At 39.7% G+C, this 423,584-nt stretch overlaps 11 protein-coding genes, 1 long non-coding RNA gene and 1 other non-coding gene across 32 annotated transcripts; 6 read left to right on the top strand and 7 right to left on the bottom strand.

Annotated features, from left to right (window-relative positions):
• The first annotated feature begins 4,605 nt into the window (after positions 1 to 4,605).
• Positions 4,606 to 20,876, top strand: SIRT1 (sirtuin 1). Its single transcript, XM_063307552.1, has 9 exons — positions 4,606 to 5,135; positions 6,771 to 6,887; positions 8,803 to 9,044; positions 10,595 to 10,747; positions 12,166 to 12,313; positions 12,562 to 12,641; positions 14,234 to 14,420; positions 14,686 to 15,261; positions 18,829 to 20,876. The coding sequence occupies exons 1-9, from the start codon at positions 4,634 to 4,636 to the stop codon at positions 19,173 to 19,175; spliced, it is 2,352 nt and encodes a 783-aa protein (XP_063163622.1). The 5' UTR covers positions 4,606 to 4,633; the 3' UTR covers positions 19,176 to 20,876.
• A 1,993-nt stretch (positions 20,877 to 22,869) lies between these two features.
• On the bottom strand, positions 22,870 to 64,429 carry HERC4 (HECT and RLD domain containing E3 ubiquitin protein ligase 4). Of its 7 annotated transcripts, XM_063307555.1 has the most exons (25): positions 64,205 to 64,345; positions 60,365 to 60,456; positions 57,926 to 58,211; positions 56,472 to 56,631; positions 55,018 to 55,094; positions 54,125 to 54,346; positions 53,611 to 53,702; positions 51,534 to 51,664; positions 49,449 to 49,609; positions 48,724 to 48,800; positions 47,172 to 47,305; positions 45,743 to 45,802; positions 45,530 to 45,641; positions 41,989 to 42,178; positions 40,405 to 40,577; positions 39,138 to 39,257; positions 35,937 to 36,035; positions 32,719 to 32,886; positions 32,180 to 32,323; positions 28,701 to 28,867; positions 27,222 to 27,288; positions 26,967 to 27,049; positions 26,094 to 26,277; positions 25,517 to 25,619; positions 22,870 to 24,216 (listed from the first exon to the last, which is right to left on the bottom strand). In XM_063307555.1, the coding sequence occupies exons 3-25, from the start codon at positions 58,149 to 58,151 to the stop codon at positions 24,008 to 24,010; spliced, it is 3,159 nt and encodes a 1,052-aa protein (XP_063163625.1). In that variant the 5' UTR covers positions 58,152 to 58,211; positions 60,365 to 60,456; positions 64,205 to 64,345; the 3' UTR covers positions 22,870 to 24,007. The 7 variants fall into 7 exon arrangements, 4 of the variants coding, with proteins under 4 accessions (XP_063163625.1, XP_063163626.1, XP_063163627.1 ...); XM_063307556.1 differs by lacking the exon at positions 60,365 to 60,456 and having other exon boundaries at positions 64,205 to 64,323; XR_010068234.1 differs by lacking the exons at positions 22,870 to 24,216; positions 25,517 to 25,619; positions 26,094 to 26,277; positions 26,967 to 27,049; positions 27,222 to 27,288 and having other exon boundaries at positions 28,730 to 28,867; positions 32,180 to 32,310; positions 64,205 to 64,400.
• On the bottom strand, positions 27,640 to 28,694 carry LOC134500332 (uncharacterized). Its single transcript, XR_010068237.1, has 2 exons — positions 28,073 to 28,694; positions 27,640 to 27,778 (listed from the first exon to the last, which is right to left on the bottom strand). It is a non-coding gene; the product is annotated as an uncharacterized LOC134500332 (long non-coding RNA).
• Positions 64,430 to 82,028: 17,599 nt separating the features above from the next.
• Positions 82,029 to 148,150, top strand: MYPN (myopalladin). Its single transcript, XM_063307551.1, has 21 exons — positions 82,029 to 82,213; positions 96,315 to 97,190; positions 107,428 to 107,603; positions 109,673 to 109,724; positions 113,901 to 114,063; positions 116,839 to 116,910; positions 117,889 to 118,030; positions 118,621 to 118,644; positions 121,725 to 121,841; positions 124,920 to 125,283; positions 126,485 to 127,096; positions 129,752 to 129,896; positions 136,435 to 136,527; positions 140,714 to 140,935; positions 141,566 to 141,715; positions 141,979 to 142,061; positions 142,252 to 142,378; positions 143,241 to 143,448; positions 144,062 to 144,227; positions 144,940 to 145,073; positions 146,704 to 148,150. The coding sequence occupies exons 2-21, from the start codon at positions 96,316 to 96,318 to the stop codon at positions 146,871 to 146,873; spliced, it is 4,095 nt and encodes a 1,364-aa protein (XP_063163621.1). The 5' UTR covers positions 82,029 to 82,213; position 96,315; the 3' UTR covers positions 146,874 to 148,150.
• Positions 148,151 to 155,916: 7,766 nt separating this feature from the next.
• Positions 155,917 to 156,354, bottom strand: ATOH7 (atonal bHLH transcription factor 7). The gene has a single exon (XM_063306584.1). It carries the CDS (start codon positions 156,352 to 156,354, stop codon positions 155,917 to 155,919), a length of 438 nt encoding a protein of 145 aa, XP_063162654.1.
• A 13,149-nt stretch (positions 156,355 to 169,503) lies between these two features.
• PBLD (phenazine biosynthesis like protein domain containing) lies at positions 169,504 to 179,136 on the bottom strand. Of its 2 annotated transcripts, XM_063307573.1 has the most exons (9): positions 179,016 to 179,136; positions 175,076 to 175,175; positions 173,335 to 173,433; positions 173,138 to 173,247; positions 173,029 to 173,058; positions 171,945 to 172,033; positions 171,227 to 171,405; positions 170,152 to 170,214; positions 169,504 to 169,646 (listed from the first exon to the last, which is right to left on the bottom strand). In XM_063307573.1, exons 1-9 carry the CDS (start codon positions 179,097 to 179,099, stop codon positions 169,534 to 169,536), a joined length of 867 nt encoding a protein of 288 aa, XP_063163643.1. In that variant the 5' UTR covers positions 179,100 to 179,136; the 3' UTR covers positions 169,504 to 169,533. The 2 variants fall into 2 exon arrangements, with proteins under 2 accessions (XP_063163643.1, XP_063163644.1); XM_063307574.1 differs by lacking the exon at positions 173,029 to 173,058.
• Positions 179,137 to 182,719: 3,583 nt separating this feature from the next.
• On the top strand, positions 182,720 to 195,682 carry HNRNPH3 (heterogeneous nuclear ribonucleoprotein H3). Of its 7 annotated transcripts, none has more exons than XM_063307572.1 (10): positions 182,865 to 183,015; positions 190,401 to 190,519; positions 191,004 to 191,142; positions 191,665 to 191,849; positions 192,190 to 192,276; positions 192,545 to 192,660; positions 194,674 to 194,809; positions 194,916 to 194,996; positions 195,077 to 195,166; positions 195,384 to 195,682. In XM_063307572.1, exons 2-10 carry the CDS (start codon positions 190,405 to 190,407, stop codon positions 195,458 to 195,460), a joined length of 1,026 nt encoding a protein of 341 aa, XP_063163642.1. In that variant the 5' UTR covers positions 182,865 to 183,015; positions 190,401 to 190,404; the 3' UTR covers positions 195,461 to 195,682. The 7 variants fall into 7 exon arrangements, with proteins under 7 accessions (XP_063163640.1, XP_063163642.1, XP_063163636.1 ...); XM_063307566.1 differs by having other exon boundaries at positions 182,884 to 183,029; positions 191,665 to 191,804; XM_063307565.1 differs by having other exon boundaries at positions 182,884 to 183,029.
• RUFY2 (RUN and FYVE domain containing 2) lies at positions 192,966 to 230,374 on the bottom strand. Of its 4 annotated transcripts, none has more exons than XM_063307563.1 (18): positions 230,240 to 230,366; positions 228,131 to 228,304; positions 227,215 to 227,332; positions 225,393 to 225,494; positions 224,165 to 224,288; positions 223,220 to 223,281; positions 221,805 to 221,870; positions 220,174 to 220,243; positions 219,195 to 219,296; positions 216,996 to 217,112; positions 216,627 to 216,794; positions 214,526 to 214,623; positions 210,161 to 210,280; positions 208,255 to 208,384; positions 206,254 to 206,348; positions 204,167 to 204,215; positions 203,494 to 203,571; positions 192,966 to 193,928 (listed from the first exon to the last, which is right to left on the bottom strand). In XM_063307563.1, exons 1-18 carry the CDS (start codon positions 230,334 to 230,336, stop codon positions 193,863 to 193,865), a joined length of 1,836 nt encoding a protein of 611 aa, XP_063163633.1. In that variant the 5' UTR covers positions 230,337 to 230,366; the 3' UTR covers positions 192,966 to 193,862. The 4 variants fall into 4 exon arrangements, with proteins under 4 accessions (XP_063163633.1, XP_063163630.1, XP_063163632.1 ...); XM_063307560.1 differs by lacking the exon at positions 192,966 to 193,928 and adding an exon at positions 198,377 to 202,869 and having other exon boundaries at positions 230,240 to 230,364; XM_063307562.1 differs by lacking the exons at positions 192,966 to 193,928; positions 230,240 to 230,366 and adding exons at positions 198,377 to 202,869; positions 230,018 to 230,141.
• A 1,300-nt stretch (positions 230,375 to 231,674) lies between these two features.
• DNA2 (DNA replication helicase/nuclease 2) lies at positions 231,675 to 254,045 on the bottom strand. 2 transcript variants are annotated; one of them, XM_063307550.1, is made up of 21 exons: positions 253,899 to 254,044; positions 253,150 to 253,320; positions 252,090 to 252,273; positions 250,945 to 251,087; positions 250,214 to 250,336; positions 249,126 to 249,333; positions 246,932 to 247,049; positions 245,478 to 245,640; positions 245,113 to 245,304; positions 244,719 to 244,949; positions 244,108 to 244,224; positions 243,905 to 244,014; positions 242,681 to 242,790; positions 241,321 to 241,545; positions 240,076 to 240,269; positions 239,903 to 239,992; positions 239,629 to 239,818; positions 238,984 to 239,073; positions 236,060 to 236,242; positions 234,551 to 234,697; positions 231,675 to 232,491 (listed from the first exon to the last, which is right to left on the bottom strand). In XM_063307550.1, the coding sequence occupies exons 1-21, from the start codon at positions 253,991 to 253,993 to the stop codon at positions 232,435 to 232,437; spliced, it is 3,141 nt and encodes a 1,046-aa protein (XP_063163620.1). In that variant the 5' UTR covers positions 253,994 to 254,044; the 3' UTR covers positions 231,675 to 232,434. The 2 variants fall into 2 exon arrangements, with proteins under 2 accessions (XP_063163620.1, XP_063163619.1); XM_063307549.1 differs by lacking the exon at positions 231,675 to 232,491 and having other exon boundaries at positions 233,548 to 234,697; positions 253,899 to 254,045.
• Positions 254,046 to 258,604: 4,559 nt separating this feature from the next.
• SLC25A16 (solute carrier family 25 member 16) lies at positions 258,605 to 282,444 on the bottom strand. Its single transcript, XM_063307548.1, has 9 exons — positions 282,221 to 282,444; positions 279,567 to 279,659; positions 273,054 to 273,187; positions 271,921 to 271,984; positions 269,721 to 269,842; positions 267,105 to 267,171; positions 265,120 to 265,282; positions 263,085 to 263,153; positions 258,605 to 260,968 (listed from the first exon to the last, which is right to left on the bottom strand). The coding sequence occupies exons 1-9, from the start codon at positions 282,318 to 282,320 to the stop codon at positions 260,812 to 260,814; spliced, it is 969 nt and encodes a 322-aa protein (XP_063163618.1). The 5' UTR covers positions 282,321 to 282,444; the 3' UTR covers positions 258,605 to 260,811.
• Positions 282,445 to 291,440: 8,996 nt separating this feature from the next.
• Positions 291,441 to 380,130, top strand: TET1 (tet methylcytosine dioxygenase 1). Its single transcript, XM_063307547.1, has 12 exons — positions 291,441 to 291,663; positions 298,529 to 300,553; positions 316,944 to 316,994; positions 332,345 to 334,868; positions 336,212 to 336,302; positions 345,699 to 345,792; positions 356,452 to 356,660; positions 358,441 to 358,591; positions 361,815 to 361,904; positions 363,597 to 363,734; positions 366,012 to 366,333; positions 367,213 to 380,130. Exons 2-12 carry the CDS (start codon positions 298,643 to 298,645, stop codon positions 368,334 to 368,336), a joined length of 6,705 nt encoding a protein of 2,234 aa, XP_063163617.1. The 5' UTR covers positions 291,441 to 291,663; positions 298,529 to 298,642; the 3' UTR covers positions 368,337 to 380,130.
• Positions 380,131 to 385,080: 4,950 nt separating this feature from the next.
• On the top strand, positions 385,081 to 416,987 carry CCAR1 (cell division cycle and apoptosis regulator 1). Of its 3 annotated transcripts, none has more exons than XM_063307544.1 (25): positions 385,081 to 385,182; positions 386,965 to 387,071; positions 396,578 to 396,750; positions 397,012 to 397,056; positions 398,627 to 398,653; positions 399,769 to 399,962; positions 400,309 to 400,423; positions 400,508 to 400,694; positions 402,815 to 402,944; positions 403,175 to 403,336; positions 403,753 to 403,978; positions 404,659 to 404,772; positions 405,489 to 405,655; positions 406,345 to 406,555; positions 407,365 to 407,448; positions 407,900 to 408,085; positions 409,006 to 409,197; positions 409,574 to 409,807; positions 410,126 to 410,237; positions 410,922 to 411,004; positions 412,794 to 412,940; positions 413,948 to 414,068; positions 414,881 to 415,066; positions 415,809 to 416,014; positions 416,125 to 416,987. In XM_063307544.1, the coding sequence occupies exons 2-25, from the start codon at positions 386,999 to 387,001 to the stop codon at positions 416,182 to 416,184; spliced, it is 3,435 nt and encodes a 1,144-aa protein (XP_063163614.1). In that variant the 5' UTR covers positions 385,081 to 385,182; positions 386,965 to 386,998; the 3' UTR covers positions 416,185 to 416,987. The 3 variants fall into 3 exon arrangements, with proteins under 3 accessions (XP_063163614.1, XP_063163613.1, XP_063163616.1); XM_063307543.1 differs by having other exon boundaries at positions 398,621 to 398,653; XM_063307546.1 differs by lacking the exon at positions 398,627 to 398,653.
• On the top strand, positions 405,159 to 405,221 carry LOC134500606 (small nucleolar RNA SNORD98). The gene has a single exon (XR_010068279.1). It is a non-coding gene; the product is annotated as a small nucleolar RNA SNORD98 (small nucleolar RNA).
• Positions 416,988 to 423,584: the final 6,597 nt, after the last annotated feature.

The following is a 423,584-nucleotide window of genomic DNA, read 5'->3' as shown; positions in this document are numbered from 1 at the left end:
CCCTCACTCAAAGTAGAATTAACCACCACTAGAGTCCAGTCACATGATACCCCAGGGCCGCTTTCACAAGCCAGGAGAGGCATGGATCTAGAGAGCAGGTGGCTGAGCTCACAGTTTGAAGGACCCTGTCCACTTCCTCAGGTCCAACAGGCTCAAACTGTTCCCAGATAACCAGGCAAGACTCTACCCCAGGCATTTCTGGACCTGCAAGAAGACTGGCATCCAGATGCAAGCGAATCTGAGCAATTTTATCCAACAGGTGCTGAGCAAATTCCTTCGCACGCCCCTGCAAAAGGTTCCTCGAGCCCCCTTTACCCAACCTGAAACAGGGCTGCAGGGCGGCAATCAGTGGACACAATAAGGGTGGAGAAGTACTGCCGCTTTGCTGCCTTTACTGCCACCAGGTAGGCCTTAATAGTGGCTCTATCCCATGTTCAGTTGAGCTCGTCTGTTGTTTCATTTTCTTCAGCTCCTCCGTAAACCATGGGGAGTGACAGGATCCACAAGAGGGGAGAGGTCGCATGGGTGTGATCTGATCCAACACCTCAGCCACTCCCTTATTCCAAGCGGCAACCAAGGCTTTGGATGGACCATGCAGCAGATCAACAGGAACAACCGCAGCTCCTTCTGAAAACCATCCAGGTCCATCAGCCGCTGGAGGTGGACCTATCTAATGGGTCCAGCCTCCCTGCAGTAGGTAGTGGCACTAGAGAATCACATGGAAATCAAGGTGTGATCTGACCATGACAAGGGAGACACCAAACGCTCCCGCAATTTCAGATCACATAGCCACTGCTTTGACAGGAACACCAGAGAGGTCACACTGTCCTGTGTTGGGCTCTGGATGACCTGGAATAGGACCATGGCCATCATGGTGGCCATGAACTCCTGAGCCACCGCAGACCCCACTCCCAGAAAGGCAGATTGAAGTCCCCAGAACCCTAAGCCTGGGGAACTCCACTGCCAATCCTGAGATGGAGGCAAGAAGCTCAGGCAGGGAGGTTGCCATGCAGCAGGGAGGCTGGTACAACAGCTACAATCCCAGCTGACCCCTAGAGCCCACCTTAACTTTTATTCCATTACTGGTTTCAAATTTTAAGACTACTGTATAAGCAAACAGTGTTCCTTGAAAGAATTAAATAAAATTCTGGTATGTTAGCTCTGAGTGTGAAACATTACTAGAGTTTATATAATGGAATACAATGTAACAAAAACATAGGAAAAGAAACACCCACGTGAGTATTTTTGCCATTGGTTGTCCACATAGTTACAAGTACCTGCTGACAAATTCTGTTTACCTAGTGATATTTACAACCTAGTATACCAGTATGACGTGAAAGATGATGAAATCCAATATTTGCAGTTCCAGCAGACATGGACATGTTTTGTACCCTGTTTCTTACAAAAAAGAAATCACCACTGAATAAAGTTTATGCTCACAGAGCAGTATCTGCAAACTTAGTAACACCAACTGACTTAATAATACCAAGTAAGTTCTATTAAGTAACAATGGACATAGTAGTATCTCTGAACAATCTTTCCTTATTCTTAGAGTAAGAAACCAGAGTTAAGTTTTGCTGAGGGTAACATAATGCAATTAGTTCTATCGTAATGTAACAGAACCAGTTCAGCTGACTTGCTGAGGTAGTGCAGCATGGAACCATGGTAGCTGTGTTATATATAGGTAGTAGCAAACTGCATCCTCTAGTGCAGTGTTTTTCAATATGCTGGCTGAGGAATTCTGGGAGTGAAAGTCCACACATCTTAAAGTTGCCAAGGTTGATAAACACTGCTCTAGTGTTATGCAATGGTTGGATGCTGATGGAAGCACAATGGAAAGGTAAATATTTGTACTGAAAATGAAAACAGGACACATAAATCTCTTTGAAGTCTTGTTGAGGTGGTTTGGTTGAGTTACCCAACACCTTATCACTACTAGCTGAACTGCTTGTGGGACCCCGTGGCTAGTTAACAAGGGCACCAGAGCAGTAGAGAACCACCCCATGCTCTCACTGGCTGCCTTTGGTTGATACAACTTCCCGTTGCTTAAAATTCTGAGAAATCTTGACTTGAAAAAATCAGTGCATGACCTTCTGACTGGAGGAGGTTGTGTGAGGAGAGAGAAACATGAGACTAAAGGGCAGGAAGGGGAAAGTGTAGGACGGCAGGGGGTCATCACACCAAGGCAAGGATGGTGCAAGTGAGGGAGTGTATCTCAACTGCTCAGGTTCCACTACCAGCTAGCTTACAGACACATCACAGATTAGTAAGTGGTGCCCACAAGATACCCATTATCAGAGTAGCTTTCCTCAAATGGCCAGAGACCAGACAGGATTATGAGCACTTATAGAGCTGACTGAAAGGCTCCAATGGAGAAAAATGCACAGAATCTCCAAAAACAATGGCTTCCCACTGCACTTGGGCAGACGCTAAACTCCCCATAGTTGGTGGCATCCCAGTCACGTGGAAGCCTTTACCTGCATCCAAGTGGGCACAAGCCTATTGCTAAATCCCTTCCTTCTTATCTATATGATGCACGTTCCTTTTGCTGGTATAATACCTGAATTATAGAGTTATCTACCACCTAACTACTCTCCATGTGTAAAATTATCTCTCGATATTTTTTGCATTTAATTGTCCTCATTGGTAATGATTCTGATCCAGGCAATACATATCCTTGTAACTCAGGATAACCCAGTTGAGGAACTCCATAGAAGCTTGGAGTATAATAAGGTTGTCTTTAAGGCATCACCTGATTTTATTAAACAGCTGCTGCTTTCATAAAAAGCTAGCAAAAAAAATAATCTCTGTATGGTCCCTCGGATGCCTTTGTAATAGCTGAACTTATTGGTTTGAATCCTATCCTGCTGGATTGCAAACTACCCTCAAACATACACACACTAGTACCTGATGGAGTGTGGTACTTAAATATCCAATGGTAGGAATGAATAAGAATTTTGATATTCGTACACCTAACAATAAATTAAGTGGTATCCCAAGAGAATTTGGACTGACAAAAAGGAAACAAGGCAGCAGCTTGATACAGGTACAAACAAGCACAAAACATTTTGAGGTGACAGGTGCCAATTTATTGAAACACTCATACAAAGGATATAACAACTGATTCAGGCATGAAAGTGGGCTGGGTGACCTTGGGCCAGTCACACTCTCTCAGCCCAACCCACCTCACAGGGTTGTTGTTATGGGGAAAATAGGAGAAGGAAGGATTATTTGGTATGTTCGCTGCCTTAAGTTATTTATAAAAATAATAAAGGCGGGATATAAAATAAATAAAAATAAATAAATTCAGAATAAATTTAGAGATATAGCCAGTAAAAAAGAACTGCTAAAGACATATTCTAAGGCAGTGTTTCCCCAAGACCCTCTCAGGGATCTGCAAAAAATGTTGAAAAATAATACAATATTAAAGTCCCATTGAACAATCATGAGAAGTAGTAGCAGCAGCAAATGCATTGATCTTAATTTTTAATACAGTAAATATTGATAAGTATAACCTACACAAACAAAAGCTCTTGTGGGGTCATCTATAATTTTTAAAAGTGGGAAGGAGTCTTGAGAGAAAAAAAAATTAAACTCTGTTCCACAGCAACTTAACTGATGTATCATACTTGCATTTTCCTAGAAGCTATCCAGTGAAACTCAAATGTCTTTTTAAAAAGCAAACCTGCAAAAAAAAACCCTTTACATATGGGAAGAAATCTATGAAATCAGTGAATGGATCTTTCTATAGTCACTTGAGCGGATTTGTAGTTAAGCACATCTTTGGTTTTTGCTGAGGCTGGGAATCAATGGCCAGGAGCAGAAGTAACCCCTATTTTTGGTGTCTGTTACTCCCCTACCTCCTTTGCAAGCAATGAGACTAGAAATTATGTTTAACTACCGTGAATGGTCACTGTCCGAGGTAGTCACTAAACGAAGACTACCTGTATTAAGTTTGTATAGTGGTGTGTTACGCCTCTATGGCATTTCGGTTTCCCCCAGCCCCAAAATCTCCCCCTAATGCATCGAACTGTTGTGTCGGGCTGATTTCCAAGGACGCGTAAAAGATTTCCAAGGACGCTTTATTTTACACAATGTATTGTTTACCCTGCATCCTTCTTTCCCCTCTCGCGCTTGAACAGCTCCGTTGGTGGACCTTGTTGCCAAGGAATGCATGAGCGGAATCAAGAGAGGCCCCATAGGAAGGCCTTCAAGGAACAAAAAGAATGAAGGGGTTCAGCCCCACGCTCAGAGGGGCGAAACAAGAACCGCCTCCGGCGCAGCCGGAATCGACTACGAGCAACGCCGACCAGGAAACAAGCGACGCAGCAGCCATCGACGGGGCGGCATCACGTGACCGCAACCTCCGCAGCACAAGCCCTCCCTCCCCCGCCGCTTTTTTCTAATTTCAAACCCCGCTTCGTCACGTGACTCCGTTTGTTGTTGTTGCGGTGCTATGCTGGGCGACTGCCCGCGTGGGCGTCGGCTGGGTCACGTGCTGCGTTTAAATCTCTTCCTGAGGTGGGGGTGGGGGCCGCTTCTTCTATCTGCGGCGCCGCTACGAGCGGCCGCCGCGACTGACGGGGGGGGGGACACAGAAGGAGGGGGAGGGAGCAGTTGCTCCTGCTCCAAGATGGCGGACGAGGAGATGCCACTCCTCCACTCCCGGAGCGGCGGCCGCCGCGGCAACAACAGCGGCGCTGTGGCGGCCGCCGACGCCGAGAGCCCCGAGCCCGCTCTCAAGCGTCAGCGCCGGGCTTCGGCTGACCAGAGCAGCGCGGCTGCGACGGGAGCCGGCGGAGTGGCAGAGACGGCGCCTCTGCGAGGAAGTGCTGTCGAAGAGGCCCTGAAGGGGGACAGGGCGGACACCGCCGCCTGTGTCAGCGGCGAGCCGGGCGAGGTGGCTGCGCCGGCGGGGGGAGGAGAGGGCTGGAGCTGCGTGGAAAGCGGGTCCAGGTGGTGGGGCCTGGTCCGAGAGGAGCCGCCGCCGCACCAACGGCAGCTGCCGCGGGGGCAGAGCCAAGGGGAGGGCGCGGAGGCGGCGCCCGCCGGCGAGCCAGCGGGGCCGGCCATTGGCTGCGGGCCGGCGCAGTCTTCGAACGGCGCGGCTGAGGCGGAGAGGGCCCCGCAAGCCGGTGAGGAGCCTCCGGGGACGGAGGGAGGAAAGAGGGCTGCCGCCTGGGGCACGCAGGAGCAGCGCCGGGGAGGCGGGTCGGCAGCCTTGACAGCGAGACTGCTGGGCGCTGCGGAGGCCGCCCCCCTTTACATCTGGGGCCTGGGCGCTTCTCTTAGGGGCTCTCCCTCCCAGCCCTTGGCAGGCCTGCAAGCTTACTCGAAAGTAAGTCGGTAAACAGAAGTTCCAGCCAAACTCAGCGCCTCTCCTGCTTGGCTGGACTTTCTGGTAGCTACCGAGAGAGGCACCTGCGACCTCGGCTCTTCTGTCTTTCCGTGTAATTTCTTGTCTATGGAACACGTGGTTGAAGAGTTGAGTTTATTGTCATTCTTATTCTTGCAGTTCAACGATGTTTATTATTTACACCATCTTTATACTGCCCTAATTGCGATACCTCTTATAATCTTTATTGTTTTCGTTGGAATTTACTCAATGAGACCGATAGGATTTGAAGTAGCAAAGGAAAATGTTAACTCTTTTTAGTGATTCGTGAAGATACATCTAAAAATGGTAAACGGTACAAAGCTATTAGTGCCGAGTCTAAAGATGTGAACTGTAGGGCAAGTGTTTTTATTAAAATTGGTGTAATCCTAAGAAGACACTTAATTTGTAAAGTTGTAGAGAGAGTTAATAAACACCATTAACAAAATGGACTGGCATGGACAGTAATTGTTGAATTTTAAATTGCAACCCTATTGGATTTGTGGAAGTATTAAATCAGATCTGTATTTCTTCTGCATAGATGGGTATGTGCAAGCATATAGGATAGGACAATTGCTTGGCTATCTTGTTCTACAAATGTTTGCTTGAAAGCCTATTACAAAATTGGAATATTTTATTTTATTTGTTTATCAAATTTTGTCACCACCCATCTCCCTCCAAAAAATATACTTTTAAGCAAATATACACAGGACTGTAACCTTAGGGAGTTTAAACCTAGGAATACATTTGAATAGTGGATGAAACTGAAAGCAAAAAGCTTCTTTTGAAATTAGGGAGAAAATGTTTTTCTGAAAGCAAATAAGAATTGCTAGGGCTAGTTTAAAAGACTGAAAAGTATATTGACACCACAAGATCATTTTTGACAACACATTTTGAAGAATTTATGTATTCATACAGTGGTATAATCCAGCAAAAGGACAACTAATGTTATACCTTTCAGGACTCATTTTCAACACTTAGTTTGTAGTATAGATAATAATAATTGCATAAGAAGGTACATTGGGAATGTGTTTCTCTTTGACTTCTTGTACATCTAATTGCTAATCCAGTAAGCAGAAAATTAATCTGCACTTAGTAAAGGTGTAGAAGATTTTGGGAGGGCTCCTAGAAAATACTTAGAAAGCTTGTTTTTCCTCAACCACACTTTTTCTGTTAGTTGAAGATGCAGAAATTAAAACTAAATTGATTATACATTTTGTTTCTATACAGATTGAAACGTAAGTTTACTGTTTTTATTTGCCTAATACCATTATATAAACCATACCCCAACAATATTTTCAATTGTTCCATATAGTTGCAGTGCAAAACAATGTAGCATATTACACATATGATGGCATTACTTTTATACAATAACTGTTACTTTAATGTTTTACAGATAATATATTTTTTAGTGATGAAATTATTGCAAATGGCTTCCATTCTTGTGAAAGTGATGAAGATGATAGAGCCTCTCATGCAAGTTCCAGTGATTGGACTCCAAGGCCACGCATAGGTAAAATTTAGTTGTTAATCTAAGGATTATACTTGATTTATCTTGTTAATAAAATCAGTTCTTCATTTATTTTCCTGTCAATCTTGAGGGCACTGGGATACTTTCTTCCATGGCGCTGCGGGTTAAACCGCTGAGCTGCTGAGCTTGCCGATCGGAAGGTCAGCGGTTCGAATCCGCGTGACGGGGTGAGCTCCCGTTGCTAGTCCCAGCTCCTGCCAACCTAGCAGTTCGAAAACATGCAAATGTGAGTAGATTAATAGGTACTGCTTTGGTGGGCAGGTAACGGCGTCCATTTAGTCATGCCAGCCACATGACCACGGAAGTGTCTACGGACAAACGCCAGCTCTTCGGCTTTGAAACGGAGATGAGCACCGCCCCCTAGAGTCGGACATGACTGGACTTTACGTCAAGGGAAACCTTTACCTTTACCTACCACTTGTTGCTACTGAAATGTGTCTAATTTCCATTCACCTGAGTTTAATAGCAGCTGAATAGAAGAATGCCACCTTCACAGAAGTATGGAACTGCAGTGTTCTAAGTGACTCTTTCTTTGGCACTTTAAATCCACGATTAGAAGTTGAGGGCAAAAATGTATAATGTACTTAGTTCTTTGATTCTTTTTATAAACGAAGAAGCTTCTCAATTGTTTTGTATTAAAATTATTTCCCTCACCTGCTTTTATACACTCTCATCTCCATGTATACATATGAAAAGATGTCTGGAGTTAAAAAAAACAAACCCTGTCCTGCTTTGATTTCAAATGACATCAAAATGCAATTCAAGATAGGTTGAATTTTTTACCTTCCATAAAAAGACATTTCCTTCTTGGAATACTTAAGTTATTTAATTACCGTCCAATAAATATGTAACAAATTGATAAATTTATTACCAGATAATGAGGAATAATTCTGTTTTTAAAATCAGTTCATGATGTGTATGTGTATGTGTGTACACACACACACATCATGATAATATAGGGACATGCAAAATTGACAATTGGGGACTAGAGAATTCGATTTGAGGGGGACACCATTGACCACTTCCACATCAGGGAATTTACCTGGGAAACGGACTACCTCAGAATCATATGATCCAGAGGATGTTTCTTATGGTCCAGAGGGGGAACAGAATGTTTTTGGAGTTCCCCACATTGTTTGATTTTGTACATCCCTAATTTATACTAAGAATTGTAGTGCCAAGGAAATATATAGAACGTTGCATCCTGTCAGAATAATATGTCCAACCTTTGCACTGAATAGCTTATTAAAGTTAGCTGCTGAATCTGAGCTACAGAGCAGACAGTCTTAGGCCTCTCTTTTGCAAATTATTTCTTGACACACAAATGGATGCACATATGTCAGGGCAAAGAAAGGATATACTTAAGATCTAGGCTATATAAATGGCCCCATCCTGATAAAATACATTTTTAAAAGAACAAGTTGAACTTTTATTAGGAGCATCTAAATAATTTCTTGGAAATTTAATCAGGTGCCCTTGTGGAAACAATAAAAAGGTGTTGTGGATACATTTGGGAAGATTCTGGAGCTCTTTTGATAATTGGTACCAGTAGTAATCCTGGAATATTTTTTTAATCAAAAAGCCAACTGGGGAGGGGGATTATTCAAAGCCCTCTGGAGCAAGAATGATAGGGCTTTGAATAAGGCAATTCTCGGTGTTGGATGTTCCTAACTATACTGATAGGATTCCTGATGGCAGTAGGTAAAGAAGCTTTAGGGTTGCTGAAATGAAAGGCGCTCATAATATCACTGCCTGTGTTTTTTATGCCATGCATTGCAATGTGTTTTGCTGTTCAAAATGCAGCAAATGATGTCTTAAAACGTTAATACTGTACAATTTTCTCATTTAATCTGACTATACTGTCTTTAGATCATAATTATTTTATTTTCCATAATAGGTCCATACACTTTTGTCCAACAGCATCTCATGATAGGCACAGATCCACGTGCAATTCTGAAAGACCTGTTACCGGAAACAATCCCTCCACCTGAACTGGATAATATGACTTTATGGCAAATTGTTGTTAATATTCTCTCAGAACCACCTAAAAGAAAAAAGAGAAAAGATATTAATACTATAGAGGATGCTGTGAAACTCCTGCAAGAGTGCAAAAAAATAATTGTATTGACTGGAGCTGGGGTATGTATTTATTAACAAATAGAATAAGTTATAATTTGATGCTTTAATTGGCTGAAGTGTTGTATGGATGATTGCTCTGTGCCATGTAATTGTTTGAGTTACTCCTGAGCAAATCTTTCACTGTGGCATAATTTATATGACCAAAATCTGCTATTTTTATACCTTGAAGGTCATTCTTGTGAAAATGTTTATATTCTATGTTCCCAGCATGCATGAACAAGTATAATATCATGGAACATAGTTGATTAATAACAGTTAAAACTGTAGCAAATGTATTAATGTTCAAGACTATACATGCAGAGGTATCGGTGGAGGAAAGTGGGGGGGCAGGTAAGTGAAACAAGCACTATGTCACAAATTCTGTGCTTTAATATGTGCATTGTGATTGCACATACAAAACTGTGGAGTTTATGGTGCAGTGTTCATTTTATCACTTTGATGAAAGCATCAAATCCTGCAAACATCTCAGGGTGCATATTTTACTTGCATGAACAATTCTGTAAACTAAGTATTTGTTTTTCCCTTCTGAATGCCAGCAATAGGCTATAAGGGTGAAGCCAAAGCTGTAATCATTTTTAGAGGAAGAGACAGCTTGGGGCCCTCAAGATTTTTTTATTTCTTCCTGTTGGTTGTGCTGATTGGGACTGATAGAAGTTCAAGCAACTAAAAAGCACCAAATTGCTAATCATTGCTGTAACTTTCTGAAGTAGCAGCAGCCTTTGGTGTTGTAGCTTAAGTCATTTACTGGTGACTCAAGGTAAGTAAGAAAAAGAGGAGGAAGGAGTATTAGGTACGTTCGCTGCCTGGAGTTATTTATAAAAATAATAAAGGCGGGATAGAAAATCAAATAAATAAAAAAGTGTATCGCAATGAACTGAAAAAAGTACCATATATAGTTGCATATAAGCCCATCTGTGGATAAGCCAACTGTCAAATTTTTAATCAAAATACCATGAAAAATGTGCCACTTGTGGATAAGCTGGCTTATCTGCGGATGGGCTTATCCGTGAGTATATTTGGGAAATAGGGTACTTTTAAAAAATATTACCATACCTACTCACAAATAAGCCCATCCACAGATAAGCCAAACCCAGTTTTTTGGGTGTATTTTGGCACCTAATATTCTCTGCTTATCTGTGAGTATATACAATAGTATTATTTGGTTGAGTTCAAGGAAACATGGCACAGCATCATGTGCTATAGCTGCTACTGCTTAATAGAATCAGGCTGCCTGTTTGCATTTTTGTGGAATGGAATGACATCAATAAAGTAAACCAAGTGTTAATTACTTTTCTTTGCAACTCTAATGTGCTTGATTCTCTTAAGCACTCTGACTACAACTATATTAGAATTTCCTCATATGGTAATTTTTTCATGTGGATGTGAAGAAATACAGTGTTTCTTTTGCAGTTAGAATTTCCTCACATGTATATTTTTAGTGTATCAATAATTATATTTTACAGGTCATTCTTGATAAGAGAATCTTTGATAATTGCAATAATATTAGCAGGTATCAGTTATATATCCTATTATTTTGCCATCCATTTCAGGTATCTGTTTCTTGTGGTATTCCTGACTTCCGATCAAGAGATGGTATATATGCACGCCTAGCAGTTGATTTCCCAGATCTTCCTGATCCTCAAGCAATGTTTGACATAGAATACTTCAGAAAAGACCCAAGGCCATTTTTTAAATTTGCAAAGGTGCTATTTCTCTCTTGGTTTTTTTAATCTTTGGAGGACAATCACGTATAAATTTCCTACAGACTTTGTAAATCTAAATCTAGAATAATTCCCTTTTTGTTTGAATACCCCATTTAGGTCACATTGGGAGAGATCAGTGAAGTTGTCCTGGTGGAATAGATCCACCAGCAAAACTGATTTTGTTTTTCTTCATCTATCTGCATGCCTCTAAATCTGCCCTGGATGAGGAGAGAGTTTAGAACAAACTTGAGACATAGGGAGGAGACAAAGGAGAAGTCTTCTGCATGTATTTATGGAGTGGACCTTACTATTTTCACAAACCCACACACACCCAATCAACCTCAACTTGAGGTTCAGGGTGAATAAGGACAGTGATGGACAAAATTTTGGATATATTGGAATATATTTGGATATATATTTCGAAAGAGTAGGTTTTCACCCCAGCATAATGCATGACTCAGGGGTCATCACTGAAGTTAAGTGATAGACAAATTAGGATATAATTGTGGTAGCAAGCTATTTTATTTCATTAAATTTAGTATAGCCGCCTGCTCCAGTGGACTCTGGACAGTTTACAAAGATAAAAACAAAGATAAAAACAAAGCTAAAGCAAGGTGGCCCAGACTAAAAAGAACCATTAAAACAAAGCATGACAGCACCCCCACCCCCCCAATAATCCCTGGCCTGGGACCAAAGCCAGGTTTTAAGGGCTTTTCAAAACCCTAGGCAAGAAGGTGCTGTCTGTATCTCTGAGGGGATGCTGTTACTGGTGTGTGTGTGTGTGTGTGAGAGAGAAAAGGCACACTTCCTAGGTCCAACAGCATGCCATTACAAGCAGTTTTGATACAGATGCTGTATTAACGTACTTAGTGCTAATATGGACTGCATTCTGGACTATTTTTGGCTTTAGCAGAGTAAAGATACAACAGTTTTCTTTCCAATCAACATTTGCGGAATTTGGAATGTTAAGGACACGATTTTTTATGATTAAGTTGTATAGTATGTTCACAGGTCAGTAATTATTGTAAGGAGGATTCTGTTTTTTCAGTAATATTTTAAGTTTGTGAAATTACTTTAACATATATTTGTTGAAATTCTGAGGTTCAGATTATGTACTGTGCTATCTTATTTATACTTACTCAGAGGTGAGCCCTATTAAATGTGCGGGATTGCCCTTCCAGTATTCAGTTCCCAGTACCTATGGGAAGCAGTAGCAAGACATGATTTCCAAAGTATGCCCCCCCATTATCTTTACCAACTAGTAGATATGTAAACAGCAAGCAAAATTGTATTCGCTTCGCAAAGTTTTTTCAATAGCAATCTTAATTGTTGAAATGGTATAAGTGGCTGGATTTTGAACACTAACATGTAACAATTGCAGAGTTTATTAACAAAATCTTGTTTGCGTTCCGTTGCAGGAAATATATCCTGGACAGTTTCAGCCATCTCTTTGTCATAAATTTATTGCTTTAATGGATAAAGAAAGAAAACTCCTTCGCAATTATACTCAGAACATAGATACACTGGAACAGGTTGCAGGAATTCAAAGGATAATCCAGTGTCATGGTAAGTGAAACATATATTCTTTCCTATCCTAGATACAGGGTTACAATGAAGATTACAGTGAAGATTTTATTGGGGGGGGGGAGACACACACGCATGCTCGCACTCACACACGTGCTCACACACACAGAGAATATATTGAACTATATACATGCATGCATGCATGCATGCATTACTGGTAAAATAAAATCCCTGAGTTGGAAAAACTGGAAACTGGCATGTTCCTTTATTTGCCGGTATATGTGTTTCAGGTTCCTTTGCAACGGCTTCTTGCCTCATCTGTAAATACAAGGTTGACTGTGAAGTTGTACGAGGAGATATTTTTAATCAGGTAATTATTATTTTAGAATTCAGTGGTGAAAAGGAACTATATATTAGAAATATTATTAGATATATTTAAAATACAACTATAAGCATGCAAAATCTGTAGGCTGAGTAGAATTGTTGAATGAACATACATAAAACAGGAGTCTTAAGCAGTAATGTGTTTGCATAAAACTCAGTGAAGAATCCGTTTTTATTAAGAGCCATTTAACCTTTTTGTTAAAACTGATCCCTTACAACTCAGATATTTAAAACATAGCATTCTCTGAATCTAAGTATGTGAATTGTAGTAGTACATAATTACTATGATTACTTTTATTTACAAAGAACCAACTGTAGATTCCACAATTGCATAATGTATAATGATTTATTTAATTATATTTGCATCCCATCAATTTTTCATTTGAAGCAGAGGATGAGAGTTAACTGCAAAGAATAGCTAATTGCTTAACAGCAAAACTGGGTAATACCATCTAAGACAAAGCACTGCATTTTATAAAAGGATAAATACAAATTGAAATAGCTTTGGAGTTGGCCCTTAAAGATGGTCAAACATACATTCAAGAAGAATTGAAGAAAGTATGTTTGACCAGGACGTGATAGTGTTCTTCAAGCACCTAAAATACTGTCAACGATTCCTTAAATGACAGAGGAGTGCACTTAAACTGAACATTACTTTTTAATAAGGTCAATGAAAGCTAAAGGCAGTCTCTCCTTTAGTGAAGGTTTTCAAGCAGAACTGCTGACAGTTTGATGACAGTGGTGTAACTCTTAATTTTCATGCATTAAATAGGGTTGGACTAGATGGCCTAGGACAGCCCCATGTAGTTATCTAGCTCATTACAAATGTTGTAAAATTTGCAGAGTTTATGAAAGTTCTGGTAGTAATTAGCTATGCTAGAGTTAATTTTGATTTTCAGTAATATTCCAATGAACATTTCCAAAGGAAATGAAAGCTGTTAGCAGCTTGCATCTGTCCTTTTCTAGGGAAATTTTCACTTAGGCTAGGATTAAAAGTCACAACCTCTAGCAATAGAAACAACATTGTAGTGATAGACTAACTGAACAAAGCACTGGAGCACTGATGATGTCGAGTAATGAAACATCTGCAAGCAAACAACCAAGCTCAGAGAGCACCAAGGACTCCACAACTGAACACAGTTTTACAAGGACATAATTAATGTGAAAAAAAATAGAGATAATGTGGCAAAATGAAGTGAATTCGCATATGGTATCCAGGCAAATAACAAAGCTAGAGTAAGGGATAAAGAATCTTGCAAAGGAGTGTTTAGAAGATTCAAGACTGTAAGATGGCTGGATGCCTTGGAATTGGACATGATTGCTGTAATTTTAAAGGTTTTATAGACAATGGAATTCAGTTAATTACAGTTCTGGCAGATTCTTGTGATACAATTTCATTAGTCAGTTTCTTAGCTGCAGACATACAGCTTTTCTCTTTACAGTCCTCTATAAAAATTAGTACTGATACGCAGTATAGGTTGTGCTTCATTCTGTTTGAAAAAAGTGGAACTTATGCAGGTCTTAGAATTCTGCCTCCATAAAATGAATGCTAGTAATGAATAGAAATTCTTCAATCAGGTTGTTCCTAGATGTCCCAGATGTTCACCTGATGAACCACTTGCTATCATGAAGCCAGAAATAGTGTTCTTCGGTGAAAATCTACCTGAGCAGTTTCACAGAGCCATGAAATATGACAAAGATGAAGTTGATCTTCTTATTGTTATTGGGTCTTCACTTAAAGTAAGACCAGTAGCATTGATTCCAAGTGAGTACTGATTACATATGTATTGAGAAGAACTTGTTTCAGTTTAAATTTAGTGATCATGATGAATGGTGCCAGAAACTATTGAATTTAGAGAGCTTCATAGATGTAGAAGCATGTTAGAAAAAAAGAAATACGTATATATCTAACATCTTAAATAACATACAGTTATGCAGAATTCAAAGATACATATGTAATTACATATATTCCTTAAAATTATCAAGTTTATTGATAATAGTTGATTTTATTTTTTTTCTTAAATATGTAGGTTCCATCCCACATGAAGTGCCTCAGATTCTAATTAACAGGGAACCATTGCCTCATCTACACTTTGATGTGGAGCTTCTTGGTGACTGTGATGTTATTATCAATGAATTATGTCATAGATTGGGTGGAGAATATTCAAAACTTTGTAATAGTTCCATTCAACTTTCAGAAATAACAGAGAAACCTCCACGGCCACACAAAGAGTTTGAAAAACATTTAACAGAGTTACCACCTACTCCTTTAAACATTTCTGAATCCTCTAGTTCACCTGACAGAATTGCATCACAAGACTCTCAAGTGATACATTCAGAGCATTCTAGTCAATACAAAGCAGGAAATTCTGATGCTGCCTTGGAATCTAAGGAAAACTCTATAGAAGGAAAACCACTAGAAGCGCATAACTCTTTAGAAAATTCAGAAAGTACTCATGGTCAATTAGAAACTGCACAACATGTGAAGGGACCTGGATCTAACCAAGAAGAAAACAAAGAAAGAAGTGAAAAAATGTCTGTTGAAGCACTGAGAAAATGTTGCTTGAATAGATGTGCAAAAGAGCAAATTAGCAAGCGGCTTGATGGTAAGCGCTAAGTCTATTGTAAATACCGCTGCTTTGAATATTTTCGTATTATGCTTTAGAATAACTTCAGAGTATTCAAATATTAGGGAGCCTCGTGTGGTGCAGAGCGGTAGGTGGCAGCATTGCAACCGAAACTCTCCCCACGACCCAAGTTCGGTCCCAGCAGAAGCTGGATTCTCTCTGGGTAGCCGACTCAGGTTGACTCAGCCTTCCACCCTTCCAAGGTCGGTAAAATGAGTACCAGCTTGCTGGGGAAGGTGACGGCTGGGGAAGGCAATGGCAAACCACTCCGCTCTATAGTGTGATGGTTGCCTTATCCTAAATAAAACTCTCAGACTCAAAATGTCAATTCAGGTTCTGGATTTATTTAGAAAAGAGTGCAAACAGGTAAAAAGCTGAGAATGAGAAAAGCACGCCTAAACTCAAACTAAATAGCGTCTTTGCAAACAACACCCCACCCCCTCCCTCACATACAGTTCTCCCCACATTCCCAGGTGCTCCTAACGAGCTCTGCTGATCAACGGGCAAAAAGACTTGACATTTCAGAGATAGCCTAAACACATTCCACCAGGCACAGATCAGCACGTCTTCTGTACAAGGCTCTCAGCAGCACCCTCCCAGCCCGGACACGTATCAGCACCTTGGCAAGCAAACCGTTACGATGTAGAGAAACACCGGAACGGTGAACATGACATATAGTCTGCCAAGAAAATGCCATGAAAGCGGTGTCCCCCCAAAGGGTCAGACATGACTCGGTGCTTGCACAGGGGACCTTTCACCTTTTTTTGGGACACGGTGGTGCTGCAGGTTGAACTGCTGAGCTTGCCGATCGGAAGGTTGGCGGTTCAAATCCGCATGATGGGGTGAGCTCCCATTGCTAGTCCAAGCTCCTGCCAACCTAGCAGTTCGAAAACATGCAAATGTGAGTAGATTAAAAGGTACCGCTTCGGCGGGCAGGTAACAGCATTCCATTTAGTCATGCCAGCCACATGACCACGGAAGTGTCTATGGACAAACGCCGGTTCTTCAGCTCTGAAATGGAGATGAGCACTGCCCCCTAGAATCGGTCACGACTGGACTTAATGTCAAGGGAAACCTTTACCTTTTAATTCAAATATTAACAGTTCCGCCTTGAATGCTTTAACGTAACATTCAGTCAAACATTGGTCAAAAAACAAAACCTTTACTAGCAACTCAGGCCACTGTGTAATTATGTTATAGCAGTGTTTCATAAACACTCTCAGGACGCCTTCCCACTTTTAAAAATTACGGAGGGCCCCAAAAGAGCTTTTGTTTGTTTGAGATACATTTATCAATATTTACCATATTAAAAATTAAAATTGATGCATTTGCTGCCACTACTGCTTTTCACAATTGTTTGATGCGATTCTAATATTATTTTCAACAGGCTGACAATTTTGATTTTGCAGACCTCTGAGAGGGTCTTGGGGGACCCCCAAGGGTCTTTGGACCAACCACACTTTGAGAAACACTATGTTACAGGATAGAAAATCTAAAATAGATGGATTCTGGCCAAATAAGCTAATCATTTAGAAATGTTCATTTTTCAAACTATTGTTAGTTAATTAATTTCAGGTTTTTAATACTGTCTGTCTGTATTGTACATTCCAAACTAATGGATGTTGTCTTTAATCAACATTGGTTTAGAGAGGCTGGAATCTCTATAACTATTTATTTAGAAGTAAGCAACCTAGAGACAGGAGGGCTTACTTCTGAATAGATAAGTACAGCTGAAGTGGGCAGACTTCAGGCTTGCAAGGTCTACTTCAAGATAGATACCCCATGTTCATCAGTAGGAGTTAGGTGCAGTAATGTTCTTTATGACAATGGGAGCATTAGAATCAAGGCTCAAGATTCCTTTAAAAACATCTTCAGAAATTTCTCTTATTACAACTGGACTCAGAAAATCCACTCCTGTTTTTACCTTCAAGCTTTCTTCTATCCCTATAGCCCAATTTAGAAAGTGGGGGGGGGAGATAAATATTTGCAGAATATGGAGAGTTAAAAATGCTTGATTTTCACTTTCAGATCACCTGGCTCAAGAGATCCCATTCTGTTTTTTGCCGACACAGTGCACTCTTCTAGAAAGCTAGGAATAGAAATGTCACATCTATGTATGGTCTGGATAAATTCACATTCAATTGAAACATCTTCCCAAAGAAAAATACCATTTTCATTTTCTCACTTTGCAGAAGGAGTTAAAAAAACAGAAGCAACCTAAGTTTTAGCTCAGATTGTTCTCATTTATTTACTTAAAACCTTCCTATACTGTACTTCAAGTAAAAAAAAGACTCTCAGACCAATACACCTGCAATAAATTAACACTGCCCACAGAATTGCAGTCTAAATCAGGGTTTCTCCACCATGGCAGCTTGAAGATGTGTGGACCTCAATTCCCAGAATTCCCCAGCCAGCATGGCTGGCTGGGGAATTCTGGGAGTTGAAGGCCACACATTTTCAGGCTGCCAAGGTTGAGAAACACTGGTCTAAATGAATAAAAAACATTACCATATTTAAAACAACTCACTCTTGGAAGATAAATCTAAAAAGAATTTGGAAGCAATAACCTTTCCCTTAGGTTGTTAATGTAAGTGCATACTAGCTCAAGTGAAAAAGTGAATTGTATAGTTTTTCTTCATACCATCTATGTTTTTCTACAGCATTATGTAGAAGCTGTCATGGTATTTGTACTGGTGAACGGCTGTTGCTTCACGTGTGCCATTCACAAGCTTTTGTTTCTACCTACCAGATATAAAGTGTGAATGTGTTTTTTATTTTGGACGTTACCCATTTTCATTAATACTGAACAGTATTTTTCCTCTGTTTCAGAATGTGTGATAGTATACTAAAGATAAAATCCTGAGTGTTTTTAAAAAGACTCATACGCGTTTGCAGCAACCTCAGTCCTACTGCATAGTTGTACAGTCTGTGTTGGTATAGTCATCTGGTTTTAATGAGCTTTTTGATGGTGAGATTTGAGGCTTAGGGCCATATTTCTTTGAGTCATTAGACTGGATTGACATAATTCCTGATTAAGGTGAGTCTTTTAGAGAACAAACTGTTTCTAGGAAATAAAAGGAAATAATTGGACTTACTATGGACTTAAAATGTCTTAGAATCTGGTCTCCCATAAACAGAATAGGAGGGAGCCATTTTTAAGTGGTATAATGTATATATTATACAGAGTGAAAAGTTTGGAATGTTTTGATCTAAGTAAATGCAGAAAGGCTATAAGCCATTAAAAAGGAACTGCGTATGTTTCCAGAGCATGTGCAACTAAATTGCAGTAAACTTCAATGTACTATTACATTGCTATAAAACACTCTTAGGAGGGGGCAAGGAGGACAGTGAGAGAAAAGCAAGTTAATTGTAGTGCTTCATTGTAATATTTTCCCCTCAGAACTTTACATGTACCAACACAAATGTTTCCTTATAACAAATACAACATATTGACAACTTAGAACCATAAGTGTCATGCCTTTATGTAGGACGGTATTCTCAACGATAATGCTTTTTTCCCTTTGTTGTTGATCAAACCTGTTTCAGGCACTCAGTACTTGTTTTCACCACCAAATCGCTATATTTTCCATGGTGCTGAAGTATATTCAGACTCCGAAGATGATATCATATCCTCCAGCTCTTGTGGAAGTAGCAGCGGTAGTGGGTCATGTCATAGTCCAAGCTTGGATATAGAAGAGGAGAGTGAACTGGAAGAATACTACAACGGAATAGAAGAAGAAGAAGAAGATGACGATGACGATGATGACGATGATGCTCCTGACAGAGAAGAGGAGAATGGATTCGAGGAAGATGGGACTGACCTTCAAGAATCTGTTGATGAATCAATTTCTGTAAATCAGACAGAATTTGACAGTTCATCAGACAAGTTGTAAGATAATTACTGACTTATTTCAGGAACTTTTCCACCAGCGTTAGCAATTTGGGCATGTTGGAATGAATGTGTACAAGGCAAACAACGATGTAATGTTTATAAACACTAGATTTTCATGCATAGTTTTCTAACTTTTCCAATCAAATTCTATAAAGGCACACTCAACACTAACCTTTGTTGCATTTTGAGTTTTGTAGAAGGTACTAAGTATCTTGTACTGTCACTGCATTCATTTTTTTATTACCTGTGTTGTGTGTCTGTGTGTGTATACACACATACACAATATTTTTGCTTATAAATTTCACCCTATTTTATTTTTGAACCATTTAAAAAAGCCATCAGAATATTAATATAATATAAAGGGAACAGCTAATCTAGACCAAAGAATGGTATTGTTCATACCTCTCTTGCTTTGCAACATTTCAGTTTATTTAAAGCCTGTTTATGTCTCTCCCAAGTCTGCTGCTGCAAGAATATGTTGTTAAATGTGGGGATTTCCCCCCAATTCCTATGGCAGCTATGTTTTCTGAAAATAACTCTTCATGTTGGGTATATTTGCATGCAATCATATTAGAAGTTAATTAGACATCAGTGAGCACCCGAAAATTCCTTAGATTATTAGAAAATAGCATTTTAAAAAGTACTATTTAAATAAATAAAAATGCTATTTTTTAAATAAAGACTGAAGTAAAGCTACTTTCTGTAGATACGTAATAATGCTTATTGGCTTACAAAATTACAGCAAGAAAGTATTAGATAAGAAATCATTAACCTTGTTAACACGAGTATTTAGAGCAGGAAGTTGGTATATAAAGCAATGTATAAAACCTTTGTGTACACTGCCAAGATGTGAATATTTAAGTGTTGAAGGTGTATATATAATATTCAGAATACAGATGAAATCTTTGCCCAAGAACAAAAGTGTTTCTATACTTTTCGGTACTTTTATACAAACATTTAATGAAAGCTACTCATGCATCCAGTAAAACACAGAGTTCAGTTTAATCTTCACTTAAAGTATGCTGCTTAAAGGCTTCAGTTCAGAGAACCTCATACCACTCCTTGGTGTAGAAGCAGCAGTAACTGAAATTAGTTCCAATGCTGCTTCAAAACTGCCTCTTAAAATAGATGTGTCAAATGTTAAAGCTGTAGATTGTTTCAATCCTTTGTGCTTTGTTTTGGTAAGATTATAATTCACAAAACCACTTTTCAACTGGATCCCAAGAGAGACCAGTTATCAATAATTCTTTTGCATTTCTTTAATATTCCATTTTGAAATATGTATAAAGAGCTGTTCTTTTCATACAGTTAATACATCTGATTTGTAACACAGCATAACGAAGTGTTAAAAATGGCATTTTGTGTTCATTTGAAATGTTGGCATGTTTTCTTGTTGTCCAAGTTTTAAATAGAACTTGAACAACTACACTAAATGCAATATGTTTAGCTTGGCATGCACGTCAAACTGTATTTGTGCTATAGGAGATATTTTAAATGGAACTATTTTGTTTTAAATTATTTTTACAGTGTGGATTATTTTCTGCTTTTATATTGTATATAGTGTCTTTTATGTAACCAACTGGCAGATGTTTTGTAGAAGATTGTTTAAATTGACCTAGCTCTCTTCCTGCAACTTTTGAAATACAAAACCAGTGTTTTATACTCAGTCTGATTTAAATCTATTAAATTGTTAACTTTTGAATGCTGTTACAATGCGTGCACAATGTCTTGCATGAAATTTTATCATTAAGTGTGAAAAATAATGTAGTTTGTGAGAAGCAATATGCTGCTGCTTTCATATTGCTCCAGTCAGTTTTTCCACTGCTGCATTTTTAAAACGATCTTTGCCTCAGGGGCCATAGGGACTAGGACTTGTGATGCAGTAAAGGCTGAAAGCTTTGACCCCTTGTGGTGGTGGGACATCTGGCAGTGTGTGCTGCTGCCACAGCAAGCACTAATTTCTGCTAAGGATTGCAGGTCTATCCAGCCAAGTTACCATAGCAACTTGGAGGGGATTTCTAATAAGATTCTCCTGTTTTTTACATTGAATGTAACTCCTCCATGGATTTTATGCTAATTTTTTACCATTACCTGGAATTTAATAGTGCTATGCTTTCCTCACTGAATGACCAGGTCCTGGCACTGGTTCCAAGACACTGAGCCTGCCGTGTATAAACCATCATTGTGCACATGCTGTTCATCAGTGGTGGATATGGACTTTCTGTACCTCCAGCTTTTTGCTCCTGATACATCATGCACTACCTTCAATAGGCAGATACTGTCTTGATATTGGCAATACAGAAAGGAAACGTTAGGACCGATAGAAGCAGCGGGCCTCCAAATGCATGGTCCTGTTGCTGTGTGTGCATCTTACTTTGCTTGCTGATGGACTAATGAGCCTGAGGCAGTATCTGTTGTAAGGGGAGAAGAGACGGATTGGGAACCGTGTGCTTGAGGTGAAGGATGAACTCGTCTGCCACACTGATAGGTTTCCAAACATTTGCAGCCTGCTGATTATCATGATCTTAAGCAGCTTACAGTACCAGCACCTTCCTTTCCTTACTTCCCTATAGTTACCACCCCTTGGCTTTTTCCAGTTGCCCTCCCCTCCCCTGGAGAAGACCTGCTTAGAACACACATGCTTTGAACTGAACACACGGTCCCAGACACCAACCCATGGATAGAACAGGTCATGCATTCACCATTTTGCACATTCCTATCCAGTCCTGACAGATTGGTAGCCCTTGTGACATCCTGTAAAAATTGACTATGTCATGCAAACAACTTCTAAGAGAAACCATTTTGTACTACCTGTTATTTCTAAATTAAGCTTCAATTTTTCATAATTGGTTGGTTCCCTGATTAACTGACAGAATAGCCCCCCCTGTCAGATCCCTCCGATCAAAGGGTCCACAGAATCCCTTATTGGAGCATCTTCCATCATTTCCTTATCAATGGTATAGACACTCTGTCGCTGGGTAGGAGGGGGTGTGAAGTTGGAGTGTGAATTGTATTATTATGGCTACACATTTATGATGGCAGACATCAAGGACAATTGGTAGAGATTCACCAGAAACATCACATGGATGGGAAGTGGGGTGACATACTTTTGTGGGAAAGGGAACAAGTTAAGGGAATGGAGTTTTAAATGTAGGTTTGAGCAGGAACTCTCCATTTGCAGCTTTACCTCTGTCCTATTCATTTCGCTTCATTAAACAGTTAAAGGATCTTGGTCTCCTGACTGTTATTGTGTGAATGCTCGAACGAACTCGGTCTGACACCCTTTTGCCTAATATGCTACACTATCAGTAATAAAACCAATTCAAGTTTACTATTTGGGTCCTGTAACAGCAAGATTTTAAAAATAACACTGGAAGAAATGTAGTTCTGGTCAAATAAATCTGGTTTTGCCACACAGCAGGCTATCTTGTTTGGGGTTCTGTTGTAAAGCAGGAAGGCAAAGAATACAAACATAAACAAATACAGTGCACATTTATCTGTTGCAGAACTCCTTCCAGTCATTTCAAGGTAAGCATAGCTTTATATGTTATTTCAGAAGGCCTGAACACGTAATTGAATATGGGCAACAGGATTCAAGTACAGTGTGAACACATGCTCATCTCAAAATAATTCAGACATGTGACTTAAGCAAAATTTCCCCATAATGTTGAAAGAATGAGACTTTTACATGTATACATTATCCAACATCTTCATTCAAATATTTTTATTTTATGCTTGATTTGTTTCACTGCAGTTTATAAATCTAAAAAAAATAAATATTTATTTCACAGCTGAAAGTCACATATAATTAATAACATGTAAACATTCAGGAACTTAATTAAGCTAGCCCCTCCCCCCCAAATCCTCCTGCTCAGTTAAAAGCCACCACCTCTTATGTTTTCCAATGACCAAAGGGGACCTTTAAAAAACTGTGAACGATTAAACAATTTAACCAGAATGTTAAAACTACTCCAATATTTGAAAGTAAGAAAGATGCAATCTTAGCTCTGCTCAAGAGAAAAAAGTAGAATTTGCTGATAATTCTGGACTTGTCAGACACTCCTGTATTATGTGGATTATCATGGGTCAAATCTCATTAATAAAGGGATCCTTCATAATTTTAATTAACAAATGACAACTCCACAGTCATGTGAAGGAATTGTCAAAGAAAATAGCATTGACATCCTCTTGACAGCTTTCATTTAAAAAGAAACTGAACTAGGTTCAAGATGAAACAGCTGCTATATAAACTTTCTTTAGTACCATGGTAAATCTGTCTTTTCACCAACCCACCCCCAAACAAACTTACTTCAGGAAGCAACATGTGGACAAAGATGTCAAGCTTGCTTTCTCTCTATTTACTGTAAGTTAGTTTGTTTTAACAAAGCAGCCCCAATTCCATAAAGCAATAGATACTCTACTGCTAACGGAGCATATTTTATTATTTTTTTAAAAAAAACTTTTAACAAAATGAAAAATCTATATTTGACTGTTGCAGTGATTGGAAAAGAAAAGCACATCTTTCACACACACAGCAAGTCATTTTTGCAATATGTGAAATACTAAAATTTAGTTCGTGAAACTTTAGCTTTTATTCCAAAGTTGCATCTTTATTGTTAAGAGGGCAAAATGTAATTCCAGAATTCACATCAAGACAATTCATTAATATAAGGATTTTCGGCTGACGTGAAAGAATCAGATCACTGAACATGTTTATGAACAGCCTCTTACAATCATCACCACTTGGGTATCTCTCACTGACACTGCAAAGCAGATATAAGCATTGGCTTAATGTTCCCAATAGATGACTGCATGGTGCTGAGTTCTTACATTTTATACTAAATTGAAGCCTTCGTAGTGATCAATTGCTTGGATCAGCTTCGATCTGAGTGTTTCCTTATTGGTATATTTTGGAAGATCAAGAAGATTAAAGCATGTATGAGATACTGGAAGATATCCATCTCCACCTCCAGTTGGTTGGATAATAAGACTAAGGCTCTTCATCCCAAGTATAGGAATACGATCACTCCCTGTCAAAAATACTACAAAGAAAGAAAATGGAATAATCTAAGTTCAGATATCAAAAGTTTATCACAGAGTACAACTATGTGATGTACAGCATTACAATGTAAAAGATTCTTTTTTAAAGTACTCCTGTGTTAAAGACTTTTAGCTAAACACAGATTTATTTTTGTAGAATCTACATTAATCAGGGTATGGGCAGATTTAAACCTTCAAGAATTTAGTGTTCAACCCTATCAGACTAACTACAGGGAAGCTTTTTACTAGCACAACGCTTGCCACCCCAACACTTATACACCACACATTCAAAACTCAATGTTAGACCTAAAATAAGCTAAAGGAATACATCCCTCAGTTCAGGAGGAAAAATGTCTTGACTTTTCTTAAGGGTAAAAAAAAACAAAGAATGTTGCACTGTTTGCCAATTAAAAGGAATGTTTAACAAAATAAAACCATGTTTAATAAAATGAAAGAATACTAAGGATTCTGAGAAAAATTTAAATAAAGTCTTCAGAAAAAGAGTATGTGTTTGAAATCTTCACCTTGTATGTTTTTCCCTTCTTAGTTTTTAAAAAATATATTTATTTATGCTTCCTATAATACATTCTACCTTTTAAAGGAGACATTGACTCAGATTCAAATGTAAGGCGGACCCATACATACCACCAGCACAATACTTGTAATAAGCTTCAGGCTGGTATGTTCCCTTCCGCTCTAGTGTAAAGAGGTGAGGAAAACCCCTTTCTACCCTAACCTATCTCCAAGATTGCTGGAATTCTGGTTATCTTGAACTATGACCTGGTAACAAACTATTATCACTGACCCAGGCTTCTTTGGGTAAAACGTAAGATGGACCCCAATACTACATAACTAGACATCCAGTTATACAAGATTACCCACTGCTTTCTTTCCCTCTGTATATCTTGTACCAGGGACTGCTGAGAGAATAGTCTCTTCCCCATTCCAAGAGAAGAAATGGTTTTCATTCACAGAAATGAATTCCATTCATTAATTCATTCATTGGATTTATATAGCCGCCCATCTCACTTGCATGTGACTCAGGGCAGTGTACACAAATAAAACAAAAACTAAACAATCAACATAATTCAACCATTAAAACCAATTAAAAACAGTTGAAAAACAATGTAAGCTGAGTGCCTATGCTTCTGGACGGTTTAGAAGTGGAACTGAATACCTCTGGGTTGCTCTTGCTTATGTTAGAAAGGAGGAGAGGAAGGATTGGCTTAGCATTATGTGCAAAATGGACTCCAGCTAACAACGGTCAAGATGTACTCATTTTATGAAGATTATGATACTTACACAAAAACTGTTTCTTCTTTTCCAGTGGTAACTCATGAAAAACTTCCCAGAACAATTTAATAGTTGGGTGATCTGCCCAATATTCTCCTTTGTATTGAGTATTCTAAGGAGAAAAATCAAAATCACACTATCAAGGAATGTTCTCTCTGGGACTCTTCCTTCCTTCTCCCCTGCAAATGGTAGGCTGTGTTGACCATCAGACAGATATTTAAGTGCAGGGTAGGACACTGTTAGGAACTGTGCAATGTATGTTTAAACAAGCTATTTAATGCCTAGAGCCATAATCCTGTATCAATTTAAACGACACTATCATGGGACTTCTGAGCAGACACGCAAAGGACTGCAACATACATAACGTTTGATTTTCTAACTATTTGGAAGATTTACCACCAACCATATTATTAAACTGAAAGGAATAAAGGCTCAATGCCTATACTTAGTTTACAGTTATTAAATTCATTTATTTTTTGGGTAACTAACATTCTCTGTTACCAAAGAGCGTAAAGGAGGACAAAAAACGTTGGAAAATAACCTTGGTAAACCTGAAGAGCAACTAATTCCTGGCAGGCCCACATACCTTCTCTAGTTCTTTCCAATCATAGTTTGTGTTCCCAATCACCATTGCTTGCAGTTCATTAGGCTCAAACAGCTGAAGAACTTTACCACCACACACTTTATGAAAGCCTTCATGGAATGCATTATAAAGAGAAGCCACGGATTTATTGAAAACATAGTCCACATAAGCATCCACAAACTCTTGCCTAAAAATCAGATTAAAAGAAAAGCCCTTTAGAAATACTCAGTATGCAACCATTTAGCAATGGTAATTATTTTCTTATAACCCATGATTGACAGAGTGAACGAATCATGTAGAAGGCGCTATGAACATTTATTTTTCCTTCAACACAATAGTCTACAAAGTATTCCAACTGTCAGGCAAAGTCCTAATTCAGCAAAGTCCTGGAAAGACATAGTTATGAAACTGCTGTTTCTCCTCCTGGCTCTGGAGCTTCATTTACGACATACATTAAGCCCAAACTCTCAGTTATGTCTGGTTTAACATAGGTTAACTAATCATAGCCCAAGTTTCTTTAATGGTTTCATGCACATTCAAGATGGAGCACCAAAGCTGAGGAGCAGAAGGAAAACTTGGGCCTGTGTTCATTCCCAGCTTTATAGGACAGTTTATGAAACCAGAGAAAGCTCTCTGATCATCGAAGTGTACCAATCGAAGTGAATATTTGTAACTCAGGGTTTAACTGTGGAGTCCTTGGTGCTCTCTGAGCCTTGCTGACTTCTTGCAGACGTTGCATTGCCAGACTAGGCAACATCTTCAGTGCAAGGGTGTCATTGACAACACTAGGGTGTCAATGGCTTGACTCCTTTTAGTTAATTTTGAATTAAAAATGGAAAGATGAAATGCTAGATGAAGTGCAGTATTAAGACCTACCTATTCTGTTTGACAACAGGGATATCAGCACCGTTTGGAATTAGCTCTTTAACTTCTGTGGCACCAAAGTTTTCAACTGTGATCTGTTTAGGAGAGAACAAGGTATTTTACTGTTTGCTGCAGAAGAGTCTGGCTTTCAACATTGTTTCACAAGGGGCATCGAATAAAATCTTCACTGAAGACAGAAACGTTTGCAGATTAATATTCATCCCTCTTTCAAATGAACTGGTATATGCACCAACAGATAATGCTTACTGTAAAGTTGAGGCAGAAGGTATCTTCCACATCGTCCTCTGGATAGTCTAGCAACTGTTGCATACTCCTGGAAAATCAAATATTCTAATCTTTCATTTTGGCAACAACAGCATTTATTTAGAATCTACAATCACGAAAGGTTTCACTATCCTGCTACAAAAACTGAGAACAAGGAGGTACTGCAACAAAATACTGCAGTGCAGAATGGAGCACTCTCAGTTCAGTTAGCCAGCATCTGCAGTTCCTTGAGCATGTGCAGCTCTAATGGTACCTTTTCTGGTTTCCCCCGAACCGTTTCAGGCTTCCCCCCTGAAATAGTTTCTCCTTCTGCAAACTTCGATAGTTGCCAACAAGTGCTTGCTATTTTGGCAACTAGACTTCAAATCACTCCCATAGGTAAATATTTTATTCAACAGTACTATGAGGTCACGATCTATTCTAATTCCAGGCACTATTTTATAGCATGTGCTGGATGTTTTCTAACATTCCAACATATGGCATAATTCTCCTCAACCATGGCAACAATTCACCTTGACAGCAATACCGTACAGACCACACTAGGGGGCAGTGCTCATCTCCGTTTCATGGCTGAAGAGCCAGCATTGTCCAAACACACTTCCACAGTCACGTGGCCAGCATGACAGTCATGGAACTCTGCTACCTTCCTGCTGAAGCGGTACGTATTTATCTACTTGCATTTGCATACTTTCAAATTGCTAGGCTGGCAAGAGCTGGGGCGAGTGCGGAAGCTCACTCCACCGTACGGCGCTCTGGTCTTGAACCGCCGAACTTGCAACCTTCTGGTCGACAAGCCTGGTGTCTTAACCACTGAGCCATCACACCCCCAAAACCATATGTTACATTGCCTATTTTTATTTGGTCTTCTTTCCAAAGATTTAAAGGATGTATGTTTTTAAATATGCATAAATAAAATTATTCATTTTAAAAATGTTTTAATTTTAATTGGGTTGCACTATAATTTGGAATTATTGAAAAGAAGTGAAAATGCCAGACATAAATTCTATATGTTCACTCAGCGCCCTACTCTATCTTACAAAGTCTGTCTTGGCAACGGAGGAGAAAGTGCTTGCTCTTTCTCCTGCAAGCAGCCTCCTTTTCTTCTGAGGTTCTACCCAGATTTCAGAAAGTACATGAAGCCAGAAAACGGGCTGGGCCGAAGGGGGGAACTGATCTCAGACCAAAAACTGATAGCGCTGACGTCTTAGAACAATAACCACAAAATGGATCTTATCACCAGATCTGTGTTTTTAATCAAGCACATTAAACCAAAATCGATTAAGCCACAAATATATAGATATCTTTAGTAAAAATTAATACTCTATGCAGTGCAAAGTAAGAAACATTATATATCATCTTCTGACTAACAGTCCAGTAACTTAATTCTTTCCATTAATGAAATAAGCCAGAGTACAGATAATTTAGTTTCTGTATTATAATTTCAACTGCAACTGGGTTCACCTGCCAACATCGGGCATTAATTCTTTAAGGTCTTCCAGAGAAGGTTTCCTGTTCAGGAGCTTCTTATATAAAGCCAATGGAAAATGAAGTTCTACAATAGTAAAATTATATATTGCTAGTCCGCAAACAACACCAATCAGATGAAACAAGTCGCTGTCTTCAAAGGTCTATGAATGCAAACAAACAAACAAAAAAGTAACTACAGCAGAAAATAATGTTAGTCAACCTTGTCCCGCGAAGACATGCGCATTACCTAAGCTTTAGAAGTCATGTTCAATAAATGTCAAAGCTCAAGTAAAATTTGAACCTTTTTGAAAGTCGAAACACTGAAAGTTAACTCATCCACCTGTTTCAGACTGGAATCTACATTAAAGATTCTTCTACCCAGCTAGTTTCCCTACAGACGTATCTACTTGGCAATCCTCCCATATGATAAGAATTAAGGTGACACTGGCCACTATTTGGGTAGGAATCAACAGGAGGATGTGTTGCCTGGCACATCTGTCCTGCTGTCAGGGATCAGGGAAGAGGATGGAGATTTGGGGATTTGGGGTTTGGGGATTAACCATCTCCATTACCTCAGGCACACCTGCAAGCAGGAGGTGCTGCAGAATGCAACTCTCACCCTTTTCATCTTGCTTGCACGCAGACTTTCTAGTTCCATAGAAAGTGTCGACAAAGAACCGGTGATGAATAAGTGCTTTCTACTATGAAGCTACTTGTATCCAGATCTACTGAATAAATGTAAGCTACCTTTTTTTTCTCTCTTCATCTAACTACTGTGCGAAGACTAAATTCTTTTCTGAACGTAATTAAGCTTAATGTGCAAGTTTCTTTTTTGGTTCATGCTTCTACTTTGCAAGATTGTTGTTAGCTGCTTGAAGTTCTTTTATTTAACCTTTAAAAACTCCATCAAGGGTTATGGGCCCAGTACTAACCAGTGCAGCCCAGCAGAGTCCAGTATACTTGCTCCCCAGGTCAGAAGCTGACTTCAGGGAGTGAATGGGGTTTCCTTCTCCCCGAAGGATCAAATTAGCAGTTTAAGGCTCCCACTGTACCTGGCATCCTCAGAGGTCACAACAACTCTGGGTACCATTCAGCAGCTATGCTGATGTCTTCCTGCAGCCTCTTCTAGGTGGAAATACCTTAGCCACTGTTCCAGGCTCCAGTAACATCCAGCTTGGCTTACTGTAATGCAGGGCTGAGGAACCACTTGGCCCAGAATTTGCTGTTCAGGCTTTAGGGGTCACACCAAAACACTTGTGCATAGATGATGCACACATATGAGGGCACACACATACATACTCTCACACAGTATCACACTGTTTTTGCTCAGGAACACAATGATTTTCAGTCCCTTTTTCTGGGTGATTGTCCCTTGCAGCCTACCTGGGACTGGGGAGAAGGGGAGACCTGTGCAGACTATGTAAATGGCTTCCAGGGGCCACATACAGTCCATTTGTGTAGTGGGTTAGGACTGGGAAGACTCAGGTTAAAGTCCATCCTCAGCCACCAAAACTCACTGGGTGACTATGAGCCACTTATTCTTTCAGCTCAAAGTACCCCAGAGGATTGCTGCTGTAGGAAAAAAAAAAAAATGGAGGAAGGAAATGCTACATATACAGTAGTCTAAACTAACTGCAATACAGGGGTGAGGCATCACCAGTATCCTGGTGATTCCCAGCTTTGTATCTCCACCCCGGGCTGTCTTGAGTGATGCCACGGATGTCCTATCTCAGTGCCTGGAGGCTGTAGGGTGGGTGGGGTGCAATGGGCTCTGGTTCAACCCAAGCAAGACTGAGTGGCTTTGGGAGTTTGGGCCTCCTGGTACCAAGGTTTTTCCATCTTTGGTCCTGGATGGGGTGGCACTGCCCCAGACGGACCCAGTGCACAATTTGGGGGTCCTCTTGGACTCACAGCTCCTGCTGGAAGAGCAGGTGGCAGCCGTGGCTAAGAGGGCCTTTGCACACCTTCGGGTGTGTGCCAGTTGCACCCATTCCTGGACCAGGAGGCATTACTCATTGTCACTCACGCCCTTGTGACCTCCCATTTGGACTATTGCAACGCGCTCTTCATGGGGCTGCCCTTGAAGAGCATTCAGAAGCTTCAGCTGGTACAATATGCAGCTGCCCGGGTTGTAAATAGTGTTGGCTACTTGGCACACGTAACACCATTGCTTCGGGAGCTGCATTGCCGATGTGTTTCCGGGTGCAATTCAAGGTGCTGGTTGTCACCTTCAAAGCCCTTCATGGCTTGGAACCGGGTTACCTGAGGGACCATCTTTCCCCAGTTGTTTCTACCCATCCAATCCAGTCTGGCAGGATGGGCATGCTCCGGGTCCTGTCAGCCAAGGAATGTCAGCTGGTGGGGACCAGGAGACGTGCCTTTTCTGCTGTGGCGCCTGCCCTCTGGAACATCCTTCCTCCCGAGATTAGGATGGCCTTGAGCCTACTGGCTTTTCGGAAGGCCTTGAAGACCTGGCTTTGTGCCTGGGCCTGGGGCCCTGAGTGTGTGAAGGGCCCCATTTCATGGTTGTGCTAAAACCAATGGCTTTTAAGATCGCTCAGCTGTATTTATATTTATATTTAATTTTTTGGTATTGTTTTTGTTTGTTTTTATCATTGTTAGCCTCCCAGAGTCACTGGTTTGAGATAGGAGGCTATATAAATTAAATAAATAAATACCTTCCTTTGTCCACTTTGAGCACTAATTAAGATGCTGGTTCTTATCTTTCAATCTCTAAAGCTGCTTAGGACAAAGGTTTATATGCTGTTTCCCACTCAATCTGGCTGAAGTGACAATATAATTCTCCGAGACCCTTCTTCAACTCTAGACATTTCCTGAAGCAGGACAGATCATGATCGGGCACAGGGCTTTTTTCACATGGCTCCTCCATTGCAGAATTATCTTTCTAGAAGCTCATCTGGTGCCAATTTTGATTCTTTTTATTAACTGTTTGCTTTTTTTTTAAGGTCTATTTGTTCCTCAACTATCATAATGGTCAAATTACATTGCGGCTATGTTGCATATGCTGTTGTTTTTCACGTAATGCTATTAACTGTATGTTTAATTTTAATTTTGCAAATGGAAAAGCAGCACTTACGTTTTCCTAAACTAAAACAAATCACAGTGTAAAAATCCCATATCCCAGTGTGATATAGTGGCACAAAACACAGAGCCTGCTCCCCCACTGCATGTGTTCTTCTGTTCAACAAGTGACGAATACCAGGCATCAGTCAGAAAGCACATAACCAGAGACAGCTGCATGCACCTGTCTAAGAGGATCTAGAAACGTGGACAGAGGTAGCACATCCAAGCTGAAGCACAGAGCCATATGCAGAAACCCCATCGTGAATCACAAGAGAAGAGCAATTAGAATAAAGTCTTTCTTTAACCACACTTAGGGTGAGGTTGCAAGGCAAACCAAAATCCATTCGCTGCCAACACACTAGCAAGCCCATCCTCTACAGATTACATACCTTATCTGAGAACCAGATCAATCTCGAGTCTTCGTTATACCTAAACATTCCATACTTGGGATCTAACAGCTCCCTCATAATAAGCAAGAAAAATTCTTTGCGGACTCCTCCTGCATCAACAGCTTCTTCACCTACAAAAATAACCTAACATTGGCAATGAAGTTAGCGTACTACATTATAGTTATTACATCCAAGTACAGATTTGTTGCATGGATAACAGACTATCCAAGAAAAAGAAGCAAATTTGTCATGGATCTCAGATTGGTCCTAGTTTTCTATATTCAAATATGTTAATGAAGCCTCAGTCCTGTCTTGTTTTTCTTTAAAAAGTAATAGTAAAAGCTTCAGGAGGCTACAATTTTGAATGGCGGGGACTACTGAATCATTTATCAGCCAGGTGTTTTTCTGCTCAAGATTTTGGCATCCCACCTCCTAGGCACTTCCAAGATGAACCTTTAGAAGGGAAACAGCAGAGGAGGGAGAAACACAATTGTAAGCTGGTGTGCATCACAAAATTAAAATATTCCAACATGCCATACCTTAAGAGGCTTCTTGTAATCTAGATTTTTTGTTTTCCTTAGGACTTCCACGGCATCCCCCACAATATTTTCTCTGCGCACAATTAAGATCAGACATGGATTGACAGATTCAAATACTGGGAGAAAAATAGATGAGAAATTCTGTCTGTGAGCCTGGTCAACAGCCATCTGGGAAAAACCAAGTAAAAGCCTTAAGAGTAGCAGTAATAGTAGTGAACATGGGACGAAGACAGAGTTAACGTTTAAGAAAATTCATAATAAGCTAGTAAAATTATACTAAAAGTGATTTCCAGCATTTTCCCCGTAGAGCAATTTTTCTCTATCTGCTCCCCCCAAATGAAAAGCATACTGTTTCCAACCACTGGACATGTAGTCCATTACAAAGAGTAGAAAAGGACGCAAGAAGATTTGAATATCCTTTGTAATACATGTAAGTATGGTTTATTGTTGAATCACTACAGTTGTTGGGAATATTTTGATTATGGCTCCCTAACTTTCTTCAATAAACGTTACTTAACACACATTTTTGGATTTCTTGTAAGCTTAGCAAAGTGTTTCCTGTCCGGCTTGACTGGGTCAACTCTACAACAATGCTGTTATAGACGTAAGGAAGAGGACCTTGATAGAAGTACGCAGGATCTATTGCCTAAGCAGAAGGGGCATTTTTGAAGAAGCATTTTTTAAGTCCAAGATGAGATAACATTCGGAAGTAGCTCAGACAGACAGCTCCCTAATTCACTGAACTGTAAGAAGAAAGAGGAGGTGCAGCAGAATCAGACTTGCAAGATTCTCCCATTATAGCCAAACTCGGTAACAGTAGTTTTAGCCTTCCAGAGATTTTCTTGGGCTGACAGTCGCAAAATGGCAAGGCTGCAAGTACAGATGTTATAACTGGAGAAATGTTAAAAAAAAAGGATGTTTTGTTCATGAACTTGGTATGTGATATGTTAAACTTGTATGAAGATGACATCTCTGCCTGAGAGCTGGAAAAATGCCACTATTCTTCCCCTTTACAAAGGGAGAAGCAGCAAGAGTTCTTTTTGGCAGATAGGCGGCTATATAACTTTGTTTAATAAATAACAAAAATGAGTAAGTGTGAATGTCAGAACTACAAGGAGATCAACTTATTAAATGTCCCTGGGAATGTATCTGGCAATCTTGTGACTGTAAAGTACAAGAGGTGACAATGAAAAAAACGTGGGACTTCATGTCACACAGGGGAAGTAGACCAGATTTTTGCTGTACAGCAAGTAATAGATTAATCAATGTATGAATGTGACAAAGAAAAATATTGAATATTTGTTCCCTTAGATCAGGGTTTCTCAACCAAGGTTCCGTGGAACCCTCGGGTTCCACGAGAGGTCACTAGGGGTTCCCTGGGAGATCACGATTTATTTTTAAAAAGTATCTCAAATTTGGGCATCTTCACATTAAAGAGGTAAGTTTCATTCTTCAGTTTCAGTTTCAGAACACAGTTAATGCATATATACAGGCCTACACATGAAGCAAGTACAATACTTTTGTAACTTCCGGCCTATAACTGAGTCTGACTGTGCAGGGGTTCCCTGAGGCCTGAAAACTATTTCAAGGGTTCCTCCAGAGTCAAAAAGTTGAGAAAGGCTGCCTTAGACAAAGCACATAATAAAGTGAGTGAGCTTGAATTATAAAAGGTCTGCACCAGTATGAAATTGATTGACTGTTGCTAAATGAAGTAAGAGCAGTATGTGATGCCAGCAAAGCAGGCATATATGTGAAAAAAATGCTTAGCAAATGATACAATACAGGTAGTCCTCATTTAGTGACCACAACTGGGACTGGCAACTCAGTTGTTAAGCAAAGTGGTCACTAAGTAAAATCGTGACTGAGCTTATGATCTTACTTCAGCTTTCCTTTGCTTTACGTACCTGTGAAGGTCACAAATGTGAGGGCTGGTTGTAAAGTTACTTTTTCATCATTGTCATAACTGCAAACAGTCACTAAACAAGGCAGTCGCTAAACGAGGACTACCTGTACTGAGCAGGTATAAGGTAAGTTTGGATAATGTCCCCTTGGTTGCTTAATGTATTTATAGAGAAATATATAAGAAATATTTGGGAGTGTTGATGGGGATATGAACAAGCTATATTTTTTACGTAGATGATCCATGTAGGTGGCTAAGAATCTCAATGATTTAAAAGAATATGAGATTGTACATTGTAATTAGCGATATGAAACTGAAAATATATCAAAGATCCAAGATAGTTGTGTTAGACAGGAATAATGAACTGAATAAAAGAAAGTTACATATAAATGGCAAACTATAATATATGAAAGCTGGTAAAAAAAGAATGTAGTGGATAGCACATGGTCTGCTGTAAGGAAGGAATGGTTGTCAGAAGCAGTAAAAATAGCGTTGTTATATGAAATAGAGTTGGAATGTTGGAAGAAACGTAAAAGTTAAGTGCAATGCGCTGGAAATTGATTTCTCAAGGAACAAAAAGAGATGGGATCAAGAATGAATGGGTGATGAATTAATGTGGATGGAGTACAAAAGTGAATCAGTTGAGCTTTGGTCATACAGAGAGAATCTGTAAGGCCTGAATTGAAAACAAATATATGAAGGAGGGATTAATGGGTTGAGAAGAAGAAGACCCAAAAAATCATGACTGCAGTTGATGAGAGCCTCCAAATGAGTGGTGAGAAAAAGGCAGTGTAAAAGCAGCTTACGGATGTGCTAAAAACAAAGATGGTTTTCAAGGATAGATAGATATGGAGGGGCATAGTAAATAGTGTCAGTATAAATGGAAGCGATCAATATTTCTTTTTTCCCCTTACCTCTTGCCTTAATTATTTGGCTTACTCATTTCTTACTTCTAGACTTTGTATAACAGTTCTCATCCCAGAAAGGGAATAGTGTGATTGGTATGCATTTACATATGTCAACTGAATTCAATAATATTTAGCTTTGGTTCTGACTATACCAATATCTCTTCCCACTCTGGGATGCGACGCCCACAGCAAGCCACTCAAGGCCAAGTGTGATCCTCAGTCAAAACCCGTTCCTGTGGTTCCTCTTTTAGAAGAAATGGGACTACAAAGCACCTTTCAAATAATGAAGATGCAGGAGAAGCTACTTATTCTGAAAAAGCAAAGCGCACACTTTTTAGTTAAATTAATCAAGGAATAATCATACTTGCTTTGTACATTATTTTAAAAATAGTAAAGCCATACTAATTTACCTGCATCTGCAGGACAGCGTCTGTTTGCAAGAGTGTTGTTTTTGCCTGTGCATCGAATACAAAGGGATAGGTGCAAATTGTAACTGGTCCATCTGACAGCTAAAAAGAAAAAGGAGAAGAATTACTGCAGGAAGTAAAAGAAAAAAAATTCTGAAAAAAATATTGTTTAATTAATGAAATCAAGGTTGAGTACAACAGGAAGCTAAGTTTAAACATGAGTCAAAAGATGCATCTGGGAATCTTTATTAATTATATATTAATTACATGCAATTTCTTCTTTGGTAGCTCAACCCATCCAGATCTGGTAATATTTTTCAGGGTAACCTCAAGGTCTATGAGCAAACCCAAGAAATGAACTTCACTGTGTCTGGTTTCTAAACTGTTACTCTGCAAATCAAATAATCGCTTACCTCATTTAATCCATGGCTGATATCCTACTCACAACAATGCACAAAAGGCAGCAGTAATTAAGACGAAAAGACATGGTTAGTTTTGGCATGTACATTTCCACCTTCTTACAGGGCCAAATCCCAAGAATAAGCACTCCTGGTCTATGTCTCTCTAAAACACCCACGTTGCTCTATGCCTACATATAACTAAGTCAATGAGCCAAGACTAAGACAGGCATATCACTTCCATGTCAGTCCCTCTAGCACATCACTAGAGCAGAACAATGCCACCCCCAAGGATATCATTGCCTCTATACAGGTTCTGTGCACTGAATGCCAGTGCCGTGCTGGAGTGTCCTTTGATTTTTCTTGAGTTTCTTGTATCCTATTTATGGTTCTTGGCCACTCCAGGCTCTTAATAATAAAATTCTAGTGTTTTCACTTCTGAACTTTGCAGAGCATGAACAAAATTGTTAGGTGAAAGGATGAGGCAGAAACAGAAAGGCAAGTACTAACAAAGTCATGCCAACAAATGAGTCAGTTTGCTGTTGAAGGATAGGGCTCTCCAGCTTTAAGGTATCAGACACTTAGAACGTTTATTCCCAATATTTTCTCCAATCCTCCTTAAAGGCTTCAGTAAAGTAACACCAGGTTACTCTTAATGGGGAAAAATAAACACAGCTTTCCATTTCTTGAGTTATTAGCAGCAGAAATATGTTTATCAATCAATATTTCTAACGTATTTATCCTAACTGGCCACTCAGCTACTCTCCAAAGCAATTCCAAAAATATTTCAGACTTGAGATACAAGAACAGGGAAAGAGAGATTTCTGATCTAAAAATACAATCCGTACATAGTGGGATGGCAGCGGTGATTTCAGAGACTGCTGTTGCCGAATTGGAGAAGTGGAGAAACAACAGATGTCATACTTCATTGCAATGGTGTGAAGTCAAACAAGGATACTGTACACAGTGCAACAGACCTGAATAAATCACGAAGAGATCTGAGGGCAGAACGGTGTCTTGAAAAGGTCTTAGCATTTTGATTAAAGCCATTTAGTGATGCAAAGGTTTTGCAGTTCCAAGACATTTAGCTTTAAAGCTCAGACTCAGTACAAATTTCAACATAAACTAAGAGACCATGTTCTGACCTTGGCTATTACCTCAATTAATGCTTGACAGCACAAACAAGAAACACCCCAGAAACTTGAGATAAACATTTCTGAGCAAGAGACACTCGCAATCCAGGAAATCTAGCACATTTCCAACACAAATATATCACTGTTTTCCAGGTTGCACCTTACATGATTTTTTAAAAGTACACTATGCACGTAACACTGATTCATGTCTGTCAAGTGTCTAACGGACCAGCAAGATGGATTTTCTTAATACAGAAAACAAAGCTAAATATGAAATGTGAAGAAGATAAGGAAGTGCCTCAACAAAATGTGTTTATTAGTCTGACGTGAGGAACCGGTTTACGGCAGCCACTCTCTTAAAAAGCTACATGGCATTTTTTCCTTCCCCACCCCAAGTAAAAAGGGGGGTGTTCTTTGGAATTTTTCTACGAATGCTTGCAGGAGACTCTCTTCTGGAATTCAAAAGAGCCCTCCATTCTCCTGGTCCAGACAGGTCAGTATTTGGCTAGTAATTAAATGGGCAGTCACCATGGAATCCCAGGGCAGCAGAGATTCATAAGAGAAACATCCTAGAAGAGCGGGAACTGTTTCTGTGCTACTGCTGCCGCCGCTGATCTCCTGCAGCTTGACTCGAGGACATCTTTACCTTTTTTTAATCCGGAGCAAAAGGGTTCTTTTTTAAATTGTATTTAACTGGATATTATCTTCTGCAACGCAGGAGCTCCAACACTTTAGATAAATCAATGGGGCCACTGGATACAATCTTAGTTTGCAATTACAAGCAACCAAACAAGTTCAAGCTCTGCATCTTATCTTAATTTCTCTTCTAACTGCAGTCTATGTCACTTCAGGTACTGTTCTGTCTAAAACTCAGCACTGCCTACTTGATACAAGTAGTCCTCATTTAATGACCACTCACTCAGCAACCGTTCAAAGTTACAACAGCATTGAACGAGGGGGACTTTTGGCCAGTCTTCGTAGTTGCAGCTGTTGCAGCATCCTTGTGGTCATGTGATCGTGACTCAGGCGCTTGGCAACTGGCTCACAGTTACACCATTGCAGCGTCAGGTGCTCGTGTGGTCACCACTGGTGACCTTCACTGCCAGCTTCCAACAAAGTCAATGGGGAGGCCAGCAGAAGGTTGCCAATGGTGATCACATGACATTCTGACTATGTGGGATTCACCTTACAACGGCAACTGGGACTGCCAGGGCTGCTGTCTTAAGTCGGCACAGTCACACGCCATTGCGCTGTATGACCACGTCACTTAGCGACAGAGTTCCCAGTCCCAATTACTGTTGGTAAGTGAGGACTACCTGTATGACTTTAAAAGCATAGAACTCTCTCCAATGCTGATCGAATACTTTTCCAGAAAAACTACACAGAGACATTACATCAAGGAATAGAAATAACAGGAAAACTGAGAGCCATTCTAGGTAGTTTACCCCAACAAAAATCTGTTTAGACATACCCTGCCACAGGGGGAAAAATCCCTACAAGAAAACACATCAGGAAAATGACACACATTTCTCACCAGCACCTAATTTTGTATAGGCAAAATCATGCAACGTGCTCATTAATGGTTGGAGGTGAAAGAAACCAAGAATTGCCACTATCCACAATCATGTAGCGTATTTTAAAAATACAGTGGGAGCAAAAATTAAGACGTTTACCATTCCATATGCCTGCTGCTGGATCCAGTTAAAGTAGTCATTTCTTATATCGATCAAATCCTGTATTTCGTGTATGTAGAATTTATCATACTGTATTAAATGCCCACCTCTTTCATTCACCTAAGTTTTAAAAAATGCAAGGGAATCTGTTGGTAAAAGTATTTCATATTTCATTTCTAACCAAACTGAAACGTGTGTTTCCAGATGAAATTTTAGCTAACTTTATAAATAAGAATAGATAAGCTAGATAATTTTCATATATGAACAATGTCCCTTTTCTGTGGCATAACTGTTAAACTACCTTTGACTCAAAAAATGACTGAACAGCTGGCAAGAACAACAAAAATTTAATTGTGTTCCTAATTTTCTATATGCAGATATAGCAAAACATCACAATAATTTTTAGAACTTTATTATGACCAGAAACAGAAGCATAATAATGATTGCTGTACAGCATTTTGAACCACTGCCTCTGCCATTCATCCTTCCTAGAATTTTGGAGAATTTTGAAACAACAGCATTAAAAAGGAGATGGAAAAAAATTGATTCTTTTTAATAGATACAATTAGGGTTTTTTAATTTTTGTTGTAATTATGGGATACAAACATCTTTGTTAAATCATAGAAACTGGTTACAGAATGCAATTGTGGCAAAATTCTGTTTGAATTTTTGTAGTATTACTTGTGTGGTGTGTGCGCATGCGCACACATAAAATAGAAGTTATGCTGAAAAAATTAAGACATAATATTTGAGACATAAATATGTATTTTGATCAAAATGTACCCCAAAAATATCTTGATACTTGCCAATATAATACAGTGGCTTTAAAAAGTGGTATTAACTTTGTAGCTCTTTACATAAATATTACGTAACAAAATTGAATGTCTGCAAGTATTTCAGAACTGTAGCCTGACCACTTCAGCTTTAGCTTGGCATATTGTAGCAAAATAGTTTTTTTTTAATTAACCAGCTTAAATATTAATTTTTACTGAACTTGTAAAATTGCAATTAGCCCATTTGTTTAGATTTCCAATTCAGATGTTTTATTAAATCAAAGCATTTCTCTCCATCAGAAAATAAGAAAATGTTCCCTCCAGTGAAACTACACAGTTGCCAAACAAATTCCAATTGTCCACAAAATACGAAGACACTTGAAAAGAACCTAGATCTGTAAATTAATATTAGTATCAGTTACACTGAAGACAAGATAGATATAATTTGAACTAATCTCAACTTACAAATAAGAATACAGATTTCCAAGACATACCCTGTGTAATATTTCCAAAACTTTGAGGGAAGCATGTAGGCAGCTTGCAAAGATTCTTTGCTCTGAAGCAGGGATACCCAACTTGTACAGTTTCAGAAGATGGACCACAACATCTTTGTAAAGTTCCACTATTCTGAGGAACAGTGGAGATTCCAATACAGACCACCAGTTTTCTACAGACAGGCAAAAAGGTGGCAATTATACTCGCAGACTGAAACATTCTGCACTTACTGGATTTGTTTTTATTTAACATTCTCTATGACCTCATTTCATCTACTGTTTAACCCTACATCAAACAGAACATCCATTTACTGTATTGTATGTTTTAATTAAAAACTTTTTAGTTGCTTCCAGGTCATAAAAAACTTCTACGATGACATAGGAAGTAAAATATACTAAGATATCAATCAGGCAAACATATTAAATTAAAACAGGAAGAAACCCATCTTTAAAAACAATGAACTGAAATAACATTTAAAGGTAAAGGTAAAGGTTTCCCTTGACGTAAAGTCCAGTCGAGTCCGACTCTAGGGGGCGGTGCTCATCTCCGTTTCTAAGCCTTGGAGCTGGCGTTGTCCATAGGACACTTCCGGGTCATGTGGCCAGCACAGAACGATCAAATGGAGGAGAGTGTTTAAGCATCTTTGGCTTATGTCTGGAAACCAGTGCAGTTTGTACAGGGGCAGAGTACATGCTTAGCAAAGCACAGAACAAAAGGCTAATTGGCAGCTGCCAGTTGCTGTATACCAGGTACTGGTCAAAGGCAGTATTGGTGGCAGAAGAGATGTGACCCTCCAAAAGCAACAATAAACCCTAGAACCACCCTTAAAATGGGACCTTGACCCTTTGGCCAAAACACACTGTCACCTGAAAGAAGTTGTATATCCACTGCCGGATTAGCTTGATCAGATGCCTACAACTCTATCTTACCTAACAAGTTGTTAGCCTACATGACATCAATCATTTCGTCTAAACTTTACGTTCAGGACTATCTTAGCCTCAGTTGAAAAACAGACAGCTGGATACTGTCAGCGCTGTCTTTGAAAATAAACGAGATAAAACTGATCCTGAGGAACACCACAGCTAATAACAAAAGGGATCTAGCAAAATCCCCCCGTGTCAACTCCTGAAAGTGCTCAACCAAAAAAACTAGCACCAGTGCAAAAGCGTGCTTAAAGTCCTCTAATAAACAAGAAGGATATCATAGTGGTTGAGGGGGCGTATAAACTGTCACTGAGAGACAGAATGCATTACTGTGTGTTCTGCTGAATCTATCTAGTTCTTAACGTGTGTCCTTCACCAGCAACTATACTTAACAATATGGTCTAGCTCTTCATATGGGAAATCCAAAAGTAAGTTATATTTTACATACAATTTTACAACCAGTAACAACCACAACATTGCCATTTATATATCATACATATGAAGGTAAATTTACAACAATAATTTTCTTCAGTAGTGTAAGAACCAAAAAAACAGGTAAAAGGAACATACACAACTTCTCAAGTTTTGCAATGTACTCATTCTTTGCAGCAGATTAACACCCAGGCTTTCATAATTGACATTAAACAAAACCAGCCTTACCAAGTACTTTCAATGGAGCTTTTTCTAGATTCGCAATAGCAGTTGCAAATGGAATAGCCAAAGTCATGTAATTGTTTGCCTCGTTCATTAAGGGGCATTCTGGCAGTGTTAGAAATAGTCTTAGGGCTTCCACATCAGGCAAGGAGCTGGTCAGTTTAGGAATAAGATTCTTTTCCAAGCTGGCTGCCACCTGGGGATGTTGTGCAAGACAGAATCTAGTTTTAAGTTAAAAGCACGTTCTAGGAGAATAAATCAGTAAGAATAATACAAAAAGGTGCATACTATACCTCTTGCAATTAAAAACACAGCTGAACATAAAACTTATTTTTAAAAGCAAAGTAAGTATTTTTAAATAAAGCTAGTATAACTGTGGCCACTTATTTCTGTTCCAGAGAATAACAAATGCTACTAAACAGGGGTATCCCCAGATTATGGTCAAAAAAGGAAAAACAGCAGCTCTGACAGTGCAATCGAAGCTCTGCCCGGTTTTATGTGTTGCCCTATTGTGGCCGCCCTCTTGACTTTTTAAACTATACCCTGGGGATACCACTGCTACTAAAAATAGATTTATTTGCTGCATTTGAATATAATATTAACACCGTTTTGTTTAACCATATTTTGTTGAAGAAAATTGTAGTTTGCTTCACATTATATTTGTTTGCTGTTGTCTACCCACCCACCTGCTTTGCAAATTCCTTACTGTTATCCCCAAGGACTTTGCAGGAACTAATAGCAAATAAGACTTCACTGTATCATCATCTCTGACAAAATGACAGAGAACACCACTCATTCTCTTCTGAAATTGCCTATTCAGCAAAACAAAACAAAATTCTAAAGTGTCACTCCATCAAACCATTCCTCCAATCTTTTCAGGCCACAGGCCATTCTACTGTGATTTCTTTTTATCTAAAGAAATCCAAGAATAATCTTAACCTTTACTTGAGACTTACTAGACTAGAACGAATATGGTGGATTGCTGCAAAAGAAATGGAAAAAAAGGAAATGGATGGCTCAGGAAATTTCTAATCTTAGGTCAAACAATATAATTCCAACTTTGAAACTACTTTAGCTTACTAAAAGGAAATTTGCTTGCTTTTAACACATATGCCTCTTTAGATATGAGTCAAAATGCCTGTAGTCAATCATACACAATGCACATGAAAAGAAGATCAGAAGTCTTTCATATATTTCTAAACTTTAGACTGCCTGCCTGCCTTCTTTACTTTTGATTAGTCTTTTATTCTATGTAAACATTCTTAAATAAACAAACAAACAAACAAACTATACACAACGCATGGTTCTCCAAGTTGGTGAAATGCAGGCAACAGCACAGGTAGTCTCTAGATTAGAGATAGATTAGAGAACCTACCTTGCATAGAACACCATGTGAAAAACTAGGCTTTGGCTGCACTTCTAGCATGCTGGCAAAATTTGTCCAAACTGACCAGCACAATCTATACTGGCTGGGGAATTCTGAGAGTTGAAGTCCACACATCTTAAAGCTGCCAATTTTGAAAAACATTAATCTAAACCATTATCAGAGAATGCTGCATGTGGCACAGATGCAAGTAAGGCTAATAACTTACTCTACTCTTTCCTTCTGTATTCTGTGAAAGTCTGAATTGACCAAAAACATGACAGAGAAATGTTAAACTATGTATGTGCTTTGCTTATAGGAGAGGTTGAGTGACTTGTTTAATGTATGTGCGAAGACTGCATCTGTGCCTGACATATGGAAGAGTGTTTTCACTATTTGTAACGGTACGTGGGAATGACCTCGGGAGACAAGGAAGAGCCGTAGACCAGGCAAGAGTCAGGTAAGTGGTAGCTGAGTCTGCAGAAGGAATGGGGATGTGGCAAACATCTCAGAAGGGACCCTCCTGTTTCTTGGACTGCAAACGTGAGGGGGCAGAGATGTACCTTCAGACTTGCAAGATTCTGTTAATGTAACCTTACAATAAAGATAGGGCTAGTACTACTGTGCGTGCTTCTTGTCTGGACTATCTCAAAGGGCCAACACTATTTTTCTATGCGAAAGGAGGATTTGTTTATAAAGTGTGCCTGAAAAGGCATTTGGCAAAATTTTGACTGTAACCTCTTGTAACATTTGGGAATTACAGGGTGGCTTTAAGAAAAGTATGAATTGGAGAAAGTTTAGGGTTAGGGTTCTGCCCCAACTCACTTTTGGTTGCTGAATGAAATAAGAATAGCACATGATGAGATTAATCATGTAAGAAAATTAATGGAATGCTTAGCTACGGGTTCATCACTGAACAGGGTGTAAGAAGATGTACAACATCCCCTCAGTTGTGTATTTATGGACACATGTAAGAAATGTTTGTGGTGACATTAGAGGTATGTTGGTTGGGGATATGAATCAGCTGTGCTTTTTAGGCAGATGATGCTATGTAGCTGGCTGAGACTGATATACAATGAATGATAATAGACTGTATGATTTATTTATTTATTTGTCAAATTTTTATCACTGCCCATCACCCCCCCAAAGGAGGGATGCATGGATCTGTCTGAAAATTAACACATAAAAAAACAAGGAAATTGTGTTTGACAGAGAAAAATGGAGTGAACCATTTTAAGTTATATATCAGTAAAAACATGATAAGTATATGAATTTGTATAGCTTGGTAGAATGTTTACAAAAAATGTGGAAATGGGTGGAGAAATTTTGAGATGTGCAAATGCTGGTAGAAATGTAGCAATTACTATGTGGCCTGTTATGAGAAAGAAATGATTGTCAAAGGAAGAAAAATGGCTATGAGTCTGCTTCTGCAAATTTTGTTACAGGAAAATGAGAATTGGCTACGTCAGAAGTTAATGCTGTTGATGTAAACTAGTAATGTATGTATGTATGTATGTATGTCATGCCTTACTTTCTTTGGTTCATGAGTTCTTACTCCTTTTTTGCACTTGCATAACACTGCTTATCCAGAAAGAAAATATGGGAATGTATGCCTCTGTATACGTGTGTATGCCTTCACAAGGGTGTTGCAGGGCTGAACAGCCAGAATGGAAAAGATATGGGTGGGGGTGAGAAATGAGATGAAATAAAAAGATCTGTGAAAACACTAGCAACAACCTCTTAACTACATGAATTATTTCACTGTCAACTTTCCTCCTTATATCCAGGCAGCACATCCAGGCAGGCCAGTAACAGATTAAGATTAAACCAGTTAAAGGAAGCTGAGATTCACTAGCCAAATTCCAACTACTTTAAAGGGGTTATTTTGGCTGGAGACCATAGCTTGTTACACAAGTTTGAATCAAAAGTAGAAAGAAACCAGATTTCTACTACGTTATTTATCATTCAATGATGCTGTGCAAACCATCTTAACGAAATTCTAAATACTATTAAAGGTGTGTTTTCATCACACGTTCTGACAATTGAGAAAATAAATTTTAAATCAAAACGTATTACATTTGCAATTTAAATTTCCCTGTAAACAACAACAAGAATGTTAACCCAGAGTAGCACTTATGTCACAATGGAATCAAAAATGAACTTGAAAAGATTTTTAAGGCCAACCTGCTGAGATATATGTGGGTGTTCTGGCTGTATAAGTTTGTGAAATAAAAGTCTGGCAGCATTCATATCCACCCCTGAGAATCTGGCACTCGTTCTGTAGTGATCGTCATTGCTACAGAAAGAAAAATAAATGTTGCTTTGTACTTATTTTTTATATTTTAAATAAACAAATGTTCAGGATTTCATTCAATTATGTATTTATTATCCACTGACCTGACAGCTAAAAAGCTTCCATTTAGGCAGCCAGCGGAAGAAAACGTTCCATCTATTTCACTATTACAAAAGAAAAAAGAAAAAACATGTAGTGAGTGTGACTGAAGCACCCTTTTCTTCTTTTTCTTTGTTCCCATCTGGGTTTGTTATCTCTGACATCTTAGTACCTTTTTGTTTTGTTTTTAAATGTTTTTCACAATTTGTAAACCGCCCAGTCAGGCAGCATATACATTTAATAAAATTATTAGTATTGTTGTTGTTGTTTATATAAATGTCACATTCCAGTAAAAGGTATGTAATCCAATGAAATACACGAAGAAGTGGGGGGCTCCGTCATTTTTGCATCTCCTGGGAGAAATAAACTGCCTTAAGGAGTACATTTCCCATCCTCCTAATACTTGAGCTTCCGTTATCCAAGGCATCTTCAGAAAAGCCTCTCCTGTTGTTCTGAGTAAATATTCTTTGTTCGGCTAGTGGACACATTTTGTATTTTGAGAGAATGTCACAGGCATTCAAGCAAAATGGCTGTCACATGGGGGACACTGCCTGTTCACAGGACTGCCGCAGAGAGTACAACTAGTCATAAAACAGCTATTCCTCAGAAGGCCAATGGCAAAATTGCTCCCCATCTCTAGCCTTTCAGAATACTCATCAGATTCCCAACTGCCTTTAATCTATTTTCTCTGCAGGTGGATCTAGAGCCTGAAACCATTTTTATTCTCTGAGAGCCACTATGGGGCCTGTGTGGAACTCCCAGAAACAAACAATGGTGTTTTGTTTTGCAGCATGCCAGCTTCCATTTTAATTCTGTTCAAAATTAAAATACTTTTTAAAAGATAGAATAGGGTATCTATGGGCATATATACAAAGAGCCTTTAGCGATTGGAGGAATTTTGCTTGAACTGAATTTATGAGAAGCCAATCTTTCACTCTCCCTGCATCACGGTTCAAACCACTAATGGACCTGAGCTATAGATCCCACAATGCTGGGAAATCAAGATTAGATTTCAGTATCAGAGCAATTATTTTGAAACAAAACATCTCCCAAAAACTAGGCAGCACACAGCTGTGCAGTTCAGAAGGCTGCATTTAGCTCACTTGACTAATTGTGAAAATGGTTAAGCAGAGTTGGATCTGGTTAGTACTTGGATAGGAGGCCACCAGAAAATTCCATGGCTAAAGTCTAGACTGGGATGCCTAAAACGTTATTTTATGGCAAGCCACTTTCATATTGGTGCCAAAAAAAACATGTAAGATATGCCCATGTGGTCACCAGGAGTTAAGTTCAATTCCAGAGTCTTTATTTTATGGCTCTGGATGATGACATAAGACTAATTTATTCCAACGTAAGAACTGATTGTGTATGATCAGATAAAGCACACGTCTTTATTGTTCATAGGATTTGTCAAAAAGTAGGAATAATTCTTACTTTGCTATCTCCACAGGGAGTCTCCCTGCACCTGAAGACGAATAGTTTACTAATCTCTGAATGAAAGCTTCATTCACAGTCCAGATCTGTTTTGAAGCACTGGGATATCTGAAGTCATCTGCTGGCACCAAATCCTGTATTTAAGCGGTAAATTATAGAAATTGTTTCATAAAGTGCAAACCGCTAGACTCAGAGCTGTAATAATTTACTTATCGTCTTATTTACACCTGCACTCAAGCCAGCCAGCAGTGTTTTACTACACAACATTTAACAATAAAATCATTGATTAGTATCATAAAAACAATCTAAGTAACAATAAAACCACACACAATCCCTCAAGCTTTTATACCTTGTCCTGTTTTTATTTCTAAACCACTCCATCTCTTGACCACTTTTTATGTTTTTGTATAGGTGACAAAATGTAGGTAAGATCTTCTGATTTATTGTTTTAAAGTAAGATGTGGGCTAGTATCTGCTTTTGTTCAATTTAGGCAGGCTCACACTTTCTAACATGAAACTGCTAGTGCCAGGTTAATGCATCAGATTTTAAAAGGCCAGGAAGCTCATCCAAAAAGGCTTATAAACTCCTTTTAGGGTATTTTAGGGATTAGAGTATTTCATAGGAAAGGAACTGATTGTCCTCCGGAATGAAAGGCAATTATGAGATAACGAAAAATCACATGCCTGTGAAATCAGGAAATACCCTACACAACGCTATAACGAATACTGATCTGCACTTGGTTGAGAAAGTATTTTATCCGTATGGAATCATACTTCTAGTTTTATAGCTTTTTCCTAACCTAAGCATTGTCTCAGACTGCAAAACTATAAATATTTCTACTTTTCAGTCTGAAAATGAAAAAAGATTAATTTGATTGTAACTAGAAGCCCTTCACGTTTGAAAGTTCTGAATAAGTAAATGTTTAACGTTCTAATGTTCTAGAAATGTCAGACAGGTGTTAGGAACCCAGCCTTTCAAAGTTTGCCTGTTTTTGCTCCAAACAATATCACAGATATTCAGCAAGAAATCATGTAATGATTACACAATAATAAAATAATTCAGGTTCAAATTATCCTACACTGGACACATTATGAGAAGACCTAGCTCCCTAGAGAAGGCTCCAGGGCTGGGAAAGGTGGAAGGAAAGAGAAGAAGAGGACAACCAGCAGCAAGGTGGATGGACTCAGTTACAGTGGCGATGGGTGCACCTCGGAAGACCTAAAGGACCTGATAGGAGACTGATCATCATGGAGAAAATCTATCTGTGTGGTTGCCAGGAGTTGAAAATGACTTGATGGCACATAATCAAATTCAATACTTACAGAGATATACTCAGAAACAAATTATACAATTATCTAACAATTTAAGTTTTAGGAAAATCTTTTTGGAAAAAAATATTTTAAGCAAACTAATATACAACAGATACACCAATTATGTTCCTGAAATGGAACACCCCCCCAACATTAAGCCAAAGTTTCTGCTATCAAGTTTAAGCATTATACTTAGTGAAACACAAACAAGCGTACAAATCAAAATAAATAAATAACATACCTGTGGAGTAACATAATGTGAAAAGCTTTGGTCTCCACCAGAAAAAATCCTCTTTACACAATAATAATCTTCACCATCTATAATTAAAATAAGGATATCTTGAATGGAATAGCTCCTTTATTTAGGTATAAATGAAAATAATTTTAAGAAATGTAACTTCTCTAACTCTTACACGTGAGCTAACTCAACAGATATTTCATATTTTATTCCAGGGTTTAACAACAGGAACAGTTTCTGTTTGTATTATATTTACAATTATTTTTTATACTCATACTTGATACTCATACTTGATACTATTTTATACTTTATACCTTTATACTCACAGAACAAATTGGGGGCTGGCACTTTCCGAAGGACTGGATTTTCCTTATACATTATAGAAATGATTTAAAAGTCATGTTGCAATGTATTGTTCTACTGTATGCTTAATAAAGATATTTTAATGAGACAGAGATATGCTATCAAGAACTGTATAATTATTTATCACAATGAGATGGTTTGAATATACCAAGTCATGGATTAGTCAAAGTTTGTTCATTAAACTACAACAAGCTGGGTTTGCACAACATGAAAAGCATAAACAATGTCTTCAAACGGAAACACAATAGACTAAGCCAACAAATAAATCACATGATATAGTAGAATAATGTGTGAACCCAGCTAATATCTCTAAAAGCACTTCAACCCAATAACACTTCAGACAAATAAAGCATAGGTGTAATCACCTGAATTTAGTGGAATCTGGCCACCGTATGGAAGCCAATTTCCTTTAACTGGAAAGGGACTTTTCCTGTTACTGGTTGTTCCCATGCCTAATTGTCCATTACCTCCAAGACCAAAAGAGTAAATTCTTCCAGTTGAGGGAACAAATGCAGATGTGTGCTGCCTAGAGAAAAGAGGAAAGAAACATCCAGGAACCAAGAAACAGGGAAATCCCAGACTATTCTCTAAAAAGCTATTCAAAATATAAATTATTCATTTATTGCAAGTTTAGCTAACCCAAGAGTACCCAGCTCCAGGTAGTCTTAAGTCTAGCTAAGTCATAATGTTGCTTGTTTGTGCGTTAGTGGATCTCAAGAAAAAAAAAACATGGGTTTGGAAACAAGGGATAGGTTTTCATATCACACCAAACCCAAAACAAACAGACCTCCTTATGATTTAGTGCAAAGAATGAACCAGACAATGGAACAGAAGCACTTGTCTTGAAAGGGAAGGTGCGTGGCTGAGGCTATCACGTCTATCATTTAATCCTCAGAATCTGCTTTTCTTAGAAAGCAGGAACTTTAAAAATGGTTGGATGCCATCTCTTTCCTCTAACTTTTTTACATTTATAGAATGAGAGAAAACCATCTGTGAAATTAACTCAAGATAGATGCAATATCCCATAAGCTCATCAACAAGGAATTATATGGCCTCAAAAAAGCACGAAGCTTGCAATCCAGTGGGACAGAAGGTTATTATGCCTATAGAACTATATTGTGCCAAAGCAATTAAGTCATCCCCTGGGCCCTATGAATTATTGTGTTGTTTAAATTGTAGCAGCCTTTTCTCTATAAAAGCACATCGCAGGAACCCCCAATAAGGTTTCACAACAAGAGTAAGCAGTTATTAATTTATTATGTCTATTAGAAGAATGCTTCAAAAAAGCACATCTGGATCTTTTAGAAGCCAGTTTTATGTGATATCATTTCATCATTTCATTTACTTCAAGCAAAAGTTGCAACCATCCCTCTTAAAAATACCTCTCTGGGTTATAATTTGGATATGTTATACTGTATTTCCTGCTAAGTCATTTCCAAGCCATTTTGGTAGTTCTACCAACCCTGCAATCTTTGTTTTGCAACCTTCCAGTGTTTGATGGACACCACCTTATAAAGGCACAGGGAGATGAGGACACAACACTGCAGGGCAGAATGTCCTGGGCTCAGCATTCTCACCTAATATAGTCTAATCTCCCTAGCTACATTCACTTCATGGCTGTCAGTGGAAAATGGATGCAGTTGCCAAATGACCTTATTCTGAATTATTAATTATGGTCAGAATCACAGTAAACGTACTGAAGAAATAATTACACATTCTAATTAAAAAAACATTTAAAACAAACATAACTGGTTGCAAATGAATATCAAATAAATGCTTTATTAAACAAACAAGGAAAACTTAGTAATCTGTTTCTTTCTTTATGGCCTTTAACTTGGAACAGGATGCCAAGCCAAAAAATACCTCACTTGACATCCGACTGCTTTTCAAGAACAATGTATTATTAAAGTTTTTAAAAAGCTCCTAAGTAATTTGTATCTAAAGCTGCACCAGAAAAGCTCATTTTGAAAAAATTAGGTATCTTATGAAGCTTGATATATATCTATATCTTTAGTAGCTATGCTTAAGCACATTACATTGGATGTTTTTAAACTACAAGATTTAAGCCTAGATCTAGAGAGCCAAGTAGACTTATAAGCTTTGAAACAATTACCTGTTTCTGAAGGAGGCCTGATTCATCCTTCTATGTTAATTCCAGAAACAATTTCCTATATATAGATCCACATTAAGAATCCAGGTTCAAAAAACCGAACAACATGCAACACTCTGTTTCCTATCCATTAACTAACTTGATAGAATTCCATAAACCCAGCAGATTTCATATATAAATGGATCACAGTAGAGTATTTGGGGCAACAAGTCCTGTTCTTCTAAAACTGAAAACTGTATCATAATAGCTGTAAAGTCAATCTAAGTTTGATACTTTCCAAGTTACTGAAAATTCAATGAAATTACTAAATTTTGCAGTTCCATTCTAAGATCAACCTTACCTTCCACAGGCAATTTGTGTGACAATGTTCCCCATAAGTTCAAAAACTTTTCTTGGGTTTATCTCATGTCCAGTAGAATTATGACCTAATTGCCCATAGCCTCCAGCTCCAAAAGTAAACACTCCACCTTCCTAAAAAATATTTCAAATTGGAATGTAATCTGTCAATGTCTCCACTATTTTTTACCTGTACAAATACCTGCCCAATATGCATAAAGCAAAATAAAATTGCTTAAAAATAGATTGAAGTCATAAATATATATTTCAGATACTAAACAATTTACTCATTTAATGAAAATTAAAAAGGAATAAAATATGATTACATGCTTTCAAGTTTCTGAGTAATTTGCAAATCAAAAAGCCCTGATCAACTGTAAATCAAAGGTGTAAAAATAGCAACTGCAAAAATGCAGGTGAGTTTCTCACTATCAATTCCCAACCTAGAGAATGGATAATCCCCAGAGCTAATTACAGGTAGTCCTTGCTTAATGACCCTAATTGGGACTGGCAACTTTGCCGCTAAATGAAGCAATCACTAAATGGGAAATAACATGACCATGACTGTGCTTTCCGGCTGGAAAGACAAGGTTATTGTACCGAGTTTCACACCTTCAGCTTTTGTTTGCCTCCAAACCAATCCTCCGCCCTTTGGAATGCTCGAGTGCCTTACTGTCTTATACACATCCAAAGCAATGTGATTGCGCCGTAGCCCAGGACTGGGAGCAAACGGCTTACTCTCTTGAAATCTCCTCCTCTCCAATCTCTCCGCTCTGCAGGGGGAGGGGTATCTGGCAAAGGAGAGATTGCCTCCAGATATTGCTTTTTCTCTCTCCCCCACTCACAGGGTGGAGAGATTGGAGAGAGATTTCAAGAGAGTAAGCTGTTTGCTCTTCTACACATCTAGAACAGTGCAATTGTGACAGCAGCCTGGGGCTGGGAGCCGCAGGCACACTATGCAAGCAGCTTACAGGACTCTCTTGAAATCTCCTTCTCTGCAATCTCTCTGCTCCAAAGCGGGGTTGGGGGGAAGCAAATAATTTCTGTAGGCAATCTTTCCTTTGCCTCACCCTTTCCTGCTCTCTACATGATCGCATTGCTCTAGATGTGTAGATGAGCAAACAGCTTACTCTCTTGAAATCTCTCTCAGATTGGAGGGAGGGGGGATGGGTCAGGCAGAGATTGCCTACAGAAATTGCTTTTTTCTCCCCCTCCCCCTTGCAGAGCAGAAAGATTGGAGAGGAAGAGATTTCAAGAGAGTACTGTAAGCTGTTTGCGTAGCGTGCCTGTGGCTTCCAGCCTCGATGTGTAGAAGGCAAACAGCTTACTCTCCTGCAATCACTTTCTCTTCAATCTCTCTGCTCTGCAAAGGGGGAAAAAAGGAAAAAAAACACAGGTCAGGCAAGGACAACGCATACAGGTTATAATGGTGATCACATGACTAAGGGATGATGCAAAGACTGTAAATTTATTTATTTACTTACTTACTTATGGTCGTAAATGGTTGTAAAGTTATTTTTTCAGCACTGTTGTAACTTCAATCCCTGAATGAATGGTCAATAAGTGAGAACTACCTGTATATCAAATTCTGCATTGCAGAATTAAAGTTAAATTAATGATAAACAGTCAAGTTACTATCTAGGTTTTAAATTGGTACCTTGGGAAGATTCTGGAAATTTATGTACATTGCCCAAGTTGGTGATTTTATTATGTATATGTTTCAAAAAGATAATACAACTTTAGCATATGAATTGGCCCTATGATCAGGGCTGAAATATGGGGGCAGGAGGGAAAAAGGGGTGCTCATAGCTCAGCCCCCCTTGGGTATGGAATTAGAAAACACAGAACTCTGGTGGCACAGTGCCCTAAGCATAGTTCTCATGGTGATTAAAAGGTAACCATTTTTCAGGCATCAGAGTACCAGGAAGCAGCTTAATAGATTTCACAGACAGACATGGTAATCCTGGCTACACTATTGATGCAACCCAATTATATGGGATAAGACCACCGAGAACTACCAAGTCCTTCACATCACATCACATCACATCCAAAATCTGAAACCAAAGACAGAGAGAACTCACCTTTGTAAGAGCTGCAGTATGATCTTCTCCACAGGAGATATAAACAATTTTTTGGGATCTTAGTGACTTCAGAAGACTGGGGACATATCTATCTAAAAATTGTAATAATTCGGTAAATTATTAATTGTGGCAAATTACACACACACGCAAATGTAGAAATTATCTCATTTGATATATGACTGCCTGCAATAGGAACTTCGACATAATTTAAAAGTTCATAATTTCACAGAACGTACTGCATCAAGCAGCGGTGCAGGGCAACAGGAAGCAACATTTCAGAAGGATACTTAACACAATTCATTCATCATTTTGAAAGTGCTATTGTTCTGACAATTAAGGAATGCAGAGCATTGCTAAGTCATGAACTGCGGTTTAGTACGAGCCACAGCTGATTTCAGCAAGGTTTGTAATTCAGGCAGCTCCAACCTATCAACACAAATGATCTGAGCACTGAGAGGAACAGAGCCATGTTTACCATAAAAGCTAATTTTAAAATCTGCAATTTAGATCTTACCATTTTCATCATTAAGACCAAGTTGTCCAAATTTGTTTCGTCCCCATCCAAAGACTGCTCCAGAAAGAGTAAGTACAAAGCTATGGGCACCGCCTGCTGCTATTTGGGCAAAAGGGATCCCTAGTAAAGATTTGATTACTTGTGGAGAAGTCTGTTTTTTAAATTCATAACCTAATCCTAATTGTCCATGCTTGTTCTGACCCCAGGAAAAAACTTCACTTCCTGTTGAAAGGAAACAAAGACAAGTAGTTAAAAATCACTGTAAGAATCAAATTTAAGGATCAAATTATGTCATTCAGCACAAAATTCAAATGGGGCAGAAAGGATTCAAGAGGAAGAGAGGCACGTTCAAAATTATACACAAAAGAAGACTGAAATCAAAACAGGTCAGGGCAACTTGGGATACTCTCACTCATAAAAGCTTCCAGAAGCTGCCCATCTCTCAAACGTATCATAGCTCAAAGACCTTCTTTTTAAATCTGGAATATGGCGCATTGCATAGGCCAACAGAGAATGGACTGGAGGTGATACTTGAGAAAAAGAAGTAGGCATGGAACGCAGTAGATGCATTTGAGCACAGTTGGATAGGTATCTAACAAAGTGTTTAAGGCTCTTTAATATATTTCATTTCCCCAGCACTGTGTTTCTCAACCTCAGCAACTTTAAGCTGTGTGGATCAACTCCCAGAATTCCCTAGCCAGCATGTGCTGGCTGGGGAATTCTGGGAGTTGAAGTCCACACAGCTTAAAGTTGCTGAGGTTGAGAAACATTGCCCTAGCAAATGATCAGATATACATATGTCTTATTATACAGACAATTTTTGTATGATCTTAGTGGCAGTGAACATATTTTGAAATTAAACAGATATAAAGGCAGCTAAGAATGTGGTTTACCTTTAGAGAGTGCAAGGGAATGGTAGTAGCCACAGGCCACCTGCACTATTTGAATGTCTGACAAGCTTTTAATGTTCCTAAGAGAAAACAAGAAAGTATTAAATGAACAGCGTTTACCAAAAGAAAAAGTTAAAACATGACTTCCTTAAGAAAATTGCAAAAATACATAGTAAATACCTAAATACATCAACCACAGAAGCTGATTTCTCAATACATAAATAAGAGGTATGACAAGTTTCCAGTTCTGAAGCTATTGTAAATTAACTTTCCTATTCCTACAATATCTTGGACAGCCAAGGATTGTTCATGCTAGAGAAGAAACCAGAGTATGAAACCACAATCTGATTTTGATGCATGCAGTACAAGTGAGTATATTTAAATCACACTGGGCTTTGCAGCCCCAAGCAGAGCCTTCTAGTCCAGTTATACTGTGAACTGTTTTGAAGCCGCTTCAGGTTTATGCAGGACATAATGCAGCAATGCTGTTAAGTTAAGGCCACCTAAGGCTCTATTAAGTACTGGAAACTATCTACTATTCTAGACAGCAGCTACCAACTGATGAATATTAGCGCAAGCACACTATTACTGTCATAAGTACGCATCTGATTAGGTTGGGGCTTCTTTCTAATCCAATTAAAATAATTTTTGATATCAATAAGGATATCATATAAATACATTTTAAAATAAATGAATAAGTTCAATAGCAATTCTACAATGTTTAGGATATTACAATTAAAACGCTGCATGAGTATTAAGGCTAAGTGTTAAAAAATATGCTGTTTATACCGTTTAAGGATGGCACCAGAGTTCAAAATAAATTTCCAAATGTTCTACAGAATAAATAAAAACTTAGACATATCCACTTGCTTTTTTGCAGCTGTTAAAATGTAAATGAATTCATGTTGTTACCTCATTCTCATACTAAAATGAAAAAAGTGCAACAAGCCAGTTTTAGGAAAGATGTTTGGGATGTCGCCTCAAGAAACCTCCCAAAAGGCATGGCTAAATCTGAATGTGACGAGGGAAATCTTTATATAAATGAGGTATTATCAGTATTTCACTTAATTTTAATTTAACTGAATCTAAATTTCATCTTGATCCAGTCCACATACAGGAATGAACTACCATCATGCTGCTTAACTTACATTCCATTCCATACTAGAATCTCATAAATAATATCAGCATTTATAAACACTGTATTTACTTATTACAAAAAATTATGTGCCGCCTACTCTGAGTATACAGCTAAGGAAAGATTCAAAGGGAAATTCTCAGGTAGGTCTAGTAGTTGCTTCAGTATAGCAGTTCTCAGGAGTATATTGATGCAAATTATTTTATAGAAAACTGAATTTGAAAAACTCCAAGTGTGCACAGACAAAGCAATTAAAGATACTGCAAAAAAGAAGCATTTTCTGAAGGGATTTTAAAAACATTATTTGATTATTCTGTCTTACTTGGGGACTCTGGTATATTCTTCAGTGCCAGGTAAGCCCAGCTGTCCATCCGCAGCAAAACCCCAGGCGTAGACCTGACCCTTGTCATTTAATGCTAACGTGTGGGCTTCTCCGCATGAAACAGTGACAATGTTTTGAGCATCCAAGGCACCAACCTGCTCTATAATTATCAATAAAAAAGTGACATTTTATATTAAACAATAGAAATAACAAAAAAGTATGTGCTTACAAACAAATCAGGTCCATTTTAAACCATTTCTGGCTTAAGGTAAGTCACAATCAGAGAAACCATGTGTCTACTTATAATAATTGCACCTAGCAAGATCTGGATTTTTCTCCCTAATAGACAAGTTGCAGGTCCCTAAATATTTTCACTCATGGTAGAAAAAGCAGCTTCATTAATTTAGTGAGAATTTTTCTTTAATCAGAAAATTGACATGGGTTAAATTCTCTCCCGTGAGCCACAACAGCACAATTAGGAGAACACTGAAGCCATTACTAATTAAAAAAACAGACAAAGGAGACCTTAAATATCAATTTTCTTGAATTATATCTACTTATGTCTGGAAATGATTTTCATACAGTTGAAAGCTAAAGTCTGAATTGTTTCTAAAGACTATAACATCTAAATTTCTGCTCCAAGACCTTGGGCATCAATAGCTAATGTCATCAAAAAATATAACAAACACTGAATATTATACTACCATTGCCCACATAAGCAGTTAATACACAGAGGATTTAACAATAAAAACTATGCCCCATTACCCTCCGAAGAAAGCAAAACCGAATAGAAGATTCATTTTTCCAAAATTTTCCGAACTATAATAAAGCATTTTAGCATTTTTGTCATTTTCTTCAAATAAGAGACTGTGATATAAAGGTTTAAAAAAAAAAAACCAGTTGCTGTTTTTTTAAGGATACATTAGTTATTCAGATTAGCCAAAACATTTCTAGAACTACTAGTGTGCCATACTTCCCAAGAAAATATTTCTGTAGGAACTCATGGATTATTTTTAAAAGGTAAAGCCAAACAAAATTTATCTTATCACTGCCACTGGTATGCTGGATCGTCCAAAACATCTATGTGCTGTTTTATCAGATTTTCAACTTTTGAACTTAAATTGACTGGATTTAATCTACCTCAACTATGAAAAACAAAATACCCAAAATAGTGGGTTTTTTTCCTTTTAAAACACATGTGGCTACTGTACTGGGAAGGACATAATCCCATACATATATGAATGGAAAGCCACACAGAAGGGGATCTTTTATATCAAACATTCCATAAGATGAAAACGAGTCTGTATCAGACTGTAAAAATGTTGCAAAGCTCTATAAATTATAAATTATTTTGATGCTACAAATCAGTTAGATGTATTCAAGCATACAAAACTGTTACCAAAATATAGAACCAAAACTGTGCAGGATCCAATCATTATATTTTTTTAACTTACCTGGTCGTTTCCTAGATTTTTCATGACCTAATTGTCCTAAATCATTACATCCGCAGGTATACACAGTCCCATCATCCAAGACAAACACAGTATGTCTCAGTCCACAGCCTACATCTTGAACTTTTTTGTTTACAAAGAAGCTGCATCTTCTAGGTTCCAGGACAATCTCTTCATCAATACCCCCCAATCCAAGTTGTCCAAAAGATGCATTTCCCCAACATAACATGTTGCAAGTTCTTTCAATATTCTGCCAGTTTCAATGAGCAAAAGTGTTCCGCCAGTATCACTGTCAAAGAAGGAAAGGTTGGTCAATAAGGGCTAGCATTTATATCAAGGAACACTACTTCCACCCGTCAATTTTTGTGACTGGCCCAAATAACAACACTGCAAGAATTTTACATCTCCTTATGTGAAGGCTATACCTTCAAAACAATAGCAAAATGTATAACTTGAAATATGACTGTTGTAACGTATCTAACTGGAAAGCCAGTCTGGTGTACTGGTGAAGGTACCAGGCTAGAAACCGGGAGACCGGGAGTTCTAGTCCCGCCTTAGGCATCAAGCCAGATAGGAGGCTAATCACTCTCTCTCAACCTTAGGAAAGAGGCAATGGCAACCCACTTCTGAAATCTTGCCAAGAAAACCGCAGGGACATGTCCAGACAGTTGCCAGGAGTCAACAATGACTTGAAGGCACCCCCCACAAAAAACAGTATCAAACTATTTCAAATAATTATATGAGTTGAAAATTCTTGATCTCAACACCATCAGAATTTCTTGTAATGGTGTGTAGTTGCTATGTTATTCCTAGAGTAATTTGGCTCTTTAAAGATATGTCAGGGGTCACACTTGAAAAACTTAGGCAGGATCAAGCCAAAGTCTAATTTGTTTAGTTACATTTAGAGCCCAGAAGTGTTCTCCGGATTAAGGAGAAACCCAGGAATCATCCCTCATGTCCTCCGGACAGCTGAACATAACCAGAAGATTGTTCTCAGTTTCAAACCGCCCCCCCCTGAGAATTCAAACATATTTTTAAAAAACCACAAACAGAACACTAATTGATTTAAGTTATTTAACAGTGAGCCTAAACCAGTCTAACAACTCATAAAGTTAGAAGCTGTGGAATCTGTTAAATTTTGGAATACCTAAACAAACCCTGAAAATATAAAAAAGGTGTAACATAGAATATAGGGCAGTCATCACAAATTAAAAATTAAAGCAGATCTTGAATAATAATGCTTTTCCAAGGTTTTCAAATTCAATTTTGGGGAGGTTTGGTGTTAAAGTTTTGAAAAATAACTGCTTAGGGAAATGCCTATGCTTGAAGACTGGCCCGGGTAGCCAAATGTTTTTCAAGTAATTAACTTTTAAAGCCATACAGTTTAGGATCTGATTATAAGAGGGATCACCTCTTCCATAATGAAACTGCTTGGGCACTAATCTCCAGGTAAAGCCTTCTAAAGTTCCCTCTACTCCAAAAGCTTATTCATCTGGCGTGGCCAAGACAGCCTTTTCCTGCACTGATCACAGCCTGGGAAATGTACTTTCTCAGAAGCCATGCTTGACACTCACTCTTCTTTAAGAGCAGCGGAGCCCTTCTGCTAGATCTTCAAATGACAACTGTTTTGTTTATGTTTTAATATCTCTCTCTCTCATACTCACACACACACTTATTCATTTGTAAGTCTGCATGCATTGTTTCAACTACAAGTTGCCTTGAATGTTCTTTCAGACAAAAAGGAAATATATAAATCAAATACATTTATAATAAAAAACCATAAAAAGATTTTTTTCTCCTATTAATTATATACACAATTGAAGATTCATGAAGGAGTCCACCTAACTGCTAAGCAGAATTTTGGAAGTACAGTGCAACTTTTGAAGTGTTCCTGGACTTGCTCTGGGCACAGAGTAAGAAAGGTGGTGCTTTGAGTAGTTTCCCTAAATTTAGAACTGCCTAATGTTGCAGTGATGGTTTATGTTTATGTTCTACCCCCAGGCACCTTCAAAACTAAACACAAAAGAAGTTCGAATCAATTCAGGTTAGGGCAGCTTGTGGTCCACCTGCATTTCATGGGGTATTCTCACCCAAAAATCCTCCACAAGCCGCTCATCTCTCAAACAGATCATAATTCAAAGAACTCTTTTATATTTTAAATCTGAAATGCTGCTTATTGCACAGGCTAACAAAAAATGGACTACAGTCAACAGTTGAAAATCAGAAATAGGTATGGGAACACACCAGAAATACCAAGGTATTTTGGAGACATGGAAAATTATTATCCTACCCATGTATTTCTCACATGTATTTCTCCCATCTGGGCCAATTCCAAATATGACTTCCCACCCAAACCTAGAATCCTACACATTTTTTCCTAGCTAAGCATGATTCAAATATTGCTTCACACTGAAAGATAGAAGGTAATTAACCAAATCCTACCACATTTAGGAGACATTTAAGATGATGATGCCTTGAGGAGTGCATAGCAGTATTTATGCATTCATGCCAACGAGTGCAAGTACAATTTTAATCTATTGCAGGAAAATAAACAGATACACATTAATGGAATCCAAATTTGCCCAACCCCAAGTAAATAATCTACAAGTTAACCTTTTGATTAACAGAGCACTTTTTAAAAAAGGTTTCTCAATGAAAAGACATGATAAATTTATGACTTGCATTTAATTAGCAAGAAATGTATTAGAAAAAAGAAACTACTAATTAAAGAAACAAAAAGCCCTACTCTGCACTGCAATGGACAAAGTTTCTCCCTCCCTATAATACTACTATACCACAGCTCCAGGGAGAATAATCATCAAATGTAGTAAACAATCAATTCTGCAACTCACAGCATGGGTATTATTTGAAAAAACTCATCACTCTCAGACTACTTAGTAAGAACTAATTTTGCAATATGATGACTAGGCACAGTGCAAAGTTTGTTTAAGAAGCAACAGCAAACACATGTAAAAACAAGAAAAGTGACAAGACAAATACAGTAGTGTTGAAAAGCAAGATATCAATTCTTGAAAGAGAGGTTTTAGGTAAATTGCAATTTACATCAAGTTATTTAAAACTCTGTACATAATACCTATAAAAATCTATCCCCACATTTTTCAATATCGTAAAGAATTTTTTTTAAAAATCAGTATCAATATCACTACTCTCTTACAGATTAAGAAAGGGTTATAATATAGCTTTGTTAGTGTAGAACAGTGTTTCCCAACCTTAGCAACTTTAAGAAGGGTAGGCTTCAACTTCCAGGATTCTGGGAGTTGAAGGCTACCCACCTTAAAGTTGCTAAGGTTGAGAAACACTGGTGTAGAAGTTAGTCTATCTTTTTTTTTAATAATATCTGTATGCCAGGGAGAATACACCCTCTTAGAAAAATTTTGAACAACTAAAGTTTATAGACTGACGTTTTAGAATCAGCTGTATGTTACCCTTAAAAAGCCATGGTTTAAATTGTTATTCCATTTGCTAACACCTACAATGGATATAGTAGCTTAACCTCTACCTGAAATCTTTAGTAGGTAACAAGAAGAGATGAAGCATTAGTGAAGAAAATCTCCAGTTAGACTGCCTTAGGATGCACAATGTAAAATATACATCCAGGAATAAGCCCCACTGAAAACAAGGGCCCTCACTGAATTAACCTCTGTGAATGCACTGTAAATATTTGTTTTTGTTAAACATTTACAAAAGTCTCATAATAATAGTAACAATAACAACAATAAGCAGAAAAAGTCTGATAACAGTTCTATTGCATTTCCATGAATTCAGGTTTTATTTTATTCATGTACCTAAGAATTCTGAAAAGATCTTCTGAATAAACCTAAAGCTTTCCAGAGCATGCACTGCATGAATCATTACTGCAACATCGCTTATATATAACACAGTCTTATGCTTTACTCAAGATGATTATGAATACTCTCATCTCCACCTCATTATGTAAGACTAAAAACTAAGATAAAAAAAACCTTCATTCCACCACCTTTTAAACAGATATGTATTGATATTTAATGTTTATTGCACATCATTCCACATTTCCTTTTTTTTTAAAGCATCATATAATTTTGGTAACTAGTAGTGATTTGGGAAGCAAAAGTATATATAGGAGAGTTAACAAATAACTGCCAGCTTTGAGATAAAAACAGCAGAGACAGATTCTGAAATTTCTACTTTAAAAGTCACCATGTCCTTTATTTTAAAATTACTGCTCCTTGCCTATGAATCTCTGATGTCTACTTCAATTAAGCCCTCAACTTCAATTCCACATTCCCAAGTCTTAGCTCTGCATATTTCATCAATTAACACTGCCCTGAATATTCTCATTACTCATGTAAATGTGTCACTCTGCTATTTAACTTATCATCCATATAAGTAAGGATGATATCATACATTAGTGTTTTTGACACAGAAGAAATAGCAGTATCTACTGTAGAAAACAGACCTTTTGGGCATGATGATGCCATTGTTAGGTGCAACTGGAGACATGGTCTTAATGGTAGCAGCTTTTGGTTTCATTTCCACAGAATGAGAAAAACATTGTACTCAGCATTTTCTGATATGACTATGGAACTAACATGTGCATATTTAAATGTTCCTATCATAGGCACATATATAAAAGAGCTATTCTCACCATAACTCCATAAGCAGGGACTGTATCACTTCTGCATTTTCTTTTGAATTATCTACATTATTCTGTAATTAAGCCAGTGTTTCTCAACCTTGGCAACTTTAAGTTGGGTGAACCAACTCCCAGAATTCCCCAGCCAACCATTGATTTAATCAGTGAGTAGTAAGACAGTCAGCACCTAGAGCACACTTGATCTTCCTATTTTTTTACAGACCCTAATCCTACACCAAACTTCTTTTCAAACAGTTTTAATTTAATGTTGGTAGCTGGAATTACAAAGCCACTCTGAACAGTACAGAATTAATTATTAAATGTATGTCTGAAACTCAATATATCACTTGTGGTCGACATAAGAAAAAGGAGAAATGTCTAAGGTTTCAATTATTACATATTAATGGGAACCTCTATCATAAAAAGAGCATTAAATTAGTGAACTCTAAGATTATACTACTATATGCACTTATGTGGAAGTAAGTTTCCAAACATAATGCGACTTACCAAGGAGTCATCTTAGTTATATGATATACAGAACAGGTTTGTATACCTTGGAAGAAGGCCATGTGCAAGAAAAAATATTAGACAGCAAGTTTCATGTCTTTCACAACAGGGCAGATCCCAAGCAAAAGTTTCAGGTTATGTAGCTGAGACTGATGCAATGAAAAAGAACAAGCATGGATTGAACCACACAACTGCAATCCAATGCTCCCTTACTTAGAAGTAAGCTCCACTGAAAACAATGTGAGTTCTAAATAAAAAGTTGGGCTACAGGATTGATCAAACCACAGGCTTTCAGATAATGATGGAACAGTGCCCAAAACAAAGGGGGCACTGCCCCCTCAATGGTATTTTACACTTTTTCTTCAGATTTCACTTTTCACCCTACAAACAACCATCTGCAGCCATTTTACTTGTGGAAGCAAAACAAAAAGGAATTTGTAGGAATTTGCTTTTGAAGAGGTCAGCCTGCATTTCTGGCCAACTGGGGAAGAAGATAACCACCAATAGAAGAGTTTTCAGTGAAAGCAAAGGTCCATCAACCCCAACCCCTTGTTTCTCCCAGCAGCCAAACAGATGCCGGTGGGAAGAACATGTCAAAGTAGATAAGCACGATCTGCTTACGCCCTCCCATCTTCTCCAGCAACTGGGAGGCTGCTAGTTTTGAACTTGGGGTATCCTTACAACATGGCTAGGACCAACCCACAGCTTTCTCCTCCACTAATTTGGGCGGGAGGCTCGCCCTGCGTCTCACGGGGGGAGCCAATTTTAACCTTTTTCGGCTCCTTTGCTCGCCCACACTCCTGGCAGCTCGGCGGCCTGGGGGCCCGACAGGGCCTGCAATCCTTATGAAGGAGGTTCCTTCCCTTCCCTCTTCGATAAAAGCGGAGAAGGGAGACGAGCTGTCAGAAGACCCAAAGGCGCTCCCCAGAAGGCCGCCCCGCCGGGGCGGAAAGGAGGGGAGCGGCCGGCTGGGAGCTCTCCCCTGGGCTGTCCCTCCGAGCTCCCAGGAGGAGGAGAGGCGCCCCGCCGAGCCGTCCTCCCAAACCGCCTCTCCGGCGAGCCCCGGCTCCACCCGCGCCTTCCCTCGCGGCCCCGCGGCCTCCTCTCCGCGCCGGGAAGCCACCCGCCCGGGCTGGACTCACCATGGCCGGCGCACGTCCCTCCCCGTGTCGGGAGGGAAAGCGGCGAGGCTGCCTCCCGGCCGGGCTCGAAAACAAGGCAGGGAAACAGGCCCAAAATCGCCGGCTCGGCACGCGCAACGCGCAAGCGCCTCGCCCGCTCGCGGAGGGCCCCGATAGGACGGGAGACGCTGCACGGGGCAGCCCTTCCCAGCCCGCCCGAGAGAGAGGCGGCGAGGGCGGCCCGCGGCGCCTTCTCCTCCCGCTTCTGTTCGGGGCTCCCTGGGAAAGATGCGCCGATGCTCGCCCCTTGGGCAGACGCGGTGCGCCTCTGGGCCGCGGGGCCCGCGCGGCACGGACCTCGGGCGCCGTTTTCTGCCCGGAGCGTCGCTGGAGACCGGGGGCAGCCTCTGCCAGGCCAAACCTGGCCTCGCTTTGCTGCGGGGCCGTCGCGCGCCACGGGGCCCAGCCTTCGCACGGGCGGGCTGCGCTGCGCATGGACTAGGGCGACACCCCGATGCCAGTCCGGAGAGGCAGGCAGCAGCTGGCTCTTCACTGCCCTCTCGTGGTTACCCGGATCGTGGCCATACACCGGATTTTACCGGATTATCCGAACGTGGTACGAGCTGCCATGCGGTTGCAGCCCACTGATCTCCCTCCACTCCAGCGTGGCTTGTGCAGGGAAGCCCCGGGCCCCCGAGCGGCTTTGCGCCCTCGGATGGGGCATGACTGCTGAGCAGAGTTGGTCTGGCCCTCCAGTCGGAGAAGTTTCCTTTAGGGGCAGAACAGGAGGGAATTCTCCAGGAGATAGTCACACAAAAATCAGCAAATGATCTTGCTGGTGTCGTTTAGGATTAAAAATTCATTTGGAAATCAACCTAAATCCCATCGTTGGGAGGGAGAAGTGATTGATTCCCGGGTGATTGCGAGCAAGCTAGTAACATCTGCAGCATGGACAATGAATGGCCGTCACACCATCTGTATGTGTTAAAGTGTTTCTCAAACCTGGCAACCTGGCAAGCCAGCATACTGACTGGGGAATTCTGGGAGTTGAAGTCCACACAGCTTAAAGTTGCCAGGTTTGAGAAACACTGCGTTGGATGAATACCTGTATCTTGCAAACATAGGTTGTAAGCTAGAAGCATGGATTTGGAGTGACGTTCCCTTCCTATGATCAGCCCACATACTGTAATCCTAGTCCTTTGTATTAGATATGGGGACTCATCCGGGGGCGTCGTAATAGGCGTGAGTGGCCCAAGCAGGTATCAAGTCTTCCATTGCAAATCAGCGGGTAAACTATCATCAGTAAAATGACTGCTTCTCACTTAAGTTTGACTGTAACCTTCAAATCTCTTAAACTGGGTGGGAATCATCTGGGCCAGCACAAAGCACCCTAAACTCTCCTCTTCGTTAAGTGCATCAGGGAAAGTGGCATTTAGGGCACATTCTATGCACTTAACACCTTTTGCCCATCGATTTCCTTTCCCTGGCTTAATACAGGGAGCTAGAGAGATCTGTTTACAGCCCTGGCATGATAGTGTACTACTCTGATAGTCTGCTGTAGTAAAATGATGTATTTATAAATCTGATGATGAATAGAAACCATAGTCCTGCAGATAGCAGGTTCCTCTCTCTCTCATATCTTTGTTCTAATATGAGTGATCCATATATCCAGAAGGTGCTATATTAGAAGAATGACCTTATCTGCCTTCCACCTATGCTTTTGTAAGGGTTTGTTTTAATAATGACTTGCTGTTACTGTTTTTCATTCTGTAACTAATTAAACATATTTTAAATAATCATAAGGGCTGATTTTATTGGATCAGTAGCCTAATTTGTAAACATTATGCATGAGGCCATAGCAGAACCCTTTCACAGACCTCTTCTGTTGATAGACAAGCAAGCGAGCTTCCATATGGCATGAAGAACTGATAACCCTCCCAAAATTATACTGTATCTTGCATCAGCTCCAGATAGCATAACCAGCATCAACAATGTCCACTAGCATTCCTACACCAGCCAAAGCATTTTCTCATTTGTTTTCTGTTCTGGCTGTTTCAGAAGCCGCCTATTGGAGGAGAGAAACCTGATTTCAGGGTGATATGTGCAGGTAACCTCCTGGCTGCATCAAGAAATCCCAGCCAGCCAAGAATGTGCTAATGGCAGGATTGGCAAATGCTGCCGCCTTGTCCTTAGTTTTGAAACAGCTACGTTGCCAGCAGTTGCTTTCTGAGCCCAATTCAAGTGTTCCCTTTGCAGTATAAAGCCTGATAACAGCCCCAGGAAGGAGGCAATGGCAAACCAGTGGCAAACCTTGCCAAGAAAACAGCAAGGACTTGTCCAGGCAGTCTCTGGGAATCGGACACAATTGAACAGATTATATGTATGTATGTATATATATAAAATAATTCAAATATGCTACGTAATGCCTAAGAAAATAACCCTGAGGCAGAACCTTTGGCTTCCCAGGCTGAGAGGCCATGACAAACAGAATAATACTGTAGATATTTCCTTCTGTGAATACACTGCAGCCCTTTATTAAGGAATATTTTCAGCTAGGGTCACAGGGGCTGCCAAAAAGAGCTTGACATGGCTGCAGGAAAGGTTCTTGGGGGGAGAGAGGAAGTTAACCATCCATTTCCTCCATGGCAGAAAATGTAGCCTGCTGTTCTGCTGTAGTGGGGACTTTCTAATCAAAGGGCGCATAATTTTTTTTTCAGCTGAGGACCACACTTAGCTTTTCAGTAGCATACCAGGAACAATGCTCCAAAAAGTGTGCAGGGAAGGGCAAAGTAATGGATGGGGCAAGACAAAAAAGTCAGTTTGATTTCACTTCTTTTAAAATAAATTAAAATTCAGCTAAAATTAAGTTGGATTTAATTTTCATTAAGTAAATACAGATAACTTTCATAATATTTAATATATTAAGTTACTAATATAGTCAAGAATTTCCCTTCTGTCACCTTAAATATTACAATTTGTCAGGACATTTGGATGATGCTTGGAGTGGTATCTCAGGCATTATTCATTCCTGCTGTATGAAATACGTTTCGCTTTAGGTGATAATCCCTTTATTGTTTGGATCACTCAGAATGCAACTTCTGGCAGATTAAGACAAAGTTGGGATAGAGCTTTCTCCAAATTGCTGACATGCAGCTCTATTGGGATTTCCGCTCTCTAAATTTGGCATCTATTTGTGGGCTGGGCTCATCAAAAGGCTTCCCCCAAATGGGGGGAAATCACAATAAAGTGTAGGGAAAACTTTGATAATTCCAGAGTTAAAACCTTGGTTTTCAACACATTTGTTTAACATTTATGTTGTTGGAACCCAGCAACCATAGAGGCAACTCCAATTGACTATGAATACTGTTACAAGCTAGTCTGTCCATTGAGTTAAGCTGTGGTTTATTTAACTATTGATTATTGAGTAAATGACAATGGTCTAGCTTCATACAAGATGCTGAGCCAAAACAAAACCACCTTGTGTCTTGGCATGGTGTGTGACCCTGTCATAGTCTTTGCCACAAATTGTACTCAGTGAAGATACAGGGTCCTAAGGCTTTGCTTTGTTAGTCACAACAGAGTTTTCAGAATATATCCTAATTTTCCAATCAAGAAGAGAACTATATAATCATGTGGCTTGTTGGTCATGAGCATTGTAGGCATAGGCGTACTGTGGTTGATGGTACTGAAAGCTACTGAGAGATGAAGGAGCACAAGGATGGATGAACCACCCCTATCCTACCTCCTCCAAAAGTCATTGACAATTAATGCCATCTCTGTTTTGTATCTCAGTTTGAAACCTAACTGAAGTAGGTCCAGATAATCCATTTCCTCCAAGATCCTCTGTAGCTGCCATCTGACCACCTTTTGCACAACTTTCCCCACAAAGGGAAGATTGGGGACTGGACCATAATTGTCTAGAACAGAGGGGTCCAATAAAAAGAAGTACCTGCCTGCAAATGTTGATATAGGATAGATACAGTTGCATAGGGGATTATAACAATACTCTGTAAAAACACAGTCTTCTTTCCTTGTTTTTAGAGGTCTCTTTGGGGCATAAAGGATTTCAGAATATGTGTGGGGCAGGGGAACAGACAAATAAGTGATTCAGGGTCAAGTTAGACATCAGTTGAAATTCATATTTGTAATATACTTACGGTATGTATATTAGTATGATGATAAAAATACCCATTAATAGCATCTCTTATTTTCTCCTCTTATGACAAGGAGGGAATAATTTTTTTTTAAATCATATGGCATAGCAGTTCGGTGTTCATGCTGCTTTTTCTTGCTGGGAAATCCTCGTGAGGTCCAGCAGCCAGGTGTGTAGACTATTTAGCCGTGACAAGTCACGTTGCCCAGCGTGCACCATGAGGAGGCTAGTCTACATTGCACCGAGTGACAGAAGGGGAAAAAAATGTTAGGACATTTCTTCCTGTGCAGTATAGGACCAGCAAACATCTCTCTGGCTATACCTAGAAATATGAAAATCCTGAAAAGGGGAACATGTTTTTTTATTTTCCCTCCCTCGTTGGTAAAATGGAGACAGATAGATCAGCGATGAACAAAATATTTACAATAAGAGGCGCATATTCTGAAATCCTTTATGCCCCAAAGAGACCTCTAAAAACAAGGAAAGAAGACTGTGTTTTTACAGAGTATTGTTATAATCCCCTATGCAACTACAAGACATACACATATATGCATGTGTTGCTGTTGTTTCTTTATTTTGGTTGTAGAACAGCATAAAACTCATAACACTCTAAAATAGAAGTAAAAATAAAAATCACATTGATAGAATAAAATAAAGCAAAAATAACATTAATGTAAAATTACGAGGTACAGAGATAAAAACCTGGGAAAGACATATAAGATTACAATCAATCTGAATGCTACAGGTAACTAAGATAGATAACTATAAATAAGACATAAGCAGTAGTAGGATTTATAAAATGCCATGAGAACGTAAAGCTATGCTAATCTACTGGGCTTTGTTGGAATGATGACAGTTATGATCTAACCAACTACAACAAAGAAATAGCAAAATAAGGCATAGAACGGTATGAGTATATTTAACAGGGAAAAAGGGGGGGAGGAAAGGAAAAAAGCGGGAAAGATTATAGAATACATTGAGTTATGGGAACCTAGGTAAGGTTCAGCATCACTCACTCAGAGGAGTTGTTTGCATTTGATCACAGCTCTGATCCAGAACTGGGCTACACTGTCTGAAATTCCCGCCTCCTGGTCAGCTAGCAAGAGACCAAGGGAATCAGCCTCCGACCTGCCCGGGTATTGTGTTTTGCATGGGGAAATATTCGTATCTTGTTGGTTTCTATTAAAAAAAAACAGCACAGAAGCACATGACCTGCGGTCTTAATTTCAACCTTCCCTCCGAAAGGGCAGGATATATGTGTATATATTTACAGACACACACACACACACACATCTGCCCTTGAAGATCACCCAGAAACTACAGCTGATCCAGAACACAGCAGCACGAACAGGGATAGGCAAGGACATTGTGCCCATTTAACACCTCTGCTCCGTGAGGTGCTGCACTGGTTCCAGTTGGCTCCTGGATGTAACTCAAGAGGCTGTTTACTCCCTATAAAACCCTGAATTACATAGGGGCGACCTCTCCCCCTAGTGTCTGCCTGTCCTGTTAGCTTTGACAAGATTGGCTTGCTTCCGCTCCCATCGATTAAACAATGCCATCTGGGGGATCCAGGAAGTGGGCCTTCTTGATTGCTGCCCCTGCCCTTTGGAACAACTTCCCTCTGGAGATCCATATGCCCCACCCCAAGCCCATCTTGCCCACCTTCAAGCAGTCTTGAAAAACCTGCTTCTCTCCCCAAGGCTTGGGTGAGATTGTGTGGGCATATCCGTTTTAGATGGGGTGATGCTGTGATAGGTCATGTTTTCTTGTTCCCCTCATAATCCTGTTGTGCTTTTATGTAATGCTTTGTGTTTATTTTGTGTATAATGTTGTGGTCTTTTAATCTTGTGAAGCCACCAAATTGATTTGGACAAGCTGGAAATTTGACAGATAAATACACACACATAAACACACATACAGTATATACAAAAACACTGACACAGAAACACAGGCATGGTTTATAATGCGAAGGATCATATCAGGGGCATCTTGAGGGTATGGTCAAAAGAGACAATATGGTGGCCACAAAGGTGTGGGCGGAGCTTCGATCATACCATCGTGGTCTCCATCTTGACTTTTTTGATCATACTGTGAGGACACCCCTGAAGGAGGATCAAACTATGGGCATCCAAATAAGTTATGAAAGTAAGAATATTGAAACTGGGTGTGAAGCACAACAGGGATATGAGGGGAACAAGAAAACTGGCTGGGGAATTCTGGGAGTTGAAGTCTGCACATCTTAAAGTTGCCAAGGTTGAGAAACACTGCTCTATAGGGACCAGAGAAGAGGCATTTGCTCCCTATGTTTGTCTTCCTTATTATTTCTTTACCACTTTCCTCTAGGGCGGATGATAAGTACTGTATTCTTAAGTGTATTTCTATGAACTATCAGGCGCTGTCCAATGGCACAGCAAGGTGGGACCCCAGGTCTTCTTCACTCTGAAAAATAGCAGTGCCACTCACTGCTAGTTTTGAAAGGACACCTTATCTTTCCAGGGCCCTGTGATGAAGTAACCTAAAATTAGCCTCCTTACTAGTTTGTCAAGACTGCATGCCAGGAAGCAAGCAGCTTCCCAAGAGGATAAGAGGCACCATGGAGGAACAATCTGGGACAGGCTCACTCGCAAGCAGATCACACCACTTCATGGTGAGCTGAGCTGGCTTCGGTTCAGATTTCCAGAATTTATCATTTAAGCGTAAGCTGTGGTGCCTGCAGTGTTCTGGGAAGGAGCCAAGGGCAGGGAAAGGATCTCTTGGGCTGGGAATTAGTAGGGAATTAGTAGAGGAGGCAACTTAGCATCACAGAAAAGGGGGAGATGGCAGTTTCAGATTTGTTGTAATGGTCAGACAAGGGAGAGTGGACTAAACCCAACAGTGTTGTGCCCATGGTAGACAGGAATACATGACACAAAAGGAAGGAAATTATATCATCTAAAAATAAAGGCAGAAAAATTAAGTTGGCTTAAGCAGCCAGTCAATTAAGGGTACACTTGGCTGATAGGCCACTGAATTATTAACTGAGTATCCTCAACTCTAACCTCAACTTCCTTACTTCCCTCAACCTGGTCCCCTTCAAATGAATTGGGCTACAGTATGAGTCAGTTATTCCCAGGCAATGCTGTCATTGTTTGGGGATGACAGATGTAGTAATTCTACATATCTAGTGGGCACCAGGCTGGGAATGTTATTTTTTTCTGTTGTCTTTTAACAGGGGGGATAAAAACATGAAAGGGATCTTTATTCTAATGGGTGCTGCTTTCATTTGATAGATTTAAATATATGTCATGCTTTTTCCCTGTCTCAAATAAGGTACCTATGTAGAATTTCAGATAATTTGGAAAACTATTTGTATGTAATCAGTTTATTTAAAGAGAAGCAATTTCTCAAATATGACTGACTGAATGGATGCTTAGTCATGGCAAAACCTGGAACAATGGAGCAACTTGCCTTTCCTTTTTTGCAGACAGATTTTTTTCCTGTGTCCCCACTCCTTTCTGAAAATTTCTTGAGAGTCAAACGTGGAGTGAGGAGACTGTTTGGATGAGAGTGAATGGAAATAGGCTAGGGAATCTCTGATAGAAGGAAGAAATACTGTAATATGGAAGAGGGGGGAAAAATCAGATTGGTTTATAAAAAGGTGAGAAGGATACAGGTAGGGCTACCATCCCTAATTTTACACCCTCCAGGGTTATTAGACTACAACCCCCAACATCAGCATGCCATTGTAGGAGGCACCAGAATCAGGAAAGTTGGAACAGGACAACAGGTGGACAGCTGGATAATGAAGCAGGGAGTCTAGCCACCTAAATTATATATATTTTTAAAGCTTCTCACAATGGAAGAAAGGACATCCTTTAACTTAGAGGCATAAACCAAAATCATAGTAAGTTCATCCCTTGTACCATAATATTATTTGAGTTCTGTGTCATACTATTCTGAGCTTCACCAAGAAACCAGCATTTCCCTGTTCAGTTTCTAAATGCTAATTGTAAAGAAAATTGCGTTTTCTCATCATGTGAATACAATTAATAGTCTAGGAAGCTCACTTATACATTTTTAAGTAATGAAATCACAACAATTATCAAAATAAGTGAATGGGATTCACTCTTTCTATGCATTTTGAGTCTTCAAACCCAGGACAGAGTGTTATCAATCCAACATCTTGTTTCTCAGTTGATTAACTGTGGAAAACTGGTGAGTGCTTATAAATTATACCACCTCTTGGAAACGATGTGGCAGGATAGCAAAGGTCTATTGAATGTGTAACAGTACAAAATGACACATTCTTGCAGAGGTTGTGTTATCTGAACTACTTTATCGGTACAACAACAGACGGAGATAGTTGGGATGGCAAGAGAATGATTGGCCAAAATCACCCAGTGAGTTCCCTGGAGACTTGAACCCAAGTTTAAGTACCACATCTGAACTATCAGCAGGATTCTGGTATACGTTTCTGCACCTGAACTTGGAACTGAGACCATCTGTATGAACTTTTAGCCACATTTCAGTTATGAGATCGTATTGACTTTATGATCAAGTTTTACTTCTGCTACTAGCAGCTTTGAATATAGTTCACAGAAAAGAATATAGGCATAGCTAAATATTTTTAAAGTTTCAAAACTATAGGAAAAAGAGGGCATGTCTTCATACGAAAGGATGGATGCCGTCTTTATAGTGTGGAAGTCATAATTATGGATTGACAGTTTAAAGACATCATGCATAATTACAGTTCTGGAACTTCTCTAGATTCTATCCTTGACTCTGATCATGCATAAGTAGTCCTCTCTTGAGGTCCAGAGCTAGTCTTGGCTGCAATCCCCGAACACCTCAAAATTGCCTTATTAACTTGATAGAAAGAAACTACCTATGCCTTTAATAATTGCACTGCTTCGAAGGCACCCAAGAGCTTGGACACCAGTTTGCTTGCTTGCTTTTTTTTTATTCCCATCACAGAAATGGGATTTCTGTTGTATTTCAGTCCTGAGTCACCTGTATGTATAAGAGGAATGGAATTTCTGCCTCAAGTTACCTAAGTGTGAGGACAGATATTCACTTTCTTTGAATATGCCTCTTGCCTCCCCTGAAAACAAAATCTCAAATCTTTTGCTGGCAATTGTTTCTGAATGAATGAACATAAGGCAAGAAAGCAATGTGGAACATAGACACCAGTCCCATCCTCAACTTCCATGTTTTCAAAATTCCATTTACCCAATTATATTCTGAAACATGCAGAAGTTGTTTTGATGGGCTGTTGGGAGTCCAGTTGTTTTGGGGAAACAGATTCTTACACATACCTTTGTTGGCTCAACCACACTTCGAAAAGCCTGCCAAATAATGATGGGGAGCCCCATAAAGAGTGAGAAGAAAGAAGCAAGGTCAGGGCAACTTGGAAGGGAATGGCAAGAGCACTTACTTATTATTTATTTCTCAAATTTGTACTACCGCCCATCTTCCCCCAAAGAGGGACTCTGAGCCTTATAGAAAGAGAGATGGATTATGGTTCATTTGTGTTGAACCTCATGTGTATTGCACAACGTTAGTTCCCCACCAATACCCATAACCTGAAACCTTGAAATCTCCAGGATACCATATCACCCACAGAAAACCCTTCATGCATTTAGATCTGCATACTTTTGAAAGCATGAAAGGGGTATGTAATCTGAAACTGTATCCAAAAAGGGCTTTGGATCTTCCCTCATATTTTAAAGCACAGGTCTGTCTTCATGTAATATGAAAATGTGTCAGATGATCTGACCTGGATACTTCATAGGCATTTATATTCTATGCACAAAGAAATATATCTGACTTATCTATGTCAACGAAAAGGCCTCATATGTGCTCAAAAGTGGCAGGCATCCAAACGCAAGACGTTCCTAAACTAGGGTGTATCCTGTAATATTCTGAATAACTTAAAACATTTTTATGTGACACATGAATGGCACTATCAAGTGGCCAGCCTGAGCTGACTGTGAAAATTGTGTGGGAATTTAGAAAAAGAAGATATTTTCAGCAACGTTCAAAACTCTTATCACTTAGTTACAGAATCTACATCTCAAAATGCGCTGACATCATTTCATAATAGCCCTCCTTATTAATAATCCTGGCGACAGGGCTACTTCATGTTTTCTTCTCAAAAGCATATTATTTTTTAAGAAACTACACTTGGGGGAAAGGGGGTCATAAGGCAAAGATCCATGCACAACAAAAGATGTTTAATTGGGGTATCAGAGGTAAAAAAATGCAAGGCTCTTTCCTGGCCCATAATGTTCAGCAGAAAGCTCACATTGAAAGAACTATGGTAAAATGGTTCCCAGCACTGTGATGTTTATGGATACTGCAGAAGCATTTGGCTTGAAGGTATTCTAAGTGAGTCATAAACAATTTCACAACTTTCCCTAGAAGTGAGTTTTGCAAGTGTATTTTGGTGGCCTTTTAGGAAATACGGATCAGGGACGGGGAGGTGGAGTTCTATTCCACCATCCCTCCAGTTTCCTTCACTGTCTAACCACATAGGTAGAAGTTCAGTGCTCTGATTTCCATTAAAAGTTTAGGCACAAATTAAACCATTTTTTTTACTCTCATTGGCATCAATATCTATGCCACAAAGCTTAGATGTTCCCAAACCACCAGCTGATGCTCTGTTCCTGAAAAAATGCCTTTCTTTTAAGGTAACAATTCAGCACCGTATATTTCAGTTGGCCCCAACTTACTATTCTCTAGTATTCTGGGATTTGTAGTCCCCACATCTGAAGGCCCCAAGGTTGGAGAAGGCTGGCATATCCTTTGTAAGGATCCACCCCTGGTTGAGATCCAAAACTGGGCTGAACAATAATCTCAGGTACATTATTCCAGTATCATTGTCTCTTTTATTTTAAAAAAAACTATCAAAAAATGAAAAAGAAAAAAGATACTATTACAAAAATCAAAAAATGTGACCACATAGCAGAATAAGTATAAGGCAGGTTCTAGTGATGGAGAACAGCAGATGACAATAGCAATGGAGAAAAATTGGAGATTTGCCTTATTCAATTCATTATTTCCGCATTTTTCCCAATGAAAAATGCAATGGGAAACTTCTCCTATATCTTTCACATGCACTGCTTTTTCTCTGTAAGTTTCTCCTAATACATTTTGGTATAAGATGGACTAATCTGAACAAAAGAACTAGTTTGCCACCACCTGGTGCTTTTATAGAAGAAATCAAAATAAGAACTATTCAACCCATAAAATACAAAGAAACGAATGCATGTAGTTGTCACTATGGATAGCTAACAATATAAAGATCTTATATGAGCTCAAAACTGGCAGTCTAACAAACTAAAATACTTCCTATTTTTCTTGTAATACAAATTAATTCAGTGAAAATAGTTAATGTATCACATCTTCCAATTTAAAATAACGATCTCAATAGTTTTTCCCCCACCCCCAAATGGACTAGGTAAACGTTATGCTAAATATTTAAAACTGATTTCGCAGAAGAGCTTACACTTATAAAATAATACCCATAATCATTATAAAATAATGATAAATTAGAACCTAACGGTGAGAGGCGTATATACATTTGTTCAACTATTTGTTCTTCAAAGCTAGGTTTTTTTCCCTTTCCTTCACACAATCTTAGTATCTTCTGTTTTCTTTCGGACCATTCCCAAATTATTACCAGTTTTCATAAGCAACAAAACCTTGATCAAACAGTAGAACTGCATTTTCAAAGCAACATTTTCTTAGTAATGGGAAGTAGCAGATAATGTTAAACATGGTACTATGTATTTACAAAAAAATTTCTGATAGAGTCATAAAAATTGCAAAGGCTTACCCAAATATCTCTTTGCTTGTTTCTTTGATTCATTCTAAGAACCTGGAGTCCAGTTTACTCTAATGTTCTCCCTTGCTGGAAGAGAGAAAATAGGCACACATTAGTGGGAGGAAAGGAACTTTCATAGCTAGAGAAATCACACTTAGATTTTTTTTTCTAGAGAACTAATGTACTAATGTAGTCTTAGAATGTTTACATTAACACATAGTTTGTCATAGGAGACTATATTTTAATGTTGTGACTTACCTAGTTTTGCCCAATGACGGTGAGTCAGCCCATATCTTAGATGTTAGGAAATCGATTTGACTCATGAAACTAATTAAAAGGCACAAAGGGGAGTCTTTCTTAACTTTACAAGTTTGTACAAATGCTTTCCAGTCTTCCCATGGAAGAAGTATGCATCTTTTAAAGGGTTAGTCTTGCTATGGAGCAAAACTCTGTCACAGCACAACTGTTTTTTCAAAGGACTCCTGGGGAGAGAAGGGGAAGAAAGGAGAAGCAAGGAAAACAAAGACACATGCAGACCTGACTTGGGGGCCACGTTCAGGCTGAGGAGCCTTGGACCATCCTCTGGTGGTCAACACAAGCAGAACCATCAGTTCAAGCTAGAAGATAACACTGTGCTGACTGGGTTTTCCCTTCCCTCTGAATTAGTTTTGTTTGCCCCCAGTAACACCAGTCAGGAGTTTCTATGGGGTGTGTGTGTCAAAAAAGCTAAGATTGTGTCCACAACCATGCAATGGAAACCCTGCCCTGTTTTAACATGCATGTTGCACATAAAACAGGACAGCATTTTGATTTTTATAGACCCAATTTTGACTTTTTGATACACACACACAGGCATCCCAAGACCAACAAAGGGCCATATCTGGCAATGTTAATACAGTATGAAAAAGGAGTAGAACCAGCAGCAACAACCACAACAATAGAGTTCTGGGGAAAAAATGGCACCAAAACAAGAGTTGATGAGGTTGTAGTATTCCCTGAAAAGAAAAGTGTTGGCAGACTTTTAGGAAATATATCAGGATTCTCAAGAACACATTTTGCAGGCAATGATTTTCCCTGTGACACTCTATAGAAGTAAATTTGGACTTTGAAGAAATAGGATAATAGGAGTATTGGTGGTTTTGAAGTGGCAGCAATAAGTAGGTAGGCAGACCGGATCAGGAAATCAACTCCACAGGGAGGCTAAAACTACTTTTATCGAGGTAGGCTATAATAACAAAATCTTGCAAGTCTTATTTCCTCCTCCTTCTTATACTCCAGTGAATTAGGGAGGCGTCTGCCTGAGCTGCTTCAGAATGTTATCTTCTTGTTCTGAACTTGAAGAATGCTTTAGCCCCGTGTTCTTGTATATTTCCATCAAGGTCACATCCCTTACTCTCGACAGTGGAAAACCATTTCTATTTTATTGCCAAGAAAACCTCATGGTTGAATCCATGAAGTCACCAGGAGTCAGGAGAGACGTCACTGCCTTTCAGTATCAACAGAGGGGAAGATACTGCTCACATGCTTGGCATAAAGCAGGAGAATGTAACCTTTTTCCAGTATGACAATCACACTTGGCTTTGGGGTAGTATGCCAGGGGACATTCTTTAAAAAGTAGGGAAGTCCAGGGCAAAGTGGGGGGGAGAGCAGAACAAAAGCTAAATTCCACACTGAAATAGGAATGCTCTGCTTGTCTTCAACAATTTTATTCTTATATCACATTAGGAATTACAATTTGGTTGCAACTTCTGGAGGGAGTCAAGGGAGGGAATTAAGATTTTTCTCTGACCACGGGCCTCGGATTGTGCAGCTCTGTTGCAGAATGCTAGATCAGGAGAGATCAACTTGGATGCAAGCTTCTAGGTGACAATGGAGCTAAATGACCTGGCCACCACTAGACTTTAGCCTATCCTTCTTCACAAGTCTATGCAAAGGATAAAAGGAAATGGATAAGTATTTACCCCCCACCCAAGTGTCCATTGCCTTCCATCCTGGGCTCTGGTAATGTGGATCACAAAAATAACATGATATCTACAACCACATGCCTTGATAAGTCTATGAATCTGATATAGATGGGAAGCACCATGTTCCAGCAGATTTATGCAACCTGGTATGACTCCTTACTAGTTGATCTGGGCAATTCCTCAAAGAACTAGCAGCAACCAGCAACCAGCAACTAGCAAAGGAGCTTTTCTTTAGTAAGCTGATTAAATATTTCTATAGTATACTTTTTCACAGAGGTCAGTTTGCCTATAAATGTTTGCAATGTAAGCCCAGAGCAAAGAAATGATTCACTAACTTGGCAGAGGAATAGGAGAATTCCAGATGGATGAGTGGAAGAAGTTGAGGTCATAGAACTTTGAATCAATGAGTCTGAGAAATTTCTGGAAGCAGCACCTGAGATGGTCAAGGTTATTTAAATGAACATTTATATCTCACAGGATATACTAACTACAAATACTATGGATGGTTTGAATTAGGTTTATTCTGAACAAATATATTTTCCTCTTTCCTCTTTTCTTATCCTCCAAAATCTGCTAAGGAAATAAAAACAGAAAAACTGTACTGTGCAGGGACATCCATAGGGAGAGGGGGTCAAAAAAGTCATGTTGGTGACTATTGCAGATCCCCAGCACAGCAACTTTCTCATTAATAACTTTCTCATTAATAGAGTATTGTACCTAGAAGAAAGAATTATGTGAGATTTGTGATGGGCAGAGGAGAATGCTAAATTTTACAGGCTCATCTCTCCTAGCTTCATACTACTATCAATTTTATAAGATCAGTCAAGGATGATGCTTGAATTTATTCAGCAACTGATAGATTGATTCCCCTATATCTTATACATATGTACAGATTATCATACTGTCTAACAGCTCCTGTCAGCCCTTTTAAATTTTCTGTCATACACAGTACATAATTCAGAGAGCTCTACACGGAAATGGGGAAACTAAATTTTAGTGAGCATTAAAATCATGAAGGGCAAGATAGTAATGGAGGTAAAATTCATCTTTGTGATCCTTCTTCTATCCATCTATCTGAGTTTGATCAACCCAGACTAAACATCTAAAAAGTAAACAGAATTAGTTTGAAGTTGTTTTCTACAGTAAGATAAATAATTGTTTTTTTTCTTTTTGCATGGTGCAATACATGATTGTGAACAGTAGAGGGAGCATGACAAGCAATCAGAAATTTAAAAAAATGGGTTGGAGTAACATCAGAGCCATTGCATTTTAATTTCAAAGAAAATAGCAATAATTAAATGACTGCTAGCTTCTTCAGCTGAAAGTTATAAATCTCAGAAATCCAGATGGATGTCATTCAAAGCAACAGCAAAGAAATAAAAATAACCACGTATAATGACATAATAATCCAACTGTCTGCATGGCTACTCCTTATTTTTCTATTTTATTTGTTTGTTTGTTTGTTTTCTATCCCACCTTTATTATTTTTATAAATAACTCAAGGTGGCAAACATAGCTAATACTCCTTCCTCCTCCTATTTACCCCACAACAACAATCCTGTGAGGTGAGTTGGGCTGAGAGAGAGCGACTGACCCAAGGTCACCCAGCTGGCTATCATAGAACTGACATCATACTGACTGGGGAATTCTGGGAGTTGAAGTCCACATATCTTAAAGTTGCTGAGGTTGAGAGGCATATAGGGCATTACATGTTGGTCAGAGAGATGAACTGGAATGTTTCTGGGGGGGAAAATGGAACTCAATATTTAGTGAAGAGTTTTCTACATCCTTATTAGATGTAGTAATGCTTTTGCTCCAAAATATGGGAAGCCATGCTCCTAGTTTTAGAGATCATTTGGCTCAATTGGCTGAGTAGTGTCCCAAATTCCTGCCATTACAGCCCCACTGAATGCATGCTTACATTCATGCGAACAGAGACACCAAATCAAATTCACAGGTACTGTTTAAAGCTGTTGAAAATAGAAGTGACTTCATTTATCATCACTGGAAAGAGCGTTCCACCTAATTCCAGGAATGACATATGAGTCAAATGGTATAATTAATAAAATGAAAGTGGTAGGTCTCTTCTCTTTCCTAAGAAGAGTGCAGGTGTGATGCCTACTTTGTCCTTTTCAGAGAAGTACAAATTATAGGATTATCGTGTTAGCCAGTTACATCAAAAACAACCAATTCTACAGCATCATCATTATGCCATCAGCTTTCATGTAACATGTGTCTGCTTTATTAGATAAAGAGGTATCAGTCACATTTCTCAAGACCCAAAGACTGATCTAATTACATTTGAATACAGCTCAAAATATTCATCAGCTTTGTTTTAGCAACATAGAATCTCAGTCTTCAATATAAGAATAGGTATAAATATTTCTTTTGGTAAAGGGAAAAAAACTTAAAAGAAATCAAGTTACCCAAAACAAAAAGTTGCATGGACTTAAGGCACATTTGCATGACCCCACCCACCCCAAAGAAACCTGACCGCAGAAAATTCTTTTGGTTTTTCAGTCTAAGTTTGATTAGTGGGCAGGTTGACAATCAGAATTGTCCTTTTTAAGGTCAGCTTGTTCAAACATGCAAATTAAGTGTGTTTGGTTTTTTAAAGTATTTGGTTTGACTTGTAATATCAGGAACTGCCACTATGAGATGAAAACATAGCCATGCTTATCCAACTAAATGGTATATATAGGCTTGGCAGGGGCATCTGCAGGAGGGGGGTCAAAAAGTCAAGATGGTGGGTGTGATGAAACAACTGAATATTCCAACAAGAAAGATGGAGATTTAAAAACTGGCAAATGTCATGTATGTGTGTGCCTTTGAGTCAGTTTTTGACTCCTGGTGGCTGCCTGGACTAGTCCTTGCAGTTTTCTTGGCAAGGTTTTTCAGAAGTGGTTTGCCATTGCCTCCTTCCTGGGGCTGACAGAGAGAGATTGGCACAAGGTCACCCACTCACGGTCTCCCACTTTTGCCTTAACCACTACACCAGACTGGCTCTCCATGTCATAACAACTTTGAATTCAAGATCAACACCTCTATTCCCCCTACTCTCCCCAAACCTTCACCCCAAGTTGTACACTATGTTCTTAAAAGCAACAAGTAAAAAGATTGGCTGTGGATTCTTGAGAAAAAGTATTTTTGGATTGTGTCACTAGGAAACTATGTCTGGAGACTCTTATCTTCCTCTAATATTTGAGGGCAATGTGCCTCTCTCTTCACCAGGGCACATCTTGCAAGCCAGTGGTATGTTAATCCATAATCCCCCAAATGGTAGGAACATCGTCCAAGTATATGTCCTGGCTTGTCTTCCCCTCTTCACATTGTTCTGATCTGGCCAAATTGGCCCAGAAGAAATACAGTGCCATCATATTAAATGGTATGGGTATCTTCCAGATGTCTCAGCAGCCAAAGTTCCAGGATTCCCAACCAATATGGTGGCTGTGCTAAAGGGAAGCCCAGGACTGGGAAAGCTAATTGAAACAATCTGAGCTTTGAAAATGCTCTTAGAATTAAATCTGACAGTAAAGTTAGGTCTCACATACAATCTGAGCAAGCTGGGGGGGGGGGGGGGGAGGAGGGGCCAAAACCCTACTATTGCCTAATTTTCAAATAAAACCACCTGGTTTGACATGACTCTTAAACTATACCAAACCTAGTTTGTATTTTCTCATGAATGAGTCCTGCCAAGAATGTTGAAGCATTGAGGGAAAATATTCCAGGGAGGGGGGAGAAAATATTCAAATTCCCCATCCGTAGCTGCTGCTACAGCAGTGAAATCCCTTTGCTCAATATTACCCTGTCCAATGAAGGGAAATGTTTCACAGGCACATGGTTTGTATGTCTCAAAATAACTTGGGACCTGCAAACTGACAAATGCTATTGCTTCAGTCGTGACAGGTTGTCCAGCTTCTTACAGCTATCTTCCCTAAAAACCTAAGGTTGACTTTTTTTTTTCCTTATGGACTCCAAGTTATTTCAGTTCCAAAGAACCTGAAGGAGCACCATCACTTTGGTCAATTTCATCTCTTACTTAGGAATCATTGTCACTGTGCCAGAGTGCCAGAGTTGGATTTCAACATCTGGAGGAATTAGAAAAGGTAACATATTCAATTTTCAAAAGTGGATGGTGTTTTGATGAGATTGCGCATGTGCCCAGAGGGTTGGTGGGATCCATAATATGTCAGATTGCTAATAATTGCAGTTATATTACACAGAGGCAAACCAGTTTTAAGAGAAACAGAATAATCTTCAGAATATGAAAAACATCTTTCTTTGTATGTGTTGAAGGGGGTTACTCCAAATTCCTTGTATGCATGGTTTAGTTATTTTGAGCAGAATGCTGATTTGTAGAAATGGCACCGATGCTAAATATTCCTTTTCTATGCCCACAATTTTTAACATGGTTGAAATTATTGTTTCATAATCCCCAATTATGAAGCCTCACAGATCATTTATATTATTTCCATCCAATCCTGCTTAATATTGCTTCTTATTTAAAATCTAATGTGTGCAAGTGTGTTTGAGAGTGAAACAGGGAGAGAGAGAATGTGTCATGTAAAATGATACGGCTGGCTATATTTAGCGTTTGGAGATCTGCTCTGTGGATTAATGTACACAACAGCTGCAGGAATAGTCTTGCCTGAAGAACATTAGTTTCCCAACCCTCATCATCCTCTCTCTCTCTCTCTGGAAAAAAAATTGTTTTTGACTGTCAGTGGCAAATGTTTGGCATGCTGTATTGCAATTTTAAACAGTGAGCAAAGCAGCGTCATGAATTGAGATAAGATCATTTATGAACTTTCTTAGATTAGGTTTCCAGATCACTTATTGGGCACTTAACATAAAAATTCTTTTATGTAAAGCTCTTCTTATTTTTAGACAACAAACAAATGAAAAAAAATAAAATCCTAGATTTGTAAAGCGAAGCTGAGGAAAAAGCAATGCAGACTATGTAAAAGGTAAAAGATTTATACGAACTGAAGAAAAACCAGTGTATAGACTAGGAATGTAACCCTCAACAAGAATGTTCACAGTTGAAAAGTTCTAAACTGTGATTGTTAAGATTATGAAGATGCACTTTTCAAACCAGATTCTGATGTGTCTTCTTGCAAGATGACGCTGGAATAACTGGAGAATTGCAGTTCAAGTTTTTCAGTCCAAGTTTCTATAATAAATAATATACCTTTGAAATACTATTCACAACTCATTTTGATTTTGAACTATAATACTTGGGCTTCAAACCGATAATGCCATGGAAATCAATAGCAGTGACTCAGCGTAGACTGTAGCATTTCACTGTAGGTATATTTGTCACAGGAAGTATTATTATTATTAATATTCTGTCCAGTTGTTGAAAATACCCAAACAGATGATGTTCTTAAGGCCCCCCAGCTAGGCTACCAATATTTTGAGACATTTAAGCAAGAGGTATTATATTATGAACTATCTATAGATTTGTGATTATATTACAAACCACCATATTTGGAATAATTATTCAACGTATCACAGTGGTTAGTGATTTAACACTTCAGTAATCCAAGAGAAATAGTAGAAATCACCCTCTTTTGCTTCTGTTTGGTTAACAATTTAAATTCTAGAAATCATTTATTCCTAAATAATTACATTAAATCAGTAAATTACTTTTCTGAACAATTTTCTGTGGTCAAAATATTTCCAAACTGCAGCCAGATTATCAGGGAAAATCCATTATTTCTTTCAATTATTTTTATAGGGACCTCTAAAATTTTTAGTATCTTCTAATTTATAGCCAAGACTTCTTTCTGATTTAAAACACGTGTTTATCAAACCAAATCTCATGTGAAAAAGCAGCCAGTTTATAATTTCATATCTTAACCCATCCTACAAACAGGAGGACCAGCAGACTTCCACTACATTAAATGTTGTTTGATATTGCTAGTTCCTCTTTTCCAGCACACAGACATTGGAGTAAATTTTGCCATCAGTTCTTTCCCAGCAGTCCCACCATTAGTCCTACCTGATATGTGCTGCTACATGCATGGCTGTAACAGAACAGCATGTAGCAGAGAGTTTAATAATGCAAAATATGAGATAGAAACTGCCCAGCACTGGATGCAGTAGATCCAACTGCGCAGAACTTCCTTCAGCTTCTAAGAAATGCAGCTGCAATGGAATGCCCCATGGCCTATATCTGGGGTCAGTGAGAAACTTATTTCAAACCCAGGAGCTGCAGTTTCTTTCAGAATTGGTGGCGTTATTTAATCTGGACTAATTTGGGCTTAGTTCCATATTTGATTTCCAGGACAGGACTTTGTAGGGCTATCCACAGGATATGGTCAAAAATGGTCAAGATTACAGCATTACACATAAAAAAGCAGGCAACGGCACCATTGCAGCCACCATCTCAAGTTTTTTAACCAAATCCTGTGGACATCCCTGAGACTGTATATTCAGCAGCCCACAACTCACTTTCTGGTGTATCTCTTGCCAGATCAAAACCATTACCTATTGATCACATCACAACCGCTTTTTCCACACCTGTGATTTTAATATGTCAGCTTCTTCCTATTCTAGTGGTAAACCAAGAACCCCAAATAATCTGCCATCTAGTTTAAAATAGCCAGGTCAGATTTATTTATTTATTTATATATAAATAATATATATATATATATATCAATATATAGACGCGTGTCATATCATAGACATTGACACAGACTCACATTTAACGTTAAGTAGGAAAGTTCAGTGCCCAATCTGCAAATTTGTTTTAAAAACCAGTCAAGAATGGAACCTAAACTCTTTATATGAATGCCAGCTGGAGAAAAGAGTAATACTCATCATGTGCTGAATGCTATTCTGTTCCACTCATATGGCTAGCCATTATGCCTTTGGAGGACTGGACACAACTTCTTTCTTTCTTATTCTGCCTTCCACAATTTAAGGCTCATCCTCACATCTTCCCCCCAAGTTGTCCTCATCTCTTTGCTATGCCAGAGCAAAGCTTCTTAAAGTCATCTTTAGTTGTTCTGATCGTAATATTTTCTATCTTCTCCTGATACAATTTCTGCCATAGACACAATCTAGCATCCTTCACTAATGATGTACTTGCTGAACTGGTCAGAGGTGGGATCCATCCAGCTCTTCTTTAGGCTAATGGTGGCACATTCACTCAATAACCATTTTGGCTTCAGCTGAAGGAGAGACCAGACCCCTGCATTCATTTGTCCACATAATGCAAGATCAGTCTGTTCCAAAGTGTTTCTCGGGTCTTACACAGGTTCCTTGGTGCTTCTTTGAAAAAGTGCTGGACCTTTGTTTAAAAAAACAGATTAGTGTTCTCTTGAGAAAGTGCTAGTCCCAGGCTGCACAGAAGGTCAGTTTGGGAAAGAGAGCCAACCTCTGCCAGTTCTGTCACCAATGAATATATTAGAGGTTTTCTACCTCTTCTGCCCACAAGGAGTTTCATGTGGCTGCACTTTCCACTGTCTTACTACTTTGTTGGAGGAGGCATCATTTTGCCTACTCCAAGAATGACTTCCAGGTGCCATCAGCCATGGCCATTCACGGCCAGCAGTGAAACTCTCTTGAAGGACTAGTTGAGAATGGAGCTTGCTCGTTATCAGTCACTCCCTCCATTTTGCCCCATTCATCCCTTCTGCTCCTCTCACTCCAATGGGCATCTCACAGGCTCAGAGGAGGGGTGCAGGGTGGCATGGAAGGGAGCTCCATGCAGCTCTTCCTCCTATTTTCCACTGCACCCTTCTATGCCTCTGGCCTTTCAGCTCACCTTTTTGTCAACACAGAGTAGAGTTCCTTCAAAAGAACATTAGACCATGGTTCAGAAATAGCACAACTGACAAATCACAGGCAGGAAGCACCCTTGTACCTCTGACTTGTTAGTTGGACAAGTTGACTTGTGTCTAAACCCACCATTCCAAGCACCCATCTGCACTTACCCATCCCTGCCCCACCCCACAGTAGAGTGATGGGTGTTTTCTTGACAATAGGTGAGGCATGGAGGAGGAGACAAAATGAAACTTGAGAAATCCAGTCATCACTTCCTCTAACTTGTCCCTTCTTAAAACTGAAAGGATGGCACCACTCAGCAGCCTCGCTCCTGAGGCAGAATAGGTCTTGGCCACCAGGAAAGCAAATGTTACACCAACATATTTTTCTGCTGGTCCAGAAACTTCAACATGTCCATCTGGCGGTGCTTAGTCATAATTAATCCTGTTCCAGGTGAGAACTTTCCTATCTCAACTCTTTGTGATAGCTCAAGCAGGACATACTGTAGATTAACTGTGAATTGTTATCTAATGAGCCATTGAGTGACATCAGTTCAACTTTAAAAGGCATCTCATGCCTTAATTCTTTGCAGCCATTTTTAAAGAGAGGAATCATAATGGTCATTGTGTAGGCTGAAAAATAGATGTGCCTTGTTATATGCATTTTTGTTTTTGTTTGTTGTTGTTGTAGTTGTTGCTGTTGCAGTATCTTATTGTAACGTCAGTAAGATTTTTAACTTTCTTTTTAGGGCTAGAGAAATTTCCAAACCTGTTTAGCAAATGAGGATAGGCGTGCTGAGCAATAAGAGACTGTTTATACTTGCATCAATATAAATATCTATAACTATCTATTTTATTCTTATTTATTGGTTTGCTTATATTGTAATTTATATTTTTAGGGTTTTAATTGCCGATTTTATTGTAAACCACCCAGAGTCCCCCTTTTTGGGGTAGATGGGTGGTGACAGAAATTTGAAAGATAAATAAATAAAATATTCTGAAAAGTATTGAAACCATCACTATTTAATAAATAAATAAATAAATAAAATATTCTGAAAAGTATTGAAACCTTCTTTTGCTCTTAATCTAATAGGAAAAATATCTGATAGATTTACAGCATCACCTAACAAACAATGCTTTCAAAATTACTGAGAAACTTAATTATTGTATTTTACTCAGTTGATCAATATAAGTAACAATGAAGGCATGTAGATAGAAAGAGGATTTAAGCACAATTAATGTGTATGTATATAATACTTTGCGAGGGTCTGTTGCAAATCCATCTTAGAAAACTAAAATTGTAATTTTGTCCCCATTCTCTGAAGAATCCAGTAAACACAGTGGATTTATTTGTGATTTAACAAGCCTTGTATATAGATTGCACAGTTAAGAGCAATGAAACTTAAACCCAAAAGCACTTATATTTGAAAATCCATACAGGATGAGTGGGATCCCCTCATTTGGGATAAATAGTACTATTATTAGTAGTAGTAGCATTACTTCCCCTGTTTCAAAAAAGTGGGGAAGCCTGCCCTTAATCTAGGTCAATGACTTTTCTAAATCACAGCACTGTTTGGAAATAAATAGGAAGTCAGTAAGAGTTAAGAATAAATCATAGCAAGCCAATGCTTTGTAATTTAACATGCAGACTATTTAGTGATTATATCTAAGAATAAGGTTGACACCACACATCTAGGCAACTAAAGTGAATTCCATGTCAAATTCTTCTTGACATTCCTAAATCGATATTACAAAATTGGGATTATAGCTCCCAAAATTCCTAGCTAGAATGGCCAGCATATTTTGAAGACTTCAAGCTGGGGAAAGATGGTTTATTCCAAGGGTGAATAAGCTTTTAATAAAAAATAAAGCATTTATTTTTGTAAATAAATGCTGTATTTTTTAAATGTAAAGGGCACCCTTTAAAGCTCAGTTTGGGCTCTCAATTCTCTTTTGTTATATTAGGACTTATTTCAGAAATTTAAAAAGGACCTTATAAAATTTATTTATTTGTTCAACCATTTTTGTACCCTGCCCCTCTTTGAAAACCTTAGCAAGTGTACAACAAAGCAGTTATATAAAAGATAACATAGTAAAACTGATCAACCCACCCAAAAGGGGCACCCATAATAATTAAATAGGCTTAAAAGCACCACTGAATAAAGTTATTTATTTGTAGAACACCAGGAAAGAGGGTGCTGCAAGCACCTCCAGGAGAAGGGATTCAGAACTAGAGGGCCACCAGAGAACGGGCCTGCCCTCTTGCCTCCACCCCTTATACTGCTCACAGGTTGTGGAATATTCTCAAGATGCTTGTGTTGGAACAGCAGATTCAGTTTTGGAAATGTATTGGAATGTTGTATAATCTACCGAAAGCTAAGAATATTTGATTGATGGGGGAGAGTTAAGAAGGGCTCTTTCTTTTATAGTAAAAAGGAGGACTTGAATGGCTTAATTTGCATGTTTGTTCCTCATCCTTTATCTTCTAAAAATGTAATTGGTTAAGAATTACATTAAAATATTAGCATTCAGTTATTGGTCTAGGCAGAACTTGGGGGTATTCTCTGAAAATCAGCTGGATGCTATTTTGAGAAGGACTGTATACGCTAAAACAAAATTTTCTTGGAACATCAGAGGGCTGATTTAGAGGAACTGTTACGCTGAATATTGACTAAAGAAGGAGGACAAAATCAAATGTATACTTTTAGAAAAAGATTAATGCCTGGGTGTAATTCTGGGTAAAAAGATCCGGGGGTTCTAACTGATCACAAATGAGTCAGCAATGTTTTGGACTCAGTGAGAGTCTTGGTTTGGGATGGTTAGCAAAACCATCACAAGTAGAATGTGATACCAGCTAATGATCCCTTAGTCCAAAAGGACTGTGTTGCTCATTCTGCTGCTAACTTGAGCCAAGAATTTGCATTGAAGCTCATCTCACTAAAATCCTTTAAATAAAGGCATGGCTTCCAAGAAAACCCTGTAACTTTTCCACCTAGTGTCATCCAGATGGCTTTGATTGCAGTCTCATTACTCCACTATGGGAGATGAGAACTGCAGTCCATCTACATCTGAAGGTCACTGGGTTGGAGAAGGCAGGCAGAAGAATATTTCACAGCAATTCTGGGTAGATTCCTCCACTCATGTGTGGTATTGGCAAGTGTTCCTTAGTGTTTAGCATGAACTAGATTTACAAAATTTGTGCGAGCCTAGTCCCCATGCTACTCACTACCTAACAATGTCTTGCTGGGCTTCCAGCTGTTATGGGTGGCCTAGAACTACAGAAAAAGAAAGTAACAGCCCAGGCCAAAATTTATTCTGGGATATTAGCTTGTCTCTCCTAAATAAAAATACTTCCAGTTAAGATTTAAATTGTAAATCTATCATTGCAAATTTTGACAGATTCTAAGTGGATAGAACTCAATTAAGAACATAACAACCTTAGAATTCAATTAAGAATATAACAACATTAGGTGATCCTGTGGATTATCTAGTTCAAAATTCTCTTTCTATAGTGACCAAATAGATACTTCTAGGTGATAGATACTTCTATCTTAGATAGAATACTTATAGAAGATATTTCTGGAAGATATTTCTAGAAGATAGATACTTCTATGAAGCCCACAAGTGAGCATAAATAAAACAGCATTCTTCCTGATAGTGATCCCAGACTCCTCCTTTTGATGCTGGAAATAATATATTGATTGTTTGTTTGTTTGACTGATTGATCGATTGATTGATTTGCCATCAAGTCATTTTCAACTCCTTGTGACCACATTGATAGATTTCCTCCATGGCTATCTCTCCATGATAATCTTTCTTTGACCTCATCTTCCAGGTCTTCCAATGGTGCCCCCATTGCCACTGTAACTGAGTCCATCCACCTTGCTGCTGCTTGTCCTCTTCATCTCTTTCCTTCTACCTTTCCTAGCATTAGAGCCTTTTCCAGAGAGCTGGGTCTTCACATAATAGTTGATGTGACTCAGGGGAAGCAGTTTCTATTTCTAAACCTGAAGAAAATCATCAGGTTCCTGTGCTGTTATTGAATAAACCATCATTGACTGGTGACACAACTAAACATACTAGGGTCAACAGTCAACATACTATACTCTGGCTGAGCATGATGTAGAAAACCCCTCCCTTAGGAACATTAATGTTATGATTGGGACATATGTTTAATATGTTGGATAAAATGGATAGAAAAACACTTCTGCCCATGCTGGAAAACAAACACCCATCACTTCTTTGGGCAGTCTTTGAGGATAGGTGGTTTCCCTTGTCAGAACTTTGGTGTGAGCCACACTCCACTGACTCCCTCCCACCCACAGGTGACACCTTCCTTACTGGTATGCCACCAGTGGAGTGGTAAAAAGAAAAAGATAAAAGAAAATTCCACCATTTTATCATTGTTCCTCTCAACTGAGCTAGAAATGTAAACCAGCAGAACTCTTGTCAAATTCAGCTGGCTTTTGGATGGGGAGAACCATCCTTTCACTTTCTGTCAATGACTTTGGAAAAAGAAAAAGAAAGCTTAGTCTTTCACTGTGAACTTGTAAAAAAAAAGTTCACCAATAAAACAAAACAAAACCCCAGAGCTTCACTGGTTGAGATCTCTTCCAAAAGAAGCAGGAGGCCCAGCAGCCTGGGAACAAATGACCATGGAGGGCCATGAGTAGTGACCTGGAGGAGGGGAGAGGTGTTGTTGCCCAATATACAGTGGGCAAACTGAGTGGCAATGTTTGAAGTACAGCAGGTGAACCAGACAGCCTCACTTGTAATGGCACAAGTCAGAAAACTCTACTTTTGATGTGTAGCAGGAAACAACAGAGAGAAGTTGCCTTCCTGGTGGGCTGGGGGTAGGTGAAGGCCATCATGCATTCCTGCCCTTGAGAAATAGTTAGTAGACTCTACTAATTCTGGGGCAATCTGGTCACCCAGATCAGCTCGCATTCACAGGGGGTTGGTGGAGGATCTGGATTCTGGGGTCTTTTACTAATAATCCTCTGGTCTTTTGCCATCGTTTTTCTCTCTTAGTTCTGTCCATCAACAAACACTAGCACACAACACCACACACAGACACTGAAAGATGGAACAACTGCATCTCATATGTTTATAATCCTACTCTTGAGATGCTTTAAGAGACATCCATCTGGAAAAACTTGAAGAATTTTCAAGAGAAAAAGCTTTAGGATACAATACATTGAATCCCAATATAAGTTGTACCCCACTGTCCCCCCCCCCCAAGCATCCACTGGTGCTTCTCAGCAATTAGTTGAAAAATCAGGAATCTTTTTGAAAAAATGGGATGAGACCCAAGAAATTGAAGTCCATACATCTTAAAGTTGCTGAGATTGAGAAACTCTGCTATGTAGCCTCCATGGGATCACATTAAGCCTCACTTCTTAAATGCAGGCATTGACTCTGGTTCAGATTGATGCTGTGACCCGTGATCTCAGTAGAAAGGCTCAGCTAACTTACATCTGGCTCAGCTGCAAGCTCTGAGCTCCACAGAGCTCGGGGGTGGGCAGTTTCCCACTCATGGGAATCCTTGCCTCACTACGTCCCCTGGCTCCCTGGCTCTCCCTCCCTGCAGGTGCTAAGCTGCCATAACAGCATAGTGTTCTCTCCCCAGGCACCCTCAATAGAGGATAGAAGTGGCTTAGGCATATGTGTCCATAGTGTCCTACTCTTCTGTTATCCATCACAAATGTGAATACGGCAAGGAGAGGATGAAAGACCTTAGCTAGATGTCAATTGTTCTGCTCCCCCATTGGTCAGCCTGGAGGGGGTCTGTTTCTACACCTACATCTACATTTCTCAGCAGCTGGAATGAGGTCAGCTGAGGGCTGTTAAGAAACTGGTGAAAAGGATTTGAGGTATAATGATGGGCTGGCTGTATGGAACAACCCTGGGAAGCTTGGTAGCCCTTATGACTGAATGTCTTGAAAGTTTTTGAGATATTTACACTTATCGGCCTAGTTAAACTTTCATTTGATTAACCCAAATTTTGATTAGTGAGAGTGATTGATTTTTGTTTATTAATCAATCAAAGCTAATTGTAATCACCAAACTTTACCCAGTATGGGGCACATCTGTTTAATGTGAAGGACCATTTTGATTCTGATGTGTTACTTAAATACGGATTAAAGTTATATCAAACAAGAATCATCACTTTGTAGATTCATTTATAATTCCTTCAGCATTTCCAAAACTATATTACTGTATAGATTCTATAGTGTATAAATGTATTTACAATTATCAGTTTCATCATTAGAATGGAAGATGCTTAATTAACTCTTTTTAAAAAAAATTGGTTGGCAATCCTAATACTAGAGTGGTTTTTTGTTTGTTTGTTTTAAGTGTTTGAATTGAACCAAAAAAACACTCTTGAGCCAGTGTAGTGATTTCAGGGCCTTCTGCTACCTAGTCACTCGAGAGCTGTGGAACCTACGTGGCTGAAGATGATGTGAATGGAATACAACTGCTCCAGAAGCTGATTTGAAGCATTGAACTAGAACCAGGGAGACTCAGATTCACATCTCCATTCACAGATAAAATTCATTGGATGAGTTTGGGCCAATCACTTCATAACTCAACCTCCCTCACAAGATCTTAAGAAGGATAAGGCTGGAGGAGAATGCATTCTGAGGCTCTGTAGAGGAAAAGTGATGAGTATACATGCATAGAGGTATGAAAGTTTATTGTATAAGGTCTATTGGCCTTGATTGCTATGGTCACTTGGACCATAGCAATGCACACTTCAAAGCAGCATTGTATCTAGATCAACTTGCAAACAATAAATCTTGGAAAGCATTCACATTATTTGGTAAAATTGTGTAAAATTCCATATGCAGAAAGGCTCTGCCCTGGTAAAGATAGTAACAGTGAAAAACGAATTCATATTCTGTGGCACTGTAACCTCTATAGAGACATACTGTATGTAAAGAGCTACTGATGCCTCTTCTAACCCCACTTCCACTTTTATGTTCAATTTTTACTGGCAGAGAAGGACCCCAACACGACTCTTGCCATTGCAAAGTTTGTTTTTGCAGCTTGTAAAACTTGAATATTGCTGATAGCAAAATAGTGCAAGCATGACTGTACATTTTTTATCCTGTATGCCTGGTATAATTTTGTATGTTCTGTTTTGTAGCTCTAATCTGTAGGTTTTATTTAGTAAGCTTTATTTATTTATTTTATTTATTTCTCAAATTTATACTACTGCCCATCTCCCCCAAAGAAGGACTCTGAGCGGTTTGGAATAAGTTAGTCAATTAAAAATTAAAAACAGTTATTTAATCTGGGTCTCTGATCTGTAATAAATGATTTGATTTGATTTGAACTTTTGTCATTAAAATGGAAGAGATCTTTACCTCTCTTAGCTGAATCCTAACTTTTATCATTTGCTTTTTAACAAACTCCAGGTCAGCTGAGCTTGTTGTTACTTATGAAAATTTCGCCCACTTGTGGCCTTATTTGCCACATTCCTAGCTCAGCAGATATGGCACCTGGCCGATGACCTGGACTAGGTTTACAAGCTAAGCAAGGAGGGACTAGTTACAAATGAGACCACCATGGAGTTCCAGGGCTGGGGGATAGACTGAGAAATTGAAAAACATACTCCCAAAGTAGAGACCATCATCATCTTGCGTGATGATGTCCACGCAGTCACTGCAAGCTTGACCTGAGGGAATCTTCATCTTCTTGTATCCCATGTGTCCAAACGGTTTCTTGCTTTTATCAAAAAAGCTTGTTTCATCACCCCAGGCCAAAAGTATCTAGAAATACTTTATTGACAGTCTTTTGAGAAGCATCCAGGAGTGTCTGCAGGGAAAGGATAAAACAAAGTGAAGATGGTAGCCACAACCATGTGATCAAAGCCCTGTCCTTTTTTGCATGTTTCTCCAATCATACGGGCATGGCCACCATCTTGACCTTTTTTTCATCCCCTCCCCGTAGATACCCTTGGAAGCATCATTGCCGCTAGTCTGTGTACTCGGCACGTTTTGGCCTCGGCTCACATATTTTGGCCATGCTTGAAGAACTTAAATCAGTTTCACCAAAGAGCATGATAGTGAGAGCAACAAAATAAACAATTCTAAAAATGCAGAAAATTAACAATTTGCTCTTGTCTCCAGCTGCAAACTTTGGCATAGATGCTTTTTACCTGGACCAGATAAAAACACACACACTTGTTATCCACCATCCTGCTGAGTTATTTTGTAGCTCTTTAGTACACACTCTTTTCTTAAAATATATATTTTTTCTGAGATGTATACTTAACATAATGATGAATCCATACCTAAGAGCCCAGCTGGCTGCTTTTCACTGAACCACCAGCTGTTTCAAGAGTCATCCGTACAGGAGAGCTGGTCAAAATTTCTCCTGCAGCGCCCCACTTTGTATAAACCAGCTGCTACTTTGCCACATTCACCAGCTTGGTCCTCTTTGGCACGCTCAAGGGCATTGTGCCTGAATTAATTGTATTATTTTTATGAAGTTGCCTTGAATGACATTCAGAAGTTCTAAGACAAAAACTGCACACGATATTACAATTAGTGCCACTTCGTGTCTAGCAGGGATGGACGGGATGGGGTGTTGAAAGCTAAAACATCAACTGAGGGTCAAACCAACCATGAGGTACATCAATGAGGGGAATCAAAAAAGGCCAGTGCAGTGGCCATAACTTCAAGGCTGAAACCCTTCCTTTTTTTCTGCATGTATTGCAATGCACATTAAAAGGGAAGGGGTTTCAGTTGTAGTATCATGGCCCCTATTTTGGCTTTTTTTTACACACACCACCCCCCATGGATGTCCCTGATGACTGACCCTAACAGTTTCTATCCATACTGTGGACAATGAACTTTTGAACTTCTTTGTCCTCAAAATCAATTAGACAATTCTTTCTAATGCACATATTAGCCTGAACTTTTTCTCAAGACTGCAGCAGGAAAAGAAAGTGATACATTCCCTCTTCTTGCCAACTCAGATAATATCCATTATCTGGTGATACTCTGTGGACTTTTGAGGCCTGCAGGTTAAAAAGAAAACTCAAATCCTGTCTGGTCCCAACTCTGTCCTAAACAGAGGTGTATCATTTTGCCCATAACCAATAACTACCTTAACAGACTTCTGTGACTAAGTTAAGCAGTGTCCTTAAATGTCAGTGCTGAGTGTAGAGTCATCCACTGTTCACCCTAAGATTAGATACAGTGAAGAAGTCACCTGGAACAGCCACTGTTGATGAGTAGGAGTGTACTGTGTGTGCTCTGCTGTCTCTCCAGGACCCCTTAGCTAGCACAGGATATTATCTCATCTCAATTCTGGAAATAATTCTGCTAAAATGGTGTGTCATTCCCTTTGAGAGCAAAATACCTCTGGTCAATCCTGCAGATCTTACTGGACTATATTTATCCAAAATCAGGTTTTCCTAAGATTTTCTATATGAACATCTACATTAAATGTATACAATTCTGAGATAAGTTGAAAGCAAAAAATATGTTGAAAAGTGGACTACTCTTATAGAAATCAATGGAAGAGATGATAGGGCACAATTCCACTGAGAAAATTTCTTCAAACAAAGAACAATTGAATGTGCAGGGATTTCAGACCTCCTTATACAAAGCAGGGGTGATCAACCAATTAGTTCCTGGGTAATTGTACCTAGCATTTCTCATCCCTGTCAAACTGTCATCAAGGTATGGTAAAATACTGAATTCCAGCTACCTCTTTTTGATTATGCACATCTATTTAGGTAAATGTGCTTGCATGTCATATATGAATAATGCATTCAGGTATGAACACTTGCTGCTAAGAATGGCCATAGGGTTACTGGCAGAATCTTCATTAGGTAGGGCATAATTCTATCATTGTACATATGGTAAATCAAGCCCCAGCTCTCAGATTAAAAGAATCTCATGTTGCAGGGCAAGTAAATGCCTCTTTCTGATGTACAGCAGCTCCAAGCAGACAATGCAGGACTAGATGGATGAAGGATGAATCTGGATAAGGTAAATGAATGAGTACATAGAACAAATTCTAATGTAGAATGGCTAAAGGTACCACTCTGTGCAGCCAAATTTACTTTAAGCCACCAAATTATTATAAGGAAGTTAGAGTACTTCCAAATAATAGTGATGCTGGCCATATAGGATAACAGTTAAATCTGATGCAAGACAGGAATTTTATATCTGATCAGCAATCCCAGTAGAACAGCTTTCCCCACCCTGATATCTCAAGATTTGTTGGATATAACTTCCATCATTCTCAGGCTGGGACTAATAAAAGTTGTTGGTTGGGGAAGTCTACAGTACAAATCTGGAAAGTTCTAGGTTGGGGAAGTCAACAGTAGAAACACCCCTGTCCCTTTCTTTAATTCAGTGCTAGAAAAGTGTACATTTTATGAGGTTATGGTCCTATTTGTACTCTTTGTTAACAGCATGCAAGACAATACTTCTGAAACTTCAACTTCAATAACTCAACTTCTGAGAGAGAGCTATTTAGCTGAAAACAACCATCAAGGTAATAGTGAAAGAAGTAGATCAGAATCTTCTCTGCATTCTTTCCATTCTGAGTATACTTCCAGGGCTTCAGATGAGGTAACTGGCCAAGATGAACTTCCAGACCTTTCTGCCTTTTTGAGCCAAGAAGAGCTAGATGAAAGTGTGAACTTGGCCAGACAAGCTATCAATCAAGAATCACTTGAGAACACGCAAGAAGAACCACAGGTCCATGTGTTTTTACCCTCTGAGTTGAAAAACTCTGAAAATACGGTTTCAAACAAACAGCAGCGTCAATCTACAGCTTCACCAACTTCAGGCAACAGTCCAAAGAAGCAGCCTTTTGGGTCAGAGGCAGAATCAAAGAAGGAGTTGCACAGCAAGGCTGCCGATTTTATTGAGGAGCTTTCTTCTCTTTTCAAAGCACACAATTCAAAAAGAATCAGGCCCAGGACATGCAAAAACTACAAGAGCAAACTTGAATCTAAGCATAAGGCCAACCAAGACTTTAGTCCTGATTTTGCCAATTTATCTGAAAACAGGGAAAGGCCTTGTATTCCAATATCTCAAGAGTTAGATAAAACTCAGCCTTCACTGGAAAACCCAGATTATCCTCAACAGGCAGATGTGGAAGCTGTCCATAAATTAGAAAATCCAGAATTAACCACAGAGTCATCAGCTGCACCTTTTTATTCTGAGGAGCCTATAGGTCAACCACCACATTTTACTCAAAAACTGAAAAGCAGGGAGGTCTCTGAAGGAACCAAAGTGCAGTTGGACTGCATTGTGGTAGGAATACCAACACCTGAAATCAGGTAAACATGTCCCTATTTTGTTTATGTAATTAAGTCTTCATAGAATGGGTTACTGTAGTAAAGTACCCTCAACATTTTGTCAGTTCCCTACTAGGACCCCACCATTGCTCATAGACAATCCTGTTTCAATACTTATTCCTCTTGGGATGATTAGAAAGGAAGAGATTACTTACTAACTATATCTCAATTACTGCTGTCTCCAATTTTTGCAAGCCTTTGAGCAAAACACTCACTACACACCTTTGTTTTTAAGGTGATGATGGGCGGTCCCCAACCCCACATGACTTTCATTTCCCCCAGCATTCTGAGATCATTCTGTGAAGGCTTGATGGCAAAAAGGCTCTTTTTCAACAGTGTGATGTTCTTTTTCAACAAAAACAGCGGAAAGGAGAGCGGGAGACAAACCTTAAACCCCCCCCTATCCCCTGCTGAATCTGAAAATATACAGTGGAAATTCACCCATTTTGCATCCAAATTTCTTGGCAAATGTAGCCCATTTTGAAATCATTTGGGGTGTTTACAGTGGAAATGGAAGCAGTTTGCCTTGCAGCAACCTCCCTCTCCCCATTCCCATTCTTAAAACCTTCCAGAAAAAGGGAAAATGATTGAAAATGTTCTCCCACCCCTATAGGGGCATCCATAAGATGGTTTAAAGAAATCAAGATGTCCATTGTGACTAATGATCAAAGCTCCACCCTCTTTGTTGGGCATTGCAGATGCAATGCATGTTTAAAGGGATGGGGCTTTAATTGTGCAATTGTAGCTGCTATCCTGACTTTTTTGATACACACACACACACCCCACAGATGCCCATGAAACCTCTGCCCCAAGTAGATGCATACTGTATTGTCCATGTCACTACTGGGGATTTGTTTCCTGCCATCTTTGGAGCCCAATCTGCAAAAGGTTAAGACCAGCTTAATGATGTACCCTAACCACAAATTGCTGTTTTCCATTTACAATTCTCCCATCTTTTGCCATTGCTCCTTCTAGTCTTAAGAGGGAAAAGCCAGATTTATGCTTTTTAGTAAAGCCCTGGAATTCTGCAATCCTTGAAAAGAAATCCTGTGACCTAATTAACACTGATTATGATCAGTTACACTAAGATCATAATAAAGTTTCTCCAACTCAGTTACATGGATAATACTCCCCTAAAGCATTTTCACTAGGTACTTCCAGTAGGACTGCCACGAATGCAGTATTACTACTCCATAAATGGCCCACTGAACAGAAGAGATGGAGAATTAGCTTGTAACTTAGTAAGACCAGTTTAATAGCTCACACATTTCCTTCATTGGTTTTAAGTGAGCCAGACTGTACTTGTCACCTCTAGTTACACATAGCTCCATTTTTTCCAAGCTACTTAATGCACCTTTGCTAATTAATTTATTGTAGCTTTGCAACTGCAGTTATCCTGTGTCAAGAGAATTCAAGGTCTTCTAAACAACAGCTAAGTAATGTATTTTCTACAATGGCCCTTTCTGACATATTCAGTAACTGTGAGATGGGCAATCTAATCTTGCTTTGTCAGAATTTAAATTTTAATTTTCACAAATTAAATTTTCCAGAAAAAAATCAGTTATCCAAAAATCAGTTATCCAAAACCCCACAAAGGTCATGATTCTCCTTCTGCATATCCTACAATATATACCTAGTTGCTAACATTTAATAAAGATATGCTCTGTTGATTATGTCTATTTTTCTCCCTGCAAATTTAATTAAAGATTTAATCCTCTTTTGAAGCTTCATCAAACAAGTTGATGGAGTGACGTTCAAGGCAAAATTGGCTGTGGGGTTTGACATCAGATGTGTTCAGTGGAGTGAAACAATGTATGTAGAACTGTTGTTTCATAGATGGACAATATGGGTCTTTAGCTAAATCAAATGACTTTTCAAAAAAAATCTATGCTTCTTTTCTGTGGCAAAGACTGCATTCTAGCAATGTGCAATATAACTATTAAGAAACCAAAATTAAAAAACAATTTTTAACTGATTATTAAATATTATATACTTCAAACGTTATCACTCTTAATCATTCCATCGTCTTATTGATCTGGCATGCTGGGGAAGGTGTATAGTCAAAGGTGAAGAGAGAGCGAAATATATGCATCTATTTATATAGCATCCCAGATACAAGACTTGTGATATCATGTTTGAGAACTACTTCTTGACATGTTGGACAGCTACCATGGTCTTTCCCAACATAGCACTTTCCAGATGTTTTGATCCAATGGCAGTGCTGGTTCAGAATTCTGGTAAAATTAGCATTGCTTCTGGACAACTGCTATAATAAACTATGTGAACCAAAGTTTTGACTACACATGAGGCAAATTCATTCATAGTAGGGTTGCTAGATGCCACAGACATTTTTTTTTCTTTTAACCAGAACATTACTCCAGGTAACTAATCACACTGACTTAATTATTTTCCCAGTCTGGCAACGCAGCATCAGTAAGACAAAAGACTGATAGAAATGTTAGCTGCATTAACTCAAGGGAGGATACACAGATCAATGCAGCCTGTCAAAATGGCGCATCATCATCTCTGATTCATTACTTATATGACTATTGGGATTTCGTTTCTTATGAAAAATAGTTGTGTATATATCAAAAACAAGTACAACCCTCTGATTACAGCAAGTTTCCCACTTCTTGTGAATGGTGCAAATTAAGAATGAGCCAAAACCCTGCCCATTTTATTTCATCCTGATCTTCCGTTGTTAAGGCAGGAATTTGGGGCAGAGATCCAGGTGCTTCTCACCAATAATGTCCCCATATTAAAGTGCAGAAAAGGAGTTAACAATAAAACTCTTTACAGAAATTAGAGGTGGAGATTCTAAGGGGGTCTCTGGAAATGAAGATCAAGGGTAAGATAGGAGCTTTACACTATAGTAGAGGGACATCTAGGGGGGTTCAAAAAATTCAGGATGGCAGCTGCAATTATATGATCAAAACTCTCTCTTTTTATGTGTGGCAGGGCTTTGATCACATGGTTAATATTTTTATTTATTATTTATTTATTTGAATTGTAAGCCACCCAACTCCAAAGGACTTGGGACACCATCTTGATTTTTTGACTCCCCCTGCAGAGACCCTTCCAATTTCTTTTAAAAAAAAAACCCTTCTTACCCCTATGGGCGGTATGTGTCTTCCTCAACCTCAGGTCCTCTACCAGAGGCCTGGGAGTCTGAGGGTTCTGCGCAGTAGCTTAGCTGTTCCTAGCACTGCACTCTTCTGGACAGAGAGCTCTGATGTTGTTCCTGGGATCTGTTGGAGCCACTCTGTCAGCTTGGGGTCACAGCCCCAAGTGCCCCTACCACCACTGGGACCACTTTGGCCTTCCCTTTCCACATCCTCTCCAGTTCCTCCTTCAGGCCCTGGTACCTCTCCAGCTTTTCATACTCCTTCTTCCTGATGTTGCTGTTGCTTGGCACTGTTACATCTATTACCACCACTGTCTTCTGGTCCTTGTCTATTACTACAATGTCCAGTTGATTGGCCAGTACCTGCCTGTCTGTCTGGATCTGGAAGTCCCACAGGATCTTAGCCCTGTCAGTCTCCACAACCTTCTATGGAATCTCCCATCTGGACTTCAGAGGCTCTAGCCCATACACTGTGCAGATGTTCCTGTACACAATGCCAGCTACTTGGTTGTGCTGTTCAATGTATGCTGTTCCTGCCTGCATCTTACACCCTGCCACTATGTGTTGGACTGTCTCTGAGGCCTCTCTGCACAGTCTGCACCTTGGGTCCTGCCTAGTGTGGTAGACCCCTGCTTCTATGGATCTGGTGCTTAGTGCTTGTTCTTGAGCTGCTATGATCAGTGCCTCAGTGCTGTCTTTTAGTCCAGCCCTTTCCAGCCACTGGTAGGATTTTCTAAGGTCAGCCACCTCAGCTATCTGTCAATGGTACATCCCATGCAAGGTCTTGTCTTGCCATGGCGCTTGCTCTGCTTGATCTTCCTTCCATGTCTGCTGCTGCCTCAGGCATTCTCTCAACAGCTCATCTTAGGTTCCATCTTACTGATGTACTCCTGGATGCTCTGGATCTCATCCAGGACAGGGGCTTTGACACTCACCAGACCCCATCTGCCCTCTCTCCAGCTGGTGTACAGTCTCTGGATGTTGGACTTGAGGTGGAAGCCTCTGTACATTGTGAGGAGCTTCCAGGTCTTCACATCAGCAGCCTCCGTGTCCTCACATATACATTTTATTTTAAGTACAGTCCCATTGTTGCCAGTTAGTGAAAGAGGAAGAAATGAGGAGGGAGAGAGACCAGAAAGAAGTAAGGGAACAAGACCATGTCCATTAATTTATTTAAACAAACACACACACCCCTGATAGTATGCCGGAGGGAGGGAGGGAGGACCAATTCATTTTGTTCCCCTGCCTACTATTACAGGAAACAGAAAAAAATGGCCTAGGATGAAGGTGGGAAAGCTTAAAAGAGCATATTTTCCAGGCCTAACCCTAACGACACACTATTTGCTGCTCTGCCAACCCACAAGATTTATTTTTAAATATGTTAAATAGTTGGACAAACATTTTGTTGTGCAGGGATACCAACTGAAATCTACTCCAACAGAGAGGTCCTATTTTGCTCATTGAAATCGATAGTGTGTGGATTTATTCTTAAATTTGCATATGGCTGTCCTACAACATTTATCTACCTGTAGGAGGAGGGAGGAAAAAGCAAATTGCTACTGTTTTTAACTTATTAAATTTGTTTTATCTGAAATTATCTTTGACAATATCGATGATAAACAGAGGAGATAAAGAGGGAAGGCAATTCATGCTTAAAAAGCAGGCACTGTGTGGCTCTTTATATTATCACAGTTACGTATTTGAAAACGCCTGGATGCTATGCATTCCTGAATAGACACCTGAGATTTCCCTGCATGACGGTGTATGCAAGTGAATACATTTTTTTCCTTGTTTCATTATCCACATGAAGGACATGAAAAGTTGAAGATGGAGGAGCCTTGTGAATTTCCCCTTAATTTCACTTGGAGCTAAGGGTATTGGCCAACTCACTTGCAGCAGAAATTGACATCCATCCCAGAGTACAAAAGGATATAGAAACTGCCTTACTTGGTCAAGTGTCCCTATTGTACAGTATCTTGGTGCCAGAGGGGACTAGCCAGGTACTTCCAACATGCCCACAAGCACTGCAGGAGTGACAACTACTTTAATCAAATGTCTTTTCAGCAATTTGTATTTTCTGTCGTACTGCTTCTGAATACAGAAGTTCCGCTGAAGTTGAATAACTATTGATAAATTGTCCATCACCATTTTAGCCTAAACCATCTTTTAGAGGAATGGCCATTACCATTCTGTGAAAATCCAATAATTTAATGCTCGTTTTTTGTTTTATCAGATTCTACTATTATGAAAGGAGGGGGTCTCTTTCTGCACATTTTTCCTATATTATTTATAGGTAACCCTTTGATCAACTTCCAGGGCCAGGTTCGGTGTTTAGGAAAGAGTGAAGGAACTTAGAGCCTTCCTGATGTTTTGGGCTGCACTTCCTACAACTCCTCCTGATTGGCCAAGCTGGCTGGAGGCAATAGGGATTGTAGTTAAAAACACCTAGATGACATCATAATGTGTACACATGGTCCAAGATTTATTATCTTCCCTGAGAGTACATTCTCGTTTGGGCCCTCCTTAGGGGAAAAAAATGAATTTCTTAATTATTCAGATCAACAAACAATAGTGTATCAACAAGATATGAGCAACATAAGCAAAACTATAAAAAATATCGCTAAGACCAAAACATCCCATCTTCTCATAAAGCTTAGGTAAACCCCCAGAAGTCAAGTGTTTACTTTTTCCTTTAGAAGTCAGTATTTTTAACCCAGTTCTGTTAAGGATGTCATCAATGGCTAAATTCATTCATTGTGTTAGGTCATAATGTTTTAACAATGGTTGAACAAACCTATTGGTGTGGTTCATAAAAACATTAAGCTAAAAACCTTGGTTAACATGCCATAAAAGTGAGATTCACAGATCCCAATAATCCAAAAGCAAATATGACTTTGTATGGTCCACACGTGAGTGTGAAAGAATAAAGAAGTGACCAGCTGCTCCACCACAATGACTGCCAACAAGCCATTCCTGACCCATCACCAAGTATGACCATTTTGATATAGCAGATACTAGTTTCAAATATTTCCATTCCCCCCCTAAAGAACCTCATGTAAAGGGGGTATGGGTATCTATCTGAATCCTTGGAAAACTACAGCCAGCGATGGAACAGGTAGACCACTGATTTGATCAGTTTCCCCAACATGCAAGTAAATCTCAGTATAAGACAGCTGGCAATAATGCTCACAAGTTATATCAACTGCTTTAAACATTGATTGGTTGTTTTAGCTTGAACTAGGTGGACAGTTAATGGAGAAATGCACAATCAAACTCAAAAATTAAATAATTCTAGTGCCATCTAGATGTCCAGCAAAATATAGGAATCGGAATCAATGTCAGATTGGAAAAAAACTTGTTTTTCCTTAGTTTTCAAATTACAGTGTGGAGTCATTCATAGATGTTGTTTATTCGTTTAGTCGCTTCCGACTCTTCGTGACTTCATGGACCAGCCCACGCCAGAGCTTCCTGTCGGTCGTCAACACCCCCAGCTCCCCCAGGGACGAGTCCGTCACCTCTAGAATATCATCCATCCATCTTGCCCTTGGTCGGCCCCTCTTCCTTTTGCCCTCCACTCTCCCCAGCATCAGCATCTTCTCCAGGGTGTCCCGTCTTCTCATTATGTGGCCAAAGTATTTCAGTTTTGCCTTTAATATCATTCCCTCAAGTGAGCAGTCTGGCTTTATTTCCTGGAGGATGGACTGGTTGGATCTTCTTGCAGTCCAAGGCACTCTCAGAATTTTCCTCCAACACCACAGTTCAAAAGCATCGATCTTCCTTCGCTCAGCCTTCCTTATGGTCCAGCTCTCGCAGCCATATGTTACTACGGGGAACACCATTGCTTTAACTATGCGGGCCTTTGTTGTCAGTGTGATGTCTCTGCTCTTAACTATTTTATCAAGATTGGTCATTGCTCTTCTTCCAAGGATTAAGCGTCTTCTGATTTCCTGACTGCAGTCAGCATCTGCAGTAATCTTTGCACCTAGGAATACAAAGTCTTTCACTGCTTCTACATTTTCTCCCTCTATTTGCCAGTTATCAATCAAGCTGGTTGCCATAATCTTGGTTTTTTTGAGGTTTAGCTGCAAACCAGCTTTTGCACTTTCTTCTTTCACCTTCATCATAAGGCTCCTCAGTTCCTCTTCACTTTCAGCCATCAAAGTGGTATCATCTGCATATCTGAGATTGTTAATGTTTCTTCCAGAGATTTTAACTCCAGCCTTGGATTCCTCAAGGCCAGCTTGTCGCATGATGTGTTCTGCATACAAGTTGAATAGGTAGGGTGAGAGTATACAGCCCTGCCGTACTCCTTTCCCAATCTTAAACCAGTCTGTTGTTCCGTGGTCTGTTCTTACTGTTGCTACTTGGTCGTTATACAAATTCTTCAGGAGGCAGACAAGATGACTTGGTATCCCCATACCACTAAGAACTTGCCACAATTTGTTATGGTCCACACAGTCAAAGGCTTTAGAATAGTCAATAAAACAGAAATAGATGTTTTTCTGAAACTCCCTGGCTTTTTCCATTATCCAGCGGATATTGGCAATTTGGTCTCTAGTTCCTCTGCCTTTTCTAAACCCAGCTTGTACGTCTGGCAATTCTCGCTCCATGAACTGCTGAAGTCTACCTTGCAGGATCTTGAGCATTACCTTACTGGCATGTGAAATGAGTGCCACTGTTCGATAGTTTGAACATTCTTTAGTGTTTCCCTTTTTTGGTATGGGGATATAAGTTGATTTTTTCCAGTCTGATGGCCATTCTTGTGTTTTCCAGATTTGCTGGCATATAGCATGCATTACCTTGACAGCATCATCTTGCAAGATTTTGAACAGTTCAGCTGGGATGCCGTCGTCTCCTGTTGCCTTGTTATTAGCAATGCTTCTTAAGGCCCACTCAACCTCACTCTTCAGGATGTCTGGCTCTAGCTCACCGACCACACTGTCAAAGCTATCCCCGATATTGTTATCCTTCCTATACAGGTTTTCTGTATATTCTTGCCACCTTTTCTTGATCTCTTCTTCTTCTGTTAGGTCCTTGCCATCTTTGTTTTTGATCATGCCCATTTTTGCCTGGAATTTACCTCCAATGTTTCTAATTTTCTGGAAGAGGTCTCTTGTCCTTCCTATTCTATTGTCTTCTTCCACTTCCGCACATTGCTTGTTTAAAAATAATTCCTTATCTCTTCTGGCTAACCTCTGGAATTTTGCATTTAATTGGGCATATCTCCCCCTATCACTGTTGCCTTTTGCTTTCCTTCTTTCTTGGGCTACTTCTAGTGTCTCAGCAGACAGCCATTTTGCCTTCTTGGTTTTCTCTTTCTTTGGGATGTATTTTGTTGCCGCCTCCTGAACAATGCTGCCAACTTCTGTCCAGAGTTCTTCCGGGACCCTATCTACTAAGTCCAGTCCCTTAAATCTATTCTTCACCTCCACTGCATATTCCTTAGGAATATTAGTGAGCTCATATCTAGCTGATCTGTGGGTCTTCCCTAATCTCTTTAGTCTGATCCTAAATTGTGCAAGAAGAAGTTCGTGATCTGAACTACAGTCAGCTCCAGGCCTTGTTTTTACCGACTGTACAGATGTCCGCCACCTTTGGCTGCAAAGGATGTAATCAATCTGATTTCGGTGTTGTCCATCTGGTGAAGTCCATGTATAAAGCCGTCTCTTAGGTTGTTGGAAGAGAGTGTTTGTTATGCAGAGTGAATTGTCTTGGCAAAATTCTATCAGCCTGTGTCCTGCTTCGTTTTGTTCTCCTAGGCCATACTTACCTGTAATTCGAGGTGTCATTTGACTGCCCACCTTAGCATTCCAGTCTCCTGTGATGAAAATAACATCTCTTTTAGGCGTGTTGTCCAGTAGGTGCTGCAGATCCTCATAGAACTGCTCTACTTCAGCTTCTTCAGCATTTGTGGTTGGGGCGTATATTTGGATCACTGTGATGTTAGATGGCTTGCCCTGAATTCGAATTGAGATCATTCTGTCGTTTTTGGGGTTGTATCCAAGCACTGCTTTAGCCACTTTACTATTAATTATGAAGGCTACTCCATTTCTTCTGTGGTCCTCTTGTCCGCAGTAGTAGATCTGGTGGTCATTTGATGTGAAGTGGCCCATTCCAGTCCATTTCAGTTCACTGACGCCCAGAATGTCTATCTTTAATCTTGACATCTCACCAATAACCACATCCAATTTGCCCTGGCTCATAGATCTTACATTCCAGGTTCCGATGGTGTGTTGATCCTTAGAACATCGGATTCGCCGTTCACCACCAGCACCGTCGGCCGCTAGCCGTCCTTTCGGCTTTGAGCTAGCTGCGTCATCACGTCTGGGGCTAGTTGAGCTCATCCTCTGTTCCTCCCCAGTAGCATTTTGACCATCTTCCGACCTGGGGGTCTCATCTTCCGATGGTATACCGACATATCTCTGGTTGTACTGATCCATTTAGTTTTCACGGCAAGAATACTGAGGTGGGTTGCCATTACCTTCCCCAGGGATCGCATTTAGTCTGACCTCTCTGTCATGACCTTCCCGTCTTGGGTGGCCCTTCACGGTTTAGCTCATGGCATCATTGAGGTGCTCAAGCTCCAGCACCACGACAAGGTAACGATCCTTTGCTGAAGCATTCATAGATATGAGTTTAAAAAAATTATATGGATGAATCCTCCACCCAGATTTCATATACAAGGTATCTCATCTGTCATTTATGATTTTCACCATTGTTTGTATAAGCAGAGAAATTCAGTAAACAGTGCTGCAATACATATATTCTAGATATATCCTTCAGTGTTCTTATGTATTATTCAAGTATGTGAAATACAGTTGATTTACTCTCTGATATACTGTAGTTCTGCTCCAACAAACTAACTACTATATGACCCTGGTTTCATCTCCCATTGTTCAACAAGATCCAAATATTTTGTACAGAATGCAGCTCTGTTTTTAACTACAGCTAAATACAACAGGTTATTCATCCTTTTGTTTTAGTTTCATTTAGGTGGAAAGTCTGCTTAGGGCGATTAGAGAGTTGTTGCTGTTGTTGCAATACATCTTCCCATTCATCTTCCAAGCGGTGACAAATGATTGCCTTATTTTTCAGGTGGTATTGTGAAGGGAAAGAACTTGAAAATTCACCCTATATTCACATCATCCAGTCAGGAGCGCTGCATTCGCTAATTATTGTTGAAGCTTTTGAAGAAGACACTGGGCGTTACTCCTGCTTTGCATCTAACATCTATGGGACAGACTCAACTTCTGCAGAGATTTATGTAGAAGGTAATAGTAGAAGCCAGTTTGATATTAGATGATGATAGATATTAGATATTAGATATTAGATGATGATAGATATATTCTAATATATTGATATATATTAGAAGCCAGTTTGAAATAGTTCTTCTAATAGTAGAAGCCAGTTTGAGATAGATAGATAGATAGATAGATAGATAGATAGATGATTGATAGATGATTGATAGATAGATAGATAGATAGATAGATGATAGATAGATAGATGATTGATAGATGATTGATAGATAGATAGATAGATAGATAGATAGATGATAGATAGATAGATAGATAGATAGATAGATAGATAGATAGATAGATAGATAGATGATAGATAGATAGATAGATAGATAGATAGACAGATAGATAGATAAAGAGAGAGAGAGAGAGAGATGACACCTATATTGGAAGTTGAAGTTGGAGACAACCCTACCAGAGAAGTAAGTGGGATAAGAGCAGCAGAAGCACAATAGTATGGGGCGTTGTGCTAATCTATCTGGTGGAGAAATAAAGAACGCAACTTAACTTGATGAGTTGGGTGGCCTTAGAAATATGAATTATTAATCGGTCGATAAAAGCTCCATCCACTGACTTCAGGCAGGCATTGCCATATTTCAAGGGCCAAATTATGGGATAGACTTAGAGCTAGAACAGATCACTGCATACCTACTCTTATTTATAATAGGCATGAGACCGCTAATCTTAAAGGAAAATGCTAGTCGACTTTCTGACTATAAAACAAGGATGGATAAAACAAGCTCCCCTGCTCTTTCATTTCTATATTAATCCCACTGTTATTTGATTTCAACCAACTCAAAATGTCTCCCACTGCCCCTCCAATTGCCAATGGCTATATTGCAATTTGCAAATGAAGCAGCAACTACATCACAGCCACCAACAGAGCTGAAGCAGGTCCTTCAGCCCTTCAGCCCTTTCTGTGAAGGACTGTAATGAGACTAATATTATGAAAGAAAAAGGAAAAAAAACCAGAATTCAGACTTGGCTTATTAATGGGCAGAATTTGGACCAGTTAACATTTTAGTATCTGGGGATTATGTGCACATGTGCACGTGTGCACACACCCACACACACGTACAGTCAACAGTCAACGGTCAACAGATTTCTTTGCAGTGTTTCAGGCACGATTTGGAAGAAGCTAAAACTCGCTGCCATCATTTCTGTAATAACTCACTAGACTATGATGTCTTTATGGTATCATGCTTTTCATTCATGCCTGAAGCAATATAGATAAAGATATATATATATATATATATATATATATATATATATATATAGAGAGAGAGAGAGAGAGAGAGAGAGAGATTGATTTACATATGTATTTATCTATATAGCATTCATAGAAAAAAAGCATTTGCCTAATCAATCATGGAAAGGCCTCCAGTTTCAATTATATTGCCTGATTTTTTAAAACTCTTTTTTAACAACAACCTACAAGTGTATTATCTAATCCCAAGCAAGTTTTAAAATATTTCTCTTAGAAGCCTGAACATCCCGGAAATCCAGGGAAGAAGTGATGTCATGTGCATTATGATATAATCATACAAATTATATAATTCATGCATTTGTGTGATGACAACATGATGGACATGATGTCATGTGGCTTGTACCTAGCAACTATGCTAAGAAGTGAAATTCTCTATTACAGCATAACTGATGGTCGATTTTAATCCAATCGATGTTCACTGCTAGATTTTCCCAACTGTGACTGGAAAAGTAGTTAAATATGCTTTTCACTGGAATGGAGAGTGCAAAAAGAAGTCCTGTCTCAAAAAGGCACGGGGTGTTGGAGCCAGTGGTCATCCTTCATGTCCAAAAATACTATAGTAAAACCACCACCACATGGCTCTTGCATTAGCAATTACGTCCCTATAAGAAATGTGTCCCCTTTGGAAAAGATATTAGGACCCAGTCCCACAAATCAAAGTAGTTGCACAAAGCAGTTGTGATACACAGAAAACATCAGTGAGGCAATCTAAGTTGCACTCAAATAAGTAAATTAGTAAATATGGTGCTACACGGAAGTAATCTTTGCTTTCCCACAGGGGCCTCATCTTCAGAATCTGAAAGTGACAACAGCAAAGAAGAAATGGATCGGTAAGTATTGCATGAATTGGGGACATTCATGGACACTTGTATTCTAGGATCAGATCTCCCAATTCTTTACATTAAAAAAAAAACAATTGTAGGGTGATAGGGAATTGAACCAGAAGGGTGGGAGTAAACTTCTCACCCACCTCATTTTCCCAGTCTATATCATCCATTCCAAAATGCTAGTTATATGTATCTGTATGTGTTATCAATGGGCCAAAAAGCAACTGGTGGATCAATTTTATTTGGAAAATGATGCAGCAGATCCTTTGGACATCTCTGTGGTAACTTCATAGACAACTATGTAGGGCCCTGGAATTCACCGCTTAGTTTCCAAATCCAGACAAGGTTGGTTAGATGCCATCACTTGTGAGGCTACAAAACCAAAGCCCATATAGTAATAATTTCCCCTCCCCTTCCCCCCCCCCACCTTTGGAAACTGGCTTGCAAAACTAAGGATACAGTGTTGTTCAGAGCTGGGTGGCATACAAGTTTAATAGATGATGATGATGATGACGATGACAACTAATAGAGAATTATTTATACCAACTGCAAACTATAATTTCACAGGTAGTTCAATGGGTGCGATAATACATAGATTGGTATTCAATTGATATTTGTCTTCTATGGACTGTAAATACACCTTCTCCAATTACAATAGTTTGAAAGTATAGGGAATCATTACATTATTACTTTCAGGTTTATGGAGACAAGATTTTCCTCACTCTTCTGTTCAGCATTTGAAAGAGTCCTTTTCATTCCAGCCACCATAACATACAAGCCTTCAAAAGGCCTGGCCAAGTAGAAATGTCTCTTTCCCAAACTTCACTGAAGTCAATAGAAGTTGTACTGAAGCCACAGAAACTGAGGTCTCTGTTTTCTGCTAAAGCGAATGTTAACAGACTACCTAGATATTCTCAAAAGACAGGATTATAAGGGATTAAATCTCAATTAAACTACAGTTTCTCTTTCTTGTTGCTAAAGATCCAACTGTCACCACATAAACCTCAATATTCTTTATATAAAGAAAATGAGTATTATGTTTGCCAAAAATGTGACAAGTCTTGCTCTGGCAAATGAGAAAATCTGATCTCTGCAGCTGTCTGTTCAGTCACTGCTATGTGATATTTCCCCATTCCTATTCCCAGACAGTAAGAATGACTTAGCCGGCGAAGGTTCGTTCTTATTCCAATCCCCAAATGTAAGTAGGGAAAAAATGGGGAATGAGCTCCCTGTTTCAATGAATCTCTTTTTAATTCTCAGTGACTGAATATAGCCATCTCTATACTCATATGTATTCTCATTGCTGCAAATAACCACTCATACAGATTAAAATAGTGGAGAATATGGAGGAATTTCATTGGCTTGTGGGCAGTTGAAGAAATCTGGTAGTTTCTGAGCGCTCGAAGCAGCGCTCAAAACAACTGGTCTCCCTAATGAGATCCAAGAATATGTACAACAGCCAGTCGTACTTGTGACCAAAAAGCCACAGAAACAGGACCACCTTAAAGGAGAAGAAACAACAGCCTTAAAACCCTACAGAAGGACCAAAACATCATCATCCTTTCAGCAGACGAAGGCAGAAAGAGGGTCAACATGGATAGAGCACAATATGTTCAGAAAGCTCAACAGTTGTTGAACAAAAAAGAAGCATACACCGTCCTAAACTACAAAAAATGGACAAGCAAATCAATAAAGCCCTCCATGATCTAACAAGAGATGAACAATGACATATGCAGTAGCCCCTTCGAAGCATCTTCAGTAAACCCAAAGATCGAACAACTAAAGAAGACAGAACAGGAATTATTTATAACATGCAATACAAGGACTGTGAATGCCACTGTGTAGGACAAGCAGCCAGAAGAGTAGCAGAATGCTGTCATGTTCACCGTTCCAATGTTACCGTTACATCGTAACGTTTCGCACGTCATTTGGCTGATGTGTGTTTTGTCTGGGAGGGGAGGAGGATTCCATCTCGTGGGATTGTTATATGTTAGCAGCTGGATTGGAATGTGTTTGGGTTATCTCGTGTGTTCAAGGTTCCTTTCCCAGGACATCAGCAGAAACGGTTACCAGCACCTGGGGGTGGGGGGTGGAGTTTGCAACGGCAGGGCGAGGGGAGGGATTACGTTTGTGCCGAGGGTTTTTAGTTTGTATTTGGCGCACTTTTGCTCATTCTCAGCTTTCTCTGTATTTGCATACTATTCTTTAATAAATCAGATATCATTAAGTTCCTGCTTGTGAGTCTGAGTCTATTAGGGTAGGCAATCCTTACAAATGCAGGCATGAACACCAGTTGGCAGACAGGATGAGAATTCTTTCTTCCACAACACAGAGGCCACTGGGAAACTGCAACCATTTTAGATCAAGACAAACCCACGAATGTAAGAGAATTCCTGAAAGCCCAGCATTTGGAAATATCAGCCATTCATATAGACAGAAACTGTTCAAAAAGCAAACAGATGCCCAAGAGAGAAGCAAACAGCCCAGGACACAGCATCACATGCATAGCAATCAACAGGTAGATAAGGGAGGACCAACCCAATAGGCAGAAACAAACAAAGAGGAAACAATATGGCCAACCAAGCTAGGAAAGCCAATTAGGAACAGGCACAAAAACTACAACTACCCTGATCAAGACAGGTAAGACAAGCTGCCACACATAAAAGCCAGCAAACCCCACTCCCTTCTGCCAAAGCATTGACAATGCTAGCTAGGGTGACAATGAAATATTCTCAAGAAGAAAACTCAGCTCAGCAAACACCATGATCCCATCATGCAGATTGATTTACTTACAAATACACCGGTTGAACATATGTGGAGGAAAATAGCTTAAGCACACATGCAAAGTTGAAAATTGCCCAACCTCAGACTCCTGGACCCCAAACAGCTCATTTTCACTGCCTCTTTTGCAAATCATGTTTCATTCTGGCTGGGCGTACCAGATGACACTTTAATTTTGTAAACCACATGCCTGCTTTGTAGATGTTAAAAAAATGGAGGGGTTATAAATGGAAGCCTGTTTTTTAAAATAATGCCCAGCAAGAAAAGTAGTTTGGAACTGCTGCATGATGCTCTTTCATTGGCAATCTATGAGATGTATGTTTAGAAACCCCAAATATGCTCCTTATTAGTTGGAACACAGTGGATTATCCTATACCCTTTCCCTCATTGGGGAACGTCTTCCCCATTTAGAATATTCCAAAGTGATCTTGAGGTTGAAGCTACCCAGAGGAACCATCTTGATAGAGTTGCCTTCCATAACGAAAGCTCACTGATCAGTGGGCAACTTAATCAGTACTCTTATCCAAGCTCTACAGCAGTGTTTCTGAATCTTGGCAACTTTAGGATGTATGGACTTCAACTCCCAGAATTCCCCAGCCATAGCTGGCTGGGGAATTCTGGGAGTTGAAGTCCATACATCTTATATTTGCCAAGGTTCAGAAACACTGTTCTACAGTGATCTAGCATTTGTCTGAAAAAAAAATAGTTAAGTTCTTTTGGAAAAAGGAAGATACATTTGTCTAAAGTATGCATTATCTTTCGAACAAAACATCTCCAAAGATTAGGGGAATTTGTTTTTTATTGTATTTTGTTGTTGTTTTCCTTTTTATTATACTGTTGTAAATCTTAATACATTTTATTGTTTCAATACAATGGCATTTATACAATGCTGATTAAAAATTATCGACATTCTATTGTTTAGGTTAGTACATTGAGGGGACTGCCCGGAAATCCAGGGGCTGAAGGGCTAGACTGGGAAGTTGAAAAAAAAACACCCTGGGAAAAGGCAAGGGCAAACCACTGCCATGCTGCTGCTGAGAAGAAGGCCTGGATGCCATCAGCTGGAGTTGAGTCCAACTCAAGGGCATCCTTACTTTTACCTTCCTCAGGGGCAGATGGACTATCTTTCATTTCTCAACTGGAGGAAATACTTGTTTCCATTCCTGTTTCCCCCACAGAGCAAAGAATTAAGATCCTTGGTGAGGACCCAAGGGAGGGGGCACACTTTGGGGCAAAGGTGCTTTGAGAAGGCTTTAAAGTCAATTGTATGACAAAGCTTCCCAATCCATCAAGGTAGTCTTTAAATCACTCAGAGTCAATGGATAAAGGTAGGCTGAGCCTTCACAAACTCATATCGTTTTCTTTTTTGTCAATTGGCTTTTTCCAACTTTTGCCCAGGTACCAAAACCAGACTAAGACCTCATCAAATGCACCTCCTCCGGCTCCTCCTCCGGCTCCTCCTCCTCCTCCTCCTCCTCTTGCTAATTCTTCACCAACCCATCAAGAAGCCACTAAACCACAACCTTTGATGAAACATCCTGTCTCAGTTCCCGTGTATCATGTAAGAAAAATAAATATGACGCTTCCCAGAAGGGGACAAAAGCACTCCTAGCTTTGTGCAGCTGTGATGCTGTGATGCTGTCATCTGATCTGCCTCAAGGGAATATCTTCTAAATGACATCCAGTCATTTAGGACTGGACTGCAAGACTCAGAATTCCAAGCCAGCACATCCAATTGGTATGTTTGACTGAGAATTCTGGCAGTGGCAGTCACTTGCATCTGGAGAGCATCCCATTGAGGAAGCCAGTGGTAGGCTAACATACATAAAAGACACCATGTTGCAGAAGCTGCTCTATAGACGAGTTAATTTGCATTTTATCCTTAATCTTTGGTTTTCAGGTGAAGCATTAACACAATATATTTTCACTGTGGTATGGAAAAGGGGAAAACATAAACCAAAATAAGGTATCCAAACCAGAGTAAATCAGACCAGAGTTCCTCCTTAGGGGGGAGATGGGCAGTGATAAAATTTGACAAACAAACAAACAAATAAATAAATTTAAGGCAGGGGGGAGAATAAGAATATAATTTATTATAAAAATGAAAAGAAAACTGGTTATGCAATTCTGCTTATCTTTATTTGGAAGGGCTAGAGATGCAACTCCAGACCCTTTGCATTTTTATCTTACTAAAGACTAGGAACCCATAGCTGAGGTAGCTTTATATCGCCCTGAACTGTTCCAATTATGAAGTAGCATTCTATCTCTACTCCCAACTCAGTATTTGCCATATAGTCCAGCACATTTCACTGACATCCTTCTGGGAGTTTTTAATGACCAAGATTTTCCAGAGGATCTTTGGGGAATGATTGTGTATATTTTTAAATTAAAAGCTACTATAAGTACTGTTATTATTTTGTATTTTAATGTTTCTTTATTCTGTGGATGTTCTTATTTATTTTAGTATATTGTAAATAACCTGAGTTATGAACATTCAGCAGCATGCAAATTTGATAAAGAAAATACAGGTAGACCTTGCTTAGTGACTGCCTCGGGCAGTGATCATTCGAAGTTATGACGGTGAAGAAAAAGTAACTTTGTGACCAATAGCTGCATTTACGACCTTCACAGCATCTCTCTCTCAGTCACATGTTCGCCATTACAGTCAGATAGTACGTGTTGCCCTGTGCCTGACCCGTTTTTTCTCTTTTCCCCCTTCGCAGAGTGGAGAGATTACTTAAACAAGCTAACTCTTCCTAAGCTGCTTTTCTCCACAGCACAGCACATCCCTAAAAAGTGCTAAGGGAAAGTTAACAAGCTCAGGTCTATGACCTTAAATAGCCAGCTCACAGAGGCTGCTTGTAACTGACAAGACTTTAATCACTTTCACACCTTCCACTTTTGTTTGCCTCCTAAGTGGCTCAGAGTGCCAGCATGCTAGGCAAACAGCAGGCACTACAGCATTCCTTTCAATGTGTATTCCCCATTATGTGCCTGCTTACTCTCTTGTAATCACTTCTTCTCCAATGAATGTAAATAACATTAATTGTCTTCTTGCTAATTATCCCAGCACCCAGGTGACCATTCCAAAGGGCAGGGGAGTGGGGGAAAAGGGCTATAAGATTTGTTCTTTTACTTGGCTTTCTCATGAGTCAAGTTCCAGAAACCTTCCCTGCCATTTGGGCAAAACCAGCTGGTTGGGGTCATATCCTTCTGATGCTGTAAAGCAAAAGAAAGCTGAAGAAAAATCATAAGCACAGTCACGATTATGTGATTTTCCAGTTCGCAACTGCATCACTTAGCGACTGAGTTGCTGGTCCCAATTGTGGTCACTAAATGAGGACTACCTGTAAAGTAGATTTGAACCAGGATTACTTCAACCCCCTTTTCCAGTAAACTCCCTATGGGGTGCAACATGATTACTGGACACTTGGGAACACAACAAACATAGGGAAATATGAGAAGCTAGTCAAGGAGCAATTACAGCACTGGCCACAGGGTATGGACTCTAACAGTGCGATCAAAGCTCTACCTGTTAGCAGGTGGGCCTTTATTGGACCATCATGGATGCCATCTTTACTCTCTTGACAATAACCCTGCAGACACCCTTGGACAATTAAGACCCTGACCATATCACATTTATCTGTTTGACTGGTTGTCTGGAACCATGGACTCTTATGCCAGAATAAATCTAATAAGTAGCTACTACAGACAAAAACCAGTGGTGATTGTGAAGGTCATTTTGGGTATAAGCTCCCAAGTTGGGATTTTCCTTTCCTGTTTGTTTATGGATGACAAGGAGTCTTTTCATGTATTGGTGCTGCTTGGACAAATTGGTCTTGTTTGGTCTTATTGCCATATTTTAGAATTTTTGAAAATTATTTACATTTTTAAACTTCTTTTAAGAATTAATAATACTGGTACTAATATTCTAAAATTATTTTAGTGAATAGCACTCCAATTTGGGATTGTTTTTAATAATGAAATGGTGGGATAAAAAATTTATAAATGATAAATATAAAATAATTATTTTTATAAACAATAAATGGTTCACACTTCAGCTTCTCTAAAGGTTCCATGTTAAACTGTGGGGCAATATGTGGCCAAGGTCCCTTCTAACCCTTACATTCAATGATGCTGTGAAAATTCCCACAAGGTTAGATTCCATATGGGCTAGACTTCAGTCTCCTGCTTAGTGGTTTTTCCACAAAGTCTATACAGTTTTGCTTTTGAAAATATTTTTTTCATACAGTTCTCACCATTCATCATCTTCTGCGGAAGCAAAAATGTTATGTCAACATCATATGCCTAATGTTTGTTTCTTTCTAACTACTAGAATCAGAGTCCCACTAATTATTTACAAGGACTGGATGGAAGACCTATAATAGCTGCTCCTGTGTTCACCAAGGTAACTTGCTTGAATTAGTTCTTTTCATAACAGGTAACAAGTAGATGTGATGACCAAATCCTTAGGCAATTTGCCTAATCACAAAATATCTGTCAGCCTTCCCAGGTAGACCAGACAGGAAATACAACCAGATAAGCTAATTCTACTTTACGGTAAAGCTACATTAACAGAATCTTGCAAGCCTGAAAGTACGGATCTCCCGCCCTCCCCTCTACAGCCGAAGAAACTAGGGAGGGTCCCTTCTGAGCCTCTTGCCCCGCCCACTATCCAGCTGCAGGCTCTGCTGTCTCTTATCTCACAGTTCCCCAGGCAGCGTCTCTTTGCCCAGTCTCCCAAGGCCTTTCCCACATACCATTACAATATCTTTCAAAAGATCAGAAATTATATTATCAGCATTAGAGTTCTAAAGTCGCTTCTTTAGAATGAATCAGTACATTTTTAAGCACACCTATCTGAAAATATTAGATATTTCTGCTGTACAAATTAAGAAAATTCTCCAGACAGCCATCTCCAATCTTTTAATAGCAATGTCTGCTAAGATAAAATTGGTATTTATTCCAACTCATTTGGAAAGCACCAGATTAGGGAAAGATGTTCTAGCACACATTCTAGCTTAAAGCTGCTTTCTGCTATTATTCAGAGAATTTTCCACAGGCAGCTTTAACAGGTAGTAGCACACTACCAACCTTGGCTGATGTGGGAAGCTAAGCAGGGACTGCTCTGGCCAGTACTTGGATGGAACCCTGTTTGAAATCTTGGGCTGTAAATTAGAGTAGGAAATTGAATAACATGCCCCTATTTGTGCCAAAAGCAGTGGCAAGTCATTTTCGTAATCATGGCAAGAAAACTGCACAGATGTATCCATTAAGTGACCAGAGGCAAGTTCAGCTCAAAGCTGACTTCACTTTATTCACACGCAATTACCTATGTATTAATCTTAAAAATGTTTAAATAACATAATGCCTGTTTTTGTTTTAGATGCTTCAGAACATATCAGCCTCTGAGAGTCAGCTGGTAGTGTTTGAATGTCGAGTGAAAGGAGCTCCTTCTCCAAAAGTGGAGTGGTACAGAGAAGGGACTTTGATAGAAGACTCCCCGGACTTCAGAATATTACAGAAAAGTATGCTTTTCGACTTTTATGGACTGCTGTAGCAGTGCAGTGGGGAAAGGCCTGTACAACATATAGTGATTCCAGCATCGTATTGCATTCAGGATGGTCCTTAAATGCAGAAGATTCCCAGGCTCTGCTTGAGCATAACTTGCATCAGTCAGCCATGATTCCTAGATCCAGAAGACTCAACCCTGAGTAGGACTAGTTCTTGCCAGATGCTCTCCCACCAAATTCTGTGCTCCTTTCTCTGGCTTCTTCAAAGAGCACAGCATTCTTATGGGTTGGATGGCTTGGGCCCTAGGTTGGGGAGGGGCGGGCTTTGGGGCCCAGTCAGGAACGTTAGGACCCGATCCTGTTTCTCCACTGTGCTTGGGCCTGGCTTTCTGACTCTGTCCTCCTTATCCTGTTTCCCCTGAGTCAGAGATTAGCAGCAGGACCAGAAGTAACCATACCACTCCAGTAGTTCTATCTGCTGTGTTTAAAGAAGCTTAACTGATACAAACTAGCCACTATATATATTTTCATATGAGACTTTGGGAAAACATGATGTGTGTTAAAATAAATACAGCATTAAGTAATTTTTATTTTTATTTTTTTAGAACCTCGTTCCATGGCTGAGCCTGGTAGGTATATTTATCCTAACATACCTGCTTACCAAATTACTTCACTCCTACAGAATTGTTTCTGTGATTAAAAGCAAACAAGCAGATTTTTTTTAAAAATGCATTATTGTAGTTCCTGCTTCACACAAGGGAGCACACAGAGGTATCCTAGCCAATGTGTCCCATAAACACAAAGCAAAGAGATCATATTGTTGCAGGGAGGCTATATTAGAGAGGCTGTGTAATTGAAGTCCTGCCCCAGCCACACAGTCCCAGTGGCCATCTTGACTGTTTTGACTCTACCTGCAGACACTCCTGGACCTGAGTGTCTTCCATAACATCAGGCTAAATTATTTATTAGTGTATTGAATTTGGGAAGAAGACTGCTACCCATCTTTGCCACTGGAAGTAGGACACGAGGCTGCTGCTATTTCCTCTGAATTGTATTCTTGACTATAGCAGATAAGTGTTATGAACTATGAAATATTCCATTCAACTTCATCTGCAAAAAGCAAGAAGTGCCACAAATAACAGCAGAATTCTCTACATACCTGCTCTGAAAAAGTCCCACTGATTTTAATACAACTTACTTCCAGGTCATTCTAAATAAATTCTAAGTCAGGAGTATAGCATAGTGTTTCTCACCCTTGGCAACCTTAAGACGTGTGGACTTCAACTCCCAGAATTCCCCAGCCAGCCATGCTGGGGAATTAACCCACTTAGTTAAAAGAAGCCTATTTTCTGTGTGGTAGGAATAGCATTGGCACTTTCTGAAAGCTTGGAAAGACCACTAACACTGACCCTGAAGATGTTTATGGGGTGGAATTATGGCTTCCATTCTTTTCTAGAAGGTCCTTATTTCAGATCTGAGGCTACTTCTTTTTTCCAGCCTTGATGTGAATGAAACAGGCCTTATTAAATCCCTTGCTTTCTTGGAAGCCAAATGTATACCAGATGATGTTGGACTGTACTATATTTATCCAGCTTGCCAGTTGAAGCATATTGTCACACCTCAGCCGGTGCCAATTTTTCTCTCTTAACCCTCAGTGCTCCACCTTGCTCTCACTCATGAAATATGAGAGAACCACTTCAGGCATTCCAGCTCTGAAATTGGAGAAGGCCATGTCAAGCATTCCCCTCCAAGAGGGAATCCTCACTGCCACTGCTTTTTCAGTGACTTCAGGACCAAAACAGAGGATCTGAGTCAGTGCTAGATGAAAGGGCACAAGACCCACATCCAGGGGCCATGGAGTAGTGATGCCATGATTGGGGGGGGGGCGCTTTGTGTGTCCTGCAAATGGCCTCAGAGGAAGAAAAGCACATGTGTCTGTATCCTTGATGAGAGAGCTGTTCATTAGCTTGGCATGAACAACCAGCTCCTCACTAGCTGATGGCCTACCACCTGCCAGAATATTGAGGGGACTCATCCTCAGGGTATCAATTTTCCTTTCCCTCTAAAGTGCACAGGTTGCACTCTCCCCAAGCAGCTGAGCAGATTTGGTTCCTGTGGAACTCAAGACCATTTAGTGGCAGAAGGGTCTGCAGGGTGTGGTTAAAAACATCCAGATGGTGGCCATAATGGTGCAACCAAAACTCCTCCCATTTTTGTGTGCATCATCAGGGCCACCATCTGGATTTTTTTTACCATACCCCATGGACACCCCTTTTTAGTGGGGCGCTCACATAGCGGTCATCCTCTTTTACAGCTGCCTAAAACCTAAAGTGGTTCTTTTCCCTGCAAAATTCTCACCTAGTTCTCTTGAGCCAAATCTATTGAAGACAAAGGGAGGGGGTTACAATAATTCCAGCAACTGAATTCTTTTCAGTTTGGACCCAATATCTCCCAGTGGACATGAGGTAGGAGAATTTTTTATTTTGTTTCTTACAGCTTTTCTATGAACTGGAGAAAAGTTGATAACGGGGTCTTCCCTGATAATGGGCTGTTGACATGGTGGTCTCCAGAACCATCATCACTTGGGGAATTGACTCTTACAATACCTTTAGATATTTCCAGGGCTACCACTCTGGGTCACTGCTGGATGGCAGCAAGGAGACACCCAGAAATCCTTAACTTTTGCTAGTATCTAAGGGTCATCCAGATTTTTGCAACCCAGAGCTGGTAGCCTTCATATTATCATACCAAGAAAGAGAGGCTGGATTTTTTGTGTATGTCTTTAATCCTGTAGTTTTTTGGACTTCAAATCCTAGTTTATCTCCAGAATAGTTAGGGAAGTTATGCAAGGAAAAAAGAATCTGCTATTCTGCCAGCCTGTAGGTATTTCCTGAGACTGTATCCCAGTGAAGGATAGAAATCAGCAAAGAGGTCACTAAAAGTTAGGAGAAAAAAATGGTGTTGTCCTTGTCAGAGTCATCCTCTTGAGTGCCATGAAACATCCCTTTGAGTGCCATGAAACAGCAACAAGCTCTTTTTTAGTTAATTTAATTGTGTATTTATTCAGGGGAAGAGACTTGTGGTACTTTACTTATTTATTAGGCTGTTTTCTCATCTTTATTTTTCACAACTCAAGGTGGGATGCCTAATGCTCCCTCCCTTCTATTTCCCCCACAACAACAAGTGAGTTGGGCTGAGAGGGAGTGACTGCCCCAAAGTCACCCAGATGGCTTCATGACTAGGGCAGGGTTTGAACTCACTGTTCGTGGTGTCTAATTCTGCACCTTAACCGCTGCACCAAACTGCATCTTTATGTCTCAGATGTCAAATAATGTTGCCAGCTTTGGATTCTATGCATTTTAGAGAGCCAGTGCGATGTTGTGGTGAAAGTGTTGGACTAGGAGTGGGGAGACCCAAGTTCTGGTGCTCCCTCAACCATGGAAGCTCACTCGATGACTATCAACCCAACCTACCTCACAGGGTTGGTGTGTGGGGGAAAATACATGGAGGGAGCATTAGGTAGACTACCATGAGCTTCTGTACAAAAGGATAGACCTGTTGGAATGCAATTCCCAACACATTGGCTGGAAATTGTGGCGTGACCTACTGGAGATCACTAGGTCTGAGAAGATTATGCTATGACATGGTTATTTAAGCATTATTTCATACTTCATGAAAAAAGTGCTAACTTCTTTACAATGGTTTTCAGAGGAGATCTGCACTTTGGTCATTGCTGAAGTATTTTCAGAAGATTCTGGAAGTTTCACATGCACGGCAAGCAATAAATATGGGACAGTCTCCAGCACAGCTCATCTAATTGTAAAGGGTAAGGCTTTAGTTTAATCAACATAATCAGGGACATGTTCAGTTTTATTATGTTTTTATCACTGCATTATTTTATTTTGATGGTTTTAAAAGCAGCTGTACACTGCCTTGTTGTATTTTTCTCTTCATTTCTGTATGGTAGGCTCCAATCAATGTTGATGGTGGGGAAGAGGTTGAGACAGAAGCTCCTGGTTTGTGAGGTGCTTCATTTTAAATAGTTCATCATCAATTGTTCAAAATCATTTAATATTTACAAGGAATTGCTGGCTGAGGTCATCCATCAACCTGGGGTCAGCTATCAGCAATATGCTGATGATGCTCAGCTGTATATCCCAACCTTGGATGACCAAGTGTGCCAAGGTCTCATCCCATTATCTGCAAGGGGTTGGGGTCTGGATAGGGAGGAATAGGCTGAGTGGCTACAAGTTCATAGTTCTTTCTTTGCTGGGGATTTTTCATCTTTGGTTCTGATTGGGATTGCACTTTCTCACACGGAACTGGAGTGTAGTTTGGAGGTCTTCCAGGAGTCACAGCTCCTGCTCAGAAAGGAAAGAAGGCCTTTCCCAAATTTGTCCAGAGCACCAATTGCACCCTTTCTTGGACCAGGAGCCTCTTCTTACATCACTCACACTTTAGTCACCTCATAAGTGGACTATTGCAGTGTGTTCTATGAGGCTGCCCTTGAAGATCACTGGGAGCTACAGCTAGTCCAGCATGCAGAGGCATGAGCAGTGATGGGCATGTCTTGGTATGCCCACATAACTCTTCTGATATGCCAGCTATTCTCTTTACTTGTGGGTGTAAATCAAAATGCTAATCATCACCTCCAAAGTCTATTATGGCACAGACCTGGTTATCTGAGTGACCGCCTTTCTCCCCTTGTTTCTGCCCATCCTGTATGGTCTGACAAAGTTGGCTCGCTTAGGATCCCATCTCTTCAGCGATGCTATCTGATAGGGCCCAGGAAGAGGGCCTTCTCTGTCATGGCATCTGTCCCCTGGAACAACATCCCCACAGATGTTCAAACAGCCCCAATACCCTTCAAACAGGCCTCGAAGACCTGGCTTTCCCCTCAGACCCTGGGCTGGGATGCATGTCAGCCCGGACTGAGCTTTTCTGGGTTTGTTCGTGGTATATATCCATTCCTCCTATTATGATTTTTTTTTTAATGTACTCTGGCTTTGTTTTTAATTTGTGTGGTGGCCAGCATCACCACTGTTTTGGGCAGTTTCAGAAATATAAGTAAACAAACAAATAAATGAATGAATTTTCATTGCCTTGTTTTATTGTTTTGTTATATTTTAATCATTTTCCTTCTGTATTTTGAGTAAACCCTTCCTAGGCATTATAAATAATATAATACCTAGGAAGGGTTTACTCAAAATACAGAAGGAAGGAAGGAAGGAGGGAGGGAGGGAGGGAGGGAGGGAGGGAGGGAAGGTGGGTTCTAGTTTGCAGTAGAGCTTTTGTCAGCCAATGTGACCCTCTGATTATTTATTTTTGTCATGTTGGTTCATTCTGATTAGAATAGGTATTTATGATAATATTTTGTGGTTTTAACTTTGGATTGTTTTATCTGATGAATACTGTGGATACCGGAACTTTTATTGCAAATTACTGATTTTAATCCAACTAAAATTAATTGATTGCAGTGGGCCAAAATCAAGGAAATAACAAAGAAATAAATATTCAGACAAGAACATTTACTTCAGTGAAAGTTAAAAATTTAGGCCAAATGAAGTTTACAATTTAGAGTGTCTAAAAATGGAGTTTACAGACTGACCCTTAAGTTCTCACTTCACACTAAGCCATTGTTTATTAAACTATGTTTACATGTTGTGCTAAGCTACCCAACCATATTTTGCAAATCATGAAGTCTGGAGCTAAAAGAAACTAAATCAATACCAAACACATCACGCTGTGGCTTGCTGTGAATTGAGTTACTGAGTCATTAGAACGTGTTGCAAATATCAGATCATCCCCGGCATTCTGAGATACAGAAACAGAGCCTCCCTGCCTGCCCTCCCAATTTCGGAAAAGCTTGGCCATAACTCAGATTTTTGTAAATGTTTCCACAACTGTTTTGCAAAAACAGGTTTGTGAGAACAGGGAAGAATGGTTGACCCCAAAATTGCAGCAGCAAGAAACAAATGAAAATAGGTCAACACTAAATGGATTGATTAAAATATTTGTCATGATCCATATTTCCATGGAGTTCTTTTGTCTTATTTGGGTGGAGAGGGAATAAGGCCCTGCTTTAAAACTCCACCCACCTGTTTCTCCGTCAATTACAGTTAACAAAATTGATTTGTGTTTCCATATTCTCCCAGATAGCTTCAACAGGATTAGGGAGCTACAGAAAGATTAGGCAATCGTAGATGCTCTCTGTCTATTGTTTCCAACAACTATGCCACTTTCCAAGGAGTCAGAGTATTTCAGTTCTCACCGATTATTCAATTTGTATCCATCTTCTGATCTAATTTATATATTTGGGTCACAGATGGCACTGGAGAATAAATGAGTGGAGGGGAGAAATGCTTCCCAACCACAATCTGTCAAAACGGTAGCTCCATCAGCAGCAATTAGAGGTATCTGCTAGAGTGTGGTTCTCCAATTAAAAAATTACAGGAGAAATCATTGATTTGTGAAAGATCCATTTGGGAAAAAAATTCCATGAAAAGGACAAATAAAGCATAGTTACTTAAGAAAAAAAAATCTTAGAGAAAGTTGCACACAAATACTTTGCATTTAGGGAAAGTCGCAATCAATCAATGGATATGGATTTTACAGTGGACAATTTAAAAGTATATATTTAAATAAAAAGGCCAAATGAAAATTGACAACACCAATTGATCCAGGGGCAACAACACATGTAAAAAGAGATTCAATCACACTGTCACAGATGTCATCTGGAATTTTTTTCTTCCTCCTCTGTGGATGCCCCGTATCGATTTGGTATTGCTAATCTGTGCCCATAATGCACATTTTTGTTTGGATAGTCACCCAACCATATTTATTTTCTTCTATTGCTATTGATTTGTTGAAGTATGATCATATATGTCTAATGCTTCTGTCTTAGGACCTGAGGACCAGAGAAGTAATGCTGCTCTTCATACCATAAGTTCTATCAGTGTAGTGGCTTCTGAACACCAGCCTGCAGCAACTGCCCCTTCACTTTCATTGATGGATAACCCTCCAAAACCTAAATTGGAAGGCGTTCTGGTAAACCACAATGAGCCCCGATCGAGTTCCAAGATAGGTCTTCGTGTGCACTTTAAGCTACCTGAAGATGATAAGGGAAGTGAAACCCCATCAGAAGATGGACCTAAAAATCAAGCCAGACCAAACAGTTTTCCAAATAAAATCAATGGACAGGCTTTTAAACTTCAGGAGCCCACTTCACCATCCAAGGAGCCACCACCAGTACTGGCTAAACCTAAACTGTAAGTAAGAAGTAAGAAAGTATTGGTTGGCTGATATTTAGTGCTGTCAGGAGGAACATTCCAATATAAGTTCAGTTTATCTATTCTTACTTCATACAAAAATAAATTCATACAATTCATTCATTACTTCATACAAAAAATAATGCATTGGTCTCCTGGGATAAAGAAGGGGCAGATTATTGCTCTTTGTCTCCTAACGTCTTCAATCTCTTTGTACATTTGTAGCCAATAAGAACAAAGAGTAATAGAGAAGTTACTTGTGAGTAAACACTCCAGCCTGCCATGGCAAGCATCAAGCTTGCAGGAAGTGAAATGAGTTACGTCAATCTGGAGCTCTAGAATTACTTCGTTGTAGAACAATATTAGGTCTCCAGATCTTTTATAATACCTGAAGAAGTAAAGAATACCCACAGAGGAAAACTTAGAATGCTTCTGGTGAAGTTTTATTGTGACTGCCTCCAGGGGAGTCTACGGGGGGCAGGGGAGACAAAAAGTCAACTGAGTGGTTGTGGCTGCGTGATCAAAGTCCCACCCTTTTTTGACAAGGGTCACCTGCAATACATGTAAAGAAGGATGGGCTTTGATAATGCAGTCACAGTTGCCACCTTGACTTTTTTGACCCCCAATGGATGTCCCTGCCTACCTCATTCAAAAAATGTTATTGTGAGTTCAGATTATGATGTCTTCCACTTGCAACCTCCCTATGTTCTTCCATTGCCTTTTCCATATGTTCTTCTTACCACTGAAATTCTATGAAGGTGCAGAAGGAAAGATGGAACAGTTGTACCATGTCTTTTGATTAATAGACATAGAAGTTTCTGGCTGGAAGAAAAGATGAAAAGTATTTCATCAGAAGGAACTGCTAAGGTCCAAGTAACATGGTGGGGAAATCATCTGTTTGTAATATGTGGGATACAGATTTTCTGTATTAACAATTTGGATCCAAACGAACAGTAGAGAGTTCTTTGCACTGATGGGACTATGTAACTCCATGGGTCTTACCCAGTTCACCATCTGGGATGCAATTTCAGTTTTGTATGTTGCTCCTTCTCCCAGTTCTTATTTGTTCTAAAAGACTTTGAAAATGCAAGTAGAAATGTATAATATTGATTTGCTTTCAAAAGTAGTGCCTACAGCCTGTTCAATGCTTTCCAAGCAGCCTATAATATAGATTGCATCCATTTTTATTTTTTGTATGCAGGGATCCCACCCAGTTAAAACAACTACACAACCAGGTCTTGTTTGAGCGGCAGCACATCCAGCAACCATCTCCCCCAGCTCCACCAGAGTCATTATTCAACACTGGCACAGGAAAATCTACTACTTTGCCCATTCAGCAGAAGCATCAGAAGCAGCCTTCATCAGCTACGTACAAGCAGAATAAGGTTCCTTCTACACAGACATTCACATACACCCGACCTAAGCAGTTCCTGGCATCTCAAAACACCTCAGCATCCAGTAGCGTTTCTAGCTCCCCTACATCTTCATTCAGCAACATACCTCAAGGAACCCAGAAAACAATTAAGAAGGAAAATCTCTTAGTATCTCCTCCACCAACCCAGTCAAAATCTCCAGGAGGGTTCAAAAACCAAATGGAGCAACCTCTTCCAAGTCCCAAAGAACATATGTTGCCGCCACTTCTCCTCTCTGTGTCTAGCATGAACCAGTTCCAGCCCCAAAATGTGCCACCTACACCTCTCTCTCCTACTGGTCGGATTCAGAACCCTGTAGCTTTCCTGAGTGCTGTTCTACCAGCCCTTCCTTCTACACCCCCGACAAATGCCATGGGTCTACCTAAATGTGCACCTGCTGTGTAAGTAATGCAAACATTGAATGATCAGGTCAGTAAAAATACAGTATACTGATCTGGATATCTGTTAACTCAGCAAATTAAAGTAGTCTCCTTCTCCTTCTCCTTCTCCTTCCCCTTCTCCTTCTCTTTCTCCACCTCTCAGATTATTACTTCACTTATTTTAGAAAATATCCTATTATTTTTGGCTTACCTCTGGGTCATCTGTGCTTTTTTTGTTCCCTGAAATAGGCTTGACTGAGGAGAGGATATTATGTTCTAAAATGTGCTGTTGTAACAGTGTGATTTCACTATGGAATTACTTAGAAGTAAAGCTAAGAAGAGGTCATTCTTTCCTACTGATTTCATTGCACCTTTCAAATGCTCTGGTCTGCACAGTTTTAACCATTTGGAGAATTATATTGAGATGTTGGATTTCCAAGGGTTGTGTGTTACTTTTTACTCAGTTAGGCACAGAGGATGGCCCTTTGATATGCTGTTCTGCAGAACTCAGTGGTTTGCTATTACTGTTAAACATCTGTTTGAAACTGTTGAGAGGAATCATCCATAGAACCTTCCACAACATAATGCCCCACCAGATGTATTGAATTATAATTCTCATAAACTCCAATATAGCATTACCATTAATTGAGTCGGCTGGAGACTGTAGGAAATATATAAGCCACTTCTGGAGGGCACCAGGCTAGGGAAAAACTAACTCAGAGGTTTAAGTTTTAAGTTCTCATTTACTTTAATCTGGTTGGACCATCACTCTAAGGCAAAGGTAAAAGCACAATTATAGATTCACGTTATGTGCAAAATAGCCAGAAGCTATCCTTTGGGTCCTTAATGAATGTTCAAAATAGTGACAATGTGACTATTTACAATGTATGATTGAAGAAAAAAGTAGGATATAAATCAAACAAATAAAAGTGAATCAATAAAAGTTGGAGGGGAAGCTAGGGTGAAACCTATGATCTCTGGAATAGTTAAATATGAACCCTGATGTATCAATGACTATAAATTCATGCAAACACTTAATGGCATGGTTGTTATTCTGTTCAAGCAGTTTCTCAGGACATCCTGATGCTGTCTTGCCATGAACTTTAGAGCAACTTCAATTAACATCAGCTCTTATCAGCTTGCCACTGTCCTCATTCTTGGAAAACTAAGCTTCACATTCAGTTGATTCTTGCCTTTATAATTTTCAGATTTTAATCTTGTAATGCTTCTTTATTTCACTATTACCTTAGTTGAACAGATCTGATTTTGTAAAATATATATTTTTTGAAATGTGCAGCTCCTTCCAGGGATTTTCCAGCTGAAAAATAGGATATAATAATATCCAATCACTATTGTCATCCTCATCGATTGGGGTGTTCACAGGGAGGTCAGCAGTGTCAAAATGGCATGGGTGATTGAAACCCCACCCCCTTTTAACATTTGTTGCATGCACATAAAAAGGGACAAGGCTTTGATTGCCCTCTAGTGCCTGTCATTGATTCCCCAGATGTTCATCATCATCTCCTTCATCAAAGGGCTGAAATTTGAGTAAAAATATAAAAGATTCCAGCCATGTCCATGCATAAGAGTTGACCTCTTTCTTTGTAATTGGAAAAGGCCCAGGATCAAAATGTGTCTGTTCAGCCAGCAAGGGCTGATTAAAAACAACACAGTAAAAGGAACTCTAAATATACCATCCAGTTATTTAGTAAAGATGTTGAACTCATGTACCTCCCTTTTTCACCAAGTTAGGTTTAGTACCTTTGTAATTTATTCTACAGCATTGGATGCCCTCTGTCCCAGCCACTACATTAGACTGAGAAATCACCTGTTGCCCTAGAGATTCTTCATCCAATCATTCTGTTGGAATAATTTATTTTTATATATTTAAAACTTATGTGGCTTTCCAAGAAGTGCTGACACCAACTCCATCAGTCCTAGTCAGCATGGCTAACAACTAGGAATCACAGGAACTCTAGTCCCACAATATTTAGAGGGTTCCATGTTATATACTCCTAGTTTAATGTATTGAAAGATCGCCTTTAAAAAACTGCCTTTTAAAAGTCCACATTTCAAGCCCATGAGGAGGGTTCCATCATACATCAATACAACTTCTCTAGTCAAAACAAAATATCCATAAAAAGCAATAAAAAAGCCAAGACTCTGTAGCAATAATAATAACAGCCAATGGCATTTGATCTAGTACAGTGTTTCTCAACCTTGGCAACTTTAAGATATGTGGACTTCAACTCCCAGAATTCCCTCCCAGAAGGCTGGCTGAGGAATTCTGGAAGTTGAAGTCCACATATCTTAAAGCTGCCAAGGTTGAGGAACACTGATCTAGCATAATACTGTATAGCTAGATTTTTTTTTACTGTCTAAATTCTCTTTCTATTGTATATTTATATTGCTACTATAAATTTCTTCAGGATTTGTGAAATAGATGGTATATGAATTCTCAGCCTCAAATAGTGGAGGCGTTATAAACTTTTAAGAAAAATCAATATGGAAAAGACAGGTCTGTAACAGACTCAGAGATACCACAGGGTTCAGAGCCCATCCAAGATAGTGAGTCAGTAACCAGCTCTTTCAAGTCTTCTTGTTTTTATCCCTTGGAGCAGCAGCTGGATTAATTCAATACTTAAGCAGGTGTTTAACGGAGTCTCGGTTTCACAGGGGAAGCCATGGAACATTGAAGAAAAATCTCAATCCTTTGCACTCATCAACAGAGGATGTGGTGAAAGATCGCAAAGCAGCCGTTGTGAAAGATCTAGAGAAACGACTACATTTATGGGATGATGAATTTTCACACAGCCAACAAGTAAGTTTGCAATCTACTATTAAAATGTGTATACTGTTGAAATTTTCTGCCAAAACATGGGGATATTACATCTGGAAAAGGAAACTTTTCAGGCAGCAGAGCATTCAATGGGCAAAAAGTGTTGATTGCATTGAACGGCCCCCTTGCTCTCTGCCACCCGCTCGACAGAGAAAAGAGGCAAAATTCTGCCCAAGATGCCCCCCCCTGCCCCGTACCAAAGTCCCAAGCATTGGGGTAGGATTTTATAGGGTGATCACACAAAGTGTAGGTGAACCCAAACCATGTTTCTTATTTATGGGATCTAATGATTTGTCTAACACATGCAGATTTGGTAATGACTTATCATTGTTTGTGCCAGAGATGCAAATAGTATGGTTCCAATTATCCTGGAATCAGCCATTTCCCCCTCCTGATTATGGGATTTGGGTTGACTTTGAGGTGAATTTTTAATCTTAAATGGTACACACACAATCACTAACTACTCCAGTGACTTCCATTCCAGACAGTTCCCTCACACTACAGTGGTGAAGGTCCTATCTCAGAGCCTGGAGGCCCTTAAATTCTGGATGGAGTGACCAGGCTCAGGCTTAATTCCAGCAAGATAGAATGGTTATGGAGTCTACTTTGGTTCTTCCATCTTTTGTTGTGGATGGGATTGTGCAGTCTTGCATGGAACTGGTTTGTAACTTGCGGGCCCTCATGGGCTCACAAGGTTCCTGCTTGAAGAGCAGGTGGTAGCTGTGGCTAAGAGGCCCTTTGCACAATTGCATCTGGTGTGACAGTTATGACTTTCCCTTGTTTAGGAGGCCCTGCTCATAGTCACTCATGTGTTAGTCACCTCTTGTCTGGACTTTTGCAATGCGCTTCAACTGATCCAAAATGCAGCAGCACAAGTAGTGATGGGACCCTCTAGGTTCTCCTATGTAACACTTCTGCTTGAGAGCTGCACTGGTTACTGGTTTCCTTCTAAGTGCCATTCAAGGTGTTGGTTGTCACCTTTAAAACCCTACATAGCTTACAATCTGGCTATCTATGGGTCTACCTTCTCGTGATGGTGTCTCCCCAGCCTGTAAGATGAGGAAGGGTGGGATCTCTCCAAGTCCCTCCTCTTCAGGAGTGTCATCTTCAGGGAGCCTTCTCAGTAGAGCAACTGCCTTCTCAGTATAGCAACCACCACCTGACTGGTTTTGCAGAAAGCCATTAAAACCTGGGTATTCCAGGAAATATTGGGAAACAGATTTGTTATGGTTTGTTGTGATTTGTCATAAAAGGAATCCTCCTGTTATGGATTTCTGTGTCCTGTTGCTGTTCTGCTGGTCCAAGAGCTGCTGCTGGTTCTTGTTGCATTGATTACTACTTCAATTTTCTAATGGAGGAGTATAAGCCTCTCAGAGTCCTGTTTGGATGGAATTGACATAAAGTGCAGTAAATAAATAAATGTGCTTAAGATGGGGTGTGTCAACAAGATACATCAACAAGAGATCATACTGTCCATCATTAAGTCAAGATTATTGTGATATTTAACTGATGTAACAAGCACAAACCATTGTGCTGAGTCATATATTCAGGATGAGGCCTTTCTTGCTTTTAGCAAGGTTGTTGAAGATATTACTGTATCTCCCATTAGATTTCTTTTTAATTGACAAAAAGGCATAGTGCTAAGCTTATTCGCAGGGAGGAGATTTACAGCCAGATTTTCCCAGAATACCTGTAGTTCAAGACCCAGAGGCATTCTGGCAAAATGAGAGCAGCAGCCAGGACCCTTGTCCTTAGCAGGGTTCTGCTCTGGACTGCCAGCTGTCCCTACTGCTACTGCCAGATAAGCTCCAGAGGAAGGCTGAAAGTGGTACCAGGAGGGGAAAATGCTGCACCTGCTCCAGTCCATCACTAATGCTGTAGACAAGATCTTGTTTATTTACTTCTGTATTTAATATATTTTGGTAGGTACATGGTGTTTCAGAGCAGGAACAAAGAGAGATAAACTAGAAGTGGCTTGGGAGCCCGTTCCTTGGCTTCAGACGGTACTTCCAGATATTTTCTTGGAAAGTCTAGCAGCAAGGTCTCAGCCAGGGAGAGGGGGACTTGGAGCCTCAGGGTGTCAGCCCTACTAGGTAGACCAAGAAATCAACTCCACAGGAAGGCTAAAACTACTTTTGTTGAGATGGGATATAATAACAGAATCTTGCAAATCTGAATGTGCTGTACCTCTTCCTCCTTCCTATGGTCCATCAATTAGGGAGGTGCCAGTCTGAGGCACTTCCAAAAGTTATCTGGACATCCTGGACTTAAATAATGCTTTAGCCCCCTTCCCTTAGGCAACAGCTTCTGCATATCTCCATCAAGGTCATCTTCCTTACTCTCTACACCAGTGTTTCTCAACCTTGGCAACTTTAAGCTGTGTGGACTTCAATTCCCAGAATTCCCCAGCCAGCACATGCTGGCTGGGGAATTCTGGAAGCTGAAGTCCACACAGCTTAAAGTTGCCAAGGTTGAGAAACACTGCTCTATACTGAGCCCCCCACAGACATCTCAGAAGCCACTTTGACCAAGCTTGCTGAAATCTGAAAGCACAGCTACCTATCACCTTAAAGTGCAAAATGGAAGCTATAGCACCTTATAGCTAAAATAGGCACATTGCTGCTTTTTAAAAAAAAAAAAAAAACCTCTCCCCCTGCAACTCATCTGTGTGGTCATCTTCACCCACTTGGCAGCCCTCTCCTCCAAATGTGAACAGTGGCAAATGGCTACCCAAAGTTTGCCTACTTCTGGTCCAAGGAATGCCAGGGTTGGGTATATTTCTTCAAACAGGCTGGTACGGTAAATTAGTGCCATTGTGTTCATTTAAAATCTTGAAAATCCTATTGTTTTCTTTTATTTCTTTGAGCTTAAGCTTTTCGTAAAAACTCAGGAAGGGAAGAGAATGAACCAGGCTTCTAGAGTACAGAGTGATAGGCCCTCCTTTTGGCATGTTGGCACAGTGTGCAATACCGTAACCCTAATCTAACTCTGAACCTGGTGTGGCAGCCAATTCCAGGACCAACCAAACTAGCAAGCAGAGGCCAGACCCAGTTTGCTGAGTAACATCATAGATATGGTGTGAAGGCATCTGTGAGGACAGTATCAAAAAAAGCAAGATGGCATATTAAAAAAGGGGGTTGGCTTCAATTATACAGCCGCCATCTTGACTTTTTTGACACACACACACACACGGAGGCCCTGGAGAGCTGGCTGGCTGACTAATAAATAAATGTATAAAAATCACAGGCCGGAACCACCACAGAGAGTGTAGGAGAAAGCTTTTCCTCCTCTTACCCCCTTTGTGACTTCAGTTCATGTGTTAAAAAAAACAAAGGAAAATAAGAAATGGTGAGGCTACAACAGCCTCAGTCTCCAGGTTCCCATTTCTTTGCCTGGAAGCCAAACTGAAAAGTTAATTTCAGATTTATTTTCCCATCCAGGAATTCTCAGTGTGGAGAGTACAGGTGGCAATGAACAGACCTATAACAAGGCATGGCCAAAACCTGTTAAGGTGTTCACTGTAACTACAATTGAATTATGGTTAGTATCCCAATGACATCAGGTATCCTGTTATTCTAGTTTAGCATGCTGGGTTCAACATAGCTTTACTCTAGAAACTATTTTTTTCCTGTAATTATAGCTAAGGTGGCTTTGCAAGTGACTAGCATATTGGCATGCAAGAGACCTCAATCATTTAGACTTATTATTTCTGAATGCAGAACTGATACCTCTTGCTGCAACCCAGGGCCAAGCAGGGCAAAACAGGCCAAATTAAATTGAGTAAATACCACATGACATATTGTGAAATAGATCCATGGATACCGTTGGGATGACTAAGGAGATGTTTTTCTCTTTACTGAATTTGTGGAATTCCACATACCAGCGCTGTCAATATTGTGATGCTTGTAAATGGTCTCACCTCCCCATATCTACGTATGCACCAGGAAGAACGGAACCCCACATAAATGAAAATTAACAATCTACAGCCAATAACTCTTGAGTCTCTTCCATTGGATTGAGCTGCTGAATAATTTCTAGTAAATCATAGGCACATGGCATATTTGAACAGATGGATGAATCATAGGTGCTGAAGATCGTACTTGCTGAAGGAGTAAGATAAATTGCTGAAAAGATGACAGTGAAATATCACCTGGTCTTTTGTGTTAGTGGTATGGCTCCTTTAGAAGCATCACTCATTCGGCAGTCACTGAATGACCAGATGAGAGCACAAGCTATATATACACTGTGTGGCTGGTTGTATAAGTTCACACTTATACAACCTATGCACACTCACTTGGCTCATAATCCTATGCACACTTACTTGGGAGCCAACTCCAGTAATTAAATGCAGTGGGATTGTCGTTGGAGGACAGATGCATCAGGTTACAACCTTCATTGCCATTGTGATGGACTGATTATTATTCTCATCATAGGTTTCAAGCAAATGTCCAAAGGCAATTCCACACTAGTAACTTACTGTGTCATACGTATAGAGTCATCCAGCCATTGCTGTGGCAATATATCAACAATGAAATGGGTTGGTTTGTTTTTTAATTTCCATAGCAACAGCTGAGTGATGCCATCTGACGCCACAAATCACTAGGTTGGAAATGGTCCAGGTATCCTTTTCACCTCGTCTTCTATTAAAAAGGAGCCCATCTAGGCTTATATCGGAAAGTTAAGCAGTTTCAGATTCAATTGGTGCTTGGATGGGATACCATCAGAAAATTCCCAGATTATAGGATAGACTGGGAAACTTAAAATAATCCTAGAAAAGACAACCAACCCTTCCATGTTGCTGCCAAGAAAACTGCATGGACATTCCCCTGCAGTCACCTGATTTGAGGGAATCCTTTGTTTCCCTTTTTCTTTGCTTTATTGGGTACAGCAGTGGCCACTGAAGCAAATGCGATTCTGCCAGGGATTAGTAAGTGCCAAGAGGACGATGAGCATGAGACTTCCTTCTCGATGAATAGGCCTCAGCATTTTGCACATTGTAAGAGGAATTGTTGCCAAAGTTTAATGAGCAGTGAGAATGTACGTTAAATGACCTGGCACATCTGGATATGGAATCCTTGCGAGCCCACAATTGTTCAGCTAAGAAAATGGGGTGGATGATATTTCTGCCCCTGTCTGAAGCATTAGCCTACTGAAGGGAACAGATAGGCAATATTCAAATTCTGCAATGATTTGTTGTGCTTTATGTAAAGGAAGCTGTTTTTAAAAATACTAGCGGGGAAGGAGATACTATCCAGATACTATCTGAGATACTATCTGAGAAACACATACTGTAGGATACGAAAAAACGAACATTGCAAATCTCAGACAAGGTGGAACAATGAAGGTGGAGGATCTTAATTTTGGCCAAAAGAGAGGGACAAGTTATGAAGGAGGGGGTGTACAAAGGCTGGAAGAATGGCAGTGGTGAACGGTTAGGTAGAAATTGAATAAAACACTCATCCAAAATATGCCCTATCACTTATTAATTTAAATTAAAAGCACAGATAGCTGGATATTGTTTCCATTAGACTGCAATTTTTCTAATATTTTGCAATGTTTAATATATATCCATATCTTGATCATGAACCTATAGTGAAGGTCTTCTCCCTAGATCAGTGTTTCTCAACCTTGGCAACTTTAAGTTGTGTGGACGTCAACTCCCAGAATTCCCCAGCCAGCAATTCTGGGAGTTGAAGTCCACACATCTTAAGGTTGCCAGGGTTGAAAAACACTACCCTAGATACTTGGTTAATCCCACTGAAAGAGAAAGGTTCGTTCTTACTTTTCTTTGATCCATTGTAAAAAGATGTATCTGAACTGGAAAGATCTGGGATTTATCTGCAGTTTTCTGCAAATGTAGAGTTCCAAATTCTTAAGTGTGTATATATTAAAAAGTCATATGTATAGGGAAACACAATTACAGATTTTAATGCATAAGTAGACTTGAAGAACCAGGTTAGGGATAGATCAGCATGGAGAAAATCTATGTGGCCACTGAGAGTCAGCAATGACTTGATGGCACATAATCAATTTTTTAAAAAAACATAATTATATCATATCTACTTAATTCCTTAATAATTCCTTAATTCCTTAATAATTAATATCTTAATGATTTCCTCTATTCATTATATTTTATATTTTCATGATTTATCTTTAGTTTATTTATTATTTATTTACATTCATAGTTCTTGTTTTTTAATTCTGATAACACCTCATCTTTAATAATACAAAATAGCCAAAAAATAGCAGCCCACAGTTGCCCACCAAGTGTGTGCATATGTGTGTGTCTTTGTGTGTGCACGCACACACACATATATAATATGCAACCTGTAAAGCATTCTATGCTATCTCAGTTATTTAAATAAATTGTACTGTCTAGTGGCAATCCAGTCCCAAGTTCGCTTTTACCTCTGAAACCCCCTTCTGTGCCGTCTTCATTCTTTCAATAAAATAATGCCCACAAATGTCATCATAACCTTTTCCTCATGCAATTTTCCTCATTCCTCATTCCCTCTGCCAGAAAACAGCCTATGATGAAAATCTGGGTCGTGGGCTTCAGGGACCAAGCTCTTATTCCCCAGCCTTCAAGTTTACAGCTCAAGAAATATCCCAGGTACAGCCTTCCTTTCCCACATGGGTGTGTCTCACATGTACATATGTTCAGTAAAATGTAAAACCTGAAGTTCAACTTCTGGCCATTAAAATAAGGTTGGGTATTTCTTATGTTAAAACATGCTGTAATCATGCTTGACTGTTCATGGTAAGTATTTTAGGGGCAGCTGAAGGTGTTAATTACAAGAAATCTGTTTCAAAGCAGCGGTGTTCTGTGAGCTGTAAGGAAGATCTAAATTCTACAAGCTCGTTGGAACATGGTTTATTTTGTTTGTATGATCAACAGCCTCTTGTTCTGACCAGAGGGCATTCAAACAGCTTATGAGTTGTTGTTTATTTATAAAGATTCATGATCCATTACATTCCGAAGTAAGTAATACTTCCCTGTTTTATTGTGATGTATTTCCAGTTTACAGGTTCTAAGTTTATAGATGAGGGCACTGAGGCGAAGAATCCCCACCCCACGCCAGTTCATATTGACATTTTCTACACTGCAAAAATTTCCTAATTCCATGGCAAAATGTAGATATTACAGAAATCATTGTATGAGCATTTTAATTGCCCAGGTTTCTTGCATGTTGCAAGGTAGCATTCTGATGTACATTGTATATCATTCTTTATGGTACTGAAACTAAAACACATAAAGTCAGGGGTGGCTAGAGTATATGATAAAAACAGTGATGGTGGTGTAATATACATAAAAAACGTGGAGCTGCTGTGGCTGCCCTATTGACTTTTTTGACCAACCCTTCAGACACCCCTGTGTAAAATCATAGAGTCTGGCTAGGCACCAAAACTGTTAGCTAAGCTGGGATATGGAGACCAGATTCCTGAGAGACCCAGGGCAACCCTCGTTCAGACTGGGACTAGGTTTAAGGATACTGGAGATTTATCTCAAAAGGCAATAACTATAATAACATTTTCAGTAACTATAATAATGTTCTACTGGTTTTGCTCAAAATTGTTACTACATGTAAATATATTTGACTGGCAGAGACCAGCAGCAGTTTTGCTTTTCTACTTTTAAAGGCATTTCGTAACAACAATGAGAAGCAGCTATCTGCGATGGGAATTTGGCCTGTTTTGTAAAGCAATTTGCTGAGGCATCCTTTGTGAAAGGCAAAATTAAACAAGGTGAAATCCTATAAGCCTGGGGTTTGCCTGCCAGCTGAGCAGCAGCCATGGAGCAGAGCTAACCTAATAATCTTGAAAGTAATAGGACTCTCGCCTAGCAGCTGGCCTCCTAGCTGCATTTTTCACAGTTGTGTCAACTTACGGGCACTGTTCCTTCTAAAGGGCTACTTAGCAGTCCAAATAGGTGTGATAAGGAAGACCTGGGAAGCCACTCCCACAGCTGCGAAGAATGCAAACCTGGACAGCACCAAAAAGCAGAATGTAAACCTTTTTCTCCAGGACCTCTTTCCCATTAGAAGTGCTCCACTTTCCATCACAAAGTGTCCTTCTAGATGGGTGAAGTGTACAAGGATGGTATGAGTGACTTTGCTGATGCCCCCTCTCCATTCCTGAGCTATTCTCTCCCTTGCCAACCAAGAGAAGAGGCACAAAGTGAAAGGTGGAGGAGGGCAAGCTCATCCCATGTTACCAGGATGGGTATGTGAGGATAAATGTGGACTGTCCCAAGAGTACTTCTGAAAGGAATGCTTAAGGCAGGGCTTCTCAACCAGGGTCCCATGGCACCCTCAGGTCCCTCGAGAGGTTACTAGGGTTCCCTGGGAGATCACGATTTATTTAAAAAATTATTTCAAGTTTGGGCAACTTCACATTAAAGAGGTAAGTTTCATTCTTTATTTTTAGTATAAGAACACTGTGAATGCATATATACAGGCCTAACCATGAAATGAAGGTAATAATTTTGTAACTTCTGGCCTATATTTGAGCCTGAATGCGCAGGGGCTCCTGAGGCCTGAAAAATATTTCAAGGGTTCCTCCAGGGTCGAAAGATTGAGAAAAGCTGGCTTAAGGAGTGAAAATATTGATGGGGTAGAAGTAACCTATGACTTCCCCTATCAGGCAAATAGCATTTAGGGAGGGAGGGAGGGAGGGAGAGGGAGGGGCTTCAATTACAAAAACCTCATGGGGAAAGTTGAACTCGGTTCTCCTCGTTCCAGGATCCTGATTAAATGGGGGGGGGGGGGCTACAACTATTATATACAATGGGGAGATTTCCAGTTAGGATCTGCTACATTTTGGGTGCAAGATGTACCTCAGGCTACCTGAGCTTCATCCTGCTGACTTTATTACATACACAGTGGAAGAGGAAGTACACATCTACATTCACTTTTCTTGGGCATGTAAACATCTACATTCACTTTTTCTTTTATATAAGTTGTTAGTTTTCATCTTCCTTTCAAAACTCTTAATAAAATATTATACAAAAAAAGGGCTATTGAGACCAGAGATCCATTTCTTGCAATCCCCCACCTCCACCAGCTTTTTTTTTTTAATTGTAATGAATCAGGCATTTTCACCTCATTTTCTTTTACTGGAATGAAAGGTACGTCAACATAGATTGCACTCCCTATCTCAATGTTCAGCAGAGCAGAGTTGAAGTCAATTATTATTAAGAAAAGTAAAAGCAGGTTGGTAAAAGTAGATTTGAAATATTTAATTTGCTACTAGTATCTTAAGGGTCTTTGCTTTTTCACCAGCAATGCTATATATCAGTTAAATCAGTCTTGAAGTTGCTGAGGTTGAGAAACACTGAATAAATCAAACAAGAAATAAAAATTAAATACTTTATATTCATGGTAAACATTCAGGTTGCCTACCTGTCTATTTTTGGCAGAGGTAGGGTTATTGCTTTTGTGTGTATGCATATTGTTCTTGTGCTTGTGCTTGAGTGAAGTTGCTTATTGTTATTTTCCATTCATATGATCTTCATGAGCTTGGAGAAAAAATATTTCGTTTGCTTCTAAGAACATCAGTGTTCGCATTGAAATCTGTGTAAATAAAACAGTGATGTAGATTTTTTCAGGGTTGCTCAGAATTAAAAATTCCTTTAAATATGTCATTTAAGACTATTGCTTTCAAAGTGGGAGATTATTTTAGAAGTCATTTAACTTCCTTCAATCCTCCTGTTCCAATATTGATTTCTCTTTAGGCTAAAGGTTCTAATCAGCTTCTTCCTTTATTGAAAGAGCAAGAGAAAGAATGCTGTCCATTTTCTTTCATTCAGGAGACACCCTGTTTTGAATTATTGTTATCAAATAAACTGTTTAAAGGGCACAACATAATGAATTCATTAATTTTGCACTTCAGCTGTTGATTTGGCCTAGAGTAAGGAGAATTGCTTTCTGGTCTCAAGGGATACACAATATTTTTAGAATGCTGGAGGCTGCAAGATAGATGGGGTCACCACACACATTGGGAAGGGTTTGTGGGTTTTAAGAAATAAAACTGTAATATAGCCATTGTAGAGTTTACACTGCACATTTCATGCGTTTTCATTTTCAAAATGGTGAGAAATGGTATTTCCAGCAAACTTGATCAGAAGGTGCTCTTTGGGCTACAAAAAGTGGCCACACATTGCCCCACTGGAGGCTTCTTGGATGATGGTAGGTGAGACCAACAATCATCTCCAGATCTGTATCTAGGCTACTGCTGCGGAAGAAGTAACATTGCCTATTGGCAAGAGAAGAAGGCACAATCTCTTCCTCATTATGAGGTACAGTGTCAGTTGATTGTTGAATTACAATATTTTATCTGAAAGCATCTGGAAGCATCCCTATTCAAAAGCCTAATCTGGAATTATCTCTGGACCAGAGCAGGAAGAGAAACAGCAATGTCAAGAAAAAGTATTTCTCCTCCTTCCCCCTCTCTAATCCCACCCTTCATACTGTGATAAATAGAAAATGAGATGAAAAATTGCAGTTGTGTTTGTTCTCTGATGCAATACTATGATGAATATTTAGTGAGGGGATCCCTCCTATCATTTGGAGCAACGCATCTGGCACAAATGAATAGAATAAGAGATTTTCCATCATACTTCGTCCCACCCTATTTGTTCTTATGGTTTATGTTTGTTGAATCTCTAAGAGTTTGAATCTTAGCTTAAGGTTATGATTGTTTGATCGTATGGGAGCCATTACTTGGAAAAAAAATACATACCAAGAAATATTTATTAGGCTCCAGTGATATGTGGACTTTACTCAGCTATTGTTTTGCAGGAATATAAAATTTCCAACTTTGAGCAGAGGCTGATGAATGAAATAGAGTTTCGGCTTGAACGTACCCCAGTAGATGAATCAGATGATGAAATCCAACATGATGAGATCCCTACGGGCAAGTACATTGCTCCAATTTTTGACAAGAGACTCAAGCATTTCCGTGTCCCGGAAGGATATCCAGCTACTTTCACTTGCAAAATTGTTGGAATCCCCGTACCCAAGGTAGGGCCTTTGAACAGCAGAACATAATACTTCTCAGTGATTTCTCATGTCAATTGCTTTGATCTATTCCTATAAAAAGAACTTTGCCTCCATGACATTTGTGCTTGCAGAAAGCAAGGGAAGCTCGCTGTGAGCCCTTCCCCCACAAAAATCTACTTTGGAGGGTTGGGGGCCATATATATGAGCATGGGAGATGACACCAGAAGATTAAGAAGCAGAAGTTGCTGTTCATTGCTGGATCAGAGTCATTTATGTGAACAGAAACAGATTTTGTTTGCAGAAAGGCAATCCATGCCTATGAGGGCAATTATTCTTTTCAGAGGATACAGTGCTGCAGAAGCCATGCCAATTTATAATTCCTATTCAGTGGTAAGATCCCGCCTCTTAGGTGAACCATTGTGTTTTAGGAGAGCTAATACAAATAGGCCTCTGTGTTTCACTTCCACTTCATTTTTGTGCTTCATAGAAGAGCAGGAAGCATGTCACCATGTGTAGACCCTTCTTTTCCTTAATTGCACACCAGAGGAAATATGCTCATGGAAAACATATGACTGGAGCCATTGCCATTGTGCATAGGATTACAGCCTTAAATACAACACTACAATAGATCTTTCTTTTAAAATCCACCAGGTATACTGGTTTAAGGATGGCAAACAGATTTCAAAGAAGAATGAACATTTCAAGATGATTCGAGGGAGTGATGGAACATGTTCTTTACATATTGAGACTACTACAAATGATGATGATGGAAACTATACATTCATGGCTGCAAATCCACAGGTACAAATTCCTATACATATTGCTTAAGCTTAAGAGATATGAAGAAAAAAGCATACATTTTTGAAGATCCATTTTGATGATTGATTGATTGATTGATCAGTGCCATCAGTTGATGTTGACTCTTAGCAACAGTGGCAATAACCATGGTTGTCTTATTTCTAAATATCAGCCTTAAATATCACAAATGAGGCCTAGCAATGAAGAATGAAGCATGCATGGTAAACAAACCAATAATGTTTCTTTTCTCTTACATATTCTGGCAGGGGAGAATCAGCTGCTCTGGTCGTTTGATGGTTCAGACTCCTCCACTGCGTGGTAGATTATCAACGACTATCCAGTCTCACAGGTAAAAAATAAAAATAAAACATCTGATGCTATAGATTGTGAGGTAAGCAGGAGTTTACTTGGCAAATTCAAGTTGTGAGTTTAGAAAGCCTTAATTTCTAAACAGCGAAATGCAGGAGACTGGGCTTTCTAGCCCAAAAGCACTTCTTCCTGCCAATCCTATCCAATATTCCAATGTGTTTGAATTGCAGGGGAAGGTCCCGTGTACCAGAAAGGGATCGGGAGCCTCTACAGGAGCGCTTTTTCCGGCCATATTTCCTGCAGGCACCTGGGGACATGGTAGCCCACGAAGAGCGGCTTTGTAGACTGGATTGCAAGGTATTGGGGTCACGGGGCTTTCTTTTTTTCTTCCGTTGCATTATTATTTGCACTACTATTTGCTCATATTCTCTAAGTACACAAGCACAGCCAGGAAGCTTTTATCTGAGACAAGTTAAGGAAAGCGATTGGTGGATTCCCCTGGCTTTACAACAAATGTCAGTCGCCAGCATAAAGAACATCCATCAGTTACTCTCCTTAACATGAGTTCAGGCTGTGGCAGAAGCTGTGATGATGCATGTGCTTATTTTTATTTTAAAGCTTTAACATTTAATGTAGGCACTGAATTGTGTTCTTCTTTGTCATTGTGATGGAATGTGTCTCTGAGGAGGGAGGTGGTACAATGGAGATTGCAGGGAAGAAGGAGGGGGTGCATTCCAGGGGGAGAAAAGATCTTACAGTTTGGAGGACCTTGTGCAGCCAGCCAAGAAGCTGAGACGGACTGCCTTAGATTGCCTGGAGTATTTTTCCCTAGCACCTTTTGGCTTTGCCTAGTTTGGCAAGATTCTGTGTATGGTAGAAACAATAAAGAACTAGAGCTTAATTCCTGGCTCAGCATTGTTTCTTTGCCTCAACCCTGACAGTCATGCAGTTCACACATCACAGGGAGCACACTTGGGGTTTGCTTGGTGCATTTTTTTCTGAATCCAACTATTGTATTTAATAAACCATGATTAATTTAGGCTTATTCAACCAATTGTGGTTTACCATAGTTCTCGAGCCAGGCTTATAACATGATTTCTTTTCCCTGGTTTCCACACATCACTTGTTCTACAAGGACAGTGGATTTGAAAAGATGCAACCAATATGAAAAAGTCATTTCATTGTATCACTTGCTTATTGCTGCTTTCTCATCTGTTAGGTGAGTGGGTTACCACCACCAGACCTGAGGTGGCTTCTGAATGGCAAGCCTGTGTTACCAGATGCCACTCACAAAATGCTGGTCAGAGAAAATGGAGTACATTCTTTATTAATTGATCCTCTCAGACAAAGTGATGCTGGAATCTACACCTGCATAGCCACCAACAAAACAGGACAAAATTCATTCAGCTTGGAACTAAGTGTTGTAGGTAAGTCTTCATTAGATGTTCTTCTCCACATACCCTGGGCATCAGGCCCTTTGTGTACTTTACTAACTAGAATTCCCCATGGCTGAAAATTGGATCATGTGAAAGTGTTCATTATCTCAATTGATTGTGTACTATGAATGGGGAACTTGACTGACTTCAAGAGCCAGAGGTTCTCCACAGGGGGTTGGATGTCATTGGGAGTGGGCCAAAACCCACTGATGTCATCCAGCTCTGGGAAGAACAATTGTTAAGGTGGCCAAAACATCTGGAGTACTGACATAAGAGGTTTACAGAGCTCCACATCTTTTCCATGTAGAGAACACACAGCCTCTGAATAATGCAGGAGTATAGAGGAAATTAACGCTGACCTTGAGAAGGGGGTCAAAGAAGGAAAAAAAGTTACTCAGAACTGAGAAAGAAAGAATGGGTGGGGCTTTGATTATATAGTTATAGCCAGTCTTGACTTTTTTAACACACACACAGATACAAACACTCATACAGCAGACACCTCTGCCACAAGCACAACATTTTACAGTCTTCCAGAAACTATTTTGTACAATTTCAATCATTTTAAGGCTGAAAAAAATTACATCAGCTTTTTCTTTTTTTCCAGAAAAGGAAGTTAAAAAAGCCCCAGCGATACTAGAGAGATTACAAAATTGTGGCGTGCCAGAAGGACATCCTGTCCGATTAGAATGTAGAGTAATTGGAATGCCACCCCCAGTATTCTATTGGAAGAAGGACAATGAAACCATACCCCCCAACAGGGAAAGGATGAGGTGAGCACAGTTTTTTTGGAAAATGGAATGAAACCTTATTTTCATTTGATTGTCTAATAATGTGAGATGTGAGATTTTATTGCCCCAAACATTTAATTTATTTTGCATTGAATGTGTAGCACTTTTCAGCATGTCTAACTCTTGAAGCAGTTCAACTTTTGAAACATTTAAATATGGCTTCTCTATACCCCATGTCTCTTCCTATAAAACACAATTAAAATGCTTTCATAGTAATAAATATTGTTGACATAGAAAAAACCTCTGCTGAAATGTAGAATCCCCAAGAGCAGGTAGAACCTTTATTTATTACTACAGATCAACTGTAAAGTCCTACTGGAGACACATTGCAGAAGGATGAAAATGAAGTGCGCTAGATTTTGTAAACAACAGTGGATTGAAAAACTGTAAAATATATCAACATTACTTAAAAGAACTGCTTACTTAGTATTACTGGCTGTACACAATGAGCAAACTTGTGTGAAACAAGACAGTGGGTCAAATCGTTCAAGTCTTTTGGATCTTCCATCGCAGAACATCCAAGGTGATTGATCACTGAGCTAGGTCCTTCTCGGCATACGCACGCGCACACACACACATACACTTAGTGTATAAACACCATGTTTCTGTTGTTTTCTTGAATGGTTTTAGTAAAATCCTCCAGTATGTGAAACCTAATCAAAAATGACGCTAAGATCATTTTATTTCTCCTTAGTATGCACCAAGATGCTACAGGATATGTTTGCCTTTTGATTCAGCCTGCCAAAAAAGTAGATGCTGGTTGGTACACTTTATCTGCGAAAAATGAATCTGGTATTGTCTCTTGCACTGCTAGACTTGACATATATGGTAAGTGGTCATGACTTTAGGGATAAATTAACAAAATATATATATGTGATCAGTCTCAACTCTGTGTTTGTCATCTATTCTCTCTTCCCATCGTTACATGTTCTTCCACTTGGAAGCTCTCTTTATCCGACTTGACTTTTTTCTTGGTTTAGATATTGTATGTCTTGCTTGGTTGATTTGCACAGGAGAGATGAATCCGTTCTAGCTGAGTTGAGATCCCTGAGTCTTGGGCAAGGTCTCTAAATATTTGTAGGTGGAACATGGATAACAGAGTGAAGATTTTCAGGCAGTACAATCTTAAATGGCTCTAATAAAACCCAGCTCTCAGTTGAATCTATATATTAACAGTTCCTTATGTGGAACTACATGAGGGAACATAGAACTTGCCCAAGTTTTTTTTTTAAAGGTTGCTGAGCTTTATTGTTTGTTTGTTTGTTTGTTTCAGTTTAGGCAGTTCGCTCATACAGCAGTAACCTAAAAGCCAATGCAAGCCTAGAGCTGCATTCCTAAGATTGTTGAAGTTTTGTAAAAGATGCTGAAGTGCAACTTTCAGAGTCCCCCCACCCCTCATCTGCACTGATACTATAAAGTATTCTGGGATGCATGTCTTAGACTGCAAACTCTTTCATTGCTGCTACATACAAGATTGTTGCTTCTAAATTTCTTGGAAGTGCTGAAGCAGCTGGACCAATCCTTAGAGAGTAGAGGCAGAAGCTAGTCATAATTCAAGAAAGAGCAATTCGATTCTGTAGGGAGTTATTTAAAAATAGCAATGAGGGGGGAAACCGCCAGACCACAAACCATATGAGACCCATTGTATCTCTGGGTCTACCAGCAGCCTTCTCTTCAATCAGGCTGGGGGAAAGGTTCCATTTGCACATGGGGGTTCCTCCCCCAAGTACACAAAACATTTATCCAGGAAATTTTCCTTAGGTAAATGTAGCGCTTGATGTTCAAACATGCTCCCTGTTCCTGAAAAAGATATATCCTTAAACTACAGATAATGTTATTCCTGGGCAAATGTTACTGAAGCATCATGCAGTGATTCTGTATTTGCTTGTTTACTACTTTTTGTTTACTGCTCATCATTTATGAAAGCAACACGAAACATGAACAACAAACACATTTAAAGTTCAACACCATAGTGAAATTCTTTGTGGCAGCCAGGAGCAAATGCATCAGGAGAAACCAAAATGCTAGATAAAGAAGTGTGCTTTAAGAGTTTATAAAATTGAACAGAGAAGATACATTTTTGAAGGCATGATGTTCCACACCGTAAGGACCATCAGTGGGAAGGCCCTTACTCAGGTATTAGCCCTGAGGAGTAAGCCCCCCTCAGAGATTTTAAGGGGTTAGCTAGCGCATGCCAAGAGAGGTGTCGAAATAAATTCTTAGGCTCAAAATCATTTAGGGCATTATAGGTTGACAGTAATGTATTAAAATAGGATTGGAAGCTCCCACGTTTTCCTAACTGAAGTTCTTGGACACCTTCAAGGGCAACCCATTTAGCAGACAGTAGCCTTAGGTTTTCACTTACAAACTAGGGTTAACTCTTTTTACAGCCTTTATATATGACCTAAAAGAGATGCTTGATAGTTGTGCCCTATGTTCATGTAATTTTTCGCTCCAGCCCAGTGGCATCAACCGATCCCTCAGCCAATCAAGTTTCGCTCAAGTGGCACCCGTTATGCAAATCTCACAGGACAAGGACTCGACATTTTCTCTGCTTTCTCAGCTATGGAGAATCCAGCACGCTTTTCATCTCCCTCCCAGCCTGTGGTAGAAAGTGAAGAACTTTGAAAATTTTAAAAAAGGTTCCAATCCTCCCTGAAAATAAAGAAATACCAGAACTGTGAAAAGGAATGGAAGGTACATGCTGAGACATTTAAGGTTTACAAGTAATATAATTGACTAACTGTAAAGATGTTGAGATACAAGATTTTAGTACAGCATTATACTATGGAGTCGCTGTGGTATAGCATCTACTGCAACAAATTCTGTGCTATGTTATTTTTGTTCCATGGGTTATGAAGAGAAGTGACCTAGTTTTCAGCTGTTAAGAAAAAAAAGCTGTGCCCATTTTTCCTGCTTGGATTTCAAGGCAGTAAACAGGCACTTGGTGAAGATTTGGACAACTGTCTGAAAGGTACCAAGACAGACATCGACACTGATGGTAATCATCCTGAAGAAGGATAAACCCAACGCAGGGGCATCTGGAAGGGGAAAGGGGCTCAAAAAAGTCAAGATGGTGGCTTCCACCATCCTGCCATGACACTATCTTACTTTTTGGACCCCCTGACCCCATGATTTTGAATACAGTGTTTTAAGGGTGGCTGGTGGTCACAAAACACAGATCAAATGCCAGAAAATGAAACCGTGACTTACAGTATCAGTTTACTAAGAGTTCATACAGATGAAACAACTAGCAAACCCAGAACTAGATATGTGTAGTAGCATTTCAGATAGAAACTGCTTCTAAACAGTAGGATTTTTTAAAAGTGTGACTCTATACTCATGAATCTTGCACCCAAGGGACAGTCTTAATAATAGTGTTAAGACGCCCTGGCCATTAGGCTGCTGGCAAACGCTTACCTTAAAGTAAGTCCGCTCAATTATATAAGACTTTCTTCTGAGGGATATGTATGGGATCATCCTGCAACTAGTTATAAAACAGCTTATGTACCACAAAGCCCGTATTATAAAGTCACTCCACAGCTCCCAATAGTATATACATTTTGAAGCATGCTTATTTTTTCTTTTTCCATATTTAGAATTCAGTATTTGAACAAAAACAAAAATACCTTCCATGTTGTTTTTGTTTCATTGGCCTTTAGATAGGAATTTCTTTCCCATCTTCCAAAATCCTACATACATATCAAAATAGGTTAGGATCTTATGACCTTCCCTTTAAATTATAGCCTTCTTGTAGACATGGTTTGGTCTGGATTTTCCTTTTTTTCCTACGTGGAAATAATCTTGCTTTCTTCACAACAGCTCCACCTCTATTTTTCTCCCCATTTTGAGCACCACAAATATAGGTGTACAGAGAACAAAATTCTTCCATAGATGATACTAACTAAATAAAAAGAAGCTGTAATCTGGTCCAAACTTATCAATAAAGCTTCATTCATTTGGATATTGGTAGAATTCTCATATTTAAAGCAAATAACTAAAAGAGGTCATAAAGCAAAGAGGTTTTGTTAGTATATGATATAAATCAGTACGTGCAATTAACCAGTTTCATTGCATTTCTGTTTTTTATTCAATGTTCTAAATGAAGACCCATTAAAGCTAGAAATACATATTAGCATTTTGTTAATGCTTAAGCTACAGCTCAGACGTGTGGTGCTGATTTCACTGCTAGGGAATAAATCTATTCCATCAGATTTGCCAAAGACCTTTGTAAAACACGCAAAATAGTAACACTAGATATTATTAGCAGTGAAGATTATATAATTATAATCTAGATTATATAATTTAAACAAAGTCTCAACCCTTTGAAAAGCTGTAACCAAATTTAAATCCAGCTCAGGATTAAAATATTGTTAACTTTTGCACTAGTAGCAGGAATTCACTGACATTAAATGTGGCATTTTATAATCCAACCTTTCAACAATAGTCAAGCACTTCTTGGGAGTGTTTGGATGAGACAAGAAAGGAGATTTTCTAGGAAGCCATAGTCACCATATATTCAGAGTGGGGAAGCCTGGTTTTAAATAGTTTTTCCTACTAGTATCCTCCATGTATTCGAGCTACAGTTACCAGCATGCTGAAAGCTGTAATCCCCATGTAGCTGGAGGATCCAAGGCTGAGAAACCACCGTAAGAGGTGTGTGTTTTATAAGTACATTTGAATGAAGAGCAGTGACCTCATCAAGATACTATGAGGCTCCTGATAACTGTTGACGCTGGGAATGATGTTTCCATCACTTTTGTACCATCCTTCCTAGTTATCAGAGGTTTGTATTTTGATCCTAGTAAGGCAGAGTGCCCTGGAAAGCATCTTCTATGCTTTGTTATAAATGAAGCTGGAATCTAAATCTGTGTTTCTCAACCTTGGCAGCTTCAAGATGTGTGGACTTCAACTCCCAGAAATTTGGGAGTTGAAGTCCACACATCTTCAAGTCGCCACGGTTGAGAAACCCCGATCTAGATTAATGCACTATTGCCATGAAATCAAGTTCAGTTTCATTAAAATCCCAGTTGCTCTTACAGAGGCATTTCTATCTTCCCAAGCGAGCAGAACATGGGAAGGTTCTTCTGAATTTTGATCAAGAGAACAATACCTAGTTCCAAACAGGGATGTAAAATTAAGGATCACTTGGGACAGTTCATATGAAGAAAGATTGAATACATCCCTTAAGTATTCAAAGAAACGCTGTTCCTGTATCCAGTAGCTTAAAAAGAAAAATGTTGGCAGAGAAAATTAGAAGACGTTATGGGACAACAGTGATGCATCTTGGCAGCAGAGGGATTCGCTGAAGTCATGTGACTTCCCAGCATTTGGTAAAAGTTTACTTTCATATGGAAAATGCTCCAGAAAAAAAAAATAGTATGCTTGAAAATTCAGATATAAACTAATTAATAGTACTGATTATCTAAGTGTAATTGTCATTATATATTGATTTACATTTGCAAAAATATGTATATCTCCTGCGGTACAGGGAATATATATGTTTTTTCAGACTTAATGATTGTCAATATTCAGAAAAATTTGTACATTTACATAACAGCAACTCCTTTGCATTTGATCAGTTTTGGACTCAGTAGAATTTAGCCAAGGCAAACTTTAATTCAGTTTACTTGGTATATATAAAGCAGCCCTCACTTGCTATATATAACTGATATCAAATCAACTGAGTAGGTAGATTTATGTGAAAAAAGACCATTGTAGCCATTGATATTGCTGAAAGACATGACAGATTCAGAGTTGCCAGAGTTTTCTTCTTGCAGAAGACCATTTGATTTCTCTTTTTTATTTCATAAACCAGAATCTAAACTTTGCACTAGAAACAAGTTCTTTCATCTTATGCAGCAAAAGTCATTCCTATAAATTTCCACAAGGAAAGAAAGCTCATGGTAGCAAAATAAATCTCTTTTATTTTAAAATCCTTGCTGACTAAATAAGGATGCTGAGTAGACGTGTGCTTCCAAATCAGGTAAGCTAGAAAAAATGGGCATCCATCCCATCATGGAAGAACATTCCCCATCGTAGTCAATTCCTCTCATCCACAAGCCATCCAGTCTGCTTCAAGGAGGTGGAGGGCTGTATAACAGGATACAGGAGGAAGGGGCGAGGGGATGGGGGTGGGATAAGAAATACATGGCTTGAATGAAAGTGGAGTCAAGATTGGAGGTAGCCCAGTAGGTTTCTACAGAATATGTCCACATTCTTCTATTAATGTATTTATTGAGATTCTGGTTCCTTTTCTGAACTTGCTAAATTCGAGTCAATGTTTTAGACCAGGGTTCCTCAAACTTGGCAACTCTAAGCTGTGCGGACTTCAACTCCCAGAATGGGAGTCAAAGTCCACACAGCTTAGAGTTGCCAAGGTTGAGGAACCTTGTTTGAGACAATCCAAGGGACTCTAAAACCATTTTTTTTTTGCACAAGAGGATACTACAAAGCAAGGAAAATGTTTTTGTGTTCTGAGATTATTTAATATATATCGGCCCCAAACTTTAGATATCCATTTCCAGGGAAACAATGCAGTATTGCTGTGAAAGGACAACTTCAAAATGTAACAAGGGGGATATTCTGCAGAAACATTAATGAAAACTTTAAAAGTGGATTCACCACAGACAATACTGGGAAGTCACTTGGAGTCCTCATGTTTCTCATATACTGTAAGTCAGCAAACCACAAATATAATAAACGATAGCACCCTTGTCTTCTTAATTCTGACGTAAAAATATTTTTTCAAAAAAATTAGATCAATTGATCTACAACTGCTTTGCTAGAAACTCTTGCTTTGTTTCAGAGAAAGGCACAATACAATATATATCAGGAACTGTTGTAATAATGTCAGCAAGACACAATTCTATGGAAAAATGATTTCACCTACCCAGTTTAAGCAGTAACTGAATTAATATAGCAGGAAAAGCAAATGGAACATTCTACCTGTTAAATGAAGTATGTATTGCACAACTCAATGGCCTTATATTCTACCAATATGAAGTTGTTATTTTTCCATTAAAATGGGTTTTTATTCTAGTAATATATAAGTGCATATCTTTGATGGAAAGAGGGGAGGGGAATAAACAGTACACTCTAAAGTATATTTTAAATGCATATAAAGAAAAATGCCAAACTGTTCAGCAAATGTGTTTTCCTTCACCCATTGAATAAATGCTTCAGAGTGGCATTATACAAGTATCTCTTTGCCTGTGTCCCTGGGGAGCTCTTTTCCAAAATATTACAGAGCCAAGGGCTTTTTTCCAGTTTGCCTTTAGATTGCAAGTGATGCTTACAGATTGCAGCTGATGAAGATGGCATGGAACACCAACGTTCTTCCTTAACGAGCGTGATCCACGCACCCCAGAACTGTTTCCGTATGCAGATTCTGTATGCAGTCCCGCTGTTCTCAAAACCACCTGTCCAGATTTGCTACAGAATCTTAATTTGGAGACGTTCTGCTTGGATGTCTCCTCACTGCCTCCTTGTAGAAGGAGAGCTACATCAAAACCAAGGAACATGTACTCTGTCAGTCTTGCCTGCTGCTGTCCTTAGCAAATCAAAAACTCTTCGTTCCTTTTTCCCAAGATACGAGGAATGATCTCTGCATTATCTTGGCTTCATCCAAGATACTCTTTTATCTTGTACAAAGCAGCAAAATCTTAATCAGTTTTCTGATGTGATTTCATAGTAAATTTAAGCATTCCCTTGAGTCAAGCACAACTCCTGGTGACAATATGGATGCATCCAGGACGGTTTTGGGGCAACAGCACAGAAGCGTCGTGTGATTTCCTTCTCCAGGGACGATTTTTCACTTCCCACTCTAACCTGTAGCCCTGGAATTCCATGGTGGTCTCTTCTGTCCATGTACTAACTCTGGGCTTCAGAGTCCAGATATAGTCAGCTTAAGTAACTATTAGCTATACTAGAAGGAGCAAAACCTGGTTCAGGCATAACTGCAATTAAATTTGTTTTAAATAAACAATTCCCATTGGAGAAACAAATTCTTCTGTTTTTTCAGCAAAGTATTGAAAGCACTGTACCACAACTTCTGCTGCTCACTGTTTGCAACTCATCTCACTATCATCTCTGGCATAAATAAATGAATAAATGAATGAATAAATGGGCTGGCTGGCAGGCTGGCTGATTAGTTTGGGTTTTTTCCTTAAACCACTTTTAACCGGAAGTGACAATAGAATCAAGGTCAGCAAAACTTGAAAGTTTACAGCAGTGTAAGAAGGTTAAATACAGTTGATCTGCTTGCAGTCTGAAATTCTTCCTTGGTTCTTAGCATGCGTGAATTACGCAAGGAGGTAGACTTCCTGTCCCAGATTCCACAAGCAGCTGAGGAAGGCCAGAAGGGATCAAAATGCTTAGCCATGGCTGGGATGAGGGAGAGGACTGAATGTTGCTTCTGCAGCTTAAGAGCAGTTGCGTTGTGCTGTCCTGAAGGTGCAAGATGCTAGCAACAGGAAGAATGGAGAATCATTAACTTTGAAGGTGTTTGAGAATTTTCAGGGAGTGGGGTGTGGTGGCATCAGAGAAAGTGGAGCAAGAAACCCAAGGCAGCAGAGCCAACCCCATTAAATCCAATCCAAGTAACATTTAAAGCTGAGTTTTCAGAAGAAAAATGACCTCAGATAGAACTTCTTGCTAACTTGGATTGCTTTGCCCATCTTAACACCTCTGGCTTGCCTGGCTGCTTCGGAACTATTCATGTGTCTTATCCCATTTGTTTGGTCATAAAGCTGCATGGGAAGCACAGTGAAAGGTGGTTATGTAGCCTCACAATAGTTAATTTTTAAAAAGCGTATTTTGCAAGCGGGAAGAAAGGCCTCCCTCCAACTGACAGCTTTGGGCACGCTGTCAATTAGCTGGTGGTGCCCAATCACTTCAGGAGGAGGGAGAAGCCAGATAGATGGTCTTCTGTGCTGTTCCCCAGGATCGATCAATCGGGCAGAAGAAGAAGGGAGGGATCGCGGCCCCCTCACTCTCCTATGCCGTGATGGCAGGCCAGAGAAAAAGGAGTGCTCTTCCCTGCTGCTGCCAGTTCCCTGTCCTGACTGCAAACAGGGACTGGGGTCACAGCATCAGCTGCACGCAGAACATTTCATCATGAGAGAAAATCAGCTTTCAGCTTTTTTAAAAAAATAATAATTCAGTAATACAGTTGCTCTTTAGTCTCCAGCATGAAATAATGCACAACGCAACCCGGTGTGTCCTCAGGGGAGACAAAAAAGTTGATCTGGCAGCCCCAACCATGCAACCGATGCTCCCTTTTTTATGTGTGTCATGACAGAATGATAGAGCACAAGGATCCCCCAAAGTCATCTAGTCCATCCCCACCTCAGGGCAAAGTATTTTAACACTAGACGGTGCCACAGCTAGTGTGGCGGTATAAGGTACCCCTCAAACACGTGTGAGCTGCATTCGCTACTGACCCTATAAGATTCCCCCACGCACCCCCAATACGTGAGAACTGCTTGAAGTGCCATTGTAATAAGACCTTCACGGCAAGCTGAATTGACCTGAGTGGCAACAAGGGACAGGAACCAGTGGCCATGAAGCCACTCTGTTTATATCCACTGACCAGATCACCAAGACAGCGTAATAGCATGCTGACCTAGTAGGAAGAGATAACTAACAAGGTCACCCACATGGCTTTATCAAAAGCATTCCAACGTCACGCTGTAATTTTCACTCTGTGCCCCTCTTTGCCTTGTCTTTGTAACAGGTATATGAGCTGTGGTTCTGCTTTGGTTCAGGGCTGCTCAGCAAGCTGCTCGTGCTTTGCTGGGAGCCCAGGATACACTGTAGTTGTTTGCACGCCTAATAAACTTATATCTTCAAATTGATTTGGTTGATTTAAGTGAGCCAGGTATGGCTGTGGAATGCTGACTGGGGAATTCTGGGAGTTGAAGTCCACACATCTTCATGCTGCCAAGGTTGAGAAACACTGGACTATTCTGTAAAGTGACCCATTGGACACTGCCAGTGGTATAATGCAGAATATTGACTTTTGTCATGCTTCAAGTGAATTGGATTCTCACTCTGGTCTTGAAATCTGTGTGTACTCTACTGCTCTGCTAGTTTCCTCTCTTTTTAAAAACATAATTTTTAGCCTTTTGATAACGTCTGGGGATGGCGAGAGGGAATCGGTCATTGTTTTCAGGACATTGCTTCAAGCAGGAACATACCCACATCACATTGCACAAGCAAAAATCCATGAAATCAATTTCTTGCTGGCTCCGATGGCTATGGAAATCCGCAAGGCACATGGCCATTGATTTTAAGCTGAGCCTGACTACTAGCAAAACTGCTGGTTTTCTGAGCAACAAGACAGAAGTGATTTGTCTGGCAATCCTCAGTGACCCCCTCCCACTGCTTGTCACTCGGTTGATCTGATCATACGGCTACAATCTGATCATACAGCCACAGCCAGCCAGCGAAGCAAGGGACTGGTCCTCTCTGCAGACATCCTTGACAATGATAATAATTCAGATTTATGACTCTTTTCCTCTGGGAATGCAACAATTTCTACTCCAATTTTTATCCACAACAGCCCTGCGAAGACAGTTGGGCTAAGGGTGACTCTCTAAAAGTCTATTGGTTAGTTTCCATGGATGAGGGTAGACTTCAATCTGTATCACCCATGTCCTTTAATCATTTACACCATAATCCCTCCAAAAAAATCAGTGTGTTCCTTTTTTATGTATGTTACGTTTATTATCCAAAATCTAAAGGAATGGATAGAACTTTTCCTCCAGTAGAGCATATCTACCTCCCAATATGGGATGCCCGCTACTTTTAATGACAGACATTTTGTATGAGAAAAATGTGTTTATTTATAGTTTACAAAACTTCTTACAGTGTAAAAGAAATGAAACAATGTAAAAAAAAAAGCTCATTATGAATCACAAACTGTAAAATTCTATTTTCATGGAAGCATCTTGTATCATCATGTAACATGGACTAATCTTCTGGGTAGCAGCATACAGAATAGATAAGCACTCTAAATACTATATTTGAAATGAGCTCCATTCTAGGTTTACACTCAGAAAAATTGTAATTAAGTGAAATTTGCACAATTTGGTTTAGAAGAACCCATAATGGCAAACTTATAAAGTTTAAGAAAATTACTTCTCTGAGGACTAAACAATACCATTTCTATTTTCTGTTATATAATATACTATTAATAAGGAAACAAAATAAAATACACTGTCAATTTAAGAATTAATTAAGATTTAAATGTCTAATCACCCTGGTTACAGCTTCAGTTACACTCTCCAATAATCGATAATCGAACTTGTCCAGGCCATATATAAAAGTGGATTGTTGTTGTTGTTGTTATCCTGCCTTACTTTCTTCAACGTATCACAGTGAAAATAGAAGGTCAGACAGGTATAACTACAAAAAAAAACTGCAAAATGCGGAATGACGCAACCTGAAGCTCTCGTACATATTTCACAGGTAACCACTAGAGAGGGGGAAAAAATTATCTGCCCCAACAGGCAGCACATGAATTAGATTGATTTGTTCTAAAGGTGAGCTCAGCTGAGATCAAAAGTACAGCAACTGAAGATTACCTGATGCAGCTGTTGAGCTCTCGTTGCCAAGTTTTACAAGACTGAGAAACCCAGCCCGTCCCAGATCCACAGTGATCTAGGAGTTAAACTGCGTAGTGATCAGGCTGGAAGTGGAAAAGCCTGGGGGCGTAGGGGTCAGCCTCCGCAGCCACCTTCTGTCCTGGGTAAGCGTGGAAGTGCTCCTCAGGGAAGTTAATCCAGCCTCTCTGGGCGCTGTACCGCTCGGCTTCGGCGAGGATCCTGGTCAGGGCCATGATGTAGCTGAGTGCCATCTGAAGAGTCTCATACTTGGAGAGCTTTTTGTCTTGCCCCCACTGGGGGACCACTCTGCGGAGGTGGTCAAAGGCCGTGTTGAGACCCTGCATCCTCCTCCTCTCCCTCGCGTTTGCAGCCAGCCTGCGCTTGGCGGCATTCTGCAGGCGCTCGGAGCTGCCCTTGGCTGCGCAGCCTGGCTCTCCGCTGCGGTGGAAGTCAGCATCCCCGCTGGGGGTCACCTCGGGGCTTGGTTTGCAGGGTTTCATGGGGGGGTGGTTCTGGCTGGAGCCAAGGGCCGTCTTAGCAGACAAAGAAAAGTTTACAGCATGCCTTTTAAAAAACAAAAGGCTTTCCCCAAATTCAAGAGGATGGGCTTATTTTGAAAAGTAGCATCTTCCCCAAATTACATAATTCAGTAGGTATGAAATTGTCCCCGTTTTGGCTAAATCAAGAGGGAAACCTGGAGTTCTCCTCACATTTGCTGGAATCTCGGTCTTCTTCATTTCTTCCCGCCTGGGAAAGAAACACAGGGCATCTTTGCGTTCAAAGGTTCCAATTTAAAATGGTACGAAAGCTACAGTGAGTGCAGAGAGCTCATCATATCTCAAAGGGTTTCGGTGCATGGCAAGTAAAAAGGACAATCTGTCCCAAAGTACTGCTTAGGAAGGCAAGGCAGAGAGGGAGGACGTTCTGACAGGCATCTTCCGAAGCAAGCCTCCCAGGCCCGTGGTGAACCTGAAGCAAAGAGAGGCAGAGGAGAGCCCGCTTTCCTCTTCTCCTGGGCACTGAGCCGAAGTCATTTGCCAGACAAGTCTTTATAGAAGCAACAGCGAAAGCTGAACAGGTTGCAGCAGGTGGGTGGGTGGCCCTCTGCTCCCCTCCTAGCACCTTGCTGCCCTGGGAATGGGGCGCGTGTGCGCATGCACAGAAAGCCCTTCCAAGAAAACCCTGACATTGCAGTCTGGATCTGTCCAAAAGTCTCCCAAAGCCATGCCTGTCTGGCCTTGACAACTTGCCATCTGGAGCAGCGTCTGGCCTGACCCCACAAGAATCACGACAGCTAAGCAAAAGGTCTTTCTTTCTTTTTTCAATGAATCAGCTTCTGCAGCTCAGCAAAAAGCTTTCCTGACACATCGCCGGGTTGCTCACTTGCCCCAAAGGACTGGGGAAAGGGGGGTGGGTAGGAGAAGGAGCTATTAATAAGGATATGTAAACCCAAGAGCAAGCTAGAGACTTAGATGCTTAAAACAAAACAAAACAAACTTTAGGATTCAGAGCTTCTCGCAACTGGCTTATTACATAAGAGGAAGCAGATCGGTTGAGTTGTTACTTATAAAGCATGGCTGAACAATACTTTCAAGGAATACGTTTTTATGGTATTACAAATGCATAAAAAGAGGGGATTTGGCAGCCTGCTCTCCAAATAATGGGATATTTGTCACAGATATGTATTGACTGCAAAATGCCTATGATTTTCTAAATAACAGAGAAAAATATTCTTTTGTGCTTTCACAGGCATATATTAGTCTTCTTGAAAAGGCTTTTTTTTCACCTTTATGTATTTCTTTCCCACTGGAAAATGTGATGTAAGTTTTAAGGTGAAAGAATATAATTTCCAGACTAATTAAACTATTACTGGGTATTTATTAACAAGTCATGTTTTCGTTCAGGCTTGTAACATGGCATTTTGATCTAAAACTGTGGCTCAATTGTTCCAGTTATGACTCCAAAACATCTCGTGATTGCAAACAGTTGATTAAGCCTGCACAATGACAATGAATGAAGTTGAATAATCTGAAAACAATAGGATTCAATTGAACATTAGTGGTCTCCAGCATGACAGATGTCGAGCCCAGCCTGTTTGGCGTAGTTATCCCACTCTTATTATTCTGCCCCTTAAATGGGCTTGTTAATGGAGGGGGGAGGCTGAACATCTATATTTGTCCTTAGCCACATTTCAGCAGCATTTTTCCCATTTATGAATGGCACTGCCCTTGTTCATACAAAATAATTCACATCTTCCTGTTTATTTTTATTTGCCTTCCATTAGGTCAAAAACCCTGTCTTTAGAGTCCATACTGTTTTCTCAGTGAGATCTGTGCCTGTGGCTGGTCATGCTGGTTATGTGTAAAAAGAGAAGCTTCAGGAAAGACAGAAAGCTGTTGATCTTTTTGAAGCTTCAGACTGGTGTTTAAATTCCAGTGAATCTTTTCTGATTCCATTTGAATCAGTATTGTGGCTAATCAGACTAAAAGTCTTACTGTACTTACTCCTTCCTTGGTTTGGATCAGCTTTCAAGACATGCTATTTCTTCATAATAGCTTCATGAAAGCTCTGCAAGGGCTGAATTGCTAGATCAAATCCTAGCTTACTGGCAATTGAAAGTTTTGAGAAGGATAGGCTGCGAACTAGTTATCCTTATGATTATTAACAACAAATAAATGAAATAATATATTAGTTAACATAGATTTTAATTTCCTAAACAATAATTCCAAGATACATTTAACTACCTTAAGTGCTTTCCTACCATAATTAGAACCAAGTCTTTCAAGGATGCTACATAATAACTTTCCAGTTGAGCCCATAATGTTATTCACTTCCATTTTCACTCCAGTTCATTACGGGAGTTAACCAACTTTTATGTATTTATTTATTATGAGATTTATGTCCCATCTTTATTTTCTCAAGGCAATACACATAATGCTCCTCCCCCTATTTTGTCCAGAGCAACACCCCTGTAAGGTGAGTTGAGCTGAGAGAAAGTGATTGATTTTATTATAATTTCTAATTGTCTCCAGGGAATCTCTTACATTATATAATGAATTATTTTGTTTCAAATATTTCTGAGGAGAAGATGATAATTTAACAGATTTTTTTTCCTCCAGTTCCCAACACATCTGCCTAATACACTTTAAAGAATATTTGGTGCTCAAAGCTCAAGCTCCAGATAACCAATCGAAGAATATGCCAAGTTTTCAAAGTGTGACTCAAGGCTTCTTTTACTTTCTTTTCAAACTTTGTACCATGTGATTGATTCATTGTTTTCTCCAAGAAGCATAAGTCATTGCATTAGCCTGTTTAAATGTCTTAAATGTTTCCCAAACACACCCCTATTGGCTTGCAGAACCTTGGTTTGGAAGGGGGAAGTTGATCAACAAACTGAAATTCATTTAGCAACAACATATTAAAATGCTACCTTTCCCTAACTGAAGTTTTTATTTATAAAACTAATGACAACTATAGGGGTAAAGTCAGAAGCTGGCCAATATAAAACTTCTCAACTAAATTAACCATCAGTTGAGACGTTAAAAAATAATTCAGTTTTGAACATGTGCATATGGGGTTCATAGTAAAGGATGTAACTGCTTCCGTGTATCAACTGAATTAAATTCCCAGATGTTTGCATGGAAAACTTTCTGACTCTGGACTATAAGGGTTTCTTTTCCCCTTGAAATTTTATTCTGATCCAAAATTAAACTAAATTCAAATTTAAAGTCCCCAGATACTTGCAGATCTGGTCTGTTTGCAAAACAATGCTGTATAACAGGGTTTCTCAACCAGGGTTCCGTGGATCCCTAGGGTTCTGCGAGAGGTCACTAGGGGTTCCCTGGGAGAGCATGATTTATTTAAAAAAAATATTTCAAATTCAGACAACTTCACATTAAAGAGGTAAGTTTCATTCTTTATTTTTAGTTTAAGAACACTGTTAATGCATATATACATTATGCTATAGAATATCAGATTTACCTTGAGTTGGACAATGAACATTTATCCACCCAACAATTGCTATTATTATCAAAATTATATAATTATAATACCTTCAATGTCCAAAATTTCCTGTTCAGCTATTCAAGTCAGTACCCCTCTGGGTGTTTTCAGATTTCCTGAAATTCTTTATCTCCAATTTATTAGACATAAAACTTTTCCTTTCAACTAGTTCTTCCTTCTCCATCAAAAGAAAGGCAAAGAGAGAGAAGAATCTCTGAAAATGATTCATCTAACCAGGGTTGAAACTCAGCAGCAAAATGAGGATTATCCTGGGGCAAATGATTGTATTTCTGTTAGTCCAGATTACATGCATCCTCGGTTTCTCCCATCTCAGCCAACCCATGCACAACTTAGCCAGAACCCAGATATATGTGTAGTTTAACTGGGGCACTGAAAGCACTGTGGCTATATGAGGCTACATGGTACTTCCTAAGGCAGGAGTGTCTGTACGGTGTGGTCAAGTTGGTGGCCATACTGGTGCCATTGAAGCTCTTCCCATTTTTTACATGCATTGAAGCTTCGATTGCACCGTTGCAGCCACCATCTTGATTTTTTTTTTAACCACCCTTGTGGACATGCCTGCCATAAGGAGATTGAAGAGCCCCCTGGCAGACAGCTGGATGACTGGTAAGAATTTCTACTATCTGCCATAGAAATCAAAGTTAAAAAGCTTCCCTCCCTACATTACCTTACATGTGAGAAACTAGACTTGATTTCTGTGTGACAGCAGCCAAGAACACAATAGCGATGCCGGTCACAAGGACCTGGCCTGGGCAGACATGGTTCTCAGCCCCAGCTTTGCCTCCAGTTCCTGGACCTCATAATTGAAGTGAAAAACAAAGTTAATCTATGAATGAGGATTTAGCATTCTAAGCAATGCCCTGGCCCAGTGCTTGGCTTGTTCAGAGACACATGATCATAACAGTACTGTGCTGACAGATGACACAGACCTATTATTTTTTAATTCCAATTTATCTCCTTGTGCAAACAGGCATAAAATTACAACCTTCCACCCAGCGTGCCTTATTGATTTCCAATTGGCACAGTATGCCAGATGTTGTCTGGTTGTTTGCTTTGACCTCCACCAGTGACACTGAGAGCTTCCCAGCTTGGTCGCTTAGGGCTTTCTCAGCAGGGAGGAGCCACCTTGGGCTGGAGGCTTCCAAGTAGGTTCCATATGTTCTGGGGTGGGAGGGCTTGGCTGATTGGAATCAGCTCCGAAGGGGCATCCAGCGTTAAAACTTGAGATGGCCCAGAAGATATTATAAATGCCCCCAATCTAATTAAATATTTTTGCCTTCTTCAGATAAACAAAAGGAAATGAAGGCAAGGAAGAAAGGAATAGAGTGCCCCATTTGCCAGTAGTGGTCCTGAAGTCAAAAAAGCATGTTTTGTATGCCTCTAATGGACCAAACCACTTATCTAAATATTTGACTGTTTATGAATTACACAATTGGTCCATCTTTGGGTTATTTCATTTACAGACAAGCTGAGGATGATTTGAAATGTAATGTTTACTTGACTTCTCAGCAGGACAGCAGAAAGATTTTTAAAAAAAGGAAATGAAGACTTGTCCATGGAACTGAGAGACACTATGGCATTTTGTTGGTGAGAGATTAATGCAGCCTTTCTAGTCAGCATTATTTTAAATATTTTTCATTTGCACTCCAGCCCAAGTTAAAACCTTTTAAGTAGCCCTGTTGAGTGCAGGTCCTTAATTTCCTCCTATGGAAAACACTCAAATTTCTTTGTTATAGTTTGTATAATCTTAGATTAGATTTCGTACTTCAGTTTTGTTTTTAATTTTTGTACCTGGTCTGGTTCTGAACCACAGAACAAGCCTGCATTAGGGCCCATTTAATACTGCCTGGATGAAGCATAATTTCTTTAGGAGAATTTAAAATTCTGCATGAAATTGCTATAAGGGAAACAAAGTTAATTTGGTGATTTGAACAATGTTGAACTTGTCTCTATATAAGCACAAAAGTAGCTAAGTAAAAAATCTGATGCTACCCATGACGTGTCTCAAATGTATGAGAATGCATATAAAACATGCAATGTCTTGAATGCAGATTAAGACCTTATTGTAAAGATGGCATTACTTTTTAAAAAGATGAAATTGCATGGTACTTTATGCAAGCTGTCGCCTTAAGATAAAACAATTAGGATCTGCAGCAAATACTGAAATGTATCCAAACCACCAGCCAGAATGTGTTTTTTTAACCAGTTGCCACTCAGTTGTCTCTACTGACTATTCGGGGTTTTCTCTGATTTTGTTTTTTAAGGTATTTTTGGTCCTTTTTTCAAACATGAAGCTTCTTCAAATATTCTGGCGCTGTTCCCACAAAATACTCAACTCAATGTTGGTTCCTTAGTCAAATCCATTTATGAATAGTTCTGAACATACATTCACATTATCTAGGTCAAAAATTCAAAATACTAGTCTAATATCCCATAAACCTTTGTGCCAAGAGAGTCTTAGCAAGTCTTCATAAAGATGACTATCACTAGCCATCCTCTTCATTGGCCATTGCAGCCAAGTGGTGTGTCTGAGGGGTAGTCTAGGCTGGCAGACCTTGGCAATGAATTCCCAAAGGAGAGAAGAATCACTTTTTCAGCCACTCTTTCTGCCTAGCTCTATTTCTTAGAGAAGAAAACAGGCAATGTCTCTCAATTATCCACATGACCACGGACGGGTCCTTACGGACAACGCCGGCTCCATGGCTTAGAAACGGAGATGAGCACCGCCCCCTAGAGTCGGACACGACTGGACTTTACGTCAAGGGAAACCTTTACCTTTACCTTACATTAACCCCACTATCAACCCAGTTAAGCATGTTGTGGGAACAGATCCACTGTTGTTTCTCTCTGTGGATCTGATTTGGTGCTTCTCCCTAGCTTTACCATTACAACAATCCCATGCTCTAGAAATAGTCCCTTCATTGGCCAAATCTGTTCAATGGAGGTTTATCTTGAGAAGTTTGGAAGAGTTCAAAAAGACTGGAGAGTAAAATCCCTAATTAATTATCTATCTGTCTGGTTAGCAGCCATATACAAAGATTATAGCACACTGGAACAGAATGTTCGCTGCTTCCTGAAACATCACTTGATTTAAGATTAATGAAGAGCTGTTGAGGTCAGGTTTCCAAATGTAAAACCATCTGCAACCTCTCCTGGGGTTTGGACCTGCCGCAGAGTAAAAAAAAGCAGGTGCTCATTTGGATTTTTCCCTTTTTTTTTGCTGAAAAGCTAACTTCATCAAAAATGGCCCTGGCTAATTATCAGCATTACTGTGTGGATCCTTGTTAGAATTTTAATTGTGTCATTTTGTTTTAAAAGGATACACGTGACAGTGTGGGTGATTCCACACCCACACAGGTACTCGTTTGTTTATCTTGCTGGCTGGAGATGATGGGGATTGTAGTCAAACACACCTGGAGCACTGGCTGGGGAATTCTGGGAGTTGAAGTCCACACATCTTAAGGTTGCCTAGTTTGAAAAACACCAGTTTAGCTGATGAAGGACTGCATCCAAAAGTGGCTTATGTACGAAGAAATCCCCCTCCAGTCAATTGCTGCTTGGGAAAGCAATGGCTTTGCCCCCTCCATCAAAAGTATTACTTGGCATTATTGCTAATTGCCTGCCTAAGGATATACATATATGCATGGAAGTTTGGGCTCCTGTAGCTGAATTAAGTGGGAAGGGCAAGAAATGAGGAATAAAATGGCAAATTGCTAATAACATGGGATAGCTCTCCCTGAACACTTCCTCTTCGCCTTGGGTGTTGACATTGTTGGAAGAGATTCTTGTTAGTCGATGGTGACAAAAATCAGGACGAGTCTGGTAGCACTTTTTCCAACTCACCGATTGAAAGGCATATGCTGCAACTCCCAAAGTCTTATGCTTTTCAATAAAATAGGTTAGTTGGACAAAGTGCTACCAGATTCCTGATCTTTTGCCTAGTGAGTAAGGATGGCGAGCAGGGGGCTCCCATCCAGACTGTTAAGCGCATGCGTAGCACTGAGGAATTGGTCAGCCATTCAAAGAGAGACAGATCGGGACCGCCTTAACCTTTGGGGTTTATATGTCTGGGTTTTTCCCACGCTTCTTCAGTTTGTTAGGATTCCTGTTATGTACAAGCAATAAAACATTAGAGACCAGTTCCTTGTCTCAGCGTGTTTCCTGGCAGTTAGGACACCTAGTGTGGCAATCACAGCAACCAAATTATCTTCAGTCCTTCCAAGCTCATCTACACGTCTTCCTTAACCACAAAGTCTCCTTTGATAAAATGATTTTGTTTTAAACCTGATATAAGGAGACATTGTCAATAAAAATAATAATTAAACCTTGGGGGTGATTGCTGGTGCTACCACATGAGAGCTCATAACATTCCTCAGCCTCGTCTGCCTGACTTGAGCTGCCGTGAGTTGGCCTTCAGCAACCCCAGGAAGGCTGCTGGTTCCCCAGCCATGATGCAGCATCAGGCGTTTTCAGACTGAATCCCAGAGAGCCCAGGGGTTTCTCAGAAACCTATCAAAAGACAGGGTCCTCTTATAAGACTCCACAATAAAGGAGGTCAGTAGTTGCAGCATTTGGAGAAGCATCTAGTGAACCCACTGGAGCTTGACACATCTCGTCTTCTAGCCCATTGGTCTAATGCTGCATCCCCCTGGCTTGATAGGACCAGAAGACAGCGGTGGTGATAGATGTAGTGGTGCCAAGTGACAGCAATATCAGGAAGGAGTATGAGAAGCTGGAGAAGTACCAGGGCCTGAAGGAGGAACTGGAGAGGATGTGGAAAGGGAAGGCCAAAGTGGTCCCAGTGGTGGTAGGGGCACTCATGGCTGTGACCCCCAAGCTAGGAGAGTGGCTCCAACAGATCCCAGGAGCAACATCAGAGCTCTCTGTCCAGAAGAACACAGTGCTAGGAACAGCTGAGATACTGCGCAGAACCCTCAAACTCCCAGGCCTCTGGTAGAGGACCTGAGGCTGAGGAAGACACGTACCACCCATAGGGGTGAGAAGGGAATTTTTTTATTTTTTTTATAAGCAAATTCATATCAAAGCCATAGATGTCTTCAAGGTTAATTCCAATCATAACTTATTGCCAGGATAATCTGTGAAGAAGAATGTCATGTCTTATAAAATATTTTCCAGAGCAATAAATGTGTGCAAATATTAATTGTTCTATTTGCTTACTTAGATGCGTTCTAGGCTTGGAAGGCTGCCTGACTTGCAAATGACTCTGGGCAGCTTACATTGTTAAATGGAAAAAGGGAAAAAACCAAACACAATTGCAAGAGAAAAAGGAGCCCATCACATTACAAAAGGGGCTCAACCCCTGCACTAGGAGCAGAGCCTCATCTTCAGAGACGTCAAGACTTGCAGAACCCTCACAGGGACTGCCATCTCTAGGGAAGATGCTGTTCTAGAGGGCAGGCACCCCAACAGAGAAGATGTGCTTCTGGGGTCCCACTAGGTGGCATCGTTCAACTGAGGAGACCCCGAGTGCCCCCACTCATGGGATGGGCAGAAACCACTGGAGACAGGTGGCCCCTCAGATACCCAGGCCCTGTGCCATGGAGGGCTTTATAGGTGACAAGGCCTTAAATTCTAATTTGCATTGGTGGACTGTTATGACTCTTTTCTTCCTACATGCTCGATAGAATCTGTTCATTGTTTAGCATCTTTCCTTCCCCACTTCCTTCCTCCATGGAAGTCCATTTGATAGCCATGGGGTTTCCAAATGCTCTCCCACCCACTCATTGAAAGAGGACTACGGCTGATGCAGTTGAAGCTGCGTCATGCAGCCAGGCACTTGACTTCTCAGCTTTCAGAGTGTGTCTGGAAATAAATAATTTGTAAATCTTATTTCATATAAAATCAGCTTCCCAGTGTTTTAAGAGTGAGGAATGTGGGTGTGGGTGTGCACGTGCGTGCGTGCGTGCACGCACTTGCATGTTTTGTGTTCCCAATGGAAGTCAAGTTTGGAATTAAGTGCTGCTGCTGTTTAATAATGGATTTCCAACTGTTGTATTGACATGTGAAAAAAAAAAAGAACTGGTAGATCATCAATAGACTGAACTCCAGAGTTGCGATAATTCATCCATTCGAAACAAGTCTCAAAAATTACTTGCTTTTCATTTTGGTTCTTCTGATCCAAGCCCTCTAACTTCTGCACCATCGAACTGGACAAAATATACACATCAGTTGGAGCTGTATTTTTTCATTGCTGAAAGGCAGCGTGGAGGGTAGGGAGTCCAAAGCATTGAAACAACTCTTGCCAAATAGCATGCTTGGATTGTTGGGTCAACACTGCAATATTTTCTGAGGAATAAAGTTTCATTGCTCAGGAAACAAGACTTTCTATTCTTGCCTTTCTCAGCAGCTAAGACCTCATTCTGCAAACGGTTGCATGTTTAATTAGCAATCCTTCTGTAAGTGTCTGCAATTAGCACCACAATGATTAATAAAAGAACCTCTTTAAGGCTCCATTTAGCCAGCAGAAATGCAAAATCAGGAATAACTAATCCATCATTAATAAATCATGGCTGATTAGCTAATCTTTTGATTACAAACACACTTAGAGCTCAGATTCCCACCTGTGTTGGGCATCTCTGCACCCCCACCCACCCCCACTGCCCTGAACAGAATTTGAGACAACGAAAAAATAAATTATGCCAAAATAAAAAATGCAGAAGGAAGGAGGGGGAAAAAAACCCTGCATTCAGCAAGCGTATTGGTTTCATCAGGAAAATTGTGATGGGAAAACACTAGGCCTGGGTGATTATTTATTCCCCTAGGAAACAAAACGCTACCATCTATTTGTTAAATTTGAACAAATGAACACAATAATTGCCTCCTTAATGCAGCTCCAGGAATCCTACACACTTTTCACCTAGGTAAATTATAGGCAGGTGCACTGTGGAGAAACACAGCCTCCAACAGTGATTTTTTTATTACCTACAATCCCTCAGGACTTGGTTAGTTCCAGAGTGGCTGTTTTCACTCTGCAATTCCTCCAGAGCAGATCTGCTCCTTGTCCTCACTGCCATCAACATTTGAACAACAAGGACACAGCTGAGACAAGGATGTCTGCAGAGTGTGGTCGAAAAAGTCAAGATGGCTGTCACAATGGTTCAATTGAAGCTCCACCTATGGCACATAAAAAAACAGGTGCAACTTCACTCACAACATCACAGCCACCATCTTGATTTTTTGGACCACATCTTATGGCCACCCCTGGGCTGGAAACTCAGGGCTCCCTCCAGCTGACCAACAGGAGGGAAAAACATTTGATCAGTGCTGTACAGGTAGTCCTCACTTAATGACTACAATTGAGACTGGAATTTCAGTTGCTAAGTGAAGCAGTCATTAAGCGAATCCAATCCAATTTTACCTTTTTTGCAGTGGGCATTAAGTGAATCACTGTGGTCATTAAGTGAACCACATGGTCATTAAGCAAAACATGCAGCTCTCTGTTGATTTTGCTTGCCAGAAGCCAGCCAGGGAGGTCAAAATGGCAATCATGTGACCATGGGATGCTACGACGGTCATAAATGCAAACCAATTGCCAAGTACCCAAATTGTGATCACACAACCGCAGGGATGCTGCAACAGTCGTAAGTGAGAACACTGGTTGTAAGTTGTTTTTTTCAGCACCGTCGTAAGTCTGAACCATCACTAAACGAATGGTCATTAGGTGAGTACTACCTGTACTCTTCTGCAAGTCCTGGAGTCAAAATAAATACATAAATAAATAATCCCCTCACCTCCACTTCACCCAAAAAAGAAATGAAATCAACTGCTAGGATACCACCCTAACTTTTCAATACAAGATGGATGCATTTCTCTGGCTCTTTTGCCCTTTGCAAAAAATGGTGAGAAGTTATAATTGGGTGAAACATTTGGCTAGTGAGGTATTGCTCTGCATTTATGACAAGTACTACTGGCACAGTAGGTCATTCGTTCTGCAGCCTGGTCTTTCTCCCAGCATCTCTGATCTTCCCTGGAGGCTCCAGCATGCAGCAGAAGTGCAGGAGAGTGAGCCATAAATAACAAATGAAACGTGTTTGTGTTTTAGGTTGCGGAAAATGAAATTGTCAAGGCCACCACTTCCACTTAACCAGAGAAACCAAAATCCCCTCATCACCCCCACCACCACCACTCCAGGAAAAAAAAGAAAGAAATGTTTACAACTGAGGGGAAAGGAAGGAAATTATAAACAAACCCACTAACAAAGAACAGCCTGCTCCAAGCAAAGTCAAAGCCAGAGGAAGGATGAAATGGATAGAATTTTGGTCAATTTCACTCTGCAGATAGAAGTAGCAGTCCTAGTATTTTTATTTGGGATGTGCTATATCTATCAAAGAGCAGTAGAATAACAACCAGTTAAACCAATGTTTCTCAACCTTGGCAACTTTAAGATGGCTGGCTGGAGAATTCTGGGAGTTGAAGTCCACACATCTTAAAGTTGCCAAGGTTCAGAAACACTGAATCTAAAAAGCATCAAGTAACCTGTTCCAAACCCTACCATATCTTAGCCAAGAACAGAGAATATGGATTTCAGTCTGATTATTCAATTAACTGCGCATTCCTATATGTAGGCCCTGGAAGAGTCACTGGGAATTGAGCAGATGAGCATTAGCTGAAGTGCTTCCGAAAATTCAGCCAATGCAGAGATCAGCAGAAGGCTGGAACTGAGTAAATTGGGAGAAGTCAGGGATCACACTGCTCCAGATCTGAACCCAAAGACAAAGGCAAATCAGGAAGGACTTGCTAACAATACAATTCGCTACAATACTCCACACAAGGCGTTGCCAGCTCATGAAATGTTTGGCTCTTTCAACAAAAAAGCCAATAAATAATAAAATAAAATAAAATAAAATAAAATAAAATAAAATAAAATAAAATAAAATAAAATAAAATAAAATAATAAAATAAAATAAAATAAAATAAAATATTGTATTTATATAAAATAATATAAAATAAATAAGTAATAGAATAGAATAGAATAAATAAACAATAAGCCAGTTTGGTCTAGTGGTTAAGGCACCAGTCTAGAAACCAGGAGGCTGTGAGTTCTAGTCCCGCCTCAGGCCTGAAAGCCGGCTAGGCGACCTTGGGCCAGTCGCTCTCTCTCAGCCCAATTCACCTCACAGGGTTGTTGCTGCAGGGAAAATAGGAGGAGAGAGGAGTATTTGGTATGTTCGCCGCCTTGAATTATTTATAAAAATAAGGATAAAAATCTAAAATAATAATAATAATAAGCCTGATTCTCTGGACATTTAGGAGATTTTAAAAATCCAGTTCCAGTGTTTTATCAGGGAAAAGCTTTACAGAAAGTTTCACATCAATAATTCCCAAATCTTGTACCACTGGCAACATTGGCAGCAGACAATCTTGAAAAGTATGTATATATGTATAGGAGACCACACCATGCACACTATTCCTTTGCCAAGGTTATCATTTTAATACATGTCTCCTGAAGGCATATAATATGCAAGAAGCCAATGACAACCCACTTCCGAAAATGTCGCCAAGAAAACTTGTCCTTGTAGTTGCCAGGAGTCAAGGCTGACTTGAACGCACAACAATATTCTGTGTAAAATACAAATCTATATCAGCAATGAGTCCAAAGAGAAATATGTAATTACAGAGCGCTTTTAATTCTTTTTTCAAAGAGCCAAAGAACCTTCTAACACAACGACTGTTTGTCCGCCAATGTCTATCCTTCCATCTTGCCGTAGCAGAATCTTCAACTTTCCCCCACGATTGGAGCACTGAAATGCTACACAATGGCAGAATTAGTTAGGTAAACAGGAAATATGCTTCTCTTGCTATCAAAAGTAACAATGCAGACTTGCTTATCACTGCTGAAGGGCAGATAGATAAGAGAATTGAGCACAGCTACCCATAGTACAAACCCAGGCCAGGTTAGAATAGCTGAAATATAAACAATTTTGTCCACATTTTTCAAAAAATATATGGCCACTGACATAAATTTCAATGATTTGCCATAATACTTAATTTTAGAATAAAAGCCACAGTAATTTCATTGGGTGGGCAAACTGGAAGAAAAGATTATGGCTTTTTTTAAATCTTAATTAAATTTGGCAAGGAAGGACGGCTGAATCTGTACCACTTGTACAGGATCAGGGCTACAAATGAAACAAGCAAGGTCATTGCTTGAAATCAGGGTTCCTCTTCTACAGGAGGGACCCTGCAAAAGACTTTGGTTGATTACACTCTGAGACCTAAAAGGGAAACTGTCATAAAATAATAGGCATTCCTACCGCACAGTTTCTTTTTTCCCAGTTGCTGTGACCAGTAGCTGCTTAACACAGCATGAGCAGATCCTTAAGGGAAAATAAAATGTAATTACTGGGATAACAATGACAATGTTCTAACATATCAGGGTTCAAAGCACTTTATAATACCTTGTAAAGTAATACAATACTTTAAGAATAATTATTGCAACAGTGTAAGTTAGTGTGATTTCTGTAATAAACCCCCTATCAGCTAACAAGCAAAATACATAGATTTGTATGTGGGAATGATCTCTTGGGTGCTTGCTGCATCTCTGGATTTTCAGCCTCCAATTACATGTTATAATCCCATCATTCTCGATGGATCAGTTATCCTTCCAGGAGGCTTTCCCCAATCTGTGTTGGATTACAGTTTTATCATCCCCAACCAGTTAGACTCTAGTCTAACACCTTCAGAAGGCACCAGGCTGTCAAATATACAATACTGTCCATTTTGTGATATTCATTTTAAGAATCTATTAGAATTCCCAGACACCCACTTATTCATAACTAAGTAGTAGAGCTGGGCAATGCTTTGGATTCAGTTCCAAAAATGTGCTTCGGAGCACTCTGGGATATGTACACAGCCCTGTCTGCAGCTCATTAAAGCCACCATGTCTTTCACAGGATCATGTGGCCATTGCAGAGGGTACAATCCTAGAAAACACACAGTGGCTTTAAAGAGTTGCAGGCAGGGATACATTTTGGAGTCAAAATGCCTTTTCTGCATTATTTCCAAAGTGCTGCACAGCCTTACTAAGTACATATTAAAGAAAAAAACATAGATCACGTTACATCAAGAAAAAGTCATAAAACAATCCTAAGGCACCTTGAAGACAAACTAATTTACTGCCATGCTGACTTTTACAGGCAAAAGCCTACTTCAGTAAAGGTTGCTTGTGAAAAGTTGTGTTCCCACAAATGTTTTGTTCCTCTTAAGGGTGAAATATTATTTTGGGGCTACTGCTGCTGCTAATCTTTTATCATTCTTAAACAGGAATTATTCACCTACAGTATATCTAATAAAAATGGGGGAAAGCCCTACACACTCGCACAAATTTACCTGTGACAGGATCTTCAGAAATTCCATTCCATGGTGCAAAGTAACGAGAGTAAAAGTCATAGCTTTCGTGATTTTCACGACGATCTCCTTTCACTGTGACTATTAAGCCTTTTACTTTTCCAGTCTTGTCAGCCAGCAAAAGTTTTTGGGCATCCACTTTTAATTTCTCCAGATCATACCTTGGTAACAAACATTCACCATTAAGTACTCAAACAGATGTCTACATGTTTGAAAATTTAGAGCTAAAAATACCAATGACAACAGTGATGAACTGAAAGGTATTGCATTTTTGGGTAACTATAACACCAATGGTAATAGTTAGACCTAGCTCTGGCTGTTGGCATATCTTTCATGGAAAATATAGATTTGAAACCAAAATATTAAGCTTAGTGGGAGAAGAAAAAAGGCCAGTAATAAGACTGTCCAAAAAAGGATTCCCCAGTGTGGTATCTTCTAAATGTGGTGGACTATGAATTGCCAGAAAGTTGAATTCCCAGCAAGCTGGGGAGTGCCAGGTATAGTCCCAAACATCTGGAGGTCATCAAGCTGGAGTAAGGTGAATAAGGCAAAATTAACAGAGGAAAGTAAAAGTAGTATCTCCTTTCCATAGATTGTGCAGGTGGAAAAATAATTAAGGAAGCCAACTAAGGAAGAGAGATGGGACTGCATGCGTTTAGATGCAACCATTGAAAGAAATGTGTAATTGAAATGCATATACCTTTCATACACCTCACTGAGACAGATAAGTAGCTTTTTTGTGTCTGGAGAGTAACGGACATCTTGAACATTCATATCGCCCACTGCTGCCTGGTGACAAAATGGGACAGAATAAGTGAAAGAGAGCTATCATGTTTTTCTCATTTCCACATAGCGAGCCTTCAATAGTTATTTACCACATCTGGCAACTCCAGTTTTATCCCATACTTATACATGCCTCAACCCCAACCCACAATTTAAGGCCCACTTGCTAAACCCCCAACAAACGCAAAACAGAGGATCCCCAAACAAGTCAGGAGCCATTGTAATGCCAGTGGTTCTTCCTATCACCACAGCAAGGGCTGGGTTCAGGGGTGTTTGCAGAGCACGGTCCAAAAGGGGAGAAGGTGGCTGAGAAGGTGTGATCCAGGCTCTGCCTGTTTTTTAGGTGTGATACACATGCGGAGCTTCGATTGCTTTTTGGACTATACCCTGTGGGCACCCCTGGCTGGCTTCTACTGCTAATAAGAAAGATTCCATGTAGAATTTTCACTTGCTTTTTTGTTAAAAGTGAAGTGCGTTTTCTGGTACAGTACACAATGCAGAGAACAATAGAATATGTATATAGATCCACCCAGGGAAAACTCTAAGGATGCAGTAAAAAAGGAGATCACAGCCATGTTAAAAAACCAATCAAGCAGCAGCATCCACATGCAATACAAAAGGGGTGGGACTTAGATGAAATGCCACGCCCACCATCTTGCAGATTTTGACCCTGAATTAGTGGGTTTTAGATGAGGCTTTTAATATGTAATTCACCCACTTCATTTGTAGCGTATTTAGACGTTGTTTTCATTTAATACAGGGAATTAAATCTCACATGCAGGAAGAACTTGACAGAGCATTATTGATACAGTGACCATACACCGAGTTAGCCTTTATGGCAGTGGGTCTCAACCTTGGCAACTTGAAGAGTTGTGGACTTCAACTCCCAGAATTCCCCAGCCAACATGGAGTTGAAGTCCACACATCTTAAAGCTGTCAAGTTTGAGAAACACTGCTTTATGGTGATGAGTACAATGAAAAAAGAGAACTGTACAAATTACCTTTACCAGCTCTTCTACTTCCTGGAAATCCTAGATTTAAAAAATGAAAGCAATAGGTAAATCATGTTTGCTTTTCACTTTTCCATGAAATGTTCTGTTTAAAGCTAACCTGTGGATAAGTGAAGTAAAGTGGTAAATCCAAGATAATCTCATCTCCTGCTTGTCTGGCCTTTAATTCTCCACTAAGAGTTATGAAAGTGAGTATGGGGTTCATATTTTCTGTTTTTAAAATCAGAAACATATAACAGTTAAGATAGTTTAAAAACATGTATTATGTCAAATTATGACTTGTTAAATATCACTTACTCTTCTTATGGAATAATACAGCAGCAGATGCAAGAGTAGCATGACCACAGAGAGGGACCTCAGTTGTTGGTGTAAACCATCTTAATCCAAAACATGAACCTGGAAGAGGATACTCAAGAATCATTCTTATTAGAAATAATGTTTAAAACAGCAACAAAATTAAACAAAGAAGCAAAAATGGTACAAGGAACTCAGCACAAAATAAAAAAAGCATGGAAAAATAAAACACAGAAAATAAAAGATTGGCCCCAAGGCTGTTTCTTTGGGGAGGACATTCTGAAAAGGGTTCATGTATTTTATTTATATTTATATTTATTTATAATATAAATATATATTTAAATGCCTTTAAAGACGATCTGGTAATCCAGCGAGGCACATAATTTATGGAATTTAATTGGGCTGCATAAAAAAGTCATATTACACTAATGAAAGAACAATGTCATAACATGATAGGATGAGCCAGTCTCAGTTGACAGCCTCAAGTTTGGAGGGGCCTTCTGGGTTGGGCTTTGGGGACATTGTTTTGCAGTAGTTTCAGTTTTCCTGTCAGAAAGATTTTGCTGGAAGTCGCTGTTTGATATCAAAAGCATTGACCTATGACCTCCCTCAGGGTTCTATCTTATCTCCTATAGGTTTAATATTCATATGAATCTGCTGTGGGAAGTCATTTGGAGTTTTGGAGGAAGGTGCAGTAGATCTTGTGTTCCCAACCACCCAACACCAAGGAAACAACCAGTATCCTTCAACACTGCCTTACCTCAAAAATGGACAAGATGAGGAAGAATAAGCTGAAATTAGACCTAAGTAAGGTGGAGCATCTGTTGATAAGGAGAAAACTAGACTAAAGGGTGGAGGTGAAGATTGTTTGATTAGGGTTCCACTCCCCCCAAAACAGCAGATTTGCAGTTTCAGAGGGCCCCTTGACTCCCAGTTGTTACAGGATTTGCAGGTGTTGGCTGTGGCAAACAGCACATTGTACAATGATGGTGAAAGAGCCAGCTGCAATCTTTCCTGGGCTGATCAGAACTGGAGGCCACCTGTCTTGACTACTGCAGCATTCTCTACAATGAGTGACCCTTGAAAAATATGCAGAACTTGTAATTGGTGCAAACTGCAGTGGCCAGGTGGTTACCTGGTCCAAGGAACAGGGATCATATAATGTCTGTACCGAAAGAACTGCACCATCTGCCAGTTGCCTGCTGGATATAACTGAAGATGTTGCTGCTGACTTTCAAAGCCCTAAATGACTTAGGGATTGATCATCCAGAGGATCACTTCTCCTGCAGTGAACTTGCCCAGTTAATTATGTCGACAGGAAAGGCGCTTCTAAAAGATATCCCCGCTGCCTGAAGTTTGGCTATACGGTATGTGGGAAAAGGCTCTCTCCAGTGAGACCCTCAGCCTATGGAAGACCCTCCCTAGAGACAAGCATTTGGTGCCTGGTATTTAGTAAAACAGCAAAAATGCATTTCTTTTGCAAGGTTTTTAGCTGTGCATTGATTTCAATAAAGTAGATTTTAATTTTGATTTGGACTGTATTAATTGTACTCTTTTAAATACTTTGTTTTAATTATGGTAAGCCACCTAGTGTGCTTAAAGAAACAGAAAGGCTAAGTACAATTTTAATAATAAATAAGAGAGACAAATCATAATGTTCAAAGGCAGCCACATGGTAGAAGGAATTACTGAAGCTGACATCAAAACTACCATTTATCTACCATTTATACATCAGGTGATTTACTTTTGGTGAAGTCATCAGCAGGATGCAGTTTCCTGATGAATGCTGTTTCTGAGAGGTTCATTTCTGTAGCAATTTCTTGATGCCAACCTTCTTCCAGCTCCTAAAATGAACAACAAATTTAAACAGTGATCTACGAATGCATAGTATGTCTTTTATAGTAAGCATGTAATGTTTCACACTTTTTATCAATTTTTTATGTTAAAGGTATCTGATAAACAATGCACTCATCCCTACACCCAAGAGAGAGGACCATTCCTAGCTCCCAGTTCCTTATTCAACAAAGAGGTGCAGAAGACCTATGAATAACAACTTGAAAAAAATAACCCATGTCCCAGACCATCCTCTATGAGACTATGCTCTACCCAAAATACTGATTCAAGGTGAGGTGTCTTCTATACCTACAGTAACCACATTTTCTTGGGGCAGGGGGGAAGGACCAACCAGAAAAAGTGGCAAATCTGAAAGATGTTCATAAGGGGTTTTTTAAAATTATGTTTATAACTTTGCTTTACAAAGGAAAACTCAAGAGCAAAACCAAGAAAATAAATATTTAAATCAAACAAATCTAAAGGACAGCTTTCTGAAATGAAGGAGGGTCCTTTACAATAAAGAATGCGTGGTCACTGTACATATCTGATGTGTGTACCTCTGAATACAGAAAAATCTCTTTGCCATCCTCTAGCAATTGTGTGCGTTCTTGCAGCCCAACCCAGGTTGCCAAATGCAAACCCAGCCTCTCTCTACTGTTCGTTAAAGGAGTTTTAAGTTTTTAGGTTTTTGTGCAAGATGGAAAGAGTGGTGTCTGTGAAGGGGTGGCCAGGGGATCCTCCTTCCTCACTTCCTTTTAAGGGGTCCCTGCCCATGTTGACATTTCTGGCAAGAACAGAAAGAGATGGGGGAGAGGTTTTTTCTTCCCACAGTGGGAGCTGGTGGAAGTGAGTGATGGGCTGTTTCTTCATGCAGAGAGCAGAAAGGGAGATAGAGCTAGGGAGCTAAAATGCCAAAAGAAAACAGCACCCCAGCTAAGCTCTCCTGAAGCTGCAGCCACAGAGGCAAGGCAAGAAGAGGCCCAGTGGCTGTCCAGCAGCCCGATCTTGGGTGGTCCAGCAGCAGCCGGTGTCGGAAGAGGTCCATCGCTGGATCTGACAGCAAAGGCCAGAGATGGCTCAGTGGAGGAGGCCTATCAGAAGGCCTATCAAAAAGCCTATCAAAAAAGGCCTATCAAAAAGCCCCAGTGGTAGACCAGCGTGGGGATATCTATGCTTGAGGCAGAGTGGCTGACAGTTGTAAAACAAGCAGAAACTGGCTGGGACAGTTTTCCAGAAGGTGATGAGAGGTGGCAGTCATAGTGGGAGGAAACAGAACAGATAGCTTGCCCCCAGCTTTATAAGCCCAGTTAGCTTTGGCAAACATTTAGTTGGCCCAAAAGTAAATCCTAGGGTGGGACTACAGGAACCCCTATAGTTAATAGGGGTGGGTGGTGTTGGAGATGTTAACAAATCAGCATGCCTCATTAGCATATAGATGAGTTGATCCCATGATGCAATTCCCTATGTGCAAGAAAGCAGTTTGTTGCCACTCACACTTCCTCTCTCTCTCTTCCTCCTTCTTCCACAACCAAGGCGGCAGCATGAATGCTGCTCTCTCTTCCTCCATTATGGCCACATGCTTGGGCCTTGAAGAAGGATTTTACCCATTTTCTCCACGCAGCTCTTAGCAGCTATGAGAAAAATTCATTTTTTCCACGAAATATGGATGAAACTGAACCAAGAATAAAATCAGTAAGACACTTTTTACTTTTAAACCTACTTTGTCTAAGCATGTGATTCTTTATGCTTGGGAGGGCTGAGCGTGTGAGATCAATAACCTGTATTTCTCTAACATGCTCATTAAAGCTATTTAAGATATTCTTTTTCTGTCCACACCTTCTCCACTGTTTTAAGCTCTGCTCCATACAGCAGTCCTAGCTGTCCACTAATGGCTTCAGGTGGCACAGTTCTAGATCAGGGTTTCTCAAACTTGGCAACTTTAAGATGTGTGGATTTCAACTCCCAGAATTCCCCAGCTCCTGGCTGGGGGATTCTAGGAGTTGAAGTCTATACATTTTAAAGTTGCTAAGTTTGAGAAACCCTGGTCTAGACACTTTGAAGGAAGCTTAGGGAGGGGTTAAGCTACCAACCCATAACCAAGCTGCCAATCAATTGCTTGATTCACAGGACCTGTCACTCCACCTGTCTGTGCTGGATACCACCCTAGGTCAAATCTACTATGGTGCCTCTGTTTTAAGAGTACCTCAAATGAGTGCTTCCTTGAAGCAGCTGCAGCGTTTTTTGCAGGCTCATGCCATATCTTGACAAAGTCCAGACGGCTTTAATCAATCACAGGGAAATGCTCTGCTCATGCACACCCCTACTCTGTGCTTGTTTCTTCTCCTTCTGTTTTATGCTGCTCATTGACTGAAATAAAGATTAACTGGTTGACCAGCACTTACTTCTTTTCAATTTGTTGCAAACAGGCCTCATGTCTTTCCTCCTGGGGAATATGGCATTTTCAGACCCAACCTACTGCATCCTGTTCACCCGATATACCCAATTGCTTCATTTACTCAGGGAAGATTAGAAGACAGGGGGGTGTCACACTTGAGAGTAGTCTTGGATGAAAACGAACATTTAGAGCAGCATGAAAGAGAGGACTCTTTCCCAGTAGATGCAGTGCATGATTTGGGGGCCCTACGTGCATATGTCATGGTGATTCCCCCTAGTTCTCACTGGCAAGAGTTTGCTTGCTGCCATCCAGCCTGGGAACCTACTGAGTCAAAAGAAGTTTTAGACCATATTTAAGGAGACCTTTAGGGCTGGTGGGCACACCTGGAATGTTGGGAACGTGGTTCCTCTCTCACACACAAAATGGCTGCCAGAGGCTGTGTAGGTACAAATGGGCTGCCATGGCTAGTGTGATCAAACATAATGCACCCATTTACCAAAAGTTTTCTGCCACCCCATACCAACCTGAACATCCCACCACCCAGATTTCTGCACTCCAGCTTCCTTTTGCTTTCTTTTGTTTCTGGGCAGATGGACGGTTTCAGTCAAATGTACTGAATTTACCAAATTATTAAATAAATGTAAATAAACAAATTTATTAAATACAAACAGCCATCATTTTCCTTTTCAAAGAACAGTTGTGAAGTTGGAGGCTGCCCAGCTCCCCTTTATATTCTTATTAAAAGAACTTTAAAGAATTCTGAACAGTTGAAGTAGGGATGTTAGAAGTGATATGTCTTCATGAATTTGTCAATCTAATCCTCTTATTTTCAAAGCATAGCAAAACAAACAGAATATAATGGTAAACTTCATGTATGTTTTTAACCACCGCCATCTTGTGGCAGTTTTGAAATGTAGTACTGTGTAGCCCTTGTTCTCTCAATTTTGTGCAATCAACGAAATGTTCATACAAGGTCAAGACAACCTTTTTGATTAAAAAGTCCCTCTTTTGAGGGAGATGGGCGGTGACAAAATTTGACAAATAAAAGAAGAAAAGAGGAAACTAACCCTGAAAATGGCTAAAGTTAGCACCTGCATAAACTTCTCAAAAAATTCCAGTGTTGAGAGAACTGTATTCTATCTTTGCAAGGCATAGTTAAGATCATGCAACAGTAAATTCATGCAAGCCTATCTTTCAGTCTGAACTGAAAACTTTCCTAAAATATACTCAAAATCTTTGGCAATGTATAGCGGTTTAATAAATATTGACAAAAGATTTTCCTGAGGGCAAAAAATAAATAGAGAAACATACCTTAAATAAGAAATATAGATCCTCTGTGCAAAGGATCAGTTAATCAAGTTAAAATTCTAGTTAAGGGAAATGGCATCACTCACAAATAACAAAGAATATTGCTAGTTAATTTTCTTTAAAGTAAAGGAAACTGTTAAAAACTTACATCTTCAAGAAGACAAACAGAAGCAGGATTGCCACGAAAGGGTTGGTCGGTAAATGCATCAACTATGAAAACTGAAATCTGCATTTTCTTCCTTACAGGGTTTTTAAAATGGCCTCTTGAAAATTGCTGAGTCTCCCTTCTTATTATTGTAGACATATCCAAGTTAATATTAAACTCAACAAGTAGGCAGAACCCGTAGCCTTATCTAAACTGATTTAACTTTTTCTCTTATTTACCTATTACAGCAACTACAGAAAGACTAAGTGATTTAGGGCATTAATGTTATTTACTATGGAATTTTTAAGTTATTTTTGTTTGTTTGTTTGTTTGTTTTATTATTCAAATTTAATTACCGCCCATCTCCCCCAAAAGAGGGAGTGAGTATGCAGTTGCCAGGACAATCATGGTTCTGCAAGTTTACTCAGAAGGAAATCCTACTATGTAGAACAACCCCCCCCCATAGTTGTTTAACTTTTCCAGGACCTCAGTATCTATAGTATGACTTTTTTGTCATCCTTTGAATGTTTTTCAGTCACAACTGTGCCAAATCCCTCAAATTTCATCCTCAAACTTTAAAAAAATACAGGCAATCCTGGTTTTGACCATGTGCAAATCCTGGTTTTGACCATAACTTTCCTCTCCTTCATCGTTGCTTCTTCACCTGCTGCAGTCCTGGCCTTTAGCAGTAAATGTTGGGGTCCATAGGATTCCCATCTGAAAGCAAATGTGTTTAGAAAATGTGGATGGGGAGCATAGTTTTATGCCCTTGACAGCTCCTTGGGAGCTAAGGAGTATGGACTCCCACTAGCATCTTAGTTCTCAGCTTCCCCTTAGTTCTGTAATCCCAGTTCACCTGCTATGTTAGATTTTATAAGAAATGCATGCAAGTTTGAACAAGATCATCCTTCCCCAGGTTTAGAAAGACACTGAATGTACCCTATGTTAGCCACGCTTCTCATACTAATGCAGCAATATTTGATTTGCAAACAATATTACCATTCACTTTTACCATGTTGCTAAATATGGTAAATATTTTAAAAACTAAGCTTCTTTTGCACTATAATGGCAGTAATCTTTCACAGAGCATACAAGCCAAGCCAAAATATATGTTTTCAAGTCTCTGTGTGTGAGCACTTGTTCTGCCTGGGAGAACAGGCCGGTAATCTAACCTAATCTATCTATATATTACTAAATCTATCTACATACTACTAATTGTATCTGTTTGTAACCTTTAACTGGGCAAAACAAGGCCCAGGCCATCAAAGGCCCAGGCCTACAACTAGGGTCTGTGTCACCCAGGGCAAACATGGATTCCATGCCCATTTTGGCACCCCCCCAGTGCTCATTTTGGCACCCCCTCCAGCATGGCGCCAGGGGCACATGCCCCGCTTGCCCCCCCCCGTTGCGGCCCTGCATAGGCCAACAATTTTTGAACCAAGGTACCTCAAATGGGCTAACTTACAGAATGCATCCAAAATCCGAGACCCATGACTCCCATGGAAATGAACTTTGGCAAATTTTATAAAACATTTTATGACATTAAAAAATACCATAAAGCATTTTATGACATAATACAAAATGTCATAAAACATGTCCTGTAGTCAGCTCCTGATGTTTGACTGTGCTGTACAGTTCAGTATGAATGCCATGGGCTATTTTCAAGGCAGATACATCTCTGAATATTTCCCTGAATTTTTAAGAACTTTTCCAGGGAAGGCAGCACATTAGAAGCTCTGCCATTGTTGAAGACATTGAGGAATATGGTAAGGAAATATCTCTGAAATGATGACCCAATGAGTCACAGATTGTCTAGTTATGAAATGAAATTCTTGGTTTAAAATTCATATTCACCACAAACCTCCCTATGAAATGCAAATTGTCACATTAAAAAAATATTATGTAGCCCTAAACAGAACTGATATATGCTGCAGTTAATTCTTGGAAGCAATTATCTCCTGATGGTAAACATGAAATAAGACTGATTTCCAGGTAAATGTGCATATGGTATTGCTGCCACATAGGTTGGAACATATGTAAAAGTGATTTGCAAACCAAAATAAGTCCTAATTGCTGAAGGAAAAAAAATAATGGAATCACAGAAGTGGCTTCTATATTATATGTGTTATACCATCAGATAGATTAGATTAGATTAGATTAGATTAGCTATGACAGAGTGGTATACTTGTCTGATCACACTGTATTAACCTTTTCACACAGCTGATTGGACCATATTTTAAATATCTTTATTATATGGTTAGAAACCATGGAAACACCAAACTATGTCCCTTCTCAGGAGAGCAAATTATAACAAATTAAAACCAAGGAATTTTTGAGGAACAAATCAAATCTGGGATGTCCTTTTGTGACTGTATAACTGAGTAAAAGAATTTGCCAGTAGTGTCACTTTTCCATTGACGTTGATAAACAGGAAAATTAGTTCTAGTTCAAAGAACTGACTAAGAATCAGAATACAACATTAAAAATGCTCCACAAGAACATGAGGTAACTCTATGGCTTCCAACCTGCCCATGGTTTGCCTGATTAGCAGCAAAGAGAGGGAACTTAATCTGGGTCTTGAAAAACAAAGCAGTTTTGGTATCATTACTTTTTTTTAGAAAACTGGCACATCCTTTTTTCAGAAAATCAAAACAGACCTGGAATTATCTTTATTGGGAGTATTCACTGAAAACAATACAACAATAAAATCTAAAGAGCTGGTGTCTTACATGCTGATAGCAGGAAGAATGGTGGCAACAACAAAAGGAGTAGAAGCAGGCAATTTTACCCTTAGATCAGTGTTTCTCAACCTCAGCATCTTTAAGCAATGTGGACTTCAACTCCTAGAATTCTGGGAGTTGAAGTCCACACCTCTTAAAGGTGCTGAGGTTGAGAATCACTGCCCTAGAGAAGAGACAACTGAAAAGTGCTCCCTCAGGTTAAAATAAGGTGAGGCTTTGACTGCCTATCACACCCACCATTTTGACACTGTAAAGATGGGCTGTTCCCTGATGATCCATCTGGGCCAAGGTCTTTGGGGTGGGGTCAGTTTTTTGAACATTATCTTTGATCTACTAATGTGCTGATCAAGTACATTGCAGGGAACCATCCATCTAGATGCCAAGAGCCCAGGGCAACATCCCACTGACCTTGGCTACAGGTCTATGGAAATTTAAAGAGGCAGCCCTCCCTAGTGCTGGGAAGGGAGACCACTAGGAAATCCCAACACACTTCACTAGACTTTAAATCACTCCAGCAACTTTGCACGCGTTGGGCAAAACTCCAGACGACTGCTACATCAGCAGCAAGCACAGCAACGCAGAGCTCCCCTCTAGTGGTGGTCCGGATTTTTGAAGCCCAGAATTTGTTACAGAACGTGGGAATTGCAGTCCAGCACAGCTAGGAATCATGGGGGGGAGGGTGCTGTCTTGAAGGCTACAATCAGCACCAGATCCAATTCGCTGCGTTTTTATTCTATGCCAGTTTCTCAAATTTGACTTTAATATGCGTGGACTTCAACTCCCAGAATTCCCCACCCAGCATGCCTAGCGCTTCCTAACGGAACTTTGCTTTTTAACTGCGTGAGCCATAGAGACAAGCATCTTAACGGGTGGGACCGTATTCGGATTTCCAGCCTTTTGAGGAGGCGGGCACACTTGGTGCAGCCGTCGAGCCTCCCGAGGCGCCGCAGCTACTCCCGCCCGGCAATCGGATGCCTCCGGCCGCCGCGGTTAGAGCACTGCGCATGCGCGCTCCCGCCTTCCTCTTTGGCTCCTCGAAGGATTCCTCCACCGCGCGGAGCGCCCCCTCGTGCTCGTTCGCCAGCCCGCCGCGCATGCGCCATCTCCGCCGCTAGGCGACGAGTCCTCGCGATACGCGCGCCTGCGACGCCATCCTGTCTGCCTCAGCTGCGTAGCTTGTTAGTCGGCCGTCGGTTAAGCGCTTCCTTGTTCTTTGTGGGGAGTTCCGCGCAGCCGTTTGGGCCGATCGCCTGGGGAAGTGGGTGAGGTGTTGCCGGTGAGTGGGTGGCGGGAAGAGGCCGGGCAACCTTGTCTCCGGTGTGCCGGGGTAAAGGGGAGCCGAGGTGGGCGGACCCGCCTTCTCGCTCCGAGAGAAACGGGCGAACTCCTTGGGCAGGTGGCGGGGAGGGGGGAGAAAGAAAGGGTTAAACGGCGCCGTACGCACGCGCGCGGGAGCGTTCGGCAGGTTTTCGCTCTCAGCCGCCATTTTTAACGTGGCGGCCACAGCGGGGGGGGGGGGCCGCGACGCATCGGGGCTGAGCGAAGGGGTCCCTCGCCTGCCAACGGTAGTGAGGTGTTTCGTGCTGGCCGCGGCCGCCGCTACCTGAAGGGGCGAGGGCGGCTCTCGGTAGGGCAAGCCCGAGCGGAGAAAGGATGAAGACGGCGAAGCGGGTCCATGGAGCGTGACAAAAGAAGCGTGCGCCTCCGCCATGGTACCCCAGCCAGGCTCCCCGCGTCGACGGAGGATCCCCCTCCTCCGCCGAGGACCTTCTCTCCGGTGCCACTCCTCCCGGAGGGCTCGTGCGCCTGCGCGCTCAGGTTCAGCGTAGCGGAAGGTTCACGGCATGTTTGGGCGGTGAAGAGTTGGTTTCTCTGGCAACCTGAAGCATCGCAGCCCACGCTCAGTTCCTCGGGCGTAAGGTGCCTCGGAGTCGGTGGGAACTGGCGAAATGGAAACATGCCGTCGGTGACAGAGCTTGGTCAGAAAACCGTAGCGCAGATTATTAAACGTGAAAAGTTACGATGAAGCATCCGTAGGACTGATGGCAGCGATTCAGTCATTACAGTAGTTAAGATTAAGAGGAAGTGCACGGTCATCGCGCTGTGCCGTGTGGCATTGTGTGCTCACCAGCGACAGGGATTGGTGGGGCCTTATCTGGTTGGTGCCTGTTAAGTAGATGTGAGGCCCTGATATTGATTGTAAATGGCCATTCAACAAGGTCATTGCTGTGCTTAATCCACTTTTGGAGACCAGGAATAAGGAAGAGAACAGTAACCAGCGTAATCACTACCAATATCACATGAAGTGCATAGATAGCTGCTTTGGTTACATTTTGAATAGACTTCAGAAATGGCAGCTCTAAACCTCCTTTGCTGAGTTCATTCCAACAGGTCAGGAACTTGAACTCTCTCTCCCTTTCATCACACTGGTGGTGTAAGTGAAGAGACAGTCTCCTGACTTAGGGCCTTCTCACCTTAAAGTGTGGTTGTTTCTAGCAGAGATCTTTTGGGTACATGCAAGCTGGAACCCAACTCAAGTAGAAGTACTTGCATATCGTACTAAACACAAAAAGGTAATAATGCTTAAGCAGGTTTACTATGTTCGTAGGCTTATATTAACCTATCAGGAAATTACTTATATATTACAAGTATTTATATGCCACCTGGCTCTAACCAGCTTACAATATTAAAATAATAAAAACATAATAGTTTTTCATAGTTGGTTTAGCTAACTATTGTAAATGTGCCTTTACTAGGACAGTTCTAAGGCAATCTGTTAAAAAATTGTTTTTCAAAGTGATATTTTCTCATTGTTTGCACAATGTCATTTCAGTAAAAGTATGCTACTAAATCTGTGAGGCAGCTGCTCTGCATACATGTATGTGAGGGATTGAGAAGGTTTAATTTGATAAATAATTCCTTATTTTAATGTTGTTTGTAGGGATCTATTGTGCTTTACATTTTTAATCTGAAGTTCAGAACATTCTGATCAGTATATCAAGAATGCCATCTTAAATACTACTTTAGATATAAGTTTGACAATTAGAGTACCAATTCCAGTTGTGTATTTTATTGTGGTTATATTTCAGTTAAAGTTAACCATATAAATTTAACGTTCATTTAGTTGGACAGAGCAGTTCAGTTTTAAATAACCTGTTACTGTTGGCTGGGATGCAAAATTATCTACTGAAGACACTTTTTGAGACCAGGAATAAGGAAGAGAACAGTAACCAGCGTTACTGGCTGACACTTGGGGGTGGTTCCCAACATTAAAAATAGAAAGCCTGTGCCAATAAAAGATAAGCATTTTTATCTTTGTCTTTTACATATAATCTTGTATGGCCTCATTAACAGCTTTCAGGTCCGGAAGATTCCACAGCTAATTCCTTCACTTTATAATCCCCAGGATAAAATAAAGTCAGTACAACTCATTGTACAAGTCTATATAGATCCCTCCCTCCAGGCAATATTAGAATGCAGTAGCTGAAGTGGCTGTTGAAAATGAGACTAGACACCTTTTTGAGAAAGAAAAAATCTAAGTTACTGGAATGTTTAATTACTGGAATTGTTGAGAGAGCAGCTCATTTCAGGATGAAGTTCATTTTTTTTATTTTTTGTTTTGTTTTTAAGTAGTACAGGAAAGTGTAAAATCAGTTTCATTTTAGGATTGAAGCTTTGATATTTAAAATAATATTAAACATGGGAATAAACCCCACTGAACAAAATGGAAATTCTTTCTGGGTAAATATATAACGGACCATACTGAGTTAGTAAAAGTAAAACAGATCAAAATCTGGTGGCATTTGGTAAGTAAAACTAATTGTATATACTGTCTAAATAACTAAAAAAAATCTGTAGTGATCAAAATTAGATGAACTAAATATTTGATTACAGGGAAAATACAGTAAAGTGCATTTACAGAAGTGATCTCCATTGAGTTCAGTGTTGCTTACTTCCAGGTAAGTGAGTATAGATTTAGTGTAAATATGGTTTCAACTGCAGCTGTATGTGTTATTTAGTTGAGACTAATCCATTAATAGCAAAGAAAGGCTAAGTTCAAATCTATTAAGCAAGAGTTTATATATCCTTGGAGACTTTGTGGCTTAGGAGAGAAAAGAGGGGATCAGGACGGGTGCCTAGAGCTTTTTTTTCCCCTCTGGCCCTACCCATTGCTTGTTTTAGCCCTCCCCATTATACTGTTCCCAACAAATTATTCCAGAGGAATTGCAGACTTCAACAGAAAAAAAGTTGTTTGTTGCTCATAAATAGAATATAACTGTTCGATGTTCTAATTCTCATAAATATTTTTATATTAAGGAAAATATGAAAGAACTGGAAATTGTAAATATATTTATTTTAGCATGCCTAAAATTCATATGTGTGTTATAGGGATAGTAAAAAAAATAATTTCAGATTTGTTAAGTAGCATGTTCTTGCTAGCCGTTTTGATTTATATTTTGTTCATTGTGTTGCTAATTAATTTTATGAAACAGTTGGGTTTTTTAACATGTTCTAAATGTACATTGCTAATTAAATATAATAATGGTATTAACCCCAAAGAGATTGAAGCTATACAGCAAGAAACAGGGAGCTACTCATTCTTGTGTAGTCCATTTGATGCTCCTATCTTAATTTTGAGAAATGTCTTAATTGGAGTATGGGAGTGTGTGTACATATTAATTGTTTTTATATAACTTGTGGTTTTATTGTAATGAAAAGAACTAGTAAAAAACACTGTGAAGAACAAGTGTGATTATCCCATCCCCAGAACTGGAGTAAAGTGTTCTGCTACCATCCAGAATGAAACTTCGCAGTGATTTCAGATTTTCTTTATTGGTTGGTGGAATAGAGCAGTTTACTTTTGGGTGATCTGAAATAGATTTTTATTGTTGAAGAATATTTGCAACTCTTTCAAAGGAGTATGCATGTTAAATTCTATTCTGTTTGTAGTATACCTTTTTATTACACAATTTCAATTAATTTTCTCAGGTGTGTTTCATTATTTTTCATTTATTTATTACAGTCTTTGAAAAGAATCTAGGTTCCTTATTCTGATAAACAATGGACATGTTTTTGTTAACTAGGATACTATATTGGAAAGCTATGAAGCCAGTCTAAGAATACAGAATAGATTGTCTTACTCAAAAGGTCCATTAAGGCTGTATATTCCAATGAAGGTCTCTTAAGAACCAGTAAAATATGTTCAACCTCCATTTGCAGAGTTAAAGATTCTGTTAATGTTACGCAGTAATAAAATAAGGAATGTTCTTTTGTCTCCTATATTGTCAACTGGAACCATGTTGATTGTGAAATAGTATCAAGCCATGATATAGCTCTACTAGAGATCCTATTCTCTAGTTGATATAAAACTATTCATCACTATTCTTTCCAAGCTATTTTTCTTTTTGTATTATAATGGAAATGGGAGATGGGCATGAGGAAGAGGAAGTCTGTAGAAGTCATGTTGCAGTAAAAATATCTGTGTCTTCTGCTATGAAAAGAACCTGGTGAATAATCTGTTGGTTCAGTTGAGATACGAATTTACTTTTGAATGTGTAATCTGCCTGGAAAAAAGCCCAGCCTAAGAATCACTCTGCATTTGTGTTGAAACACCACCTTTGTTTTTGTTCAGAAAGCCTTGAAGATGCTCACTTTCCGGAAGAGAAAATGAGACTGCAACCTCTAGAATAACTACATGCGTGGTACCATCTTAATATGCACTTTCACCAAGATTACTGTCTGTGCCAGTGTGCACTGCATAATGACTATACTTTCAGAAGACTTACTGAGATGGAGATCTACACTTTCCTTCTGGTATTCCCAGTGGCATTTGCTCCTCCGAGTTTCCCCCTTTGACCATCTCTGGCTGTTCTGCTTTGCTCGGCTCATCACCTTTAGGGATATGTTTAGAATCCATTTTGCTGTGGTGGAGAAGCTTCAGTTTTTGTTGAACAACTGGAAGCTTCCAGCCCTCTTTCTTCTGAGACATGATTTTAATTGAACTCAGAGAAATTGGCCTTAAGGATGTTGAGGACAAAAAAGGTGATTGAGTTGGCTTAGGATGGATGAAAGTGTTTCTTGTATGGGCTGCTCAGAGAAACCTGTTGTTAATTATGGTCTCCACAGAGCTTTGGTGAAAATGGGTTTCTAAACCAGGTAATGGGTTTTTAAACCAGGGTTGGGTAACTTTTTACTAGGTGGGGCTGTGCTTTATTTAGTATATTTTTCTGCCATCAAGGGCATGTTCTGTGACAGGTTGATATAAAATTAGACTTTTTTTTAGCTTGTTCAGCTCCATCTCCCCTTTGGGTATTTGAGGAGGAATTAAAGATGCAAAATAGGAGCCTTTTGTGATAAAATAAGGTGAAAGACCATTGTAGGGAGTCTTAAAGAGGCATTTGTAGTGAACTGTCTGGTAAAAAGCAATTTGTCTATTTTTAATTCTTGAGTAGCAGAAATGAAAGCAGAACTGCCATCTAATTTGTCCATATGAATTGTACTACACAACAGTAAAACTGATATGAGTAAGGTAGATATCTTCTGATGCTCGTTGCTGTCTTTCTAATTAAATACTTGTGACCAATTTATAAAATAGGAATCCACAACATTTTCCCTAACTGGAGTTGGCCATTTCTATGTTATAAATTGGTCATGGTGTTTAAAACCTTCGTGGAAATTTGGATTGAACCAGCTCTAAGAAAATTTCTAGGAAGTCTCTTTCGTCTGTTGTCTAAAACTAAGCATCAGGCAGGAGTCTCCAACCTTTATAGTCTGGTAGATACATGAGAATATGACATTTATGTTACTTTGAAGTGATGGCTATAAAAGGTATGGCCAGTCACAGAGATACTAGTTTCAGAAGGCAAGCTGGTGATACTGTTCCCTGCCATCCCCTTTAAACTCTATCGGATAACCTCAAAGTAGAGCCAGTGCTTAAGTCTAGCATGTTGCCTTGCAGTGTGCTAGCTTGGATGGATGGATATTTTAAAGGAATTTTTAAAATATTCAGGTGTACCGTGGAACTTGTACTATTGTAGATGCAAAGAGGGCCCAGGATATGGGGCTCTACTTTGACACACAGGTCAAATTTGCCCCTGCTCCAAAACCCTGAGGGGTTGGCATTATGGGTAATGTAAATGAGGTCCAAAGAAGCCACATCTGCAAAATCTGCTTAAGTAGCAAGAGTATTATGAACTACTTATTGCAGCTTTTGCTGCTTTCTTTTCATTACATTTTATGCTGTGTTTTACAGTGAGATACTTTTTCCCCAAGAAAATTCACTTCAGTGGCAATCTTATGAAGTGTCTTTGGTGCTTGTATACCAAACTCATTTTTCCTCACTTTGTGAAATCCCCCTCCCCAGATTTGTGTGCTGAGAGAGCCATTTCTTGATTAATATCTCCTTTTGATGTCTCTAGCCCGCCTTAGCATGGGGAAAGATAGGACTCTGATACAAGCTGGGATCTAAAGCATGAACTATTCTGAGCAGAATATTTTTTCCATTACAGCTTTTCTTTAATGTTCGAGAAACCTATTCTTCCCTCTAGTTGTAGGTGGAGCTTCAACTCAAAGTGAATTGTTCTACCCCACCAACCAATTTTATAAATAAAATTGTAAAGACGGTATTGTTTGTAGTTGCTTTATTCTGGGAATTGTAGTCCAAAATATATGGAGGGACACTAGTTTGGGGAAGATTAAAGTGGAAGGATGCTATTCTAAATGTGGTGGAGGAAATGTCTGCACGTATGTGAATTGTACTATGAACTTGCTAGCCATTGTATCATTAAATGTAGTTCCTGACTCTTTCAACTTGTACTGTTTTTACATTGCGTGTACACACCATGCACTCATACACTTCCATGTAGACCACTGAATATTACACTTTGCACCACACCTTACAATTTCAGTTAATTTAAAAAAACATGAAACTTGCTTTTCTATTTTGCTGGTGTTTTATGTTGCTGGGATAATGCAGCCTCTTGTGCACACACTCAGATTCCTTTTCCTTCCCCCGTTAGCTTAATTTTATCCGGTGCCTATCAGCCTCTGCCCCCAGAATTTAGTTGTTTGGCTGTCTTTCCATTTATTTAATTGTCAGAATTCTAGTCCTGAGCCCTGTAGGACTGCTGCCTTGCCTTTTGTAGCTGGCATTGGAATGAACACCCATGAGATTTGTATGCAGATTGAGGAGAGAAGCATGCATTTAGTTCATACGCATTTTTAGGAAACAATTTGCTGTGGCTTCACTGGCCTGCAGTAGAATGAATTTAAAAATAGTGCCCATTGCAGTGATTGAATATGTGTACTGAAATGGCTGGGCAAATGTGAGGGAGGTACTAAGTATTTACTTCAGTAGTAGAACTTGTCTTCATAGAGAGATGCCTATCAGTTGAGGTCTTGAGAATAGCTATGTGGTAGGTTGCATGAGCAGGTCATGCTAGTTCTGTATGAGTTCAAGACAACGGCAGTTGTAAATTATCACAGCATTATACGCTAAGCAATGTCCGAGCAGTTGTTGCATTTTTTAAAAAAGTTCAAGATGTTTCTAATGTATACAGTCCTACTTAGGAAGGGGTTGGGGGTGAATCGTCATTCTCAAATGCTAAATTTGCTGTTTATGTTTTTTATGGTGTTTGATTTTAAACAGCAAAATGGACTGGGCTGGGAAACATAATGGTCCAAATGATTCATCTAGTGATGGAACAGTACGATTGCGTGGTCTGCCATTTGGCTGCAGCAAGGAGGAGATCGTTCAGTTCTTTCAAGGTAGCTCTAGTGTTAATGTCAAGTGACTTTCAGTGTTTCTATGTCTGCAAGATTGATATTTGAAACAGCTTAACATTTTATTAGTTCTCTTGGGGGAGGGGGAAATCAGTCTTTAAAATTTAGATTATTAATGTTGGTTTTCTTTGTTAAAACGCTACTAAAAAGTTAAGAGTTTGCATTGGCAGTATTGGATAAAAATTTACACATTTAGATATCCTATTAGGAGTCAGAATTTGGAGTATGTAGTTATTACATCATGCAGCATAGGTGGGCTTTGTGATGTAGCTGTTGCTGTGTAGTCTGAACAAAGAGACAGTAATACAATGTCTAAATGAAAACTCTTTAGCCTGTGTATTTGGGTTGGGGGAAGCTAAGCTATTTTCTTGCATTTGTGTAGATTTGCTTTAAGTATTTTCTACAGATGGGAATGTTTCAGACTTTAACACTCTTCCCCTTGATGGGGTTATTTGTCCTTGGGTTAAAGGGTTGGAAATCGTGCCAAATGGGATAACATTGACGCTGGACTACCAGGGGAGAAGCACAGGGGAGGCCTTCGTGCAGTTTGCTTCAAAGGAGATAGCAGAAAAAGCTCTGGGGAAACACAAGGAAAGAATAGGGCACAGGTGGGGATGGAGAGTTTGGGATGGTGAATCTTTTGGGGGGTTGGGGGTCAGAATTGCTTTTGGGGGGTTGGGGAACATAAATCAACTGGCTATTTTTTTTTAACAAAAATCACCCTAAGTAACTCCGGGAGTAAAATAGATGTGGGGGGAGGGGGATTGGTAATACTATGTAGCTTGCTAAAATTGGGCTGTTTCAGTTTTTGTGGAGGGTGTCCTACAATAGCCAGATTTTTTTCAAAGCAATTTCTACTGGGGCAGGGGGGAGTGTGGTTCAGAGATTTGCTGTATTTAATTTGCAGTTAGAATTTTTAGTCAGTAAAGTAAATCACGGAACTGCTTGCTTTTGCATTTAATGCCCTAAATCCTAAAGTTTAAGTGACACTGGAAAAAAAAAGTGTTCACTTCTCTTCAATGCTATATCTAGATTTAAAATTCAGGCATTTGTGCAGTTTGTCGTATTTTTTCCAAGCGTTATGTATCTGTATTCTTACATTTGTACATTGTAAATCTTTTTTTACTCAGATATATTGAGATCTTCAAAAGTAGTAGGAGTGAAATCCGAGGATTCTATGATCCACCCCGAAGAATGATGGGACAGCGACCTGGACCATATGATAGACCAATGGGAGGAAGAGGGGGTTATTATGGAGCTGGGCGTGGAAGTATGTATGACAGAATGCGTCGAGGAGGTGGTGGATATGACGGTGGTATGTGTATCTAATGACCACAGGCTCTTGTCATTTTCACGTTCCTGACACTTTGTCAAGAAATACAGAAATGACAGTATAATACATACCAAGTCTGAAATCTGGCTATCTATTATTTTGTTTTTATCAACCATATGACTAGAGATTGAAAAAGTATGGAGAGGCATCAGAAATGAGATTTTAAATATGAAACTTGGTTTGCATGTCTTTGAGCCTGTTCAAATGTATATATAGAAATGTTTGTATTTCATATCAAGTCAATTTGATTCTGTGCACAAAGTTAACATCCTTTTTATGTTTAAAGACTCTTCACAGTCTGTCCCCCTCTTAAATCTCACAGGATATGGTGGCTTTGATGAGTATGGTGGCTATAACAATTATGCCTATGGAAATGATGGCTATGATGACAGAATGAGAGATGGGAGAGGTAAGAAGAAAAATGTTACCATGTTCTTCAGCTGCCCCCCTGTAGCAAACTCAGCTAGAGATTGCTTTGAAGTTTTCAGTGTCCTGTTTATAATCAGTTGAGTGCAAGAAATGGTATGTGCTGTCTCAGTGCTGCTAGATGAAATTGTTAATGCAGGAACTGATTGGTACACTTATGATGTTGCAATTGTATTTTAGTTTTTTAGACGAGGCAGTGCATATCCTCAGTCTAGAGTCAATTATGTCTTCATGGACATGTTTTGTTTTAGGAATGGGAGGCCATGGCTATGGTGGAGCAGGAGATGCAAGTTCAGGCTTCCATGGTGGTCATTTTGTTCACATGAGAGGTTTGCCCTTTCGAGCAACTGAAAATGATATTGCTAATGTGAGTATTGTAGAGAATATTTCTAGCTGGAACAAGTATGTTAGGTATTTTTTCCCAGATAAAAAGTTTCACATTAAACTGATGAAACTGTTTTAAAGTACTAAGAAGTTCCAGAGTACCTTTTTTTTTTTTTGCTATCTTGGGATGAGAATTTAAAAAGCACATAAATTAAAGTTATTAAATGTGTATGTTATTTTTAGTACTTGAAAGACTGGTGGTATTTGAAAATAATTGAGCTGTGCATTTTGTGTTAGAATCCCCTTTAGGGTGGGGAGACTATTTAATTAAGCAGAAATTTTAAAAAAACGAATACAGAAGAAAAAGAAACCCCAGTATTTATTTGATTTATACCCCTACTATTCTTCTCTGACAAAGTACAGGTAGTCCTCGCTTAACAATTACAATTGGGACTGGAATTTTGGTCACTAAGCGATGCGGTCGTTAAATCCAACCCGATTTTACAACCATTTTTGCGGTGGCCGTTAAGCAAATCACCTCAGTTGTTAAGCGAATCACATGGTCATTAAGGCGTTCCCCGTTGATTTTGCTTACCGGAGGCAGACTGGAAAGGCCAAAAATGGCAATCACGTGACTGCAGGACACTGCGACGGTCATAAATGTGAGCTGCTTGCCAAGCACCAAATTGCAATCACATGACGGCGGGGACACTGCACTGGTCGTAAGTGCAAGAACTAATCAGGTTTTAGCACCTTCCTTAAGTCTGAAATGTTGCTAAACGAGTGGTCATTAAGCAAGGAGTACCTGTATTCAGAGAGATTAGTAAATCTGATAATCAAAATTTTAAAAAGCTATTATTACAATAAAAAATGGTGTGCATATAAATTACTAATATTGTAGTCAAAATTAGAGAATTTCTAATAGCAAATACAAGAACTGATTATAGTTGCTATCAGTATCGTCCAATTCCTTTTAGACAGCCATGCGATCTGTATCTATTCAGTTGAAAACCTGATGCTGGTATCTTCAGTCAGATTTAATATAGAAACTATACAAATGGAGCTATTAGAGATCTCTGTGTTGAATGATTCTTCTGTGCTGATGTATTTGTATTGTTTTTCTTGATGATGGAGCTGGAAATCTTCAAATGAAGAGATGTTTATAAGGGGGGTGGCCATAACTAGGTATTTAGTGGCTTAGTGGGAATGATGAATAGTAGCAATAGTATAAAGTAGGTAGGTAAATCAGTGAAATGGATGGGAGGGGATCTGCCAATTGTAGCCTCCAATATACTGACAGGATACAAGTTGCTGAAAAGAAAAAACACTTTGATTTGAAAGTAACTGCAGTGTAAATGTTATTGGTATCAGATTAACCAGATGTCATCAGAAGTAGAACTGAGCTACGTGGGCCTGCAATGTTAATAGAAGGGAAAGCAAAGCAGAAATCAAAACAGTGGCTTAAGTCATAGGAATTTGTGCTCCAAATACTTAATCTGTATCAGCTCAGTTACTCTGATATTTCAACGTCACTCCAGGGATATACTACCTAAGGCAGTAGCACATTTTTTACATTTTTATGTGCAGAAAAAGCAATCAAGAAGTAATTGCTTATTTTATTTATTTATTATTCAAATTTCTATTACCGCCCATCTCCCCCCCAAGGAGGGGGACTCTGGGCGGTTTACAGTAAAATACTCTGTTAAAACCTCAACACCTAAAATTACCAAATCAGCATCTACCAGACTAAAATAATAAATATAAATATGCTGTTGCAGTGGCTGTGCAAATTAGAAAAACTGGTAAGCTTGGGTGCACCCTAGTAAATACTTTCCTAGCCAGTCTATTTTGTTCGTTCGTTTGATTAGCCACCCAACTCCACTGGACTTCATGATAGTCACTAATAACATCAGCAAAATCAGAAGTACTGAATTGTAAAATGCATGTGCATGATAGAAGTGTGATTTGTTGTACACAACTATGTGTAAATTGGACATGACAGTCTTCAGAATTATGGATTAAATTTGTGGAATTTTAACTTACTGCTTTCTTTTAGTTTTTCTCACCACTGACTCCTATAAGGGTTCATATTGACATTGGAGCAGATGGAAGAGCAACTGGAGAGGCTGATGTGGAATTTGTGACACATGAAGATGCAGTGGCTGCCATGTCTAAAGATAAAAACCATATGCGTAAGTTGCAGTAGATACATCTGAACTTTTGCACATTTTCCCTTGATCTTGCATGGATGACTGTAATACTCGCATGATTGGGAGTAAGCTTTTTATTCTTTTAAAGAGCATCGATACATTGAGCTGTTCCTGAATTCAACTGCTGGAGGTGGTTCTGGAATGGGAGGCTATGGCAGAGATGGCATGGGTAGGCTTAATTTCAGATTTTTAATTCAGATTAAATCTGCACAGGATTTCTAGAGGCTAATGGTGACTGCTCTTTTCCAGAGCAAGGTGGTTATGGTTCCGTTGGAAGAATGGGAATGGGCAGCAGTTACAGTGGAGGATATGGGACTCCTGATGGATTGGGTGGCTATGGTAAGGTGGTGTTTTGTGTTGTTTTGTTTAATATTAAGGCGTTGGTTTTAATCCCCACCAGCACTTTGTGTTGCATGAGGAGCCTAAGCATGCCGTGGAGCTTCCATGCTCAAAAGGCATAAATAAGGGCGATAAGACTTCATGTCAATTATATGGATGGGTATAAAGTTTAAACAATATTAACCACAGGAATAAAAGTGTTGCGGTTATTTTGTAGGTCGTGGCAGCGGAAATAGTGGTGGATATTACGGGCAAGGCAACATGGGAGGAGGTGGCTGGCGTGGAATGTATTGAAGAGTATCATTGTGTCTCCAAAGCGTGTTGGAAGGAAACCATACTTGGTCTGCTAGGCTTTCTTACAAAACTTAAATTTCTTTTGTATTGAAAACTTTATATTGACTGAAGGAATGTGTTTTCCCATTATTTGGTAAGCATCAGATTGTGATGGGGAAATCTGTTTTCTGTAGGTTTTATTTGTTGCATACTCTGACTTTAAATAAATTTTTTATATTCAAACCACTGATGTTGATAGTTTTTATACTAGCTCCTCCTAAAGATAGTTGCGTATCCCAGGATTTTGTTAAAAAAATTTGGTTCATTAAAAGCAGTTGTACTGTAAGTTCGTATTATTGATTCTACATCCTATGAAATGAAATAACCATCGGGTTTATGTTACGTTTGTTGAGGTTTGGAATGAAAGCAAGTGTAAGGTAGTTTCTTTTAGTTAACTAATAAACTGTTTGTCAGTGAAGACTAATTCCCATGGCGGAATGTCTCAAACCTGTGCAGGACATGAAGGCCATGAGTTAAAAGTTCTGGAATGACCTAACGCACAACCGCTAAACAAAACTTGATTGTCATCTGAGCTACTTGCACGTCAGAACACTCATAACATTTAAAATATAAGGTATTGGTAGAAAACATGGTCTCAATCTTCATCTTGTTTTCTTGGCAATCAGTTTGAGATAAGTTGTTAATAAATACTATATGGAAAAGATATGGGAGAAAAGCAGAAAACTATTACATTAATGGACTATATTAACATTGATAGAGAAGTAACACAGTTCTTAAAAATGAAACAGAATTGATTTGAGGATACCATTTGTATTGCTGAAGACACTTATGTAAGGGTTGTGTGGCCTGTCTGGCAGCCAACACTTCCACCTAAAAGCCTGACAGATTAGTAAGCTACACAAATTAAGTGGTGCTCTTGCTTTGCGTTTTTAACATGTAAGATTGTTTGGATGAAATACTGTTTAGACACTTAAGCATTTTCTGTGTGTTGAAGAAAAGGTACTAAATATTCAAGGGTTTTTTTGTTTGTTTCAATTGCTTGTCCTCCAAATTCTTCAGAATAATTTGTCAAATGTGATAAATTGAAAATTTGTTGCCTGTTTTTTCTAGTAATGTTATGTATGTAATAAATGTCTTGTGGGAGATAGCAAAATAGATTTCATTCTAGGACATGTGTTGTGTCAATTTATCTAATTGAAGAGCAAAACAATGCAAATCTTACAGAATGTCTGTACAAGAGAAACACTTTTAGGTTTGTACCAAACAAACAAAAGTAATTTAGTCCCATAAGGAGGGCTTCTTTTTGGTTGAGCATATTTCCATCTAGGCTTGAAGCTCAACAGAGAGGTAAGTACGAGAATTTCATGGGGCACAGAAAAATGGAAAAGATACAAATTTATATTCAATACTTTAACTCCAAAGCTAAAGGTGTTAATTTGTAGACAAGTTTTCTTCTCAGAGAAGCTAACACAGACAGGGGCTACATGTGAGTGTTATAATAGCAGCCATTTTTTATTCTGAAGATGTACTTTCCTGTTTGCAAATCTTAGGATCCTGAAAGGTTTTTAGAACAGATGAAATAGGAAAAACAAAAGTGAGATTCATGATTTCAGTGTGCTTTACCCAATGCAACCTGTCTTCCATAAAATGTACCAGGAAGAGGTTTGGTAACACATGCTATTAATTTCAGGGGGGTTATCTACTGTAGGGGGCGTGGTGGCTCAGTGGTGAAGATGCCAGGCTTGTTGACTGGAAGGTTGCAAGTTTGGCAGTTCAAGACCCGAATGCCACGCAGTGGAGTGAGCTGCTGCACTCGCCCCAGCTCTTGCCAACCTAGCAATTCGAAAGCATGCAAATGCGAGTAGATAAACGGGTACCGCTTCGGCAGCTGGGAAGGTAACAGCATTTCCGTGATTGTCATGCTGGCCACTTGACCGCGGAAGTGTCCTTAGACAACGCTGGCTCTTCGGCCATAGAAACGGAGATGAGCACCACCCCCTAGTGTGTCAGTAAGGTAAAGGTAAAGGTTTCCCTTGACGTAAAGTCCAGTCGAATCCGACTCTAGGGGGCGGTGCTCATCTCCGTTTCTAAGCCTTGGAGCCGGCGTTCTCATAGACACTTCCGGGTCATGTGGCCAGCATGACGACTCGGAACGCCGTTACCTTCCCGCCGAAGCGGTACCTATTGATCTACTCACATTTGCATGTTTTCGAACTGCTAGGTGAGCAGGAGCTGGGATTAACAACGGGAGCTCACCCCGCCGCGCGGTTTCGAACCGCCGACCTTCCGATCAACAGCTCAGCGGTTTAACCCGCAGCGCCACCGCGTCCCTAATAGTGTGTCAGTAGACACAACTAAATGGGAATCTTTATCTATTGTAGTGTAGCCTTTCCTTATAAATGATCCTTATTAACATCACTAGTTTTGCCAAAAAATCTACATTACATTGTGTCTTCTTTCCTGGATAGTGTAGGATAAAAAAATGGTTTGTGGTGTAAAAATGCAACAATAAAAAGAAAGAAAACAACAGGAAATAGCTAAAAGAAAGGCTTTTCAAGCCATTTTATCTAATCTCTTCTATGCAGGAATCCATGTTAAAACACCTTTGCTTGAATACATCAAGCAAATAGGAGCCTTGGTAAGGTGCCTTCCTTAGTAATAGGTTCCAGTGTTGAACCACTTGGTGTTAAAAAAAAAAGTCCTAAAATTCAACTGGCATCTGCCTCTGAATTACAGAGACAGGTCTTGGCTCAGCTTATCACACTCCATCAGGCACTTGGCTCAGCTTATCACACTCCATCAGGCACTCTTTTGGCATCTCCTAAGGCTTCCTTCCAGTCCCTGATCATCCCTGTTGTCTTGTCATGCTTGTTCTGTTTTCTGCAGACTTCTTTTTCAAATGTGCCCCAAAGTAGACACTGTTCAAGGCATTTATTAACACAAGGTGTGCATAGATGGTCGTGTATATTAACAGGATCATACAATCAAACTCAAAATAATGTGGTTGTCAAAGCAAGGACTTTATCACATCAGCTTCTGTGAACCAATATATTGAGTCTATGGCTTGAGAGATGTGGGTAGGGCAGATAGTCCTGGCATCAGTTTCACTCTTCATTCTAAATATGTAGAGTGAATTCTAAGATAAGTGCAGTTGAATCAGCTTCAACTTTCATTCAGAATAAGTCCCTTTGGGTCTGAATATGGTGAAGTCAATACATATATATACGGAAGAGCCTGTTATTTCCTACACCAAAATTGCTAACATGGTGTGGCATTAGCATGATCCATAACAAAACCCACCCATCCCTGAATGAGCTACCCTTTGTAAACATTAGTGCTGTGCACCTCCTGGTCACATGGGACCAGCATACTGGTTATAAGATAAACCCATTTTTACTGGGAAAAAATTAAATACTTCTGATTTAATGGAAATACGTGTGCATCAATTGCTATTACACAGCAATTCCATGTGTACTAAGTGCATAACATTGATAAAGTGAATGACTTTTTGAGCATTATCAAGGCATGGTGAAAATTGTTGAATATTGTTTTCCCAACATTTACAAACGTTTGTATTTTAAATTAATCAAATTTTATTTATGGTCATGGACCAAAATTCCATGTAAAATATCAAACACCAAACGTTTAATAAAGTAAAATGCTAAAAGACAGAAACATAGTTGCCTTCTGATGTGGAACAATAGCAAAATTTAATTATACCCAGAGTTTCCTGAAGCAGTCATGACTGAACAATATTTTGCTTCCTTTTTTGAGATTTCTAAGGATTTGCCAGCTAAGAGAACAACGCATTCTGTGATACCTTTGGAGCAATTTACAAGGAAGGGTGATACTGATGTTAAATCAACAACACCCTCCATGCAGTTCAGAAAAGGAAGGTTGTTATGCCTCCTTTCCAGAAGCTGTGTGGGCATGGCATTAAGCCTGGAAAGCCTAAAACTATGTGTGAAGGACAGTGAGAATGCCGGGTAAATACTTAGGAGTAAATGAAGGTCTGTCACAAAGGCTAATGTTAACACCGGTAAGAGATTCTGCTCTTTTCCCTCTGTAAATCTAGATCTAGAACGCGTTGCTTGACATCTTTAAGGACCTCTTGGGCCCAAGGGTTTCCAGTGACTGAACTGAGAATCCATAATAGTCAAGCCCAAAGCTATGCTTTTTTTAAAATTAAAAAAAGCTTTCAAAATATTACAAAATAGACATAGGCCAGTTTAAAAACTTGGCACACTTCCACCGTAGAAATTAACAGCTTGTTCTTAGACAATGTTTCGACATAAGAAATGGTTGATGAAACTCTGATGAAGATTCCAAGCCCAGATTTCTTTAAGGGTTGGATAGTCTTGAGTTTTGACCTAATTTCACAGCTGAAACTGAAGAGGAGCTGATTACACAGCAGATAAAATTGCTCATTTGAGATTTAGTTCCCCAAATGCGTCAGAGCCTGTGTAGGTGTGAACACTTCTGTCTGCAATTATTCAGCATCTCTCTCTTTTCTCAGGGTTGTGGCTGTCCTGCAAACCCGGGCAAGGACATGCTTTAAAGAACTGTAGGCAGGTGTCATGCTCCAAAGAACCATGTGGGGATTGAATCTGAACCACTGCATAGCCCTAGTGATTAAGCAATAAACAATCATTTCACAGCTGATATGGGATAAGGGGGGGAAATGATAAAATATCATGTGTCCAAGTTACTTAGTCACTCATGGGTTTGTAATGAACCATTAGAGCTTCAGTTGTATTGTTCTTAAGGACATTTTGATACACGAATTTCAGAATTATCAAGCTGGAAGAGTCCTTCCCCTCAGAAGAGTCCCTGCTCACTGAATGATCCATTAGCGCAGTGTTTTTCAAGCTCAGCAACTTTAAGATGTGTGGGCTTCTACTCCCAGAATTCCCCAGCCAGTGCTGACCATCCAGCCTCTCATGAATGAGAACTCACCATTTCACGTGGCAGCCTGTCCTTCTGCTGACAGCTCTCACCGACAGGGAGTTCCCCTTGTTCTATTTCTTGTACTATCCCTTAAAATCTGTATCAGGTTATCTTTGCTTTAGGTACTAGCTATCCCTTAAAGAAATACTGAAAACGAATTACAACTACAGAACAGCGCATCCCTGCACCAAGTTCTGTTGACCTCAACAGTTACAGTTGCCTTTCATGGATCTTGTACTGATACTGCAATTCTACATTTTCTAACACATCTGGAAAGCACCAGATTGTGGGAGACTGATTATTTCAAGAGGAAGATACGAAAAGGGGCGTTTGGTTTTAGGCAAATCTAGTGGGAAAAAATGCATTCCAACTTCTGAATAGATGATGCTTTCACATTAAAAACTGCTTTCAAAGGTGCTCAGCACATGACTGATCAAGTGGCTGTAGCCTTCCATTTTTGCAGTAGGTTAGAAAAGTGACTACATTCAAAAGTGTAATTCTTCTGAATGTGACTAAAATGAGGTGTGTGGAAGTAGCTAGTTAAAATTACTTGCAATGATATATGGTCCTGTTGTATGGTTTTCCTTCCTTGTCAACACTGAGAGTTCATCTAAGCTGTATTTTAAATAGCAGCCAGTCCTATAGGAGCTAGTTTAAGGTACTATACAGATCGCCCAGAGGTCTCCCATGCTGTTAACATTTACACGAAAAGTAGGAATGGACCAGATAATACTTTTGGTAGAGCGAAGGACATAGTGTAATTTATTAGATCTCCTGTCATGCTATAAAAAGTGCAGAAGTCCTTCTAGTAAAAAGTTAGCAACTGATCATTGTTTATAATTGCTGTTCTTATTTTTAAAAAGGTGATTGTTTATCTTAAATCTCCAGTACTTGGATGCAACGTCTACTGTTAGAAACGACCCACCAGCAGAGCAACAAGACTACCATTTCTTCTTGTTACATCCTCCACTTTTCAGATAAAATTATTAATTAGATACTGTGGTTTTCTAAAAAGTTGACTTAAACATGGATTTTTTTTCCCCTCTTCCTACAAGACAAATAAAATGGCACAAGCAACACTATCCTGGCCTGTTCTATTAAAAATTCATTTGACAATCCACTACAGTTTGTAATTTAACAAGTCAATTTCTATCTTCCTTATAGATCGTTTCAGACAACTTAAGTTTACATTTTAAAAAAGTGCAGGTTTGTGCATACATATAAAAGTCCTATTATACAAAAAGTCCAACTAGGCTTGTTTCTAAAATGAGTACTTGAAGACAGCTTTTAAGATACATTCTTTTTACATGGTCTACCCCCACCAATCTTATACAGCATACAGAGAACTCATCTGAAGTTGTTTCTCTGGCAATCGTGTTATGGGACAACTCCTGTATGGGAAAGAGACATCCCTCAAGTGTGCCTGCTACCCTTCCTCGGTATATATATAAAGGGTTATTTCACGACTCTTGTAACTACTGCATTTCAGCCACTTGGGGAAGTTAACTATGGAATTGGATTCCAGAGGTTTAGCACAACAAGATCCCCTTCTCTCCCTAACCTTTCTCATCTGAGCCTCCGAGCTCAGCCCTTTCAGCCCTGAGTGGCCACTGTTCTTGGTGGATCCTGAACGTGAATCTCCCCTTGAGAGTCAAAGCCTTCCAGCTTCCTACCTATTCAATTTAAACCTGCAGAAACTGCTGCAGGGAAGCTGGAACCCGAGGCCAACTTGTATTTGGAAGGACCGTGCACAGATACACAAGAAAATAACCCAGTTCTGCCACCAGAACAAGTACTGTATATCATTTGGTGCCATTTGTTTATACTTTGCTTAATTAAGTTTGCCCAAAAATAAGCAGCAAAGCTTTTTCAGAGGAAAGGTCAGGAAGGACCCCAAACTACACAAGTACTTTTTAAGTGTAACTTTATCCAACTCCTCTTCAGCTTCTGGGCTTCCCTGTTCACAGCTTAGAGCCTTCGATTACAAGGTCAAGTTGCACAATTCTGTACTACATACTGGAATAGTCCAGTGGCATGACAAAACAGCGGAAGCAGACCATTTCTGCCTCCATCCCTACAGATGGATGACACAGTATCTTGCAAAGTGGATGCATTTCAATCATTGCCTCAGCACAACTGCACAAAACAGGACTTTGATTCTGGCATCGCAAGAACAATGGCACAAAGACTTAGGAACAAGTATTTCCATTATTTTGACAAGATAAGGGCATTAAGCCAGAGTTGCAGGAATATATAAGTAGCCAACACAATAGCACTCGGCCTCACAGTGATCATTTTATAACTCTTCTGCAAATGACTTAGGGCACGTTGGAAGAACACCTCTGTATGAGCAGCGCGTGACAGGAATCGCAGACGCGTACAGGCTTTGGTGAAGATGGCAAAGGCAGCTCGTTGTCAGAGCAGGCATTGCAGAAAATTTCACCACAGTTTCTACAATGATGCTAAATCAAAAGAAAAAGATTTCGATGCCAATATAATTGGTGAACTAAGAAATAAGTAACCAGTGGCAATTTAAGTCTCTACCAACACATGTACCAATTTTTCTGGGTAAACAAAGATGTACCCACCCTTGAAGACACTTTATTTGGAAAATCATTACAGAATTCTCACAATTTTATTGACTGCTTCTTACAGAACCAGTAAAATAGCTGTACAGATGTTCTAATATCTGATCAGTTTGTCCTTAAAAATAAGAATCTGCTATTGTAGAATTATTTTCTACAGCAGTGTTCCTCAACCTTGGCAATTTGAAGATGTGTGGATTTCAACTCCCAGAATTCCCCAGCCAGCCATGGAGGCTGGGGAATTCTGGGAGTTGTCCACATATCTTCAAGTTGCCACGGTTGAGAAACACTGTTCTACAGTCTATCTTCAGAGAAAAACGATTGATTTGAGCCAAATGATTAGTGAAAATGTCCATCCTAGTGAGTGAAAATATTTTTTTAATTCATAGCAACTGATGAGATTCACTGCACATAATGAGTAGTACATCTTCTGCCACTTGATACATTTCCAGGTTTTTATCACTTTTACTTAGTGAAAGACAACTTTTAATGTACACTCACCTTCCTCTTGGAAAGGGAAAATTCTTTTTCACATAATTTGCAGTGAGTAGCTTCTTTGTCCTTCAGCCAGACCAGGCCCTGGTGAGGAGAAAAGATGCAGGTGCAAAATTATCATTTAGTTACATGCCGTTCAGGATTTACAAAAAGGCAACATTCATTGGGATACGCCTTTTCTAAACGGATCAGAAATCTTTCAGTAGAAGTAGTGCTTTTCAAAATAAGAGCTTCAGCTTAGAGAAAGTGAATATTTGAAAAGTTACGTGTGAATTTGTGGATCCTCATCTGAAATATACTGAATTATCATTTAAAATTAATTTAAAAAACTAGGAACAGAATAAAGGTATACAAAAGCATTTTCAATTTGAAATGGCTGTTCCCATCTTAACTGGAAGTGTTCAACTCTTCTGGAAATAATTCTGAGCTTGAAACACCAGTTTAAAGCTTCCAGAACAGCACATCAGCTAACATCTGGTAACATCAGAACAACATATTTCAAATTGAAAATGTTTTGCATACCTTAGAACAGAACGCAAATGCACAGAGACTGTATGTATATATTACAGTTTATGCTCCAATTTAAAAAGGAAACTGGGCTTAAGGCAGAAAAACTAATAGTTGAAATTAATGAAAGAATCCAATCTGGATGTTGGTTACCACTCTAAATATTACTAACCTGAAGTGTTTTGTTTGCTTCTTTTATATCTTCTATTTTAAGCTTTGATCTAAAGAGAAGACATGATTTAAAAATTATGGGCAAATAAATATGAATAAGGGGCACATACATCAGTACTTCTGGAGATTCCAATCTGAATTCGGAAAGTGCAGAAGCTCACCCCTCTTCCTACTCAGTGTGTACTGCAGATAAATTCACTAAACACCCCTTGCCATTTCTGGAATTAGATGTGTGTTAGTATGGAGGTTTCATCCTCATGTATGCATTCCCCTATGAGTTCCACCCTGCTCACTATTTGCATGCTAAACTCTGGTGTCAGCTGAGCACTTTACAATAAGATGAACCGTTGCAGATATTGATAACACACTTTGGAGTAATTTCTCTCAACCCAGAAAGAGACTTTTTCAGAAAGTTTCAGAGATAACAAAAATCTTTTAGAAGGCCTTCATTATTTCTGGATATAGGTTTCTTCACTGTCACACTATTTTATTTACATGATTCTATTTATACTAAACTGCCTCAAGTTCATCAAAGGCAGCCATCAAGTATTTAAAATAAAAGGGTAAACACATACCCCAAAGTTTAAACTCTTGGCAGTTTACATTTCCATGGCAATGGAAATGCTGCTTGGGGTGTCACACTAATGTTTGAAGAGACAAACTGACTTTGTGAGAAATCTGAGCCCTTAGATGGTATCAAAAAGAAAAGCTGTGTTGAGGGACAGTTCCTATTAACAAACTGGAAAGGTCTTGTTTACATTCTTAGCAACTTGGGAATATAGCACAAGAATGTGGCAGCAGTGAGCAGCAACTGCTGTTTTAGACACGTTTGGATGCAACTTGCTGACAATCCAAGTGAAAAATGACTACAGTTAAACACCATTTCTCAAGTAGAAAACTGGCCATATGAAAACGATTAAATTAAAAAAAGTTGAGTCCTCTTCTGATCACTAAAAGAAGCTCAGGATATGGCAGTGGGGGGGGGACTCATTTTCTTTTCTTTGGAAATCTAACAAAATCTGGACTTTGAAAGCAATGTATTTCTCTCAAGAGACTGGCACACCTAACATAGTTGGGTAACAGTTACCACAGAATAAACTTTCATGGATAACAGAAGACTTTTATCCAAATTCACTTAGAAGGTACCTTGAAACCTAGAATTACTTAAAATGATCTAATTCATAGGTAGCTTGATTGGAAGGGAAATGAAGGACCTGGCTTTGCTGTCAGAATTTGTTTATTTATTTTTATTTATTTATTAATCAAATTTATCACCGCTCATCTCCCAAAAGGGAATTTATATATTCTTTATTCCTATAATATTTTTATGAATTTATTCCTTTACCCCTTTTGTTATTTAAGTAAGAACTTGTCAATTTGGAATTCAGACACACTAGAAAAATCAAAATGAAAGATCAATAACATCAAGAATCTCATGTGAAATAGAAGTATCCAATTTTCTGTTTTACAGCCCAGTCCTACTGTGGGACTATTCAGAAGTAAGTCCAGTTTAATTCAGCATGTCTTGCAAGTAGAAAAAACTGTAAGCAGAGGTTTGGTGTTTTCAAGGTAATTTAGTTTTCTTTAGTCTTATTTTTTACGGTTTCTTTATAATGGTGTATCAATAAACTAACTCATTTCAGTTCTGAAATTCTGAGGCTGAATTCTTTGCTACTTGAAACCACACTAGTATTCTGCTTAGGGTTAGATGGGCAGTGTAAAAATGTAAATGCTTCTTATCCTGAATTAAATTCACGGAAGGTCCTATAATACCTAGAAAATGTCTTATACTTCCTTCTCTCACACTAATAGTGGTATATGTGATGTCTACTGCCCATGAAACATCTGAAGATCTGGTTACTTAGCAAGCACAGAACCTGGCTTGGCTGTTCTTGTTGAAAATGGTCTGTGTACGTGTTCTTAGAAGGCTCCGCTGGTGGCAGATCTGCACCCATGAACAATACTGAACAATGTGGCAATAGAGCTTGTAACAGTTAAATTATAAATGATTCCTAATCAGTCCATTGCACATTGGGATACCTGGATAATTATGCCCCTTTCCCTAAAAGAAAAAGAAAGCAAAATTACTCGCTAAGTTTGCCAGCTAGTTCCTGGAGAGCTTCTTCTTGATCATGACATAGATTTCTCAACTGCTTGTTTTTTCCCTGTAATTTTAGGAATTCCTTAAATACAAACAAATATAATTAAATTAAATTAAATTAAATTACATCAATACATACAGTATGACAATATTTTGCTATTGAGGGATGTACATCAGGCATTTCTTAGGTTCAAATAGGCACCCAAAGAAAGGGAAAACCAGATTATCAAGGCTATATTGATACCCAGAAACAATCTATTATTCAGAGCCAGTGCGGAAGAAAGGATTCATTTCAAGTCAGAACAGGATAGATCAGTGTTTTTCAAACTTGGCAACTTTAAGATGTGTGGACTTCAACTCCCAGAATTTCCCAGCCAGCACACTGGCTGGGGAATTCTGGAGTTGAAGTCCACACATCTTAAAGTTGCCAAGTTTGAAAAACACAGATAGGTGAAGTCAGGAAAAAGTGACTGAACTGAGGCTGAATTGGTTCTAGATGCGTGATGTGAAACAATACCACATCTTCAGCCAGCATCCTGCAACTTCAAATCCAGAAAAAAGCAATAGTGGCTTCTCTTAATTCCAAGACAGAATTACTCCAACTTACCAGGTGCGGAGATGATGGATTGATGGATGGATGGTAGATACCATCACTTCCATATAAGTAAATAGAAATGCTCACTTTGCATGTGGTTAGCTAAATATAAACTACATCACTGAGTAATACTAATCTCCCACCATGCTTTTCAGATACACATGTTCCTTGTATGTACAGGCATCTTGAGAGAGCCACTTGTGCTGATCTAATCAACTGAGTCAAGGAAAATATTAACAATATTGGAGAAATAAACTCTTTTAAAAGCCATAGTGGGTAATGAGCAAGATGGGTGGAACAATAGGCAAATGGGAAAAAAATAAAAAAATAATTTGAGGAGGAAGGATAAAGTGATGACAGGTGTACTCAAACAATGTGAGGAGCAGAACATGAGAATTTTGAGTGGATATGTAATAAAATAAAAACTTCCAGGAATGCCCCGAGGGTATCCCTGTTTCAGCAAGCTCTGAGCTTCTTTGAATCAGAGCCTAGAAGTAATTGGCAGAAAACTGAATATATGCAGGGACAGTAAAAAAAGGTCAAGATGATGCTCATGATCACACAATTAAGCTTTGATCATGCAGTTGCAGCCATCTTTATTTTTAACGCCCCCTTGCATGACGCCACTTTATGAAAATTAAGAATCCCAGATTAATTCTGTAAAATATCTCAAAATGCTAGTGAGCACTGATTGTCACCTAAATGTGACAGCTAGCACCCCCAAATCTGATAGGCTGAGAAAGGTAAACTATTTCTGAATATTCACATTTGATGGAGGCGATTTCATTTCCACTTCTTGGTGAAACAAGGGCCCCGACTCCTGAACAAAATTTAAACAGCTCACCTCGACATATTCAGAGGTGGCCACTGAGTCAATATTAGGCATTTTTTAGTATGTCTTTGGAGATACCCAGCAGGACCATGATCAGTGATTCCCCTCTCCCTTTTTGACCTGTAGAAATGGTTGAAAATACCATCTTTGCTTGCCAACAAAAAGACCCAGCATATTTACCTTGACTGGAGCCTCCATCAGCAGGAAGCTCCAAGCAAAGAGCATTTCTCCTGCTTGCCACCCACTTCAACCCCCAAGAAGTCTTCCAAAGCCTTCGGGCTGTAGGGCAGCCTCAAGCAGCCCCTCACTGAAAACTGCCGGCACCCACCTCCTGAAGGCTGCAAAGCACTTCCTGGTCCAAGTTACTCTTCCCTGTCCCTCTACTGCAGTGTTTCTCACTCTTGACAACTTTCAGATGCATGGACTTCAACTCCCAGAGTTCCCCAGCCAGCCATGCTAGCTGGGAATTCTGGGAGTTGAAGTCCACACATCTGAAAGTTGCCAAGGTTGAGAAACAAGGCTCTACTGTTTTAAATCAGGATTCAAGTTTTGAGAAATTACTTTTTTAAGGGTAATGATTTGCTGAGTCTCTGCTTTTAGAAAGCATGTTGTTTCTTTTTCCTTCTTAAGGTCCTCTTCCATGGTTTGTCTCCATTCTCTTTCTATTTTCAAATCTGTCTCCAACTGACACCTAAAAATATAGAAGATTTTAAAAATTCATTCAAGCCAGAAGAATATTTTCAAACCTATTAGCTTCATTTTAATGTATGTAATATTTAATATGTTATGTAATTCATAATTGTTCCTTTAAATTAACCAGTGCCATAAACTATATGATAAACATTTCACGTCCTTTAAATTATGGCATAAATCTAATTGTAGGTGCTTGATTATTATACTCAACAGACTTTTTCAAAACTAAATTATAGAAAATTAACAAATTTTTGAAAAGAAGGTCTTCACTTACTTTTCCCCCCCTCCGTTTTATAAGAACGTTTTTCTGAGAGATCTTAAAGGAATATCTCAGAACCTCTTTTTGTATGTTTTCTAATTTTATTGTTATTGATTTATTGGAACGTATTGTTTGGGTAGAGACAATGAGTGATATAAAACCCAAATAAATCCAGCTAGAACAATCCTTGTATAATCACATTACTTCAAAATAAATCCCTAAGAAGGAAGCTGCATCTTACAAAGTTGTTCAACTAGACTGAACATGAAATGTGCAATCACATAATTACATTTTACAGATTCTCTAGCTTGGCCTTAAAAATGTTTCCTAAATGTTAGGTTCTTCTCCTTCTTCCCCATGCTGGCTGGAGTTGCCAGGATTACAGCTCAGCTAAGCTGGAAGGATCATGCATTTTCCACCTTCGTTTTGAAATTTGCATTTGTGGTTTGGAATAATCCACATTCACAAAAAAACTCAGCCATCCATGTTGTGGAGACATAACAGCCCTCTTCCAACACTTGACAGGCTGTCACAGGAAAGAGGCTGTGGATTTATTCCCCATTGCGCTGAAGGCAGGACAAGAACCAGTGGGTGGAAGCTTTATAGAGGGAGACGCAAACTTGAAATAAGGAGGACTTTCTTGGCCATGAGAGCTACTAAATGGTGGCATAGCCTGACCCCTGGTGTCATGGTGCTCCATCACCAGAGCTTTTCAAACAAAGGCTGGGCTGAGGATGGTCTGAGGATTCTTGCTCTGGGTAGGGGGGTTGGACTAGAAGACCTCCAAGGTCTCTTCCAACTCTACAATTTAATCATTTTATAACTCTACAATTTAATCATTCTATGATCAATCATTTGCAGCCACCATCTTGACTTTGACCTCATCTCCCACTGATGTAGAATGCTGGATGATTGAATCCAGGCTACAAACAGTGCATTTGAGGCTCAACATAATATGTGCCAAGGAAAGTCTAATGCAGTCAACTGCTCAACCTTGGCAGCTTGAAGATATGTGGACTTCAACTCAACATACATTATCCATATACTAGAGGGGGGGGGAATCATGATATTTCTTGGGAAATTAATTTGAGAAAGAAAAATGTAAAAGGCAATGGCTGAAATGTATGAATGTATTTGTTTATTAGATTGGTACCATGCCTTTATTTTGTATAATTCAAGGCAGGGTCCTCCTCCTATTTTCCCCCCACAACAACAGCCCTGTGAGGTGGGTTGGGCTGAGGAAGAGCGACTGGCCCAAAGTCACCTAGGCAAGTTTGTGTCTAAGGGAGGACTAGAACTCACCGTCTCCTGGTTCCTAATCCCGCACTTTAATAATTTCCATGAAATAATATAAATCTGTACAAAATTCTGTAAAATAAAAGTATACCCGGGACAGGATATTGTTCTACATTGGTTTGATAAATTAAAAGTACATGCTGACAGTATATAAATATTAAAATACTTAAAATAAAATATGAAAAGTATTCCGGTTTCCCCAAAATCAGTATTACTTACACTTGGTTTTCCTTTTGGGCAATTTCTTTCTGGAGACTTTCAGATTTACTCATATAATCTTGTTTAAATTTCTTGTCCTCACTGTCTGCCTCCATGTGAGCCTTCTCTGCTTGCTGCAATCTGGTGTAATTCAAATCAACTTTGGGTAAAACTGAAGCTAGAGTTTGGATGTAAAGGATGAAGACAAATAAAAGAAAAAAATGGGGAAATAGAACATTTCTAAATGAAAACAAAGTTTGGGGATAAACTCACTAACTCAAATGAGAGACCCAGACAATGCCTAGAAATTCAGATTATACATCTCACCATAACAACAAAACATCCATAAGTTTCTCCATTTTTTTTTATTTGGGATTCATGATCAACAGATGCCATCACTGCAGAGTGATACATATTTTAAGTTGTATACATACAGAGTGCTGACTGAGCATTTCTGCTGTTTTATGGATATTATTTCTTTTTTGAAAAGGAAAAATGAAACGTCAAATCCATACCCAAATCAAACGGCTTCACAAGAAAAGAAAGCAAGGGCACAGGGGCATCCTCAGGCCGGTGAAAACAACCGAAATGGTGGCCATGACCATGTGGTTGCAGCCACCATCTTGATTTTTCAGACCCTCATCTCCCATTGATGCAGAACACTGGATGATTGAATCCAGGACACAAACAGTGTGTTTGAGGCTCAACACAATATGTAACAAGGGAAGTTGTTGACTGTCTAATACAGCAGCTTGAAGATGTGTGGACATCAAATCCCAGCATAGCTGGCTGAGGAATTCTGGGACTTGAAGTCCATACATCTTCAAGCTGCCAAGGTTGAGAAACATTGGCCTAAAATGGTGTCTGTGGTATCAATTCACATGTAAATAGTTGGATTCCCATCCAGGTTTTGAGACCAGATGAGAAAACAGATCTATGCTGCCTGGTAAGAAAAACCTCCTAGACCTTTTCTATTGGTTCTCATTCAATCTCATAGACAACTTGCTTTAAAAATTCTTTCCAAGGAAAAGGAAAACTGATAATCTCCCCAGCTTCCCAGGCATCACCTATATCCCAAGGACAATCAAATTGTGAGGAGACTCCATGCACTGGGCTTTTTCAGTCATGGCACTAGAGTCACCTTAGAGGAGGGATCTTGCTCTTGAAAACACCGCCTGTCCCTAGAGAAATTTGTAGAAATCATCCAGAAATTCAGTAAAGAATGTTGAAAGGGGGTTTATCTTGAGCTCTAATGCAGGGAAGTATGCATGGGAGGGGGGTTAAAATCTCAAAATGCCAGCAGCCACTGTGTAATCTAAGTCCTGCCCCTTTCACATGCATTCTGTGTAAAAATGGGGTGGGGCTTCTGTTGCACGGTTGTGGCTGCCATATTGACTTTTTTGACCCCCAGTGCTCTTGCTCTAATGCTAGTATGTCCCTGAAGCACCATCATCTGTGAGGTTGATCCCCCTTACTTTTAAAGGCAGGGGCATTGGAGAAAGCCCCTTCCCAAAAAATGAATTGAGAAGCCTTTCTACCCAGGATTCCATGCAGACATCCAAGCATAAGCAAATAATCAGTTATTTCCATTCCATGACAGAATGCTATCAACTGTGAAGAAAAAAAGAAGTATTTCCATCAGGCCCTCTTTCTCCTTCTGTGCCAGGAAGTAGATGCACACATATATTCCACTAAAAAGGTTCTATGCTTCCCTATGTTCGCCAATTAATTTCAATTTCATTACTTCTTCACCCCAAAGCATGGTGGATTTCCAATTTAATCCCTTTTTTAAAGCAAAATATAACTCTCCCAGCACAATTGTAGTGCACATCTCTATTTTTTACAGAAAATGTTGTGCAAAGATAAATAAGCTGAAGAAAGGTATCCCGGAAGACCATGTTTTAACTCTTGCCCTTATCAAAACACCAACGAAAGGTCTATGTAAACAGACGGCTGAATTACAATCCGTAACACCTTATCTGAACCATTCTCCCCTACCAGCTTCACTAACTCATAAAAATCGTGCTAGCTGAATTTAAAGTCAGTTTCTATTTATCATTTGCTATGTAATAACACTGTGATTTTGAAAAGATTAGTTCCAAGTGGAAACTGCTAGATTAATATTTCTAATGTCACTTCAGTTTGGAAAGACAAGGCAGGAGATCGGTGTCCGAAACACCGTCTGATGAGAAGACTACATTTACATCCCAGTAAGCCAAATACGTGGACGAGAGACTCAAACCCAAGCATCGTAATTCAAAGCTCGTTTTCTTTTTAAACACTGCTGATGGTTTGCTCCATTACAGACTGCAAGAGGCACAGCTTCAAAATGATATATCTTTAACCAGCTTGTACTGGGGCTGCCCTTCACGGCTGGAACACTTCACCAAAGTCATAGCAATAGTCCTAGTCTGCGTTAACAATTCCTTGTCACTTCAGATGTGCAATGGATAAAAATCAAAGACAAAGGCAATAAAAACATTCAAAAATGTGAAAGTTGGGATAAAGGAGAAAAGAAAAAGAAAGAGGAAAAACGATGTCAATAAAAGAATATTCATGCCACTAACGTTTTAATACATAACCATGTTTTTGTTCAGTAGACTGAATTGAAAAAGAAAACAATGATGAGACTATGGATGTTAACATTTTTTAAGCACTTAGAAAATCAACCATTTTTTTACATACTTCTGGGAACATGATGCAACAACTGCACTAGTGTGCAAATTCAGAGGGAATTCAGAAAGAAAGGAACAAGCATGTTTGTGTACCCTGTGCTAACCATTCTCACTTCGCTTCTCCCAGAAATGTGAGTGGCTAAGCAAACTGGAAAGCTTTCTCTATGCTAGGATGTGTGGGTCAAAAAGGTCAAGATGGCAGCCAGGACTGTGCAATCAAAGCCCTACTCCTTTTCTGTGCAATGCAATGAAAAAGGCATAGGGCAGATCAAGATGATGACTTTTTTGACACACAGACCCGCAGACGTCTCCAACCTGGATTGCTGGCTTATTTCACCATAAGCCTAGATTTGCTCTTGGCTTCTTGGATCTGAGGCTGAACCAACTATAGCTAGAAATGTCCTGGGTTTTCTACTAGATGTTTCTGCTAACAAGTGAAACCAAGTCAGAATTAAAGGGGAACGTTCCTTCAGAACACTGACATGGTACCAATTCTCTAACTTTAATATATGGAGCCTCACCTCAAGAGTTATTTTACAAGCATTCAAGCTCTTATGCACAAGTTGCCTTATATTTAATCCCTTTTCATGGAACTAATATCAGCAAAAATATAAACTGCTTCTGAAACTCTCCACTTCAAATGCAACCCGCTGCATGGATAATAGTATGAGGAAACTGGTAAACAAAATAACTCTGAAAATTCAAACTCCATAACCATTGGCCAATGCACAAATTATAGCGAGTCCTCTGCAAGGTGACCCCCCCAACTTTTTCTGATGGCCTTACAGCAACTGGTATCAGAAGGCTGTGCAGGCCACATCTGGCGGGGGGGGCGAGAGTCCCTGGATGGGACTGAAACATTCCCTGTGGCCCTTCCACCTTTGAACTCATCATTCAGTGCATCAGTCTACAGCTGCATTTAAAAGAAGATTCAGATCTTATCTTCTGCTGCCTCACAGAGTTTGGTGTCCCAAGCACAGCATTTACTTAGGTCAAGTGGAGCTTTGAAGAATTAGAGACAATATCGAAAAGCCAAAAAGGGGGAAAGTTTTGGAATAGCTAACTGCAATCTGCTGAATGGGATATAACGTGACAGAGAGGCGAAAGGAAGAGTGGATTCCCCAAAATCAGGGGGAGGCACCTTCTATGTTCACAGAAGTATGTGAAAGCAGATCAGCTTGAACTGTGGCTGTTCCTGCATTAACATGGATTTAAAGTTAAGAGCAAGTCAAACGTTGATACTTCTCCAAAACGATGTCGCATTCGCTTTGGCACAGTCTGCAAGTGACTGAGTCTATAACCTGCCCAGCTAGCCCGTAATGCTAAGCCAAGGTCAGTGCTATGTTGTAACATAAATTGGAACAAACCCAGTTCCTAGTTTCCTCCCATCACCCAATGCTGGCCAGGCAGACTTCAGGGGTGTTTACTTTGGTTTTTGCAGACGCTCAGCTTGTCACTGCATATGAGCTAGAGATCACAGTTTCTAACAAGCTGACCTCAAACCATGCATTATGAACCTGGCAGGTGAAACTGAAGAGCATTAAAAATAGTTGAGATTATGTAAAAGTGTAACTAAACTTTTCCCGAGCTTGCACATGAGAGGAAGATAAAAGCCCAGGCCTATGGTGCAGCATTAACGTGGGCCAAGCAGCCAATCAAGCCAGTGCGGGAAAAATGAGTAACAAAAAACAGAAAGAATGTGATGTTGTACCTTTGTTCCAGATGCTTCATCGTTGCGGTAATCTCACTGGTTTTATCCTCCAGGCGACCAATTATTTCATTCTTCTCTTTCATGGCATCATCTGAAAACTATTATTAGAGATTATTATATTACGATATGATAATTATCTGGCTGCGTGGCTTTTCTTTCTCCTCCTGCTTGACGTTAAACACAGATCTCTCTGAACCAACTTTGAATACTGAAATCTCTGCAGAAAGGAGCAGCAGCCCTTTGGCCACAAAGTCCAACGTTCATCAGGCAACTGCAGTTCTGCAAAACTGCTGCATGTTTTCCAGTTCCAAAAACATTTCATGTAGTCAGTTGATTTGGGAGGGGGAAAAAAGAGGGAAAAATGTAGCGGATGTCAGAATCATATCTATACCTGATCAGATAGTAAGAATAAAAAATTTACCTTTGAGATGTGCACTGTTTCATCAATGTGTATGAATGGGGAGGCCAGTGACCAGTGCTTTTTATTTTCCCTTAGCATTTCTGGAGGGAGAGTACAGGTGGTCCTCGCTTAACGACCACAATTGGGACTGGCAACTCCATTGCTAAGTGACACAGTTGTTAAGCAAGACATCATGTGACCGCAACAGACTTACAGCCTTGTTTCCGCTTCTATCATTTAAGCAAACCACCTGCAGTCGTTAAGCGAGACATCACGTGACCATGTAATTTTACTGCCAGCTTCTTCATTGACTCTGCTTGTCGGAAGCCAGTTGCGAAGTGCCCGAATCTCGATCACGTGACTGTCCTAAGTGCAAGGACCAGTCATAAAGTTCCTTTTTCAGTGCTGTCATAACTTCAAACTGTCACTAAACAGGGCAGTCATTAAGCAAGGCCTACCTCTATTGCATCCCTACTTGAAGTTTCCTGGTTTGGTATGACTGGCCTGATACCTCTGGCCCCAATGGCTAGGTCAATGTTTCTCAACCTTGCAACCCGTGCTGGCTAGGGAATCCTGGGAGTTGAAGTCCACACATCTTAAAGCTGCCACGGTTGAGAAACACTGGGCTAGATAGTTAAAAGCAGTAACAAGAAGCCAACACAGGGAAATCAGTAGGACTGCACAGTGCGTTCCAAAGTGGCACTTCACCAGCACCTCTGCTCAAAGCATTAGAGCAGTCACATGCTTGGCAAGGCTCCCACAACTGCCTGAAAACTATCTCCGGCTCTCTGCACATGCATGTGCTCAGACAGCCATTTTGCGAGCAGTTGCAATGGGAATGCTTGCTTTAAATGCCTCCCTTCCATTTAAGGTCTCCTCAGTACAGAACAGTGCTAGGCTAGGGATAAGAGTTCTCTTCAAGCTTGTGGGCACTAACCTTGTCTGAACCGAGATCACCATTCAAACAGGGGCTAGCAAAGTATGTGTTAAAACAGGGTCTGTAGTTGTGGCTTACTTTTGGTTAGCTTACTTTAGCCATGGTCTGGCAGGTTGTCTGAACCTGGACTAATACATGCAGTATTAAATAATTAAGTAGTAAATGCAGTCTAAGAGCAGTGGCCAGAAACAGCAGCTGCTGCAGCCACGTTTTTGATGCTGCTGGATTTGTTTTTCCTCCTCCTCCTCCAGCTCCACAGGAAGATCTTTTCAAAAGAGCAACAGTGCTTAAAGAAGTATGTGCATCCATAACCTTGCATACAGAAGCTGCCAAGCTGATCAGGCCACGGTGCCCTTGGGTTTCGTTACAAAGAACTCTGGGGAGCTGCCCAGAGAGTGCCAGCTGGGATGCTGATGGCAAAGCAAGGAACACACAGATTTCTGCCAGACTGGTTTCCATGTTGTTAATCCAGGACTGCTCATAGGTTTCTTGTTGACGGCTGATGCTAAGCAAGCCTGGTCTAGCACATCACACAAACCAACTCCATTCTATGACCTCCCCAAGACAGCCCTTCCAAAGCTTAAATGAGTGAGAATATTCTCACTCCCATAGGGAAGATGCTATGAATAACTGTCAACCGCTAACCCTGAAAGCTACAGAGAGGGGAGGAAACTCTCTAGGGGAAATCGAACCCCCCCAAAACCACCAGACACCACTGCATTACACCTGTGTATTTTGGTTCCAAGATATAAATAATTACCTACCTGCAGTTTTTGATACATTTCTGCATTGATCGCTTTGACTTCCTCCAGCTGTTGCCGCAGACTTATAAGAGTGTCTTGCTTTTCATGTATATCTTTCTCCAATAACTTCATTGCAAGTTCTATCTCATGCTTCATACCAACTTGGACCATAAGTTCATTCTCTATATCCTACAAAGCATAAAAGCAAACAAAAAAACCAGATCTTTCCAAAATCTTGTGTTTAATTTTAGATTAAACAGGTCTAGCAAAACAGCACGGCAGAGGGTTGACAACAGCATGCAGCTACCTAAGTACGTAACTCTATGACTGAAAGCAAGGAGCACGCAGGGCTACCCATTCACCTTCACCGTCTATGTGACACCTACTTACTTGTCTTAACTGCGATTCTTCCCGAAGCTGCCTATGTGCTTCGTTATACATTTCATCCAGGCTTTGTCTGGAGTGTTTGTATGTCTGAAGTTCTGCTTCAGCATCTACTTTATTCATCTACAAAGAAAATAAGGAAAATTGTTGTATTTAAAAATATTGGTATTCAAAAAGAGGCCTCTCCCTAGAGCAGCATTTCTCAAACTTGGCAATGTTAAGATGTGTGGACTTCAACTCTCCGAATTTCCCAAGCTGCATGGCTGGCTGGGGAATTCTGGAAGTTGAAGTCCAGGCATCTTAAAGTCGCCAAGGTTGAGAAACACTGTCCTGGAGCAACATAGATAAATGTACTAGGCAGAAAGAACACTTCCTAACTCTTCTTAGTGTTTGTGATGACATGGGGATTTTTGTCGGGCTATGCATGTGCCAAAAATGATTTAGATCACATGTAAGATACAGGCACAGTACCTACTTAAAAAGTATTGTAATATGTATAAATATTATTGAAAATACAGAAAAATGCTTCTTTTATAGTTTGGAATCTGCTATATTTATTATTGTTAATGAGATATTCCTCATGCCAATACTATTTATGAAAATTTCAAGTTCAGTAGGTCAGAGAGAGATCTGGATAACACCAACTGAATGTTTTTAAAAATGGGGGTCTGCAATTGATTCTTCTTCCAAAAACCCCACAGGTAACTTGAGACATGCAGAATCTAGCCAGCACTAATTAACTCAGTGTGCAGCGTCCATCACAAGTCTGGAACATCTGGTCCATTCACATCTCCTGCATTTCCCATGCACTGGTGGAATAGATGGGGACAAAATTTGGGGCCTCTTTTTTGCAGAGAAATCTGCAAATGTTTTAAGGGAGAAATGTGTGCCTTAAGCCTTGCAGAACTATAAACCCCTACCAAATATGGGGCAAAAGCTTTCACCCTGTTCACTTCAGTGATGTCATGACATGTTAGAATTAGTTGTGCCTTAGTGCCTATTTTAATTTTTTTACTGACTCCACTTATACACCTTTGGAAAGGTCACAGGCTGTGCACTGAGACACACTGCCCTTCCCCTGGCCTGCTCTTCTGGTCTTGGGAGAAGCCATTCACTAACTGACTAAGATACCAAATGTTATTTCCACTTCCCTGTCTTTTGCCCCAATTGCATGTGAGTTTTATTTGCCTGTCTTACTTCATAATGTCTATTTTTATCCCTTATTTCAGCTGCTCCACCATTTTTCATTTCTTCTATTTGTACTCAATAGATAAATCATCCCTGCTGATTTCTGCAGTTTTAAGAAGCTCCCTCTCTGAATATTTCGTGGGTGGTTACTCTGTCATTCTAGAAGTTTTTCTACCATCCCTACAAAATCTTTCTAATCTTCCAAGGACCTGGGGTGATCATAATGCTATTCAAGAGGGTATAAAACTTGGATTCATGTCTTCAGTGGGGTCCATCTCTCCTGCTCTGGACACCCTGATCGAAGATGTTGTCTCCATATGTCTTGGCTATCTGTAGCAAGGGAATGTAAACATTATCCTACAGTGAGTTTAGCATAGGTTTACTGGTAGTGTAAACCTAATCAAAATACTTGATTGGCATTATTTGTATAGGTCTGTGGGCCTTGCTGAGTACATTAACAACAGTGTACAGCAAAGAGTGTATCTCAAGGCACTTCAGAGGAAAAATTGCTTGAATTATTTCCTCCTTTCTGGCTCGTCTCTACAGCTCCTGAGACGCCAGAACAATTCAAGAGAGGCTCAGGCTGCTAGCAAGTTTCTCACTGCCAGTTAAATCTAGGACTTAACTACATTTTTAGACATTTTTTTTTGTTTTTGTTCTTTTCTCTACACATTTTTGGTACTGATAAGAATTTTGGAAATTTGAAACTTGCATGCTTGATGTTCTGTTTGGTCCTTAAAAGGTCCTGTCCAACTGTGAATGCAGTAATACTTTTGTTACCGAATAGCATTATTTTTTAAATTTTTATTAATATCATCCTAATTTGCCAGACCATGAAGTACGTATATTTACAAATGATCTTTCAAAAATTCCCTCCTGAAACTCTTAGCTAGATTCTTGAAGTATTTATATAAAATACTAAAAAATTACATATTTTGTATGGAAAATTACATTAAAAATAGCAAATTTGACATACAAATCATGAATTATTTTAAAGACACTAATCAAATATCATACCTCTAGATGATGCTGTGTTTTCATTAAAATGAGTGTGTTTTCACTTCTTAAGTGATGGTTTTCTTCTTGAAGTTTAATTATGTTGTTTTTAGCTATTGCCAACTAAGAAAATAGAACATAACAATAAAAATTCAAAAGCTTTCAAACAGTGAAAAACAACAACTCCAGACCCAAAGTGCTGCATGAAACCGTCACAATCTCCTGACCACTTCACTGCATTAATTCAGCATAGTTATCTATTACTTATTCATTCAACTTTTTCTATTGCCAACAGCCATGGACTCATGACAGTTGACAGAAAGCACATATCCAGAATTTACAACCAAAGGTATTACACTCAGTTAAAATCCCACATTAACAATAACGAATGAATGTTTAATATGTAGAGCGCCTTAAGTTCCGGCATTTGTAAAAGAGCTATCACCGGGCAGGGCCGTCATATTGTTTAAATGAGCTTGCCACAAGGATCCCTGTAGAAAGCTGTTTTCACAATTGCAAAGAAATATCTGTCATCCATCTCACAGTTATGTCCCGCCACAATTATACACAGACTCTCAGCAGCTAGAGAGAAATGTTCTGTGGGTTGGTGCATCTGGACCTATCCTTCCATACTGCTATCATACATATTTTAGAGCTATTTGCAGGTTTTCTGTGGGCTGGGGTCAAAAAGGTCAAGATGGCTCTGACAGGGCTTCAGTTGCATGCCTATATGATCAAAAAAAAAAAAGTAGGTTTATATTGATGGACCAGGATTTCATTTGGTTTACTGCAGCTGAGCGAGAAGGAGAATGTCTAAGAAACTCGGCCACCACCTTCACGCTCCTCAGATGCTCTGTAACACACAACGCACCCTTGGCAAAGGGAAACATATTGGCTGAAACAAACCAAAAACAGCCCAAACCAAAATTAAAACCAAACCAAAATGCAAACAAACACTGCTAATTTCAACATTAAAGTATATATTGCTGAAAGACAGTACCTCTTCAATTAATTTAGTGTTTGACTTCTCTAGTGAATCAACACGTGTATGGAGGCTGCTGACTGTACTACTGAAAATGATAAAAAAAAAATTCTTCAGAATTATTTCTGCAATTATGCAGTAGTACAATCTGATTTACAAAACCTCCTAGCAGCTGCTCAGTGCCCACCAACAAATGCATCAGAAAACACCTCTCTGCCACCGCTCCTCAGAATGTACAGTGTTGGTTTTCTTTCTTATCCGTGACCCATATTTTTATTTCCTTGTTGGAATCATCTTGAGGTAAAACTCAAGGCCCCTTTGAGTTGGCCCCACTCCTGATGATTTCATGCCGTTTTCTCGGCAACAATACAGAAGTGGTTAGACATAGCTTTTCTCCCTGGATGTTTTTCAGACTTCCCTATCTAGCCTATAGCCCGGGTATATCCCCATGGTATCCCTTCCTAGAATCAAAGAGGTCTCATGCTGTTTAGCTTTTTGAGATCACCCAAAGCTGACTAACTGCTATTACCCAAAAGGCTATTATATGATTGTCACATTTAATTAGTCCTCCTTTATGATCTGGAGAAGGCTAATTATTAATGTTAGCCTTCTTCATGGGTTCTCTTGAAGAATGTGAGAGAGTTCCCACTGCTAAAGGACAAAGCTGTGCACACCGACTCAGCCCCTGTGCTTTCTCTAATCCAGATTTACTGCACTCAGTAAGGAGATCTGGAGCGCTGCTTGTATTTGACATCATGAAGCCAAACATACATGAACAACATCTTTAAAAAGCCATGTCATATCAATAGGAAAGATACACAGGTCTTTAAATATACCTTTTATACTTTATACTTTAGAGAAGTATATTTTACTTATTCATTTGACAGATGTCCAATGGAAAACACTGGTAGAACCAAACGTCATCTACAGCTATAATATTCAGTATTAGTCTTACTCCTACATCAATAGCAGTAGGATTGCATTGTTAGTCTGCCTGGTAAAGAACAGCAAATACAACCAGCTATCATTGTAATATTAACTCCTTGATGCAATAGCTAACCATTTCCAGACTAAAAATGTAACCACATTTTTAATGTAGGAATATCCTAAGATATTTCTGACCAGGATCCATCAGGGGTGGGGATTAAAAGTCAAGATGGTGGCTGTGACAGCAAGGCACCAGGCTAGAAACCGGGAGACCGTGAGTTCTAGTCCCACCTTAGGCACAAAGCCAGCTGGGTGACCGTGGGCCAGTCTCTCTCTCTCAGCCCTCGGAAGGAGGCAAGGGCAAACCACTTCTGAAAAACCTTGCCAAGAAAACTACAGGGACTAGTCCAGGCAGTCACCAGGAGTCAACAATGACTCCACCAAAAGAAGGCACCAAAAAAAAAAATTATGTGATCACGCGTGCCATGGACATGAAAAGGGGGCAGGGTTTGATCATGTGGTTGCAATCACCATCTTGACTTTTTTGACCCCCCTCCCTGTGGATGCCCTTGCATTTCACAATACTTCCCAACTTCTCTTCTTTCTACTAATTATTTAATAAATACTAATATTTTCAATGCCTGATAATTACCAAAGTAATTATTTTTTAAAACAGATGATACCTGTCTCTGTATTTAACACATGCCTCAATGTATACTTACTTCAATTGCCGGTTTAATTCTTCAACATAATTCTTCTGATCCAATATTGCAGCAATGTGGTCATTTCTAAAAGAAGTTGAATATTTAATGTTTAATTAAACACCTATCTGAGTCTTGAGAATACCATGTGCGAAATTTCTATTTACTGTACCAGAAATCTATATATAACTAAACTCCTAGATTAAAAAACAGTATCTGAATATGGCTTGAAATATAGAACATTCTATGATGAAGAACAGCAGCAGCATAAACTGGATAACCAACTGGTTCACCTCAGTATTCCATCACTGAGATATCTGGGGTCCATAAAAAAAAAAGGTTTCATTTGTTTTTCTCAAAAAATTGGAAATGGAATATTTGCCTAAGATTTATCAGACTGCAATAATATGACTTTGATTATCTATTTCCCCAAGTTTTATTAGGTTTTGATAGAAGAGGACTGCTCATATATCTGTTCCGTGTTTCTTTGATTAAACAACTTCCTTTCATTAAACAAGAGAAACTGTTCTCGTTTTTTTTATAGTTGTTCCATAATTTGTTTTTTGCCCTTGAGATCTGTGGCACCAAAATGTACAACTTCTTTCACAGTAGTGAATGTTCAGCCTAAAATGTGTTGCTGCTGTTGTTGTTGTTGTTATTTTCCAGACTCATAGAGATGTACAGTAATGGAATAGAATGTAAATAAAGGTGAAAGTAAACACACACACAATACAGTTATAATATACAATAAGTAAATTAAGCAAATAAACTAAGGGTGAACAATTTTTTCTTGAAGGTCCTCTGGAAAAGTTTGGCCTTCTCTAACTTGAAGAGATAGTCAATTTGAGCTAGTGGTTATGGTGTTAAACTCGAAGCGGGGAAAACAGTTCTAGTCCCACCTTAGGCAGGAAGCCAGCTGGGTGACCTTGGGCCAATCATTCTCTCTCAGCCCTAGGAAGAAGGCAATGGCAAACCACTTCCAAAAAACCTTGCCAAGAGAACTGCAGGGACTTGAAGGCATTAAAAAACAAACCCCACCCAACTTCAAGAAAGCCAGCCCTGAGGCGGCCAGATTAACATCTCAGTGGCTGGTTCTTCCACAGCATAGTGCTATAATGCAAAAACGGCACTTTCTGACCTCAGCCCTGCCCCCTCATGAAATTAGGGTAATATGAGCAGCTTCGTGGATCATATCTGGTTGGAATAGGTGGTTATATAAGTATACAACTTGTGTGAAGCCCTAGAGGGCTTTTTAAGTCAGAACTAACACACATTAGGTACAACATGAACATAAAATGAAGCATGGACAAAGGTTTCTTTCTTCTGAACAGAAGGAATATTCTGTGAGGGAACGGGCATTTTTGAATTCCAGTGTGATGGGATTTTCAACCATTTAGTTTAACATGCTAAACATCACAAGTTCTACTAAAACTCACCTTCCTTTATCTTCAGCGTCATCTTCATTCTTTAGATACATGGAGAAATCAATCACACCAACCTTAAAAAAAATATATTCAAATTTTACAAAATGAAATAAATGAAAAGCTAGGGCAGGTATAACCTTCATTCTCCTGGAAATTTAAGCAAATTCAACAGAATGGGAAATTCCAGATTCGGCAATGATCATATTACCTATGCCTTAACATTTGGGGAACTATGGGTCGGATTGTATTGACCAATGGCATTTTGCAACAGAATAGTTTTTACAACCACCCCCATCTCCCCCACATCTGCTCCAATGGGTTAGAAAACCTCCAGACCAAACTGAGCTCACATGTGTCTTAATTATATCTTGAACAATTAATAATAAAAAAATATTTTAAAAAAGAATGCTTAGGAAGAGCAATGGGCAGTCCCCATAAATGAGCAAAAGTGTGCTGGATTAATTATGAATACTATATAAATAAGCCTACATTATAATACAGTCCAATATTGGTATTTTTCTATTATTCAAATGTTTAAGCTCATCACACTGAGTTTACAATACTAAGAATTGTATGTAAACCAAAAACATCCCTCTCACACACATCTTGAAGAAAGGACATAGAACTAAATTATAGTTTTATAGTGAGATGGGCAGCGTATACATTTAATAAATAAATAAATATATATTACAAGGGAAAAACCATAGCCATTTGAAAGATCTTCTAATCAATAAACTTTTTTATTGTAAAAGCTATCAGTATTCTTCTGTAGAAGCACAATTATATGGTTCTGCAATTTATAGATTTTCATAGTGCTTCAAAGAAAAGAACTGTTTGCATGGGGAAAAATAGCTTATGAACAGATTCATTTAAATAAATTACTTGAATTATTTTATTCAAGATCTTCAGATGTGCTCTTAAGGCTAAGTATTCTACATTAATGTGGTGTCTACTTACTTGTGAATCTAAATCTTCTCCTTTTATGCACAGGTTTGCATCAATTACATTTAACCCAACAAGCAGTCCAACAATCACCGCTCCTTCTTCTTCCACCATCAGTGCATGATATTCATAGAATTCACTGTAAAAGCATTTTCATATAATTTAAACCACATTTTCAATTCCTGGTCAATTCTATAGCTGAACTTATTTTCAAGCCTCTGAAAGCTGGTTGGGCTGTAGTTAAATATTTCTTCGACTTTGATGATATCACAAGAATCCTTCACGATTTCTAGAAATAACTTGCATGGCACACAGTGATCTCGTCCAGCATCTTTCCTTTGCATCATTCTTCCCCAAAACCATTGGTACTCACAAATGTATCTCATGATTCCAATCATGTTACCTCTGTTACCAAAGATCAAGCATATGTAGATCTCCTAAGTTATATCCAATGTCAACACAGGCAGAAAAAGTAGACCTGCTAATGGTTGCATGTCCCACTATGCAACCATTATCAGGTGCTTGACAAACCAGCATCAGCAGCATTTAAGATCATGACATCACGTTGAGAAATCACATCCTCAAATAGAAATCAAATATTGGATTTCAAATTTGCACAAGGATGAAAAAGATTCTCCAAGCAACAGAGGCTTTGCACAAGCAGAATAACATGAATAACGTTCCCTGCCTAGAATAAAAGAGCAAAGAAAATTGCTTTTTCAGAAAACGCCTGGTTCTTCAAATAAGAAATTAAATGCTGTGCAACCACATTTTATCCTCATTTTAATGCTCTGGGTCTGCAGCCTTTTCCAACAGCTGGCAGCATAATGTAAATTTGCATAATACATTAAGTGGCAAAAGAGAAAGAATATATCATCGCCATTGTTGTGGCCAGTGCTGTCTGAGAATGACACAGGCATTGTGTTGTTGACTTCTGGTTTATGCTACAGTACTGTTAAAACCTGAATAATCATTAGAATCCCTCCTTTCTTTTTTGTTCTACCAAAATGTTAAAAAAGAAAGCTGTCAGGATTATTTTATTGAAAACTATAATTCAGAAGAAACTGAAATGCTTGGATTGCATCTGCTATCTAAGCAATCCAAAGATAACCTGTTTTATTTAACCAAGAAAATAAATATTTATTTTAGCTAAGTTCTAGTTACAATGCAATACAATCAATGTGCACAATTCTGTTTGCAATCAAAGCTTTGATTTTTAATAAGAATCTGGATAAGCTCTCACCCAAGGAGATCTTTCCGAAGGATGAGACATCGTAGATAGTCAGCCATCTTTTTTTGCATAAGTGCCAAACGTAACCAAGCCCGAGCGCGTCCTAATGAAGTCCTGATTTAAAAAAGGAATAGGTCAGAGCACAGAAACACATTAGTCAGACTTGTTTTTTTCTAAGACTAGTCAACAGGTCTTCCAATAAAGAGACACAGATTAAACCACTTTCCATCTTCATCTGGAACAGTGTTATTTAATCATTCAATATTTAATTCAGTGCGTTAGCCATTTTACACTCTCATCAAAAATTTGTTTTCCTAAAAAAAAAAACCTTCTGATTTAAATGCTTACTTGAAAAAGCTCTTAAGACACAAAATAGAAGAAAATGCCCTCCCTTCTATTTATCTTGGGCAAATACCTTCCCCTTTTGGTGTTTTCTGGGGAAGAAGAGGTTAGTGAATGCCCTGAGATGTCTGCAGTGAGCACTTGGGGGTGGGATCAGAGGCTGGGTCATTCCATCTGAGACTTGGAGGGAGAGATCCAAACGAGACCACAGTCCACAGGACTGTTCTACTGAAACCTCTGAAAAGATTAAGCCCGCTCTCGTAAGTCCCTGAGAGTCCCTTGTGTGATGGGCAGTGTCAAAGCCAATGTTTAATATTCTACTTCTTTTATTAAAATGTTCACCTCATTAATCTGGGATGAGAACAATTTTTCACTGGGCTCATCCTCATGTGCCCCTAACTGTCACGGGCATGCTCTGGTAACCAGACATTCCTGCCACGTCTTCATGACGTTGCCTACATTTCACCCCACAGCTGAACCACCTCAAAGTCACTTCTAGCTGTTCCAGTTTCTCTTTCTCCCAACACGCTTTTTGCCATGATACAATCTCCATCAATAATGTGGTTCCAGACATGATCAGGGCTGGGATCCACCACGAGAAGAGAAGTGGACAATTCCAGCAGGAATTCTGGGAGTTGGTCCACCCTGTGCCCATTGTTAGGCCTCCTTTGGGGGACAGCAGTTGCAGAGGAATATAGCTCAGTGGGAGAACAGACTCTCTAGATGAGGAAGCTCCCAGCTTCAATCCTTGGCACTTGCAGGTGTAGTTGGAAACCCTTATCAAAAATCTGAGAGCAACTGCAGGTCAGTTTAGACAAAATGGGAAAATGGTATGAATCTGGGAGATTTCTACCTCAACTTCTTTGCACAAGACAAAACCCCATGTTCTCCTTTCTTACAATTTTGAATAATAACATTACAGGTAGTCCCTGCTTAATGACCACAATTGGGACCAGAATTTTGGTTGCTACGCAAATCCGATCTAATTTTATGACCTTTTTTGTGGTGGTCATTAAGTGAATCACCATGGTCATTAAGCGAGCCACATGGTCATTAAGTGAATCACACGGTTCCCCGTTGATTTTTGTTTGCCAGAAGCCAGGCAAGAAGGTCAAAAATGGCAATCAAGTGACCATGGGATACTGCAATGGTCATAAGTGCAAACTGGTTGCCAAGTGCCCAAATCGTGATCACGTGACGGCAGGGATGCTGCAATGGTTGTAAGTGTGAGGACCAGCCATAAGTCAGTTTTTCCAGCACTGTCCTAAGTCCGAACCATCACTAAATGAATGGTTATTAAGCAAGGACTACCTGTATTTCACCTACAGAATATTCTGTGAGTTTAAGAAAAGTTACATACATTTTTACTGTGGAAGATGAATTCATATTCATTTCATTTTAATGATTTATATACGGAAAGCATGAGGAAAATATTTCAATAAATTACAAATGATCTGTAAGTCAAAAGATCCTTATTAAGAAAACAACTTACTTGAGACCAGGTAAGTCTCTAACACTAGCAGCAATCTCCTCAGCTTCTGGGTACAATTTCTCTACAAGTTCCAGAGGGCCCCATATTGTTTTATTGTAACTTAGAAAAGATTTTTTTACTAGAAGGGAAAAAAAAACACATTTTGGCTTTTGATGCTCTCTTTTGTTCTCTTGGCATGTTTAATATACTTGCTCCATAGGTATCTGAGATACTTATTGGAAAGGCACATACGAATATTGTGAACACTTTTAAAACGTCAATATTTTATATTTATAGAGCATCAACAAGTTTATTTAATCTGAAATGCCAGTGATTTTTTACAACCACTGCAGCCAGTCATGAAGCTACTGTGATGACTACAGCCTGTGACAAATGAAGACAAAATAAGGAAAAGCATATTTGAACCAGGAAGCCAAGATCATACTTCTAGACAATCAACAAATAATGGAAAAAGGTTGGTAAAAGCACATGAACCAAATTCGTAAGTCATTCAGACTCCAATGAAATAAAACTTGCAGAAAGTAGGGCATTTCTTCAATTGCCTTCTCGAATACTAATGAACGCAAAGGGAGAAAGACACAGCTTCCTTCTGAATTGATTCAGAAAGGGAAGTTTACAGTGGGACTGCAGGACAAATGAAAGTGAACATGGGTAGGCCAGCATCCAACAATCTATACCAGAGTTTCTCAATCTCAGCAACTTTAAGATGCTGGCTGGGGAATTCTACAAATAGAAGTCCACACATCTTAAAGTTGCTGTGATCAAGAAACACTGATCTATACTGTGTTTTAAAAAATGCTTATCTCTTAGTGTAAAACCAAGTGATCAGTCTAAGATGGCATTCTCAGATGGCCAAATACAGAACAAAAATGATGATGGGGTAAAAAGACTAATAACCCAAAAATGCCATCTGTACCTTTCAGGCCATGTTTCAGGCAGTGTTCCATGACAACGAAAAACTGCTGGAGAGGTGGATAATCAGAATCAAGAGTCCGCCCAAAGCTCAGAGCAGATTCAATGAGTCCCTTTATACTCAGCTTAGCCATGTTCAATAGATTTGTTCGTTCAACCGCCAGGGGGTCTTTCACAGCTTAAAAAAAAAGATAAATGATTGAAGACATACATTTTATTGATCAAAACACAACAGTCGTGTCCAAATCTAAGTGTAACAAAGTGGAAGGGGGAAAAAAGTCAAAGCAACAAGGAGCGCACTATGCTAAGAAATATAAGATTTTTTCAGTGAAGCCAGCAGGAAGAGATTATATCAACAATCCTGCAGCATTGGCAGAAATCCTGTTCCAAATTAGTGCTGACAGCATTTTAACAATGGAACACCAAGTGCTGCTTGCAATTTCCTAGAGTAAATCCATCTCATGGTAAAACTAACTGGTTACAATAAAATATTTATCTTGTGGTTCATATTTAACCTGTCATTAATTAAGTCTGCTTGTAATGAAGGACCCTGTGTTTTATTTTATGAAACAGCCATTTTATCAGCACTGCAAAAGAAACAAGATTTTAGCATTACTATAGTAGAAACAGACAATGTCCTTTTCCATTTTGGTTGCCAATTTTTAATATTATTATTATTGTTATTATTCCATATGATTGTTTGGCACCTGATGCTATTGACAATGTGAATGTTTATCGTCACTGTTGTCACTGGAGGTAATCCTCACAAGAACAGGACACTCAAGTTGTGGGAATCCCCTTCCCCATCTAGCCCAGCATTCCCTGGCACCCAGCGACCCACCAGGTGTGATTTCGGAAGCTCCCAAGGCAGTATTTCTCAACCTTGGCAACTTTAAGATGTGTGGACTTCAACTCCCAGAATTCTCCAGCTAGCCATGGAGAATTAATGGGGAATTCATGCAGGCCATGCTGGCTGGGGAATTCTGGGAGTTGAAGTCCACACGTCTTAAAGTTGCCAAGGTTGAGAAACCCTGTCCCAAGGGAAAGGCGATGCCTTAGCAACTGGTAATTAAATAAGCTGCTTGAGGTTTAGCGGGGAATTGCAACCACCGAGAGATGTAGCAAGCAGTGAGCAAACCTCCATGAATTGGCCCGATGTCCTCTCGACACTGCGCGCCCTCCTGGCCATCCTTGCATGAGATGGCAGTAAATCCCCTAATTTTCCTTTGCCAGGGCAAGCGTTCCTGATCTTAAAACACGGGAGGTTGCTTTGATTTGGGCTCCAGAGTTACTCCAAGGACGGCAGAGGGGACGGAAAGGCGGATCTCCTCCCCCGTTGAATTCAAAACCCTAATCGGCCCTAGTCGCCTCGCTTCTTTGGGGAGCTTTAAGCCAAGGCCATCTCGTTCCCCCATCCCGGACCGACGAGGCGCACGCGATCCCCCTTCGCCCGCGAGGGGCACCCGCTGTTTGCCAAGCGCCAATCGCGAGCTACACCGTATAGCAAAAGCGGCTCCTGGGCTGCAGGAGCCGCCCGCCTTCCGAGCGCCCGGCGACGCCTCCGGCTCTTGACAGCCAAAAGGGACCGCGCTCCCCGTGCCGCCGCCCTCCCCTTTCGCTTGCCTCTGAAATCCCTGCTACTCCGGGGGGGACCCCTCAAGAAAAGCGGGGCAGAAGGGGCACGGATCGAGGCGGCTGCCCCGGGAGGTTCCCCGCCCCGGCAGCGCCAGGACCCTGCGCCGCGTGCGCCCTGGGAACTGCGGGAGGTGGAGGGCAGGGCGCGGCGGATGGACGGGCATTGCCGGCGGTCTCCGAGGACTGCGGTCTTTGACTGACTGACTGACACACACACACACACGGCTTCGAGGCGCTGACAGTGCAGAGCAAGTACCTGTAAGCGACTGGCTGTTGGCATCCAGCAGCCGCTGGAAAGGCGGCCTCGAGGGCAGCCCCTCTCCTGCCATTTTGGCCCCAGAGCGAGCGGAGAGGAGCAGCGCCACCTCCAGCACCTCAGCAACGTCGGTCGGGCAGGAAGGCTCCCTCCGCCCCGTCTCACGTCCCTCCCCAGTCTCGCCCCGCCCCGCCGCGCCCGCCCGTCGCCCTCGCGCCTTACCCATGGCCAGCGGGGAGCAGCAGGTCCCCAAGCAGCTCAGCGCGGATCCAGCCTTGGCTGCTTTCACGGCCCTTTTCCAGCCCTCTTCATCCTCCATCTCCGCCTCCGCCTGCTTCCCCCGGCCTGGGCCAGGGCGCCTCTCGCGGTCGGAGGACCGAGGTAGCGCCGCGGCGGAGCTCGGCCTCGGGGAGCGGGACGCGGCGTGGCACCGCGCGCAGCCCCAGGCGCAGCCCCCGAGCCCAAAGCCGGAGAAAAGTCAGCTGGGAAAAACAAGACGCAACTGGTCCTGTCCTTGCTGAATGCGCAAGTTAAGAAAGTGACTTCAAGAGTACTAAACCAGTATTTTAAAAGTAGGTCTCACACTCATTCATAGGACACTACAGTAAACCCTATTTAGAAGGCTGGACAGGCACACACCTCCGTGGCAGCCGGGTGTCCAGTCTCTCCTACAGCTGCAGTGACAGTAGGGCCTTTATTAAAAAGGACAGTCCTTTATTTCAGAAAGCTGCCCTTTAGATTTATTTCTCAAAAACTCACTTTTGTCCTTTATTTGGGTCATTTAACAGTCTTGGTCTAGAGGTTAAGGCAAAGGCTAGAAACCAGGAGGCTGTGAGTTCTAGTGCCGCCTTAGGCCTGAAAGCTGGCTGGGTGACCTTGGGCCAGTCGCTCTGGCTCAGCCCAACTCACCTCGCAGGGTTGCTGTCGGGAAAAGAGGAGGAGGGAGGAGTATTAGGTATGTTTGCTGTCTTGAGTTATTTATAGAAATAATAAAGGTGGGATAATTAATTAATTAATGCAGTCTTACATTCAGGCAAAAAAATATGAAAACTGAATTGTCTTTTTAAAATACATTTATATATACTGTTTGATTTCAGATATTTTTATTAGAATATGTGTTTTTGTGAAGATTTTCTTGGATTTGCTCTCGAATCTTCCTTGAAGAGAGAATGCAGTCCAGATATATCTAAATTTATAAAAAGGGTGCAAAAATCGCCTACCCACAAACTTTGCTCGCCTAACGACCCACATGTATCTCTTTCAGTCATCTGTAGCTCCTCAACCAAATCAAAGGACACAAAGAATGGATTCAGTTACAAAAAAGATTTTATGTTGTATTTCCATTCATTAGGAGTGCCTTTGGGCTATTTTTAAACAAGAGTTTGGAAGGCTGCTACGGTTTAATGGCAGATGAAAATGAAATTAATATATTTAATTGAGATACTCATACCAATATTGCAAATATATATGTATATATCACATTAATTTTATTACACATACTACAAAAACAGATGAAAATTTAAGTATGTTACATACCTCAGGTAAAAAAAATTACAGAAACGTATGTAGAAAAGAATTTGATTTAAGTGCAGTTAGGAGCTATTGTAGCTGATACCACAAATCAAGTCCAAAGGAAAGTTAAAAATATCATCCAAGAGGTAGTTTATTCCTTTAGTGTGCTTTTTACAAGATATATTTCCACACAGATAAAATTGAATTTGTACACTACTTCAGTAAATGGCATTAGAACGTGCAATAAGCTTGAGGTATACAGTTCTATTTCTAAAAAAATTATGTCAACATTAGAAAAGAAAAAGGCATTTCAAACATCCTTTCTTACTAAAATTGCATCATTGAAATTGCATACAAATACCAACATTTCCTATTAGGAGAATAAATTTTTAACATATGAAAAAATCATATTTAAGTGGGGATCAAGCTTTGAAAGAAAAACCTCTGGAAAGTTTATTGAATGGTTATGGCACAGAGAAAGACTTCCTAGGATATTTACATACCAATTTTAACAGTAGATGTTTGGGGTCAATTTATACTGCAAACTAAAGTAAGAAGTGAAGGAAGAGCACCAGTTTGTAATCTCCACACTTTAAGATTTGTGTACACAGAGGTAAAGCAGCTCACACTTGTGAGCACAAAATCAACTTGATCAATGGAATTCAAAATGCTCAAGTAGATCAAATAAGTAGATACAATTCTCCAGAATGGGAAAAAATATAGACAGACATACTATAACAATCCTTAAAGTTCTATTTTTAAAATGCCCAAATTTCTATGTAAGACGTCATTAGTGTGTAAAACAACAAGCTGGAATTAAAATAATAATCTAGTTTAGCACCTTCTGGCAGAATTCAGTGTATCAGCTTCATATTGGTGAAGATTTTCTCCTCAATGTCTGTTTGTCACAGGAGCTTACAATGTAAAACATGTTCATATGCTCCTAAAGGAATACTGAAAATGTAAGAAACATTAAGGAAAATATGTTTTTTTAGTTCAAGTACTATGAAAATTGTGTCAGGTTTTAATGCTTAACTAGTGTAAGATTTAGGTATCTGACTTTACACCATCTCATATTTTGAGTCATACACTGTACAGATAGTCCTTGCTTACTGACCACTTTTCAGCGACTGCACTGAAAAAGGAGACTTACAACTAGTCCTCGAAGTTGCAGCCATCACGGCATCCCCACAATCTTGATTCAAGCATTTGGCAACCATCATGCATTTATGATGGTTGCAGTGTCCTGTGGTCACATGAACGCCATTTGGAACCTTCACAGCTGGCTTCCGACAAGCAAAGTCAATGGGGAAGCCAGCAGGAAGTTACACATCACGGTCACTTGATGTCGCACTTAATGACCACAAGTGGTTCATTTAATGACTGCACCTGTGACTGACAAACTGCGGTCGTAAGTTGGGCATGGTCATGTGACATTTCACTTTACAACCATGCCACTTAGTGATGGAACTGCAGGCCCCAATTGTAGCTGGTAAGTGAAGACTACCTGTAAAATGAAGCAGATTGTGGAGATGAAGAGGAAGTATCTCAAAACCATTAATTTCCCATCAAGTTTAAAAAGTGTCATTAACTTAAAAAAAGACACACAAATAAGTAAGAAAGCCCTGGCCTGCATACTTTTCGGATGAATATAAACCACACGTTCACTGTTATTATCAGTACCTGCAGTGTTTGCATCAGTTCAGCATCTATCTAAATCCAGTTTCTACAACATTTAACAGTGAACTAAAGACTCCAGGGGAATGAGCAGACAATGCTAAAATTGTCTCCATAGATGGAAAGAGGGGTTTAAGTGCAGATGCAGTCTTTCCTTATCAAAGTCTTATCTTAAGCATGAGCAATGAGTGTTTCACTTCAAAATGGGCGTTTCCTCAGCTGGGTTAACATTTCCTTCCAGCCAGGAAAGCAAGGAAATATTATTAAGTGGCAAGCAGCTTTCATCCCAATTGCCATTCACTGGAGGTAGTTGATGGGAGGAGTGGTGGAAGGTGGGTTCATGAAGCAACGGTCCAAAATGGTGCTGTATCTAAGACCAACTTAGAAACTGACATCATTGGTAAGTCTGTTCCCTGTGTAGCACCTCATCCCATCTCTTGTATTAAGTAATACTGGAGGTTTTCTGGTTAATAATGGAGCATCCTCAGCTCCTTCCACAGGCATTTCGCACTATCCTAGCAAGCCAAGGAAGGCAAACCAATGATTCCATTTCTGTATTAGGTGGATGACTTGGCCCAACAATAATTTCCCAGCATGTGCCATACACTCACCAACTACAGTAGTGTCCTAAGAATAGTGTGATCCAGGGCAAGTTATGTGACAGCACCCTACTGCTTACATTTGGACAATGATTTGGTGGAGCATCTGGTCTTCATCAAGATCAACTTCTTCCCATTAGACTAATGGCTAACCTTCCCCTCACTTCCCAAAACACCAGCAGCTCCAGAGAGGTGATTTTAGGAAAACATTATCCATTTAGCTAATGTTTATGTAGGGGGATAGCAGACAACATTCAAAACAGACAACCACTTCCCCTACTTTTGAGGTTCTGAGACAAAAAATATAAGGGATCAAGGGATAAAATTCCCATACTTTCCAAGGGCTGAGTCCCATTGTTCCTTATGGCTAAATACTTAAAATATTTCAAATTTTGTCCCACCAGAACGCAACTCACTTCAAATGTTCTGAGCGAAGATACCAAGCAGGACTATCGTGCTCCAAGCTTGGAGCTAAATTATTTTTCCATTGGATGTTCACCCCTAATTCAGAGCTGCAAAGAAAATTTCAAAATCTGGTTTCATTTTCTTTAAATGAAAGTGATAAAGAAGCAACCTTGTCCTTCTTAGACTAGTTTGGCTACAGTATAATGCTTGGATTACCTTAAACAGATTTAAGTTTAATAACATTTTAAATCTTTTCATCTTCATTTAGGAGGTCTGAAAAGTCTTAATCTAAGCAGTTTGGCCAAAAACGGAATATATGTAAATGAAAAAGAAAGGATATCATGGCTTCAGTCTTCAAATGATGAAGTAATTTCTTTAGAGGAGGATAGAGACACAGGGATGGCACACAGCCCAGCATAACTAACTTATGTTTGGCTCTTGTAATGGCAACATTAAGACGTCTCCAATCCTTCAGAAGTTCTCCAACCTATTATTTTAAAAAAAGGGAAGCACAAGGTGTGCTCACAAGTTCTCAATTAGTTTTAAATGAGTCGAGTACAATCATTCCTTTGCATAGATCTCATCAATGATAACCTTAACACCTGAAGAATGGTGACCATCTGCTTCATTTAAAATCAGTATGATTTCTTCCATATTATTTAAAACTCTTCAAGCACAAGTGGCACTCCACTCTTCTAACACATCACAGATTGTAATTTTTATAGAGTTAATCAAATGTAAGCAACTTTTTTACATATTGCCAACTTTTGATGCTAAAAGTGATGAGCTATGTTGGTGAAAAGTTGTAAAGAAATTAGGAAAATCACCCAACATTCTTCCATAATGAATCCTGCTGTTGATTTAGTGTCCATATTTCATGCGTGTATGCTTGGATTCCTCCTGTGATCTCTTAAATTCATTAATTCTAAACAATTAAAATGAAGGTACAGGATCACTCTTATTTAAAAATGTGGGCATTTGCTGAAAAATTGATACAAATTATTTTGAAAATCCTTACAATTCAAGATAAATGTATTCAAATCTGGTCAAATCTTTAGCATATTAATGGTTTTTCTATGAATTATCTTCATTTGTACAAATGTTTTTCTGGGTAGAAATACTGAATATAGATGTTTTAAACGACTATATTCATTCTTGAGATTACGTGATGTTATCATACACATTAGTGCATATACAGAGCACATAACTCCCTCCCAATTTTTTGTTTTCTTTTCAGTTTTTTTTCTCCCTTAACTGTGTTTTACTTTTTCATCTGTCCTATTGTGCCTATTCTTAAAAGTTTTATATCCAGCTAACATTTCTATCTGTTTTATTTCTAAGGTCAAGCACCACTGCAGATGAAAGTGGCATGCTGAATTTTCTTTCAATTTGCTTTGCCAGCTTACAACCAAAGGAAAGCATCTCTGATGTACAGGGTGTTGATACAGAAACACACACGGATGAGGTTAGTAGGGTTACACCTACTTGCCATACAGTCTTACCCACTATGCATTTGGCTAGCATGCAAAGCAGACTTCTGTACATATGGACTCTTCAAGCAAGGAGAAGAAAACCTGGGAATCTTAGCTACAAGAAAATAACCAAAATAAAAACCAGCCCTGATCAAGAACAGGGCCTTCTCATAGTAAGATCCAGACTAGATTTCTTGTAAAAAAGAAAAAAAAGAATATCCTGTACTAATTACTGCTCCACCTTTGCCCTCTATCCTACCTACTAGCACACGCATCTTTTAAGCACTGCACTGTACATAAGTTAAATGTTGAACTGGACAACAAATCTAAAATGCTTGAACTATGAACAAGGATATGATTCTATAGTGTTTACTCACATTCCCATGCACGTTGTTTCTTGCAAAGGACACTATAATTACACTCTTATCTCTCCCCTGGTATCTGTCCACTGTATTTACTTCTACATCGTTGATGTACGAGCTTGCCATCAAGTCAGTAATTATCTTCAACTGATGTCTATATGGAGATATGACTCCAATATCTGATGGTTTACAACCAGCCTAAAAAAAGTAATCCCAGTGTTAAACTATAGAATCCCACGTGGCTATGGCAGAATACATTCTAGCAATAATCCCTTTAGGAATTTTAGGAAAGACAAAGTATAGAAATGCTTTAAAAGGATCATATCCTATTGGTTCTGTCCATTGATGATACAATAGGCTTAATGAACATTTCCTCTTCTAATGCCCTCTAGATCTGAAGCTTTACAGTTTAAAGTTACTTAATGCAAGATGGTAGCTACTAACTGATATTTAATGGATAGTTTTGATTTTAATGCAACATTTATTCTTAGATATCTTCAGTCCACCTTCTGCTTTTATCTTCTCCTAAAGCTGTGGTGAGCAATGTGAGGTCCACAGGTTGTACTGCTAACTATGGCAGCACAAGTTACTGCCATTAAAAAAAAAAAGCAATAATTGAGATTTCTTAAGCTTCCCATTAGCTAATTTAATCTGTAACTGGGGAAAAAATAATAATAGAAGATCTGAAATTGCCAGCCCACTTCTTTCTGACATCATTCCCTTATTCCTTGCAACTGAAATAAGTTAAGGAAATAAAATGTGCCCTCTGGCTACAAAAACTATGCCCACTCATCCTAATAACATTAATTATTTGTATATTTTCCTCACATAAACGTTTTAGCTTATTCATCACAGAAATGTATTTTTGTTGAAAAGTATCTCAAGATAAATATTTATATTTATATTTACTGGGGTATACAGGCATAGGTATAAGTTCTTCGAAAATCATCCGGAACCTGTGCTTTGTAACACACAGCACCTCCTTGCCATTCATTAAAGCAAACTGACTTCTGTGCAAGCTGGAAAAAACAAGATCCTGCTGCTTTAAAGAATCCACTCATTAAAGTCAATGCAACTCTTGAAGCAGCAGCTTGTAGTGCTGTGTTTGTGCAAAATCTGAAGCTGTTCTTTCAAAGTGTTTTTGAACTCTTGCATAGTGCTTTCTACTAAGAACAAAATGCAGTGCAAGGACTGCACTTTGTGAACATTACACCCCCAGTCGTGAAACTTCAGTGACTTCTATTTTAGTTCTAGATAACGTGGAGGTTAATCTACTATGCCTTAAACCAGAGGTGAGCCCCTTTTTCCACCTGAAGGCTCCTAAAAGAAGCAGATTAAGCTTTCAGATGCTTTATCTGCATCTAGATATCAACCTCTCTCCCCTGCACCCCAACAAACGGAATGATACTTTCAATGGGAAGGAAGAGGAAAAAAAGCTGGTTCCCCGCAGGAAGAGAAGGCAAACTGCATTCTTGCTATCATTCTACCTCACCCCAGCAAATAAGAACAAATTGCCGGTTATTCTGCAAACAAAACAGATTTTTAACCACTTGTTGCTAGAGGAAATTAGAAGCTTGGATTTCAGGTGGGATGGATTCCAAGGGACAAACCCAGCCTGCAGGCATAAATCACCAATCACAGGCACACCCCCAAAACAGAGGGAGGGCAGGCTATCTGAAGGACCCCCCTCTTCCAAATCTCCTGACTCTTTTCAAGAGCCCATGCGAGCTATTCAAGAGAAGTGAGATGAGCTCTTTCACTGAGTTATTTCAAAGAAAGCAGCCAAGCTTGTGTTTTTTTTCTCCCTATTTTTAAATTATACATTCTGAATGTTTATCCTTTTTTTGTAATTTTTTTAAAAATAAATTTAAATATGACTTTTGGACAACCCAACAGAATCCTAGGAAGAAAAAGGTGCAATTCATAAATTTAATTCTTAATTAAATGAATAAATGATCACTTCTCTTGTAGTTCTAGCCACCACAATAATATACTTGTGAATGCAGAAGAGTCAAAAGTGCCACCTGACAAAGTTCGCAAGGCACTGATGCAATTCCTTAATAAAATTCCGAAAAATACTTTGTGAACATTCCAAGAGATCTTCCCACCTGAGCTAGGAATATAAACACATCGATTCTTTCTAAAGAGTCTAGATGTACCTTTCTATTCTCATTATAGGCTGCAAACCTTAAAAAGGAAGATGTTATTAACAGAGAAGGGTTGGGATTTGGTTGTGTTGTCTGTGGGCAGCCCTTGGCAAAAGCAGCAGCTATATGGCATTTACAGCACAACCTCTGCAAGTCTCTGCTCTGCAGCCTGCAGAAGAGGCAGGAGGAAAGCAGCAGAAGACCATTCAAAAGAGGCTCCCTTCTAACCCTCCAAACCATCTGTCCTGAACAGAGGCCACAAAAGCAGCTGCCTCAAGTAAGTACAGGTAGTCTTCACTTACCAAACGCAATTGGGACCAGCAATTCCATTGCTAAGCAACACGGTCATAGAGTGAAACACTACGTAACTGCCCTAGAATTACGTCATTTCAGCTGCTGTCATTAAGTGAATCACCACAGGTCATTGAGCATGTCACGTGACATGACTTGCGACTGCCCCGTTGACTTTGCTTGTCAGAAGCTGGCAGGGAAGGTCACAAAGGGCAATCACTGGACCACAGGACACTGCAACCATCGTAAAGGCATTCTGGTTGCCAAGCGCCTGAATCACAATCACATGACTGCAGGGGCGCCGCAACAGCCATAAGTTCTTCTTTTTCAGTGCTGGTGTAACTTTGGACACTGAACTAGGCAGTCAGTAAGTGAAGACTACCTGTATACCTCTTTATTTAACAAGTATTTCAAGATACATATTCTAAGTAATGGTAAAAAGCATATCCTTTTTCAAGAACATTTAAATAAAATCTCCAGTGTTAAATAAAAGAGAAATACCTTTAAAAACATGGACGTGAGGAAGAATACCAATCTGGCTTCAGTCATGTTACTTATACCACCTTTTTCCGTCTGTTCTGGGGCTGCAACCTGGATTAAAGACCAATACCATATATCTAAATCCACAGCACCGCAAATTGCAAGCTGCTTGTTAGTTTAGAAAGACTAGATTGAGCAATATCAAAAACTGCTGCATGTAGATTATTTAATTAGGCCAAAGGGGACAAACTTTACAGTAATGCCAGAATTGGAATTGAACATTTGGACATTTTCAATCCACTTTTAACTGAACTGTTTTCAAGGGAGAAAAAGGGGGTAAATAAAATTCAATCTATCAAGGAAAATGGAATAGGAAAAGGATAGGATAGAGGTTCCCAGAAGGAAGAGAGCAAAAGGAACTGATAAGGCTGTTGGGGTAAGAAAGAGCTTTGCCCTGGACGCAAGGCAGGGGAGGCACGGGGCACTCTGCCTTGCTCGAAGAGGCAACACCATATGGTCCCCGCCATTCGTGGGTGACGGAAGTTACAGCCAACTCCGAGAAGCCTCCTCACATTAATTTCGCAGCTTCAATTTCCTGAGAAACAGAACAAAACCCCACATCAAATTGTTTTGTTTTGATGAGAAGAGAGGCCCAATAAAAGTTACCTTTTCTGTATTAAGGAAACAAACAGGATTATTTGGATCAAGTGTTTCTTTTAGCCACGTTTCTGAAGAATACTCTTCCAATTTCAGTTTTTTTAAGTTTGGCAAATCAATTACAGCTTTGGACACCTTTTCAGAGCCACATTCCAGTTTACCGTCATACACCAGCTTGTTACTCAATGACATAATTTTACTAAAGGGATTTAAAATGAAAAAAAAAAAGTCAGATTTGACCACTCATGTTGTACAGTGAAACAACAGTTACATTCTTACCCACCTGTTCATTCGGTACTGGACAGTCAGATGCACAACAGCGTTCTTGTTTTGTTCCAGTCTTTTGAACAAACTTTCACTCATGCCAAGTTCTCTGCAATAACAGTTCAGTCAGTGGCTTGCACATAGCATTGCTAACAACCAGTATAAATTCCTGTAGCATCTCTTCCTGCCTACCTTGCTTCTGGATTTTGCACAAGTGGAGGCAACTGCTGATGGTCTCCCACCAGCACAAACCGAAGTGAATAGAAAAGTGGGCCAAGGCAGATGGGCTGGCTAATCTGAGAAGCCTCATCCACTATGCAGAAGTCAAAACATTTACGAGTGAAGATCGGATGGTTTATTCCCATGCATGTTGTTGCAATGACTGGCTAGAAAAAGATGAGAAAGGATGATTATATTTTAACATGAATAGATCTCTTTTTTAAAAAGACATTTCAACACTGAATCAAAAATGCATCCATTCAAGTTCAAACAATGCAAGATCGCGCACCCTATACAAGTTATTAAATGCAGTTCTTAACTTGATGTCTCTCTGCTCTCAGAATTTGGGATGAAGCCAAATTTAATTTATTATTCAAGCTGTCTATATAACTACCTCTTTTCCTACCTATCTTTTAAGTAAATTGGTGGCAGGGAAGCAAAGTTGATCAGAGCTGAAGATGAAAGGTAAGTCTTTCTCTGCAATCATTCATTAGTCCTGGAGTTTACGGAAATTTAAATGGTAAGATGCCATAAATTTGTTGGTAATGAAATCTGAGAATTCCTTTTCATGTTGTAGAATATCACAGGCTGGCCAACCTCTGCATTCTTCAGACAATTCTAATCTCCTTAGATCCTCAGGAACATACATTTATTATCTCACATGCAGATCCTCCCTAAGCGAACAGGTTCCATGTTAAAATTTGCACCACCTGGTGGCAAAGTTTCCCAATTACAGAGCCCAAATGTGGCTTGTTATTTGCAGGGATTCTTTTCCAGCACAGCAACTGTGGATAACAATACTATAGATCCCAAGAACTTGAGAAATGTAGTTTATGAGTGGGCAAATCTACTGTATCCCCCTTTTGCATATGCGTAAAGGAAGAAAAAACAGCCCCCAAACTGCAGATACATCAAAATCTTGGATACTGAGATTTATTCTCTTAAGCAGTGAAACCATGCAGAATGGAGCCATGGCTAACAAAGCCCCTTTGTACAATCATGTATGTCTGCATAATATAAAACAAACTCAAGAGATGCAACACCTTTCTTGAAAAACATGAATGCATCTTTCTTGTTAATTTGATTAAAACTGATAGGACCTCTTAACTAGAACATAAGCATAATGAAATTAAAACATTAATCAATGTCATCACCAGCACAAACTTCCTGGCAGAGATTTTTTTGGAAGGCTAGACGCCTGAAAGTCATTCTCCTTACTTGACTTTGGTACAGCTCCTCCAAGTGAGCCACAGTTTTAATACACTTTGATCGGCAGATCTCTTCTTCTGTAAACCTCTTTATGTCTGGATGAACCTTCTGAGCTCTTCCCAGCCGCAAAAATCCTACTCTGAACTTTGCTAACTTTAGAAGGATATTGTCAACCGCCGTGTGGGTAAAACTAGTTAAGAGAACGCTGAAGCCACAAGCATAAAGGATCCGGACCTAAAATGTGGGAAAGACAACCAAAAAAGCCATTTCAATCAGTATTTTTACCTTAGTTCTCCCGCCCTGATTCCCACCCCACCCCAGATAAGATGACAGCAGATCAGAAGGCATCACCTCTTACATTCAGAAAATGTTTCTTTCAAGAAAGTCTACAGAACTCTACCAGTCAATCTCACCCTAGTCCATCCCTGGACATTTCTCACTTACTGCCATGCACATGTGCAGCATGCGCAGAAATCAACACTTGACATACAGATTTCCTCCACACTGTAGGAAACCTAGGTTAAAGCATGAACTCTGTATTCATGTCTCTGGCATGTAAGGGAAGGGGTTCTATGCACTGTAGTTCAGGGATGATCAATAGTCAACAGCAGTGATTGCAGTGGGCAGGTTACAATGCATATCAGGTGGAGGGTAGGGGAATACCTACTAAATACAGGTAGTCCTCATTTAGCAACTGCCTCATTTAGTGACCACAGTTACAACAGTGATGAAAAAGTAACTTCACACACGGAGTTGCTGGTCCCAACTGTGTTGCTAAGGAGGACTACCTGTATATTAAACCTATTTTAGGGCTTATTTATTGTTTTCCATCTTAAAGTGACAAAAACACTATGTCATTAGTTTTCAGCAGCTATAGTTAGAGATGGCTCTGAAGGCCAAAAAAAAAAACCCGGAATTAAAAGCCACATGACACCCTGGGATTGGATTGTCCATTCTGATGAAGACAATGAAGATTATGGGGTTTAGGTGCATTTATGCCAACAGGAGGCAGCTAGCCTATATGCCCTGACATGTTTTTGGAATTGCCTTAGTGGAGAGGGTTCTGAACACCCCTATTGGTAAAATACTAAGTAGCTACTGAATTCATACACGCTGGAGGTATACAGCTCTGAGATTTTCAATGATTTAATTGTCAAGAATTCATTGCTTCAACCAATATCATAAATAATGTCCACATTAAGAATATCATCACATCCTGGTTTGTTTTGGTAAACAATCTTCATGTTTTGGAAGCTACAATTTCATTAACAGGATTTTATCAAATTTACCTTAACATTGGGTCAAACTTTTAAACAAAGGGGCAATTGCTAATCCTGCTTCAAAGCTACAGTCTTATACAAAGCCTTACCAAAGCACATATCGTCGTCGTCTTTCCTGTTCCAGGCATACCAACAATAAGGGTGTAATCCTTTGAAAGAAGAACTTGTTTCATTGCTTGTTTCTGGGGTTTATTCAAGCCTTGGATTTACCAGACAAAGGCAAAAGTCATTAACTCTGCATGTTAACTAAAATTGTACTTACTTCTTCTCTATAAACAAGTGTTTGGATACCCATGTTAGAACATTACCATTAAAAGTCCATTTAGTCTTTGTTCCACATACAGGGAAAATGTACTTCAGTCTAATCCTATGTATGTTTACTCAGTTCCATTGAATACAGTATGTCATTTCCCAAATAAGTAGACACAAACGTTCAGCTAGAACAGGCATGTCTGCGGGGGAACCAAGGAAAACCATTTACCTAATAAATGGTTTACCCTAATAGTGAGCCCCCAGACTTTCTTTCTGTTACCCAAGAACTGAACCTGGAACTAATTCACTGCTGTCTTCAACATTCAGGGTCTCGTAATCACTCACGTGTGGTACAAGTAATACTTGTTCCATGCAAAGACAAATTTGTAAATTAAAAGTTACTTCTGTTCGTTTTTCCGACACTTATATTTTCAGTAAATGCTCATTAAAAAAAATGCTTGGGTTGTTCCACTAGTAAAAAAGTGCTTGCCAGCTAGTATCAGTTGGAGAAATACCTGTGGGCTTATTTGCAGTTACTTTACATCTGAACACTAAATCCTAAAAATTGAAAAAGGAGGAGAAAATGTAAACCACCATAAAGAAACTGGGCAACAGTTGGCTGTTTACGAGAAATTCTAAGTGCTGCTTCAGCCCAGAAAATTCTGTATACTAATACACTTAAAAGACTTTATGCCAGCACAGAAAACTACCCTTCTTCATATAGTATTCATAAGAATTACAATCACTGGTAGATGAACTTGGAATTTCAAATTCTAGGTCTGCCACTAATTCCCTGAATAGCTTTTCAATAGTGTGACACTGTAAGCCCTGACAATTCTTTAAGATACGCCTGATTATGAATATTACTGCACGAAGTGTAATTGGTATAGTTTGTGCACTGAGCCTATTGTTGAAGATGTAAAGATTCTGATATATTTTTGTCACAAGGATTTGCAACTAAATTTTCAGCTGGAAGACATTAATTTACTGCTCTGGAAATGTCAGACTTTTACTTAACTACTACCAGAGTTTTTTTTCCTTTAAACTTTTGTCCCCTGTACCTTTCAGAATGTTTGCAACAGTCTCCTTCGCTTCTGGAGGAAGGACAGAACTCAAGTATTGAACGAACTGTGGCTTGTAGAAGTCTATTATTAAGTTACGAAGCTTTTCGCTGAAAGAGGAGAGAGAGAGAGGATGAAATAGTCACATCTGGAAATATTTCTAAGAGTAATGTTACTTGTGGAAATAAAGACCAGAAAAATACCTGGCAGGAGTATTTTCCATTAATTTAGAAAGATTTGCTAAGGGGGCATCTGTGCCAAGTGCTCCTTCCTCATGATCTAATCTATATACCGTATCCCCAGGGAGATGAGATAAGTTCCTGAAATACATTAAACAGAACCAGTAAAATTCCAGAAGTTCAAATACCTCCTGCCCATACAGAGGATGTATTTTAAATCTAATGGCCATTTCAACTATGATACAGTGGCATCTATACAAGCCCCATTTCTCACCAGGAACACATCTCACCCTAACACACAAACATGTCCATTTTGGCAAAACTGCATAAAGTGTCAAGTACAACCAGTATTGATACTTATGAAACAGCCTTTTCTAATCTCAGTGGCAATTCACACTGAAGCCCAAGAACTAGCTTAATTAAAACCACACAAATACAGCTTTCAGTAAGGCAAATATGCAAGAACCTATATACTTAGGAAGATCTGCCAGTGTCACAGTAAACAGAAATATCACTGTTTATTAACAGGACACATGCAATCTTCTTTTGTAATTAGAAAATGTTGCTTTTATGTCTGCTTTTCTGAACTCTCAGTGGGTGAAATATAAATGCAAGCAATACGATGCAATCAATACCTATCCAACAAGCAGGAAATTTTGGTTCTGTTGACCTCCTGAATATAGCCGGTAGATAAGCCAAGCAAACTGCTGTCTTCGCCACTTAGAACAACTCTGTCCCCAGCCATCAAGGTTGCAATTGGCGCACAATCATCTCTACGCTGGAAGCAGTGTAGATACTGTCCATCTGCAACTTTTATCACCTTTCCCATTCTGATCATATTTCCAGTGCAGTCCCCATGTTTTTCTCTACAAACATCAAGAACAAAGAATAAGAGCAGTTTTGGATTTCTTCCATTAGGGAAAAAGCCAGCCTATAGCATTTTCTCCTTCTTACTCTAGTGTGTAAAATGAAGTTTATAAATGAGCTTACAAAATTCACTGCCAATCCCTGTTTTATTCTTCGTCTTACCTTTCTGCAGCAGACATCATCCATATATTTTTACACCCTTTTTTCCCATCTTTATACTGTGACTCCAAAGTTAGCATTAGATACCAGAGATGGAAATATTCCAAGTGAGAAGGCTTCAAATGCCGGGTCTCTTTTTCAGCAGCAGCCACCATATCCAGAGGAATTAAGACATCTTTCTGTTGTTCTACAGCCCTGAAACACAACTGAACATGAGTCCTGCTGAAAAAATCTAGGTCATGTGATTTCTGCTTCAACCCTCTATTACATGTTTCCTTAAACCAAACGAAGAATGAGCCTTAAAATTATGGTGTCAACTATTTTGAACTAAGGCACACCTTCAAATAACCTCTTTAAAAGAAACTTACCTACTATAAAGCATACAGTTCTGCTTCTGAGAGCAATAGCTACATGTTTGACTATCATTAATCAAAGTGGGTAGAGAGGCAAGCTGGGTCTTGTTTCCTGTAGCAGATTTACACGTGTCGTGAATTAAATAGAAGGCCAACTGATTTCTTAGTTTAATCAGTTCTGCAAAGGAGAAAAACAGAAACAGGTTCAGACACTCAAAGTGCACGAAAAAAAATACAGGAGAACTTGGGCACTTAGCATATTCCAGGACATGGATTAGCCCTATGAATTCATTCCCCGCATTCACCTGAAAATGAACAAACTATTAAATACATTTCCAACATACCTCAAATCAGCCTCTTTATTGAATATACTTCTGGGGGCTGGTGGGACAATCTTGACAGATGCAGGATACAGAACGCCCCCTGTAAGGTTGCTGGACTGGTGGCCAGTAGGCTTCTGGGCCCAATTCAAAGTACTGATCGTTACCTTTAAAGCACAGCAGGCACACTCCTCTGATATCTCAGGATCCCTTGCCAAAACTGAATCTTCCCATCTGGTACAAACACCTAGAGAGGGCCTGTTAGAATACCCCCATCTTGAGAGGTACACAGGGTGCAGACTAGGGAACAGGCCTTCTATCTAGTAGCCCCCACACTCTGGAACACTCTTCCCCCAGAGATACGCTCAGTCCTCTCTCTTGCATTTATCAAGCAGGTAAAAACTATGTTATTTCAATGTGCTTTTAGCCCTAGTTGATTGGGGAAACTGATCACAGGCTTTTTAATAATTTGTACTAGGTGTTTTTTTCTATAGCTCTATTCACCACCCAGAGTTCATCAGGATTCAGGCAGCCTACAAGCATTGCTAAACAATTCAATAAACAAGTAAGTTCTTCACATTACACATAAAATTATATTTGCTTTTGATCAAAATGCCTTGCAACTGAGCAAATGAGCAACATCTTAAAGAGGACAACATCAAGCATTAAAGGACGGAAAAGAAGAAGATACTCGGAAATGTCATTGCCTAATAGGGCCACAGCTTTAGATATTTCCAGCTGCCACATAATGCACTTCAATCCGATTCTGACTCAGAATTGTGATAGACAGTGCGAATACAACCCAACTAATCTTGGGTTGTCTAGGGATAAGCAACCTGAGGTCTCAAAACTGCAGGTTGTCCTGGAATCTGTTTAAAGCCCCCTCCAACCATACCCATTAAAAGCTCTTAAGAAGGTGTCTACTCCATTTTCTCTGCTACATCATTATATGTGTTTTGTTCGCATACCATGTGTTGGAAGTTTAAAAATGTATTTCCTTTTATAACTGGGTTCAGAGTCTGTTTTGTTTTTTGGCATAAGACACATTAATACACAATAGCCACTATGAAGGCACTACAATGGAAAGATGGGGGAGAAAATATTGTAACTATACTCCCATGTACATATTTTTGCAAGCACAAAAGTTACCTCTCCTATCCATACGACTTCCTGCTACAGGAATCATATTGCCAGTTTTCAAATACAAGAGAAATCCACCTTCGGGATCAACTCGCCTTGCTTGACACAGTAAGGAATACAAAACTACCTGAAAAGATATTTAGAACAATTAAAACCAAAAATTAACCATAGAAACAAACTGAAGATACTTGCAACATTTTAGTTTACTGAGAAAGAACTTTAAAAGCTGTAGTCATTCAATATGCTATTTCGGTGAACATAAAAATACTCTTCTGGCATGTGACCATCCTAAGATCATCAAATGCAGAGGGAAGTAAATTCTAACCCCAGTAACAGTCACATACAATTGCATCAGATGATGGCCCCTCATTGCATAGATGAAAACATGTAAAGTTGTCTTCTGGCCAAAAATGATTCCTGGTGACTTATGCAGACCCGCCCATTTAACTTCCTTCGTCTTGCATGAAAAGCCTTGTATGAAAATGGCCTCTTTTTTATTCTTGGAGCAAATAGGCGGGCAAATGGCTGTGGCTTGCAAATCAGAGAAGCGCCACTATTTACAACTGATGAATAAGTAGATGGACTCATAGCCCCACTTGGGAACCAGAGGGCTTGCCTATTTGACACATGCTTAGGATAGGCAGGAAACCATCATCTTGATGCAGATGAGAGAGGAAGTTACACTGCAGGTACTGGCTAGATACATGGCAACCAAACAGGGAGGAGGCAGCAACAGCAGAAGACAGACTTCTAGATAACTGGCAGGAAGGGGGTGGCAATGGCAAATAGGGGGAACTTTGCTTTGGCTGTTCCCTGTAGCTACAGGGGAATAAGACAAGGTCACAGGCCATTATCTTCCTTACCCTTTGGTCCTAGATACACCACTGCTGAGCAGAAGAGGAAGGAGATATGGATGGCATCAATAGAGAAAAAGCAGGCGAGGACAATGGCGTGCCTACAAAAGTTGGCAACAACTGCTCAAGGGCCTTCATACAAAACTAGGGAAGAGGCATGCAACTATCAGTCTGTATAATTCTGACCCAGATCATGAGCAGCAAACCTTTGGCTTTCTAGAGCAGTGTTTCTCAACCTTGGCAACTTTAAGATGTGTGGACTTCAACTCCCAGAATTCCCCAGCCAGCCATGCATAGCTGGCTGGGGAATTCTGGGAGTTGAAGTCCACACATCTTAAAGTTGCCAAGGTTGAGAAACACTGCTCTAGATAGTTCTATGCTACAATTCCCAAGGTTAACCACAAGGGATCGGCACCCAACTTTCCACCCATAACTTTAGTAAAATGGATTGTGTAAGCATTAAAAGCTGTCCAGCTATTACCTTGCCCAATAAATCAGATCAAAGACTAGCTTATCATCCAAACTTAGTTTTCTTAAAAAGTTGCCACCATCTTCATAGTTACAAGGAACATCCCTACCTAAAAGATGTTCTAACCATTATGTCAAACAGTCTGCACTAGCTGGCTGTTATATATGGCACAGTTCTCTCTTAATATCTTGCTGAGAACATCAGGTGAAATTTCCTGGCTCTCTTCTCAATAACTTCAACTATTAAGACCAAAGGGAATTTAAGGGAATCATGGAAATAAAGTGCCATTCAATCCAGAGCAGAAGAAAGAGATTATCTACAAAATGATTTGCAATTAAGTTATAATAGGCTGCTCCTGGACCATGGATTCCTTCCATAATCTGATATTCTTCAGAGGTGCCAAATTTCCAACAATTTCCCTGCTTTACAATTGCTTTTAACAAGGAAAATGCAGGAGATACCTTTTATACAGAAGCAAAAACTTCTTGATTTTTCCAAACAACAGAGCACTAAGCTAAGGCTTGCAAACAGGTGATTATAAAAGCTTTTTAACATCCCAGCACAGGTCTGCTGAACAGATGCAATATTGGCAGAGCAGTAGTGTTATTTTGTAACATCACCATAGAATATAAGCTATTCTATTTGGCAGAAGGAATATTCTGCCAAATTTGCCCTAACCACTTGATGTGGACTCCTCCTTCTGAAAATCAGAGGCTGTTTCAAGAGTAGTCAGTGGAGGATCATCCATTACACCAGCTGCAATAAAAATATTATAAAACTGTGCTGCAGTGCACTGTTCCAACTACTTTTTTAATGTATTCATTTTCTTTAGATTTTCTTTATTTAGAATTCTTTAGATTCCATATATATTCCAGTGTACCTGACTCCTATGCTCAACAGAGTTAGACTCCTTTCCACTTTTAAGCTCCAGCGGCATTATTCTGGTCTGAGTTTTAGATCTTTCATGAATGGTTACTCCAGCTGTAACATCAATCTTGCCCTTCAAGCCAACCCTGGGACACCAGATATTCTCTTCAACATCCAGGATTTCTGTAACTTTGATGGTATAACAGGACTTATCTCTTAGCCTATCACAAAACAAATTGTATATGTTAATTGAAATTGTTAACCTATACATTTCCTGAGGTATATAATGAAGAACAATTAAATTCCTGGAGAGACTTGCATTCCTCCTTCAACAGAAGGCTGAATTAATTAATTAATTAATTTCCCAATTTCTATCACCGCCCATCTCTCCCTAAAAAGGGGGACTCTGGGCAGTTATATTACTTTTAACAGAATGCATCTAAACAACGTAGGCTATTATTTGTCTGTGTTTAACTCCTAAATATAAAAACACATCTGCATAAATACTTCAGCACTTCAGCAAACAGAACCAGCCTTTTCCGAAAGTCACAGCAAAAATAGGAAGAGTCTGAAAAAGATGCAAGCAAATTCCTTCTGGTTTTTGACTATGAAACATAGCTCTCCTACAATGTCTGCAAAACTACCAATAATAGAAGCTTGAAAATGTGTTGTCTCTGGATAGTTCAGGTGATATAATAGAAGCGTAACATTTTGTATAGCACTGTAGTGATTTTGCTGTTGTGATTTGCTTACATAATTTATAATTAAAGAATAAAGCACAGTTCAGTAGGTTTATGACACATTAAGCTATAATACATGCAGGCCACATCATACCTCATGATTTAAAAAGCACAATAGCTGGATTCACACAATATGCTAACAACCAAACCACAGGATAGCTTAGTGCAGCCTTTCTTAAAATGTGGTCTGAGGACCCCTGGGAGTCCCCCAAGACCCTCTCAGGAGTCCGTGAAATCAAAATTATTTACCAGATATTAAAGATACCTGCAAACATTTAAAACAATGTCACTCTTCTCACTGAGAAACACTGTTTTAAGGTGTGATAAGATTACTGTTACTGTTCAATTAACAATTACTTACGGTTTTAACTGCATGGCATTTTGGCTGTGTTTGTATGTATAGACTTCTGCCCATTTAATAAAAGATGGTAAGTATTCATCAATCTCACGCATTATATCATTTTGCTCCAGATTTAACTGGTACCTTCAGGAGTGAAAGAAGGAAAGGATGTTAGAAACTGGACAGGAAAGATTCTTGGGCTTTTTATTGTTTAGTGAAAAGTCACCTAGAAGAAATTGAAAAGGGGCCAAGACCACAAAATAATTTACAACTTCATTAAATAAAATTAATTTGTGGCCCTGGCCCCTTTTCAATTCAAATGAAACCCAGTACAGTTAATAATAATTTCTGAAGGAACTCAAGGTTTTGGGGTGACTACATGGAGACCTGGGTCCTTAATATATAGCAGATCAAGAAAAGGGGGAGAAATAGAAATGTGAACATCTGAAAAATATTTTGGCATACATTCCCAGTCATAATAACAAGAAGGAAAATGCTTTACTATTGTAAACTGAATTGGTAACTGAGTTGCTCTGCTGGAAACCTGATTACACACCAAAACCTTTTTCATGAAGTGAACCTTTGATTCACAGCGTCTTTCTGTAATGCACATACTGAGTTCTAATGAAACAGCATTCACATGGTCAACTACAACAGCGATCCACAACAACACAGCACAAACTAGTCCCCACAAAGTATTAAAAGTAAGAAAATATAGTTCTTAAATAAATTGTATATTGATAACTCCTTACAGTTCTTTTAGATACTTTGGTCCATGAACAGCTGAGAAAGCAATTTCTTTCAGTTTCTCCCAAGTAAAATTTGTTCCTGCTTGCTGGAAAATTTCATGTAGAATTGTGCCTATCAGCATTGCACGTGAACTACGCTCACACCTCTGTAAAACAAAACGTCACTCTGGAAATATTTGCAAAAATGTGTATTACATATCAATTAATCTACAAAATTCTGCGGTTCCCTTACCATGCTCATACTAAGGCTGCAGACCTATACAATTACTGGTTAGTAAGACACACTGAAAACAATGAGAACTTATTTCTGAGTAAAGATGAGTAAGGCTACACTTGAAATAATCCAGGAAAGTTAAGACTAGAAAAATATACAACATATTGCAAAAAGGAAGTGAAAAAATAAAACAACTAAGGAGTGAATAAACTATCTTAAATTACAAGATTATAAAGACTGTTTCTTATTTGAATATTATCTTTCTACAACTTGTCTATTATTCTATTTGTCAATCTTTCTGACTATAAATGACTGGTTAATAAACATCTGAATGTGCATTTTTACCAATATAGCTATCTACATGTCTCCAATAATGCTGTTGTTGGCTTGTCCAGTAGAAATAAGGAAAGAAACACATGTAAAGATGTCTGTTTTGTTACCATGGAAAGAAATATTAAGAGCCTTATTGCTGATTATTGGAGCACAAAGAGTTTTTACTGGCCCAACCATATTAAAAAATAAACTCCCATATATTCTTTTTAAACAAATAATATGAGAGCAGCCACATCGCAAAGTTATCAAGACAAGACAGACTGCCACACGTTTTAATCCAACAAAATCTCAGCTGTCTTGGCAAATGAAACGGACTGCCTGCCTCTACTGCATTATAAAAGAATCAGGGTCTATCCCCTTAAATATACAGTATACAGAAGTAACAAAAGCATTCAGAAGATCTCTATCCTCATAGGTTTACCTGTGAAGTAATAATATATGATGCATCCATTCAATTAAATGCCATTTGAAATGCCAGCAAAAGAATCCAACCAATAAACCAGCACCGTTTTTTAGCTAAATTGTAATTTATTTATGATAAAAAAATACTAAACATGACAGATGTTCTAAAAATCCAAAAACCCAGTATTGTTTTACTTACCCGGAACTTTTCACTCAGTACAGCTCTCCTCATGCACTGAATGCTCTTTGACACAGTGGTGCCAGAAAGTAGCACATCTGGATACAGAATTAAGTATCCTGAATCTGCATTTATTATCCAGATACCAGAATTGCACTCTCCTTCTAAGTGAATGATATCTCCAGGCTGAACTGGAACAGAAATCCTTTAAAAAAGATAGATCATAAAGTCAGCAAATATTTTTGGAAATGAAAGGAAAAATAAGGAAAAGGAACTATGATTTCTGTACATGGTCCACGCCCTCTCCATCTATGTATGTGCATATTGATCCACACATAAACAGTAAAAAGAATTTTCTCTTTGCTCCCACTTAGTGGTTATGTGGATTTTTGAAGTCCAGAACTGCTAGCCCTAACAAGATCAGATAGCTCTTTGGATAAAAGGTGTAGATTTACCTGCATTCAATGGTTATATTGATTTGTTGATGGTGGTTCTGTTCTTTTACCTCAGCTGCTCATGTGTGTGTGTTGTTTTTATAGTTACGTGTTTTATTATGTTTTTAATTGTTGTTAGCCACCCAGAATCATGAATTTGAGATGGGTAGCCAAATAAACTGAAATAATAAATAAAGCAGACAGAGTGTAGGTAGTGTATCATGGATATAAAATGAAAAAATACCAAGTGATGAAAAACTAAATTAAGTATCATAAATACTACAAGGGTGGTCAAAGGAACTGACCATCATACTTTTTCCAATTTGCTTATGAGTTCACATATTGAACCACAAGACAGCTAATCAATCATATTTTAGGCTGTAATTTTGGGTTACGCTGTGTGAATCCAGCCCTTGTGCTTAGCTTATTTCCAGCATGCATAAACACCCCCAAAATATAGTTAATTAGATAATGGGAGGGTTAATCAAGGGTAAGTATGTCATAGGAACTATTAGAAAGTTTCTATAAAATGTTTCCCTGCCCTCTTCCTGTAATTCTTAGAAATTTACCACAAAAGTAGTTTTTCGTGTTCTGAATGTAGTTAGAAACCTGGCAGGTAACATCTACTACATTTGCCCAACACTTACCAGTCATCCTGAAGGATGCACAACTCTCTGTCTGAATCGTCAAGCAGAGAAGAAACGATTGTCAGACGTTTCTCAAGCCCTTCGTTATCCTGGATGTGTACAACACAGTATCTGTTGTTCAAACCTCTGCTGAGTACAGTATCCGGGAAGCCAATCATTTTCTTTGGAAGCCTAAAATTATTATGCATACATGTTTCACATACAACGGAATAACCATACACGTTTTCTAACAGAAGGACCAGGGTGTCCACAGGGATGTCGCTACACATTAAAAAGGGGCAAAGTTTCTAGTCCTGTGGATGTAGCTGCCCTCTTGACTTTTTTGCCCCCTTGAGAAGGATTCGAGATAGGATTTCAAATGAGATCTACTATCTCATCACAGGTTACAGCCAAAAGGTCAAACCCAGGAGGGAACAGTTACATTTACTGCTGTTCTTCACTTTCAACCAACGTCCAGGCCATCTCTGGCCTAATGATATATATATATTTTAATATCATCTGACTTGGCTCCATTGGTAACCAGAGACATCTGGATAATGCTATGGGATCCCTTATAATTTGAAACAGAAGAACCGAGCTGGTTCTCTGAGCCCACCCATACGGTACCACACATTATCACCCTCATCTAAACCACAATCAAACCACGGAGCCTTTAGCATTTTAAGCCGGGGGGTCCCTCGCACCCCACCACCCCACCGAGGCGCTCTCAAGACCGCGCGTCAGCTCCAGCCGCAGCCCGAGGCGACCACCTTTCCGCCGGCGGCTCCTCCACGAAGCTTCTTTCCATCAGCTCCTCCAGCGTCGCTCCGTCCAGCCCCTCCAGGGCCTCCTCCCCTGCCGCCATGCCGAAGCCCAGGCGCCCCGACTGCGAGAGCCCGCCAAACCCGCGCTCGCCCGGCCTGGTCGAGGAGGAGCTCCCTTTCCCGCCTCTGCGCGCGCTTTGGAGGAAGAGGCGAGGCCGTTCCACATCCCTCTGCGACGGCGGAGTCGCTGCCTCTTGCGAACGGGGCTGCCGCTTGCTCGGAAGATGCTCCCGCGGGCAGCTGAAGGAAGGGGTTTTTGACGGCAGGAACGATTTTCCCTTCCCTTCCCGCCGGTTCGTTCAGTGCTTCAGGGCCACCGCCTGTGCGGTGCTTGGATGGAAAGCCACTAGGAGATGTTAGAAAAGAAGGCCACTGGATGCAGACCCCTCCTGGGTTGGTAGTCATACCTCTCTGTTGCGCATCTGGAGTGGAGCTCGGCTGTTCCTTTCTTGCTTTAATGTTTTTAACCACTTGTAAGCTGCACAGAGTAAGTAGCTGGGAGTGGGGCAGCATCTAAATTTAATAAATTGAATTTCCTTGAACCCAGACAGTTGGGCTACTTCACTTAACCATGGTGGGTGGTGGGAAAACAGCCAGGGAAAGAGCACAGCAATGTGGCTTACTTGATCTTGGCTTAGCACAGTGTTTCTCAACCTTGGCTGTTTTAGATGTGTGGACTTCAACTCCCAGAATTCCCATCTGGTATGGCTGGCTGAGGAATTCTGGGAGTTGAAGTCCACACATCATAAAAGGGCCAAGGTTGAGAAACACTGGCTTAGCATATTAGACGAACCCAACCAGTGTACAGTACTGTAGTTTTTTCAATACACCACATGACTTAAGAGCTATACTAGTCCCCAATTTAAGAACGAGTTCTGTTCCTAAGTCTCAAGTCGAATTTGTATGTAATTTACCTTTCTATGCATATAAAACACTTAAGAAACACTTCCAAATACACTAAAACACCTTAAACGTAATAATATACAAAGTATTATTATTTAGCCCAAAACATTGTACTTAACTCAAATTTTTAATATAATAGTCTTTATGGCAGTCCGTTCTTTACAAGGAGTTGTCTGTGAACTGGGATGTTCTTAAAACGGGGGACCTGCTGTACGTAGAAAATTGGTGAGGCTTGGTTCGCATATTACACTAAGCCTGTGTTTCTTAAACTTTTTGCTTTCAGAACCCTTTCCCACTTTTAAAAATTATGGAGGACCCCAAAAGAGCTATTGTTTGTATGGGTTATATTTATCAATACTTACATTAAAAATTAAAACTGATGCATTTATAGAACATTGATTTATTGAATCATGTAAAAATAACTATTAAACCTACTAGATATTAACATAAAACATTTTTCATGAGAAAACTCTATATTTTTAACAAATTAAAAAAAGAGTAGAATGACAGTTTTAAATCTTTCAAGTATCTTTAATACCTGGTAAATAATTTTGATTTCACAGACCCCAAGAGGATCTTGGGGGACCCCCAAGTGTCCTCAGACCACATTTTAAGAAAGGCTCCACTAAACTATCCTGCGGTTTTCACCTTAGCATATTTTGTGAATCCAGCTACTGTGGTTTTTAAATCACAAGGTATGATGTAGCCTGCATGAATTACAGCTTAACGTGTCATAAACCCACCCAATTGTGCTTTATTCAACAAATAATGTAAGCAAATCATTACAGCAAAAGGAAGCCAATCCCACAGGCTATGAACAGACCAAGCACTTGTTTTCAGGTATCCAGAAAGTCCCAAGCAAGTGGGGACTTTGGAGGGGGGAGGGGACTGTTGAATTTAACTCCTTAGAAATCCTAAATCCACCTTCCAATTTCTATATGGCTGGCCGGAGAATTCCAGTTGAAGTCCAATGCTTGCTGGGGAATTCTGGGAGTTGAAATCCATACATCTTCAAGTTGCCAGGGTCAAGAAACATTGATATAGAGAATACCTTGAACTTATACAACTTTGTCCCTTGGCCCTTCCCCAGAATTTCCCCAAAAGGTAGCATGATTTAGCATCCACACCCCTTCTGATCCTCAAAGGCAAATATATAGATGTTGTGTGTGATTCCTACCTATGAACTTGGCTTGCACAATACTCTTTGGTAAAAGGATAGTTAGTTTGTGACTCAGTGGGTTGCTGTGAGCCAAAACAGCTGAATTAATTCATTTATTCAGTATATATACTGGGGGTACATCCAGAAAGCAATTTCAGTGACAAGGCAGCTATTACAGGGGAACTACTATATAGAAATCAGCTTCTGTGATTTAAAAGATGGATTTGCATTAATTTGTATATTAGCAGAACAGCAACCATAATTGAATAAGCATTGATATTATTTTGTAACCTAAACAATGAACAAAAGACTACAGCCTAAAAAATCTAAAATTCAGGTAAAACACTTGTCACTCTTAAGGTAAAGGTAAAGGTTTCCCTTGACGTAAAGTCCAGTCGTGTCCGACTCTAGGGGGCGGTGCTCATCTCCGTTTCAAAGCCTTGGAGCCGGCGTTGTCCATAGGACACTTCCGGGTCATGTGGCCAGCATGACTCACGGAACGCCGTTACCTTCCCGCCGTAGCGGTACCAATTAATCTACTCACATTTGCATGTTTTCGAACTGCTTGGTGTGCAGGAGCTGGGACGAGCAACGGGAGCTCACCCCGCCGCGCGGTTTCGAACCGCCGACCTTCCGATCGACAGCTCAGCGGTTTAACCCGCAGCGCCACCGGCTCCAAGACATGGACATTTAGGAGTTTTCTTATAGTCTGTATGTTTCCAACCAGGTGACACCCTAAGCAGATCACAAAGTTCATCTGTTGCTGCAAAGGAACTAGGTTAAAACTACAAGGAAGCAGCCTCATCAGGAGGATTCTCACACTGAACAAGCTATAAGCCAGTGGAAGAGGCTGGCACATGAAATGGTGAGTTCTCCTTTGCTAGAGGTCTTCAAACAGGCTGTCAGTGATGCTTAAATGGATCCTACGCTGAGCAGGGGGTTGGACTGGATGACCTCTCATGTCCAACCTGGTGATCCCCTTATCACAGCAGTAATCCTGTAATTTGGCATTGGCTTTGGGGAAAAAAAAAACTTTCAATTTACCTTTTTGTGATGTGGCAGTATTTGTAAGCAGTACTTCATGATTTGAAAATGCTAATGTAAGCTTTGCTTTGCTTGTTTTAGGGATTTCTGGGTAAAATTATCAAATTCTGCAGGATCAGTTTATTCCTTCTCCTACTTAATATTCATTAATAAGTACTGAAAATGGGAGGAGTATAGAGATGTAAAGGTTTGAGGAGAAAAATATAAAGGTCCGTATTCTTTGTTTTTTCTTCTCCACTGCTCCCACGCTGGAATTTTTTTTTAAAAATTGGGAATTGGATTTTATTTTAAATTTCACAAACAGGATAATTGTACAGGTAAATCAGCTTACACAGACTGCACTGCATGCTCTTAAAATAGTAAAGTGAACTAAGATCAGTAAAAGGTTCCATTTATAGCACACACACACCTTTTTATTGGTTGGTGACTTTAAAATTTCCAGAAATTTTTCATTTCTAGAGGCAAGTGATTCCAGTAAAACTACTTCCACCTGCTCAGAATCAGCAAGACATTTACAAAGATTGCATAAATCTCCTGACCCGGAATAGGTCCTCCAAAACAATACAAATCAATTGAAAAAAGTCAAGATAGTGGCTGTAACTGCAGGACTGAAGCCTCACCCTTCGAATGGGTAGTGACACTTCTCTTTTTAATGCACCCTCCACTCCCCACCTGGCAGAGCAAGCTGCAATTAAGCATTTCTAAATGGGACTGAAACGAAGGTTCCTCGTCATTTTGAAAGCAAAAGGATGCTTCAAACATGCAGGGATGAACATGTGGCACCTCTAACCACATGTGCTCCTGGGATCATGCTGCAGCTGGCTGGGAAAAGACAATGCTTTAAGGCATGGCTGAGAGGGGCTGTCTTAGTGCCTGAAAGCTTCTCTAAATCCAAAGCTCTGCAGAGCCTCAAGGGTAAGTATATGAACAAGATCAACTTCATGCTCAGAAGGCTGGCCAAGGATCTTTGTAGCTTACAATGAGTCAGCAGGTGGCAGCAAAAAAGCAAAGTACAGTCAGGCTGATGAACAGGAGACCACTGGGAAATGCCAGGCTGTATGCTAGACAAGGAAGTTGAAAACATCTTGGAAGTAGACAATAGCAAGCCACTTTGTTGCCAAAAGGCATGGACGTTTCCATTCAGTCAGAAGTCAAGTTCAGGGGAGAACTGACCTTTGCTGAAGTAATGCTGCTATGTAAATAAACTGCGGCAATTTCTTGGAAACACTTCTATTGACTAAACAGCAGCAATATGTATATAAATGACAAAGATGCTGCAATTCAATTTCTATTTCTAAATCAGCCCCATGAGTCACCCCCAGGTGTGTTTCATTGGTACTTTCAGATAGCTACTTTTCCAAAATGCAGTGTAGTACAAAACTAGTGTTCAGAAGTTACAGAGCTGTATGTCAGCATCTAGAAGTTCCTCAAGAAGACCATTTAACTGAAGACTTTTTTTATCATTCATCAATATCTTAAATCTGCACAAAAGGGAAATGTTAATTCTAAAGACATATATTTATACTGTTTGGGATATTCAGTCATATTGTTATTCAAGTCATTTTATTTAAAAAAATAGGTACGTTTCTGCCCAGCATTATATCAAATTACATATTTAAAGATACATACCTTCAATTTTCATTCAAGTCAAACCATAGAATTTAAGTTTATATGTCCCTGTTGCAGGCCATGAGCAATACCCATTTTACAGCTACTACTTTTTGGTAACATAGCCATTATCAGTTCATAATTGGTATATTGTATTTACAATAAATAAATAAAATTGCTTTATATTAAAATTTTGAGAAGCGGTGTAATTGTTTTACAATTTTAAGTGTGATCATCAGAATTCTACTATATAAAGTCCATGGATCAAACAAATCCTTAAAAGACATCCACAATTCACAATGGGCAACAGGAATATAAAATTGGAGGGTTTCTAATGAAGAAGGCTAGTTCAGGAAAGCAATTTATCCATGACATCATCCAGGCAATACGGACAGGATTGATTACTAATATGAGCAAGTTCACCTGAAAAAGAAATACTGATGTCCCGATGTAGGCTGTCAGACTGCAATTCATCATCATTGTATAATTTGAAAAGAACTTGACTGAAATGCTCAGGCTTCCATTCCTCCCGCAGGCTCATTTCAAAAGTGAGGAGGAAGGCGTTAATAACAACACAGCCCCCAATCAGAGAGGTTGTAACAAAAGGCGCACACAAATCACTCAAGGGTAACAGAATGAGCTATCTACCACAAGCTGCATCTGCACAGTTGCTGAAAACAGACCAGGCTGCAAATCAGACAAATTGTAATTCATGCTTGAAAACTGTTTTAGGACAGTAGACTTTTAGCATTATTATTTTTTGTTTAATTATCTTCTCTCATCTTCTTGTAGATGGATGTGCATCTTGGTCCATGTGCATTTGCACAGATACACACTATCTGGCCAAACTAAAAGCCCCAAAAGACATGTACCCTAGTTTGTTTATATCTGTATTTTATCTAATGCTATAAAACTGCAGGATCTCTTCAACTTTCAGCAGCATCCCACATGGGCACAGAAGAGCCTTCTGCTTATCTTTGTCTATCATTTTTTAATTTCCATTAAACTCTGTATATGAAATCCAAACAGTAACTTCATGAAGTGAAACATATTTTCCTTGTAAAATAAGTTTCTTAATAACAGCATTAATAAAATATGGAAGGCTAAATACATTAGGCTAAGTAGACATGTATTCATTCTTACTGTTAATAATAGAGAAACTCAAGTACCGATATCCAAGGATCGTGTAATTTTTTTTTTTTGTACTAAGGGGGCTTTATTTTCTTCAAAAGCAGTTCTTCCTACTTTGCAAAATATTTTTTCAAATGTAGGGACAAACTAAAAATGGCTTAAGAGCATTACTGATTCCATGGGGCAGTTTTATCCCCTCTTCTCAATCTCATTTGGGAGGAGAAAGAGGTTGTATCAAAAAGATTGTACATAATCTCAGAATGCTGTATGTTTGTGAGTGAGTGGATGTGTGTGTTATAGTGCCACCCACCAATCTGTCTACCTACAGGATTTCTTACACTGTATCTGCTCCAACTTTGAGAGAAGTTCAAAAACTATTTATAATGCAGCATGATTCAGAGAAAAACATTGAATAGTTTACAAGGCTAAACTAAGTTTTGTAAGAGCCTAAGCGCCACTTTTGATTCCAGTCAAGGAGCAATGCATCAGAGATAAAAGTATCATCTATTATCTAGTTACTACAAAAATCTGGAAGTAATGTTATACACTAACCCATGAATGGGATCTCAAAAGCAGGCTCTGAATTAAGTTTGTACACTACTGAATGATACATCACTCCTAACCCCGTCTGCAAAGAAGCATTCCAGTTCAATTGCATGGAATGCATTTTGAAGTGTGCCTGCAACTTATATTTTAGCTAAGGCATATGGCCACCTATTAAAAAAAATACAATTAATTCCCCAAATTTTAAAAAGTGATCAAATTCTTAAAGTTGGACACAAACATACAGTATTTTGGAAGGGTATAGGTTTCAGTTAAGTAAACTGTATATCCATCAAGGTTCTTGCAGAATATATACATAGTAAATTGTTTTCCAAGTTTTGTTGAACTCCTCCAATTTTTTACTGTATTTTTGTATATTAAACAAAGCATTTTAAATACTAGTGATTTCTCAAATATATTCTGAAACTTACTGATAAATACTTTATAAACTGAAAAAAATCAAATCAGTCTTTAATTGAGGTGTAAAAACTGCCTCATAAATTCGTAAGTGGTGAAGGCAACGGCTTGGGAAGGAATACAACGGATGTAATTCAGTGATAATCCACGGTATAATCCCCTTCGTATTCCATGGTTTCCATAAACATATTTCAGTGTTTGGACCATTGTACTAGAAAGAAAACAGAGTAAGTCTTCTTAAACCAAAGCTTTTCCAACTGTTTACTTCAAAGAACATTTTAAAAAGCAGGTACTTTTACAGCACATAATCGGAAAATACAGAGGTCCCCCTACACTTAGATTTCACATATAGTCCTCGCTTAACAACCACAACTGAGACCAGAACTTCAGCTGCTAAGCAAAGCAATCCTTAAGTGAATCCAATCCAATTTTATGACCCTTTTTGCGGCAGGCGTTAAGTGAATCACATGGTCCCCACTGATTTTGATTGCCAGGAGCAGGTCAGGAAGGTTGAAAATGGTGATCATGTGACCACGGGACGCTGCAACGGTCATAAATGCGAACCAGTTGCCAAGTGCCAAAATTGTGATCACATGACTGCAGGGACACTGCAACAGTTGTAAGTGTGAGGACAGGTCACAAGTCAGTTTTTCCAGCACCATCGTAAGTCCGAACCATCACTAAATGAATGGTTGTTAAGGAAGGACTACCTGTAGAAGTTAGAGGCAATTGGATTAAACAGAAGACATGCTAAATTATTGCTAATGAGGTTTAATTTTTTTTTGCAAGATGTAATGTAGTTATTTTTTAACACACACACACACAAAAAGAAAATACAGCCTGTTATCAAGATCTTTGATGCTTTTACCTGAAAATCCAAATTCCACTCTAATGAATATGAAGCTCAATTCACAAGAAAATCTCTTATACAAGCTCACTGAAGTGAGTGGAAACATTTTTTTCAGGAGAGAGATTGCAGTCTGTTGCAGTTCTAATTACATATTATAGTAGGTTGGCTTCCAAGAGATGTACAGTCTTTTAATTTGAGGCAAGCAAGACATTTAAATCAACTTACGGTGCCAAAATATAGTAGAATTGCCATATTTTAGTATGTTATCCACTGCCACTTTGGAAAGAAAATTCAAGAAAATTTGTTCATAGGTCAGCTTTCTCCTTATGGCGTGGGTGCTAATGAATCAATGGATCATCTTCTTTTACACTGTGTGCTTTCTATGGATTTTAGGGTACATTTTACAGATGTCTGACCAGAAGGATTTAGTTCCTTCAAATGTTTTGTTTCATTGCCTGTAGAGCTTGGCAAAAATATTCTGCTTTATCCTATTTAGTTTTTGCTCTTCTGCTTACTGTTAGTTTATTTTTCTTTTTTATATGAAACTTTATTATAGTCGCTTTATATTCTTCAAGCTGATAGCAAAAATAGTATAACTACAGAAAACTGAAATACTGAAACAAAGTAAAAAAGACATTAAAAAATCTTAAAGGAAGAGATTTCAACAGCTCATTTTCCCTTCCCTTCCATTGTCCCTAGCCACTATTCATTTATTAAATATTTCTCCTTCTATTGAAATCTTGGAGATTGTTGCTTATATTTGTTTAAATTGTTTCATGGGGTATTTTTCAGTTAATTTCTTTTTTTCTTAAAAACCAAATGTCTAAACCTGCCTTGCTGTTTGAGTATCATATGTAAGAGAGTCATTCTAGTTGAATTTAAACTTCTGCTATGAATATCTATACAGTCAGATTTGCCGTCGCTGCGTTTTCTCCAATTTTGGTTTCCTATGCTTGTATTGTCAGCAGGGTTTCATTTTTCCAATGTTGTGCAAACTGGTTTTTGCCACTGTCAGCATGCATCTTAGTAGACTGTGATACTGTTCGAATTATTCCTGGAATTCTTAGTAAAAATATTTATGGTTTAAATTCAAATTTTATTTATTAAATTTTCTGAATATTTTGGTGTATTTCCTTCCAAAATTTTTTTTTACAAAATCACTACATGTGGCAGAATGTCCATTCTTTATCATGGCAATTTCAGCATTTGTTAGTGTATGATTTGTCCATACTGTTAATAATTGACAGAATTATATACCATCTATAAAATATTTTACACCAATCTTCCCTCAAATTTTAGCTAGGAGTAAATTGCATTGATTTTTTCATAATTCTTCCCATTGTTCCACTGTAATGTGTACAATTCACATCTTTCTGAACCAAAGAACAAGAAGATATTGTTAATGTTTTAGAGCCAATATGACACAGTAGATAGATTTTACTGCAGGTCTGGATTTAGTTTAAAAGATGAAACTTACCGACATTTTTCAGAATCGGGAAGTATTGCTCCCAACTGCATTCGTCTGCGGGTTACATCCAGAGGGTATCTGGGCAAGGGAAAGAGCATTTTCTTTAATTGCAGTTACAAACGTCACACTGCAACTATTCGTTCCATGAAATAGCAATTAAAAGAACTTTACATAAGAAACATGTGGAAAATATAAAGCTGCCTTATATTGGGTCAAATTATGAGCTGAACTTGTCAGAATTATCTCCTCTAGCTGGCAGCAGAACTCAATGCCAAAGCCTAGTATCCAACGCTAGTTTTTACTTTTTCTTTTTTTTCATGGACTTATTAAAATATCTGGGATTGTGTCTTGCTGCATTTTAAGAATGTAATTCAGTGGAGAACAACAAAACTATTTTTAGCACAGTTTCTTTATGGGAAAAATGAGAGCAATCCCAAGTATTTCATTTTTATTAAACATCTCACATTTCTACCAAAAGTGGTGCTAAAGTGGCTATCATAATAGACAGAATACCAAATTGTAATTAACCATAAATGAATTAGGAGTATCCATAAAATAAGAAATGCTAAGGTTTTTAGAGTATGATTTTAGAAAGGGGTATGTTCACTATATACAAAATCAAACATTACACACTTCAGCACATGTTTTATTTTGTATCAAGTTTCAAAATACATGAGACTTAACATTGAATAGCCAGGTGCCAGGAGTGAGTAATTTCTTCAGGCAGTATCACATGTTTTCACATGAAATTTTAAATTAAAAAAAATATTTCAAAACTTGTAAAAAAAATGTCAAAGTCTTAGCTCTTATATGAGATTTTCTACAACAGCACAAGAGATTTTGCAAAATTTGGCTATCACATAAGGATGACATTGTATTAATATTATTAATTCTGGATGGATGCCATCAACCCCCAAAATGATATGAATTGGTTGAAGTAAACCCCAAAAGGTCACAATCCAGAAACCAAAAAGTATTTCCTTTGCCTTGATTTCACTAAGAGTTAAAATACATGTTTTCATCCGGTTTGCTGATATCAGCAGAATATTAAACTCAGGTATTTGAAGGTATTATAAACATTTAGCCCAGCTACTCAGTGCAAATTCAATCATTTAAATTTGAAAACCAAGAAAAAAATGGAGGTTACAGACTGAAGCTGCATGAAAGAGAAGTGTGTGTTCCAGCTATGTGTGATCTTTCTTCTTAAATGCTTAACCCTAATCGTACTTCTAACTAAACATTGAGATCCTAACAGTCTGTAAAGTAGAGCAGAGTAGGTAAATAGAACTAAGGACGAGAACTAAGCAGACTGAAGCTGAAAGCCCGACTCAGTCATGAGTTTCAACAGGTGGCCAGAGCCAGCCACTAAATTTCAATTTATTCTGCCTCGCCTTTGTTGCAGTTACAACATGGGAAGAGGTAACTAGCCAGGCCAGCTTTAGCAGAGAAAAGCCAAGGATTAACAGAGATGGCACAATATGCACCGTATATTGCCCTCCACTACCTTAATAAATGTAATTCAAACCATGCTAAGTCATAATTATGGTGAAATATGTATTATTTACCATATCCTTCTTTCTACTGCAACCATTGGCACTCTGGTTTTCTCTGCCAATTCACTAGTTTGACAAATGCAACTCAATCCATAATCTGCTGCATTAAGGCTACAGTTTTTCAAAGTGCATCTGGAATAATGGTTTACTTACATGCAAACCTCATATAAACTGACAAGGAAAGCAGCAGACTGAGGGCTTCGCTATGAATAAGCAAACTTATCCATTCAGCTGATTTTAAAGAAATGAATAGAAAATGCTTAAGGGCAGAACTCATGCGCTACAGCTCTTCTGCTGAGGATACTGAAAATTCGTCCTGCCTTGGGATTGTGCTAGTTGCTGTTTTTTAACTTGTACCATGGGCTTTCTTTGCAGATGGAAAGTTAAATGTTATATTTCATGATTCCTAAAGGTGGAAGGAAATAAAATTCCTAATGCAAGCTAGCCTAACATTTCTTCATTAAGTGCAGTAAAATACTAGAATAACTTACGATATTGTTTGTGCTATGGCTCCAGCTATGCCCCCACACAGCAAATTTACATGAGTTTTCAAAACTAAGACATCAGGGTTATCTAAGCAAGGCCTCCCGAGCAGGGTAGGCGCTTGAGCAAGTCCCACACTCTTTAAGGTACCAAAGGTAAAAAATGAGAAACCTGAAAGGAAAAAATTTATCTTTAATTGAAACATTACCTCAACAACAAACTGCATAGATGCTATAGGCACAATTCAGCCAAATAATAAGCACATTTAAATCTATTTAGATTAACAGGTGAGTAGTGCGTGTGCCAAGCTCTGTTCTATTAAGGAATATCCATTAATTCTAAGACCTCAATTTTAGTCTGATCATCCCCTGCATCAAGTATACCATGAAACTGTCTCCAGAGTTTTTCAAACTTCATTTTTTGTTGATCACTTACAGCTGACAAATTCTGGTATATGGGCAACAAAATTACTTGAATGTTTACAGATTGCAAGAAAAATGTAACAGTCCTCACGAAGAGTGCACTGTGCCCTATACTGAAAGGTAATCAGAAAAATTCCCTTTGAAAAGAACCCTTTTAAAAATGGCTCCTATGTTACAATAATTCTCTTCTCTTCCTTTACATAATATTGTTCTTGCCTTTACCACTATCTTAGACATTAAGACCTTACAATAAAGGAACCCTTCTGATCTACAGAGGACTAAAATATGGCTACAATAAAAACAAAAAGAATAAAAACAAAAACAATTCCAAAAAGCATTTACAATTACAACCAAAGAAACAGAATAGCCTAATCAACAGTAAGCCAAGAGGACTTAAGATGCTTACAGAAATACTGAAAGCATTATACAACCCTGTGCTGAGCTAAACCTCTGGGATTTAATTAGTGTAGATTACTAGCAAAGTTGAAAAAAAGAACATATGTACATCCCTCCATCAAAGCAGAGGGTTCAAAATGCAATCCCAAACCAGTATTTCAAGATCTAAAGTAATCAACGCACATACAGAGCTAAAACATGATTGAAAATCAACATTTTTGTTTATTAGAATAAGATTTGGGTTGTGACTTCTACTGCATAACTGACAAAAAATCCAACTCAGAACACCCCAAGTCATATGCCAAGGAAACTTCATTGTGTTGTGGGAATTCTGATTATGTGCACATGCATTAAAAAAGAAGGAAGTAGAGTTAAGATTCTTCAAGAAAAGAAAATGATATGGTTCCCAGGCTACGACTTTCAGTTTACATTAAATAGAAACTTTTCCATTAGGGGAAGGAGGGAGGAGACAAGAAAATATTCAGAAGTTGCAGTCAATATCAAAGAATTTTTGACCAAAGAACCACACAAAATATCAGAATTGCATTATTAAGGGAGACAAACAGATTAGGTCCATAAATATAGTCTAGAATCATGGGTCTCAACAGGCAAATGATGTAACATGTGTCACAACATTATCACAAATGCTGCAACTTACATACTAATGCAGATGTTGGGACACAAATATATAATGGAGGCAACTGTGCAATGATAACACCGCACACAGATTATTATTTTGACATCATCACAGTATAAAGCAGGAGATGCTGTCTACAATAGAGATTAGTATGTCAAGAGTATTGCTCAAAAAATGAGACTCTAGCTGTGCTTATTTTAAATTTCACTTTTATTTTGATTTTTTAAAAACAGACATTGCAGTAGAGTCAACAGTAGAAATAAAATTGTTTTAGTAGATGACTTTCAACTTAAACATCTGCCTGAATTGAGAGCATGTCCAACAAATTCTTCTAGAAATGTTGGAAAAGACAACAGAAAATTAACATCATGCACTATAACCAAACTTAGTTTCAGCAGCTTTCCTTCTTGAATTGTTCATGTGCAAAAATACATGAAGTAAACTTTCTATTTTAAAGGAAGCAAAGAAAACAGTTTTCAATTCAAAGTTTAACCTGAAGAGGTTCACCAAGAAAGAATCGTGTTCAAGTTCTACTCACCTGCATATGGAGCCATTCCTACTATCGTTGGCATAAGTCCACGATAAAACCCTCGCATACCACCTTCCTTTGGAAAAAGCCAGTAAGAGCAAGAACAGAAAAATATATTTAGGAGAATTACACATATGAATATAGGAAAATTTTGAAAAGAATGCTCTAATTCCCATTTTTTCAGATACTATATGCCAGGGCAGTGCACATTATTTGAAAGAGTTGTCCTACAATGCAGTTTGAATCACTACATGTATGTGCCTGCACAGCCACTTCACTTCACTTCATTTTCCTAGCAAAGCAAAGTAGCTGTGCAGGCACATGCAAGCAGCAGCAGCTTACAAAAGTGCCACATAAGCCAGGGCCTGATCCAGACATCTAGAAGCAACAAACTGGCTACTCAATTTCTCTGAAAGGAAATTGTAGACCCGCAACCAATTTATGTGCCATGCGCTATATCTATCCCATATCTTTCAACACAACCTACTGAGACACCATACCAGGGTCCTGCAGAAATTGGATACAAGGTTGCAGGAAGGTCTTGCTGAAGTGGGAAAGGTATTCCTTTACTCTTTTGGTCTATTTAATTGTGCTTATAGTATATCTCAAGTTGGACAAATACAGTCTATCCTTCCCCACCCTATAATCCAAAATATTACAACACCAGTCATTTCCATCCAGCATGACTAATGTATGATGGAGGCTATGGACATCCAAGGAATCTGTCGGGCAGACCTGGTTAAAGGCAGCTGATCTATATACTTTGGACCAGAATATTTCCATATCAAAAGCATACATGCATCAAAATATCTTTCACACCTCGCTGTACTTAATTCAGCTATCACAGAACAATTTTGTCTACCCAGGATCTGACAATAAAAAAATAGTCAGGCCTGGGACTTGCAACTTTTGGCTACCTTCCCCACTGACTTTGGTTGTGGGAAGCTGGCAAGAAGTTGCCTCACCTAACAAACGTGGGATTCCATTAACGACAGCAACCAGGACTGCAGGGATTGCTGTCACTAAGCAATGCAGTCACACTTTACAACCACATCACTTGGCTATGGAAATTCTGTTCCCAATTGCTGTCAAAAGTCGAGGACTACCTGTACTGCTAACTACAGACTGACTCAAAATCAGGGATGAAGACTCAGTTTCAGCTACAGTTACTGCAAATTGTGAGCCGTGCACATATCTCTGTTGCCAATTAGTAGAGCATGACTTGAAAGCATCTGAAGTGAGGCATTTTTTCCTCATCTTAGATTCTCACTCCTAAAACAGAAGTAATACCATCCACAGGGGATAAAGGCAACTATGAAATGAAATAGGGACTATAAAGGACTAGGTATAACAGACATACGTTTTAGATACAGTGGGGCTTAAAAGCGTGTGAGCTCTTTTGAATTTTCAGTATTTCTGCATAAATATGACATAAAATGCAATCTGTTCTCCACACAAGTCCTAAAACTAGATAAAGAGAACCCAATTAAACAAATGAGTCAAAAGCATTATATTTGTTCATTGATTTATTGAGGAAAATGATCCAGAGCTACACAGGCAGAGATCTAGTTTCTAAAAAGAAGCACTAAGCAAAGTTTGGATCCCAAAGATTGTGCAAGGAGGACATGTTTTTGAAGAAACTGAAAAAAATCAAGCAATCTTTACTAATGAATCCTAGTGATGGTTCATTATTCATATTGCTAAGGCTTATTAAACTGAAGCAGCATAAGAAATTGGAAAATTAAAATAAATATTTTATTGCACTGCTAGTACCACAAGTTGTTTTGGCTGAAAAACCCTATAATGAGGGACACGTTTATTCAAATCTGGTCACCATTTGTTATGAAACATCACTTTTTCTAATGGACTACCTTCATCTATACAAACGGATGTTAATTTGTATCTCCTTAAGATGGTCCTCGGCTTACTTTTCTTTATAACTACCTTTTTTTAGCTAAAACGACTGAGGAATGCTGCTGCAGATTCTAACTTATGAGAGGCACTAAAGATGTGCACATATTTCATTCATATGAAAATAACAGTGCAGGGGAGAAGAACGAAACCCAGTCCCTTTCCAATTTTGCTTCTGTGTTTACAGCTCTTCCCATCTTCCAGTGACTTGCAGTAAAGGCTTGCACTAAGCAAGGTGTACGAAGGCAGCTCTCGGCCAGCAGGGAAACATAGGCTCAGATTCTGTTCTGAAGACAAGCAAAGCTCATTCTCTTTCAGAGCAATGGAGCTTTCACCACTGCGTTCTTTTACTTGTTCTGATTTGCCATTTGCTGTTTTTCCAACTGATTTCTTTGTACTAGATGTTACTGTTTTATTTTGTAAATTCTGTAAGTATCACAAGTAGCTGGTATACATTTTTTAAGAACTGCTTTGACTAAAAATGTACAAATTTCATCAAGTGCCCACAAACAGCCAACTGGGCTAGGAGAAACGTTAAACAGAGGAGCAGCTTCATGATCTTTATTTCCTACCCTTATAAATATATGCTGAGCTTGCAAATCCATGTTTCTTGATGTTGACAGTCAACCATCTTCCACAAATGCTGAAAACTATTACAGAACATTAACAGGTATTTGTAAAGCCATAATGCTGAAGAAAAACAAAGACAATTACCTTTGTGTAAATGGTCTTGAATGCATGAATAATTCCCCTGTACTTTTGATCCCCTTTTACTTGGAATGCCAGCCGTGCTCTCACCATATCAAGGGGGTATGTACAGATCACTGCTGTTATACCTTCCAAAAATTAGTAATTAAAAAAATCAGCACATACTCAGCTGTTTTAAAAATGAGGCTTTATATTTGATTTTTATACCTATTTACTGTAGACATAATATAAAGATGATGGAAGCAATACATCAAAATTTAGAGGACAGCCCACATGAATATTATGCAGAACCTTGAAAGATCAGAAGATTCAGATTTCTTGCAAAATTACACCCTACGTTGCTGAAATCAGTAGACCTACTTTCATAAGCAAAAGGATGATAAATTTTAGTTTCCTAAACATTTTTTTTTTTTAAAGTTAGCATAATGATGTGGAGAAACATGTTCTGTACTTTTTTCTGGTTTTGAATTTGGAAAGCTTAAATTCTTTTGTTCTTAATATGTCTTTAAAAGGAATGGGGGATAAGGAGCACTTATTTTTTAAATAGTTGAAATTAAGCTTTTTCCCCTCTGCTACAATCTTTTTTTTTTCCTTAAAGGAAACTGTAAGGCAATTATCTACCAATGAAGGTTACTGCTCAGATTTGAATTACACAAGGCACAGGAAATCCAAAGTTGAAAGTTCACACCATAAAGTTTTACCTTTGCCAATCCCAACTGACGCATTACAATAGACTTTTCAAGGCATTTTCCTCAGATTATTCTTAAACCCAATGCCTTCCCCCTGGTGCTAGGATGACAACTTTGGTCTTGCAAGCACTTGGAAAGCTTATTTTCAACATCTCAACTATTTTAATGCGCAACTTTACATTAGCACCACAGATCAACTCCATCACAGAAAGTACAAAGGCATTTCAATTGATTTTTCATTCTTGATACAACACTTCATGCTCATTGGTTCTTACACTGTACCTACAAATATGAAGACATTCCACACACTCATTTATTATTTGGCATGGTATTTTCCATTTGCTCTAGATATATTCTGTCATCACTTTATTTGAATAAGTGAGGTATTGGCAATTAAGCTTTCTCTTACAATGGCTTCCCTTCTATAACTTCCCTCTTCTTCCTTGTTTTCTTATTTCTTTTCCAATCCAGTCCACACATTTCAATAAACATACTGATTTTTTTTAATCTGTTCAATTTTGTCCAATTCTCAAAGACTGCCTGGACAAGTCCCTGCAGTTTTCTTGGCAAGGTTTTGCAGAAGTGGTTTGCCGTTGCCTCCTTCCTGGGGCTGAGAGTGAGTGTGTGGTCCAAAGTCACCCAGCTGGCTTGTGCCTAAGGCGGGACTAGAACTCATGATCTCCCAGTTTCAGCCTGATGCCTTACCCATTACACCAGATTCGCTCTTATATAAATACTGTAATTTCTCATTAGATTTTCACACACTAGAAAAAAGTTACTATGGCCAAAAAAGTCCATCCAAAAGTATGGAAGTGTATGTGATTCATCTGAATAATGTTCACACTAATATCTATGAATCATGTAGAGAGACATTTTTCAGTTTTAATACTAGAATCTGTATACTAGGCTGAATAAAGTACTTAATGGACAAGCTTAGAATAAAAGAAGTATTTCTTCATGCAACACATTAACAATGTGACAATGAGACATGTATGTGCATTGTGAGCACTACCTATTTAAACAATCAGACTAGGAATCTAGGTTGATCACTTTTTAGTAGCTACAATAATCATTGATGAAGTCTGCTTATGTAGATAAAGTCTACCTCTGATTAGCAGAAGGTGAAAATCTTAACTCAGTTATGTTTTGTTCTTTGAACTTCCAAAGGCAAGCAAAGCTTCCCTTTCTTGGGGGAGATGGGCAGTAATAGAAGTTTGAAAAATAGATAAATAAATAAGTAGCCACTAATGAAAACAATTTTCATTTTTGATGAAGTACAGTATCCCTCCTTGCTATGGCAAATGGATAGAAAGTAGAAGCTCTGGTATCATTGTTCAAAACCTTTTACAATGGCTTCTTTGCTTATATTTTGGAAGTTGCTGGAGACCTTTTTACTTTTTATCTGATTAAAAATAGAAACTTCAAAGCTGGGCTTTAATTAATAAAAAAAATTACAACCTTAGAAATTGTAGGAAAAGAATACATATACAGTGAGAGAAGAAAAGGAGGGAGAATACCTGCTAAGGATCCAGCCATTAACCGGTGAATATGACTGGAAATGCCAAGCTTGTTCTTTATCACCTATAAAATGATTACATTTTCAGTGTGAAAAAAACTCTTAACACACCAAAGACAGAAGTTCATTACTCCTTACCCTATGCCATAACAATTTTTAAAATAATCACACTATGCCCAACAATCTGAGTGTTCGCTGCTCTAAGGCATGGTTTTACTGAAAAGTCACTGAAGGCACTATGTACAATGTTAAGCCATAAATCATGATTACACACTAACAAATCAACAACAAACCAACCATATTATGGCTTAGTCTTAGAGACATCTGCAAGTTTTTATGAGATTGTGATTTTTAGTATGAGGGGTTATTAAATGCATGACACACAAATGCATAACTGGAAACAACTCATTGATTCCATTTAATGTCAATGAAAGTTGAAAGCAGATGAAATAAAGTCAGATTGTTTTTGGGCTGCCCCTCCTGTTGATTTCTGGAGTAATGCCACTTCAAGACTCTGTGAGGCCCTCAGGCCAAAAGGATTGTTCTCTCCTGATGCATAAAGGCAAGTCAAGCAATCATGGCTTGTTTCAGGACAGTATATGAGTTTGCTCTTGGGATTTCTTTTTGAAAACAAAAGCCCTATGGAGAGGGTTGTCTTCTGTCCCCCCCCCCACCCCCGCAAGTGGCGTCTCTGACTCTGGGCTGGGAGGGCCAGTTGACACAAGGACTCCTGGAACATCCTCCTACAGAATTACAGGACTAGGGTTGGGCCACTACCCAGGTGCATCGTTTTCTGGGGAAGACTGTTCCTCTCTAAGTCAATAAACCCATAATCACTGCTCCACTCTTCTTCCTTTGCTTTTAATAGAGTTCAGCAAAGTAGAGTTCTGGATCAGCCACCTACAAAAATATGTATTGACAAGTATTTAGATCAATTACAGAGTTTTAAAATCTTTTTTCCCAGAAAAAGCAATAGCATTTACCTTCATATGTACATAAAGAATCTGAATGCTTAATCGGAACACCCTGTCAGAAAAGGTTATGGTGATCAATAATTACACAGAACCTTTTGTCAATTTTAAAGTTTGAAGCCACTTCATACCATGTAGCTGAAACAAGACACAGATTATTTACCTTTTTGTACTGACCAAATGCTGTAAACTGAATTGCACCATATGGAAAGATTCGAATCATCATTGCTCCATTTCCTTTATAGTATCCTAAGAAGCCTTCTTTCTTCGGTACAGCACGAAGTGTAGAAATCACACCTGTCAGCATCACAAAACAGACTTAAGAGTTACCATACATACCTCAGCCTTTTAACTTGCTCATACATGAGAAGAATTCTACAGGTCTAGAAAACTCTGCTGTCAAAAGTACCTCGTATCTGACTACACTGCAAGTACCTGTAAGCGTTATATTTAAAAATGAGAGAAAAACAGAAAAAGTATTCCCTCTTACAAAATATTTCAAAAGACTTACCACGTAGCATATATAGCCCAACTCTTGAACAATGTACATAGATAGAGAATGAAGAATATTAAATACTGTGCTGAAACATGATAAAATGCATTGTGAAAAATTAGATAATTATAATGACTTCTTATAATGACCCATAATTCAAAACCAAGAACACTGATGTCAGTATATGAAAAGTATAGGTGCTAGAAGAAATTAACATAACTCCCATAGTTAAAGCTGGTACAGTATTTTAATCTTCCACTGCTAATATATTTAATAAATCTGATGTATGTATGGGAACACAAGAAAATTATGCAAAATGAACCAAAAATAGGTAGCTTCAGGAATTAAATTCCAGTTTGGAAATGATGGTGAGAATTCTAGTAGAAATGTAAAACAGTATCTGAAAAAGCATCATTGCTCTTACAGATGAGTTATATGAGAAAGCTATGCTTTAATTTGTAATTTCTAATAAACTGATAATGCATAATCAAAAAACATTATTTTAATTGTACTATGGTTTGACAAATTAATCCATCTTAATTATGACCATCGTTCCGCTATCAAAAGCAACTGCTACTACAGAATTGAATAGGTAGGTAGGTAAAATATAGAAGTTATCTATACTATATCATTGCTTATATGCTTGATAGCCTCAACCAGGATCCAAGTTCTAAATTCTAGGTGAACACTGGATCTACATTTTAGTTAAGTCAGAACGTGGTCTGCTTGGTTTTGGCACAGCATGTTGTATAAATCTAACCACTGTGGCTTATAAACCGTAACACAAACATAGACAACCTGCTGTTGGTTGGGGAGGCAGAGACAAGAGGTAGAGTGGCGACAAATGAGCAGACTCATGTCTCACACAAAAGAGGATCTATCAAGGATGTTTGTTTTTTCTGTCTGGATTTAGGGAGAAGTTCAAAGTTGTGTGAGTTTTTGCTTTTGTTTTTCCTTGTTTTAAACTATGTTAAGCACTATTTAACATAGTAGTACTACTTCTTGGTTTACCATCACAAAATGGCAGAAAACCATTATTACTCTCAACAACTGAGGCTGGAGAGGATTCTGGAAGGGAAAAAGCAAGATGATAGCCATTGCTGAGCTCCCACACCATGCTATTTCAATAAACAATGATTAAAACAAATGATGGCTTAGCATACAGCAGCATGGTCTATAGTTTTAACAAGCCAGACTTTCCCAAAAGTCTGAATTATGCAAAATCTGCTCTGAAGTCAGAAAGAGAAGTTTTATTTCCTAAATTCCATTTTTATATTCACTATCAAGTTTTCCACAGCAAGAAATCAACCATGGCTGAAAAAAGGTATTTAGCACATTTTCAAAAACTTGTGGCAAACTTAGAAGAGCAGGAAAAATGTGGAGTGATTTGAGTTAGAAAAGGGACATTTGTTCATAATGAAGTGACTCCTTAGTCTGAGGAAGTGAAAGAACCATCACTGGAAAAGATGTTTTTAAAATCGAGAGAACAAACAAACAACAAGCTGACTGAAAAACCTCTGAATAAGACCAAAAACAGCAAGTGATTTAATAATTTATGTGCCCTCTCTAAAACCAAAGTTCTCCTTTGAACTGCTTAGAAAGCATTTTAAAAGCCAACTACCTAAATAATTTAACCTAAAAAAGAGTAGATCAGAAAGAATCCATAGCAGAGAATAAATTCAATCATAATATACTAATAAAATAATTTAAGACCCAACATTCAAATAAAACAGTAGGTACAAGAAAATCAAATGTTGAGAGCCCATCTATTAGAACTGCAGACCTCCTTTTCTCTCACGCAGGAGCTGCATTTAGCCCCCACTCTTTCCCCAACTGTTTGCTTTGGCTTTTAATTATTAGTGTTGCATGTATAGATTGCAGCAACAATAATTGTTGCAAAGTGCATTTAATTATTTTGTAGTGTGAAAAAAGTTTATATCATTGAACTTAATACTGAAGTCTCCACTGTATTGCTATTTATTGTTGTTTATGAGTACTAAAAATAATGGAAAAGAAAAAGAGAGCTGCTTGGAAAAGGTAAATAGGTGTTTAATCTCTAACTTCCCCCTTCTCTGTACTCCAACCAATTGGCAGTGTTTATAAAGGTTTAAACCCCCCTTAAAAACCATACTGTATAAGTACAGGAAATTCAATAAAAGAAGGGATAGAAACAGGAATGAAAAAAGTAAAAAAGGAGACAAATGCTGGGTTAGGGTTAGGCCAACTAGAACAAATCATTTTTGAAGTCATTCAAACAATACAGTAACTTGTTAAAAAGTATATCTCAAGCTCAGACCACTGAAAAAAAAAAGTTGCAAATAGCTAACAAAGACTTTGTTTAAACAAAGCTTTAAACAAAACTTTAACCTGTTTAAACAGCCCATGCTGTTATGTGATACATACAGAATGTTTTTCAATGTGGGACAAATTTACAAATTAAAGTTTGTCAAAATCTGGCAAAAATTGGAATTCAGAATATACATGTTTTGACTGGATACCGCAAATTATCACTTTGAGTGTAGCTAATTTAGGAGATTAATTTAGAATGTTTGGAAAGAAATAATAACTGAATAATACCAAATGAGAAAAGAAAGCTATTTAACTAAAGAGGTAAGCCAATGTCCCACCAGATATCACTAAAATACAATTCCTAGCAGTGTTAGCCAGCATGGCCAATGCTATCAGTTGCTGGGAGTTGGAGTTCAGCAACATTGGGATGGTTCCCTACCATGATTTACTAGAAATACTTCTGATTCTACTAGTGCATGCATGTATTAGTTTGGTCTAGCGGTTAAGGTGCTGGGCTAGAAACCAGGAGTCTGTGAGTTCTAGTCCAGCCTTAGGCATGAAAGCTGGCTGGGTGACCTTGGGCCAGTCCCTCTCTCTCAGCCCAACTCACCTCACAGGGTTGTTGTTGTGGGGAAAATAGGAGGAGGAAGGAGCATTAGGTCTGTTCACCACCTTGAGTTATTTATAAAAATAATAAAGGTGGGATAAAAATTAAATAAATAAATAAAAATCTCCAAGGTTGGCCTTGGCACATTGCCTGAACATAAATCACAAGATCCTTAGGAATCGTTCTTGACTTACCTCACCTGTGATTCTAGCAAAATTAGGAACAATATTGCTTGAACTGGCTTCAATCCCAGCACACAAATGTTATATGTGAAAAAATGTTCAATTGCTCACAATGGAGCTCGGAATCACTGATGACAATTCAAAAGAACTCCCTTGGATTTTTTTTCATGGGTACAATCTGGTGAATGATCCAATGCTCTTCTTTCCTCCGATTGCCATTACATAGATTTTGTGTGGATGCCATCATTATGCTAACTCATATTCACCACTGGGTTTGCACCAGGTACCCAAATCTCCTGCCCTCATATTTCATTGTTTTCAATATTTCTGTAAACCAGGGTGTGCTACAAACTCCAACCAAGACATTTATGAGCTACCTTACCAAGTGCTCAGAAAACTTCAGTATTCATGTCTCAACCAAGTAATTGATAAAGTCAATGAAGTTGAAGAACATCTCCCAGAACTGCCTGGAATCCAGGAGGATACATCATCCTCCATAGGTAGACCAATTCAATTTGGTGTCTGCCCTGGCAGAAGGAAATATACTGCATTAGTCCAAACTTTATTAGGTAGTGGTCCATCCATGGACATACTATCTCTTCTGGGAACCACAGACACAGATCACTCTGCTTTAAGACAAAAGCCAGATCAAGAGTATGATCTGCCTCAAGGATAAGTTCTGAAATAATCTCTGTGAAGCCCTTGGATGCTATGAAATCCTGACCCAGACCTGTTAAAGTAGCTTCACCATTAATGTTGAAATCCCCCAAGACCAAAAGCTGTGGGGTCTCCAACTCCCCACATCTGAGACCACATGCATCAGCTCAATCAGGGATTCTGTAGAGCAGCGGTACAACTAGCATACCAACAAAATCCTGTTCCATAGGTCAGGCACTGCCACACAGAAGGCACAACTCTGGGATCCAATAAAATAACATTGTTTAATGGCAGGGACCCAGATCACACCCTCTCTCTGCTAGACCTGGAATACCAAGCAGAGATGATGGGAGATACGTGCTCCCGCAAATGTGTAGGTGACAACCAGAACTTTGAATTACACCCAATCGGGTGTAATTATACGGGCATAATGAGAAATGCAAAAAACTGCCCACACTTGCATTCTGGACCAGCTGCAGCTTCCAAATGTTCTTCAAGGGCAGCCCCATGTACAGCACACTACAGTAATCCAAATAGGAGGTGATTAAAATATAAGCATCAGCTTAGTGCACAACTTAAAGATGGAAAATATAGAGGGGGGGCTTAAAACCCACAGCCACTTTGTCTTGCCAGGATTGATCTAAGCCTGTTCCCCCCCCACTGAAATCCTTACAGCCTCCAGGCACTGGGAAAGAACCTTGACAGTATCACCTGGTTGGCCCAAGGCAGAGAAGTATAACTTGAATATCATCAGCATATAGATGATACCATACCTCACCAAGCAGCTTCATGCCAATGTTAAATAAGAGCAGGTAGAGAATAGAGCCCTGAGGTACCCCCACAAAGCAGGGGCCTTGGGTCCAATCTCTCCCTCCTATCAACACTGATGAACTGGCCCAGGAGAAAAGAGAACCGCTGTAGCACCATTCCTCCCACTCCCAAAAGATGGTCCAGAAGGATGCCATGATCAATGGTATCAAAGGCTGCTGAGAAATCAAGGAGGGCCACAATGGCTATGCTACCCCCATCCCAAGCTGCCAAAGATCATCGACCAGTGCAATCAATGCCATCTCAATTCTATGGCCAGGTCTGAAGCCCAACTGGAAGAGGTTCAGATAACTCACTTCTTCCAGGGCCCTCTGGAGCTGCAGGCCAATCAAATTCTCAACAACCTTTTCTATTGGCCACAGCCCAAACAGCTGGTTCCAGCTTTTTTTGGACAGGATAGAAAGAATGATGGACACCTTCCTCATAGTTATGCCCATCAGGATGACTGGTATAACTTCAGATTTCTTGGTAAATCCCAAGAATCCCAGTTCTTGGGATTTCCCCTGCTTCTCTTCAATTCCAAGAGAGAAAGTGGTTTTGCAAGATGAGAGTGGTTAAAAAAAACTATTGTAGGCTATAGTTCTTTATCAGTGCTATTTATATATAATTTCATATATAAGCATACACCCAGAGAGACACTATTTATATATCATTCAATAGTATATTATATTTATTTATTAAATCAATAACCCCCCCCTTTGAGGGGAGATGGGCAGTGATATAATTTGATAGATAGATAGATAGATAGATAGATAGATAGAATAGTTATTCTGCCTTTCCTACTAGTTTGTAAACACCCACAGGATATGCTGCTTCCTTTCCGTCAAGGAATCACAAAACCATTTATTTCAAAACAGTACATCTTTGGGAACAGATTTATTTTAAAAGTTTACCTCTCTTTCTCTAACTCCTAAAACATTTTAATGATGACTTTCATCTGAATTATCTATTCCAGTTTTCTAAAATAGTCACTTTAGGTTTACAATTAAGTGTAATTTTAAGTGTATAAGCTCTCCTCAAAATTCAGCATTGTTCCCATGAACACAGTAAATAAAAAATTATGAACAGCATAAAAAGGTCAAAATGAATTTCTCACATCCATATTTTTAGGAATATTTTGATTTAATCCTACATTTAGAATGAGTATCTGATGTGGTTTTATTGGCTTACTTTTGCTGTTATTCCTGAGCTAATGTAAATAACAATAGTGGCACTACAATAAAGTACAGGTAGAAAAATGGTTATAAAAGAAGCACATCCCCAAATCATAACTGAACTAAAATGGCTCCAAGACATTAAAACACTGAAGACTACTGTCATGTATTCAAAGTCCTAACCAACACTACTAAAAAAAAAACCCTAATCTTTTATACTTATTCAAAAACCAGAAAGAAAACTTCATCTTAATTCTTGTTCTGACCTAGCTTACAACTTAGAATTTAGTTTTAAAATCTTACAGAAAAGCAGAAGGTCTAAACACATTAATAACTTCACTTGATATATTTGATAACTGCAACTACAGAAGCAAATTGAAAATGAAATCTACTTTATTAATGATAAAAATCACAACATTACAAGCAATGACATTAGATGCCATAAGAAATACAGGAATTTTCTTACCTAGATGTTTGTAATGGTGATTGTGAGCTTGCAACAAAATCTTTACTCGATCCAATGGGGCAATGGTTGTTTTGGCACAGCATCCTGCAACACCTTTCCAACAAGCAAAAATAATACTATTTACTAACTGCTAAATGCTACAGATATTTAGCAAGAGTTATTTTTAAACTTTTATCTTTTCAAGGTTCAACCTGCACCAAGTAAGCATGGCTCCTCTCAGTCAACAGTTATAATCTCTCCTAACAAAATTGTCCTGTTGTTTCTCAATCTCTGATGAAGTAGAAAGTACCAATCAAAGTGAATATTTGTAGCTCAGGGTTGAACTGTGGAGTCCCAGGTGCTCTCTGAGCCTTGTTGTTTTCTTGCAGATGTTTCACTGCCAGACTAATCAATACCTTCAGTGCAAAGAGGGAGTGGGCCTTGCTCTCAGCAAGGCCCACTCCCTCCTCGCACTGAAGCTGTTGCCTAGTCTGGCAATGAAATGTCTGCAAGAAAACAACAAGGCTCAGAGAGCACCTGGGACTCCAAAGTAGAAAGTACACTGAGAAAAAATACAAAATCAAAAGAAACCCTTTAGAGTATTTAAAATCTAAAAGGACCATTCATAAACAATAGTTTTTCTAAAGAAACAGAGTCATTGAGAGTTGGGTGATGTACAAGTTTAGTAAATTATTATTACTGCCAAAAAATGACATGGGAGTTTAACACCTAAGAGCTTAAATCAGGAAGTTTCTAATTCAAGTCTTACCTCAATCCAGTACATACATTGGTTATCATCCTTCACGTCTCTGCTTTTAAAAGCAATTTACTTAATCTGTTGAAAGCACATCTACAATACTATAAAAAATTCATAGCTGAGTTTTGCTAACATAGCTGTTAGATGCAAGGGAGGAAGCTAAGGTTTTTTTTTTTTTCTTGGACCTTTAGCAATCCTACACCTTTACCAGCTTTATAGTAAAAAAAAAAAAAAAATCAGTTCACCGTCCTCCATTTGTAAAACAAGTATCATAGTGGCCACCTAAAGGAGTGTTGTTATATGCAGTTCTTTGGAAACACAGCCACATAGCATTACTCAATGTAGTAATACTAAAACAGCTATTATCTTAATCTCCGCATCAGCTCTGAAGTGTAGAAACTCTTGAGAATTAATCAGTTCCTTAAAGCCATAAAATCATATAATTCATGAACGTATATGATTTGTTAGCCCTCCCTGAATACTCAGGATTCCATGTCCTGCTCACTTTTTGAAAAAATGTACAAAAATGATGAATCATCTATATTTTTGCTGATCCAGACAGGAAGCAATTAAAGGAGCTGGAATGTTTTCTAAGATTTCATGTCTGCCCTCACTTTTGTAATGAGATTTTGGAACTGCCTATGCATCCCTCCAAAGCAGGGAAATAAAATATTATGGGCATGTAAGAGAGACAGTTTGGTGTAGTGGTTAAGGTGCTGGCCTAGAAACCAGGGAGTTGTGAGTACTAAGCCTCCCTTAGGCATGAAAGCCGGCTGGATGACTTTGGGCCAGTCCCGCTCTCTCAGCCCAGGGTTGTTGTTGGGGGAAAATAGGAGGCAGGGGTATGTTTGCCACCTTGAGTTATATATGAAAAAGGGTGGGATAAAAGTATAATAATATGAAAAAGAAAGGTTTTATGGAACTCCTGCATTTTAGCCAACCATAGAATTCAGCAATAAATTCTACTTTCTTGCAATATACAGCTCTTCCTGATTAAATCACAGCACCTGTACATTTTTCAAAAATCGCAGTCTGCCTTTTTACATGACCAATTTCAGGTCAAGTTTTACAGATCAGTAGAAATCATATGAGAGCCAGTTTGGTGTTTCTAGGCACTAGGCTAGAAACCAGGAGGCTGTGAGTTCTAGTCCCATTTTGGGCACGAAACCATCTTAGCAACCTTGGGCTGGTCTTTCTCTCTCAATCTGAGGAAGGAGGCAAGGGCAAACCACTTCCAAAAAACCTTGCCAAGAAAACTGCAGGGACTAGTCAACAATGACACCAACACACAAAAAAAGAAATTATGTAAAATTTCATAATCATTGTAGGACCCTTTTCAGCTTTAATATCTCCCAGGTAGGAATCATATCAATATGTTGTTAAGTTGTTAACCATCACCAAACCAGGAGCATGGACACCCAACTTCATAGCCTATACCCAAATACAAACTATCTGAAACCGTTTAGGAGAGAATACCAGCTTTTACCTAGGTGTTACTCCTCCCCTACAACTTTTCACCAGTCATTTTAATTCCATTGCAACTTCCTTTCTCCAGGGGCCCAGTGATATTCTTCCCCCACATTTTTCGACCTAGGGAGGAGGCAGAGAGGCAAGGGGAACAGGTGACCTAATGTAGGGCTTTATATTAAGGGGGAAGGGAGGGGAGCGACCCTCAAACCCGAAACCGATTCCAAACCCTATTTAGGCAAAGGGGGAAAAGGGCAGATTCTAGAGAGCAGCCCACAGAGGGTCTCCGGCCGCGGCCCTGAAATTTAGCCACGCTTTTTTCAAGTTTTAAGGGTTTCAAGGCCATTTTGGGGCAGGAGACCTCGAGGGCCAAGAAAGAGCGAAGCTATCCCCGTTCGGCCCCCGAAGAGAAAGCGCCCTTCTCCCCGCTCGGCTTCCCCTCCGGACTCACCTCCGGCCACCAAGGAGCGCAGCCAGTAGAAATCTCGCTGGGTCGGAGACGAGGGCAGCCGGGCGCCAGGCCCCGCCGCGGTGGCGGCTTCGGTGGCCATGAAGCCGACAGCTGGCCGGCCTTTCCGAGCGCCAGTTCGAGGAGGAAGCGGCAACGGCGGGCTCAGCCCATGCTAGCGCCTCCAGCAGCACATGGTGCCGGGCGGGCCGGGCCTCTCCGCCCAGTGAGGCGGGGAGGCGCAGCCGCCGCCAGGCTTCTCCGGCCCGCGGCGCCTGCTGATAACGTCAGAGGCTGGCTGGGTCAGCGGCCAGCCTATAGACCGGTGTTTCTCCACCTGGGTAACTGGAAGATGTGTGGACTTCAACTCCCAGAATTCCTCAGCCAAGTTGCTGGCCGGGGAATTCTGGGAGTTGAAGTCCACCCGTCTTCCAGTTGCCCAGGTGGAGAAACACTAGTGTAGAGGTCCCTTTAGGAGGAGGCGAAGGTGAAAGTCCAAGCCCAGCTACTAACCACGGCACCCTGCGGCTTTCTCCGCGCTATTACAGAAGTAGTTGATTGCTGACTTCTTCCAAGAATTGTTCAACTTCCCAGCTAAGCTGGGATTTCTTCAAGGTTTCCCATCCAAGTATCAATCAGACTGCTAGGCTTTTCAGCTTCTGAGCCCAGATGGGGGCTGCCCCAGGTTTCAACTGGAGGGTCAGGATAGATGGATGATTTCAATTTCTACAGCTGTCCACTCATACATAACTCTGGGGGGTCACCAGTTAAAAACGATACGACACTTAAAACAGGAATAAAACAGTTGTACTGGGAAATGGAAACTGTTCACCATTTAGGCAAAGCACAACCTCAGTGATGGGTGCTCAGAGCAGCCTATCCCAGGTCTTCAAGGTGTTCTGACAATCAGGCAAGGTCGGGGTTGTGTGGATTGGGGGGCAGGAGTTGTTCCAGATCTAACTGAGAAGGATGGGTTACTTAGTTCTGTTGAGTGGGCTTCCTGATGACTGCAAGGGCAAGCACTCACCATTTTAACCAGCAGCTTCCACAGGGCAGAACCCCACTGTTCATACTGACAAAAGCAGCCTCACGTACTCCTGATGCAAGCTTTTACATTGCATCATGACATCACAACTTCTCCAAAAGGGGCAGAGCTTGTGGCACAAAACTGCATTCATCACTTTGACAAAAAGAGTGGGAGTTGCGGACCCATGTGTAGGAATAATGCATAGATTCTCCAAGAGCTTGCCAGTAATTTCTTTGACTGTCACACCCACTTATGTGTCGTCTTCCCTTCCTGCATACTTCAATTTTGCCAAGCATAATTATTTTTTCTAGTTTACCATCCTCATCATGCCAATGTACAGAAGTTTCTACTTGCTAATACTACAGTATCAACTATGCTATTAAAGGCTGGGGATAGACTGTAGTTTAGAGGATTACAGAACAAGCATATCATAACTGTGACTCTTGTGACTCTGTAAAAAACTGGACTGCATACAGCATCAGTTGTATAATTTGCTGTAAACATATATGTAGAATTAGTTTTAATTATCATATCAGAATTCTTTTGGCAGGCCAGGTTGTCTTTCTTTTTGCATATAAACAAAAATAAAAGTTTGATAACACATTGAAGAACATTAGTCTTCAGCAATTAGTATGGACAGTAGTAGAATCCTTTACCTAGTCCCCTTTAGAGGTGTTGGGTTATATCCCGCTTTTTCCCTACCCCATCATCTGACCAGTCACCAGCAAAGTACCATGTGTTGCGAAAATAGTAAAGCTTGTATCCACAGAAGATGGCAAGACAAATTCAACTTTAGTTGAGAAAAATACAAATTTAGGTGACCTTGGCCCTGGGCTGGGGAAGAAAGTGTGTCACACAGAGGTATCCTTCAAGAGTAGCTAGCCAGGCATCCTTGAACCAAAGTAGGGGGATATAAGATATGTTATGTTCTTTAGCATGTTTGTCTAATACCTCAACCGCACAGAGTATTAAAACAGTGCAGCAATTCTTGCAGTGCTGCAAAGTATTGGAGCAAGTTTTCACCCCAGGACATCCAGCTTTGTGCATGTGTTGTGTTAGGCCTGCAGTTAATTGCGCTGTGCCTAGTGTCTCCCAATGACAATAGGGAGATCTGGCTAGTAGCCAAATTTCAGAATGTACTTAATATGTTTTGTTTTGTTTGTTTCCAGCACTGCTCATTCTCAGCATTATTTTCAGTTTCACAAGTGGTTGTTTGTTTGTTTGTTTTATTCAGTAATACTGTTGGTCATAACTAGCTCTAGTTAAATAGTTTTGAAATAAGAACAGCATTACAGACTCTGAAAGCTATATATGCTTCTTTAAATGTATTAACTGCTTGGTTATTTCCAGTGAAATTAAAATCCCTCAATAATACCCTTTATGCTTCTGTGGCCCTTGGAGATATGCATTAATTTCCCTCTAATATATATTTATATTTTATACTGTATCTTTTATGCTTTTTATTCATTTGTAAACCACCCAAAGTCGTTGTTATACGAGATGGGCGGTGAATAAATATGATAAATAAATAAATAAATGTAATGGGCGCTTCCTATCTATGCCTCTCCTTTTGAGTCTTTGTGTATTTTGCTTATGGGTTGTTATGATATGATGGTTTGAGTGGTCTTTTCTTCATGTTCCCAGTGCATGAGAGGAAGGACATGCCCTTTAGAAGGAGGACCATCTAACTACAGTAACTTCACCACTTTTGTCACCTTCTTGCATCTTAATTTTCTTAGCTCTCTTGTCATTTTCATTGTCAGCTATAGTTGTCCTACTTGCTACAGCTGCTGTCATTCAGGCAAGAGCTTCTGGTTCACTTGGAGCTCTCCATTTTGTTTCTATAACAGCTACCCCTGTGAGTTGGGCCAGACTAAAACAGAACAACTGGCCCAAAGTAATCCAGGGATCTCCCTTCTTTATCCTCAGTCTCCCTAGTTCTTGCCAGGCTAGGAACATGCAGTGTGATGGATCCAAAGCCTAAAATGGGCCTCTTGCAAAGCATCTGTTTAGCTTTCAATCTGAAGCACTACACATCCATATCCAACCCCCAAACCACTACACCACACTGGCTGCAAACAATTTGACACAAACTTCACACTTCTAGATCTACCAAAAAGGAAAATAGCCCCAAGGGTACCTGCATTAATCTTTTGACATCTCAGACTAACAAATATCTTACCCTGGACTACAATCAGTGAAGCCGAATGTCACAGTAAAAGGATGCCGTTTTATTATCTATGTTGGTTGTGGCTGATGGGAGTTGGAATCCAGAAAACAGCAAGTTTCCTGTGCTGGCTGTAAAGTATGTTTTAATAATTATTATTATTTAAATAAAGAAATGTTAATTGTTAATAATTTATTAGCAACACACGTAAAAAAATGTTGGGGCTTCAATCATACAGTGATGGCTGCCATCTTGATTTCTTTTTTTTAACCCCGCCCCAACCGTGCCCAGAGATGCCTTAGTTAACCAGGGTTAACCACAGAATATGGTTAAAAAAAAGTCAAGAGGGCAGCCGTTATCTGGTTGACCATACTCTGCGGACACCCCGATTGTGTAATGGAAAAGGAAGGGTGACATTTCACTCTGGCTTTCACTTTGAAGCACTCCCAATACATACAGTAGTTTTCTTCTTTTTCCTTTTTTATTTTCCCTATATAATTATGAATGCTACGGTATATTGGCACATCTTGCTTCAGGCTTTCCAAAAATGTTTGCAGGCAAAAATTCTCATCAGTTAATGGTGACTAGACTGGCATACTGAGAAAGCAGTGCAAATATCCCCTTCTGTTGCTACTCTGGCAATAGGCTTTTTCAGTAACTGCAGAACTCATCTGAAGACAGGATCCAGGGCTTGCTTCAGGGCCAAGAAAGCATCTTTTTGTTGGTGCTGTGGACCATTGTTCAAAACCACTAACAAAACTCCAACTCTTGTTTTAGGAGAGCTCAAACTATGAATTTTATATCAGCATAAAACTGAGGTCGACACAATTTCCCTTCATGGTTTTGCAAAGCAACTTAGAAAATGCCTCATGTTGTCAAAGTTCTCCCAAATGGACTATGTATGCAGTGTCTCAATGCCCTTTTTATCTTCACAAGATTGGGCATTGCTCTTATGTCCTACATCAGCAAGGCTGGCTGGGGAATTCTGGAAGTTGAAGTCCACACATCCTAAAGTTGCCAAGGTTGAGAAACACTGTCCTACATTGAGGGTTGGTAGGTTGGTAACCTAGAGAGATCACCTGGAGCTCCCCAAAGACATTTTGCTTCCTGAGACAAAGAACAAGGTAGTGTTACCCTTATTGCATAGCCAGATCCAGGGATCAGCTAGTCTGACAGGGGACTGACTACTGGAGTAGATAACTAGTGAGGAATTGCACCCTCCATTAAGAGCAGTAGGGCAATGTAAGACGTGCAGGAGAAGGTGCTTCACATGGCTAAGGCTGATAGCACCCAGCCCAGATATGCACTGCCTCAGAAATGCTTGAATAAATAAATCTAAGCTAGGTTACGAAGCCAGCATCCCAACTCTTTCTCTTTCTTATGCTAAGACTCCCTGATCTGGACTGCAAAAATTCAAATGGCAGCTGGAAGAAAGGAAGGTGCATGCCCCATGTCGCTTTGCTGCCATTCTACTTCTGCCGGACCAGATGAGGCAACCTGACCATACAGCTTCACAGCCTGCATTGCAATGACTGAGTTTATGCATTCATTTTGATAGCTGTGTTTTTCTGACTAAGCCACCCCGGAATGGATTCACACAGCACACTAAAGTCATAGATATCAAAATGGCTGTGTCCACACAACTGCTGAGCCAGAAATCAGAGTTGAGAAACCACAGTTACTAGGCTCACAATATGTTAAGTCAAAGCCAAATGAACTAAACCCTAGTTTATAGAAGATATTATCCCATGCGGTGGTTTGTTTGATTTTGTCTTAATATATTTTGTAAGCCTAGCCATTTTTATTTCTTTCAATACAAACCATGGTTTAGGGCAATGTGTAAACTCAGCCTACCACAAGGGTTTCTCAACCAGGGTTCTGTGGAACCCTAGAGTTCTGCAAGAGGTCACTAGGGGATCCCTGGGATCTCACGGTTTATTTAAAAAAAAAATCAAATTTGTGCAACTTCACATTAAAGAGGTAAGTTTCATTCTTTATTTTTAGCTTAAGAACACTGTTAATGCATATATACAGGCCTACACATGAAACGAATATCATAATTTTGTAACTTCTGGCCTATATTTGAGCCTGAATGTACAGGGGCTCCCTGAGGCCTGAAAAATATTTCAAGGGTTCCTCCAGGGTCAAAAGGTTGAGAAAGGCTGGCCTACAATATGTTTTATTATGCAGTGGAAAAAAAATTGTGTGTTGCAAATGGTTTAGAAACTAATCTGAAACAAAGTTGCCTGGCCTTGCTGGCCTGAGAGAGTCAATCATATTACAATAGGACTTTATCAATTGCTCTTGGCCTTTCTGGACCCAATCTGAGTTTCAAACACTTAATAGCTTGAGATCAAATTTCTGAAAGGCAGCCTCCTTCCCCAGATGACTCTCTGAACCCCAAGATCCTGTTCAGAGGCTCTGCTCCAAGCATCCTGCCAAATGAAATTAAATGGCTGTCTGTTTGGTGCCTGAAGTCCATCTCTGGAGGGCCTTGAAGCTTACATGGATGGCCTTTATCATACTTTTCCTATTCTTATCCACCCAGTCTTTAAAAACTAAGTTGGTGCTCAGGCAACCCATTCCTTCTCACTAGGGATTTTCTTTGGTTTTTTTCCTGTTTTTCTGGTTTGATAATTTTGTTAATGTTGTTAACTTCTCCACCTGGGGTGTGGGTTTAGCCTGGTTTTGCCTGTATGGTGCTTGTGATGGGATGCTATAGCTTCAGCATGTTCTCAGGGGTGGAAGCTGGAATATTTTTGTCTAGGCCAGGGTTTCTCCACCTTGGGAACTTCAAGATGTGTGGACTTCAACTCCCAGAATTCCCCAGCCAGCGTGGTTCCCAAGGTTGAGAAACACTGGTCTAGAAGAATGGTAGAATGGAGATGTTAGCCCTGCAATGTAGTCTAGACAAGCAGCACAACCAGGAGTACTAGCTATCTTTACTGTAAGGTTACATTAATGGAATCTTGCAAAACTGAAAGTATTTCTCCCCTCCTTTCCTTTTACTCTCTGGAAAACTAGGGAGGGTCCTTCTGAAATATTTCCCACACCATTCTCCTTTCTGTGGGCTGAGATATCTTTTACTTCATGGTTATCCAGTCTGTAGCTCTCCCTCCTGTCTCTCAAGGTCATTCCCACATACCATTACAGGTAGTCCTTGCTTAACAACCATTCGTTTAGTGACAGTTCAGACTTATGATGGTGGAGGAAGAAAATGACTTACAACTGGTCCTCACACTTATGAGCATCACAGCATCCCCACGGTCATATGATCACAATTTGGGAGCTTGGCAACCAGTTTACATTTATGACCATTGCAGCATCCTGTGGTCACATGATCACCATTTTCGACCTTCCTGGCTGGCTTCTGGCAAGCAAAATCAATGGGGAACCATGTGATTCACTTAATGACCACATGGCTTGCTTAACACCAGCAGTGATTCACTTAATGACTGCCACACAAAAGGTTGTAAGATTGGGTTGGATTCACTTAATGACCACTTTGCTTAGCAACTAAAATTCCAATCCCAATTGTGGTCATTTAGCAAGGACTACCTGTATAGCAGCTGATAGGCTATGTTGGTGGTGATTTGGACTGGAAGATCTTTATTTTTTTTTCCTTCTATTTGTGTTTAACTAATAAAGGCACATTTAAAAATGTGCCTTTATTAGTTGAACACAAATAGAAAAAAACAAAACAAGATTGTGAAGAAAAAAGGGGAAAAAAACAACAACAAAACCCAAATATACAGTCATATAATCACTGGTACATATAGGTATGTATATAAAAGTACTACCTAAGTGTTTCAAAGAGCTTCCCTCTATTTCATTATAAGTATCCATAGCTTATCTACATCAATAAGTAATTAACTTGAAGTGGCTAATAACAAACTCCATAAACTATGTATTGAGTAGTTGGACCATAAGGACTGGGGGATACTAGAGTAGACCAGGAAGAGTGAAGGTGCTCATTGAATAGGAGATTGCTCTGAAGGACTGGATGGGGCCTCTGGAGTAAGGAAACCACAGATGGCATTATGAGGAGTTGGTATATGTGTGTCAAAGAACAGAGGAAGATGAAGGGAGAAGGTGGGGGATGAAGGTGGAGAAGAGTCACAAAGGTTGAAACACTGAGAGCTGAGTGACTGGGCCAAGCGTGCAGCACAGAGCTGACTCCAGTTGTGGGCAGGATGCTCCTGAAGCAACGGGCAGGCAGATGGAGGACAGCCTGCCAGGGTTCCCCATGCTGGAGCAGTCACAGGAGACTTCATTGCAAAAACAGCTTGAGCCTGAAGTGGTACAGCTGAGCTATCATGCCAGATTTCTCCCAGCACAAGCCTGATGCAGCTGGTGAAGGATCTGGTGACACTTGCAGTCAAAGTACAATTGTAGTAGCAGAGGTGATGGCAGGAGGCTTCTCTAAGCGGGTGTGGCATAAGGGGATCATGTCTTCCCCATTAGCCAGCAGATGCCCGTTAGATAGCTGCCTCTGTTCATCTATCTCAGATACCAAATGTATCACTTTTTGTAGGGTCCTGCTGGTTATTGTTATACCTGTACTGGTTGTTCTGTGTGTTGCTCTGTCTTCCTGCGAAGATAAGGGCTTTTGACTCAACTGTGGACCTTGGACCTGCTGGGGTGCTGCTGGCCCAGCAATTGCTCCATGGTTTCAGAAGTAAGTGAACCCTAAACTCACTTCCAATTGTCAGATGCTGGTAACAGAGGAAATGCTGCCGAGAATTGGTATAAAGGGCTTCAGGCATTTCAATTGTATTTGATTGCTGGTCCTTCTGAGCAGGGGAAAAAAAACAGCTTCAGTGAGCTTTGTTTTGGTCACTTTCCAGAGACAATTTACAACCCCTTTCAGGAGGCAGATCTACAAAAACTGCCAATAATAGTAGAAAAGTGTGACACATATTTTATCCCTAGGAAGAGCATTACCTTTGGGAGACATATGTTTTTTTTTCACCAGAACTCAAGGAGTAGAAGAGAATGTTGATTTGTGGCTATGGAATTAAAAAGCCTCTCACAAATATGTGAATTTGGAGAACTTTGAGTCTCAGGATTGTGTGCAGCAAACATTTCACTATGCTGAAAAGGGAACTGCAGGGACAGCATGACTTCACCCTGGATAAAGCACTAGAAATAGCCAGAGTAGAAGAAACCTTGATGCAAATGTTGGGGGCCTCCAGGAGCAAAATCCATGCTTTGTAACTTAACTCAATTTTGGGGCTAACATCTTACAGCAGTGTTTCTCAACCTTGGGAACTTTAAGATGTGTGGACTTCAACTCCCAGAATTCTCCAGCTAGCATGGCTGGCTGGGGAATTCTGGGAGTTGAAGTCTACACATCTTAAAAGTTCCCAAGGTTGAGAAACACTGGGTTAAGGCATTGGAGTTGAAATTCAATGGGTCTCCCCGTGCAGGTTCAAATCCTGCTTGCTGTGGTATTGTGCGGGTGCCAATCATTTACAGCCAGTTTGGTCTAGTGGTTAAGGCACCAGGCTAGAAACCAGGAGAGGGAGAGTTCTAGTCCAGCCTCAGGCATGAAAGCCATCTGGGTGACCTAGGGCCAGTCACTCTCTCTCAGCCCAACTCACCTCACAGGGTTGTTATTGGGGGGAAAAGAGGAGGAGTATTAGGTGTGTTCCCCGCCTTGAGCTATTTATAAAAATAATAAAGGCGGGATAAAAAAAGTATTTAAAAAATTATGTTTCCTTAGGATTTCTGTTTCCATTAATATGTGGAAATCGAAGCACAGGTGGGGTGTAAGTCTGAGGACTGAAAATATTATATACACATCTCAATTCTGTCAAAAGCGAGGCTCTGGCTTCTTAACGAGGAAATGGGTTGCTGGCCCGTTTCGGAATAAAGCCTGGGCTGCTGACCGAACCCTAGGCTGGGAGAGGTGCGCAATCCCACTCCAAAGTGGAGATCCGGCTCGCGTTTTACCTTCCGCTCCGGGGCTCCGTCCGGCTGCAGGGCGCAGCGCAACGCGGACGAGCCTCCCTCCCAGCGGGTCTGGCCGGGGAAGTTACGAATCACCCGGGGAGAGCACATTTTCTTTGCCCCTTGCTCGGGGTCGGGGGGTGGGTGGGTTTCTCTTTACTTTGGAGGGGTTTTTCCCCCCCCTCTCCTGTCCGCAAATACCAGTTGGCTGGATGAGCCATGGAGGTTTACTTGCTTTCCTGCAGTCGCGGAATGCAAAGCCATGCCTGTTAGTCTCTTCCTGAAAACGCTGCGAGACTGGTACGTATCAGCGGATCGATCCCCAGAGAAGCCGATCATGTGGGGAGGAGGACATGATGTGCCGAAGCGTTTTTCGCCTGTGAAACTTCTTAGCGGGTTCGGGTTGGTTAAAAGAGACCCCTTTCCCCAAAGCCGGATCGTCTTTCCTGTAGCGGAGACGTGGAGAAAGTTGGCCAAAGCCTTCCACGCTGCCAAAAACCTTTCTGCCGATGATTGGGGAAGGAGAGGAAGGCGGATAGTTTGAATGTTTTCGTCGCTTAGGAAAATTACGGCCCAATATAATGTATTACCTTTTTTAAAGGCGTCCAAGAATCTGCAAATTTGGCTTAAAGCTACCGGAGCCTGCCTAGAAAAACCCGTCGGGCAGGCAAAGCTGTTTTAAATCTCCATACAAAGAGAGAACAATTTAAAGGACAGATCAGCAGCCTGACCGCCGCCGCCTCTATTTTCTTAAGCTTTCAATTTTGCAGGGTGGGGGGAGAGCGGAAAAAATGTTAAAGAGCATCTTCTAAACCTCGCTTTAAACGGGGGGGGGGGGGGAAAGGGAATGGGATTAAATCGCTTCCCTGTGTTTTTGAAGAGCCGAGGGAGTTAAATTAGGTTCTGGGTCTGCGTTTTTCCACTCCCCATTTTGGCTGACCTCAAAGGCAGTTTGGGCACTTGCATTGTCAAGAAGTAAAATGGAATTTAACTGGTTGGCTTGCTGTTCAGCCCCTCTTGAACAACGTGACTCTAGGCCACTTCGGGCTACTGAGCCCTGGAGAAGCGACCCCCGCCCTCCAGGGAGCCATCTGCTTGAAATGAGAACCGAGGCCTGGATTGGCCCTCCCCCCAATTGCTGATAACTTGCTTCTGGAGAAAGGAGTAGTATCTCCGTGTGCAGTTCCTCAGCCGCGGGACTCATTCTAGGCAGCGGTGGGGAAGGGCGGGCGCCTTGCCTCGCTGCTTCCTACCTGCGCCGTCCCCTTGGCCCTTATTTATTCTGGCCCTTGCAGCGCCTGTGGCCAAAAGTGAGGGAAGAGGTTTTAGTTGGGCTTCCCCAAATGCTGCCTAGTTCTGCACGGAGTAGGAAGTGAGTGGAGAACTTTCCGAAGCTGAGAAGAGGGCTCTTGCTTGGTCTGCTCTTAAAGGGTGGCCAGCGGCTTTCAAGCTATTGATTGATTTTGGAGGATGCCTTCTTGAGGAATTGAGCAGAAATGCCATCTGCATGACATGGTGAGACATGCTATCCTGATTGCCCCTGCAGCAGTTGCAGGGTGAGCGCAGCTTTAATGTCGAAAACTTGGTTTTTGAGACCAATGAAGGGGTTTAGCTTTTCAAAATGTGCATTTTCTGTTTTGATGCACCAGGGTTTCATTAATTGCAAAAGAAAAGACTGCGTCCTAATCACCCAGCAGAGATTCTCAAGAGGAGATAGGTATCCTTGAGCACTCAAAGAAATGTGCAGAGGAACAGCGATTGATCACAGCTCTCTCTAGCGTGTGGCTCCCTCTTGCGCATTACACTTTCAAGGAAGTTGCCTCCTTTAACTTTTAGGGTGCTACACCATGATGAAAATGTGTATGCTGTACCGGCATTCCTGCATGAAATGTGCAGGGGCTGTTGTTGGCCAAGTTACATTATGGATGTCCAGTCTGGAAAAACGTGCAATTTAGTAATGCCATAAATATTTTGAATATCTCTGACCTGCAGCTGCTTGAATGCTGAAATGGATCATCTGGCTGCGCAGTCAAACAGCATTTCTGGAGATTTCCCTTCAGATTGCATATTTGAATAGAGTGGGCAATTTGGAAGGTCTGTCTCTTTATAGTTATCAGCGGCACCCATTGGTGCTGGTACGCGGCTAGACAGCCTGATTAAAGTGTGAAGTGTTCCTTAAATATTGTGGAACAAATCAGTTGTGGAGGGTGGGGACAGGGTTGTTGCAACAACAGACGCTTGTTGAAGAATCAATCATTTCTGAGAATGCTGATGTGCAGTTGCCAAACTGTAAAAGCAAACAAAAGATACAATCAGCTTGGCTTAAAATACCATTTATTTAGAGAGTTATTTAGACCGACTTTCTCTTCCTTTAAGAGTCATCAGTGAGTTGTAACTGACAGGCCACTGTTAAGTAATGTCTTTATGAAATGATTGGGTGACAGGCCACTGTTAAGTAATGTCTTTATGAAATGATTGGGTGTTGCATGTTTCCATTGATTCAGGGACAACAGAGAACTTGCTGCCGAAGCATTATGGAATTTGTGTCTGGTTCCAGATAGCAGTTTTATTGTGCAGCTGCGCTGCCTCAGTGTTATGACTGGTCCAGATAAAGTCATCTTCTGGTTGTAAATCTCTCTCCTCACCAACAGGATTAATAAGCAAAAGAACGGTGTTCTGTGGCTTTTGATGGAGGGCTGAACTAAAAGCCCTTTGGAAGCAACTTGAAGGTGTCATGATCCTGAGTCTTGAAGCAGCATATGGAGCATCTGTTTTTCCCAGAAAATAATGGTTTTAACAGAAGAGCATATCTGTAGCTCAGGGCTGAACTGTAGAGTCCTTGGTGCTCTCTGAGCTTGGTTGTTTGCTTGCAGACGTTCCATTACCTGACTAGGTAACATTTTCAGTGCGAGTGTGGGGTTTGCTCCCTGTTTATATACAGTAGCTTGGCCTGCCAGTGTTGGTGGGGGTGTGGTTTTTTCCTTTGGTAGTTCCTTGATTAGGGTATTGTTTTCTGCTAGACTGTTTGCTAGATTGCTAGAAAACAATACCCCACTAGCACTGAAGATGTTACCTAGTCAGGTAATGAAACGTCTGCAAGCAAACAACCAAGCTCAGCACCAAGGACTCCCCAAGAATGGTTTTATTGGCCATAGTCCAATCTATTAGGCTTCATGTCCACCTAGGTTTTCCAGCAGAGGTTAATGCCAGTTTGAAACCCACACAGTAGTTGAGGAGGCCTCATCAAGGTGTTGAAATACATAGGCAGCCTGTCTTGGCTGGATGGAGCACAGAAGGAAATCTTTCCAGACTTCCTGGAAAAAAATTGAAGGTCCCAAGTCAAGTCGACTCCTGGTGAGCACGTTGATGCATGTTTCTTGGGAACAGTGAGGAAAAGGTTTGTCACTGCCTTCTGGGATGCCGTTTGGTGTTCCCTGTCTAATGGTTCCTCTTTGTGGTATTGAGCAGGCCCAGTAGAAAAAAACGTGTTTGCTTCTTCGTATGTATAGAAATAGTAATGTAATAGTTGGACCAATCATTTCTTCATCTTGTTCTCAGGATCAACACTTTCCCATTCTTGGGTTGCCTGCACCTTTTGGCATTTGATTTTTATTTCTACTCATGCTGTGCTTCATTTTCCTAGCTACCATGGGGCAACAAGAAAACCATCTTCCCTTAAGCATTTTTGAAAGCCTACAATGGGAAAAATTGCATTTTCTTTTAATCCCCCGTTTTCTTTTCCATTGCTCCTTGTTGCCCCTCTACTAGTTACTTTTATATTGCAAACCACTCAAATGAGAGGCATGCCTTTTGACTGAAAAATTATTCTGTAAAACATGAAGTGATTTTATGGATAACTCCCAGATGAATAGGATTCAAGTTTAATATATGCATAGTTGGGAGCTATATTTGGGAGAAAGCCTCACTGAAGTAATTAGATATTACTTCTGAATAAGTATTTTAATTCCAATTTATTGGACCATGTATGTTATCTAACATAGAAACTGTAGGCAATAGTCACTTTTCAGATCTATTTGTTGGTAAAGCTATGTCCTGTTCAAATCATTGTTCCACCTAGCTTAGCAGGGTGGTTTTAACTGGCAGCTGCTGTAAGGCCAGATTGGCGGCTTTTAACCCAGTTTTAAAAAAAACAAAAAAACATGGTGTCTTCCAGAAGAAACAGTGGGCTACCAATACAAATCATCCTATTCCATAAACCTAAGAAAATCTGCATTTGCTCCCATGTAAACATGTATGGATGGAGTCTGGACCTCCGTTGCACTGTGGCAGTGCAGAAGGTCCACACAAAAGAACAGAACAGTAATGGACCTAGAAGAGAAATTGATTCTCCCTCTAGATCAGTGTTTCTCAACCTTGGCAACTTTAAGATGTGTGGACTTCATCTCCCAGAATTCTGCAGCCAGCCATGGCTTTAAGCTGCCAAGGTTGAAAAACACTGATCTAGATATTCCAGAAGCACAGTTGTAAAGACAGCCCATACAAAACACAGCTTTCTCAATAAGCAACTGTCAAATTCCAAAACAAGTTTGGAACTTTACTCCTGGAACCAGGTCATTCAAGTTAGACCTAGCTTTCATCTTGATATATCTGTCAGTTGTCAATACGGCATTTGTTATGGGGCTGAAGCTGCGTGATGCTGCTTGCCATTTCTGGAAATCCCAACTCAAGAATGTTCTGAGGTTCTCTTCTGCACCAACAGTTCTTAAGCAAATGTCAGGCAATGTAAGCTGTTGGGAACACTTTTCCTGGATCAGAAAAATGATCCTTGGGCTATTAGTTATGAAATTGTTCTATGCCAAATTAGGGGAGTATCCATTTGATAGACACTGTGTTGAAGATGGCAGCTTTCATTGGAAGTACCAGAGGTGAACACCAGAGGTACCTGCTTGCAGAATGTGGAGTCCGGTACTTTGACTTTCTTTGTTAGAGCAGGGAGAGGCAAAAGGGTTTCCCTTGGCAGCTGTATGGCTGGGACCCCAATCCAACATTTAAAAAATGAACCAGGATAATGATATAGCAGTTTGGGACCTGCAAAGCAAAACACCAGGATCCTTGTTTTGCAAGAATTCCTCAGGACCCCACATAGACATGACAGGAATTCTAAAATTGGTGGGTGACTGCACCCCATATCTTATTGCTCAGAAAAATAAGACAAAAGTAGGTGTTAAAAAGCACTCCTGGGGTTAGAGAACAGTTTTTCACCATTTTCCTTTTGGATTAATTGATGTTTTGTGGTTGACTGCATTCATAATGGTGGCCATTTTGTGAGTAGGCAACTCCATTTCTAGAAACCATTTTCTCAAGGTACCCAAGGCATGCTCTCAGAATTTCCTTTTTTTTTTAAACTGGCTGTATGTTTGCCTACCCCTCTGCTGCAGAATTATTTTTTGTTTGTTAGCACATTACTTTGAACACCTTCCCTTTGAACCCATTATTGGTTGCACAATCAAGAAAACATATCTTGATGAAGGGATTTTCAAACTCTGGCACAGAGGCATCTTTATCTGAAGGTCAGATGAGGTTGTGTTGGCAGAATGCTGGGAAAGCCTTTAGCCCAGGAGAGGTCAAAAAAGTCACACACCAAGCATTTCTATAAAAATTTATTTACAGAAAGCAAAAAACAAAAGCAAAACATTTAAAGGACTTAGCTCCCTTTGGAGCAAGCCTTGCTCACCTACATTGCCAGCAAAGAGGAAGTGAGAACAAGTCCGGGCAGGTTTCCTCCCCCCCCAGGTGATTTGCATGAAGCACGTGAGAGGAGACAATCTAATACAACCTTTTAACCCGGCCAAAATGATTAGGCACATATAGCAGTCTTAATCTGTTAGTAGGAAAACCTCAACAGGTTGTACCCTACCAGTATATTTTGGACCTGTCAAGAGATCTGATCCATGTGACTCGGTGTTCTGGGCAAAATCAGTAAAGTTCTGCTCTGCAGGAATAAGCAAAAAAGCATATAATAATTTAAAAAAAAATAAAGTTCTGCTCTGCAAGGTCTTGAAGTGGAGATAAGGAGAAGTCTGATGAAAGGTACAGCACTAATGTTTTGCCTTAGGGGTTCAAATGGTTTGGGCCAGTCCTGGTGACACCCAGTCAAGAAACAAACATTTTGAAGGAGCCAAGGGAAACTAAACAGAGATGGATGTTTGCTAGCAGATAGCACTACGTATTGTCCCAGGCCCAGGAGGTGGATGGACAGATAGAAAAGAGAGAGAAAATATCCTTTGGCAAGGAGCTGCTTTTGGATTCTCATTTCTGTAAATTCTGCTGATCTTCTGTATTGTCCCTCTTGGCGTAACAGGGTAAAATATCTGGTGGGTAAGACATTGAGCAAAGCAAGTGGTGCCTAGTTGTTGGGCGTGGAAGATGGTGGTGCTTCCCATTTCAAAGTGTTTTGGGGCTTCCAATTTCTTATCTCTGAAACTTGCCAAGACTGCTTGAAAGGCGTACAGCAGTGTTTCTCAACCACAGCAACTTTAAGATGTGTGGACTTCAACTCCCAGAATTCCCCAGCCAGCCATGCTGGCTGAGGAATTCTGGGAGTTGAAGTCCACACATCTTAAAGTTGCTGTGGTTGAGAAACACTGGCTTACAGGAAGGGGATGTTGCAACTCCTCATGTTGCTTGCTTCATTTTTCAGTGTTCGTCAATTTAAAGTGGGGGAGGTAGCTTTCCTTTTCCACTTAAAATGGTCTTCAATGAATTCCGTGCAGATCAGCCTTCTGCTTAGCTTGTTTTCTAGCATTACTTAGGATCTGGGGGAACACAAGCCTTCCTTAAAAAGTAAGGCACCATATACAGTACTACAAAAAAATAAAGCACCAGATGGAAGAAAGCCAGCTTCCTCCAGACTTTGCTGCCAAGAAAACATGCACCACTTTTAATATTATTCCATAGCATAGGAGCTAAACAAACTGAACTATGAACAGGACTGTCTTGCTCCATTTCTTCCCCCTGTGCCTAAGGCAAGCTGCTAGCTAGATCACTTTTCCTCTTATTTTTCAATCTGTGCAGCTACTGATGTACCTTACAAATTTGATGTTGAGACCAGAGAGATAATGAAAAGTGACATGAATGTTTTAAAGCTTCTGTGTGGACACTATCGTTCTTCACAATACTTTGGTGTTTTTTCTTTCTATTTCAGCTCTGTATTATACAGAGAATGTCCAGACAAACATGCAGGCTCCTTTTGAAATGAAGAACATTTGCAAGGCTCCATGAACTCTAATTCCAGTGTCGCATCTAGAGTTTGATAGAAATGGCCAGGGATGCCAGATCTTCACGATTAATTAAAAAAGAGAAGATAAGCAAAAAGAAACCGAGTCCCGTTAAAAAGAAATCTTGCCAAGGAATAAAAGATGCCAAGAAAGTGTCCTCAAAGACGGAATGTTCTACAAGCTACAGAAAGTTAACAGAAGAACAGAAGGATGGCAAGAAAAACTCCCAAGGACATAAACCTCCACTAAGTTCGTCATGCCGATTTCTCCGGAGCAGTGTAACCAAAGCCTTTTCTGGAACGTCTTGGATGAATCTGGAATTAACTGATAATGTTCTCTTCCACAATCAGCCTCCTTTGAGCTATAGCGGGTTTTCCATGACTCTTCGTAGGAAACCGTTTTCCCATAGACTGTTTCAAGCATCGACAATCACAAGAGCTAAGAAGGGTGGCTCAGGGAAAAGAGGAAAACCCAGATCAGGAATTTCCTGCGCATTAGAAAGGAAAGAAGCTGAACAGACTACGAGAGCTTTTGCACGAGACTTAAACTTGAATAGTGAATTACCTTCTCCCAAAGGAGACAAGACTCCATGTTCTCAGGAAGCAGGCCGGTCCTCTGTAGATGATAATCAAGCCAAAAAGAGAAGGACAGTGCCCTCTCCCAAAAATTCTGATTCTAACAATGGCATGATGGATACCTGTAATTTTGGAATACTAAAGGAAGAACACAAATGTAAAGAATTTGTATCCAGTGGGCAGACCCTGAAAGATTTGTTTACTAATACCTCAAATGAAACTTTGCCTGAGCCTCTTCTCCCCGATTTACACCTTGACTTTGACACTACTTTAAGGGTACAGGAAAGTGAATTAGGAACATCTGTAAAACCGTATGCCAAGAGTAACTTGAATTTATCTCCTGTCCACCCAGAACATTTCTGTTCACATTCCATTTCCATGCTGAGCCTTTCCTCAGAATCAAACCCAGTGTTGTATAAGAAAAGACCAGAGACCTCTGTCGAATCTCATTCCAAAACTGGACATGATATGGTGCTAACTCCCTGTGAATCCGATGCTGCCGTTTTGATTACCTCTGAACTGATTTCAAAATTGCATCTGGATGACCCATGTGTGTTATCGGAACCTCTGATCAAACCAGACGCTGAGCCTCTTATTACAGAAGAGAAGAATTTGCAGTGTGCCTCTGTATCAGAAGCTTGCTTAAAAGAACCAGGCCTTGTAGGAGACCCTCCTATACCAGGGGACTTGGAGCTGGTGCCAGGCGACCAAGCACTTGATTCTTCTTTCTACCCCAGTCAAATGTATTCAAGCTGCGACCAACCAAACGAACAGTCAGTCTGTGAACAAATGTCTAGCATTTCTTTGAGTAATTTCATCTTGGAAGATCTTGAACGGACTCTTGAAAGGATTGCTGCAGAAACATTAATTTTAGATCCAGCCTCTGCACCCTTTAATCTAGAAAGAAACACCACCAGCTCAAGTCTAGTAAGCAGTGGGGCTTTCAAAGAAACTTTTTCACAATCCCATAATTCAAGGCCACTACTGGGTATAGGAGGGGGGAAAGATGCAAGGACAGTCCTACCTAACAAATCCATTCCAAAGCCTCTGGATCCCTTGCCGCAGTTGGGAAGAGATGGAAAAGCCACAAACTATACCCAGGATCCCAGGAAATGTGACGCCAATCCATCTGTGGCATCTGAGCCATTATCTTTTGAGTTTCCAACTGGTGGGTGCCTTGCCTCTTTGCAACCTGTGCTAGAAAAGAAAAAAAGAAGGCGCTGTGGAGTCTGTGAACCTTGTCTGCGGAAAACTAACTGTGAAGAGTGTAGCTGTTGTAGGAAACGCAAAACTAGTCACCGGATATGTAAAAAGAGAAAATGTGAAGAACTGAAGAAGCCTCCACCATCTCTTCCATCCTTAAGGCTGCCTGTAGAGGTAAACAGATCTGCTTAAATACCATTTGAATTACTGTGATTTGATTTAAGTGTTTGAAATTCTTCTGCCCTTAATGAGAGAAAATGGTTGGATTTCTGACGGTATTAGGTCCACTGAAAGGTTTGCACATGGATTCAGTTACAGAGCAGGCGTTAAGTAGAATGCACGTCACATCATTTTTGAGCAAATCCAGAAAAACAATTAAGAACAGAAGTTTCAAAAGAGGTAATTAATTTATTCCCTTGTTAGCAAAATTTCATTTAAAATAACTTAGTATTTGATGTGAGTAATGTTTTAAAGGAGATGGTTAACACTCAGTTCTGTCCTGTTCTGATAATTGATTGGTGCTGGTCGGATTTGTTTCAGGATGGTGGCACACTTCCAATATGGAGTGCATTCAGAAAGATGATCCACGTTGATTTCAAAAGTGCCTTTCTGTTTCCCTTTTAATATATACATTTTGTTTTATAACAATGTTGTCTTACCGTATTTTAGAGCTTGATCACTGTCAAGTCTGTACCTCCAGCATAAGCAGAAAGGATCACCTTATTATGCTTCCCTTCACCACTCAACCTGTTGTTGTACATACATTTATTTGCAACCATAGGTTTTAGCAAAATTCATATAAAATTACAATCCATATCAGTTAAATGTATCCCCTCTAATATTAACAGCATTATTTGTCAACATCTGCTTTTGTATCTTCCTTGCGGCCATTGCAAACAATGAAACTTGTTTAGTTACATTTTCATCAACATCAGTCAACAGAAAATAGATTTTTTTTTCTAAACAAGAATGATTCAGTTGGATTAACAAAGGCATGATGAATCTAGCTCTAGGTTCCTGATGTAAACTGCAAAATAGTAAGTAAGGGCTCAAATCTTTCACCTGTGAGTTATTACAAGTGCATAATCGGTGTGTAGTTGGTAATCCTTTATATCTTCCATCCAAATAAGCTGTTGGCATTGTTTGAAAATGAAGTTCTGTGAAAGCTTGTCTCAGGGAATGGGATGTAAGAGACTAAGTAATATGACATTCATTGTCTGACTTTAAAAAAAATCGATACCACTTGGCTAACTTGAGCTTACATACCTGCTCTCTATCTTGTCTAAAATCTTTAAAAATAAATAGTCCCTATGTATGGTAATTTATGTCATTCAGCAGTTCCTGATCTAATGATAATTGTGAAAATAGTTTTAGACGAATTCATCCATCTATTACTGTTAAATTGTTCGTGGAGGCAGTGTTTTGTCAAATAAGTATTGGGCATGAGGACTAGTTTCCTATAATATAAGATTATTGCTTTGTTTACCCTTATATTGATTGATGGAAGGCCCATGTCTAATCCCAACATTACTGCTGGTATAGATGGGGGTAAGGCTAAGATTGATCTTACGTATTTATTCTGGACCACTTCTGATTCTTCTGGTTTACTGAAGCCCCAAATTGGGGCCCCATATATCAACTGTGAGATGGTTTTCCCCTGCAAGATCTTAAGCTCAGGCTGTACTAACCGTCCTCCTTTTGAGTAGAAGAAGGAGCAAATGGCTCTCATTGATCTCATGGCTGTCATCCTTGTTGATACTATATGTGTTTTCTGTGATAGTATTTCAGTAAACTGGATACCCAAATGCTTAAATGTACTCACTTGTTCTACCTCCTTACCATCTAGTGTCCATCCACTTATCCTGTTGGAATTACTTTTCCCCCCCTCTTGCCTTAATCTAAATTTTCTGTTACGCACAGAAATGCAACCTTTCTACTGCACTGCTGTAACCAATTCTAGGGTGAGAGATTTAGAGCTTTCCAGATGTTACTGGACTACAACATCCAGTTTACTGCACCATTGGCTGCACTTATAGGAGCTAGATCAGCAACACCTAGAAAGGCAGATGCTTCCCACCTTTGAACATTACCGCATGCTAAAAACCCTGATTATTTACATCTGCTTGTTGACAACCTAGTCCTTTGGCATCATAATAACTTAGTTACTGGAAATGAAAAAGTAAAAGAGTAAAATACCATACTGATTTGCTATCAGAACAAATATAAAGGACTACAATAATCCTGTAAAAGGGGGAAAAATAGATGTCGTTTCTCATCTTTCTGAAAAGGAGCAGTGTAACGTCGGGTTTTCTTGCAATAAAAATAGCTGTCTCCAAACTGTCCTTTTGGGTTCATTTAAGGGGGAGTCAGACGTGACTCTCAGGCACGTTGCAAGCCTGGGATCTCAGAGATGTCAAGCCGGGATCCAGGCGGGCCTCTGAGTTTAGCCAGTGGATGGAGCTATAAGCAAATTGGCCAGACCAGCAGGGAAGCGTTTAACCTAGACAATAATGTTAGAAGGGAAGCTGGTTTTAGTTTCCTTTTCTAGTTTATTTTACATTTGTGGTATGAGATACCACCCAAAACCTCAAATTTTCCTGTTCCCTGGGGGATAGCCCTGTATATCAAAAAAGGTTTCATGGAGCAGCTGATCTGGGACCTTGAAAGGCTGGGAGTGTACATGAACTTTGATGTATTTTGGTGGGAAAATATGCCCCTATATTGGTCTTACTTTGTTCCTGTCTCAGCTGAGGAACTATTTTTTCCTCCTTGCACTTGAATAGGCTATTTAGCGGATGGTAAATGTAGACTTACTAGGTTTTGAATTTCCCTCAGCGTCGTAGATGTCATTAGTGTCTTGGGCAGTATTAAAGGAACACTTGTAATAATGCCAGGCTAGGGTCTGTCAAGTTGAATTCACTGTGACGGTAATGGTTGGTGGAAAAGAATAACCTTCCCTATAAAATGTGGACCAGCTGTAGGACCATTTTATGAATGGGAGTGCTGTAGCCAATTTGCATGGGTGCATTTGATGTTATGATAAGCCAGAATTGACTTATTTGTTTAGTTAATTTGAATTGCTGCCCACATGACATGTGACTGAGTGTGGTGTATACAGTTAAAACAACACATTTATTTATTTTAGATAATTTATATAGTCACCCATCTTAAATAAGTAACTCTACAAATATCATATGACTATAATAAGACATAAAACCAATTTCAGCAGAGCCAATTCAGCAACCCCAAATGGTCAATCTGGATGGGTTTACAAGGCTCCTGATCTTATGCATTAGAAAAGGCAGGCAGGATCAGGCTGTTCATCAAGATCTTGGAGAGGGTGCTATGCCGTGGGGCAGGCACAGCAAAGAGAGAAGCTGCATGTCCTGGGTCCCACTAGATGATAATGCTTAAATGACAGGATCTGGAGCACGCTAACCCTGCCAGATCTTAACCGAAAGGCAGAGATAATCAGAAACAGGCAATCCTGCAAATAGCCAGGCCCTGTGCCATGAAAGGCTTCAAAAGTGATAGCCAACAGCTTGAATTGTACCTGGAAGCGCATGGGCATCCAGTGCAGGTTGCACAGTAGTGGTGCTACATGGGCATACCAAAGTGCACCCATAACTATCTGCACTGGACCAGCTGTAGCTTCCAGGTGGCCTTCAAGGGCAGCCCCAGGTAGAGCTCATTGCAGTGGTTCAAATGGGAAGTGACCAAGGCACAAATGATCATGAGTAGGGCTTCCTGATTCAGAAATGGGTGCAATTGGCACATTAGATGGATTTGTACAAAGGCCCTTCAAGCCACAGCTACCGCGTACTCTTCAAGCAGGGGTTGTGAGTCTAGGAGGACCCCAACTTGTGCACTGGGTCTGTCTGGGGAGTGCAACCCTATTCGGAATCCAAGATGAAAATCTCTGGATCTCATTCATTACCATGAAAAAACACCATGCTCCTATGTAGCACTTGGATACTCCTGCTTAGCTACTTCTGTGGCTTGTGTCCTGTGACATTTGACATTTGACCAAGGAATTGTTGGCTTTTTTCCCTCCTGACAAACTAGAGTCAGAAGTTGTGATTTGTTCTTAGGTTCCTGTTTTGTTTGGGAGAGACAAGTCGGGTCTAGGAGGTTTTTAGTTTGTTTAGTCGTCTTTGCTGGGAGAAGGAGCCAAGTGGGAAAGGTGAATCACCTCATCCTCAGTAAGATTGAATCCTGGCTTATCATGATGTCTGAATGCCAATATAACAAAGTCTCACACAGTCCATCAGCAAAGCAATGTCAGGCATTAATATAAGATTATGACTGAATTCTGATGATTTTCTAGTTCAGAGTTGTGTGTGAGTGTTGCTTTGGCTGCTGCCTCCTGTTGTTGTATTTCGTTATATAAGATGATAATTTCAACAATTCTTCCCAGTCAGGATTACAAATCCCTGATTTGTGAAACATAGCATATCCTTGAAGAACATCTGGGGTCACTGCAAAGTGAGGCATTATAATACCAGGCAAACTAGAGAAAAATATGGTCAGTGGTCAAACCATACTGTGAAAGAGACTCAAGACCAAATTATTATATATGTTGTCTTATATAATCCCTAAAGAAAATACAAATTGGATTTGGGTAAAATTTCCTTACATCAGAAGGTCCAAACAAACACATTTTTTTAGTTTTGGAAGGGATTTTGGATTCTCAACCTCTTTCAAAAAGGCAGCTTTTTTTCCTAGCTAATTTTATAAGCTGACATGAATCTAGGATGCATCTTAAAGGCTTATGGGCTCTCCATCTTCCAGAGATCTTGTCCACATCTTCAGGATGCCTACAGTAGTTGCTTCCTGACGTCTAACTTCCTTGAAGTGCAACATTTTTATTGAAACTGAGGGAATGAAGTAACACAAGTAAATTTAGGATTTAGGAACAGTCAGGTAACAAGAGTGTAAGAGTGAAGTACACACTTTCGGTGGATCAGCAGTCTTGTTGTCTGTCCTGAATTGTATGTCAGTCCCTTAAAGTACATCTTAGGTTTGTGAACATTAACCTCATATTATTTAGTATCCTGAGTCTCATAAACAAACTGTTGTCAAATCACAATTGCAAAGTATATTAAGTTGCAGGATTTGAGAGTAAAGTAATGTGCAGTGGACTGAGTAATCGTTTTTCCCTTAATTCATTATTAAGGCCAGGAATTAAATATGCGTTTATACTCAAATTCGAAAACAGCCACATGCTGTGTACATTCAGTTCTCTGTAATTTCATATGCTTTTAAACTTGAGGTGGAATTCTCGTTTTATTACCTGTTAAAATCTGATAAGATACTTCATAGAAGTTATAAAATGCAAAAATTCATGCTCAGCAATTTTTGCATAATAAAACTGAATAAAGTCCAGGCAAGGCTCAACATGCTGAAAATATAGTTTATGTTGCCTCACACCCATATGTCCAGTATTAAGTAGGATGCCCAGTCACATTAGATTGGTGTTGCTGGCTGGGGAATTCTGGGAGTTGAAGTCCACACATCTTCAAGTTGCGAAGGTTAAGAAACACTGCATTATATTGTTTTATCAAATGTATTAACAAGTTAAGACATCAGTATCTATATTCTGGTTTCTCAGGTAACCTCTGGGAGCTTTTGATTTAGCTGCTAAATTAGGGGGCTGAACAGGAAAAAAAATACAAAAGGAAAAACACCTGTAAAGGTCAAAGCTGCGTGAATAGGAAAAGATGGATTTATCTTTATACGGGCAATCCATACCCCCTGAGCCTCTTGTTTATGCTGTGGATGCTTCCAAACTTGTATTGTCCAGTTTTGTTGATGCCAAATTATAGTGTGGTAGGATTTCCTGTGGAGTTTTGGTGAAAAATGAAAATGTTATGCCTTTGACAGATTTAATACACCTAACAACCATTAAATTATCCCTCCTCCCCGTAGGGGTGGGAAGAAACCTCCACTGCATTCCCTGTGCAACATCCTTAAGACAGTGCCATGACCTCCAGGGCCCTAATCTACTTTTGGCATATTCCTTGATTCTCTGAAGACCCCAAAACTAGGATAGGGGGACAATAAATCATCTCCCTCCCCTCTTACTGTTTTCATTATTGCGGAGTCTAATCCTTTCACTGTGGTCCATCTGTGAGTCCTTTATTAAAATCAGTTTGATTAATTTTTGTATATGTATATGTATAATAAAACAAAACTCAATAAAATGGAAATAATAAAATAAACAGCCATGTCTAAATGCTCAATGTAATTGATGGTACAAATTTCACAGACAGTAACATGAAATTCGGCTACATTCAAAAAAACTGAATTGTACTGGTCAACTAATAGCAATTGTACATAAAATAATTCTGTAAGACCTGGAAATTTAGTTAATACATTTATAATTTTAGTTATAAAATGTAACCGAGAATCTTTATAGAGTGAACAATATCTGGATTGTATCTTCCACACACCTTCACCACAGGGCAAAGTCTGGAAGAAAAGGGCTTTTCCTGAACTTTCCATTGAGTACAGCTATTGGGAATGCATTAAAACAAACTAAGGTTAATGTTATCCTAAATTTGGGAATAAGTATCTGGTTTAGATAACTTGCTGGTCTAAAATAAGGAGATTGGCTACTCAAAAATATATCTCCAGGAAGAGCCAACAAATCTAATGGCCTTTCTATGTTCAACACGTTTTGTTTATATTATCCACTGACTTTTTGTAACCCATGATCAATAATACATCCCATGAGAGGCCATGACTCTCTATTTTGGTGAACTGATCTTCTCCAACTGAATCAAAATTATTCACAAAAATTAGGGATCCCAGGTCCATAGGGAAGAACATTAACTAGTTAAAAGTATACACAGCCATATGCTGGTCTCCACTCTAATCACAGTTGCCTCACAGCGAAGTACTGTATTGGGCATGCTTCATGCTACTTGAAAAATAAACCTTAAAAATTTAGCTAGTATTCTCCAGGGAGGAACACAAGAACTGTATCGTCCTAGATGCCTCTCAAATAAAAGCTGTGTGCGAACTTTTGCTGAGAAAACTTTAAGTGCAGCTGATACAAATAGTGCCTCTCTCGAATAACAGAAAGGTTGCAGGGCTATAGCCAATTTTTGGGCATTTTGAACAATATAATCTTGATGGGCCCTACGCTTACCAGAGGAGTGAAATACTATCCCCCAACATTTAAGATTGTAACTTGGTCTATCGGATATCCATTGAGCTGCCAAGCAGATATCAGGATCTTAATTTTGGAATAATTCATCTCCAGGGCTTCATCATGACAGCATTCAGCTAATATGTGCAGAGCTCCTTTTAAACCAATTGATGTATAAGACAGCAGTACTGCACTATCAGCATAGAAAAGTATCACAGTGTTTATCGGCTAGTATTGGAGGATGGTATGTGAGGCTGCTTAACCTAGTCACTACAGAATTAATATACAAATTAAATAAGAAAAGTAGCAAGATACAGCTCTGCCTAAATCCTCTGTGGATAGGGATTTCTCTGGTGTAATGTCCCTGCATACTGCAACAAACTTTTAATCTGGAATGTTCATACAGTTTACTCATCAACAAGTGCACGCATCAATCTACAGTGGATTTTTTAAGTTTGCACCACATCCTTGATCTAGAGATATAATCAAATACAAACCTGAAATCAATGAAGGTGGCATGTAGTGTGGATCCACCTTTAGCAGTGTATTTTTCCACTGCATGCTATAAAATATAGCAGCCTTTCTCAACCTTTTGACCCTGGAGGAACCCTTTAAATATTTTCAGGCCTTGGGGAACCCCTGCACATTCAGGCTCAAATATAGGCTAGAAGTTACAAGAAGTTATATTCGTTTCATGCGTAGGCCTGTATATATGCATTAACAGTGTTCTTAAGCTAAAAATAAAGGATGAAACTTACCTCTTTAATATGAAGTTGCCCAAATTTGAAATATTTTTTTAAAATAAGTCATGATCTCCCAGGGAACCCCTGGTGACCCCTTGCGGAACCCTGAAATAGAGCGTCACCTGTGATCATCTGCCCAATCTAAAACCTGCCTGCTCATCAGCTAATATATATTCTGACTCATCCCAATCTGCAAATTTATTATAAAGATGTTCAGCATAGTCCTTCCACTATATAAAGCAGTGTGAAATTACCTGTAGCCTAGAGGTGTAAACATGTGTAAAGGTAGAGGGTCAGAATTTGGGGCAATTGTTGATAAATAGGAACTAGAGGTGCTGCTGTTGGCTTTTTTGCCATAGTGGAAATCACTGCTTTTTGCAGCTGTATTTTCAGGGTACAGTGTAGACTGAATTCTGTTCTGCTGTGTTATAAATCAGATTGAGCTGATCTTGTTATTTTTTATTTTAAAAATCTTGTAGGATCATTGTTTAGTTGTAAAGCACTGTGCAAGGCTGTTCCAGAGTTTACTTACTTGTCGATAAGGCCAGGGAATTCTGGGAGTTGAAGTCCGCACGTCTTAAAGTTGCCAAGGTTGAGAAACACTGCTATAAACAAAAACAAAAGTAAACTACAACCAAAACATAACTGAGCATTATTCTATGCAGATAATCTACTTGGAGGATGAAGTTGGATAATGTTAAAAGACATGGATTTCTAATTCCATAATGTCAACTGCTGCAGCTATTTTAAAACTTCTGGGCTGTCTTTTTATTTGCCTTTTTTATATTATTGCTTACATTTTGTCTTGTAAAGTGCCTTGAGGTGGCTTTGCCTCGAAAGGACATATTCAAATATTACAAGTAAATGAGGTTCCAGTAGAAGAGAATATTTGTAGCTCTGGGCTGAACTGTGGAGTCCATGGTGCTCTCTGAGCTTGGTTGCTTGCTTGAAGACGTTTTGTTACCTGGCTAGGTAATATCATCAATGCACATCAGTTGCTCAGAGAGCACCAAGAACTCTACAGTAAATGAGGTTGCAGGTAAAGAAGATTAGGGACTCTGTCTTCCCTGATAACCTTGGCGCATTGTAGAATTGGCTACAAGTAGAGGGGGTCATTCCTTTCCATCCTCAGCGGTTTCTGGGGAATACAGTAGAGGGTTGTCCATTTGAAGGCCTAGATGAATGTTTTAGAGACCTCCATGCAAAAAATGTAAAAATGCAAAAAAAAAAAAATGTACATTATTCTAAGCTGTATTGTTGTTTGGCTTAGTATGTTGTCTGTATCCAGACCAGAGTCTGATCATAGTTAAGAGTAGCTTAAGCACAGTCTGAAACCAAACTTTAGTTCGCATTCAGAAATGTAGACTCTCAGTTTGCATTCAACTTCTGTTGACCACATGGATGTATCCGTGTAGTTTTCTCAGCAGTGTTATGGAAGAACCTGCCACTGCCTTCTTCTGAGATGGTGCTTTGATTTTCCATTCTAGCCTACAAGTTCTGGGATTTCCTGGTAGTCTCCTCTCCAAGTACTCACCAGATCTGATCCTGCTGGAATATTCAGCTGCAGAGGAAGGTGGGGGGGATGGTTAGCTTGGTCCACTGTGGAACAGCCGGGAGGTTAGTCCATGGCTTGGTTAATGTTGAGCTAAGCTTGGTGTATTGAGCTAATGTGGCTTCTGTGCCTTCACAGTGAAACCTTCCAGAGGTAATGTGGGAGAGGTAATTCTGGCTGGGGAATTCTGGGAGTTGAAGTCCACACATCTTAAAATGGTTGAGGTTGAGAAACACTGCCATAAACTATTCCCAACTACATGTATTATCTGGCCCTATTTGATTTTGATTATTTAGCAAATGTCTGCTCCAATTGCTAGAAGAGAATGATGGGAGTTTAAGATAGAAAGCAATTAAAGCAAGGAGTGAAAGAGACTCCAATAGGATCCAGTTCAAGAAAAGAAGGAATTTTAGTATTTCTGTTCATCTTTTTCCAGGTTTCTTTGATTTCTTTTGATCTTGTTGTACAGTGGCTTTGCTGCTTTACCTTTTCTTCAAACATTATTTCCGTCCTTCTAATAAACTACCTCCTATTCTTTTAACTTCTTTTTTGTTGGTTTGTTTCAACGTTCATTTCCTTGTGTGTTTTGATAGTGAGAAAGAGATGTGAATTTTGCAACTTGAATATACTGCTGTTAATCCATTTCTTTTAATTGCATCAGGAATACACTTTGTTTAGTCTAATTCTGTTGGTAAAATTATTACAGTACTCGTGCTTGGCTCTTAGGCCATTGAAATAAACTGAAAAGGTGCATTTAGGATAAAAATACTTGCCACTGGATCCAGATTGTCGGGAATGTGCCACATATGTTGTTATAAAATTGTTTATATTTAATTTTCATATTGCTATGTATTTATTGAGCCAGTCTGGTATAGTGGTTAAGGCATCAGGCTAGAACCAGAAACCAGGAGAGAGTGAGTTCTTTGTGGCTAGAGTCTTTTAGGCTGAAACATAAATACATTTTAAAAAAAATCTTGAAAGTCACACTCCCACTGCAACCTGGGACAGCCTGAAACAGCAAGGTTTTGACTGCCTTTGGCTGAACTAATCTGCACATTAGTTAATACTTTACACTCGAGGCTTCCAATGTGATTTACCAAATTAGATTAACCATGCAGCCCTACACATTTACCTGAAAATAAGCATCATTGTCTTCACTGGCTTTTTACCATGCAAGTTTCTCTAGGGTTTTTTTTTCACGCTAAGAGCAGATTCAAGGGTGAGAATCGGAGTCATCCAGTATGACCCTCTACCCTTCACTCCCATATCTTCCAGTCTTCTGAATAGGCTCCACATGCATTTGAAGGCTTTGGGGGAAGTCATCCTGGTTTTGTTCACAGTCAGAAGAAATTTCATCAATAGTATTGACTTTCTTCCAAAGCTGTAATCCTTTACATGGTTGAAAACAAGTTCCATTAAAGAAAGGCCTAATGCTTAAGTAAGTATGCATAAGATTGGTTGTGAACAGATTCTGCCTCTTTTTCCCGGTTTGATCAGAGAAATTTCAGTGGCTTGTTTTGGTGCTTTTACTGTTTTGTCATTGCAGATAAAATTTCTCTTGCCTTCAAGTTAGTCTGGATGCCACCATTGATTGCCCAATAAGTTAGGGGGATGTTTGTTAACACGTATGGTTAGATGAAATTAGTGTCAATTTTGACAGCTGAGAAATTGGACTGGCTGTTGGGAATGGGAATGTATGATGCCTTCCCCCATTTGTCATCTTGATACTGGCCCAGCTTGGCTTACAATGTCTAGCCAGGAGGTTACTACAGATTTCTTAGTTAATATCATAAACTTATTTTAGAGTGATGGGAAGATGCCTCTTTTTTCAAAGGAGGCAGTTATTAGACCACTTCTTAGAGACAGGGAAATTAGGTGCCACTCTTTGTCTGTAAAGGTTGATAAGATGATTGAGAGAGTGGTGGTGACCTGGAGAAAACAGATTACCTTTACTAATTTCAGACTAATTTTAGAGTGGGCTGCAATATTAAGACTGCTTTGTCTGGACTGATGGATCAACAAAGCAAATAAGCTGATTCTTGAAGTTTTGTTGCCAGCAACCACAGACTCTTTGTGGATCACCAGGGAGATTTGGGAATAGGAAGTGCTGTTTTGAAATATAAGGTAGACATCAGATGATGTCACTTGGAGACAGTTGTTCTTCGAATTGCTGTCCCTGAAGGCTCAATTCCATCTTCAAGAGCTTTCAGTGCTTACATAAAATCAGTTGGGGAGATCATCAAGAGATTTGAAGCTGGTTGCTGACACAACTCTCTTGAATGTCTTTCTGCAGGATAATTTTGTAAATTGAGGTTTGAATTTAGGTAAGATGGAAGAGGACTTCTTTGTGAGGAATCACAGTTTCAGGGAGGTTGTAAATCTCTAAGTTCTGGTGGGGTTATACTTTCCCAGGACAATGAGATATGCAGTACCAATTGAAGGGAATATCTGTAGCTTAGGGTTGAACTGTAGAGTTCTTGGGACTTGAGCTTGGTTGTGTACCGAAGCATGTTTCCTAGTTGGGCACTGAAGATGTTGCCTAGTCAGACAATGAAACATCTGCAAGAAAACAACCAGGCTCAGAGAGCACCCAGGACCCCACAGAGATACGCAGTTTCAGTGTGTTTTTGGATCTGAATCTCTTTTTGGTTTCCCAAATTTAGGCAATGGTCAGGAGTGCCTTTCATCAGATTTTGTTGATAAGTCAACTGTTTCCCTTTCTGGAAAATGACCTTAAAACTATAGTGTATGTGTTGATAACCTCTGAGTTTGAATGTTGTAAAGGGCTTTTATGTGAGGCTACCTTAATGTTTAGTCTGAAACAGAAGTGTGCATTGCTCAGATCTGCCATGGGCAAGAGCACTTTTCAGTATCCTCACTATATCCATAAACTGCTCTTTTAAGGAACTGCACCTTTTCAGGAACCAGTACCAGTACTTAACAGGGCTACAGGTGGGAGTTTAGGAGGCAGTGCCTGGATGGAACCTGCTGGAGCAAAGGTAAAGGTTTCCCTTGACATTAAGTCCAGTTGTGTCCGACTCCAGGAGGCAGTGCTCATCTCTGTTTCAAAGCCAAAGAGAGCAAAGCACACTTAACTAATTCTGCACGCCTCTGGTGTGGAAAGTTTAATTAATATAGAACTTAGCATCTAAGATGGTCTCTGCAAGAATTTAAAAGGAATCACATCACAGCTGGGCTCAAAGTATCCAGCTGACAACCAGTTTATTTCTCAATAATTATAACTTGACTCCATTATTTTTACCTTATGTTCCTTGGGTCCAGGGCTTCAACTCCCAGAATTCCCCAGCCAGCATACTGGGGCATACAATTATCCAGAAATAAACTGCAGTCATAGTGGCTGGGGAATTCTGGGAGTTGAATCCACACATCATAAAGTTGCCCAGCTTGGGAAACACTGATTTAATGGATGCACTCACAAAATGGCTGCCATGGTAGGCAAGGCCATTTGCTCTACTCTTTTTTACAGGAAGTCAAACTAGCCACAACAGAATGCTCTCCACTGTGGGATCCAAAAGTGTTCCTACCAATAAATGTACTTATTTAACTGAGGTGAGACAGGAGTCTGGTGGGCAACAATGGAGCTGTCTGGAGTACATTGGTTCCCCTCTACAATATGATTCTCCTCGTCCTCACACACACACACAACATTTATTGAGATGATTTGAGGAGCCTTCTCTGTAGCCTTCCTAGGTCCTTGGAATGTACTCCCTTCTACTGACTCTTTATTGGCTTTTGAAAATGTTATGAAAAACACATATTTTTTTGAAAGAGGCTTTTAATAGGTCTGTGTTGAACTGCAGTTTTATGTTTTTATTGTAAACATTAAGTCACTCTGGTAATTGGTGTCTAATGAGCCTAATAACCAGTGTGTGTGTGTGTGTGACATATGTATATTTATTTGCAGCAAAATTTACTTCAACACTTGTTTCATGTTTCCATGTCATGCTTCTTGCCAACATGGGAATGCTTTTGGTTTAGGAAGAGCATAATTTATGAAGTGGCTTTTGCATTATAAAAATATTCAAGTAATTCACCAGATGTAACAACTCCCAGGCCTTATGCAGGCTGGATTTAAAATGTCTCCTAGTCCTCTCACCCCAGAATAAAATAATCTTGCAACATCTTGTCCAGATTATGCACCCTTATTCTTTCTAAATAAATATTACTATTTGATTCTGTTTGTAGCTACTGCTGTGAACGAAAATTTTTATTTCGAGGTATGTATTGGCCACCTTTTTTGGCACTTTCAACCTGATACTGAGTATATTAACATGGCCATCTATGTTAGGCATAGCACTAACAGTGGTGAAGGTTTCACCCATGGTTGCTCTGCCCAATAGAATGACAGGCATAATTAGCTATGGTTCTTTGGTTACCTTCAGTGTCAGCCATTAACTAGCAGTCTTTGCAGTGACTGTGCCAACCACATTGGGATTTTTGGGAGGGGATTGGCCATTAAAAACCCTATAATGGTTCATTGAAGTCAATGCCACTACAAGCAGTTGGAAGGCTGGATTGTCTCCTCCCCCAACTGGCATTTCTCTTTTACTTCTTGCAAGACTGCAAGAGTTGAAAAACAAGCTATGAACAGTGGAGCAACCAGGGATGCAAACTGTAGTCAAAATGCTCTTGCCTTGAAAGATTTAAGCTACTGTTAAGATTTGGATCTCACATTTAAGTGTAACCTGCCATGATTTAGGGCAGTGTTTTTCAACCTTGGCAACTTTCAGGTGTGTGGACTTCAACTCCCAGAATTCCCCAGCCAAGTTTGAGAAACACTGATTTAGAGCATCCTGTGAGCTGAATCACAGTGTGTGTGATTGGACTTTAGCAGACTAGCTTATTCTTGGGAAATGGAAATTGCATATAAATAATAGGTTGGGTTTATTCATTTTTCTAGACTATAATGTGCTTTCTTTCTTTCTAGCTTAGTATGCTAATATGAACCCAATCACAGTAGGGTTTGAAAACCATGGATTATGACTTAGTGTGCTGTGTGAATGGAGCCAATTGTGGTTAATTCAGTAAGCCATGGCTTTGTATGTTGTATCAATGCAGTCCAAGGTTGACATGCTTATGCTTGTCTGATAAGAATACAGCACCAGCGCTTGAAAAGACCAGGTTTGTGTTCCCAGGGATCCGCAGCTATGGAAGTCATCTTCCGCAATGCATTTTTGAAATTTTATTAATTATCAAGGCTTCTATGCCACTTCAGGTAATAGGACTGTAAACATTTATGCAGTTGGTTTGCACAAGATGTTCAACCAACCAATAACCACACAGGATTAATCTGGATTGCCCAGCACATAAGGCTAAAATGTAAATAACTAATTTGTGATTCAGTGAATGCGAATGCACCTTCTGACTTCGTGTGCCGATGAGATTATTAGTAACATTCAACTGCAATGGATTGTCAAGGGCAGCCTCACTTGAAGGGGACTACTTTGGGAAAAGCTGATCTAGCACAAGTGACATTTTGTTTAAACCACAAAGTCTTTGGAAGTTAATTGAACTGATGGCAGTTGGCCCTCTTCTAGGGCTCTGCTAATAAATGCTACAGTTGGTATTAAGTTCTTATTCCAAGACTCACTTTTAGAGGAAGTTATTCCTTTGCCAAGCTGTCAAAGGCTGAGAACTGTTGCAAATGATTTGAACAGTATATCACTTTTAAAACCACAACGTAGCAACTAGACAACAAAGAGGTGTCTCTGGAGCTCTTCCCGAGCCTGCCTAAATTACTGACCCAGTCTTGGGGGAGTTTCCGAGGCGGCTGGCTGTGTGACAAGGCACTGAGCCACAAAGTAGCCAGCAACAGTTTAGCCTCGCCTCTTACGCCAGCCCAGGCGGTGTGTTTCATTCCCTCTCGGGGGGAGCCCGGAAAAGTGACTCCGTTCATTCAGCCGGTCTCCAGGCAGCTGCAGGTAAACGAGTGCGGAGAGCCCCGCCAAGGACCGGGGCCGCTGGGAACCTGTTGACCCCGCGAGGGGCGGCCGCTTCTCCCGCCTGCTCTCCCCGGGCGCCGCGCTCTTCGTTAACCTCGAGGCGCGGCCCCGGAGGGAGCGCGTGCTGCCGCCGGGCTACGAGCGGCCCCCGGTGCTGTCCTCGCCTCACCCGCTCCGGAAACAGGACGGCGGCGTAGCCCTCGCCTTATAAAGTCAAAACGCACCCGGTCGCCCGGGGGAGGGGACCGAGCGCGCGGCGCGGCTTCCAGGGGGCGATCGGAGCTTCTCGCCGGAGCGTCGCCGCGCGCCAGGAGGCATCCCGGTGCAGCGAAAGCCGGGCTGGCTCTGCTCCCGCGCGACACTTTTTGTTTATCTATAAAAAAAAGCATCAGCCACACTTCGCTTCCGCCTCGGAGCCCCGTCTGCGTTCCCACTTCCCCCTCCCCCCCGCCTCGATTGCCCTCCGGTCGGATCCGCGGGCGCGGGGAGTCCATGTCGCAGCTTGCGCCCGCCCTGCAAAGCCCAGATAGGAGACCCTTTGTTTGGGAAGCCGAGCGAGCGCTGTGGACAACGGCTTGCCTCGCTTTGTCATCGGCTCGGCCTTTTCTGGAGGTCCTTTCCCCACCCCCACCCCCACCCCCGTTTTCTTCTTTTGTGTGCGTGCGTGTGCGTGTGTAATAATATTCGCGAGGCATGCCTAGCACGTCCCTAGCGTTGGCAGGCAGGTTTTGCTGCGCTCTCCAAGCGGCTGCCGCCGCCGCCGTGCCTGTTAGGCACCATGAGCATAATTTTGCCAAAGCGCGCTGAAGAAGTGCACACTCCGCACAGGGCTTTTCTGCAGAAGGAAGCAAGATGGCTACCCTGTGGCTTTCGCTGTGAAGAATGCGGAGCCTTCCTAAACCCGACTTTGAGCGGGGGGAAAGGTTATTTATTTATTTTTTTCCTACCTCTTCCTGGTTAACTCTCTTTTCCCCGTGGTGGTGGCGGTGTGGCTGACTTCTTCGGTCCCCGTTAAGTTGCAGGGGAAACCCTGCTGTGTGCCGAGCCTGTAAAGTCTTCCGCGGTTCCAAGAACGGGGAAACTGGTTTTGAAAGCAATACGCTGACTGGCTTATTCACCAAGGTTTATTTTGCCATTTGATGTCTTCCTTTAGGTGCTAACTGAAAACAAAAGGCCTCAGAGAAGAAAGCGAAGAGTTCCAAAGGTAAAAAAAACATGGCTTGCTTTATTACATTTTTAGAGAAATGGGTCTCGCTCTGAAGACTGAATGGAAAGGGAAAGGGGGCATGACTTCCCAGATGTTGGTATTGTTAGCTAAATGTAAAAGCTCACAACATTTCTCTGTTTCTGTGTGATTTGGTGCCCCGACATAACACTGAATGCACAAAGCTGTCCGTTAAAAATCGAGCTGTTCTTGTTTGATAAAGGTTGCGATCATAAAGGCGATTATTACGATGGAGTAAGCCCTGCTGAATCTGTTGAGAATGACTGCTGAGTAAACATGCTCAGCAGCAGCCCTGGAAATGATGTTTTGGTCCAGAAAAACGAACTTCTTTCCAAGCTGCACCTATCTTAAATGTTAACTCTGTGCTGTCAATTACTGACTGTTAGATAATTGTGCTTATGTTCGTTTTTCCCAGTAAAATCAATTGCCTCTTACATAAAGTTGACATGTTTCAGACAATTATGGTCTGAAACTGGTAAGTAATTTTAAAGTGCATGTTCTCCAATAAATGAATGCTGAACTGAAAATGTTTAAATATTGTGGAGTCATAGAATTAGCAAGGGGAAAAACCCCAGGATGTGTTCCATGTTCTTTGCATGCACGTAATTGACCTCTATAAATGGCTACCTTGTTCTCTTCAGTGATTCAGGGAATTCCTGACACGTGCGGAGGAAATCCCTGTTTACGATGGGGAATCCCCTTCCCATAATAGAGAATTTGGGCCCCTCCCATGCTGCATGTTATTCAAGCCTTCCAGAATTCTAACTCTTGGCCAGGGTGTATCGTGTAGCGATTCGACAGTGAAAATGTATCGCGCCCAGTTGTTGGTACGTTTTTATTGGGGTTTTGCCTGGGTCTGTAGCATCATAGTATGGATTGCTTTGGAAGTCTGCGTTAAGTTTAAGCCTTTAAATCCTAATGATTATTAAAGTAGTTGCTTTGTGGTGGTAATATTTTGTTAAAGTGGTAGAATATTTATGTGTATTTTGCTGCCCTTGTCATTTGCAACTCATTGTTTAAAAATTGTGCAAATAATTTGTGAGGCAAAATAGTAACCTGTAAAGATATACTCATAAAAATAAAGCAGATGTTCTTTAAAAAGTTAAGATAATGCCTTTGCATTCACTAAAATCTGTCAGATATGGCTGTGATTTGTGCAGACTTTAGGCATTGCATCTAATAAATGCACTGGGACTTATAAGTAAATATGTATTAGACTACATTGTTAAATACTGAAATTTTCAGGGTTCCATTTTCAGTCAGAATTAGTAAATACTGTATGTGTATTTCCAATGTGTCTCGTAACTCTTATTAGTGCTGCACTCATGCTGCATTCCCTTCCAAGTTTGATCATTTATATATTCTCTCAGAGCTGGGTTTTTAATTGATTGTTTAATGAACCAAAAGATACAATCTTTGTAACTCTGTGTTTTCTAATTCAACTTTTACTTCGTTCATATTTAACTTGACAAACTGATTTAGACTTCACTCCTAATTTGAAAATGTAGTTTCATCAAAATCAGTAGGATTTGTTTTCAAGTAAACATCTATTTAGATATTCTAGTATTTTTTTAGTCCATTCAATCGTGTCTGATTCTCAGAGACTTCCTGTACAAGTCCCTGCAGTTTCCTTGGCAAGGTTTTTCAGAAGTGGTTTGCCATTGCCTCCTTCCTATGGCTGAGAGAGAGTGACTGGCTGAAGGTCACCCAGCTGGCTTTGTGCCTAAGGCGGGACTAGAACTCACAGTCTCCCAGTTTCTAGCCTGATGCCTTAACCACTACACCAAACTGGTTCTCTATTCTAGTATCAATAACAGTTTAAGAAGGAGACAATAGATCCCTTGTTCTCATTCATATCTTGCTTCGTTACCAAGGAAGAGTGAACTAAACAGTAATTAAACAAATAAACTCTACTCTGTCTTGTTGAGACCCCATTTGGAATAATGTGTCTGGTTCTGGGCACCACAATTCAAAAAGGACTGGGAGAAGGTTGAGTAAATTCATAAGAGGGCTTCCAAGATGGTGGGTCATTGGCAACCAAGACCTATGTGGAATTGTTAAATGACCTGGGTATATTTAGCCTGCAGAAGAGATGCCTGAGGGGATATGCAGAGCAGTCTCTGGAAATCTGAATGTAGAAGAGGAAGCAGTCATTCTCTGTAGCTTGAGAGGGCAGGACCAGTAGGTTAAAACTACAAGGAAGTAAGTTCAGGCTCGACATCTGGGGGAGCTTCCTGAATGTATAAGCTTTCAGCTAGTGGAACAAGCAAAGCAGGAGGTTGGACTAAATGACCCCTGAGGTCAGTAAGATTGTAAGGAAGACTGACAGAGTTCATCCCTATAGCCCTGTTGATGTGAATTCTGCTACCCAGCAGTGTGCCTCTTGTGTCTGGATAAGGATTAGTAAATTTACTGCCTTCACATGAGGATGGTAGTGTTTACCTGCTGCTGCTACTCTTAGCTGGGGGCAGTAATTCTAGAGTCTTGTGGAATTGGATGGCCTTCTAAACCCAATCAATAAATTCAACCCACATCCTATGAGAAAGAGCTCCTGCTTCTGGTCCCCATGCCTTTTGCTTCCTGTACCTGCTTGCTAGTAGGGCACTGTTTCCTGGCTGTTTGCAATATTTGATCTCCAGCTGTGGGCAGGTGGGCAGATGAGCCCTCTACATCTTATTAGTGACTGAGGCTTTATACAGGACAACCATTATGAATAATTAGACAGATGATCAATAATTAATATCTTTGGCTTCCTTGTTACGTAGTAATTACAGCTGTGAATGCATTGCTGAGCATAGAATTAATACTTTGAATTGACTCCACTTTGCTTGTTGACTCCGCTTCACTTGGAGCAAGTGCTTGCAACTACTAGAAAAGTGGGTATTCAAACACAGGTCATGATCTACTCTCAGCAGCTTCTCCAGTAGAAATGTCAGTCTGGTGGAATGTCTTCCATTAGGTTGACATTCCCCTGAGATAAGCAGGGTTTCTTAAAATCAGGTTAAGTAGGATATATGGATGAACCCACAGTGGATATTGTTAGGTTAGTCGTATTATGGATAGAGGCTGATAGGATGCAGTCCAGTGTTCATGCATGGCAATATTTGGGTAATAATTGAGTTGAATCATAACTTTAGCACAAGGGTTGTTTTCACACAATATATTCTACAATACAGCTGTAAGCTAATGTCCAGTAATCCATATTTAGCCAAGCTGGTGGAGAAGCACTAGTACTGTTCTCCAGGAACTCCAGAACTTCAATCTAGAGTTGGAGTCAGCTTTAACCAGTTTGGTTGTGTGAAGGATGATCCATACTAAGAAAGAGATAGGGGAAGTATGACCCTATTGTCATCTTGGATCTCTTAATGGCTTTGACCCTGTTGGCTACAGTAATTTTTCTAGATTCTTGTGGGAAATAGAGATGGCACTCCTTGTAGTGTTTCCTTTTTTTTTTTATTTGGATAACATCAAAAAGTGATGGGAAGAATTTTGCTTAGCCCTTTGGGAATTATTCTGTGAGGGGCATTATTATTTAACAAGTGGGAAAGGATCATGCATGGATTTGGTGCTAAGAGCCATTAGTACTCTGGTAGTACCAACCATACTTCTAACATATTGTTGCTAATTCTAGAAATTACTAATGCCTGTCTGTACAAGACACTGGATAATTCTGGGGGCTGGACTTCAGGGGTTGGGATATGTGCCAGATCTGAACAAAGTGATTCTCCTCTTTAAGAACCAGGTGTTCATCTTGGGGTTCTGGATCTGGGATTAACACCGCATTACTTCAGGGGCAGAGGAAACCCTTTAAACAGCATTGGTCCATTCCTGGAAGGAGAGATTGATTCATTGATGCGTGTGCTGGTAGCCTCATAATTGGATTACTGCAATGCACTCTTTGTGGCACCACTGTTGAAAATGCTCTGGAAACTGCAGCTGGCCCCAAATGTGGCAGTTTAGGTGGTGAGTGGTGCTCCTGTGAGATGTCACACTCCTGAATTGTTGACATGGTTGCACTGATTGTTTCCAGAGATCACTTCAAGATACTCATTATGATGCGTGAAGGCTTCTGTAGCTTGGGTCCACATTATTTTACAAGAATGTCTACATCTGTGTGATCTGTCCTAACACTTAGTTCTCCAGTGGAGTACCACAGTTCTGCTTAACAGCAACAGCTAAATCTATCTTTTTTTTCCTTTGGTGGAACTTGGTGCTGGGGTTGAGGTAACAAGAACTCCCTTTTTGTTACCATTTAGAAGGGGGCTTAAAACTTCCCTTTAATAACGTTTTCAAAAGTTGTTGTCAAGTTTTAAAGATTTTTTTTAGTTTTGTTAGTTGGGTTTTGATCATTGTTATTGTATGTGAATATCTGTTAGCTTTCTAAAGCCACTAATGGCAATGGGCAGCAAATAAAATTTAGAATAAGTTCATAAATGGTTATTTGTTGAAGGTTGTTGAAGTAATACTTAAATTTATTTGATTTGGAGTATTTTTATAGGGTGCAGTAATTTTGAATTTGTAAACAGGGGTGTTTGATTTAAATAAAATCAGTTTACATTGTTATTTACATTGTGATTTAAATCAGTAACTGGGAAAACTTAATTAAATCATGTTTTATTCAATATAATTTCTAATATATGCAGTCTTGATAAAACCTATGTATCTATTCTTACGTACTAAGATGGATAAAGCTTTCATTATAAGAAGTTGATACCGTATAAAACATTTATTTAGTAAGATTGTTTCAGATTAATTTTCATTTAAAAACTGACCAATGATCTTAGCAGGTGTTTGCCTATCTTACTGACAAGCATAGGAATATCATTAAAATACTCCCAAATCAACAGAAGGTACCATTTTAGATCAGTAATATCTTCATACCCTCAGGATCATATTCTGGACTTTGGTTTGACTTTTTATTTCTCTTGCATTTATATCCATTTTCTTGCTTAGATGAACTCCATCACCTCAAATCCTCTGTTCATTAATCTTAATGAGAGCTCGGTTACCCTATTAGTTAACCTATCTCTTACCTCCATATTAACAAGAAGCAAGTAGTTTATGATGTTACTCTTGTGACTTAAGATTATTTGCCCTGTCTATAAGGATTTTAATTTAGTAATTTTAGTATACTTTCCAAGAAGGTAGCTATGTTGATCCGTTGCAGGAAAAGCAAGATGTATCTAGTGAAGTGAGCTGAAATCTACAAGGTGTATGCTATAACAGTAAGAGCCAAAGCTGTCAGAACAGGAACTAAGGTTATTAGAACAGAACCACTGGCAGTTATTAACCTTCACGGCAGTGAAAAGAATGGCTAAAGTCCATTGTTTTGGAAAAGGTGAGAGAAAAAGCTCTAGGATTTGAACCATAGGTTGGTCAGTTGGTCTCTCTCTCTCCCCCCTTCACACATGAACACACACGCACTGAGACGCACGCATGCACGCACATGGCTTGATCCCTGCCCACTGATGTTCTTTATGTGTTTGACTTCTTTCATGTCTGCAATAAAAGCCAGCCGTGATGTGTCCTTGAAGTCTGCAGTCAGCTGCGGAGCGTTTGATTGAGTTTCTGGACTGAGGACTTTATTACTGTCACTGTGTGAAGTCTTACAACCTACTGGTACTTACAGTATATAAGAGGAAAGCTGTGCTCTGACTCCACGAGTAAATGACCACAGATCCCCTTGCAACCGCATTGTCTGCACATTAAGTCACCAATGCCTTGCTTCTGTAGTAGAACTCAGTGATGAGCCAGATGGACCAGTTAACATAGATGACAAACCTGTTTGTCCAGCAGTTGGGACAGAATCTGCCACTACTGGTAGCTCCTGTACTATCATGGTCCAAGATGCAGCAGTGGTTGCTGCTACATTAGCAGCTGTTCTGTGCCAAGCACTTGCCTCCCTGCTGGACAGATATGATGGGAATCTGCAAATGTTCTACCTTCCTTGCTCTGTGTGAATTATGTATATCCTAAGGTCAGAGAGATTTCCCACTGAATAGGATTTATTAGCCTAATGGCAGAGGCCAGAATGGCCCAGATTTGGACAGCTACATCCATTTCTGATGGTTGAAGTTAGCTCTTGAGATGTCAGCTACCCCTTCTCTTGAAAAAATGACTTGTTCCCTGCTCCAATGTAAGATTTGAACTATGTGACTGATTATCTATCTATCAATCAATCAAATTATAGTTGGCAGTTGGTTTTCCGCTCTAATTAGAGTCTTTCTGATATTTGCTAAAACTAGCTTATCAAAAAGCTGTGTCCTTCACTCTCTGCCTACTAGCCTTCAAGTTGGAGTAATGTCCTGGGTGAAACCGAACATTAAGTGCTCCATGCAAAAGTATCCTTCTGACTTCAAATGCTAGCACAGGTTGTGGAAGGGCTTAACTGGGGCTGTTTGGTGAAACATGGGACAGACTAATTTGACAGGGGTCCCCTTGTCTTCTCTTTGCCCATTTCTTGGGAGTGGAGAGAACAACATCACAACCACTGGCTCTACATTCTTCCTTCGGTGAGAGAAGAAGTCTTCCAGCTGCCACAGCAGCCAGCCAGCTAGCTGGGGGGTTTGGAGGACTTAAAATGACAAATCCTCCATGACTGTTGTGGCCTTATGTTAAAGTTAATGTCAAGGCCTGTGTTTCATCTTCTTGCTGGACTTGTCACCGTGCCAGGCCTCTGGCTGGTCTGTTACATCCTCACATGGGCCTTGGGACAGCTTCATTGGATTTTACTATGTGTTAAAAGGTCCTAGATCAGTGTTTCTCAACTTGGGCAACTTTAAGACGTGTGGACTTCAAGTCCCAGAGTTCCCCAGCCAGCCATAATGCTGTTCTGGTGGTAGCTGCTTTTCTTTCTAAGATGATCCCTCCTGCCCATTGCTTTTGGACAGGTGTCTGCTGGCTTTCTTCCAGCTTTCTCCCTTCTGCATGGCCATCTAATAAACTGTGTTATTGGACTGACCCCAGCCCTGTAACCTTTTATCTGCCGCTTCCAGCTGCTCTGAAAATATATTCAGTTTTCTAATTTGTTCTTTGAATACCATTGCCCTTGTACCACCCCATCTTAGTGAAAGGCTGGAAGAATTGAAGGAAGAATGTGTTTTGAACTTCTAGCGCAAGAGGAATATTTGAATTTGTTGGAAGAGCAACCGAGACGCAGATTGTGGGAAGTGGCTCATGGCACAGATGTCCCCATGCCTCCTTCAGTGGTCCATTTGCAATACTCTCAGAAGCCTACAATCCCTGGCCACCACTGTAACCTATTGGCCCAGCTAGGTAGCAATACCTAGCCAACCTTAGCTGATCTAAAAAGCTAAGTAAAGTTGCATTTTGTTAATACTTGGATAGGGCACAAGGAAATCCTAGATATGTAAATTAGCTTGGGAAGTTGAAAAAGCATCCCAGAAGATAAGTAATGGCAAACTATTTTCTTAACCTGCCAAGAAAACAGCATGAATTAGTCACCCAAAACTGACCTTGACTTGAATGTGTCTTTTCCTTCATAAAATTGCAGGAATAATCTCAAAATGTTGACAAAATGAAGCTGTTTGACAGACAACGTTTGTTTGACAAACGTTGTCAATAAGGCTTTGCCGCCTAGTGTACAAATGAATGTAGCTTCCTTGGTTTGTCTTTCCAAGAGAGACTGTTTAAAATTGTACGTAAAGAAATTTCAGCATATGTATGCCAGATTTCTTTGATCAAAAGTCTCTGAGCTGGTTAGAAGAGTAGTAGAAATTCCTACAAATCTAAACTTAGCAGGACAGCTATTTGAAATGTATTCCCTTTCCCTTTCTTTGAAATCTGTTATGATAAAACAGGATGAGCCTAACGCTCTAACTTGAGTCCACTCCTGCCACATCATTGGAGATACAGCTTTAGAAATGCAGGGAACCCAATTCTCAATGCATTTTTAACATTTATACACATTTTTATTATTAAAAAAAACACTTTTCAATATGACCTGATTTGACTTAAACTTTCACGACTTCTTCAACAAAATTAGCTGCCCTACCTGATCTTTGTTCTTAAAAGAATATTTTTCCATTAGTTATATAACTTGCCAGAGAAACTTTTTATATTTCAGGTCATGTTTACAAAACAACATTAAAATCATAATATGATGATGTCAACTATTAATTGTGTATTTCTAACAAATTCATTTGTGACATGAAGATGCTATGGGCATCCAATGAAGTCTGGAAAAACAGAAGTAATTTAAAGGAATCTTACCAATTTAAATGCAGCAGCCTACAGTCTCTTTGTTCATCTCAGTTTCTTACCTAATAGCATTCAAAAGAGTCATTGGGTTTATTTTTATAAAGCCTCTTGCTTATGGTAGAGAATTTTTGGTCAGGATAATGTAGTGGTGCACATTAAAAAAGACTGGTGTTTTGATTTCATGGGTCTCACTGTCAGTCTTGACTTTTTACACACACACACACACACACACACACACACCTGGAAACATCCTGAGTGTACTAGGTTGTATTTTTGGTTAGAACACCAAATTCTCAGAGTTTCTCAGGTGGATAAAAATATAACCCATTATATACATGAACTCTTAGCACATATAAAGAGGCAGGAAAAACAATATATATTTTCCCAACAGGGCAGTATTGAAGGGCCTGGAGACTGTTTTCTGTTGAGTGCTCTATCCTCCCTCCCTAGGCTTTCATATCTCAATGCAAGTATAGAATAAATTGGTATGTTCTCAGAGGCTATAGATGACATTTTAAAGGGTTTTTTTTAAATATATAAAAGACATGATTTAAAAAATAAACACATCTGTGTAGTTATAGTGGGCACAGAAAAGGAGAAATTTGGATTAGTACAGCAGTAAGATTAGCAGAATTTGTGTGATATATATCAAGAGAATCTCTTGAGTATGACTATGAATCAAACAAATTCTTTATTTGTATGCATACAGAAAGGTTCCCCAAGAGTTGCATTTATGCCCCTGAATATCTCAGATGATGGTTAAATTTTTCTAAGAAGTCTGAATGGATTAGAGACTTGAAACAAAATGGTGTTTCTCTTGTCATTAGGATCAGACTGTAAGATGAGTTGTAGGCATCTTATCTTACCTAATGTATGCCACCTTTGTGATGAAAATTAGTTGTTCAAACGAATTTAAGATGTGAAGAGGCATATGTTTGTGTCTTTCCATCCTTCAGTATTTTAAAACTGCACTTTGTGTGTGTGTGTGTGTGTGATTATTTACATGTTGGTTTTTGGCCCAGTGTTTTGGCCAGTGGAAGTTACAGAGGGGTTAAGATGGAAATATAAAAAGGCAGGACCATTCTAAATGAACGTGGGCTTATATCCTACTGTTGGCCTTTCTTTCCAGAATACATGGTTATTTTCCATACCAGGCAACCAGTTCACAAAGCAGAACAACTACTTGGCAAGTATTTAATGATAGGACAATATAAAATGGGAGGATAATTAAAATAAATAGAAAATGCTAGGCTGGTGAAGATTATGGCCAAAGTTATCTAAATGGGCTGACTACACATCTTTAAATCCTGTACAATTAATTAATACGCCTGTTATGAAGTATATGGAGCGTTACACAACTACTGCAATTAGATCTTGCATCATCCACCAGCTATGAAGAACTTCAGTAGGTGTTGTAAATTGGTAGTAAACTTGCTAGTTCGTGACAGCCACCTTAAATTTAATTGTTTGAATTACATTTCTCTTGTATAACGTGACTGTTTTGTTTGTGTGTTTGTGCATGAGAAAGGGAGAGAGAAAGTATTTCTCTGCATTTAAGGAATTTTCAGGCAAATGAAATAGCTAATGAAATGCAGAAATCAAACTACAGTACTACGTAGGGAAGACTAAGGAGAGTTGTACTTGCTAGTATGTATGCCTTGGAACAAATTGGAAAACAAGTGGTTGAACACGACAACATTTGATGAATTAGTACTGCCCCCAACCTTTCTATTGCTGTGGTTATTTTGAAGATGAGTTGCAAAGCTTAGCTGTAGAGATAGAGATAAAGAAGACCGTAAATGAAACATATTGTTCATAACTGACTTCAACATTTAGTAAATGCAGTGTTAAATTAGGGTTGCATCTTACAGAGCAAAATGTCCAGGTTTTGTCATTGTTAAGTCTTGTGTTCAGGCTTTTTTTAAAATTCCTGCATGCCATATTTTGAGCTCTATAAATACAGGCAATATAGTAATATAAGCAAAAGCAAGAACTATTTAAATAAATCCTGGGATGTTCTGATTCTAGTTTCCTCCTTGTGTTAATAGAATTTTAAAGTATGGGATATGCGTATGTAAAGGGAAAGAGAATGAGAAAATCTTATGCTGTTTGTATTCAGGGCTAGAGGTCCTTACAATGTGAAATTTAATTCAGGGGAAGCAACAAAGTAGGGCTGGCAAAGGTAAAAATAAGAATGCTTCCCTTAAATGTGCACAGGCTGAATTAAAAGCTTACCTGCAATAGAATATGGGAACAAGGCAGTTGTGGCAGAGGACTCACATAAAGGTTTTTGTTTTTTTTTAATGATTTGTAAGAAGAGAGGTGGATTAGTTCAGGTATTCTGGAAGAGCATTCCAAACATATGGGGTGGTAATAAGAGGAGAAAAGGCTGAGTCTTCTGAAAGTGCTGAAGATCTGGGCAGGGACTAGGTGCTGGAGGAAAGAAGGTCACCGATAGTGGCAAGATAAAAGCAGAGTCATAAGGTCTCTTCTCAAGACCACGGAGAGGTTTGATTGTAAGACCAGGAAGTGTATATTGGATCCAGGAGTGGATAGGAAGCGAAGCTTAGGGTTTTTGAGGGTTGTTCGATGGGAAGGGGACCAAGATGACGACTGAAGAAGAGAGAAGTTTACAGTAGTCTGTGCTGGAGATGATATGGTTGTGGAGCAGAGTTTTACCCGTAGGTCTCCGAGGAAGAACTTCAGCAAGGATGTAAAAGGAGAAGCAAGTTTGTTTTTCTGGGTATTGCATATGGTGAAGATAAATAGCCTTTATATCCACATAAAATAACAAGCCTTTCGGAAGGCTGTTAAGACCTGGCTTTTTACTTAAAAGCTTTATTAATTTTTTTCAAGATATACATAAAAACTAAAAAGGTTGAAACAAAAGAACTTACAAAGAAAAAGAAAAGAACTAAAAAGGTGTGAAAATATAAAACAAACTACTACAAAGTGACTTCCAACTTTACAACAAAGATATACAATACCAATCTCTTACTCCAATTTATACTATAATAAACATTATTTCTGTAAAGCATTTCGATCCTCATTATACCATTCCCTTCTAAAACAAATTTTCCCTCCCAGTTAAAAAACATAAAAAACCCTTCAAACATAATTTTGGACCTAATATACTAACAAACAATATCCTTCTTCACTATAATTTGCTCCTATCTGCCAATTAAACGAACAAAAAATAACCTAACTATATCTTATTGCTATTATTTATTTATAAAAATATTATCCAAAAAATAAAAACGATCATCTGAACCCTTAAAAAAATCATCCTGATAAACAAATTTAAACAATGATCAAGCTAAAGCAAAGTATTTAAACTAAAACAAAATAACCTGCCAACATTTTATTACTACTGTATATTTAGAAAGGTAATTTTATTAATACCCTTTCACCAAAAATAGAAGTGTTCTCCAAACAGTATAAACATTTATCTAAACCTTTAAAAGACCATCCTGATAAACACATTTAAATAGTTATCCCACTTCAAAGTAAACCGAGGTATTTACATATCTATCTCAGTATTGTACACAGAACTTCCTTCTTGTCAATCTCAAATTTTACAGCCTGCCTTGAAAAGTCCAAATATTCTTCAAAAACCTTCCACCCTTTGAAGCCTAAATTCTCTTTCTTGGTCATGGTATGATAGCAGCACAGCCTTTCCCATCCCTCTGTCTTCAACTTTCCACAACTCAGTTTTCTTCCCTTGACTATTTAAGTCCAAGTCACCAATTCTCATCTTCTTCTTTGGGGAAGCCACTTTATTAGGATAATTTTGAACCTTGTCAGCTTCTCTCAATTTTGGGGACAATTTGGTCTCCACAAGTTCTGAGAGACGATCCAGAACTTGGGTGACTGCATTATAAAAGTCTTTAAAAATCACTTAAATTTCCTCCATATTTCTTCATAGAAGATTATGGTGCCCTCTAGTGCCTCCGGAAGGTAAAGTCCATTAAGACTGTAATTGGAAACTCTCTCCAGCTCATTTATCTTCAGTGTAACCAAAATAGTAATAACAAAAATCATTCCTATAGAAAAGCGAAAGCAAATAGGTCAGAATTCCAATCTGCAGATTCAACAAAGAAGAAAAAATCTTTTATACTCCTCAAAGCTCACTGTAGCTAAAAAACAACAATAAAAGAACGAAGTTCTTTAAATCTCAACGTTACAGAATATGTGTGTGTGTGTGTGTGTGTGTGTACGTGTGTGTCAAATCACCAAATTAGTGAATTCCAAAAATAATGGAAGTCACCAAGAGATTCTGCATTACTTTGCTGTAAAAAGCCTCTCTTTGGTAAAAATTAAACAAAAAAACTTGGTGTTATAGAAATGGGGTGGACAGCTTTAGAGTCTGTTTTTGGCTTGGGAAAGGACGATAGCCCTGCCTCCCAGCTGATCACTCACCAGTCAATCACAACACCATTTTGCGGTCTTCTGGCTGCTATCAGCCGTCCGAAGGACACGAGGGGTGATTCCTGGGGTTCTCCTTGCTCCGAAGAACACTTCTGGGCTCTAAGGAAGCCTGCCTGAGCCCAAGAAAATTGTCGCACTGCAAGATAATTCTGCAAATGCGGAAATTCCTGTTCAAGCCACCATTGGTCCCCACCGGAAGTCTAAGACCTGGCTTTACTGAGGCACTGGGATAGGATTGTATAGGTAGATAGTATGGAAGAAGGAAGGGCAACTGACCCTGTGGTGGGGCATCCCAAGGGGATGATTAAGGCGCACCGTTTTTGTTTTATTGTTTTACTGTTTTTACTGTTTTATGATTGTTTTATTTATTGGTTTTACTGTTATTGTGTTCTTTGTTTTACTGTTATTGTGAGCTGCCCAGAGTTGCTTAAGATGGGTGGCCATATAAATCCTTTAAATGTGAATGTGCCTGTCTGTAGGGTGTTAATGAAAGCTATGTGAGTTAAGATAATACAGAAATGATATGTGAGTGGAAAAGAGGAGACGGCCAAGAACCAAATCCTAGGTGAGATGGAACATTTCTGCCCATGGAAACGTTTTGACAGTGTGTTAGAAAATTATCTGAAAAGTTATAAAAGGAAATAAAAGAGGAAAGATGACAGTTACAGCTTCTGAATGGTCTTCAGAGCCGGTTGCAATAGTTCAGTGGTGACCCATGCAAAGCATCAGGTGTAATTGTGCAAATGCTTTCCTGGACATGATCTCCACCAGCTGTTCAAGCAGGACCTGTGAATCCAGGAGAACCCCTGGATTACGAACTAGCTCTGTGGGGCGAGGACAGCCCCATCCAGAACTATAGATGGCACATTAGATTCAGAGAGCCTTGGAATCCACAGCTCCTGAGCTAACTGCAAGAACTTCCATTTCTGCAGTTTACTCATGAGGAGCCGCTGTCCGGAGTTCACGTGGGTTATCTCACAATCTCCCTTTGATCCGGCCAGCGCCGATCTCCCAGCCAGCGTTCTTGGCTGCGGTATCTCTCCGCTCCTTCGGAGATGGCAGCCTGCTGTATTCCTCATCAGACTTTTTGGAGAAAGAGTGGGGTATATGCTTCCATTCATAGAGTTAGCAGGCTATGACCCATGTTAGCCTCAGAAGTTCCAGTTACCTTTATTTTGATGGAGCCACAGTTATTGCTGCTCAGACGCAAAGTAACTGTGCTTGCTAAATAACCTGCTAAGCTACCCTAATAATCTGCAGAAAGTACACACTCGCAACACCTCTTTTTTAGTACCTCTTACTTATTGTTCTCCTACCAGCCCATGATGAGAAACAGACCTCGAATTGCTGTGAGACAGTTTCTGTGAATGAAATTTTAATACGCTGAAACTTTGTTCTGTTTTTCCTTTCCCATATATACCTACCCATGGAGTTGGCAAACTGGCTTCCTTTCCCCTGTTGTGGTTTTGAGGGCACATAAAATGGAAAGCCAAAAGAAACATTCTGTAAACCAATATTTTAACATTGCCAGGCCATCGCCAGCTTTGTGGAATTTCATTCTTTCCAAGGTTAATAGACATGCTTCCATTACTTGTATTACAGTTGCAGTTTAGGGTTGTGGGAACAATACATACAGCTCTTTCTGACAAACGTCTCATTTGGGGCAGCTGTAATTCTATAATTTCGTTATGTACTCAGGGTAAATGCCTCAGTTGCTTGGCTTTAAACTATAAAGCCAGAGAAAATGTGTAATTTCAGTTCCTCTTCATGGGTGTCTTCTGACTTCTCATTTTATATAGCACTGGTCTAATATTACAGTTTTTTTCTGTGGCCACCTTACTTAGAGGCATAATAATATACAGTGTGTCAAAGATTACTTTGTCCTTGTTTGAAGCCTTAGTTTTAGTTTTTTTCGTCTATAACTGGCAAAAAAGAACACACACACACACACACACACAAACAAAGCTTCAAACTGCCTATTACTAACTAATTGGTTCAGTTCAAAAGGTTTGGTCTTGTTTTCAAAAACATTTCTATCTTGTTAAGTTGATCATAAATTCACAACAGTATGGATATAGCTTTAGCAATAAAAATGTCAGTACAGTATTATATATAGATAAATTTTTCTTGAGTTGCTCAAAATCAGATGTTTCATAAAATGTTTTCCTTCTATAATTCAGAATTGAAGATGAAATGAAACATGTTTCAGCATAACCTGTGTTTAATTTCTCTCCTGCGTTTTTCTGATACGGACCTGGTGTCTCTGAATTATTGTTTTCCTCAGCTTGTGGACTACCAGGTCAATTCAGAGATATATATTTATTTAAGCATTTTTCCTTGAGAAAAGAAAGGATAGATGTGCAATTCTCTTCCTTTTATTTGAAATTGTTGTTACTGTACTGTTGCTGTGTGAATATCAAACAAGCAAATCCTTGGTAGCCAATATTGTGGCTATTTTTTTGTATGGCCTATTGGTTTTAGTATAAATTACATAGAAGTAAACAGTTGGAACCTTGGTTCCAGAACCTGATCTTGGTGGCACTTCTTTTGAAATACATCTCATCAGCTGGTCAACATATGAGACTGCCAATTCTTCTGTATTGCATTGCTCATGAGAACTACTGTTTGTAAAACCCCATGGTGGATAGCATTTGCTAAAATGTATTTTTACTGTTTTGCAGGGAGATCTAAAAAGCAAACTAGTAAATGGCTGCAGAGCAGAGCTTGTGGAATGTGTTGCAAATGGCCATGGTGAAAAATACAAGTTGAAAGCAAACCAGTCACTGCCCTGGGAAGATGTGCAGACAAATGAAAAAGGAAGTATGGCCAGCTTAGAAACTGAGAAGTGGGTGCAGAATGAAAAGCCATCGCTTAGCATCCATGTGAACGGAGATCTCTGTAAAGCTGGAACCAGGGATGAGAACTTAAAGCATTTTGAAAAGGATGCAGAATTGGTTTATTCCTCCAGCGTAATAGATGAGCCCCCCAAATCATTTGCACATACTGCTAGAAATGGCATTAAAAGCATACCATATTCACCAGCAGAATGTGACACATCACTGAAATCAGATGTGTGCACACTGAAAAAAGCAGATGTGAACACTACTGCAGAGCTGGCAAACAGCTGCCATGAAAGTAACTCCAGTGCCTCCTGGAGTGATGCTGCTCAGCTGAACAACATCTACCCTTTGGCAACTGGATCATGTGGTGCTATTCCAGAAAAAAGGGATTATGTTGTAGGACGCCAGACAGAAAACCCAAATGCCATTCAGGAAGCTGAAAACTCACTTTTGCAAACCATTTCACTTTTACATTTGCAAGACAAGCCACCCTGTGCTCCTGTGCTTGAAAGGGGTGCTTGCCTTGATGATGGTGCTTCAGATATCCCTAGTAAAGATTCCCAACCTGAAGATTTGTCACTTCAGTCAACTTTTTTATCTCTGATTAAAAATAGAAATTTAACTGTGGAACAGGTTGTAGCTATTGAGGCATTAACACGTTTGTCAGAGGTCCCATTAGGACCTTCTTCACCAGCTAAACCAGAGAGAGTTGAGTGTCTAGAGCAGCAAACATCATGTTTGCTGAACAGTTACAAAAAGGACAGACCGTGTCCCTTACAATCATCTGCACTGAAAGTAATAAAAGGGACTTGCCCACCAAAAGATCAGCCGCTTTTTTCTCATCCCGCCTCACAGAGAAGAATCCACCCTAAGGGTTTGCTCTACAAGGGCCAAGGTGCTATTTCTGAGTTCCCCGGTAAATCCCCAGGTCCATCTCACTTACTGCGTAGATTGCACTGCACCTCAAGAGACACCAAATCTTTCTCTGCTTTAGTGTCTGGTGGAAATTCAGGTATTACTACCAAGAAATATCCGCTTCATCATAAAACTGCTATTGGGCCATGTTCCAAAAACTCAAGTACCGTCAGACAGTGGTGGAACAGAGGAGAGATGCTGGGTAAATGGGAGGGAAAGGCTGTTCACAACCTGAATTTAAAAAGTAATTCTGTCCTTCGGGGCGGTGTTCACAGCCAAGACGAAGAAGAGGTAGCTACCCAGTTAACTCAACTCGCAGCAATAATTGAATCAAGCAGAACGAGCCCCGATCCGAAGACCCCGCTTCTCAGCCGATTACCGCCTGATATGCAATCAAAAAATAAACAGGATCAGTGCCTATTGCAGAAGAAACAATCGGTATTTGGGAGGAACAATTACAGCTCCTTGTTAGTCAAACAAAGGCAGCCGCCTCGGAAGAATGACAAATCGGTCCCAAGGGCCAGAAGATTGAAGAAGAAGCCTCAAGTCATACCTGACCAACCGAGTCAGCTGCAGCAAGAATGCCATTATAGTGAATTGCAGGAGGTCCAGAAAAAGCCTAAACTGCGCAGGCTTGGGCGCATTGTGTCACAAGATTCAAAGCTGTCGGCCTTGGGGAAAAAATCTTCCAAAAGCAAAGTATACAAGGTGCGGAATCGGAGTGCTTTGCCATCCCAGCAAAAACCGGCTGTATTATTTCTTCCTAAAACTCAGATAATATTCCATAGGCCTTTACCGGCCTCAATACAAGACAAAATAAAAAACAAGCCATTAGGCTGTGAAATGGTGCGGGAGCCCCTCAGAGCCATGGGCTCCAGTGATGCACAAGGCACCACCAGCCAGAGTGGGATCCCAGGGGCTCTTCAACATGGAGTCCTGCTTTCTAGTAATCTGCTGACTGTTCCTCATTTAAAAACAGACTTTTGCATAAAACAAGGAAGTGAAAACGGGCAGATGTTTACAGAAAAAGACAAGAATTCTCAGGTACAACAAACCATGAATATTCCTCAGATGCATCCTTTTCCTCAGATCTTCAATCAGAGAGCTGGTGACATCTACGAGGAAACCCAAGCTAAGCCACAGGATACTGTGGAACAAAAGGATCAAAATCTGCAACTGATCCCTCTTCACAGTGATGATGCTTTGTCAGGGGATACCATGCATACTCCTAGAAATGTGGAGCGTGTAAGCGAAGCTACATTTCCAACATTAAGAACTGTAGAGACTGAAAAGCAACAGGGTACTGGGAACTTAAGATGTTCTCCAACAAAAAATACACTCAGTAGTTTTCTCGAATCTCCCATGAGATTCTTAGATACCCCTACAAAGAATTTAATTGATACACCTACAAAGAAAGGGCAGAGTAATTTTCCAACCTGTGACTGCGTGGGTAAGTGTTCATTGGTTTATTTTTGCATGGTTGAATTTTAAAATCTTATCTTTCTTTCTGCACTGAAGATGTTACCTAGTCAGGTAATGAAACGTCTGCAAGAAAACAACCAAGCTCAGAGAGCAGCAAGGACTCTGCAGTTCAACCCTGAGCTACAGATACTCTCTTCTATTAAAATCCTTCTCCTCAGGTCAGAATTCTCCAGAAACTTGCAGATACTTACATGCGCTGAGATTCATGTCTCTTGAGTTTTACTCCATAGGCAAGAAGGTCCCCTATGTTTCTCCAGATTCTGTGCAGATATCTCCTTGATTATCTGGATTTCTTGATTTTTTCCTTGAATTTAAAACCTGTTAGTGTTGAGTTTCACCAATTTGTGAATCCTTGCCTATTGAAGAAAAGTATGTAAAATAAGAGCTGATAAAATTCCCACCTGTCTTTCCTTCTTCTATACAGCTTAGAAGGAGGGAAATTGTTTTATTTTGTTTAGAATTATGCAGAAATTGTGACTAGCAGCATTTATTAATGGTGAAGATAACCCTTAATCCATAGGTATCTTGCTATGTGTTATTGCCCAACATTGAATTCCAATGGCAACATAATACTCTGTAGTATTTAACTTCAATGTAATAAAATTATGAAAAGAAAAAACAAAATATTTTACTCTATTTTTGATAAATAACAAATTAAACTACCTGCATAGTTTACTTATATGGCACTGTCACCAATGTTAAGGTTTGGAAGCCCACCAGAGACAAAGTATTGATAGCGTTTGTACAATCTGTTCATGTCAGAGCATGACTCAGTTGTTTATCCCATCCCAGTGTTTGAATGCCAGAATTATATAATGAGTTTTATCTAATAGAAGAAGTGTTTAGATTAGCTGAGTCAAATAAGCCTCAGTTATAGATAGGTGGCGCTGCGGGTTAAACCGCTGAGCTGCTGAACTTGCCGATCGGAAGGTCGGAAGGTCGGCGGTTCGAATCCGCATGACGGGGTGAGCTCCCGTTGCTAGTCCCAGTTCCTGCCAAACCTAGCAGTTCGAAAACATGCAAATGTGAGTAGATTAATAGGTACCGCTTCGGCGGGCAGGTAACGGCGTTCCGTGTAGTCATGCTGGCCACATGACCACGGAAGTGTCTACGGACAAACGCCGGCTCTTCGGCTTTGAAACGGAGAAGAGCACTGCCCCCTAGAGTTGGACACGACTGGACTTAATGTCAAGGGAAACCTTTACCTTTACTGTAGATAGGTGAGACAGATTGTAATTGGCAGGCATTAAGTAGTGTTTCTGAATGTCCATGTAATATTTTTAACAACTATTTAATCTTTTTTTTTTGTAGAACAAATCATAGAGAAGGATGAGGGGCCATACTATACACACCTTGGAACGGGCCCAAATATTGCTGCAGTCAGAGAAATAATGGAGGACAGGTAAGAAAATAAATGTCAATGCTAATAAGTAAAAATCAGATTGATACATGATGTAGTACAATATGGGTGGCAATAGTAGCTATAGTATACCTAGTGTGTAACTTACTTTTTCTTGTTCTATGGACCTTTCTTGCTTTGTTACATTGTATCTAAACGATAACCCTTGCGTATGAACTACTCTATATACTAGAACACTACTCATAGCAAGTATGAGTCTGTTTTAGGAAATGAGTTTGAATATTCTCATCTGCCTTTAAGTGGCTGTTAGCATTGGGTATTGGGTAGAAAGTCATGACATGGTTTATGGAGATGCGGAGAATTCATCTCTTCCATGTCAATTTCTAAGTGGTGTAACCAAGTCTATAAGGTTGGTTGAAGACTACTATGGAACAATTTCTTGAGAGAAATTCAGATATGAACCTAGCAGTGAGCTGTCCCAATTATAATTTATGAACACATGGTGCTCATTTGTTTTGCACATGGTGCTGCATTAGTACCAGAGCACCCAGGCTGGGTGTGTGTCTACAGGCTTGCATTTCTAGAAGAGATGTTGGTTACCCAAATCTCCCCCAACCCCCCATTTTGCTTCCATAACCCTAGGACTTTTTCTCTGCCCAATGCTCTGTTTACAGGACATGCTTTACTCATGCATTGCTGAGAGAAAGCACAGGATGCCTGTGGGTTCAGTCAGCCCTCCTTCCCCAAATTCCCAATGCCATCCTTTACTATATTGAAAATAAACAGACCTTTCTAAAGTCACTCTTGTAAGTCATTCTTGGGTTTCACATAGCCCACTATTTTTATGCACACCAGCTCACTCTCACCCATCTATTCATGTGATCTAACAGAATCGTTTTTCCCTGAACTCAAAATGTTGCACAGCTTTTCTCAACACTCATCTCATTATCATCATTCATAGGAGCATAACAGGCAACCTTCGCCAAACCTTGGTATTTCTGCTTTCTTAGGTACTCACAGCAGCCCCTATGACACTAATTCATACTTTATGACATACATGTTAGCCCTGTCATTCATAGTTAAACCCATACTTCTACTTCCCTGCATGTATTCCTCAGTTCCACTCCAGAGGATCAGGACACCTTCGTTCAGATTTACGAGATCCTTTTTGTTTCACAGATGTTTCTTTGTTTGCAGGACTTATATGGCGGCCTATCTCATACAGTGACTCTAGGCGGCTCACAACCTTCCATAAAACATAGTTAAAAACATATCCTTCCTCCCAGGTGCCAGACGAAACATCGTCACAGCTCATCCCCCCTATCCTAGCCCAATGCTTGGGGAAGAGGCAGGTCTTCACATCCCCCTGGAAGGCTAAATGGGTAGGGGTCCCTCTATGTTCTATGATAACACAACATAGTTTTGTTTCATTAATTTCCTTCGTTAATTCAACAGTTTTCCAATTGTAAATCCGAAACCTGAGGTAACAATAATCTAGGAGTTTATTACTTGATGGTAACTTGTAGAATTGAACATATTATGTCATTTAGTTACTGGATCCATACTTTACTTTGAAAGCTCAGAGCAGTTTAAATGGGCTCTCTAGTTATGTCTCACCCAACTAGGTTGCTTCAGGTGCCATAGGCTGAATTTGGAGGTCATTGTTCTTCTACTTATTCCTCCGTTGTGTCATTAGAATGAAGACCAAAAAATCAAAATCAGTTTTTAAAGGCCTGTATCCATTATTATTCAGTGACAACAATCCTGTATTTAGTGAACTGTTGGAATTTGTGTCCGGACAGGCATATTCTTCTTGTTTACTAATTTTAAAAATTCTTTATAGTGTAAGCCACCCAGAATCGTTCTGGAGTCAGGTGGCCTTAAATCAAATAAGTAAATACTCATGGACAAGCACCAATTCTTGAATTTTGTGGAATGTGTGCTGGGTGGGAGAAATTCAGCGATCCCATATTCCCTTTGTGCATTAGATATATTATGTAAGGATAGGCCTCATAACTTTGATCTAAATTCCAAAAACCTTGTCTTCTGCAGTCTGGAAGGAACCAGAGGTCCTTAGGAATTAATTGCTATAATTCTAATACATTTAGAGGGCACCAATTAAGAGAGGTTGATTTGAGCTTTAAAGTTGATAAAGTCATCCTGGATTAATTCAGCATCTTGTTACCATATTAGCCAATCAAAGTCCTTTGGGAAGCTGGTAAAATCTCAGATCAGAATGAAATTTCAGATAATGTGACTGACGCTGCACTCTTACAAAAAGCCTTCATGTGGGACATGTTCATGTTCATATGCGAACAGAGCAAGTGATATGAAAACCATTATCTCAAGCTGTCAACATCATGAACTATTTTTAGCAATATTTAACCTGAGAGAGACTTGACTTGCACAAAGATCTGATTCAGAGAAGGCAATCTGCATTGCAATTTGCCCATTCATCTGCTTGCTAAAAACTAAATTTGTTTTCCTCACCTCCAGTTGGTTAGCTTCTGTGATTCTTATGAGTTTGACTGTGGTGATCTGTAGTCACAAAAAACTTCTGTTTCCTTCCCTGCAACTTGTGTTAAAAGACTCCAGCATTTTCTTTATTACAGTATAGCAGAACAAAAGCCATTCTCTTCTTGCCACCTACCTGGGTCCAGCCCAGCTGCTCTGGGAGGTCCCCCATCATTTAGGATTGCTTTAGTGCTAAGTTGCATGCTCTTACCTGGAACTGGGAAAGTTGGAGAATGTGGACAAAGCAGAGTGCGAAAGGGGAGCAGGGCATTTTGTAAAAGGGATGTAATTTTCAAACCTGAAAAGAAAAACTGTATTACATCCCTTGCAAATGGTATGCCTGCTCTTTCAAATCCAAATTGCACATTTGCTCCTACTTGGCACTGGCCAACAGTCCAGGTTGTTTGTTTATCCGTGCCTAAGGATTGTTCCTACCTAGCAGGATTTCGACTGTTTTCTCAGTATCAGTCCCTTCATCACTTCTTCAGCTTTAGTAATTGGTTGCAAAGATGGTGGAGACTTTTTTTCCCCCTTTTGGTTCCAAGGTCAAAGGGAAGGAAGTTCTTTGTATTACTTCGTTGTAAAAACGGTCTGTCAAAAAGCAACATCAGGTTAGAAGCCTGGCTTGAAGCCCATGCCCATATTCTCAAGTGGTACCATCAGGAATTCTGGTAGTGGCATCAAACTAAAGATACAGAGAAACAAGAAGGAGGGTTCAGCATAATTGTAGGTATGCGTATCTGTTCACGCAGACACTCTGGAAGAACAGCCTCTGCCCCAAAACAGGCCAATGAGGAATGAGCATGTGAAGAAGCCATGGATCACTGGAAGGGGTATCTGGGACTGGGTTCAGGAATATCCCACAAATCCTCATTGTAAGCATTTATTTATGATGAGGTCGTCAAAGAGCAGCAGGTAATACAGAGGCTGCTTCTGGAATTGGTCAGTTAAGAAGTTCCCTCCTTTGCTAGGTTGGTTATAATCGGAGACTTAGAACGTACCTGGAGGTAATCCTGTCCATCTCCTGTGCTCTGTGAGGGTTTTTCTTGTTTGTTTGCATGTTTGTCTTTTGGGCTGCTTGGGATTTCTTTGTGTTTTGTATTTTTCCTGGGGGTTTTTTCTCCAATTTTTCATTTCTTTTAATTGTCAGCCCCCCAGAAATTAATTAAGGACAGGAATGAATAAAATTTATTTGTCTAAACTGCCCATTTTTGTTTGAGAGTCGAGTGGCATATAAATGGTATAATTTTTTTTAAGAGGGTTAGGTAAAGGAGGATAGCTTCTCTTAATTTTCAGCTGAAATCCACTTCCCTGCATGTTGGACCATGTCTGTAGTTCTGATTTTTAGAGTAGCAGAGGATAGATCTGAACACTGAAGGTTGCCTGGGTTTCTGGAATGTTTTAATTGGAACCCCACTTTGTTGTTTATTCGTTTAGTCGCTTCCGACTCTTCGTGACTTCATGGACCAGCCCACGCCAGAGCTTCCTGTCGGTCGTCAACACCCCCAGCTCCCCCAGGGACGGGTCCGTCACCTCTAGAATATCATCCATCCATCTTGCCCTTGGTCGGCCCCTCTTCCTTTTGCCTTCCACTCTCCCTAGCATCAGCATCTTCTCCAGGGTGTCCTGTCTTCTCATGATGTGGCCAAAGTATTTCAGTTTTGCCTTTAATATCATTCCCTCAAGTGAGCAGTCTGGCTTTATTTCCTGGAGTATGGACTGGTTTGTTCTTCTTGCAGTCCAAGGCACTCTCAGAATTTTCCTCCAACACCACAGTTCGAAAGCATCGATCTTCCTTCTCTCAGCCTTCCTTATGGTCCAGCTCTCACAGCCATATGTTACTACGGGGAACACCATTGCTTTAACTATGCGGGCCTTTGTTGTCAGTGTGATGTCTCTGCTCTTAACTATTTTATCGAGATTTGTCATTGCTCTTCTTCCAAGGATTAAGCGTCTTCTGATTTCCTGACTGCAGTCAGCATCTGCAGTAATCTTTGCACCTAGGAATACAAAGTCTTTCACTGCTTCTACATTTTCTCCCTCTATTTGCCAGTTATCAATCAAGCTGGTTGCCATAATCTTGGTTTTTTTGAGGTTTAGCTGCAAACCAGCTTTTGCACTTTCTTCTTTCACCTTCATCATAAGGCTCCTCAGTTCCTCTTCACTTTCAGCCATCAAAGTGGTATCATCTGCATATCTGAGATTGTTAATGTTTCTTCCAGAGATTTTAACTCCAGCCTTGGATTCCTCAAGGCCAGCTTGTTGCATGATGTGTTCTGCATACAAGTTGAATAGGTAGGGTGAGAGTATACAGCCCTGCCGTACTCCTTTCCCAATCTTAAACCAGTCTGTTGTTCCGTGGTCTGTTCTTACTGTTGCTACTTGGTCGTTATACAGATTCTTCAGGAGGCATACAAGATGACTTGGTATCCCCATACCACTAAGAACTTGCCACAATTTGTTATGGTCCACACAGTCAAAGGCTTTAGAATAGTCAATAAAACAGAAATAGATGTTTTTCTGAAACTCCCTGGCTTTTTCCATTATCCAGCGGATATTGGCAATTTGGTCTCTAGTTCCTCTGCCTTTTCTAAACCCAGCTTGTACGTCTGGCAATTCTCGCTCCATGAACTGCTGAAGTCTACCTTGCAGGATCTTGAGCATTACCTTACTGGCATGTGAAATGAGTGCCACTGTTCGATAGTTTGAACATTCTTTAGTGTTTCCCTTTTTTGGTATGGGGATATAAGTTGATTTTTTCCAGTCTGATGGCCGTTCTTGTGTTTTCCAAATTTGCTGGCATATAGCATGCATTACCTTGACAGCATCATCTTGCAAGATTTTGAACAGTTCAGCTGGGATGCCGTCGTCTCCTGTTGCCTTGTTATTAGCAATGCTTCTTAAGGCCCACTCAACCTCACTCTTCAGGATGTCTGGCTCTAGCTCACCGACCACACTGTCAAAGCTATCCCCGATATTGTTATCCTTCCTATACAGGTTTTCTGTATATTCTTGCCACCTTTTCTTGATCTCTTCTTCTTCTGTTAGGTCCTTGCCATCTTTGTTTTTGATCATACCCATTTTTGCCTGGAATTTACCTCCAATGTTTCTAATTTTCTGGAAGAGGTCTCTTGTCCTTCCTATTCTATTGTCTTCTTCCACTTCCGCGCATTGCTTGTTTAAAAATAATTCCTTATCTCTTCTGGCTAACCTCTGGAATTTTGCATTTAATTGGGCATATCTCCCCCTATCACTGTTGCCTTTTGCTTTCCTTCTTTCTTGGGCTACTTCTAGTGTCTCAGCAGACAGCCATTTTGCCTTCTTGGTTTTCTCTTTCTTTGGGATGTATTTTGTTGCCGCCTCCTGAACAATGCTGCCAACTTCTGTCCAGAGTTCTTCCGGGACCCTATCTACTAAGTCCAGTACCTTAAATCGATTCCTCACCTCCACTGCATATTCCTTAGGAATATTAGTGAGCTCATATCTAGCTGATCTGTGGGTCTTCCCTAATCTCTTGAGTCTGATCCTAAATTGTGCAAGAAGAAGTTCGTGATCTGAACTACAGTCAGCTCCAGGCCTTGTTTTTACCGACTGTACAGATGTCCGCCACCTTTGGCTGCAAAGGATATAATCAATCTGATTTCGGTGTTGTCCATCTGGTGAAGTCCATGTATAAAGCCATCTCTTAGGTTGTTGGAAGAGAGTGTTTGTTATGCAGAGTGAATTGTCTTGGCAAAATTCTATCAGCCTGTGTCCTGCTTCGTTTTGTTCTCCCAGGCCATACTTACCTGTAATTCGAGGTGTCATTTGACTGCCCACCTTAGCATTCCAGTCTCCTGTGATGAAAATAACATCTCTTTTAGGCGTGTTGTCCAGTAGGTGCTGCAGATCCTCATAGAACTGCTCTACTTCAGCTTCTTCAGCATTTGTGGTTGGGGCGTATATTTGGATCACTGTGATGTTAGATGGCTTGCCCTGAATTCGAATTGAGATCATTCTATCATTTTTTGGGTTGTATCCAAGCACTGCTTTAGCCACTTTACTATTAATTATGAAGGCTACTCCATTTCTTCTGTGGTCCTCTTGTCCGCAGTAGTAGATCTGGTGGTCATTTGATGTGAAGTGGCCCATTCCAGTCCATTTCAGTTCACTGACGCCCAGAATGTCTATCTTTAATCTTGACATCTCACCAATAACCACATCCAATTTGCCCTGGCTCATAGATCTTACATTCCAGGTTCCGATGGTGTGTTGATCCTTAGAACATCGGATTCGCCGTTCACCACCAGCACCGTCGGCCGCTAGCCGTCCTTTCGGCTTTGAGCTAGCTGCGTCATCACGTCTGGGGCTAGTTGAGCTCATCCTCTGTTCCTCCCCAGTAGCATTTTGACCATCTTCCGACCTGGGGGTCTCATCTTCCGATGGTATACCGACATATCTCTGGTTGTACTGATCCATTTAGTTTTCACAGCAAGAATACTGAGGTGGGTTGCCATTACCTTCCCCAGGAATCGCATTTAGTCTGACCTCTCTGTCATGAACTTCCCGTCTTGGGTGGCCCTTCACGGTTTAGCTCATGGCATCATTGAGGTGCTCAAGCTCCAGCACCACGACAAGGTAACGATCCTTTGCTGAAGGGAACCCCACTATTTTGATAAATTAATTGCTTTAAGTAACACTATTTCTAATTGACATAAAAGTGGTCATTATTACCTGGATAGCAGTTCTTATACGTGTTGTACGGGTGTTTACACAAACTGTGAATGGGAGCAGGCAGACTCTTAGAAAAAGCTGTACTTTTCTTAAAGAAGGAATGCTTCCTCATGGTGGTACCTTTTAACTGAAAATTATTGTGTATGCATGATACAGTGCACTTTTTTGGAGGGGTGCCTTCAAGTCAGTGCTGACTCCTGGTGACTGCCTGGCAAGTCCTTGCAGTTTTCTTGGCAAGATTCCAGAGGTGGTTTGCCATTGCCTGCTTCTTAGGGTTGAGAGAGAGTGATTGGCCCAAGGTTGCCCACCTGGTCTTGTGCCTAAAGTAGGACTAGAACTCATGGTCTCCCAGTCTCTAGCCTGGTGCCTTAACCACTACACCATACTAGCTTTCATAATGCATGCGCGCGCGCGCGCGCACACACAAAACTAGACAACCCGTGACCCATTGGGTCATTGTTTCAGAGATATTTCCTTACCAGATTCCTCCATGCCTTCAACAGTGGCAGAGCTTCTAATGTACTGGAAAAATTCTTAAAAATTCAGGGAGACATTCAGAGATGTAGCTGCCTTGAAAGTAGCACATGTTGAACTGTATAGCTCAGTCAGACATCAGGAGTTGACCACAGGAATGGTTTTATGACATTTTGTATTACGTCATAAATTGTTTTATGATAATTTGTTGAACAGCTCTTACTGTTAAGAAATTTCTTCAAATGTATAGATGAAATTTAATTCCTTGAAAATCCCACCCCTTGAGTCTAGTCCTGCCCTCTGGCACAATATTGACCCAAAGACTCAAAGTATGGGAATAATTGCTATCTTCCCCTTCCCTACTAATGTTGGGCATGAGCTTAGAAAAATCATTATTTGACAACAAAAACTTTTTTGAAAGACTGGAAACCTTATGTGGACTTTTTGCTGAAAGAAGAAAGAAATGAAATGATTTATGGATTTGAAGATTAAGAAAGATGTGGATTAAACGAGGGGCTAAAGGGATTTGCATAACATCTAAGAGGGAGAAGGGGTAATAAGATTGTAATTATCTGTTGAAAAGAAGGTTGGAAGTCATTGATATAGTTCTAAACTTCAGGTTTTTTCTGTTTTTCGTTTCTTGCACTTCTTTCGTTCTCTTTTTCCTCTTTTCCTTTTGATTAGTCTTTTATTCTTTGTAAAAACTCTTAATAAAAAGAAAAAAGAAAAAGAAAAATCATTATTTGGAAGTGCTGTGATGATGACCCTTTTATCCTCTGGTTTGTCCCCCACCCCTTTCTCCTGATTTTCTTGTATTCTTGGATCTTTTCCTTTGGAGTACCAACTAACAGTACACGGGGGGGGGGGGCGGTATTTCTTCTCAGGAGGCTGCTCCCACCTGTGGGGTCTTCCAGGCCAAAAGAGGAAATCCCATTTATCTTTTTCCTTTGATTTCCTTTGATCCTCTTACCAGGTTTGTAAGAGATGTGAATAAATCTTACTGCTAGGCCTTATTGGTGTGTGGCAGTTAAGAAACTAATTCTTAGTCAAAATTAATAAAATGTGCTTTTAGTAGAACAACAAACCCAAATGTGCCTAAGCAAAAATAATAACTTAATGTGACTACCTAATCCTGTTCCATCTCTCAATTTTCCTTGCATCATGCTTTACTTAGAACGGAGATAAAGGGAAAAGGAGAATTTCTGGCAGTTCCATTATCATTTCCCAAGTAATGATAATCAACACACCTTATGATGGAGGAGGCATGGTTCTCTTCCATGTCATGATATAAGATGTTTCTTTTGAGGCTTAAATTTATTCTGTGAAGATCCTTTGTTAGGAAATGTACTAACATGCTCTTTTAGAGCACTGGGCATCCCTGGGAAGGCATGTTGGTGACTGCCCTTAAAATCTAAGGTTTTTGAGGATCTTGAAAGCCAGAGAACCTGTCATTTTTAGAAGCAATGTCAGGCCTTTCTCTTTGTGCTAAGATGTGATTGAAATTAATGCAAGTGATGCCTCAAGTTTGAGGCTTTGTTTTTTAAAAAAATCTAACTGGGTATTTATTTGGTTATGATATGCTCCTCTAGTAGGGATAGGATGAGTCTTCATTTCAGAGACTATTGCCATCAGAAATGTCTTCGACTCAACTCAGAATGGATTTCATGGTAACCGTTGCTGTCTCTTACCACCGGTTAATAGTTATTGTATTTTTTTTTCCTGTTTCCCTTTGTACAGGTATGGAGCAAAAGGAAGTGCTGTAAGAATAGAGGTAGTGGTGTATACAGGCAGAGAAGGAAAAAGTTCTCAGGGGTGTCCAATTGCCAAGTGGGTGAGTTTTTATTTTTTAGTAATATGTTTTACTTCCATTATATTTTGCAATTATACTGATGATGTTTAATGTTCATAAAATATTTTTCTTTAGTGCTCAAATATACATTTATATCCCACTGTAAACAGGACTGTTTTATGTGGTCAGATCACTATGTATTAAAAAGAATACGGTTACTGTACAGGTAGTCCTCACTTACCAACTGCCTCGTTCAGTGACCATTCAAAGTTACAACAGTGCTGAAAAAATAACTCTATGACCAATGCCTGCATTTATGACCTTCACAGCATCCCTCAGTCACAGCATCCCTCAGTCATTACAATCAGTATATGTTGTCTTGTGCCTGACCTGTTGTTTCCGCCCCCCCTTGCAGAGCAGAGAGATTGGAGAGGAAGGGATTACAAGAGAGTAAGCAGGCACACAATAGGGAGTATACCGGGCTATTTGGGTAGCGCTCTTGAGGTTGCCAGCACCACCACATTGCTTTTGACGTGTATCCCCACTGTGTCCCTGCCTACTTCCTTGTAATCCCTTGCTCTGCAATGAATGCAAATACAAACATTAATTCCTTTCTTCTTAATTATCCCAGCACAGGGGTGAGCATTCCAAAGGGTGGGGGAGTGGTTAAGAGGCAAACAAAAGTGGAGGGTGTGAAACTGATTGGTCTTGTCAGTTTCAAGCCAGAAAGCACAGTTGCCTCACTGATTTCCCACTTAGTGACCCCTTCACTTAGCAGTGGGGTTGCCTGTCCCAATTGTGGTTGCTAAACGAGGACTACCTGTACATAGTTAGTAATGCATGGAATTGAACAGCCAACAAAATGAAAACCAGGAAGAAAATTCAAGAGCATGTTGATGAAACACCAAGAGAAGGAAATGCATTCAAAACGTAACAAAGCCCCAATAGCTCTCAGGAAGAGAACAACATGGCATCAGCATCGGAAGAGATTGATCAGAATGAACTCCACAGCCTTTCTGTCAGTGTGCAAAGGTTACTTCTCAGACCAGTAAAAGGGCTGACAGTGATCAGAGCAGGGAACAGATGAGGACTTCCCTGCTTCGAGCCTCCTAGATGAAAATGTGCAAGGATTTTACTGCTCTAGATTAGCTATATAGGGGTCCCATTTGAAAGAAGATATCACTGGAATTCTTGATAGTAACCTTAACTTTCTTTCTAATCAATACCATTGATCTAAGATGTTGGATTAACCCTTAACTATTTCCAGTCTAGACTGCAAGGAGGGAAGTCTGGCACACTATTTTGAAAACCCCTGTCCAGGAAGCTGTCACCTGTCAAGGGAGCTTAACCGCATGGGCTCCAAGCGGGCTCTTTAAGTATAGCTAGACTCATAGGGGAAAGAAATGGTGCAGACCACAGGCCATGTGAAGCCCTCTGTGGCTTCGATGCAACTACAGGTGGTCCTCGGGTTACGAACATTTGTTCAGTGACTGTTCAAACTTGCGATGGCGCTGAATGAAGCAGACTGAGAGGGGTCCTCAGAGTTCCAGCCATCTCAACATCCCCGCAGTCACGTGACTGCAATTTCGGACGTTCCCTGCTGGCTTCCCACAAGCAAAGTCACTGGGGAAGCCAGCAGGAAGTCGGAAGTTGCAGCCACATGAGATCTTCGCTTAACGACCCATGCGGTCCTTGCTTAATGATGCCAACTGGGACTGCTGGAACTGTCATCACTAAGCAGCACAGCCACATGACTACAGGACTATCTGTATTGGAACTTCCCATATCATGGGTCACCAAAAATGGATGCAATTGTGATTGCATTTTGGCAGTAAACCTCATTTCTAAATTTCCCTGGCAACTGCTTAGAAACAGTCTCTCTAATGTTTAGCACTAATCGTCTACAAAGGACGTGTTGAAATGAACCCTGACAAATTAAAAATACTCAGGATGGTATGAATTTAAATCTTAGGTTATATACAATTACTTCAGAAATATTTTGGAACTGACCTCTTTGCCTTGTAGATTGCACCTTTGAATCTTGAAAATGCTTCACCATGTAAAATACACTGTGGGTCTGTATGTGTTTTAAACCCTGGGTCTCAGAGACCTTAACGTCCTTTTTAAGAATAACATGATTGGGCAATGATGGCAAACATATTTATAACAGTAAGCTATTCTGTTGTGGTTTTCATGTTTTTCTTCCAGACCTTTAGAAGCATTTAACTGGCCATTGACTATGGTGGAATGTTTTATTCATGTACAGATAGTCCTCATTTAGCAACCAAATTGGGACCAGCAACTGGCTTATTAAGCGAAGTGGTCACCAAGTGAAACCATGACTGTGCTTACACTCTTACTTCAACTTTCCTTTGCTTTCAAGACCTGTGAAGGTCACAAAGTTACTTTTTCATCACCGTTGTAACTGCGAAGGGTCACTGTATGAGACATTTGCTAAACAAGGACTACCTGTATTGAATTGATTATAAATTTCAAGTTGGGAACGGCTAAATATTCATAGATTAATTTACTAGTTGTTTTTTCCCCCTTTTTTTATAAGAGAAAAAATGAACCAATTGAGCTTGTTTCATAAATATATTGCTCAGTGTTGATTAGAACTGTTGGTTATGAACTGTCAGTGGGGATACCAATAGGAGTAGCAATCTCTTGCTAGCTGTTTCTTCTTTTAATACAGCTGATTGGGAGGATTAATAGCTCAGCAAAATGGTGGCATTGGAACTTTGGTGTCTGTAGGCCAATGGACTCTCCATACTATTTCATTTCTTACAGAACATTTCCTGCAGCTCATGTGTGTATTACAGTTGCCTGACTTATTCTGGAATTCAAAATTGTGCTGGGAACTTAATACTGAGAAAATAGTGATGTCCTGTTTGTCCTTCAAATAAATAATGTTCATGGTTCTCAGTAAAAGTGTAAGGCAACTCCTTGAGGAAGGTTTAGTTTTAAAGATGTTTTATTTTTAAAAAGTGTCTATATTTAATAAAGCATAAGCACAGTTTCTGTGTTGTTTCCAGCACAGTTACCTCTGAGTTTCTTGTGGCCAGCTCTGCAAGGTGCTTTAGTGTTTGTTAAGGTTGACTTGTTCTGTGAGTTGTACAGCTGCCATTGGGTCTGCCTAGATAACTGGTGCCGGCTGTGCCAACATGGATCTGCTTTCCCTTAAACTAAGAGGCCTGCCACAGATGGGCACAAACTTTTCTTGGCTGGGTTTGGGATCATAGGACTTAGCTTTAGCCCTTACCCAACAGAATCTTGAATGAAACAGATACGTGGTAGGAAAGAACTTAATCCTGAAACAGGTAGCCAGCTTTCATTGTAGTCAGAGCTTGGCCCTTTGAGTACACTCCCTCCTCATCTGTCAGACAAACAGCTCCATTGTTACTCTTGAACAAACACCAACATGTGGGTTCATTGTTTCTGAAATCACACTCATCTGTGATAAAGTAGGCACAAGGGTTTTATTACATGTGTTTGTGCAACAGAACACACCCTGATAAACTTTGCTCTGTTTGGTGTTCCCAATACATTCATTAAAATACATGGGGAATCTTTATACAACATTCGTTTCTTTCCCAGGGTGGGGGTGAGTGTTTTTAAAGTTAATGGAGAAATTCTGCTCAGTACAACTATTAAGGGAATGAAGGAGGGGATGTTAAGTTATCCTGAGTTCCCTGGATGAGCATGTTTATGACTTTTATAACCCAGGATTAATATTTATTTATTTATTCAATTTGTATAGCTGCCCAACTCACATATGTGACTCTGGGCAGCTCACAACAATTCTGACTAATTAAAAACAATAGCAAGAACAATAAAAAATACAAATAAAAACAATAAATATACAACTGTATTAAAACCACTATTAGAAACTCAAATACAAAACACAATCACAATCAGCAGGTGAACACCAATCATGCATCCCATTCAGAATAACCATTGACAAGGCTCACCACTATCACTGGACCCCCAAGCATGGTGGCACAGCCATGTCTTCAGGCCCTTCCTAGAGGCCAAAAGGGTAGGGGCCAGTCTGAGTTTCCGGGGAATGATGTCTCAGAGAGCAGGTGCCACGACAGAAAGGCTCTCCTCCTGGGTCCCTTCAGATGACATTCCTTAATAGACGGGACCCAAAACATGCCTCTCTTGCCAGATCTGATGGGATGGGTAGAGTGACCAGGGTGAGGTGGTCCCTCAAATATCCCAGTCCCATCTCAGTGCTTTATATATCATTACCGCCACCTTGAATTACACCTGGAAGCACACTGGTAGCCAATGCAGCTCATAGAGCAGAGGTGTAACATGCGCTGCTCAAGGAGTGCGCATAACTACCTGTGCTGCCACATTTTGCTCCAGCTGCAGCTTCTGAATGCTCTTCAAGGGCAGCCCCATGTAGAGCTGCTTATAGAATCCATTCAGGAGATAGCCTGGGCATGAGTGACTGACAGCAGAGCCGCCCGATCCAGGGAAGGGTGCAACTGGCACACAAGTCGAAGCTGTGCAAAGGCCCTCCTGGCCACGGCTCCCAGCTGTTCTTTGAGCAGGAGTCATGAGTCCAGGAGGACCCCTGCACACAGCGTCTGTTTGGGGCAGTGCCACCCCATCCAGAACAAGAGATGGTAAATCCCTGGAACCAGAAGGCCCCAAAGCTATTCAGTCTTGCCAGGGTTGAGCTGAAGCCTCTTGTTCCCCATCCAAACCCCCACAGTCTCCAGACTCCAAGACTGACATCAACAGCACTGGTAGTTCGCCAGGGGCAGAGATGTAAAGCAGAGTATCATCAGCATATTGAGGATGCCTCATCCCATGGCAGTCTCACCCAGCAGCTTCATGTAGTTGTTAAACAGGAGTGGAGAAAGTACTGAACCCTGAGGAACCCTGTAAAGCAGGGCCCAAGAGATAATTCCAAGAATAAACATTGGTGAGAAATTTGGAACATTTAATTTGTGTTGGTGAATCTAGAAAAAGATTGGTTGACAGTAGGTATTTAGAGTGTCAGTAGTTAGGGGCACTACTCTGAAAATAAAGTAGTTATATTAATTATGCACAGCTTATTAATTGTATCCCAAACTAGCTGTTATCTGGTAAAGCAGAAAGCTAAACGGCAGAAGTCTGTATTTGACATTGCGAAATCTCATTCATTTTCCTTGTCTTATGACAGTGAATTTGAGATATATCACACAACACAATTATGCATCACAGTAGTGTTAGATAATATAATTTAACGTTCCAAATAACTGGTAAAGAATGCAAGGGTTTGTTGCTTATGTAATTCCAACTTTGTTGAGTATTTTCCTTTCTGCAATCTAGATCTGTCCTTAAAGGTAGGTTTGGAGTTGTAAGCCTTAAAATGCACTGAATGAGCTACGAGATACAGTTCAGGGAAACACAAAACTAACCATAGAAGATAGAGCGCTCCATGTTTTTGAGATTTCAAGACTAGGGCAGTAGAATAGTAGGGCTGGATGTCTGGTGTGTATGTGTGGTGGGCGTGGAAAAAAAGAGCTAGCATATTTCTGATTTAGGTGATGAAATCAATAGGCTCACTGCGCAGAGACAAAGCTGCAATTCTTAAATCCTCTTCCACTTCACGGAGTGGCGTTATTTGGGGCTACTTCATTTGGATTGTATGATTCATTTGAAACTGAAAAATATAAATACATGAAGGGGAAGAGGCACCATTCTGTCGACCCTTGATCTGAGATTGAAGAATGAGGCTCAGGACACCAGGAATTATTATAGATACCAGGTTATTCCTCCAGAAGGTAAGTACTTGAGATCCCCAGGAAACCAGGCTGAGACCAGACATGTGGTTTAGCACAGGAGGCAAGGAAGTCACTCACTTGGAGTTGGTTATACAACACTTTGAAGGCAGCAACGTTAGAAGCAAGAAACATGAGACCAGACTTGTTCGTTAAAATAATGCCTAAGTGCCAAGCACCTTTCTTTAGGAGGAACAAATGGCTCTCGGTCTGTGATGATGTAAGGGCTGAAGAAAAGGTCATAGGATTTGGATTGCTGTATAAAGGGTTTAAATCCCTGAGTTTATAACAGCTGGGTTCTTCATTATCAGGAGCTTTTCTGGAATAAAAGTATCCTATCAGAGCTGTGTCCTTGGATGTCTGGCTGTAAGACTTTTGGTCTGGATGATGCCTACCAGCCATTTCCCTTTACTCCTCCACTGTGTTCCTAGCAGCTACCCTCTACTTGGGCTGTTTCCTTCAGCCTTATGACCAAGTGCATTCACTGTTGGGAATCATATTTTCTGTGCTCCTCTAAAGCTCTATCAGAATGGCTTGTACAGCCCACCCTCCCTTAAGCTCTCAGAGCAGGGAGATAACAGTAGAGATTTAGATTATGCATGCCCCCATGTATTGGGTTTTACATGAACCGCCTCCTCTTGGAGAGGGGGAATTACTTTATTTTTACAGTGTATATCAGTGTTTCTCAAACTTGGGAACTTTAAGATGTGTGGACTCAACTCCCAGAATTCTCCAGCCAGCCATGAATTCTGGGAGTTGAAGTCCACACATCTTAAAGTTCCCAAGGTTGAGAAACACTGGTATATATCCTATATGTTGTTTCACATTACAGTGACCACCAGGAGGCACCTCTACATTCACACACATCTCAATATAACAAGCAAAGGAAAGGAAACAAAAGCATCCTTATGCATTTAAGACCTGTTGCTTGGTGATTTCTGGTCATCTGAATTGAATGGGGTGAGCCAGAAGATGTTTACTATGGACAATGCAAGGAGGTTAGGATAGACCATGACACTTGCATACAGAAAGACATAGATTTGCCCAGCAAGAACCAGGCAGGAGAGGATTCTTTTCACATATTTGTGTCAGCATCCTGTTGTTGAGTGCAGTGGTGGCTGGGCCAGAAATGCAGAAAAAAATTATTTGTTACTGTATCTTCCTTGGTTAATTGAAGAAAAATAGGTTAGAAGTAACTTCCATCAGCATTTTGGTATCTAAAGATACCACTCTGTTTGTATACTTCAGATGGAACAAGCTTATAGATTATGGTGTTTAGTTTGCATCTCTGACTTATTCTTGATGCTGGTGAGAACAGGCTTTCTTCACTGGCTTCATTTGTGGTTCCTTCCACATTGCATGTGTTAATTGGCTCAGGTTGGCCTTGTATCTGGGGCTGACAACTGTAGGCACCTAGAGTCCTCCATTCTGCTTTTTTGCTCTAATTTATACTAATTTAAAGAGAAATTCATTTTTCATATAATTCTTGAGCTAACTACTATAGCACGAGTTCATTTCTGCATTGTTATGAGTATTAATCCAAACACATGCATACTAGTTAGTTTGGCTAATTTTGAAGGGACAATCTACCTCAAGTAATCTTTATTCACAGAGAACTTGTTCCTTATTCCAGAGATCCTGCCAAGGGTTGAGACAGTTGCTTCACCAATCTAAGAGAAATATTTCAAGTAAGTAGAATCCAAGCAATTAAGTTGCTCTAGGAAATATGGTCGCCCATGATACTAACTTTCAAAAAACATTTGGAGATTAGATTACATACTCTTGCATAATCAGAAACATTTAATTTCAGTAGAATTTTACATATATATTAATGAAAATTAAATATGTACATCTTTCTTGATTGTACAATGTTATGAAAACATTCTGGCATAATCATTGTTAATCATGTGCCATCATGGAATCAGCAGCACAGTGGAAAGGTATTTCAACTTGGGAAGACTCCATAATATAATCTCCCTGCTCATTTCATATTGAGGAAATGTGGGGTAGAGAAATTATGGGAATGCCATCATCCTCAAGATAAATTGGGGCCAGAGGCTGATCCTATATATCAGAGCATACAATTGAGCAGGATGCGGTAACCAAAGAAGATCAAGTGAGGCACACATAAAAGGTACGTTGTTCCTTCATTCATGGACTGTGTGAGTTCAGACTCCAGATGTACCTGTGGGATCACATGATCCCTTAGAAACAAAATAGGTCTATGTCTGTGAAACATTTGTAGGTCAACGAATACTTTGATAAGCCTTTTCTTGTGAATTTCTGATGCATTCAAATACATGATTTCTTTTTCCTCCTCTTTCCTACCCACCCTCAAGCAGAATGTAATAAAGACTATGCCATATACTTTATCTACATATCTGAATCAGCCCCTGACTTTCATCTCTGATGTGGTTTACTGTGATAAAAGGGATTGTGTGTTGACTATACTGTATTTTGAATGAGTATGATTATGCAATTAGCATTATTGAACAGAAAAAAGGTGTTCAAATACACCATATTACATACTGGAAGATGTAAATATGTGGTAGAGGTTAGTTTAATCTTTCATCTCTGTTTATATGTTAAAAATATGTTTATAACAAGGTCAGTAATTGAGCACATACTGAGGGTGTGTATTCAAACATCACACTTATCTAGGCTTATGGTTAGGCATTAAATGTGTTCCACTCATTCCTTGTAGCTCCTTGTGCAGTAGAGAGGTGAAATGTGAGAAAGTGAAGCAAAGCAGGTCAAGACTGGTTGTCGATTACAGGGGAGATTCTCTGTGAATTCCATGTGGCCTCCTGAGTACCATAAAAGAAAAGTTGGACTGAGAATGGTTTTTTTTTTCCTGAGCAACCTGACCCAGAGTTTGACCATCTGATGCCCTCTAGTCATTTTGGACTTTAATTTCCATCAGCTCCAGTGGCAAGAGAATGTGAGAATTACTGTTGGAAAAATTCTTAAGTATATCAGACTGCCATAACCTAATCTGTATTTGCATGTTCAAATTACAATATTAAGTAATTATCCTTTCCCCCCAAAGAGTGAGTTAGGAATAAGCATCCTACAGCTGCACTGCCTGCCCAGTTCTTAGAGAAAAGACGTTTGCAAACTATAATGGTGATAAAGCAGTGATTGCTTTTGTTCCAAAAGAAATATATTGTATTCAGCTCTGGGATAGAAGTGTGCAGGTGAGTGCTGTGCCCATAGATCTAAGGTGTGATTACTGGTGCTGTACAAGGATCAGCTGAGATACATTATTTGTTTGCCTTCCTTATGAGTCCATAGTTCTTTGCTCTGCAAAATTGTTATCTGAAGCAGATCTAAATAAGTCTTTTGAATCACACCCATTGGAAACTTAACAGGTGCTACATTACTGGGAAAACTATATTGTTAGAAATATGAAGTTAGAGATGATAGCAGCTCAGAATCGATTCCCCAATTTGTATACTTTTCTTTTTATATTAGGGTATTAGGAAAACAAAATGTGATGGTTCATAAAAAAGTTCATTCCCAATGGTGAGAAAATTGTTATACTCCCTCGCTAGTTTAAAATCTTCTACCCTTTAGTAAGAATAATATTTACTGTAGACATTCATTTTAAAATAATAGTAACACATACGTATGAAAAATGTAGTTAGACCCTTGTGAAATAATATTATGGGGAAAGACTATATGTCCTGTAGTTTTAAATTTTGTCTTGACATCTATCTTCAGTGATAGATTTGTTTTTAAAAAATGAAGCATAGATGAAATAATAAGATTTATAACCTGCCTTTCTACCAGAAGGCTAGCAAGAAAATGGAAATCTGTACTTCTGTTTAGATGTCAAGGGAAACGTAAGATATTTTAAGAGGGAGGAATTGTACTGGACGGAGGGCTATTGAATTCAGGGGTGCCCCTCTCCCCTGTTATTGAGGTATGAATGGCTGCATGCACATTTCAAGGAGATACAAAATGGGAAAACCTGTCCTTGCTAAGGACTGTCAGAGTGAAAAACATGGTATGTCTGAAGAAATTCTCATCCCTTTAGGCAAGTATCGTTTTGATTTGTTGGGCTTCTGACGGTTCCAGCCATTTTCATTGTGATACAACAGCAGTGAATACCCTGCGACTTTTGTCTTAAGATTTATCCTCCCAAGTCTGTCTGGTTTAATTGCAAATATTTTGTTACTGACTTGGCTTAATGGGTAGCATTTAGCAGATGATTGAATGGTAGGACGTTGTTCTCAAAGACCAATGGAATGCACATAGTTGAAGTGACCTTGCTCTGGGATTGTATCTTCTTTTTAAAAACATGTCCGTTTCTAGGTTTTAACATTTATTCCCTGATTAGCAAGTAGATACTTCAGTACACAAATGGTGTTGAATAAATACTTGAGAATAAAACTATTGGGAATTTAGTGGATGCATTTACCAAACCAAAATTTTGTCTACAGAGAAAAGAGGAATTGTGGTTGGTAAATTTGTAGGTTAGATTAGAGTTTTCTGTTTCACTGTGTTTGATCTGATTTCAGGAAAAACTATATAAATTGCAATTTCAGAAATAAGAACTGTTTGCAAGGGCTTTCAACCTGTGATTAATTAACCAGAGAGAAAGGGTGGTAAAAATCATAAGAAGAAAACAACTCTGGATAAATAGGCAGTTATCTGCAAAATAAATCCAGTAGTGCATCAAGGCCATCCATTGTGGGGGTGGGGGGTGTCAACAACATAAAAATGGCAGGTGTGACAAGGTGATCAAAGTCCTGCCCCTTTTTAATATGTGTTGTGAGGCTTTAGTCACTTGGTGCTCACACCCACTATTTTGCACTTGCTAACCCCTCAAAGTACCTAACCTTTTCTAAGGATATAACTAGCTCTCCATTCTTGGAGCTTCCCTAGTTAACCCGCAAACAACTAATTTGTCTTCCAGGTGATACGGAGAAGTAGTGATGAAGAAAAACTGCTGTGCTTAGTTCGTCAGCGTGCAGGACATCACTGCCAAACTGCTGTGATTGTGATACTTATTTTGGCTTGGGAAGGGATTCCACACCTTCTTGCTGACACGTTGTACAAGGAACTGACTCAGAGTCTCAGAAAATATGGCTGTCCAACCAGCCGTAGATGTGCATTAAATGAAGAGTAAGTATGCTTTAAAATGCTCAGGTTTGGATGTATGAGAGACTAGTAATCTTACTTGATTGACAGTCTTTCACACTATGGTCATTACACTTGAGAAAGATGCATACTACAATTTCTACCCTTTAGCAGAGTGCAGACAGCATTCTAAGTGTGATGTGTTAGGAGGACCAAATTTAACTTTCTCATTTTTCATTTTTTTTTCTCGCAAAATTACATTATATGAAAACAAAATTTCTCTTTCATTGTTTAAGAATGCACTCTGTTGTTAGGCCACTGCTTTCTGTCTTGCTTGTGATGTCTTCTAGGGTTAATAATCTTTTTGTGTAGAGAACAGCATTTTTTGAAGATAGCAAAATACAAACTCAGTATAGTTGAAACTTCTTAGTGTGGAGAAATAGTGTGTTGGTGTACCATTGCTTCATCATTCCAAATTGGCTTTTATTGAGAGCTGCTGCAGTTAAACCTTAGAAGTTCCTTTTTATGTTTGCTTGGTATGATACCTGAAATTAGGCTTCTGTTTTATTCCCACCCTAGCAAAACTTGAGTACTTTGTTCTTGGCTCTCAAATCTGATTTGCGTTGAAAACCAAGACTGGAACAAACCAAATAACCTGATGCAGACATCATGCTAAGTAACCCACATAAATATCTGTTACTTACTTAGCAACTCCTACCGACAGGAGGGGCCAAATAGAAGTATGAAGTCATGCACCGACTCACACCACTCATCTGTACTAAGCAAGAATTCTCAACTGTTTTGACCTAACGAACCATTCTGACATGGCCAGGATTATCCAAGTGTTAAGTCACCTAACTTGAAATCATGTCTTTGGCCACCCAGGACGAACAAGTCTACTTCCATCTACATTAAGTCGTGTTTCCAATGAGAATATGCAAAAGTTGATGCTAGGTGATGTGCTTTGAATTGTTGTGTTTTGGTTCTGAGATCAAAATATTAAAATGTTGATTTCTACATGCCAATTTCCTTACTGGCTTACATATGTATCTTTACCTAGTAGGTTTTAGATTGCTTAAAAAAGTGCCATATATGTTAAGCTAATCAGATCTAAATGAATCAGAATCTGATTTATATGTTTATAATGAGATGGTATGCATATCAAGTTCTTTTACAATGCTACTAGACCAAAATTTGTGAATGTACAAAGTTTTGCTCACAGATTTACTTTTAAAAGAGATGCTGTGAATGAGCAGATATGTATAGAATACTTAAGTTGGAATGGTTATGCATACTGCTTTAAAATCATGATTCTGTGATTGGGATCCAATAGTAATCTAGAATTTCTGAAAAGGAAAATAGCGTATGTAATTCCTTTCATAAAAGTATTCGTTTCTTTCACATGAGCCTGTGCTCAGAGTTGCTTCAAAAAGCCATTAATCATCAAATGAGCATAGCAATTGGATCTTTGAGACAGGATTTTAATGCTGGAAAGGTTGGTGCAAAATTCTGCATTCTAGTCATGGAACTTGATGTTCCCTTAGAATGCCCCAATTTGGCAATTCCCAGAGTGGTTGGTCATTTTCTGGAAATGAATGTTCTGCAACAAGAACAGGAAGTGACTTGCTTTGTCCTGGACATGCTTGGGTGACCAGGACTCAGACTTCCACAAAACTAGTAGCTGAGGATGGGTGGCTGTCTGAAGTTGCCTCAGTCAAATAGCTTTCAGTGTGTTACTTATGCTGACAGGGATTTCTGGGCATTAAGTTGCTGAAGATGAGGATCTTGCCCAACTAGCTGATTACCTTTTGGTTAATTTTTCTAGTCGTACTTGTGCCTGTCAAGGTCTTGATCCAGAGACATGTGGAGCATCATTTTCATTTGGCTGTTCTTGGAGCATGTATTACAACGGCTGTAAGTTTGCCAGAAGCAAAACCCCCAGGAAATTTAGACTTCTCACAGATGATCACACACAAGTAAGTATTCTCCCTCCTTCTTCCACAATACAGTTTTTAATGCTACAGTTTAAGGGCGCAGGTATCATAAACATTAAAGGCTGTTGAAAATTAGTGGAACTGATCAGATTACATCCTTTCTAAGAGGTTTAGGTGTGCAAGTTAAGCATTGCTGTGAGCGAGTTCTGTTGATATACAGTGAATTACTTGTATGTGACTTGCTTATAGCACATAAAGTCTTGACACCTCCAAAATGCCGTGTTTTCATGCCTTTGATAACTCATAGCCATCCACCGTAATTTACTGATCTGCATGCATTGTATGTTTTTGCTTTCCTATTAAGACTCAAATACTCACCTTCACGCACTAAAATATACCCTTGTTTTAAAAATGTGGAACATTTCACAAGTGTGTTCTCATCATGTACAGGTTAGTTAACTTCTGGAGTTCTAGTACATACTCCTGAAGCAGGCCCTTGGTCATACAATTCTTATGTGGGGGGCAGGGTGTCAAAAAGTTCATAGAACAAACCACTAATTAAACTGCTTCTTTTCATTGTTTTTATTAGATTCTTCTATATTAGCTAAATATTAAATATTGATCATTTTACAGATGACATAAAGCTAGGATGTATAGCAATGCAAATGCAGAAGAAGATAGATTGAAAGTAAAGACAGATATGGATCATTTGAACCACTGGACGGAGTGAGATGAGGTTAAATGTAAAGAAGTATAAAATTATGCTTTTTAGGTAAGAATAGCTTGTAGTATAGAGATAAAGCTAGAAAAATCTGTTGCCTAGAAAATAGTCAAGAACTGTTGGACAGGTAACCACACTTTATGTGGGAGAGTTTATGCTATTGTGATTCACTCATTCTGCTAAACTGTAGCCTAGTGTTCAAGAATGAGCTGCAAAAAGCTGCTGACCTTTGCCCTTTGCCCCCTTGCTGCTGTATGAGGAAGAATGAAAGGCGGCCTTTTCATTTCTGTTCTGGTTAATTATGACTTGTTCTACTTTTCTAGCACAACAAATGGGTTAGCTTTGACCAGGACTAGCATGCCAAGTTCAGACCACCTTATTGGATTGTAGTGAGATATTTTATGGAATGAATGAATAAGTTATGGGTGGTGTGATTCAACAACCCACATTTATGATTGGTCACAGCATAGGATCTGGATGAGATACACTAAGATGTCAGGTTTTTTGTTTGTTTTTTAAAGTAAAAGCTTAAGCTCTAGTGAAATATATGTATGTGTCGTTCAAGTGTTATAGTCAAAACTGATAGGAAGTTATATCAGTGTATCAGCTTGGGAGGTAGGACTACTTTGAACATCGTGCATAAGTTAATAAGAATCCACCTATGGTTTTGCTCTCTGTCACTTTTTATAGCTTCATGGGGTTTTTTTTTAGTACAGTAGCCATTTGGTGTCTGAATAAAGTTTTAGAGGAATGCCATTATTATGGTATTACTTTAATGGATATTACTCTGTTTTTAAATGGTGGAGTATTTTCCATACTGAAACATTTATACTGTAAAAGTCTTCTTGAGTCAAACTTCTCCAGGTGAATTTATGGATGCATTTAAGGAGTTATCTTGGGAACAGTACAGGAACAGTTTGCCCTTTCCTTCTTTTAATATGTGTTTTCAACCTCCCAATCAATCTTACAGCCCTGGGATTTCCTGATATTCTCCCATTCAAATACCAACCAGGTCCAATCCTGCTTATCTTACTGAGATTAGCCACATTAGCTAACTGGGCACCATAAAAATTCGTGTGTATCTGAATCCCATAATTCCTAAAGCTACTATATTGTTGTGACAAACTGATGTCTTGGCTTCAACAAGTACAAAATGGGCCACCTACATGCTAACCGTTCTTCTTTCCTTAAGCAGAACTTAGCATTACATTTAAAGCAACTGTTGTTTGTTTTGTGGGGTTCTTTTTCTTTTTGCCTCTTTCCTGAAAGAGCTTGATGTTTGACATAGTGAATCCCCACTTCATAGACTCAAAAGGTATCTTTCAACAAACTGCTGTTATTTAGCCTCAATCTTATGTCTCTTCCCCACTGAGGATAATAAAATAAGCTTCTTAGGACAGAGTAGTCATAATAATTTTTCTAAAACAATGTATGAAAATGCATAAAAGAGTGTAAGTTTAACAGCGGTATTGTCTGTTATGTAGTACATTTCAAAATTTGATGCAGCTAGGCTGTGACAGCGACCATTCAAAGTTACAATGGTGCTGAACGAATGATGGTTACAACCGGTTCTCAGAGTCCCAGCCATCCCAGCACCCCCGCAGACACATGATCATAATCTGGGTGCTTGGCAGCTGGTTCACACTTACGACCGGTTGCAGCACCCCGTGATCATGTGATCACCATTTGCAACCTTTACTGCTGGCTTCCCCAGGAAGTCAGTAGGGAAGCCGGCAGGGAAGGTTGCACACCGCTGGGGTAGGTCTCCCCCACTTGCATAGCCTCCCCCAGCCCCTCTGCACATGCACCACACTGGCCGCTCACATATCCCCACACACCCTTACCCACCCTCCCTGAGCCACACTCCAACCCCGCACATCCTCCCTCTCCTGCACCACACCCTCCCTGACTCACTCTGCACTCTTGCCCCTCCTCCCCAACCTATGCGGTGCCCCCCCAACCCTTGCCATGTCTCTCGCACACTTGCCCCAACCCACACCATGCCTCTTGGGCACCCTTCCCGAGCCGCACCCTGTCTCTCACACACACCCTCGAGCCCTCTCCCACCTGGCAGCCGCACTTGCCTGCCCGCCAGCCTGGGGCTTGCAACTTCCTGCCAGCTTCTCCACTGACTTTGGTTCCGGAAAGCCGGCAGAAAGTTGCCTCACCTAATGACCGCGGGATTCAGTTAACAACAGCAACCAGGACTGCTTTGTAGCTGCATCACTTAACGATGGAAATTCCAGTCCCAATTGCTGTCGTGATGGAGGACTACCTGTATACAGTATATGGAAGGAAGAAAAGTCTCTCTTTCATTGCCAGCCACATGTCCTTTCTAATATTGTTAGTAGCTGTTGGGCTAAGAAATGGACCCCTTGCAAGGGAGAAAGAAATGTTTTCCCCTGTGCCTGACCAATTTTTACAGTTTTACTACTACAGTAGAAAACTTAGGTTTCAAATATAAGCTGCAATAAATGTTGCTTTCACTAATTGGTTTGTTCATAAACACTACAATTATGGGGTAATTGCTTTCTCTGTGTCTAGGAAGAAAATCTGGAAAACAATTTGCAGACTTTGGCTACCGATGTGGCTCCGTTATATCAGAAACTTGCCCCTGATGCTTTCCAGAACCAGGTAGGTTGGTGAACGCTTCACAATGCCCCATCACATCCCTTTTATTGTCAGGGTCAGTGACAGATTTAAAGCTGCAGTGTCCCCTAGAGGCATTTACTTAGTATCTGAGTCCACAGATTGCACTCACCCCCAATATTGTTTCTTGGATTTTAACTAGTACAGTGTGTGAACTCTCCTTTTATGGTTTGTAAACAATGATTTATGTCTTTTTGCAGGAATGGACAACTTATGGCCCCAAATCTTTAAGTTTGTCTTTGCAGCCCTTATAAGCCCTCTCATATTTCCCTCTTTCCATGATTGTTGAAAACCTACAGCAGCTACTGAGGTGGGAAACAGATTACCCCAAAAAGGAAAGCCCCAAAATAAGCATAGTTAAAACACAAAAGAGCAACCCCAAGCCTCCCCCAAGAACCCAGCCTTGCCCACATGCTTGGAGTGCCCCCCATTGTGGCCCTCTGCTCCCCCCAAATGTTGCATCACCTTCAGTCAGCAAAAGGTTGCCCAAGCTTAGTGTAGCATTTTGTGTAACTCCATCTGTTTTGGCATGTGCAACACAATGCAGTCAGATTGAACTACAGGTAGTCCTCAGTAACCGTTTGTTCAGCAGCCATTCGAAATCACGACAGTACTGAATAAGGAGACTTACAACCGGTCCTTGAAGTCCCAGCTGTCCCAGGGCCTCTGTGGTCACGTGATTGCAATTCGGGCACTTGGCAACCAGCTTGCACTTACGACGGTTGCAGCATCCGCGGTCATGTGATCGCCCTTTGCGACCTTCCCTGCTGGCTTCCCCCAAGCAAAATCCATGAGGAAGCCAGCAGGGAAGGTCACACGTTGCTCTGGTAAGTTGCTTGCACTGTCCCCTGCCTGGCAGCAGCCACCCCGGCCCGCTGCACATGTGCCACGCCTTACCTGCTAGCCAGCCTGCTTGTGAGCCACCTGGGACTCGCTTAATGACGTGCAATCCTTGCTTAATGGCAGCAGTGGGGAGTGCCGGAATTCCGGTCCTAATTATCATTGTTAAGCAAGGACTACCTGTATGGCTTGGTGTTAAGTGAGCCCACTTAACCTGGCGAAAGTGAGCTCCTGGCGGAAGTGAGCATTAGGTAGGAGAGAAAGAGGGGACTGGATTAATGGCATACCTTCTGAATTTTTTTAAAATATGGTTAAATATGATCATGATCACATTTTAACCCTTCAAGCTGGAGTGAAGCAGATATTCCCTGGATTTGGCTCTTGCAGCATCCCTGCTCTTTGTAGCAATTTTTTTTTTTAATCCTTTCAATCGTGTCTGATTCTCGGAGACTGCCTGGACAAGTCCCTGAAGTTTTCTTGGCAGTTTTTTTCAGAAGTGGTTTGCCATTGCCTCCTTCCTAGGGCTGAAAGTAAGTGACTGGCTCAAGGTCCCCCAGCTGGCTTTGTGCCTAAGACAGGATTAGAATTCACGGTCTCCCGGTTTCTAGCCTGATGCCTTAACCACTGCACCAAACTGACTCTCAAGTAGCAATTAAAAATGCATAAATAAAATAAGCAGAAAAGCCATATGCTTTGTAAACATCAATACATGGGTCAAGTGTAAGTCTGTGTTTTCTCCATCTTGCTTTTGATTGCAAATGAAGTGTGCCCCTGAAGCTGGCAAGAGGGTGCTGCACTCTGTTCCTGAAATAAGACCTCATTGCCTTGTTTTCGAAGGTGGAAAATGAGCATCTGGGTCCTGACTGTCGGCTTGGGACCAAGAATGGCCGGCCTTTCTCTGGGGTGACAGCTTGCATTGATTTCTGTGCCCACGCACACAAGGATACTCACAACATGCACAATGGAAGCACTGTGGTATGTAACATTTGGGGCGCTGCGTCTCCTTTGCCATGAGCTGCATCAAAGTTGCACGCTCTCTGTTTACTTGACTTACCATTTTTTTTCACTTCTCTACCATAAATGATGTAAAATGCAATGAATGTACAATAAATTATTGCTTTCTTGGTTACTGAGGTTAAATACTGCCTAAGAGTTGGTTAGTTTCTGCAGTCCCATACAAAATCCACCTCTAAATCTCTAGTTATGATGTCATAAATCAAGGGAAAGACTTTCTCAGGGCAGAGATGTCAGTCCCCCGAGGTTCAGGGCCAAGAAGTACAGGGCAGAAAGTTAATTTAAACAATGGGAGGCATGGGAGAAAGAAGCATCTGAATCAAAATGCAGTGGGAATAAAAACGGAATTGCACTTTCATGTTGACAGAGGGCAATCAACTGATTTCGTGGCTTCTTCCTAGCTTGCAGTAAAGATTCTTATCTAACTTGTTTTGTGTGTTCTGGGGTCCTTCAGGCTGGATACAAACTTAGAGCCCAGTCAAGTACCCAGGAAATTCTGTCAAGGTCTTGGCAGTGAGCCTGACATTCGGCTCACAGCCCTGGGCTGCAGGAAAGTTCTTCTGTATCTGTAATGGGTGGTTAGCATTTGCTGATCAATCCATTTCTTAGGGGTCTCTCCTGTCATTATGACCAAGACCTGGAATGCAGGGCACAGTCAAGGAAGCAAGAATCACACAGACTTCAGTGAAGAATTTCAGTGCAAGAAGTTATAGAGTCTTGAGAACTGGGCTAGGAACCTCCAGCCCTCTTTTATAAGTGAGTGCATTAAGAGGAAATCTCTTTGGAGGTTTGAATTTCTTCTCCTTCCATGGGCTTTTGTGCAGCCTGGACTGCGCTGCTGTTCATGAGATACGCTACTTAGCCCTGATCCGGTTGTCCTTGGAGGCTGATGCTTTGAAGAAGGGAGGCAGGAGTGTTGAGGAGGAAGAAATGACACATCCAGCCTTTTGTCTATGATTACAGTTAATGACAAGATTTGGCCCGGGGTCAAGTCCCAGATGACTTGCCCACTTCCCCACCCCTCCCCCAAGCCCCCTTTGCATTTCCCCCTTAGAATCACTTCTAAGTGATGAGGCTACTCCAGAAGAAGGCAGCATCAATGCCTTCTTACTTACCATTCTTTCTCTCTGGCTGAAGCCAGGTATAAGGCTCATGGTGCAGAACCCAGGACTTTTCAGACAAGGGAGAGTTTGGGATGGCACCAAGATCTCGTTTGGGGCTCCAGGTTTGGGCAGTTTGGTTTGCATAGGGCCCCCAAACAAACTTGAAGTGTTGTTAATTAGTTTTAAGAACGGAAACTGTAATCCTTTGACTTTTCAGAGTTGCCATCACAACTGCTTGCTTCTGAGTGCAGAGTTTGGTGGCATAAGAGAACCCCATCAAGGCAAGGCATGTTGGACAAGCCAGCTCTCACCGTTTTTCTCACAAAGTTATATATTTATTTATTCATCAAATTTTGCCACCCCCCATCTCCCCCCAGAGGAGGGACTGTGTGTTTTTTAGTCACCATTCAGCAGGATGGCTTAACTGTAGTTTTATTAAATGGCCTTCATTACCCGAGCTTCTGTAGATTAGGAACTTATCTTTTTTGGGTTGTCCAAGACAATTCAATCTTCCCCAGCTCTTCAGATGTGTTGGATAATGTTCCAGAACTCCCACTCAGCACAGGATTTGGGGAATTGTTGTCCAATATCTGAAGAGTGCCAGGTGAAGGATGGCTGGCTTTTGGTGATCCTGTTAGGGCACATTCCTTCTTTATGGTCAAACCAATCCCCTTTTAGATTGTTTTCTAAATAACTGAAACACTATTTCTCATTTCTTCAATTTAGGGTGTGCTCCTAATACTTACCTAGAAGTAGGTTCTGCTGAAGTTAGCAGATACATTTCTCATAAGGTCTATATGGGTAATTATATTGTACTCTTAATGTCATACTGCATAAATTATAACCTACTGTTCATGTATAATTTCGAAACAAACCATATAATCAGTGTTACTTTACTAGTTGTGCTTTACATATGATATATATATATATATATATACACATACATACACACACACACACACATATACATACATACATACATACATATATAATCAATCATGATAAGTGCGTGAAATAGGTTAACTTTGCGACCTTTAAGCTTAAAAATTCACGTAATATATTCTTCACTGAAATTGATTGTGTATCTCTATATAAGGATACTTATTAAAAACCTGCTTTTTCCCTTTCTGGCTAGGTTTGTACTTTAACAAAAGAAGACAACCGTACAGTAGGTGTGATACCAAATGATGAGCAGCTTCATGTGTTACCTCTTTACAAAATTTCACAGACAGATGAATTTGGCACAGAAGAGGGGCTGGAAGCCAAGATTAAAACTGGGGCAATACAGGTGCTAACTGCTTTCCCCCGAGAAGTGAGAATGTTAGCTGAACCACGTAGGGCAACAAAGAAAAAACCAGAAGCAAAGAAGCAAAGTTTAGCCGAAAAAAAGCATTCTATGCCTGTCAGGGGGAAAACTGGAGTGCCAGAAAATACCAGGAAAATGTCACAAAGTTTGGGTAGGTACAACAGAGCTTCAAATAATAGCTGATAGTGATAGATGCATGCTAGTAAGAGAGGAGTGGTGATCTTTAGAATTTGGAATTTGTCATGTAGAAGTTTTCATTTGTGTGTCTAATAGAAGAATCAAGGTGGAACAAAGTAAAACATTGAAAGGAAAATCATTTCAGCACTATGTTTTACAACAGTGTTTCTCAACCTTCACAACTTGAAGATGTGTGGACTTCAGCTCTCTGGATTCCTCACTCCTCATGCTGCCACGATTGAGAAACACTGTTTTACAATATATGTGACCTGATAGAACCATGCAGTAGAAGATGATTCTGTAAGGTTTTTTTAAATCTTAAAAATACATGGCATTAAGAAAGCATGAAGAATAATAGGAAAAATAGTTTTGATTTTGACCATTTTGTAACTGCTCATTCTACTTCATACTTCCATTTATACAGACTGGAAGTCGTCTCAATTTGAACATTTTCACATATGTGATGGTCCATATACTGTATATATGATTATCGTTCACTGCATTTATATCCTCCAACCACCACCCCACCCTTTCTGAGAGCTCAAAATGGCACATATGGAGGCAGCCCCCCATTTGGTTTAAATATGTGATGTCAATGCCCTACATACCTCTGTATAATATGCAAGCTGTTACTGGAATTTTGAGTCTTCATTTTCATGAAAAGAAATTGTAGCTTGGATAAAAATACACTTGAAAATGTGATGGCAAATATATTCCCAGACTGAAAAAATACGTCTGCATTGAGGAGAAATTAAAATGGATAGATGAAACATATATGTATTTATCAAGCATCTGTAGGGAAAAAAAACCAAAACTTTATATTTGAAACCAGCTTACTTTTTTTTCTCCTTAGGGAGCAAAAAGAATATAGTGCACCCTGAGACAAAAATGGAGACTGCTGAACACTTCTCTGCCATAAAACCTAATTCAGGCGCTACTACCAATTGCCCTCTGTTAAAGCAACATGCTCCTTGCTCTCCTTTAAAACTGGATAGCTTACCCTCTTGCTCTCCATTAAGCGGTGGTCTAATGCCAGTGACTAATAGCCAAGAAGATGTTTCTACTCCCTACGGGTATTTACAATGCAGTAGTAATAAACCTCATGTGACATCCAAAGGTAATAACTTTGACTTGTCCGCTGGTGATTATACTGGAATTTTGATGGATGAGAAGAGAAATGGTGTGCCCCCATTTCTTCAAGACCTGACTATGTTGAGGTCGGCAGTCAACACAGAGAGTCCGCCCCTCACCACTGAACATGAAGTAGTTAACAAGCAAAATTGTGAAATTAACTTAAAATCCTCTTCTGCCTCACAGGTGGCTAGATCTTGTGAGTCAGCAGTGCCACTGAATGCCCCAGAAGATGTCTCTAGAAATGAAATTTGTTCTTCCCAAGAGCACCCAATGCAAAAAAGTGGCTTGCGGCCAAGTCCAGGCTGTGGTTCTGCCACTATGGAGAACAAGTCCAGCAGCCAGTTCTTAAAACACACAGATTCTGAAGAAAAAGCAGAAGAAATGTGGTCCGACAGCGAGCATAACTTTTTAGATAATGACATTGGCGGGGTAGCTGTAGCACCGTCACATGGTTCCATCTTAATTGAATGTGCACGGCGTGAACTGCATGCCACAACTCCTCTTAAAAAGCCAAACAGGAATCATCCCACGCGGATCTCTTTAGTCTTTTACCAACACAAAAACTTAAATGAGCCAAAACATGGGATAGCACTGTGGGAGGCCAAGATGGCCGAGAGAGCGAAAGAGAAAGAAGCCGGAAAATCAGGAACTGAAACTACCAATCTACCAGCCAATGACAAGAATGCGAATCAGACCAATGCAACCCAAGAGATTTTCTATGAAGAAAATGAATTCAACCAAATTCCATCTCGCAGAGCATTAACAGTAACTCATGATAATATCGTAACAGTGTCTACTTATGCCCTCACACGAGTTGCAGGGCCTTATAACCATTGGGCGTAAGCTTTTATAGCAACGACATAACTTTTGCCTTGGAGCAGTGTTACACAATCCTTAAGGTGCTGTTAAAGAACAAAGTCTCATGTGGTTTACTCTTTGTTCATCTCAACCATTTTGAAGGCTGAGGTAAAAATTATTATTTTTTAACTGTGACTTTATATATTTTAACATCTGGTGATTCTCAAGTGTGTGTGTATATGTGCGCATGTATTCATATGCAGCGCACACACGCGCACACATTGTATCTTTAAGAAAATTTGGCTAGGTTATTAACTCTGATTAAATTACTTGGTTTATTACCTTTTTGGAATTTATACTTTGGTGCTTTGAATTGTCTGTTTATTATAAATGGGCTTTTCATAAAGATTTTAAATGATTTCTTCTTTTATTATGTAAAATCAAGTTATACAGTATTAGCTATACACAGCTCTTGGTGCTTAATCACATTGAACAGTTTAAAATAAGCTGATTTTATTTCTTCATGGTGCCATTGCTCTTACAGCTTCCAATCACTGCTGTGAATCCCAGTTTAAGGAGAAAGAACCAATGATGATTTATTTGTATATAGATTTTTTTCATGTATGTATAGTTTGTGTGTGCATGTGCGTATGATCCACATGTATTCACATGCAAACAAATATCACTCATAATGATTGGAGGGTATAAATGTAAATATATATATTTAAAAGCACTTTCTATTTTTAAAGTTAACTTGAAATAGTATAAGGATCACATTTGTCTAAGGTTTGTGCATTCTCTACCAAGGAATTTATTTTTTCTTACTATGTAAAGTTCCATATTGCTACAACAATTCATCGATACTGAGGATACTTGGGTTTTAGATTCTTCCCTTCCCTTTTTTCCATTATTTTTGTTTCTAAATAAAAGGGTAAAAAAGTCCAGAAAATTCAATATTTGCAGATATAAATTAAGCAGTTTATCTATACTTGTATTTCTAGGGTCTTTTTTTTTAAAGAATTTATTTGCTAGAGTTTATAATTGGAGCAATAAGGGCAAATGTTGTCTCATCGGGAGCATTCAAAGTTTCACGGGACAAACCAATCAGGCGTCATCCAGATGGGCTGGCATACAGCTGCCAGGATGCAGTTCCATCCATCTGGAAGTCACCATGTTAGGAAAGGATTTTTCTAGAGCCTCAGTGGCATAAATTGCAATGCCTTGTTAATATGTTGGATTTGAAGAGATCTGCCCTATCAGCAATGTTAGAATACATCTGAGTTGATTAAGCATCCAGAATGTTCTTCAGTGGTGAACTGTCCACTAGAGAGGGTTTTATCAACCCAGTCTAGGCAGGTTTACTCGAAGCTCAGTCCCACTGTGCCCAGTGGGGCTTGCTGCCAGGTAAGTGAACATCTGATTGTATTGTATCTCCTCCCCCCCGCCCGTGTCAGAATAAGAAACACCAATATTCAAGAGATTAATTCCACAAAATGTGCATAGTTCCACAGCCCACTTGGCACCTCCAGTCAGGAAATGAGATCTGCGATAGGCAGCAGTCTCGTTTCTGCCGTCTGTGTTTGAGACCCATCCGTAGTGTGATGGGTGAGTTCTTGGTGGCAAAATAACCATGTGACATACACTTCCCTCTTTGCATCATGCCCTTTTCTGAACGATAACCTCTATAGCATTACAGGTGCAGAGCATTTGCAAATGTTTTCCAACCTGGGAACTCTGAGCAGTATTCCTGTTTGCACTCCATGTGCCAGAGCTTGTTAATTGAATTTCTAAAGTGCAGTGGCTGGATTGATCAGCTCAGGTTTTTGTTTCAGTCAAGAACTAGGGAAGACAGCTGCCAAGATGTAATCAGGATAAATGGGATTTGGCTGAAGAGATTTAGCTGCCCATGCCCAGAGGTCCATTCTGTAGACAGAAGTTAACTAGATCGAAGATTCAGTACTAGAGGCAGGATTATGTCTTCCAGCAGACTTGAAAGCTGTCAACTAGCTTAGGTACATCATGGGCTACACGTTGGTTACCCACAACTGGGTTTTCCCAACATCTTGCTACTGCTTCTCATTTCTCAGCACCTGTCATCTGGGGTGTCCACATCCTTTGTTTAACAGCAGCAACATTAAATGATCCAATAATCACAGAGCTTTGATATTAAATACTGAAAATCTCAAGTGTGATACAACAGCATCTGTGTGATCAACACTGCTCTCGTCAGCTCTGATGAGAAGCAGAACTATTAAAACATAGTTCAGGACTCTGGGCAGCCAGAATCAGGAGAATCCGGTATACTTCTGAATGAGGAAAAGGGAAGAAGCTAATTCCAAATTAACAATATCAGGTTTTTAGACAGCTGGATGGCAGGGATTTTATCAGTCCTAATTATTTGGATGCCATAGTCTAAAGGATATATATTATTGAAGCTAAACCAGTGAGTTTGATCAGTCCAATTTGAGCAGGGCTGTGAGTATGTGTGAATCATACCTTGATTCCAAGTAATGAATTAACCAAATCACGTAGCATCCATTTGTCCTGATGGCAACATCTTAATTTTAAACATTAGGGGACTATCTCAGGCTTTTCTTTTTGTATAGTTTGGTAATTTGAATTAGCCAGTTATTATCATATTATCATATTATGAGCCTTTGTGAGTAACACACCCTATAGTTTATATTCAAGAACTGGGCTATTTACTGATAATTGACCAATCCAACCTAATCAGGGCAGGCATGAGGTTAACTTTTTTGGTTTTACATCCCTCTCTCCCTCTCCATGATGTACATAAGTGCCACAGGAATAACCAGAAATAAAAGATTTATGATAACATACTTGATAATATCTTACAGTGGTGCTGTAACAAATAAATGTCTAGATCTGTTTTTTTTTTTACAAAATCTAGACATGGTGCTTTTATTATTATTGTCTACCCTTGCTGTGTATTTAATCTGAAAAGATAATTTGGTCAAGAAAGAAATAGTTGATTTATATGGCTTGCCCTAGCCTTCTCCAAAGAATTTGCTGACTGGAGGATTATTGGAGTGGAAGTAAAAGAACATATTAAAGGCACTAAGTTGGGGAACACCGGTTTCCCCTTTGTCACTTAGGATTCCAAATGTTCAGAATGTGGAATTCATTCCAGTTACTCATGTAGCTCATTTGCGTAACATTAGACATTTACACTGGTCTAGAGCAACTCCACTCTGTCCATCCCAAATGGGCAGTCACCACTGTTCTGTCTAGCAAATAAGTTGTCAGGCAAAGTGAAGATAAGAACAGTATGTTTTGATGCTGCTGTGTGTCTGTCCCCTCCCCGTCTCTGACCTAATAGCTGATGGATGCCGTTATAGGTGATGCTGATCATGTTAAATGATATGCATGTATGCTAGGCAGCCTGGTGCTAGATTTTTTTTATGTTTGCCCATTGCATTCCCACTTAGGCAGCTGAATACACAAAAAACATTTCTGCTTGCAGATAGATGTTAGAGAAATTTGCCTAAGTCAGTGAGGATTAAGATTTTGAGATGTTTTATTGAAATCAGGGGTATGTAATCCAGCACGTTTCACTGATTTTGGTGAGGGCTGAGAAAGCTCAACCTGTTTTGATCTATGATCTTACGAAGAGGTACCCTCTGAATATCATCATTCATGGCTGGCCAACAATTTTGGATCACATCTTCATACTTGTTAGTCAAGATACCGTTAGCAATCTTTATGCAACAGCTTATTGAATAACTGGAGTCATAACATTCTAAAAAAGTATATAAAGAGAAAAAGAACCCAATCTTTCTATTTTTAAAGCGAACTTTGTAAAAAAAAACAAAAAAAACCCCATATGCTGCATTTTTCTTAGTTCAAAGATTATGGTTGGTTCAGATAGAGAATATATAAGGATTGTAAATAATAAAAGTCAATATTATATCACCATTTTGTACCAGCAGTTTTCTGCTTCTTGGATATATACATTAAATTGGTATGGTAATTTTGTGTGCCTTAGATTTACATTTTAAGAACTGTATATTTTTTGTGAACCTAAAATTTATTAAAAAAATAATAGCTGTCATTACAATAAGTAGGGTGAAATCATCCAGCAACTCAAGTGTACACTTTTCTTTAATTTAGTCATCCTTTCTAGTAATTCTGAGGAAAAAAGTTTCCTGGGAAAATCCTCCACTGTGTATGTGGAAAACTTCTACACTTCATCCTAGTTCTGCTCAACCCAGATACAAGCGCCACAACCCCTCCCTCAGTTATAATTTCTGCATTATAGGTGTATGCTATTTAGTTTGCTGATCTTTTTATGCTTATAGTAAGTCCCATTGAACAGTTTGGGTTTATTTCTGAATGAATGTATGTAGGATGGCATCGTTACAACCTGAAATTTATGGAGCATACACTACTAATAAAATATTTAGGATTAAATTCCTTTTGATTCCTTTTCTATAGGTACTACAGTAGAAAATTCAGATTGTGACAGTAGTAGATAAAGATGGTTCAAATTATGAAGATTGGCATTTCTAAATCAAAGATCTCTAATCCCTGTCCTTGAGTAGGTTGGTGCTTTCACTTGTTTTTACCTATAGAAAAATTACTGCTATATTGCCAGTAAATACCAGCTCTTAAAACGACAATGCTAAACAGGGGGACAACGTGTCTTTACAGTCGAGCAAGGAGTACGATTTGTTACTTGGACGTCCACTGGTTTTGAGATCATCTTATTAGGTTCCAAAGAGTGTACTTGAATGAATTAAAGATGGAACTGCATGATTGTTTTTAGCAGCTAGTAAATATTTCATTAGATACATCAGGTTACCCAAACGTTGCAATTATACTGCTGAAATTAAGAAATGTTTTCTAAGTTTTGTTCTGGGTTCAGCCCTATATTTTAATCAGCATCAATTTGTAAAACAGTACTGCTTACAAAATGATAGTTGCACCTAAAAGGTAACGTTTCTCATATTATCTCACTTAACTGCTGCTTTACAAGCAAGCATCCATCAAGCATGCAGAGTGAGAATATACTGTATATACAACTGTAAGTTATTTATTGTAGCATTTCAAAATATTTATCCTTTGTACCTAGACACTGATGTACTTTTGTGAATTAGCTTGTAGCAGCAATGACTTTTAATAACTTTTCTTGCTTTGTAAGAGCAACTCCTTGGGCTGATGCAAGCATCAAAACTTTCAGACACCTGCAGCAGCCTAAACCCTATATGGTCTAAGATTCAATGTTGGCTGTTCTGGAGCTGCCAAGGACCCAGAAAGGAAATCATATGCATAGTTTCCATGATTTGTTGAAACAAGACCCTATTGATTAGATTGTCTGTAAAGAGCTTGCTTGAGGCATCTAATTAGTTCGGTCCTGTAATGAATGCAGGGGTGTTACTTAAATTTGGCAACAACCTTTTCAGAAACTAATTCAGTGTGTTAGCCCTTCAAAATGAGAAATATCAAAGTAGTTAATTGTCAGAACATACTGATATGTCTTTTAAAATGCTATATTCTTTCAACAAAGATTTAAAAAACACGGAGTCACAACAACATCACTAAGACAGGAATTTTCAAACATTGCAGTGCCATGAACTACAAGCAATTCAAATTTGATTGACCTTTTTCTTTACCTGGATATCATAGATTCAGAAACTGCTCTAGATAATACAAATTAACTAAATTGAAACCCTTGAAAAATGTAGTGACTGACAGAAAAAAAATCTCCCATATAAAAAACTCCTTTTGAACAGAATGGCATTTCTTAATAATAAAATGTTGCAATATTTGCTCCCAGTTGCTTTAATGAAGATGTAAAGATAAATAGCTTTGATATCCTTGAGTGTGCATGATGAAAGTATGAATGTTTAAAGAAATATTTTCCCCTTTTTTTAAATTCCCGATACGCTGCATAGATGGTTGAAGCAATCTGAAAGGCTTTACTAGTTAAGAGCCATCAACCTCAATCCAAAACTCATTAGCCACACTTCTGTTTAAAACGTGGTTGACTTAATGCAATATTGTTCATAGAAATGTCAGTTGTGTGTGTCAGGATCTACTAAAGAGGAATCCATAGAAGGTAAAATTTTAATTAGGAGGTTAAATCCCAGTATTTTCAATACTATTAGAGCTGAGACAGCCATTTCCACTCTACGTGGTCCAGGATCTTGGCCCAGTTCTGTCAGAGTTCTGGCTTAGCCTGTGTGTGCAGAGCCCAATCTTTGCCACACACACTGGATTTTCCTTCCCACTCTTAACTGCTCTTTCCAGGGCAACAAGAAAAGGTGAGTTGTTGGCTCAGTTGTAAAGTGGGCAACAATTTTAACAGCTTGTTCTCATGAACTGGACCAAAATGGTAGATCAGACCTGAATGAATGCTCTCTTCATTTCAACTCACTTGAGGTCTGTGAAAATATTCCTAGCAGCCAAATAGCAGCACATACAGTAGGTCTTCTGCAGATAACTTGGTTTCAAATATTGGGGTGAGCTTCGCAGGCATATAGTCTATTGTATCCCTTACAGGCTGGCGCTAGGGTAGTCTTAGCCTTGACTTGGGTACACATGCAAATATGACAGCTGATATTGTGAAGCCTCTCCATTGAAGCGGTGTTTTGTTCTTACTGCTTTTTGAGCTGTTTCTACCTGCCCTACTGCAACTTTGCCATTCTGCTTAGAAGTAATTTTGCAATAGCCAGGATGTTTTCTAGGGTAGTGTTTCTTGAAATCATCAGATGTAGGCAAACAGTTGTATCTCCTCTGTATTAAAAAGAACCAGTCCTTCGTACAATGAACCTTCTGTATCTCTACTTTGGCACATTATTTCTAAAGAAATAATCTAAAAAAGGTCCTATGTCTTGCAATAGCATTATAAACTTACAGCCATGCATTAGGAGTTTCAGCTTCCTACAATTACTGTGTATTATCTACTTTTCACATTTATCTTGACCTTCATGATCTCATTCTAATAAAAGTGGGTATTAGTTAAATCCTAAGGAGATCAGTTGAGTTTCAGTTACCCCTGACACTGATTGCACTGAGAGCAAAAATAATTAGTGCTCTGGATTGGGACTAATATATCATCTGTTTTGAGCAGCTTCCGTTGTTTGAAGACTTCAGCTCTTCTGTCTTTGTAATGGAAATAGTAAAGTTCTTTGGCCCTCCAAATGTTAGATTTCAGTTTTCATCATTCAGCCAACCTAGAAAATAGGGAGGATAGAAGGAGCACACCATTGTATTACTAATTACATTTAGATGTAATTATTTCCTTTGAGCCTTGTCAATCAGTTATGTAGTGTGTTAATTATGGCCCTGGTTAAATAGCACAGCAACATTTATTGATACTTTACATTAAACTGTAGAGAATAATCCATTCACACTAAACTGTAGAGAGAAATCCATTGTCATATTTACGTTTACTCATAGAATGGGACTTCACATTTCACCTATTTCCCTGAATTTGTTTTAGATTGCCCTCTAACCTCCTGAGCAGATTTCAGAGCTCAGGAAGGGTCAGAGTGAAGGGGAACAAATTGCTCTCCTCTCACTCACTGACCGAAGCTTTACTGACATTTGAAGAGGTTAAACTGGTTAGAACAGATGAAATACTGATTCTGTGAGTGTACAAAATCCTTGCTCATTTGGCCCAAGAACAAGCATTCTTTCTCCCTCTTCAAATTAGGGGCTAGGCAGCTGGATCCTCATATTTTTCTTATATGCCTTAACTATATGGTAGTATGGGCAGTAAAATCTTAACATTTTATATCAATCAAGAGGGAAGAAAATCTATTCTTATTAAAACTGGGTGAGTGTTTACCAGAGAAGATATAGTTTTATATACTTCTTATGGTATTCTACAAATAAGAATATAATATAGTAGCAAAGCTCATTTGCTTCTGACTGCATAGGCATATGCACTGAAGGGACATGAGTGAACCAGACCAGGGGGTAGAGGTTTGAAACTGAAAAACTAGCCGGAGGACCAACCCATTATTACTGAAGAAAGATGGGATGTCAAAAAGTTAATGTATCTGCTTTTTCTCTGTAGCACTGGGTCAGCTATGTTCCTTTATCCACAAATATTTCATCAGCAAATGTCCAGAATGAAAAGGGACTGAATCTAAAGGATCTATATCTGAGTTGTCCTTCAGGAAGTTTGCAGTTGAGGAACATATTTTAAACAGTAAGGGAGAATTCTTTCCCATCCCATAAATTGAATGAAGTAGATTATTGGCTAATAAAAGTAATGTACATGCCAAAATAAATAAGTTTTTATCCTTTTGATGGACGTATCTTTGTAGGGGGTGATCCTTCCAAATTACCTGTACAGTTAGAACTAATTGTAATTGTAAAAGTGTTCTGTATAGATAGAATGCCATTGTGCTACTGACATACTTGCAACTCATCAGCTATCAAGAACAGTGCAGTTACAAATCAACTTAGGGCCCTATGATCATAATCCCATGTTATTGTAACATGAAAAAACAGTTTGCATATAATTTACTACAATTCATGTAAGCTGAAGAAAATGTAGATTTTTTCCATGTATAAGCATCAATTATCTCTACCCATTTTCCAGGTCACTAAAGCAGGTACCTATAACATTTCCATCTTATGTCCAGCTTGAAGGTTTCTGGCATAAATGCAATGCTGAAATAATATAATAAAATAAACCAAATGTGCAATCCATAAGGGATTATTTTCCTTGATGTTTTTTGTTCCCATATCTTACCACATACTAGATAGTTTTCTCTTTCCTTGTGAAAATTAGAGATTAAAATCAATAGTTCAGAATGTAGGTTTATTGCTGCAGAGATATCACAGTCTGCTTTGCCGACAGAACGAATGTGATAACTGATTTGTATACAAGATTGTTAATTAAACCATGATACCAGTAGAATGTGGGATTCTGCTGAAATTTTAATGTTCGGGCAATGTTGAAACAGATATTTTGCCAATAATGTCGTCTTGGTTATAGTTCCCAAAGTTTTTTTAAAAAATAGGATTTATATTATTTAATTTCATGCTCTGTTGTGGTAAAGGTTAAAAAGAAAAGTAATCTTCCATGCTATTCACACACTGATTTCAGATGAGGTTAATAACAATATATATTGTTATATGTTATATTCCTTCTGTCTCTCCAGACAGCAAATCATTAAATGACTCCAATCTGTCCTGAAAAGCAAAACACTGTTGATAAAGGATTGCTCCAAAATTTTTGTACATTCAGGTATAAGTTTCTTGCATGAAGCTTGTTTATGTATTACTCCATGGCTCAATTCTGGGGAATTTCTATTTTATAGGATTAATAACGGACACAACTTTCATGCTTTCACACAACTGCTTCTGCATGTAACCATTGTATGTAACGTTCCAGGAATACAAAATAAAGCAAAAATCTTTCTCTTGTTAATGGGAGATTCATCTTAGAAATACTCTCTTGCTAAAAGTAGAATTAAAACTTGTTGTGGCCTAGAAGTGTAAGTACAAGCTCATTTAGTTGAATGGTTAGCAGGACAATTGAAATCTTTCAGTAGTCAAAGTTCATTTGAAAAAGGAATACAAGATTACACTGGTCTTTGGGCCAGTCACTCTCTCTCAGCCCAACTCACCTCACAGGGTGGTTGTTGCCGGGAAAATAGGAGGAGGAAGGATTATTAGGTATGTTCTCCACCTTGAGCTGTATATGGGGGGGGGGGGGGGGAAAGGCAGGATAAAAATCTAAAAAAAAAAAGGACATGCTCTGTAATGAGGCAGTACCTATAATTAGGTTCCTGCTATAATTCCCATGTTGTAAAAGCCTTACATGGTAAAATTGCAAAACTAGAACAAAGTGTGAATGTCACTTAATGGTTTTAGCAAAAGCTGGCAGTTTTGAGACTTTGTATTTTATGTCCTTTAATGGTGAATGTATCTGTTGCCCAAGACTCTAAAACAGGAAATGTTGGTCATGCTTTGTAAAATATGCATTATCATTACAATAAAATATTTTGTTATTAGATTTTTTAAAATCATATATTTCAAGATATTGAAGAGCTTTTTTAAAAAAAATCAAATGGTGGTATTTTTCAGAAGTATGGTTATTATCTACAGCAGTGTTTCTCAACCGTGGCAACTTTAAGTAAGATGTAAGGACTTGAACCCAGAATTCCCCAGCCAGGTGTTGAAGTCCATACATCTTGCTTAAAGTTGCCATGGTTGAGAAACACTGATCTAGAGATGTGTGAGGGGCAAAGCTGTTCACTCCAAGTTTCAGAAGCTGTTGAGCATAAAAACAGGTTCATTGGATTGTATTTCAGATAATCTGAACCAAATGTGCAGTCTAGAAACATGAGTAGTGACAAACAGCCAAACACAAACATGCTTATGCAAAACGTGCTGCTGAATTCCGTGGAGCTTTGTAATTCCCAAGGGAGTATGCTTAAGAATGCAGCTGTGCAGTTTGATCTGATACATGTTTACGCATAGGTAAATCCCCACAAGTTCAGTGGGACTCACACTGGAGTAATTGTGCATAGGATTCCACTTTGTATTTATAAATGAAGTTGGGCTGATACATATGTACTTAGAGGTATTCCCCACTAAGATCTGTGAGGCTTTTTTTCCAAGTGAGAGTGTGTAGAATTATACCCAAAATGGAGGAATCAGCCAATTGTTTTATTCATTTCTTCATCCTCTGTAACTGCATCCTCATTTGTATGTCTGCTAATTCTACCACATTCCATTTTAAAATAAGTAAAGGTAGGCTTGAAAGCTTTTATATCAGCTTTTTTCCTCTCCCTGCTTGCTTGCTTTATCATGTAGCAACCTGATCAAGACTTTCTGGACATTAAAAAAAAAAAACTTTTTTGCGGGGGGGGGTGTCTTAAATGTGTTTGATGGAAGTGTTCAGTTTGGCTTGCTTTCTAGTTCTATTGAAGAAATGCTCTCTAAATAAAAGTGCATAGGATCAGGGTGTGGGTCCCTTGGATTTCAACTGAAATTAGCTGTGACTAACCTTTGCTAGACTGTCTCTGAAATGTAAACCCCTATCAATGGCCTGAGCAGTAACTTCAGTTCTAATAACCTGAAAAAAATTAAATCGGAAGTATTATACTAAATGAGAAAAAAAAACTTGAGTTCTGTTGTTGACTAATATTTCCTTGTATTTGTGTGTGTGGTGTGGTGTGTGTCTGTGTGTGTGTGTCTTAAACAAAACTGGGCTGCGTATTTATTTTTCATCATTTAACTTAGATTTTGATTTTTTTTCCTTTAAACAAGCTACTATATTAAGAAGATCTGATGGTGGAAAAATGAAAAGGCAGACACATTTTTACCATTTACCATTATATTTAGTTAATAATAAATGGAAGAAAAGCACTTCACTATTTCACAATACTTACAGGAAAAAGAAACTATTTCATTACTTTCGGAGAGAAATACATTTTCAGACAAGGGAACATTTACCAGCAGTACTTGAAAACGTGTGAGTTTTGACTGCATGTTACTTGAAAGATCATACTAAGCTACTCTTTGGTGCACAGCAGTGGTTGTATATGATTTCTTGTTCATATAGCAAGATGCATTGAAATTGTATTGAAACATACATGTAAGGGTTGTTATTGTGAAGATGGTTTGTTCTGTTTTTTTATTCTTCTTGTGTATGTCCTCTCTGTTTAAACCTTAAATGTTTCTTTAAAAATGACCTAAAAAGGCAAGATAAAATTGCTGTCATTGGAAAATGTATTTTAATTTTTTGTCATGGCTTTTTCCAAAAAAAAAAAAAAAATCACAAAGTGTATCATTCCTGATAATACAGAACATTGTGGATGGTTTCAAATAAATTTTATACTTCTATTTTGCATGTGGTCATTTTATTTTTTCTTTCATTTAGAGTTCACTTCTTTCCACTCGAGAAATAGAGCTAAAAGGGTGTCCATATCCGTGAAACAGAATGAAACGTGGTAATAGCTGGAAGATACAGTAGAATTCTCTTTGATTCATTGTTACTTGCTTTTTGAATCTTGTTTCTAAAAGCAGTGATCTGGAGGCATTAAAAGATGTAAGAGGTTATCTCTGCATCTAACAGCTGATGATGATTTCTCTGGTTCAGCTCTCATGGACCAGTTAGGACTGGTTAGCTGGGAACACTGGTACCAAGGATCTTATTTGTATCTAGCCAATCTACCTACAAAGCTGCATATAAATGTAGAAGTATGAACCTCAGTCACCTTTAAATACCCATTTATGCTTTGCCAGAGCAAGAATGTAATAGAGCTATGTCCTAGGAAAGTCTCCTTCATTGTGAATTCATGGACATGGACGTGTAGTTTTGTTGGCAACAGTAAGGAAGTGATTTGTTGCTGCCTTCTTTAAAGGGATGTTTATGTGTGTATATAAGGGACGCGGTGGCGCTGCGGGTTAAACCGCTGAGCTGTCGATCGGAAGGTCGGTTCGAAACCGCGCGGCGGGGTGAGCTCCCGTTGCTCGTCCCAGCTCCTGCTCACCAAGCAGTTCGAAAACATGCAAATGTGAGTAGATGAATTGGTACCGCTTCGGCGGGAAGGTAACGGCGTTCCGAGTCGTCATGCTGGCCACATGACCCGGAAGTGTCCCTAGGGACAACGCCGGCTCCAAGGCTTAGAAACGGAGATGAGCACCGCCCCCTAGAGTCGGATTCGACTGGACTTTACGTCAAGGGAAACCTTTACCTTTACTTGTGTATATATGCACAGGCACATACATAAATACATGTGTGAGCACATACATACATATACATACTTTCCCTAGTGGTCTTCCATCTAGGCCCAACCTTGCTTAGCTTTTTGGGATCAGCACATACTGGGGGTCTGTACTGAAGACAACGTTGCTCTTACTGCACTGCTAAAAGTAGTCTTATCATTTTTATGCCTGTAAGAATGGAAAATGGGAAGTAAAGTAAGTGCTGTACCTGCTGAAAGATGCAACATCCCTTCTTTTTAAAAAATCCCCAAGAGGACAAGTAAACAGTGTGAGTGAAAATGTCAGCTCTTTTCGCTCAATAACTTCACAACAAGGACGCATTTGTTGTAGCCCTCGGAAACTGATGTTTAATGAAGTGCGAACCTTGGATTAAGCCCATTGGAAAGTAATCTTCCTTCAGCCCACTGGCTCGTCTACACCAGTGACAGGGTCCCTTAATGTTTTCACGTCCATGGGTGTTCTGAAATCACAAAATGGCTGCAAGGGGAATGCTAAGTCAGCATCCTAAAACAGCTGCTGTGGAGGGGTGCTGGATCAAAATGACAAAATGGTAAAAGTTGGATCTAGTTAAAAAACATTAATGTGCATATTCTTTTGATCCCATTCAACACCATCTAGTTAAAGTTACAATGATGGTACTACATGTGATGCACAACCTGAATAAAAAACAGATTTTAGTGATCTTTTTGTATGAAGTGCCAATAAACATACAATCATATGACACAGTTTTTCTAATTATTCCAGAGTTACAGGAAAATGTCAAGGTAGGAATCTGGAATTTTCTGCATGCAAAATAGGTGCTGTATCACTGAACATAGCCTTTTCTTTAAAATTAATGCATGACATTCATTAGAGCAGTGTTTCTTAACCTTTACAACTTTAAGATGTGTGGACTTCAGCTCCCAGAATTCCCCAGTCAGCCATTTTAAAGTTGTGAAGGTTGAGAAACACTGCATTAGAGTGTCAACAAGGGTCACCTCATTGTATTTCTAAGGTATTATCCCTGTACTTCTAACAAGCTCCTCTGAACTACATACATGATGAACATGAATTCTGGGGTGCACTTATGTATTTTACCAAAGACTCTGCAACAAATTTAAAAATACAACAAATATAATTTAGCCAAATATAAGTGTATTTGAGTTCCATTAATTTCATGGAAGCTAATTCATTTATATTTCTCCCTGTGGCTAAAAAGGCTTTTACAGGCAATATTTTCATGGTGCCCATTATTAATGTCATTGTGGTTTATTTAATCCAATTTTTTGGATACTGGTGTGAGATACTGGACTCAGAATCACATGCTAGGTTCACAAATCAAACTAGGCTAAAATGTGGTTTGCTAGTTTGTCATTTATTATGCAAACCTAGCCTCGGATGGCTAGGTTTGCATAATAAAGTAAACCATATAAACATGCTCTAGTTGGGTCACCTTTTATAGTCTTTGCTCAACTTACCTGGAAAAACATTTATAAACAGTTTATGTCCTGAGATTATTTTAAATGATCAATATTCTTCATGAGGATGTCTTTGAAGAATATTTAGAAATTCTAAAGTTTCAGTGCAAAAGCACTATCGTACTACATAAGACATCTTGTAAGAACTCAGTAGTACACTGGCTACCACTTTATCCAAGTCAAATAGCTTGGGATGAGAGTATCTGAAAGAACATTTTTTGCACATGAGCTTTCTGGTGACCTGCAATCTTGGGTTTTCACCTTCTGAAGTAGGATATGTTAGCTAGAGATACTGGGGTCAACTATTTCTCAGAATTTCTTTCTTTCCCAAGCCTTTGGGGTTTTTCTGTTATTTAAATGTTCCTTTAAAAAGCTTTTTAAAATGAAGTTAAATTGCCTCCCTGCTATTATTTTTGTACTGAATTTGAAGGATTTAATATTTTCCTACATGTTGAATCTGCTGTTTTGAGTTTTCAGCTATCTGTTGTCACTGTCTCTGGGAGCTGCCTGTTAGCTTACTTTCTCTTGTGTCCATTTTCATTAACTCATTAACTCCTACCCTCGCTAGTCAAGTATCTAGGGGGCGCCATAATCTACTGCCTGCAACATGGAGGATTTCGAGGAGACTTTCTCAGAGTTCCGTTTAGACCTTAAGCAGATTCCTGTCAAGTCATTTTGCAAGATACTCAGAATATTGTGGAAAATATCAGTTTTAAAATGTGTCATCTGGTTGAAAATATTGTGGAAGAACAAGAAGTGGAAGTTTTCAACAAAGATAGAGATGTTTCTACTGACAGACTGCAGCCTTGGTTGAAATGCCAGGTGACAATTATATTCTGATGTTGAAGGAGTTAAAGGGACAGCCTGAACTGCAAATTACAAAGAGTTGTTTTTCTGAGGGAATGTTATGGGAAAGAAGAGGCTTTGTTCTGTGGGAGGCTTTTTTAAGGTGGGCAGTTGGGCTGTTTGATCTCTATGAAAAATGCCTTGTGTGTAATACGGAGATATGTAAATGTTTTGGTATATTCAGAAGTGGGGTAAAGAATTAAGAATGTTTATTTGGATTGATTTTAAGGCTTGTATGATTCCATTTTTCTTTAATGATTTGGATTAAGATTTATTGGATTGTTTCTAAGGTTTGTTTGATTTTTAAGCTTTATAAGCTATAATAATAATTGTTTGGTTTTAGGTTTAATAGGGTTAAGATTGTTATACTATTAATTATAAAAGTAGACAATTTATATGTTTCTATAATCTGATTTTTATTATAGTGGACAGGAATATATAGAATAATGGTAGGAAGGAAACAACTAATTGTTGTTTTGTGGGGGGAGGAGTTGATTTGGAGGTTTATATATTTCTTTTTTTTAATATAAGGGGAAAGAGCAATTGTATTCAGTGATTTTTATAAAGTGCTAATGGAACTATTTATAGAAATAATGTGATCTTGGTTTGATATAGAGTAAGGGATTGATTATGGAAATCGCTGTATTGTATTGTTGAAAGTCGGAAGTCACCTCTTTATGTAATCTTCAAAATTCTTTTTTCTTGTGTTTTACACTCTTTTGGGTTTTTTCCCCCTTTTTTCTTTCTTTTTGTAGCTTTTTTGTAGTTTTTATCTTTGTCTTAAACTTAATAAAATTCTTATAATAAATAAATTTGCTACTTGGAACTATTAATGCAGTTTTAGAATCTTTATGAATGTGACACATAACCAGAATAAGAATCTCTGAAAACTATGAGGCTTAACTCAATTGAGCATGCAATATCAAATAAAAACTGACAGCAACATTTTAATATTGGTTCTAATAATGAATGCAATCAGTGTTTAGAAGAGTATATAATATTCACTTAATAAGCATAACCATTATGCCACCCAGCCAAATGATTATATGTGTTTCATATAAACCTTCTTGGGTTTAATATATTTGATCCATCTTGCTTCATAATTGCTGGTCAACCTTAAACGAGTTAAAATTATAAATACTACAACAAAGCAATATTTTAAAAGGAAACTTAAAGCAGCAACAGCAAAATAAAATAAATATCAGCATAAAAATTTAAGAGATTAATAAGGCAGGGGAAGCATGGATTTTCCATCCATGGTAGGGGACTCTCCTTAGAGCAGTGTTTTTCAACTCTGGAAACTTTTCAGATGTGTGGACTTCGACTCCCAGAATTCCCACTCAGCATGATGGCTAGGGAATTCTGGGAGTTGAAGTCCACACATCTTAAGGTCGCCAAGGTTGAAAAACACTGCTTTAAACGTACTAAAACAACGAAATTCTTAGACGGAAAGAAAGTGTTAAGCGTCCCATGAGCGGGTTACGAAAAAGCAGCACGTTTTCCTCTGCCCGGAAGTAAAATGGCACACTTGCCACCTGCCTCCTAACAAGATGGTGGCAAAAATTACGTCACGCAACCCTATTAACGGCTTTTACCCCTCGCGCTCGCTTTGGGAGAAACCGCTTCCTTCGGCGCATGCGCCACGCGACTCCATTCTTTGTTTTGGAGACCGTAATCCCAGCCTCCCGGAGCACGTGGATGAGAGCAAGAGCAGCCTGACTTTGAAACGTCACTCCTGTGCGCGACGGCGAACTTACCCAACTCCCTTCTCACCTCGCGCGTTCTTCCTGCGCCTGCGCCGTAGCTCTTTGCCTGGGGGTGCTGGAGGAGTTTGAAATGGCTTCTCGGAGTCCGTCTTCGGCCCGTTTCAGGTAAAGGGCCGGGAGGAGAGCGGCGCGATTTCACGTGCGCGGGAGCGGGGGGCCGGGCTGGTGCTTTTGGGAAGACGAGAGCCTTCGTATTCCTCAGAGCAGGCTTGGGCGAGGAGTGCGGGAGAAGCTCTCCTGGGGCGGCAGGCCGCTGTCCCGCATTGTGGCCGGGCCGGGCCGGGCCGCGGGGAGGCGGCGGGCTGGGGAGCTTCCTCCCTCTCCGCTGAGGAAGCTTCCCCGAGGGAGGCGGAGGCAGATCTGACCTGGGCCCCCAAGAGGCCTGGCGTTGCCTCCCTAGTCCTTTCACGGAGACTTTGCCCTGTTTGCGGGCCGGAGTGATTAACCAGCAGGAGAGTTTCTTCCTTGTTACGCTCTCTTGCTTTCGTTTGCATCCCACAGATTCACTACTGAGTACCTTTTCTTTGTGTGGGTTGATTCCGCGCATGTTTACTCAAAGAGAAGCTGGGGCTGAGTGAGTCAGGCTTGCTATTCTGCGCACGCTAGTACAGCCTCGCTTAGTTTTCCACGAGCATGAAACCTTCCAGTTCTGTTTGTGAATATTTGAAAACCTTCTGTTTTTATTTCTGTTCTCCTAACTTGTATGGGTAGGCCATCTAGCAATGAAGATTGTGTTTTCATGTATAACCTGGGTGTGATGGTGCATAAATTCACCTTAAATTCAACTGCTTTCTTGGTTTATTTTTCTGTTAGGCTCAACCTTCTTTTGTTTAGAAACTGGATGACATATTTGCTAATTGCCACACCATTTAATTGTTAGCAAAATACTTTCTCTTTTGAATGCAATATTAGAGAACCTTGATACTGGCAGGATTTATGTGAGACTCTTATTCACTTAACAGTTGGTTAATTTCCTAGATTTGCATGACATATTAAACCACAAGGTGACCACATGGGCTTCATATATTAGGTTACATGTGATTGGCTAGCTTGTGGTTCAGTGTATAATGTAAGCACAACTGGTGGATCATATTGGAGATGCATTTTCTTACTTGAAGAACAACTTTCAAGTGTTCTTGATGGTTCACTGTTTTTAGGGCTATATACTATATGCCTCTTACTGATCAGATAACATGTAGAGCTAATAGGTGAAATTTTGTGAGAATCAATGTTTGTTTATATTTTTCACTGGAAACGTTTACTATCAGGTTCCTTTCTCAAGACATCTGGTTTGTCATACTTCCATGGTTTCCCTTATCACAGCAAATATAGTTTTCACCTATAAAGACCTTCACACATTGGCCAAATTACTTGTGGGACCACCTGTCTCCAGTTGTCTCTGCTTGTCCCAAGAAATCCAGCAGCGTGCCATGCTTCAGGTCCCTTCTTGTCCCCTGAGAGAACCCAGGAGGCATATCTTCTCTATTACAGCAGCTGCCCATGGAACATCATCCCACCAAGGTTCAGAGGGCCCCAACCCTGCTGGCGTTCTGTACAGTCAAGTCCTGAAAACCTCGTGCTTCCCCCAGCATTGGCCACTGTGCAGGATGAAACTGTCTAGAATAAAAGATTTTTGAATGGACTACACAATAGCTGGCCTTGACTGTTCTGTTTCCTTTTATTTCATTATTCTGTTTTTCTTTTTCTTACATGCTTCTGTACAATTGTAAGCTGCCCAGAGTCACTTTAAAAGTTGGGCAGCCATATAAATCAAATAAATAAATATTAATGCACATGTATGTCACATATAGACGGCTAATTTAATGTCTATGATTCAGGAATTAAGTGCATGTTAAAGTATTAATAATCAGCTTTTGTTTTTTTAAGAAACTAAAACGGCAGAAGGATTTTACCTCTCATAATGGCACAGTTTGGAGGACAGAAGAATCCCCCTTGGGCTACTCAGTTTACAGCTACAGCAGTTTCTCAGCCAGGTTAGTTTGTACTCTTTTAAACAATAACTACTACTTCTGATTTCTTTTTAATTGTCTTAGTAAATGGAAATAAAACAAATGTAAAAGAATTAGCTCTGAAAAATATTTTTAATCAGATTGAAAACAATGCAGATGCTAATTTTGAATAAGAAATAAGTTACACTGATGAATGGCTGTAAAATTTGTGGAGAAGCAATTGTAAACCTTTATATCAATGTTTGCTTAAGACTGCTGGATTTTTCATTTTTTCCTGATTGTCTCTGATCAGGAAATCTCTGAAACTTACATGCTATTTCTTAGTTATAATATTTTTCTTTCCTATGTTTAATTTCTCAATCCTGCTCTTCTGTCCCATTTATTGTGTAACAATAATACACTTAAATATCCCTTAAAAATACCCCTGTGTTCAGCTTCAGATCTATTTTGGGTATACAGTAGTGTTTACAAATGAATCCTGACAAATTTATAACAGCAGCACAATTGTAATATTGATTATCTTATAGTTGAATTGCTTAAAACCTGAAGGCTGTGTTCACAAGTTAAACTCACTGAATTATGGTTTGTTTTAAGAAAGATTTATTTAAGCAAGCCATAGTGGCTTACTTCCAGCCAACAGTCTTTAGGAAGAAGAGAGTGAACAGGAATTTTGCCTGGTGCTGCTGAATTTGTGAAGCTGTTCAGCTGCATTTAGAGAGAGTTATTTGACTTATTGGTTGAGACTGTTTTTTCTGGCTGAGTATGGTATATGTTTACTTGCTAAGCATATGTTCTGGGTGGTGGTGGTTTACATCTACAGTTTGTTTGTTTGTTTATCAAATTCGTGTGAGTTTCAGCTGATCAAATAATTAGCTAGTGAGTGAGCCACTTTCCTCAGGCAGAAGCTTAGTCCTGGCCAGCAGACTTGGGGATGAGGAGAAGCAGTTGTTCATATGCCTGAAGCAGGTGAACAGGAGGACAAAGAGGGATATTTTGAAAGGGAATTTAGAAGGGGAGGAACACCCTGATCTCTAACCAGCGGGGGAGAGGGCCATTTAAAGTTTTCATATAGAATGTCAAATGTATGACTGTTTGCCTATTCGACTTAAATATGTGGATTTATGTTCATTGCAAAAGCTCTTGACTCACAGAGAGCATATAAGTTTCCTTGGAAACAAGGCGGCCAAGTTGGAGATGCTTAGAGAACTGGAGAAGTATATAATTAAAACAAGTCAGAATGTGTTGGACTCCCAGAATGATATCACCTTTGTTAGGGAGAATGAGGATGTTGAGGAAGAACATCATTTTGAAGACAACAGATGTTTCTGTAGGAACACCGTTCTTGGTTGATGAACCCATATTCTCTGATACTGAATATATTTCTCTGGGGGAAATGCAGAGGACTTTTGGTTGTGGATAATTTGATCATTAGAAACAGATGTATTTGTGAAAAGCATGTGGATTGCATGGTGATTTGTCTGTCTGGTGCAAAGCTTGCTGCCGTCATCACAAACAATCTGGATAAACTGCTGGATAATTCTTGGGAGAGGGTAACAGTTGTAGTCCACATTGGCAGCAGCGACATTGAAAAATATAGTTGAACAGTCCTAGAAACTAAATTTAGGCTGCTAGGTAACAGATTGAAATCCTGAGTTGCTAAGGTGGTCCCAGAAATGTTACCTATTCACACACAGGGGTAGCTAGACAAGCAGAGCTCAGATTTCTCAAGGCATGGATGTAATAATTTATATTTGTTAGGCACTGGAGAACTTTGAGGGCAAGTCAAATCTGCACAGGAGAGACTAGCCCAATTTGAACTGAAATGGAACCAGGGTTCTGGCACATAGTATCAGGAAGGTGCTAGACCAGCTTTCAAACTGACCTTTAGGTGAACCCAACTGATGCTGGATAGTATCCTCTCTGCAAGGTTGTACATAATTCAAAATACAGAGATAGGGCCATTGTTGGAAGTGGGTTAATGGAGGGATATGATAGGAGATGTAACCAGGGCTCGTTTGCATCCTTTTGGCCTGGAGCCCAGTGATCACTGTGGTTGTGCATGCCAATAAAAGATACTTTGTTGTATCTATCGCCAAACACTTCTGTTCCTTACTTAAATGGGCATTTTTCCCACAACCGATACAAATTCCTGGCATCTGTCTTTGCTGCAGAAGATACAGGACATTAACTTTCTTAGAAAATTAGAACAGTTAAATAGAACTGAAATAGAAAGAGAAGATCCTCTAGGATATTTTGAAGGATTATACAATAATTAATCAAGAGGCCCTAATGGCACCCACCCATGACTATTGAGCTCAAATTTGACGCTGCTAGTCTAGCAAAAATATGTAACTTGCCTGTCAGATCAGGCTCAGTGACAGAGGACATGTCCTCTTGAGTAAACTTAGCAGTTATCAGATAAGGGGACCTGTTCTTTTATGGATTGCTGATCAGTTAAAAACCAGAAAGCAAAGGTAGGTTCCAATGGGCAATTGTCTCAGCGGAGGTAAGAAGTGGACTCTCTACAAGGAACTGTGCTGGGCTCTTTAACTTATTCATAAAGGACCTTAATTTAGCTTAAGCAGTTAGTTGGCTAAGTTTGCAGAGGAAATTAAATTATTTGGGCTGGTGAAAGCCAAAAGTGATTGTGAAGAGCTGTAGAAGGAGTGGGTGGGTGAATAGTTAACCAGATGGAAGATGGTTCAGCTTAAGCAGATGTAAGGTGATGTACCTTGGGACAAAAACCTCTAACTTCTGATAGGGTCTGAGCTGTCTGAAACTTACCTGGGAAAAAATCTTGATGACATAGATGGCTCAGAGAAAATTTTGTCTTTGTCTGGCACCTGTGAAAAAGGTGAATTCTAGGAATCATTGGGAAAGGTATTTTTAAAAAATGCCAATGTTGTAACATTCTTATACAGATCTGAGGTGTGTCCAAATCTGGAATTCTGTATACAATTCAGGTTGTCCCATTTGAAAATGGAGATAATGGGGCTGGAAGAAGTGCAGAAGAAGGCGAACAAAACCGTCAGGGACACAAACACCTTTCCTAAGAGAAAAGGCTTGAACCTTCAGCTCAGAAAAGTGGTGACTGAGGTAGAACATGAGCAGGGCACGTAAGATCAAGCATGGCACGGATAAATGGAACAAAGGGTTTTTTTTCCCCTCTGAAAACACTACAGCTGGGGTCATTCAGTGAAACTGATTGGAAGGAGGGTTAGATTAAATAAACTTTATGCAGTGCTTAAGTAATCTGGGGAATTCATTAACACAAGATGTGGTAATGGGCACAAGCTTGGATAGCTTTAAACGGAATAGATCAATGCAGTGAGACCTAGTCTATCAAGACTTATTGGGTTATTTCCTTATCTTTGCTTCTGCTTTTTATGTTTGCATGTTTTTTTTAACTAGTAAAAAGACGTTAAAAATACCAAAAACTTCAGTAGATTTTAAATTACATCGTTTTTTAAACAAGAAACAGTATTTCAGGAATGACTTTATTGCATTTATATAGAAAAGGCCTGAGTACAGTAGAATCCTGGTTAACTGGAACTCAAACAACTGGCACAAAAATGAAGACGTAATACATTAAAGAAAAATTAAAATAAAATCAATTTTTAGCAGAAAGGTAAGTTTAAACTTGGCGTGCCGCACTGACCCCCCCCCTCAGCAGAAAGGCAAGCCCAAACCTGGCATGCTGACCCGACCCCCCCCCCCAGCAGAAAGGCAAGTCCAAACCCGGCACTCTGTGCCGACCCAACCCAACCTGACCCCCCCAGCAGAAAGGCAAGTCCAAACCCACCTTTTTAAACGTAAGCCCAAAGCCACCCACCCCACCAGAAGGGGACAAGGCCAGTGCAGCGCAGCACACCAAACCCAAACCCACTCCCCACCAGAAAGGGATCAGCTGATCCCTCTGGAGCAGAAAGGCAAGTCCAAACTTGGCGCACCTATTTTTAATAGTAACCCTCGAGCAACTGGAAACTACATTTATCCAGCATGGGTGCCGGTTAACCAAGATTCTACTGTAAATGGTTGTGTTGTTGGAGATGCAGTGAAATTAATACTACATTTAAATATGTTTCTACAGTGTTCCATTCAGGAACCAAGTTACTACATGCTTTAAATCATCATTGGGGTTCAGCCTTTTCAGATGTTTATATTCTTTTTAAGCTTATCCCTGTCTTGTGGAAGTAGACATCTGGACAAACAAAGTGAATTTTCTATACCTTACTTAAACTAAAGGACTTATTGTTCAGTATTGGAAAGATAAACATAAAGCTCCATTTAATCACCAGTTTGCTAAATTGATCAATATAGATTAGTTGTGGATGACTGTAATAAATTATGGCTTCCATTCATTGAAATGTTTACTGTACAATTTTATGTATGTATGTCTGAATATATGCCCTGTATGTTTTTTTTCAGCTTTTTTTTTTATATATAATTTTGTATATTCTTTTTCTTTGGATTTTTTTTGTACTTTTAAAAATTATTAGTTTAGAAAATTAAGTGTTACTTCTGCATTTGGGTCAGCATGCCTCCTAATACTACAGGTAGTCCTCATTTAACGACTGTCTCATTTAGTGACCATCTGGTTATGACAGTGTTGAAAAAGTAACTTTGCAGCCAATCCTCTCATTTACAGCTTTCACAAGTCTGTAAAGCAAAGGAAAGCTGAAGTAAGATCATAAGCACAGTTGTGATTTCACTTAGCAACTGCTTTGCTTGTTGGCCAAGTTGCTCGTCCCAGTTGTGGTTGTTAAACAAGGACTACCCATAGTTGTAGGGAAAAATTAGCAGGAGAAGTGTCTGTAATCATTTCCTGCTTGCAAGCACCTCAAAGGTATCTGTTCGGTCACTGTTAGAAACAAAATTTTGGAATAATTTTTTTTTACTTATCTCCCTTTCAGAGATATCTCCAGCTGGGTTCTAGGTATGACATCAGCCGAGACTCCAGAATAGAGGTGGAGGTGTGGCAATTGTCATCCAAGAATCCCTTATGGCTTTCAGGGGTGCTGCTCCATAAGTCACCAGATGTGAGACTCTGTTCATTAAGCTGAGCTCTAGGGATCAGTTGGGATTGTTGCTGTTGTACAAGCCTCCCTGCTGCATGGCAACCTCCCTGCCTGAGCTCCTTGACTCTGTTTATGGGGTGGTGGTGGAGTTCCCTAGACTTATGGTCTTAGGGGACTTCAATCTGCCTTCTCTGGGAGTGGGGTCTGAGATGTGTCAGGTGTTTGTGGCCACCATGATGGCCATGGGCCTATCCCAAATCATCCAGAGCCTGACATGGGACAGTTGTCACACTCCAGATCTGGTGTTTCTGTCAGAGCAGTGGCTGTGTGATCTGAAATTGTGGGAACTTTTAGTGTCTCCCTTGTCATGGTCAGATCACACCCTGATTACCATAGGATTCTCTAGCACCACTGTCCACTGCAGGGAGGTTGGACCCACTACATTGGTCCACCCCTGGTGACTGATAGACCCAAATGGGTTTCAGAGGGAGCTGGGGGTTGTTCCTGCTGGTCTGCTGCACAGTCCATCTGAAGCCTTGGTTGCTGCTTGGAGTAAGAGGGCAGCTGAGGCATTGGATTGGATTGCGCCCGTGCAACCTCTCCCCTTTTGTGGATCCTGTCACTCCCAATGGTTCATGGAGGAGCTGCGGGAGATGAAAAGAGAGAAGAGAATCTAGAGCATTGCTGTTGCTTAATGAAGGCCGAACTGAACCGAACATAGGTTAGAGCTGCTGTTAAGGCCTACCTTGTGGTGATAAGGGTGGCAAAGCATCAGTACTTCTCTGCCCTTATTGTGTCCTTGTTTAGGGTGATACGTGCCCATTTGGGTAGTGGGGGCTTAGAGAGCCTCTTGCAGGGATGTGTGGAAGAATTTGTTCAACATCTATTGGACAAAGTTGCTCAAATTCATTCGGAGTTTGACTCCAGCCTTGTTGCAGGCCTGGGGGAGATGCCTGGGGAGGAGTCTTGCCCAGTTATCTGGGATCGGTTTGAACCTGTTGGGCCTGAGGAAGTGGACAGGGTCCTTAGGACTGTGAGCTCAGCCACCTGCTCTTTAGATCCATGCCCCTCCTGGCTTGTTAAAGAGGCCTGCGGGGTGTTGTGTGAGTGGTGGTTAACTCTTTGTTGTGTGAGGGGGTTGTTCCTTTACCTCTTAAAGAGGCCTTGGTTCACCCCCTCATCAAGAAGCCATTGCTGGACCCCACTATTCTGGACAATTTTTGTCCAGTATCTAGCCTCCCCTTTCTGAAGAAGGTAGTTGTGCAGCAGCTTCAGAGGACCTTGAATGAAACGAATTATCTGGATCCGTTTCAGTTGGGATTCAGACCTGGGTATGGGATGGAAATGGCACAGGTTGCACTTTTAGATGATCTTTGGTGAGAGTGGGATGGGGGTTGTGAAGCTTTCAATACCATCTCTGCAGCTTTCGATACCATTAATCATGGTATCCTTCTGGATCGGCTTGGGATTGGGAGTGGGCGGCACTGTGTTGTGCAGTTCACCTCCTTTCTCCAAGGTCAGTTCTAGTCAGTGGTGATTGGGGAGGGGAGATCCTACCCACAGCCCCTAATATGTGGGGTGCCTCAGGGTTCGGTGCTCCCCTCCCTGTTCAATATATACATGAGGCTGTTGTGTGAGATCATCCCTCACCATGGGGTAAGGTATCATCAGTATGCTAATGATACCCAATTATACATCTCTAGCCCTGCTGAATTAAGTGATGCTGTTGATGTCCTATCCCATGGATGGGGAAGAACAGGTTTCAGCTGAACCCTGGCAAGACTGAGTGGCTTAGGGTTTTGAAGCCTGCCAGTTCTAGGACTATGCCATCTTTGGTGCTGGATGGGGTTGTACTGCCCTAGAAAGACTCGGTGCACAATCTTGGGGTTCTCCTGGACTCATGACTCCTGCTTGAAGAGGGCCTTTGCACAGCTTTGTGTTGTGCACCATTCCTGGACCAAGGGGCTCTTCTCACAATTAATCATGCCCTAGTTACCTCCCAATTGGATTACTGTAGTCTGCTCTACATGGGGCTGCCCTTGAAGAGTATCTGGAAGCTACAGCTGGTGCAAAGTGCAGCGGTGCAGGCAGTTATGTGTACTCCTAGAACAGCACATGTTAAGCCTCTGCTCTGCGAGCTGCATTGGTTGCCAGTCTGCTTCCAGATCCAATCCAAGTGCTGGTTTTGACCTTTAAAGCCCTTTGTGACATGAGGCCACGTTATTTGAGGGACCACCTCTCCCCGATTCATCTGCTCATCCCATCAGATCTGGCAAGAGAGACATGCTGCAGGTCCTGTCTCTCAGGGAACTTCACTTGGTGGACCCAAGGAGATGGACCTTCTCTGCTGTGGCGCCCACCTTATGGAACATTCTCCCTCCCAAAGTGAGGTCACCTCCATCCCTCCTTATTTTCTGGAAGTCCCTCAAGACTTGGCTTTATCATCAGGTCTTGGGGTCTCAGGGGACTGGTGAGATCTTGAGGTGGCTCCGTTGCTGATTGAATCTCTCTCTCTTTTTTTAATATGACTGTGTTTGACATGTTTATTGTTTTATATTTTTTGCTGTACACTCCCCAGAGTCACTTCTTGTGAGATGGGCGGCCATATAAATTTTATAAATAAAGCAAGCAAGCAAGCAAGCAAGCCTTGGTCTGATCCAGCAGGTTTAATTATGTTCTTATAGTTCATCTAATGGTGAATATAAACCATCATTTACAGACCACATTATCTGTGGACGAATGATGTTGGCATTTTTCATATTTCATTTCTTAAGGTTTATAGTTATCTCACCTTAATTGCTCAATGTTTCAAGGTGAAATATTCAGCAAAAGAGTAAATAACTTGAAGAACAAATACATACAGTACATGAGTGTCTCCGGGATCATTTCAGACACATGTGAACACAAATACAGTTGTTGCTTGCACCATTTATTGGCTCAGGGTGCGGTATCATCAGCAGGCTGATGATACCTCACTATAAATATTCACTCCACATTAAACTGGTAATGCAGTTAAAGTCTTGTTCTGGTGCCTAGAAGCTCAGTGGATCTAGCTAACATAAAACAGGTTAGAACTGAAGTTAAAAAGGAGAGCTATAATTTGTTGATTGATATTCTTGATAAATTCTAGTGTTGTCTCTTGCTGGAGTGGCACTACCCTGAGGGAGCAGGTCCATGACTTGAGAGCCTTCCTGGAGCCAAGGGTGCTGCTGAAGGGCAGGGGGAGGCTGTGGCCAGGAGGGCTTTTGCAGCGCTTGCCACTTTAGACTACTGTAGACTACTGCAGTGTGCTTTAGGTGGGGCTCCCTTTGAAGACCACCTGGAACCCTTTCCTAAGAGTATTTGACCAAACACTCTTTGGAGGTGTTTCCAGATGCTTTGGAATTTAATTTTATTTCATTTTGAATTACTTATATTGATTTAGTGGTTGATTTATTTAGTTACTTATTTTTATTATTATTATTATTATTATAATTTATCGTCGTATACTTATTTTGTTATTTTATCTTTACTGTGGATGTTTTAACTGTTATAGATGTTTTTGTTGATTGTTCTGTAAATGGAATCTCTGTTGATGTGGTTACAAGTACAATAAATAGATAAATCTAATCTGTATTGTCTGCAATCAGGAAAAAAGAGGAGGATATAAACTGCTGTACAGGTATAACAAGAAAATGGTCAAGTTATTTTGGTCATCTGTATTTATTCTCTTAGGAGTTTCAGTTAATTTCTTTATCATGGGGAACTGTGCCCAATCACAAGTTACATTTCATTTTCTCAGGGATGAATGTGTTATCTGGAACATCCAGTTAAGATATTTGTATCTTCATGGGCTAGAATATTGCACTGTTTTTTTAAAGAATACTTTGGAATGCTGTGAATTAGAAAAAGACAAGTCATTTTATGCAGATGAGCAACATCAGGAGACAGGAAACCACACATTAACATGAGGTTGTAGATGAGTAAAAGAGGTCATAAGAAGCTGGAACTAATTTCAGAAAGCCAAAGTAATTAAATACTTTTGGAGCAATTTCCTCTGATGCGATGCTCACTTAAAATGTCAAACCTTTTCCTAAACTAACAGGGCAAGGCTATTTGGCCTTCTGCAATAGCATTCTCATTAGAAAGCAAGTGAAGTGTTGAAATAAGAGTATTCTTCTAAATTGAGGTACTGACTAGGCACATGGTAAGAAGAATTAGATTCAGTGCGATCACCTGAATTTATATAGAATGGTCATTAACTCTGAAATGCAAAAGCAGGCCTAATATATTAAATTTCATTCCATGTTTAAGTAAATACCTACTTTGTCAGCGTTGTACATTCAGCACCATGTATTAAACAAGGGAATATTTTTGCTTCAATTTAAAACTAAAGTTGCACCTTTTGAAATGCAAAGAGGTGTCAGTTTTTCTCCAAAATCTTAGTGCTATTAAAATCTATAATGCTGGATTTGACGTGAAGTCCTGCTGATCAAAATGAGGATTTCCTAATGCTGAGCTCTTTCCTTTCAGCTGCTCTGGGTGTACAGCAACCTTCATTACTTGGAGCATCTCCTACAATATATACACAGCAAACTGCGTTGGCTGCAGCAGGCCTCAGCACTCAGACACCAACAAACTATCAGCTAACTCAGACAGCTGCTTTGCAACAGCAAGCTGCGGCTGCAGCCGCAGCATTACAACAGGTAAAAGGAGCTGCCTTTCGCCCAATGTATCCAGTGATAATGTCAAGGAGTAAGCTGGAAAACTGAATAATTTTTATTCTGGGGAAGTATTGCTTACACATTCCAGTATAATTTTACTTAGCTAGTAAAATATTACCCATGTTTTGTTAATCTATAGCAATAGTTTAATGTAATTTTATATGTAATTGAGATTGTAATATGGAAATATATTCCTTCTTGTGATATATATTTTTAGTTATTCACAGTTTGTATGTTTTTCAGCAATATTCACAACCTCAGCAGACCCTCTATAGTGTACAACAGCAGGTTTGTGTAATTCTTTATGATCATGATCTTACATTGTGTTGCTGTGTCTGAATCAGGCATCTTTTTAGGACTGTGTAGAAGTCCACAAAATAAATTTTAAACAAAGCACTTCCATATTGTTGCAAAAAAAAAACCCAACTATGCTGACAAGTCCATGAAGTCATAGGAGTCAAAGTTGACTCAGAGGAGACTTTTTAAGTTAAATATGTGTTTAAACTTATGACAGGCTTATTAAAGAAATCTGTAACATCATTGTTTGGTGCATCAATAAGCATCATTTGACATTTATTTTATTTGTTTGTTTGCTTAGCAAATTTACATGGCTGCCCATCTCACACAAAGTGACGCTGGGCAGTGTACAACCATTAAAATGAAACAATACATATATAAAAACAATTATTAAAAAACAGACATTATTAAAAACAACCATCAGGTACAGGAGAGTAAATTAAGCACAATGCTAGAGCCATCTTAAAATGTCCCTGAGACCCCTATTTGGGGGAAGACTGGATAGAAAGGAGGAAGGATAGGAAATGTTTAGAGGATAGGAAATGTTTCCTTTGTTGCATTATTTAAAACCATGTTCTTCCCTCTACTGTTCTAAGAATACATGGAAGTATAATAGAAACTCTATAATAGATATCAGCTGGTTTGCAGATAGAAGTAAGATATATACTGTACACACAGACTGCAACACTCACCTTAAATAAACCTTTTCAATTTTTCTTTAAAAGAAAAACAGTATTTCAGCCATCAAAACTAATAGTCATACACTTTCCAAATCTTCATTATAATAATTTTTTCTATATTCAATATAAGCTAAACTTATCTATTTCATGCACCCATTATTGAATACCATATAAAAGAAGTGACTCAACCAGCGTCAGGAGGCTCTGCTCACAGTCACTTACACTCTAGTCACCTCCAGATTGGATTACTGGAAGGTGCTCTATATGGGGCTGCCCTTGAAGAGGCTTCAGCTTCAGCTGGTGCAGAAGGCAGTGGCGCGGGCAGTGACGTGTGCTTCCAGAACAGCACACATCACACCTGTGCTCTGGGAGCTGCATCGGCTGCCAGTCTGCTTCTGGGCCCAATGCCAGGAGCTGCTTTTGACCTTTAAAGCCCTTCATTGCATGGGGCCGGGTTACCTGAGGGACCGCCTCTCCCATTAGATCTGGCAGAGAGGGCATGCTTTGGGTCCCATCTGCTAAGGACTGACACTTGGTGGGCCCCAGGAGTCGGGCCTTCTCCACCATTCTCCCCCCCGCCCGACGTGTGGTCAGCTCCATCCTGCTTAATGTTCCGCAAGTCCCTCGAGCCCTGACTTTGTCACAGCTCAACACAAAATGGGTAATATATTAGTAGTCACATATTAGTTTAGTAATTAAATTGTAATGTTACATATACTTTAAAGGAGTTTGAAACTATTTGCTGTTTACAATAGGTAGAATGCAGGCAGAAACAATAAATATAGTTTGCAATATTTTAAATATGTAAATACAGGTGAAGAAATCAGAAGTTGTGCAATATAAAAACTAATTATTTATCTTGTTTATTTTTTAAGTTGCAGCAGCCTCAGCAAACACTTTTAACTCAGGTTAGTTAGCTTTTTAAAAATTCTATCGCCGTGAAACCTAATGTGAATATGTGTGTATGTATTAGCTCTATTTTTAGTTGATGTAATCAATTGACAGATTTTATAATGTAGTTTGTGTATCATATTTTGATTAAACCCTTGGATATGTTTTTCCAGGGTGAATATTATAGTATTAACTTTATTTATTAAATGTATATCCCACCTTTATTTTTGTACATAATACTTCTTCCTCCTGTTTTACAGTGTTACTTTGAAGAAATAGTACTTTCATGTTGGGTAGTTCATACTTTAGAAAAAAGTATCATATATGTTGGCAGTTTTAAATTTTTAACTCAGTGGAATAACTTCCGAATATGTATGCTTTGAACTTCAAACAATAATTCTATCATTTGAAAATATTTTTAAGATTTTAAGGAAATGAAATTAACATTTTTTTCAGAGCAAATTGCTTTCACTTTGTAAACACCAGAATACTTAATGGTAAAAACATTTATTTTGATATGTAGCATGTCCCTTTAAAAAGAATGCAGGTTCACCTTGACAAAGCTGGGTGGAAAGGCATTTAGACAACTAGAATAAGTGGAAAAAAATAGAACAATATATAGTTGAATTGGCAATAATAAAATAAAATAGTAAGTATGGCAACATTTGAAATTGGAAATGCTTTATATGGAAAACTTTTAGATGATAAGGAATAAGGAACCTTCTCAGATTCCAGTTAATAATTGATGCTGGTTGTCTTTTGTCCTAAGATGTACAGTGCATCTCTCATGTATGTTTCTTTGCTTGTTTACAAAATTGAAACTGATGCATCACAAACCCAACCTGCTTACGGACAGTTGTTTCCTCAGAATCATTCCTCTACCTTTGGGGTTGATTTGGAGGAAAAAGCTGCCCTGTGTGCAGGTTGGATTTCTGATGCATTGGTTGACCCACCTGAGATTCTTGCGGTTCACAGATAGGGGGAAAAAAAACCCTTTTACTTGGTCATCTTGTCCTCCTTGTGCTTCTGATAGATGCCATTCTGTCCCTTGGTACATCGGAAGATCAGTTAATTCCTGACATTCAGAAAGCTCTGGATGCTTACATGGCCTCCTGCTTCCTTTTTCATTCAGCCAGCTGTGGCATTGCCAACAAGCCTTAGCCTCTCCACCCCTCAGCCAGCAGCACAGATAACCGTATCGTATCCAGCGCCACGGTCAAGTCAGCAGCAGACCCAGCCCCAGAAACAGCGGGTCTTCACTGGGGTGGTTACCAAGCTCCATGACACTTTTGGTTTTGTTGACGAAGATGTGTTCTTCCAACTCAGGTAGGCTAATCTGTCTGCAGGTCATTGGTGGCAGCAATTATGAATAGAAGCAGTTGTGGATTATATTTTACTGGAATCTATTTTAACATCATCATTCAGGGCCCCAATAGAATACTCCTTCTTTAAATGCCCCAGATGCTTCCAAGAAGATGTATACAGAAGGTTGCAGAGAGGAGAGCTGTTTTTTCTTTAACTTGTGTGGCTTTTAAAATCTTCAACTAGTCCCATGCCTATTTTTCTGAAACCTGTTCCACCCAGCAAATATACCTAGAATTTCTAAGAAGTTATTTCATCTGGGGAGAGTGCTGGCATAAATCTAATAAAGTGGCCCTCTTTAATTCTGCAGCGCTGTTAAAGGGAAGACTCCTCAAGTTGGAGACCGTGTTTTGGTGGAAGCCACGTATAACCCTAATATGCCTTTCAAATGGAATGCACAGCGAATTCAGACACTACCAAACCAGGTATAACAAGCTCTTCCATCTACTGTTACTGGCGCCTCCAAAGTGAAGCTCATTCACAAGATGTTCTCTTTCTCCCCTTACTAGAACCAAACTCAGACCCAGCCATTGCTCAAGACTCCTCCACCAGGGCTCCAGCCCATCACACAGCAGCCTGCGTTCAGTGTCCAGGCGCAGCCCCAGCCACTCCTGCAGGCACAAATATCAGCCGCTTCTATAACACCTCTGCTTCAGGCGCAGCCCCAGCCGTTGTTACAGCAGCCCCAACAGAAAGGTATTCCCTGAAATGTTACTGCGGCCTTCTGGTAACAGGAGGTGTAATGTTGGCATGCTGCTCAGAAATGCAAATGGGCCAGACATTATCATCTCCAGTTTTTGTTTTGTTAACAGAGTCTTGGGCAGTTAAATTTCTCTATTGCCACCTGACTGGGAAGGGATCAAAAGTTTGTCCTAAAGTTCTCGGGTCGCCTGTCAGCAAAATCTAACACGAACCATTGGTTCCTTCATACTGTATGAGTTTTTCGGCTTAGCGCTGACGGGTGCTGTGGCAAAATTCCAAACAAGGCCATATTGGCTATTGGTAGATCCTGTTGTTGTCATTCACAGCAAACCACAAGCCACACAATAGGTATGCTGTGTGAATGTACCCATAATAAACCAGCTTCATCCCTGGTTTGTTAACCCTGGCTTAATGAAGCCTTTGATTTATTAGAAGGTTTGTCTGAAAGCTTTACTTCCCCCCTTAAAAACACAGAAGTCACATAAACCCAAGACTCAGTATAGCAGTGTAATTTTGGCTTAGCTCATCATTTCAATATGATTAGAGAATACAAATTGATCTGTGAGACTGAGCGATGTATCTAGACCTTTCCACCTGAGATCATGTAGTCTTGCTGTCAGCAAGTGTCATTTTTAAAAAATAAAAAGGTTTCAAGGATTCTATTTATTATGTACACAACTACATGGTTTCCAAAACTACAACGAAACATTTATCCCTTACTGTGACATCCATCTGAATTAAAAGTGAGCATTTCTAAAGTGATCCTGTTAGGGACCACTGAATAACTCTGGTGATTGAAGACCCAACCCTAATTGTTCACTAGTCAAAACAAGTAGCCAAGGCTTCGCAAATTGAGCAATGCTGTGGCAATCCATATAAAGCCCAACAGCTCCAGAAAAGCAGTGAAAGCTTTCTGGGGTTTGTAGTTGTTATGCTGTTTCTCAGGAGTATGCTTTTGCTTGCTGTTTGACATCTTTGCGTGCTGCTCTACTCTGATATACATACTGTTTACTACAGATCTTTTGATTTTCTTTTAGCCCTTTCTGTCTTGTAAAAAAAATCTGCACTTATACAGAACAGTACAGTTAATAGGCACACAGATAGTTTACGTAGGTGAGATAGCTTTTGGTAGGCTTTAAGATATGTTGAAATATAGAGGATTGCCTTCTCATGGGCCTTAATGAGACAGCTATACTGAGAGCTTTAGAACTAATACATTATGCATAGTTTCAGGAAGAGATCTCAGTCATGGAACAAAACCCGTTCCTCTTTTTTTTCCTCGTGTGTTTCCTTGTGTTGATCTGGAACATCTGAAACAATCAGAACACTGTTGTACTGTCCATTGTTGAAATTGACATCAATTTTTATCATGTGTCATTGGAAATTGAATGGAAGAGGCAGTGTCTTCCAACAGGTTACTATTTTCTGAGTTATGCTGGTTTCGTATTTTCAGTTTTTATAACAATGTAGTATAACTGGATATAGTAGTTTGGAAAGTAAAATGTCTGTTTCTTTCCTTGCTTAGTCTAAATTAGGTGTACACAATTCATGAGACCTGTCGGGGTCCACGAAAGGCACTATCTCATTTGGCCTTGAAGCAACCGGTGGGAGATTAAAAAAAAGTTAATGGGCTACTCAAGGAGTTGCCCATATTGTGCCCACCCAGCCGTCTTTCTTTGTGCTTTCCTAAAATGCCTGGCTTAAAAACATCTTGCCTGGCATTGGCATTCCGACGCTGCCTCAGTGCACTTCATTCTGAGCTTCCCTTTCCAGCTATATTTTATGTCTTGTTTTCATTTTTTAATTTGCCTCCCTTATGCATTGCCCTTGTCAGTCATTCCTATATGTAGCTATAGATATAGTCTCAGCTACAGTCCTAAATTAAATGGCCACGCTCTGCTGAGCTAAATATGAGGCTTTTTCTGTTGCATTTCACTATAATCAATGAATTATTAAATTACTACTGCTGTCTTTACACTAAATAAATCTGCAGAGATTGTAGAAATACCTTACAGAAAACCTAATACACTAATCCAACAGATTTGTTTTATAATTAATACAATGTTATGAAAAAGTTTTTTAAAACTTGTGGTATTTCCCCCCCTCTCCCCAAGCTGGTTTGCTACAGCCTCCTGTTCGAATAGTTTCACAGCCTCAGCCAGCCCGAAGATTAGATCCACCGCCCAGGTTTTCAGGTCGGAATGACAGAGGAGACCCCATGGCTAACAGAAAAGACGACAGAAGGTGTGATATAAAATTCCGGTTAATTTTCTTTGATGAATAATTATTTGAAGTCGAGATAAAAGCAATATTTTTAATGGAAGGAAGTGTATGGGAATGTCCTATAAATCAATGTTATTTTAATGTTATTGGCAATTCCTGCTGCTGGCTTTAGAAGTACCAACTTTGTCATTGGTACATTTATAATGCCACAGAGACTAAAATGAAAAAATTGTATTTCATATATGTTTAAGTCGCGAGAGAGAGCGCGAGAGGCGCAGGTCACGAGAAAGGTCACCCCAGAGAAAACGTTCTCGAGAGAGATCACCTCGAAGAGAGAGAGAAAGATCACCTCGGAGACCCCGGCGTGTTGTTCCCCGCTATACAGTGCAGTTTTCCAAGTTCTCATTAGATTGGTATGTTGCTTGACTAATGGGTCTTATTTTTACTTTTATTTGTGGAAAGAACCTGCAGTATGTAATAGGTGAGACAAAGAAAAATATACCTGTCTTAATTTTTATTCATTTTAAGCTAAAAAGCGTCCTTTCTAGGCCTGTAGTTCTCCATATTTGTTCTATTTACAGCCCCTAAATTTTCAGCCAACTTAGCTCAAGACCCTGCTGATGAGGACCATAAAAATAATAATAAAAGCCTGTTGTTTTGGGTATGGTCTGTCAAAACGCCTTAAAATTTATGCTTTTCTGCAAATCCAAACAAATAAGCTGCACTTATACAGAACTCTACAGTTCTCAGCTCTGTGTTTGGTGAGATTGAACTTTTATGTGCTCAGACATCTTTACATTTGTAAAATATATATTCTTATCATTTAAAGCCTTAGTTGTGATATGATGGAACTGAGGCGACGATACCAGAACTTGTATATTCCAAGTGACTTCTTTGATGCTCAGTTTACTTGGGTGGATGCTTTTCCTATGCCGAGACCATTTCAGCTGGGAAACTACTGCAACTTCTATGTAATGCAAAGAGAAGTCGACCCCCTGGATAAGAACACTGCTCTGCTGGACCCAGCAGATGCTGATCATCTTTACAGTGCAAAGGTGCGTGTAGCATTCTAGATAGCACTTCTTCTTTAGAAATCCAGGGGGGTTTCGTATTACCAGGAGCACTTATATCCTATGCTGTTTATTTTTAACAGAGAGAACGAGGGCTTGGGAATTAAAGCAGATCTGGATTCAGCTTTTTTCCCCTGAAATAAAGAGTAACTGTATCTGCATGATTATAAAAGAATTGTTTGACCTTCACAGAATTCATTAGAAAGCAGGAACGCAGTTATCAAAGCAGTTTGTTCTGAGCACTTGATGTTTTATTTTCAAATTGATAGGAACACTCAGTTGCTTTTGTATGTATTTATGGACTCTTTTAGTGGGCCTTCAAAACCTATATGAAGTTAGAGAGTAAACGTTTCTAAGGTTGTGATTTGAACTTCTAAAGAGCACTGAGTCAAAAATTAAACATTAAGCAATAATGTTCTTGAGTTTCTTAAATTAACCCCTTCAAAATATATGTTTAGATTTTTCCTTTTCCATATAAGACACTCGGGATTGCATCAGATTATGTCCATTTGCTGATGAGTTGGCATCAAAAAAGCGGATCAGGTTCCCTTTCCACAGTCAAGCCATCCCACCTGCCTCTTTAATTATCTTTGGAGGGTCAGGGTTTGTGTTACATTTTGTACAATTGCTTATTTCACATGATACTTACCTTGCTGTTCTAACAGGTGATGCTCATGGCTAGTCCTAGCATGGAAGATCTTTATCACAAATCGTGTGCCCTTGCTGAAGATCCACAAGAAGTCCGGGATGGTTTTCAACACCCCGCTAGACTTATCAAGGTTAAAAGAAATTCTAGTAGAAACGTTTTGTTACAAAATCCTTATCAGGGTTGGGGGTATAGCTATAGCTCCCATCATTTGTCCAGTGACCATGTGGAATATGGCTGACGAGATGTTTAGTTCCACTTGCGGACAGAGAATTTCTGTGTTGACTTATCTGGGAGCATTTGAAACATTATTGCGTACTTCTGTCTTGAGTCTAGATTGCTGATTAAGTTAGCATCTCTTTAGTTTTAGCAATGTAAAAGCATGTAATACTCACAAGCCCGTATTCTGCACTAGCTTTCATAAAGTTAGTTATTTTACTAGAGAGACTATTTCTATCTGTTCTGTGTAAGGTTTTCTGTATGATGGTAGAACTTGCACAGGGATCTTGCAAAATTAATGAGTAATGATGTCGAAACCTATTCCATTACTGAAATGTATTGTGGAAAACAAAAGCTGAACTCGTCTTTTTGCAAGACTGTTACTTCCATTAGACATTTGTGTGAATGAATGAACAAATGGATAACTATTACAGGCCACAGATCATCAAGTATAAAATAAAAACTGTTACATGGAATGTGTCATATAGGGCTGTGCTATTAAACTTACAGAGATACTTGCTTATGCTGAGAAACTAATATGGATATCATTTAGGACTTCAGTATCATTGTTACACAATTTGGAGAATTTTTTCTTTGTAGCTAAGTATTAATTAACTATTTCTTTTCTAGTTTTTAGTGGGTATGAAAGGGAAAGATGAAGCCATGGCTATTGGTGGACATTGGTCACCTTCACTGGATGGACCTGACCCAGAGAAAGACCCTTCTGTGCTGATTAAAACGGCTATCCGGTGTTGCAGGGCCCTAACAGGAATTGATTTAAGTGTATGCACACAATGGTAAGTATTATATTCTTGAAATATTCTAGAGAACTTCAGGCATGCATAAAATGAAAGTGATTTTGTCAAAGCCAGCCTCTTCCTTTCTTTATCAGGATCCAGTAGTTATCCAGGTAAACTACTCAAGTTGCTGTCCTAGTTAACAGTGCAAATGTGATTTGGTGCCAAAAGGTTTGAAAAATGAGCTTTTAAAATCATGTATTTGTTGTGTGAATTTTGCAATGCCTGTATGTTAAAATATTTTTCATTTCACGCATAGCTGGAGGAGATCGTCAAGGAAACTTCATTTCATTATTCTCGTGTTACAATTAGATGTTTGGGGTAGCCATATCTTCTCCTGCTGGATTTTCTACTTGGATGTTAAATCACCTGTCTTATCACTTTGCAAACAGACTGTTGTATACCAAATTTAAAAGATAATTCCACTAAACTTAAATTCAGACCAGTACTGCACATTTTAATACGGAGTAGCCGGTGCATTGCCTTTGGCAATTAATATATTCTTGAGCAGGTGTCTAAAAATAAATTCTGCAAGTTTTTCAAAGAGAATATATGGCTTTCATTTTTTTTCTTTAAAAAAATTCAGGTTGTCGCAGCAAAGTTTCTTTACTTGATGTGCTGCAGTGAACTAGGCTCTATAAAATGTATTCTAGAATTTTTTTTCCAACATGCTTCTTCCCTTGCAACAGGTACCGTTTTGCAGAGATTCGCTACCATCGCCCTGAGGAGACCCACAAGGGGCGTACGGTTCCAGCTCATGTGGAGACAGTGGTTTTATTTTTCCCGGATGTTTGGCATTGCCTTCCCACCCGCTCAGAGTGGGAAACCCTCTCCCGAGGATACAAGCAGCAGCTGGTCGAGAAGCTTCAGGGTGAACGCAAGGAAGCTGATGGAGAACAGGCACTGAACGCTAATCCCTTTTTCTATTTCTGCTTCTCACAGGCGCAGGAACACAGGCACAAAATGCACATCACATGCTACACCACAAACATACCTAGGAGGAACATAACTGGTAACAATGACTGGTAAACCAGCTTTCAGCAGTATAGAACCCCTGTTTTGTTTAATCACAGCTAGTGTACTAACTTAAAGTGTGTGCGGATACAACAAGTGGAAATAAACTGTACATTGAATTCACAAATCTCTGACATCTTAGAATTAGTTGCTGGAATCTGGGACCAGTTGTTGAGTGAGATTCAGTGTTAAGAATTGTGTAAAGCAAAAAATGCCTGAGTTTTCTCTCATACCGTAGCCTTTTAAAAATATATAATGGTTCTTGGAAATAAGCAAGATGTTGAAATAACATAGCCTGTTTAGGCTGTATGGCTGTTCAGCATCTTGGTAAATGTTAACGGTTCTAACAAAACGAGAATATTTTGGGTGGTTTGAAATTTGGGGAAAATCACAGGCTATGTGGTTAGTGGTGACCAGAAATGTCTGTGTATCCCTGATGTTCTTTCTTTGTTGGTTTTTTTTATCACCCTTTTGTGTTTCACAGAGAAGACTCTTATTGGCTGATGAGAGAGGCACTGTGATCATGATTAAAGTAGCAGAATGTGTGTATGTGGCTTTGTTGAAATGGTAACTTTAGGAGAAGACTATCTGATGAAACAGTTGTGACCTTGCCCAGATCAGCTGCAGAATTTAAAAAAGACAGGTCTTTATTTTAATACCTTCCTGAAGGAGGATGTCTTCCTTTCGTTTTTCAGGATGAAGAGGAAAAAGATGACGGGGAAGCTAAAGAAATATCTACTCCTACTCATTGGTCCAAGCTTGATCCAAAAGCAATGAAGGTAAGTGCACTGAAGACTACATCCAGCATTAGACAACCATGCACAATGAGATGTCCCTCCTTTTCATCCCACCTGAACTCAGAGCTCCAGAAGAGCCTTGGGAAGAAGTGAAAGGGCTGAAGAGGGGAAGAAGAATCAGCTGTGCTGGTAGATCCCCTTCTGTCTGTGGAAGGGTCACCACTGGATGCAGCCCCAAATATTTATACAACTTAAAGCACAATTCTTAAAGATATTAAAGGATGCTTTTTGTTTGTTTTTCTGAAATGATGGAAAAATATACTTTTGCTTTTTATTTTAAGGGGTTATCTTAAATTCTATCAATTTTTTTGTTTACTTGCCAAAGTTTACCTTCATTATGTTTTAGAATTGATGAGGATGTGTTTCTCAAGGGGCTTGATTGTATAAACAGTATATCTGATTTATGTATTTAATTTATTATTAAATTAATTAGGTGAATGACCTACGCAAAGAATTAGAAAGTCGAACTCTTAGCTCAAAGGGTCTGAAATCCCAGCTAATAGCCCGGCTAACAAAGCAACTTAAAGTGGAGGAGCAAAAAGAAGAACAGAAAGAATTGGAGAAATCTGAAAAGGAGGACGAGGAAGAAGAAGAAAGAAAGTCTGAAGATGACAAAGAGGTGGACATCTAGCAAATTAATGTTTAAGTGCTAAGCATTTGATTCATAATTAAGCTGAATGCTTACGTGTGTGAGAGAAGGACAAGGTTGTCGGGATCAGCATTCAACATATCTTGTTTAGCCTTTGAACTCTTAAAAATCACCAGAACCTGTGCTTAATTGTAGTGTGGATGCTCCTTTCTCATAGCTCGTTCCAAATGTAGTTCCATTTGGTATTTGCTTCCCATGTAAATATTTGTATAATATGTCTTAATATTGTATTTTATTGATTGCTTCCAAGCAGTTTATAATGTCTAGAAATAATTCCAATAAACCCAATAACCAAAAATACAGTAACATAAAATTATGATGCCAGAAATACAGCAGTACAAAAATGTCAGAATGATAACCCAAATTTGCCATAAAATCAAAACAAAATTTAAAAGCCTCCAAATCAACAATCTTTCTTAAGAGCCCACTCATTCAAAACCATCTTGTCAGCTTTCCAAAAAGCCAGTAGGATAAGCACCAGGTGAATCTCCAGAGGGACAGCATCAGGGTCATCACAGAGAAGGGTCCACAGTCTCTCAGACAGGGCCCTAAGCATCTCCTCCAGAGTCATGCCTAGGATGGGCAGAATCATTTTGGAGGAGGCCAACTCAAAGGGCTTTATGTATTCAAGGTGGCATGTATGATCTTTCCTCGCAGCACTACTTATTCAGTGTTCAGGTGCTTTATGGCTAAACAGAGATTTGAATTTACACCAAGAATTATTTTATTGCTTACACTGCATTGACTATCTAGGCATGGAATGCCCCGCTTGGATGTGATGTCCGTTCCCTTCTCATAAAGGTGGCCCAAACCTCTCTCTCTCTTTTGTTGTTGACTTTAAAGAGTGAGCATTTAAAGTCTCAGTTTGAAATGTTTTCTCAATTCTTTAGGAAGAAGAGAGGAAACGGTTAGAAGAAGTAGAGCGTCAGCGTCGAGAGAGAAGATACGTTTTGCCTGATGAACCTGCAATCATTGTGCATCCTAACTGGGCAGCCAAAAGTGGAAAGTTTGACTGCAGTATTATGTCCCTTAGTGTTCTTCTGGATTACAGATTGGAAGATAACAAAGAACATTCCTTTGAGGTAACTCTTAAATTTCCCCACTTGGTTCCTCAAGAAGTCAGATGTTTGAGTTCCATCTGCTTCCATTACATTGGATGCATGCTTCTTTTTTTAGCCTAAAAGTGCACTCTTTTTGGCTTTGAGTTTTAATTTTATTTTACACCTTGGTTTTCTAATGAGAGAGTGCCTGCTGCCAGATTTAGAATACAAGGATGCTACTGGGAAGTTCAGATTTTGTTTTCGTAACTGTGATTTAATGTGTGTTGTTTTCCTTTGGTTCTAGCTTGCTGTTTATTTTGTCTATTCTGGTTTGTTTTAGAAGTATGGTAATCGATGGTAATATTTTTATATAGGTGTATAAAACTAACGACTGGTTCTTTCAATATTCCTACTGCAGGTTTCATTATTTGCAGAACTTTTCAATGAAATGCTTCAGAGGGATTTTGGTGTACGAATCTACAAATCATTGTTGTCTCTTCCGGATAAGGAAGATAAAAAAGACAAAAAGAATAAAAAAGATGAGAAAAAAGAGAAAAAGGAAGAGAGAGATGATGAAAATGATGACCCCAAGCCCAAAAGAAGAAAATCTGGAGATGATAAAGATAAAAAAGATGACAGAGACGACAAAAAGGTTGGTGTCATTTATCTAGGAATCAATTTGCCTTTTTTGTATGTGTTTACTGGCTTTATTCCATACATAATACAAAACCAACTTATGCTGATATTGACATTAGTATTTTCAGATTTTGTTTGGTTGGAATTCCCAAGTGAATTTCTTTCCCTTTTAAGTTTTAGCTTTTAAAACTGGTGTATAAGAAAATGTCATTTTTGCTTATCTGCTAAGATCTTGAGGGTTTTAGAACTTTCTGCATGCAACTAATTGGCCCATGGATCTTGAATTAGTGTTGCCCAAATACGGATTGTATTAATGTTTTGGGATTACTTACAGAGGGAAGATAAGAGGAAAGATGATTCCAAGGATGATGATGAAATGGAAGATGACAATAACCAGGAAGAATATGATCCAATGGAAGCTGAAGATGCAGAGGATGAAGATGAGGGTATATTGGAGATAATGTTTTAAGTTAAAATGAAGCAGGGCCTCCAATTTTGTGTTATGACTGCACATAGTATGGGAAAACATGCCATAAAATTGTGATTATTACTTAACAGTATTGAGTGAAAGCAGTAAAAAAAAAACTGGTGTATTTTTGTTTTTACAAATGGTGTCAGCAGAACTTCCTTTTTTTCCTTTTCTAAGAGAGAGGTCCTTAACCAACTGAGATATACAGTATGTGTATCTTCAGAGATACTTACAATACACAAAGAATTAAAACAAAAACAAATAGCAAAAAGTAAGTAACTTAGGAATATATATCAGTTTATATTCTTAGAAGAATAGAAACATTGTGAACTTCCTTATTCATTATTTCCACCAAGAACAATACTTACGCAGCCAACCGTAATAGGAAAAGGCATTTAGCATATAGGTGTAAGAAATTATGACAATGACCATTTTTAAAAGCTATCCTTAATTGTTGGGTTTTGCTCAGCTAACTTTTTTTAACCAAAGTAGATTCCCACGTCTTTAAACATCTCAGATCCAAAGGTTTTTCTTGTTTTCCTTCTGTATGTTTTAGTGCTGATGGTTTGTTCAGTAAACAAGCAATAAGAAATGAAAAAATATTTTTGACAGTATAGTAAAACATTTTGAGTACGCTAAAAAGTATGATCTGCTTTTATAGATAGAGATGATGAGGAAATTAGCAGACGAGATGACAGAAGAGAGGGAAGCCGGCATTGCAAAGAGAGGGCTTCTAAAGATAAGGTATTTGGCTCTGTTTAATACCGTTAGGTTTAATACTGTTTCCTTTCTTTCCTTTCACCAAAGTGCTGCAGAAATGCAAAATGCCCCATCCTTAGCTGTGTGCATTATTTGATTATTCTATTTCCAATCCAGTTTATCCACAATTTTGGTTCCAGTACGGGGAGGCCGTAGTGATGTAACTTTGGTGACTATTTTGTCCTGTTGTTTTGGATTCCTTTCAACTTGCAGATTTCAAGGATGTGGATAAGGTTTCTGAAGAATGAGGCCTTACACCTTCTAGCTGATTAATCCACAAATTGAGATGTGTCTGGAGAATATTGATTATCTGCACCCATTAATGTTAGATATGCACCAGGGATAGGAGAGTGGTTGGTTGTCTTATATTATATCTCATGTTGGCAAGTGGATGGAAAGAACCCCGCTTTGGTATTCCTCATTAACGTTTGGGTGGCGTTCAGTACTATTGACTGTGGTTGTCTGGAAGTTTGGGACTTGGGACATTGTTCGTCAATGATTCAAGTCTATACTGGGCTCTTAATCATCAGCAGATTCTGAATCTTCAGGCAGCAACAGAAAGGAGGCAAACATTGTAACTTTATCCATGTCCACTCAGAAGTTAAATCCATTGAATTCAGTGGGTTTTATTCAAAGCTGTGCATAAGTTTCAACTGCAGTTGAAATCTTAGTAGTTCAGTTGAAATTATCCATAGGCAGGAATGACAGTTAAGGGGCAAAGGATTTATCTGGAATTAGGAAAGAAATGGAAATATTCACTTAGGAATGTGCTTTAATTCTGTTTAACGTAAAACTTGTGTTTAGTGTGAAAACACTTTCCATCCACATGGAATGGTGTACAAGTAATTCTGTCTTATAATTAGTGTCATAATTTGTTTTCAGAAAGCAGTTAAGTCAATTGCCGATGCTGTTCTATTTTAGTTTGCAGGCAAGAATTCTGAACTTAGTGCAAAAACAAAATTTTGGGCTGTTAATTTTTTCTGATTTAATTTTTTAATTAATTAGGTAAAACAGACAACAAAAGTAAAAACAAAGAAATAAAAAGGAATATATATACATAAAATAAACTCTAGAGTGAAGATTGAAATGAAAATATGATTATGAAAAAATAAAAGTTTTTTTAGAAAGGCCACCCCCCCACCCCAAATAAAAGTTAATTAAAAAGGGATTCTAGTAGAGAGCCAGTTTGGTCTAATGGTTAAGGCACCAGGCTAGAAACCAGGAGACTGAGAGTTCTAGTCCCGCCCGAGGCCTGAAAGCTGGCTGGGTGACCTTGGGCCGATCACTCACTCTCAGCCCAACCACCTCACAGGGTGGTTGTTGTGGGGAAAATAGGAGGAAGGAATATTAGGTATGTTTGCCGCCTTGAGTTATTTATAAAAATAGTAAAGGCAGGATAAAAAATAAAAACAGCCCTCTTCTTTTTTTTCTCAGCTGCTAATTTGCTACTTATATAATTTTATAGTATGCTTTCGACATCTGTGATTATTGCTCATTCCATTTGGATTGTTTTGATTATTTTCTAAATAGTTTCTTTTTTTCTTCAAAAACCATATTCTAAGTATCTTAGCTTACCTTGCTGGGTAATAGGTTGTATATAAGGGGACCATTCCTACTTGAATTGGATTAGATTTTTGCTGTGCATATATACAGGCTGTTAATTGTTTAGCTCTGTAATAATGTTGAATACTCTAATAAGATTCCCTATTGTAAACTAATTCACTAAACAAATGTATTTGGTGTATTCACACACAAAAAACCCTGTATTTTTTAGGAAAGAAACAAGACCCAGATGGTAACTGTTAATCGAGATCTTCTGATGGCTTTCGTTTATTTCGATCAATGCCATTGTGCATATCTTCTTGAAAAAGATTTGGAAGAGATCCTGTACACACTTGGACTACATCTCTCAAGAGCTCAGGTGCGTTGTTGAAGTTCAGGTAGTCTTCGCTTACTGACCGTTCATTCAGCGACCATTACAACAGTGCTGAAAAAATAACTTTACAGCCCATTTATGACCATTTACAACCTTCACAGCGTCCCTCAGTCATGTGATCACCATTATAGCCAGTACGCAATATCTGTGCCTGACCTGTGGTTTTTTCTTTCCCCCCCCCACTTGCAGAGCAGATTGATTAGAGAGAAAGGGATTGCAAGAGAGTAAGCTGTTTGTACACATTGAAGGCAATGCAATCACACCAGCACCGGGGAAGGGTTAGGCAAAGGAGAGATTGCCTACAGCAATTGCTTGCTTTTATTTCTTCCAACCCCACTTGCAGAGTGGAGAGATTGAAGAGAAAGAGATTTCAAGAGAGTACTGTAAGGTGTTTATGTAGCACACCTGCGGCTCCCAGCCACAGGCTGCAGCACAATCGCATTGCTTTCAATGTGTACAAGACAGTAATCAGGCACTTAAGCATTCCAAAGGGGAGGAATGGTTAGGAAGCAAACAAAAGCCGAAGGTGTGAAACTGTCAGCCTTACCAGGTATAGACCAAACAAGAAGCATGACCAGATAAACTAATTCTACTTTATTGCAGCTGCGGGCTATGCTGTCTCTAATCTGTCTGTTCCCTCGGCAGCATCTCTGTCCTGTCTCCCAAGGTCTTTCCCACATACCATTACAGAAACTAAGTAGTTTTGTCTCTTTCCAGCTGGAAAAACAGTTGCGCTCATGTGATTTCCCACTTAGTGACCACTTCGCTTAGTGGCAGAGTTGCTGGTCTCAATTAGCATCATTAAGTGAGGACTACCTGTAGTCTTCCTGAAGACCAATCTTATGAGAAAGATATTTCACCTAACAAATAAAGCTATTTCAAGTTAAAAATAGTGTGAAATGCTTGTTTTCATGTCTTTATTCTATAATACCTTTATTGAATAAGACATACAAAAATAATTATGTATATCTGTTCTCTTGTATTAACCTCAGGTTAAGAAACTACTTAATAAAGTAGTACTTCGTGAATCTTGCTTTTATAGAAAACTGACAGATACTTCTAAAGATGAAGAAAATCCAGAAGAAATGGAAAGTCCACAGGAAGAAATGCTTGGTAGCATACTTTTTTTTATTAATAAAGACATTTCACATTAGGAATACTTGCAGAATACTGATTCTGATTTCTTCTGATGGTTATCACTGTCTCAACTGCTGTTAAGTTATGCTGCTAGTTTTATGCTTCAGAAGTTTGTGGTTATTTTATAAATTGAAAGGGCATTAAGTGTAAAAGGTTTTAGTCATTTTTAATGTTTTGAACTTGTTTGAGAAAAGGTGTGATATAAAAAAATTAAAAACAAGCTGTAAAAAATTAGGAAATAAATATAAACACTCAGGACTATTAACAGTGATAAGGATTTTCTGTTTATTTTTGGTGTTCAGGCATTAAGCTTCCAGACATTTGAATTTACAAATCAATAACCTTAAGGAATAATAAAATGTCAGTAATGCATGACTATATGAAAGGTGAAAGGTCCCCTGTGCAAGCACCGAGTCATGTCTGACCCTTTGGAGGGATGCTGCTTTCACGACGTTTTCTTGGCAGACTATAATGGGGTGGTTTGCTGTCCCCTTCCCCAGCAAACTGGGTACTCATTTTACCGACCTCGGAAGGATGGAAGGCTACCCGAGACCCAGCTTCTGCTGGGATCGAACTCGGGTTGTGGGGAGAGTTTTCGGTTGCAATACTGCCACCTACCACTCTGTGCCACATGAGGCTCTAATGCATGACTGTAGTAAGGAAAAAAATGAATATATGAAATCAAATTGGTTGGAGACTAAAACCATTTTATTGCACTTGCACTTGTTGGAAATAAAACTTACTTGGTTTTATTACACCGTAGTAATTATAATTCTTAACTCCTATAGGAAACAGGCTCCTGCTACCATCACCTGCTGTAAAACAAGAATCCAAAACATCGGAAGAAAATGTTGGTCTCATTGTCTATAATGGAGCCATGGTGGATGTGGGGAGCCTCTTGCAGAAATTAGAGAAGAGCGAAAAAGCACGAGCTGAAATGGAACAAAAACTTCAATCACTGGAAGAAAAAACAGGTGGGCATGAATCATTTAATTTATTTTTCATTAATTCAAAATGTAGCTTATTGTATATCAAAAGGCAGTGGCACCGGACTGGAGGAAGAATGCATGCCAATTTTTTCAGTAGATTGAAGGCTGGGTTGTGCTGTGGGGAAAGAGAACTGCTTCTGCTGGCAGTCATCACTGAATGTAATAGCTGTTACAATCCTACCAGATGAGGCAGTAAAAAAGCATAATACACATGTATAATATATATGAAATGCATATATTGTACTTCTGATGTGTGTGCCAGCTAACAAATGGACTTCCATATTCTGGGTCAGATTAATTGTTTTGAATAGTCTTGCCTCATCACTTTAACTAAAAAGGACATAATGATAGTAAAGCCAGTAGAGCCAGTTTGGTGTAGTGGTTGAGGGACCGGGCTAGAAACTGGGAGACCCTGAATTCTAGTCCCACTTTAGGCATGAAGCCAACTGGGCGACCTTAGGCCAGTCACTCCCCCTCAGCCCTATGAAGGAGGCAATGGCAAACCACTTCTGAAATCTTGCTGAGAAAACTGCAGGGACTACTCCAGACAGTTGCCAAGAGTAAATAGTGACTTGAAGTCACACACAAAAAACTTTACTAGCTCTGTTCTGCAGAGTAAGGTGTCAACCTAGCATTTTAATCCTGTATCTTAATAATAAATTAAGAATAAATTTAAATTGTTATAGAAAGATGCAGCGTGAAAGATTAAATCATTGCATTTTTTCAGATGAAGATGAAAAGACTATATTGAATTTGGAGAATTTAAACAAAAGCCTCTCAGCAGAAATTAAAGAGGTGAAAAAAGAGCTCAGCCAGCTGCAAGAGAACTTGAAGATATCAGAAGATACAAATTTACAGTTTGAAGGGCAGCTAACTAAGACCATCAAAGGTTTGGCAACCGTTATGGATGAAATACACATGGTTCTTAAGAAGGTAAAGCTCTCTGTAACTGTCCTGCAAAATTTCCTGTGCATGGGAAAGGCAGAATATCTTAATCTGGTTATAGCTGCTTTTCACTGATTCACTGCATTCTCTTTCCATAGGATAGTGTGAAGAATGAGGATAAAGATCAAACATCCAAAGAAAATGGAGCAAATGTATGACACACATGCTGCTGCTGGAAAAAAAGAATGTTACATAATGTAATATAAATCATGAAACTGGAGTGTATGAAAGTGATGCATGTTTAATTTAGTAGTATAAATACTTTAGTCCAAGCAAGGTTGTATAAAGTTTTATAAATGTGTGAGCCTGCTTCAAAGGATTGCTTGTAATTCACAGCCCTCAATTTGTTAGACACTCCTTGAGTGAAAATAATTTTGCATTGCAAAATGTTTTAGGGTAAATTTGGTTATAGTTTGAATGCTAATAAAATTCATCAACTTCATGGGAAATAGCAAGTATTTAATTACCAAAACTTTAAACTTAGCGCAAACATTTTTCATTATTTATAGAGATGCCATTCTTAGGTTTTATTTCAGACTTTTTAGTTTTGTTTGTTTTTTTTAAATTCGGGTATATAAATCATAGCATGCTGCTTAATTTTGCCAGTAAAGATTTTTAAATACACTCTTTTGTCAAGAGTTTTTTCCCTTTGAATTGTGACTTTTCTTGGAAGTTCTTATTACTGCTTTGATGCACAGTAATTGAGGAAAAGAAGAATAAGGAACTTATAGGACATTGATAAATTGGGGTTTATATAAAAACGTATTTGTTTTATTATGCATATTTTGTATTCCTTGAAATGTTCTATCCCTACATTAATATATTAGCAACTTTTAAAAATTGTATGAGAATGTACAATTGACTAATACACACCGGGCCAGTAGATGTCAGTATAATGCTTTATTTGGAAAACTTGCTACTAGTTTTATATTGGCTTTCATTAAATTGGCTATTTACCTTCCCAGTGTTAATTTCTTAAGACTGTCTTCCAATGAAGGTATTACATGCATTTCACACAAGTCATAAAATACCTAAATTTAAGCAGTAACACAGCATTTGTGTTGTGTTAATGGAATGATGTGGTGTGGAGGGGTATATTTGGGCACAAGTATGTTTGAGTTTACTCAATATGAAAGGAGAATTTAACAGGAAACTTGGAATCAGATGTAAAATAACCGCTAGAATTAAATAGCTACCAGATTGCCAACATGTATGTTGTTGGTAGCTTAAAAGGTAGCTTGTTGGCAGAAGCCTTCAGTTTCTCAAATTGTTCTGTTGGGCTCCTTGGCATCAAATATGAACATAATTGATTGTGAAAGCGTTTTGAATAAACACTTCCCGTTCCCAATCAGACTGATAATGTTACATTATTATCTATTTAATCCAGAAAGCAAACCTTAAATAGAGGTGTAACACAGTGCAAAGATTGAGAGAGACATGATGGATCACGTGAAGCCAATTACGTTTTCTCTATTTCCCACTAGGAAGGTTTCTACGAGCATCATCCTGCCCCTGAGTCTCTATTGAAAGGCTACTTTGGCAGCCTGGGCAGGCTGTGACATTCCCCCAGCCGCCTTCACCTGGGAGAAGACCTTCCTCGTGGAATAGTTGGCTAGCAAGTTTCACCAAGGGTTCTGGCCCAGCTGCTCACATGGCAAAGCTCAGGGCAGGGAGAACTTCTTCCCATGCTGACTAAATGGGGGGAGAGGTTCCACTCTGCATGGCTGATACTGTGTTTAGCAGCTGGGGAATGCAAGCCGTGTTGCCTTCCTCACATTCTGCCTACACGTGTGGGGCAAACCTCCTTGGCCAGCCCAAATGATGATCTTCAGGGAACTCCAGATGGAGGTTTATCTCCAAGTCTTTAACATGTTATGAATTGTACACAAAGAAGCAAAGAGTTATCTAAAAAACGGCAGAGAGTGTTGCTAATGCTAGGATGACGTCTGAAAGAAATGGAAAGGGAGAAGCAAAGGAGGAAATGTGAGAATAAATGCAGGGAGGTGTGATTGCAACAGGTTAAGAGTAATTCAAACTGAAAGAGGACACACACAATGGAGCTGAGGTTCTAAAGAATGCAAATGCAGTAAAGGAAAGAGGTGGGGGGGGCTGGAGAGGAAGTAGCTGGGCTGAGACCCCAGCATGAAAAACATAAAATAGCAGCAGCCTTTGTACGCTACTGAAAGGGGCAAGCCAGTAACATCTAAGCCCGCACGGTTGCTCCCTGCAGGGTCACTACATTTCAAAGAACTTGATTTTTCACATCTGGCTCATGACTTCTCTGTATCTGCAAATCCTGAGTGGATTATTACTCAGGAACAAAAAGGCCCATGCACCATTTTCTTAAAATACCATTTAATGGCAAGAAAAAAAGAACTTGGGTGCTCTGCAGTACTTACAGCATTTTGCTCACTTGGAGGGATACTAATGATCATTTGTTTCTTCTCTGGTTTTATAGTTCTACAATAAAGTTTGGAAATACACATAAGCATAAGATTAAAAGCAGAAAACGGGCTTAATGGGTTGCTATTTGTGCTCCTTATTTTTTCAACTTGACAGAATTAAACTCTTACTAAATTCTAATTACTTCTTCAGAACTACATCTCATACCAGAAGTTTCTGTTTGCTGCAGACTTGCAGACCCTTCATTTAGATCAAACATCGTTGGGATGCTGAGAGAGAAATTCTCATCACTTACCTGCTTTGTTGCTCTCTAAAATGGTTTCTCTAAAGTAGACCCTTTTTTCAGCTCAGGCATTAAGTTTAAAGATATGCTATTTAAATCATTTTTAAGTTACTGAAATATAACTCATCTCTTGCTGTTCTCTCAGATACATTGCTTAGTTAGGCAAATTTTCCTCTGTCTCTGTTGCTTTCTGCCTTTCTTCAACTATCAATGATCACTATATCTTTTGTTGTTTGCTTCATTTTTTAATGAAGTCTGGGGTTCTTCAGGCATTCTAGTTACCACTTGGAATCCATTATATCTATTATTTCCCTTCATAAGATAATGATATGGAATATTGTTGAGGTTGTAGCTTGTTAGTCTGATTATTTTATTTGTATTTAAGTTGTAATTTTCTAAAGAGTTGCAATCTGAGGTTAGTTCTGTTCACTGATTGAATAGAGATTTTTCATCATTGCTTGCAGGTTATAGTCAATTTCATTTTGGTGGTGTTTATCTCCTTATGGACAGAAACATCTTTTGGGTTGGTGGAAGAAAGTATTTGCTATAAATATTTAATTTTCTTGGCAGAACTTTATCTCCTTTATTTCATAAAACAAGGTCAAATTTTCCTGTTACTTCAGGTGCTACTTTACGTTGGCATTCCAGGGTCCTATAATTAGTATGATTTTTTTTCCTTCTGGGGTTGTGTCCCTAAGGTGTTTCTTTCCCTAGAACTGTTCTGCTTCCCCTGCATCTATGGTTGGAGCATAGACTTGGACCATCATAATATTGATTGGCTTGCCTTGGACTCAAATTGAGATTGTTCTATCATATTTTGAGCTGTATCTGAACATTTCCTTTCATAAATGTTTGTTAATAATAATAACTACTCCATTTCTTCAGTGCTTTTCTTGTTCACAATAGATCTGATGCTCCTCTGATGTCAAGTGGCCAGTGCCAGACTATTCCATTCCATTCCATTCCATTCCCAGAATGTCAATATTTATTGTTGACATTTCTGCTTTGATGTCAAGTTTTCTTTGGCTCATGGTTCTGACATTTTATATAAACAGAATACATACCTGTGTAGGATCAAACTTTTTGTTTGCTTCAAGCATGTCAGAATCTGGACATCCTTTGAGCTTTAATCCCGCCATATCATAAATATCTACAGTATGATAACTTGCTGTTTGCTCTGCATTATCAAAACTTGACTTTTAAGTTTACTATAAATCCTTAATAAGAAATTTTCATACTTTAATTAAAGGAGACAGAAGAGCTCACGTATTTTGATAGGCTTGGCCCTAGCCACACAAAAAATATTTTCTAGGAATCCAGGTAGAGTAACTATTGGTTTGCAGAGTTCTCCTATTCTTCAGAGTGGGTATTTAAAGTCTTGTGTCCTCTGTGTGAAAGTTATTTTGTTCTGCAGTTATTTTGCTCTGCAGGCCTTAAAAATGTCTCAGGTGATCTCAGGTGGCAATCTGGAAAAACATGGATGGATTTAATCTTGAGATTTCTAACACCTGATACTTCAGTGCTGATGCAATATATAGTAATATATATGTGCAATATATATGCAATATATATGTATTTTTGTCTCAGAATACTTTAATTCCTGCAGTATGGAATTATATAAATACTACCCACAATAAATTTGAGTATACTCAGTGCCCAAAGTCATGAGCAGCAGAGGTCAACACCTAACGGTCCACCTGCTAAAAACCATAACATATGGAAGATTGCAATTTGGAATGTAAGAGAAGGGAATAATAAAGAGCAGAATTAATGAAAGAAAAAAAATAGATACGTTGTGTGTCTGAAACTAAGAAGTTCTGAATGAGGGTGACCTGCGCAATGTGTTTATTGTGTATCATGACTGCATCTGACAAAAATGCTGTTACTGTTCCCCTACACAAGGAGAAAAGTAGCAAGAGTGAATGCAAGGTTTGAGGGATAAGATAATGTTCAACAGATTTCTGATTGCAAGGGCACAAGAGGTAACAATAACATTTGGGAAGTGCAGCATGGTGTTTTGGTGCACGGGGGTGAATGGGTGAACAGGCCAGATTTTTGCTCTTCAAAGCTACTGAGATGTCAGAAAGTTTATTCTACATTTGTTGATTTAGAGAATGATAAACTGAATAAGCTTGAATTATGGCATGTTTTCCAAAATAGGGAATTTGAAGTTTGGTTGGTTGCATAATGTAACAGCAGTATACAAGTAAAGCATTTCTGAGAATAAGTGAAATAGTTTGCAAATGGATCGGCAATGAACAAGAAGATAGAGTACAATGTCCTTTTGATTGTTTAAGTATTTATGAATAAATACTTGTAGTGACATTAGACGTTTTTTGTTTTTTTATCGTATGGCATAGCAGTTCAGTGTTGATGCTGCTTTTTCTTGCTGGGAAATCCTTGTGAGGTCCAGCAGCCAGATGTGTAGACTATTCAGCCGTGACAAGTCACGTTGCCCGGGGTGCACCACGAGGAGGCTAGTCTACAGTGGGCTGCAAGAGAGGGACTGGCCCAAGGTCACCCAGCCAGCTTTCATGCCTAAGGCGGGACTAGAACTCACAGCCTCCTGGTTTCTAGCCAGAAACTAGACCACACTGGCTGCCATTAGAGGTGTTGGTTGGGGATGTGAATGTGCAAGTACTTTTGTATGCAGACCAGGCCATATTATTGGTTGAAAACCTGAATGATTGCAGTGAATGTAAGACAGATTGTAATATGCAATGTGTACTATAGGTCTGAAAATTAATATATCAAAGATAATGGTAGTTGAGTGAAATAGTTTAATGATTGCAAGTTGTACCTACAGCGTACTAGAGGAAATAGATGAGGGTATGTACAATAGTAGAATGTTTACTAAAGATGGGAAAAGGGAAATTTTAAGAGGAGCAAATGCAGGTAGAAAATACTGGATAATATGTTATCTGTTGTGAGGAATAAATACTTGTCAGAAAAAAAAATGGCTGGGTATAGGAGTGTGCTCCTGCCCACTTTGTTCTATGGAACTGAGAGTTGGGTACGTCAGGAGAAATATAAAACTATGTTGTATGAAGTGGGAATGGTAAATGTGTGTAAAACAAGAAGAGATAGCATCAAGAATGAGTGGATGCTGAATTAATATGGACTGAACACAAAAGTAAGTGATCAGTACAAAAGATGTACATTGAGGAGGTTTGGCCATAGAGAACAAATGAAGATAAATCATAAAACACATACATGAAGGAAGAGTGAGTGGGTCAAGAGGAAGGGGCAAACCATAGAAGTTGTGGTTGGAAGGAGTTAATGAGACCCTCAGAGTAGCACAAAAGACAAGGAAGCAAGGATGGTTTGCAAGGAGAGAAAGCCAGAGAGAGAGAGAGGCCATATCCACACAGCCCCCTCACCTTGGCACAAAAATGCCCCCACTAAGCCTTTCCTGAGCACACGTCCTCATACCTCATCAAAAGTCTGCTGGTTTTTCTTTTTAGTTTTTCTTTTCTCTTTCAGTTTCTTTTTTTCAATCTTTTTATCTATATTTTGAAAATATAATGAAGTTGCATTAAAAAAAGCCCACTGCTGAGGCAGAGGGAAGTGTAGAGAGAAGAGGGAATGGCCTTGAAGGACAGGAGGGAGAGCCGCTACCAAGGCGAATGTTGGCTAAGAGGGGCTTGAGCCCAGGCCAAATAACCAGAAAACCCCGACAAGCCCCTCCCTAGTTCCTCAAAGACAAAGGGAGGGAGGGGGAGCACCTTCAGGCTTGCAAGATTCTGTTACTATAGCGGTTACAATAAAAGGAGTCCTGACCTATATGGTATTGCCTTCTCAGTCTCGTCGTCTTTGTTGGGCTGACATGAAGACAACTTTAGGTGCTCTGCTCTGGAAGTGGTGTTTTCCCTCCTAGCTAGGCTCAAGACCTTCCATCAGACAATCCAGGGCACATGGAGGAAGAGGCTTGACATGATGCAGTTGGTTCAGCCCCCGTTGGTCTGGCAAGTCTGCCAGGGGAGGTCCCCCTTTGGTCTGACCCCTGGGCTTGGCATCTATTTGGCATTCTGTTGTTTCTAAACCCAGATGTTGCACTGACCACCTACACACATTCATGCTCCTCATGCTGTCCTGTCTCAGGCAGCAGCACTCACAGACAAAAAAGGCAAGATGGTAGAAGCAGCATCACAATGCAAGCCCCGCCCCTTTGGTGTCCATGTCACATACATCTACTGAAGGGATAGGGCTTGCATTGCCACCCTGTTTCTGTCACCTCGCTTTTTTTGAGACATGCCCACATCTGGCAGACACCGCTGTTTTCGGAGCAAGCAGTGTTATGCCACGCAGGGAAAAGGAGGAAGGAATAGTATGCGGGGTGGGGGCTCTCTCTCAGAGCATGCACAGTTTTGCATGGAAAACAAGGAAGATAAAATACAATTCTTTAAAATAATGTTAATTCAACTCCCAGAAATCTCCAGCAAGGGAAGGCTGGCTGGGGAAATTCTGGGAGTTGAAGTCCACACATCTTAAAGTTGCCTAGGTTGAGAAACCCTGATCTAGAGAATGAGACGGTGAAAAATACCCCTCTTCTGCCTTTGAAAAAAAACTGAAAACCAAGCTGTGCTGCCCTTGCATTCACTGGAATGGCTGTTCCAGTCCTTCAGTCCTTCGGCGGGCAGGGTCCTCCTAATTACTGGCGTGCAACGTAGTTTTCCAAGAGACGATCAACTCCTTTTGACCAAAGGCTGATCAGTCCGTTTCAGGCGACGCAAACTTTTTTGTTCAGTTTGATGCGCTCCCTGACCGCAGCCTATTGTATTTTGATCAGCGGGGAACGTTTGTTCACCACCAGCCAATATAGGGTTCAGATTAGGATCCGACGCCTAAACTTTGGGGCGCCCGGCAGCTCAA

The sequence above is a fragment of the Candoia aspera genome, chromosome 6 (assembly GCF_035149785.1).
Source record: "Candoia aspera isolate rCanAsp1 chromosome 6, rCanAsp1.hap2, whole genome shotgun sequence".
Classification (NCBI taxonomy): domain Eukaryota; kingdom Metazoa; phylum Chordata; class Lepidosauria; order Squamata; family Boidae; genus Candoia; species Candoia aspera.
Note: the sequence above shows the minus strand (reverse complement) of the source record. Positions and strands in the feature narration are given on the sequence as shown.

What these genes read in the sequence shown, in the direction of transcription:
- DNA2 (XM_063307549.1), bottom strand. Translation starts at nt 253,993, where the DNA reads ATGGCGGCAGGGGAGGAGGCCCTGGAGGGGCTGGACGGAGCGACGCTG. An exon ending in TACTGAGTGAAAAGTTCCGG is followed by an intron (nt 251,088 to 252,089) that starts GTAAGTAAAACA and finishes TTTGTTTTACAG; the next exon opens with AGGTGTGAGCGTAGTTCACG. An exon ending in TGTTGCAAACATTCTGAAAG is followed by an intron (nt 242,791 to 243,904) that starts GTACAGGGGACA and finishes GGTAAATCCAAG; the next exon opens with GCTTGAATAAACCCCAGAAA.
- CCAR1 (XM_063307543.1), top strand. Translation starts at nt 386,999, where the DNA reads ATGGCACAGTTTGGAGGACAGAAGAATCCCCCTTGGGCTACTCAGTTT. An exon ending in AGCAAACACTTTTAACTCAG is followed by an intron (nt 398,654 to 399,768) that starts GTTAGTTAGCTT and finishes TTTTTCATTCAG; the next exon opens with CCAGCTGTGGCATTGCCAAC. An exon ending in TCCAAGTTCTCATTAGATTG is followed by an intron (nt 403,337 to 403,752) that starts GTATGTTGCTTG and finishes TATCATTTAAAG; the next exon opens with CCTTAGTTGTGATATGATGG.
- HERC4 (XM_063307555.1), bottom strand. Translation starts at nt 58,151, where the DNA reads ATGTTATGTTGGGGAAATGCATCTTTTGGACAACTTGGATTGGGGGGT. An exon ending in TGGTCTTAATGATGAAAATG is followed by an intron (nt 53,703 to 54,124) that starts GTAAGATCTAAA and finishes TACAATTTTTAG; the next exon opens with ATAGATATGTCCCCAGTCTT. An exon ending in ATACTGCAGCTCTTACAAAG is followed by an intron (nt 51,665 to 53,610) that starts GTGAGTTCTCTC and finishes AATATTTTTTAG; the next exon opens with GAAGGTGGAGTGTTTACTTT.
- ATOH7 (XM_063306584.1), bottom strand. Translation starts at nt 156,354, where the DNA reads ATGAAACCCTGCAAACCAAGCCCCGAGGTGACCCCCAGCGGGGATGCT.
- TET1 (XM_063307547.1), top strand. Translation starts at nt 298,643, where the DNA reads ATGGCCAGGGATGCCAGATCTTCACGATTAATTAAAAAAGAGAAGATA. An exon ending in GGTGTCCAATTGCCAAGTGG is followed by an intron (nt 345,793 to 356,451) that starts GTGAGTTTTTAT and finishes TTTGTCTTCCAG; the next exon opens with GTGATACGGAGAAGTAGTGA. An exon ending in GAAAATGTCACAAAGTTTGG is followed by an intron (nt 366,334 to 367,212) that starts GTAGGTACAACA and finishes TTTTCTCCTTAG; the next exon opens with GGAGCAAAAAGAATATAGTG.
- SIRT1 (XM_063307552.1), top strand. Translation starts at nt 4,634, where the DNA reads ATGGCGGACGAGGAGATGCCACTCCTCCACTCCCGGAGCGGCGGCCGC. An exon ending in GACTCCAAGGCCACGCATAG is followed by an intron (nt 6,888 to 8,802) that starts GTAAAATTTAGT and finishes TTTCCATAATAG; the next exon opens with GTCCATACACTTTTGTCCAA. An exon ending in AATTAGCAAGCGGCTTGATG is followed by an intron (nt 15,262 to 18,828) that starts GTAAGCGCTAAG and finishes AACCTGTTTCAG; the next exon opens with GCACTCAGTACTTGTTTTCA.
- RUFY2 (XM_063307560.1), bottom strand. Translation starts at nt 230,336, where the DNA reads ATGGAGGATGAAGAGGGCTGGAAAAGGGCCGTGAAAGCAGCCAAGGCT. An exon ending in CCTGAAACATGGCCTGAAAG is followed by an intron (nt 227,333 to 228,130) that starts GTACAGATGGCA and finishes TTTCCCTTCTAG; the next exon opens with TAAAAAAATCTTTTCTAAGT. An exon ending in AGAGACTTACCTGGTCTCAA is followed by an intron (nt 225,495 to 227,214) that starts GTAAGTTGTTTT and finishes TTTTTAAATCAG; the next exon opens with GACTTCATTAGGACGCGCTC.
- PBLD (XM_063307573.1), bottom strand. Translation starts at nt 179,099, where the DNA reads ATGCAGATTTCAGTTTTCATAGTTGATGCATTTACCGACCAACCCTTT. An exon ending in CTGTTTGTCTTCTTGAAGAT is followed by an intron (nt 175,176 to 179,015) that starts GTAAGTTTTTAA and finishes TGTTCATTTTAG; the next exon opens with GAGCTGGAAGAAGGTTGGCA. An exon ending in CTCAGTGAGGTGTATGAAAG is followed by an intron (nt 171,406 to 171,944) that starts GTATATGCATTT and finishes TTTGTTACCAAG; the next exon opens with GTATGATCTGGAGAAATTAA.
- SLC25A16 (XM_063307548.1), bottom strand. Translation starts at nt 282,320, where the DNA reads ATGGCCACCGAAGCCGCCACCGCGGCGGGGCCTGGCGCCCGGCTGCCC. An exon ending in TCACCATTACAAACATCTAG is followed by an intron (nt 273,188 to 279,566) that starts GTAAGAAAATTC and finishes TGATGCTGACAG; the next exon opens with GTGTGATTTCTACACTTCGT. An exon ending in CATTTGGTCAGTACAAAAAG is followed by an intron (nt 271,985 to 273,053) that starts GTAAATAATCTG and finishes ATCATTTTATAG; the next exon opens with GTGATAAAGAACAAGCTTGG.
- HNRNPH3 (XM_063307572.1), top strand. Translation starts at nt 190,405, where the DNA reads ATGGACTGGGCTGGGAAACATAATGGTCCAAATGATTCATCTAGTGAT. An exon ending in CAGAATGAGAGATGGGAGAG is followed by an intron (nt 192,277 to 192,544) that starts GTAAGAAGAAAA and finishes GTTTTGTTTTAG; the next exon opens with GAATGGGAGGCCATGGCTAT. An exon ending in CTATGGCAGAGATGGCATGG is followed by an intron (nt 194,997 to 195,076) that starts GTAGGCTTAATT and finishes GCTCTTTTCCAG; the next exon opens with AGCAAGGTGGTTATGGTTCC.
- MYPN (XM_063307551.1), top strand. Translation starts at nt 96,316, where the DNA reads ATGCAAGACAATACTTCTGAAACTTCAACTTCAATAACTCAACTTCTG. An exon ending in CTGCTCCTGTGTTCACCAAG is followed by an intron (nt 116,911 to 117,888) that starts GTAACTTGCTTG and finishes TTTTTGTTTTAG; the next exon opens with ATGCTTCAGAACATATCAGC. An exon ending in TTTGTAGACTGGATTGCAAG is followed by an intron (nt 142,379 to 143,240) that starts GTATTGGGGTCA and finishes CTCATCTGTTAG; the next exon opens with GTGAGTGGGTTACCACCACC.